The 576,716-nt window shown below is 39.2% G+C and overlaps 2 protein-coding genes and 1 long non-coding RNA gene across 7 annotated transcripts; 2 read left to right on the top strand and 1 right to left on the bottom strand.

The window, feature by feature from the left end:
- Positions 1–133,439: 133,439 nt before the first annotated feature.
- On the top strand, positions 133,440–430,023 carry TPK1 (thiamin pyrophosphokinase 1). Of its 2 annotated transcripts, XM_005519092.3 has the most exons (8): positions 133,440–133,761; positions 189,543–189,617; positions 243,861–243,930; positions 272,088–272,160; positions 305,758–305,853; positions 322,991–323,137; positions 366,133–366,244; positions 428,551–430,023. In XM_005519092.3, exons 1-8 carry the CDS (start codon positions 133,719–133,721, stop codon positions 428,667–428,669), a joined length of 735 nt encoding a protein of 244 aa, XP_005519149.2. In that variant the 5' UTR covers positions 133,440–133,718; the 3' UTR covers positions 428,670–430,023. The 2 variants fall into 2 exon arrangements, with proteins under 2 accessions (XP_005519149.2, XP_087920207.1); XM_088064081.1 differs by lacking the exons at positions 133,440–133,761; positions 189,543–189,617 and adding an exon at positions 243,450–243,553.
- Positions 430,024–430,162: 139 nt separating this feature from the next.
- On the bottom strand, positions 430,163–433,110 carry SEC61G (SEC61 translocon subunit gamma). Of its 4 annotated transcripts, none has more exons than XM_005519094.3 (4): positions 433,044–433,110; positions 432,210–432,309; positions 431,114–431,216; positions 430,163–430,268 (listed from the first exon to the last, which is right to left on the bottom strand). In XM_005519094.3, the coding sequence occupies exons 2-4, from the start codon at positions 432,301–432,303 to the stop codon at positions 430,259–430,261; spliced, it is 207 nt and encodes a 68-aa protein (XP_005519151.1). In that variant the 5' UTR covers positions 432,304–432,309; positions 433,044–433,110; the 3' UTR covers positions 430,163–430,258. The 4 variants fall into 4 exon arrangements, with proteins under 4 accessions (XP_005519151.1, XP_014103880.1, XP_005519150.2 ...); XM_014248405.2 differs by lacking the exon at positions 433,044–433,110 and adding an exon at positions 432,402–432,766; XM_005519093.3 differs by lacking the exon at positions 433,044–433,110 and having other exon boundaries at positions 432,210–432,327.
- A 120-nt stretch (positions 433,111–433,230) lies between these two features.
- LOC148185178 (uncharacterized) lies at positions 433,231–434,833 on the top strand. Its single transcript, XR_015773433.1, has 3 exons — positions 433,231–433,446; positions 434,416–434,502; positions 434,603–434,833. It is a non-coding gene; the product is annotated as an uncharacterized LOC148185178 (long non-coding RNA).
- Positions 434,834–576,716: the final 141,883 nt, after the last annotated feature.

Here is a 576,716-nt window from a genome sequence, read left to right as displayed (position 1 = left end):
TCCATTAAAATAAAGATCACACAGAGCAGATGTCTATCCCATCTAGTCCTTAATTTCAAGTAATTTTCAAACTAGGAACTACAAATAAAACAACAGGCAGTGAAAAAGGCTGTGAAGGGAACTGTGGAGCAAAGCCAAGCCCACCATAGTAGAAACAGTGCTACAAAAATATCAATAGATGCCATTGGCAGAGATTTAAAAAGACATTCCCTTTCCCCTACAAGCCAGAAAAAGGAAGACGATGCATTCTGGTTTTTGAAAATTTTCTTAAAATAAAGGAGAGAATAATACACCCAGGAATTTTAAGTAGCAGCTGCTTCTCTCACAGCTAACTGCAATGAACTGAGGGCTTTACAGACCAAGGACACTTTGAATGCTGGTGATGCTGGAGGAGGGGAGCATCCAGGAAGGAAACATGAAAAATCTTTAGGGGACACAGGGAACGAGACTCCTTGAACCATGAAGCTTGACTGAGCAGCAGATGTAGGTTTATCTGAGACACTGAGCTGCCTGCTGTTTGTTTATCCTGCTCTTCTCAAGGAACCTGCACTTTGTGCTTATTTTCTGCAAATAAACAAGATTACACCAAATGATATACCTGACTTCTATTTTTCATCTTAAGAGGAACGACTTGCCAGGATGTATTGGCTAACTGCTTCAGCAAAGTGGGTAATAGTATGAATTTGTAGTGTAAATTTAGAGGAGGTGACAAAGTTGATTTGAAAGATAGAATACAGTAGATGACACCCGTAAATCAGAGCTCTACATTCACATGGCTTTTAAAACTAGCCTGTCTCTAGTCAGCTATTTAATATTTTTCAACAATATAAATTTATTTAAAAGAAAAACATATGCAGCCCTGCTTGAGATCAACTTCCTATCCTAAAGAAATTGCAAATAGGGAGAAGAATTCTGCTTTGGTATAACAAAATGGGTGATTTTCAAACAAGCATATGAAAGCAAAATATTCATGGGGCTCTAAATTAATGTGTTTAAAGTTGCCTAAAAGTACTGTCACATTTGTCTTGTATCTTTCACATGTCCAAACATTTAATACATCACCATGAATGTATTTTAAAAGGAAAACAGTCAAACACAGGCTTGTTGTGATTGCAGCAAGCTGACTTGCATTTTGTCAAGCAAAATCACCTTTGTGTACTTGCAGTAAGATTACTCTGCTTTGTCCTTAAGAAGTAAGCTAGAGTCTGAATAACAGTAACAAACCTGACTTTAGGAGATGCTAATGTCTTCTGTTGACATGGGTCAGGTAATGCATGTAATTGCTGTTCTATCACAGTAAGTACTGACTAAAAACTGGAATATTTGTTGAGAAGTTTAGGCATTTTGAATAAATAAAAGGACATTTCGGATCAGTTTAATTCAAGTGTTGCATTTCAATGAATAAAAAAACTATTGTTCTCTTATGAAATTCTGTATTTTTGAAGAGGTATTTTAAGAAGTCAGATTTCTAAGACAGAATGGCTCAACTCAATCAAATTGTCATTTTTCTAAAACACAGCTTCATCACAAAATTATGTACTCTCATACAATAATGATCTTCAAGCAATGGTAATTTCCAGTTAGCCAGAAGAAAAATAAATTACACTACAATAATTTAAAGTCTCCTATAAACAATCCATTTAGTAGGAGACACTCCCTTTCCAGTTGATTTCATTGTTGTCCCTTTGAATTGTGAATTGACAATTATGTCAAGTAATTATTTGCCCATTCCCATTAGCAATAAATGGTGGTCCTTGTGACTGCCCTACATAAGTGAGTTGTTCAGCTCTGCTCTTGCTCGTTTTTGAGGTCTAAAACTATGAACCTAGATAGGCAAAAATGTTAGCTTTGTGATTTATCAGAGGCAAGCAAGGAGCTATTAAAGGGAAATATTCACTGCAAAGGCAACAGAACATTTCAGATCATTAATGTTAAATGGCAGCTTTGTCTGAGCAAGGAGGAAAAAAGCGCGAACACATCTTTTAGGACCTGCTCTTCTATCATAAGCATAAGAACAAAAATCTCAAGACATGTAGATAATGTTTTGCCCTGCTGACTATTGTTTGATGGCTTTAATATTTTTAATTGAAAAAAACACCTTATATCTATAATGTTACAGCTCCTTTCATTTTAAGTAGGAGAATAATTCTTTTAAAATTCTTTAAGATCCCAGACTTTCTGTGCTTTGCAATACTGTACTAGACATTTACTGCTGGAAGCAATTAGGAGCAATTGCAGAAGCTGCTTCATTCTGACAAGAAATGAATGAGTTGCCATCTACGCTTCTCATTAAAAGACTAATCTGAAGAGCCGCTGTTGAAAGCATTTTGTCAGCCACCTTTTGTTGTTTTGTTGTACCTTTTGTGGCCCTTGACAGGCTTCTGAGGTGAGCTCATGTGAACCTCATGAAGTTCAACAAGGTCGAGTGGAAGGTCTGCACAAGCACAGACTCAGGCTGGGTGGTGAATGGGTAGGGCCACGGAGATGCTCAGAGGGCTGCAGCACCTCTGGTATGAGCACAGGCTGAGAGAGCTGGGGCTGTTCAGCCTGAAGAAGAGAAGGCTCCAGAGAGACCTTAGAGCAGCCTTGCAGTACCTTAAGGAAGCTACAAGAGAGCTGGAGATGGAGAGTTTTACGAGGGCATACAGTGATAGGACAAGGGAGAACAGCTTGAAACTGAGAGAGTAGACTTAGACTGGATATTAGGAAGAAATTCTTTACTGTGAGGGTGGTGAGACCCTGGAATAGGTTGCCCAGAGAAGCTGTGAGTGCCTCATCCTTGAAAGTGTTCAAGGCCGGGCTGAAAGGGGCCCTGATCAACCTGGTCTGGTGTGAGGTGTCCCTGCCCATGGCAGTGAGGTAGGAGTGAGATAATCTTTAGGGATCCATCCAACCCATACCATTCTATGATTTGTTCTATGGTTCTCTGGTCAAGAAACCTACCAGTCACCTGGTCTCAGAGCACTAAATTCCACCCTTGAAGTTTGCTCTCTCCTTTGTAGCAGTTGTTAAAACCTCATTTTTGCCCTGTGCTATTTGCTCTGCGGCATGTAAGCTGAACCTCTGAGCTTCCTGTGAAGGTCAGTGTCTCTGTTTAAGATTTCAGTTTGGAGATAGCAGAAGATTGCAGATTCTGACATAGCTATATTGGTTACAGTTTCTAATATTTCAACTAATAAAAGTAATTTCACAACATGCAATCCCTGTTGCTTATAAATGTTATTTCACAATTCTTAAAAGAAAAAAAAGATGCCTCATGTCCCTGACATCCGATACACACACACACACACACACACATATATATATATATATATATAAAGACCAGATTGCTTTTTAGAGCCTCATTCCAGTGCAGCCAGTTCACATATTTTAGCATGTGAAAAATATAAAGTCATACTATTTTTAACTTATTATTAAAAGTCACAAATTTAATTTGAAAAATTGGATCTTTGCATATAGATATAATAGAGACATAACTGGTAAAAACATATAGGTTTCTACATAGCAAACAGCAATAGGTCAATAACAGATTCACCTGATGCTGAATAACCTTCTTGAAAATGGAATATCCTAAGACAGTTTACACTGTGCCTGTGAGTGTCAGGCAAAGGCTATTTTTAAGTCTGTAAAAATTTTTGCCCTATTGAGATGGATTTAATCAGCCAGGGCTGATTGGATTAAGCAGCTATTTACTGAGAATAAAACACAGAACTGAAATATTGTTCAAGTCAAGAAGGAAGGGATGTTTCTTTTGCTTTTTATGTCGTAGGATGAGTTGTAAAGACCCCAGAAAACCAGAAAAGCAGTGTGTGTTAATAAATATAAACCACTTCAGGAAGTAATTTTACTGTTGAAGGTGCTTGTTATTTTCCATTGCTTGCTCCCTCCAGAATTCCCACGTGACTGCGAATTCAGAGGTGTTTACACTGAGGATGGGTGAAAGGCAGCTGTGAGATGCCCACATCCCTTGCAGAGGCAGAGCACCAGCCAGTTCCACATGTTGGGTCATAGCACCGTCTGCCTTTCTTAGCAGCATCACTGAAAGACCCCATTTGTCCCTGCACAGCTTTGCTGAGCGCTACTCACCCTCCAGCCTAGGGACACAGAATCTCCTTCTGTGCTGGGGGTCTCCCTTCCCATTTCTGATAACCACCCACAGGCCTGTCAGATGCTGGTGACAACATGCCTCACTGCAAGGAAGAGACATCACAGACCTTTGCCTTCTCGGTTTGTAGGCTCCCCAGGGATGGTGACAACAGGGAGATGGGGAATGAGAGATGTCTGTGTTGACACTTCTGGGTGAGAGACAGTAAATTTTGTGGCTTCTGCAAAAACAAGGTAGCTGTTCCTCTGTTTTGTTATTGAATTTATGTTAGCTGTAGCTTGAACTAAGTCTTAAAGTTGCTTTTCTAAGCTCTGTGTAGGTCTTAGTATATTTTTTAAACATTTCTTAACTATTGTGTCCTTTTATCTTCCAAAAAAAATAAAATATGCAATTTTCAATTGTTCTGTGTCATTAGACAAATTGCCATTTATTTTTCTTATCCTACAGCTCGAGATTTTAACATCTTCTGTGGCCCATTTCTTGGATTAAATATATGACTTTAAATGGTGAGAAAAATGATAAATTTCTCAGGAAATCTTAAGATTTGCTGTACACTTATCCAGAAGCTGAACAATTTTTCTTCCTTACAGATGACAGCTCTCATCAATCTTTTGCAGATAGACAAATGAAAATATAAGTTGTGATCCATGCATAGTATTATAGCCACAGGTTGCTGGTAAAAAATTGTTTAAGTTCAGCTAGCTGAAACTTTGTGCTTTCTTCACTAATAGAAGCTTTCTCTCTGCTCCACCTGTGATGCTGGCAAGCCCAAAGGCTAGGATCTAGCATTTGGGTTTGTTTCTCTCACTCCTTTTGAAATGAGGGTGGTAAAGGATATATATATGCCATTGTGCTGTCAAAGACCACAAGATTCATATAGGAAAAGCTTCAGCCAGCTTCATGCTATATTAAGAATCCCTTTTTTCCTGCTCAGAAATGGCAGACAGGCTTGACCCTTAGTTTCTATGTGTCACCTCTCATACATTTTAAAATTCGTTATAATCTTGGATGCACTTTTCAAAACCACTAATGGCTACTGTGCTATCATCAAGGTTTGCATTTCCCAGCAGACACTCTGAAGTGAAGGATTTTCTGCACACCTGAAAGTTCACAGTTTCTTTTGCAAAAGGTGTTAGGGTTCTGTTGTTCCTTCTTTCTCTTTCTGCCTCAGTGTTTTTTTCCCCTCTTTCCTTTCCACCTGCCCTCCAGCTGCACCTGTTGTATCCTGAGGCCTGATTTCATTTTGTAATGATTATTTCAGAGCCTCTGTGATCCCTTGTCTCCAGTTCTGCAGACAAAGTTTTCTCTGCCATGTTGTTTATTTACACACTCATCTGAAGTCCTGGAGACTAAAAGATGTGGGATAATCATTCAGAAAGAAATCGTTCATGTTCCCGCTTTGCACACTGTTACCAAAATATCATCTATTTTATTAATAATGCAAGTAATTCCAGTAGATATTACTGTATCAAAAATGCCTGCAGTAATGGAACTAATGTCCTATTTATTGCCCTTTAACTTAGCACTTGTTTTTCAATGATAGTAGTGCCATATTTTAATGTCCCTTACCACACACTTTTATACTCCAGCAAACATTTGCACTGTGCTATAAAATGTAGGTGATATCAGATTTCTCTCTTCTTTACAGTTTAAAAAAGAGAGTCCAACTAGATTTGGATTTTGTTTCAAAAAATAATCTAGAGTTTGTAGATACATGTATTTATATTTTTATACTCATGTATGTATAAATTTGGCTTGATTCCATTGTCTTCACAGGAGTCAATGAAGTTAGTTTGGTTAAGTGACAGAAGCCAGCTGTTTATGACACAGTGTGTGTATGTGTATTTGCTCTGTGAACTGCAAAGTATCCTATTGGGACTAATATAAAATACAACAGATATCACTTGGAACAATGTTTTCCTTGGTGCAATCAAATGATTAAAATAGCCAAAATCAGATTATTAAATTAGCCAGAATAAAACTTATTGCACAAATAAGTAGCTTATATGTCAAAAATATGTGATCAGAGAATAGTTTATATGCTGTATATTATAACTCTACACTGATAGATAAATCTCCTTTCAGAGACTGTTTCTACTCCAAATTGTTCATAATCTGTGGTTTTAAGGAAAGCATATGAAATACAGAAAAATTTAGCATTGACAATGCTCTGCCCTGCCACAGTGTAAGGTCAGAGCAGGCACTCACGTTGTTGGAAAGCGTCTCTTTTACAGACTCTACAAATGGATCTGCCCCTCTTGGCTCTTTAAGGCTCCTGCAGCCTCTGATTCTCATTATCTCCACCTACTCTTAGCCTTACTGGTCATCAAACCATCTTCTTTGACTTCCTTTGCTAGCACTTTGTAAAATGAAGTGCATGCTGTATATTTACCTCCTCTTTTTATTTTTTATTTTCCTTTTCCTTCTGCATTTAGGAGAGTGCATTGAAAACCAGTCCCTTGGGGATGTTCCTAGGCTCCCCAGACAGCTGTTTCTATGAATTACTTGCCTACTTTTAGACACAAAGTGTGAATTTTTTGTTCTCCTTTCTAAATTGCCTGTGGAAGTGCAAGAAAGAAGAGAATCAATTTTTTTTCTCTTTGAAGTACCTATGTACTATGAGTACAAATGTACCTGTGAGTATATTGGCGAAGGTTGTCATCATCTGAAGAGGCTGATGGGGAAATGGAGAGCTTGATGTTTCCAAGCTATTTCCTCTTAATATGTCCATAGTATTTCTATTTAATTGGTTGACAGCCTTTTAGTTTTGTGGCAACCCCGTCCAGCAGTAGGATCCTGAAATCTTTGGTGGATGGCTATGGTGAATACACGTTCAGGTTGGATGCAAATTGGACTTGATGATCAAGAGTGGGACTCAGTTTTCTTAGAGGTCTTTTCCAACCTTAAGGATTCTATGAAAGACTCAATAAGAGAGATCCCGTTGTGTCACAACCCTTTCCACTCCAGACCACACCCATGTGGAAAGTGAAAAACATCCAGGATAAACTAGATGAATGTGCAAGACAGTGTTCTCCCTGGAGTTTTACCCAGATAGGGAGTTTCACAATTCAACTCTTCTCAAAAAAGACAATTTTGTTTTACCTAAAGTCACCAGGAAGAAAAGGAAAAACATCTGTGTAGGAAATGCAAGGTACAGTCGAGAGCAGTATTTAAATGTTGGTAGATACTAGGCATAAAAACATGGCACATCCATAAAAACATGGTTTTTAAGATTGGACTTTCTGAATAAGCATATTTTGCGTGGTAACTGCTCTTGGAGAAAGTTGTTAGATATTTTTCTAGGATCAAATAATCTGTCCCTTCTGAGAGAGACCCAGTTAAGGAAAAGGTGGCACTGATGGTGCTGGGTACCTGTCAGAGCTGAATAAATCTTTGGCTTTTGTGTAAAAGAAAATATTTGTGTACAGATTTACATTGTTCTTGTGGTTTAGGAACAGTGTTCTACAATTCAGTGTTCTCACTGAACACCATTCTGCACCTTCCCCTCCACACCCTCCAGCTGGAGGCCTTGAAGGGAAATATCATGAGTTAAGAACAATTTACTGAAAACAGCAAAAATATTAATAGAGGGTGTAAGAAGAAATTAATTACACAGAAAGCCCCCCAATAAACAAATGCCAGACTGTTCAGTCAGCCATGTTTTCTTGACCAGAAGAAACCCCTTTTCCAGGGAGAAAATAGCCTCTTTCCTCTGCCTCTGGTGCTAAATAAGAGGTGCTAAAGAGCAGCATCAGGGTCCTGGCCATGGTTCCTCATGGCTATTATGAAAAAATTAACCTGACCATAAGCAGGACAATAATTCTTCACAAGAATGATTCTAAAATTATGTATGAATTACAACTTTCAAACTAGAACATGTATCTTCAGAGATTTTATTCCTGCTTTCCTGCAGACATCTGTACTGCTCGTATGCTCTTCTACTAACAATAAGAAGGGCCCCAAAAAGCCAGCTTGCTAGATCAGGAGGTAAGAACAGCAAACCAAAGGTTATTGTAATATTGCAGTGGGAATGACATGCCTCAAATAATGGAAGATATTATGCACCAAATGCCTACAAAGATCTCTTCTTAAGAAGGCAATGTCAAGTTGTATTATTTTATAAAATGTTTTTTTACAAAGCTGAGTTGTTTTCTTTGCATGTTGTTAATGCATTAAAGTGTAAGCTTTATAAGGGAAATAACAGAATGGACATATAAACATTTACTAGAGTTTTTTAATTGGTGGTAAATTTCTAAAACATAAAATCAGTTTCATCTATATTATTTCATTTCTACATGTACATCATGGTGGCAATGTAAAATTAAACTGTAGTACTTCATCACTTTTTGCATTGTGAAGTAGTAAAAAAAAAAAGTTAGAAACAGATTTCTGTTTGACAGACGCTCTATCCCTTGCAGTTCAAAGTGTGAAACTTACACATCAGGGTCAAAATGTATGCAAAAACCAGTAATCTGAACTTCTGCTGTGATTTAAATAACATAGAAAATTACCCCTTTCCCAAGGGGAGGGGGGTGGGGTGGGGGGGTGGGGAGAAAAGTAATTTGGTAGAAATAATGAGAATTCTGTTTACTATATATTACTTTTTATTATCATAAAAAAATAGAAGAATTTTGCACACAACAGTCAGAATAAAGAAATCCATTTGTTTCTTGTGAATTATGTATTCCTAGTAGTTTATTTAAAACTACATGTAGTAACATAGGGTGAAAGATACACCTCCTCTGAGCTTCTTGATCAGACTGATACTTGGAAGACTAGCAAGAAATCAAGGTTTGTAGCCTCTTCAGCAAGTGTCATCATGCGTTTTGCTCCAAGAAGGGACAGTCTTATGTCCTATGTGCTGCTTTTTACAAGCAAGAACTAGAAAAGATAACAAATAAGTAAAATATAAAATGTGAAATGTTTAATCAATATTTGATGAGATAGATGGAGAAAAAGGAAGATTTCAATAACTGCTAAAATCCAAAGTCTAGGGGTCAGGCCATTGCTTCCTCTAAAAAGTGCTTCTCACCATTAATAGCCCCTCTAACTTGGACAGAAGAAACTGTGCCTTATCTTCATGTAAATTACAATATACAGACTCTTAATATGATCCAAAATGAAATGAAATTTGGCTTATACCCTTTAGAAATATTGAGTGGTAAAAGAAATGTAATCCAAAATATTTTAATTGGTTGGGGTATTTTAGGAGGAATTAGTAGGTTGGGTAAAACGGAGTAATCCCTGGAGGGCTCTCCAAGGGGACAAGCAGAACAAAAAATTGACACTCATTATTGTTTTAATGGAGATTTTATAGAATAAGAGAAAGACTTAAATCCAAACAGATTTTGTCAGAATGAGGGATGTATCTGAATCACAAAATGCAAATGTTGTGGCACCTAAATCCCAAAGTCTGATGCTGGTATGTGGGATTTTGAGCTAACAGAACCTGTAGAGCAAGTAGCACCCATCTGGGGAAAATACCCATGATATGAAAAGCCAAATGAGAATCGATACCATTAATAGATCTCTTTCCTCAGAGCTATTTCCAGGCCATGTATTTGAAGCAGATTAATAGACAAGTCTAGATTGTTTCAGTAAGCAATTTGGATGAAGCTTGATTCACCTTGAAAAGAAAGACAAAAGACCTGATACAATTCACAGACTGCGATCCAGATTCTGTTCAAAGCTGAAATTTAAAAGAGGAGGAGGTGCAAAGAAGAGAGACCTCTCAAGCAGGGAGGAAACAAATAATGTGAGGACTCTGACATTTTATTCTCCTACTAAACTCCTTTAAAAAAACTGTCATTTGGTTCTTTCAAACAGGGACTCCAGCTGTGTATAGCACCTTGGTATGTACTCAAAATTTTACATGAATAGAATACACAACTGACAATCTGACCTGTGTTATTTTCTAGTCATTCAAGTTCAGGCTGCAGGAGACTGAAGGTAAAGGTTTTAACTAGAAATAGTTTGAAAATATGGGAGAAAGTTTCTAGAAATTGTGTTCCAGAAAATGCACTTGTTTTTGCAATCCTTTGTGCCAATTCTATCAGTTTGGGGTTTTTTAACTCTGTGATTTTCTTCTTTTGATTGCAATTTCTAATCCTGGTCATAAGTGGAAGCTTTTATCTCAATTTAGTATTTAATAGACCTGTGAAAACACAGACATTGATATATATGAGCTCTTTACAGGTCTCCGTGTTTTTAAAAAGTATTTAAAATTTGGTGACAAATATTTAATGTTTTTAAATACAATAACCTTGTTTAGGCATTACAATAAGTAATAGCTTTTCCCAAATAACTACCTTTTTTCTTTTATTAAATATTTTAGTTATGCAGTTTAAAAGTAGCATGCTAATAGAGCAGTTTTCAGAATGAACGGTAAATGTCTGTTAAAATCCAGTTTGAAATTTTGTATTACTGTGGTTTATTAACATTGAAAGAAATTTGGCAGCTAGTGTATGGTCCCAAGTGCCAAATTCTTCTGTTCTGACTGTAAGAGGTCAAGTGGGCCAGAACAATAGAGGCTGCCCTGTAAGACAGTGGATGACTTGAGTAGGACATCAGGAGCAAGTACTGAAGTGTTCTAAGGAGAGATAGAGCAAATACCATCCTATGAAAGGAAAAAAAAAAAATAAAAAAAAAAAGAAAGAAATTCTGAAGATATCTGATACAGGAAACCAAGAAAAAAACAAAGAGATTTTATGTATACCAATACGTTTAATACAGATGTCAAACATCTAAGACCGGAAATCTTGAGCAATTTCCAGTTTCAGATCCAATTTTAACAGTAATCAGAAGTCCCAAAATGAGAAAAGGATTCTGAAAAAGAATTTTTTTGTACACAAAAAAAAAAAGCAGATTTGGCAGGCTGAGGAAGGCAACCAAGACAGGCCATATGTTTTGAGGGAAGAGAACAAGAAATATTAATGCATTGGATAAGTAAGTCTTAAAACTCCTATGAGAATACAGAAATGGAACAAGATCAAACACTCAAAGAAAAGTCTAAATAATTAATTGGAATTTCCTCAAAAGAAACAGGATGAAAAATTATTCAGGATAAAGAAAAGAATCAGATTTAAGCAGTGTCTGTTTTTTAGATAAACTATATTTGGAAGAAGCAAAACCATCTAGAAAAGTCAATAGAGGATGATTGAATGCATCTAAAATTAAGCTAATGATGCAGTTTTGGACAACAAGTGAAAGGTCTCTGTGTGAAATTTATTCAAAGAATTATATGTGAGAACTGGAACATCATCTTAAATAGTAGTGAAACCTCTATAATTTATAAAATAAACCCTGGTTCACAATCTTGTGTGCTAGCAGCAACAAAAGCTTTGGAGCAAAGTTGGTTGTGTTAAAACAGTGAATGTTTGAAGAAGAGATCAAGAGAATTCCCAGTATATATATGTGTGAAAGAAGGTTAAAAAAAAGCAAACCAAGTTATATCAAAAGGTACTTTTGATGAAATAAGAGTAACGAGCTTCTGAACATTTTTTTTTTCCATCTATAAATAGAATCAGTAGAAAACCAGGGCTTTTGCATGTCAAATTTCAGTGCATACTAAATTTGACATTTGAATATTGCTATAATAGTTAAAAGACCACATTCGGTGGTTATGAGATTAAATGGTTTTCTGAAGACTAAGATAATACTATTTTACTTCAAGTCCAGGGTGTCCAAGCTCAATAGTGTTAAGGATACTGCTGCAGAAAATGACAGGAGAATGCTTTAAAAAGCTGAAAAAAATCAGATTCCAATTTAGCATTTCAGAATTTCAGGGCAACATCCTTTAAATTTGATCTGTCACCAACTGAAACAGGATTTGACAGAAAACTTAGAGCTAGACATTTAGATTGTATAACCTTTTAACTTAGAAGTAAGTTAGAAAAAGACAAAAATGAAACAGAAAGTGTACTTGGGGAATGGCAACCATCATGCAGCCTGTACATCTGTGGGACAACCTATATGCAGGAGGGGCTGGAGACAATTCCTTCTCTTCAGGAAGAAACTAAAGGAGTAAGAGGTAAATTCTGAAAATATAAGTGTAGAAACAGAAGCAGCTGCAGAGAATTTGGTAAAAGGCACAATTCTGCAATAGTTGCAGAGCTGAAGATGAGAAGACTTCTAGAAGTACTTTCAGGGGACCAGAGGAAGAATACAAAAGGACTTCTTGCAGCAGATGGTTGTCGAGGAATCTGTTCTACATGAGCATCAAGAAGAAGCAGTTAATACAGAATTTATCCTGAATGCAGCTTTGAACCTATTCTTTGAGAAGAAGGAAGGAATACTGATATTTGGGGCAATCTGCAACCACACAGCCAAGTGTCATGCTGTCAATGGCATTAATGGCTGAGCCTACAGAAAATGAAACAATGGAATATGCACCCTGTTAAACAGTTCTGGGAAGACTCCATGGCTAGAAAAGCTAAAGGAGAGGTTATGAAGCGCATGTCAGGAAAGGGGTTTACATGGTAGGTGTCACTTCAGAGTGACCTTGCCCCAGACAGGGAGGACTTTAAGGTCCTTTCTAATCCAAAGTATGATTCTAAGTGCATGTAGGCTTGGAGATACTGTTTTCATAAGCTTTGATCTTGCACATCTTCTCCAGGAGTGGTTTCAAGTGTTAGAATGAGTGGGATCATGCTGCTATTTAGAAATTAGAATGTAACAGGAGACTTTTCCAAGTAGCAAGGGTACTCAGAAAACATCAGAGTTCATTGAATGTTATCAGCTATTTTATTCATGTGGCACAGTGCAGAAAATTCTTGCCCATGTATACTCAAAGGCTGCAACTCATATCCTACCAGCTCACACTCCAAGGAAGAGAGACAAAAAGTGACTCAGAAAACTTGGTTTTATTCCTGTTTTCAAAAAGAGCACAGAGATAAATCACTTGTTGTGGTCATACAAAAAAGCATGTAATAACTTGAAGTCATGTAAGAACTAATTCAGTACCTTCTGCCACAGCACAGCTTGCTTTCTCTAGAAGTGTTGCATGACACTGTGATGTAATACATTAACATGTATATTCTAAAGTCTCCACTAGGATGTGCTGTCTTTGCCACAGGAATAAGAGAATCTTTGGTTTAGCAGTTTGGGACAGTGTTCAATGCAATTCTGCAGTTGTTTAAAATGGGCTACTATCGGTTGCAGAGCCAGATGATCTAAAACTAAGCCCACCAGAGGCCATTTGATCTTCCTCCACATTTTGGGAATAGATGCTGTGAGTGACTAGACTGAGCAAAAGGAATGGATAATTCAACAGTCAGCCTTTGTGTGTGCCTGTGTGTGTTACATTTGGGTGACAGACTGCAAACCACGTTAGAAGCAGTAATGAGAAGCAAGACAGGAAGTGAGAATTTTCCTTTTTGAGAGATGTTGCCTACGATATTTTCTAAAGCTGAATTTTGAATAGTAAGATGATGGATAGTGAATCACTTAAAAACAAATCTTGTTTAGTTCTTTAGCTTGTGTAATAGAATCTCATTTAACAGAACTCCTTGTTAACTCGTTAAGGAAATTCAAGACTGGGGAATGAAAACAGTTTTGCGTATTTTCAGAAGGCAAGATGATGCATTGAGTTGTCTCACAAGCAGGTGCATTTATTCCATTGATTCTTTAGAAAGTATTCTGTGGATTTTATGGCTTCTACATTTCTCTCTTCACTTCCTTCAATCTGTAATTAATTTCAGGGAATGCTGGCTATGCATCACTGTAATTTGGTACCTCTGTGAGACAGCTTCAGAAGCCTGTCTCTTGCAGACACAAAAGAAGGATTTTTTTTTTCAGTGTATTGTGAGTACATGAAACATCAGGAAGACTATTCCTGACTCTTTATGCAAAGTGTCTACAGCCTCATGGATTAAAGGCAAGAAATGAGAAGGAGGGAAAAGTGCACATATACAATGGAAGAGAGAAGCTAGGGACAGGGGATGGAAAAAGTATTTCTTCAAGGAAAATAGCCCTGTTTTCTCTATACTGTTATACTTGAAAATGTATATGAATAGACACACCATCAAATATACAACCTTTACTAAAGTGAGAGATGAAAAATGGTTCTGATTTTTGAATATATTACTGGGTGAATTTTTCAGCAATTTAAGTTAAAAATTTTATTAGATATATGCTGACAAGAGTGTTAGCTTATTCTAACAGTGGAAAAATAAATTTCAGTACCGATAACTAAGAAATTTAAGGAATCAGAAAGCTATGGTGTTCATTAAAAAGAAACCTTGCTCTTTCTAAGGTTAGGGATTAAATAGATGAAGACTTCAAGGAATTAATACTGCAATAAGGAATCATTTAATGAGAATTTGTGTCACAACGTGTTGGATAGCAAGTTGCAATGAAGTGACATTTGCTTGGATTTGAAAAGGAAAGCATTGATTAAGGAGCATATGAAATATTTCTTTATTAGTATTTTTCTAATGCATTCTGCTTGCTGTAAGTCAGTATGAGGTTGTTCTGCACTGTGAACACAAGCAGACTCAGTAAAATGGGCTTTGCAGACCAGACTTACTGAAAGCATTTACCAGGCAGAAAGATGTCCTTGTTTGTGCTTCACAAAATCATAGGGAGGAGATGATGTTTTTTGTTTTGATAATTTTTAAGATGCACTTTCAGAGAATAAGTTCCTCCACCCTGGATGAAAAACAGGCAATGTGCATCCATTTGAAACAAACAATGTTTCAACTCAAAGTATATTCTCTTTCAGTGCAGATTCCTGTTCCCTCAGCAAGGCAGACACCTCTGTTCGGACTCTGCAGCACGGTTTCTTTATTCACCCTGCCATCCTATTAGCCGCACTGAATTCATCTCTCTTGAACCTTTGTGATTATAGTTGTGTTTTGAATTCTAGATAAACTGTGTTAACAGGGTTTTGTAAGGAAGTATTCATCCCATCCATATTTGTTAAAATGACTTTGTATGGTAAATATTAGCTGTTTCTTTAGTGGCCACATCAGATTGGTGTCTCTTGTTTTTCCAAACTGTCTCTGCGTCCCTTTATACTTCCTGGTGATATTACCCAGGTCTGCAACATATGCACATTTCATTACATTTCAGAGTTAGAAGTATTTTTCTTGCATAAAGGTCATTAAAGAAAAGCTGACCACAACTTTTTCTGAAACCTGAAATGTTCTCCCAACAGGTCCCCTCTACTGTGAAAGTTCCTTACTTACTACACTGTCACTCATCTCCCCTTAACTTTCTAACCCATCCTACAAACAGTTTCCTAATTCCCAATTTCTTTACTTCAGGAGTTCCCCTGAATGCCTTACTGTAACTCAGGAAAATTGGATCTAACATATTTCAGTTGTCTACTGAAAGCCAGTATCTTTACAAAGAGAAATACCATCTGTACCTGCCACGATCTGCCTTCTTTCTGTTCTCCATTCACATTGCTGCAACAATCATTCTTTTGGGCCTGTCAGTAGTTCTTGAATTCTCCTTAAAGGTAATTACAACCTTTGTTGAGAGCTCCATCTAAGAAAAATCATCAGGATGATGTGAAAATGAAATTAAAATATTGAGCAGGAAAAGCAAAGAAATGGCTGCACTTCTCCTAGTACATTTTAAGGTCTCCTTAACTAACAACCACTGCAGAAACATCAGCATTCAGGCCGTGTTGATATTCGTGCTGGTGCTATGTAATCATTACAATAAACATATTTAGATGAGGAGCACATGATATTATAAAAACAATCTCCATTATTAGGAAATTAAGTTTCCTGAGTTTTCTATGTTTTGCAGTTTTGGTATTTTTATTTGTTGTTTATTTTTGAGGCAATATGGAAGGACAGGATCATTTTAGTTCTTTAAAAGAGAACAAGGGTTTCATTCTTTTCGATCATTTCAGATAATTATGCTTTAGCTGTAAGAGAACTGACGTGTTAGCCAGGCTTTTCAGAATAAAAAGTCCGGTACTAGAATTAGCCACTTTGAAGCAGGTCATCTTAATTAAATAATAATAGCCCTAACAGATATGGAGTCATGTTGAAATTCTGACTCCAGAGTTTTATGTTTTCCTAAATCTTGCATTGAAATATTGCATTAATTTTGCACCATGCGCTTTGAAAATACGTTCAGTAAAATTGGATAAATGATGTATCGAATATAATTTCTTAAGGTACTGCAGAAGTCTTTTTCTTGGTCTTGAAAAAAACTATTTATTTTTTCAATACTAAGGCTGTCAAGGTGAAAGGAGGAAAAAAACAAACACAAAATCTGAGGGTATTCTGTTTCCTCTGTCTGAATACACACAGCAACAGAAATAAGTGCAAAGCATTAATAAATGTAATTCAAAAGTCATTAGTCATCTGTGGTCACTCCGTGGAAAAAATTAAATAGGAAACAGACCTTAGTGCCATGAGCGGCAAGTCCCTCCAGAAGATGCGTAACAACAATGAAAATATGTCAACAGACATTAACAGAATAAAAGCTCCCGCTTTACACCTACCATTTGCATGGGTTTGGATTTTTTCTTTGTTTTTTTTTGAAATTGATATATGCTCTGCCCCTTTATTCCTTATAGATCTCAGAAGAAAGTGTCTCTCTTAAACTCCATTATTCCTAGATTTTGGGCTTCTGACAGAAACGGTGCAAGAACAAACAGTATTCAAAAGATCTCATTTTGCCTCCAGCCAAATTCACCAAGTGTCAAAGCAAGTGATTTATTTATTTATAAAGCAAAACCAACTCAGTTTTCAAATCACTAAGATTAATATTAGGGTGGGGAGGTGGGGAAGGCTGGAGACTAAGTTACCTGCTTGGTTCTTATTTTATTTAGCTCGGTTCCCCTGTTAAATGTGACCCTGTGGCAGTTTATGGCCCCCACATGGTACACACTTTGAGTGAAAAATAGACCCATTTGGCCATAGTTTCAGGGAATGTTTCTGGAGAGTTTTACACTGCTGAAAGCTTTATTGCTGCCATCAGTGGGAGAAGATACAAACTTCCAAATAAATCTGCTCAATATTTATCTGCTTATTGTCTCCATTTATACCTCCTCTTTCTATGCAGTTTCAAGCAAAAATGTAATAAAAAAAACAAAAAAAACCAGAAAAATTGCTCTTCATAGGATCTCAAAACTAAATGGTAATTTAGGAGTTTCTTCAGTTGGAGTAGCTATCTCAGAGTTGGATTTTTATTTTTTTTATTATTATTATTTTTATTTACCCTTCTGGATTTTTTGAGGGTTGTTTTTTTTTTTTTTTCCTAAAAATGAAAATTATCTATGGAATGAAAAACTTTTCATGTTTTTAATCTATCCAAATGATTTTTCACTTTTTACATGGGCTCAAGCCTATGTCTTTCAAAGTTTTTGTGTAAAAGCCACTGAGGCAAGATATTAATTTGTTTATCCAAAACGTTTAAAGTATAAAATGAGCAAGGCTCAAAAACCTTTGCTGTAATTACTACAAATAATATGACAGCTGCAAAATGTAAGTTTGGGGTCAGTTGGTTATTTTGCCACTCTTTTGCAGGCAGTTTTGGTAAGAAAGCACGTCCTGCATCAATCAGTTTGTGACAAAGAAGTTAGCTAAAAGTCCCATATTCCACAAGTTTTTTCACAAAAGCATTTTTCCAAGGGATTATTTTTTTCTTTAATACCATCCAAGAGTTCTAATAGTGATACAGGCACCCCAAATTAGAGAAACTTGCAGATCTTGGTCTCTATCTTTACATTCATGGTGTAAGATTCTTTCAGTTTGGCTCCCTAAAATGTGGAGCAAAAAAGGTAGAAATTCCAAGTTTTATTAGAAATTTTTAGTTGGTTGGTGTGTGTATGTGTGTGTGTGTAGTTTTTACATCATAATGTGAAATGTTTGAAAAACACTTCAGTACTTCACAGAACTATAAAACCCAGCGTTTTTGACATTTTCATTTTATTCATCTAAGGAAGATCTAAATATAATATCCACTGTTTAACCTGCCACATTTTAATAAAGGATGACACAGGATTGTGAGCTCATAAAATAGTAACTACTTTATGTTATTGTTAATGCATTTTCTTCTGGAACATGTGTAATATGTTGATATTCTGTTGTTAATAGGTTGTTCTTGCAGAATCCAATGTATAGTGAAATAAATAAGTCATTATGGAATGGGAAAACAGTGCTTCTTTTAAGGACTCAACCACTCTGGTCTGTCATCCAAAAATAAAAAGGACAATTCCATTCAGTCTTTTGCATCAGGCTTCGAGCTGCTGTGAGGGAGAGGTCCCCTATAAAGCATATTTGCTACCTGGTTGAAACATTATATGCTGATGGCCTGCATCAGGAGAGGATGAATGCCCTCAAGGAAGGCAATCCATAGGCAAAGCTGAAAATGACAACTTTGTGTAAGCCCTTGCAAGGTTGCAGAGAAGTGGGTGGCACAGCCAGCAGGGAATGCCCTAGTTCCCTGTTGGCAGTGTACACTGAGCTGCACCAAGGTGGAGCACATAGGAGATGCCCATGGAGCCTGCTGGTGCTCACACTGCCCTCTGTGTCCTTCTGCCCCGCAGACAGAACCCTAACTTGAACTCACTTCTCTTTCATCTTCTCCTTCCCATGGACTTTTTCATTTTAGAAACTGCTGAAAACCTGCAGTTGTCTTTTTTACCAGCAGCTCTCAGGCACATGGGAACACAGATAAAAAGCAGGACATTCCATTACTCCAGGAGCTCACTACCCTGCCAGGAGTAAGGCTGACTTCAGTTCCTCAAGGTTAAACTGTCATAAGAAGTAAATGCAGTACAGTTGCCTTGCTCCTTTCTCACTGTGCCTCCTGGTGACCTGATGAGATCATTTGACAAGACCATAAGGGAGTTTCAGAGACAATCCAGTCCTCAGGCAACCTTAAAGTAAATTCTGTAGCTTAAGTATTACAGAATCTGCTGCAAATAAAAAATCAGGGTCAGATTTCTCGACAGACTAAATTTTCCCAGATGGAGTAGTCTATTGCCATGCTTATAACTGATGGGTTGGACTTTTCCAGGTATCTGCACCCAGCAACTTAATTTGTTGGCAAATATTTCACAGCAAAAAACCTTACTTTTCATTGTTGAGCAAAAGTGAGGGGCAAAAGTGTCCTACACACCTTTCCTGAGTTGATCAGGCACTCTCTGAAAAGCAAAGGATAGGCTTACTTTCAGAAAATTTCTGCAAAGTAGCAGTCTTCACCCACTTTGTTAGGTGTTCCAGGAGAATTAAAGCCCAATATGAGCAAAATGTTTACAACCCAGTTGGGAGAAGAAAAACAAACTTAGGAAAGGAAGTCAGCTACGATAATCTACATCTTCTTATACTTGCCTGGAATACTCATGCAATAGCTTTGTGGGACAAGCCCAGAAAAATCGATATTCCAAATGAAATATCATTGGAAAACTCTTCTCATTTCAGCTCTGGTCTCAGTGAGGAGTTGTAATGTATCTATGAATAATGTTTAGCTTCAATCTCTTTTACAGCCATTCCAAACAGATGAGCAATTTTTGAAAAGCTACTGTTGAAGATGCACTTTTGCCTCTTCATCAAAAACGTATAAAAATGAAATATATTGCAGTATTTATTGCAATGTATTACAAACGTTCATGGTGATCCAGTACAGATGCTTCTTCTTCTCTGTGGCACTGACCTTCAAAAGTGATGATGTGAAAAGCCCTAGATTTTACGACAGCTTAACTCAGAATACATTACAGCTCCTATATTAATATGTATTTGTTCAGCTGTAAACTTGGAATATGAAAATAAACTCTGTACCTTGTACCATGCTATAAAGTTTATATATGAAGAGAAAGAGGTTCAAGGAACTATAGCTAGGATTTAACAATATTTCTGTGAAATTAATATCCCTACCACAAAAAAAATAATTTTTCTGGGCATTTCACAAATTCTGCATTTGTTAAGTGAATCTAATTATTAACAATGTGAAGACCACCAGAGTAGCAATAAATAAACCTGTATGACACAGCTATTTAGATAAGCTGGTCACTTAATAGTTAAGTTTGAAAGGAGGATTCCAAGACAAAAGATGCATGAACGATATCTGTGATATCTGGGCTGTCTGTGTCTGTAGCAAGCTTTGTGATCCAGTTCTGTCAGCTCGAGCCAAGCAGACAGCTCTAACACTGCTCACTGAAGGACGCTTGCTCTCCCTGTAGCAGAGGTGAAAACCTCAGGAGCATTACAGCAGTGATTCCTCTGCACAGCCCTCGATAGCCTATGGCCCTCACCCCTTGGAGGTGCTGGCTGATCCCATCTGTTGCTGGCCCTAGACTTCAAAGCACTGTTTCCACAATCAAGGGCTCCAGAATCAGGCACTACTCTAATGAAGGAATGACACTAGTGGTTACTGCCTTAGGCATGCAGAGCTCTCCAGCCAACTTTGGCAGTTCCCTGGAAAAGTAAAGGAAGACACAACAACCAGTCCTGGAAAAAGGTGAACACTTAAGATTATCAGCTTTGATGCTGCAACTGGCAGCATTTTGCTGGCAGGAGGAGAGAAAAAAATGAAGCAAAATGGATGACCAGAAATGTCATTTGTGGGATCATTCAGGGAAGACATGGTTCAGCCTCCATGAAAACTACAGTTTTAATTACGTTTGGGTTCCTTGTGTTGCTTAACCTACATATCTCTTTTGTGTACACAGTGTTGGTTTACTCCCATGTGTCACATATCCACCTATCCTGTCAGGTTTGAATTATGGCCTTGCTTCCATGGGCAGTGAGAGAGCCCTGGCTGAGACAGTGCCCTCACCTCTGCAGGTGAGGTGTGATTGATAGCAGGCCCATGAACAGTGCTGGCTTTGTGACGCATCAGTTCTGCTTCTGGACAATAGCTGTGCCAAGTAGAAAAAGAGCCCCCAATTCCATGCACTTCAGTCACAGAAACAACACAGAAGGATTGGAGAGGTGTGCCTGAATAGCAGGTGGAGGGGGATACTCACAATTCATGCTGTATGTAGCTGACTGGAAATAGTGAATAGCAATGCAACTACACAGCAAGCTCAGAGAGCAGACTGGGGATCTGTAGGATTTGAGATCCATCATGTGGATCACACTGGGTTGTGTTCTGAGCAGACATGCTCAAAGCAGCACATGCTGCTGGAATATGACACAGTCACAGATGTAAAGGACATGGGATAATTTTTAAATTGCAATGTCTTACCATGGAAGACATGTCAGGAGGTCTAGAAAAGAACCTGCAGACTTCTGAGATGCAAATGTAACTGCTGAACACATTTTTGTGGCACTACCATCAGTTTAGAAATATTATCTGTTGGCTCTGGGCTAGTCTTCCAGATTGGGTGGCCTTAACTGTCCCTCTTTTCCTTTACAGAACATTTTCAGTACATCCTCATTTCTTTGATGTAATAAAAGTTGATTTGTCTTTAAGATTTGTGTCTATGGCAAAAAATTGGAGCTTTTATATTATTCTACTGTCTTGAACCAGTTCTTCCAGAATATTTCTATTGTACAGTCACTTTTGTGGCATTTCTATGTGCTGTTCCAATGTCTTCCATATGGACATAAGTTCAGCTTGTGCTCAAAACATTCATTTGGGAGTACTATGGTTATGGGCAGTGTGCTGCTGGGACTGAACAAACCAGCTTGGAATCTATTACCTCCCACTCACTGCTGTCTAACTATATTTCCTGGCTTCTAATTGTCTAAAAATGTGTGTGAGTTTACTTGCCACTCCTTACATGTGATCATTAGATATGCCTTCAGATTCATACAGCACTCTTAGAAGAGTACTGTATGAAGCAATAGAGCTCAGTTCTTTGGCATTGAATGTGTCTCTAAATGAGAAGTTTCAGGAGGGATGAAGGTGAAGATGACTCATGAAATTAAGTAACTTACATTTTAGTATATATAAGGCATACATGTTTATGAAGGAAACCAATCCCTGTAAGAATAAATAAAACATACATAGTGTCCTTCTCTGTTCAGGCTTAATAGCAGCTTTAACAGTAAAGTAACAGTCACATTAATACCTTCTGCAATAAAATGCATTTTCTGCATACCACAATGCACTGAGAGGACTGAAAATTCTTACATCTTTCAAACCTGCCTCCTTTCCCCACTGAGATTCTGAAATTTGGATTATGAGCAAGAGTCAGAGCCAAAAGAAAAATGCTTTGATGCATAACATTCAAGAGCAGTGGAATTTAAGTTTCCCAGTCCAAAAGCAAACAATCCACACCACTTTATTTAACTAATCATATGACTGTCCATTTCCCTAACCCCTCAGACAAAAGTACATATACAATTTATTACACATGTAATGGAAGTTACTTCCTTACAGCTGAGGCACAAGAACAGCTCCTTTTCTATTACAATGTGCAATAAACCCTGAAAAGTTTTCAAGTGAACTTGATTAGTCTGCAGAATAGAAGACCATAGTAATCATCAGCTACTTTCTGTTGAGGAAACAATTTCCAGCTGAAGAAGGCAGTAACCTGTTACATTAAGCTAACATCATCACAAGCAGCCACCTATTTAGAGAAGTAGCTATTTAGGTTCCTAATAATCTGTTTAGTATGTACCCAGTCATACCACACTCTTGGCTGGATTAAGCTGAACTCAGCAGTTTGGTGTCTTCATATGTTGGACTTTGGTGTGCATCCATAAAATATTGATTGAAATCCTATTAAGGAGACCTCTTGCACGGGTCTTCAATACTGAGATGTATATTGCAATTTATATTCCAAAATATTAAAGAAAATAATTTATCAATATCTTTTTTTTTTAGTGTCAGTGAAAAGTTTTTGCTGATGTGCAGTGCTAAGGAACAGGAAAAGGAGAATTACCTATTATCTACTGCAGAGAAAAATCTCAGAGATTTGATGACACCACTTTTTAGAGGACTTTGAAGTTTATAGCCTAGTGAAGAAAGCCTTGCCATACAGTCTGAAATAATGTCTGAGTATCATGGTCCAAGATTTAGGCAAAGGAAAATGAAAGAGGATAGCACCTGTCAAGAGGATACTGGTTTCAGAATTCCTGTGGAAATTGCTTAAGGGAGAAAGGGCTGAAACTGCTGAAGGAGTCATGTATTTTCTAGACCTGGAACAATGTGTTCATTAACCTTTGGCAGTGAAACTGTAAACAGTAAAACAGTAAGTAGGGGGCAGGCACCCTGTCACTGTGCCTGCTGTGTGTGATGGACTACAGGCTGTGCCATTCTCCCACAGCTAAATAAGGCCTGGGAACATTTCTTTTTCTGTAAGTATAGCATTTAGCCAAAGCCTAGGGAGTCTCAATCCACATAGAGACAGCTGGGACAGAACTATTAGAAATGACACGTGAGCCCAGCTTTCCTGAATGACACAGAAAAAAAGACAAAAAAAAGATGATTTAAGATTTTGTGGAGACCAAAGAGCAGAATCCCTCCATAAAGCAAAGCAGAAAAAGCCAAACAAGGGGACCTAGTCGGACCTTCACGGAAATGCATCTGGAAAGTGTTTGCAGGTATGGTTTCCTATAGTGTCAGAAAAAAAGGTAGAGGGAAGGTGACAAATCTGTGTACCCAAGGAGCAAGTCATAATAAAAATAGTCTATTGGAGCAGAAGGGTCCGCGGGGTACAGCGAGATAAAGAGCAAAGAGCCTGGAAGAGCACAGGATTGCTAGGTGAAAAGGGGAGTAAGCAGCCTCATCTCAGAGGAGCTTTGAGCCAAGTGGTTTTACACAGTGTTTGCAGCAACTCAGAAAGCTATGAGCAGACTGAAATGAGCCCTGCAGAAAGGACCTGTCTGCAGGGAGCAAGACCCTAAGGGCATTGCCATTGCTAGCTTTCTCAAGGCAACCTCGTGTTACAGCCTATGTGTTTAGACTCTTTCTGGTATTTATTGCCAGGTTCTCCAAAGGAAATTCTCAGAAAATCTGTTGGCAGGCCCCTGAAAGCTCTAATAAACCTTAGCTGCCCTTACCAGGCTTCACATGGGACCACAACCTATACCTGCCCCTGGGCCCTGTGGCTTCTATTCAACTCAGACTGGGGAAATTCAGTCCTTACAGCTATGCTGTAAGTGTACATTCAGCTGAACCTATTTTCCACTGCTCTAGCTTATTGTCTGGGTCTTCTGCAGGTACTCTGGAGTTACACTGTAGGCAGTATTGTCTCTGGGCTTTTACGGAGGTGTGAACCTGCAGTGGCCAGCTTTGCTAGCGTGGTCAGCCCACCACAAGCAGTGTGCCTGTGTGCCACAGATACACCTCTTCATATGGAAACAGAGAAAGCTAGTCTGAAAATAGAAGTTGCAGATTGTGCCCATACAGCTGTGCTAGGCTTCCAAGGACAAAAGCTGCAGCTTTGCACTTCAATACCTGGCCACTTTCTATGCTTCACAGAACACATTGTATGAGAGAATACTGCTTTGGACAGGGAGGCCTGTCACCTAATAGTAAATGCACATAGGGGTGGGGGAGGTAACTTTTGTATTAGCCTTGGTGACCACGTGGTACAAAGCCTGGCTCTTTTAAAAAGAAAATGCTTTCATCCCAAGGTTCATATAAAGGCTTAAAGTATGAGAGCACTGGAAGAAAACAAGAAACTTGCAGTTGCTCTTAAAATTAAATAGTGCCATATAATCTCAATAAACAGGAGTGCAAGAGCAGAGCCAGTCTTTCAGAAAATGCACGGTGTGCCGATTTTCAAAGTCATCTCACCATGGTTTAAAAGCTGCCCCTCCTTTCAGCTGCTGTAACTCTGGGAAGGTGGGAGGCAAGTGTGAGCAGTGTGACTCAGATTGTAGTGGAAAGTTTTATACTTATTGGTGGCATGACTCCAGATTATGCAGGGTTTGGAAAAAAATGGGAGCCTGGAGTTGTGTGTGGTTTTCTGCAGGTGTATTTCCCAAACAGCTTGTCACACCTGCCCCTTGCAAGTGTGTCTGGATGAACAGTCTGTGATGCTGCATCACTGGCCTGGATTTCCCTCTAGCATGGGAAAAGGTGAGGAAGGGGTAGATTTCCTGGAAGTATTCCTCCCCTGGGAGTTCTGGTACTGCTGAACTTCCAGCTGCTGCAGTATTTGCTGCCCCATGCAGAGCCCTCTTGGTGATAACTCTTCACTTCCCTCTTTTGCCCTCTGACTTGAGGAGCCACAGCAGCCTGCACTTAATAGAGCAACAAGGGAAATTTCAGTACTGCTTTGTGACTAACTTAAGCAGTTCAGGGTCCTTTCCCTGATTTCTTTGCCTACGTCACAGAGGGGGAAAAGTATTCCATATAAACATAAGGTAAATTTTTTGCTGAACTCCCACACAATATGCAGGAACTCGGTTGTCATTAAACATAAGACTATGATGAGTGTAATGATGACTGTGGCAATTTGTGTAGTCAGAATGCTGCTCTGTTGTCACCAGCATTACAGCTATTAAGCTTAAACACATGTGAGATGTCATATTCCATCACTGGACTGTGATGACTCTGGAGAACAGCACTGGGCACATGATGTTGAAAGGTACTGTCATGCTTACAGACTGATCCCAACAGTAGCACCTTTCACTGCAGCTGGCACTCAATACATTCCATGTTTCCATTTTTCTTATCTTCTCCTTGAGGGTTTTGGTAATTCTGCTTCATTCGATTCCCCGTGTCTGAGGTGAGACAGGCAGCTGCAATTCTACAGGTCTTGGTGTTCATCTGTCCTTACACTTGTTTCCAGGGGACCCATTAAAAGCTAATAAAATTTTCCTGACTCCAGACTCATTAAAAGAACAGAGACAGCTCAAGATGTCCAAAAGCAAGTTCTTTCTGGGCACAGTCACTGTCCTCTCTCTTCCTTGGAGCTGCTTTCCATGGACAGGCAGCCTGTCAGCTACTGTCTTGCTGCCATTTATTGCATCCCACCTGGCACTCAGCCCTTTGTCATTTAATGTCTCCAATTTTGACAAGATTAGACTGTCTTTTATTGGTGTAGTGGAGTTTTAAGGGCAAAATTATTACTATATGTATGTCCATATCATCAAATTTCATTGATCTTTTGAAGGACACCTTTCCAGTTTCTAGGTTTGAATGCTTAGGTTCGAGTACAACTGGAAAACAAGCTCCATGAGACAACATTCTAAAATGTGGCATAACCCGATGCACTTCCAGAGATTAGTTTTATGTCTTGGATCTACCACTAAATTCAGGTGATCACTGTAAGAATGCCCATAAATCCTTTAATCCTAAATCCTAAACAAATCTTATTAAGCATAATGGAAAGTTCAAAAAGAACACAGCAGGAAAATATTAAGCAAGGCAGCATCCAGTCAGAATTATTATGAATTTTGGTTAATCTCACTTGCCCTTCTCACTTGAATTTGTCACATTTGTAAACATAGCCTTTGTAGACTTTAGTCAGTTTTAATTGAAAGCCAATGACAGTAAAGTACATTTCATACATTTTTAAAGATGTTCCTTAAAGAAATTGATTTTGCTTAATGACCTTTTTTTATTTTTCTTATGATAATGTAGCAAATATGAATCTCTGGTTTAGAAAAAGGCATTGTAGGGAGTGGACTGAAAGAACAGTATGTCTTCAAAATGACCTATTTTCAGAAATCACTTGGCAATTTGTCAGAATGAGAGATTTAACTAACCGAGACCCAATTTTAAAATAACTATGTAAATGAAATTATTTCAATCTCTTTTGAAGACGGGTAAAGCAAACTTCAGAGCACGCTATAAGTATCTCATGTCCTCCCAGCCACCTAAAATAAATTACCTTTAGTCTCTATGGTAAAATAATGTAAATCAGCACAGTTTGTACAGCAATCAATCAATAGTTCCCTATTGCCAAGTGAAGTGGCATATTTCTGCCACTGATGCATGGCTGATTGGAGAAAGACAGGCTTCAAAGCAGGAGCAAGATTAGGATCAGTTGAGACAGCTCTTACCTACCTTGACTCTGAAAGCAAGTTAAAGTTTTCAAGATCTTGGTAGCCTGTACTGTCCTTGAATAAAGAGGAGCATTTCATCTGGGCTTCAGACTGACCAGGAGTTTCCTGCAATGTCTTCTCCTCTTCTGCTCACATGAGACATACACGACTGGTTTCAGGTGCTATCTCTTTGAAAGACTATACTGAGCACTAGCACAAAGTGAAATCATTCTCTAAGAGTAGGCAAAGCTTGGGGCTGCTCAGAGAAGCAGGCTTGATATCAAATTATAGACCTTAGAACACTGGAAATAACAGTTGCATATGTGCATCTGGTGAAATACATCAGATATTATATGGGTATTTGGAGGAGAATAAAATTGGCTTAAAGCACCTAGAATATTTTTTCTCAAAAGTAAATCAAATAAATACAGGAGGATAAAGAATTTGCAGCCTATAAAACACCATACTTCATAAAATTTCACTCAATCTTACCTGAGCATCAGACTATGCAGGAAAAGCACAAATTTGTACACATAGGACATAGCATAACACACTTGCAGAGGATGATTAGGAGTCAGTAATTCTCAAATCCATTATCATCACATGGCTGGTTGCCATCAGAGCTGGCTTCAAGATCTGAAAGCGGTCTTATACTTCCATGCATTGATCTCTTTGATGCTTTTGTACAAAATATCTTTACATAAAATGGGAGTTTCAGGGTAGGGCAGGCTCCATGCTGAGACATGCACATGGCTTTTTCCACTGATTAAAGAACTTTGGCTGAAAATTTTTCAGTTCCTAAAAGGGAGGGTAGAAAGGAGAAAAAAATCCAAACTAACAAGCACAAAACCTTGCCCCTTTCTGGTGGGGAGCAAGTTAATGCAGAAGCGAGAGGCAGGGCTGTGAATTATAGCTTTTTTAGCTGCTGTCCTCTCAAGTGGCACCGATAGCTCAGTTCTAAGTATTGCTGAACAATGTTCGAACAGCATCAAGGTTTTCTCTTCTTCTGACTCTGCCATGTTCCCACCCTGCCCAGCGAAGAGATTGGGAGCGAGCAAGAGGCAGGGAGGGCATGCAACCAGGCAGATGTCCCAAACTGACCAGAAAGCTTCATCATGTTGTGTCACATCATGCCCAGCTGTAAAACTGAGGAGAGGGTAGGTCAGGGAATTTTTGCTCGTGGTCTGAGTGAGCATTAGTCCCTCCATGGGAGGAGGTGAGTGAGTACTGTCACATCTTATGTAGTTGCTTTGTTCGTTCATGTCTCATTTGCTCGTTAAGCCATTCTTATCTAGAACCATAAGTTTGCTCTTACTCTTCATTTACTTCTGCTGTCCCACTGGGTGTGAGGAAGGGAATGAGGTTAGAGGGGTGTGGTGCTTAGCTGCCCACTGGAGTTAACCCCCAATATCTTACCTTGTTTCCTATGCCTTTTTGATTCTTCATTAACATGTTTTCTCTTTTTTTTAAATTAATAGATTAATTTAGCTAAAGATTATAGTGTTTATAAAATATCTGGCTAACTGAAATTTCATCTGCACATCTGTGGCTGTTTGAAACAAAGATGACTCTTTAGGCCTGCAGCCCCAACACTTTGCTTTAGGTCACTCAGAGTATAAAACATAGTTTTACTTTCTTACATAGGCTGATGTAGGAACTAGATATTTTTGGGATCAGTGAGGAAGGAGCAACTTCTTGCCACTGTGATTAGGTCAGGTTCTAGAAAGAAGGGAAGACTCAGTTCCTGGATCAGCTTGTAACTGCCTCTTCTGTTTGCTTTTTGGGGTTGTTTTAATCTAGAGAGGAATTGACACTGAACAGTGAATTGTAGTGTGGTTAATAATGACTTTCATAAGTATTTATATGGCTTTCCTAATCTGCTGCAGCTGCTACAAAGTAGCTTTGGGTTTTCTGTTATACCTTAATGGACAGCAGATTTTGAAAGAGGCATATTTTTTGCTATTAAACAATATTATGCTATAAACCTCTGCTTAACCTTATCTTTACTTCAAATAGGATTTTTGAGTGGTCCAAGGCTCTCAGTATGGAAATATTGAGGCACAAATCTCCTATGTTTCCTTATAAGAGTGAAAAACACAGTGTGGATTTTGTGCAGTAACTCCTGCAGGAGTCCATGTACAGTTCACTTATTCAACATGAGGCCATGCAGGACTTGCAAACTTTCCAGGAGTACATGAAGGGTTTGCTTCTGTTAAAAATGACTGTGAAACTTTGTGTGCCCAACAGAATTATCAAACATGTTGAAGTCCTGTGGAGTATGAGGCTTTACCACAGGTTCTAGGCAGGGCAGATGGGATTTGAGAAATGGCTCTGACTTGTCCTTTTCACAGCTACATCCCATTCAATACTTTATTTCTGGGCCTACCTGTACCCACAAACTGTATCATCTTGGTTTAAAAGAAAATAAATAAACTTGGATCAGCTCCCTAGAAATTTTGCTGTAACCTTCCTAAGTATTCAATAGCATTAGTTTCAGTTGCCACGTAAGGAAACCTATTCTGTGGTCAAACCTGAGCAATGGCAAACAATAAAGGTAGTGTAATAGTCATGAAGATGATCAGATATTTTGCACTGTCGCAGGCAGAAACAGTTAAAGCCTTACTGTTTCTGACTACTCATAAATTCACCTCCATATGTATGCAGGTGAAAGTATTTGAAAATAAGTTTCAGTATCTAGAGCTGCTGTTCATGGTACCCAAAGGCAGCCTGAGTAACTTCAATACCTACTAAGCTAAATTTAAACCCAGACCATTGTAAAACAGTAAAAGGAAGGTATTTTGGACCTATTTATTCTTATTTATGCATTGTACTTATAAATTTCTAATGGAAATAGAGGAGGTCAGACATTATATTGCTGTAAGATGACACTAAAATAAAATAGCTAGAGATTGGCAATTAGTGTGTAAGAACAGTTATTGGAGAAACAATTAGATATAAAGCATGCTACGGCAGATCCTCCATTCTAGAATGTCTTGCTTAATTGCTTTGTCTCAAATATTGAAACCTCTGCTGTTGCTATTTCTGAGGAAAAAAAAAAAAACAATCTGATTAACTGGATTTATACCCCCTCATGCAGATTTTCTTTTGAATGGTGTGAATGAACAGCAGAAAGGGTTGCACCTAATTTTCCTGTGTTCGAGGAGATACTTGTAGCTGAAGAAAAAGTACAGACTAGCTTAAATGACAGGTTCCTTTCTAGCACGAAATTTGAAACCTAATTCTGGTGTTTTAGTAAATATGTTTTTGAATGTGTAAAATAGGTGATTTCTAATTGAGGACCAAAAAAAAGTGAGAGCCCCATTCTGCTTTGATCAGTTATAGCTGATGTACTTTGCTGTATTTTCTCTGTGAAGTGTTTGCAATATGCTTTAGTCATGTTGAAGTATTGCAGTTTTGACCTGTTTCGATTTCTTATTTCATTGTAGCATCTTATTTTAAAGCCCAGATTCTGCAGGGTAACAAGATTAGTCTTCTGCACTGCAAGAGTGAGCTAAGAATGATTGAAGACAAACCTGGGATAGTGTTAAAGTGCTTTCTAGTTATATCTTGGACAGCATTGCAAGCTGGAAGTATTTCTCCATAAGAGTAGGGCTACAATAGCATGACATTGCTTCAGAGTTAGTGCAGGTATCTCTACAGAGTGCAGCACTGTGCTGTGTTGACAGATTTATTCACAGCTTTGAACACACTTCATCTGAACTTGCCCATGCCTCTTTTTATGTTCCCTTGCAAACTAATCTTTAATGCTCAAAGGAGCAGGAGGCAAAACTGCCAGCACTAGCGGCCAGGTTGTTTCTGGACGAAAATGCAAACAGCAGCCCTACTGTGGTGTGAGTGATACAGCTGTGCTGAGTGTTTTCAGCACCTGCAATGGCAGCGTGACCTGTGAGTGCATGAAAGTCATCACACACCTGCTAGAACCTGCACTATGTACAGTGCCCTATATATACATATGTATATATATATTTACCTGCCTGCTGCTACACTCCAAGCTCCCTTGGCAGAGATTGGCACCTACAAGTTGCATGAGAGGCTTCCTCGTGCCTTACGTAGGTGCAGAGCAGAGGGAGCTTCGCAGAAGTAACTTAACATAGTCTGTGTGACGGCTTTTTCCCTCAGTTATTCAACTTGATAATGGATCAGCACAGCTCTGTGTAAAACTGTTTTGGGGTTTTTTTGCCAGGTTTTTGATTAGAAACAGCCTTTGGGATGACTCTTGAAAAGTCATCCATCACAATATAACAGCTCCTTACTAGAGAGGTGATGAACATGACATAGTGGTTAATCTCTCCATATCTGGTAGGCTGTTCTAGTCCCCTTGCTGGCATGCACTGGAGAAAATGAGATTTATGCCCATGTCACTCTTATGTAATTAGAACTCAAATCTTTAGGAGCTTTGGCCAATGCACATTGCAGTGAGGCTGCTGCAACTTCTGTCTGAAAGGCTCTGGTAGAGTGGGTTTGCCTAGAATTTCCTGACAGGCATAATTATATATAATGTCACTCGTGCAGTTTACAGAACATAGCATGGGGTGATAGTTATTGCTTTTGAGAAGTGTGCAATCTTCTCCAAAGTAATTTTTAAATATGATTCATGTGGAAAATTGGCATTCGCAAACTTTGTACCTAGACTTCCTATCCCTAGGAGCTTTTCAATTGGTTGTGTTTTAGAAATACATATTTTTAGGCAGTAATAGGAAAGTATAGTAAAGAGAAAATAAACAGAAACAAGTTCATTTCTGAGAATAACAATGGGCCCAGGGAATCTTGGTTTTCTGTATCTGAATCACTGTACCTCTACACTGATGACTCTACTGCTTCCCTCTGGCTGCTTCCATTTAGCACAGAGGGGAATTCCACCCTTGCAGTGTTTTTAACTTTTGTGACACTACTGACCACCTGATCACACTCATGGGAAGGCTTTGCTATCAGTTCTCTCATCTTTTTTGTCTTCATTCTTTCCATGCTCAGGAAAAACATTCCATAAGATACACTGAAATTCATAGGAGCCTTCTGCACAGATTAAGGGTCTGTATGGATTTTTCCTGTGTCCAGATTTGTGAGTTCGCTGGTTATGGTGGGTTCGTGACATGACATCAGAACATTCTCATATGAGTCTAACTCAGAAGGCCTAAACTAAAAATGTTTTCTTGTTATTTCAATAGAACTGTATTTTCCAGAACAAAAGCATGTTCTTCAGCATTATCTGGTGCTTCACAAAAACTCCCATCACCAACCCCATCCATATTTCATTTTTTTACCTAATTCCAGGTATTTTATCCAATATGATGTCCATAGCATCTGGCTAAAATAATCTAAATACACATGGAAGCTTATAATAAATTGTAATAAAAGCCAAAATGAGATCATATGAATGATTAATAAAATATTGTCAAGTCAAGACTAGAGCACATTTACAGATATTGTGCAATTCAGCACTCTCTTAAAAGCAAGGTCTTAGAGTCTTTAACCCAGAACCCCATCAGGTTGTGTCCTAAATATTTTCAGTGAAGGAGATTCCATTTATCAGGTAAACCTGTTCCCAGGTGTAACTAGATTTGGTGAAGAAATTTCTTCAGAACTCTCTCTGAGGCAAGATATAATACTGGCTTACAAAATTTGTGAGTAACGGATTTTGCCCGTTCATATTCTCAGACTCCGTTGATTTATGTTGTACATGAAATACAAAATACATTTTGTAAATGTTACAGTCAACATAATTAATGTTACAGAGAGGACAAGGGATGACAACTCTTCAGTCAAAACTTATTGTTGTGGTTCTTGATACACAACCAAGATATTTTAGTTCTTGATATTTGAACCAAGATTTCCTATTTCTTAGGAGGCAGCAGTTTTAGAGGATGATCTTTTGCTTAAGGATCCCATCTGCTTGCACCTCCAGGAATCCTGAACAATGAGGAGAAATCTTCCCTGTTTTTCCCTTGTCTGGTAGGAACATTTTTTCCTGTCTGGAAGGAATATGCCTGTTCATGAGGGCTTACCAGGAAAAGGAATGGCATAAGAGGCCCTGCAGCCTTGTTGCTGTCGTGCTACTGTGATGCAGGATCTCCTGCTGATTGACACATCTCTGCTGTGGCCTTACCAGAGTACAGATCTATCTTCTGGTCTTCATGTTAATTAACAATCATCAGTCTTACTCCTGAGGGCAGTATCCCGGGAACTGGCTTCTCTTTCTCCAAACAGATTATTCTTTTAACCTTTGTCATGCTCTTACTTCAGGTACCTGTAAATACATACACTCTGCTCATATTCATACTCATGTTCATATTTCTTTTGTACAAATCTTAATCTTTCCATGGAAAATGTCTACAATTCAAACTTGCCTCCAAGTACATGCCATGAGCTTACCACACACCCATGTTTCTTTGACTCATACATGTATCCATTAATAAGACTATCCAGCAGCAGAAGATAGTAGTGCCAATGAGTTACTGCCACTCCTTTGTGTTTGAAATTGTCTGCAAACCTCAGAAAAAAAATATTCAAATATCCTTGTTTATTTGTAATTTTAATGACACATGCCTTGAGGGAAAAGTGTTCTTATTCATATCTGCAATTATTCTCCATTTTGGAGAAGGCATTTTCTCTCCACTCAGCTATTTCTAACTTAAGAAGATATGGTAGAAATAGTCACGTTAAGATATTTTTGTTTAACTTCCTTAATCCCATGGTGCTATGAAACTGCTTCTTTTTCTGTCACTTTGACATATCACTCCTTTCAAAAATTTGCCTAAGCATAGTAACTATTTTAAACTCCTGACAGTTGATTAGAACAGGTTTGGAGGATAAAAAATATTTTTAATTAGATTGAACATTAGTTTGAATCCACAATGTTTGAAAATAGGAAATGCTACTTGCTATTATTAAACCAAGGAACCTGTCACCAAAGTCATCAAAAATTATCAAAATCTAGGAGGTAGAGCACTGTTTGCCTTGGAGAACAGACTAAGCATGAAGACTATATTCTTATGGCTCTTCTCAGAAAAAAAGTACTCTGTGGCCTTTCAGCATTGCTAAATAAGAGATAAGAATATTATTTCTCACACTGGGAAATAGATTTTATATATATATATATATATAATACTATTATTAAGCCAATTACATAAATCTACTGAAGTATGACACTGAATAAAATCTTTTTTAGTTAGTTTATGCAAAGGTTCATATTCTGATGAAAATTATTGTCCTTACCCAGACCTACCTTCCACGGAAGCCAGTGGGTGTCTCTTTGTTGGATAAGTACTTTAATATGTAGTCTGGGTAATTCTGAATTGAAGTGTAAAGACACTTCAGATCTAACACTAGTTAGCAAACTAAATGGATTTTAAATGTCCTCATTGGTGAGGGAGGAAACTGAGGGCATGAATGCTTGTCTAATAAATCATTGTATGTCATCTCTCTTCTGTAACAACCTTATTAAAATTCCAGCTGTAAAGTGCTACAGTCTGGGAGGTGGTCCAAGGCAACAACCTTCCTGGAGAAGCACCCTTGGGAGGACACTCAGGTGCACAGGCACTCCCTGCCCTGCCAAGAGTGGTCTCAGCTCTGAGCCCTAACAAGGGTTGTTGAGTGATTCCAGCTTCTCAGGGGACGCAGAAAAGACACACAGCCTTGATATGGAGTTCCTCAGGAGGCTTTACTCAACTTTCTCCTTGGAGAGATCCAGGGAGCCAGAGGGAGCAGGGGTTTATATAGAAAGAACAGGACCACTAAAGTGAGGCTTCAGGGGTGGAACAAAGCAGAAGGACCAATGGGATACATTGAACCTGCATGGGGTACACAAAATTTGCGTGGCTGCAAGGCGTGCTGGGGAGGGTGATTCCTTTTTGCTTGCCACAACTGCGGCTATTAGCTAGGGTTTCTCCTTTGGGGGAGTGTGGCAACCTGCAGCATATTGGCTTTCTCTTCAGGGGAGTGTGATTATGTTGTTAGCCAAGCCTCTGGCCTCCACAGCAAGGTACCTGCTTTCACAGCTTGTTCAGCATTATATACATGCTGAAGTGTTTTCTCTTGCTTCTGCTGGTTTTGGTGCAGGGTTGGAATCCTGGACCGTCTGAAAGTGTCCAGTTCGAATTGCTGAGACGCTTCCTCCCGGTTTTAAAACTCTGAAAAAAGGGCATAAGCAGAGTTCAGATTTTTCTGTGCCTTGCCTGGAGAAATCCTCAGGCTTCTTCTTTAAATTAGCAAGTTAATGCAGAAATGTCCTGGTTTCAGCTAGGACAGGGTTAATTTTTGCTGTGGGCAGGAAGGGGCATGGCTAGGACCTGGAGGTTATCCTATAACACCTCATATCATCTTCCAGGGACAGGGGGAAAGGTCTCTTCTTGGTCAGGGCATCATATCTGTGATTCATGTATTCCTGGTTTTCCACATGGTGAGCGTTCACATGTGAATTGTTTGCTTCTCTTGTACACTCTGTTATTAATATTGTTGCTGCTACTGTTTGTTTTCTTATTTCATTGCTGTTTCTGGTAAATTGATGTTATCTCAACCTGTGATCTTTACCTTTTTGTGCTTCCATTTCTCTCCAGCCTGCTGAGTAGGGGAGGAGGAGAGGAAGCAGGGAGCAACCAGCACGTGGTTTAAAGTGTTTCAATGGGAACACTAAATTGGGGAACAACATTCCTAAAACATGACAGGAAGGCATCCAGCATTTTTCTGGGCTGAATGCCTCTCTGTTCATTTCTCAGTATGAATTACAGCTATGTGAGTCTGCACAGCCTGCTCCATCTCCTCCCTGATTAAACTGATGTTGCTTCAAAGCCTCTTTGCCTTCACAAGGGGAGTGAATTCATCCTGAACCTCTGTTTTTGGAGAAGAATTCAAGCTGCCCATGATATGTCAATGTAGGGTGGCACTGTTGACCAGTAAGTCAACAGAAATCTAAGAGCTAATTATTCCTGCAGGACTTTAGCCTCAAAAATTCAATCTGGAGCTCCTGTCACACCAGAAGGTTCCAATAAAAGCCTTAAAAGAGAGCAGCAGCAACTCCTCCCTCATCATACTTCCCACCTCCCACCATACTGATTATAGATTTTGACGTGGGTTTTGTTAGGTTACTGGGCTTTTTTCCCCATGTTTTTCCAAGGCTTCTGTTCCTGAATTAGCTTCTACAGGAAAGTAAAGAATGTTCTGCTAAGAAAAATGCTGTCAGGAGTCTCCTGAAGACCAACATTATAAAGCTGGGGAAGGCTGGGTAACCCAGCCTTGTTCTAACCTCATCTCTGCTGCAAGTACATTTTTTATAGGGAGCACATGAGCTCCTAGGGGCTCCATCTGCAGCTCATCATCTTTTCCCTCCCTTCTTTCCCTCCCAAAACCTCAGCACAGGTTTTGAGGACCATGATATTGAACTGAATTTATGTTTTGTATTTATGTTTAATTTATGTATGAATTTATACTCATGTCCATCTGCTGATGAGAAAACTGACGAGTGTTGTCTTGTAGCATAGTTACAACAAATCTTGACTTGAGTAACTACCACAGTACTTGACTTGGCTTCTGTTAATTGAAGGCTTGCAAGCCGGCTGTCTCAGCTCTCCCATTAGCTGCACTCCCAGCTGTCTGGAAACACCCGATGTCCTTGCATACCCTTGTATAACCAAGGTTGTGTGGCATTTACTATTTTTATTTTGTCAACAAACTAAGACCAACCTTCACCTCTTCTCTGTATACCCTGGGTCACCATTGTATATTCTGTTCTTGCCCAGTCCCTGTGGATAAAACAACTGCAGCAGGCACAGAAAAGGTGAGGCTGGTTTCCTCTTATCTAAATTGTTCGCATGCATTACTTAAAAGCTACCTGACCTCTGAGGTACCTCACTAGTAAACTCTTTTTCTTCACACCTCTTACTACCTCTTCACTGTTTCCTATTTTTGAGCTAATTTTCTATCCTAAAGTTATTATTTTAACCTGTGTACTATAACTCTCTGCCTTATTCAGTTATCTTCAGTGTGGAATCTTATTACTCTTTGAAAATGTAAGTGTATGAAACACATTTACTCCTGCTGCAGCAATATTATCTCTTAAGAATGAAAGCAAGTTAGTTTAAGCAGGACTCCTTAGGGTCCACAATGGATATTTAGAATCAAATTATTCACATGAAAGTCTTCATTAAATGTCCTTCATATCATTTCTTCACCTATCCCCCTTTTTCCTTAACTATGCTAACCAGGCTGTAATTTGTTTGCCATAATACACTTTGAGGCTTTTTTTGTTCAATAGCAGTTGTGGGTTTCCTGTTTTCCAGTCCTCTGGAGTAAGTCCTGTAAAGAGAAAACAAAGTTCTGTCCCCTTTGTCCTCTGGAAAGTTTGGAGCAAAATAACTGTTTAACAAATCTGCCATCTTCACCCTTCTTGCCAATTCTCTACTATCACTTTTTAGTGGACCAATTTTCTCTTTTATGATCTGTCAAGTGAAAATATATGAGAAAAGTCCTTTGTTTTAGTTGAGCATTGCCTGGCAATTTGGATGTTTGGTTTCCTTATTTTACACTTTTAACCGGAAAGAAACATGCTGCCATTTACCCTGGTAAGAGAAGTTAGTAACTATTGCATTTGTCAGGCATTTTATAGAATGCTACTTGAATGAAAGTTCTTTATCATAACCCCTGCTATAATAAAGTGCTGATGCATTTCCCACCTTTCTCATCAAAAAGCTCTGTTCTCTACAAGGCTGATATAAACAGATGATCTTCTGGGGGCCCTTTGCTGCCTTTGTAACATATGAAGGGCTTTAGAGGGAATGGTAGCACTCTATTGGAGAGTATGGAAGCTTGAAACAATAGATAATACCAATTACTTTCTGTATCTGTCAAACTGAATAGAGAAATCAATTTACATTTAATAACACAATTCCTTTAACAGCTATGAGAATCAGTATAGACCTCAGATTAGCTGCTTCACCACATGTTTAGCTGGAGCTCTTTTATGGGAAAGTAATGGTACTTCTGAGATCAGCACATGTTAAATCCCACTGAATTTACCACGAGGGAAAGCTTATTTCATCTAGGTCATACCTGTATTATGAATGCTTTAAAATCAGAAAATTGGAAATCTCTCATTCATTTGCAGTTTCCATATAAAATGGAAGATGGTTGCTTGAACTTAATAAGCCTATAAAAATCAGGCTTATCTTCTGCGTTCTTTCATGGAATAAAGTTATGAAAGAAGATCACTTTCAAAACCTTGACAAACATGGAACGGATTATTATGCATTTTGTAGAGGGGCTTGTCCTCTCTAGGATGATACTTTAAAGCTTGTTTTTCTCTGTCCTATTTCAGCAATTTTAGAGGATCTGTAATGCTGCTCCTACTGGCAGAGTGGGGAAGAGGAATGTGCAATTCTTACATGGGAAACATAAGCACTAGGTCCGCAATCAGAGATTCTTCGGAATTTTTCAGGTTTTGCAGCTGTCCTTGTGATACGGAATCACAGAATATCCTGAGTTGGGAGGGACCCACAAGGATTGAGTCCAAACCTTAGACCTGCACAGGACACCCCAAGGGTCACACCATGTGCTTGAGATCGTTGTCCAGCCGCTTCTTGCACTCTGTCAGGCTTGGTGCTGTGGCCACTTCCCTGGGGAGCCTGTTCAGTGCCTACCCACCCTCTGGGGGAAGAACTTTTTTCTCATAGCCAACCTAAACCTCCCCTGATAAACTTCAGGCCTCAAGGCCACTGGTCACCACAGAGCATAGATCAATGCCTGCCCTTGCTTTTCCCTTCACAGGAAGTTGTCACTGCAGTGAGGTCTCCCCTCAGTCTCCTGCAAGTGACCTCAGCCACCCCTCATACAGCTTCCCCTCATGGCTTTTCACCATCTTCATTTTCCTCCAACCTATCAGCTTCCTCACAGGTACTCATCTCAAAATCCCAAATCTTGCTAAAAATAGGACTTAGACTATTATGTGTAAGTGTTAATCCAAAAAAGAGATGATGTTTTTCTGTCAGAACAATTTTGTCAAAGAATGCTGATTTTTGGTAATATTAGAAACATCCTTAATAGCTTTGTCAAGATGATTAATAACAGAACCAGGTTTCTTAGGTATGGAAAAATAGGTTTTTTTCTTACTTCTGTACAAAGTTATAATGCAGCATAATAATGCTAAATACAAAAATGTCTCAAATGATTAATGGATAGCAGGGCTAAATGTACTCTCACGAGACTTGCAGAGGGCTGCCACCCAAGGGGACATCAAAAGCGTAGGGGATTTGGATTGGCAGAACCTTGTAAGTCTAGTAAAACCACCTGACTGGGAGGCAATAAATCTATATGTACAACGGTACAGGTGCAGATGAATTTGGAGAATTTGCTGCATACTTTTGGGGCAGTCAAAGTTGACCATACAGGAGACTGTGTTGGCCAGGATATAACTGCTGGGTTGAGGGAAGGGACAGATCCTTATTCTCTAGCACTTGAGTGTTGAAAATACAATGCCTGGTTTTGCCTCTTCCCACCAGTAGAGACTAATAAAGTGGAGCCAGTCCAGTGGACAGCTGCCAGGACAGTGAAGGGGCTGGAGGATGTCACATGCTGAGAAGACCAAAGGCCCTGGAACTGTTTATCCTGGAGAAGAGAAAGCATTTAGGGGGTCTTCTGTTACCTGTAGGAGTCTCCTTAGAGAAGATGGAAGACAGGGTCTTCTCTGAGGTGCATAAGAAATTGAAAGGGCAATGGTTAGTTGTTGCAAACTTCTGCAAAGAAAATCCTATGGTTATAAAGCAAAACTTTTACTATGACAGTGATCAAACACTGGAACAAGTTGTCTGGAGAGGCTTTGGAACTCTTAAGAGCTTGACTGGGCTCTTAAGGCCCTGGTAGCCTCACTTGACTCTGAAGTCAGCCTTACTTTGAGCATAAAGTGAGATTAGATGGCATTTGAAAGTTATTTTCAACCTAAATAATTCTGAAAAATTGTGCTAAACTTTGAAAGAGAACTTGATAAAAATTTTGGTAATATGGATTTTTTTTGTTGTTTTTCCAGAATGGGAAAAAATGTTTATAATTTTATAAGTGAAGAAAATTGCTGCAAAACTGTTCCCATCAAAACTGTAGTAAGGTTGCTCCTGATTCAATTTTAAAATTGTCACAAATATAAATGAGTTTAAATATGATCCTTCTACCTCTCTTTTAGTTCAAGCAAATAGTGTGTTGTCACATACCAGTGATTAATGTGCATCTTCCTCCTATTTGAATCCATGGCATGCTAAACAAAAAGCAGAAACATGAGTTCTGCAGTTGAACTCCAATTTGTTAATCATGATTCCTAGGGTAGTGCTCACAGACCACAAGAGATGGCAACCCCGCTGTGCTAAGTGTTCTACCAGCATATTGTATTGTTTTATATTACAGAAAATGTAATTTTTCCTAATCATTTGACATCTGGAGTTCTATGATACAAAAAATAAAATATTTTTTGGCCCAAGTAGTGGGTTTGAGCTGCCAATGAATATTTTTCTACAGTTTGTTCAAAACCAGACTTATTTGTGCACATGTTCATGAAAATCTCAGCATTTTAAGTTCTTGTGTATTCATACAAATATTAATAACTGCATACTGGAATTAAGAGTCTGCATGTAACGGTTTGTATTTGGTGGGTTTTGTAAATTAAAAGGTATTATTCTTGGATCCTGTTTGAAAGCTTAATACAATTTATATAACAGAAAATGTGTATTGCAACCAGCTGCACATTGTGCTTTAAAAGTTATGCTAGTTCTACAAGTTAATTTAGAAGGTTGCATCTTGTATTGCATCTTGTATTTTAATAGAGAAGGCTGAAAGTATTTACAAGACCAAGTTTATTTACTGGAGCAATTTGAGAATACTTTTAATGAGGTATGGATAAGAGGATTCCTCATACTGCTTGGAGAATTCATAAATAGGGAAAAAATATTATGAATCAATTCCTTGGTTTTCTGAAAGATCAGAATACAAGCAAAGACCAGCCCTCTTTTATTTCTCCTGTTAGACCAACATTCTCTTTAGGATGCAGGTAGGCTCCACAGGAGCACACCCAAGTATTAGTTGTGTAGCTGGCAAAGGAGATAGGGCCTTTAATAGTTGTTTAAGGAAATCCAAGTGAATTTTAATCCATTTTACAAAGAAAATGTTCCATTAGTTGTTAATCTTGCTAATGTAGAAGCCAATATTTAAAAAACCCAACAAACAACTCCAAGAAAAGAAACAGCTGGCATTGAAAGTGTTGATAAAGTATGGAATAAGAAAGATTATATTCCTGCATCTTAGGTTTGATGGAAGTCCTTGCCAAAGACTGTTTCAGTGAACTTCAAGAAACAGAGGGCAGACTTCAGAGAGCCTAACCTGGAACTGGGGAAGGGATTATAAAGTGTGTATTTCATAAAAACAGTGAACAAGGTCATGCAAAGTAATTGTGAGGTCAGCAGAGTCACAGGAGAGACAAGTAGGCAGGAACTAAAAATGAGTTCTTTAATCATACTTTCTGTGTGATATGGGGAGTGATACATGTAAGCCAGAAGAGAATGACATATTAAACAGGGAAATCAAGAGGTAGAAGCAGGTAAGAGGCATCCTAAAAACTGGAACAAGTGGCAGAGAGAGAGGAAAAAGAGAGCAGATGAGAAATATTTGTTTCAGGGGAAAGTGTTAAAGAAGAAAGATGGGAAAGGGAAGCAAATGAGGGTAAAGACAAAAATAATTTTGTCAATTTTGTGTGTAGAGAGGGAAATTTACAGATAAATGAACCAGAAATTAAAAAAAAAACTTAGCATCCAGGATTCAGTTAATCTAAACAAATTGCAGACATTTGCTCAGAAAGATGTTTTTTATAATGGAGTAACTCAGCATATTTATGGGATTTCCTCAAACACTGCAGCATACCATGAATAAAGGAAGTTTATTTTGGAACAGAGGATTTTGCCAAAAACCTGAACTGGCGCTCCTTTTATCATCAGCAAATGCCAGAGTTTGGGGAGATTGAACAGCTTTCTCATCAAAAGAGAGCACTGCAAGCAGATGCCAGCTCATCAATGCAGCTGAGCAAAAGTCAGCAGGTTTGGATTGAAGATTGAGGGGATATAAAGAGGGGCTTGCTGGATAGTGGTGGAAGGAGGTGGTCAATGAGAGAATTTGGCAGCAGGGAAGACCAACTGATGAACTTTGGGAGACTTACAAAAGCAGCAGCAGTGAAATTTCTGAGCCACTGAATGGCAGAAGATAAATTATTTTCCTTCTTATGTGAAGCTCCATTTTACAGTTGGTTTTACTCTTGCCTGTACATACTCTACTGGTTAGACACTGTACCAGAGTGTCACTGTTCTACATCGTTAGAGACTTAATTCACAAATAAAACTAGCTAAAAGCCATTTGTTCTCTTGCCAGTACCAGCTTCTGCTTTCAAGTGTCTCTGGTGTAGATACTCCTCATTCTCTTCTACAAAATTGAATATCTGTATCCCTAGTTGATGTTTTTGTTCCCTCTCACCCTCTCCAGTGCAGCTGACCCAAACTCTATATTCCATAAAGTCTTTCTAATGCATTTTCCAGAGTGCTAAGAGATGCTTCTGGTGGTGGCTGCCTTTTCCACAGCTGCCTGATTGATGGCTTATTCTCATAAGGTTAAAGCATATACCCTGTCTGAATAAGGGCACAAGACTGAGTGGAGATGACTAAACAAGGACACAGCAACCTGAGATGGCAGGTTTATCATCAAGGAGATTATAAAGTCCTATCAAGTCTTATTCTAGAGGTGCTGCTCTTCAGTGCAGTGTTGTTCTGATTAACTAGATAACAAAAAAACCCTGCACCATCAGTCTTGATGCAGAGACCTCCAAGACGAGTAGGGTACTTTGTCTGCAAGAGCCTGGTAGTGAAACACACAGACCTTCTTATCACTGGTCTGAAAACGGCCACATCCCACCTGGGCGTCTGCTGATCTGGACACAATCACAGGAAGGTTTGGTCTGGTGCTTGCTTGCAACTGAAGGTGTCACTGAGGTAAATGCACTGGTCTCCCATTAGACAAGAGCAACACCTGGTGAAAGCCACCTGGGATATGTTTATGCTTACTGGCATGAAATTTCTTAGCCAACTAGAAAGCTGGAGGCTGTTTTCCTTCCAAGATATCATAATTTGTCTTCTGCTTCAGATTTATACAGGAAAAGAAAGAGGTAGCAAAGAAACACAGAACTGCATTTCTTAATTCCAGTATATTTTGGTTTTTTAGCACTTGAAGCCATTATCAAGTGTACATATATTCTGTTACAAATTACATTCTTCAATTTGTTTGAATTCAGATCCCCTTCACTGATTTTCAACTTGTTTAGCTAGCAGCACTATGCAGTCTGTGTGTAAGTAATGGAAGCTTTTTGGTCCAGGAGCTCCCTTATCGAAGGAAAAATTTGGACAGTCACTGAGTTTCCAGTCACTGAGATCTTGCATCCATTTATTCCCCTCATGGCACAGAATTGTTCTCTCTCAGCTGCATGTGGAAAAGCAATTGCAATACACTGAGCACTGAGGAATCTAAAAAAGATGTCCTGTTAAAAACGATGACAGAAGAGCCTGCCCTCAAAGTTTTATGCTGGGACAAGATTTTAGGAGTTCAGTTATTGGCAGGTGCTGTGTGTTCACCAAGCAGATGGGATCAATAAAGCCTTCTAAATGTATACCTCCCTTACTTTTACAACTGTACTTCTAGATTTAGGGGATTGTGTGTGTGTGTGTGTATATATGTATACTCAAGTACCAGGAATAGTGTTGAATTTGTTTCTACTAGTTTGATGAAGAAAAGGTACAGTTTGTACACTAGAGAAGTGAACTTTTTAAAACTATATAAATCCTAGAACCTATATTAAACCTTAGTCAGGCAGTAACCCCTGGCAAAACACTTGACACACTTATTCTTTGTGTGATGTAATAAATCCAGTTCAGGAATTGCAAATACATATTTTTCCAAATCATTTTTTTATGCCAAGGCTGGCACCATCAGCCCACAAGTGAAATAACTGTGGGCTTTGTGCCTTGAAGAGGCTGCTCACCTGGGACCCAAGAGACAAGGAGAATCAACAGGACAGGGAAGAACATGAAGGAATTAAAAGAAGAGGATTAAATAAAACAAGGTGAGGAACAGGGTGTGTGTCAGACTGAGGAGTCAAAAAAAGAGGAAAAATCCAGGGAGGTGAAAGGAGAGCAAGTGTTATCAGAACTGGGGAATAAACAATCAGTGATGGTAGCGTGGGTGTGAGAGTATGTTTGCATTCAGGCTAGGTAGTGGTTTGGTCCCTAGGAGCTAATGGGAAACGAATGTCTGCCCAGGGCAATTTTTCAGATATTTATTTTTCTTCCTGTGTTGGGATGATAATTCAAACACAACCTTTCAGTGTCATGAAAAGCTTTGATTTGGGCATGCCAATGAATCAGGTTGAAGCCAGATATTTGTACTAAGGCACTGTGATGATAACCTGTGGTGGGCTGCATTGCTGTGGTCTCATTTGAGCTGGGACATGCTCTCTGCCCTGTCTGATATGCCAAAGTTCCAACAGACCTGCATGGCTCCTTGAGAAAGGACCTCAGTGCACCTGAGGAAATGTGGTCTGGGCTCCTGTGTCTATCGTGGGATCCATAAAAATACATTCAGGTCAGCTCATCTTAATGTAATTTAGGAAGCGATATACATAACTTGAAAATACACAGCTTTATAGCTGGGCATGCTGGATTTACTGGTTTGTATTTGAAAATTTGCAGACATGCTTTATATGAATTTTCCTTTGCACTCTGGCATAGATTTTTGTGTTTGCTGTTGTATTTATTCTTCCCTAACTATTAGTGTTACTAATCTTTTGTATATCTCTTCACATCCTTCTGCTTCTTGTGCTGAGTCTAATTTGTACTTTCTCTCACATGTTTTCCCCCATAATCCCTTTTTTCTGAATTCCAGTGTCCTCCTTCACAATCTGTTTTCTTCTCAGCACAGTCCACCTCTGGTTTATTTCCCTCCCATATATGTGTCAAGGCATTCCAATACAGAAGGCTTTATTCAAGAAAAATAGTAAAAACTGGGGACTGCCTACCTTTCAAGTTTCCTTCTTAATGTTTGCTATATCTAGCTACATGGGAATTTGGTGCACTGTGAGTTCACATACTAATTTACAATAAATTTATGGCAAATTAAAGTGAATTTGCCTTAGGCTCCTAAACATCCTGGTAGTTTTTGCAATGTTATGCCTAGTGCTTTCCAGTTTATAGCTTTACAGTTTAAGAAATGTACATATAGTAAAATTGTCCTTTTAGTTTGGGAATATTCAGATTTTTAAGCTCAGTGAAGTTAGAGTGTTTCTCTTTAAAAAAAAAAAAAATATTTTTTTTTAAAAATAAAAATGCTTTATTGTCTTGAAGATCAATGCAAATATGTATGTTGAAAGTTTCCGTCTTTTCATGAAACTACTTGTAATTCTGAGAACCAGGTAGTGTTCTTCAACTTGTTGAAAATGTGTGATGCAGGGCTGAAAGATACTTAAATCTACAGGAGACAAATTGCTCCTAAAGAAAAAAAAAAAGGGTGGGCTATGGAATGATACTCAGACATGCACACCTTCCCACTTGCAATGCAATGCTTTCCACTCACTACATAAATCTGTGTTAAGGTAGATTTCAGGACACGGCCTTCTTCCACCTCTGCCTCTGAGGCTGAACTTCTGTGGCAAACTGAATCCCAAAGCTGGAGTTAGCCTTTGTACATCAAAACTAAGGTCAATGTCTACAACTGAGATTAGTGATTTGTGTCAGACCTTCAGTTCTGTAGGACGGAAAGTTGTTAAATAACACTTCATCTCTTGCAAAGGGCATCAGCAACAGTAGAAATAGGGCCCTACATGTTGTTTATCCTTAACATAAACCAGCCCTTCTTCCCTGCTGTCTGCTTTGGTTCCCTCATGCTGCTCCCATCTAAACATACATCCTCTTCTCCTTGATCTCCTTTGTGGTGGGTAGCTACAGTCATAGTAAAGTATGCAGTCCCTCGTCCATCACTGCCTTTAAACGCTTCATAATTACAAGTATTCAGATTGTCTTTGATTCATACTCGGTTACTCTATTTGTTTACCTTTATCAAGGTTATTTTTGCCAGTGTGCAATTGTGCTTGGCAAACATGTATTCCTCCTGGATTTTTAACATGGTTTAGTCGTGTTCAACGAATTATAATTTCAGTGAGACCTTAAGAAGTTTAAACCTCAGTAAACTCAATAGCAGTGTTGACATGTTGATATTTGTTTTCTTCCAATGTTTGTCTAAAAATTCTTGGTTTTCAGTTGTCAATGAGTTCATTTTTCTCTTTATTTCTTAAAAATGAGGATGTGCTCTCATGGGTCTGAATGTCCAGGATAAAAAATTTTAAAATATTTATTCGCACAGTTATTTTCATTATGTGGTTGGAAAAGAGACACTGTGATCTGCCTGGGTATGTCAATAAATTTGGATCAATGTCTTCAAACCCAAGGGCTTAAAATGAGACTCTGAGCTCCTAAAGCCTTGGGCATCTTGTGAAATTCAAGTGCCAGTATGCTTGATGAAATTTTAAAAGAGAAGGTGGAAATAAGCTCTATTTGTTCAGTATTCTAGTCTTTACCAGTTTTACACCACTATTAGGGTGATCAGTTCCTTATTTCACAGCAAACCTTTGAGTTAAGTTTTATGTAAATATAGGAAGATATATAAAGTATTCCCTGTAACTATAATAAAATATTATATAAATGTATTATGCTGACTGTAAAATGCTTAATTCTGGTTACTTATATTATGCAATGCCCAGAACTTCAAAAGCAACTTACTTCTGAATATCAGATCATGTATTTATGGGCCTAAATATCCATATAAAATCAATTATCTACAACTCAAACTATATTAGTTGTTAGTACACAAAAGTTGTAAGTTCAGTGATAGGGTGGACATTTCTTTATATTTTATCTGTGTTTTGGACCAAGTCTTAAAAATAACAAAAATCAGCTTGGCAGGGGCACTGGAAGGCCATCCTATCCAGCTTCCCACTCTAAACCATGGTCAGTGCTGATTTCAGACTGGCTTTATCAGGCCTTTGGTACAGCTAGGTCTTGAAAACCCCCAAGAAAGACTGTGCAGCATGTGGCAACCTTCTGCAACCTTTCAGTGATATTTTTTTTTTCTTTTTCTTTTCTTTTTCCCTTTTATGTAGATAAAACCTCCTCTGTTTCAATTCAGCATCTTTGTATCCTGGTGTCCCACAGTACACTTGTGTAGAGATCTTGGGTCTCCCATCTTAATCCCCCTGCAAGCAGGACGAGGCTGCTATCAGGTTTCCCCAGAAAAGCCTCACTTCCTCAGCTTCTGTCCACAAGGCATATGAGCTTCTGGACTAGACTGTCTTTGCAGTCAGCTCTTTCCTTAGTTTGTCTTTCTGGTACTGGAAAGCATATATGGATCAAGAATTTCTGAAAGAGATTCCAGACTTGTTCAATTTTCGCTATTTTACCTCCCTTTCTTGGACCCTCTCTCTAGGCAGAGTCCTGGGAGATTCAGTTGTGGACTGATACAAAGAGAAGGGATTGAATACTTCACTTTATATCTGCTGTCACAAAATCACCTGCCCATTGAGCAAGAGGTCCCTGTTTTTGTTTATTCTGCCACTAGGACAGAGGTAGAAGGGCCTCTTCTTGCCCTTGCTCAATCCTCATTGATTCCAATTGCAACTGAGCTCTGGCTTTTCTAATACTACCCCAGCATGGCCAGAAGATTCCTCTATATTTCTTTGCTTCCTGCTTTAGTTCCAGCTCCTGTATATGGTTAGTTTGTGCTGGAGCTCAATCCCTGCTTGACAAAACCAGTCTCCTCCTATGTTTTCTACTTTTTCTGATCGGATGGATGGACCACTCCTCATGCTGTGGAGAGATTGTCCTAAAAATCTGGCCAGTTCACTTGAGGTTATTTTTGCTAATGACCAGACTTTCACAAGATACCTACTGGCATTCACAAAATTTTCATTCTTAACAAAGATTTACACCCTTAAATTCATCTGTGGACATTTTAAGACTGATTATTAGCAGTCTGTCTTGTCTGATTCCCCTTGAGACTTTTGGTGTTGATTCTTTCTTTCCCCAAATTGCTTCTTGCCCCCCTCAGTGCATGACATTATCTGTTAAGTATATGTTAAGTTTTACAAACCTTGACACTTCTTCCATCAGCTCAGGGAACAGCTTTCTCCAAGGGTTTTTATTTTGCCTTTTTCCTTTTCTTTTTTTTATGGCTTAATAATGGAAGATCGCAAACGCGTTTTTGTAATCTCTCTCTTTCTCTTGTAATATCTCTCTTTCTCTGAAGAAACTCATTGCAGTCACAGTTAAAGATCTGGGTAGAGAAAATCTATGTCTGAAAAAAAGAAAAACTAATCTAAGCCAACTGATTATAATGCATATTTGTTATGCTTTAAAAAAAAAAAAAAAGGGTGGAAAGATTCCTTCTTGGTGAAGGATTATAAAGGTAATGCTAAAAGAAATAAATTAGCTCTGGCAATATGGATGTTTTACTCTAGCCTGCTGTTAGTTTGCAATTATTTCAGCATGATGATTTTCTTATGTGCCTTTTGTTTGTACAAATTGTTGACTTCTTCCCTCCTCCTCTTGCTACCTGCTGAGTATATGCAGCACAATTTTTGAAAATTTATACCTCGATTGGAGCTCTCTTTAATCTCCAGTTTTAATCTATTTCATTCTAGCTGCAGCACAACTGAGGGAACACAAGAAAAATGAATGAGAAACAATTTGATCAAGATAGTTGAATAAAGGCTGACTTCATGAGACCTTTATGAAACTGTTCTTTGGAGGGTTTACTCCAGTTTTTATTCCACATTCTCGTCCATAATTTCACAGTTAACTGGACAAGATTTTTTGTTCATTAGATAATATTCAAATAATGAATTTTTCTTGCACTTACAGTAAGAAAGAGTTTTGAAGCTGCTCAGACAGAAGTCGTATGAAATCCCCCTTCCATCAAAGCAGAGCTGGATGGCTATTTTGTTAAACATGAATAGCTCCATTAGTCCTCTTCCAACAGCCTCACTAATGGGGAGCTACACTATCCTTTAATATAAATAATACCTTTTTTTTTTTAAATACCAAGTTAGAAATGCAAAGCCAACAGTAAAAAGACATGCTTAGCCCAAACTGCTTCAACGACTGACAATGAAAACAAGCATATTGCTTTCCTGGAAATAAACTATAAACTTCTAAAAGGCAGACTTTGGTATCTGAAAAACTTTCATGTAAGAAAACAACACAGCGGGATAAAGGTCTTCCAAAGTTTTCTACTGATACCTCTGTTTAGTTGTGTTTTTCCAATTTTATTCTGTAGATAGGCTTGATTCTTTTTTTAGAATGGGCTGTTTCAAAGTGAATATAATACCAGGCTGTCCTATTAGTAACATGTTTATAGATGTGTCTGAGCCTTATTTATACTGATTTCAGCTTACAATGCCTGCACACATACTTGCATTTGCATCAGAGCCATGAGCCCTGTGGCACCAACAGCAATCCCACTGCTTGGCCATCAATTTCCTTAAGGAAAGCAACATATTGAAGCTGTATCCCCTAGGGTGCCAGCCCTTTATGTGCTTGCTGACTACAGCTGCCCTACACCTAGACCTCTGTGGTGCAGGGAACAGACTGCATGGCTGACAAACAGGTGTCTAGTGAGCCCAAAGCATTACAGACCCTAAACTCCGATGGAGTTACTCAAAATTTGGTGTTACTAAACTGTTGAGATGCACCTGCAAAATGTGCATTACAGTGAAGAAAGAGCTTGGGGGGGTTTCCATCCAGTGTTATTTTTCTTTTTAATCAGTTGACTGAGACTGCTATGCCCTACTGGCAGTTGCAGATGTCTGCTTTTCAGGCCAGAGCTCTGTTGTTTTCTCTTACCTAAAAGCATCACGCTCCTGAGCTCTGCTTCTGGAGGGATGAGCAGAAAACCTATGTTCTCTCGCAAACCTTTTGTCAACTGACACTAATAAGGACCGGTGGGAAATGTGTTCCCTTATAGAAAAATTCCCCAGTGTGAGGATTTGGATATTCTTTTGGAAGCAGAGCCAAGTAGCCTGCAGGACTCTTGCCTGGTGTTACACACACACACCTTCAGAGTTCATGACCCATGTTAGGATTTGGCACAGTAAACCAGTTTCATGTACATCTAGAGATTTTTCAAATAAAAAGTTGATCGAGTGTTATATTCATCTAATTTATTATAATGCTATTAAGGTAGATAAAGATAGAACAATGCAATGATAAAATTGAATCTATTGCTTTTAATTTTCTCACAGTATCAAGTTTTAATTCTTTGCCAAGGGAAGCAAGATGATACAGGTAAAATTCCTGCTCCTGTCACAGTTAGCAAAAGAGCTATTCCAAAGCCTTAACCCAAACTGAAGATCAGACTGTACAGTAAATCATGTTTTTAACCCAATGACACTTTATTGAAAGCAACTTTGTGGAAGTGAAATTTCAATAAGCACACACAAGAATATGTTGACTAATAAGATGGAGAAACAAAATTTAAAGTTTCAATTTCAATAAAACAAGAGCAAAAATAGTTTGAAGCACTTCCACCTGATTACTGAAGATGTTTAATTTAGGTAGTTGTTGGCAGGCCTTCAAGTCCTGAGTCAGCACCTCTCTTCTTACTAATGATTCTAAATTTTCTTCTTGTGCACAGAAAGACTAGGGCAGGGAAACACAGAGGGTTTCAGATGTTGTACAGCAGGATAGTTTGAATATCAGGAAAGTAAAACCCCATTTTCTTTCTTCTGCTTTGCTTTGTTCTTGTGGGAATTACTTCTTATGGTCTCCAGTTCATGAGCAGATGTGGCTTCTGGGCTAATTGTGTGAATCTGAGAGTCCAGAATAGTCATTGCAATCAAATTTGTTTTGGAGAACTGTTAATGTCAGTCTGGGAAACCTCATCACTGAACAAACCTCCATTTTAGCAAGTACACTATAGGTAAGAGGATCTTTTGAGTGTGGTGTGTCTGATATCAGATGGGCGCCAGGTGCCCACCAAACCCCTCTATCACTCTCCCTTTTCAGCTGGCCAGGGGAGAGAAAATAAGGCAAAAATCTCTTGGCTCAAGATAAGGACAGGGATAAATCACTAAGCAATTGCTGCTGTGGGCAAAACAGACTTGATTAAATTAATTTATTGCCAGTCAAATCAAAGTAGTATAATGAGAAAATAAAAACAAATCGAAAAATACCTTCCCCCACCTCTCCCTTCCTCCTGTTTTCATCTTCACTCCCAATTTCTCTATCTACTCACTCTCCCAAGCAGCTCAGGGGGACAAGAACTGGAGGTTATGGTCTGTGTTGCCCCCTTCTCCTCACAGTCTTTCCCTGCTCCAGTGTAGGCTCCTTTTCACAGGAGACAGTTCTGCACAAACTTCTCCAATGTGAGTCCTTCCCACAGGCTACAGTTCTCACAAATTTCTCCAGTGTGGGTCTCTTCCACGTGGTGCAGTTCCTTAGGATATCTTTAGCGCGGTCCCCCCACAGGTCCGCATGACCTGCCAGCAAACCTGATCTAGCACAGGCTTTCCATGGGGTCACAGCCTCCTTCAGAGGTTCATCTGCTCCTCAGGGGGTTCCTCCATGGGCTGCAGGTGGATCTCTGCTCTATTGTAGATCTCTGTGAGCTGCCTGGCTCTCCATGAACTTCAACACAGGCTGCAGGATGATCTATGCTCGGGCACATGGAGCACTTTCTGCCCCTCTTTCCTCGCTGACCTTGCTGTCCACAGGGCTGTCTCTCTTATGTCTTCTCACTCCTCTCTTCTCTGGCTGCAAGTGCCCTCGCACAGTAAATTTTTCCCCTTAAGTATTTCAGCCAGAAGTGCTGCCACTGCTGCTGATGGTCAGTGGCAGGTCCCTCTTGGAACCATCTAGCACTGGCTCTACTGGACATAGGGGGAAGCTTTTGTCAGCTTCTCACAAAAAAATACCCCTGTAACCTCCCTGCTACTGAAACCTTGCCATGCAAATCCAGTACAGTAAGACTGGTTAAAGATATCAGGGATACATTGTCAAGAAGGTTATTTATTGCATCCTTTCCTGTCTGGAGGAGAGGATGGATGAGACAGCCACAATAAGCAGAAATTTGTGTTTGATCTTAAATGCCTAATCATCTAATCTATTTGTAGCTATCTTCAAGAGATTTTTTTTTAATAATTCAACCTTTATTAAAATTCTTAAGACTGTTCTAGTAGGGTACTAATATGAAACATTAACCACGGACAGGAAAACATGACCTTTCAGGTAGTGGCAAAGTACTTTGAACTCCTTTTCCTAGAACAGGTTTCAGATTCAAGTCAAATTGAGACATCTCATCAACCTGACTTTCTTAAAAGTGGCTCAGTTTTGCAATGCACAGCTCACAAATCAAATTTAATCTTCAGAATGGAAATGTTTCCGTTTTATAAGACTTTGTGTGAGTAATGCCATTGAGTGATATTCAGAATAGTGTTTTGAAAAGTCATTCAATAATTCCATCTAAATTACTTACTGAGTGGAAAATATGATGGATAACAAATGGATGCCCTTGGAAAAGAAAGGAGTACAACATCTGGAGTGTAGTTTGTAATCCCAGAAGTACGACTAAGCCATGCTGCAATTGAGGGCTGGTGAAGGTGAAAAGCAGAGGAGAATCAGACATGGAGTATAGTCAGCAGATCAGTCAGTAGATGTGATGTCTGCAAAGAAACTCAGCCTGAAATCTTTGCCTTGCCTTGTCTCAGAAGCTGATACACACACGACACAGAGAGTTTTCAAGAAGGGGATGCTGTAAAACACAGAGAAGACTTGAAAAATTAGCCTTCATTAAACAAAAAACCTCGTCATTAAACAAACCATGGAAGTTTTGTGTTCTGCTTCAGTGTGGTCACACAGCTTGTGGTGTATTTGCAGTGAATGCTCTGGCCCCTCCCCTGCAAGCATCTGTGCCATGGACTGTGTGGCACACAAATGCATTTGGTAGCTGCATGGTTCTTCCTGTGCATCTCTCTAGCTGGAACACAGATTCAAATAAACCTGGTTGCAATTATTACCTTTCCTGCAGATTTGAAATGGATATAGAATAGAGGAATTCTCACATTCAATGCCTTAAAGCAGTCCTCTTTGCAAAGTGCAGAATTCTTTCTCTCTGTATACAAACAGCTTGCTGGAAAACATTTTTATTTTTTGATATCAATTATGAAAACATACATTAATATTGGCACAATAAAACAAGTGCATACAGGCTCTTTATTGTTCAATTTTCAACTCTGACTAGATCATAACAAAGCAGATTTAAAGGAGGAAAGCTGGCTAATAGGTAATATGTGACAAAACACCACTGTGTGATGGAATACCCAAGGTCAATCTTTTGTATTGCTTTAAAAAATACATGGTTCCAGGTTTTTTTTTCTTCCACCACCCTCTTGGCAACTTGAATGGGGGATGTGCCAGGAAGCATGGCCTGAACAATACCAACTGTAAAAAGCAGATGCCAGGTGTTTGAACCACATGGAATCCTGAACTCCCATAAAAAGGCACACGTTTGCAGCTGTTCTGGGCAGTATGCAGCAAACTAAATAAACATATGTCCATTTGTGCCTCAAAATGTTGTTAACTAGCTTTAGTGAGGTAATTCATGGACTGTGGAGTATTTATCTTTTTAATTCTGGGTAGATATCTTACACAAATAATGTTTGTTTTACGATTTAGGTTTTAAAAAAATGTTAGTTTGTACATATTTCTATGTACATATAAATGCATAAAACTAGTGAGAGATTGTGGGCACACAATACCAAATGCTATTAGAAAGAAGTTGAATGAAACTGAGTAAATTTCAAATATTGAAACTGCTGGAATTTGCCTTGACTCAAAGTTTTTAGGTCTTCTGAGCTGTCAAGATTTCTCACTGTTAATATTAAACCAATATTATTTATGGATATATGTATTTTCAGATTGATTTATTCTACAGCTGCAGTGAATTGCATTTGCAAATTACAACGTGTACGTGTGCAGTTTGGGTTTTTTTAAACAGAAAATCAAAATCAGCTTGGTTTCAGTTATGGTGGTTTGATTTGATCCCTGGTGTTCTGTTTTCAAAAGCAAATTTCACTGCAGATATTCACTTATGAATATTATCCACTTGTGAGGGTAAAGTCTCAAATTTACCTTTTCTCTTTATTTTGTTTTTTAAAAAAATCCAAACACAATCTGACACACTCTTGAGCTCACTGCATTTAAATTTGCTTTTATTTGAAGGGGGGAAAAATACCTTTTGTATCCAATGATACTTTCCCCATGTATGGAGGATCAGTGTTTGATGCAAGGAAAAAAACACTGCAGAAGCAATACATAGTTGAAAAAGGGTAGATGGAAACAATGTGTGGTGATTTGGGAGGTTTTTTTGTTTGTTTAATTCACACAAGTTCTTCCTTCGCACAAATCTTGGAAATTGGGACTTGCTGTCTCCATTGGTCCATGGAATGGTTCACCCACACAATTTTTGTCAAGATTGCAACCTTGAATTGTGTGCCTTAGTAACAATGGTGTAAATATGTTTTAAAAAGGAAAGACACAAGTGGACCAATGTAATAATGCAAGATTATTCCGCCAGAAATGCTGCTACAGTTCTGCATGGTTCCAAAACCAAATGGCTCCAAAATTTGCTATAAGAGAGGTTAGTACAGGCCAGCTAAGGGTCTTCTTTAGCTTTGTTTTGTGTTTTTCTGCAGAAGTGTTTTTAATTCCACTGTGACTTTAGTTAAGAGCTTTGAAAATGCCTAACTTGTTTAAGCACAGTACAGAAAGCAACAGGGAATCATTACAATGACTCATAAGGCATAGGATACCAATATTGAAATAAAAATGAGTTGTTCCAATTTCTATGTTTCAAGCAGTAATTCCACAACATCTAGGACTGCTTTATGAAGCACAATCTTTTTCTTTAATAAGGAGATAATCGAAAACAAGTTAGCTGGGCTTGGGAGAACAAACAGCATCTCTCCTGGTGGGCTGGGTATCATAAACATTTTTAGACAAGGATTTAGAGATAGCTCTGGCTGGATGAGGTCATATAACAGGAGCTGGTCTTTCTAACCCCAAATATATATCTGATGTGATGATTCTACACTTCGGGAAGTGTCAGCAAAAAAAAAACCTCTTGGGTTCTTTTTGTTACTGCTTTGACAACAACTAGTGTCTTGAGACACTGGGAAAGAAAAAGTGAGCCTGACAGGATAGGAATGAATTGCCTCCATGACAGAAAGAAACTGCTCTGTGTAAGGAGGTAATACACCAACTGCAGGAGGGTGAAGATAAATAAGAATGTATATGAGGACAATATCTTTTCTATATTGAGTGTCTAAGGGCATTAGTCTTCCTTATATTTTTTCCTCTTGTCTCCTACTTTCTTCCTGCCGTGAAGTATGCTTTTTTTCAAGTTTGCATGTTTGTTGTTTAAGTAGGTTTTATTATGTATATATTCACTGTGCTATGTCTTTTCCACCATTTTGCATATAAACCCTATATTGAAACATCTCTCTTAATCTCACATCTTTTGATGCCCCTGAGAGGTTTTTAAGTGGATGACATGGACATAAATCCTTCACTTATGCAACCTAAGGGAGGCCTCAGAAAGTCTGAACTGCTCTAAACCTCACAGAAAGTGATATTCTATGTCTAGGGCTTGGCTTGAAAGGATCTCTTATCACCCTCTACTTGTGGGCTTGGATTTTAATGCCTTGGATTGAAAGCTCATTTTGTGATACCTCTTGATTTCTTCAGCTCTGCAGGTGATGAGTAGAAAAAGGTAAATATTGATGTTATTGAAGTCTGTTGGTATTTTGAAGGTGTCGAGTTGTTAACTGGGAAAGTATGAGTTCAAGAAGGTACTGTTCAAGTCATTAACCATGACTATGGTTAAAATTATTTCCATTCATTTTTACTGCATTTATGGTAATTTTTATTTTCCTTTTTAGCTTGTTCCTCACCACGGTTTCTACTTTGATACTCCTAAACCTTAAGTCTAAAAACCAGATTGATTTTGCATTTACCTTTGACTTGTGAATAAAATTATTTAATTGCTTTGTGATTCAGCCAGAAAATAAGAAAATAGAGATGACAGTAGATAAAATAAAAACTTTCAAACACAGGCTTGTATTTTAAAGATGGTTTATTTACAGAAATAGAAAACAAATGTGAAATATGGGGTAAAAGAAAGAAAATTTGATGTAGGGCAGTGATAGCCTAGAAAAAAGTGAAAATATCTTTGCTCTTATTTTCTTGATCCCTGTAGTAACAAGTCTTCAAAGCAACTTGTCTAAGACTCCTTGGACTTGCTGGCAGCAGATTTCATAAAAACATGAGCAGAAAATTGAATTAAAGGTTGCTTTTTGCCATTGTGTAGAGAAAATCAAGTCTCAGTTGCAAATAAGACCACATATTTCTCATTGCTACAGCAATAATTTTGATTTTTTTTTCAACTGAAAAAAATACAATATGGAAAAAATCTTTTTTGGCATTTTATGCTGTTGATCAAAAGGAATGACTGATGTTAGAAAAGGAAGGAAGAGCAGAACAAATAGGTTCTATACAGGTGTGCATGCTCTCAGTGGCTCTGTCAGTCACATTTTTTCAATCTGATCTGAAGAAAATAAACCCATTAAACTCTCAGTGGAAAGAATAACTTTTATGATCCTTAGGTGAACAGCAAATACCTCCCAGGGAAGGTGGACAGTACCTTGCAGCAAGGGCAGCAAATTTGCCCAAGTCAGAAACCCACCATGGTTTCTCCCTGGACTTCAGAGGCATTTCTCTGACATCTATCCCCAGGCTAAAAATTATTCAGACATTATATGGGGAGAAGAAAATGAGCTTATCATATTTTGAAGTCTTTTGGGCTCCTCTTCTCCTCTCTGTCAGGAATCAATGACATCCTACCATATTTCACCTATGCCTGCCTAATTAACAGATACCTTTCTTTTCAAGACAGGCCTATCATCATGCCATGTCAATGCCATTCTTTCTTTCTTTCTTTCTCATGTTTTTTTCTCCTCTGCTGTTTTGTTTTTTTTTTTTTTGATAGGGAGATTATGGTTTAGCATTAATAGCAGCTCAGATGAGTGGGGATAAGCACTCATTATTTGGAATGAGTGGCTTCACTCAGATACCATTGCACTGGTTGGCATTACTCATTACAATCTGAAAGTCACCTTCACTCAAAATAACTGTGTCATCAAAATCATAGCATCTAAGCCAATAACTTAACACAAAACTACAGAACAGATTAGTCTTACATTCTCTTCACCCCTCAGTCAAATAGCCACAATAAACAACATCTTGTGCTAAATGTGCCACTTAAGATGTTTGTACATTTTCCTTGTTCCCTCTCTGGCTGTGTTTTTCTTGTCTTTTTCTATTTGAACTTTGTCAACACTGAAGAAAAAGAACATCTCAATCTGAACTGCCAAAGCTGTGGAAGGGCATTGGAGCAAGACCTCATCACACCTATGAACTGGCAGTGAGGGATGTACACTGAATATTTAATAGCACCTGCAGAGCACCAGATTGATCACCTCCATGGCAAGTGCTGTATAAACATGTTATAAAGGAAGACAGTCCCTTCCCCACAGAAGGTTCAGCTCAAAGTCTCTCCTGTCTACCTTTTGTTCACTTTCCTATGCCCACTCCAATTACTACTACTACTCTTGTTCCTATTCCCTGTTGACTTTCCACTCTTCTCAAGCTCCTTATGAAAAGGAAATGGTCCTTTCAGACACCTTTGTCCAACTTCTTGCTCCATTTCAAGTGCCTCGGTATGGATCTAGAATGTTCACCGTGGCAGACCTCAGCTGGAAGTAGGGAGGTATGGTGTGGGGAAATGTCTCTGTGGGATCTGGTGTAGCTTGTGTCACCCTCTGAAAGTTAAAGTAAATAAGGAACAAAGAATTGATGTGTGATCCTGTAATGAGCCAAAAATCCAAAGAAATCAAGAAACAAGACACAGGTTAGACAATCAAGGAAGAGGCAGCATGTAGGCGATACCTACGCTGCAATTTCAGTCATACTGTGATAGCTGTGAGTAAAAACATAGAAAAACTCTGCCCACAAGTCATGCAAGATGCAATTGCTGCAGCAATGAAAACTTCTTTTATTTTTTCCTCAGAAAGGACATAATTATTAATGAGTCTGATGAGTGCTTTTAGCAATGAAGCCCCTTCTGGCCTCATTGCATAGAATTGCTCTGGAATTGCAGCTTTGTACCTTGCAAAGAACAGTGTAGGAGTGAATTTTGACAAACTTGCTCAGTACCTCAGCGGGGAAATTTTGGAGGATAAGACATATTGATATTTTAGTGGTAAAAACTTCTAATCAGTTCTTTAATCCCAAAGCTAGCAGCAAAAACCTCCAGCTTTCGGGAAGTTAAAGAAAGAGCTGGAGGCTTGTTTTTTGGCTAACAAATGCTTTTCCATTGAGATTATTGGGGGATTTTAAGGATTTGAGCCTTTGCTAGTTTGCTGGTTTTAAGCTAAATTCTGGGAACTACATTAAAAACATGATGAGTTTACTGACACTAAAATGTGAGTGAACAAATGCAACATATTACTTCACATGGTCAATTTATATTGTCAAGGGCAGTACAGCTTTTATGTGTAGTCTTTAGTCTTCATCTCCTTGATCCCTGAAATGGTAGTTTCCATGTCAGTAAAATCTCTGCTGAGAGCAGACTTGGAAGTAGAAGACAGTGTGATTTAGCATGCAGAATGACCCAGGTGATGGATACAGGGGGAAAACTTTGCAGGAAGGAGCAAGAACGCCAAACAGCTCATGTTGGGGTATTATGATATTCCAGCAGCGTACAAAAAAACAGGTAGTGGGGCAAGAGGGGATTTAAGAAATGCTTCTTTTCTCTCTATGTGCTAGATTCAGAGCTCTTTAGCATGAAGGTTTCACAGAATAAGAGTATTCTGATTTGGAAAGGACCCACAAGGATCATCAAGTCCAACTCTAGCAAATGGGATTGAACCAACAATCTTGGCATTATTAGCACCATGCTCTAACCAACTGACCTAATCTTTGTGTGGTAATCTAGCTGTATGGACACTATAACTTCAGAATTTCTTTTCTGGGAGATTTCTAGTATGTGTTCAGTTTTCTCCTTTTTATTTCTGCATGAAGAAAAGCTGATAAGGAACATTTTTTTTCAGGAATAAAAGATACTTGAAGGTTTAAGAAAAATATCAGGATTAAAATTTAATGCAAGTTTTAGCACAAAAAAAGAAAAAGTCATATATTTTACCTAATTTTTCCCATTCACTGATCACAGTTCATTTCTCTACAACTAGGATCTAGTATGTTCATGAGCAAATTTTTTTGTTTCCCTAAGATCACAAATATTCTTTTGAAGAAGTTGTGTTCCTGCTGCTGGACTCCAAGTCCTCCACAAATACCTGCCATTCAGGTACCTGTAATATTGTCTTTCTAAGCATGTTTATTGTGTGGAGCTGAATATGTCATGAAGTGTCTCCTTCAGTAAAACAATGGTGTTGACTGAGACTGTGTTTCCCTATGTTTTTTTGGTGTAATATAGTGCTCATCTTTGTAAGCACAGCATGTACCACTATGGCAGCATCCATTGGGAAAAAAAAACAAAAAAAAAATAAAAAATAAAAAAAGAAAGCAGGACAAATTGTAGCTTCAGTCAATGGTTTTGACTGGGTGAAAAAAAAAAACAAACCTGGGAACCTTTGGTATATTGGACAGAAGTTCCTGGGTTTCCAATGCATCTGTAAAGGAAAACAACCTGGCTTACAAAATAAGGATGTTGTATGTTACCTATTGGTCTGTTCTAGGTAAAATTATCTTGAAATATCATTCTGAATATCAAATTTTGAAGCTCCATCAAAAGAAATACACTTAACTTCTGTCTAATTACTTGATATACAACTAGAAATTGGATGAAAGGTCTTTTAAAAGAATTTCCATTCTGTGTTGCCATGCTAGAACTGAAAAGAAATTTTGGAAGTCATTCTTATATGCTCTTTGATAAAAGGAAATTGATTGCAACTTAAAATATACTGTCCCAAGCTTGGTATTGTGATTTCTCTGCTAAGAAAAGCAGTGTCTTGATGATAGCATCTTTTACCTACCAAGAGAAAGAATAATGTCTTGACTGTATAGAAATCAAACCTTGAGGAACAGTTCCAGTTAAAAGCCTTAGTGGCTCTGGGAGCCACTCCCTAGTAATGCTTATAGTACAGCTTTAACCTTTAAAAACTGCTTTAAACCTTTTAAAGTCAGATTGAGTCAAGCACTTTAGAATATATTTTAGAGAAAAATACTGCTTAGGCAAAGGCATGAAAAAGATGCAGTTAGCAGTAAGTCTTCTATCTGGAACTTCTTTTTTTTATTTATTTTTGGAAACTGTAAGACTGTAGAGGAGTTGACTTGCTCAGTTCTTATTCCCTCCAGATCTCATCTAAAATTAGAAATAAAAAGTGGAATATGTCAGTTGATGCTTCTGATAAGGTAGGGAAACATAGAATTTTATGTAAAGACAGAGACAGATTTAAACTTTGAAGGTAGCCAGCAAACCTCCTGTTATTAGGGGAGCAACTTATCTCAGGGCCTTAATTCTGTAGTATTTCTTGCCCTGTACTATCAGTGGGGGAATAGGAGGGTCCTTAGTAATAACCTCATTTCCAGCTGTAGCTCTTTCTCGGGGGAAACCACACTGTGACTTTTCTGACAATGCAAAAAGTGTAGCAGAGGGCAAGTTTCATGGCAAATGCTGCACTATAAATACACTGTATTATTCAGCTGATGTGATACTCTTCCAGTAAGGTAAGAATATCACTATCACCTGAAGAAGATATAAAAGTCTGGATAATGGACATAGCTTAGGAACTAATAGAGTAACATATACAACACGAGTCCTTACTTTTTTGTATGTGTATGGAAGCTGATATTTTATTAACTGTAGTGAAAATTACAGATTTTGAAGTCTTCTCTGAAGCAAGAAACACAGCCTTAAGCTTAATCAAGACAACTTCTGAACATTCTGGCAGTACATTTCTACTGAAACAGCTAGATGCAGTTAATTGGCAACCGATGTTACCATAGCAAGAAACTTTGTAATCACTCTCATGCTTAAAGGATGAACTGCTGCTGTAAGGCAGGCCCCAGAGCACAGAATCACAAAGCATGTGTATTCACTGACTTTATTCTTTTTTTTTCACAAAGTCTTTGCATAAGGTGTGCTTTTGGGAGTAGGTGAACCTGTTTTGTCCAAGCAGACTGTGCTTTGTTTTAATTATAATTTTGCATTCTGTTCATGGGAGAGAATTTGGGTAAAACTGAAGAATCTGTGCAGTAGTTTCTTGAGAAATAGAAGCTATGAAAGGATTGACTGTCTCCAAATTACTTTCACAGCACCACTCAAAATGCTGAATCGTCACTCAGACAACATTTAAATACCCAATACTCCACAGCAGAAAATTAAGACAGAGAAACTTATTTCTCTGTGTCAAATGAAACTTTTATTGACAATATGTACATGCTAATTATCTATTGACTGATGTTTGCAAGAAAATAGTCCATGAACAATACTTGATTTCCACAGATCCTGACCTGAAGTGCTACACTACTTTTATTGTCAAGCCTTAAGATCAGAGAGTAAGTGAAGTAGCAGGTCAGAAAATGCTTTTTTCTCAAAGAGTCAGAGAGGCTGAGAAATTGTGAAGGGGCTTTCTCAGCTTCAGCAAAGAGAGGAAATAATGCTGATCCTTAAATATCACAAGGATACTTTAAAGGAGTTGTGCTGCAAATCTGTGTCCGCTTCCATTGGGAGTCATCTTCTCCAGATTATTTCCCATGGAGTATTTCCCTCTCTCCTCTTTCCAGTATGTCAGGGCCAGATTCTATTCTGTGCAAGAGAGTATACTGGAACAGTTGAACTAAAACTCATCTGTAGCACAGTGACAGCTTATTCAAATCTACTATGGGTTTGGATGCTCTGTTTTTTGGCAAAGCCTTTGGAAAGCAGATGCTTTCATGTTGTGCTTCAAAGCATTTCCATAGAACATTTTTCCTCTCTTTATTAGAAAGTGACAAGTATGCTAAATTTGTTATCAGAATTTACTTTATTCAGAACATAATTTATTCTTTGCCTTAAATTTCACTTTAAAATGCTATATTTTCTGGGGTAAATTTCTATTTCATCTTAAGTTTATTTTCTGGCTTACATTCCTCAAGCTGATACATTTTTATATATAAAATGTCTATCTGCTTAAATATTCTTATTTATATAATTGTAAAAAATAACAGCAGATGGAATCCTCTTGCTATTTGCAAACAGCAATGTTTGATGACGAATGCACAACATTGTCATCCAAAATTGCTGTTTATGGTGAACTGCAGCCTTTAATAAGAACTTGCTGTGTGTTTTGAACAGTATCCCAGATTTCTGCAAAATGCTTCAATAAACTTGTCATGCAGATTTCTCTCCCTCCAGGAAAAGACAACTTAATGCATCCTCTATGTTTACCTATTTTTTGGATTTATCAGTGGAGGCATGCATGTGTATATACACGCTAGAAGGTTTTTATGAATTGCACAGTTATTGTTATTTCCCCTCATACACAGAGTAAAAAGCTCCTTTCAGCCTGACTGAATTTTAATTCTGTTTCAGAGAATAACAGAACGGGAAAGCATCAGTCAGACTCTGAGAGAGCATGTTGTGGGTATCCTGTATAATCTGTGTGGCTGTGGGTGGCACAGTCTAGACTTAAGTAACCCTTAGAACAACCTGATTTGTCTCCCATAACCTTCCTTTTGATGTTTGGAGGATTTTATCAACTCTAAACTCCTCAGGATAGAGTTTTGCATGCTGTGCATGCATCTCCAGCTGCTTCTATGCAGCAGTTTTTTGTGAAAGCTTCAGACCAACACGGCACAGTTATTTATAAGATGATGATTAGGGGGAAATATGTTTAGATCACTTGAAAGAATAAATATGAAAATATTTTTAAGAACCACCAGCAGTGTTCTTTCCTTCTCTCAATCCACTAAGCCCCGTGTTTTAGTGCCAGCACTTGAGGTGGTGAATCATTACCTGCAAATGTTTTCTTTATTTCCAAAAAAAAACAACCCACTTTCAGCCATGTCAAAAACCTCTGAAAAGACTTTTTGAGCATGAGCCAAAAAAGCTTTTTGGTCAGGGCACCAGATTTCTCCAGGTATGATGAGCATTCCTTACACCCTGGCCTATTTGGTAATGTTTACCTTTGTGATCACACTGGTTCAAACTATCCAGTCTTGTGTGACAAAGTGTGGTCCAGATATCTGAGCCCTCTTGGGGGTGGGGAGTTGAGGTGGAAGAAGCTTTTGGCGTCATGGGTTAAGATGTCACCTCTCCCATGCTTTCCACCCTTTGGCCCCAAGGAGGAGGAGATACAGAGGAGGTGTGAGCTCAGCCTACAGGATTGTGGTGGAGGTAGGTGGGGTGCATAGGGGTACTAGGGCAGAGACATGAAGATACTGGGAACTGGAGATGAAGAGATAGGAGTGGAGTGGTTACAGAGATAAGATGACATGAATTAGATGCCCACTGTGTTGGGAAGGGAAGCTAAAGCTGAGTAACTTTAATTATTTGTTTCTATTTTTTTTCTTCTCACTGTAATGATCACTGAAACATGTGACGGTCTCCTGAACACTTATTTTACATAATAGCAGCCTCTTACTCATCTTCTACTCCAATTAGAGGCAGTTTCAACCTCTTGAGAACATCTTTAGAAATTTCCTTTTCACAGCAACGGAACAACACTTCCTTCATGTCACCTAACAGCCTTTCTCCTTGGACAATAAGGTGATCCAGCATTGCATCACTTGGTAGAATATTTTGAGCTCAGGTGCTCTGTCCAGGAAAGTAGGAAGAAAGTATTCTGAACATGAGAGCTGATAGTTTAACTTCCTTTATAATGTGGGGTAAGCTAGGATTTTTTTTCATTGGAAAATCTGCAAGTACATTTCTAATTTCATGACAAAGATGCCGTTTCCTTCTTGTGTTAAATGGACATATATTTATTTTTTATTATGCAGAGAAATACTGCACTGGACAGACTACTTCCCTATAACATCATCTCTCCCATGTTTTTCTGCTAATTTTGTAAGGTTGTTCTTTCCATGTTTGGAATGAATCCAAGTTTGTGTCTGCATTTCTGCCATATTTGGCAGGAGAGGCGAGAAGAGGTTGTGCCCTCCATGTAAGTGAGCAGCTGGATCTCTGCCAGGGGCTGGATGAGGAGCTGACCGAGTTTATCTGTCAGAATTAAAGGGAAGGCAGGGACAGGTGACTCTCAACAAGGAAGACAGAGTGCATGAGGCCCTCTATGGTCAGATAGGAGCAGACACATTCACAAGCCCTGGTCCTCATGGGGGGCTTCAACCACCCCAATATCTATTGGAGGGACACCATGGCAGGGCATAAGCAATCCAGAAGATTCCTGGGAGGTGTTGATCATAAATTCCTTCTCCAGGTGAGAGAGGAGACAACAAGGAAGGGTACTCTGCTGGACTTCATTATTAACAACAAGGGGCTGGTGGGGAATGTAGTCCTCCAAGGCAGCCTTTTCTGCAGTGACTGTGAAATGATGGAATTTGAGGTGCTTAGGGCAGCAAGGAGGTCACACAACAAGCTCTCTGCCCCAGCCTTCAGAAGTGCAGGCTTTGGGGGGATTTTCTTGATGAAATACCATGGAATAGAGCACTGTAGGGCAGAAGAGCCAAAGAAAACTGGTTGATATTCAAGGATCATCTCCTCTGAGCTCAGGAGCAATGCATACCAAGGAAAAGAAAGTCAGGTAAAAATGTCAGGAGGTCTGCTTGGATGAATAAGGAGCTCCTGAACAAGCTCAAACAGAAAGGAAGCTTACAGAGTGGTGCAAGCCAGGACAGCCTGGGAGGAATACAGAGAAGTTGTCCAAACAGCCAGAGATTGTGTTAGGAAAGTTAAAGATTTGATAGAATCAAACCTGCCCCAGGAGGTTAAGGGTAAAAAGAAAAGCTTCAAGATGTATGTTGCTGATAAAAAGAAGGCATGGGGAATGAGGGGCCTCTCTGCAGGGAAACAAGAGACCTGGTTTTCCAGGATAAGGGTAGCTTGAGGTACTCAATGACTTTTTTGTCCCTGTTTTCACCAGCAAATACTCCAGCCACACTACCCTAGATGCAGAAGGCAGAGAAAGGAGCTGAAAGAATGAAGAACCACCTACTGTAGAAGATCAGATCTGAGAAGATCTAAGAAACTGTAGAAAACCTTTCAAAATATATAAGGTGCAAAACTGTAGGACCTGAAGAGATGCATCTGTGGGTCCTGGGAACTGGCAGATGAAATCCTAAACTACTATCCATCCTATTTGAGAAGTTGTGGCAGTCTGGTGAAGTTCCTATTGATTGGAAAAGGGGAAATAAAACCTCCATTTTAAGAAGAGAAAAAAAGGAAAACCAAGTGAACCACAGGCCAAGCACTTTCTCCTCTGTGGCTTACAAGGTCATGGAGCAGATCCTCCTGGAATATCTGCTAAGACATATTGAAAGCAAAGAAATTATTTGTGACAGCCAACATGGCTTCACTAAGGGCAAGTCATGCTCGACAAATTTGTTGGCCTTCTAGGATGATGCTCCAACACTGATGGATGAAGTGAGAAACTGGAATGTTAATGACTCAAACAGCCATTTGCCAAAGCAGCAGGTGCTTTGCTGACATGCAAGGTCACAGCCCAGGTGCAGAGGAGGTGCATGCCTAGCACTGGAGCTTACAAGCTGGGTTTTGAGCCAGATAAGGGAGAAATACAATAAAAAGCAGATCCTGTAAGGTGGGATGGTGCTTTCTATCATGTCAAGGTCCTTCCTTACACAACTGGCTTAGCTGTAAAACTCTCCCCCACCCCAGGAAGGTCACATTCACACGCAACTTTCACATTCACACATTGGCCTGAGGGTATCCATCCTTTCTGATGGAGCATAACTGACTCATCAAAGATGCCCAAAGTGCCCCCAGACTCATTTCTCAGGCTTTCCACCAGAGGACCACATGTGATCCATGATGTTGCAACAGATCCACAGTGCTTCAAAAGACAGTGTAAAAGTCCCACCACAGGGAAGGTGCTTGAGCATTCCACCTAAAGCTAAATGTGTTTTAACCCACTGAATTTTGTGTTTCATGGCTTTCCCCACGCCCCGTGGAGCAAGACTGTGACCACCACTTTGACCAGACGGCAAAATTTCAACAATCAAATCTTGTTGCTGGATCCACAGATGGTGATATCTTTCTACTCTTATCCTTTTTTTTCTCTTTCTTTCTTTCTTTCTTTTCCTTATACATTTTCTTAAGTATTATTTTTATGCTTTTATATTGCTATATATTACTATAGATAATAATAACCAAAATGGCTACATGCCTCCTTTCCATTGCAACCAGATTGTTCTAAAATAAATCTTACATATATATATATATATATATATATATATATATATATATATATATATCTTCTTTAGGAACATCCATCATTCAGTGTCATTTCACTGTAATCAGCCCCGAGGGGTCGATTAACAAGGACTTTAGTCATTGTCCCCTTCAAGGGCAGGTTGTAACATAAAGGACAGCTGATGTCATCATAAACAGAAAGGAACTTATTACCAAGGCCTGTAGTGCTAGGTCAAGGGGTAATTGCTTTAAGCTAAAATTTTATTTTGATTAGATAGTAGGAAGAAATTCTTCACTCAAGAATTCTTCACTCTTTCCATGTCTGTTCCTGGTAGTGTTCAAGGCTAGGTTGGGTGGGGCCTTGGACTCATGGAAGGTATCTCCGTCCACAGCAGGGTGTTGGAACTAGCTGATCTTTAATGCCCTTTCCAACTCAAACCATTCTATAACTCAATGGCTCCTTGTTAGGAACTATCAACTTTATTTACTTGTATACATCATTTTTCTGTCAACTTCTTTATTTCCTTTTTAGGGGCCCTATAAGCACTCCTTACCTGATTTTGGTTGGTTATTTTTCACCTGGTACATGCTTTTTCCTTGATTCTTTATGAAGGAAAGAATTAATCTATCTGTGTTTTCTTCCAGTGCCTGAAGCCAAGCAAAATCTCCTGCTGTCTTGATTCTTTCATACTGCATTTTTGAGTCTGTAGCAGTTTGCAGTCTGAGCCTGCTTCTGCACCTTTTCATTTAACTTGAGCATTTTCACTGGTCTTATTTGTTCTTCTCTGTCTCCTGGGATTTCCAGTGCATGTATATTGAATAACACAAAATATATTTTTCTCTGCATTTGATTGCTTCTTTTGGCTATTTCTGTGTGTGGTTTTGTTTGTGTCCCATTTTCAAGCACGCATTGCTGGGGAAATAGTTTTCCTATAATATCCATCAGCAGCATTCATTATCATATTTAACTTAAACACTGAGCTTAAGTAGCCAATAAGATTCTATTTTGCCTCCAGAGGAAATGGGGAAACTGTTATGGAAATGGCAAACCAAACTATTTTGATGTTTGCATATTGAGCTAAAGATCTGATATCCTGCTTTTGTTCCTTCCCATACAATTTCTCTGAAGATGTATCTTATGTACAGATTGTATGCAAATGGCCAAAGTGGAAAGACCCATTTTTCTGTAAAAGTCTATTAAAAGGATTTTTTTTTTTAAGTTTACACTTATTATTTATATAAAAGTTGTTCTCTGTTGTATTAGCCTTTCTTTCAAAATCCTTCCATATCTAGTAAGAAGAAACTATTCTGTAAGCAGTTGTAGCATATATTTTGATAAATTTCTGTAGGCTATATCACTAAAGATTTTAATTGACAGATATACATCTGGTTGTTAGGAATGCTACAGAACTCTTGTGAAAAAGCTTTGTTCCACTTAAGAATATATCCTAAATATTGTGAGTGTTGCTGCTTGGCATCAATGTAATTGAAATATTGATCAATTATTTCTTTTCCGTGTTGGTGAAAAATGTGCAACTTCTTCAAATGAAAAGCTATATTGAATTCCCTTCTTTCATAGGATCATAGAATGGTTTGTATTGGAAAGGACCTTTAAAGGTCATCTAGTCCAAGGTCATCTAGTCCAGGTCATCCCCCTGTTGTGGAACACCAGATTTCTCAGAGCTCTGTCCAAGCCGACCTTGAATATTTCAGGGATGGAGCATCTAGAACCTCTCTTGCCAATCTGTTGTGCCCTAGTTAAATTGGAAATGCATGCTCCTAGGACACTAAGCAACCATCAAAAACCAACAAAATGGAGACAGCAGGTCTTCTGCAGATATGTGATGGATGGTATATGACTGTTCTATCATTCTCCTCCTTTATTTTGTCCTCTATACCAATATAGTCTGCCACATGTCAGCTTCCTCTAGCCACAGGATATTGTCATTACCACAATTGCTCTAGTTAAGTTCCTTCTCACAATATAGGTTCAGAGAAAGATAAGAAAGAAATATAATCACTTATGAAATGGGCTAGACAACATTGAAACATATTGAAAGGGATTAAATTGCATGATCCCTGCATTAATTAGGGGGAGTTGGATTTGAGGGTTGACACAGCACCTTCTCATTTGGTATCTAGCTCATCTTCCTCCCAGATGAGAAATTCTGAAATTGTAGCAGCACTAGAACCAGAAAGTGGAAATGTATTGCTAGAGTTCTTGCTTCCCAAAACCTGATGATGTTAAGGTCATCCAGTAGAGGGGTCTGGCTAGGATATGACAAGGCTAACTGGGTTTCCCTTGCAAGTGCCCTCCTACCCCAACATTTCTGTGGTGTAAGGGACAGGGCAGAGCCAGAGGATGCAAACACAAGCTGTTACTGAACCCACTGTTGGCACGAGTGTTCAGCGCATGTTTGCTCGGCAGCTACAGGTACAGCTACAGAAACAGATAGTGCCGAGACTTTCAGAAGCTTGTAGGTAAAATGTAATGGCCTGGCTTTTGTTCTGGCAGCCTCTAAATGCCACAGCCAGCTGTGCTGGGCTTGAAGATTATGTATAAAATGTGTGTAGGCATACAATGTCCAGGTCACTGTGCTTCCAGGAATTCAATGGGCAACAGCCCTATTTGAGGCACAGTTTTGTTCACTATTTCTAGTTCCCATCCTCGAAGTCTTATTTAAAAAAAAAAAAAAATAAAGCCAAAATAAAAAAGAAATTGAGACTAAACTTTAGGACTGAAGTGGTATCTTTACAGTTAATAAGAATTCTCTGTGCCAAGTACCTAGGTTTCATAAACTCTAGGTTTCATTTCCGTTCTACAGTTTTATATGTTTATAAAAAAGATGTGCAGAGGTAAAATAGTTTAACCCTTAGTTTGAATTTTGAAATAGCTCAATTCTAAAAAATGTTAGTATCTTGATAATGGGATTAAGGTTTGGGGGGAGGGTTGTTTGTTTCTGGGGGTGTTGGTTTCTGTTTTGTTTCTGGGATGGTTTTTTGGTTGGTCAGTTGGATTTTTCATTTTGCTTTGCTTTCCTAGCTGCTGCCAAATATTAATGTCATTTTTTAGATTTTTTTTTTTAAAAAGAATAAACTTGTGGTAATTTTAACCTGAATACTGGGAAAAATTTCACTTGAGGGACATATGTCTACCATTTGGATCAATTAGACTCAAACAGACACAGCAATTCATAATTCTTGGAGGGAAGGCAAGCTTCTGTTTCAATAGCACGGATTCAAAGGGTTTCATCTCCAGAATGATCTCTGAGGGCATGAAATATCTTTCACTTAAATCTTAAACCCTGTTCATAATTGAGTAAAATCTGTAAGAGGGTTTTGTCTCTCTGATTCCTTAGACATCTTTTCTCCTTCAGTGGGTTTTAAATATCTCTTAACAATAAATTATACCTTTGTGACCAAGCAAGAGCTAAGGTCTTAGAAGGTACAGTGAATGCATGTGTATCCATATGTGTTTTTGTGTGCACATGTGCTTATATGTGGTAATGTAATGACTGGATTGAAACTGCATGAATAGGTAAGACCCTACTTGCTAGCTCTTTGACAAGCAATATCAAAGCCATGTTTACCTTGTATGAGGCAATATCTTAGCTAAGGCAACTCAGTTATTCCTAACAAGGATCCCTGTGTTGGTCTCTCCCTCAGAAAACATCCCAACAGCCTTCTCAGTGGCAGCTGCTGGACTCAATGCTGATGTTCAAAGTCATCAGCTTTGACCATTTTTCTGCACTGTCTGATCAGCTGGCAGCCCTGCATTTTGCCTGCTGGAAATCCAGAGACCGTGTGATTTCACCAGCAGCCTTAATGAGTGGAGGAATTGGGTGTAATCTCCTCAGATTTTTTTCACTATCCTTTTAGGCCGTCACCCAGAGGGCCAGGTGTCTTATGCCTCTTGCTACTAAACTTGCAACTCTCACTTCTTTTCTCTACCTGCTGGTTCCTATGGATTCCAAATCAACATGGAGAGACAATGTTTATTGTTAAAGGTCAAAAAAGTAGATGAGTGACCTGGCTGCAGTAACTTCTTCAGAAAATTCCCAGACTGGTGATTTGTTTCAAGATCTAGTCCTTTAAGAATTAACTCCTTAATATCCTTCTGCTGTCACACACCACTGAAAGACTGGAATCTGCTGGTTTTGCTTGGTAAGAGAAGCTAAGCTGGACCTCACCTCATTTTTCCTTTTAAATGACACAGTCATTGGAAGCCCAGAAGCAGCATAAACTCCTTGAGGAGATATGCAAAAAATAATTTATTAATGAATTTTTTTAAGCTAAACTTGGCAGTGACGGTTCAGAAAGGCCTTAAGCTGCCATGTAAGAGCCCATCTCTTCTACAGAAAATGATGACAAGGGAGTCACTTTTAAAAAGGTCAGATCTTTGGGATGAGAGATACGGTATTGTGTGAGATAGAGAGCCGTGACATCCAGGAGGCACTAGGATTAATGCATTCTACATCATGACTCATAATAATCGTATTTAGTGTAAATGGTAAATACATTTTCTCCTCAGAGCTTGTGCCACAATTTGATATAAGCTTTTCACTTGGGGAATATGGTGTCAGAGGAGGAATTTGCAGAGTTTAAGGGCTTCTGACAACTTTCAGTTTGGCAATCAGGGACAAGAGACACAAAAACAGGGATGTTAAAACCACAGTATGAGATAGCTTAACCTTTTGATCTTGAACGTTTACATGTATTTTATTTTTTTAATATAACCTTACACAATTTTACACATAGAAAACAATAAACTCCTGTGAAATATAACTCTCATGCTGAGAATTCAAAGTACATTTTTTTTTCCCTTAGGAAAATAATAAACAAAGAATATAAGGATTTTAAATGTTTCTCTATCTTATGTTGGTATTACTCTGCTAAATGATAACCTTAAAAAGATCTCCTTTTGACATCAGCATGAATTTTTTGACAAGAAGACTAAAATGGGATATTTCTGGGTTTTTTTCAAGCAAATAAAGTGCAAGCTACAGTGTCCCTGAATTCTAATGAAAGCATGAATGCATAGAACTATAACCTTTCCTCTACACCAGGATGCCTGAAACTACAGCCCAAATCTTCAATTAATATGTACATGCTTACGCACAACTCCATGCACCATTGCAGTGTGCAGAGTTGCCAACTCTCACATAAACTGTGAGTGTCATGACATTTAACATCAATATTGAAATATCAGCTCACTGAGAACCTGGGTTTTCATAGAAATAAGCAAATGAGCTTTTTGTTGTAGAGAAAAATTGAGAATTAAGACTCTAAAAGTCACCACATTCAGGGCACAGGCTGAAAATATTTCTGCAGCCATATAAGCATCTATTTTCTCATCTCATAACACCAACTTTTGATGAGATTAAATCAAAATAGAGGACTGCTTTGGGGATCCAGTTCTTGACTTCTGTGTCCAAAATAAGGCAGCGTTGAATTGGTATTAGTACTTGCCTAATCTTTTTTTTTTTCAGATCCATAGAAGTTCTCATGCAGTTTCTTTAGTGCTCATTTTTGTGCAGCTGATGTCACATATAGCCAGCCTGCCACTTGAGTTATGCGTTTCAGGGACAACATATATATGTGTCATATTCCTTTGAAATCTGCCCTAAGCCAGAAGGGAGTCCTGATGAAGTCCTAATTAATCCAGATGTCAAAGTAGTTGTGACTGTAGGCTAATTACGAATGCTGTTTGTATGTTTGTTGAAAGCTGTCAAAATGTCTGAGTTTCTTTATTGTATTTATTAAATTGTGCTCAACAAGCTCTCCTGCAAATTCTCTCCACTGGTTTGGGTTTTCTCTTCAGTCTTTTGCATTCTATTGTCTGGAGAAGTTTTTCATCACATTCTTGTGGGTTATTTGAACTTTTAAAATTCAAGTTCAATTTCAGATGTTATACTTCTGTAACATTCTTGATGTGGTGAGTGATGGGACATGTAAGCAGAGGTCTCCTCTGTCATGCAAAGATGCTTTCCTAGGGCCAGACTGACTTCTGGAATTTATTGTGCCTGCAAACCCTTCTAAGGCATGTGAATGGCCTTATGAGATTATTCTCTAATTACAAGCTGCTTGACAGAATACAAGCTAGTGATCAGGAGCTGCCTACCATAAGATGACTTTTCACTGCTGGAGTGGAAGGAGGTGAATGTAAATGAGAACTACTGCAGTATATTTATGGGTTGATTCAATGATTGTTCTTTTTTATTTCATCTAGTATTAATAACCTTCTACCACTAATGTAACCTACTGAGAAGAAAATGTAGGCATAGAGTTTATTTGCTTGAGGTGTCACGTTTGTAGCATTATAGAACTGAGTGCTAGCTCCAGGTGCTTCAGAAATAAGTGATTCATACTAAACAAGTCCTGTCTGTGCCTTGTTATTGAGGGAAATAATACTTTTCATAATTAAAAAAAAAAAATGTAGGGGGATGGTAGTACCTGAATAAATACCTGAGTAACTACCTGCAGGAAAAATCTGTGTACAAAAAAAGGTCACCCCTTCCCTTAGTCATAGCACACTGCCTTGCATAGCCCAGTGCTAGGCATGACAACACAGTGTAGTCAGAATTTCAGGTGTGTCTTTAGGAATTTCTAATATTGAATGACCACAACCTGAAAAAGGATATTTAGTGCTCTTTGAGACCAGAATGTATGACCCTAATTTGCCATATAAGATTCACTTGGATGTTTTTGTTGGATTAGGTGTTAACTTCTTACATGTACTTGAAATTAACAACTTAAGAGTGCTTACAAATGATAAGCCAGTTTTTGACCCAGTTATTCAAACTGGTACAAGGTTGCTCATTAACGTGGTTAATTAACCTGAAGCTGAGATTGTTGTTTGTGAGCCTGATATAAGAAAGAATTTATTAAAGAAAAACTGCAATTTTATCTCTAGTGGAACTAGTAGTTTAAGTGCCTCTCTAAAAAAGAGCAGTTTTCTTTGCTGAAATACTTCTTTAAATTACAATTTTTGATAGGATACAAATAGCCCAGAGAACGCTGTTTTGGTCGTAAAGTCCTTGGTGTATTTTATCTAAATTCTTGATCAAGATACCAAGACTGGTAAAGAAACTGCCCCAGGAGCTCCTTCAGATTAATAATGAATCCACTTTATTCTGGGAAGAAAAACTGCAAGGAGTACAGAAGTTGAATTTCCATACAGGGCAGACTAAATCTGTGAAGTTCAGTCATTTACACTCCCCTATTATTTGGTCTCTAAGCCATGATTTAATGAGCTCTCTTTAACTGGGACCACAGCAATCCTCATGATGAAGTTCTCTGATGCCCCTTGGAAAAGAATACTTGTATTCTCTCAAATAAGTCAGAATGAAAAAAATCTGCATATCCTTTGTTCTTTGAAGTCTTGCAAGACTTTCATTTACAAAAATAAACCCTCCCAGAAAAAAACCCACAAATTAAAATTCTTGTGAAGTAATTTAATGTGTGGACTGCATAGATAATCTAAATAACGATAACAATTAATCTGTGTGTCCAACATATCATTCTTATATAGAGAAGCCAGATTTTGAAAAGGAGCACTCAAGTGCTCAGGCTTGTCGAAATTTTTTTTTCCAGGTTTATTTTGAATTACAGATAGGCAGTGAATGATGAAGGAAAAAAATATATTTAAATGTAGTATTTCTAAAAAAAAATATGTTTAAATGTAGAATAATGCCATGTCTATAATTTTTTTAGGGTAAGAGAGAAAAATAAATAATTTTTCTATTTTTGTTAAAATCATGTAAGCTAAATATTTTAATAGGGAAATATTAAAACTTATTGTACATGTATTTACTGGGAAATGGAAAAAAATCTGGGGATTCCTTGGATTTATGGTAAGAAAAATAAATATTAAAAATAAATATAAAAATTAAAAAAAATATTTCTTCCTTTTTGTTAGGGTGGGAGGTTGTTAAAGGCATATGGTAGGTGGAAGATCCTGTGAGGAGAGTTATGTTATGAATAGTTCTTTAATAGACAGTTCAGGTACCCCTTTGGGTGTTTGCTTCTTGGTTCTTTCTCAAGCAGTTCAAATTGTTCTAATTAGTTCCTATCTTTTTTCCTGTGTTTTGTGTACACAGTCAAAACTAATGAAAAAAAATTAAAAAATAAAACTCTGTAGAAAAAGTGAAGAACTCAGTTTGGATGGAAGCATGAATTTTCTCTTTTTCCCTTCAGGGATAAACAGAGTGATGCCTCCAATTTTGTAATATTTATGTAAATTTTTACAAGGATGCTGTTCACGTTTCCTGAGACTATCCCAGCCTACTTCCTTCAGCCACGCCAGCTCTGTAATTAATATGCTTACAAAGTTGCTTCAAAACTATACTGCTAAGTGCAATTAGCTCTCTCTTGATTTTTATTTTATTTTAGCTGAGCTGAAAACTGGAGACAGCTGAAACAGAAAGGACCAGCCTTTATATATATATATATATATATATATATCTACACAGCAATGAAAGTGAGCATGTGTGTATGTCTGAGGGAGGGAGACTTCCTTTCTTGGAAAGCAGAGACACAGCCATAGCTGCAGGGTAAGAAATTTCTATCTTCAGAGTGGAATGGGCAGTGTTTTAAAAAGGATCTTTAAGTGCAGATAGGAGGTATGTCAGTAGCAAGGGGAGATGGGGCCTTAGGTATCTCCCTAGAGCCAGATGTTAACCATGGAGCATAGAATGCCAAGTCTGCACCTTATAAAGGTCAGAGAACGGGGAGGGTGAAGGGACTGTGTTGTGGTGGTTAAAAACAGCCTTCCCAAATAAACAGAAATCCCAGGAAGCTTCATGGCAGCAGAGGAGCAGAATCATGGTCCAGGGGTTCTGCAAGTTTTCATGCTGTAAATTAACTTTGTACCAGTTAGTTGTGGAAAGCAACTTCCCAAACACATGCTGTGGGTTAGAGCCATCTTTAACCATCTCCCAGGTTTTCTGCTGCCTCCGACATAATGATGGTCCCTCTTTCTGGGGAAAAATATTCAACAGCATGGGGGGAAGTGGGGGGAGGACTTTGACTAAAGTGTTTTCCCCACCATCAGCTGCTAGTTCACTCACCCTTCATCAGTGAGGAAGATTTGGCTTGTGGAAATTTAATTTTATTGCCATATAAAATAGATCTGGGTATTGTGAAACAGTAACAGGCATTAAAACAGTCCGCTTCCTCCCTTCACCCTCCCCTCACCCAGTCTCAGCTCTGGGATGATGGATCCAGCTGTGTTCAGCATGGGGCAGCTCATTCCCTCTTTTCAAGGTCACCCCTGCAGCTGCCAGCCAGAACCTGGGCACCTGCACTCAGCAGACATATATAGCAGGGAACAAACAATGCATTAATGGGAATTCCCAAATCAAATGTGATAAGCAGGCATGTCAGAAATGGCACATTGCATAGCAGCATTAACTGAGTTAAAATAAATCCCTGGAAGTTACAAGAAGATAACATGAGCATTTCATGGCCTTTCCTGAGACGTCCCAGAGACTGACTGAGAAAAGCACATGAAGTGTTCCCTCATTTAAAGAAGTCACTAAAGATTGGCCTTGTGTGATATGGTCAATTAAATAATTTGAAAAATTTGCTTGATATACCTAATAAGTTAAACAAAAACACTTATCTTGAAATTAAAAAGGAAGCTCTTCAGACTACCTGAAATCCAAAGTTATGCAGAATGCTTATTAATGTAAAGCAAAGGCTTAATAAACTGTTGGGAGGAAAAAAAGCACATAGTAAAGAAAATTAGCTAGAAGAACCTTTATGAAAAGGGCAATGGAACTGATAAAAAGATTCTGGCTTATCTCCTCAGGAGAGCACATCCAAAAGACATTTGTCAAATAAGAACTAAAAAGGGACGTGATAAGGGATCCTAGATCTATTAAATCTGTCTTTTAGGATTTCTATACCTATTGTATCATATCACCTCCAAATACAGAGTGAATAAAATCATATTTTAAAATGTGAAACTGCCATTTATATAAAAAACCGCAATTACATTAGAGGAGACAGTCTCAAATGGAGACTGAAAATACTTAAGTTTGAATAAAACTTTCAGGAAGTTTGCTAAAATTTTAGAAAAAGGAAGGCCTTTGAAAAACCAGTGGAAGTGACAGCATCTGATCCATTGGTTTGTTTTCAAATTCACAGCTGAAGTCTTCAAGATGGATGCAAAACACCACTGGCACTGTTTGCCATTGCAATACCATTTCATTGACAGAAAAATGTATGTTTGGAATGGATGAATTTTGAAAACCCTAAACCCACACAAAATCATATGTGCTTGCTTGCATAATTGTAACTTTTATGACATTATTATTCTAAGACTGCAATTATGTTATGCAGTGTTTCACTGCTGAAAAACAAAATGCTTTTTAGCTATTGTGTGCATACATATGTGTATATACATATATGTATGTGTGTGTGTGTATATGCATATATATATATATTAAGCCCTCACAAAAAAGGTTGCAGTTCATGAAGGGGTGGTGATCCAGAAATCATGCAAGAAGCCCCAGCTGAAAATTTAAAAAAAATTGTTCAATTGTAAGATTGAGGATTCTAGTTTCCAATCAGTTGTTGTATATAGATATAAATGTATGTATAGCTGGGCCTCTTATTGTCAGATTTCCCTTTAAGAGATATTAAAATATACACTGCCTAAAGGAATGAAGATTAATGTGTGGTTTGTTGCTAAAAATGAGCCAGCCTGTGTCATAAGGGTGGAAGACCCAGATAACCTGTTATCTATGATGAATGGAGTCTGCCTATGCTGCTTACAGGGTACTTGTTTTGTCATCATAACTCATGAGAGGACTTTGACTATGTTGAGTGGCTATTTTTACTGTTTTGAGCTCTTTTGAATTATATGAATTCTGCCTGACCTTAGAGCACAGAAAAAAATCTACTTTGTATTTTTTCTGAGAAATAACATTGTGTGTCAAGACAGATTATGGAAAACTTCAGCTCATTTTGTGGTTTATTCATAAATATACTGACCTTAAGAAAAATCACTTAATCTGCCCTCTAACTCTATTGCCCATTTTATAAATAGTAATTCTCAATTTTAAGAGTATTTTTGAGAACAATCTATCAGTAATTTCAAAAAGGATGAGATACAATGATGATAAGAGACAGTACAATGGTAAAGTAAATATTGTTTAACTTCCTGTTCTTCTTGCTGGGTCATTTTCTGTAGCTAGAGGTGTTACTTGGAATATTCAACAAGAATATCTCAGTGCAAGGAAGTGATGTAGGTTTTTCATAGGAATTATCAGGCCAGTGTCTACCATCTGTGATTCGACAGAAGATTGGACTAGACTATCCTAAGTGTCCTTCACTTTAAAATTTAGTTGATGTTAGCAGTCTCAGCTGAGAACTGAGCAAAGACCTGTTAATATGTGAGATGGGACTCTATTCCACACAGCTTTTCTTACTTTGTGTATTGCCTCCAGTTCACTTGACCATTTCCTGGTAGAGAACAAAAAAGGAAGAACAAAATCAAGACAGACAGAATCCTAGAACATCCTGAGCTGGAAGGAGCTCACAGGGATCATTGGGCCCAACTCCCTGCCCTGCACAGATTAGCCCCAAGAGTCACACCATGTTCCCAAGAGTACTGTCCAAATTCTTCTTGAACTCTGTCAGGCTGGTGCTGTGACCAATTCCCTGGGGAGCCTGTTCCAGTGCCCGACCACCCTCAGGGGGAAGAACCTTTTCCTTATATCCAAACCTCTGCTAACAAAACTTCAGGCCATTGCCCTGAGGCCCGTCACTGGTCACCAGAGAGAAGAGATCAGTGTTTGCCCCTTCTTGTCACAAGGAAGTTTGTTCTCTTCTCCAGACTGAGCAAGAAAAGTGACCTCAGCTGTTCCTTTTATGGTTTCGCCTCAAGGCTCTTCACCATCTCTGTTTTCCTCCTTTGGGTGCTCTTTAATAGCTTTATATTCTTCTTATATTGTGGCACTCAAAACTGCTCCCAGCAGATCCCTCAAGATGAAGCCTCCCCAGAGCAGAGCAGAGCAGAGCAGAGCAGGACAATCCCCTTCCCTTGCCCAGCTGGTGATGCTGCACCTGATGCACCCCAGGACACACTTAGTCCATCTGGCTGCCAGGCACTGCTGGCTCATGTTCAACTTGTCATGGACCAGAACCCCAGGTCCCTTCTGTGTCCTGTTTCCCAGCCCGTCCATACATCCAGAGCTGCCCAGTCGCAGATGCAGAATCCGGCACCTGACCTCGCTAAACTTCATCTTTTTGGTGCTTGCCCAGTCCTCTGATTTGTCGAGCTCTCTCTTCAGGGCCTGTCTGCCTTCAAGGGAATTAACAGCTTCTCCCAATGTTGTATCATCTGCAAACTTACTTAGTGTACCTTTGAGACCCAAGCCATTTATGAAGATGCTGAAGAGCAGAGGGCCAAGCGCAGAGCCCTGCAGTACCCCACTAGTGACAGGTAACCAGTCTGATGTGACCCCATTCACTGTAACCCTTTGTGCCCAACATCTCAGCCAGCTGCTGACCCACTGCATAATGTGTTTATCCAGTTGTATGTTGGATATTTTTGTCCAGAAGGATCCTGTGAGAGATGATATTGAAAGCTTTACTGAAATCCAAAAAAGATTACATCAACTGGCTTTGGTTGATCAGTCAGGTGATTTACATTTTAATAAAAGAAAATTTGATAAGCAGGACTTCCCTCCCATGAAGCCATGCTGGCTGTGACCAATGACGTTGTTCTTCAGGTGTTTTTCAATACCTTCCAGAATAATCTTCTCCATAATTTTACCAGTCACTGAAGTGAGACTGACAGGCCCATATTTCCAAACTCATCATTCCCATGAGAACTGGGACAACATTAACCAGCTTCCAGCCAACTGGGACTTCTCCAGATTCCCAAAACTGTTTAAAAATCATTGAGGGAGGCCTTGCAATGACATCAGCCAGCTCTTTGAGTATTTTTGGATGTATCTCATCAGGCCTGACAGGCTTGTAGCCTGGATTCAGCTGGAGCAGCTGATCCTGCATAAGTTCAGGGTGGACTGGGAGTCGATCGTTCTGATAGGTAAGCTCAGGGCACTCAGACCTCCTTAGCCCATCGTTGGTGTTGAAGGCAGAGGCAAAGAAACCATTAAACATCTCTGCCTTGTCTGTGCCCCATTTTTAGGGTGACCATCTTATTCCTATATGAGACTGATGACAATAGATTCTTTACTGGACTTTTTAAAGCCCTGCCAAAAAAATACCAAAGTGCCACTAATTACACCAGCAAAGACTGTAATTGGATTTTCAGGCTTTAAACAATAGTAATGGATAGCTGACTTGACTACATGACATCAAACTTTCCTTGTGCTAAAATAGGTGGAATATTGGAGGCTTAGCCTTAAGGTATTGTATTTGTTGTTAATGCTAAATTTACCATTCCAACAGCTTTTCTTAATTAGGAAATCTAAAGGATTTGTACCTTCTAGAAAGAAAAGTACACTGTAACAATTCCTGTCACTGCATTTAAAGTTCTAGCTTCAAAAAATATGAAGTGGTAGAGCAATTAGATTAATAGGAAAAGGCATAAACTTCTAAAATTAGAATTAGTTTAGAATCAGTCTTATTTCTGGATAATCAGAGAGAAGCATAACAACATATCAAAATGTACATCAAATGTACAGAGGCAGAAAACTGAATTATAAGGGAAAAAAGGAAATGTTTTTATGTTTCAAATTGAAAGAGGAAGTGCAACAGAAGCTATCAGCACATGCAATTCTGTAAGTTGAAGTCATTAAGCTTTAATATAAACTGAACAAACTTTTTGAAAATATTTCATCATTTTGGTCAAGATTGAGATTTTCACAACTAGCACAGCTTTGACATGGATTTTTTCCATCTGTGTAAAAATAAGTAGTTCTCTATTACTGGAGGTAAGGGAGAAGTAAACTCCCTCAGACGGGGTTTCTTTGTAAAAGGTAAAAATGTGAATTCTTGCTTCTATTACATTTTCTTTCATTGGAAAAAATAAGTGAGGCAAAAGGAAGAAACAAGAATCTCATCTAGTTTGAAACAAAGATTTTTCCCCTGAAAGTGTCAAGCAAAACAACAAATATTTTGTTTAATCTTACATTTTTAATAGAAATCATGCTCTTTCTTTTCCTTTTCCTTTTTTTTATTTTTTTTTTTTTGCATGCACTGATAGATTTTATTCTGTGGGGTGAAGGCTGTGGTTTACAAATCAGGAGCCCGATGAGGTGCAATAACAGAAATACCATGAAATGGAAACGGGCTTCAGCAGATCATTGCTGTTTCCTGAAAGCATAGAATTACTGGTAGTTCCAATTACTGGAACAATTATTCATATAAGAAATATTATGTTCTTTCCAGGAACCTATATTTAGAGTACAGAATACTGAAATGTCAGATGCAAAACCTATTAAGAGCCAAACGGCTTCTTAAAATATTTTTTTTCTTTTTTCTAATACAAATCTGCGGTATTTTAAGGATCAACTTTCTCTTGTAAAAGGTCAGACTCCTGAGATACACCTTTCCAACTGATATAAACAGATTTAATTCCAACAGCATCACTGAATTTAATCAACTGACATTTGGCTTTTTCTCAACTCCATGAAGCAAAGCCTGCACAGTAGATCAGGACAACTGGCTGTGTTTGAGGGAACCAAAGCCCTAAAAACTCATGTTAAATGGGGTTTAGGGCTTAGATCTCTTTCATATGGCTGGATTTGATCAATAATAAGTGCCCACTTTGTAGTCCATGACAAGGAGTCAAGAAGACTTGGGGATTTATCTTTTCCTAAAGGACATTAAAGAACTTTAAACACTGAAAATGTCCTTACACTAGAGGGCAGATGATTCTAAAGATGAGCAGAGTGCAAATTATATTTCACGTCAAGGCACACAGACAAAATGCTATACTTATTAAATAAATATATAGTTTACTAAATTGTTTTTAGTAGGGGTTTATATCTGGTTCTTAAGTGTCTGAACTGAAACCCATTTTTTTAGGATTACTATGTTGTTATTAGGATACTTTCTACCTTTGAATGTTACTTTACATAGTATCTAAATGGTTGAAATAACATGTTGCTTGTGTTAATAAATAAGATCATTAATAACATGTTATTAAAAATTATGAGAATTAAATGTGCAGGAAAAAAGTTTTCTTACATTTACAGCCATAACAGAAATCATTCAGGGTTTGAGCCCAAGTCTTGTCTGTGCTGTTACTTCAACAGAAAAAAAATACCTTGAGAGCCATAGCCAGGTCAAATCCAGCAGTATAGTGGTGGTATAGGGGAGTAGTCTATGCTTTTTGTAGCAGATGAAATCTTAGATCTTGGTATGCAGTTTGGAAGAATTTTGTGTTACATAGATGCTTTTAATTTTTCTACATATTTTATTTTCTGAATAATATGTGCTCAAGTTCCAGAGTTTCTATGACCTTTCTAACTACAGTTCATTTTTTTTATGCCAGATGGCTGGATGAGCATCAGGTTGTTTTTATTTTTATTCTATTAAAAAGAAATCTTAAGTGCAAATAGTAAGAACTTAATAGCAGAAGGGGAAACAGAGATTTGCTTATTTTTAATAAAACATTTGTGGTATTTCTTGAAATCTTTTCTGCTGTTACAGGTTTAAAGGAGAAAATAAAGATGGTGCTAATATTACATCAAAAAAGTATTCTTTCTAATTGGCCTGCAAGCATTTTGATCTTCAGAATAACATGCTTCTTACTGAGGGGACCATGCCTGTGCTGTATGAAAAGCCCTTATAACACCACATAAACTATACTAATGTATGCTGAGTTTTCGAAACTGCATAATAATTTAGTGGCTCAGTAATTCTGATTGCATTTGTTGCACCCTCATAATCCTTCCAAGAATCAGCCACCTGGGGCAACGACCTATTATTTTTATGGCACAGTTGATCCATTTTCAGTTCTGTGCACACTTCTGGAGCCCTGCTCATTAACAGGCTGTATATAAAGGCTAAATACAAACCGTGTTTGCAAAGTACCCTCTCATTTACAGCTGGTTCTGTAAATTATTTCTATTTATGTTAATTACTACACATTTAAATTAGGAGAAAAGGTCAACATAAAAAGCACCAGCATCTTCTGATTTAGGTTAAAACTGTGCTTATTTGGATTAGGTTAAAACTGGGGCTTATTTGGATGCAGGATTTCTGGTCAAGCCAAGATAAAAAATAAGCTGCATAAACCAACAAAATTAGGTTTGTTGAAAAAGTATGCTCAATTCTTTCATCTAGAATGGGAGAGACAATTAATTAATTTGGGGCTGTTTCAGGTACCGTAAAGAGACAAGGCCACTGCATTGGAATTTGAGAAAATATGAGTGGTGTGTTAATAGTCAAAGCAAGATTCTGTTAAATACAGGTTTTTGCATTTTTTTTCTCCTTTTTCACACTTTTCCTCCTCATTTGCAGATCATTATATTTCTGTAATAGCTTAGCTGCCAGGAGAGACAGAGGTAATGACAGTCCCTAAGTAGAACTAGCTGGAGGAAGAGCTGCAATTGTTTTTGGTTTGCTGATTACTGGAGGAGTTTGTCCTCTCAGAATTTTTGCCTTCTATTATTAAGTCTTCCTTATGCGAGTGTAGTAAATAAAGGTGAGAAGTAGAAGTACAAGTACTACCTTTTGAAGGATGCAGCAGAACATCCAAAGGGCAATCCAGCTCTGCCTATTAAGTAGAGTCTCAAGCTAGTCATCCTTGAATTACACTATTTGCTGTAGAGAAACCTGAGCTAAATCCACCAGATGGGTTTTAATGAATACATCTGAATGAGAATTATTTGGGTCTGTTCATAGCTGTGTAAGATTATCTCACTGTGGTTATGTACTCTATGGCTGAGAAAGAGCCTAGAGTTTTTGTCTTTTAGAATCACTGTTCTGTTATAGTGTGGTCCCATTGAGAGGAGATATCCATCTGATCTGACTGAGCTGGAGCTCACTTTCCCCACAGCATCCCTCACAGGGCTGTGCTTTGCACCAGTAGCTGGAAGCTGATAATTCCCCAGCGCTTTGGCTGCTGCTGAGCAGGGTACACACAGTATCAGCACTGTCTCCCCAATGATCTGCCCCACACACCACTCAGCCAGAGATGGACAAAATCTTGGGAGGGGACATAGGCAGGACAGCTGACCAAAACTAACCAAAGGGATATTCCACATTTTATTGTTCAGCAGTAAGAGCTAAGAGAATGGGAAAGGGTGGTTTTTTACTATGTTTCTTACACAGAGCAGTGTGAGACACTAAGTGTACTGAAGCCCTGTAACTGGAAGTAACTGGACATCCCTGCTGATGGGAAATAGAGGATAAATATTTTGTTTTCCTTTTCTTCTGCAAATGACCTTTACTTTTGCTTTATAAAACTCTCTTTATCCTGACCTACAACCCACAAGGGGTTTTTATTTGGCTTTTTTTATTTTCTGTTGCCCCTGTCCTACTGAGGAGGGGAGTGAGAGAGCAGCTTGGTGGGCACCTGGCATCCAACCAAGGTCAACCCACCACAGAGGATGTTAATAAAGCAACTACAGTTTGATACTATTCAGGAGGAAATTCTTGTAGCTCTGCAGACTTTGTCTCATTAATATTTCTCTGAGCCCTTCAGTCTGAAGGGCAGGTTGTGAACCTGCATCATTTCTCAAGAAAAGCCTTACCTGGTCCCAAGATTGGCACCAAAAAGGTTGTATATGTCTCATTGATAGTCCACTGGCCTTTTTCCAACCTCTCTCCATTTGTTCCTTTTCAAAATAAGGTATTGCTTCCTCAGCTGCTCCAAGTCCGGATGTTTACAATATGGCTGGTTCCTCTTTTTCTCCCATGTGGGAAAGTGGATATTAAGCTTTTGTAGGTAAAATGTTACAAGCAGGTACATTTAATGTGAAGTTCTTGTTCCTTTGCATAAGAAATACCTCAAAACATTACATTTCAGATGTGTAGCTCACTCAAACAATTCTAGTTCACTCTGTCTCAGCCTCTAATTTTTTTATTTTTTATTTTATTTTCTGTGTACACGTTAATAAATAACAGATCTATTCAGGTACCATAGGTTTTAAGTGTAACCCTCCATAATTTATCCCCTAGATATATTTTGTACAAAATTTCTTTTGAGCTTAGCCCATCTTAACAGTGTGCATTGGAGAGAGCAATGATCTGAATGCTTTAAAAAATGTTTACACCTCCATTCTTAATACTTAGCCTTTATATGACGTGTTTCTCCTGAAAGGTTCTCTGAAAGGTGCTGTACTATAATTAACTCTTTAGTTTGATAATTAAGTTATTTTAAGGTTAAAAAGCCAGTACATTTTTAAAAAGCATGCAAGCTGTTTAGAAACTCAGAATATTCTCCCCTTCTTTCCTCTGTCTCAAAGGAAATCTTTGGCCAAATTTTCACATGTATTTAGGCCTTTTACAAGACCAGCCTAGAGAAATTTCAAAAGCCAACTTAAGTGTCCCACATATGGTTGAAAATTAAGCTGGTTCCCTGAGGCTATTTTGTGCATGCTTGAACAGCTTTGAAAATTCAGACATGGGGCATTTAGTAGTTCAGTCTTCATCGACTTGCAATAAAACCTAAGCTGTTAAGAGCCAGAGATTCTGTTTTTCAAAACGAAGAATTTGAGAAAATAAATCATATGGGTACTTCTGGAAATTGTGTATTATGGATGAAGTGCTACAGTGGATGGCAGGGTAGGGATCCTGCCATGGACTGAAATAGCAGTGGCCAGGGGCTGAGAAGGCAGCAGTACCAGGCTGTGATGACCTCTGGCAGTGAGGGAGGGGATGGTGACACAGCTGTGAGTGACCAGGTTGTGGTCTGGCAGGAATTTTCCTTTGGAAGTACGGAATAAGGGTAGTGCTGGGGAATAGGGCAGCAGTGATTGTCAGGAGGAAGGAGGTGGTGAGTATCTTGAGAAGGGACTAGCAAGTGGGGTGAGAAGGAGGAGTCTGAAGTGACAGAAACCCTGGCAGCAAGGCTAATGGGCTGAATAACCTTGTAACAGGCCAAGTTTATGAGCACATGAAGCCAGATAAAAAACAAATCAATATAAAGAAGAAGAGGGAAAGGGCAAAAGGGAGTGATGGGGACATACACAGCCTGGTGTCTAAAAGGAAAGCAGTGAGAAAGGTGGGAAACAAGGTGGTGAAGGATAGTGTGAAGGAAGAAGCAAAGCCTGGAGAATAATATGTATATAAAAGATTCCTCCCCCTTAGTGAGAAGATGCAGTAAAAGGCAAAGATGAGAGAAGCACTGGTGGTAAAAGAGACAGCAGTAGAGCACTGCAGTTGAGGGGTGGGGGGTAAAGGGCAGGTAACTGTGGGGAAAGGGTGAGCATTGGGTAAGGGAGGTGGTGGTGGCAAGAAGGATAGTGAGGAAAGGACAAGGACAGGATGCAAGGAGGGGTAAGAGCAGCAACAGTAGTACAACAAGCAGCAATATAAAAACACAGATTAATGTCAGCTGTTTGGGCAGGAAATTGGATGGGATGCAGTTAATTTCTCCATATTTCTCAGTCCATATGATACTAAGTTTTGGATCTGTGACTAAACCAGTGTTGGTAACGCACCAATGTTTTTGCTATTGCTGAGCAGTTTTTGCACAGCATCAAGGTTTTATCTGTTTCCCAACTAGCCTTCCTCCATTCCTCACACTCCAATGGTGTGGGAAAGACGGAGAATGCAGTCAGGATAGTTGGCATAACTGGATGAAGGTATATCCGTACAACACGACATCATGCTCAGCAACAAAACGGGAGAGAAGGAAGGCCTAGAGGTTGGCTGGGCATCAGTCAACATGTGGGAGGTGGTAAGTGATTGTTTTTGCATTTTTTTTTTCCCCCCCACTTCTTTCTCTTGCTTATAAAACTGTCTTTGCTTATTAATTTGATTTATTAACTGTGTTAAACTGTCCTTATCTCAAGTTTTCTAGCTTTCATTCTTCTTGTACTCTTCTCTATCCTACTGGGATAGGAATAAGCAAGAAGCTGTGTGGGAGTTTTGCTGCTGGCTGGGGTCAGTCCACCATGGAATTGAATACTGCTGCCTAGAAAGGCAATGAAGGCAGGCAGCTAAGGAGTGGGGAGCAGAAACAGCTATGGGAAGCGGTAAAAGGCCAACTGCATTACAGCTGCAACCTTGCAGGCAAGGGGAGTTTTGAGAGCAGTCAGTAAGGAGAATGAGGAGGCTTGCTAGGAAATGCAGTAGCAACCACAGGCAGAAAGTTCTGGAGATATGACAAGAGCAAAGCTCCAGGCTGTGCAGCAATGGGAAAGGTGCATGTCTGACAGGCTGGTAAGAGGAGGGGGACAAGCAGCGTAACAAGTGAGAAAGAACAAGGAAGAAGAGTAAGAGGACAGCAGATGCAGCTTCTGGACATAAAGGAGAAAGCAGGCAGCATTTGGGGTGACAAGTTGAGGAGGAAGGTATGCAGCAGATCAAGGATGGAGAGGACACACTGAGCACAGGGTGCGAATGAGGTGCAAAGCAGAGGCAGGGGGCTGGCTACAGCAGGAGGCATCAGACACACTTCTGCACAGAGATGGCAAACATGGGCCAACATGAAAACTGACCACTGTCAGCAAGTCAGGTATTGAAATGATGTGATGAGGACAGGAAGAAGCAGAGTAGGGAAATGGTTATATACAGAAAGAAAAGGTTGAGAGTTCAATCCAGAAATGTCACTTTCAAAAGCTGTAGGAAGGATATTTACAAGCACAGGAATCGAGCAGCAAGCAAAACAGTGGCAAGAACAAGCTGGCAAGACATGCAGTGAGAGCCTGTAGCTAAGGAAAATGGTGAAGGCAAGCAAGAAAAGGGACTTGTTCTGTGTAAAGTTGACTGTGGGCAGGAGTACATGCCAGTGGCATGGAAATGAGTCAGTGAAGAGAGGTCAGATGTGCGGGGGCCACAGAGTGGCAGGAGGAAGCGATGCCTTAAGTTTTAGCTTTTATATTTTTCAGATTAGTACTACTTTAGTGTATAACTCTAAAACTCCAAAGCCTGTCAGCTACTCTTCCCCCATTTTATTCAGACAAAATAATTTCTCTCCAGGCCTGACACTCAAGGATGCCTTACTGTCTCAGGCCCTGAAAAATGTAAACTGTGAATTAGGGGAGGAAAACTTGGAGTAGGTGTATTTGTTACCTGAAGCTGTAATTGGACAATTAACCTCTGAAATGCAAGTAGACCAAACTCATATCTGTCCGAAAAACTCATGACTGTTGTCTGTCTTGGGTGCGAGATGCTCTGTGAGACTCTTGCACTGCCCAAGGTGTTCCCTTTGAAGGCCTTTAAATAAATACCTACCTTCATCCTTTAACTCTGTCTAGCCTCTGTTCTAGGTAGCCTTTCCAGGCATCAGAAGAAGTAAATGGAGGAGAAGTTTGGGGATGAAGGTGAATGGTGACAGGCAGTGGGTGAACGAGCACGGTCAGCAGATGGGAAATGGAGAGGTTGTGAGGGCTGTCTGCAAACAAGGCAGCTCCAGACAGGTGGAGACAAAATGAAGCTGCAAGAACAGGCAGGATGGCAAATAGCAATAAGCAAGGTGATTTGAGAAAGGTCCTGGTCATTTGGGGAGCAAAAGCAAGCAGTAAGTGGAAGAGTAAACAAAAATAGTATGTGTAGAGAACAAACATGGCTGCTGGGAGAAGAGGAGGAGGAGGAGGAGAGGGAACAGGTAGCAAATAGGGATGGCCAGAACAAGTAGTGAATTACAGTAGCAAGACATGGTGGAAATCAGAGGCGCTGAAGGGAATTAGGTAAGGGCACACCAGGAGAAGTAGGGCAAGGCAAGGACTGATGAGACTGTAAGGTAAGCAGCAAGTGAGGTGATGAGGCTGCAAGAGACAGTGAAGAAATGGTGAACAGCAATAGAGGACAGAAAGAGAGAAGGCAGTGATCGTGGTGTGGGGATGAGTCCAGCAAGGGTAGGCAGACTTGAAACAGGGGATAGAGTAAGAGATGGCAGAAAATGAGATGGAAGCAATGCCAGAGGCCATGAATAGGATGGGGTGTCACAGGCATTGGGCCATGACTGGCACAGCCAGATGGAGGAAAGGGAAGTGCAAGTGGCATGATAGTGTATGCCAGTGGTGCATGGGGGAGGAGAGAGGAGATTAACAGGTAGGCTGAAGTAGCAGGCAGGAGAATAAGTGAAACAATGAAGGTGATGAGCAAAATACTACCCTGAGCCTTGCTGTTTGGCATTTATTGTACCTTGAAAATAACTCTATAGTATTGCACCTTGTACCTTTTCTGGACTTGCTTCCCTCCACCTGACTCTCTCCTGAGGGAGGAAGGACTGGACTCTTCCCCCCTCTCTTCTCTGTGGCTTTAAATGGAAGAGGCATTTCTTTGTAATAGTTGTCTGCACAAAACACAGGATTCTAAATCTACTGACAGCAATTCTTAGTACAGCCTAGTAACTCTGGGATGGTTATTAACAGAACCAAGCCCTTGACTCTAAAGTCAGGATTTCTCCTTGTCTGTTTTAATGACCTGAGGTGCTGACCTTTCAGCTGTTGTCTCTGCCCTTTTCATAAAGGGATTTTTTCAGACATTTGCATGTTACACCCCAAGAAATCCTGTGCCAGCTTTCTGGATTGGAAAAAGGTATAACCCACTAAGCAGGGCTCTAGCAGGCTGATTGAAAATGGGCATTATCTAAATCTGACTACGATGGTGTGAAAATAGTTAAAAACTGGCTGTGACTGAAGAAGTAGTTGGATCCATTTTTTATTGGCCTAGTTGGTTTCTTAATAGGGGATTAGGAGTAATTTATTGCTTAAGTCAATGCTGTGTTTACTCACACATCAAGTGGGTAGTAAAAAGGATAGATGCAGCATTAGCAAAGGCCATATCAAGGATTTACAAATGAAGAAAAAAATGAGGAAAAAAATCATTATCCACTATTTATGTTTGCACCTGAAGTGACTCTGAAATTTTCAAATTGTTCTCATAGATCAGTTACATTCAATGGCAGATACATATATTTTATTGTAAGAAGCAGTTTCAGGATTTGTTTAAAGCTGAATCACAGTAAGCAAATATCAGCTTATCACGTAATAACCTAAGGAGGAGCAGTAAGGAAGCAATCAGTGGAGTTGACTCAGCCCTTTGTCCTTCTAAAGCGGATGAATTGTTTGGTGTTGGCTGTGTGGCATGTTTCAAATTAAGCATAGAGGAGAGCAGCCTTACTGACTTTGCCTCAAATCTGTGGTCCATATAAGGAGCCCAGATGAAGTTTTCTGTTAGGGATTTAAAATGTCAGCCAAGTTCCTTTCTCTGCTCAGTGAGAAAGTGCTACAGAGTCTATCTACACTGCGTACAGAAACTGCCTCTGACCATATTCTTAATTTTGCTCCTCCTACATATTTTGGCTGATAATCAGTGCCTAAACATCATTAAAAATGGAATGTGGACCCAAGAGTTCTTCATCATCAGCTCTCTTTTGGTTTCAGTTTGGTGGCAGGCCTGCTTACTACTGCTCACCCATGGAAGAGCGGATGGATTCTGGTCATGCCAGGCATATGGTGTGTATAATTAAGCATGGGGGCTGCCTGTAGGGTGAGTGATTATAACACATTTATTTCCTGCATCAAAGAGAACTCACATTTAATTAGTTTTTCCCAAGTGAAACTGATACCATGAGGGACTGTCAGGGAACTAATTTCAGATTGTGTACCATTGCAAGTTTCTTTGAAATATTTAAGAAAAAAGTTTATCAAATAAAATGCCAGGTTATTGATGGGTTTATGTCACTCTCTGCATAAAAGTAGAAACAGTAAATTAGCTAATTTTCCTCATAATTTGCAAGCTTTACTGTTTGTGCACCCCAGTTTTTAAAATCCTAAAAGAGATTAAGGCAACTTTGCCCATGGAAATATAAGATAAAAGCATTTTGGGGAGGACATCAACACTAATGAAGTCTGGTTTCCTCTGGATTTGCATCCTCCATTTGTATACCTTCACCACCACAATGACAATAATAATAATAATAATAATAATAATAATAATAATAATAATAATAATAATGTTGTTGTTAGATTTTCATTAAAGTTCTTTAACAATCCATCCCCTTGCTAGCTGGTATGAAGTATCATCAGCATTCTTAACTACTGCTGACTGTTGAGGTCATAGGACAACCCAGGTTTTAAGGGATCCCAGGAGGTCTCTAGTCCAAATTCCTACTCCAACCAAGTTAATTGTGCCATCAGACCAGTTCATTCAGAGCTTCTTCTTGCTGGATCTTGAAATCCAGCAGGGATGGAGACTGCTCTGACAGAGGCAGCATCATGTTTGTGATGCAATCTGCTCATCAATGCAGTTCTAATCTGGGTCTGTCTCCTCCACCCAGCCTTTGATTTTTCCCAGAGCTGCTGAGGATGTGGTACCGGGTGCTGGAGGACATGCTTTGCTATCAGACCATCTAGAAACTCACCAATGGCAAAAGTCCCTCAGGGGGTGAGGAAGAAAAGATTAAGAGATAGACAAGTCCACACAAGCCACATGCACAAAAGCATCCTATTTCCCAGGTGTCCTATTTCCCAGGCATCCTATTTCCCAGGCTAAAATTACATCTGCAAGCACTGAACCTCTCCACAGAAACTCAGATAGGACCATAAAATTAATTTATATTGACAGTTTCTACATTCTGAAGAAGCATGTAGTTCCCAGTTCCTATTTTAAGAGCAGTGTTAAGATAAAGTGATGCTCTTCTGCCTTGCAGAAACTGCAGCTGGACAGAATGAGCTAAGAGTGTTTTAACATAAAGCTCAAAGGAGCAGTGTCAGTCACCTCAATGATCTTTATTACTTCTGAAACAGCATTATTAGTATCACTGTCTCTCATTACTATGTTTCCATGAAATTACATCACTCTGGTCTTGTACTACTGAGAAAAAAATATGTCAGGTCCATGTGTGCTGTTTTTGCTTGGGGTGGAGCTAATTTTCTTCACAGTGGCTGATATGGGACTGTGTTTCTGATTTGTGCTGAACATAGGGTTGATAATATAGAGATCTTTTTATTATTGTTGAGCTTGCACAGAGCCAAGGCCTTTTCTGCTTTTTGTACTGCCACACTGTCCAGGAAGCTGGGGGTGCATGGGAGATTGCAAGGAGACACAGCCAGGGCAGGTGAGCCAAACTGACCACACTGACATGACATCATGCTCAGTAAATAAAGTGGGGGGAAGAGGGAGGAAGGGATGTTTGGACTGAAGATGTTTTTCTTTCCAAGTAACCATTACGTGTGATGGGACCTTGCTCTCCTGGAGACGGCTGAACACCTGATGCTGATGGGAAGCAGCGAATTAATTCCTGGCTTTTCTCTGCTTCTGTACTTAGCTTTCGCTTTCCCTATTAAACTGTCTTTATCTCAACCCACGAGTTTTCTAGCTTTTACCCTTCTGTTTCTCTTCCCAAGCCCACTGGTGCAGGAGTGACCAAGCAGATGTGGGCCTTGTCTGGGGTTAAACCACAACACCATGTCAAGTCATTGTTTGATCTGGTTCTTGCAGGGTCTCTGCTGTACTTTACCAATCCTGCTTGTGGAAAATGTCAGATACAGTTCATCTGTCAGACCATGAGTTAAGGTATGATCCCAGACAGGGTAAAAATACTCTACAAATAAGCAAACAAACCCTGAGTCTCAAAGAAAAGATCAGCAGTGAGAAAGTAAACATGAGCAAGATCAGTCAGTTTTTTTACAATTGCCTGAAATTGAAGAGGGTTCAAATAAACATAAAAATAAACAAAATGCAGCATAAAGGAAAAGGAATATGAGGACATTGTGCTTGCACCAAGCTGTACGTGTGAAGAGGTTGTCATGCAATAACAAATGAAGTTGTAATGACAAATAGGAATGGGATAGCAAGTTGTTCTCAGATGCATCTAATCTAGCTATTTAGATGATAAGCCATATAAATCCTTGTTGTGTCATCTAGCCCTCCATTGTGCAACTACTATGATCAGGACAATGTTAAATGTCAAGGAATTTGTTCATTTATTACATGATAGGATGACAGCTTACTTGAAAGGCTTCTTGATAAAAGAGACAGAAGACATGTTTCTTGATTCATGCTCAATTTATTCAGCCCAGATGCATTACAGAACTACAGTGAATTAATTATGTGATATGAAATAAAGCACATGTGTACATTTCCTTGAAACCAGAAAAATTATGAAGCTGTTATAAAAAGCAACCCAAATCCAGAATATTTAGATTTTCTAACCAGTTTTAGATCTATGCCAGTTTTAAAACACCTACACAAGAGTATGCATGGGGATAGATTTGGGTAATTTTTGGTAATGTCTAGTTTTCCTAAATACTGAAGCTGTAAATCTCTGAAAACCATTTATTGGCAAAGACTTTTCTTCAGAGACTTTTATATGAATGATGAATACATTGAATTAAACCAGATAGAAGATTTTAGGACAAAGTCAAATTAGCTCCATTAGTCTCAAAAGTGTTTAAACTGAAAGAACTTTCTTATAAACCTGGAGTAATAAGAGCTTTTTAACAAATCCAGAAGCTATTATCTCTTAGAAATGTATGACTTGAATGTTTTGTAATGAATCTGAAATATCTAAGTTGAGTTCACAGCAGAATACACAGTTTTTATTTTATTCCTGTCTTTTTCTACTGTTTTATTTTTCTCTTTTTAGAATGTGTAGAATTATTTAACTTATAAATTAAGGCCTTTTTTTCTGAATGTGGCCTCACCTTCTACTTTTCCTGATAAAATGGGTTACTGCCTATTACCTCTGAGGGCTAAATATGCTGCTGTGTGTGTGTCTCATCTTACCACCAAATGATGTGCCTCTATTGCAGCTCTGATGTGATATAATTTTAAAAATTGCCTTCAGTGAATTACATGGGTTTTTCATTAGGAAGTCTTCTGAAGTCTCAAATGATTTTGCAACTGGTCTCTGGTGCAAAGTCCATTTTTATGTATTCACCAGCCTTTGAGCATGCAGAAATGTGGCAGGAACATATGCTATACTGAAGCCTCCAAGACTCCAAGTCTCCAAGACTTGAATGCCTCCAAGTAAATGTTGCAAACTTGATAGGAAATGATGAAGATGTTTTGCTCCACAACAACACATTATTATTACCATTATTAATCTTTCTATGGCTGTTATTATTTAGAGGATCTTGAGGTTAGTGCTTGATCCCCAGTGGTAATTAGCTGTGCCCCAGCCAACTGGTTTCAGACTAGATGAGAAGTAATAAATGCAGAGACAAGACTGTGACTTGAGCAAGCTGAACAGAGAGGGGAGAAGGCAATAATCCCTGCACATATCTGTATGTAAAACCCAATTTGATTGAAAGGTGACAGTGTCCCTCCCAGCATCCTTCTGGCCAAGCTGTCCAACTGGCATGAGCAGGTACATGGAGCAAAGGGTGAAGAACTGGCTGAAGGGCAGAGCTTATTGGGTTTTGGTGCATGTGTCTACATCTGGCTGGTGACCAGTGACCCCAGTTCTCCTCAGGGTGCAATTCTAGGCCCTGTTCAATATTTGTATCAATGACCTGGATACAGGAGCTGAATGCACAGCCAGGAAGTCTGCAGAGAAAACCAAACTGAGAGGTGGCTGTCTCAGGGGACAGGAGGCCTTGCAGGGATGTCTGGATATATTGGAGCATTGGGCAATCACCAGTGGCGTGAAATGCTGATTCTTCATCTGGAATGGAGTAACACCAGATTTGAGACTAAACTGGGAGAGGAGTGGCTGGAGAACAGCCCTGCAGAAAGGGATCTGGGGGTGCTGGCAGCCAGGAGGGCAAAAGCCATCCTGGAGTGCATCAAACACAGCATCACCAGCTGGCCAAAAGAGGCAATGATCCTGCTGTATTTAGCATTGGTGCAGCCTTGAGTACTGTGCGCAGTTCAGTTTAAGACGGATGTGAAGGTACTTGAATGCATCCAGAAAAGAGCACCAAAGCTGGGGAAGGGGCTGGCAGGAATGTCCTCTGAGGAGTAGCTATAGGCTCTGGCCTTGTCTGGTTTGGAGAGGAGGAAGCTGGGGGGTGACCTCACTGCTCCCTACAGCTTCCTGAGGAGGGGAGGTGGTCTCCAAAGTGTCCAACCACCAGTGTCTGAAGAAGAGCACATGAGCACTGAAGTGTAGTCCTGACAAGGTCCTGGGGGTGCTCACAGGCCTCAGTGGCTGGGACTGGCCTCCCCTGGGACCCCCAGCCCCACCACCTCCTGCCAAGGGCCCAGGGGATGTGTGCCAGCTCAGCTTGGGACCTTCAGTCTGTAGGTGTGCCTGTCCCTGCCTCTGTCTCCTGGGTGGGCCGGGGACCTGCACTGCAGAGAGCTGCTCTCCAGGATGGAGCCCTCAGACCTGGGGCAAATCTCATCATGAAGAATGCTGGATATAACATAGTATAATTCTCTTCTTTCTCCCTCTCCCTCTCCCTCTCTGCCTCTCTTCTCCTCTCCTTTCTTCTCTATCTTATCAAGCAAGTAAGGTAATGCCAGGTCATGAGAGTGGACTTGGAAGATGATCAACAGTGACATCTGATTGCCATGTTTTTTAATTACATTAGGATGGCTTAGGTTTGGCAGGGTGTATACATTTTGGGGTGGAGTTGTTTGCTTTTGGGTGGTTGCATTTGTGGGAAATTTGCTGTTGGATGTTCTGTTGGTGTAGTGACTGGGAATCTGATCTAGAAGCTTGCAATCCCATTTACACCTGTGAATAAAGAAACATTCTCCATACCAAAGGCTTTACTATCAGTATAAATGAAACATTACAGGCAAGTAATTTCATATCTAGCCAGGAGGTTTTTTGGGGTTTTTTGGGTTTTTTTTCTCTTCTGAAGCTGGTGTTACATTTAAGGGCTGTCATATTTTTATCTGAAGTACTATACATTTTAAATATTAATTCATTCAGTTTTACTTTAAACTTAAAATCAAGCTTTGCTTTATATTGTTGGGTATTTTTTATATATGTGAATCAGTTCTTAATATTCACATTAGGTTGTTTCAATTGCTTGCATGATATTAAGAGTTGTAGTTTGCATTCTGTTAGTCACCCTTGGCTGCTTTGTCTTCACTAGGCACAGACCAAGAACTCTCTCACACCAGAGATGTCTCTGAGGGAGGGTCCAGGCTGTGCTAGACACAAATTGTTATTCTTCACTGCTTTCTAAATAAGAGTTGTGGGAGGCAGGGAGGGAGGGAGGCAGGGAGAGAAGAGGTAAATGAGACGACCAGTGGTCTGTGCAAAGCTGAGAGACACGAGCCTCAGGATCAAGTCCCAGGTATGCTACAGAATTCCTTCAGAAGCTTTTTAAACCAGCTTTAGCTATGCTTACCAGATAACTTGCAATGCTGTGGAAATGTTCCCAAGCTAGTTAGGCACCAAGAAGAGGGCTGCTATTCACACAGCACTCTATTTAGGCTACTTAACCCCCTAATTGACAAGCTGAGTATCTTCCAGGCTTGCATATCCTCAGAGCTGCACTGTATTTGTAAACATCCATACTCTATGCTTCAGCCTTTTTCTATTAAATCCTCTTCCCTGATCACACACTTTTGACAAACAGCAAGGAGAGGTGCTATTTCTCATGCTATGTTTGGATGGCACCTAACAATGGATGTCATAATCTGTACCAAACTGTGTGATACAAATAAACAGAAGGAGTGACCTGCTATTATTTGCTTGTACTGCTCTTTCTGACAGAGATAGCAAGCCAATTTTACACCCTTCAGAGTGAAAATGCACGTAAGCCTGTGGGTAGAATGATAAGATTGTCGATTGGATTAATCTTTCAAGAAGGATAGCAGGATCTGTATCACCTATCAGGCATCTGAAGTGGTCTGGATGAACTGTTTTGTTCCAGTAGCAAAACAGATTAAAGGAAAAAAAAAATAGAGCAAAAACCAGACAGAATATCACTTAGACAGCAAAACAGTGACCACCAACAAGTCACACCCCACTGGCTATAGTTCTCTTTCCCCAGAGCACCTGGCTGCCCTGTAAACCTTCCCATTAGCTGTCACAAGGTAGTGCAGGGGTCAGCATCCCCCTGTGCCTAAAGAACCTCTGCAGGTTGGCATTTCTTAACAAGGGAAGAAGGCAGGCTGTGCTGCCTTTTCAATGATTTCTGCCTCCAGCTTGCTCATGAGTGCTTTCCCTAGTCCAAAAGCTACCTGGCTCCCTCTGTCTCTTTTTAGCAATACGCAGTTACTCTCATTTTGTTCCCAAGGATGCACTCTGATGCACTTCAGAAATTTGCATGGCAGCCCACCCTGTCTGTCCTGCACCTTGTCCTCCCGCTCTGTACTTGTGGTAGTGTCTACCAAGTGTTTCACCACTACTGAATCAAAAATATAATGGCAAATAAAGCAGAAAGGGAAGAGATGAAGTGCTTGCCTTCTCTGTGTTGAGCCATGCAGCCTAACAGGTGGTATAGCATATTCCCAGAAGCCAGGTACCCTCCCAGCCATGGGAGGGTATGGCACTCTACACCTAGAATTCTAAGGCATGCTGGGGTTTTATTTACTGGATTTTGATCTTATTTTTGGCTCTTCTGAATCATAACCCGAATACTTCTGTTATACTATGGATCCAAGGGTCACAAGGGCATGCTACAACTATGAAAGATTAATGAGATACTTCATTAACCTTTGCACTTTTGACTGCTTGGAAATATCTCATCTGTGTTATTTTAAAGAAAAAGAAGAAGGGGGGAAAAAAAGTCATAGTAAAAGGAAGCAAAATACTTTGGTGTTATTAGAACCCTTTTCTGCCAAAATTTAGTATTGGGTTTTTTGGGGCTTTTTCTACTTTATCTTCTCTCTCTGTTCCTACTTTCCATTGCTCTCTTTCCCCTGCTTTCTCCTTTCCAGGCCTGCTCTCACATCAGCCTGAAGAAAGCAACAATCTTCTTTTTGGTAGAGGGGCATCTCACCAACAAACCACCCACACTTCAGGGAAGTTTATCCTCTCATGACTGTGATTTTAATCTTCCATTTTCTGACAGTTTCCCAACACCTCCCATGATTTAATGGTGATTTTATATGCAAGTTTATTGTAGGTAAAAGGAAGAAGGTAACTTCCTATTCATGCAGCTGCTTTATGACTACTCTAAAGAAGTATGAAAATAACTCTAAAACACATATCTAAGAAAGGAAAAGTTTACTTTCTGAGACTAAGTATTCAGGAAGGTTTTAATCTATGTTAGAAATTTGCTTCTGTGCTGTAGTGAAGAAAATGAGCAAATGAGAAAAATCACAATAATTATAATTTTGGTCAAGCCCCATTTCAATATGTTCAGATTTTGCCTTAGATAACTCATTACCTAGGTCTTGATTTGCTTTTTTTTTTTTGTCATACTGTACTTTGAATTTTTGTAGGAATTAGAATTCAGTGGATTAAGCACTGTACACAACATTTTCCCACAGTGCTAAATTGCTTTTTGAGTCTCTTAAATCTCATTCAAGTCCAGTAAGCCTGAGATTCCTGAATCATTTAGGTGTTCTTAAGGCTCTCCTTCAGTTTATTCTCTTTAGGGGTTACAGCTCTAACTCCAAAAGCTAATAGTTTAAAATCAGACAAGACAGTGAAACAATTAATGTGGGCTTGATTTCATGGAGGGGAAAAGTCAAACATATATTAGAGGAGAAAGTTTCACAGGTCTATCTGTATCATGTAAAGCTAAGATACATCTTTTCCTGTCCTTCTTTCATTGTTAATTCCAAGTTTTAGTGGTTTGTCCATGCCCATGCTTGAACTGGACAACAGGCATTAGTCTGAGCTCTTGCTGCCACAGTCCCTGCTGATGTAATCTCAAGTGGGTCCACCTCACCTCCACAGTCACTTTACTGTCTGTGTTAAGGAAACATCCAACATCATGTCCAAAGCAAGCTCTTTTACCTCTTCAAAACTGTAAACTTTGCCTTTTTTATTTGTCTGTGGGATCCCCTATCCTCACTGTGGTTGCATCAGTAACACATTGCACATCTATGAGAATTGCTCTTTTCCTCCTATAAAAGAAAATGGAGGAAACACTATGACCTGTGACTCCAGAATATTGCTCTATGCTCAGTAATGAACCTGCTTCTTGGTGGAGAGAGATGGGATATGGAAAATGCTGAGGAACTGTAATGGATTGGGAACCACTCCCAGAAGAACATGATTTGCCACTGGATAGGTATTGGATGTAAATCACTGTCCTTAAATCTCACACCTGTAACAAGCTCCTGGCCCATCCAATCTAATTCACCTGATGTTGAATTGTCACTTTCTAGAGGTTTTCTTTGAAATTTTTAGTTTGCTTTTGGACATAGAGGCTCTTCACTAAAAAAAACTCTTAACGCTGAGGTACCAGTTGGTGATACCCAGTTAAGTTTGCATCACTTCCACCAAAGACTGGATGAAATTCTGGCCTCACAAAAATTACTGCATAAAACTCCCATAAGGGAGTTTTGTCTCAGAAGAACAGACAAAGGTCAAGAGCCCTTAGCAGCCTTTTCATTTGCCTAAATCCTTAATTTTGTTCAAAATTTGCACCTATAGATAGGTTAGTGATTTAGCTAGTACCCAAAGCATGCAACATTTTTTTGCTGTCTGACAAAGAATCCTGGACTCTGGAGAAAGGCTAATGCAGTCAAACAGTAACAAATTATTTATAAATGAGCATCAGGCCTTGTGTTGCCTTGCCAAGGCCTGCTTGGAAATGCCCATCAATCACCTTTAACTGGTGTGCCTAATCTCCCACTTCAATTTTAGGGCCTTTTTTCATCCTTTTTTTCCTGTAAATATACCTTTTTTTTCCCTCCTCACAGAGGAACTGATGAAGGTCAAACATCAGTCCCTCTTTTTATACTGGACAATTTAAAGTCTATAGCGATGAACTCTATATTGAACTCTTGTCTTAGTTCAAGATGTTTCTAACTTGAGCTTTTCACAAACTGTTATTGATCTCCGCCTCCAAACCAGTAAATCCTTTCGTGTAGTAATTCCATAAATACAGCAGAGTTGGGAAGGCTTTGAATCTTCATTTGATCAAAAAGTTCCAAATCTCTCAGATAAATCTATAGCTCTCAGTGGCAACTCTGAAGGTGTTCAATCATCTTTCCTTGGACACTAAATGAAATGCCTTGAGTTTATGTTTTATCTTTTGCTATGCTTCCATGACATCTGTCCTAAGTATATTGTCCTCAGGTGACTGTCAATTAAATATAGTTTGCATTTATCATAATAAGGAAGAGTTATCCACTTAATAAATTTAACTAACTCTTTTTGTCTTTTAATTTATGGCCACAGACAGCTATTTCAGGAGAACGGAGGGTTTAAAATAATTACCTGGGTCTGCCTAATGTCTTCCTGTAAAGTTCTTTAAAAGCTGGTTTAGTAAACTCTAATCTTTATTTATTTGGACTACTTATAATAAAGCCCATTAGAATCTCCCCTGAAAATATTTGGATTAGGTGAAATTCACTTCTAATGGACACAAAAAGAGGCATCACTGGCTGCTAATTTAGATGTAGGGTCTGAAACTGAGTGCCAGGCTCTCTTCACTCTGTTCTTTAGCTGCTTGGCAATGTGGGACAAGTAGCTGCCTCAACAACTATAGCTGGAGTTAAATTAAAGTCTTAAATCTGGTAATATACATGTCTGTATTCTGTCTCTAATCTGCATATTTTCACTGGTAACACAATTGTTCTGCTACCTGAAGTATGTCCTTTCTTTTCTCTTTAAGGGGTGGAAACAATATTACAGAGGTGAAGATAAGGGTTTTTTCCTGCAGAAATGAACTGTCATCATATTCAGAATATATCTCTTTTATTGCACATCTTTTTATCATTCGCTAAAATAAGTGCTCAAAAATACACTATGCAAAATACCTCCCAATGAGACACACAAATCAAAAACTCCTTACTCTATTAGACATTAAAAACATCTATTCATTAGTGATACTAGTTTTATGGCATTTTATAACTTTCCCTATTTCTGAGGCCTTGCCTGTGCTCAGTAAAAAATATCTTCCTGTTTCTGTCCTGCAGAGACAATCTTACGCCTGTCTCTCTCTGCTCTATAGGCAGTATCCTAATCTGAAAGATATAATCTGAGTAAAATTCAGAGGAGCTGTTTTTTTTTAGTTTGAATTTGACTTTGAAGTTTTCTGCTTTGGTTTCAGACATGGAGAAAGAACATTTGTGTCTGAAAGTTTGTCTACCCATTATTTGTCAGCCTTTCCCTTCCAGCCTCGACTTCATTATACATTAACATATCACAGCTACTGCAGTACTACTACTGTCAAAAGAAGACAATAACTGAAGAAGGATTTGAAAAAATAAAGGTGCCCTTGCAGGGTCCTAGATTTGAATTGTTTATCATTCCTTTGGATAAAGGAATCAAACCATAAATAAAACCATCAGGTTTTTGGTTTTATCTAATTCACTCCTGGCCGTATGCTTTTCCTTCTAATATTCCTGTAGTTTCCCAAGACATTCTCTGATATTAAGAAAGCAGTTTGTTGGCCAGATAAAACAAGGCCACAGCTACACTTAGCTAAATCAAGGCCTCTTTATGATTTTGCAATTTCTTTCCCAGGGGCTTTCACTTTAAAATTCCTCTCAGTTTGTCGAACAATCCCTAATTGCTCTTTAGCATCCAGTTAAGTTTAATGCTTTGTATATTTTGTATTCAAACAAAAAAGTTTTGTTGATCATTTATGCTAGTTATGAAGCTCTGCTTTTCCCCTTCCTCTTATTCCCAAACCTGAGGTGAATGCAACCAAGTGAAATTCTTTTATCACAAGCGATAAACCCAGTGGTTATTAAATAATAGTCTATCATTTGCATTGGCTATGTTGCACTTTTAATGAAAAGCATGATACAAGAAGTGCATAGGAGCCCACAATAAATGTTTTAGGGTAGTAGTTCTGCCTTGTAAAGGTTTGCAAATCCCTGAGCTTGATAACAGAGAAACTACAGTGATTTTTTTATTGTGCCATATTGGGTCTGGCAAATGTTCACAATGTTTGAAAACAGTCATCAGTTACTAAAATGTCTTTTAGGAGATGCTTATTGAAAAATAAAAAATAAATAAAATAAAAAAAAAATCCATCCTCTTTGTCCAATAACCATCCTTCCTCCCAACAAAAAAAAAGCATTGCTATATTTTTCCTGTAAACTAAAGTAATATATACAGACACACACAACGGATATATATAAGAAGTATTTAGAATGTCAGGTTTAAGTCTTTTGAGTCTGCAAAATCTAGGCAGGAGAGGAGCCAGACTGTGCTTCCAAACTTTTTTAATATGTCATCACATTTGCAAAGGACTGGTTTTGCACAAGGGAGACTAGCAGTAGAATTTAAGAGACTGGATCCAGGAAGCATAACAAAGGATGATTTGAAGGACTGCATTTATAGTAAATACAGTGCTGTAAAATGTGTGTGTGCCAATGAACAGTACGTGACCACCAGCTCTCTAACACTTTGCTTAGATCCAGCACCCCCACCATGTTAATCTGATGGAACATATGCTCTTAAAACCAGACAGTGTGCCAGAAACTGACCAAAAGAAAAAAAAAATTGATAAAGTGGGTCAAATTTGACATTCATTTGGCAGATAACAACACCTGATGTTCATCTGTCTGCATTCAAAGAGCTGTCCAGTTTGCAGTTCATCAGCATTGCTTTTGTTCAGGGTCTACCTTATGAATGACTGCCTGTGAAGTTCCAGGTGAGTGCCTTCTTCCATTTCTTTTTACAAGTAAAGGAGATACTAAAAATAAACTCACAAGGGATGAAAAATAATTGGAAAATAACACCCCTCCTGAAACACTCCTACAGCCGTTTTAACACAGAGTACATTTGGATAGTGGTCTACACCACATTCAGCTTAATGTTTATGTGACTTCTTTTTTATTCTCTGCTTACACATGGAGCCTGGCACAAAGTGGAAACCCATTAACTCTTCTACACTAAAGAAACATGCACAGAGCACAAAGAATGAGAAAATGAGAAGATTCCCCAGGCTGACTTGCAGTCTGGCTAACATGGACTGAGACAGGGAAAACACCTTTAGGAAACTGATATGAGCCATAACTCATCATAACTCAATACATAGAAGAAACTCATAGAATAATTAAGGTTTGAAAATACTTTTAAGATCACTGAATCCAAACCTCTGACCAAATACCACTAAACCGTATCACCAGGTGACACATCTACTTGTTTTTGAAGACTTCCAGGTATGGTGACTCTACCACTTCTAAAGTTTAACCACTCTTTCAATGAAGAAATTTTTCAAAATATCCAATCTGAACCTCCCTTGGTGCAACTTAAGGGCATTTTCCCTTGTTCTATCACTGGTTGCCAGTGAGAAGAGACCAAGCCCCAGCTTCCTACAACATCCATTCAGGCAGTTGTAAAGAGAGATAAGATCTCCACTGAGCCTCCTTCTGTCCAGGCTAAACAGCCCCGGCTACTGGGAGTTCCCAGCTCTCATCTTCAGCCTCTTGTCTGAGGACTTATGTTCCAAACCCCTCACAAGCTCTGTTGCCCTTCTCTGGATGCACTCCAGCACCTCAATGTCTTTCCTATAGTGAGAGGCCCAGAACTTGAGAAACTAAAGTTGTGGCCTCACCAGTGCCAAGTACAGTGGAATGATCACTTCCCTGCTCCTGCTGGCCACACTATTGCTGTATCAGGCCAGAATGCCCTTAGCTTTCTTGGCCACCTGGGCACACACTGGCTCATGTTGAGTCGCTGTTAACCAGCAGCCCCAGGTTCTTTCCTGCTGGGCAGCTTCCCAACAAACACTCTTCCCCCAGCTTGTCCTGCTGCCTGGGGTTGTTGTGATCCAAGTGCAGGATCTGGAAATTCACCTTGTTGAACCTCATACCATTGCCTTCAGCCCATTGATCAAGCCTGTCCAGATCCTTCTGTCGAGCCTTCCTGCCCTCCAGCAAATCAGCTTGGTGTTGTCTGTATGTATGGCCAAGCAACAAATATACAGATATCAGGAGTAACTTCCTGAATGCAATTGTTTATCTACATGGAGACTGGTATGCATTTCAGTTTCATTATAAAGTTACTGCATTTTTAGGTATTGCTTAAACCACAGCATTGATAACTTCATTGATTTTAAAAATGGGTGGACCTGTTATTCTGGACCTCATATAATAAGATAAAACATCCCAAAAAAGGGCTTTCCTATTGAAGTTGAAATATCTATTTATGACTATTTCCCATGGAAAATGTCACTGACAACAGATGTATTTCTTCAATGTACTTCTATAAAGTGGCTGGTGTTACAAAACTGTTTTCTCAAAAAGAAAAAGAACTGTTGTCCTTTGACTTTCTTAAGTCTTGCTTGGTGGCTTTTGATACATGGTGACATTAAGACCCCGTGCTTTATGCCACCAATATATTTTCAAAATTCAGTCAGTATGCCTTTATGTTTTGCACTTCCCCTTTCAAAGTTAGATGCTGTGAACAGCTCAGGCCTTGCAATTTCAAGGTTGCGGTCCTTCAAAATTTACCATCCTCAAAAAGTGTCTTGCCAAGCATCAGAGATCTAGAGTTAGAAGTAAACAGAGTTGACAATTTGACTTCTGTTCTTAGGTATTCCTCCTGTAATAATACAAGGATGACATAAAAGATGCCAGAATCCATTATTCATTTCCTCCCTTGACATAATTTAGCTAGTTAATAAAGGACTGGTTTATCACTGAAAAAAATCTGCTATTTATTAATATACTTTTACTGTTGATATTGTGTTTAGTAAGCTGATTCCTTGTAATTTTTCACTTTACACCTAGAGTTTTTAAAATATTTTCTAATTTCAGATGCACTTTTTTGGATGGGTAGACTATTATAAATACAAAGTCCCTTCAAACTTTGTGGTGAGAGGAGACTGAGGAGGAGAAATGAGATAATTATGTGATTTTGTACTAACAGTGTGTCCACATAAACGGTTATCCATGAATCTATAGAAAACAGGGATTTACTCTCTCTGATACTGACAAACTAGTTGAAGTTTTTCTTTCCTCATATCCATGTTCATCGCTGAGAATAAACTGCACTCACAATTAATCTTTTCCAGGTACATTCATGCTATCAAATTGCTGTCTCTACACAATGCACACTTGGTTCTCCTAGCAGTCTGCACTGAACATATTTCTTCAGTCTTTTATCTCTTTAGTTGCTCTCATTGGTTTCCTTCTGATTTATTTCATATTTTGGGTCAAAGCCAGTCCTTTTCCACCAGCACCAACTTGACTTACAAAATAAATCTTGGCATAACAGAAACAAAGGTAATGGCAACAGCAGAGTGGTGTGTACAAATGCAGACCTGGCCTTGCAGAGTTGATGTAAAATAGCACTTCTATTGCTCCCTTGATTCCTCACTGGGTAATGCTACTGTTTATGCATTTCAAAACAGCAATCACCTCTTTTTGCAGCAGTATCTTCACACTTCATGCTTTTCCGGAGTTAATGGGCTCAGGCTGTATTGGAATCCCCTGATTAAACTGTGGTATGGAGAAACACTTCAGGTGTACTACGTTTGATCACAGCCTCAGCCTGCACAACAGAGCCTCTCTCTTTCCCCAGCAAAGCACCCTGAGCATATGGTTAGGGTTTTTTTTCTGGTGTTTGCTGTAGTTTAGCTGCCTCCTTGGTAGTTTAACTGCTCATCTTAGCGTGTCTTAAGCTATTTAGGCCAAACAGCCCAATCTGGTGGTCCGCAGATACATATTTAAAGAATTAACCAAGCACTAAACAAGTAGACTGATTTTTATTTGTTGCTTTTCTTTGCTCGGTTTGTTTAAAATCAGTAGGATTCCTGAGTGCTTGAGAAGTCTGAACATCACATCACTTTTGGGGCACATAAAATTTAAGACTGAAGTGTTGATATTGTCAGAAAGTGGGATTTAGGAAAATTAAGCTTCTCAGCTGCATGTCCCAGGAGGGGCAGTGGGAAAAGAGAACCTGAATGAAACTAAAAGCAGGGTAAATCCATTCCTGTTTGTTTGCCATATGTTACATCACACTCAGTCAAGGTAGATGGAGAAAGGGCTACCACAGCTCAGCTACTTCTAAAAACAAAGTAGAACTTGACTTTAGCAAAATTTCAATTATTACTGTGTTCCTGGTGTACCAGAGAAAAGTTGTTAACTGCTTTCCCAGTTGAACCAATTAGACTTCTCTTTTGTAACTGATAATTTCTTACTTCCTAAAATAAGGATTTTGTCTCTAGAAGGATGACTCCTGCTGGAGCTTGCAGAGGTAGTTATTTCAAAGACACCACTCTAAGGTACAAGGCTGCCAGTCTGAAGTTCAGCAGCAGAAATATGCTGACATAGTTATTCCTTCCATGATGTATTAATCATTGTTATATCTAATGTAAGTAACTGTCTGAATTGTTTTAGTTTTTTGTCACAATTGCCCATATATACATATATATATTTGACATGTAGCACACGCACAGCAAAAACTGGTTCGTTAATATGTGTGGTCTGTGCTGCATAAGATCTTGCTTTTTTACCTTGAATGAACAAGGTTCCACCACCCCAAACATTTTTTCTGGAAATTTAAGTGGATGCTCCCCAAGGTCTGCCTTTCCTTTGAAACAAACTTCCAGTCCAGTCCAATGGATCTCCTATGAGGTGTCACCTCTTGGTGATTCAGTGCAACTCTTCATGGATGGAATATTCCTGATAAGCTACAACTCCCATGTAGCTTAACAGAGCAGAAATATTAATTTTCTTAAAACACCAAAATGTTTTCCATCTTCCAGGTACTGCTCATAAAAATACAGCTTTTTGTAAATGAAATGCAAGTCCTGGATAGAAGATAACTCAGGAGAGCCATAGACTAAGTTTTCAGTTACAGAACGTGCTTTTCTAGCACAATGCACCTTACAATCCGTGGTCACTTTTTAAGCAAGTAATTAAACATTACTGTGAAGTATGTAAGAAAAATTATAGCCATTTAACAGATGTCTGAATAGAAACAAAACAAAGCAGTAGCTGGAAGTCCCCAGGAGAGCCAGAACACTGCATTCATTTACAACTCCTGTATCTTAGCCTCTTTCATAGCGTCACATATTCTTTTCCAACTGCAATTGTCACGGTTACTTCTCAGTAGATCAACTTTCTTTGAACTACAGCATTTGAGAGGATGTTTTAATTCATCCTCATCACCTCAATAAGCAAATGGTCATTGTCCTTGGAGATTGTTTCTCTGAAATTGCTGGTTTTGCTTTGGACAGTGATCTCAGGAACATGCTGGTGGCCCTGTAAAAGAGCCCAAAGCATTCAGCATTGATAAAACAAGTTGGCTACCCAGGACTGGTGAAGAAGAAGCCTTTGCAAAATAGTTCCTGGTGATTACTGTTTTATTATGCAAAATGCCTTGTCACCAAACATTCATTGTGTCTTATTTTGGTCATGACTCAGATATTTTATAACACAGTAGGTTGCCTTTCAGGAAGAATCAATCTGGATTTTTTCCTTTCATATTTCTTTACTCTGTGTTTTATAATCCAATTCTACTATAAGTATCTGAAAATGTCTTCACCTCTGCTGATAAAGCTTACTTTTTTTTTTTAATTGCAATTTTGTAGGACAGCTATTTTAATATAACACCTACTGTTAGAGGCTTATTTACCAAAAAAAATCATCATTAATGGTTAGAGCCTTGAACTAGAAGCTGTTCTTATTCGCATTACTGTAACACCCTCAGGCCTCTTAAGAGATCTTGCACGTGCCTTTGTATTACACTAAGATATTATAGACAAACAGTAAGATGCCATTTACCATTCCTATCCCTGAAGAGCCCTCAACCTTCTTGTTAGTTGCCTGACTTGTATGCTCATTACTTTTTCTTCTTTCCCTCTCATCCATATGCAGTTTATTCTTCTTTCTATTTCACTATTTTTACTCAAAGGATTCATCCCTACCACGGAAGTGCTTCAAAACAGCAGTTATATTATTCTGGTACTGTACAAATACCACAGTGCCAACCTGAAATACTTACAGTTTAAGATATAGGCTTGCTTCTGGGGTGGGTTTATTTAAAGAGGGAATTGTGCCTTAATATGAATATGAATGGACCTAAGCTAGTTTTATATTAGTTTCACTGTGAAAAAAACCCAAAAACTTTCTTACTCAATTCTTCATCTCTATTTGCTTTCTCTTTATAGCCATGTAATTCCATACACTTTGACAAAATGAATTATGTCTCATGCTAGCATTAACAATAAGAAGAATAAATGCAAACAACACATTATACAGGTAAACACTACAGGACACAGACATTAAAAGATATGCTGGAATGCAAATTGCATGCTGAAGAAGATTGTAATGTGCTTGTGTTTGGTTATTTTTATTCCCCACGATTTAGTCCAAAGTTCCCAAGATGCTTGGTGGGTCTGTTATTTTGAGATAGATTACATGATGCAATTACTTGAGTAGAAGGAAACACTTGCCTCAAACTGTACAGAAGTCAATTTTATGCAGTTCAATTTGGATTTCAAAACAGTCTCCTACACAAGGAACATAAACACCTTTCCTCTTGTCTAGGTGGAGGCAGTAAAATGAGGCTCCTAATTCACACCGGGTGGTAGGAGGCGTGCTGGAACAGGGACCCACTGCTGCAGTCTGTGCAAGAAGAGGGAGTCCCAGGAACCTGGGAAAATGGTGCAAAGCTGTTACAGTTAGTACTGTGAGTTTTGTAATGGCTCCACTGATAATTGTAATAAAAGCTGTCTGGTTTTTTCTCCTTATTTCCATATTTTGACTTTATTTTGCTCTTTTTTTTCTCAGTCTTCCCCCTACTCCGGGTTGGGGATTTTCTTGGTTGGGTTATTTTTTGTTTGTTTTGGGGTTTTTTTTTGTGGTTTGGTTTGGTTTTGGTTTTGTATTTTTTTTTTATGGTCCTCATCAAGCAGCTGTTCCTAGTGTGGGCGCCTGATCACTGCTGCTTTTCATTTTCCATAGTCCCTCCAGGACTCTCATGTCATCAACACCTGTTTCTTATTCTTTAGGGTGGTTGCTAAAAGGCACATTAACCAGATCCTTCGGTGTCATCCACAGAAATTGCCTACTGCTAAAGTAAACAAAGACTAAAACTTCAACTCTATTATCTTCCCTTTTGCCTTTCTTTCTTCTGTTTATTTGGTTTGTTTTTTTGGGTTTTTTCCCCCACTCTCTTCCATTGTAGGAGGGAAAAATACCTGATCCTTTTCCTTTAGATCACCTGTCAGTTCTAACTAATAGTGTTCTCCCTTGCCAACCCACTAGCCACTCACACACCAGCAAGTCAACAACATTCTTAGTGCCTGCTCTTATAGTGAGTACGTGAAAAAAAAAATCTGCTCATAAAAGAACAGTAAGTTTAACTTTTTGGCCTCTAATTTTTTTTTATTCTTTGCTGAAATGAAGAAAAATGGACCCTTCCTCTGATTTTACTAGTAGTTACAGCCTGCAGTTTTACCTCTGTAAAATTGCCTTCTAGTTGGTGAGCTAGATTTAAGTCTTACAGTTCACACTGCCTTGGTCACTGCTCTAGTCCTCCTCTGAAGTGTCATTTTAGTACATGTAGGAAAGTTATAACTAATGCTATTGTTTTAACTGTAATTGTTGGAATGTTTATTATTCTACATAGAAAATATTTTAATTAGATGGTACTTATTCTCCAATAAGTTTGTTATGGCAGAGCTTTTCTTGGTGGGCAGTAAGAAGGACTGAGTTACTTCTTTGGAAAGCTTTGACAAGATGTTTAAAAAACCTTATGGAAAACAATACTAAATCTAAATATCTCTACTTTTAATAGACAGAAAATGCAATTAACCATCTTTCCCTAGAGTAGCAATATAGCAGGCTCCAGCAGGTGTGTTTCTATTGCAATATCAAAATAAAAAGTCTAGTCAGCCTTTCACTATAAAAATAAGTGAAATGCAGAGCAGATGCTGTAATAACCATTAATTTACATTCACCAACTATATTTGTTGTAAAAGTAGATGAGGACACTGGAAAAACAAGTTATTTTTGGCTCTTCCCTGCAATATCACAAGAAAACTACTGTAATGTGTTTAGCAGAGCAATGAATACATATTGGCCAAATTTATCTCTGCTATAACCCTGCAGAAATGTAGAATGAATTTCGTTCTAAATTTTACTTTGTGTAAGGAAGGATAAAATTAAAGGAGTTTATTGAACATCACCAGAAATTTTCTAGATCTGGTACTGAAGCAACTTCGAAAAACTTCACAAGGAAAATAGAACGATATGCATATTTTACCTAAATGTTACTGTTCAGAATTTACACTTGTAACTTTCTATTAGAAACAGATTTTAATGAGCTGTGTAATAACCTATATCCAGAGGAACTCAAGAAAGTAGCATTTCTTGGATGCCAATTTCTGTAAGATTTCTGTGCTCAGCATTGTGGTCTTTGTTCTGATTTCACCATGCAGTTTGTCCCTGCAGAACCACAAGTAGATGTGGGCACACCTGGACTGCAGGACGAAAGTGTCAACAGCATTTTAAGGCCTACAGTAGGTTTCATGTGGGGATGCTCAAGTGCTGTAAATACAATTAAATGAACTTCTCCATAGGTCAATTTATGCTGTTTATTTATTTTTACAGATTAAAACAAAAAAGCTGAACCAGCCTTGCCAGTTTTCTAGGGGGGCTGAATGTCCTCACTACAGAGCACACTGAAATAATTTGCCCTTAAACTCCTGGGATTTTTATCACTTCTGTTGTGTAATATTTGACATCCCTTTCTACTAATAGCAAAGAAGCAGTGAAATAATTTCAAAATTATTCTTAACTTCATTTTTCATGAGAGACTGTTATTAAACCTGAGTTTTGACTTCTCTGCAAAGTTGTCTTTTTGCATTGAGACTAGAATCTAACAGACTGTGGTTCTAACACATCAAGACATGAGAGTTCTCTATGATTGTTATTCATCCAGGTGGGTGTTTATGATATTTTGTCTAAATTTTACTGTTTACAAATCAGATTTTTTTGTAAGCCCTATTATATATCTGCCTCAGTTTTGAATGGAAAATTGATTCATGTCTTTTACTGGTGACTTGCTACACCTGTGAACCACATCAGTGCAAATTATTTCAGGCTGGCTGTGAAGCCAAATTTTCAGGCTTTCCAGCAAAGCAAAAAAAGCCACACATTAAATAAATTATCAGAGGTTCATTTTAGTAGAAAAGTATTTAGAGGCTTTTGTTTTGTCCCTCTGATTTTTCAATGGAGACAACTGAGAAAATTCACTACAGATTTGCTGATAAATTTAGTTCAAGGTGTGCTTTTTTCAGAGAGTAAAAAACACGCTTGAAGTCTTTTTTTTCCAGCTGGAAGTGTAACCATTGTGCTGCATTCTTATTTTTAGTGAAAGAGCTAGTGCTTGAGAGTTTCATGCTGAACAAATTTGAGCAAGGTGAGATAAGTGGTCAGACAGTGACTTTCTGTGAATCTCCCGCATCAATCACACAAAGGATGGGGGGGGAGGAGAGAAAAAGAGGGGAATTCTCAAATGAAATGAGGAGAGGTATGATGGTTTGAGATGCTTAGGGAAAGAAAGCCACATTATGATAGACACAGGGCAATAAAGGGAGAGGATGGCATCTATGTATGTGTCACTTTTCAGTGGTCCTGTGTATAGTTCTGGCTTTAACCCTGACACTCACACAACATCACTGTGCTGATTTTACATTGCCAGCTGCTTTCCCTGGACTTCCTCCGTTGTCAGTGGAAAGCAAATATTTCTCTGGAGGGTAATTCAGAAAAGGAGCCTAATTTAGTTGAACAAAATTGGTCTTTAGAGAATATCTACTTTTCTTCATTGCCTATGGAGGGCATCTAAATCTGGGTTTGAAGATAAGTGGTGTGATTACTTTCTCTTTTCCTCAGCAGTTCTGCTCTGACTTTAAAGGTCCTGAGTAACTGGACCATGTGATGCTTCTTCTGGAGATCTGTCAGTGCTCAGATACACACAAGGGAATGCAGATGCAGAATTTCACATTCCAGATCTGAAGGGCTTAAATTCTTAGACAAGATGCATTTAAAAGACATCGAATCCAAAAGTTGAATCTCCATTAACTAACTGGTAATGGATTTATAAAGAGGATATGGTCACAGGAGCTATAACCACAGTACAAGGTTGATCTTGACCAGCCACATAAAAACACATATCACATTCTGGAAAAGTATTTTATATCTAAATTGTTATCTGGAAGGAAACTCTATTTGCATTGAGCACGCCACCACAAAATGGTGTTTTCAAGAAAATGTCAGTTCAACGAAAGTTATTTTTTCAAGTTAACAAAAGTTATATTTTCAACAGGTGTATGCAGTATAAAGCAATTAGATGTGTGGGATAGAAGAGTTGATGCTGAGCATCTTAAACCCATTGCTCTTGGTTCACAGTGTGAGTTTGTGGGGGGCAAAGGGGGTTGTTCTTTGGACTAACTTTCGTGCATCGGTTACCTTGAATGGACACACACATATGCAAGCTACACACAGCAGTAGAGAGTGAATTTTCTAGTTTTGTCTTTATTATTTTTATAGTACATTTTCATCCCTTTTGCCTTTAACTTTTTTTACACATCTCATTTATTCTTCTTCACTTTCAGCTATTTTTATAGTTCTTCTGAGGTCAGTAGGACTTCAGAGAACAACTCATGTAGCCACATGGACTCCACTAGCCACTGGCCAACTGAACAATTGCATCTTGACATTTCCAGTGTCCCCAGGCAGCATGAATTATGAAAGAAACACTGTGAAGCTAAAATGTTTGTAGTATGCTCTCCCGCTCATCCTGTACATACAGCGTGAGCATCTCATGGCACATATGTGCTTTAAGCTTCCCATTTACTTTGGGCATAGCCAAAATAAATTATCTTTAATAATAAATAATTATATGTTTATAATATATATTAATAATAAATTATTATATATATAGTCCTGACTCTATAACATAAAAGCACAACTAACTCCACAATCTCCACAAGAACTTGGCTGGGTTTTCAAGTGTGGGCAATTAAGGACTTGCCAACCTTACCTGTGGCACAATTCCAACAGTACTGTTCTCCTGCTGGCCTACTATCGCTATAGCTAGGAGATCCAGCCCTGGAGGAACAACCATCAGCAAATTCCATTCGGGCATTTGCCTGTCTCCCAAGATTCTCCAAAGGGTGGTGAGGTTCATGTCCATGTGTTTGTTAATGCAAAGAGCAGGCAGGGATTGGTGACCATCAAGAGTATCTGAAAGACAACAAAGCACAACCTGGGTAGCACTTCAAACAGGAGCGACCTGAAGTGGGTGTTTTCAAACCATGCATTTTACTTTAGAGCTATTCTGTTCAGGTATGATGCATCTTAATTAGAATTTGGAAAGAGTATCAACAAAAACACAGATAGAAAAGGGAAGAACAGTTTATTGGCCTTGCCTTAGCAGAGAACTTGCTGGAGAAATGCACATTTTCATGCACTTGCTATGCCATTTATTAATATTGTAGCATAGGATGGTACAACTGTAATCATTTGTGACTTCAATAATTTATATCAATACACAATTCATGAATTCTGTGTTTGCCCATTTGGAGAATGCTGCAGCTGAAGAGGATCTACTGACATGTAAGAGATGAGTATTTCTAATCATATCCATGTTCTTTTCAGTTCCCAGGAAGAACAAGACAGCTACAAAATGCAAAGATCCAGGTAATTACTGGCATTAAAACTGCTGCAAAATACATGAATGAACACAGATCATAAAACAAGAAAAAAATTACCCATGAACCTGAGTGTTGAAAAAAGTGTGTAAACCTTGTATTTTTAGCTCTTGAGTAAACATTGTATTTTTAGCTCGAGCCATCAGAGAGCACAAAACTAGCTCTGTTCAAATGAAATCAGCAGCCCACCTTTCTTTTTTTGGATCTTGGTACATAAGTGTGTTTATATATTTGTGTCATGTGAATAAAATACTCAATTATTTCTCTCTCCTCCCTCCCTCCCTCCCTCTCTCTCTCTCTCTCTCTCTCTCTCTCTCTCTCTCTCTCTCTCTCTCTGTCTTTCATAGACTCAGTTTTCAAAGCACAGTATATCAAAATGCCAACACAAAACTTCCTAAGAACTCGCAGCAGTTTTTGGGTAGTAGGAGTTCTCTGCTGGATATAAAGTGAGACAATCTGATGTGATGACCAGTAGGCATCAACTATCACTTTGAAAATCTGAGTTTTAGGTGTATAGTAGTTCTTAATAACTTTTAGGGATAATAACCTGGGTTGCAAAGCATTTTTTTCTTCTGGATTTTTTTTTTGTTTTTGTTTTTAGTTTCAAAAATTTGGGATGCTGGGGTGTTTTCTGATGAAAGCCCATTTCTGTGGGCAATTAGATGTAGAAAAAAACTGCTGTAAATGACAAGAAAAAACACACAAAATAAAAAAATTAACTCTTCTGCTAGGCTGTCAGTTCATGGAGCCAATTATCCCTAGCAAGCACATAACTGTGTGGGAAAGCAGGGCAGATTCTCCTCTGCTGGCCAGTTATATTTGAAAAGACAAGCATCTGTCATGCTTGATGGCATGAGAGCTTTCTTTTCTGGACATAAAATGTAATCATTGCCAGATGTTGGAACTTGGGCTTGGCTCTAAAATTTATTTATTTATGTTATTTGTCATGAAAAAAATTACTCATCAAGGAAAACATCTTCAGAAGAAAATTGATGACCAGATCAGAAACAATAGTTAAAACAAGATGAGGAGATTAGAGTGGTTTAGATTTCTTTTGAAGAAAGATCAGCTTACATTTTTCTAGCTGTCAAAATTATTGATAGTTTAATTTGTAAGTCTTTTTGTGCCAACCTAATTTTCATTGATGACATGAAAACTTTATGACTCAAAAATTAGATTTCATTTTTATAGGTGATTTCAAAGAGAATTTTTAAATAAAACTTCAAAGCTCCTGTTCAACTGAATAATTCCTGCCTCAACTTTACTGTTTATAGTCATATGTTTGCATAGACATTGCAGTTTTGACACAATCAGATAATTTGGGTTGCTGTCATTTGAAATTAGCCTATTTCCACAATTACTCTTAAGAGTAGTAAAGATGATAGTCATAAAAACCCATTACCATGCTTATTTTGCAGTCACCAAAAATGCTAGCGCAATAGCACGTCAAAAATTGTCAGAAAATTTTCATACCAGTGTAGATTGAACATGTGGTGCTTCATGAGAAATTAAAATATGCTGAATGTGCTTTCAGTTTTCCTTCAAATAGAGAGAAAAGAAGAGCCCCAAGAATTATTTATTGTTTGGGTATGAAAAGTGTCATTCAGAAACATGGCAACAATGAGAAATTCTAGCTTTACATATATGTTTTCCATCCAAAAAGCTAAACTTTTCAATTCAATCATAAAGGAAAAAGAATCTACATAACTAAAGGATCATCTTCTTGTAGAGAGAAAAAAATGACAGTTGCAATTTTTTGTTTGATACAGCTCTGCTAAAAAAAAAAAAAAAATCTTGGTAGTATGTGTTGTTGAGAATCCTGTTTTATAATGCAGACACTGTAAATTACAAAGACATAAACAAAGGGATTCTAGTAATATCCTTATCCAGATGAGGTGTGCTCTCATGTTTAATCATGTCACCAGAAACCTGTGTAATCTATAATTTCCTGCCTTATTTATCTGTCTATTGGGCTATCAAATACTCCCATTTCATTAAGTGTTTGCTCTCTACTGAGAAAATAACAAATATTTTGCATCGCTGTGGGCTTTTTCCAGGGCTCCAGGCTTCAAAGCCTTGTAGCTCCATTTAGTTTCTGCAATTTTCCAGGCAATGTTCTCTGTCAACAGCTCTCAAGTTCCCATATCAGGGCCTTTTCACCTGTGAGGACAAATTTCTGATTAGAAGGCCTTCGTTAGGGGGCTATATTCTTTTCAGTATATATGTTATTTGTAGGAGCTCTGTAAATATGGCTAGGTGTTTCCTAGAAATCTAAATGTCTCCTTTCTCCCTGTTGCACCTAGCTTGTGCCAACTAACTGGCATCATGAGGCTGTCCCTGCCCTCAAGGGAAAACTTTGTCTTGAAAGAAAAAGGGTTTCTGAGGGCAATTCGGTGTATTTTTCTTCAGGGTATGGTACTTCCCAGAGGCAAGTTCACAATTTAATCCCTCTGTAGTCAGGGGAGAGAGGTATTTCCAGAGGGCAGATCTGAGCCACGGCTAGGCTTACTTGTCCCTTGGAAATGCCTCTATGTTTCTCGTGACTGTAGCAGGAGCCTAAGATGATCAAAGCTACAGCAGAGGCACAGAGAAGTGGAGCAACCAAAAGGGTTTAGTTTGGCAGGAGAGCTGCCAGGTGGGGGTTCAGCAGCCTCTGATCAGACTTGTCATGAAGTGATGGGCAGTGAAGTTGTTCTGACTGTTAAAGAACAGGAAAGAGGAATACACAGTTGGAAACTACTTTTAAAAACATTACTGAACATTAAAAAATGCGACTTGAAGAATAGAACAAATGGGACAAATGCATCCATCCTATGTTCCTACTCCTCAGTCTTCTAGGTCAAAAATTATCAGCCTCTAATTTTTTGTGCAATTTCCTGGTAGCTGGCATTTTCAGAGGAGAAAAATGACAGTTTTTAAGGAAGGAAAAAGGGAGTAGCAAATGAAGAAGATGAAGCTGAAAACATAACATGTTCCAAGAGATACGGAAAGTGAGCAGGGTACAGGAAGATTTGAAAGAGCAGAGAATTGTGGTCAAATTAGTTTGATCAAATTTGATGAAGTTAATTAGTTTTTCAAACATGAATATGCATAGGATGCATGGTATGTGTATGCACATAAGAAGGACAGAATCAAGGAAAATACAAGCTGTCACCTCCCAAGGCTGTGTTATACATAAACCCTTCTCAGTGAGATAACCTGTTCTTAAAAACTCCTGCTGATGTAGGACCCCCAGTCTTGCCTGGAAGCATGTTATGCTGTTTAACCATCACTCTTTGTTCTCCTAACAGCTACTGTAAATCTTACTTGCTGTAGTTTAACTTCATTCATGTCCTATTCATTGTGGAGAAGGAGAAACAGGACATGCTTCTCCGCTATTCTACTGCCTGCTACATATTTGAACAGTTATGGTGTTAACTCTATGGTGTTCATTCTTTTCTCTTGTCTTTACAACCCCCTCTTCTCCAGATATATTTCCTAGGCTTCTGTTATGCCCAGCTGTTTTCCATCTTTATTAACAAACATGCTCAAAACTGCCCAAAAACCTTCACTCAAGAGCACCTATCTCAGTTTCTGAGTGATCTGAAAATATGTCCCTATGCTGACAGGCAGCACATTCATTTGCATGTCTTCTTATTTGTAATAGGAGACCACTGTTGATTCACGTCTTTAATCTACCTTAATACCCATTTTTCCCCATGGTTAAGCACATAAGGTGCTGCTTTATGGGGAAATTGGATTGTTCCTAGAAAACTGTATCATATATTTCTTGTCATGTGATTGCCTCAGGTTTGTTTTTTTTTGTAATTCTGGTCCCAATGTCTTAGTGTCTTGCGTTTACATGCACCTAGAGCTCATCAGACAATGTAACAAACTTACTCTCCATTTCATCATTCTTGGTACTTGGACAAACACTGAAAGAGCCCAGGAAAAAACCCAGTAAGACCCCTTGGCATATTCACATCAATAGCCAGACACTGAAATAGCCAGTTTCTCTTTGACTATCCTTTTCCAAATACTCTTGTGATCACCTTTGAGTGCTTTCATCAGGAAGTAATGATGCATTTAGACATCTTTTTCCAGGATGCCCAGTTCATCCCCAGTTCTCATTTTTGGCTGCACTTCATAATGAATATTGGTATTTGTACAGCTGTCTTCTATCTTCCTGGTTGGCCAATAAGGGCCTGATTATTTTCCAACAACTTTTCTAATTACCCTTGAAGAAGTAATTGCCATCTATTATGTACAGTCCATCTGTCATTATGATAACTGTTCCTCTCTTTGTAATATTTCCATGTTGGCTTTAATGGGCAAGCTTTTGTAGACTGGTAAAGATTTCATGAACTCTCTTGTCTCTGCTGTGAGGAACAAAGAACAAATTTCAAAGGTAGGAAGACAGCACTAATGAGTATAGCTGCTACTCACTCATTATAAAGGTGTCTCTCATAATATGCTCTGAGTCTATGGTTTGTTTGGTTTCCAAAAATTTCTTTACTGATGCATGACATGGAGGAAAACTGGCTTTTCTAGCGTATGTTTTTCTACATAGCCACCTTTATTTGTATGAAAAAGTAGTAAAGAGCTCTCATAAGGCAACTTCATACTCTTCCCTGTGCAAACCCCATGTACCTTTAGACTGCCTCATTTCAGATTGCTGGCTGAAGCAAAATTTTCTACTTGTGATGTTAGCTGGCACATTGTGTGCTCCCACCTTGGAATAAAATAAATTCTCTCAGGAAATATACTGCAAAAATGTTATTGAGAACAGTTTAGAAGAAAAACGCCTGGAAGTGTATTAAAGCATAAATCTTTTGATAGCACCTTATAACAAAGATCTGTTATTCAAGCTGCACAGATTTAAAATCTCAAGTAGGTTTGAAGGGTAGAGTTTGAGGAAATAATGTTCACATATATGCAGCATGGAACATCACCACTAACAATAATTAAAGACCTTATTTCTCCATAGACTAATCAGAACATAACAAATCCTTACAGAAGGTAACACCTTCAAATTTGATATCCCAAAGTGTTAATTAAGCTTTCTTAAATTCTTGGGATGTCCTTTGGTTTGGTTTTAGTTGGGTTTTGCCTTTTTTTGTGTTTGAAAGTTTTTGGGTAGGAAGGGGAGATCTGTTGTTTTGTTGTGGTTGATCTTAATTTTTTTACAATTTGGTCTTAATTGTTTGCAATCAGGGGTAGGAATCTTCACCCAGAATTGTTTTGTGGCTTTAGGTGAGAAATATGGCTTTAAGTGAGATATATGACTAAAAGAGCTCTGGTGTTGTAACTGTTAATATCCAACTCAATCCATCAGAGCATTTCCATCTTTTGAAGTGGTAGCATTGTATTAATTTACTTTTTAGTTTCCTGTAGCAATAGAAGTGGTTAAAGTAGATTATTTTCTGAAGCATGGGGAGGTCTTCATCTTAGAGAGCATTTAGGCATTGCTTATTTAGCAAACCATAATTCACCATTTGCACCTATCTCCATTTATGCTCTGCAACAGAATTGACACTCTGCTTAGATGTGCACTTACGACTGAGATGCTGAGAGTGTTTCAGGACTACAAGGGAGTGCCTCATTCTAAATAAGGGATAAGAACTACAGAAAATCATAGTGACAATACATGTTGAGGCACCAGCTCTTTGATAACATACACGTGAGTAATTCTGACTGCTCTTAGGCAGTTCTACTGTCCCTTTCGTAAAATGCAAGATTATTATTCCTCATAAGCAGAGACTTTCAGATCTAATAACTCTATTCTGCATGCATTTAAACTAACTTTTACCTGTTTTAGATTTAATTTGTTGATTTATTACTTTGGATATTTTTTAAAATTTTTTTAAACTAATATCAAATAGCAAATTAACTCCGTATGTTGTTCCAGATGTGTCTTTCTTTTAGTGGTAAATACAATAGTATATAGGTAATTTATTGGTTTTTACCAGGTATTAGAGTCTTTTGCATCTAGAGCATTCACTGGTTTGAAAGATTTTTCATTCAAGATCAGTTGGTGCTTAGCACAAGTTTCAGTGTTCACTGTTCAAGACAAGGAAGATGCATTTTGAAGAGAAGTAGTTGACTGGGGACTTGGGACTTTAGATTGATATGGATGAGGAGATTTGACAGTTTTAAACAAATACCAAATTGCCTTATATTTTCTCACTACCACTATTCTCATGGTAACCAAGAACTCTGACTCATAATGCTGTTCTGAGGGCCTTCCTGTTATTTTAAATCTCCCACTTTCTACTACTACTTTCTGGCTTTTTTCCTTTTCAGATTTACACAGCATTTTATTGACTTCCTTCCCTTTCAAGCACTTGTCTGAATTTCTCTCAAAAGGATTCACTTTTCCAGACATGCCCATTGTCCTGCCTTTTATTGCTTCAGAATTTCCCTAGGTTTTGAAAATACTGGGTAAGGAAGTTCCAAGTTTCCTTTTTCTAAGGAAAAAAAAGGAATTGGCTCATGGAAATACATATAGAAAGCTTTTTGAAACTGCTTATTTGATTGTCCTCCTCCTTGGTGAGCAGAAGGGAGGCTTGGTGGTTGCTAACAAAAGAGGTGATATAATATTAAGCATGAAGACCAGGCACAAAAGATTTACAGAGACAAAACAAAGAACTGACAAGTTCTTTACTTATACCGTATAGATTGTTATACCAAAAGTTATTCTATGTAGAAACTTCAACAGATGTTTCCTTCTCTTGCTTTTTTTTTTTTTGTTCCTAAGCTATGAGAATCTTGTCTAAGTCACTTAACAACTGATCAATTCATTGGAATACAGACAAGAAGCTGAGCCTCCAGCTGAGTACCCTCGTAGGCAGCTTCAGTGTTATTGCATTACTCAGATCCTCTTCTGAATCAAACTCTGAGCACAGGCTTAAGGGGTCAAATTCTACTCTGTTGCTGCTGGAAATTTAGGGTTGACTAAACTGAGCTTGTTTTAAATAGTCGCTATGATTTATCACCTGTTTACTATAGAAACAGATTTTAAAAGATATTGGGAAGAGAATTAATTCCTTTCTGATGGTCTTTGGCAGTGGCATTAGCATTTTTAAGTAAACACTAATAAAATTCATAAATTTAAGCCCACTTTTCATAACCATGTGGATACAACGTGCTGATGAGAAGTTGCTGTGGAGATGATTAAGTGGGAACTGGAAAAATTAGTTTTCATTTGAATGCTGCAATGGTCCAATTTACTAAGCTTAATAGTAGGAGACAAATGAACAGTGATTGTCATTTATTCTCTCAGGAGCAATGGTGGTATGAAGGGCTTTGTCCAAAATAATCAGTGTTGGCTATAAGCCAAGAAGAGGGAAAGAGCAACACATGGTGTTTTGTAGATTTTGATAGTAGTATAGCTTCTGATTCTGAAAAGAACTGAAGTGAATGGATGGGATGGAGAGTGGAGAGGAAAAAAGATGTTCTAATACTGTAATTTCAGAAGACAAATAGCCAGATCAGACTTCCTGGTGCATGCATTTTTAAAACACAGTCTTCTGTCTCTTGACTTCACTTTTTTACTTTTTTTTTGGGGTTTTTTTCTGCTCAGGAGGATTAGACAGTATTTTCATGCCTTTTCTCTATATGATTCAAACATCTCTGTTCCTGGACTATGTGGGAGATCTGTTCACTGATCATGTCCTGGTCATCTCATTTCAAAGGCAGAGGTTAAAGCATGAAAGATTGAACAAGGATATGAACTGCTTCAATCAATTTCATTTTGTTTTGTGGTTAGTTGTCTATCCTTCTAAGCTGCCCGTTCACTTTATCTGAAGGCATTAATACTTGGAAGTGGTCTTGAAACTCCCATTAGATAGGCAAAGAAATGTTTCATGGTCCTGCAGTGCCGGTAGAGTTCCTGTTAGATGGTACTGTTAATGCCACTGCTTTGCATACGTCCTGAATTTTCTTCTCAATCAGGCATCCAAAAGGAAAAGTAATAACATGCTGTCAGCTTGAAGGTAGGAAATGAGCACGATGAAATTTGAGGTCTTTGTGAAGGGCTGCAGTTCCGTTGGATTGGCAGCTATTGTATCCATTTTTGTTGGTTGAGGTGGACTAATTTGGAGGTTTGACTTCTTTTTAACTACCAAAAGAGTTTAGTGAAACAAGCATCACATTTATTACACAGTAATCCAGTACAAGAGTTACTGATGCCCTATTATGACAGAGTTCTTTACTTACTGGATTTTATACACTGCAGCCCTCTGAGATCCATCATCAGAGGAAGGGGATTCTTCTCAATCATACTGAGGATCTTAATTTTTGTAACCATTCTAGGAAAGGCTCTGGGCAACTTTTATCCAGCCTGAGGTGCTACACATTAAACAGTCTTGTGAACCCTGGAAGTAATGAATCCAGATTTCCTACTTTATTAAACTTACACTTTACTTCTTATTACTATTGTTCATTTTTCAAGTTAGTTCGTTATATTTGTTATGTCCATCCCTCTACAGGAGTTTTAGATGAAGTTACTGAAGAGAAGCTGTGTGTGCAACAGAAAGGAAAGGGGGAAAAAAGCACATTATGAGCTACTTTCTTTGTTTTTAAATCAAAGTCAGTTGTAACAAGAGACAGATTTCCTGAGCATCCCACCCGCTGCACTGCAGAGATAATGTGAATGACAGCCATTATGATATCACCTTGGGTAACAGCTCCAAACAGCCAGTCTTTAAAGGCTGTCTTATCTTCATACTGGCTGATTTATACATTAGTCAATTATATATGGCATAAATTGTAGCCCAGTAAGAATTATTTGGGTGCTTTTAGGACACGGAATATGGCTTTTGCAATCACTAATAAAAGGCTACAGCTTTATGTCGGCCTGACCCATAGGTCTCAGGAATTAACTGGGTTTGCATTGGCCTAGGCTTGTTGTAGCTGGTTTAATGCTTGCCAGCAGCCACCTAAGTTGATGGGCTTCAGCTGTGAACCCATGGACAGCGAAGGACTGACAGACCCCCTTGTCCCTGTGTACACAACCATCAGCCCTTTGCTTAAGTGACCCTGTTGTGCAACTTTAAAACCTTGGCTGGGAGCTGATGAAGAATAAGATTGGGATGAGAAAATGAACAAAAATAGTCCCAAGAAGGTCCAAGGCTGAACAGGAACAAAATCCCACTTTTAAGGTCTTCCCAGCAAGGACTTCAGAATGTTACTTATTGTATGTATGTATTGTATGATGTGACTCCTCACCATCACTGTGAGATGAGGGAGACAGAAACAGTCAAGCTTAGGACTCAGAGGTAGACCTAAACAGTAAACAAACAGGATTAGTATTAGTCCATTTTATACATAAAATGTAACTGTGCCATCTGTTAAGTTTTTCTGTATTATGACATCATTGTGGATTATTGGACTGCTAAAACAGTAACTGGAGTAAAAATTAATTCTTAGCTCACTAGGTAATGTGTAAAACTTTGCTCATAAGAAGATTTTGATACTAAAAAAAAATAACCCAAGAAAAGTAAATTTGATGCATGATATTTTGCTGACTAACATAGTTGGATTTGCCCCTTGTTCTGATTCTAACAAGTTGAAGCAAAACAAAGCTTAGTGCTTCACTCTCTGATTAGCAGAAGCAAGACATTAACCATGTCATTACTCAAGGATAAATTGGTCTGTCCCTTTCTTTGACATACCTTGTCAAAGCTTTCGTTTACTAGATCTCTGCCCTTCAACCCCAAATATCATTCTCCCTTACTTAGCTGAAATACTAAAATTGTAATAATTATAAATACTTAATAAATCTATTTTTCCATACTACAAAGCTCAGAAAGTGAGCTGGTCTAGGAGGATTCTCTGGTATCCTCAACATGTGAGCCTCAATTTTCTTTTCTTCATCATGTTCTTTTCTTCATCAACTGGGTGAAATCTGTTTCTCTCTCAATATTGATGAAAACTCAGCTGTAAATTCAGAAATTCCTAAGGATTACCAAATTCTCTTTTTCTTACCTTTCCCCATGATTTCATGTGCACAGATCTTCTTTACTTACTTTCTGAAACTTTGAAAATCATCTTTTCCTTTGCAGAACACTAAAGCATCATTTTAACCTATCAAAAAATAGCAGTGAGGTTGTTTCTTGGTCTTGTGTTCTATGAATAGGGTTTCTGAATAACAACAGAGACTTCTTAAAATGTTTCTGCATGATTCCCTTCATTTGATTTGCTGTTGAGGCAACATATTACGCTCTGATGGCAAGCTTGTATTCCAGTATATAGGATGCTTTTAAATTACCATAGGCACTGGAGAATGTATGACTTATTATGGCCTTTTTTCCGCCTTTTGGTAGTGTATGTGTTATTTACAGTACTTGCTATATTAACTTCTTCCTCACATCTGCCATGCCATGGTCAAAGTAAATATTTTACATTACAGTATTGTAGTAAAATATATTCCATAGTGAGAATGCTAGATCTTTTCTTTCTAGTTTCTACTGAACTGAGGGCTTTTTTGTTTTGTTTCAGTCTTAAATCTTAGAGCATGACTGTTGGAGTAAAATTCACCTCTAATTAAATCTGGCCTACCAGGCTTCTCTCTTTCTTTATAAAATATTCTTGTGTAACCAATGCCTATACTTAAGGCATGCAAATCTACTACATTTTGAAATAAGTTTCTCTAATGATGCATCTGGCAAAAACAAAAACATAATTCACAGCCTGCAACAATTTGTGAATAATTTAACAGCCCCCCAACTTACTCCTTAAAGAAGTATAAGGTCATTCCTCACTTCATAGATTTGCCCAAAAACAAAAAACTGAGTATAACTACATGAGAGAAATGGGGTGCAAGGGGACAGAAATCAAAGAACTGCACCTTTTATAATTGTAGCCTGCATTAAAATGATATTGAGCTGAGCCAGGAGTCATATCCCAGATTAAATATCTTTAGGAAAGAATTTTGTTGAGAGTCAGCAATTTCCTCCTCCCCACAAAGAACTTTAGCTTTTCTTGGGATACACCATTTGCAGTGTATAGCCTCAAGTGTAACACAGATTTCTTTGGCTTAGCATCTTAAGTAGGTGATATTTGCAAGAGTATTCCCTTCTCCACTTCTTGCCAAGGCAGGAAATAATATTAATCAGCTTTGCTAAAGTTACTCTGCTCCATTATTTCAGGTAGGAGGGCCCAAGGGAAGACAAGGTTAGAACTCAACAGAAGGGAAGGAAAACTCAGGGAGCAGCTAGGAGAAAAAGAAAGGCATGAGGAAACAAATATTAAAGTGAGAGGAAAGAAAAATAAAGAAAATCCAGAAAGTATAGAGATCCTAATCCATAGTTATGTTCAGGTAAAGTATTAATTTTCAGCCTTTAAAAGCTTAAATACTTGGAAGCATTGAGCTGAAAGATTTTCTTAAATGAAGACTTGTGCTAGTTTAAATAAAAACTATCAGGTAGCATAGCACGATGATAATTAAGTCAGTACAATTTGGTGTTCCAAACTATGCATATTTAAGACCTTGGTTATGTTTGTGAATTTATCCCAGTCTAGATAACAGATTTCACAGGTAAAATTAATAATACAGCATAAACCAGGCAAAAGGACACGTCACATTTTCACAAGGAGGATGTGATAAACTTTAGTTCACAAATGAGCATCTGCTGACATCAACCTACAAGTAAGTTCACTGGAATTACATTATCCTTAGGTACTTATGCAGTTGCAAGCTGCCATAGTTTGCTGTTAGGCTTGGTCTTCCCTTCTGACTTCATGGAGGGAGAAAACACCCTTGAGCTATGTGCTAGTAACTTTACCCATGTCTTCCTTTTCCCAGCTGTGCTGTCAACCTTCTGTCTGTCCTTTACGGTTCATAGGCTGAGCCTTGGAACGTGAATAATAATGTTGCTTTAGTGATCTTTAGTGATTATATCCCCATGACTGGGCTGATACATATTGAATCTCAGTTTGAAACATCTTCCTCATTGATGTTTGGATTTCATGGTGAGAAACCTCTTAGCAATGTGCCTGATAAGACTCAGAATATTCCTGCAGTAGTGGCCAGGACACGGCTTGGAACTGTTTGGGCAGGAGCTGCTTCAGCAATGGACACTGGAGTTAATGCATCTGAAATGGCAGGGAGCTTGGAACGAGATGATCTTTGGAGTCCCTTCCGACACAAACTATTCTATGATTCTGTGAAATGGTGTCAAGCAAATGTGATTGATATTGTGGCATACTGAGCACAATTTCTTAAAGGGGAGGCTAGGAAAAGCAGGGGTTGGACAGGAGTAAAAATGTGCTGCATGTTTCATCAAATGCATGATGCAGCCCAGCTGCAAGTGGTAGTTTGTCCTAAAATGTCTTAAAATACTTGGATGAATTTTCTAAGGTGACAAAGTGCCCAAGGGAAGAATGTAATCAAGTACAGCAAAAATCTCCTAGGGTTCTAATTTGTATTAGGGGCTTGGAAAATCTGAGCTTAAGCCTTAAGTAAATGGCTATCATGGAGTGGTATAAAACTCCCCAACAACTGACTTGGTACGTTTGTTCTACTTTAAACACATTTTCCAGAAATTACTTTGTACATTTGTACATACTATACTGTTTTTTATGCATGGAGTAACTTAAAGAACAGAAATACTTTATTTTTATTTTTTTTTAATTTTTTTTAAATTTTAAGCATTTTTAGGTGAGCATTGTATATATAATGCTTTTGCACCTTCTTAGACTGTATATATTCTTTATTAATATATTTAAGATAGATCCAGGATCACAGACAACAAAACTGACATAGCTATTTTATATTTGATGTGCATACCACTTTAAAATTAAGCTTATTAAAGATAATAGAATGATCCATAGGCAGGCCTTCAGCTGCAGACTAAGAGCTGACAGGCTATTTGGTGAACAATTTACTGAGTGCCTCACTCCCCCCTCCTTCTTAACCACGGGCATTTTAAGTTCATTCTATTAACCTTAATAGGTTTGCTTTCAAAGTGTTTTACTTGGAAGATTTAAACCTGAACTCTATCATATGTCAGCCTACAGCTAACTTAAGCAACAAAACTACAAGAAGATGCATCGTATTTATCTATGTGCATACTTGCATGCATGTCCACGAGTAGCAGCATCTAAAACATGTGAATAAATGACAAACTGAGCCTTGTGTAATGCCTTTCTGCTATGGGTCTCTCATTCTTCCATAGGGTGTCTCAGGATTTTTTTTTCCTCTCAATTAAAGAAGAGTTAATAGCAGGCATCTCCAGAAAGGCATGCACTAGTTGAGAAAGGTTGTGCAAATGAGAGAAGAGCTTGTTTTCCTCACAAAAGAACTCCAGTAGGTATATCTGAGGGCTGCCCTCTGTCCCAGCAGGATGTCCTTTTCTGTCCATCTGGGACCCAATGAGAGAATTAGCAAGCAAGTTGTAAAAGATTTAGCCTGTGAGGAAAGGGCAGGCTAAGGCAGCTTTGTTCAGACTGTGGGACAGAATTGCAGCCATTATCTTTTCTCTATTACTGCCTTTTAAACAGCTTGTCAGACAGTGCTGCCACTTTTATGGAAGGTAACAAAGACACTGAAGCAGCTGGGTGCCTCCCATCATTTCCATTCTAGAGATCCCTCTAAGTGGTTCCCCCTCACAATAACACTAGCCCTGACAGATTTAGGTCCTTCCAGGACTCAACATTTCTTTTCCTACTTTGATGACTTAGAACAGTAACTTGGAGAGGTCAATACAGCTGTAAATGCCAATTATCAATGGCCTCACTTCCCATCACCCTGGCAAATCACCACCATGGAGAGTCCCATACAGTCCTTGGCCAAACTCAGCCCAGACAAGGCAGAAGCGACAGCAATGATTAGTGAGCAGGATCTTGCCCCGTTTTTATTCTGAGCCACTATTCACCTTTTGATCTCCACAGCCTTAGGGTCACCTTGATTTTGACATCGCTGCATGCTCAAATGCCTAATGGCAAATGCTGCCCTTCACACTTTTACAAGACTGCTTCATTCCCATGGGACAGGGATGAGAACCTGTTAGACCACTGTGTGGAGCTACTGCAACTTGCTTTCTATCACTCTGAATGCACTGGACATGGCCAGCGCCCCAGGGCAGTATTCATCACACCCCACACCCAGTCCAAACACACAATATTCATTTCCCAAATGCTGCCTCCTTGGGTCACCTACTGAGAGAGTTGTTTTCAGAAATAGAAGAGTTAACAAGACTCAAGATAAAGACATCAAGAAGCATTTTTTAGTGCTGTGGAATGCACCTACAAGAGAAATTAGGCTGTGCAAGAGACAGGGTCCTGAAACTGTGGACTGGGTTCTCCACATTGGTTGTCGCATGCTGAGAGGACAGTAAGAGCTCCTGTACACGTCAGTCAAAATAAGACAATTTTTTCCAGGCAGAATAGAGTGCAGCAAATCATTGGATTTTTTTCCTACTTAACTCTTCTTGTACTGCCAGGTCACCTTAGCCAAGGCCTCCCAGGAATTCCTTGCCAGGTTAGTAAAAGTACAGCTTGCCTATCATCTCAAGAATCCAGTCTCCTGACCTCATGAAGTCAATATAATCACAGGTATTAACCTTCACCTACTCTGCTTACTGCCATCCATACTGTCATGATAGCAGCTGATTTGATGCAAATGTCATTTCTAAAAGTTATCACTTCAAGACACAATACTCTTTCCAAAGTTTATCTTTCATCCATCTTCATGACAGAATATTGTTGATGATCATAATAAATCTTCTCAATTTGTATAGAATTGATTCTTAAACAATGCCATCTGTTTATTCATTAGTAATACAAATTCATTTGTATTTGGCTGTTGATCTTAGGTTGATTTAAAAGTACAGGTATACCTTATTGTTGCCATTCTACAGATGAAGCAACAAAGGCATAGAATGCTATGAGCTAGATCTCTTTGAAGCTAAGTTAATTCCTAAGCCATTATATACACTAGAGGCTATGGATCCATAGGGGTTGGCTCTGTCTACACATGCCAGTTAGTACAGAGTGGATTAAATCCTAAATCTTCAAAATGCAGTGTCCTGCCCAGTGAGCCACAGGATTATTTCACTATTTTCTTCTGCTTTACTCTGTGGCCTAAAATAATTCTTATGTTTTATCTCCAGCCTGCCCTATACCATTTCAGAAACAAATTGCACTTAACATGATATTTTTGTACAGTTCCATAATCTCTTCAGGACTTGAAATGAATGAGAAGTTGGCTCTATTAATTCTGTGTTTGCAGTCCTTTTTTTTTTTTTTTTTCCCCCCCTCTCAATGACTGTACCTTCCAAATTGGTGTTTGAGAAGGTTGTGAGGACTTAAATTGTTGGCACAGGATAACTGCAAGGATATAATGTCTATAATAAAGCATCCCATTTATCTACTGATGCCTGTGTTTTTTGAATTATCAAGCTCTTAGGGATGTACGGACAACCAGAGAGCTGAGTTAGCTAAACATTCTCAACCTTATTATTCTGCATAAATGCTAGAATAGGTACCAGAATGAACCATCCCATCTTGATAGTTTTAACTCTGGATTCCCCTTAGTATAAAGCTAAGCTGTGGGGAGAAGGAGAATATATTCTTAACATTTACATGTTTCATGAATCCTGATTGCCAGCCTTGTACAGACTGTTCTGTCTCAGCAATAAAATTAGAGTAGCTGGAGGAACATATGCCCCCTGCTTTACAAGCAGCTTGTTTTAGACATCACCAAGAGGGACTTCAGGAGGTACCTGGGTAGTTTTGATTCTACATACTTTCCAATCAAAAGGCTTCAGAATGCCAATTAGTGAAATCTGCCATAGCCCTTGAACAGAACCTAAAGTACTTTCAGTCAAGCACAGAGATATGATTCTCATTTTGGTGAAAAATGGAAGAAGGGATGGGGCTAAAAATAAAGCATTAAATGATGATGTCTGGCATTACCAGACCTATTTGACTTTCATGTGTGAGAGAGGCATTATGCTGTGAATGCTAGAGACATGTCCTATCATTTTGCTGGACAAAGTCCCCAAATACCTCTAAATCTTTCAGTCTCAATTAGATTAGTCTATCTGAAAGAAGGAAAAGAAATTCTGAAAACAACTAATGCTACCTCAGCAGTGTGTCCGTACCAGGATAGAGACCGATCATCCTAAGGAAGAACAGCAAACACTGCAGGCTTTAGCCCTGTTGTGTAAATCCCCTAGCAATGACTTCCCTTTTCTTTCCTTGCTAAGTCCCAGGAGATGTTATGAGTAAATATAAGCTTCTGTCCTCCTAATCACCCTTCAACCCTTCCCACCTGATCAGTTTTAGCAGTGCTGAAGAGCAGTGCCACTAATGTCATAACTGTGTTCCACAGAAGCTGCCCAACTGACTGCTTCTCAGCATAGTAATCCTAAAGAAGAGAAAGCTTTCTGGAGTCTGCTAAGAATAAGCTTTTATATACATAAATGTATATGGTAATATATATAAATTGCAGTTTCTCCCTGGGCAGTCCAGTCGCCAAGCCTGTACAAACTTCATGGATAATATCTCAGGTGAGAGGCATGACTGGCTGCTTAGTTACCAGAGGAGGTATAAAAGGTTTGAACACTACCTCAACCTTTCCTGCCTGTCATTGTGAAACTTCCTCTGTCAGACAGCCCCATCTGTCACTCAGGAACTGCATCTGCTTGCCTGTTTATTTTCTCACTTGGGGTTGAGGTCACTTGCCCTCCCTTTAGCTAATCAGAGGAGACGGTAGTAATCAAAGCACAATATCAGTGCTCCAGGGATGTCTTTTTTGAATAGCCTCTCTGCACACTGTTCTGCAAATCTTGCAAAGTAATGTAGACATGCACAACCAGAGGAAAAGAACAGGGCAAAAGGTTTGGTTTGAGATCCAGCTAGAGAAAAAAAGTATTGCTGAATCTATATGCTACATGGAAAAACAGGTGTAATCTTTACTGAGAAATTTCTCATGTGTGACAAGAAAAAAAATCACTAAGTTTATTAAATGGTAGCCTTTCATAGGAAAATTCAATGGATGTTCTAGCACAGATGTAAAGTGCAAAAAAGAGTTGAAAGTGCTTATTTTTTGAAAATGCAAATCAGCTTCCTGACTTCTCAGTGCTCTTAAGGGACTATCCTTAAGACAACGTGCCAGTCTGCCTGGAGTTATTAATTTTGCTCTCTACACTTCCTCTACTGTACTACCTTTGTTAGGCTCTGATAAACAGTATTAAATACCTGTCAGGTTCTGCCTTCAAAATCAGTGCATTATAGCATCTACTAAAGTTATTCCTGTGGAGCTGATTCTAAAAATAAACTTTATACAGTGGATGAGAGATTTGTATCTGAAGGAAAGAGCAGTGAAAGAACAACTGAGTCCAGGGAAAGGAGTGTCTGCCTTGTTTGCCCTTTGCCTAATTGTGTAGTGGGCTGGCAGTTTGCCTTAGCTTGCAGACCCTAGCTCATCTTGGAAGGATTTAAAGCATACCAGTACCAGCCTGATCTCTCAAGACTGATTTCTCTTTGTAATGCTATTGTGATGAATCATGTATTACTATGATTAGCAGAGAGAGAGGTACAATTACTTTTTTGCAGCCGTGGCTGGTAAAGGATTTCCTGGAAGCCGAGATGTGACAGAGGTGGAAAAAGTGTCTTCTGAGACACGAAGGGAATGGAGAGAAATTTTTGCATGCACAGTTAAAAAAATAAAAAAAATGAAGTTAATGGGGGAACAGGAGAACAGGAGCAGAAAGACTTGTAAATGAGCACTACCAGGAACAGGGTCTTGACTGAATTGGACCGTCCCTCCGAGCAAGTACGACTCTTCTCATGCATAAGAGCCTGCTTATCAGCAACTATTTGTAGCAGATGGTACCCCCTCAAGAGCAAATTTTAAAAAAATAATGACAGAGACACTGAAAGATACTGAAGAAGAAAAATAAGCTATCCTGGAGAAGGTTTAATAATATTACCAGGCAATTGGAAAGTGCCTGTCAAAATTGAAAGGAAGCAGAGTGGAGAAACAAGAGTGGAAGACAATATAATTAAGAGGAGGAGAGCATTGGCCAGCTGCATGGTAGTCCCCACATGGTCTCCATTCTTGGAAAAGACAGCAAGCTGCTTCTTCCTAATGCTGGTTGTTTTTAACCTGCTTGAAGAAGGACACTGAGATGGTAACCAACATCCTAAGAGCCTTTGAAATTCAAGTTCTCCATGGAGAGGAAATAAAATTTTAAATGGCACAAAAGTGCAACAAACCATTTTCTATTTCTATGGAGTAAACAGTAATCTTTTGATGTCCTTAATATATTTTCCTTGTTTCCCAATAATCTCACATTTTTTCTCATCACTAAGGCATGAATGCTTCCAGTACTTATAAAATTCTATCAGTCTTTGTGGATCAAAATTGATTATACAATGTAGTCTCTTATAGGTGGCAGGGCATCTTATCTGAAAGGTCCAAAGCAAAGGTTTGGTGTTTGCAGCATTAAAACCAAAGTTTGCACCTACAATCAATGCAGTAACCACAAAATCCCAGAATTGTTTGGGTTGAAATGGATGTTCAAGGTCATCTGGATCATTTCAATTCCCCTTTCATGGACAGGGAAACTACTAGACCAGGCTGCTCAGAACCCCATCCAGCCTGGCCTTGAACACTCCCAGGGTTGGGGCATCTACAACTTCTCTGGCCAACCTGTTCCAGTGCCTCACCACGCTGACTGTAAAGGGTATCTTCATAATATCCAATCCAAACCTGCCCTCTTTCAGTGTGGAGCCACTCTTCTTTATCCTAAAAATGTGTCCCAGACTAGCCCACCACGGAAGTCACTTAAATCATGTTGATCTGAGCATGAATCTCAGACTAAAAAGGTGGACTGAGGAGTGGACAGACACGCTGGTCCCATTTCCCTCCGATCTGACCGGAAACCCTCATTGACAGACAATCATATAATTATGAGGTTGAAAAATACCCCTGCGAGCACCTAGCCCATGGACCTCGCTCACGCTTTCTCCAAACGCCTCTAGCAGAAGACCTTGTCCTGCCGTCTCGTCCCACCCCGCGGTGCAGGGCACGCCCGAACAGCGGCACCGCAGCTCCGTGCGGGGCTCCGCGGAGCCTGCCGGCCGCTCCGAGCCGCGCTGCCGGGGCGGGAGGACGGACGGACGGACGGACGGACTGGACGGAGGGAAGAAGGGGATGAGGAAGACATGGAGGGACGGACCGGCGCTCCTCTGCTGCCCTCTGCTGCGGAGCCCCGCGCCGCTGCGCTCCCTCCGAGCTCCCGGGAGAGCCGGGACAGCTCCGTGCAGCGAGGAACGACGCTGGGAACTCCAGCGGTGCCCGGCCTGCCCCTGATGGAGCGGATGGAGACGGGCACCTGCAGGGACGAAGGCAGGTCCAGGAGGCGGAAACAACAATACTGACACATTTGAGGGGGAAAAACTTGCTCCCCTGTGCTCCCAGAGCAAACTTAAATTCCGCAGTGTTACCCATTGTATGCCTGAAGACGATTAACGCCCCAGTTAAGAGTTATGAACGAGGGTAAACGATATATTTAACAAGTTTTATGATGTTATTGAAATTATATTAACTGAAACTTAAGCTGCACCTATGACTGCCGCATCATTCTGGGCGAGCTAGAAGGGCACAGGCAGCACCGGCGGGGACAGCCGACCCGGGATGCTGCCAGCCCTCCGCACGGCTTTCCCTGCATCCCAAAGGCGCGGGCACACAGGCGGCATCCGAGGGCATGAGCAATCGTGGCACAGCTTTCATTTCTCTCCGGTTTCCATGGGCTCTAAGCGATTTGAGGACTTTCACTCTGAGCGAGGCGCTCGGTACAGCGCCGCAGGTGCCCGCCGCGAGGCGGCCCTTCCCGGGCTCCCCGAGCATCGCTGTACCGAGAGCGGCGCTGCTCAGGTGCCCGGAGAGGCCGGGAACCCCTTCGCTCGCTCCCGGTCCCCTCCCCTGCGCTCCTGCCCACGGCCTCGTCCCTTTCCCTTCCGCTCTCCCGCCTCGGCGCGCGCACAGGCGCTGCCGGGGGCGGGGCCGCCCGTTACCCCGCCCCTCAGCGCAGGCCCCATAGGCCTTCGCCGCTGCCAATCAACGAGCCCCGCCTTTCCCCCCCGCCGCTGAATCCACCGCCGAGCAACGGATTGCGGCGGCCATCGATTCCCTCGGCTCGCCCTGCCACCCCCGTCCCACGCACATCCCGATCCCGGTCCCGATCCCGGTCCCGGTCCCGGTCCCGGCCGGGGGATGTAGGAGGACGAGCGGCCGAAGGTACCCAGCCAGCGCCGCCGCCACGTCTCCCGGCGCGGCCGCCTATCGCCTGCAAGGGCGGGCGCAGCCGCCGGCGCGGCCGTGTGGCTGCAGGCGTTCCTCGGGGAGCCCAGGAAGGGGCACGGCTGTTCCCCGCCTGCCCCCCCGCCGCTGGTCCCGCCCGGCTCTCCGTGCCTTTAGCGTGTGCCTGCCCGTCCCGCGGGGCCATGGAGCGCGCGTTCACGCCGCTGGAATGCCTCCTGCCCGCCGGTACGGTACCGCCCGCCCCAGCCGCGCCGGCAGCGAGGGGAGGGGAGGGGAGCGGGGCGGCCGCTCCTCCCGCCCCGGTCCTGCCTCCCGCAGCCCCGCCGAGCCCCGCTGCGAAGCCGCCGCGGTGTGTCTGCCCCGCTTAGGCTGAGCTTTGGGCTCAATACAGCGTTAGGTACCGTGTTAACTCCCTGTGGAGTTCAAAACTGGCATTTAAACCCCGACCCCTGGGGGTTCAGTCGGTACTTTCCGTTTGCTGCCTCCGTTTTCTCGGCTTGGCCGGCCAGAGCGCTCCGGTGACTCCTGTCTGTCCCGCATCTCCTACCTGCGCCCTGGGGAGAGGGGTCCCCGGGCTTGGCATCCATCCCCCTTTGTGTGCCTTTGGCTCCCCGCCTCCTGCCCGTGTGCTTTGCCCTAGAGCCACCCTTGCACCCTGCCTTGCCCTTCAGTTCTGCACAGCAAAGCTTTGAGGTTTGTATTCAGGGTTTTCTTTGGTTTTCCCAGGCTATCCAACAGTATTGTGGTTTTGATTTTATTTTTGCGATTTGAGAGCTGAGCTTTATTAATATACATCATTAACTTTATTATGTGTTTAAAGGATGGAGCACCTGTAATAGGCACAGACCCATCCAAGTGGCTTGTACACAGTTTGGAATAGGCACTTCTTCCACATTCTGTGTTTGCAGTGTCTAATTCAGTAGGGTCCAATTTGTTGTTCAGTGATACCATTATAAACAGTAAATATTTTTGTCTTTCTCTAACATGACTTTAAAGCTGCATAAAAATCATTTTGGCATAGCAGCTGAATTCTAACTGACACTGCTCTTTTCTCTGTTCTGGCACAGACACCAGCTGCTGCATTGAGGTAAATGTTGTTATTTATTTACTAGTAAGATCTGTAATAGGAAGGGCAGAGTTTAACAGAATGCACACTTTTAACATTCAATACATTTTTACAGCTAGCAGTTTAAGAGCATGTTTAAATCCATTCCACTGTGATACATTTTTCAAGTCATGCTTTGCTCTGATTCTTAAAAACTTCTTCAGGGTATGGTCAAAACTACTAACGGGTAAAGCTGCACTCAAGATATTCCTGCCAGAAATGTGTATTTGACACTGTGTGCATGTGGACTTTGAGACACACTTTGGTGTGGAAAGAGGGAAGAGCATGTAGGTGAGATTTTAATGGACAACTTTGATTCATTGTGACATGATGTCCTCTTGTATACAATAAGTGATTACTAAGTAGGTAATAAGGCCAAAGAAAAAGCTACCTTATGAAGTTAATAAGAGGATTGAAGCACCTGCCCTATGAGGACAGGCTAAGAAAATCGGGCTGTTTAGGCTGGAGAAGAGGTTTCTGTGAGGTTGTGTGGAGACCTCATAGCAAGTGCCCCATATCTGAAGGGGGCCTAGAGGGAAGCCAGAGAGGAATTCTCCATCCGGAGAAAGGACAAGTGATAGGACAAGGAGTAATGGGTTTAGATTCTAAGAGGGGAAATTTAGGTTATAGGTATTAGGAAGAAATTCTTTACTGTGAGGGTGGTGAGACACTGGAACAGGTTGCTCAGAGAGGCTGTGGATGCCCCACCCCTGACACTGTTCAAGGCTAAGTTGGATAAGGCCTTGAGCAGCCTGATTTAGTGGGTGGTGTCCCTATCCAAGGCAGGGAAGATTTGAACTAGATAATCTTTAAGGTCCGTTCCAACCCCTTAACTTTCTATGATTCTATAAATTTATCCCTGTGGAAGTACTGGCATTGCTGTTTGTATTACAGGGTAGTTGCCTTTGATTGTGCGATGGTAGAGCTACCATATGTCCTCAGTTTCCAGGAGTTGTCTTTTTCTTTGGTTATGTCTGGTTGGATTCAAAGATTGGAGATGTTTGTTCAGTTTCCTCGTGACCCACAGCCTTCTCACACCACAGGCTCCAGCTGGATGTAAAGAAGCCTGCTTCTCTGAAAGAAAAGTCTTCTACTTGCCTACAAAGCAGTTGGCTATACAGGCTGTGCCTGTGGTCCTGTATTCATCAGGATCCTTGTCATCATTACAGACATTCATTACCAGCATTACCAATTGAACTAGCCTGCTCAAAGTATTCAAGGCTGAGCAGATTTATTTGGCAGTTCCACCGTTTAAGTTCTGGTGTCCCATCTGGGGAATTCAGAAATAAGATTTTCAAAATTGGATAGGTAAAATGAGCCTCCCAATTTCTTCTGGAGAAAATACCTACCAGTAGTTCCTCTATCTGTTTGTTTCATTTGGATAGGAATTTAAGTGTCCAAATAGTATAAAGCTAGCCAATGAAGAACATGGCACTTCTTAGAAGTTAAACATGAGCTTACAAAATAAACCCTTTTGAGGCCGCTATGGACCTTGTTCCTTTCCTTCTAATACTAGATATAATATCATGTGTAACAACGTGTAATAATTGTATTGTAATTGTATATGTAACAATTAATTTACTTTGTTTCTCTTTTTGAAGTTGTTCAGAAATTGTGCTTTTATTGATACAGGATAGAGTAAAACACCCCCAGGTTTTAGAACATTATAATATTAGATACCTGAGCTGGAATTTCAGGGCCATGTATGCCTTGGTAATTTTAGTCAGTGTAGTTAGAGCAAGTTCTTAGATCAGACGTCTCTCTCTCTCTATCTCACCTGATTGATGTTCAAGTAGTAGATACTTGAGAACTGCTGTGCTAACTAGTATGCTCAGGGCCTTTGAACATTATTCAGTCAAACAGCTGGAGCACAGTTGAAAATCACCATGCTACAGTCAGAACACCATGCTGTGGACTTTAGAACCATGTTGATTTGCTTAATGTAGTTCAGAATAACAAGATTAAATTTAAAGTGGGATTAAGTCTAAATTTATGTCTTGCACACTGAAACAAATATATTTTCATTTCCTTATGGAGTGAAACCTTTAAAAAGGCTCACAGAAAGCTCCACCACAGAAACCTGTACATTGTGTGAAAGGGTCACACAGAAGCTTCACAGGCAAGGCTCCTGTAGAAGACTCATAATGATGTCACACTATAGCCTATGAATTAATGAGAAGAGTAGCTTTGTTTATTCTGGAGCATCCTTTGATACACTCACCATTTCCCTCCTGCTGTTTATATCCTTTTCTTGCACTGTCATTGCTTCCTGCTGCTTGTCCCAGACTGTGCTGCAGGCACTTCTGCAGAGACAAGTGTTTCTAATTTATTATTTTAATACCATGAACTTTGGGAGCTGAGTGTGCTGTGCTTGTGACTGCTTTACAGTGGAAGTACTGTAGCATCCTCTAATAAGGTTGCCCCTGAATACCACTTGAGATTATGAGAAGGGAAGAGTGCCAGTTTGCTAGGCTGTGTTTTCTCACAGGGAATGTTTTACATTGCCTGCCATAGCATGGCCTGGATTCTCACTCATTTCCAGATGTGATTAATGGTCCCTTGGCTTGCACAGTCCTTAAAGTGAGGCTCAGTATTGGTTATATCAAGTGGAGTGATGCAGAAGGAGGCTGTCTTCCTCAGTTTATAATCCAACAGCTCCCAATATGAGTGTCTTGCCTTGTAGAGGTGGAGGGGCTGCAAAGAAACAGCAAATCGTATTTATCCCTCTGCTCTCTTCTGTGCCTTGCAGAGGGTATGTTGGAGCTGAGCTTGCTCTGAGTGACAGAACCTGTGCTACCAGTGAGAGCTGGTTTCCTTGTCCCCACTTCTCCATGCTCCAAGTCAAATGCAGTCCTGAACTACACTGTGTTCAGAACTGGTGGTTAAGACTTGGTTTGCTCATAAGTGGGTGTGCTGTCTTTATCTCACTGAAGCAAGGTCATCTATATGCCCTGAGAGACAGATCCACAACACATGGGTCCAAAGACTGCTTCAGAATTATGGAGAAAATATATAGTTATCTCTTTGTGCAAAGGGACTGTAAAATTCTGCATTGAATTTAAAGCAAAGAGAACAAGAGGAGGCAACAACATGCTCTGAATGCTCTTCCATCATTCTGCGAGCTTGATTGTCTCTTGCTTTACTCTGTGTATTCTCCTGAAAATGTTACTGGCTGTAAGGGAGCTGCCTCTGAAAGGATTGTATAACCATATTCCTTTTAAATGCCTGGGGCTTGAACTTCTTCCTTAACGCTCGCTTTTATCTGACACTAAGGATTCAAAATTATTTTGTGGAACAGTCACATGTTTGCCATTCAGTGAATGACCACCAGCCTGGTACGTGTGCCAATGGCTGTTTAAATGTCTCTTTACTAGAGCTCTGCATGGTATCTGTGATGCATTATCTTGACATCTAATTCACAAAGCTCTGTGACAGAAATCAAGACAGTCATAGGGTTAGAAAATCAACCTGATAGTCTCTGTTAGTTCTTGAATATTAAAGGTGTATGGAAAAGGTGTGGAATCCTGAACTATTGGATAGTTCTGCAAATTTTCAGGATTTGTGCCACGAGTGTTGGGTCAGACTAGTGAAGTTTTCAAGTGAATCAGGTCATTCAAAAGCTGTTACTGAATTCACCTAAACTGAAAAAGTGCTAGCAGGGGTGTCAGCTCTTTTAAGACTACTACTGGCATTCCATAATAAAATTAGGAAGCACTTCCATATGGCTGTTACATTTTTCTGTCTTTTTAACTGAAGTACTTTCAAAATGTTTTTTTTTTTCCTGTGAATGTTGCTGACCTGCTCCTGTTCTTTATTTCATTTAAGTAGCAGGACTATTCATCTAGTCTAGTTACCTGAAACTCATTAGTTTGTTTTTGAAGTATCTGTTAATATTCAGCTACTCAGACCCTGCTGCTTGCTAATCTGCTGTGCTGGGTCAGCATTTGCTTTGTAAGTATTATTGTATAGATTACTCACAGGTGCACTTACAAGTGTCAGTGCACTGATAGGTCCATATCTTGCAGTCACTAATAGGGCATTTTGAGTGCGAATATGATGGCAAATGGGTCTAAGGTCATCTCAAAAAGCACAAAAAGAAAAAAAAAAACCACACAAGAAAAGAACACACCAAAAACTAAAGCAAAATCCACCTCCAAAACCCCCAGAAATAAGCAGCCTAACAAAAAGAACCCCAGACTAACAAAAAAATCTTCAAGACCCCATCGAGTATAAGATCAATAATGATGTTACTGGAATTTCTGAGACAAAAACTCACATTCATTACTGCTTGCCCAGATACTAAAGCACCTGGATAAATTAAATTCCTTTTGGAAGGTCTTGTTATTTTCCATCAGCTGAGGCTTAAAGCTAGGAAATACACTAGCTGATCTCCTATAGTCTTTTTTAGGTTTTTTTTTTATCTCTTTTTCTTTTTTTCTTTTTTTTTCTCCTGTGATTTAAAGCGATAAGGAGGTGGGAAATACACTTGTTCCAGTCATCAAATGTTCATGTTGCTTGTATCCAATTAAATGTGTGCAGGAGTACTGAAAACCATTTAAACTTATTAGTGTTTAAAGAGCAAAATATTAATCTTTAAAAGGTCCAGGAAGTCAAGGAGAAGAGTGGACTTTCAACTTTCGTTTCTCCTCTGCTGTATTCACTTGCATGTCTTTGATCAGCCCTTAAAACACTATAGCAGTTTCACAGCACCTTTAACATTATGCTATATCTCAAATCTGTGTGTATGCATCTATATAAAAGCTAGTTTTACTTTCTGGAAGTAGAAAACAGAAGAGGCCTTGTTTGTTTTTTTTTTTTTCCTGTCTACAAAGCTCGTCTAAGTCTGATTTATGGAGAAATTGAATATGAAGCATAGAAATGAAACACTTTATTTACACAGGAGAAAACATAGACAGGTAGATTTCAGATTTTTCAAGATCCAAAGTAACAAATCCCAGTCATCCTTGTGTCTTTGCTTTAGGTTTGAACATCTTGAGATATTAATCAAAGCTTAATCTTTGTAGAAAACAGAATCAAGAGTGAAATCTAAAATCAAGAATCTTAAAAAAAGCAAACTAAAAAAAAACCAAGAAAAGAAGCCACCTGAAAACAAGTTGAAGGGTTAGTTGCTTCTTTTCAGTAGTCAATTCTCATCAGCTTTCACTTCTAAAGAGTTTTAGGTTTGGATGTAAGATCAGGGGCTAGGACCTTTAAGAACAATGCTGTCAACTTTGTCCAGGGAAATTACTAGTTAGAAATATAACCATTTTTTTTTTCTGTGTGACATAAAAATAACCATGACAGTCTCAGAGTACCATTATTGAAAAATGTGGATGAAAGGAGGGGGGATGCTTCTCTCCCTCTGCCCTCAAATTAAACAAAGCCCCCAGATTAGCAAATAAACCAACAAACCGCAGAACCAACCCACAAACAAAAATACCAACAACCCACTAGTAGATTTTATCCAGTACAAAATGTAGTAAGTCAACAGAAGAGAACTCAGGTGTATACAACTGCTTTTTGGTACACCATGGAACATTTCCTATCTCTGATTTATACACAGAGAGGGGAATTTGCAGTGTGTCCAGCAAGGTTAATTAATCTGATCTACAGCCAAATAATTTCAAGATGGAAAAGAACGGACTATCAGTTGTCCCTTCCACCAGAGTATAGCTGACCATGCTGAAGCCAGTTCTTCGGATTTTTGCCTTGCATTTTTCTGTAAAATATGGCTGTGGTGAATTAGATGTGAGTTTATGGAAATAGGTTCTCCATTTCATTCAGCTCTGACCTTAAACATGAGGAATATGATTAACAGTGTTTGTGTAGTACTGCCTTTGCAAAATTAAAAAGAGAATTGAGAATTTAAAGTTTTACAGGAACCTTCTGTTAGTTAAATTCTACATAGAGAGCACACTTAGTAGCTTTTGGATTGTTTTAAATTAAATCTATTGCTGTATATCCAATAGCAGTTGAAGCTGCTGGAAGGCTTTTCCTGTAATTTCCTAGCTTTGAATTTTATTTTGAATGGCAGTTGAATTTTCACAGTGTTAGTGCTGATTCTTTGTAGCTTATGTTGATGGATTGTCTGCCAGGCTTCCTCTCTGGCAGGACAGAAGCTGGAGGGATGCATGTGCTTATCAGGCCAATTGAAATAAATGGGAAGCTGGCCAGCGAATTCAGTAGGAGCAGAACCTGTACCCTCACTATTTATTTTTTCTATAGTTGTGACTGGTGGTATGGGTTCTGTTTTGTTTTATTCCTTGTTTTCTCTTACTGTAGCTCTTTTTTTCTGGCCTATCCTTTACCCCAAATTATCTGGTCAACACTGATACTGGGTAACACAGCAATAAGTGAGTAGCTAAGAAGTATTTATATGCACAGTTTATGACCAAATTGTTTGCATTACAACAATAGTTCAGTGTTCTTGGTGCTGAAAACTGTCTGTGTGTCTGACAGAAGGAAGTTGGCTTTACTGCAGAAGGAAAATATGTTGATGTTACAAAGCACTGGGGATTCGACTAGAAAAGCTTTGACTTCCAGGACAGTGTCAGTAAGGGTGTCTGTGGATTTGCTTGGTGCAGACACAGCAAAGTGTGTCACGAAAGGCATTCTTTCTCTTTTTTTCTCTTTTTTCCCCACAGACACAATTCACAATTATGTATTCTGTATAAGCATACATGAAAGAAGAGAACTCAATCACCAGTATGGGTTGGGGGCTGACCTGCTAGAGAGCAGCTCTGCTGAGAAGGCCCTGGGAGTCTTGGTGGGTGGCAGGCTGACTATGAGCCAGCAGTGCCCCTGTGGCCAGGAGAGCCAATGGTATTGTGGGGTGCATCAGGAAGAATGTGCCCAGCAGGTCAAGGGAGCTGATCCTGCCCCTCTAATCAGTGCCAGTGATGCCACATCTGGAGTGCTGTGTCCAGTTCTGGGATCCACAGTACAAGAAAAACATGGAACTACTTGTCCAGTGAAAGATGATCAGGGGTCTGGAATGTCTCTTAGGAGGAGAGACTGTGAGAGCTGGGCCTGTTTCATCTGGAGAAGAAACTAAAGGGGTATCTTATTAATGGATATAAATATCTCAAAGGTGGGTGCCAAGAGAATGATGCTAGACTCTTTTCAGTGGCCCCCAGCGGCAGAACAAAGAGCAGTGACCATAAACTAAAACACAGGTAGTACCAGCTCAACATAAGAACTTCTTTACATTAAGGGTAACAAAAATCTCGAACAGGTTGCCCAGAGAGGTTGTGAAGTCTCCCCTCTGGAGATATTCAAAATGCACCTGGATGAGTTCCTGTGTAACTTGCTCTAGGTGACCCTCCCTTGGCAGGAGGGTTGGCCTAAATGATCTCCAGAGGTCCATTCCAACGTTAACAATTCTGTGATTCAGATTTTGTAGCAGAAGGGTGCTGGTGTGTCAATGAAATCTGTGTGTGAGTTTTATTTACTTTTATACTTAAAGCGAATTTTAAGTGTGGCAAGCGAAGTGCTGACCCATAGGCCAGAGCTAAGGCTAAAGGTATAGTTTTTCAGGATGAGTTAAAAAGCTGTTGGTTTGAAACTGCACCTGGGCAGTTGTTCAGCAGGTGATGTGACTTAAATCACTCAAAATGTTCCTGGGGTTGACATGTGTCACAGAGCAGCTGTGGAAACAGCATCTTTCTCTAGGTGCTCCATTTTGAGACTTTACACTCTTGATGAGAGTTATGTATGGGGAAATCCTGGAGGCTGAAGTGAGCTTTATACCAGGGAGTTTAACCTGCATATCAGTAATGCTTACAAGGCATCAAGATCTCTGTCTGCTTTAAATGTAACCGACAGTCTCTAATGCAGATACTTTGAATCAGGCAACACTTTCATTTCAGGAAATTAGAGTGCTGCAAGCTGTAGAGGGTAAAGCACAGCCTTGTGCGTATAGCCTGTGTCCTCATATGGAGCTGTTTCCCTGTTCAGTTTACAGATATGTTTAATCAGAATCTAAGCAGTGTTTTGCTGTACTGTGAATCCAAAAGAGAAGACATGTTAGAGGGCAACTTGAGAGTCAAGCAGCTAAAGATCCACTGCTTGGACATTTGTACTGCCAGAAGAAGTGCAGTGTCTTAGCTGCTGTGGATGCAACAAAAATAGCTTTTGGGCAATGTGTGATCACCTAATTTCATAATGAGTCAACCTGAGCACAGCAGAAGTGATTAAGCTCTGATGTGAAAGTTTGTCTCCATATTGCTGTTTCCTGCTACAAATGGAAACTTTTCCTTTCAGGTTTCCTAAAGAAGAGCTTGATTTATTCTTAAAATAAAAAACAAAAACACAGAACAAAAGAAGAAAAGGGGACAATACTGAGGAAACTTTTGTTAAGAGCAAGATAATGTTTGGCTTTCTGGACTTGGCATAGCAGTGTTCTTGAAAGGTACAACTGATCTATTGACTCTACTGTCATGAGACCCTCTCTAGAGTACTATGTCCAGTTTTGGTGAGCCCAGAATAAGGACATGGATCTGCTGGAGGGCCACAAAGATGATCAAGTGGTTGAAACACCTTCCCTATGAAAACAGGCTGAGAGAGCTGGGATTGTTCAGCCTAGAGCAGAGAAGGCTCTGGGCAGACCTTAGAACAACCTCTAAGCCTTCTAGTACTTCAAGGGGGCCCTACAAGAGAGCTGGTGAGGGACTTTTGCCAAGGACATGTAATAGGGCAAGGGGGAATGGTTTTAAGGTGTCAGAGGTTAAGTTTAGATTAGGTTTGAGGAAAAAACTCTTGACTGGAGTAAGATGCCCAGAGAAGTTGTGGATGCCCCATCCCTGGAAGTGCTCAGGGCTAAGGTTGGATGGGACTCTGAGTAACCTGGTCTAGTGGAAAGTATCCCTGCCCATTTCATGGGGGTTGCAACTAGGTGATCTTTAAGGTCCTTCCAACCTCAACCCTTCTATGATTTCATGACATAACTTTCCTGTAGATTTGTGTTATCTTCAATTCTGTCTTCTTGAGGTGCTCATGTGTTCCTGCTGTTATCAAGAGTGCTTTCCTGTTAGCTCTGCTTTCTTTGCACAGAATCCACTGTGGGAGTGACATTTAGTACTGTCCATGCACATGCTTTGAGCCTTTCTAATGACTTTGGTAACTATGAACAGAGGACTTAAACGGTCATTTTGTAGCTGTGGGAAATAAACTCCCTGATATCAGATGTTCTTCCTTGAACTGACTTGTTGGTAGGTTTTTTGATTGGAAACACCATCTCTTGGTTCCCTGTGCCTCTGTTTGCACTGCTGTTTTTGTGTACTTACGGTCAGTAGTAATGCTGCTGCTGTATTTACCTGATTCATAGTAACAGATTTTGTCACTTGACCCTGTGGAAGAATTTCTTATTTTCTCTTAGTCTGCTAGCCTGTCATAAGATCATAAGTTAAATTTTTGTGCCAGCAAAGCTCTTTAAGTCAGTAGGAAGTTTGACCTGCTGTGCAATGTTTTTGCTATGTTTCTGTGACCATGTTTGTCTTTTATTTGTTTCTCCTTACACCCACAGCTGCGTAGTTGTGTTGGCAAAGCCCCAAGTGTGCACCCAGTTACACAGAAAGCAGTTACTACTTGGGAGGAACAACAGCAGTGCTAGACAGAAAAAAGAAATCCCTTCCTTTAGTGTATACAACACGTACTCCATGAGCAGGGTTTTCTGACAGCAGCATGGACAGAGTGTGTTGTAACATGGACGTGCTCTGCATGTCTCCTTTCACCGCAGCAGGCTGTCTTCCCTGCTGATGAAGTGTGAAGTGTGTATGAAATTATCCCTCAGTGTCTGTCATCCCCAGAGAGGCCAGGGAGTGAGGAGAGCTGAGCTGTGGCCTTGCAGTACCACTCAGTGGTGATGGCCATATGGTGTGGGAGAGGAGGCGCTTCCAAGGGGGTCACAACACATGTTTGATAGCATACTTGTTGCCAAAAGTTTTGTGTCAGCCAGCTCCAGTAAGGTGGTGTTAGAGCTGTCCCAGGGGTGCACTTGAGGAGGAATGCTCTTTAGGTAACACATCCTGTAACCTGTTATTTGCACTGCTATTGCAGTAGCTGTATTTTGTCAGGCAGACAAATGCATTTATTTAGACAAAGGTAGACGCAGAGGTTGGACATAGGAGCCAAATGAATTCATAATCATGAATTCATAATTCATGAATCAGGTACTGATCTTTAACATTGGGAAGAATAGCCAACCATTATATTTATATATACAGTGAATATTTTTACCTAGTGAAACACTGATGTAGAATCTGCCTAAGTCAGTTGCAACTCAGCTTGAAACACAAATGACTTTCAGGCTATCCTTTATATAAAAGGCTAAACTAGATTGTCACAGCAATCCTTTCTGGCCCCTTAGTCTATAAGTTTGAAACACTTGGCCTGCCAAAGGAGAGACTTCTTTTCCTTTCTCTTTAAGTAGAATGGACAGACTTGTGAAGGAAATAAAGGATCTGGGGATGGATATATCCTGCAGCAAGGAGTATTAAGTGGCTAGTCATGTGAAACAAAGGAGGAGTTGGAGAATAAGGAGCAGATTCAGAACTCTTGTGATATGATTCAGAAATTTAGAGGGCGGTACTCTTCCTTATGTCTTGAGTAAGTTGTGGTTTTAAAATTGAAAAAAAAACAACCAACTAAAACACCCAAAACCCCTGTAGTATTTTGTTATTGTTCCTAGGTAGCAAGAAGTTACTGCAGTAAGATTTTACTACACTCTGTGCTGAATTTACTGTTGGTTACCGTGAGCTATCAAAAGCTTGGAAATTATTTCCCTAGAATCTACTTTTATTTATCTATAAATATTATAATTGTGAATCCCACAAGGAGAAAAAAAAAAAGCTTGAATTTAGACAGTGAAACGAATAGTTATGCTAAACTTATATTACATTATGCACAACTATTCTGTTTTTTGTCCAGATTTACATTTCTTGAATACATTTGCTGAAATAAATAGCCATCTTCCTTTGAGAACAGAACTGGAACTGAATAAATGTAAGGCCTCAGAGTATTAACAAAGGGGCTGAACTCTAAACCAGTGTAGTTATACAGTGCATATAATATAAATTAGAACAGTAGAGAGGAAATCTAAAGTTAATACATAGGAAGAGATAGTAATATTTTGTGAGAGTTTATAAACTTCTAGTTTTGTAATCTTATCCTTTGCTGTTTAGTCTTTGCTTTTCTTCTTTTACCCAAGTGGCAAATACATATGAAAAATGCACATCTTATGATACAAATACTAGGTAAAAGGAATTTTGTTACTTTTCTTTATAGAAAGAGCCATGAAAAGAGGAGAATTTAGGAAGAAGATCCTGCTGTTCTATTCAGTGAAAGAACCTTTGCAGCTCACAGTGTATCTGTACAGAATTGTCCTATTCATAGTTTCCCCAAGAGCATACATAAATTGGAAATATGCACCAATTATATTGCAGTTGGGTAAGAAATGAATTTCAACTATAGCAAAGATGGCTTGAGTTAGATATTTGGGGAAAAACATGTAAGCAGCAGGAGGAAGCACTGGAATACATTATTTGAGAAGATGTAGTCCCTGTTGCTAGGAGCCTTTCCTTTCTCAAGGGTACATGAAGAAGAATGAAGTAGAATCAGATCAGAGAACAGATTCTACTTAGGGGCAGAAGAATAGACCAAATGTACAAAACTTCAGTGTACAAAACTGTAGAAGATTGAGATGGGAATTTAAGAATCATATCTGTAGAGTCAGAGGCAGTTTCGTGTGTGCATATTGGTCTCTGAAGGGAGGACAGGCCATTTCTGCACACATTCTCACTCAGGTAATCAGACCAACAGGATTTGTTCTTGTGGTCTATAGTTTTCATACTGTAAATGAATGATGCTTTCTTCTGCAGTACAGTAATAATATTTATTTTTAGCTAAATCACAGAAGATGTCAAAAGTTCACAAACATGTGAAAAGAGGTATGAGGAGTGAAACCCCATAAGTTCTGAAATAAGGAGAGAAAACTGTGTAGCAATTGCTATGAGTTTTCCAGATGATGAAATCTGCCTCCCTGATTTCATTTGATCTGTTTCCATACTGCTGATAATTGGCATTTGAATTTTTGGAGGTTTCAGAGGGATTACCTTGAAAAAAACCCTGAACATTTACAAATTCTTGTATTCTATTAGTTTTTACAGATGATCTTTCATAATGATGAGAAACACAAGGGTCTTCTATACACTGTGATAAATTTTCTAGGAATATGCTTTCTCTTGAAAAAGCAAAAGGGACTATAAATTTTCAAAAAGAGATTCTTTCAGATAATAGCTCCTAATTTATTTTTTTCAAAAGGATTTTGAGGGTAAAATTGGCAAGAGAATGCATCTACAAAGAGTTTTTCTATAGTTTAATCTACTTTATAGTGAAAGAGTTAATGTATTTCGTTTTCATGCATATCACTCTAGAGAAAAATTCTGCTGCCACTGTAATTTCTATAGTCATTATCTCCAGTGAGAAAGTATGTCTCAAATCACAGGATTTCTGTTGAGTTGAGGTACATCAGTTATGGAATGTCTGCATCGTGTTCATCTGCTGCATTGGCAGATGGCTGAGGTGAACATCTACTCTCTCTTCAGCTTTAAAAATCAGAATTTGTGGCAGCGTTGTCAAAACATGTCAGCATTTGAGGGGTGGTGTGCAACAAACCACTGGCTCCACAACACATTCTTGGCACACAAACTGGGGCTTTGAAACAAGCTATATTCTTACTATACAACTGGGGGATTTGGAGGGTTTTTTCTTTTTCTTAGTTGTGGTTTTTAGTTGCTATATACATAAAGTTAGAGCTACTAACCTGCAGCAGTTAGAGGAAGGGTATGGCACCAAAATGTTTTCATCGATACTTCACATCAAGAGATGTGGACTTTGCTTGTATTGTGATTTATGTGTAACTCTGTCTTTAATTTGTTTTTGGTAGCCCTGGATAGGTGAGTGAAATGACAGTGCTTAGTAATTCATAACAATTGCTTCATAGAAATGAAATGCTTAGAGATCACAAGGGGAGAGCAGGAGGCTGGGGAAGACTATTTCCTGGGCTGTTATATCCTAAGCTGCTGAATAGTCTGGAGTAGCAAAACACATAGTTGATTTCCCTAGGGAAGGAAATAGGGTTAGTTATACTGCTGGTTTTTCTGCTACTCTCTCACAGTAGGCTGTGATCGTAGATGGCACAGAAGGTAATGTCATAAAACTGAGGGAAGAAATGAAGCAAGATGCAGGAATGAAAATAAGTAATCTCTAATGATATGATGATTTGGATAGATGCCAAAAGCCATTCTTTTTATTAAGAAAAGACAACACCCTGCCTGAGAGGACAAAGATGACATTTTGTTCTTTAGGGGCATCAAAGTAGTTTTCCTGATTATTTCTGACATCTTATCATTCATGCTATGGGCTTCCTTACAGGTTAGAAGCAAATAACCAATCTTATGTGAGAGTGAAACATGAATGGGATGTGTTTAAGGATTGAAATATGTTCACATTGGCACCAAATCCTAAAATCATGATGTCAGAATTCCAGAATAAGATGGTGGGGAACAGTATAAGATACCTAGGCTATGTTACAGAGGCAGACACAGTGAGTTTCTTTGAATGTAATACAGAAAAGTCTCTATTAAGACATTTATATGCACCAAATACTTCTGAAGTTTAGGTTTAACTAGAAGGGTGAACTTTAAATGTATTATTGCTCTATTTTTTTCACACCCTCAAGTCCTCACAGGACATCTTTGGTAGAGGAGGTAGATGACAAAGTGCTTTTCCTGCCTTGAATGCTTTAAAGTTTCATCTTGCAGAGAGCAGCCTCCTGTCTGAGCCGAACCTGAGTAGAGGCACAGCTTGTACAGCATTGACAGCCAAAAAAGAGCAGCTAAAATAGCACAGGTACCAAAGAAGTATTTTGCAGATCATTACATGTATATAGAAATTCAAAAGATAGCTAAAACAGTATCTGTTGTTCTACAAATCTGATAATTCATTTTAGTCTTTGACATCCTAGTGCTTTACAACATTTTGTATGTATTGGGTAGGGTTTGTTCTGACACTACAGATGTTCATTTGAGTTCACTGTTTCTCAGCTGTTAAGTACAAAGTTAGTTTTTTCTTCATAGCTATGAGATTTATTTTTTGCCTTAAATGTTAATATTGCTTGGTTATTCTACTTTTATGCAATTGTCCCTGGAAAAGGCTTTTGTGTGCTGCACAAACAGTTGCATTTTGTCAGTTTTTTAATTTCCAGTTATCATGAACCTGAAGGTATGTAGGTTACTTTCCCAAGTCCTATGCTGCATAATATTGGGAAAGCTTTTAACTTACTTTTGCCTTATTTCCTCATCAACAAATTGGAGGAAATTATACTTTCTGAAATACTGTGTTGAGAAGTTCTGAAGTTTAGCCACTAGTAAAGGCACTTTTTTCTTTCTTTCAGTGTTCACGTCAATTGTGGGTTTCAAGTTAATACTGATTGCTTAGAACCTAAAGAACATTCCTTGAATCCCTGCAGAAAGGATGTCATTGCTATTCCTTAGATTATAGCCTCTGTTTCTGGCAGTTTGAATGCCATCATCAGAAACAAAGCAAATACAGTTGAACAGATGTGGTATAAAAAAAAAAATATACAGGTCCTACCAAGAGTTTTTTTTGGCTTGTTCTTCTGAGATAATCTATTCATCACGTTGTTGATTTGACTGCTGTTTTCAGTTCATAAAACAGCAGATTACAAAATCTGTGACAAAATCACAGGAAAAAGTATTTTTAGGAAATATCACTCAGAATGTTATGGTATTTAGGAGCTAAATTAAGAATTCAGTCCTTTCAGAGGTAATCTGACCGTTGGAGAAATGCAGCTGACTACTGATGGTAGTCATGATGATGATCATGACAACATTTATATAAATCCAGAGCAAGCTCTGCTTTTTTAAGAAAAGCAAAGAGATGAGATTCATTTGGTTTGGGGATTCTACCACGAGCCCATGACACAGTGCTAAATGTGATGTGTCTTTTCAATTGACCTTTATCTTAACTTTAATATTTCATAACCTCTTTGGGGAAGCTGTTTTATCTGATTCTTTCATGTGTGAAAATTTACTTTACCGTCCTTTAGCACCTTTTATGCTGTTTAAGTGGATATTTATGTTACTACATTAATAATAGTGTTATGAACAGACCTGACTTTTTGGGCATTTAAAATGCTTTTATAATATTAGAGCAGTACTTATACTATTTGTGTGATAAAGAATTCTGTCAATCACAAGCAAAAACAGGATCAAAGATGCTGAGATTAGAAATCCTTTTTTGAAAGTCATGAGTTTTAAATAATAAGTACTTTTTTTTCTGGGATGCAGGAACAGCACCTGTAGCCTCTTCTGAAGGTTCAGATTCCCAGTCCTTTCAGAATGAGGCACTGTAGGTGGAAATAATTGGAAAATAACCTTGAAGGTTTCTGTGCCTATTTGAGTGTGAATGGATGTATGTCAGACCTAATTAGGTCTACTGAGAAAAACATAAATGTCAATCGTTTTTTGCCAAATGCATCCAGCTTCTTTTGAGATTGTGAATGGGGTCCAGTGAGCATACAGCCTGCTTAATGTCACCTTTCTGTCTTATGTCTTTAATTCTGTCCCCTGTGATAGATGGCATTTGATTTTTCTTGAAAACAAAGTCAAAGAACTTGAAAGAAGACACTGCTACTCCAGTGCTTGCTTGGCTGATGTCTCCACATATAACTTAACTAATGCAAACCATTCAAAGAAAATGGTCGTTATTTTACCTCCATGTGGTCTATAGGATTTAACTAAATCACAAAGATCTATTTCATTTGTTGGAAACTTGATAATCCCTCCAGTGCCTTGTCTAACCTATTTTTTTATTCTATAGCTATGATTTTATCAAATCCTTTTAGAAGTATGAAATGCACTGTTTTCAACCATGACTGTATGTAAAAGGATCTTTCCTGCTTAATTACCTTGGGGTGCACCTATTGTACACACCTGTATTCACCTTCTTGGTAAGTGTGTTACTGTGGCATTGCCGGGTCATCATGAAATACATGCTGTCGTTCAAATTTTTTCTCTTTGTGTGGGTTCTTAAGAAATATTTCTAAAATTCTAGCTGTGTGCTCCTGTAGTTTGCTAAGAATAAGTAAGGGATTCCCAAGGGAAACTTAAGAGCATACTAGGAATAAAAATGGTGTTGCCTAGAAGTGGCATCACTCAGTCAGTAGATTGTGCTGGAAAGAATGCACCTTGTTTTTAAATTTGTTTGGGGAATTTGGAGAGAAGTGGCAGTTTCATATTGTTCACATGAGAAAGTTTATTAAAAGGCATGATCCCCACTGGGTGAGTAAACTTTTACAAATCCCTTTATGGACTGTATTTTGTTTCATGAAAGCAGCCTTCCTCCATTCATCTTAAATGTGTCCCTAAGCAAAAGAACTAAAAAAAAAAACCAAAAAAACCCACAAAAAAACCTCAAACCCAACTAAAGTAGAACTAGTGGGAGCTGATACAAGAGTATCCATGCAGATTTTTATACAAATATAATTAAGTTGGTTGAAAATCATATCTTCCAGGTATCTATTCAGCATTTTCTTGGAGACAGTCCCTTACTGGGACTGGATAGGTGAGAGGCAAGTCTTTAATTTTCCAATGCTAGCATTCATATCTTTGAAATCAGAAGAAAAATCATAGAAGGTCTCATTTTGGCCCCGATTTGAATAATAGACTGCAATTATGGTAACTGTTCACATACATGGCTTGTCACTAGAAAACTTAAGATTTGGGCAACTGACTCCCTGCTTTTGGTGTCTCACTTTCTAGAGACTCAGAGGTCCATGGAACTAAGTTCTGTGCCTTGCAATTCTCAGAGAAGTGCATGTGATTCAGCAAACGTGGTCAGTGCTTGTAGCACCAGATGGTCTGGAGATACCTCTGTACACTGTGCTTCTGCCACTATGGTTTGGTAGTGATTTGTATGTGAATGTATGTGTTTCAGATTAGCAAAATAACTGTCACATTTCTGAGGGCTGAGACTTTACTCTTTGCAGACCTGGTCATTGTAACATACAGAGTAAGTATATAGGCTGGCTAATTGGAATTAAAAAGGTAATTACTGGGAAAATGCTTATTCTTTTTCTCTTGAGAACACAGTGTTCAACAAGTCATTATTAAGCAATTATATTTTATACAACATTACAGGTTTGCTTGATGGTATGCTGACAATGTCCCAAGTTTTTCAAAGGCTAAATTAACAAGGGATGTTTCTAGATAACAGGAGAGGGTATTGTTATCTTCTTAGACTTCTTGCATGTTCTGCAGCTAGGGAACATTTCTTTTAGGATGGTCTGTTATTCCTTTCCTTGTTGTCACTCTCCTTATTTCTGGAAATTTTCCAAAGACATTCCATATTATCTCATTTTTTTCTAAGCATTTTTTTTTATTATTTCATATTTTTCTGAGCATGAGGGATGCATTATTAAGACAGACTAGCAAGTGCTATGTAAAAGGGAATTTAGACCTGTGTTTGCATTGAAGTACGTCCTGAAAGATGAGGCCTCTAGGCTAGGGGAAAGTAATATGTAGACTAGTTCTTATTAAAAAGAATTCACATACTAGTTCCAAGACAACAGCTAGGATATTTGTAGTACAAACTATGAAAAAAGAGCAAAGCAAAGCCCCAAGGGAAGGTAAGATGTCTGATGTCTGTGGTCATGCTTAGTAAATATGACATGCAAACCCTTAAATGCCAGTCTGTGCCTGTGGAATTGTGGCACCTGGTAAACCTGAGGGATTTTTAAGGATAATATATATAGTGAACTTTTCACAAAAGTGGGATGGTTTAACAAGAAGCACTGAAAATTCAAGTGTTGCTTATAGGTCTTTTAGGCTGAAATTATTGCAGGACATCCATGAACAAGACACAGACAAGATGTCAGTACTGACAGAGAGGAGCCAGCAACAGAGGGCAAGGACAGCATCATCATCTGATAATGATGCTAGTAGTGGGATCATTCAAAACAGTGGGAGGAGAGGGGTGATCATAGGGCTTTCAGAGTTATGTAAGTGAATAAGCAGTAAAGAAATAACAAGGAAATACTTGGCATACAAAATAAAAAATGGAGACAGACTCATGAAAGGGTGAGTGATTGCTTGAGGAACATGTTGGCATTGTTAACCAGAGTCTTGGAACCATTCAATTCTCTGCTTCAAAAGCCCTTCTGAACCAAGGACACTGAAGTGTTTGTATGCAATCCCACCTGCTTATGGCGAAGAAAGACTGCTTATTGCATAAAATGTCTTGATAAGTCTAAATCCCCTGTTGTTTCATCAGGTTATGTGAATTAAACTAGTGGTGTAAGCAGAATTGGACTTGGCATCTGTCATGCTTCTCTAGTGTCAGAAAAGTATTTTGTGAAACAATAAAAGCTAATAGCTATGGATTTCACTTGCTCTATTGTTGCATGTGCCTGCAACATTCCTTGGAGAAGAATCTTCCCTTTAAGCATTACAGATTCTTCAGAATGATTACCTGCACAGCTTACTGCTTTTTCAGTAAGCTCTCAACTCACTCTGTTTGCAATTACACCCAAGCCTTTTAGTTTTGTTTCTGGTGCCTATAAAATTTCTTTCTAGTCTTAAAAAATAGCAGACCAATCCATGCCTTGAAGGAGGATGGATCTTTCAGATTTTTAGCATGTGCAGAAATGATAAACTCTGTTCACATTCTTTATAGGTGCTGAGGTTTTGGACATACTTGTTTGGATTTTGAGCCTGTGAACTCTTTAGGCCTTTTCTCTTGTTCAATTTTATTTTCATATTCATATCTAAATTTTCATTTCACTTTTAATTAGTTTCATTATATTTGATGGTAAAATGTCACTTTATCTTCACTGTTAATAGTCTAATTGTTTCCCTTGCCTTAAGTAATATCTCGTTAACTTTATAACCCATCTTTTACACATCACCTACAGAATTAATTTCCTGTGCATGTAGTTGTATTGTCTGCAGCATCTTTCCAAAAACTTTCTCAATTAACATTTTTATTGTTGTATTGGTTTCTTGTCTGTAAGAATTAAGCTGAGAAGCCTGTTGATAAAATTTAATATTACTAGTTCATGTTTTTTTCCAGACATTTTTATTAAAAAATCTGGGTAATTCCCTGTTGGTGAAAGAGCTTAGCAGTTACATAGGTCTTTAAAAAAAAAAACCCCAAGCAACACCTAACAAAAAGCCAAAAAACCCCAACTGCCGTGCAATAACTGAGTGCTGTTTTCTAAATTCAAATTAAAATTGTCAATAAAGTTCTGGTGTGTGCAAACAACAGATGTGATTGGAGGTTTTACAGGAGAAGTGGTGAGTGTAGTGATTGCTTCCTTTAGTGAGTATTTTATTGCCGTTCTCTGTTAGTTACATTCATCAGCAAGAATTAGTCTGTATAGACTGGAAACAGGTGCTGCAAGCAGGTATAGTGTAGCTTTTAAAATACTCTTTAATATTTCCTTCCTTTCATTGAAATTCCATGGTAGAAATAGAATGAAGTTGTGAGAGACTGCTTCATCAGCTTTGGCCATCTTCTTTTAACATCTTTAATGGGAATATTGTTTTCTTCTCCGTGTGTGTGTGTGTGTGTGTGTGTGTGTGTGTGTGCAAGACACTTTGTAGATTGTGATATAATCCCTGGCTTTCGCATTCCAGTTGTCTTAGTGCCACCAAGGTCACCTGTAGAGGTGGGAAGACTAGAGGCCCTTGTACAGTGCTTCTGCACAGGATCTATGTTACGTTGTTAAGATGTTTTTTCACTTTACTTTAAGCTCTTTGTTGCAAGTTATTTTGGGAGGGACAGAGCACTGAAAAGTCAAGTTATTAGTGCAGTGCTTATATGTGTCACAGATGCAGGTGAAATAAAAACAAAAAAATTCCATTGAAAATGTACTTTGTAGAACTCTGTGGCTGAAAATACAACAGGTTGCATTTTTTAGAGGAAACAAACCAAACTAACCTCCAAAACATGGTGATTCCCTGTCACCCAGTAGATCCAAAGGGACAGATTGCCTACTCCTGTGGAGTTCTAGAAGATCAGCTCTGTCCCACACCTAAAAGGAAGCTGCTGTGCTCACTATTTTCAGAAGAGTGAGGTTAGATAAACACCTGTGTGCCTTTACTGTACATCTGGAGTTGAGAGATTACTTTGTCCTGGAAAAAAATGGGCAAACCTTTAAAAGATGTCTTTGTCTTAAATTGGAACAAGAACTTGAATTCTCAAAGACATTCCTATAGTTAAGATCAACAAAAGCATTTTTATTTAAATGGTCTTTTTTTAAAAAAAATATTTTATTTCAAATGTGATTGTTCAAGTTCATGTTTTAAGTGAACTTTCTTGTTCAGTGAAATATCTCACTTGGAGAATAATGAGTTAGGATATTTGAACAGCTTCAGAGATTTTCAAAACAAATGTGTTTATCAAACCTCATCTTCCCTGTGAACAGTTTTACTAATGAGTATTTATTCTGAGACAAAAAGATGAAGATGTCTCAAAAATTGTCCCAGTTTGCTGTATCCTGCTGCATGTTTTTTTCTTCTGTAAACTCAGATTTTATCAGTCTACATGATAAAATAAATGTGCTTCTTACAGAAATATTTTCATTCCAATGTTCTTTAAATTTAATGTCTACTTGTATTTCTTTGTAAGACAGCAAAATTGTGACAGTCAAGGAAAGACTACTTTGATAAATAATACAACTCCTACATAAAATCTAAGCAGTAGTTTATACCTATACTTCAAAAAGAAAGGCAGAACAATGTAAGGTAATTTAAATAGACATACTTTTTATATTAATAAAAGACATACTTTTTATATTAATTTTCATATGTTTGCTAACAATCCTGGTGTACAGAAGATTATAGGGCACTGTAAAAACATTATGGGGAATCATAAGATGGAAGTGATTCTTCCAAACTGTATAATTATGTTATTTTTTTCTAATTAAGATGTATCTAGTGACAGATTCTCACCTGATAGGCCTTGGTATTTTCTCATTAATTTTGCTATTGTTGTGCCCACTCATGCTAGCACCAGTTCTGTATTTCCTACTTTTCTTTTAAGGTATGTAATCTGTAGTTAAAGTACTTCAAATACAGGTATTGCTGCATTAATATAGTTAGGAGTTTGACTTTAGATCATTGAACTTGATGAGTGTTTTGTTTGCCACAGGGTTAGATGAAAGCTGGATCAGAGCAGACCAAATTGACTGTATAGGGCAAACAGAGGCAATTTTGTACAGCTGGATTTAAAAAAAATACGGGAATGGGTAATGATGAGTGGTGTGGAGTGTTTCCATGCAAAGAGACTAAATGGATTAGGACTTCAGCTTGGAAAAGACAGAGAAAATATAGTAGAAGCCTATAAAATCATAATAAAAACCACAAACAAGTGTTTTCTGTTTGTGGGGTTTTTGTTGTTTTTGTTGTTTGTTTTTTTTAAATGCCAAAGCTCAGAGTATAATATCAAACATGTTCCATGTTTGTAGCAAAATAACTAATTTTTGTGCAGATTGCAATTAAATTGTACAAGCTCACGGCCACAGATACAGGGACAATTAAAAGTATTAAGATTTTCAGAGGGATTAGAGAAATTTATGTAGAAATAAATAGCAGTTGCTGTTAAAAGCCTGGATGCAGCCTTTGTTTCAGTTCATTAAGTACTGGATGCTGAATAACAATAAATGTTGTTTCATGCATATACAATTTCTGTATACTTCCCGAGTATTTTTTTTTTCAGTACCTTTTATTTAATTTATAACAAACTAAAGGTATAAGCTTAAGTGGAAGAATAACAGTCTACAGCTTCCTCACAAAGTGAAGAGGAAGGGCAGAGACTGATCTCTTCTCTCTGGTGACCAGTGACAGGACCTGAGCAAAGGGCCTGGAGTTGTGTCAGGGGAGGTTTAGGCTGGGTAGTAGACCACCCACCTCTGGAGGGTGGCTGGGCACTGGAACAGGCTCCCCAGGAAAGTCACAGCACCAAGGATGACAGAAGTCAAGAAGCATTTGGAAAATATCCTCAGGCACATGGTGTGACTCCTGGGGCTGTCCTATGCAGGGTTGGGAGTTGGAGTGTCCTTCTCATGTTCCTTCCATATGGATATTCCATAATTTTATTATATTAATAAAATCCTATCAGAATAATTTTCAGTGCAATGAAATGCACTACTTTTCTCTGTTACTAGAACTGTATCTCTGCTACCTTTTCTTTCCTGTCGTTTGTAAATACACAGTATTTGAGATCTTAAAGGGCTTTTGACTAGCACAGTGTTTCATATTGACCTCATTTCAGATGTTAAGTATTCCTTGTGGAACTAAAGCACATCTTACAGCAAGCTAAAGGACAGAAGACCTTTTTCTATTTGATGCTTTGTAAAGTGCTTGAGTTCCTTGCATGGAAATGCAATATAATTATATTGATGGTGATTATGGCAAAGTGCTGAGGGAAATAATACAGGAAAGTGATTAGATTCTTCTCTTCCCTATGAAAAAAAATCGAACAAACCCCAAACTTACCTAAACTCAATGACTGAATAGTTCTGGGTATTTTTTTATCACTTGAGAGGTGAAAGCTGTGCAGAGACAAAGTAAGTCTAGCTCGTAGTGTGTCGTGTAGAAATTTAACTTTCAGGAGTTCAGTATATTTGCAGAGTGCCTACTTTATTACCTGAACTCAGAAAAAAATAAATAAACTAGCTGCAAACAGAAAATTCTACTTGTATTAAAAAAAAAAAAAAGTAATTAGTTATAGACATGTTAAAAAATAACAAGCTTATTTTGAGCCATGGAGCATTACAGTTTGTAATACAAATTTCCCAGCAGAGTGGAGTGATAAAAACTTGTTTGATTACCAATCTTCCAGTAAAAACCGAGTAAATATACTCATAACTATGTGTCAACACTGTGCATTAACTATGGAAAAAGCTGTATTGAGTGCAGATCTCAAGAGAATTCATGACAGAACATCATGTCCTCTTTGGTTTAATTATTGTTCAGAACTCCCAGAAATGACAGCTCATGAAGTGTTCACCTGAACCATGGAATGCAATATTGGGTCTTAAGAAAGAAACAAAATCGGCTTTTGTTTTGTGTCTCTGTAGAGGGACTGACACTACATATAGTTAATAAATGGTTGCTCTTTTGCTCTCAATTTTGGAAAGTCTCTTGACCTTGTGTCGGAAAGTAGATGGATTATTGAAGTCTAGCACCTCACAGAGCCCAGTCTGCAGAGCTGGAACACGGGACATTTTCCAGATTGACTGTTTGCTTTGGATTCAAATTCCCCCAATATTTCTCACCATAGTACATATATTCTCAAGTGGGAGAAAAAAGAATTACACTGTATTATTTTCCCAGTATTAAATTCTATAATGTTATACTAGATATGGATCAGGCAATTTTTTACTTTGCAAATGCCATCTGTTTTGGAAACAAAAATACTACTAATGAAGGTTTTAAATAATGTGTTTCTCTGGATATGTGGTGAGTGCAGCTTTCATAATGACTTGATAAACTAGAAAGTAGAGGTAAGAAGAATGAAAAAGGTTGGCTGGGTCATCTAATGGCTGACAAATTTCATCCCACACAATGTAATCCTTTCCTAGCTTTCAACTAGCTCTTCATTTTTATGTAACAGCAGGTAGATTTTGTCCTTTACTCTCTCCTATTTAGCTGATACTACAAAAGGCCATTGCTCTGGTAACGAGGAACTGTCTTCTAATTTCCCTTTTTATGGGCAATGTATATCAGTTCATTCATGTGTGAACATTTTTCTGCATGGAATCTTCCATAGGAGGTTTTGTATCTTTGACACAAAATTTTTGCTGTTCTCTGTGTGCTGAATGCAACACAGGATTGTATTTATCATTTATACCACCTGGTTGTCTTTGTGTGACTTGTAGTGATCTTGTGACCGGTTGGCATACTTACATACTTCTTGTTCTTTGGCAGTTCCTCAGCTCCCAGGGCATAGCATGATTAGACCCCAGAAATGCATTTCTCGTGCTTTTGGTGCTATTAAGTTTCATCCTATTTTTATTTCATGCTACAGGGCCATGCATTAAATTCCATAAGATATCCATCTCTTTGTGTTAATGATACCTTCTGACCTAATCACCAGTAAACTTTGTCTTATGCTGCAGTTATTAAAATATTAAGATTAGTGCTAGCACTGATCCCTGAGAATCTATCCTACTAACGTTTTCTTCAATTTAGTACATTTCCTTTTGGAAAAAAACAGTATCATTTGCTTTTTAGCCAGTTTCTTGTCCTATTCAGCCTTCTTCTTCTTCTAGTCCCTTTTTTCTGTTTAAAAGTTAATGTTAAAACCCTGCACAGCTTTATGATGGTTCCAGATTTTATGGCATATTCCTTCTCCTGAAAACTAGTAAATAAAAATATTAAAACGCCTCTCAAAACATTTATTCTGACAGGATTTTCTTCAGTGAATTCATATTCACCAAAAACGTGCTTGAGTTCTTCACCTGATTATGCTGTATTTCAAAAAATAACTGCAGACATCATTGATAGATTCTTTTAAGTCTCCTTTATGATAATGCACTATTAGCTGTGCAACTGATGAAGTTCTCACAAGGTGATTTTCAGCCAGACAAATGCAAATCTTTTCTAACTATGTAAATCAAGACTTATTCAATAGAAATCTGTGAACCTACTGTGTTGTAAATTGTGTGAAAACCAGAAGAGATCTTAAAATATAGTATTATCACGCTCAAGCTAAATGCCAGTTGAGTAACTTCATATTTCAGAATTACTTTAGAATACAATTATCGCTAATAATTGCACAACAACAGTAACAACACATTGTACTTTGCCAGAGTTCTTCCTACTGGGTTACTGAAATTTTTACCAAAAAAAATATTGTGTATTTCATTATACCCAATGAAGTGAGCATTAACTAGAGGTAGTGGAGAATTTTTAGGTGAAAATGGAGTGTAATCATAAAATATTTTAGCAGGAAGAGTAGTCCGAGGTTGAAGGTCAAAACTCCTGCCAGAACAAGAGAAGTGAGACTCTTGAATAATACGTAGATGAGTAATCCACTCATTACTTTACAAGGGCGGTTTATTTATTTATACCCTACAGAAGAGCTCCGAGAGACCCACACGGAGGATTGCACAGTACTTACTGACACATGTCTTAACCTTTGCCTTAGCCAGGAGCCTCACAGGAGCCTGCCTGTTGCCTGGGAGGCATCTGAGCACATGTGAAGCTTTAAATATACCTCTGATTTTGCTCTACCTAGCCTGGGTACTGATAAGGTGACAGACATTTTCCTGTTTTTTCTGAGCTGTGGTTCCTGAACCTTTGTTTTGTATCTGCACATTTTGATCCAAAGTGGTTTGCAAATGGGTATCTGCTATGTGCTTCTGAGTGACATAAACCCTATGGATTTGTACTAATTTGGGGTTTGACTTTTATCCAAATTTTCCTCTCCAAAACACTTCAGTCTTGGTCACAGCAATATAAGAAATATATTAAACTATTAGAGAGCATCCAAAGGAGAACAGCAAAGAGGGTGGTGGGCCTTGAAGGGAAGCCAGATGACGAGGGTCTGATTTCACTTGGTCTGTTCAGCCTGGAGGAGACCAAGAGGAGACCTCATTGCAGTTACAACTTCCTTGTGAGAGGAAGAGGAGGGGCAGGTACTGATCTGTTCTCTGTGTGATCAGTGACAGGCCCCAAGGCAATGACCTGAAATTGTGTCAGGGGAGGTTTAGGTTGGATATTAGAGACCAGAGGGTAGCTGGGCACTGAGGAGGCTTCTCAGGGAGGTGGTCACAGCACCAAGCATGACAGAATTCAAGAACCATTTTGACAATACTCTTGGGCACATGGTGTGACTCTTGGGGATAGTCCCACGCAGGGCCAGGAGTTGGACTCTGTGATCCTTGTGGGTCCCTTCCAACTCACCATATTCTGTGATTCTTTTCTATGAAACCAGTCTTTCTGGTTTCATATTCTTTTCCATGTAATTGCATACACATTAAAGTCTCCTTCCTCATCCCAGTGTAGATAGTAAGGTCTTCTCCTTCATACAAATTCTGAATGTTGCTTTTGTTTCAGTCAGTTTACTATTTGTGTGCTTTCTGCCCTTTTCACATTAGATGTATTTGTGTCTGGCTTTGATAAAGCAGACTTATTGAAAAATTTCTTAAGATTCCTTCTACCTTAATTCTCTGGTTTTGGAGGCTTTTTCTTCATGCTTGAGCTTTTACATTAAGAAATTTGTTTCTGAGATTGTATTTTTTTACTTTAAAGTTTTATGTCAATTGCTATATAAATAAAATTGAAAGAGAAAAATGTAAAGATATATAAAAATATGTTTAAAGCAAAATTTTCAGAGAAAATCAAGGAGGAAGAAAATACTTAAGAAAAGTTCATTAAGAAAGTTATAGATCCCAACATGTTTTGGCTGTTTTAAGAAGAAAAAGTAAATTCTTTCTGTGTTGCTTCACTTATGAAAAAATGGAATTTAATCAGAAAAGACATTTTCAGCTCATTCCCTGAAATGAAGGAGGTCACATCAGTGATATATTTAACTGACTAAGCTGAGCCTTCCGAAACAGAAGGACTCTCTGCAGTGCCAAGGTATCACCTTGAAGTAAGAAGCAATATTCGCTGTCATCTGTTTCTATTACACTTTCTCCTGCTACAGCTATGGAAACAGCTCCACTTAAACAAGATTCAATTCTTTGTCATTAGAGTGAATAAAACAAAGCGACATGCCAGAGTAATTTAAAATCCACTAAAATTTTCTGAAAGACATAAGAATAGCAATTTTGCTAATTTTGCAAAAGCAAAGAAGTATTCTTCAGTGCTAGTTTTGTCAGCTGTTTCCTACTGAGAACTGGAAATTGCCTTTATCTTCAATAGTATCTTACCTCAATGCAACTCATCTTGTTAGGAGTACACCTTTTCTTTCTAAGCATACTGACTCAGCTTTGCTATGGCTCTTCAAATCACAGTCTGAAGCAAGATTTTCATGAAAGGCTTGGGAAGGATTTGCATTTAATCACTTCTTTTAATTAAAAGTCTCTTATCCTCCATCAGATTTTGTGAGGGATCAATAAATCACAGATATGTGATATTAAAAGTGGAGTCTTTTGCCATATTTGTTACATGACTACCTCATGGTGACTTCATCTGGAATATTACTCAGTGCTGTGGATTAAAATAAATCAATTTAAATAAATACATAGAAGGCTTAAGGTAAGTAATTTTGTCTTATATCGAGTCAACAGTATCACACAATCACTTCAACAGAGTAGATGTAAAGTCTGGTGGTGGGTTTTTTGGGGGGGTTTTTGTTTTGGTTTGGGTTTTTTGGGTTTTTTTGGTGGTTTTTTGAGGTTTTTTTGTTTGGTTTTTTTTTAATTAACGCTTTAGAAATCCACTCTACTTGGTTTTTTTGCCAAAGTCTATGGATGGCTTTATCAAAAATACTTGCACATCAATGGTGTTTAGTCTGAGAACTGTCATATGAAACTAGATCTCTCTGGGAAGATAGTAAAACAAACTGTGACACTCATCCTACCATAAAATTAAGTTACTAAGTACTTTCACTGGGAGAAAATGCTTATGCTTAAGGTCAAAATTTAGTCTGACTTAAGGGAACACAATTCCCAATAACTTTATCTGGATACTTGGCTATTTCTTTGGGGCTAATTTTTTTTCCCCAACTTAATAAATAAATTATTTTTTTGCATTTTGAGCAAGTAAGAAGAAAAAAAAAATCTACATACTGGTGTGACTCAGAACTGCTGTGAACAAATGTTACTCAAATGCTACTAGCTCCTGGAAAAGTTGGTTGAAATGTGAGGATGTGGTGAATGAATTGGTGTAAGTGCTCTTAACTCAATATTATACTTCTTAATAACCTTGGAAAATTTAAAATTAGGTTCTTCTTCCTTGTTTTTGTTTTTTTAGTATCAAAAATTTATTGAAGCAAATTAAAGAAAAAATACTTGAATGGATCAGGAAGAAGAGCAGGAAAAAAAGCAATTTGCATTTGTAATAGGAGTATCTGTTTGACCCTTCAGAATCTAGTCTGTTTGAAACTGATTTATCGTTTGCCTGCAAAGTCTTTTGCTAGAGGAAAGTCACAATAAACTTTAAATTACAATGTAATGCATTATTTTAGTTTCATATTAACTGCAAGAATAACAGAAATTCATGACTTTTATTTGTTATGAGAATTTTATTGCCAACTTATCATCCAAAATCATACATATTTTTGTCATCATTAAAAAACACCACCATAAGAGAATTAACAATTCACAGAACATGTTAAATAAGCTTACTGTTAATGCTGGTTTACACTCCTGTATGTGAGAAGTATGTGTAAGTGCAAGGCTTTATAGTCAGTGAATGTATTTACAATTTGAATAAAATTTTTAATGCAATTTTTTTAAATACCCAACAATTAAGCTTAGTTTGTTGAAGTAATTGAAAGGATTACAGCTGACTTCTGACTTCAAATTTTTGGTGGTGTCTTTCAAAAGAAGCAAATATGACCCATCTTTTCAATGTGGCTATGCAGCTCATGTACCTGTCCCACTCAGGCTTGGGAAGGTGGGAGAACTTAAGCCTGTGTTTAAAATTAAGTGTGTGCCTTAACTGTTTTTCTGTGCAAAAGCTGCTTTTCCTTTTCCAGGACCTGGACATGAAGGCATTCAGTAAAAAATATTTATAGGTACTATAGATCCTCTCTGCTACATATTATTCTTACCATGTCAAAGAGATACTTCTTCCTAAAAGCATGTTTTGTTTGTATCTTTGTATAAAACTGGTTTTGTGCAACCTTATTTTTTGTAAATGTTCTTTATCACAATTACTTTTTCCTTTTTTTTTTTTTTTTTTTCCAGTAAAAGAACTGTGCTTCATTTTGGATCCACTTATATGGAAATTTGCATAATTGAAAGTAGGTTGGTGACAAAGTGTAAATGGTATTCAGGAAACAAAAAAGTTAGCTTTTTGTACTATTTCCAAATCCAGGGGAAAAAATACTTTGAGTTGTTCAAAATATATTGGAAACAGGAAAAAAACTCCAGTTTGTTAGAGCTTGCAGTTACATGAGTATACTGTAATACAAGAATATGCACTATTTTACAATTAATTGATCATATATCTTAGTCATTGTAGAACTTGTATAATTCTGCTAATTCATTTCTTCTATTACAAATGTATATTATTTTTTATGATATTATAGGAGAAAGGAAAATATGTAGAGAACTGTAAGCCAACAAAATTTATGCTTTTTTGAAGGATAAAGGAAAGGTGGTGGAGTTAATTGCGTACAGTTCCAAGTAGCTTTAGAACTAGCAGGAGGAAATTAGATGTTGTGTGAAAACAGCATGAAATGTAATTCAGAGCAGCTGTCTAATTTATCAGCAAGAACAAAGTGCTCATGTTCTTAAACTACTCAATTACTCCATTCAACCTTCTTTGACCTGTTCAGCCTGGTAGTGTTTGCTTAAAACTAAAAACTACGGAAATGTTGCCAACCTTTTGAAATAAACTAAAAGAATCCCCATGAGCTTCCTTTACAATATTCTTGTATTAATTTTTGAATTGATATAATTCTGGACTCATCGTCTCCTTAGAAGAGATGTATAGAATTCTCTGCTTAACTTCGTGCAGTCAATAAACTTAAATTCTTTTGAGACTGATTTCAAAATATTGCCAAACTGATGGCATATAACACAAAGCTGAAGGATTCTTTGCTATGGGACGTAACTGTGAAATCCTGAGATCCAAATTATACCTTGCTGGTAGCCCATGGGATTGCTGTTATTCTATGATTGTAATATTTCCTCATGCACTGACCATGGCTCTGTTCATACTGTTCTTCAGAACAATCTTTTAAACTCTCTTCATTCTACATTCTGTTTGGAAATCAAACAAAATACACAAACTACAGAACAGATGTTCAACCAGAATAAAGCAGTGCAACAACACCACTCCTTAGTCGTATACTCTAATTTACGCTGTCAGTCTCTTATAAAACCCCATCCACTGTTGTTGCAAATACGTTTCTAACTAGAAGAGGAATTGCTCTTTGCATTTTAAGTTTTGATAGTATGTTCTTTTTCGGTGTAGATATGAAATTTGCATCACAGAATCCCAGAAGGGTTTAGCCTAAGAAGGATCACTGGAGGTCCCATGGTCCAGCCCTGCTGCTCAAGTGTGGCCACCTATAGCCAAGGGCTCAGGACTATCTCCAGACATCTTTGGAGTATCTCCAAGGAGGGCTACTCGGCCACTTCCCTGGGCAACTGTGTCAGTGCTCAGTCCCCTCACAGTGAAAACGTATTTCAGATATCCTGATATATCCTGTGTTTCAATTGTGTGCCAATTGCCTTTGGTCCTGCATTGAGCACCCAGAAGATTCTGTATATAGTTCTAGCAAATATTGTTTACAGACAGAATTTGCAAATAACACACCTGGGTTATTGTTCCTCTGGTGAAAAGGACAATTGCTTCTGTAGGAAACTTGTGGATCCTTGGTAATGCGGATCACAGTAATGCTTTTTGTTGTTTGACGTAAAAAACTCCTTCAGATGAAATAATTTTTGCAACCAAAAATTAAAAGGAGCCTCCACATCCTTTTTGTAATTCCGTGCTGTCAACCTTTTTTCTTCTGTCTATTTTGTGGTAGAGAAAGCGGATAAGAATTCTGTTGAACTATCTACTTCAGATATATTATTGGTATTAGTAGTCCAATTTATGCATCTTTGGACATACTTCTGGGGCATTTTTACAGTCTTAGTAAAACTAACTCAGATCTGAAAGTATATATGTAAATAGATATATTTGCCTCTCTAAGGCAAATCAAAACAGTGCAAGGTTGTAGACTAATAAAAACCAAAATATACCTTGAAAATAGTTTTAGCCCTAAGTCTACAATTAAACCAAATGCTTTTGAGAAAATTCACTAGAGGTTCTGGACAAAGGTACTTCCAAGTGAACTGGATAGAACATTTACAGAATAGGACAGAACATTTACAGAAGCCACGTGATATTTGTACAGTTTTGCAAGAAATGTGTCAAGGCACTTTTGATTTAGAAACTGGTATGGCACAAAATAAGCATGATGTATCGGTGTAGGTTACAGAGTTACTGTGTGACAGATCTCAAAATATACCTATATATGAAGTATATGCTGCCTGAGAAATCTAGCAGGGTTTTATGCCTTGTCATATTTTGTCTGCAATGAAAGAAAATGCAAAATCATCTCTAGGAATGATTGTAGACACAAAGATTGATGGAATGGGAAATAGCAATGAAGAGGAAGAGTATGGTGTATGTAATGTTGTGCCAGATCCAATGGCATCTGGATCTCTGAGTGAACTGCACAAAGACAGATAGGGTTAAGTGATTAAAATACAATCCAGTGTAAATGTTATAAACAAAATTAATTCAGAGAGGGAAGACTTTGCAGTGGGAAACAATGGTTCTAGTGAATATGAATTCACAAATTTCAGTGTCAGAGCCTATTTCTGTGCAAGGGAATGCTCTGCTACCTCTGCTTTTGCCTTCTAGTACTAAATACCATGTCTAGTTCTGGTGTACACTAATTGACAGGAGTAGTGAGAAATGAAGCATCCTCGAAGATGTAGGAACACTCAGAGCTGTATTAGTTTATCTTTGTGAGAGAAGTTTGTAGGAGAACTTTGGTTATAGAGAGCATTTTCAGTCTAGCAAAAGGATACCAAGATGGAGTGTCTGCGTGAAGGGCAGTGTGTGGATGTTAAAAGAGTTCCCTCCCTCCCAGCTGGTGCCATATTCCATCCTGAAACTTCTAAGTGCCTTCACCTTGCATCAAACTCAACTTTCTTGTCAGTGTCTTTGTGACCTTTTCTGATTGAACTCATGTTCCATTGGCTTCCTAGGGACTCACCCACATCACTGAACATTTTTACATCTGTCTAATCCTTTTTCAGTGTTCTTCCTTGCCTAAGCTACCTCTCTGCCTCTGTTTTCTCCTTTCGAGAACAGGTTGTTGTATGTTGATAATGTTGCACCACATTATCAATTGTAAAGTAATGTGGAATAAAGTAATTTAACCTTTTTAGGGGAAAACACTAATCTGTGCACTTGAGTTTACTGTGGTTACAATGGTTTAGACCCATTTGTTGCTTCTGGTTAATGTTGTGCTCTGTATCCTATTGCATTGTTATATTTTCCAAGATATGTGTTGTGCATAGCTTTTAGTTTAGCCAAAGGTGCTCCCTGCTGGAGATGCTGGGAGGCTTCACACTGTCCTGGGGCTTAACGCAGGTGGTGGCATTAAGCAAAGTTTATCCCTTACCTGTTGCCCATATTTGTGCATAATGTGAGAATTTATGAAAGCACTTCAGTATCTTGGCTGGCCTAGGATTGCTAGAAATTGATAAGGATTGTGTTTTATAGGATAAACAGGACAAACACCAGATTTCAAACATCATAGAGTTCCTTAAGGCTGCTGCTTGAATCTCGCAAATGAGCCTCAGCAGTTTGGTTCCAAACATTTCTTCCTTACTCGTGGGTGTTTTTTTTTCTCCTTTTTTTTTCTCATTTTTTCTTTTTTTCATTTTTTTCATTTTGGTGGTTTTTGTTGTTTGGGGGGGAGCCTGGGGGTTTTGTTTTCATTTGTTTGTGATTTGGGTTTTTTTCTTGAAAAGCAGCAGTTGTTTTCTCTTTCTTGTTTTCAAAACTTTTTTGGGTCATATTCCAGTAGGTTTACATGGCATATTTTTGGGGACATGAATTACTTCTGTGTCCAGTTCTACTTTGCTATAGTAAACAAACAAAGTAAAAACTTGTGGAAAGTGAAGAATCTGAGGAAGGGGAACATAATCAATGGAAACACAGGAGAAACCTTTCTCTTGAAAATAAGCAGATGAGTCTGTATTTAGTCATCAGTTAATAATGCATGAATTCTAATTTTAAATAAAATCATATGGAAAATAATTGTAAATAAACATTTACAGAATCTGTTAATGATGAGTTATGAGTAGCTTCAAGTAAGAAAATACTTTTTCTTACAAATCATTCATAGTGCAGAATCTGAGACAAGTCTTGATTGCAAGCATTGCTTCAAAGTAACAGCATCTCATTTTACTACAGTTTTTATGTAAGTGAAAATGACTGAGAAAGTTTTCAAGTCACCCTTGATTCTCAAAAGAGCCTGTTGCTGAAGAGAGACCAGGTTGATGCCAGATGTGTAATACATCCCAGGATTTATAGAAGAGGGATGCTTGAGGACTGTAGGGAATGAGAAGGACCACAGTGGACTGGGAATTGGAGATGACAGAATTGGCTGCCTGAAGTGGGGTGTGAAATCACATTATGCTTGTCATAGTAGTTTTATTTTTAAGATAAGTGTGATGAGGAAGGGTTAGTGGATTCAACCTTTGCTTATAAATACAGGTGATTTATGAGCAAGTAAGGAATGGAATGAAAGCAAAATAAAGTCAGTATTTTGTTTTGAAAATCAGGCTTGAAAGTCTTGCATTGGTGTGGGATGTAGTACACAAGTGTACACTACATGTATTATAGTGCAAAATAAATAATTTTGTTACCAGGGCTTCAGGTGCCAATTCAGTAAATTGATGATGTTCCTAAATCTGCATGTTTGTGTAGCTGCATTGACCTGTATTGTGAGAAAAAGGTGGTTCTTGCTGCAGTCATAACTCTGAATGAAAATGGAAGTGATCCCAGGGATAACTAGATCACAAATGCTTCTCTTTTGATTCTGGTTGTTATGCAGCTGGTTTGAGATTATTTCTCTACAGGTTAGTTAGCAGTAGGTTGGACTTCCCCACCTGATTTTCCCTCAAAAAGACTTGGGAGGTGCTGTGTAAAGCTTCTGCCAGTATTTGTGTGCTTGCCAGAGGAGCAGATCAGGCAGATAAGGTGAATGATATTTCTTAGCAGCTCTTTGCAGAGTAGCTTCGTGGTCTGTGCTTTTGTCATTGACGTGTTACGCATTTGCCAAGTTTCACATAACTGAAATGGCAAATAATTGTAAGCTCTGATGTGGACTAGAGCTGACCATCTAAGGTTCATCTGGTGCAACTGGCATGCCTGAATCAAGCCAGGATAGTCATGACCTTTAATACATCTTAAAACAGTAAGAAAAATTGTAAAAGCTGATTGGTTTTAGTTCAGTCCTCAGTGGAGGGCCAAATGGCAGAAAAAATTTCCTTTTTGTAAAGTTTTATTGAGTAGATCTGTAATCATCATATAATTTAAAAAAATTATTTCTTCTGAAAATTGGGATTTTGGTCCCATCACAAAGCTTAGTATTCCCTCGCTGCGATAAAGAAAGCACAAATAAGAGGTTCTATGTCAGAAAGAAGAGTCCAGCCTGAGAATGGTGACCACTGACAGTAGTTATGGATATAGCTGAGTCATGATGTTTAGAGGTTAGAGGCATTTGGTTAGAAACAGCAGGATTAACATGCACTGTTCAGATGTTTACTATGGCTTTTTTTCTTGTTTGTCTTTTCTGTGCGCCTGACCACCTGCTTGAGAAGTATGACAAGTTTGTCTTGATAAGGTCTCTCAGCGTTTTTTTTAATGTTGAGGTAATTATTTTTTGTTTCATGCTTGTCTATGTTGCTAGTATGATTCAAAGTACATGGCAAGTGGAACTTTGTTTCAGTGACTTGATCAGCCCTTCTCCTCTCTCCTTTTGGCAGCTGGGTCTAATTAGTGATCAGCTCTTCAAATCCAGAGCACCTGTTCTTATGTTCTTGGGCACAGAAGTGAAACTCTGATCTTCACTGGAGCTTTTAGCTGTTACTTTAAAACCAGTAATAATAAAAAATGAATGTGCAAGAAAAGAATAAAAATAAACTAACTGTTTATCTTTTTGCCAAAAGGCTGTCCTTTCCTATAATCTTGGAATGCTTTTATTTTTTATATCCAAGTACTTTATTGTACAATCACCATTCCTGTTTGCAAATGTGTGACTTGTTAATGATCCCTCTGTCATTTAAGGACAGGGATAACAAGGTCACTGGGGAGAATAAAAATTAGAAAGTGATCCTTGTGTGTGTTGTTTTGCTCACTGAAGTATCTCTCCTTTCTAATCTTTATTCTCCATAAATTGTAAATAACAGGATTTGACAGAAATATAGATTGGCTTACTACATAGTAATGAATGCTTTAAGAATCATGATCATTTGGAAAACTATGCCAAGAAGCAGAGAATTTTGTCTTCAGTCATCCAAAAATGTGCATTACAGAGCTCATCTTCATCTTTGGCATCTATCAAGCAGCTTGCTGGAAGCAGCAGAGCTAGTAAACAAAGCACGTTGCAGTAAAATGGTCCCCCATGGGGAATAATTTAAGTCATACTGAAGTGTTGTTTTCAAAAGACATCAAATCACATTTCCACTGGAATATCAGACATATTAAACGTATGTGTGATGGAGAGTTCAGGTTAAAAACGAATGCTGCTCCTGCACTCACTGAAAAGCTCAACAACTCACAGTTATCTCCCTCTGTCATGTCTGGCTCTGTATAAGCCCACAGTACTTCTGCCAGTTTTAAAGAACATTATTTAAGATGTGTCAATATCTTTATTTTATCTTTATTATTTTTTTTTTATCTGCGTGCTTTGTGCATGTAGAACCAGAGGCTAGTAAGTATGTGCTGGTTTATTGTCTTTCCATCTGGTCTGTTTTTATGTATACAGTATGTCCATAATAATTTGATAGACAGGATACAAAAGCCTCTAATAAAAAACCAGGGAATTTCATCTAAAATTTCCTAAGGTATAGGGGGAGGGGGTTGGGGGCTCATCTGGTGTTAATTTTGTAGATTTGACAGCAGTCTCTTGTTTCTGTGCATAGCTGGAGATTCCATTTGTTCCAGGCAGCAAACTGGGTTACCTGAAAACCAAATTTCTGCTCAGAACCCTCACCAAGAGTTGCTGCATTCTCTACACCAAACTCCACAAAGATTTGGAAGTGTATATATTTGGAAGGTGGTTTAGGAAGAGGATGGGAGGTGGGTCGAGGGGTAGGTTTTGCACTTCCTCTCTCAAACAAAGATATAATATTTTCTCTTCTTGACATCAGCTTAGCAAAAGGAAAACTTTGGTATGGTGAGCGCAATAAACTTCTTTGAACTTGACAGAAATATGAACAGGTCTTTGTATAGGGAACTTCAGAAAATAAGGTTTAAAAAAATGCTTTGTAGATTAAACAGTCTTTTAGGACAGCAACTTTCCAAATCAATGCTATAGGCACAGTTCTAAAGACTCTTACTGTTGGTAAGTTCTAATTATCAGAATTTCCTATTACTGCCTCATAGACTCTTCCCATGTCGAGAGGAAGTACTGTGTAATGGGTAGACCTAGATGTGGAAGTGAAGACTGTGGCATTTGGAAGGAGAGAACATGAACCATGTAGAATAAATGCTGCTGAAGTGCCGTTTCCATGTGTTAAGGGGAGATGTTGGCCGACAGGCAGTTTACATCTGTCCCTGTCCGTGGTCACCGTGGTTGGTGGGGCCAGAGAGCAGAATGCACACAGGAGTGTAATTGTGTAGCAGCTGGGTCTGAGCTGGCACCACAGGGAGGATGCTGTGCACCCAAGATGTCAATTTATGCAGCTTGGCTGTCATTCAGCTGGGACTTAGAAAAGGTATCCGAAAGCCAGGTGCAGGTATCCAGCTCGGGTAAAAACTGTTCCTTGAGTGGAAACAGCCATCTCAGCCAGGTGGCATCAGTGCCATTGTGCATTTAGTTAATTTAGTGGGTAATTCTGGTCTTGTTTGGTGGGGTTTGATTTGAAGGTACAGAGCAGATGAAGTAATACACTGCCATACACAAAAAATACCCTAACCCTACTCATCTGGAAAATCAGCACTTTTTATCTTGTATTTATTTAACTGATCCAGCCTAATTCATTGTGCAAGCACTGCAGTAGGCTGGCTTCTTGGCTCACTGGTGACCTTGTAAACACTCTTCTAGGTAGCTGCCTAGCATTAAGTTTCCACTAGAGTGCTAGTGTTTTTCAATTTTTGGAGGTCAGAACACGTTATAAGCAATTTTTGTGTTGTCACTCAAGAATGTTTGGATGGTTACTCAGTTCAGATCCAAATTATTTTGAAATTCATGGCTTTTAGATTTGAGCTGGATATCCAAAAAGTGGAAGCATGGAAACACATTTCAGGTTCCCTCATTTCTTTTATGATGATAGCACTTGGTGCCAAATGAGGCATTTTAATCTCTTATTTTAACGCTGAAGTTACATGTTTGTTTTTTTTTTTCACATTCCACATCAGAGAAATAAGGTAATTAGAAGAAAATATTCATTTGTGTATCTATAGAGGTATACTTAGCAGTCCGTTGAATCATCATTTGAATTTCAAAATGCTTTGAGAAGTACAGGTTTACATTTATTTAAAAAAAAACAAACACAAACCCAAAACAAACCAAAACGTCTCAGCAAGATTTTTGCAGGGCAAGCACCATATGTAGTTTTATTGTGTTATATATGGTGGTGATTTTAGCTTTTTAAGGAATCGAGAGAAGTAAACCTTCATCTGCACTCTGCTGTTTTGTTTTTTCACCATTGAAACTTCATTGATTTTAAAACTACAGGTGTGAAACTTTCCTCATTAAATTGCATACTGCAGTTGATAGGGCACATCCATCTAAACCATTATCTTCTCTCTGGAAAATGAAAAAAAAATGTAGTGTTGCTCACCAGTTTTATCTGATCATCATTATAGCAAAAAAGGAAGTAAGGCAAGGCATTCTCTTAGAATATATAAGACATAAGAATTTAATACATTTTTAAAACACTAATACTAAGGGAGACTGCAAAAAAGACCTGTGTGTTATCTGGATTTTGGTGGTTCTTAAGCCCTTCAAATGCAGCTATTGAAAGCAAGTGTGGTGCATGAATGGTCTTGTAGGTACTGATTATTTTAATAAGCTTAAGGTAGTAAGACTGCATGCAGGAGGGAACCTTGAGATAGGATAAACCTAAAAGTTAGCATACCAGGGACAAAGAAAAGCTGGAAGAGGGACTGCAACATAACATGAAGCTTTTACTTGATTTTGCCTTTTTGAAAATGAAACACATGTGGGCACACTTCATATCTAGTATTTCTTTCACTAGTTTTTCTCCTAATAGTCAAAATATCCTGTTCTTTTACTGTGGGTTAGGAAAATGGCACAAAGATGAAGCAAAGTTAGTGGCACAGACTTTCTTACTTGGCACATGGACCGAAATGGTGGCCCTTTAGAAAATCAACAGAGAACTTAAAGCTGTGGGTTTAGGAGCTCTCCAGAAGGCTCAGACTTAGCACTGTGACAATCCCTGGGATGAGGATTGTGTCCATTAAATTCAGGTTTAACAACACATGATTGTGCCAGTGAAATATTTGTCTGATTATGAGACTCCTTCACCAGTCATGTCTGCCAGCTTGGGTATGCCTCAGTGCTTCCTAAGTCCCCACAAATGGCACTGGTGGTGCCCCTGACAGCAGTGTCAGTATCAGCACCAGCAAATGCCATGTGTGCTTAATCTTGGAAAGTTGCCCTAAATTTTGTAACACATTTTTTTAGTTAGGGTCCCTGAAGATCTGTTTGATTTGACTTGTCATCACTAGAATTAAGAGTGCTTATACTTGCTAATGTTTTTTAAAAGTGTACTTAAAAGAAAAAGTTAATGGCCCCTCATCTGATTTAGACCATTTTTCAGCTTGCTTCTAGGCATATGTTTTTTCTTCCATTAGTATCCTATAATTTGCCGTAGCCAGACTGCCATAAGTAGGACTCACTGCATTGCAAGTGGTGCCTTTTGTGCATTGCAGTGCCTGTGATTATTGAAGAAACTTCCATTTCTTTAAATAAAGGCTTTGACTTTTTTATCAGACCTAAAGGCTATTAAGTTTTAAATGCCATTTGTTTTTCATTAAAAAGGCTTTCCTACTTTAAATCCTTGACTTATTTTTATTGGAAAAGTAATATTCATCTCTTTTTTAAAAAAATTATTGGTGCTTAATCCATTAGCTAAATACAGAGCATTAATCCCATATGGCAAAGTAGGCCTTGCTGGATGTGTGGGGGTGTGAACACGTGTGTACGTGCACGTTTATTTTTATGCTTTCAGCTTGCTTTATTTTCTTTCTTTAACTCCTGCTTCCTCTAACTTTGTCCTGGTGCAGAAATTACGAATATTGATTAAAGATTTATTTTTATTCACATGCAAAACTAGAAAATCAACCCAGTCCTGGAGGGACCAGTCTTCATGCTTCTTTTCTTTCATTTTACCCATATTTAGAGGTTCTCTTTGAATATGCTTTCTAAAATAAAAACTTACATTTGATATATTTTCCTCATCTGCATCTGCATTTAGTTGTAATGCTACCTCCTGTTTCAACATCAGACAGATGAAGCATCTGCTGGAGGCATATGAGCATTGTAGACAGGTTCAAACTTACAGTTTGTCAGCTCTACCCTTGTTAGGTGTTGTCATATTAGTCAATAGTGATCTTTGTTGTGGCTTTAGGGAGGCAGTGGGAGGTGACATTAGAAGCCTGAGAGCTGTTCAGCTGGAGGGAATGTGTATTCCCAGTATATCATGCTGACAGGAAACCTTGATTTGGTTGTAGTACAGTTAGAGTGGAGTTAAAAGGTCTTAACACAGAAGTACAAAAACAGCAGATCACAATTTCTGCTACTTCTCTTCTCTGGTGATATTTTTTCTGCAGAGTGCAAGGCTCCCCTGCACCATCTTCCCTGATGTAATGAGTCCTGTGTAGAGGAGACACTCCCAGGTGAGCAGCCCTGTAATGCCCTGGCAGGGGAGAGAAATCACTGAGGTCGTCTTCTTTGAAGAGTCACTCACTGTGCTGAATCCTGATCAGAACTGATCCAGAGATCTGGTGGTCAAACTAAACCTCTTTGGTTTTCTGCATATCGCCCAAAGGTTTTGCTCTGCCTGCCACCATCATCAACGCACATTCATGTGTTATTGCTTGGCCAACTGTGGTTGTAGTCAAGGAGTGTTAGAGAGGTAAACATGTAAGCAAACAGTTAAAGTTTCCAAAAACAGCATACCAGGTGTTGCCCTGGGAATAAATTAACGTGAATCCATCATGGATTTATGCCTTGATGCAAAACTGGAACAGAATAGAAAACTGATGCAGCTGGGTTTTTCCTGACTAATTTGAACAGGCTTTTCTGTGATTACAAGAAGTGTAGAAGAATGGAAAAAAAGTTATTCTGTTATTAAATTTAAATTATTTAATAGTCATTTTGACCACTTGTTTGTGAATTATGAATTACAAAATTTTTCAGGGATGTCAACATCTGTAGCAAAATCATGATTTACTATAACCCCAGTTTGGTATCTTCTGGTTTTTGTCTGACATATTATGCTTGGAGAAGTAATTTAATCTATCTATATTATACTCTGTATAAAAGTGAGTAAGCTATTATCACATCAAAAACATTTAACACTTTTATTTATTTGTTTTAACAGCTCACTTTTATTTTGTTTTTCTCCTGTGTGTCCAAAATTAATTGTCCTTACAAGTTGCACAGGTGTGCAAGCTATTGCAGATTGGTTTGAGTGACAACTCTTGTAATTTTTTTTTTAAAATATCAGTTTTGCAAATACTTAAGGCCTCTGTTTATTTTAAGTTAAAAGCCTCCAGACATGTTTTTGGTTTAATCTCCTAACTGTGTTGTTATCCTTTCTTGGCCAACTGATATTTGGGGGGGAAAAAAATGATGTAGGGAGATTGTTTTGACTTTATTTACCTGGCTCTGAAATTAAGCAGCTTTTTGAAGAAAACTTTTAAGCTTGCAACCTTGAAAATACTTCTTTCTACCTTTTAGCTTTTTAACCTGATTTTTATCATTCCCATAATTCTGAAAAGGAAAAATATCATACTGCTTCCTCATTTTTAGCCCTTAGTGTGAAATTGGAAATTTTGGTTAAAGTTTAACCTAAGTGACCAACTGATATTTGAGAATCAAATATACTAAAATTATTTCCTTGAACAGAGATGTACTGAATATTTTCCTGAATCCTTACCACAGAGAAGTGCTTTTTATGACAAAATTTAAAACCCATAGGTAAGGTTGTTGCCATGTGCAGGAGCAGTTGTTCAGAGGAGGAGTAATGTTGAGTATGAGAAATGTTATTACCGGAAATAGGGATGAAATACCTTTCGTCAACAAGAGAGGAGAAGATTGTGATGCTGGTGGTTAAGGAGTTCTCCTGATCAAACTCCAGGCTGTCCACTGCTATGTACCTTATTATTTCCTTTTGTCTTCTGAAAAGATGCCATTCCACTTCTTTGCATTTTTTTTTGTGTTTGAACACTCAGATGACCTCTGTGATGACCATCTCCCCAGGGTTCCAGAAAGTTAATTTAAAGTGACTAGATCAATGTAAAGCAGAAATTCTTTATGTTATATATTTCTGGCTAGTGTCCCTATTCCCATGCAGAAAACCTTCCATTTCAGATGGACCGTCTGGTTTTGCCACAGTGGATTTTGGTGTAGTCTGAAGTTTACAATTTAGCTGGGAAGAAAACCCTGGGGACATAATTTCAGAGTCTTAACTTATTCACTAGAGGATGCTGCTTCTCATACAAATTGCTACATATCTCTGTACTTAGTGAGGCCAACTGTGAAATGAGAATAATAATGCTTATGCACCTTTATAAAGTGATTTCAAATCTACAAATGGAAATTTAAGTTCAAAGCAGTATTATTATTAACCACATTTTCCAGATAGGGTAATGAAGAGGAGAGCTCCTTTTCTAAGTATCTTCTTCCCAAATGCAATAACCAGGGTGTATTTTCTGTGCTTCTCCGGATCTGATAAATAGCTGGTAAGAGTCCTTTACAGTTACGTTTAATCTGCATACATTATTCTTTTAGATATTCAGCATTATTTCCTCTATATCTTAACCCAAATGTTTTTTTAACTCATGAAACAGTACTCATCAGGATAGAAATCATTTAAGTTTCCTTAAAAACTTTTATTTTAAGAGAGTGCCTCTAGACTGACTATTACATGATTATCAGTTCTATAAATTGAATTCATCTGTTAGTCCATGAAGCAGGTGGGGAAAGCCAAGGATTTCCTCATGCAATCATATTACCAAAGTCATTAGATTAAGAAATAGTAATAAACGTGATACTGTTTCAATCACCCTTAAAGGTTTAAGTCTTTAGGATTTGCATTTTTAAGGGTAATTCCTTTGCTGCAAATTCCAGAAAATCACCTTAAATATATGAAAGCTAATGGTGAGACTGTATGTGGGACTATATTCACAGTGAAAATGGCAACATTTGAACGATTTTAAAATCTGTCCAGTACTGTGAGGCTCAAGCCTTTGAAGCACAGTAATCAGTTGTCTGTTAAATTTTCATTTCTGGCTGAAAGTACCCATATGGCTCAGGTTGCACTAAGTTTTCTGACTGTGTTGGGTGCTCCCTAGAACACTGATTTTGCAGAGGTTATGGTAAAATACCTAAGTACTGTTGAAATGGGAATAAACGTGTCATTCTTCTGGAATGGATAATGTAGCTTTAAGGTTTAAATCTAACCCTGCCCTACAGTGCTGTTTTGCTGGATTTTTTGGACTATGTCACTGGTGTCTCAGGCTGGGTGTGCTGAATGCTAAGGATGTTTTTAAAGGGCAGTCTTAAATGGTGAGGTGTTGCTACCTCTTTCTTTGTATCATTCTGCTTGAAGTTGTGAGGATGTGTGAACAACTGTGCACACTCAAAAGTCAGAGACATTTAAAAAAAAGACATTAAAAGAAGCTGGAGAGAGAGTTCTCTGCAAACATTTTGGAGGATCACACAGAGCTATGGTGGATTTGGACGGACTAGCAGTGTAAGCACTAGAATATGCTTTGAGGTCCACTTTAAATAGTCAAATAAACCAGATGACTTCAGGATGAAATTACTTTATGATGGTCTTTATATTCACTTCAGGAGAAGTAAAACAATACAATGTTGTGTATAAGGAGCTTAAATTAGGTCTTGGTAAGAGATACTGCTTATTTAAAAAGAGATGTTCACTAAGACAGTCATCATACTTTTCTGTTGTATAGATTTATGGTTTTGAAATGGTTATGCCCCATAACTCTTAATTAAGCTTGACAGTTTTAGCATTGAAATTGAAGTGGTTGGTCGGAAAGACAGTCTGCAAACAAGAGCCTCTCTTAATGGTCCCAGAGCTTGTGTTTGTTTACAGGCTTTACTGTTTTGTGAGAAAAGGAAGAAAGTAACAGTTCTCCTTAATTATACATCATGTGCAGCATGTCAAAACAAGGGACAATAAACAATCACAAGTGACTTACCATAAAAGCCATTATCATAGACTTTGTGTAGTGACTAAACCTACCAAACTTTACTGATTTGACAGGTATCTTATGGCAACAGTTTGTCATAGTGATTTGGAGGGTGTGCTTGAGTGTGTAGTCTATTTACAGACATGACCTTCTTTTTTGTGAGCTGACTTTTGCTGGATATGGTGTCTTGTTCTGCCAGACTACAGTGATCCCAGTAATGCTATCACACCATTTACTTGCAGATGGCTTTTCCAATCATGTTTAAAAGATATATGAACAATGAACAGCTCTCATTACAAAATTTTCAACATTGGGTAATTATTTTATACCTGTGAAAGAACCATAAATATTCTGGTAGTGTTCTCTATTTGTTTCTTTATCACCTCGTAGTTTTATTCCAGGTGTCGGTCAGTTCCTGGTTTAAGTAAGCTTATCGTAGCTATTCAGTCCACAGAACTTTGATTTTAGGTCTTATTTTTCTGCCAGATGCAACACAATGACATATTACGGAATAAAATGTGAAGAGGAACTTCATCCAGGTTACATAAAAATTCCTTACCTGACTGATAATGTAATGCAATTTTCATAGCCTTTGTGGTTTTTATATTTCTTTTTGTTTATTTTACCTTGTTTTCTCCAAGTGTAGATTTATCTATTTATAAAATATATACAGGTAGGTCTTAAAAATGTTTTGTTAAAAAAATAAGCCAGTGGTGGATGTAAAGTTATAGAATGTCCTAAAACAGGCAGCAAAACTGAGCTACCATCACCAGGTAAAAAAAACTAAAAAACCTCTAGAAATAATAAAATGCAGCTCATGAAATCAGAAGACATAATTTTAGGACTGAATTGTTTGTGAAGGCTGGGAAATTAAAGTAATTTTCTTTCCTTCTATATCTGTTAAATACTCTTTTTGTAATGTAAGAAAAGGTTCCCCTCCTCATCATTCTTTGCCAGAATCTTACTCCAGAGGCCCAAACACCCTTACGCTGCCACCACTGCTTGTGTGGGCTGTTGTTATGACCACCTGGAAAGTCCTCTTTGCCTTTCTGAACCTTCTGGATGGCACTCTGGACCCTGCATCAGATCCATTCCCATCAAAGTGCAGAGGAATCTGCTTTGGGAAAATAGCAAGACTGAAAAGGTGGTGTGGGCACAAACGTCCTCTCTGGCACACAGCCCAAAGGGGTTTGAGGTCTTGCAGAACCAGCTGTCTTAGCATGGATTTTCAAGAAAGCATATGAAGTGAAATCGTGGCAGTCAATTGGAGTTTGCACATCAGTCTCATCCATTATATCTGAGGAATAAATAGTTCATGTTACAGAGGTCACAATTTGCTCAACTTTTTTAAACTCAGTGAACTTAGTAAACATGAAATCCAACCATCTCCAAAGTCTATCATAGCCTGGTTGAATGCTTTGTGCTTTTAAAAAAGTGCTTAATTAGTACACATGAGTTCAGAACACTAAAAGATACTGTATTTCATTGGCATGGCTGAACAGAGGTAGGGAAAGAAAAGCCTGTAATTGTCCACACTGGAGTTTGTCCAGAAGCCATCTGTGATTTGTAATGTGTCTTATAAGAAAAAGCTGAGAAGTGGAAAGGAACTCTTGTTTTTTCGTATCGATTCATTTGCTGAATAGGAGTGTGATCTTCCTACGGTCACGTAATGCCTATTTTCCTGTTTCTGAAAATGGGATGATACTGTGTGCCCTCACAACATTATGCTGGAGTTTAGCCCCTGGGCTATTCAGCACACAGGACTTTTAATGATGGTGCACTTGTCCTGACCATGGTAGTGGGACTGTATATAGAAGGCAGACGGAGAAATTGTACACAAAGAGTACAATCCATCAGTGTAAATGTACTAAGGAGGAATCAAGCTGAGTTTGGCAGTGGGAACACCATGAGAAGTGGGAAGAATGAAACATCTAAAATCCTGCTGTGATGGATTTGGACATTTTATGCTGTGTTGCAGGAAGTTATTCTCTCCTTTTATTACTGCTGGTGCCAAGTTTTCTGAAGATAATTAGAAAAACACTCTTGCCTGAAAATTATCCTTCAAAACCAGAGGTTACACTTTTCTCTGAAAGCATGTCACTTTAGGAAGGAGGCAACAGTGGATATAATCCTGTAATACTGTGGTGAAGTAATTGAAAAATGTATTCTGAGTAGGAAAGAGATGTTTGAATAAGTTGTAGTACAAACTGTTCAGGCCAGTGGACTGCAGAATCAGACTTTGACAGGCTACTCCTGTTTAACTGTTTTATGAAAATAATTCCATCAATATATTTAATTTTGTAGCAGGGAGGGAAGAATCTACTTCCCAAGAATAATGTCATGTCTGGGGACGAGAGCATTGTCTTGACTGAATTTGGATGTGAATTCCCTCTGTTAGAGAGGGAACCTGAACATGGTTCATCAGCCTCCTGAGGGCACTCACTAATTTTATCCATGCTGATAAAAGTTATAGCTCCTTCCCAGATTTTAAAAACAAGATAGCTGACATTGTGAAGCAGGATCTAATAGGTATGCTCCAAAAACAACTACTTGAAACATGTGCTTCAAATGAGATCAGTAGAGAAATGTCTCGTTGGTGGATAGGGATGGTGTTTCGACATCAAGGGAGGTATGAAATTCTGTCAGCCTCTTAAGGTGCATCTCGGTGCAAATAGAATTCAGACTTTTATGTGCAATAGGAGATGTTAGTGCCAGGAACTGAAGTGTCAGTGGAGTGCTTGGCAGCAGTAAGCAGGAGTTTTAAATGCTGTGCAGTCAGGCACTTTTGTGTTCCCATGGTTCTTACTCTTTGGTCAGTACTCCAATATGTGAATCATTAAATACATATTACAATTTGTTAATCCTGTAGAAAATAACCAAATATATCTGTTGACCGTAGAAGTGGCACTGTACTGTTTGTTGAGCTGAATGTTTGCTGAGGGGGTTGTGCTTCGTACCTATTTGCCTAGTGAGACTGCTGACATCTCCCTGCTCTGCCTTGTGATTCCTTGAAGTCACCTTGCCCTTGCTCTGTGCAGATTGGGCCGATGATATCGACAGCCAGGGGAGCTCGTATGCCTGGCTGTCTCCTTGGAAATAGAGACATCCCAGATAACAAGTATTGTTAGTGTGATGTATTCAGATGGTTTTGATACTGTGTTTTTAAAATGCATGGAGGGTATTATATTAGACCTGGCTATTACCCAGTGAGAAATTGAGCACCTATCTTTGATTTTCTTTTAAGGTTGGAATTTCCTTGAATAGTAATAGTCGTTCAGTTTTTTTCAAGATTTGCTTTTATTTTCATTTTGATGCAGATTTAAGCTCCAATCTAATGCTCTGTGCCTAGAAGTTTTAAACACTAAAGTAAATTTTACCATAACACTATCAATATTTTTATAGCAAGCCTGTATGTCCCATTCTTGTCTCTTAAGGTCTTCCAAGTGGTATCGGATTTAGAAGGTGTAAAATGAGTACTGTTTCAGATGATGACTTGCCTGTGAATAATGAAGTAAATCATTTAGTATTATTTTTTTATTATGTAGTTGCAGTGAAATTGATGCACTTTTAAAGTTTACCTTAAAAGTGAAACTTGTGTCAGATTCTGCTGCCTTGGGGACTAGTCTTCCCATTCTGCACAAAATTGTTTCCTCCTGCTATTTCACTTCCTATTCATCACTTCAGCCTCATTTGGCTATTTTTTCCATTCCACAGGATAAAACATATCTGATTAATATTGTAGACCACTAGTTGTCTGTGCCTATATCAGAAATCTCTCTTTTTTGGATTGTTGGACAATTTGAGTCCAATCTTGAAAACTGTAAGAGTGTAAGTGAACAGGCAACAGCATCTCAGCTAAACAAACCACTGCTGCTTCCAGTTAATTCTGACCTTTGCTGTGCTTGGGTGGAAATGAAAGTCCAATTTGCACAAAGTGCAGGATGATGGAGATGGTCTGGCCACATCTCTGGAGACAAGCAGCAAGGGTGTGAGGTAAATCAAGCCAAAGGCCTTGCAGTGGCAAATGGTGCATCTGGCAGTATATGTCTCAAAGAGCTTATTTTATGGTTTATGTACATTGCTGCTCCCCCAAAGTGACTGGTTACTCCGCTGTGTTTATTTTCAAATGAGAGTTGGTAATGGGACACAATCATCATTTCCATGTATATAATAGTAAGAAGTGTGGTTATGATTTCTATTTAAATAGTCAGTTCTCATAATTCAGTTGAGTTCTGTGCTGCCCTGGAGAGCTGAATCCTGCCATGAAGTTTCTTTGTGATGCTGGACAAGTTATCTAAAACTGAAGATTCACCACTGGGAATTGTGTGACCTTATTCTGCTTGACCAGACTGAGATGTTTGACACATAAAGGGCAGAAGTCCCAAGCACTCAGAAATGTAGCTATAGACTGTAGGATTTAGTATGAAAAGAAGTGTCCCATCACACACTGAGATCGGAAATAAAGCTCTCACATTCTTCAGAGAAGCATCAGCATTAATTGACAAATTTCATTGCAAGGCATGGCACCCTTCTAGGCACAGTGGTTGATGATGTGGGTAGATTATCCCATGTGTATGGCTATGTTCGTAACTTATTGTGAGAAATTAGCTGGTTTGAATTCATCCACATAAATTCTTGTGGAGGGTTCTCCAGAGGGTAACACATTGCAGCTTTTCAATAAGACTGTTTGCACAAATCTCCTTTTCATCCTACTCTTCTTGCTGGAATTTGCCTGGAGAATTAAGAGCTGCAAAATATTAAAAATCATTAGAATTTACATGAAAAAATTAACACTAAAATACATTGGCAGGGGATAACAGTGCCTTTCACGAGAATCAGTTGGGTATGCATATTTGATTTATTCATTCAATAAGTTTGAGAGCATGTTTGTAAGGTCTGAGATCCTTTTGAATAATTTGTGCTGGTTTATTTTTGGAGTTGTCACTGTTATGAGGAAAATTAAATGGCTTGTTTGGTGGCTTGGGATTCAGTGTGGAAAAAAGCAGCTACACAATGTTTTATAAGCAGTGGCTATAATTAATACAATACTCTAAGCTTAACTGTTTCTCTGAATTAAAGCTGACAGCTACCTTTTCAGCAAGAGCACAGATGGAGGAAGTAGATTTTACTGACTTGAAGTTTTTCCTTTTTCAGAGTAGTAGTTCTTCAGGGGTTGTGAAACTTTTAAAATGTGAAATGTTTATATTTTAGAGTGTTGATTTGGTCTGCATAATGATCTTATGAATTGATCCTTTTTTATATTCCTTGGTATCACAGCAGAGCACTGTGTTTCCTGATGAAAGGAAGCACTGTTGGGGGAAGTCTTGGTTCAAGATAGGGAACAGCAGAATGAGGAGTGTTTTTGTATAAGGTGCACTATTTGTTCTGTTCAAAGGGAGCTTTTAGCCTGAAAGATAACCTTAGAAAGTAGCATCTTAGGATTTGCTGTTAAGTGCTTTATCAGGAATTTATAATGCTATAAGTTTTAAGTCCCCCTCATACCTTCCTTATATGATAGAAAAAAGCATCAGATTGTCTCTTAAGTATAAAAATCAAAAGTTTAGAGCCAAATTTTGATCAGTATAAAATTACAAAAGTCATGTAAGTTAAACTGATCTTGTGGCATAATTGGTAAAGGCATTGTTTAAGAAATATAAATAAAAATTCAAAAGTCAAAAGCCATGTGGCTATTGGCATATGTACATTAGCATTTTGCTTTGGATCAAGAATATAATTTTGAAGCAATTTTCATGATCCTGCCTGCTTGCTATGGTTTGCTTTACATTGCAAAGTGGTTTTGGAATATTTAGACTAATTTCCTTTTGGAGAAAAATGTGCTGCAGGAGTGCATATAACACATTCCTATTGTTAATGGGTCTACAAAACCAGACTAGATTTAACCTGAAATAGCCTCCTTCTCTCCCTTTCTCCCAAACCACGTGTAATGTGAATATAATACCTTCAGCATCAACAGTTTTGCTTTACAGACTGATTTTATTCTGCCATGCTACTTGCTAAGATAGATCTACGTAGTGCTCACAGTGAGCTGCCAAAGACATTAATTGATAAAATCAGCATCTTGTCTTGTGAATCAGAAGTCAGCTTTCAAGAAGTGCTGTATCAGCAAGTAAATTAGGAATTGTATGTGTGTAGCAGGTAGGAAACTACAGGTGGAGTGTTTCAATGTCTAAAAAAACAAAAAGGAAATAACCATAATGAAGAAACCCTTTCAGGAAATGGGGACTGTTCCTTAGTCTGACAGACCCATTCCCCCTTAGTTTCATGTCTAATCAGTCGTTTAGTTAATTCTTGAAGGAGAGACTGTTCCATTTGAGTATGTTTGGGAAATGGATGGTAGCTCTTGAAAAAAACCCCGAGTGAAACGGTCCATTTCAATACAGAAAGTATCAATTTTGGATTTAACACTTGGAGACAGGTGCTTGCTTGGCAGAAAAATGGTGTAGATTTGATGCTGATCCCCCAAACTCCTTTGTTTTAGTTTGAAAACCCCAAGTTGCCACAGTAATCTTGCTCTGGTGATCTGTAGCAATAGCCAGATCAATTGTCCTTGTGGTTTTCTTATGTTTGCTGGTTTTCATGAACTGCTTTCTTTCAGGTTTATTATTATAGATTTACAGTAAATCTAACTTATGTGGAATTCTTAGAATCACAATTTTGATGTTAATTCTTGTGCAGCTGAAGAAACTTCAACTGCCCAAAGAGCTGGCTCAGCCTGTTGCTGTTCTGTCTTATCTGTCAGTTTTGAAATTGTGAAAAACACAACCTTGTCCCTTCCTACAGACTCTGACATTTAAGTAGGCAGTGACTGTTCATTTTAAATTAATCTGAGGGGTAGGAATTTTCTGAGTAAATTATGGCACTGGAAACCAAAATTATTTTTTTTAAATGGGTTTTGTTTGGGCTATTGTTTTGTTGGGGGGTTTTGTTTGGGGATTTTGTGGGGTTTTTTTTGTTTGTTTTGTTTTGGGTTTTTGTTTGGTTTTGCTGTCATGGAATATTTATATATATCATGATGTATCTGTAGACTGATGTGAGAGCAGAAACATAAGCAGGAAGAAATTTTCAGTGAGATAATTTAGAGCATTTTCTATCAGAAGCTGTTGTATATTTGGACATCCACCTATATGATCAGGAATGTGTGTATCTGCAGTGTTTTTTCAATGGATCTTGGTTAGTATCTTGGGTACATAGATATGTTTCTATCCATACAGAAATATTCTGGAAACTTATAACCAGCTTCCAGCTTGCAGCTCTGTCCCTGTACTACCTGTTTCCTTCCTACTTCTTCCTCTGAACTGAACCTGCTTCTTTGTTGATGTTTGATATATCACTGGAAACAAAAAGAATGGCTCCTCTTCAGGCAAACAGTAAAACGTAAATACCAAAAAAATAAACCCAAAACATTAATTGTTTAGTTGAAGCCATTTTCTGTGCCTGAAACTATAAATTTGAAGTCATACTTTGTCAGCACCTTGAGGCATGCCTTTATCTTAGCACAGCGTGTCCCCCACATTGTGTAGTACCACTTGCATCATGTCAGAAAGTCTGGGAATAGCAGTGATCTTTCCCAAAGGCCTTATTGTTTTGAAGCATTGAAAGTTTTTTCCCTGCCTCAGAAAATTCAATACCAAGGTCCTCACAGTATGCAGAAAAATTCCTAGTGATATGATTCTAACACTGAAAGGAAGCAAAGTGGCATATATTATTTTATTGGCTACCAGAGAAAAGGTTGTCTTTAAAAATATATGTGCCTTTTACATATGTTTTGTGACAGACATACAGCCTGAAGACTGGCACATGGCAAAGGGAAATCAATAAAAAATGCATAATGATATTATAAATATTTATAAAATAGCTAGAGGAATATAATATGACAGGGAGAAGCCAAGAAGGCTTTCAGAATAGCAAATCTGTACTCTAAAATATATTGGAATTGTTCTGAGTGAGTTACAGTGTGGTAAAAAGTCATTGCATAGGCAGTGCACAGGCTATCAGGGATGTTCACAACTCTTTTATCAAAAGTTCTTTTAAAAGCAACCATGAGAAGTTCCACCAAAAAGTTCAGCTAAATAATTGTGGACAGAAGAAAAAGAAAATATTTTTCAGGAAGCATGAATTGATGGTGCCAGTGTAGAAACTTGTAGGCATTGCTTGATTGATTGATTGATTGATTGATAACTTAGGAAAGCTTTCCAATGGGAATAAAAGTGATCCAGCTTTATTCAAAGACTAGGAATTTTCCAAGTCTGCTAGAAGATCTTTTAACTATATTTTTTTATATAACTGCCTGTTCACATAGTTGTGCACATGTTCATACTTAGAGAGTAAGTGATGTCTGTAAGACTGCAAGGTTTGTAAGCATCAAGTAGAAAAAAAAGACGGGGGAAGAGTTAGGTTCCTTAAATGCAAGTAAAAATTTCCTATAGTCATCCTCCTTTCCTGTAGGCTTGTACGTCATAGGCCTTCTACATGGCTGATTCTTCTACAGGAGGACTTTGACTGTGGGACTTGACTCCATTTTTTCTCTGTGTTGATGTAAATATCAAGAATAAGCTGGAGGTTTTGTAGAGAGCAATTTATTCTTTTCTGCTTTTGCTGCAGATGGTTGAATTTTCTCAGCCTGCAAGAGCTGCAAAAGTACACAGTGAAAGAGAAAATTATACTAAAAATGGAAGAAACTATGCAAGAGAGAAACTTGTTCTGCCTTTAGCAAATGGCTCACAAAAGTTTCTTCAGTGGAGACATCCATATCTGGGGATATTGCTGCTGATTTCTTGCTTACAGAAACCTCTTTCCCATTAGTCCAAACAGAGCACAATGTCAGTAATGGTTGGGTCAGGATGCTAATTATCTTTGTGAAAAATAGGTGGGCAGATAGTCCAGGAGATAGATGTTTCCTAATTTGATAAGGGCTTTTAAAGATAAATGGCCTTGAAGTAGATTTGTTTTCAAATGAATAGCCAGTAGAGTGCTCGGAGCAGAGGCACAGTGAGCTCTCATCAGTTTTTCTCAGAGTGATGAATGTTGTGTATTCTGTCTGTTGACGTGGTCTTTGCCATCAGATGTCCCAATTTATTAATAGTTTTTAGGGCAATGGTTGTAAATTATTGTAGCCCAATTTTATTACTGTTTTACATCTACTGTGGACTGAGCCTTGTGTGCAGCTTTATATTAACTCAGCAGGAACCATTAAAATATTGACATTTAGGCTCATTTTAGCAGCATTAATCATAGCATTTTTTCATGCCTTAATTGTATGAAATGACTGGTTTGAAATTACTGGAGTGTTCACTTCTCTAAAAGCAGATGAAACAATAATTTCCATTTCTCTACTTTTTCAACCCATAACTGCACTTTAAAAAACCCAAACAACCCTAAACACATAACCCCCCTGTTTCCTAACTGTGTGCTGTGGGTATCTACTTCTTGGCTTCTTTGTAGCAACTGAACATGTAAAACCCAGCACCTCTTATGAGGCTCACTGGAAGCTCTTGGAAGTGTCACCTCTGAAAATCAGCCTCTGAAATCTCAGTGTGGATACCTACAGGCAGGTCTTGGCTTCAAAAATGGACCCTAATATATATAATAAGAGTATTCCTGATGTTTTAATATGCTGAAATGGCTTAAGGGTTTAAAAGAGGCACAGAAATGCCTTTTGTGATTCACCAGCAAGAAAATGCTTACAGCACCCATGGCTGCTTGTATTATTGTACCAGTAACAGAATCTGTGATATTTGCTGGCTCTTTTCAGTGGAGGGCATCACTAGATGATTATGTTTAATAAAAGGAGTTGGCAGCCTTTCTCACTTAACAATCATTAGAAGATCTGCTGCTGAGGTCCCATTTTGTGAGGCAGCTGGAAATTGGCCCTTAGTTTGAATGTATTGTTTTCTACCTTTCCCTTAAAGTTCAAGGACAAGGCAAAACTGTTCAGACTACAAAAAGAAAAAACTTTTTCTCGCTTTCCTTTGTTTACTTGGTCTTTCCACCACTCCCTTTTTTACGTATGAAAATTTATTCCCGTATATATACATGAATTAAATGGAAGTGAAGACAATGTTAGCAAAGATGGAAGGAGAAGACTTGAGGGAAGATATTTGAAAGCACCAGGCAGAAGGTAGCTATATAATCATGACTTTTTACTGGAGTAAAAACCATCTAGGTCTTCATTTATGTTTCTCTTTATACTTATGAAGAAAGACAATCCAGTTGCTTCTGTTTTAGAAAACTGAGGCATCAAATGGGTCAGTGGGGAGGGAAACCCTAAATCACTCAAAAGGAAAGGTGCAGAAGATGCTGAATAGTGGTATCCCAGAAAATTTCATTCTTCTAATCATGCATTTAATTAATTATTTTAAAGATTGCCCCTCCCAACTCCCATCCCTAAATGTTCTCTCAACTTCAGCACTTTACCCAGCTGTATTTTCCTTGATAACATGATATGGCTTAAGCCACAGGCTTCTACCGTAGCCTGCTGCTTCTTGCTATTCTGGATCTTCTCAAAAAACTTTATAGTGACAGAGGTATTCTTTTTTCAGTAACAGTGGCTTCATATGACCAAATAATATTCATTAACTTGATTGCCTAAGGATATCAAGCTCCAGGGGAAACTTGTATTCCTATATGATTGGCAAGATAATTAGGAAGTGAAATAATGCAAATCCCACTGCAGGCAGCTGTCAAAGATTTACCTATTTATTCTTTGAATTCAAAGTGTGTCATATCATGCATCCTTTTATGCTTTTAAGGCTTTTCTAACGGTAGGTTTATTATCGACCTTCACCGGGCACGTTTTGCAGGGGCAGGAGGAGGCTTTATGAGCTCAGTCAAGTTGGGCTGGTAAATCCACTGAGATTTTTAGTCTGCAGTATCACCTAGATAACTCAGGCTAAAGTACACTTTTGCTTTTACTAGCTTTTGATTTTAAGCTCCTGGGTCATGGTGTTTAATTCTTTATTTTTAAAGTATCTACCAATATTAGAGCTTCTACATGATATGAAAACACAGGCACAGAAGCCACTGATGGCAGCAAGAGTTCTGCATCCTTCAGGAGGGTGGAATATTGGATTTAGGTTAGAGACATCTTTTATATAGTCTCCTCCAGCCTTCCCCATTAGCAGAGACCAGGGTGAAGCTCATATCAGTAATTGCTGCATCCAAGCAGCAGTAGCAAGTGGGAGATTAAATGAGAGAGCTGTATAGATGTGGGGTCCTGTTGAGGATGGCCTTCAGTAAGTATAAGTTACTCATAAATTAAACATTTAGCAAAACCCTACCAAGTAGAATGTATCTTACAAAGTTCTGACAGTTTCTCGATCTGAAAGTGGTAAAACCTGAGAAGCAAGGAGATTAGTGGAGTTACTCTGATGCGGTTGGACTAAAATTAATCTGGCAAAAATAATTTTTTTTTTTAAAAGGACGAAAAAGAAAATCCATATTCTTGCTAATGAGAACCAACATTTATCTTACAGGGAACCTGAAGTTTTGCCTTCTGATTCTGAACCAGCCTTTCAACAAAGGTCATTTTCATTGTCTCTGGAGCAGAGGTAATAATAAGTTATATATATCTTCATTTGCTTACTTTCTTAGCTGTCACCCAGCTAGTGTACTTCATGTCTGTTGAATTGCAGGGTTGAAGTTTCCTCTTTACTAGAGCAACCTTCTGGTGAGGGTATGAATTGGCAGAGTATGTCCCTTGTTGCTGAATGCAGCAAATGAGCTGATTATGCAAATTCTGCATCCCTGCATTGTGCACGCATTGTGCACTGATCTGTGTAAGACTGTAGCTTTTCAGAGGCTTCTTAGGAATGATCATTGTTTTGCTGACAAAGTGTAGCAGATCAATGGTGCATTTAAGAGTTTGGAAGTGAGCATTTCTTTAAAGGTCATCAGTGAAATGTGTTAAATTTAATCAAAATAAAATGAACTGTGTAGATATTGAGTTGTGAAAGTGGTGGGGAATTTGCGTGCTCGTTAGAAATATGCAAATCAGATTTCACTACCCCTTCATTAAATATGCACAGTGCTAATCATCATTTCTGGTATGATAGCTTCAGATTTACTGACATTTTGTGGAGATATGTAAATCTTTACAAGCTTGGAGCTATTAATTCCTCCATGCAGGAACATAGCCCTTCAGAAGCTTTCTGAAAAGCCACAGGAACTGTCTCTAACTTATTCCCAGGATGGGAATCTTGCAGAGAGATTCTTCTTAACTGACTGGAGCTGATAGAGCTATTTGGTTGCACCATAGGCTTAAGGACTGGCAGGGGGTAGCTGTACAGTTAAGAGGAATTGAAATAAGGGATGAAGTGAGCAGGATGTATTCATAGCACTTAATTCCAGTAAACCCAAATTAGGTACCCATATAGCCAGAGGAGTGATAAAAAAAGGAAGAGAGTTGTACAAGATTATTCAAAGCTTCTGAGCAAGTGTTGTACCCCAAACAGACTCACTTTCATTTGCATAATCAGCAAGAAAGTAACAAGTGCTCAGTGGAAGGGCTGTCCACTTATTTTATAGATGTGATTCTACATATTTTTTCAATTAAAAAGATACACTGAAACACCTGGTTTGTATTAGAGGAAGAAACAAGGTGAAGCATTTGATCTTATTTTTTTGTCCCACCTTTCCTATTTTCAGGATTGGGGTTAAAAAAAGACACAGTAAACAAGACATGCACAGTTTCTGAATGGCAGTATTTAGTGTCTTATAGTACCTTGCATGTGTTGCTTTTGTGCTGTATTTTGTTGATCAGACTTTTTTTTTTTTTTTTGTCAAACCTTGGGGCATAGAGTGCTTCTTATTGTAACACTAATGAGCCTTTAAACTGTAGTGCTTCTGTAAAGGGTTGAAATAAGAAGCTGAATAAAACCAAGTAGGCCAAAGACTCTCTTATACAAAGCTACCTCAGTGGGTTCCTGTTCTCTGAGCATGTGTTGAACGTGATCACTAGTGCTTTAAATAGTTTTCCGAAGAGTTTGTGGGAGGAGAAGAAGTCTTAATTAAGCTACTAAGACTTTTCCTGGTAGATTACTTTAAGAAATAGGTGGAACTTTTCTATCTAAGTAAAATAACAGAAGGAGGTAGTTACTGTATGTTATGTAGTTACTAATGGTAAACATGAAATGTTTTTCTTCAAACATCTTAGCTTCAGCAAACTTTAGTGAATCCAGGACACAGTTTTGGTAATGCCTGGCTTACAGTGCTAGTGGACTACTTTAGTTGTCAGCAGTTTTCTGGATCCTGCTTCTGAAGGAGTGTTAGCACAGAGACTGTTACATGACTAGGAGAACCCGGGGGGGTTGGTGTGTGAACTGAAAGAAGTTCTGAAGGAATCATCCTTAGGAACAGTGCTTGATGACCAGCTGTATATGCTTGAGATATCATAAAGGAGAAATAAGAAGGAAATAATAGGGCTGTTAATCCACAGACTATTGCCAGCTACACAAACTCGGGTGGAAAAGGAGAGAGAAATGCAAAAGAAAAATAAGATAAAATACTGTCCCACTTCTTTGAGTTGCAGGAATCTTGGGTTGTTGTGCTCAGTACAGAATGCTGAGATGTGTTATTTTCAAGTAGATTGTGTCTTATCAAAGTAACTTCTTTCATTAGTCCTGTCAGTTTAGTGTTAAATAAAAAGTAGTGTGAAATGTGACACCATTGGTGGTGAAATGTCCTAAGTTTTAAAAAAAACAACAAAAAACCATCAATAAGTGGCTATTCTAGGCTAAAATCATCCCAGGTGTAATTCCTCTTGACCTCAAGAAGAAGTGGTTGCAGCTAATTAACCTGTGTCTTATTACACACATTTATGAAATCTATTTTTACTGACATACTTTCAAAAGAACTATTTCAGTCAGTACAAGTTTGCATGAACTTCTTTCCTTGTGCTTTGTGAAGGACATTGAAATCAGATTTCATCACTTCCAAGAGACTTATTTTTCCATTCTTGCCATACAAGCTGGATAGGTGACAGTAGTGAAGCAGTACAAGCTAAGGACTATATGATTTTAATCTATTATATATCATCACTGTATTGTATGATGATATTATATATCATTACTGTAATGAATCAGTCTAGAATTTGTTCACTTGATGTTTGATACACTCATGTAGTACATACATTAGTGCTGTTCTAAAAGCAGGATGGATGAAATGTTGGAGAAGGGATAGTTTGCAAAAGCAGGATGAAGACTAATATGGCAGAAAACACTGGTTGTTGCCTGAAGGATTTATTGGGTTGCATGTAATGAGAAGGGGAAAAACCAAATGGCAGGAGAAATTAAAGAGAATAGGTCAATAAAGGGGGATGGAAGGTAATGTGGAAAATATGTCAGAAGAGTGAGTGCCTGCTTTTCTCAGAGCTGTACATTTTTCTGTCTGTGAGTTTTCTATAAGGAAGACTGGATCCAGTAGACCTTTTCTTAACAACATTTTCATGCATCCTAAATTCCTGCTTATGCAAAGTTTCTAGCTCCTGGTTTGAATCCTGTTTAATAAAAAAAAATATGATTTTGAAAAAAATCCACTTTGAATTAGTGTCTGGGGCTACTTCTCAAGTGATTTCAAATGTAAATATATCTTTCACAGAATTGACTGTGAGTTGAAAGTCTGAAGCTGTCTTTATGTTAAGTTTGGAAAGTACAGAAGCCCAGGTTTTAGTGGCTGAAAAAAGAATGTGCTTTCTGGGAAAAATTTCCTATGATTTTCAAAGTTCCTATGATTTTGATTCTGCTTTTTAAAATCTCTTTAATCAGAAATGCAATGATTTACTTATGCCAAGAATTTCAGCTATGTCTAGTGATTGTAAGTGCTCTGATTTTTTGATATCTCCCTAGGGAAGAGGCAGAATTATTGCAGTGCTGAGAAATTACCTCAGTGAAAATTGTCTTAAGTTCAGGATCTGAAAATGGTTGCTTGTTTTTGAAAACATCACACTTACGAGTTACTCAAATGACCCAGAATTTCCTTATGTCCCTGTTTCATGGTAGGACGTTGAGTGGCTGTACATCGCAGAGTACTTTCCACTCTTAAATGTTGACAATGACAGCTGTAAAGAACAAGGAACTATGCTCTGGAAAATAGGATTATTATTTAAAAAGTCAGAGTGAAATATGAAGTTGTGCTTTATAGTAGGAGAATGTGTCCATGGGTATTTTTAGTTCTCATAATGGTTGTGATACGCTGGCCACTGTGCCTTTCTCAAAAAGATTTTGATTTCTTTCCACAAATACACACTTTCCATGAAAGCTATTAATCAAACAAAACATGTTAAACAACTTGAAATATTAGCCATTGATACTACCAAATGTCCTTAGCCAATGTATTAGAATAATACCAACCAACATCCCTTTGGAATGGGCTGACTGAATCCTGACTTGTAGGAGCTGTGTTTAACGTTGGATGAGTCAATAGAAAGGAGACATCTATGAAACCAGGCTGAAAAGATGTCTGGCCTTCATGTGCACATCCCTAAATAGACTCTTCCATGGGCCAGTCTTTCCAGTGAAGGAACTTGGGTTCTAGTTCTGTCTTCTTACACTGCTCTACAGACAACATGACCATCCACTTCATCTGCATAATATATAGGCATTCTATGACACCTTGAAGATCATGAAAATGGAGGAGCTCCAGAAAGAGGAATGTTGCTCACCCTGGAGACTCCAGCTCTATATTGTGGAGGGGATCTATGTATTGAGAAACCATTCTTCTATGGCAGCAGTTAGTAAGTCAAATCCAAAATGTGTTAAATTGTCTTCATGTAAACGGTGTTTTCTCAGACTATTTATATTGTGATGGCTTATCCATAAGCTGAGTTTTTTGCAATTTTCCATCTCTATGAATACCCATATTGGGACAATCAAAGCAGCTGTTACATTCTAAATCTTGTATTGAATGTCAGGCAACTTTCCTGTCAAGGCCAGCCTACTCTTTGATGAAAATGCTGATAAGGAATGGTTGATTAGCACCTAGAGGTGACTGTGGGTTACAAAATATCTCTCCTCACTAAATAATCAAATCAGAAAAAAATTTATTTGTATGACCTATTTCCAAGTCATCTGAATGCCACATGCTTCCATACATTTTATGTTCCATGTGCTTTTATCTGCAATGTAATTGGTGATTTATATTTTGAATGTCTTCAGTTGAGGTCCAAGAGCTATTATAGAGGGAAATAAGATACAAGTGGCAATACGAAGTTCAGGTATCAGTTCAGATGTACAGAGGGGAAGGTAATAGATCAGTTGGAGCAGTTTTAATGCCTCAGAGCAGAAGAAAGGATATTGTAGTTTCATAAGAAGAGGGGGAAATAACCTGACTTTCCCTGATGCTATTTTTTTCCTTCTTTATGATTGATACCTTTTCCTTTAGTCTTTAGGGGTTGAACTCATCAACACTTCCAGAATTATTAGTATGTGCAGCCATTCACTTGCCCTTTTACCTGTCATCAATGAGCTTGCCTTGTTGGCATATGGTGAGCTTTTTTTCTCACCTTTTATTTTCATTTCTAGCTGAACTTACTTGTAATATATCTCAAATTTGTACTGGACCCAGAATTGGCAGTTGGCATAAAACTTGAGGGAATTCAGAGCAGCTACTATTAATAAATAGGAAAATGTTCGTAAAAATGGTGATTGGGATGTCGCATGGACTTGTATGCTTTATTGCACTTTCCAGCAGGCACTGAGACTAGCAGTAATTCTTACTGCTGGCCTCAGCTAAACTACTCTGTTCTCCACTGAGAACAGGGACTCTATTCTATTAGACTCCTAAAACATCAATATGAAGTTCATTTTTCCACATTTGAATCAAAACATGAATATAATTTCTAGTTTGTATTTAATAACTTAAATTTGATGGTGTGTGCCACTTAATTTAGATTTAAACAACATTTTGTTATGGTGAAGTGCCTGTTGAATTGCATGCAAGTTAGGTCCTTCAACTACAGGAGTCTGAGAGAAGTTATTTCAAGTGTTCCTAAGGGTAGGAAATCTATGATATACATTAGGAATAAGAAAATCTGGCCCTCTCTAGGGCTGACTAGCACCATGCTTTAAGCTTGGAAATGAACCACAGAATCATTCAGGAAAGACCTGCATGATCATCAAGCCCAGCCTTTGATTGATCACCACGTGACACTACGTGCCACATCCAGTCATTTCTTGAACATCTCCAGGGACTGTGACTTTACCACTTCCCTGGGCAGCCCATTCCAGTATTTAACCACCCTTTCTGTGAAAAATTCCTTCTGATATCCAGCCTGAACCTTCCTTGGAGCAGTTTGAGGTTATATCCTCTTATCTTGTGACTTGTTACCTGGGAGAACAGGCTGATCTCCACCTGGCTACAACCTGCTTTCAGGCAGTTGTACAGAGTAATAAGGTCTCACCGCTGAGCCTCCTTTTCTCCAGGTTAAACAACCCCAGCTCCCTCAGCTTCTGCTCCTCATAGAACCTTTGTTCCACACCCTTCACAAGCATTGTAGCCCTTCTCTGGACATGCTCCAGCACCTCAATGTCTTTTTGGAAATGAGACAAGACAAAAATGGATGCAGGACTCAAGGTGTGAAGTAGGATCTAGATCTTAGGACATGCAGTAGTTTGCATTAGAAGGGATTTCAGGAAGCAAGCTTTTGTAGACTACATTTTGCCTATGACTCTGTATAAGCTTGATATCAACCAGATTTTCAGTGGTGAACTAGAAGATTGCATTTATCTTTAGAAAACCAAGCTTAAAACTCCAGAAATATGATAAAATTTTTCAATTTGTGACATATATATTGTTAGTACCGTTCTGGTTTGGAATTTGGCATCTTGAGAGATGTAGTCTAGGACAATTTAAAAGGTAGCTCTTAGTGGTTTTTGTGAAATTTTAGATAGTTATTGGCGAAGCTGAGGACAAAACTGATCTTCTAGGCCTTTTGCGTGGTTCAAGTTCCCTCACCATAGCAGGTGCTGTGACAGAATGAGGGTCTTTAGATAAATTTTGAGACATAGTAGGCTGAATGTGTTTTGTTGTTGTATTTCAGTTCTCTGCAAATCCAGCAGCAAGAAATTCTGAGACCTAAAAGAATTTTTTGTTTGTTTTATGGATTTGAGATTTTGTTTGAAAAAAAAAAAAAAAAAAAAGAGTAATTAAGATTCCCCTCTGTGATGCTTTGAAAAACTAAACCCTGCTGAGCTGAAGTTCAGAGTAACAGAACAATGGAGAATTACTTTGAAGTACTAGTGAGAAGCATAACAGATGATTACAGCACAAGGAAAAAATGGGAGGCTATTACAGTGCTTTTTCTATGAAGCCAAGATGCAAATCCCATTAGGGGAGTTCTATTGTCACAAGATTTGCTGTATAGAAGCCTTTGATAGCATCATGCTATATATCTGGTTACCATGATGTCTCCCAGAGGACTGTTGAAAGAAGGAGCTTTGGAAAATATTGTCAGGATAGTGCTTTGGAGCACTCCAAGCAGAAAAAGAAGCATAAGACAATAGAAAAAAAAAGATGATTCATGGTTCATTTTGTTAGTGATTCAAGAAGAGCAGTGGTCCTGGGAATGAACTCAAGGAGCAGAGGTGAATGCATGAGGTTAGCATAAGTAAGACCTGTGACAGAAAAGAGCAGGTTTTTAATCCCGTAAGAGGAACTCTTGGCTTTTCACTGCCTCAAGCTACACAGCGAAAAGCATTTAAAAACATAGTTTCTCTGGGAGTTACTACAGGGCAAAAGTATTATTTTCATAGCTAGAGCTTAGCATGAATCCATTACCAGGGTGAAGTGTCAGGTCTTGTAAAATACAGATGTTATCTAGGGTTGCCTGTGTCAGGGTCTTCTCACTGGCTGTGATGGCCTTAGGATCAAACCATTGTTTTACAGTCATCCTTTTTCTCTTACTGCAGGGTTGCCTTAGGGCAGATGAACCTTTTTTTTTAATAATAAGGAAATAAAAAAAAATAAATAAATAAAAAAAAGGGAAACAAAAGAAAAAGAAGTCCCAAGAAGCCCACAGTGTTACAAGTGGCTGACCTTGATCCAGTGGTGATTTCAAATAGTGAGTGCTTTTTAAAAGTGGATTTTGTCTTTTCAATTTGCCTGAGTCTTGTTGTATTTCCAGAATTTTACAATTTTTATTACTTTATTACCATAATTGCAGTTATGAGTAACTTAGCTAGTGAACAGTTTAACTCTTCTGTAGTATGTTGAGACTAGTACTTATTAGCTATTTGACTGATGGAGTGTGCATGTTTCACTGTGTTCTGTGCCTAGAGACACCAGTAGTTTGAGAATATGGATGTTGGATTGCTGGTTTTCTCATCTGAGTGGTTTATACTCTGTCTTGTGCTCATCCATATTATCAAATATTAAAAATGAACTGTAAATTCATGTAAGTCAGAAAATAGTTAACTTTTCTGCTCTGCTCATTGTCTTTTCTCTTTTGTACAGTAGGCTCTTTTGTTAAATTTCGGCATTATATAAATGTGTTACTAAAAGAGTCTGTGCATTTACATTTAGAAAACAGCATAGTAGGATTATTTTTCTTTAATGTGTAATTGGTTAGATGTTAGCCAAAAATGTAGCACACAGAAGTGAAACAAGTATTGTGGCTATTAACACCTTTTTTTCTTGCAAGTTAACAATTATTTATCTAATACTCTGAGGAGACAATGGTGATGTATATCAGCCTGTCTTTGCTTTCATCTACAGTAAATCACATTGGAACAGAAACAAAACATTGTCATAGGTTTGTCATTGGGGAAAATTCCACTGACTTCAGAAATAATGGGGACAACCTATAACTTTTTAACCTATAACTTTTATTATCAACTTCCTTTGTTGGAAGTTTTATGACTAGCATAGCCTGATGTAGAAGCTGTTGATATCATTATTCCATCAGTTACTTTGAATTAATTTGGTTCAGACCTCCATAAAATTCTTTCTTTAAAGAGGGCCTCCCTCTATTTTCACTGAAATAAAGCTTAATGTTAACTTGGATGTCCTGGATAAGGTGTAACCACAAGAATCAATGTTGGTTCAATGTCAGCTGCATTAGCACTGAAATAATTTGGTACTTTGGAGTATGAGTATCATTCTGTTGGATTTTCTTTTGAAAAACCCCAGCTCCTTGAAACCCTTGCTGCTTATGTTTAGAGCCCAAGGTCTGTCTCATTGGGAGTTCTGTTTCTGGCAGTGTAAGTCATTAAGCAGGTAACTAAGTTTTTCCTTGTCTGAACATGCACTTGTCTTTCAAGCCTCTTGATGTTACCTACAACAAACTCTTAGCTTTAGGCCCTAGCTTCCAGTTGGCCATGGTTGTCCATAGCATTAGCTTGGTGTTTGTGAGACATAATAAGCTATGAGTAGTTGATTGTCAGGTCAAACTGGATAGTAACAGAACAGCACATTTGAAATGTGTTTCTTTTCAGGGGGAAAAAGAGAAAGAGGGGCTAATTTGACACTGCAAGTGTTTGAAGTGGCCCCAAACATTTTGAAGTGCAAGAATTGGAAAGGCTCAGATTGCATTTAGACTGACCTATTTGGCAACATAAGTGTCCTAAGAAAGAACACAAATTTGTTACATGCTGTCACAATGACTTAAAATTAACTTGAGGATATGCTAATTCTGCACATTACTAATAAACTTCAGATTTTTACAAAGAATTATGAGTAAGTTATCTAGCCTGTGAAAATACATGGTTGAACAAAACAACGCAGCTCATGTTTGAGTACAGGATTAAGGTGGGTCCATTGGATTTTGAAGCCCTTTGAGGTACAAAGCAAAAGTGATGTAAGTGCAGTGTCTGGCCCAAGCCATACCAGAAGTAAAATACTTTGGTTATGTCTTGGTTTTGGATGCCTAAATTGGCATCTTATAAACAGATTCTGGTTTCCTAGCTTTCCCTTTTACCCATCCAGGACTGTGAGAGAAGCTGAGCACTGAGCTGCTGAGACATGAAGTCATGAGGCACGTCTTAACGGCTTGGCCTATGTTTCATCTTGATTTAAAACCACTGAAAACACTGAATGTTTGAACAGTCCACTTACTGTCTTGACAGGTAATCCAAGATAAAGGGAATGAGAATTACACCTTCTGTTCCTAGGAGGATAAATATTAAGTCCCTTATTCCTCGCACAGAGCATGACTATGAATAAACCTTTACAAAGCAGCAGTGGAGTATTGTTTCTCATTCTCTAAAAACTTCCAAATTTGAAGAATTTCAGCAGTCAGAAGAATTTCCTAGATAAATCTGTATCACTAAAGTAGTGTAGAAATTATTTCTCTCTAATTTTTTACAGTTATTTTCTTCCTATCCCAGTCTGAAATAAATGTGAAAAATCATATTCTCTGTGATGGATGCTGCATTTGAAGGAGCCTCTGTGGCTATTCAGACTTAGATATTTTCATTGATAAAAAGATGTGCAGTAATTACAGATCTGGAACATGATTGCTGATGAGATTTCTAGAGAAAGTGATTAATATCAGCAGTATGTGCTCAAGAAGTCATAATATTTGTTCATTGTCAAATGAATTTTCCTTAGCATGACATAGATCATGTGTCAACTCTGTTTAACTGAGTTGTATAATCATTTTGACAAATATATGTGAGGCTGTCCTAAGGTATCAAAAGGTGTATTTACATGGCAGGAAAGGCTTTAGACCATCAGAAGCTTCTGTTGGCAGCAGTAGTCTTACAAAGAACTTTGAGCAAGTTGAACCGTCTGAATATCTCACAGTACTGTCTGTTTTGGTTCACTTCCTGGCTTATTCAGATATTCAGGGACTGTGCTTTTTGATTTGTTTTCTGAAGTTGAGTAACTGTTTTAGAAATTATGGTGGGGACAGAAAGCGAGAAAAGACATGGATAGAGAGAGAAGCATAAGCAATATGCCCAAGTACACAGAGAATTACAGTATAATGCATCCTTTTTAGGGGGAAAAAGAAAAGTCAGAACAAGAGGGATTGTAGATAATTTTAATTCCTAAGAATATTAACATATTAAGGAAGTAGATTGGTTCTTCCAATTTGTCTATACATTGTCCTTAGTGATGTTATAATACTAGTAGCTGTGATCTTAACAACTGTTTGGCAAAAGTCAGTTTCCTTTTTTTTTTCATTTATTTTTGTGAGTCTGTCTTTCCCGTTGCTTCCTGAAGGAGATGAGAAAGTGTAAGAGGGTGCATGAGGCATAGTAAATGTCTACTAAATCTCACAATGACAAGACTTAAAGTTGCTTAAGTAGTAGTGCACTGGGTCCTCCAGTTACATCTCTTTTAACCTGGGATATTTAGCTGAAGTTTCCTAGGTTGATGCCAGTATTTTCCTCAGTCAATGGACAGAGATCTAAGTTGTCTTCTGGATCACCACAGAAATTTAGATATATCTGCTAGGTACCTATAATTGAGGAGGTGTGGAGGCCTGAATAGGAGCCAGATGTCAGGTTGTTTTTCCTTCTGTTTCCTTGGCCAGTGTAGTGCAGAAAAAAAGAGGCAAGTAAATTCTGTGGGAGTCTATAGTTAGTCTGCTCTATTTAATCTCAGTGTTGTCTTCTACTCTCAAGTCTTTCCCATTAGCCACATCAAACTTTCTTTCTCTTTTTAGCGACAGGAGAGGGACAAAAAGGGTAAGACCCTGGAGACTGCAAAGCTATCATCTAATTCTGAACATGCTGTGGTTGTTGTTTTCCTTGACCACCTCCTTTTCTGGAGGCCTGTGCACCTTTGTCAGAGAGCAACATTCTCATTAGGACTTTGTAAAACCAAGATACATATTAACAAGGCATCCAGAGCTGACCTTTTGTCTGGAAGGGAGATTGCTAATGCTCTTAGCAGTGATTTGTGGAGTCTGCTTTCCTTGGTGAATTTAGGATCAGTTAAGTGTTTAAGATTACTTCTAAATCATGCATTTAATTTTATTGCTTTTTCTTTAGATCTGTAGAACTGAGTGACTGTTAATGCATCACTCATATATCATTCAGTGATTATAGTGCTTCACATCTTTTATATTCACCTTCTAGAAATGCTTTGGTAGCAGGACTGACTATGCCAAAATGCATAAGAAAGGGTCGAAATAATAAATGCACTATGAATTTGGCTGACACAGTTCAACATTTTAAGTTTTGCTTGTGACCCACTGTTCATCTCTGGCAATTTGAATATACATATGCAGTGTCCTTTTTAAAAATGTGTGGGACAATAGGTAGGCTCTAGTGTTATTAGCATAATAATCTTTACAAAAACAGTTTTCTTTTATATTTCAAGGGCATGCTGCTGCTGTTCTCATTTAGATATTAAATTTAGATTAAGATATTATAGATATTTTAGATGTAGATATGAAATGTTGTTGAAGTCTGCAGTAAGTCTTAGCAGGGTTTTGGGGAGGGGATTTTTTTTGTGAGGGCTTTGAGGTTTTTTGTTTGGCTTTTTTTTTTTTTTTTTTTTGTGTGTGTGTGTGGCCTTTTTTCTTTTGTGAGTGTGCTATCTTATCCCACTGGGACTGCTTATAACTGTGTGCATGAATAACTGCACACAGAACCTTTGTCCTTGCTGGTGCAGTAGCATCAAACTGTCTAGACCACCCCTTTATGAAGGTACTGCAGGATGTTCTAGTTGATAATCCGTATTACTAGCCATAAAAGGTTGGGCAAAAGGATCTTGAACACACTTCAGGGCAACAAATTTACATTTTATATGTTGTGTTTGCAGTAAAGAAGTATCCAGCTCCTTCCCAGGTCCAGAAGAATGGCACAATCATTGCCTATAAACTGAATGTGCTGCTAAAAAGAAGCTGTAAAAGATTTTGTTCGGAATGGTTTAGGTTTGCTTAAAGCCTAATAATCTTCTTACTCATAGTTTGTTTGGGATACTTTTTCTACCATTGTGTTATAAAAGAAGAATATCACTGTTTCCCATGAATTAGTATACTGGTCTGAAGGAGGCCTAATGATGTGTTTTCCTTCATTCTTAGACACAGTTGTTGAACCTCGAAAAGAGGAACTTGTGAGGGTGTTGTTTTTTTCTTACTGAGAGGGCAAAGCCACTGTAGACATTCAGATGGGAGGTAGAAGTAATTTTTAGATCCTAGTAGATACTGGGTATCAATAGATTTGATAATTTCATGCTGAAGTTTTTAGGATCAGAGAATGGTAAGAAATAACACTCTCATTAAAGTCAAAATCTCTCTGATACAGACTGAAGAATTTTGAACTTTGGTTTAGGAAACCCCTCCATGTGAAGAGGTCAAAAATCATTTGAGTCTGCTTGCTCCCTTGGGAGTACAGTGATTTTTATTTTCTGTAAACAGTTAGGAGCTATTGGTCTTGCCCTGGGGAATCTAGAAAAAGTAGGATGTGAAAGTGGGACACAGATTTGCATGAGGGCACCGAGTCCTGGCTTCTCTGTGGAAGAACTTCTCTCTCTCTGAACATGGAGGAGTGATTGTTTAGCCATATGTTTCTATAGGTCACTTCAGAGATTTTTCTAAGTGTAGGGGTGTTTCTGGTTCTCATGTCATACCTCATTTTCTGTTTGGGATTCATCACCAGAATCAGAATTGTGTTTCAAATCATACTGCAAGTACATACCCTGCCTGTAATATTTCTGAAATGTCAAATGTTTCCAGATACTGACAGAAGCAGTGGAAAGGAGCAAGTGGCACCACATTAGAGTTTGAAACGTACATGTTCTGAGCAACTAATTCTGTGATTATGTGTTTCTGGGGTATCTTCCAGTTCACTCAGCATTTGGAGTATAATGCTAAAATAAAGAAATAGCCACTGTGTTCACTAGGGACTGAAAACCAACAATTAATTTACTTGTATTAAAGCCATGTTTCTCAGGATGTTGTTTCTGTCTGTTGGTAATGCTGTAGCACAGCATTACAAGAAACATAGCACATTTCTTGTTTAGAAAAGGCATTCTGAATCCATGCTAGAAGCAGCTGAGGGAGAAACTGAATGTGAAGTTCGATACACTGTGTTTACATGGAGAATATATGACATTTGGGTATTCCAAGAGAAATGTTGAAGTTGCAATATATCCAACATAAATAAGCATAAGGAATACTTTTTCAAAGTAGCCTGGAGAGTAAAGCCATTTAAAATTGGCAAGTTCCATCACCTTCAATTCTTTGGAAAATCCTACTCAAATAATGTAAAAAATACATGTTTATCTAATTGAGGTCCCCAGACTTTTTTTTCCTGACTTAGAAATGAAAATTGGGAAAAGATCCTGTCATGTTAAGATGTGAGTATCCATATATCATGAGTCTTCTTTTTGTCCATGCTGGTTGTTGAAATCTGTTCAAGTAGTGATGATTATCAGAGTTTATGGTTTCAAGACTTACGTAGCATGTTTGAGTGTGATAAGGCAAGAAGCCAAAAGCCTTCATCAGTTGTGAAAGTTGTGTATAGCTATGTGGTAGTCTTCTTTTTTGTACGAGTTATTTATGTTCAGAAAATAGAGGTAGATAAATCTTTGAGGCTTTGTTGGTAAAAGACTGCAAGTCTTGTAACCATTGGCTAGCTTTTCTATGATTTCATTAAATCTTGGCTTGGTGCCTATCTCCTTAAAGTATGATGGGCTGTGGATGATGAGCTGGCGTAACATTCTGGATGTCAGCTTGTGTAGGGGCATAAATCACTAATTTGCATAATGGTAGAATCTCAGGTTTCCATAAAAATGCTCACCCAGACAAACCCCAAACCGCAACACCTTCCCAAGTAACACTTCCCTTGGATAAGAATTCTTTGGAGGAATGCAGTAAAATGAATCCTGAATGTTAGGAGCCATTTTTCAATCTCAACTCTTTTTTTATCTGCCAACTTTCTGTTGGAGTTTAATCTATTAAAGTTCCAAATGAGTGTGAATTCCAGTTCATTGCCCACTGATATTATTTAGGCTGTAAGAGTTGTGAAATGGATTTTATTGACACGTTTGAAAGTTAACCCTCTCCTATGCTCCAGTGCCATGGATAGCTTCTGAATGTACCTTGTCTAAATCTCTAATGTAAAAACTTTAGAAATGTAAACAAATAATTATGGCTTAGGCTGAAAATAAATTACATTTTTGTCATTCAGAATTTTAATTCTTTTTAGTAGATTAAGGAGGGAGTAATTGATAAACTAATGTATGATACCAAGGTATTTATCCAGATATTTTACAGCATTCACTTTTATGTGCAGCCATAGGCACTTGAGACAGAAGTACTATTCCTACTCATGTCAAAAGTAGTTGTTTCTTTGACTTCAGCCACAGTTTCAGAAAGGAGTGAATATCTCAGCTGCCTTCACTGCCCTTGCTAATAGACCTCATCACTTTCCAGTGCAGTGAAGCCTTGTGTGAGTTATCCTCCCTTAGGAGAAGAAGGGAGAAGTTTCCAATAGCTGTCTATACAGCATTAACAAGACAATTTATTTCTTCCCTCCCTCACTCTACCTTCAAAGATGCTATAATGGAAAACAGATATGGTCAACTGCTTCAACTGTTTCCCATTCTTTATCTGAAAGTTACGTTTTTATAAGGAGCGCATAAAAGAGTAATAAATTCTGATTTGCTAAAAGCCATCTGGTTAATGGATTGCTTCAGAACTATTTATAATAGGATCTATCTGTGTAATTAACAGTTAAAGGCACAAGCACTTTGTTTGATAAGATTCATATTGCCATTGTTTATTAATCCTTTGCAAACAATGTGTGGCTGCATTCTAAATCCCAGGACAGATTTTGTTTAAAACAAGTGTAATGTTGAGTTAGTAATTTTAAATACCATGTCTCCAGAAATTGTCTCCCTTCACCAGTGTTTGCTGTTCTGGAAGGCTTACAACTTGGATTTAAATCTAGTGGTTCAAAACATCAGAACCTGATGAAGGCAGACGCAGTGTTAGGCCTGAATTTGGTCAGCCTGAGCAACGTGTTGTAGAATGCATGGGTGTAAACCTCATCTTCCATTCAGTTGGAAGGACAGACACACTACAAGAGCTCAAGACATAGATACAAAATACAGTGTTTTGTTCCAATGTCTCTATTGATGTGCAGGGCTGAGTTTCAGGTAGAGTTTGGCAGCCTTTCACCAACTCATACGGCACAGCCAGCCACATATGTGGAAAACTCAGGAAGTGCCACAGAGTTGCTGCTGACTGATAGGTTGTATGTGACCAAGTGTCACTCTGTCATGATTCAACCACATTCATACCTTTAGAAATAAAATGAGAAGGACATAAAGGTGTCAAGTGGTTTTTATGTCCTTGTTGATATTCAAACTTTTATGTGAGAGGTGAAATACCACATACTACTTCCTTGGGCTGTGCATCCTCTTTGTGGGGCTCAAAAGTCTCCTTCAGCTTAAAATTATTTTCCTAAGTGTTTCTTTAAAAGTCCTCCAAAGATCTAGCAAAATAAAAATGCTTAGCTGATCTTGTGTGAAAAGAAAAAGACTGCAGGCACACAGCAATTTCAGAGAAGCTGGCAGGAATTTTTAATGTGACTGAAAGTGTCTGAGTGACAAATTAGTAATAAAAATGTCACTAATTAGACCGTAGTAAAATCTTGATAATCAAAACTACTTGGGTGAGACTAAATATATTCAGATGACGGGTAGGGCAGATAATGGGAATCAGCTGAACAGAGAGACAAGCTGGCAGCTTGTTACAAAGGGAAGCTTTGAGAGATGGGGGGTGTTTTGAATAAACAAGCACCTAACATAATTACAGAACATAGTCTAAAAGTAGTAATGAAAGGATAGCTGGATGAAGAATTTTAAATAGTAGGGAAACATCATCTTCCTGGAATGAAGGAGGACAGAGGCTGTGCTAGAACTTTGTGGTTTTATTGAGACAAGTCTGGTTTAAACCAGAATGAAATCTGCTCTGTTCTATCAAAATGGGCCCTGTGTGCTCAAAGGGGCCTTGTGGGTCTCCTATTCTGCTCCCAGCACAAGTTCATGATGTGGGACATCAATAGGATTTGGGGCTGCAGCAGGATAAATTAGCTCTTTAAGAGGGTTTGCGTTAGCTGGTTTACTCAGGTAACAGGAGAGTTCTGTAGCAGGAACTGGTGACATACTTCTGGGGAAAGGGAGGAGACACAAGGTGGTTTACTTTATTCTTGAGCAGCTGGGTTAAGAAATGCACTTTAGTAGAAAATATGCATGTCCAAAGAATAAAGGAAGAATCCAATGTCAGGATTCTTTTTTTTTTTTTTTTTTACTGTGTGAGAAAGAGAAGCCTCCAGTCTTAAGGGAATGTCTTTGAGCAGGAGCTTTTTGATTCATTGGTTGGTAAGTTGAACTGACTTACTGGGAGGTTGTGATCCTTAAACTCATTTGTTCTGCTGGCTCTAATGCTGCATTTCTGTCATTCTTACCATCCCTTCTCAGGTGAGACTGTGGGAGAAGTAGTACATTAAGTACCTAGTTTAGTGTTTTCATGTGAAGCAAATTTATGGTGCGGGGTGGAAGAGCCTTTGGTATGGAAAAGAAAACAACTTTGGGAAACAGTGCTTTAGAACATGTAGGATAAAATGGCTTTGCTATGAATGTCAGCTTTTTAACTGAAGCTAGTAGCTTCTCAGTCACTATGTCATTGTGAAGGGTATATATTAAAATGAGTGTAAGATTTAGTTTCAGCTTCAAGGTAATGCTTACACCCACCAGAAAATAAATTGAGTGGAAACAACCTTATTCTGTTTTTTGGAATTTTTTTTTTTTTTTCATAGCTGATCCAGCTTTGTAACACCATAGAAAGACTAAACACAAGTGTAATTCCTTTTGTCTTTTCCAATTTGTTGTTTTAATCACTGTGATCCTCTACTGGTATTACTGAACTATCCCTTCTGTGTTGCAGTAGGATCATTTGTGATGATGGCAATCACAAAGGACATTACTTCTACAGAAGCACTGATCTGTTCTTGAAAATACCGTTTTTTAACACCATTTGATTTGAAGCATCTGCATTAGCTGTCCAGGAATCTTTCCTGGTGAAGGGGGAGGCAGAGACACCTCCAGAAAGGTGACTGAGACTGCTGACACTAACATACTGACCCAACTCACCCTGTTGGGTAGTCTCCTACCTTGTCCTTCTCATTGCTGTGCAGAGATTTTTAGGATCAGTTAGGCAGGACGAATCAGGGTCAGCATGTGTATTTGAGCCTTTATTCTTCTTGATACATGTAAGACCAGGGTTTTTTTTCTGCTTGTCTTCCATTTGACACATAGAGGATTGCCAAGAGCATCCATTTTTTACATCCCCTGTGTGCCCTCAGCCTGGCTTCTGATAATACAGTTCTTCCTCACACAGGGCCACCCTTTCATTCACATTATGCTTCATAAATAGTTAATACCTGGATGTTTCAGGCTTCTCCCTGGAGAACCTTGCATTCACTCACTAAGAATTTACTCACAAATTGGTATCATGCTTGAGTTGTCAGTGGATGCTTACACCAGAGATGGCTGTGACTTCTGCTTAAGGTCAGATCCTTGCATCTTGATTGATAACTGGAAAAGAAGAAGGGATTCATGTTTAAATAGACTTCTTAGGAACGTAGTCAGCTTTTCAACTAGCTAGTAGCTTCTCAGTCGCAATGCCACTGTAAAGGGTATTTATTACAATGGGTGTGAGTTTTAATGCCCGCTTTAAAATAATGCTTACACCCTCTATAAAGAAGCACAATCTTGCTTCCAAAAATGAACAGATTTCCCACAGGGAAATCATGAATGAACTAATTGGGCTTTTATGGTTATCTTGTTGCAGTATATGCAACCATAATTTATGCAGCCATAATTATTCACAAATTTGCATCTGCCTTACCTCCATGATGAGGGAAGGGTGTGTAGATTATTTATGCACTTGGATTAACTCAGTAAAATATTAAATGGGCTTGTCTGATGCTGATAGATGATGGTCATTTTACACAAGAACAAGGTGTTGGTGATTATGAAAGACAGTCTTGTTGGGGTAAAGGCTGATCATACACAAAGAGTGCTGTGATCAAATTTACACTTCAGTTCCCTGTTGCACCAGTCCTGCAATTTTTGGCAGGTGCTTGGGTGACTTCAGCAGCTTGTGAGTTGGAACACTGGCAAGTCAGAACCTGTGCAAATACTTAATATAGCACCTCATATTCCTGCATTTGTAAAAAATATTTTGGCAAAATGGATAGTGCAAACTTTTCCACAAATACACATATAATAAGGAGTGCAGTAATTACCTAGAAAATGTTTAACTTAATCAGATACCCAGATTTTAAAAATTACATATTTCAGTGGATAGAAATGTAAATGATAGTTTTCATTTATTTTTTCTCTTATGTCCATATTGGGGCAGGGTAGCATTAGGCTTTCCATACACTAGCAACCCTTATATCCACTTGTGGAATATTCTTTTGTTGAAAAGCTTTCTAAAGTGCTTCTTCCTTGGGCCAGGTCATTTCCATTACTAAGCAACTTATAGCCATGGTAAATTTCTACATATATATATATATATATAAATCATCAACAAATAAGAAAATATGTAAAACCCACACCTAAGACAAGAATTGCAAGATATTCCCCTTTAAATGATGTTAAGTTTCTCTAACCTGGAAATGTTAATAATTTAGATACTTGTATTTTGACTAGTGGTTGCTTAATGCCAAAAATAAATTTAAGTTGTGAAGAGCCACTAGGCAATACATTAAAAGATTCTTCATAATGTCAAATAAAATTTGCAATCTGGGACAGGCTAATGATAACTGAAATCAAACAAATGAGCAGGCTGTTAAGGAACCTAGCTTGTTTATTTACAGATACAGCGCTTTTTCCTTAATTGATCATTGTTAGTGAATGCCAGTGCAAAATGAGAAGGAAGTCTGGCAACATGGATATTTTTTGAATAGTGAATAACACAGTCTGATATATGTCTGTTAAAGAAAATTAAATAAGAGTTCCCCACAAAGTTGTCTGTCCAGGAACATTGCAGTTACAGTGAAGAGTATTTTTGGATTGATCTGGCCATAGCTGAGTGCAGAGCATGATCTACAACCTGCCCTTGACCATACCACAGTTCATCCTTTCACATAAACAATTCTGTTGCTCCACAAGGCTAGTCCAAGTGTATAAACCAAGGTGCACTGTACCTGTGTGTGGAGATGATGTTGCAGTTCTTTGTGCCAGCTACTGTTAACTGCTGAGAATTAATAGAAAAGCCTCTTCCTTCTATGTCCATGTAAAGTTACATCACGTAAGAAATATGTAATTATGCTATTTTTCTTTCTAAACAAGTTTTGAAGTGATTGATAAATTTATATTTATGTTGAGAGAAGGACAGAAGTATCAAAATAATAAGGTGCACTAGGCTTTGTGAATATAGGTAGCTAGTTGAAAGAAAAAGAGAGTGGTGTCACCACTAGTTTCTCACCTAGTGTCTCACTGAAATTATAGCATAAGTTTTCAACTGGACACCAGAAAACCCATCTTGTACAAAACACATTGTCAGCTACATAAAAGAGATTTTAGAAATTTTATTCCTCAAGAGAACTACCAGCATTGCATGGTTGCCGTTTTCCTTCCTCACTCTCCCCTGTAACAGTTAACAGCCAGTCCATCCTTTATTGTTTTTCTCAAATGTGATACATGTTCACACCGGTATTGATAAAAATAAATAAAACAGAGCTGTGATGGCTGACCCTCCTTTAAAAAGATGGGATGAAAATCAATGTGTACTAAGTGCAAGTGGATAGAGAGAGTGAAGTATTGTAATGAAGTTTTGTGTAACCTGACCAATGGCAACAAAAACCCATAACAATTATGTGCATGTTGTCTTTAGAAGAAAAAGGAGGAAGAGCTCTCTTTTCCTGAGATGAAGTAGAAAGCTCCCTTTTAAAACCTTTCTAATCTAAAAGAAGACTTATCTATCTTTTAGGGGTTTTTTGTCTCTCATCTCATTAATTGTTGCTGGGAATAATTAAAACCCATACCAGGAGATCTTAATGGAAGTTAGGAGACAATAATATAATTGAGTAAAATAGTGCAGGCTTTTAGATATTGTTGTGTATTACTGTACATTATCTGAACGATTTTTCTCCATTCTACAAAAGCCTTCCTTAGCAAAACTAAACCTTGTAGTGAAAAAAAAAAAGAAAATAAAACAAAAAAAAAATTAAAACAATAACCAAACTGATGGTATACCTGATTACTTACTCCTTTTTTTTCTAATTCTGTGAAGAAAAGTGAAAATTGAAGTTAGGGCACAGAGAATGGAGGGCTGGTGCCAATCCTAGCTTAGGAAATACCCTGATATGGCATGCACTGTTGTGCTTCTGTAGTTTAACTAAAACTGAGTATGCCCTTCATAGGAGGGGAGTTGGGTTTTCCCTTTTTTCTTTTTTTTAATAAAATAAATTTTTTCATTCAGGTGAAATCTGGAAGTGCTTTGTTTTAATTTCTACTAGTAGTGAACTACTGTCATAGTAGAAAATGTGGGATGTGGTTGGTCTCTGTCTCTTTCTTTTGTGTTTCTGCAGGTTAAATTTTTTTTGGGGGGGAATCCAAACGAGATTGCACAGTTCATTAGGGGTTTGACTGTGCAAGAGAAGAATGCTTGTGTGCTATCTGAAGATTTATTAATTGCCAGTATCTATAAAAATAGTCAACTTAATACGATTCTATGCATAGTAGAGAATTGCTCCTTTGGTGGTCATTTTATGGACAGGCCCTTAAATTTGCTATTGCCCACTGGAATGTCTCACATGAAAATTTTATTTCCCCTCTTGGCTCACTTTCACTGTCCTTTATTATTTTAAATGTGTTCTAGCACTTTCATTCAGTGGCTGAATTTGGCAGAAGCTGTATGAGTGTGTCATCAGACAATGTGCTACACTCAGAAGAGCGACTGGTTGTGCTCACTTGGACCCCTCAGAGCTATGGAGCAAGGGGGAATGGTACTCTGCCTGGATTTCCTGATGTTGTTGCTTTGAATGAAAAAGGCTTTGTGTGTCCTTAATATATAAAATCGCACATAACAAAACTAAGACATAGCAGAAAATCACTCTTTTCTAATTCACTCTGCTTCTAAAATGCCATCCTTTCAAGCTGTAAGTCTCAAGCAAGGCAGTGAATGAGAAGATGTTACCTGGGATGATTTTTGAAGACTCGAGTGCAGATCAGTGAGGGAAGTGGCTTCTGGAGTTGAGTGTTTTGCATTGCTAATGTTGTGTACCTCTCTTTGCTCTGACCTTGCTGGCAGCCAAACCCAGAAGGAGCTCTTATCTTTCCTTCTCCTCCTTCCGTCTCCATTGTGAGTCTTCTCCACTTAAAATTAAAATAGATTTTACTCCCCTGTTGAGAGTCTGTTGAAAGTAGCTACAGCTGGAAATTTAACCTCTAAAGAATTCTTGATTCTCATGGGGCTGGCAAAGCTGTGCTTCACCAGCAGCTATCATGCACCTGTATGTGTGCAGCAATAAGGCTGCCACTCCTGAGGGAATTTTTCTTCTTTAAGACTAAGAAGAGGATAATCCCTTTAATATGTCCACCTTTTCCTGACAGAGTGGTGTAAGTCAAACAGCAATGAGGCTGGGCCTTGACATTGAACAGCTAATATTATTACTAAAAGAGCATCATATTAGCCTGTTAGTTCTCAAAAAGGTGGTATGTCCCACTGAGTACTAGAAATGTTACTGAACCACTGGAGGAACACACCTGCTTATAGTGACTATATATGGTGTTAAGAAAGAAACATGTTAGTAGATGTAGGTGTTGTGGAAAGTGTTTTTCAGATTCATAGAATAATATCTGCAAAATTGCAACTTTGCAGTATAATAATTAATTTTATCAGAGTTATGATGATATTATCACAGCTTCCAGACTCAAAACCATAGAAGAACTTCTAGTCAAGATTTTTCTTTTTTTTTTCCTTGCACTAAGACTCGTCTACAGCATTTTGCCTGGATACAAGAGGATTTGAAAATGAGGTATAAATCAGTCAAATGCTCCTCTTCTCTGGCAATGTAGAAGAGACGCTAGAGCAGTGAGTAGGGTGTTTGTGAAAATGCAACTACTTTTCAAATATCCTGGTTTAGTTTATGTACATTTTATATATGTAAGTGAATACTGAATGTATGTTATCAGTGTTATCACTGAATAGACCGTGACTCACAAGAATGTCAAAACCTAATCTGCAATGAATAAACTCTTTTGAAATAAATATAGGGATTGAAGGGAAGGATTGAAAGGAAATTGTATATCTACTAAATGTGCCAAAGTGTCTTGCTGCAGGAATGACTCATTCTGGTTCTTTCTGCTTATTCTAGTAACTGAAACAGCTAGCAGAGCATCATCATTGGTTTTTTGACCTTAATTAATTTGGTTTCTTGGTAGCAGCACAAAACGTCTTAATAGTTCTTCACTAATATTATTGACTATAGAGGGCTTTTAGTGTTCCTAAAAAAAACAGAAAAAACACAACAACCTAGACCTCAGAAATGAATGCTTAATATGAACAATATAAAAATGTGCATTTGTGCATAAATTAATCACATTTTTTGCCAAAAGTGGGGCTACAGTCAGTCTACTGACCACGCATGAAGCTCACCACTTCTAGCTGGTTGTATGTATCGTAACTTCTGTGGGCCGTCTATGTAAAATTGCATAGGAAGTACAAACTCCACTTATTTCAGTAATACTGAGTTCTCTGGGTTTTATGTGGCTGAAGCAGATGATTTATGCCTTTGAAATTTAAGGAGGCTAAATATCTCATCAGGACAGTAGATGTTTGTGTACATAGTACACATTAAAGTTCATGGGAGTTTCCAAATTCATATTCAGTACATAAATTGATGGAGTGAGTTGTAGAGTGTGCTAATACCCTATTGCTTCCACTTATGCTGTAATCTTCATGGGAACATCTTAATGGCTGTACAAAGGGACTAAATTTCAGTTAGCTATATAAAAAGCCAATGCTGAATAAGTGAGTATGAGATCTAATATAAATGTAATGAGTGACTCAGTCAATCTGATTTGTGTAGAAAGCAAGTTTAATGGAACTTGGATAAAACAAATTCTGGCTCCCAGATGTGGTATTAGCTCAAATAGTCAATTCTGCTGGAAATGCAACATAGAAGAGGAGAGAGAATATTGTAAATGTTTCTCATGTGACAGAAGGCAACTGTGCAGGTTCTCATTGTAAGAATAGAAATAGAAGATTACAGACACTTTCATCCCACTTCCAACCTGAGTATATGGCCAGACTGAACTGGTTACCTGATTCTTTACTGTTGGCATCCACATGATCTCAGTTTATGAATGGCATTAAAAATAGTAACATCAGGAAATATGAGCATCCATGGGAATACTGTGTAGTATAGCTGACAACAGCAAATAAAAATTATAGCCTTTCTCTTCTAGAGGAAGTGCCCAGTTTACTTACTTACATAAGTAAGTAAATCTTAGCCAGTTATGTAATAAAATATGTGCGGTGATATAAGGAGTAATCAATCCAAACCTCCTAGTTTATGCCAAGCACTAAATTTTAATTATAACATATAAATATTAATAGTCTAAATAGCATGGCACAATTAAAGCAAACATTTATATTGAGATTAAGACAGTGCATTTCTTTGTTAATATTTATTTCAAGTATTAGATCTAGATTCTGTAATTCTGATTGCTTGAATGCTTTAATTGTAAACTGTCTTGCATTTGATTGTATTTTCCATAATTGTCTCAGAGGAATTTCAGGGGTCTTTTGTCGTTGCATGATAGTGTTAAACAAAATTTGGTCATAAGCATTCAGTGGTATTAGAAATACATGCAGAGTGAGCAACAAAAAGGTATATTCCTGCTTGTCTCCAACTGGTAGTGTTCTAGGAATTTCTGATGTGAGGAGAGTTCAGATTTGGCAGTGCTGAAAAGACATTTCAGAACATACAAAGAACAAAGTATTTGGCTTTGGTAAGGGTGGGGGTATTGTGCTTTAGCTGAGATGTATTTCAGAGAAGTTTTACGTTTTTTACATGCACAGTGACCAATATATCAAGTGTTTTCAATGAAGAATGGATTCCAATGGAACCTTCAGTTCCATAAGAGTGATGATGACTGGCAATTTCTTACTTGAAATTGTACATAGGTTTGAAATGTGGGAACATACTGGAATAATTGCTCTTTGGCCTAATGCCAGGGATACGCAGGGAGATACTCAGTTTTTGGTGTTGACTTTGCCATTTATCTTTTGGGTACAAGTGTTGCCAATGTGAACGCTGGGTGACAAGAAGCAGGGCTCTGTGTATACAGATGTTGGCACTGGATGTGTAACATGGCATAAAATCTCTGATTATTTCTAAGATCAAACTGGGTGTATGATATTGAGGAAACCTAAAACTTGCTTTCTGCTTTAATATCTTTTGAGGGACTATCAAAATGGGTGTATAAAATTATCGGAGAAAAAGAGATGGGGTAAAGGGTAGAAAACATGAGCAGTGAAATCAGGAAAGTTATGAAAACTGTCTCTGAGACATCTCCAACGCACAAAAAATTGTTGTCTTTAAGGAATTGGATGTTTTTCTTGTACTCAAGGCAAAAGCAGAACTTGCGTGTTCCTGATAGTACCCACAGCACCTTGCACTCTTCTCATCAACACTTTCTATCCTTGAGGACAAAGACGGGGGCAAACATGGAAGAAGCACTTGTCTGGAAAAACTTGTATCTTAAAGGCTTCCTGTCCTTAGATGCAGAGAAACATGCTAATGATAGGAGCAGATGGCTGTCTGCAGGAAAAAAATAAAAACAGGTCTGAGATTAAAATGGGGACCTGGGGAAATTCACTGTGTATTTAGAGCAGCCGGAGCAAACAGGCTGCATTTGTCTTGTTAAGCATCCACAGACCTTCCACCACAAGGTGCCTTGAGAGCTTGAAATGCTGTGGTGTTAGTATGAGCTTGAATATGTATATAACTGGCACTTGTAGATATCAGTAGTTAAGTGTAACAGCTGAATCTCTTGTTGGCATCTTGTCTTGTTTTATCCATTTCACATATATGTTATTCCTAAGTTATCAGCTTCTGCGCTAGTTGGCTTACTGGCTGTCATGTTCCCCTATTGAAGAGAAAAATCTATCTGGGGAGCAAACATGCTCACTTGTCACGGTGGGTCAGGACACACTTCAAGCACGACCACTGCCTTTGGATGTAAAAGCATGTATTACCTGTTGGCAGCTTTTTATTCAATTTATTTATTTTCTTTCCCTGCTACTGAGAATCTTTGAACGATGGTACCTGCTATGAAAGTTTGAGTGCTAGCTCATTTTCACAGCTACTCCCCTGTGTATCTGTCCCTGAATTTCTGCAGCTGAAAGAACTAAAGATAGTGAAGCATATGCCAAAGGTGCAAGTCCCATGGAGAATACTTTCTTCATGCTTTTATATATGTTTGTTACCATATAACCCCATTTTTCTGTCTGGACATGGTGTAAAGGGACATGGTATAAAAAGTGATAATGTAGTATCTTGTTCCTCAATTTTGAGCAATAAGAGGACTAACTACCCAGTTTCTCTGCAAGAACTTTTTCAGCTCTGGATGCCAGCTGTCTTCCTGCGCTTCTCCTTTCCCCTGGCACAAAATTCATGTCATTCAGCATGGAGAAGAAAAGGCCTCAGGGAGACCTCATTGCAGCCTTCCAGTACTTTACGGGGGCATAAAAAAATGAGGGAGAGGGACTTTTTATAAGGGCAGATAGGTAGTGGACAAGTGGCAATGGTTTTAAATGAAAGAGGGCAGGTTTAGGTTAGATGTTAGGAAAAAACATTTTACTTGGAGGGTGATTTAGCACTGGAACAGTTTGTCCAAAGAAATTGTGGGTGCCTCTTCACTGGAAGTGCTCAAAGCCAGGTTGGATAGGACTTTGAGCAACCAGACCTAGTGAAAGGTGTACCTGCTCATGGCATGGGGGTTAGACCTAGAAGATCTTTAAGGTCGGTCTCAACCCCAAACATTCTATGTTTTACTCAGCAACTCAGGTTAAAACGTCTTGCCAAGAAAAGCTACCCTGTATTTCATTAAAAGTAAGAAAACAAAATCTGCAACATACCATTAGGCTGCTTTCATTTGATATATGAAGAGTAGGAGAATGAAAAAACTGCCAGTGTTTCGATCAATAATTTAGGTGGATGATATCTTCAAGAGGATCAGAGGATACTAAGTGCTCTAACAATTGAGACAGAAAAGCCCCAGCTTTAACCTCCAAGTATGTGCTTTCACTCAGGAAACTGGAGGTGTCTGCTAGTGTTGATTAGGGAAGATTAGTACCTAGCAAGAAATTGTTAATAGCAAACTTTGGGTTGAGTAGCATTTTAAAAAATTAATATAGGGGCAAGGGGAGTGTTTCATTAGCATTAAGAGATTATTATAAGCAGCCAGTTTTGAGAAAAAGAGCTTCATTGGAGAGCAGAGTCTCAGTCTCTTCTATAATCAGGCTATGTTTGTTTCTGCTCCTTTACCAATCTTAGCCCCCACCTGAAACTTTCTGTGCATGTTCTTTTTGCCATTATCATGTATGAGAAAAGGCATACATGCTTTCAAAACTTTCTGTGCTATTTCAAGCTACTTCTCAAGGACCCACAGAAATCCTAGTAAATCTTAATCAGTAGCAATTTCTAATAAATCACAAGGTAGTTGTGGTGACCATCTGTATGCTATGAAACTGCTTTTTAAAATAGACTGGCAGAGCTGACTGCTGATTGATCAAACCTTTTGGTGTGGTGGGAAGACTGTAGGTGTGTGTGATGCTCTCTTGCAGAGCCAGCCTAGCTTTGCAATTAATAAACCTTCTTGAGCTGTAGTGTCACACATCTCTTTGCAGGTTTCTCCTTTTCCTTCATGTCCGTTCTGCAACACTGACAGGAGTCTGATGAGTCCTGGTTCCTGCTCTCCATTTCTGTCACAGATCTGTTAAAGGTACTGGGATCAGAAGTCCGGAGGGCACAGAAGAATTATATGACTAATTTGTAGCAAGTGGTAGTATATGTCAGTTATAATGCTGTTAAAGGATATACCTTGGGGATGATGTGTTTTCATTCTCATTGCTGTGTGATGTAAAGATATTAGTTGCTGAGTATCTGATTTCCTCCCTCCAGGAGAGCTTCAGCTGCTGTGGAGCTGGCTGCCTGACCGTGTCTTAAGTTTCACTTTCAGTTACAGCTAAGGATAAATTTGCTGGCCTTTCATTTTTTTTTTTCCTTAAACATTTGAGATATAAGCTTTTAAAGTGAAAATAAATATGCACGGTGGCTAGGTGAGTGTAACGACAAAAGCCATATCACTTACCTCTGAAGCTTGGCTGCCAGTTTTTCCTCAGCTGACTGAACTTCAAAAGTAGGTTGCATATTTCTGCCACAGCCTTCTTCGTACACTTTTCATCATTTTGCAACGAGGTAGTTTTAGTAGTAGTGAAAGCAGTATGCATTGTAGTGAGGGAGATAAATCAAACTTCTTATAATTTATCTCCCCAAGATTTGTGAGAGTTTTGCTTTGGAGTATTTTTAGGGAGTTTTTGTTAATTTGTCTTTAAAGGGAAGATAGAAAGCAACTTGACTATTATTGTAGGTCTGAGAAGAAACAAGCACCACCTTTACTCATTTGAAGACTATGGATCTGGAATGCTATTGCTGTGCAGTGATCAAAAGGAGAAAAGAGGCAGGAGCAGCAAGTGAAAAATGGCTTTTGGTTTTCAAAATAAGCTTGTTGCAAATAGGAGGATGGAGTTTTGAACTGAAGGATTTTCAAAATGGCAAAACGATCTTCAAGCTTCTACATTTTCCTTTTCTATGGTGTTGGCCTTGAGTGCTTGCTGCTGTCTGATAGCAGCTCAGAGCTCTGCATGGCTGAATCAATAAAAAATATCAAATAATGTCTGAAACCTGCAAGCAAAGCACTTTCACCTTTTCTATACCGTGGTTTCTTTTCAGACATGTTATTGTCTACTATTACAGCATGTCATGAAACTTGGGAGCACTCAGGGGTGTATTGAGAGGCTAAGTTAGACCATGTTAAAACAGCATGTAAAAGGCCAGTGTGAAAACTTCAGGGATTTCTCTTAGGGAGAGAATTTACCAGAGACAGCTGGCAGAGGAGGGGATAGGAATCATAAAAACAACCTTTTCTCTTCTTTTCTTTGTCTTTTCTTCCACCTGCCTCCGTTTCCAGAAGGGAACGAGACAGCAGTTGCTGTTCTCTGGGTTTGTAGCTCTGTTTCACTCACATCTGTGTCCTGTATTAGAGGTGAAGAAAAGTGTCACAGCACAGCCAGAAGTTGGTTTGGGTAGCTATGGGTTCAGGGACACTGAGGAGGATGAGAAGTAAAGTTTTGCAGTCATTTGTCATTCAGGTGATGTGAGAATGGTAATATGTGACATCTATTCCTGATTCTCAGACAAAATCCTGCATTCACCTGACAAGCAAACCCACAAATTCTCTATGCAGAGCACCACAAGATGCATCATCCGTCTGTTTCTGAGGGAGTTAAGGGATGATGAGACTGAATATTGCAGTGATCCCTCAGTGACTCTGCCTCTCACAATGAAGACAGAAGTAAGCAGGTGTGCAGCTTATTTTCAGGATGACCTATCACTTTGGTTTAAGCAGCCACCACTGCTTTCTTAGCAGCTGGGAGAATGTGTGACTGTGGCAGCACAGTTGGTGCTACATGTAGCGTGGTGTCACTCTAACACAGGAGCAACACTGAAGCTGCAGTGGCTGACAGGTAGAAACCACAAGTGTGAGAGAAGCATCTGAATCTCTCCTGACAGTTGCCTTGGGATACCACAGAATGAAATGAGAACTGTTCAGTCCCTGTGCTGTATTTGGTGCAAAGCTAATCCTTCACAAGTTTCTGGCCAATAAAAATTTGTTTATGGCATGGTATATATTAAAGTTTTTTGTGTATGTGTCATGTTTCAGGGGTAATTATTGCTGCATAACAGCGCATATTAAATAACGTTAATTTGTTATTATTACTTAGGATAGTCACTTAAGGACTGAATTGGAAGGACAATAAAAGGTCAAGGTGTGAAATTACTTCTCTGGAGTCACACAGGCAATACAACTGTCAAAGAGTGGTGGACCGTAGCTCGGCACTCACAGTTTCATCCACATGCTGCAAAAGCAAGCTTGTTATTCTTTGTGTTCAGGTATTTTTTAAATAGGTATAGTCTGTCTAGGAAGGCTTTGATAGAAATGTGTATATTCCTGCTATCCGTGTTAATTGCATGATCAGTGTTCCAAGCTCATATGCACCAATTCTCCCAGTGTCGCTCTGCTCATTTGTAGGTTTCCTGCAGGGGTTCTTGGCCTGGCTACAAATTTAATTGTTTTCCACAAGGCAAAACTCCTCTTCTCTGAGGTCTTCTTCTGAATAACAACAACTTTTATTAATCATATGTACCCTTTGATTCAAGGCATTTGATGAGCAACCACACTTCTTTGAATATGTTCTGCACCAATAGGGGCTATTCTTGAAGTTCTTTACAGAATGATTTCCTATCATCATCTTCCATTTACCTTTGTTTTGGCTGCAGCCTGTAAGTAACAAACAGATTGGGTGAAAGTTCACTACTAACTTAATTATCTTTTATTCAGTCCACTGGATTACTGCAATAAATGCTGATTGCTATCTCAGTCTCTTTCTTACCCTTTCTGCATTTGCACTGCAGATTGCCTGCTAAAATGCGCCAAACTGTTTTTTTTAGTTTGCTCTGAATATCCTGACTACAGTATTCATAATTGAGTCGATCCTTTAGAATTTACAGTGTAGAGTTGCAATATTGGTCTTAGAGTGAGAAAAGGGCTGCAGTCAGACAAATATTTCTACCTGAGGTTGCATATCTCCTGTACTCTTTCTGCACGACCCTTATTACAGGACACGTTCACATGTGCCTTCCAGCATTTTAAGCTGGAATCTCAAAAGACTCTTGTTTGGAAGCTTAATTAAGATTTTGGTGCATAAATGAATGGCAGTGTGATTTCTTCTCCCCATGTTGTGTTGAGCACCAGCGTGTTACCTGTTTATCTCAGCTTTGACCTGTGTGGATAGAAGGTAAATTAAGTCTAAAACTGGTAAGAAAGTTCCTGTATTCCTTTGTGGAATAAACTTAGTTTTACTTAGTTTTGGATTTAATTTTGCTCTTTTTCTTAATCTACGCAAAGCTGACTTTCAGGTTTTCATCCAAATCATGCTGTTTTCCCTTCCCACCTCAGCAACAAGAAGTGCTTTCCTTGACTCATGCTGTGATCTGTACTTGCGCTTCTGAGAAACCTGACCTGACTGTGCTGCAGTACTTCAGACTAAAAGATTGACCCGTGACTGAAAGTAGTTAAGAATCATGTATTTATTTATCCTCTCATGCCGTTGTCACAATTGGCTTAATTTCTTACATGAAAGTTAACTTGAAGTAAATTTTCTGGGTTGTACTGTCTGTGCCATAGCTTATGTTGTACTCATAGAAAGAGCAGTTTTCATTCAAATCTATTGATTTTGCATGTGCCTGATTTTCAGTGCTACCAGCAACTATGAAAAAACAGTGCATTGGGGTATGCCATGAAGTGACCTCTGAGAGGGCTTTGGAAGTGGCAGCCTGACACAAAGTTTCTAAAGCTGTATTTAGGAACTCAACTGCTTACACTTTGCTAGCAGAGAAGAGTATTCTGTGTCTGTGTTAGGCTTAGCTGGTTCTCAGAGCAAGTCTCCTCCGATATGTTGTTTCAGGTGTGAAATTCAATGTTTGTAGTCTGAGAGTGCTCCTTTAAAACAGTTTTTATTACACCTGTACATTTTTTTAGTGTGCAGCCCTCAGTGTTGCATGACCAGCCCTTTTGCTTTTCAAGTGTCTTTTATAAATAGTGGCACATTGATATACTGTCACATCAATAAATTAAGTTTAGGGACTAACCTAAATAAATGCCAAAATCATTAGCAGTTAATTAACCTTCTGTATTTCTCTCCAAATTGACTTTGGTTTAATTGACGACGTGGGTTCAGTTCACTTGCTCTGTGCTCATACAAACAAACAAAACGTTCATGACACAGAAATGAATGATGTGGTGGGGGAAGTAGGAAAGGAATGGAAAAGATGCATGACCACATCTCCATCAGAGAGTACCAGCAGCCAAATATTAACTGTGTGGCTGTGGCAGCAGAGCTGGGAAAGAGTGGGCAATGTCTGGGACTTAACTGTGCTTTGTTTGCCCCTGGCACCCAGTAAGAATATCCTACTGGGCTGGATGGGAAAAGTTTCAGCTTAACAGGGTTTGTTTTGGAGTTGTAGTTATATATATTTATTTTTTCTGACAACAACAACAAGTTTCCTAAACAGGCATGATAGCTCATAAAAATTATTTGCTTTTAAGTCAGCAAGGGGCTCTTGAAGCTATGTTCATTCATGTGTTTTTATTGAACTTAATAATAGATGATCTTTTTTTATTCTTGTCCCTTGCTTCCAAATCACATATGGAGAGCACAGTTCATCTAAGCTTGCTAGAGAGCATGAAAATGACTTGGTGTTGCTTCTCCAGCATGACCTTAATTAAAGATGGCATTTGTTTGATGTGTATGGCGAAGTGTGAAATGAGGGTGGTTGCTTAGGTACTGGAGTGTTTTGTGCCCTCATCCGAGAACATGTGTTGGGTACTCGGCCTCTGTGCCGGTGTGCCCTGGGCAATGTGTTAGTTACAGACCACAGCAGAGGTCTCCACCTACATCATCCCAAGGAGGATTCTGTGAGGCCCTACACATGTGCAGGTGGTACTAATGTGAATGATTTTTAAGATCTGACCTGAATTTGACTTCTTGGTGGTGGCAGTTTGTTAATGCTTTACTTGAAAATGAACCCTTTGGAGCTGTGCACCTTTAAGCCAGTTCTGCTCCCTTGCTTCATGAGGGAATGTCTGTTGTAGGGAAACCACTGATCATGACTGCTCTGTGTGGGATCCTCTTTGTATTGATGGCTTAAAGTATTTTTTAAGAACTTTTAATAAGCAGAATCACAGAATCATTTAAGTTGGAAAAGACCTCTGAGATCATTGAGTCTAACCTTCTACCAATTCTCACTTCCTCAATTAGACCATGGCAGGAAGTGCTGCTTCCAGTCGTTTCTTGAACAGCTCCAGGTGTTGAGCTCACCACCTGCCTGAGCAGTCCATTCCAATGTTTAACAACCCTTTCCACAGAGAAGTTGTTCCTGATGTCCAGCTTGAACCTTCCCTGGCACAACTTGAGAGTTATGTCCTCTCATCCTGCCACCTGTTACCTGGGAGAAGAGACTGACCCCCACCTGGCTACAACCTGCTTTCAGGTAGCTTTAGAGAGTGATGAGGTCTCCACTAAGCTTCCTCTTCTCCAGGCTAAACCACTTCATCTCCCTCAGCTACTCCTAATAAGACTTACTCCCCAGACCCTTCACCAGCCTTGTTGCCTTTCTCTGGACATGCTCCAGCACCTCAATATCTTTCTTGTAGTGAGGGGCCCAAAACTGAACACAGGATTTGAGATGCAGCCTTACCAGTGCCAAGTACAGGGGACAATCACTGGCCTGGTCCTGCTGGCCACACTATTGCTGTTACAGGCCAGGATGCCACTGGCCTGCTTGGCCACCTGGGCACACACTGGATCATGTTCAGCTGCTGTTGACCCACACCCCAAGGCCCTTCCCCAAGAGCCAGGTTTCCAGCCACTGTGTGCAGTAGCCTTTTAGCACTGCCTGGGGTTGTTGTGGTCAAAGTGTATGTCCTGGCCCTTGCCTATATTGAACCTCATACTGCTGGTCTTGGCCCATCAGTCCAGCTCGTCCAAATCCCTCTGCAGAGGCTTCCTATCCTCCAGCAGTTTGACTTGGTGTCATCTATGAATTTATACTCAACCCCCTCATCCAGATCATTGGTAAAGATATTAAAAAATTTCCTGATGTCTAGTTAGACAGCAACCACAGCCTTCCCTTCTTCCACCAGGCAGGTCACCTGGTGAGGAGATCAGGCTGCTCAGGCAAGATGTGTCTTTCCTAAACCTGTGTTGGCTGGGTCGGATCCCCTGTTTGACCTTGTAAGTGCCATGTGCTCACACTCAAGATAATCTGTTCCATAGCCTTCCCTGACAGGATGGCAGTTTCCCGGATCCTTCTTCCAGCCTTTCTTGTGGATTGGTGTCACATTGGTGAGTTTAACCACCGTACTGAATATGTATGATTCAAAAATAATTGTCAGGAGCACTGTTGAAAAAGCAGATCTTTCACTTGAGAGCTTTGTTTTCCTTGTTTTGCTGCTTCATAAATAAATATTGCTATACCAGTGCTCTTCAAATAGTTTAGCATAATCGATTACCTTGAATTTTACCACAGTTAATATCAAGATCCATATACCTAAAAGATTAATCAAAATATTTCTGAAATAACATTTTCTGTTGAAAAAGATACTGTATTGACAATAAATATCTCTGCTTCCATAAGTAGCTTACATAAATATAGAAAGGATTTTCTCTTGTTAGAAAGAATGCTAAAAATATTTTAACTTAGTAGTGCATATGTATATACAATGTTAATAAGCATAGAATTCATTTGTATGTACATATATAAATAAAAAGTTCTGAACTTGGCTATGTGTAATTTTTGTTCAGTTTTGTTTTGGTTTTTTTTTGGTTTATTTAGCATATTCCCTAAAGATTCTAGTAGAGTCAAGACTTACCCTCCCAAAGAAGCGAGTATCAGAATTATAGTAGAAGGTTCCAGTAGAGAGAACAGTAAAGCATGCTGCTGTATCTACATGAGCTATGAAAATAATTTCCATTTTCATTCACTTGGAAATTAATTTTTGACTGCTAAACTTTTCTCGATTATCCTGTTTCTTTTGGAATGGGTCTTAAGTAAAGTTCTCATTGATCTAGTTCTTAATATATGTATTTCTTATTTTCTTCCTTGAGATGCTTATATTAACGACTTGGAAGCTGTGGTTGAAACTCTACATTTAAAACTCACAAAAAGTAACATGTTAAAGCTTTATATTTAAACCCATAGGAATTTGCTTGCTCAGTGACTATGCTAATAATAAATTATGTACATAAATGTACACACAGAGACTCTCACCTTACTTATTTCTCCTCACTTTTTCCCTTATCCCCTTTTCTAAGCTGAGCAATCCTTGAGGGAATTGGCTTTGAGTGTACTGCAGGACTGCTGGGAAGTGGATTTGTGTGTTAATTTTAGATGGGTTTTAAGCTTGCTGATAACTTTCCCTTCTGTGATGAGATTCCCTTTTATTAGTTAATGCTGACTTTGCTGCATTTGGACTGCATTCTCTGTCACTCTTTATGAGTAGCAAAGTTACAACCACCATAAAAGCAAAGAGCATGGAGGAGGAAGAGGTGGAATAAAGAATTTATTTTCATATATTTGGGATTACACATAACTCTCAAATGGTAGATGAAAGTGGGTTTTAATGGTCCCCCTTAAGTCGGGGGTGGGTAAAATAAACCCAAACAAAAATAAAATTATTTACTTAGACTTCCTCTGTGCTTGTACTACCATCATTCTTGTTTCAGGGTAATGATTAAATGGTGCCTTTTTATTTATTCAGATCTGATTAGAAGGAGTGAGATTTAAACATTTCCTTGTGTATTAATACTAGCTTGACAAGCTCTCTTGTCTTCAAGGTGAGCTGAATATTATAAAGTGGAAAGGGAGATTGGGGGCATCCCTGTGAAAACTAGGAGTACTATAGGGTTCACACATGGGTAATTTGAGGCTTGCAAAATACTTGTGTTGAATGAAGAGTTGGTGGAATTGGATTAGTTCCTTTCCTCCTTTATCCAATCACATCCCACCACTTGATTCAAATAACAAACTCATAGCTTAGCTTATCAGAAGAAACTGAGAATTTTGGTTAAAGTCTGATTCTGGCCGTTTCCCAGATATTACTGTTTAGTTTTGCATTCAGAAGATATAGAATGTATCCTTCAGTCTGTTTTTCATTGCTCAGTTTTAACTTGAAAAGCAAAGGAGAGTTTCTGTGAGAAAATTCATAGCACATACAATTTTATTTCCCAATCACTTTCAATTTAGTAATAATTTGCTTGTTTTTAAAGTATTTTACTTATCCAACTCTCCTGAACCTGAGGTGCAGTATCATTTGTAATGCATCTTAAAGACTAAAAAGAAATTGCTCAGCTTGTAGTATCTCAAATATAGCAAGAAAAATGCTTGTTCTGAAGAAGTGATTTCTGGTGCTTCTTGACTTCTGGCATTTATGCAGCCAAGTTATGGCACCAAATTTAACACTTAAATGAGAAAAGCATTTGATTTGTGTTAATATTGAGTAAAAGGAGTATATGCTTGCTGAGAAGACTAGTGAATGTGTGCAGAAGGCACAGCTGAAGCAACTGATCTCAACTGAACGTAAAAAACATTAAAAACTCACTAAAGAAAGGTACCATGGATGTTACTAAAGGCCACGCATGCTCAGATGTTCGTATCATGAGGGGCATAGCAGCTTTTTGATAGAGATGATGTAGACCCATACAGTTGAGATGAACGATTTGTTTTAATGGATATTTTAAGATGATTTTGTGGGGAAAAAAAATTATGTGTCTGTAGCCTCTTTTACCTTACTTGTCCTTCTGAATTTTATTAACGTGTCTTTTCAGGTTAGGCTGATAAATTGGAGATACATATTTATGGACTTTTCAGCTGTCTTTTGACTGTTGGTTTGAACATTCTGTCTTTGTTAAAATCATTTGGACTTTGGTGCAATAAACAGATGGCTTAAAAATGAGAGCTGAAGATGTGCAGTATGAGTAAACAGTGCACATGTGCCTCTCGGCAGTGGGATTTTAAATAGCTGTAGCTGTATGGATTCGCATGAGCTGAAGCTGAAACTTCTCTGTCCTAGCAGTAGGACACCTTGGAAACTTCACACAGCGAACTTGTAGGAGAATAATATTTAGCACAGCACTGCTCTCTTTATTATGGAGCTCCAGTCAGGTCAGGACATGGGTCAAGCTATCAACCATGTCACAAGAACATTAAAGGTCCCTTGGCCACTCTCAAGGCACATTTCTGATATTATGGCAATTACAGTAACAAAGTCTCATTTCGCTTTTGGGTTTGTTTTGCTCTTTGATTGCATAAAACTGACTGTTTCTAAAGCAGTCCATGCTACTAGACAAAAGGAGAGAAGAAAAATATTTTTAAATGACAAAACTACTAAAAAGACTGGTTTAATGTTGCCATGAAATAGTAAATAAAAACCCAGGTGGAAATTTAATATTCTTTAATACTTCAAGCAACAGTGTACTGAGCATATTGAACATTTAGAGCAGTGATCCTTTCTTTCTCATCATACACATTATACTCTCCTTTTTTTTCTTACATTGTGATTACATTTCCATACATTACCACAAACACTTCTCTAAAAGTCATGCCTTTTAAAACAGAAGTATTCAGTTTAAAAATGCTTTTGATTCTACTACTAAATATGTTTTTGCAACAGATTTCCCTGAAACTTGTCCGTCAGAGAAATATGGCAAGCAGTATGTGCCTGTTATGTATACAGATGACCATTTCTTATGCCCAAAGAAAATCAAAATTTAACAGGCCATGCAGTTCTTTCATCTTTAAAAAAATAAAAAAGGAAGGCATTAAAAATTCAATTTTTAAATAAAATTGGTGACTGTTTGGACTGTAATCACTACCTTGATGTTATGCTTTATGGAACTAAAACCTTTCACAACCCTATTCTTCCCTGACTGCAGTCTACAGGGTTTTCTTTCCCCCTCTAAAGCTGCTTCAGAGTGCAGGTATATATAAGCTTCTGTTGTGTCTCTCCTGGTTCAGGCGGCATTTTCAGAGTTTGGGCTTCACCTCTGCCTGCTAAGATGGATATAGCAGTCAAGTGTCCCATTCCCCATGCCTGAGCACTGTCTGCAGGGCTCTGCTGTGCCTGCTTTGCCTGCACCCACCCTTGCACACCTTCCTTGGGTCACAGACCAGGTAATGCTGGTGAAAACTATTGCAGGAGTAGAGCCATCAGCCCATCATCTCCTGCCTCTCTGGGTACTCACACTCTGGGTACAGTTCACAGCGAAGTAAATAATTTTGGCACCTTTTTTTCTGGTCACAGCTCAGATCTTTGCTGAACTGGTAAACAAGAGGTCTTGCTTGCACAGAGGAACAGAAAGAGATGATGAGTTTCTTTCCCAGAGGTTCTATTTTATTAGATATTGTACAGACATAAGTAAGAAAGTACTGCTGCATTAGGGATTGGCATTAGCAACCTATAGGTTGCTTCCAGTGGGTATTGTGTGTTTGTAGATATTATGTTACTCATTTTTTCTCTGCTTTGTCGGTCTTGCTTTTATTAAGGTGGTGCCTGGAGAGGGTTCACGTGCCAGTCAGTGTAAGCACAAAAAGTCTTAGGCCAAGCTCCTGTTCATATTAAAGTGGTGGGGTGGGGGTCAAAGAGAGAGAAGACAGAAGAAAGAAGAGTAGAATATGTAGTAAAAGATTACTTTGCTTGCCTGATGCCCTGCAGTCTGGTTTCTTTTAGTGTCACTAGCTACCACCGTGGCATGGTGGTATCAGTTTTGGTGGCAGTATGTAATAGTACCTCAGTGCCTCATTGGAGGAGGAGCAACTCGTGTTTTCACACTCCAAGTTCTTATACTTCTCCCTGCAGGAAAACTGAGTGTGCCTCAGAGAGGACAGCATAAAACCTTTGCTGCAGAAGTGGTTTCGGTTTGTTAAAGAAACAAAACCAAAAAACCCGCCAAGTATGCTCTATGTGCAGCTTTAAGGGCATTCCTTGATGAAAAGCTATTCTACTTTTATTTTTAACTTATTTTTATTTTAATTTTAAGTTATTTTCTTCCAGGCAGTGGCTGGAAACCCCTCCTGGCTCAGTTTGCTCAGCAGTTCTGCTGATCTGTACCTTCTGCCAGGCTGACAGCCCAGGTACTCAGCACATTCGGGGTTTGCCCCAGTGCCCATTTCAGGTCTCTGCACAACCTTGGCTTACTATAGTGTATATCTGCTTTCTAAGTGTTTTTTTAAAACTAAGCTAGCACCTTTAGTACTAGATTTTGGTAGTGGCTATAAAAGTACTGACTTTTATATCTCTGGCTTAAAGCCATTTGAAGAAGTCAGAACCTTGTAGGATCTGTTCTTAGCAGCAACAGCCCTCTTTTCAAAGTAAATCATGGCACTGTAGTTAGTTCTAGGAATCTCTGGACTATGAGTATTTTTCTTGCCTTGTCATTATTTAAATACTTCTCTTGCCTTGTTAGACTTGTAGTAAAAGAGTAGTTCTTAATTCAGCTGGCAGTTTCTTTGTAAAATGGCTCAATGCAGTAGCAGAAAATGGTTTTTTTGTGTTAGTGGCAACTGAAGGCTAATATTTCAGGCATGAAAGAGTAGAAGGGAGAGACTACTTGACAGCAGGCTGAAAACCCTTCTGGAAAAAGCCTTCTCATCTCACAGAGACATCAGCCTCTGCAATTTCTCTGCAGTGTGAAGAGAAAAACATTACAGAATCCTAAAGGACTTGAAGAGGGTGAAAAATGGTGAACCCTAATATCAGCCTGTGGCTGAAATGACACACAAGAGCTGAGCAGAGGTGTCTGCCTCTTGTTTTGTGCTGGGTGTAACCCAGCTAACACTGCTCTCTAGAAGATGAAATATCCATAACCTTGGATGGCTGGACACGGGAGTGACAGGAATTTATGCATTATTCATCTTTAAAAGGCCCACTTCAAGAACTTAAAGGCACGATTTCAGTAGTTTGCAGCTAGTCTGGGAGGATTAAAAGACTAGGTGCTGCATGGAGTTCTGTTTGTACTGAATAGCAGTAAACTCTTTAATGTGTCAAGAAGGCTGAGCACTCAGTAAGTGGAAAACTAAACATAAAGAATGCTGCTATGCAAGCTGTTACCTTAATAGTAAGAGTTTCCATGCTTTTTTTTTTTTTAGGCAGGTGTATACTAGCAATCTGCTGTTTGATTATGTTTGCAGCTTAGCAAAAGACGAGTGTACAGCTTACCAGCTGTCAGGAATGTGCATGTTCTTTTCTACCACAAAACATCTTTGCCTGCTTCTGTTCTTGTCTGTGTCCCAATAATTTACTAATTGCTGAACCTCTGCCTTGCAGCGACACCTACTGCCAAGGGCAGGCTTCACAGAAAGCTGCTTCTTGGCTTAAAGGTGTCATTTACTGCTCCCCAGGTGATTGCTAGTAGCTTTTCTAGAATACATTCAAGTTCCCCATCTTCTTCCCGATTCTGGTGTTATTGCAAAAGAAATAAAATGTCCCTGAGGCCAGCAGTTTGAACCCACATGATGTACATGGAGCAGTCCCAAACTTAATGCCCATGGCTGCTTTTTGCACCAACTGTTTGGGAATTAAATAGCTTTTTATGGAATCTCCCCTACTCTGCAGGTGTGGTGGGATGTGTCACTTCAGCACATGGAAGTGTGTTGGTGGGCTTCAGAACCATTACAGAATGCAATGTAAATTACACATCATTCTGCAACAGCAAATTAGGATGTGTGTTTGGAAATGTACCCTCTGGAGTAAATTGAAGTAATTATGTGGCTAAAACCTGGATTTTGCTGAAGTACCAGTATTTGCTAGCCACAGTCTTGATCCATTAGTGGGGGGATTGCTCCATTAGTGAGGGGCATGATTCCTGGCCTGGCTTTGGTAATCTCCTTAATTCATATCTGGAACTGTTTGCAGTTTACAGCAGAAGGCAGATTTTATCAGATAAGGTGAGTCCCCTCTCTTCCCCTTTTAAGTCCCTGTTAGAGCTCATTTCTTCCATACCCTGACAAGAAATTGGAGGGTTAGGGCCAGCTGGAGGATGTTCAAGGTGATTCATTACTGTGAAAGGTGAATAGAAAGCAGTGATCCCATTTCTTAAACTGATAAACAAATGTTTGGATGAGGTTGACTGCTTTGGAAAATCATGTCAGTAAAGTACAGATATGTTTGAATATAAATGTAACTCTAATTCCCCATTTCTTTCTCCCTCCAAGCTGCCTTGGGACTCACCCTCTCAGGGTGCTGCTGGTAGCCTAATGGAAAGACTGAATGGAGGGAGATCCTGGAAGGAGGCCAGGCTTGAGTTTTGCTCAGAAAGACATAAGTCTGTCAGCTGCAATCTTTTGTTGTTCTGCAGGCAAATTTCCCAATAGTTTGGTCAAAGATTGAGCAAGAGTAATTGAACTGGACATGCTAACTCTAGTATATGGGCTCACAGGTATGCTGCAAATCAAATGAATTGTGCAGAAAAAATTAGCAGAATGTCTGCTGGCTAGGAATTGAAAATACACCAGGAGGGAAATTTTAGTGATATCCTCTTAGATGAGAGATTTTGTTAGTTTATATTTTAGTGAAATATGTTTTCCAGTGTCAAAATAGATAACTTATATCAGTAATAGAAAAATAACATTGTTTTTTTCCAGCATGAAAGTAATCCCAGCAGAGATACACACACTGTACCATGCTAATACAATTCTACTTTAATACAAAGTAGAAATTTAATATCATTCCTGAGATGTTACTATTGCATTATCAAAAATGAATATCAGCAAGAGCAAAATGACTGATGTTCCAAACAATATTATCAAAATTTGCAGTATGTCTCTTACAGACTGCAATAGTAACTTAAAGGTTACCTTTAATTTTTTGTTGTGGGTTGTTGGTTTGTTGTTTTTTTTAATTTATTTTTCCGTGTGGTTAGTTTTAAATATTTCTCCTTATATAAGCCTTTGTTTCTTAGTATTCTTATGTTTTAACAGATCAGTGGTTTGGTGGTTCTCTTACTTGGGTATGCATTTGGGGGAGTTTTTCCCAAATGCATATTGCATCATTTTACTGTTGAATGGGTGGTCATTCCTCTTTAGAAGAGGAGAGACTGGGAATGTCCTGGTGAATTCAGCTGTGTTAGAGAGTAAATGTTTCTTTAAACAATGCTTGTTGTTTTCACTGTATGTGCAGAAATGCACCCCTCATGCCTGGGAAGAAAAGAGATATCATTTGATTTCCTGCCTGTCCCCATTCTTTACTCTCAAACCAGGTGAGGTAACGGGCCAGTGGTTGTCTCCTCCCCCTGCAAAGGCTTTCCCATCAGTTTGTGGTGGCTGGGAGCGCAGCATCAGTGATGACTCGGTGTGACCCTTGTCTGCTGCTGGAACGAGGAAGCATCTTTGCACCATGATAGAGTAGTGTGCAGTGCCCTTCTCTCCAGTGGCATGGGAGCCATTCAGATGGAGAGAGTGATAGCAGTGCCATGTCTGCAGCTCCCTGGACACACACACTCTCCAAGGCCTCTTTGCCTCCACTCTGAACCTGCCCAGGGTATGATATGGGATTTGACAAGCTGCTGGCATGGGAACAGCTTGGCTTGGTGCTCTCAGCCTTGGTGGTGTGACAGGACAGTGCATGAGGTTATTGCATGTCAAGAGAAATAGCATGACCCTTACCCCTTTTATTCTTGCTTATGGTATAAGAACCTGTCTTCTCTGTTTTGTTTTCAGAATGTTTTTCTACAAAACCCCAGGAGATCCATGGTCTTTTGCTTACACTTTTTACTTTTCTCTCATAATTGCTAAATTTTAAGTAAAGTAAATTAATTATGTAGCTCATAAAGCAGACCCTGGAATAGGAGGCATTGGGGATGAGGAGCAGCAGTGGGGGAAGTATGGAGAAGGGTGAGGACCAGCTGCATGCAGGAACCTCTCAAATTATGGCTTAAAGCAAATACTACTTCATGACCCTCCAAGTAAGCCTCTTCAACTGTAGAAGCAAGGTGTTGGGTTGGCTACAGGAGGAATTAATCACATAAATGAAACCTTCTTCAGTTAGTCACAGCTATTGATAATGGTTTGCTAAAAGAGCATCAAATGTTTCTGAGACTGGAAAGCCAGCTGTAAAATCAAATTTCTGAGACTTCTTTTCTCTGACAGGAGACTATTGATAAGCTGTGACTTGACAGTACTCACTATTACCTGTGAACAAGATAAATGAAAAAACAGAATCTCTAGTTCTCCTTTATTTAACATTATTTTAGTTTATAAAGGTGGCAATTTGGTCACCTTTTAATCTTTCAGAGAAATCATTGCATCTTTAAGCAAAAGCCCCCTTCAAATTCCAAAATCCATTAGAAGCTCTGGTGACTGTGCCAAGCAGGTGGTGAGGCATTATGCAATTCTTTTTCTACATTGACTAAACCATGCTTGATGCCTTTAAGGTACCTGTGTAGCATCTTGTGAACCAAAGATCCAGAGGTGTCTTTCTAGGTCTGTGTGAGACTGATTCAAACAAGGCTGAGTGCAAGACTACACTACTTTAAATGAAAATGTTGTGTACTAATCTGGAATCTCTGGTACATCTGGCAGATAAGGTAGCATGGGATTGGTACAGTAATTCAAATCACATTTGAACATCCTGTCTTCTAATATTTTCTGTTCCTGATAATGAAGTGTTTAGCATGGACAGTGCTTGTAAATTAAATAGAGTATCGATACTCTTTTTTGCCAACACTTGGCTGATTTAAATAAGAATATATTAGATATACTTAGGACATTTTTATAAGCTATATAATTTTATTTGGGTAAATTTAATAGGGTGATAATTTCCAATTAAGTAGCAACATTGAAATGGAACACTCTTTATAGTAGTGCTCACAGCTGCTGTTCTTGGGGTTCTTTTTCACTGAACCATTTTGAGAACAAAGAGCAGCAGATACAACATGTAATGTATTACCATTTCAACAAGGCTGTATCTTGGGGTTTTGCTTGTTTGTTTCACAGGGAACCTGTTCGAAAAGCAGACTTTCAGATTAAGCTCAGGTGAGCTAAACTAAGGTTTTGTTCATTGAATGCGCAGGTTTAAACTACAAGGGGAAAATGGCCCCAAAGAGGAGGTCAATAAAGATTAAGTGGTTTGGCTTATCCTCAGATGATGGCAAAATGCTTCTGTATTAGCATTAATTTAAAAGGGGATATAATACAGTTAGATAGGAGGTAATTTAAACAAAACAAAGAATTCATACCTGGTTTGCATGAATTCACTTCTGAACTGCAGACTTCAATATATGCTAAAGTCCAGTCTCTCTTCTTCAAAAGGAAAAATATTGACCAAAATGAGAGGGAAAAGTTCTTTGATTTTGTACTTTTAGGCCTGTTTGTCTTTGTAACACATTGAATTTGAAGGCCTGGAGCAGTAACTGTAGCATTTTGATAAGTCATGTACAGTGTACTGATTATCTTTTTTAACTGGAAACTAGACATGGACAAATCTGCTACTAAAATCAGGTTTTGAATAGTTCAGACCACCTAACAGTCCCAAATTCAGGGGGTCTGAAATCCCCTGAGCCTCTACTTTTCCATTTGCTCTAGGCCCTTCTCCCTTTTTGAAGCCTTAGGAAACTTCCATAGGGTTTTTCCAGAGATAGAGGACATGAGCTGTTTCTACTTAATGCAACGACCTATAAATTTATTACCTGTTTGCAGCCTTGCTATGGGGAGAGTTGTCACACAGTAGTTTATTCCATGTGAGAATATACACTCAGTTTTGTACTGTAAGCTCTAGATTGCCTCCTCCAAATATCTTTACTTGGAAATTTGGTGTTAAAAGTTCTTTTATAGCCTTAATAAAGAGAGGTTTAGAAATCAATGCACTTGTTTCTTCATCACTTTTATGAGCTGGGACATTACTGCTATGCCATCTTCATTCATAACCAGACTTTCCATATATAGATGTTGATTATTTTTTTTCAAGGATGACAGCAATGGTTCTGCATTTGTGCTATGTAAGAGAATTCAGATGTGAAATCCCATTTAGCACTCAGAAATGTAGCTTCTAGTCTGGTTTGAAGCCGATTTTGATGGTCCAAATGAGCTTTCTTTGTGCCTTGTGATAATTTAATATATTATTTCATCAAGACAGCTAAAAACTTTCTAAAATTATTGTTGGTGCTGATTATTTCTTTTGAAAATTCTAATTCACACCTTCTATATTATTTTAAGAATGAAAATATCCTACTTTGTGCATTCTTTGAGATTTTCCAACTATTTTATTAAATAAGAAATAATGGAAGAAAAATTTGTTTAAGAAAATTATACCATAGATCTGATTTTTTATATCAGGATGCTAGCTGACCTTCTTTCTAAACTGTTGAAAAACTTGCTAAAAGGAAGTTCCTAACAAGAATATTAGTTCAATTTTAGATCTATGTCATGTGGGAAGATTTTGGAGATAAAGATTAGTCTTGATGCAAGTAGCTAAAACTCATCTTTTCCTAAGAGGAGCAATACATTCTAATATCAGTGTTCATTTTCATCCTTGGAACTCTATTAAACTGCCAGTGCTAGAGTAAAAGCAATGCAAATCCACTGCTTCCATGAAACTACTCTGGTTTAGATTAGTGCAAATGCCAGTGCATATGTACTTGTAGTTATTCCAAATATGAAATAAAGTAGGTAAGATCAGGTCTTCTTGTAATTTTACATTTCCCGTTTCTTCAAAGAAACTTCTGCTGCAGCTTACCACTGCCCAAATCTGGGAGTTAAAACAACAGAAACATTGTGGGGGTCAGTCAGAAACAAGAGTGAAACTGTCATAAGCTAAATAATAACGCTTTGAGGGAGGGGGGAGAGGCTTTGACCATTTCTCTGGATGGTGTTACAATTGTTTGCTTAAAAATATAATGAATACTTACCTGTTAAAAGTAGGGCAAATTACTAATACACAAGAGTATGCAGCATGAACACAGGTTACGTTATTAAGACAATAGAAAATAAAGTATGTTATACCTTAGTTCCACTTGCATTAGGAAAAATTATCTACCATCCTAATATTTCCTTGTCTGGTTACTTGTTTGTTCCTCTTTTAGGTACTTATTTCCAAGCAACTTTTAGACAAAGATTATTCTCTTGAATATTTTAAATAAGTTTTCAAGTAGGTGTCAAAGTATGCTTGATCCATTCAGAAATTTATTCACTGTAATAGTCTAGTTGTCTTTTAACAGAATTGGAGTTTCTGACTTTTATGAGCCCTGAAATGTCCTTGGCACACAAAAGTTTTTGTTAGACTATGATATAAAATGGTTGTGTGGAAATCTGTTCTGGGCTGTAAGGAAAGATGTGTGTTTTAGTAGCATGAGAATGAATATATTTTGTGAAATTTAAGTAAGTGCATGATTAATTTTTTTATGAGTTGCTGGCTACTGCAAATCCAATTTAGGCAAGCAAATTTTGAAATATAAGTGCATTAGCTGAAAATATTCAATCATAGACATGACTATGAACTTACCATGCTCATTGCTTTACATTTGCAGATTGGGTCGAATTATTAATTAATTTTGTTGAGGGGAAGCAGAAGAGACAGTAGCACTGATCTGGCTGTGATGAGGAACATAGAGTTCTGGTTGCTAGCAGCAGTAGGAAATTACTTTTTCTTTGCTGGTTTGGAACAGCTGACCAATCTTTCCCAAATATTGCCACCCTGCCTGCCCCACATACTTCTCATTCTGGGGTAGGGACCAGTGACTTCATGAAGTCTGTTATTGCTGATGCAATGCCAGATCAAAAAAAAGCTGCTTTGTTTTCTCTTTTCAGCAGATGTATAATGCAAATAAAGGTGATTATTTTTTTAGTCAGGATTTTTTCCATATAGGAATAGAGTCAGCTTGTTACTAAAGTTCATCTAATAGCAATGCTGGCCAGCAATTACAATTGCAAGCAGTTGTGGTATTCCATCATGTTTGTAGCTGTTTGCTTTCCTTCTGTCAGAAATCAATGCTGCAGCAATGGAAAATAGGAAATGAAGAAATAAAAAGTTGCATTCAAAGCTTGAAGTCAATGGCAGTTACAACGAATTATTAAACAGTATGATTTTAAAGCTTCAGACATAAAATTAATGTTGAAGCCTCTCCATTTCACTTGATAACCAGATAATGAATGCAGAAGAAGCTAGCTGCACACTCTTGCAGTTACTTCACCTTCAGTTATATTTTGATGAAGGATCAGCAGCGTTGTCTGTAGGGGTTTGGTGTTTGAGACTGGGTTGATCCTTCATCAGCAATCAGGGTTTACAGAGGCAAGGTCTGCAAACCAGGATCCAACCCAACCCTGGGGCCAATGTGTGGCACTACAGGAAGGGCTTGTGAATCTCTGGGGAATTCCTGGTACCAGACCAGACTTCAATCAAATGCAAGAATATGGCTGTAGAGAGCTTGTATTCCTTCTCACTTTGGAAAATACAGATTTAAGGCCCAGGTAGGACTCCCTGCTTTTGTTTCAGCACCTTGTTTGATTTGTGAGGATTTGACAAGTTATTCTTTAAATACATTCAAAACAAGGAAGTGTGTCAGGAAAAAAAGTCAGGATTAATATTATGCACTTCAGTGCATTTTTCCTTTTTTTTTTTTTTTTTTCTGTGCTCTAATCAGTGTTTTCTTACTGTTACCCAGTAATAATAGATGTGTGCTCAGGGCAAAAAGAAAAGCTGATTAAATGTTACATTATAGCTTTAGCTGTCATTTTTCAAACAGAGAACAAAAAAAAAAAAATGAGAAAATGAATAAACTTCTTCCTGATTCTTCCCCCAGTGGCATCAAGCCATATGGCCTTGTCATGAAAAGGTCACTTAGATTTTAATGGAAATGATAGAAGCAAGTACTTTATGTTTGAGCTCTCTCCTCCTGGTTTTGTCTGTGACCAAGCACAGGGCTGCTTTCCTTGTGGAGCCTGTTACAGTGATGGCTGTAAAGCAGCTCAGCAAGTACCAGAGGTCTTGGGTTTGACAGAATGGGAGAATGACAGAAAGGAGAAGACAAAATCATATCTTAAGTAAGGCTTATAGGAATATTAAAACTAACTCCTGACAAGAGATTACTCCAAACCCAGCAGCCTTGAATATGAATCATCATAATGAACTCTGCATCGAAGTGCTCCTGAAGACAGTCCCAAAACTCACTTTTAGTGAAATCCCAGTTGCTCCCTTGCCTCTGTCTCTTGACTGCACATTACTGCTACTATGTTTATTGGTACTCAAGGTTTTTCGCTTGAATTTGTGTTTTTTGGTACTTACAAATTTATTTGTTTAAGAGTTGCTCTGTTCTTTTTTTTTTTATTTTTTTTTCCCAAAGTGAGCATTAAGATGTAAGTTTTCCTAGAATTTTCTTTTAAACTAAGATTTTGTTTTGGTAATTGTAACATTTTTGGCTAAAATTCAGTGTTGGTTTTTGTCTGTGGGAAAAAATGGTTTCCTTTTCCATGTGTTTAATTTCTGTGTGAACTTTTTTAAGAGAAGTGTTATCTGTGTGGCTTTAGCTCAATATTGAATCAATGCACTGAAAAAAGAATAGTGTTCCTAATTCATTCTCACATTAGTTTCTTCCTTGTCTTCTCATATTTAATTGTTTAGTGAATCCTGCCTCTGGTTGGCTGAGATCTCTATGATGTTTACAGCTCATAGCAGAATGATTAAAAAAGCTTTATAAGAAACATATAATTAGCTTACCCAAAGTACAGTTATTTTACTTCTGAGATCCAGTCTGGTCCATGTGGGAGAAGACAGCTACCACCAGTGTTGGTGATCCATTTGCCTCAGGACCACTGGGTACCTGAGTTCTGTAGAGTTTAGCAGTTTAATTTAGAAGACATGTTTTAGTTATAAGAGATTGGTTGCTGGTGGATCTTTCTTGGATACACAAATAATTTTAGAGTAGCAGCTCTCTGAGTGTGGCAGAGCTCACAAGCCCTCAAGTGTGCGATAATCTGTCGCTAACACTGAGGCTTAGGCTGGTACCCTCACCCTGCCCCGTCTCCACACTCCTTAAGGTGCAGCCCTTGCCTGCTGGCAAACACAAAGGGATTTGATGTCAGTGTTCCACTGAATTCAAGGGGCATTTATGATTATAACCTTTGCACAAAAACAAAGGGGTATACACATCATTTTATCTGTGTGCATATGAATTGATTATAGTATGAATGTTACAATCTCAAATCTATAGCTAATAATTTTTATAATTGTAGGCAACTCTATCAAATTGCTCCATAAATATTAATTACTCAATGACTAAGTGCTGCTAAGCCCTTTTGCACCCTTATCTTTGCATCCGGATCCTTTGCACACTTACCCCCTGTAGCATTCTCAGCTTCCATGTAAATAATTTCAAATTGCTTCTAATTTGATCTTTCTTTATATGCTTTCATCTTTGTCGTAAGTAGTAGAATGAATCTTTTCATCAAAGTATATAAAGTTCTATTTTCACAAATTCATATTAAACCCTGCTTTCACCAATGTCTTTGATGGTGTTTCTTTAAGTAGCCAAACCACTCATTTTCTATGTAAGGATGGACCTATTTTAAATAGTTTAAAAGCCTCATAGCAAGACCAGTGTCCAACCACAATGCAGAAAACTATTATGGACTGGCAGTTGATTTGCTAAGCAGAGCTGCAGCTGACAGAAGAGGGATGTCTGCAGTGCCCTGTAATTGATATGGAATAGCAGTTGCAAACAGTCCCAATAACACAGGTGGAAACACATGGGTGGGAGGGAATAGTTGGAGATGCAGCTGTACAAAGCCATGGGTTTGTTAAATTTATTTTTGCAGTTTCTGCAGGACAGAGGAGAAAATGAAACATCATATAAATACAGATTATGCATTTTGTTGTTGGTAACTGCTATTTTATAGAAATACTGGGACAGAAATGTGTTGGCCCTATGTATTAAGCCAACCAAGCAATTCTCTGCATATCTATCATTTATTTCACATATGTATTACTACCAGCGCTCCAAGTCATTAATTAAGCAGAGTTCTCTTTTGCATAGATTTTGCTGGCAGGTTAATTATGCTTACCAGGCTGCTGAATCAATAAATGAATGAGGAAAAGAGATTGCATACCTAGAAGAAGTTGTGTAAAATTAGAAAAGGAACAGAGGGTCTATACTAAAGCTGTTTTTAGTGGGTTTAGTGTTGGGCAAAACAGTTGTTAAACAACACAGTTTAAAGAGAGTTGTCACAAATTTGAATTTAAGCAAAAAACATGTTTTGATTTCAAGATCTGTTTGGAAAATAATATATTTTAAATGCTAATTAGAAGGAATAATAGAATAGGAATAATAAGGTCATGCTTTTCTTTTCCAGGTATTGGTAATGTTTATAAATGTATTCCCTTCTTATGTACTCATCTTAGTCTGGAAGAGTTGCATCTGTTCTGTGGAGTCTTTTGCCCCACCTGAATTTGCAGGGCTATTGAATGTGATCATATACTTGCTCCTTTTCTGTAAAAAGCATCAGAACTAATTAGCTCACAGCCAAGACCTTCCTTTTTTTTGTTTGATATGTGCTCATATCCTGTCTCACAGGGACAGGAACTTTTTTATATTTGCCAAAGGGGTAACTAAGTACAATAAAGTAAATTGTTTCCAATATTTTTGTAGTGTTAGAATAAGTTTTGTAAAAATTAATAATTAGCCCTAACATTGGTGCCTCAAATTCAGTCACTAAAGAGAAATACTTCACTCCTTACTAGCAGAAGATGCACCATTTAAAAGGAAGGGCATTGCTTAGAAAGGCTTTTGTTTCTTCATTGATGCTGCCTGTGAGAAACTCTTAGATGGGATGGCTTGATAGTATGCTCTCTATGTAACTCTTCCTTAGCATAGGTGGAGCTGAGGGGTATTAACTCTTACCATCATTTCAGACACTGCTGGACTGAACACATGCTACTCCCAATAACTTGGGAAGTAGTTATTGACACTGGCATTGAGTTCCCCCCTCCTGCGCAATAAAACAGTTGATTTTTTGATTATGTCTCCATGCCCTAGTTCACTGAATGACACTGGAGTTATATGAGAAAGGAATCTAACAGATAGAAAAGGTGGTAATTTGGCAGACAGAGCTATTTCTGAGTGGAGCTTAACACAGAATATTCAGATTGGAAAGGTGGTAATTTGTGGTAATGCCAAGGATTGCAGATTCACATGCTGAGCTGAGTCTGCAGTGCACTTGTGTCCTTGTCCTCTTAGGAGGACTTATTATCTCTTCTAATAACAGAAGCGTGAAACACTACCTTGGGGCTCTGAGCTGGGCTGGGTGCCAAAAGCACAGGCCTCCTCTGTTTCCAGTTGTGGGTGGAAAAGCTACAGCTCCCAAATGCATATCACAGTTTTCTCTGGAGGTGTTGGTCCTCCTGACCCAGCAGAGCTCAGTGAGCTACTTGGACAACCGTTCCATAGTACATCTCAATCCACAGAGGCAGGGTTACCTGCCTCTAGCACTTAGGTAAGGGTGACTTAGTTTTCTTCTGACATGCATGAGCAAGAGCGGACTTCCACGCGCAGCCCACCTAGCAAATTTGGGGGGTCTGCCATAATGGCCTTTGGGCCAGAAGAGATGGTAAGAGCATTTGCTGTTCTGGCTGTTTGCTTAAGATATTTTTCACTTTATAAGTCCCACCATCCACTTTTGTCACCCTGGAAGATAACTTGCCTTTTACCCATTTGTAAACGTTAGCGCTTCATCTGTGTTGCTTTCCACCTTTTAATTTACCTTTTTTTATCTGTTTAAACTGAAAACGTCTCAGAAGAAGGTGTTTCTCTTTTCAGGATGCCAAGTCAAGCAAAACAAAGCCCAAATCCTATTCAGGTCCTTCAGTTTCTGCTGCAATAATTAATGAGGTTTCATGTGAGGTGTTGCAAAGCGCCTAGAGACTGTTGGATTTGCCTAGGAAGTTGCCATGGTGCACTTTGGCTAAATTGTTGTTTGTAAAGCAATTTTGTTTCTAATACAAAAGGCCCTGTATAAAATCAGTTCCTGTTATTTTACACAGAGTATTTTCCATCCAAACTGTAAGTTTAGAATTGCTGACTATCTCCTTAAACACTTCCAGATAGTAATGATACATAATTCTTACAGCTAACATATATCATTACTTTTTGTCAAGCAAAGCTTAGTTCATAGCTGTAGAAATATTATGATTTATTGGCCTCCAGCCAATCTGTTAATTACCTGCTAGTTCCTTAATGCAACTGGGGCTTTGGTTGATTTCAGTGTAAGTTATTGACTTGCTGGTAAAGGATCAGTACCTCATAAATTGTTTCTCCAAATAACTTTACAATGCTACAGAAGTTTATTTTTTTTTTTTTATAAGGCAACTCTTTTGATTTGAGACATCACATAGTAGCACCATATCCATGTGAAAAAAATCGAAGTGTCATAGATCTGTCACATAGGCACCTTCCTGTCTTTGGGAGAATCTCAGTACTTTTACATGTACTAGACTGATTGAAGACTGATTTGTTTTGCTTAGTTTGATTTGGTTGTTTTGGTCATGTTGTTTTAAAATTATAAGATCAGATGAAGATATCTTAGGCCAGGCTTCACTTGAGGTAACTCCATTGAGAGAATATACAATAGTTAAGGCTCTGGCTGTGTTAAAATAATTGAGACCGATAATAGATTTTAATCTCTTTTTATGTATCTCATCCCATTCTTTTTTCTTTTTTTTTTTTCTGCAGAAGTTATAAGCTCCTTTTTTGTTTATTTTTTTTTATATATATTTTTTTTAATGTGGGAGAATAGATGGAAAATTCACTGTTTTCAGAAGGAAAAAGCTGTAACTGTCTGGGAATGTTTGGGAAACATCTTTTAGGCAAGTCATGTGCATTAGGTCCTAGGTCTTGCTTAGATGCCTTCTGTCTGCTAAATAAGCCAGTGGACAGGATAGCTGACTTAAGGACAGGTATTGCACACTCTCCTTGCAATGGGCCTTTACTGTGTTCTGTGTGAACTGAACTCCCTGAGACAACAGACACGTCCAGGTGAAAGGAAGTATATCAATCCATTTTCAGCTGTAACCTCAAGTGAAAGAAGTTAAAATCTTCCGGTCAAATACAGCTGGACAAAAGTGTTGTTCTTGTTTGTGACTTTGTATTCATCAGACTGGATGAGGCACTTGACTGGAGCAGTGGATCACCATGGTAAGTGTCTGGCAAGCTTCTTATTCAAGAATAATCTAGAAATTACTTCACCTAGTAAGATTTCTCAGGATCAAATCTGCTTGACCTTGGCTTGTTAATATGGGTTTGGGTGGAGGCTATAAGGAGTGGTGAAGTGGTGTAAGGAGACAGAGAAGAGCATGGTCCGTATAAGAAGGCTGAGGGCAGTAGTGAGAGCAGGAGCAGAAGCTGTGCTAGAAGCTATACAGAGGAGAACAGTGCTTGTTCTCCTGCTCTGCTCATGGCTTCAGCCTGAAGGAAAAAAAGCTGAGCTACCCAAAGGTACCTGTGATGAACTGGTAGCTTTTGTGTTGTCCTGCTTCCTTCTTCCCTCCCCCCCACTCCAAAAAAATAAATCCTCAGCCAAGGTCACATGGTACTGCACAGTAGGTATTAATTTACAAACACTTCCTGTGAGAGTTCAGCACCCACATAAGAAAGAATCACTTAAAGATGAGAGCAGCTACAGTGGTAGCTGTTCTCCCTATTTGTAAAGGCTGGCTAAGTAGGGGGAGAGGTGGATTGCCGATCAAATGTACACCAAAAGGAAAGATACAGGTTTGTGTCATTGCTGAGGGGTGGTTCTGACTGAAAAACAAACACCAAAGGAAACCGGCTTTAGCTGAAAATTGGATTCTCAGCAGCAAAAAATGCCTGATCTGATTGTTTGTACCTTTTTTTACTTGTCTCCTCTTTTTTCCCCCTGGCCCTGTGGTTCTTTCAGCCCTTTCAGAATTACCAGTCAGTCTCTCTTTGCCTGGAAGGAACACTCTGCCCTAGTGTGGAAGCAGCAGCTTCCTTTATCTTGTGTGCTATAGTTATCTAACTTGTGCATCTCGGAGCAAAACTGATAAAGACTGCTAAGACAAGATGGTCATTTTCAATCTTTAATAGCTTATCAGGTTTTAAAAACCTCATGAAAGAGCTGTGTGTTAGTAAAATGATGATTAATAGGGAAGCTTATGAATAAAAGATACCAATTTATGTTTGATTTTGTAATAATAGTTTTAGACTTGTCTCTTTCCTTTGACTTAAGTCTGTATAAACAAAGGGATCACAGGAGAACAGCGTGTCTCTGCTTGTTTAAATCAACTGGAATTAGTGGCACATGCCCTTTGTGGTCCCCATGTTAGGTGGAAGTGCTGAAAATTATTGTGGTTTTTTACCAGGATAGTCCAAGATTTAAAGCTAAGACCTGAACCAACTACTTTATATCAGAAGATTCAAACAGTCTGTGGAACAATATAGGAACTGTAATAAAGTTACAATTTTTGTGTCATAGGAGGGGGAAAAAAAAGAGAAAAAGGGTATTGTCATGATTAACTCTTGGTTATTTTTCTTTCCCAGTTGTTATGCAGGTTGCTGTAGAGGCACCATAGGGAACTTTCTGCCTGGGTGAGAAGATAGCTGTGTTTACAGTGCAAGTTCCCACTTGTGACATGGTGGAGAATCCATCCATAGGTGGAGGATGGGCCTTTTCAGGTTTTTAATACTTACCTGTCTTGTAGTTTAAGCTGGCTGTGCAGCAGGTTCAGATAGATACAAATAAGCTATTTGGAAGTCTGGTGGCACAGTCAGATGAAGATTGGCACTAGTCTGATAAAAACAGTTCAAATTTCTCTTTAGAGAAACAGGAAAGCAGTCAAGTACAGGAAGCTAAAAGCCATACAATATCTCAAGCTTATTCCCTATGCCACTATGAACAATTAAGTTTACACAGCCCTGTCAGCTGGTTGTGGGTTTTTATTTATAATGCAAATGCATTGATGTTCTCTTTCTTGACTTGCAGCTGCCCTGAGAGCTTGTGCTGATGGAGGTGCCAATCATCTCTACCACATCACAGAAGGGAGCCAGGAAAGGTATGTGAGCAGTACACTCAAAGTCACTGAAGTCATTTTTTCTCAATGAAAGTAAAATGTGCAGGAGCAGGATCTGTTCAGTCACATAAGTAGCTGCTTGCTCTGTGCATAGTACTTTAATGAACTGTGGCAGGGAGTATAATATTTTCTCCACATTACCTTAAATTTTTATTCCCAGCTACAATTTATAAAAACACAGGTAGCCTGAAACACCATTTTCCCTGAAGCCCACTGATCTTTTTTTCCTCATGAAAGCTCTGCTCTCAGTTTATCTTGTTTTGTGCATCCATCAGTTAGGCCTCTGAAAAAATTTGCTGTGCTCCTATCAAGGGTTTCCTAGAGGAACATCTGATGTCTGTCACCAGGAGCTGAAACAAAGTGTGTCCTCTTCATTTTTTATGTGAGGCCTTAGAGGAAATCTACTTACTTAGTGAAGTGAGATGGGTAATAAAATAGGAAGTCTTTGTGAGTTATTTTTCAATTAGTATTAGGGCATTATAAATGACCAAAGGCAAGTACAGAGACTGTCTATTAATGTGTACACTGGGTGAGGAAATATGAATGAAAGAATATGTTCCTGTTTTCTGCAATGGTATTTAAAATTTTAAAACATCCCAGATTTCTGCACCAGAAGTGTTGAGCTGGGGTTATGATGCAAAATGCTTCATTCAAGTGATTTCTTATCTTTGTAGTGGAACCATGGAACATTGTGCAGATTTAGCTTCCTAAAGATTGCTCTTGCTTGTCTAGGATTTTCAGGTTTTTTGAAGAAGAATTCATAAATAAGTAGTTTCATAAAAGCAAATTAATAAACTGACTCTTGGAGCAAAGGAATGAGAAAGGCATCTTGTAGAACTTACCACCTTATGAACAGTTTTATTCACATATCAAAATCTGACACATAGTTTGCTTTTCATCTCATGGGAAGTGCATAATGGAGACATGAGAAAGCTCAGTTTCCTCCTCTCTTTCAGAATAAAGACAAGAGTTAGGGTAGTAACTGTAGTCCAAAAGTAAAAATTAAAGAAAAAATGTCTTCCTTTGTCACCTGTTTACCTAAAGTTCTACAATTGCTAAAACCAAGACTGGAGTCTGGGAAGCACTACTGTTGTAGACTAGGTTTTATAACATTTGATTTCTCCTTTTCTAGTAGTTGCTCACAGAGCCATGGAAAATTTAAGCAGGTGTCTGTTTGAATTCAAGACTGGCTTGCAGAAAACAGTTCTCTTTGATAGTGGTGATGCTCTCCAAAGAACAACATTTGAGAGCTTTTGCTTCACCTTCTCTAGTAACCCATTCATCTGTTCTGCACACCTTTATGTTTGTATTAAATAAATATAATTCAAGGGAAAATAGATGATTATGCTTTGACTTAACAGTTCTTTCAGTATTACATAGTTGGCCCTTGGAGAATTCTTTTCCTCTATCAGTCATCTTCTCATCTTAATTGCTTTGGGTAGTTGTATTTTACCTTCAAAGTAGTTTTGAAACAAAAAAGAGGAGACATGTGTAATTTGGATTTTTGTCTTTAAAGAAATCATTCTGCTGGAAAGAATATCCATTTACTTCTCTGAAGTATTTTTCTTTAAATTCCCTGTCCATTGTTATTAAAGAGCTGTCTGCTTAGACTCTACTGACATACTAATCATTTTTAATGCTGTCTTAACCTTTTAAAACTACAATTTATTGAAAGCCCTGATATCTAATTGTGTTGTATCAAAACCTAAAAAACAAGAGTCCTTTAATTTTAGAGAGATTATAATAGACGAGAGATGTAAATAAATATTTTGATTGATAATTTGGGCTTGATTCTCAGTGGCACTAAATTTTATGAACAATCCTTTAGAATGGGAATTGATAATATTTTGGGAAAAAAACAGCTTGCAGTATGGTGCTGTTGTACTGGTATATTCCTTTGGAGGTAAGTTCATATTACAGAATCACAGAATGGGTAAAGTTGGAAGGGATCACAGTGAGTTGAAAAAGCCCCTCTTGTTGTCCTTGACAGCATTGGCCAGCTTTAACTCCAGATTGGTCTTGACCATTTTCATCTCATTTATACTTAGTGTGACAACCTCTCTATATTCATTCCAAGTGTCCTGACACTGATTCTATTTCCTGTGTATTTCCTGCTTACATGTAAGTAATGACAGGAGTTCCTTGACCATCCACAGGCTTCTTTCCCCTTGGCCTGATTTCTTTCTTACTGGGATTTAACATTCTTGGGACTGGAGGAAGTGATCCGTGAATATCAACCAGCTCTCTTTGAACTTCGTTTCCTGCAGGTCTCATTCTCATGGGATTCATCCAAGAAGATCCCCGAAGAGGCTAAAGTTAGCTCTTCTGAAGTTCATGGTTACAATCTTACTCACCCTGCTTCTTCCTTCCCCTCACTGAACTCCACAGTCTCATGGCTACTACAGCCAAAGCTCTGCCCATCATTCACATCTCCAGCAAGGCCTTCTCTGTTTATTAGTATGAGACAAAGCAGCACACCATTCCTTGTGGGATAGTCCACTTCTTGTGTCAGGAAGTAGTCATCAAGGCTTTCCAGGAACCTCCTGGATGGTTTGTGCTTCACTGTGTTGCTTCTCCAGTAGATTTCAGGGTAGTTAAAACCACAAGAACCAGAGCCTGTGACTTTGAGGCTGCTTCGAGCTGCCTGTGGAAGGCGTCATCAACATCCTCCTTCTGCCCAGGCAACCTGTAGCCAACACCCACAGCAGCGTCACCCTTACCAGTCTGTTGTTTTATCCAAACCCAAAGGCCCTCAACTTACTCGTCATCCTCACCAAGACAGTGCTCAATACATTCCAAGTGTTGCCTCACTCACAGAGTATTGGAACCCTGGGTGCAGAGAATTTCAGGCTTTATGTGCTGACAGGCACTGTCCTGCAGGAGAGCACTGTATTTGACCTGAGGTCGTAGGAAAGGCTTCCAAAATTGAATGACAGAACTGAGATTGTGGGTGTGTAGTTTGAATAGAAGTGTATTATATCACATGGTAGAAAATACGGAGTTTAAGGTTTTGGGATATTGTTATATATATGTAGCAAGATGAAAGTTTTAGGGTGTAGGCTTGTCTTGCTTTTTCACCTTCTTCATGGGTATGGGTGATATTGTGTGATCAGTTGGAAAGATCCACAATGTAGAACACAGGTGCTTGGTTATTGGGTTGAAAGTAAAAATAAATTAGTTGGCATTTTATAATTGGGCAGTTTACATTTAGAAGGCATTGTAGAGAGAGACATGGGGCTCCATTTTTAGTCTGTTAGCTTGGTGTGCTGTGAGACTGTAATATAGATAAGATATAATATAGATAATATAGACTGTAATATAGATAAGAAATAATAAACATCTGAGTCCGAACAAGAATACCATCTCTCGTTCATTAATCCCAACCCCGAGGAGAAGAACCAGATAAGCCACTAGACATTTTACACAGTGGTGCCCCATGTGAGGACCTCAGGGTCAGGACTTCCTTGAAGAAACAGAGAAAAAAGAAAGCAGCTGGAAGCTTGGAATTGCCTTCTAGACCATGAGGGCTAAGATGAGTGACCAAAAGGGTAGGATAAGTTTCCCTTAAAGAGGCTGGACCTTGGGAGTTACCAGTGCTGGGGACATAGGAAAGGCAGGAGTGAAAAAGGACTGTATGCTGGTGCTTTTCTCACTCTGACTCTACAGTCCAGAAAGGTTATTTTCCTTAGGCTGTTAACACCAGTTCCCACTTAGAAATAAGGATTACTGCTGAACCATTCTTGATTGCTAAACATTTGCTGATAATTAAAGGTGAGTCACTGATCTTTATGGGTTTTTTGGTCTGCCTTACTCTGTCTACCATGCCTATCCAGTTTTGAATTTTCTTGAATCTTTGTGAAGCACTGCTTTCCACTTCAACATTAGGCTGTTGTTTACCTGTATCACACTGCAGAACTTGTTTCTCAACACTTTCTGATTAAATCTCAAGACATTGATTAACCTGGGTGTCACTGGCTTTGGGGTGTACAAAGGTGAAAATGCATTGAAAACTCTCATCACATTGGAACCTTTAAAACCAATCATTAGTACTTGGGTCTTGGATGCTGTTTTCCAGAGAGGTGTCAAATCCATTGGGTACTTAGGTTTTGCAGTGTTAAGACCATAGGGTTAAAGAGGGGAGCGGTGATCTGTACAAGAAGAAAAATAAACCGGTTATGAAAAATACTGTGTTTGTGGAGTTCTGGTTAGTATTTCAGACTTACTGTGTGACACTAGTTGACTTGCCTGCAGTCACAGAGAACATCACTTTCATGACCCTTTCAGTTTCTCTCTGTGAACTCTATGAAACATAAGTGTATCAGTAAAACTGGAAAATGATAACATTTTCTACATATTAAACATAAATGAGGAGAACTCTGGTAATGCATGAAAATGCAGCTGCTACTATACACCTCTTCTCTGAACTGGCCATAAATGCAGGCAGCTTCAAGAAGCTCTATGGGAGTTTTTAAAAGTTAGAACAAATTTTGTAGACATTTGCAGTTGATGCAGCTGCTAAGTTTCAAATACAGATGTCAAAAATATCTTTTTACAATCAACTTTTAACTCTATTAACTCTTTGAAATCCCTGTCAAGATGCAATTCCACCTCAGCTTTAGCTTGCCTAACTTCATCCATCCCCAGGCAGAGCTCTGTTCACTCCAGCTTCTCTCTTAAAGAAAGGGTAACTCTTCTTCCCTGCCTTCCTATACTGTTCTTCCTAAAAATCCTTTATCCCCTCATTGCAATACTTAGTGATGTTTCTGTCATCCCAACAAGATTGTAGTTCTGCAACTGCATACAGATCTCTGTTTTTTCCCCAAGCTGCATGCATTTTTCTGGGTTTTATTTTGTATCAAAGTTTGAAAGCTAAACAAAAGTTTATTTGAATGGGAAAACTGAGCAAATGTAACTTCCATGAGGAAAGGTAGTCATCATGATATATTTGCCTGCATGAAAAGTGGAAAGATGAATAATACTGTCTGTATATTTTGATGGTTTCCTGTGTGTGTTTTAGCAATTAATGAGTGTTAGTAGTGCCTTGACTACTTCAATTGGCTATTTAGAGCTTACACTGAATTTAACTAATCTGACAACCAGTGCCTCCATTGTCAAGACAATCAAAAAAGAAACATCTGGACAACAGCTTGCAAAACCCATCTGTAAAGTGAGATGTGCTGTCTTTTTTCCTGAATAACCTTCTACTCATGGAAAAGTGGATCCCTAATAAGATTATTAGACTGAGAAATTTGTACATACTTTGCTGTGTTCCATATTGGATTAGAAATAGGGTACTTATGAAGGTAATTATCCATTGACATAACTTAATGTACAGTTGAGAGGAATTCTTTGCTTGAACTCTTCAGATTAAACTGAGTATTGTTTTATTTAAGACATCTTATATTCAGGCAAAATTTAGGGCACTGATGCAGAAAACACTGAATGAAATTATCTGAGTATAGAGTTACACATGAAGAGTACAATGATCATTTCATGTCTTTAAAATCTATTCATTGTATGATTTGAGGAGGGTGTGAGACAGTCGTACTCATGAAGTTTTGGCTTTATTCATGTTGGTATGAGAATATGCTTCAGTAATGTTTAAAAAAAATATAGCCTCTGAAACTGTGAGGTCAAAGCCAGCACCTTGGCTGCTAGTGGTGAAGAGTTCTTTGATTTAAGGGATTACTGTCCAAAAGCCAAGGAAGTTGAAAGCTCAGGCAGTGCTTTATTTGTCAAATGGCTTAAAGGAGATCTTTTACATCAGACATCTTTGCCTGACCTAAAAACTTAGCAGTGTTTAAAGATCAAAATTAGAATCTTGAGTTTATCCTAATAAATTCTTCAGGAGTGTTCAGAAAAAAACCACCCTAACTACAGTTTCCTCCTTTAGGAAATACCTTACCTGGGATACATTTTTAAATTTTTAGAAAACAGCCAGGCACCAACAAATTTAAAGAATCCAAAGAAATTCATCTCTCAGTGTTTGGAAAGATTAATCCATTTGAAATTACATAATGTGTTTGCTTCAGGTAGTGCACATGAGAAATTCTCAAGATTCCTCATGATCATGTAATTTTTTGCTTTTTTCGTTTATATGTTCAATTTAATTACTTTCACTCAATTGCATTTCCAAATACATTTATATTCCAGTAGCTGTGCACTGTTAAGTCAAGATTTGTTTCAGAAACAGTGAAGAGTTGAGGTAGCAAGACATGAATATCATGAAATATGCATAGTTTCAGTCCCTAATTTAAACCAAAATCAGGTCCTGTATTGGAAGGGATTTCCTGAAAGTATTAGGGCAGTAACATCACCAGGCATGTCAGATTTATTTGGTCTTTAAATCAAATGCTTACAGAAATTATGAGAGCTGGAAATATTGGTCTATTTTTTTACTGCTATGTTCATCTTCACATTAAACAGCTTTATAAGCCAGACCAAGGAGTATGTATTCTTCTGGAGTAAAGAAGTTATTTCTATTCACTTAGTCATCATATGCTATAAAGGAAAAATCTGGGAGTTACACAACCATTAGTTCAGATTCACTTGAGAATTTTAGGAGGGGCAGAAGTATTCTTTTGCATATCCACAAGAAGTGGATATTATTTTGAGAGAGACACCAACAACAGGGTTTACTTGGAGGTGCTTCTAAGTGTACTTACTACATAAACCATAATATAAAATGGGCAAATTGGTTTTTTTATCATTCCCTCAAACTGAAAATCAAATGGCAGATAATAATAAAACATATGGTATTATAAATAATAGCAGTATTGAGGTGAGACTAAGTTACTCTTCGTGTTGAATTTCTGTTGCTTTTGCTAGTCAAGATAGTAATTGTAGAATCATAGTAATATTTTTAACTAAAACTGATGGGAGGTGACAGTGCTGCCTGTTGTTGTGACCCCTGAAATTTAGATCTCTAATAGGAAGAAGGCTTGGTTACATCATGCCCTTACAGAAGCAGTGAAATGGCTGGCTTTTCATCCCTGAGGTACATGTGTGTACATGGATGCATGAATGCCTTGTTTCTTTTATGTCAGGAGACAGTGGAAGCAAGTTACTGCCTTACTACAGGACCATGCTTTCTTTACAGGAGAAGAGTAGAGAAAAAGCAGCCCTCTGGATGTGATTCACAGGAGGCTGATGTAGATGTATCAGGTTTTGTGTAGAGCAAGAGTGAGAGTATTGTCTACAGGTTAAAATGGAGAACTGGGAACCAAGACTTTTATTTTGTTCCTTTATTAATTTGCTCAAAGTAATGCAGTGAGTTACAAAATCATCTCATACTCTCAGTTAGGCACCTTTAAAATGCAGGAAAATAGTTCTTAAGAATAAAATGTTCTCATTCACATGACCTCATCAGAGTTTCTGATATTTCCTTGTTAAAAGACGAGCCTATCAAAGGGCCGGGTATCATTCCTCATGAGATCAGTATTTAATAATGAATAGTAGGTCCTAGGTGGAAGCAGTCTAGATCTCCATGAGTGCTCCAGGGATCTTCATGCTTTGGCATAAATCCACTGATTTTCTTTCTTTTTTTGCATACCTCAAGATATTCAAAGATGTAATTAGGACTGTTTCAGTCACATTTCAGTCACATCAACAAATATTGTGTGAATCTCTGCTTTTTTGGAATGATTCTATTCTTACTTAGGAGTAGATAAGAAGGACCAAGACAAAATTCATCTGGGGAGATGGAGTGATATGCAAATACAAAACAGGTGAACAGTTCAACTTTAGAAACAAAGTCTCCTGGCTACAAGTAAGGTGCTTCACTCTGTCCCAGTAAGAGCACCATAAACCAAGTTTAAGTTGCCAACCAGGAAATCAAAGGGTCACGTTTTGTCCAGAACAGTAGTTCCAGGGAAGAAAAAAAAAAAAGGGGGGAGGCTAAGAAAAGGAGAATAAAGGGACACTTTCAATTAATCCCAGGTCTTTCAATCAGAGGGTTTGTACTGCTTCATCTCATTCTTCAAATAGCTGTATCTCTGCCCCAAGTGTACTGTAAGCAGAGGAATGTCATTGCCATCTGGGTGATTTCTGGCTTTATGACATGGTAAAAATCATTTATGGCCACCCCAATGCTTGAGGTTAGGACTTTGCAGTTATAAAATATCCATACATTGTGTCACATCTGGAACGAGCAGCTTTGAAAATACTTCTGAGCTGGCTAAAGAGTACTCAGCACTTTATAGTGGTTTGGTCTGTTGTGCCTAAGGAGTAATTCTCAGGATCCAGGAGAAGCTGGCTTTGTGTGTAGTGTTAGGGTGAAATGTATGCTTTTGTTTCCTTTGCCTCTCTTGCTATCAATAGAAATTAAGGATTAAGCCAGCAATGCTTGTTTTTATGGAGCAATGCTTTCTACAGATGTTTGGAGCAGTCTGGGGACTGGGAGTTTTCCTATTCTTGACACAAAGCAAAACTAGAAAGTTCTTACAAGCCTCAAATCAAGCTGGGTCTTTGCTGCAATACTACTTGTCATTTAAAGTACAGATTTTATACTGAACATGGCAAGAATGATCTTAGATTTGAAAGCAGCTCTGTTAAGACTTGAGAAGAATGCCAAGAGCAGTATTCAATTAGGGAGCACAGAAATCCATGTGCTATCAATGCCCTAAAATGAATGCATGTTAATAAGTGACCTTGAAGTTGACTAATCTGCACTGTTGCACTTCAGACATTTAGGGAGGAATTACTAGTGCTATAACATCCATTCTCTTTTTTTGTTTTCTTTTTTTCATAGCCTTGAAAATTCTGAGGAAGAGCAGGTATTGTCCCTTGCAGCTGACTTCAAATCACAGTATATTGCCTAATGGGACTGAACACAAAAAATACCCATAAATAAGTTATTCAGATTAGTTTTTGCTGTTTCTAAAATGTTCTTTCAGTAAAGTTATTAGTGATTGTTGGAGCATAAACATATTCTGGGTGTTTATTGCTTGGTTTTCTTTCCTATTCTCTTTCTTCAGTAGACTCTTCTCTCTTTTTATAAATATGTGAAAGCCAGAAGTTCTGACTTTTAACAATTTGCATTCAAATGGACACTTTCATTTTCAGAACAGATGTTTGTATTCTTCAAATCTGTTTAAATTTAGTGATAGTGAAGCCAGAAGCTTGCGAATAGGGGGACTTTATGTATCATAGAATATGATAAGTAAAACTTGAGAATATAAATCCATTAATCTTTAAACATTTTTTCCTAGTTATTCTGGTAGAATTTGTTTTTAAATCTAATTGTATTCCAAGAGTGGCATCATTTTACAAATGGGCTCTTTTCATCTTTTCATTTAAAAATGTTTTGTGCCACGGTTGTTTTCACAGAAAATGCGGTCAAGAGCATGGAACTGTGTTCTAGAGCTATGATCAAGGCTGCTTATTACAGTTGATAACTGATAAAATTTAATAAATTTACTTTTTAGGGCCAAGAGATGAATACCCTGTGCTTCTTCTGACAAGGATAAACTATAAATCAAAAACTGCAGAACCAGTTGCAAAGCCATCCACGTGAAGGTTTGCACATCAATTAATTGCTGGTTGATTAAAAGTTGGACTAGATTAGGTTGCCAGCAAATTCCATCATTTAAGACAAGAGGGTTAATCCTTGTTGAAAAATTGGAGCTCTGAGCCGTCACAGAATCAGTTTTGTTCTGCTACCAGAAATAACTTGGTCAAGTATGTAGGTAGTATTTACAGTGGTACCTTCAAAGCTGCTCTTGGATACAGTTATATTCAAAGAAACTCAAATCTCCTTCAAGTCATAGTTCATACAAAAGTCACACTCATGGGTGTGCACACTCCTCTCCAACCACCATACTACTGGCTTTATTTAGGTGACAGCCTGGGCTCTATTTTTGCAAAATGGTGGAGGAAAAAATCTTGTAATGCTTTGAGCTAGTTGTATTAAATTGAGATAAATTGCTGTCTCATGCGTACAGACTTTAAAAAAAAAAGTTTTAGTTGGTATACCTGAAAATGTAGTGAATGTCAATTATAGAGAAATGTAGAGAATTCTGATTTTTGAGGAAGAAAGATCTGTTTTTGATAACAGATAAAATGAAAATACATCAGGCATTAATGTTAAAAGATAGTCAAAAGGCTGTTGGAAATAGTATTAGGTGTACAGAAATATCTTGCCTACTGATCCCAAATAAATGAGCAGAATAATGTCTGATCATACAGCAGGTAGATTAGATCCAAGGTTACTGTGTCTTAAAATAAGTGCAAATGCATCAAGGTCCACTGGGGTTGTGTATTGATGCTTTTGTACCTGTGTGGGACATTACACACAAGCAAGTCCAGAGGCTATTTGCAAACTGGTTTTGGTGCCTCTACAGAATCCTGGATGAGTATCAGCACATCCTTCAGCTCTGACTCATTAACTCAGCTGTGAAATAGGGAGTGTTTGGACTGGAACATGCACTAAGGCACTAAGATGGTTTCTGATACTAGTATGAGCATTTTCTGTGTGCTGTGGGCAATGCCTTTACTTGCAAATATTTTCCATTATTCTTATCTTTTTGTAAGCACTTGTGTACATATCAGCACCTCAGGAACAGATTAGCACTGCGAGGATACGACTAGAAGAGTGAACTTCAGAGAGATGAGAGAAGACAGCAGTAGATAAAGGGCTGGACAACAACTCTAGCCTACTACCAAAATATCCTGTATGTTGCCAGACAGTCTGAACATGGAAGCATTCAGAATGAAAATACATCTGTCCTGCACTAATTCTTTTTGGCTCAAATAGGGGCATATGTATGTACTGTATGCAGGAATTAAGTGGGCTAAGGAAGAGGCACATTCAGCTTTTATTGGCTTTGGTGCAATGTCCTTGTTTGTTCCTCTGAGTACCAAGGAATATTAAACTGACTATGAAATAAAAAAGGTCAGACAAATAATACTTAAGAAAGAAGACAGCCAAACATGGTCAAAAGTTATGTTTGATTCTAGAGAGAGAAGAAACAAACCAAGACAGACCAGTGACTATCTCGGTGGGCACACAGCATGAAGATGCTGTAGAAGTTATGTTGTGGCTTTTTTCAGGATTTTGAAACTAACCTGGTAAATGAGGGGAACTGCAATTCCATGCAAGCTTGTCAGTTTTGTTCTCTTTTTAGTGTTACTTATGTATTTTTCTTTATTGTCACAACATAGAAATATATGGGGCTTGTGCTTTTGAATAGGGACCTGGATCTCCTTTTGTACAAATTCAGGATGTTCTATTGACTTAATTGTTAAGATATTAAGCACTAGATGCTGAAGCAATTACACCCTCTCCATGCATTGCCCTGAATTCTTGCATTATAACTAATGTTTTACATGATGCATCACTTCTCCATGGTGATTGCAAGCAGGATAATCACCACAGCTGGATCTAATGTTTTCAGCAACCTGGTATTGTTCCAACAGCCTGTGAAATGGATGGAACAAGAGCAAGACTCCTACTGTTACTTTGTCAGTAACCAAATCTTCCAGAAGTGGGAATCCATTTTTATCCCTTATGCTTTAAAAAAAAAAAAAAAAAACAAAACAAATAAAACAAAAAAACCCACTTTTTACTCTGTAAATATTGTTTGAGTGTCTATTACTCTGATTCCAGCATTGGCAATAGTCACAAATTATTACTGCTTACTGTATGTGAAGCGACTTTGAGGTGCCCACACAGTGATCAAAATATTTAGATTATTTAGTATAGTAGCAATAACATCAGGAATGAAATTAATCCTGTAGCAATAAATTATTCTTGGTCTAAGAATAATTCTTGGTCTATTCTTGGTCTAACTCTTGAGGGATATCCCACCTACACAGAGTGCTTAACTCTTAAACTGTCTGGCTTTCCCTGGTGGTTAAGAAAGTCCAGGTGGAATAAGTTTCTTTCTTTTGAAATTAAGCTGAGTGGGGAGTTGAAAGTACTGACATCACATGACTAATGGGGATGTGTAGATGAGGTGTTTTGTACCACAGAGTAAACATGTGCATGCAGTTTGGTTTTAATTTTCTCCAGTGTTTTGATCTCTGTGTAAAAGGTATCTGGCAAATAAATTAAAAAAAAAAAAAAAATAGAAGCAATAAAACCCCATATAATCTCTTCCCCTTCACTTACTCATTATGTTTTGCATAAATTAGAGTGACTATCTAAGAAAAGAAAATGAAAGAAAAGGTATGGATTTGCAGTTTGAGACTGGATTAACCCATTGGTGTGAAAAGACCTAATAGGATGCCAAGTGAAGAAGATTGATAAGGATCAGCAGGTTAGAAAAGGTATATTTTTAGAGTGCTTGATGTATGAAACAATGACAGAGGGAGTAGCAGTGGCAGCAGATAAAAGACTGTGCCGTTGGTCTTCCCCTATTTCTTCAGCATAAAAAAGAGACTCGTATGTGGGTGTAGCTCAAAAATATTTTGTATGAGACCAGTAGGATTTTTAGGTCAGCTTTTGTTCTTTTGGGGTTTTTTTTAAGCTTGTGAGTGGGTAGTAGAGTGATTGCTTGCTTGCTTGCTTGATTGATTGTTTCTGCAATTGGTGTGGGTTACAAGTCTAATGACATTGTTCAGTGGTAGGCATCCAGCTGTGGGTCAGAGCAGTGCCTGTGGTTGTCATTCCCTCTGCACAGAAGTGAGGCCACTCTGCAAGGGCTTGGAATCTTAGAGCCTTTATGCACCAACAGAACTCTGAATATCTCTGTTTCTTTGTCAGCAGGATTTTTGCCTTGGTGTTTGGAGGATCTAAACAGGTTAGGGACAGACATAATCTAAAAAAGGCAAAAATTGGGAGGGAGAAAAACAGGGCACAAGGAAAAAGATGGGAAGGGAGTGAAAATGTTTGTGATACTAAAGCTGAAAAGGAGAAAATACACCTAACTAATAACTCCAGTGGAGCTACTTTTATTCTGTAACAAGAAAGAAGAAAGGAAGGAAGGAAGGCTTTGTTATTTTCCTCTGCAAGTTCCAGCAGTATCTGTGGGAGGATTGATGTTTTCTAATTTTATAAGCTGCAGCAGGGGTGTTAAATATTGGTGACAGATCAGATTGGAATCATGCACATGAAGGTATTTTGAGTAGTGAGAGAAAGACAGGCTGCCCTGAAAAGACACCTGAAAAGAGTTGGTAAAGAATCCAGAGCCTTTTTTTTTTTCTTTTTTGCTACAACATCATCCATGAGGTTTGACAACAAATGGTTGTAATTAATGAAGTGACAGATATGGATGTCAATATCTCTTCTTCCTGATGCATTCAATTGTAGGAAATAAAGGAAAACTGTGCATAAGGTGATTTTGGGGTGGTTTTGTACAGGAGGGAATTGTATGAGAAGCATGCATGGATTGATGTGATTTTTAGCTCTCAGAAGGAATTCTCAGGATGGTGAAGAATCCATTTTGGAGCGTTAACATTCCTAGCAAGTGAGTTACTGGACCAGCACCTATTCTGCAAGCACCAGGCTGCTCTGATTGGCACCAAGGGGCCAACATTAATCCATCGTTCAAAGCTTTGCAGCAAAGCAATGAAAGCAATTGCATGAGCTGTGGCTCTGCCCCTCGTCTTGTGAAAAGGTTACTGCTCTCCGATTTCCGTTCGGAGTCATAGTGTTTCAGCTTGAGCAGCACTTTCTGACAAAGGCAGGAGCTGGAACTGTACTACACTGTCATTGGGCTTAGTGGTATACTTAAGCTTCTGCTGGCTTAAACAAATAGGAATTAATTGGACAAATCCCTCCGCATTTCATTTCTCCCTCTTCTCTGCCCCACTGTGAAAGTAATCGGGAAGAGCATTCGTGATCATGTTTACTGTAATGACCCTCTCCTCTGGGCATACGCTTGTGGCATCTTTTAATGTTAATTTAGTATTGATTTATGATTCTAATTGATATGCTCTAGCTCTTGTTCATTAAGTGACCACATGCAGGTTTCTCGTATTTTGTGTGTTCCCTGTAAAAACCTGTGCACTTCATTAAATCTCAGCATTAAAGGAAGTGTTTCCAGGCAGAGCAGTATTCCAACAGCACATTGCAAATGTGCAGGAGGGTCCCAAGGTCACAAACTCCTTTCAGAGGTTAATTAAGTCTGAAAGAAAGATATTCTGTTGTAATTAAATAGTAATGAATGAGAGGCCAGGAATATTTGGTGCATAATGCAGTACCATGAGGCAAAGCCAAAATCATCTGCAAATTTATTGTTTTATTTCGTATCCTATTATAAAATACCCTTGGGTGTCAGTGTAATTTTTATTCTCCAACTTGCCTATGACAGAAGGGGGATTAAGTGGTCAGCACTGTCATTCATATATGTGATCGTAATACCCCTCAGTAGGGGTTTCAAGAACTCTTCATTCCCAGTATGCTGAAGAGGGCTTTCATCAGGAGCGTGATGCCTTCCCCATTCTGTAGGATCACACTTTTAATCAGAGGGGGAAGTGCTTCCTTTGCCACATTCACACTGGAAAAGCCATGGCAAGTTTTGACTTCTTTTAGTAGTGCCAGCAGAAATACAATCATGTTCATGACCCTGTTTAAGAGCTCATCAAAATTTCCTTTTTAGTTCTTGTGCTTCTGGGATTTAATATTTCATCCTGTTCAAGTGCATTGGGCCGGATCATGGCACAGGACCATACACAAGTTGTCAATCCAAGTGTAGATTTTTCTTTATTGTTTTCCCCAACCTTCTTCGAAAACTAGCCAAGTCCAACATTCACACACTGGCTTGTTCCACTCTGTTATCTCTGAAGAGTTAATTATTTTAATCTCTAAACATATTATAGGAATCCAGAGACCAAAAGCATGAGTACCAGTAGCTTGTAGCTTTAATTCCTTACTTCTGTGTTTAAAAAGTGATTTTAATTACTTTATTTTCTCATCTGAAAGCTGCACTTGCAAACTGCCTTTCCCACATTAAAAGAAATAAATGTAAAGAATAGAATTAAAAGAATAAATGTTCTTTTCCCACAGTAAAAGAAATAAATGGGGAAAACTGCTCCTACAGACTCCTTGGATCTCTTCCATGCACTAACATCAGCCAGGAGCACAACTGAAAAGAAATGGCCCTTTGATTCGACAGCTTGGTCTCTGGAAAAGCTGCATTGGATCTTGAATGCTGCAGCCTGCCCTTCTTGGGCCTTGGACCTTGCTGTGACCCAATGGCTTGGAACAAAGATACTCTCCACCTCCCTCTCTATCATGAGCATACCTATCTAAGTAAGAGAGGTAGTGTTTTCCAGAATTAGGGAGCCACATAGCCTGAAACACTTCTGATAGGATCCCCAAAAACTGCTGCTGTGTGAACTGCACCTGAGCTTCATTGCTACTTAGAGAGAGCGGGTGCGCTGCACTTCCTAGGGTACATGGAACTGAATTTGAAGGTGGCAACAGTCCAAAATCTTGGTGTCTTTTTATCAGCATGTAAGTCCAAATTCCAATTTATTACCAGCTGGCTGGCTGTAGCTGGCTGGTGCAGGCTTGTTTTGCATTGGAACTTAACAGGTGTTTAACAGGATTTAGACAATGGCTTTGCTTACAATGAAGTAAACTTCTCTCTTGATCTTCAGGAGGATTTTCCATTTTTCTCCAAGAACAATTACAAAAGTAACTTCAGTGAGTTTTTCTGCCATTCCAGTAAAATATGTATCTCTTACCTCATTATCAGGCAGATAGGTCTAATCCTCTTAACTTTACTCATTTTTCAAAAACTTAGCAACCTGAGAATTAATGCCCTGCTGGTATTAAAATGTGTGGAAAGAATTATCTAGTAGTGAATTTTAGACGGATGGAATGGGCCACTCATTCAGTTGAATGACATCTTCTGTTGAATGACATCTCTAATGATGGTTACACTCCATGGCACCTGTGGTAGTCTTCAGGCTGCTCCCAGAGCATCTCAATATACACTAATTCAAAGTGTCCAATTCACAGCTCATCTGTGTCCAGTCTTTTCCAAAGTATTTCCAATGCTGCATCCTCTCCCTTCTTGTAGTGCACATGGTGCAGAAGGCAGCAGGGGTATTAGACCTCTGAATGTCTTCCCTAAGGAACAACTACTATTACTGTATAAAAAGGAAATAGCTTTTAACAAGAGCTCATCAGTGCACTTGTATTATTTATAGGCAGATCTGTGTCCTTAAGATCTAGTTCTCATCCTATAAGAAAAGTTAATTAATGTGTTGAAATTTAATAAAAGATTAAGTCAAAGTACTTATGACAATAGTAGAACTTAGTAGAATAGCAGTTAAGGGTTATATAATTTTTTAAATCATAATAAATTGTGAAGTTCATATGGGGGTATTATTACATTTTTTTATAATAAGGAGGGCACCAACAGCATCAGAGTTGACATTAATTTTTTTACAGCTACTCGATAAAAAATCACTTGTGCAGAGGCCAAGACAGGGACTTTTTTGGAATGTGTTTTACTTATCAAGAATGAGGTATTTTCTGTCTGAGAGTGCTTTTAGCCCACATAGACAAAAAGAGGAAGAGGAGGAGGATTGAGGAGGAGAGAGATTGAGAACAGAGAATTCTATATCATGTGTATGTTTGTAATGTTTCTAATGCCTCAATCCTGTGCATGGGGTTGTTTTTTTTTTCCGTGATTTCCACTTACAGATAAGCACAAATCTATACATTGACCTGTCTAGATCTCATATCTGTCATGTAGCTAGTTATCTCAATGCTTTCATTTGTGCTCTTAAGTGGCAGTAAACCAAATGCTGCAGATACAAACAGGAGTGACACAGGTTCTCTTCAAACCTTCCCTCCACAGTATGATTTCCTTGCCTTTGGTGAAACATTAATAAGGACAGCCAGCTTAACTAACAGGCAGTAGGAGCTTGGTAGGTAGATCCCAGCCACAGCCTGGGTTTTAAAAGCTTAATATCAGTAGTAGCACAAACCTACTTGCTCTGCTGAAAATTCATTGTAGCACCCTAGTCTGACTAATGAGTGGGGGGAGATGGACAAGCACACACATTTCTTTCTTGAACACAGTTAAGGCTCTCATATGTGAAGCTGGCAATGTTCTGGAAACAATCGCAGCAAGCACTGCCATTATAACTACTACCAGTCTCTGAGCTGTTTTAAAGCTAGCTCAGATTTATATACACTTCAGTCAACCAAGTTCTCGATGTAGCCTTGGAGACCCTTCACAATGCCCTTTAGATGTCTCTTGGTCATGTTTGCAGGCTGGTTTCTTTATTCTTTTTTTTTTTTCTTTTTTTTGTGTATAGTTCATGTTTGGTTGGTGGTGGTTGGTTTTAGATTTTTTTTCTTAGCAAAGATTATGTGGAAAATTGCTCTGTTTTGAATGTACTAAAATATAACAAAATAATTTTACATCCTCTTCTGCTCTGTGAATTCTGAATGTAATGATGAATTTACTTCTGAGCTTGAGTTCTGCATTGGACTCCTTGTGTGTTCTGACTCACCAACTGTGTTGCCAGCTGCATTGCATGTAGCTGGTTTCATATGGAGCTGATACAGACCTTCCCCCTCCCTGGAGAGGAGAGATGCTGGCTATGTGTGCCAGGCAAGGCTGTATGTCTGCAGGTTTGAAGGACTGGGACCTAGTGAGGATTTTAGCACATGCATGCAGATTTCTGGTGCAGTGATAGCTGTAAGGCCTCACAGTGGTAGAAATACAATGTGATCTGAAGGAAGGATTACTTGCAGACCTTGACCTCTTGCAAAATTTTCCTGCCTTGATGTATTTATCATCCTTGGAATGGTTCAAGACCAGTCTGAGTGGGACTTTGAGCAACCTGATGTAGTGGAAGGTGTTCCTTCCCATGGAAGCGAGGTTGGAACTAGATGATCATTAATCCAATGCGTATCATTCTGTGAATTGATGTTAGATCTTTCTTCTGAGTTAGGACTGCCGAGTCTGTATGACACATAAAAACCAGCACAGACTCCTGTGATTATGAAAGCCATTTTATGCTGAGCTGAGGATCAGTATTTCCTTGGTAAAATTAGTCTAACAAGCAGAAGGTGAAGTTTTGGTAGGTCAAATGAGTACCATGTGTCCACAGTAGCCACCCCGCAGGTATGAGAGGTCTGAAAGGATATGGCTTGCTTCATCCTTTTAATATTTATCACCTGTGGGTTAATTATGAAATAATTAATATGAACCAGATCCTTGGCTTTTGTAAGTTACCTTGGCTTGATTAGCTGCCAGTTAGTTATTCCAGCTGAAGATGGGAAAATATGGTGTCATCTGAATATCTCCGTGACAGTTGTTGCTTTCAAGTGGTGAAGGAAGCTCTGTGAAGCAAGAAAGATCTCAGGTTTTGACATGGTACTTTGGCCAGTGCAAAATTTAGGGTTTTTTTCCCTTTAGGAGTATTTCCCACCCTTACACTGGATAGCATGGCTGTGTAATTACACTGTCTTCTTTTCAGATTAGCCATCCAGGAGCTTCCCTGTGGTGATGGGGGTGGTAATGGCTAACTTTCAAAACAGGCTTTTTTTTCAGGAGGCATTGGAAGTTGTGCTGACTGCCAGGAGGAAGAACCTGACTGCAGCTAAGCTAAAGCAGAATTTTAACAGCTAGAATAGCATTTCCTTGTACTTGGGAGTTTTTAGGAAAGCAGACAGCCCGTATAGTGGCCAGGGTGACACTGCAGCAGGTTTCCTTACATTGCTGTATTTCCTTACAGGTAGGTTAGTTCACTAATGAGCAGTGAAAAGAAATAAAAAATTGTGTCTGGAGAGTCACTGTCAACCAGACATCCTTTTGCATCTATTAAGGTGCAGAGCATAGGTATGAACTCAACTGTTTGGTATAGCAGTTTAAATGTTTTACAGAAGCAAATGTCAAGAGAGCTGATTTTACCCTGGGTGAACACATTTTGTCAGTCCATCATTCTTTATCCTTTATAAAAAGTTTAACAAATAAAACCCTGGTAGAAAAACTATTTCAATTGAGTACATCAGGCTGTGATCAGAAGGCAGATTTATTGATACATGAGAGTACCAGCTTTATTTTGTTTCTTAATTTCATCCATATGTCAAGTAACTATAAAAGGTGGTTTTATTCTTTAATTAGAGCTTCATCAGAGACATTTTAATTGCAGCTGTGCTCATGAAAACGGTCGTTTGAAACACTTTTAATCTAATGAAACAGAGAACTGCTTGTGTGTATTCATAACTGTAAACCTGCTGACTGCTAACTAAAATATGGCACTGGTACCTTGACTCTGTAGAGGTGGTGACACAGTCAGAAGAGCAAAACAAGGATTAAAGTGAGTAGAATCTCTGCCAGCTGCAGGAGCTTTACTCAGCTGTGATGCTTCAGCCCACTGAAGACAGGAAAACTGGTATACTAAACAGTCTTTCACCAATTCCTTCAGAGCTCTAAGCCTACCTTTCATCTTTTCAATTACAAACCTTAAAAGAATTTCTATTAAACTTTGCAATGCATTGTTGTTTTCTAAATCACAGGTTCCAGAAAATGAAACAGAGTCATCCACTGTACACCTAAATTGTGTAGAAATGGGAGAATGCTCCCTTGAGTTTATCTGATGAAAGGGAGGGTGCTTTTTGGTAGAGGTTACTCAGCATCAAATAGACCCCAACTCTCATTTTGTATGCGCATTTATCTTCTGCTGTCTCTCTAATTAATGCTGCTGTGCTGTGCTAGGCAAGAGGTGCAGATACCTTTTGAAATGTTAATGATCTGCTGAAATATCCTGGTTCTCTGTCAGCTCTGAAGAGGCTGCAGCAGAGGTCAGCAGCAAAAGGTTTAATAAAACTTCTGCCTCCCAGTGGCTTACCCAGTTTCAACCATACAGAGACAACAGACTACAAACAGCTGTCTGCTGCTCTGTGTCTTTTCTCCATTCCCTGCCACGTGGGCTCACACCCCCCAAAAACATTAAGTGATATGTTTTGTTCCACTGTGGAGTCCAGGTGTTTTCAGGATCCTGAATGCATTGTTTCTCTGCAAAATATTATATACCTTATCAGTTTAAGGGCTTGAAACTTGAAGGAATTATATTAATATGTTAGAGGTGCTCAAGCACACCTTCACCAAAATTAAAAATGGTTTGCTCAGTATGTGCTCTACAGGCAATTAGAGCTTAAGAAGCATGTTCAATAACTGTACAGAATCAACTTTGCCTTTCATTAATTGTGTTGTTATCAGATGTTCTGGTTTTCTCCTGAAGACTTATCTTCTGTGTAGGTGTTTTTTAAATAAATTTTTGTATGACAATTCACTTTTAATGGCTGGTCATCCTACTTATAGCTAAGTGTAGAGATGTCTCTTCAGTGGCCTCAAAACAGAATATCCATCTATAAAATGATGTGTACAGGAAAATCAGCAAAGAAAATGCAGGCCCAAAGAGGAGAAGCATAATGTGGTCTTTTGAAAGATTTCCTCTTGTCTGCCTGGAACAAGTTGCTCAGGTGATAAACCTCTTCTCATTGCACTCATGACTCATTGTATAGAAATGGCTATAGAGGAGCTCTGCTGCAAGCTACTTACTTCAGTTTCTAGGCCTGAAGAAGCAAAGGGCTTCTTCAAGCACAACGTTCTCTGCAAAGATGTTCTTCCCTGGTTTCACAAGTATGTAAACAGACACTAAACTCAGGGCAGGTATTTAAGGTACTCTTGTGAGAGTAAGTAAAATAATGGAAGCAAGGAAATCCCAGTTAACATCTTTCACAAAACTTCTTCTTGTTTGATTGTGCTTGACTTTTAAGTGTTCTTAATGATGTGAAAAGAAAGTACACCTACAGTTTAAATACTAGTCATTCAAACTGACTTTTGAAATGGTATAGTTCAGTTTTCAAGCCACACTTGACACTGTTAGTGACTGTCTGATTAGATGGAAAATTATAATATGCCTTTTTCTAGCATTTCTGGGAAAGAGGAGGAATTGCTTATCTTGCCTTGGAAAAGTGTGTTGCCTTGTAGCAGCAACATCTAACTTGGGTGGCACTCCATGAAGCCCTGAGCCTGCTGTGGCTTCTAGTGCCATCTATTTGAAACTGGTTTCTAAATCTATTTGTGCAGTTTGTGTCTGCTCTAAGCTTGCCACATTTTAGATCACATTCTTTTGATTCTTCATGTGCAGTATAAAATGTTAATAAATAATTTACATTTCTTTAACATAATGGCTGATGTTTCTCAACTTTTTGAGCAAATTCTGTCATCTGTTGCTTCGACATGAAGAGGGAAAACTGGTTTGGAGGTCTTGTCAGCCTCTATCTTCTCAATGAGTCAGATACCCTCACCTGTCAGAGGCTGCAGTGCTTTTTTTCCCCCCTTTCCTCTGGCCTTGAGTCCTAGAAGACTAGAGTCTGGCACTTCCAGACAAGTATTTATGATTCAAAATCATGTGCTTGTGGATGACTCGTGCTGAGGGACTGGAGCATTTTCTGCCACTGAGTCGATGTGCTGCCCTGAGCCATGCTGCCCTATGCAAGGATGAAAACTCACGGCTCAGCTCCCTTTTTTAAAATTCCTTTCACCAAGGATCCAACAGCAAGGCATGGTGCTTGAGCCTGTGCAATGCTGAGTTGTGCTGAATAGCTTCACTTTAATTTTCTCTAAGATCATATATTATCATCAGCTAGCCTTTATTTTAAGAAATACTTCAGTCTATGAGTAATAAAAACAAGACCACAGGTACTTAGCAGCGGTCCCTGGGAGTTGCTTTTTCTGAGCATACTGAGTTTTTCATTAAGTGCATATACTTACTTGAACACAGGAGGATGTTCAGCACCATGGCAAACAAGTGAGTAGTTCTTAAATCTCAGAGCATGACTAAATTTCATACTGTATCAATTGCAACTGGAGAAAAGTTTCAAATATTAACTATTAAAAAGAAAAATGCAACAGTTGTAGCTATCATTAACACTCATCTTTGTCACTGAGAGACAAGGTTTTGAGGCAGGGTGTAAGCTTCTTCAGTTTTTTAATGATAAGGGGGGGAAGGTTGGCTCTCCCCTGTGGAATATGTCCCACTGATGTGTGCTTCGCATAGCACTTTGAGCTGAAGGTAATATGTTCTTCAATTTATTTTAGATACTTTTTTATTATTTGCAAGGTGACACTGCATACCAGACAAGCATAAATGAATGCATTATTGCCTTCATATCTTCACACGCTTTTATCTTTTTCTTTAAATCTTAGGGTTTGTAAATGAAGAATACTTATATTCTCTTTAACAGTAAGCTCTTTAAAAAGTAAGGAAAAAAGAGGCTGTTTTTCAAGGTTGCCTAATATTCCAAGTACTTTTAGCCACGTAACTATCTGACTGCAATATGAAGATATGCTAATAGTGTGCAAAGAATTTAGGTTATCTGTATATGTTTGATGTATGCATATACTTGCTTTCTTTGTTAAATTTCTGTTCACAGTGTTGTACCTCCTCCCTTTTTTTTTTTTTGTTTTTTTTCTTAAGTCTTATTAAATCACATCTGGATTTATTGTAGTGTGCAAAATGCTGTTGGGGACTTGTTTTATGTAAGCTATTGCATAATGAACATTAGGGCTTATTAAGGCCTTTGAAGAAGGCATGGGAAATAATTGGGGGTTATTTTGTTGATGTTGTTTTTTCTCTCCAAATTCATACAGAACTAGCACATCATTGTCAGTGCCACCCTACTACATTGTATAGTGATAAGGGAGGCTTTGGGGATTGAAACAGCAGTGATGGGAACCATGGAGTCAGAAAAAGTAAGCTTACTGTCTTCAAGAGAGACTTGATTGGGAAGTAGAGCTAAAGACTGGGCTTTAGCTGTTCAGTAAAGCCTCATGATAATAATAACTTATGGAATCACATGTGTCATCTGTTCAAGATCAATCAAACCAAAATTCTTTTCTATGGTCAGTTTGAATCCATTAATTGTATTAGTATTTTAGTGTTCGGCTTCTGAGCTGCAGGTGTGACCCTTTCTTGTGGTAACCTTGCAGGTAATGCATGGAGGGATTTATAGACTGAATAGACATTAACTCTGAATATATCTCTATAACTATCTGACATTTCTCCTTTACCCAGGAACTCACCTCTGTGCAGCTACTTGGAGCATCTGAATATGCTGCTCTGAGACAATATATAAAAGGCACCTGCTCGTGCTGTACATGTCTCTGAGAGTTAAAAAAGCACTTTGATCTTCACAGCAGATAACAGATACTTTTGAGAGATTTAAACAGACTTAACACCTTTCTGATTAGAACAGCCCTCACTTACTCTTCCTGTCAAGACGTCAGGAGGGCAAGCTGAAAGTGCACCTTAACAGTTAGCAAACATAGAGTTGAGAACATGAATTTTTGTTTGTTGGGGTTTTTTTGTTAAACTGTGATTTTAATGCTTATCCTGAAGTAATTCTAGAATTTTATTTTCTGTATTCCCAAGTACTAGATGCTTACAAAAGTCAAAGTTGACTTTGCTTCATGTTCAGTCTGTAGCATTTTATCATCACTGATTTTTTTTTTTCCACAGGGATATAGCTTTCCTATTAGTCCAGGGTAAAAGACACCCATTTTTGAATTTATTTTTAGTAGTGAAGAAAAAACATAGGGAGCCCACTCTGTGCCCTCAGATGATACAGCTGGGGGACACATGGTTTGTCTGTATGGGATTATCTTCTGTGCTGTAGCTGAAGGAGTCAAAGGGTATGTAGATACTGCCTTTAACTGCTCATGTCTCTGATGTTAACATTTGTTTAAAAAAGGTTAATTGCATGCAATTATGTGCTAAAGGAGCTGCATCCCAAGAAAAGTCAATAGTACTAGGAAACTGTAACTTTGAATTAATGATAGAGCCGAGCAGTTATGCCCAAGCATTTTATTTAAGAAGGCAGCATGGTTGTGTTTTTTTTTTTAGTATAAACTGCTACAGTGTGATGTTTTGTGTGGGTTTTTGTAATTTTTTTTTTCTTTTTCATAACTGTGTGAAAATGCATATTTAACACTTCACACTGAATTCTTAAAGTGACTGAATAAAGAAGCAAATATTCTGATGTTTTAAATTTAAAACACTGTTCATTAGTGTTGCATATTTAAAAACAATATTGCTCTGTCTATTAGATGTATTACTTGAAGGTAAAAGGCACAGTTGTGCTTGTTTAGCATTAGAACCTCGGAGTTTAAATAGCTTCTATTTATTTTGTAATCTGTTTATGATAAGAATCAATTGCTGCTTTATGGTACTGGTGACTGAAAATTTATTTGGGTAAGTGGAAACTATGTCCAACTTGCTGGAATCTCTCCTTTTTTTCCCTCTGCTTTCCAGCCCAGCAACCTGAGAGTTCATAAAACTCTTCAGTCAACATTCAGCTTTTATCCAATTTGTGTAAATAGTCTAGTTAATATCCATCTCCAAACTGCTGAGAAATAGTGTTGTTTTTCCTTCCTAAGCTAGCTAAACCTTTAAAGGTTTCATGTGGAAACTATGAGTTTTCTATGTAAAAAAAATATATATATATATAAAGTTCAATAAAACATAAGTAGTCTGGTATTGAAGAGCCTTTAGGTCCTTATCTGAATGTAATCATGGCCCTCCTGGCTCCATACTTATTTTAGATGGATGCAGTATGATTCTAAAGTACCCTGATGAGGAAAAAAAAGGCAAGTCCAGACAACAAAAAATACACACCTAAATCCAAACCAAATAAACCCCTCAACACCCCAAAAACCAAAAGAGATTGAAAAGAGTAAGAAAAACTCCAGTTGGCCTAAACCTCTGAAGATTTTTTTGTTGCCCAGTGCCTGGTGTTATGCTTCTTGACAGCTCTACCAATGTCTTGGTAGACTAGACTGATATCACATGAATTTTATACTTTCAGTCCCATTAGGATTAAGGATTTGGCTCGCTCCTGATAAATGTCAATATAAAGCAGCAGAGAATCAAGCCAGCTGAGCTGGTCATGACCTTATATGCATAGTGATAATTAATAGCTAATGAGACTTATAAAATATGGTTCTGAAATGCAGTAGACTGTATCATCTGGACTGTTTAGAAATTAAAATTTTAAATTGCACTAGGAATTAAAGACATATTTTGCCATCATGGGCAAAAAGTTAAACTTCACTAAAGGATGTGTGTCAGATATGTCACTGAAATATGTCATCTTCAATACAGTTATGCATCAGAATAAGAATTATTCATGAACTTGAGTTCAAAAAGCAGGAAAACATAGGTTAGACTAATATAATACCTGGTTTTAATCTGTACTTAAATAAGGGCAGCTGTTTCAACTTTTATGGAGAGGCCTTTCTTGTTACTTTTCTCCTGACATATTTTCTTCCACTTAAATAGAAGTAAGCTGGATGTGTGATTCTCCTGGGCCTGTTCTGCTGCACTAGAGTCTGTACTCAGGAGTAAATACAAAACTGTACAAAGCTATATCAATATACACACACAGAACTATATGAAGGAAGACAAGTCAAACCCAATTATTACAAAATATTCTTGGGTTGCTTTAGTATGAAGGTTTTCTTCCATACACCTCTCAATTATTCCCCCTATTTCTATATCTGTGCTTATCTCTGAGGTCAGTCAGTCAAGGAGAGTTCTTCACACAATGAACTTTGTTCACTTGTGTTAATTGGAAAGAGCCTTGACTCAGATCTGCTCACATTGATCAGGCAATTTGTTCCACATAACTCAAAAATGCAGTCTTTGACTCGTTACTGAATGTTGCCTCACTTTTGTAGGTTGCATAGTCAATGAGCTACAAAGAGCAGCCATCCTCCCTCTGAAGAGAAAGCAGACATTTCATGTCTGTGAGGCAGACAGTGAAGTTGAGATTTAGTAATTTTTTTTTAAATTCATCAGGCATGACTTTCTGAACTTTCCCTGTTTCTGGCGTTTCTAAAAGGGAAGGTGAAAAGAAGCTGGAATTCTTCTTTTCATCATCATTAATGGGAAGCCTAGACATCTCAAAATTTTGAAGTCCCAGACACAATTCCTTATTCCCTTTAGTGACTTCTGGTTTTGTGGTTGCTCCAAGTGAATGATTTAGAGAGGGTATGTGGAAAATGTCCACAGAGCTTCTTGGCAGAAAAGATGTGTTCAGGAAGCACAGCCAGGAGCCTCAGCAGAGCCCATGGGTGGTGCAACTGAAATGCCTGTTCCTTCTGCTTGGAAATATTCATAATCAAAATAGCTTTTTGATTGGAAATTGTTTTACTTTGGATGAGAACAAAAGCTGTGAAGCAGCACTTGATTCTTAGAAGACACATTTTTTTTGGCTAATTCTTCTCCCACTTATGGCTCTTGAAACATTCAGGAGAAATAGCTGATTATTTAAAAGCTCTGCAATTTGTAGCTGCTGTAGAGGGAAAAAAAAAAAAAAAGAAAGACACTTTTGGATTTATGTATGGCATTTCAGTAAGATAAACAACTTTTTCATCACAGTGGATATCTATGTCATACCAAGCTGGCTTTCCATGACAACGGGCTGCTGTTCTTCCTGCCCAACCTGCTGGAACACCTCCAGGGCTTGCATTCAGGGCCACCACTGAAATGCCTAGAGTGAGTTTATTTCTTCCTGATTGAAACAGAGCCATTAAAAGTAAATATAAAATAACAAATTGAAAGAGAATACCTGCAGGTTTTTAGGCTTGTTGTATTCAGGAAATATTTCATTAGGAAACTCATGGAAAGGTAAAAAACAGCTATTTAAATTTTAACTTTTGAAAATGTAGTAATTTTTGTACATTGAAAATATCAGTATTTACAATGAAGGAGCAAACCTAATTTTCTGTTTAGTTTTGAACTGTACTGATGGAGACATACGAGACAGAGCACTGAAGCATTTGCATTTCTCCTACTTGATCCCTGTGTCCTCAGTCAAACCCAGTGCAGCAGGGACTGCCTTTCTCACTGCAGTGAATGTGGGACCATCAGTTCTGGAGGGATTATTTTTAGAATATATCCTTTTATAACAACCTTAGTAATACTAGAGAGCAGGGAATTTGAAATGCCATAGTTGCACATGACTTAACTCGCAGCAATTGTACTTACCAGCTTCTACTGGAACAGCTTTCAGTTTTCAAAGAAGATGGTAGCCAGTTACGATGGATTTTCTTTTGAAATCTTTGCACAGACACAGAGCATGAGATTTTTTCACTGGTATGAGGAGTTTCTAGACCCTGCAGCGTTCTTCAAAAATCATGTGGCAGAGAAAATATGTCCCGATATACTCTGCTCAATTCCTTGTAACACAGTTCAAGCTGGAAACTAATTTGCTGATGAACTCTAATCCCCATTGTAAAGTATGGTAGCTGTGGAGTAAACTAAAATCACAGCTTTACTTTCAAACCTCAGTGCAGCCTAATCTGTTGAAACAGTGGAAACACTCACTTGTCAGCTGCTTCTTAAAACTCAAGAAACTGTTCAAGATGGAAAGCTGTGTTGAGTGTTTTGGAGGGCATTGTGATTTTTTTTTTTAAAAAAAACTTGCTATAACACAGTGGATGTTTCATTATGAATTTGATACAAATTTATACAATAAATATTTTTAAGCATTCTGCAAATAAAAAGCAACATGTGGCAAGATGAGATAAATATCACAAAATTATTTCCATGTGCTGTGCAGTAATATTACTGTACAAATGATGGTTAGGAATTGAAATTAAGTTCATGTGAGTTAAAAATCACTGAGCATTTGGCTTCCATATTTTGGGAGTATTTTTAATAATCAAGAAGAGTATAAATGAGATGACATCACTAACAACTAAAATACAGATCCTTGAAACATTTATGGCATACCAGCTGTCCAAGAAGCATCATCATCATCATCTTCTGACAAATGATATCCTCTGAGGCTTGATGTACAGCACTCAGATATGCTATTTCAAACACTTTGCTGACTGAATGATACATTTGAAAGATATTTGAAAGTTGTCTTTCTAGGGCCAGGCAAATGCAAGTCTTTCCAACCTGAAGAGATATATAAGCATCTAAGAAATGTGCAGCTCCCTCAGCAAAGGGACAGTAGATTTACCTGTTTTACATTTTGTTTGTTACCTTATTTTATATCACCTCACATCGACTTGTTTTAACATTCTTTTAAGGAACTCATATTCCTTTTAGAAGATTAATGCTTGTACCCCTTAGTATTCTTGAGAAAATAAACATCAGATATAGCAAGATGGATTAATTTTTCATTTCACTGCTTACTGCTTTCCTTTCAGCTTCTTGCCTGATTACATCAGTGGTGATTTTGATTCCATTCAGCCTGAAGTCAAGGAGTACTACAAGGCCAAGGTAAATTAAATCCCTTTGAGTTTTTGTGTGATAGAGCATTGTAAGATCCAAGCCATTAGTGCTGCCATAGGTCACAAAGTGATTCTGGTTCCATTGCTTCCTTTGAGGCTTCAGTTGTAAACACCTGAGAAGCTCAGAAGTTGTGCTTTGTGGCACTGTACTAATGCTTAAAGCAAACACAGGAGGTGTGGTACTGCCCGAATCCTGCACAAGGTGAGTTTTCATAGTATCAGGTGATGAAATAGATCGTACGTTGCTAGAGATTACAGCACATAGAAACTAGGATAAAACTTCCTGAAAAACCTGTGAATCTGAAAAATCTTCTTTTGCATGGTGAGATACAGAGAAATAAAGATTAACTTACCATGAGTCCCACCTGGTGGGTACCTACATACTTTCTATAGCTTCTCAATGTGCTATTTGTAGGATATGACTTTACCTTTTTAGGGGAAAGCTGCAGATGGAGAAATGTCTCTTTCCTCACCCATGGAAGCATTGAATTACAGTCAACAACTTTTCCCACACTGGTGGAGTGCCCTCCTTAATGAGTTATTGGATAAATTGCTGCCTGCGTTATCTGCAGTGAGCAGCATAAATGTAAACTCACTTTTTCTCAGGTCTTAGGGCTCAAAGTTCTGCCTTTACCTGACTCTTTGGTATTTAATACTTCACCTGCCTACTTGTGACGAGCGCAGTTCTTTTCCCTGGCATCTTGGACAGCAGGCAAATTCAGAGTTTGCCTTGACAGACCAGCTTACCTTTGCAGCAGGCTACTCTTGCAAGAGGAGTAAGTGTTTAATCCTTCTGAGGTAGTTGACTTAGTCTGCTGCTAATTCATGTATAAAAATAAAATTTGCTTAAAATCTTCCCTGTTGGACTTGGGATTAAATGGTTAGAACAAAAGGTTTCAAACTGTGAGGGAAGGGCTGGATGAGTGTGTAGAGCAGGATTTTAGTCTCACACTGGGCACTATGGGGTTTTATTTCCATATTCTACCTCATTTTTTAGAATGGAGAAATGTGTGATAGTTGTTTATCTCTAGGAGAACCACTCGAGAAAAAATCTCAGGAATCTTTAAATTAAAGTTTGGGAAGTGAAAATAAAATAAAAATAAAAATTTCAGATTAATACTATTCACTACAGACTGAAAATTCATGATCTGTGAATAAATTAATTCAATAAGTATTTGGGCAACAGCCTTGGGTACTTGGTGTGATTCTTGGGGATGATGCTGTGCTGGGAGTTGGACTTACTGGTCCTTGCAGTTCCCTTCCGACTCAGCTTCTTGTGTGATTCTGTGAGTCTGTAAAAGGGGAAACTGCAAAATGCACTACTCTGTTTGACATGGACATGGGCAACCCCCAGTAGTGACACAGGCTGGGGGATGAACAGATGGAGAGCAGCCCTGGGGAGAAGGACCTGGGGGTGCTGGTGTTTGGGAGGCTGGACATGACCCAGCCATGGGCACGCCCAGCCCAGAGAGACAAATGTGTCCTGGGCTGCATCCAGAGCAGCAGGGCCAGGGAGGGGATTCTGCTCCTCTGCTCTGCTCTGCTCTGCTGGGACCCCACCTGCATCAGCTCTGGAGTCTCCAAGATGGACCTGCTGGAGTGAGCCCAGAGAAGGACTCCAAGATGATTAGTGGGGTGAAGGGATCAGGAGATGAGGCAAGGCTGAGAGAATTGGGGTGGTTCAACCTGGAAGATAGAAGGTTTTGGAATGACTTAATTGCAACTTTTCAGTACCTGAAGGGAGCCTAAAAGAAAGATGGAAACTTTTTACAAGATTATATGGTGACAGGACTAGTGGGAATGGCTTCAAATTGATAGTAGGTTTAGATTAGATATTAGGAAAAACTTCTTTACTCTCAGGGTGGTGAGACACTGGAACAGGTTGCCCAGAGAAGCTGTGGTTGGCCCACCCTGGCAGTGTTCATGCCAGGTTGGATGGGGCTCTGAGAAACCTGGTGTAGTGGGAGGTGTCCCTGCCCATGGCAGGGGATTTGGAACTTGATTTTTTTAGGGTTTCTTCCAACCTGAACCATTCTATGATTCTCCAATTAATGCTTAAATGAACAGCATGCTGGTAGGTAGGTGAGTCCTACCAAAGAATGCAAAAGTTAATGATCATTCAACAGAGAGAGGGGACATGGAAGAGGTAGGAGGTGGAAGAATAGAGTAGTTATTAACCTTTTGCACAGGGACTACTTTCCTGGCCATAGCATCCTTTTTGTCAGCTCAGTTGCATATTACTGGTGATGTGCAGTTAACATCTTCTCTTCGAACACATGCTGAATCATTCTACTTCACACAGAGTTAATACATCTGCACAAGGGCTGAGCTGATAGGAAGAAGTAATTCATCAGGATTTTAAAGGTGTAATGAACAGCATCACCTGCCCTACAGAATCCTTGCCTGGGGTCTTCATAGAAGACTAAGGAAAATGAAGATAGACTATGGAATTATAAGTTTGGGTGTACATGGTAGGAAAAATAATTTTTTAGATTTTTAAATTAACTTGCCATAATCAGAAAATTTGAATGGTAAGTATGGGTGTCTAAGGAAATCTTGAGCAAAAAATATAATAAAACACAGAAATTTGAGACAGGCGTATATTTCTTCTCTTGTAAAGCATATTGTTCATTAAAGCACCCTCTGTAGTCCAGACAATTTCCAAAGTCACTGTCTTTTGGAGATGCTGTATATATTCATGACTCAAAATACATTAGGACTGCTTAAAACAGGCTGTGGAGAACTTCAGGTGAGTAGATCAGTGTAGCACCACTGACTTTAGGGAAGCATCATGTTGCCAATTAGGGTTGCTTCCCCTACCATCCTTCCTTACCCACATGCAGATTACACCCAGAGACAAGATAAGCCACTATCACTAGATAATATTGCTGTGTTGTTTGTATTGAAATACATAAAGATTGTAACATTAGGATTTTAGAGATCTCTTTCCTTGGTTAACAATCATGTTTGAGTACCTGGTTTTTGGCCAGACTTGTGCTTTGGCTGGCTCGTGAGCTGCCGCACAACAGAACCAATATCTTATAAATCCCACAGGACACTTAGGCTGAACTTGAGTTTGCAGCAACATCTAAAGGCAAAAGTTGTTTTGGAAAGTAACTGTGTAACAGACTTCTGAGTGGGATGTGTAAGTGAGGAGTTAAGCATTCTTTTTGGGAGAGAATAAGTAAGCATGTGTCAGAGGTTATTCAGCTTTTTATTTTTTGTGGTCTTGGTTTTGCCTCATTGGATTGTCAAGGATGTACTTGTAGTCTTCTATTAAAATTCATTAAAATATTAGAGATTATTTCCCCCATTTCTTAGAGTTAAATAATGTTCAAACTGAATAAAACTGCAACACAACTGAAAATGAAATGTCATGTTTAAAATTTCTTTTTAAAATTATATTGCACTATAAATTAAGGATAAAGAATAGCAATTTGGTATTCATTATTCTGTGTATTTTCTGTCATTGTTAAAGTAGAAATTGAGAAGAGGTTTTTTACTTTCATGATAAATATGCATGTTCATGTGATCCCATAATAGATGCACTGGCATTCTTTCTCTGTACAGTCTGAAGTGCATTGGAAATGACACTGCACAAAGCAGGGAGGATTTGTGGTGATATTTCTGTCATTGCAGTTTCATGCTTTTCTTGTTTTGGCTGTATGTTTCTATTATTGAAACCTTTTAAATATTGCTCTGAAGTCTAAGCAGCCATTTGTATTGTTGTGCCTTAAACAAGGTTCTGTTTCTGAAGTCTAAAGTCCAAAGACATTATCTAAAATTATGCCAAATCTGTACTTATGCCTGGAAGCAGAAGGTTGAATCCAATGCCCTTTGAAATCCAGGCTATGCTTTTTATTAAAAATCTGGTTTGGCTTTCCCGCCAAGCAAACTTCATGGGCCTTGAAAGGCTGCTGTAGACTTAGCAGGCTCTACTTCAGATCTGTAATTAAATGCTGTGAACTTATTTACAAATCCACTTCTTCTCCTGTTCTTTTTTCTTCTTGAAATCCTGTAGGGCTGCTTATTTTTGCAGGCAGTTCTGCAGCTGTAGCACTTTCCTATTTTCATTTCCATGGCTAATGGTTATCAGGGCTGTAAAAAGGTTTAATAGATAGGGTGTGGGTATTGTATTTTTGTTCTATGATGATGCACCTATAATTAGATTTGCAAAATATATTGGTAACACTGATGTAGTGCTTTTATGTCTCCCTAACGCCTGCACTTTCTGGATAAACTGCATGTTTTAGGCCATGTTCCCTGCTTGCTTTCCAAGGCCAAACTTTTTAATAATTTTATTAATTCATAGCATTAATTGATTTGCCTCAGTTATATTACTATAATTTAAAACAAAGAAAACCATTAAGTTTTTATGTGACTATTTTAATTTATCTTTTATCCCTGAATGTTACATTTTTTTCTAGTACTAATTTTTAATACAGGATCAGACTTCAGATATTAAAATGCTTGACTCATTTACAACATTCTTGTTAGACTGAACAGTTTTCTAAGAAAAACATGGTTCATTTTGGGGCCTGATTCCTTTGTGTAATGTTTTAAAGTTTCAGAAGGAACTCTCAAAATTGTGCAAGTGGATCTGAAATATTCAGTCTTGCTGTTGGGCTGGCTACTTCTGTTTGACATTCACTTCTTCAGCTTCCAAGCAATCCCTTGTTTAATACATTCTGCTGACGACATCTTTGACAAGTATAAAAAGTGCTATGACTACCTCAGCTCTGCTTCTGATGTGTTGAGGGTGCCTAATGCCACCTGGATTTAGATCCAAGTTGTAGTGTTTTTCTACTGATGTACACTTATTGGAAGAGCCTTAGTGCCTTAATGCAAATAGAGATTCATCAAGCCAAAACAATTTACAAATCTGTTATGGTCCTGCTATTAATAGTTCAAACTGTATATGACTGTATATGCAATTTAGGATTTTAGACTGGAAGCTTTCTATATGCCTTAGTCATGTAATTATTCAACAGGAGCTTTCAGAAATGGTTGTGTTCCTGAACAGTATGTCAGAGGTCTTGTCAAGATTGTGTTTCCAAGTGGCTTGTCTAGGTGAATCTGGTTATGTGGATTTCGTATTCATGCTAAATGAAAGTAACGATATTTCAGTGTTCCAGATATGTCATAAATTTGTAAGAGATTCTGTGCTTGGTGGCACTTTTGTAGAGGTGAACATGACAGACAGTCACACTAGGTCAGATCAAAGGTTCATTCAGCTGGGCCAGAACAGAATACTGTTAAAAGCAAAAGTATGCGCAGTGGGGCTTCTTTGATACACTTTTCATCACCCTCTAATGTATTGCTTAAAGACTTCCTACATCAGAGGTGGTGTCTTTGTATATAGTAGTTTCATAGATTGATTTCATTTTCCCAAAATCAGTCTACTCCCTTTCCTTCACACTACATTGATGAGAGTGCAAGTATCCACAAAAAAAAAGAGAAAAAAAAAAAAAATGGCCAAAAGCAACCCTTGGTAATGTGTTCTCTAGTTTGCTTGCAGTTAAGAAAAATCTGTCTTTTGGCTTTTGGCTTTACTTTTTGACAGTTATGTTTGAGTCTCCCAAATTCTTGTATTGTGATAAAGAGTGGATAAATATACATCAACCACCTTTTCATTGCCTTTCTGCTAGTATTGGAATGATTGTGCCTAATGACTGACATTCCCTTAGGTATGTACAGATGCATAGGTATTTCACAACTCAGCCAGTGAAATATGGCATGTGCCATCAAATTTACAGCCTGTACAGATGTTTTATGTCCTGCTGAATTAATATATGTAAAATGTCTGGAAAGTCCTGTTGAAAAGAATCTTTCTTAAAGCAAAGGATTTCAGGACTCTGAGCTTCCACTATGCTGTTCTTTCTGTGACTTTAAAAAACAATCCCCAAAAAATCTCTGTCTGGTTCTAGACCACTCTTTTGCTTTCATTAAGATAGCAGCTTAGAAAAAACTGAATGTCTTTAAATGCAAATGAGATTTGGGAGGAGGGGGCGGGGAAGTCAAAACAAATTCAATTATGCAGGCCTGCATCTTTCTAAGTAATGTGTGTTCTTTCTGTCTGAGTTGCACATCACTCCTTTTGAACCTGAAGAAAAATCTAAGTCCTACTTAGATTTTAAGATCAATGTAATTGAGACTCTGAGAGTCTTGAGGTCATTATATATATGTTTATTAGAGCCTGAGTCAGTCCCTAATTTTCCTAGGAGGTTTGAGAATTTAATTTGGCCAAATTCTCATTTCTTAAGTAAGTATTGCTCTATTTTCCTTTGCAGTATTTTGCAGCTTGTAATTTAACTTTTGGAGATAGTACATAGAAATTAAGAGATCAAACTTTTATTAGAGATGGTTTGTCTTTCTTTTGCTTAGATTTGAAATGACAATTTCCATGTTATGTGTTGCTTGCTTTCTTCTTGCAAGTACTTTAGCTGAAGCTCAACTGCTTGGCAGTAGAATATGCAAGAAAACAGTGCACCATATAACAAAAATGATGGTGGTGGTATTTTAGTCTTGCATCCAATTTTAGTTTAATATTATGTTGCACTATAAGATTTATTTCTCCCTTCCATTGGTTATGGCCCGAGGAAGGGAAAGGGTAGAATCTATATTGCTTTAGACATTTGAGTTACTTTCAAGAGTTTTAAAAAATTTAATCCAGTGTTAATCTCTGAAAGAAGTCATTACTCTGATCCGTCAGCTTGTGATGGAGAAAATAACAGAAAAGTTTAAAAAACAGAAATGCATTGAGTTAACTTCATTTCCAGTGCAAGGAACAAAAAATGCATTTTAAACAATGACAGCTTAATCTGGAGAAAGAAATTGAACAGTTATTTTGTGATTAAGCCTCTTCACACAAAAGAGACAACTTTGATATGGTACTAGAGGCTGAAGACTAAGATTATAGGTAATTTTAAATGTAAATGGGATTTATACATCAATCTTTTTTTTTTTTTTTTAGAGAATTTAAGAGAAAATTGTCGACGGAGTACAGGGCTCAGTGCCCTTGCCTATGGACTCCCAATTAGAATAGATTCCAGAAAATCTGCAGAACCCACAACCTCATGGCTCATCAAATGTTGCTGCAAACTCAAGTTCAGCCCAAGTGTCCTGTGGGATTTATAAGCTTGATTCTGTTGTGTGGCAGGCTCACAAGCCAGCCAAAGCACAAGTCTGGCCAAAAAACAGGTACTCAAATGTGATCATTAACCAAGAAAAGAGATCCCTAAAATCCTGATGTTAAAATTCTTAAGTATTTTAAGAAGCAGCTTGTCAGCCCGTGCAAATGGTTCTATTGTGTGTCTTGTCAAAGAGCAGTCAGCACTCATTTCAGAAGCAGAGTGAAAAGATGCAATCTGTTGCTCATTTTGAAGTAGGAAGGTTTGCAGGTGGGCTGGAAGAGGAGGAGGAGGAGGAGGGAGGGGGGGAGGAATGCTTCAGGCATGCTTTGAGGGACCTGTAGTGGGCATGTTGGGGAGTGAGTTACCTTGATTTTAAAGAAGTGTGTGAGCTACTCAGGATCATTCTCCCTCACCTCCAGACTCCAGAGGCAGATTCACCAAGGCCACCATAGCCTTTGCTTCTTCTTTGACACAGCTATGAACTTAAAAAGGCACAATAAATGGGGACATATGACCCAATGATGGCATGTCTTAACTTTCCATAAAGTTACCCTTGTAGTGCTTATACTTCATGGACAGAAATACAGTTACAAATACTCAAGGATGACAGTCCAGATGGAATAAGGTTGGATTTGCTCTGTTTGTGTTCATGCAGATATATGTGTGCTCTACCAGCACAATGGAAAAGAGAGAAAATTATATGTATTATATATTACAATAAATATTAATTAAATATAATATATTAAATAATATAAAATTATATGTATTGTCCAAGTAGAGAAGTTTAATGCTTTGTAGCTTGACAGTGAGACAAAGAATGAACTAAAGCTGCCAAATTTGTGCTTGCCTTTGTTCACCAAGCCACAGAAGTGTAAGATTATTTATAAACAACCGAGACAGAGGTAGAGTCCAACAGGGAAATTCTAGTGTGTCTTCTGGAGCACAGATAGTTATTTTTACTAATTGAATTTTGAGTTGTTCAAAAACATGCAAAATACAAGGTCTGTTTTTATAGCTGCACTCAGTGCAGGATGGTAAAAGTTACATTCAGATATACCAGGAAGAAACTTAATTAAGATGTAATTTTTGAAAGAAGATATTTGTGGTAGGCAAATACCATTACGGGGGTGGAGGAGAATGAAAGAGTTCTGGCAGCTTTAAATACAGCTGGGCAGGGAACTTTTTGCAAATTGGAGTATTTCTCATACTTACCTTTCTTGGTACTTTTTCCTTTTACTTTTCTGACTGTAACATACTTTTGGACCCTTGCTGTTTTCCCTGTCATCAACAAGCTCATTTGGATCTCTGTTTTTCAGTTTCAATTCTGCTGTTTTCCTTGAGTGCTCAGCAGAGTCCAAGTCCAGCAAACAGGTCTTGGAGGAAGCTTTGATAAGCTGATGTGCAGGAAAATCAGCTAAAATCTGGCCAGTCTTAAGACTGAGTTAGTTTGCATTCTGGTGTGCTGTTGAATTCCCTGCAGTTGAAGAAACTATGACGGTCTTTGATAAAAAGTTCCATAAGTGAAATAGATTTGGAGTTATAATTAGAAATTAAAACAGTCCCCTATGTGATGACATGTGTGACGAGAGAAAAATTAAATGTTGGGAAGAGGAAAATGGGGAATGAAAACTGAGGATAAAAACAGAGACTCTTTAAAAAGTTAGGAGAAGGTAAGCATTTTAAGAGAGAAAAATAAAGGTAGGAGCAGAAGAAGGAAAGAGAACTGGATAGAAACAGAAAAATTTCCCAGACATATCAGCAAATTAAATCTGCTGTCACTTTTTTGCTGTTGTGAAGTGACTGGGATAAAATAAGCACACACACATGGATGCCATATTTATTTTTTTTAATCTAAAAGTAGGATTTTCAATTTATTAGGAAGGAGTGCGGAGTAGTTGGTTTTGGTGTTTTTCTTTGTTTTATTCTTTTTAATCATTTTGTTTGAGATTAAAATAGGACTTTAAATATGTTTATTCCATCCTTGACTAAGCCTTAATGGGAGATTCATCTGTGTAAAATAAAAAATCCTACAAGGAGCTAAAAGTGTAACAAACTACAGTGAAAGTTTGAATGTATTTACAGTAAATCTACAGCTGTTAAGACTATTTTGTCCAAATTCTGCAGCAGGTCCTGTTGTAATGTATAATTTGTCCAAACAATCGTTAACCCAATTGAAGCAACTAATTCAGTAAGCATTTACTTTACAGTCAGTTGATAAAAACCCTCCAAGTAAGGAATTGTCAACTCACCAGAAGTTGTTGGTTTACATTACCAGAACTCAGTTAACCAGTTAGCAGCCTTTCACACTTTAGGATCCATTTCCTAGTGGAAATATTAACAGTTACAGTAGTGAAGCACGCTCAAGTCTCAGAGCATGTTCTCTATCCTGTATTTTTTGCAGGTTTTTTGGAGAAAATAGATGTGCTCATGAATACCTAAAATACCTGCAGAACTGCATTTCTGATCTGGCACCAACAGCTTTCACAGCTGAAGGTGGGGAAGGTCTCTAGAATGATTCAACAAAATGTTTTCCTCATTAAGGTTATATTCTTGATATCTTAAGCTCATCCCAGACTAGAAGTGGGCCATATGGGAGGAGGAAACTGTGAATACCACAGCTCAACTTCCATTATATTCTTCCACTCATGAGAAAAAACAACAGAGAGGATTGAGGAGGTCTGACACTTCTTTAGGTGTTTTTCCTTCTTAAGAGCTCCATTGAGATTCCAAAAGAGCTCTCATCCCACTGGACCTTGAGCCAGTGTGGTGTGGTCTGAAGGGTACGGTGTTGGAGGGGGCATTTTTCTCAACAACAGTGGAATCAATTCACACATATTCCAGCTTAAAAATATGTTTGGCTTGATCTTGGACAGGGGTGGGAAGAAGTTTTCAAATACTTTTTGTAATTTGTTGAGTGTCTGGACAAGCCAACTCCTCCTCTCCCCAGGCAGTTACGGATTCAAGCACATGACTGCTTCCTGAATTTCTGTATGGTTCAGTCTTTCTGCCATCCTCATTGGACTGCCCTGGCTATGGTTTGTGGCTGCCAAAGAGCCATTCCCACCATCCAGGAAGAGTTAGAAACAGTATAGCCAAAAGACAGCCTTCCCCTCCAATTTTACCATTTCTATGGGTTTTCACATACCCTGCAATGCAAATAGCATTGTGGCCAGACTCAGTTTCTTTCTGCTTTTCTTCCCTTCTGTAGAAGAGCCCCCTTCTAGCTGTGAACCTTAAGAGTTTAAGTGCCTTAAATGCAAGACAACCTTCTTGCTTCACTGGAAAGTCTTTCCAAACACCTTTTCATCAAAAATAATTGGTTTGTTCCAACTGGCTGCAGTTTGTGATGAAGTGTTGATTGTAGTCCTTAGCATCAGGCTTTCACAAGAAGTGTAATGCCATGCAGCAGTGTCCTGGTGTGAAGTGCTGTTCCCAATCTAAGTCAATGCCAGTTCTCTGATTTTGACAGGATTTCCAGGATGGGTTCTCCCCAAGGCAGCCATATGCGGGGAGAAGGCCAAAAGCCATGATAAGATCTCAGTTTATCTCTTAGGTAAATAATAATAATAGGTAAATAATAATAAAAGGAGGTAATTGATAAATTTTCAGCTGATTTAGGAGTAATTATTTTAGACAGATTTATGACAAATGGTGAGGCTTTCAGGATTATGTACAGAGCAATAGATTATAATCCACTAAGAGTGAAAGTCAGTGATTCTCCAGTGGTTGTGTCCTCCTGTACAGAATACAGGACAGCCCCGAGTAACATTTTGATGTGTCAGTGCTGTGTCTGAATGCCTTGCAGACCTGAAGTTTGAGCAGATTCATAGGTAGAGAATGAAAGTGATATGAGAGAGAATAATTGCATTTGATATTTTTGGACAAGTTCTTCTTGAACTTGGTTCTGTAGTGTGAAAAATGTAAGTGTGGGTTGACAGCTTCTAGATGCTTTGGGATAATTCAGGAGAAGGCAGGAGGAAAATGTAGTGGACTGGTTAGATTTGGGAATGACATAGTGTGAAAACTTTAAGGTCTCTTAGGGAGCACTATTTATCACGTATGTGATGTACTTTTAGTGGCAAATTCAAGATGTTTTGAAGGGTTAGGGTAAATCTGATATAGTTTGATAAATTCTGGGAAAATTTGTAAAGATGAGCTGTTCCCATTTCATATAACTGGTGTTTATGCTGCCTCTCTTTTAGTTAAATTCACTTTCAAAGAAGTTGCACAACAGGTACTGTAAGGTCCAATGCCTTCCAATCCTGTTATCTATTAATAGATGGACTATTTCTTTTCACTACAGGCCATCCCACTCTCCTGTCTTTTTTTTCCTCACTCCTTCCAATGATTCACTATTTAAAATAATGGCTCCTGAGACCTCTTGCTGAGAGTTTTGTCTGAGGTATGAATAAAGTAAGAGCATTATATATAGTTGGACAAAAAATCTGAATTATAACATGACAAGAGAGCCAGCCTTTGAAATTGCACCTTCAAAAATGCATTCATTGAATGTATTTGTGTAATAATGAGTGGAGCATTACTCAGGCATGCTTTCTAAATGTCTTCCATCCTCGAAAATTAATGCTGATGAGGCTATGAAATCCCAGACATTTCAACCCCAAATTATGGGCCTGAGTGTAGGGAGTCCAACTTGGTCTTTGATGATTCAGTGGAAGGGTGTTTAGGATTTAGTTAACTAGGACTGCAGGCAGCAAGTGTGATGAGACAGGAGGTCTCTCCCAGTTGCTGTGTTAGCAGATAAGACAGTTCTTGAAATCTGCTTGTCAGACATTTGTGTGAGTATCTGATTTAGAAACATACAGTGCCATCTACCTACTTTTCAGCAGCTAATGAATATTTAGCAACTTCCTTTTGTATTGCTATCAAAAATTTTAAAAACCAAACCTTATATGAAAGATAAAACCACAGGTTTTATATTTCATTAAATTCATACATTGCTCTTGAAAAGTAGACCTAACTGAAATTAATTATGTGACATTTTCTTAAAAAATTTCTCAGTTTGCTTTAAAATCATGCAAAGTAAATAAAAAGGCTTTTTAAAATATGAACTGCTGGAAGTTAAGGGGAGCAGACGGAACTGGCCACCTTAGTAGCTCAGCATTTGAATCTAGAGTAAGCTAAAGAAGCTTTTGATAGAGGTTAGTGTAGAGTTTATTATTATTATTATTATTATTATTATTATTGTTATTGTTATTGTTATTGTTATTGTTGTTATCATTATCATTATTAGTAATCAAAAATCAATAATCATTATTGATAATTAATTGTTAATAATTAATATTTTGCAGTCATTTAACTTCAATTCAATGCTTAGATTTTAAAAAAGTAAAATTTATTATTTTCTCTTTCAGTGTATGAATAAAAGTGAGTTATGAGATGATGATAAAGTACAGAAGGGCTTGATGATCAGAAATGATCAACAGTAGCTCCTGAGTTCAACCAGTAAATCTGTTAATTTTTAAATGCAAAATGTGGTTAAATAAACGTATTTGTGTCTCTGTAGTGTATTTATGTCTCTGTAGGATATAAAATTCCTTTATTTAGTAAGGGATAAAGACACAAATTGAGGGCTAGAGTATGGAACAGAGGGAAGTACAATAATACATGGATTGGAGTGGTAGTTGGTCAACATATGTAACCCAGCTAGGAAACTGGATGAAGTCAGCAAGGAGTAACTAAAATGCTTTGTTGACTCTTGTACAAGAAACTTGGCAAATTATAGAACTTGGCAAAAATAGAAGTACTAAGCCAATTATTATTGCTATGCTGATAGATTTTTGCATCTTTACTGGAAATATGGCAAAGTGGCAGGCAAGGATTAAATAGAAATATTACATTATTAAAAAAGAAAAGAAGGTTAATATGAAATTACTTTGTATGTTTATGATGAACTAAAAATAAGGTCAGCTGATTTGTACTCATGTTTTTGGGCATGAGGGGAAAAAATGCAATTTAAATGGTAAAACCCAGGTGTACCTGATTGGTAGGTGGCAGATAATATTTCAGCATGAAGTCTCTGAAGAAATGAGACTATGTGATATTTTCAGTATTGTTCTGGTAGACAGTAAAACATTTTTGGTACATTTGGGTACCGACGTAATTTCTGGGTAGAATAATCAGTAGTTGACTTGTGAACTGTGGAGATGAACAGTAAGTCTGTGAGGTCTGTACTGTATTTCAGTTTTGGGGGGTTATTTATAAATCTTATGTAACTATTTCAAAATGAAAATGCCTTGCAAAATTGAAAACAGAAGGCTATCTGTAGAGGAGCTTTTGCACTAAACAAAGAAAAGGCAAATTTTCATCCCTTTTGTCTTGACAACTTCTAGCTGGAACTGGCTTGTAAGCAAAAGGTAAAAGACAAGGAAGACTTCAAATATAACCATGTGAACTCCAAAAGGAAACTAAGAAATGTGAAGCATGGAAGTGGAGGAGGGATGATGAGCAAAAATGCAGGTGAATTAGAGCTCTCTTCTGCCAGCTCCACATGGGTGCTTTACTTACCTAGAAAATGCAGAAAGATGAGGTCAAACTGACTTGGAACAGCACTACAAAAACTAGAAAAAGATAATATTCCATGGCAAAACAAAGCCTACCCAAAGCTTTGGGAAAGAGGACAAGAGGGGCAGTTGGGGAAAAGCACACTGGCTAACGGGAAGAAGCACATGGAAGTGAAAATCTGTTGTTAACAGAAAGTGCCATCTATACACTGAACAATAAACCTGCTCAACCTCCTGTTAACATCCTACTTTGAACAGAAAAGTTGGGTCAGGAGACTCAATATCCACATTGAGCTCAGGTTCACAATCACATGTGTGGGAGAAGATTCAGTCCTAATGACACTGCAGATGTGTCATTTCACAGGATGACAGCAGCAGGAGCAGAGGTGACCCCCTCATGAAGGAAGGCTTCACAGGCAGCAGCAGGATTTCTCTCAGGGCCACTGTAGGTTTTATGCCATCCCTGGAACACCACATACATACATCTCTGAAAACCCATCTCCAAAACACATGAACGTGAGCCTGAAGCAGGCTCAGAAAATGACTGCTAAAATAATCAGGGAGCTCAACAGTCTGTTTTGTGAAGAAAGGTAGAAGAGCTTATATTGTTTAAACTAATGAAATCAAGATAAAATAAATATATAAAGGGCTAAACATGAGGCAGAAGATAGAAAAAAAGTCTTCATTTTAGATCCAGTAAAATAAAATCAGGCTGCAAATTATGTGTGCTATTATCCATAGATTGTAGTTGGGGCAGAAGTGGTTTTAAATGGATGCTAGAAAGTTTGTGAGAGGTATCTTATGACATGCTTCCAATGATGGCACAGAATTAAATTTGATGAGACAGGAGAATCCTACCTGTCCTAGATTTTAGCTGAAACCTTTAACTGCTTTTAAAAATGGGAAATAGTGGTTGTGGCATTTTATTTTGATTCCAATTCCCATCTGAAAGCAGTTTGATTTAAAAAAAAAAAAAATTAATAAAAACTCCAAAAACTGGGAAGCATCATTTACCATCTACCATCTAAAAGAATAAAAATATGCATAAAATTAATAAAGTGACTAGAAGCATATTTAGATAGAGTTTTCCAGGAAGGTAAATGTGTCATTTAAGAATAATAACAAAATTGTTTTCTGGGTTGAGCTAATGCTGAGTTCCTACTGAGAAAAATCTTTTCTTTTAGAAGATAATTGTTTGTTTTCCTTTTTGGATGATCAGTTTAGATGCTCCTGTAAACTTGATGAAACCAGCTAGACTCTGAATTAAGAATCCAGGCATATGGTTTTCATGTTGTAATTCTCATCATTAGATGTAAACAGCACAGGTGATTGTTTTGTTTGCTTCCTTTTTAAACCTGTGTAATCTGCAATAATAAATAGTCTAGAAGCAAAACTGGATTTTACAATCATTGGGTTATTTTTCTTCTACATGTTTTTAATAGCCAGTTTAATGTGACCTGATGTGATTTGCATCTGTTGTAGAAATAGCTTGTATTTCATTTTAATGACTTTATCGGTAAATTTGACAATTGACAGACTAAATCTGGTTTAAAAACATGGTGTAAGAATGGGCCTAATTTTAATCTTGATAGCAGCATTCCTTCCTTGGTATTGGCATATTGAGTTGATTGTTGCCACTAACACTGTTCCAGGATTTTCCCCCCCATATCAGATAAGCCTCTTGAGAGTCCAAAATGAAACATTCCTCTCCAGAGGGAGAGTTTCATGAGGGCATGTATTGATAGGATAAGTGAAATGGCTTTAAAGAGGGCAGGTTTAAATTAGATATTGGAAAGAAATTCTTTTCTGTGAAGATGTTGAAGCACAGGAGTAGGTTGTCCAAAGAAATTGTGGATGCCCATTCCTGAAAGTGTTAAAGGCTATGTTGGATAAGAGTTCGAGCAACCTGCTGTAGTGGCAGAGGAGTGCCTGTGGCAGAGTTGGAAACTTGATGGTCATTAAGGTCCTTTCCAACCCAAACCATTTTATGATTCTCTTGGTGATTTCTAAAGAACACAGCAAAAGCTAAAAATAATAGGGAAAAAACAATATGTCCTAATTTTTTACATCAACATATATCTGATTCATAGATTCAGATCTTAGGCGTTGTTTTATGTGTATTCAATAAACTGACAATTTTAAACTGTACCCTATTTTTTCTTTTTAATTATTTGTCCTGCATTTTCCTAACTGCTGATATGTCCATTGCAAGACATAACATTATATTTTTTGAGGAAAATAAGAATCTTCATACTTACAGAGCTGAAGCTTGCTTTTCATTTAGCTGTGTGTACCAATCCAGGTGAGCAACTACTACAGTGAATGTGTTCTTTTCAGAAGAACTTCAAAAAGTTGTGCCTTTGAACTACAAAAAGTGCAAAGAAAATTTCAGATCAAATCCCCTGTTTGACCTTCAGACAAACCAGCCACTACATTTCATGCAAATGTTAGGTAAGAAATTCAGACAATCCATCACACAGGACAGTCCACAGATATGTTAATCTGATTAGTCTGGATAAGTATCCTGAGAGGACTGTACTCAAAATTAAGTGGAGATGCATCTTTTGTGTAAACAGATGCAGATTTTTATCTGCTCTCTCGTGTCCTTCTGTATCAAGCAGCTTCCACATCAAATGTCCAGTTTGTGCTTATGGAGCGGGTTACAAGCCTGTAGTTGTGACTGCTGTTTTAATGCTATTTATAATTGATCTTAACTTTTCTCCACTGTAGAAACACAGTGCAAAAAGGGGGAATTGGTTTTCATTAAATAAGACAGGACTTCCTTAAAGAGTTGTAAGGAGGATAAGAAAGATAATGACAGAAATATTGATTTTTACCTTTTGTTTCTTTTTATTTCTACCCAATCAAATATAAAGTTTCCTTGCCATGCTGGTTCCAGAACCAAGTCTGTCTGATGTATCTGGTTTCTGGTTGAATTGCAGGTTGCAGTACTTCTGGGTAAATTCAGTCAAAGACACTATGATGCTTTGTCTTTCCTCCTGTCTTCTCTTCTTCCTAGGCTCTGCTGCCAGCGCAGGCTTCCTTCCCAACTTTGAGGCCACCCTGATGAGGTGTCCCTTGGGATGTCTTTATCCTGATTGACCTGAATGCCTCTGCAGCATGACCCAGGGTACTCCCAACCCTGAGAATGACACAAAGGTCTCTGGAGCAATTCTCCAGAGAGCTGTCATGGAGGGATCACTGCTTGTGCACTTGGATTTCACTTGTCATATGCTGACAAGTCATAGGCTTGGAATTATCAATAAAGGAAAACTCTTAACAACTGCCTGAGAAATACACAGAGTGTTTAGAATTCAGTATACTTCCAGAGCATTGCCATGCCCTTGACAATTGGTTACTACTTGTAATTATAGCATAATGTAATTATTCCAATAGTCATCTTTATCACTCTGGTATGGGAAGTAATAAAATCTGCTGTGACTAATTTTTCATCCGGAAAAGCCATCTCTGTAAGTGTACTACTGAGCAAGAAAAGCTACTGTTGTACTACAATCAGACAGTGTTTATGCTCCCTGCCCCCTGCCTCCCTTGAGTGTTACTAATATCATACTTAAAAACAGGTGCTTGATTTAATCTTAGTGCTATTTTGCATCTCAGTACAGAAGGATGGCCCAAGAAAAATCAGTAACAGAGGAAGGGATGGTGTTAGTTTAGGGATAAGGCACAGCCAAAGGGAATGGGATAGTGCAGATTCTCACTAGCATTTCAGTTTATCACAGATGCTTTACAAAAAATCTTTGCCCAACATTCCAAGGCAAATTTATTAACTCATTGATCCATGTCCATCTGTTTCTGAATACTTTGTTTCCCTCATCCCTTTTGCTTTATTGATTTCACTGTGCATCCTGTGCTTTAGGATTCAAATGTATGATGTTTTTGTAATCATTTGTAGTGTCACAGTACAAATGTAAGCTCCATATGTATAGGTGTTATTCCCTGCCTCTCCCCTCTTCCTCACCCCTGCATGTAAAGGCTCTGGCTTTGAGCACAAGATGGTTTGTGTAGAGATTTACAACGACTGGTCAAGCACTCTGCCTTCCCTGTATAGGTACCATTTGTTTGCCTCATTGAGTGCTTAAGATTCAATTCACACATTGATGTTCTTTCACAATCACTGGACAAACTGAGCAAAGGAGATCATAAGGGCTTAGGTAAAGTGTATGTGTCTATAAGTGTTCTTCCCTTTCCCCCTCCTTGTACTGGGATGTGCAGGTTCAGTATCGGACTAATCAGCATCTGGCTCAGTCTACTCCATCCAGTTGTCTCTTCTTAAGCCAAGCCAGAGGCTGGAGGCATCTTCCAAGTGTTAAAAGCATGATCTTGTTTCAAAGCTAATAGTGAGAATGGGTGACTCTCCTGCTGTCAGAGTCAGAGCGAACTGTCAGTTGGAACCAAGGTTATCCCCAGTTGCTTGTCAGGCCAAGAGGCACCAACATAGGAAACTCAGAAAGGTGGCTGGAAGGAGACCTTTCAGCTGGAAGCCAGGGCAGAGAATGGATGTCATTGCAATGGTGTTTTGTTTTGCTTTGGAATGTAGCTGTTGATAAAGGGATTAGCCTTTTCCACATTCTGGCTGGAGGGCTGAGGTACTGCCACTGGATCCTGTCTGCAGCAGCCCTTGACCAAAGGGTTTAGGCAGAGAAACTAAATTATGAAGAACAGAAATGAGCTGCTAGTGAATAGGGAAAGGCCATAATTGGGAAGAATTACATAGGTTGCTACTTTCCTAACAATTTTTGGTATATACTGGTTTTTTTTCCTCTTCTGAGCTAGAAATCTAGGAAAGTGGTTAGTGAGTTAAAACATGGGGAATCAAATAACTGAATTTTTGGAACAGAAGAGGAAAAAGCAAGAGCTGAGTGGTGCTGCAGGAATATCCACTCAGATCATATACTTCTGAAGATTACACTGAAGATTTCCAGGGCAACAAGGGGTTCAGTATTAAATAGTTATTAGGTTAATGGCTTTTAAAGAAAGGGAATTTGTGTAAGAGAAGCAGGAAGTATATCAGCCTTCTCAGAGATGGGCTGTACAGTGATTAGGAGCACTTGCAGGACTCTTGCTGAGAGGAATGTGACATGGAAAAATAATTATCTGGGGCAATAATTCATTATTTATTCAAAGCAGGTGAGATACATGAAAAATGAAGTGGAAGATAAATGTGGAATGATGCAAACCTTGGTAGGAAATCCAGCCATAGTGTTCAGGACTCATACTGCTTTTGGACTTTCTTGGTTGCGTCCCCTGCTTTGCCAGCCCTAGAAAAGTCTGCACAGCAATGCCTTCCAGTGCATGTAGCTATTGCATGCTTATTGACTTCCAAATTCTTTATTTATATACACTGTTTCTAATCTTCCATGTTTAGAGGAAGAAGCATTGAATTCCTTGAAATACAGTTCATTGGCCCTCAAGTCTAAGCGCGTCTTTCAAAGAACATGCATGCCTCCTGTCTCTCAGAGTAGAACCTGCTCCTGACATCAGTGTTGGCATAAGACCAGTAACAGAATGGGCCCAAAATTACTGTGCCCTCCTTACAATGATCTGTAGATAAGGAAAGTGTACTTTGTTAGCTAAGAAACTTGGAAAAAATGGAATATATTCCTGAAGCAAAGGGAGATATTGCTCTTAGTTATTCCAGCTCAGCAGGAGAAGGGCTCAGTTCAATGTTGCATCATGCAAAGCATAGGTGTTGGTTGAGTTCTGATTGCAGACCCCAGTGATGATGGCAGGCACTCAGAGTACGGCACAAGAATTTGATTTTCAGGATGAGTTACAAAAGATGTGGCTAGAAGTTGAACTTTACAGTATGCAAGTGAAATAAAATCCTCATCTCTATTTCTTATGTCAATTTAATTTTTTTTTACAGAGATGCTTTTCTGAGAATACAAAACAGGAATTTTGTGGGCTGAGAGCCCTATGCAACTACATCAAACATCCTAATGTTGACTAATAACAGCAATCTGTCATACAAACATATCAAAATTGGCTGTGCTTCATTGGTAATGTTAATCAGACTGCATGGCAGTACCTTCTGTCACCAAAATGATTTACAGTAAGTGTGCAGATGTTATTTACGGTGACCTACTATTTCTTCTTGAATGAGGAATTCTATTTCTTCTTACACATGATAATCTTGGCTCCTTTAAAAATGAGCTCTGTTCACTCTCAGCCAAATTATTAGGAACAAATAAGTCATTAATTAAAATGTCTGGAACTATAACACTGCCTGATGTTTAATATTGGCTAAATTTTGGCTGAGCTTGCTGAGAGTAAAGGAAAATGCTCTACTGTCAGAAGAGATGTGTTATGGTCTTTTGCAAAACGTACTGAATACAGAGTTTTTTCTTAATACTATAGTCTTACCTAAATCTGTGATTGTTCTCTTATATTTCCGTTGTAACAATCTAGCCAAATCTACTTGCTTAATCATAATTTGAATGGCGTGATCACAGTGGTTTTAGTTTTTTTCCAGCAAATCCATTAAAAACAATGTATTTTATGTTCCACTAGACTGCATTCAGATACCAATTTTAGTGTTAGACTACCACATTCAAAAAAATATCTGATTGAAAGCTGCTGATTTGAATTTCATTTGTATTACATGCACAAGAGTTGAAAAGAGTTAAAGTATCTAGGGAATAGAAATACTGACTACTTACAATGTCTGGAAATTTAACAGTGGTTTTTGAAGTTCACATCAAGAAGGTATTAAGTAACTGTCTTCTTTTACTTAGTAATATATTTTAAACAAAAAAACTCAGCTTTTGCTTTAAATCTGCTGCAAAATTATTTCCACTGTGTATCTCCAATGTGATTCATTCAAATGAAGAAATAAGTGTGTTCCATACTTCCTCTGTTGTGATATTTTTATTTTTACTTGATGCAGCATGTAATTCTAGGATGCTTAGTTTTTGAGTTTCCAAAGGAAGGAAAAGCTTCTATGATAGCTAAAGCGGGGAGGCAGAACAGATGACGATTGCTACCTTTTTAGGCTAACTTCTTTTTTGTAAAAGTCAAAGTAAAGAAACTAAATACCTGAATAGGAAATTACTACCTTACATGTATATACCATAGGTTGCCTCTTGAGTGATAATTCACTTATTTTCACAGTGTATGCCAAAAGTATTAATTTATTGCACACTTGCAGGACCAAAATAGACCAAAACCTGCAAGACTGAGATGGAGAGAGACAAGACCTTGCAGAACTGAAGTGGAGAGGCCAAAATCATGCCTAAAACCCACAGAAGATAGGAACCATTTAGTTCCCAAATGTCACTGACTACATGCCCAGGTCACACGAGATTATCATGGCAGTATAAGTGACTGATCCCTTACTTGATGAATATTTTGTCGTTGCCTTGATCTCAAGACGGTTTCCTTATGAATGTTCTGGATGTGCATTATAAAGCTGCAGGCTGCAGTAAATGCAGGGCATTGTCTACATAAGCCATGTGTGGTCATCTACTAATGAGATATAGAATGAAAGGTATTGGTTGAGTTTTTGCATGTACAAGGGAAAACTATTAAGTGTCTGAATGTGCTGTAATCTGTTGGCATTTTAGAATATTATCTGGAGCTTGAAAAGCAAAGCTTCTTAAAAAATAATTTTTGTGGTCCAATTCAGGCACAGGATTGTCATTCCATTATGGAAGGAAAAGCACAATGAATTCCTGCAAAAAGGAAAGCAGCTCTAATGCCTTTTGTCAGTAGAGAAAGTCTGCTTTCTATATAGCAGGTATTACTTGTGTATTTGCTTTACCTTTATAATTTGTGTGGATGCTAGGGTTTTAATGCATGAGTTTGAAGGAAGATTAGGAAAGAGACAAAGTGTAACTAGGCATCACATGGACTGGGGAGATATATTTATGTAATGCCTCTGTGCAAAGAGGGATATGGCTGAAAAAAAGACTTTTTTGTAAATATCAGGTGAAATACCTAGCGAGATCAGTTGTAGTGTGGTAGTTTTGGGTTGGATTTTTTTCTGTAAAGAGGTAAAACTTCTGAGGCCTTGAAAAATCTTTTAATTAAACTGAACACAATACTTGAGAAAGAACAGAGAAAAACTCTCTTTAGAGGTATGGACAGGATAACATAAAGGTTAGTTTAATCTCCATATTTTATCATCTGATTAGTGTATATATATTGCCTTCTCACAGCAAATCCATCCCAGGAGAATGTTAGGAATAGTTTTCCTTGCAACTGTCTTCATATCTTTAGAAGTGTCTGATAAATCTTTAACAGGATGGGTTAAGGGCAGTCACTAAATGTTCATCTTTGTTTAAAGCTGCTGTGCATGGAGAGCTTTTTGAGTGGTGGAACAAGGTGTGGCATTGATGTGCTCATAGGGCTGTTCTGTGCCTGTTCAGTGCAGACATAACCTGCCTTGCAGTGAACCAGGTCAACCTTCCCAGCTCTGAACCAGCTAGTTGGCCTCCCAGGAGCAGTGGCAGGATTTAGACCTGGTTTAGACTGTGAGACCTACCAGAGAAAACAAGAGGCTTTCAAGTACAGCCTAAGATGAGCTCTGTTGCCCACTAAAGCTTGGTTAGATCCACTACAGTTTCCAGTCCCAGCACTGGCTACGGTAGAGACATAACCATTGTCTACAAATCCCTGTTAGTACAGTGCAAAATATTCTGAAAACTTGAGAATTTGGGGGACTGTGTATCTTCATGTCTTGTTATCTCCATGTGGATCTGCTTCAAACTTACCATTCAGGCAAAATTTAGTGAAAATAATATGTTTGGAAGACTTGATTGAGCTAAAACAAAGATTTAAAATTGCCCCTTCAAAATATGCACATATAGCCTTGCTGAGCTTCTGATGCGTCTTCTCATAGATTTTGAAGCTGTAAGATTTTTTTAGGTCTCTGATCAAAATGCACCAGCAAGTCTTGACATTTTTTTTCTTTTCTTTCTAACAGCAGTAGTTTAAAATAGAGTATGGGTAGAATGAAGGAAAGAGGAATAGGAGAAGCTCTGAGATTCCTAGAGATCTGATTATGTGTTAGAGTAGTGCGTTATGGAAATTTTATATTCTCCCTTACTGTCTTGAGTACCAGTACCAATGAGTGTTAGGTCAGGTTCACTCAGCAATCATGATAGCCTGGGTAGCTGATGTGAAGGTCAAAGCACAGCTGGATGCTCTGGAGCCTGATGCTTTGTCTAGGCAGTAATCAAGGAAATGTCTTGCATCCTTGCATCTTCCAGGTAGTCTGTTAGACCAGTCTGCCCCTGTGTGTGCACCCAGCATTTCTGTTTTAGCACAATATGACTCTTCTTTTTTGCTTCATTCAGTTCCTGCAAACACATTCCAGCTCTTTGCAAAAACAGCAGTGGCTTGCATTTTGTATTATAAATATGTCCTGACGGTTCCATTGCCCTTTGTCAACAGAAGATGCAGGAGGCCAAATCCTCTTCTCAGTCATGTAAGGGAAGATCATGGGATCTGATTTTTCATATGGATTGCAGTTCAGTGTAATTCACTTTAGGCATACCCTACAGCATTAATAAACATCAGAGTAAGACCCCTGCTTTCTGGAGGTGAACATTTGGTTGTTCTGTGATTTATCCCTTTAATAAATAGCCTGATCAGTGCTCACAGAATAGTTAGTGGAGGGGGTTCTGGACAGACGTCTGTTAGAACAAGAAATTAATTATATAGTGCCTTTGTAATGCTTGTACCCGTTATGTTGTGTTAACTTGCTTTTGGCAGGGATCATAACTATCGGTAAGAAGAGCTAGAAGCAACACTTCAGAAATCACTGTTGCTATGTAGAGCAAAGGAATATCCCTAGGAGACATCTAGGGTATACCAGTGCAAAATCTTGTGTTGCAAAGCTCTGTATTACTTGCAAAGTAATTGCAGTTAGTTGGATATATGTTATTTATTTTATTTGATGTCATATTTATCACCTGTTCAAAGCTTGAAGCATGCCACATGTAATGGAAGTGTTTTCAGTACAGTAAGCTTGGATTTTCTGATTTCTAATTGAACAGTCCCCTGAGTAGTCATTTATATTTCATGTGGAAAAGAGAGATGGGTAGAAGGATATACAGCCCAATTTCAAGGTGTTCTCTGTTTTTAAACCCACAACCTCTGCTTATGAAAAAGCCAGCCTTGAAGATAAAACTGGTGTCCAATTTAGGAAGTAATTGAGTGCTCTCAGATCTCAGGACTAAATGTTTGTTCAGCAATTTCACTTGAGATTTGAAATCCTCCACAAATAGAAAATGCAGCAATTGTGTGAATATGATGTGTGACCTATTTTTATTCAAGAATCTACCTCACTTATATGGAAATATAACAAATAGCCTATATTTCACTTGGAAATGTGTTCATATTCATTGGAACTCTTGCTAGTGATGAAGTCAGAGCTGCTCTGCTGGGCAGTGCTTTAATTTCCTCAGCTTTCCCTTATGTCTGTCAAAATGTCAGCATGTCAGTTATTTCTGTTCATTGCTCCTAGATAATCTGGCAATCTTTGATGGAAAAGGATTGTAAAGTTGAGTAGTGGTTGTTGCTACTGTTGTTATTATAATTATTATTCTTATTTATTTTCATTGCTGTTAGCTTAGCAATATTAGATGTTAAAATACTGAACAATTTAATTTTATTGTGAGTTTGTGAAACCTGTTTTCACTGGTCTACATTAAGATTGGGCATTTGCAAAACCTATGCAGCCTTTCTAATTCTTGGAACTACAAAGTTCTCTTCAATACAGAAGATATAACTAAATTAATAGCAGCGTGCCTTTGAGTTTGGCACTCTTTACAACATTACTACTTCTGACGTGAAGCTGTTGAGATATGGCCAGGAACTTTCCTCCAATTAGTTCCCAAAAGCAACATCTCTTTTATGTGTTAATTTTCTATCTGTAGTTAACATGGAATATATATGGATAACAACAAAAATTTGCTTAATTCTGCCTTACTGTCCCTGGTATCCTATAAATATGTAAGCAGGATGTAGACCTGGTGTGGCAGTGTGGGGAGACATCCAGTTTTCAACAATGTAAAGCTCCTGCCTCTCTCAGGCACCAGCACATATTGGAAATGTTATATAATCTGCCTGTCATAGACAATCTGCATAGAGAAAGCAAGAGAGATTTCCATAAGTTTAAATTAACCATTCCTTTCATTGAGGAGATATATGACCAGAAAGAAAAACTGGAGGAAGAGAGGACAGGCATATAATTTAAAATTTGGAATACAGAAGCTGACCTGCATTGTGCTGAGGATTTGTATAGTTTGGCATTCTCCTTTTGATTTATATTAAATGATCCTGAAACGATGGGGTATTATAGGCAATGAATAAATTCTCTCCACAAAAAGTTTCTTCTGTTCCTCGTGATATACAGCTCTTACTCTGAAGCTGAGAGGTTTTAGAAACTGTCAGACAGAACAATAAGAAGGAAAGAAAAGGGTATTATCTAGTCACATATCTAGCCAAGTTAGAACTTAAGACACAAATTAAAGGCAGGCAGCAATTCCTAAGAAAACTAACAAGCAGTGGGAAGTAATCAGTGTCTTTCCTGAAGGATCAGGCTTGAAACTATTTTTTCCTGGTTTTATTAATATAGCAATACCAAAAAGAAAAAGGGAGCTACTTAATTTTATTGATAACAGAATTTTTGGAGTTTTATCCATGATAGGAGGATATTTCTCCTTTCAATTTGCTGTCTTCAAGTAATCAAAGTCTTGAAATCCTTTTGTACTCATAGACAGACTTGTGTAAGAATACCCTTTTATTTTTGCCCTTAGCACACATTTGGAGCCTGGTCTCAATAAAATCTGTCCTGTAATCAATATTTAAAATGCAGCTCTACTCTCACAATCCAAGTTCTTTTCAGAGCAATTACATATCTCTAAACGAAGAACATGTTGGGAAATACTAGCTAAGGAGCAAAAATTCAGTTGCATAAAGTCTGTCCAAATGCAAGAGAGAGGGATTAGGTGTACTAGACATATATATTTAAATAAGATTACTGATTAGAAATGCCTTGCAGGGAATTTTATGCCATCAGGGTTAACATCTCTTTGGCTATTTTCTATGCATTTTTCACAGTCATGGTGTGCTTGGGTTTCTTGGCTGCTGGCAAAGGAACGTGTTAAAGATAGTGTTTATGTTGTCTAAAATTTGTCAGCCCAGATCTTTGGAAACACCTCAGTACAAGCCTTGCTGTTTTCTGTTTTTCTTACCTTGAGATATTCTTGAGAATTGGCAATTAGTCTGGAAACTGAAGTCGATTCAAATACAGTGTCTGCTTATTAACTTTAGTTCTTTAGAGTGTCTATCATCCTATGTGATAAAAAGCAAGAGTTGTTAACCTGAAGCCCTTTTAATTAAAAAAAAAAACCAGAAAACAACCACAATGACAATATCACAAAAGCCAAAACAAAAACCTGTTTGGTTACTGCAATTAAATTGGTGTGGGATATTTGAGATGTAGATTGCCTTTTTCCCACCCTCCCAGCTCAAATGGCTGAATTGCAAAGAATACTGCACGCCCTATTTCTTCAGCTTTGTAGAGCACAGACAGGATTTGTGGTTAAGGAAGCTTTTCTCTTTCTTGCTTTATTTCAGAAGAATGCTGGACTCTTATTTGCATTGCTATGAGTGCCTAAATACTTTTAGTATGTGTTTAAGTGTAGTTACCTCATTTTTGAAAATGATACAGTTCTTTGTCTTGGTTCAAAGTGCATACAAGTCAACAGAAAAGACTGTCATCAACACAACTGGGTACTGTCTCTTGCTGTCTACAATCAGTGGCATGTTCTTCCCTTTTGTCAGTCACTGGTGCAATTCCAGCAATGATTTCCCTTCCAAGAGCTAGCTTATATCTTAGTATGTAAATGCAAGAGAGGCAATTACTGTTTTCAAGTTATTTTCCAAGAAAAGCAAGGTACTGTAATCAAACCCATCACTAGGTTAGGATCCAAAGGGCCTAACCATCTTGGTAGACAAAAGCTTTTCACAGTGCTGATTGCAAAGAGAGACTGACCATCAATTAAAACTCCTCTCTGTGAACCTTTGTTTTTCAGACAAGGAAGGGCACATAAGGGAAATTTCAGACAAGATCCAAAAATAGCTGGTGACTGTCATTGCTGTACTGTGCTCAATTTTAATCATCAGATTGTAAAAATATCATGTTTTGGTCTGCACAGGGATGTACAAAAGTAGGTCTCCTGCTTAAATGCCAGAAATGGGTATGGAGAGATATGGATTTAATATGAGTCTGCAACTCCTGACAGACCTTTCTCACGCAACACTCTTACTTCTCTGCTCAGTTATTTAAAATTTTTAAAAGATGTTAGTGGCCTTCTGATACAGGTGTTGCAGTGATGTGTATGACTGTACTTTCTGACCTGAATTTGTTTGCTTTCATTCACCAAAATTAATACATCAGAAGAATTTGCTCCAGTACTAATAAATACTGGGAATTTTTCCAGCAAATGGAACATTAACTGCATGGGGTTGTTTTTTTTTTTTTTGTCTGCTTGTGGGGTTTGTTGGTTTACCTTTTTTTTTTTTAATTTGGAGAGTAAGAGGGCAGATTGCTTCCATTGATTTTTTTAGATTTAGAAACATTTGGGTTTCTGCTGTTTTGTATCTAACAGGTGGCAAAGAAGATGTGGTGGCTCTCTTTGGTACTGGTCAAATACCAACTAAACAGTCATATTTTGTTCATTTTAAGTAATTGCTATTTCATGAACAATAGACTTTTCTTTTAAACTGGGGCAACCTAAATAATGCAGATGAACTTTTCATTGCTCTTATCTCAATATAAAATGTACGGTATCAAAAAAAATCCTCCACCAGAAGCCACATGCTGTCTCATTAAAAACAAAATCAGGAAACATTTTATTTACTGTGGAAAAGATCACATCAAAATACAAATATGTAACGGGAGGAGAGGTTACAGCTGTTGCAGTCAGTTTCAACTAGAGAGCACTTTTTTTGTTGTTTTAAATGCTTGTCAAATTTGACAAGTTCATGTAGTTTCTGGGTTGTGGAACTGTGCATATGTTTACATATATTTACTGATTTTTTTTCTGCCACAAGATAGTAATTGTTTAATAAATCAAGTGATGTTACATAATGTTAGAAGTGATGGTCAAATCTGAACATTCTTGGTTTGCTTTTCAGTAATGGGGCTTTCGCCTGAGTGTAAATTTCAGTTATTTGACTTTCAGAGCATAGGCTTCAACATGATTAATAAATTTAGTCAGTCTGAATGGCAGCGTCACTTAATGTGCAATTGGATGAGTAAAAACATCATGAACCCTAGGACTAAGGGCCAAGCAATTTGTACAGTATTAGGTTTGTACTGATGCCAGGCAGTCAGCTAAATTTGAGTCCAAATACTAGGAGAAAATTAATTTCACTTAATTAAGTATTTTGGCTACTTAAATGTCAAAAATATTTTTTACCAATTGCACATACATGGTTTGTACTCCATTTCAAAAATGAAAAGACAATTCATACAATTAAACTGTTAAGAAGAAGCTGCTCAACACTTTTGTTGAACAGTTTTTGAAATTCTCTAAAGGAGACAGGGAACTTAACTGCTTTGCCTTCCTTTCTTGCATCTTGCTTCCTAAATGCAAAAGGCTTCAATTCACTAATTTCCTGCTGGCTGTAATTCATAGAGAAAAACCAGCCATGTTAGTTTGGTGCCATCATGCTAACTCAATCTCCAGCAACTTACCACCTATAGGAAATCTATGCAACTTTCATGACTGTAAGTAGCTCAAATTAGAGGTTCTTGTTCTGCCTGTCTCTCTACAGTCCTGTATCTTTAAAAGTTTTCAGAAGTGTCCTGTGACATTCTAGCCTGCCTCATCTTCATCCCGTGCTAGATTTGGTTTTAATTCTGGTAGAGGTATTTTGGTTCAGCTGTGGAATACTGGGTCAACAACAACTGACGGTTTCTGCCATCTCTGCAAACAGATTTTCCCCAACTATTTTTTTTTTTTCTTTCTGATACTGATTGAATGTTCTGGGCTCAAAAACCACCCTCCTATTACAAATGAGGTGGTAGAAGATGTCTGTCATCTGTTAAACTTGTAGGGTTATGCATCCACATGATTAATCTTCTTTGGTAGACCTGGTCCAAGACCCACAGTCAGATCCTGCAGTCCATTTCTGTTCATCCTTCTGTATATAGAGCAGTACTTTGCTTCAATCGACGTGTGTCTTTTCCTACAGTTGTTTTTCAGTATCAATTGCATTGAGTCCAATTTAGGATGTAAATGCTTGTCTTCTTCACATTTGTGTATGAAAATGTTGGGAAGGTCAAAACTTTCAGGTGGCTGCAGCTAGCGTATGAGGAATGTGAAGGTTGGAATTATTCTCTGAGTGAGCTGAAGAGGATACCAGAGAGGCAAAATTAAATTCACTGTGGTGAGAAATTTACATTAAAAGGGAGAGAGACCTGAGAACTGACTCCTTGCTCTTAAATGACCTGATCAGGCTCTCTGGGGTGGAAATACTGCATGCCAATACAGTACAAGTGAGGGAAATATATTTTAGGGAAGTCTAGAACATATGGCGTGAGAAAAGGATGATGTGAATTGTCTTGTTCAAACCTCCTGAAGAGAAGGTGAGCAGCAGATTATACTACTCTCTTAAACTTCCTAATGAGAGGGGAGAGAGAAGACAAGAAGGGATTCTTCCTTAAGCAAGCTGAGATAGGAAAAGAATCAACAACCACAATTTGCAATACAAGAGATCCCTTTTGATACTGGGAAAGAAAATTTCACAAGAGTGGTCAAGTGCTGGAAGAAGTTGCCCAGGGAAGTGGCATCTCCATCCTGGGAGATGTGACTCCCTTTCCAGCTAAACCTGGACTGGAAAGGATGTTGAAAAACCTGAGCAAATCTAATGTACTCTTAGCAAGAGATTGGACCAGATTGCTTTGAAAAGTCCCTTCCAAATGAAATAGTTCTGAGAATCTATAGCTCTTACTCGGTCAGTGAAATATTAGGATAAAGTGGGTACATTACTGTTTGTGCAGGTGAAGTCTAAGGGAAGAAGAATGTTTGGAGATAACATTTAATTTATATAGATTTCTTAAAATTTATTTGTCAGTGCTGTGATTTTGAGCAGCTCTACAGGCTGTCTCCTTTCTCTTTTTTTCTTGAGGATCTGTGCCATTAACACTATACATAAGCACATCTGTTTGAGATTGATAGCTCAAAATTGAGCCTTTGTGCTCAGGAATTCTTAAAGGACTGAACTGAATGTCACTGGTGCACCCACTGAGCACAACCAGATGCAGGCTTTGGAAGATAATCTCAAATGGAAGACCTGGGAGATAGAGTACACATTAGGATATTTTATGTATTCTGTTCTAATTATATTCTCCTACTCAGAAAGATTACAGAAAGAAAAAAAAACATTGCATTCACTTAATAAAATATTAAGAAGAACATGGGAGAATGGGCAACTACACACTGCTTTCTGCAATCACACAATGTCCTGTGATGTGTAGCATTTCTAAAAATGGAGAAATGCCGAGATGTTCAGATTGACATTTCAGTGCCTGTCTGCATTCAGTGTCTGTCTGAAATATAAGGTTCAATAATCCTATTATGTGTGTCTGACACACTCCTCCTTCTTTAGCAAAGTGCCTCCCATAGCTGCTATAATAAGACAGAACAGCAAAAGCCTCATACTCTGTGCCTCATCCTATCATTCACCGAAGCTATATCGTCATCAGATGCAATCTATTGTTTTCTTTCCTGCTGTGTGCTATTGATTTTTCTAACCTTTCCTAATGTTAAATTTGTTTGGCTTTTTAACTTTCTTACCAAAGGTTAAGGTTATTAAGTTGAGCAGGTATCTATAAAACTACAAGTGTTATTGCTTATCTTCCCATTGTTATACTGTCCTTTCATTAAACTCTGACTGCATTGGATAGCTCTGTCTTGAAGACTTTTGTCATTCCAGAATAATGCAGTGAAGGTTGAAAGGAGCTGCATTACAATTGTCATCCAATTCTGTGGCATAAAATATTGGACTTGATATGTCAGGAGCAACAGATTTATCTGAGGCTCTTATACCATCAGTGAACATGAACTACACAGACTTAATTTCAGCAAGTCTGTAAAGAGGATACAGGACAATTCCAGTTCTGCTGCTTGTTCTCTCCCCCAGTTCAGTCTGATGATGCCAGTCTCTTTGACATTGTGGCAAAAGGAGCAGTACTAAAATCTCTGCCAATTCTACAACTGGTTATCTGTATAATGTGGAAAGAGAATGAGAAATCACAGTTTAATTTGAAGAAAGTGGTGGCTTTAATGGTAGCACTCTATCAGCATTTTTTGATATGATCTACAGCAGTACTTGTATAAAGCATTAAAGGCACAGGCAGAGAGAAACAGTTCCAGGCACTTAAAAGGCCCAGTACCCTCTTACAGTACTCACAGGTACAGTAAGCTGCCTTTAATGAACTGTGCATTTGACACCCCATTCATATATTTACATTGCATTCCAGTGATATGTGTTTGAGGCCTTTTATTGTGAATTTGCACAGAAGACACTAGCAGGGCTGAATATACATTGTCTGTGCATGGTGCATCACAGCTTTCTCCTGGAACTGAATGACCTTCAGTACTCTACAATCATCATGCTAATGTTATCTTGCCTTGGTAGTACCTTGCAGTACCTCTAGAATAATTTTTTTGTCAAAAAACATCCTGAGAAGCTAGGCAAGAATTAAACTCAAGATAAATGTTTCTAGTAGTAGCATAAAATAATAAATTATCATTTAAGCCGTGGGAGACCATCATTAAAAGGAGAAAAACACAAAAATAAAAACAAAAACAGCCCTGACACACTGATATTCCCTGTGTGGAAAGTAGAATTGCGTACCTTCTGATGACAAACCTGCCTGTTCAAGATCAGGCTTGTTAATGACTGCAGAAAGGAGTGTTTTGAAATGCTGAGGGAGAGTGGGGATTAAATTTTTCATTCATAAATTGGTATTTGTAAACTGCTTACTTCTGCCAATGCTGTGAAGCCAAGGAATGGCCATGGCAAAAGATAAAAGGCTTGACTTCTCTACTACTAATTTAAGAGCTGGCAACTGAGGTTGTGTCTTCTCCCATACTCAGCAGTAGCTGTCCCTACCACTGATTTAGTCTTCATCTGTCATGTTCTCAAGCTGCTCAGAGGCTGTCTGAGAAATACTGAGGTCCTGTCTGTTCACGGTTTCTCACAGCTTGGTCTCTTTTCCCACTATCAGTGCTGGTACCAAGACTGAGAGCACCCCATCCTTAGTGAATGAGACACCTTTTCATTTAGAGTGGCTTTGATAAAAAAGTTCCCTTCAGTAGTTTTCAGTTCTGACTGAGCTTTTCTGAGTGGGACTGAACAACCCTATACCTTTCCTGGATTCCCTGGGTGTCTCTGGCTTATGTTGCCAAACTCACATGCTCATTACAGGCTCCAGATGGCCTGTGTCACTTCTCCTCCTTCCAGTGTTACGTTTTGGCCTTTTCTAGAAAAGAGTGGAGATACGGCAGCTCTTCAAAGAGTTTTGTGCTGAGCACTGAGTGCAGAATACAACTACCTTTTCTCTCACTGCTTTGCAGAGGAAGCAGCGTCACTTCTGCAGTGGAGGTTTACATATGCTGCTGCAGCTGCACGATGCTTCATTTTGGCAAGCCTATTATTACTACTTGAAAAAATATTTAGAGCAATATCAGGTCTCATAAAGGCTGATACTTTTGACCAGTTTACTTTCAGAAGTTTTTGAGAAGTGTAATAGAAAACCTGTTATTATCTTCTTGCTTTTCTCTTCTACTTTATCCAAATACCCCACTGCCTGATGACTTTATTTAGTTTTATATGCATTCTGACTGTGTGGAGAAGCATTTCAGTGGTAGTGTATGTCTTCCTATTGGAGGCTTGTTACTTTGTTGCATGCAATTCACAAAACTCCATGTCTTCACTAATCTGGGAAATTTTGTCTTCTGTACCTTTATTTTTACCATCAAGGTAAAGGCAACTTTAACACTTTTATGTTTGCTTTGTTGTTCAGGGTATTTTTCTGATGTAACAGAGTAATGTACTTTATACACAGAGGCACTCATACAAAGATTCTGTATTCTGAATGCTTTTCTCTTATCAGTTGTTATTGTGTATAGCAGAAACATAAAATATGTCAAGTAAGACAAAGCTGGGAGGCTTTTAAGGGGACCTTGAAGTGGTAGGAGAGGGAACTTCTAAATCCAATGTGTATGATTCTTATTTTAATTCACAAAGCTGTATTGGGTATTTTTTATTCTTTATACCTCTTTGAATACTGAGTTTATGTGGTAGATGCACTTCATTTTTCCTTACTCAGCTTTTTATCAAAGGCTTAGAAATTGCTTTAGCTCTCAGGAATTCTGACTTCCTGCTCTTCTCTAACATGTTCTCAGCCATAATACTCCAGTGCAAGGAAATTGTTGTTGAATCACTGCAAATTAACTGCAGTACAGCTGCACTGTTTGTGGGATGCTTGAACACCTTTGTATGTTCACATTTATACAGGTTTGAATGTATGTAGCAGAGACATAGTAAATGCAGCACCAGAGAGGACAGTCATTTTCCTGAAAATTAGTGATGACCCAGGGCTTGTCCATCCAGCAGAGCATTGTAAAACATGCTTATCCAAACTCACAGATGTACTCAATGGGCTTTGAATATATACTCCTGGACCTATCAAACTGCTGATTCATAGTAACTAGTTCAGCTGTCTTTGGACTATGTAAGGGTCTTTTACTTAATTCTGAACCTCCATGCAGAGACTGAGTGGTTGTCTGCAGTTAATTTCATCAGGGATGTCATTAGTTCTCAAAATTGAAAAATTATTGACTTTTTCTTTTTTCCTCTCTCTCTGTTTTGTTGCTTCTTCACTAGGGATGTGAGTTAATTGAGACCATGGATCAGGACCTCACAGATTTCACCAAGTGCCTTCAAATACTCCAGAAGAAGATAGAGAAGAAGGGCCTCCAGGTAAAGACAACACATCTTTTTTTTTCTCTGCATCTTAGTAATTACTCTTTTTCTCACTGTATTTAGGTTTATCTTTCAAGTTTGCACTGAAATGAAACTATTTTCAGTAGCCTTGATATTCCGCAGTTTTGCCATAATTTACTGCACACCTTGTAAGCATTGATGCTTCTGCTAAAAAGAATTACAAAGTGTGTCGATGAACAAGTGTTAACTTTCTTAAAAGGCAGCTTGTATTGATTTCTGTTAATGAACTACCCAAAGTGCAGAAGCCTGTTGTGGCTGGTGTTCAAATCAAGAGTCCCACTTTGGCATGTAAATATATTTTCAAGTCTTGGCACACTAAGCCTTGATATTCATCCCCTTTCTCTCCCCTTTCAAAGGTGACATGGAGAGGGGAAATCTTATCCTACCAACATTACAAATGGTAAGCAATACCTCCTTCTGCAAAATGTCCCCCTGAATCAAAGACAGACTTTGAAGAGCAACTAGTGCATTAAACTTAAAATAAGCCATATGTAGTTCTCCAGCCCTTTTCATTGGAAAGGCAAGGGAGGCAACATTCCCCCTCCCCTTCCACAGTTTAATTTCATAGGCCTGCTTGTTTTGTCTCTGAGATGCACAGTTAAATTTCCTTGGGAACTGCAAATGTGATGAGTCGGTGGCAGATGCACTCTTGGGATTGCTGCTCTTTCCTCCTCGTGGAACAGTCATTCATAAGAGCTGACCTCTCTTCTGCTCTTCATGTATGAGTGAAGAGAGGGAGCAGCTGCTGCATCCTTTACCCACAGTGAGAAGAAGAGGCATGTAAGGAAATTAATATCACAACATGGAAAGGGATGTGTAAACCTCTTTTCCCATTTTCATTGTAGCAGGATAAATTGCCTGATTTCCTGAGATCACCATATTCCAACAAAGCAGCAAGGGATTGAAATGCCAATACACTTCTCTCCTTCCCTCCTCACTTCAGGCTGACTAAAAATTCACCAGTTTTTGCTTAAGTTGTTTTAAAACTTCTTGTTCTTCTGAAGACAATAAATACCCATGGGACACTTTGGAGTGCTGTCCCACAATGCCCATCTGCAGCTGCATCTCAATACAACGCTGTTGATCATCAGGGGTTTTTTTCCCCATCAGTATAGACAGAGATGGCATGGTTTCACCATATACTTCTCTTACTGTCTGGCTGTGAGCCAGGAAACTCTTTATAAAACAGCTGATTTTCTCTCCCCCTATAATTTATCATCACAAGATCTCAGAGGAGTGCCCTTCCGTCTAGGATAGAAATAGTAATGAGTGCCATTAGAGCAGATGAGCCACCTATGCCTAGGATTTGTTTTGAATGTGGCAAGTAAAGTGCTTTCCTCTTAATAGAAATGCCCTTACAATGAAGAAGAACTTAAATGTTTCCTGGATTGAGTTCATTTTCCAATGCCAAGTATTGCTTGAGAAGGAATGTTTTAAGCTATTACAAGAGGTTTTATGATGAATAGTCAATTTGTGGTTAAAATAAGAGCAATGGGAACATGACAGTTACAGCAAGTGTGTTTAAACAATAAGTAGTCTATTTGTAAAAGTTTGAGTCCTGTGATCACTCTCACAGTAAAGCTGTGTTAAGTTGGCTAAAGGAGACCACATTGTAATCTTTGAGGATGTTTTGTAAAGTTCAAGCCTGAGTGTAATTGCAGTAATTGTGTAGTGTTCATGCCAATGCGCTAAACCTAAGATTTCAGTTTAGTTAAAATTGTATGCTGTTACATGTAAGACATGTGCTTTAAATACAATCTGAGTTTTTCAGAGATGCATGAAGTAACACAGATAAATTTTCTAAAACTAAGTACCAAGTTCATTAAATACTAGCTACTTCTTGTTTGCTGTGCCTGTTCCATAAAACATAATAAGATGCTATCTTATTCATGCACACTAGATAAAGCATAATGCATTTCTACTTGTGGTCCTCTGCATTCTCTGACTAAGGAATTTGAAGAAGTCATTGACTCCCCTTAGGGAGATAAAATGTGAAACTTAAGCAAATGTAAGACAAAACTGTACCACAAGTCTATAAATAAATAGTTCCGTTTCTAGTTTTCCCTTTGTTCAGAAGCACTGGATATAATTCTTTAGTAGGAGGTTTGGTGATTCTTCAGAATCTCCTGATAATGCAGATAGTAGCTTGATGTCTGGTCCCCAAATGTCACAGACATTCTGAGCTCTTAGAAAATACGCTGGCCTCAGTTTATGGATGCAACCTCTTGGCTCTTCTGATACCTAAATTTGCACTTAATTTAGGTTTCTTTATGGTAACATTCTGCCATAAAAAATGTCAAGTGGTAAGACAACAGACTGTCCCAGCTATAGACCTAATATCTTTGAGGAGAAAGCAAATTTTTTCAGTGAAGAAAGATGCTGTAGAATTCTGTGGTCACCTGAGAGGTACACACAGCTGAGAAGAAAAGGAAGTTCGGGTTCTGAAATTTAAAAGGGAATAAAGAAGGGGTCCTTCATCTACATTTGTGTTTTTTGACCTCAAGGACAAACGTGTGTCACAAAGTAGAGTTCTTTTCCTTCTTGTAAAGAATCATAAAAGCTTTCCTTTTAACTGAGAGTATTAACTAGGTGGAATATGTCTTCCTGATGCCAGAAAAAATATGTTTGTCTCCAATTTAGATTTTTCCCTGCTATATCTAAAGCATTTGTCAAAGAGGAATAAGACAAAGAGACACTACAAATTTGTTTTCCTGTGATTTATAGTTGAAGTTACAAAACAAGGAAAGTACCTCTTTAGTATCTTTAAAAAATTGATGCCACAGTCATGCTGTGTTTGCTGCTATTTCTGGGTAGCAATATGTTAAGCTGGGAAGTTAATTGCATTCAATGTATACCATGGATCCACAATCCCGTGAGGTAGCTTGTCTGGATGAAATTCAAGTGAGAGCAGCTGAAGTATTTAAAACAGGCATCCCTCCATTAGTCAGAGAATAAGTTAGCATTTATCTGCAGTACTGAATGGATAAAATTTCTGCTCTGATTTATCAGTCACCTCTGTGGAAGTTCTATGTCATGGAGGTTTTTGAGCTCATTTGAACATATGTAGGCAATATTTTTTTCCAAAGGGATTAAGTTTGTGTAATTTATTTTCCATACCGCTGCACATTTATCCTGCTCCGTTTCTTTCTTCCTGCTCATCCAAACAGCTTTTGAACAAATAACTTTTGAATAGAGGGATAGCACGTCAAACGGCTTTCTTGGAGGTCAGCTGAGTGGGAATACAGGGGAGGTGGCACTCAGTGCCCTGTAAAGGATGCATAAAAAAGTTATCTTAGATTTTTGTCTTAGATTTAGGTAGTTAGTTTGGGAATAGCCTTAGAAATCTCTTTTCCACAAGGAAATATGCAGCTAGAGTTGATAGTCGGCTGAGATACAAATGTGGGAGAAAAAACACCTTGTTAGTTCTTGAACTTCTTGTTCAATGTAAAGGGCAGTAATTCTTTCTTCTGGCATAATTAACCAAATTCATGACTGTTTTTTCCTTATTTCTCAAATAAACACTCTCAGAATAGTTTCTGAATCCTTAGGGTAATTAATTTCTGATTTACATTGCATATTTTGGTTGCATAGCTAAGTCATGCAGAAAGCAGCATTGTGGTCATTTTGTGATATCTAAGTCACTTAATTATATATGTATTTATAATTACATACAGCAGTGAATTTTAGAAAAAGAAGTACCCTTTATATGTGCAAGCTAGAATCAGTCTTAATCTCCCCTCTTCTCAGTCCTAATTCATTTGTGAATTGCATTCTATTGGATGGGTGAAGCAATGAAGTACCACCAAGACAATCTGACTCCTGAAGTTTCTTTCCAACCTAAAGGCTGTTAGATATTTCTCTTTCTGCATGGCTGTGAGCATGCATGCACACACATGCATGTACAAGTACAAGTATACAAATGCACACCTTTTCTGGCAGTGTTCCTTCCTGGCCCTAAGTGGTGCTTTTTAAATGTCTTAATAACTCTGTCTTTATTGCTGCTCTGTGTGTCTTTCACATTGTTTATGGTCTATTAGATGTGCACATTTTGCTTTACTGCTTTAATCGCTATTTTATTCATTCTGTAGTTATGTGGGTACTTTCCTTTCTTCATTACAAGACCTTCAAATAAACTTATTTCTGTCTGGTACTACTTTCTGTTCTTAATTTTCTCTCAACATAAGCTGTTTCAAGAAACCAACTGAACTGGCAAAATGATAGGCAAGCTTACAGTAGCTCTTATTTAGGGATCAACAGATCTTGCATTAGAAGTGTATGCTATTATCTTTGATTTGCAGATTGGAAAGCAGAAGTACAGAAGCGATTTGTCCACAGTCTACCAGCATGCTAATGGTGTAGTTGGGAATGATCCTCCAATTCCTAATATTCATCAAATGCTCTTTCAATAACAGCATCTCTGGTCTCGCTCAGTTTGTAGCACCTCATGCCAGTGAGAACGGAAAGTGTGTTTATCAATTTTGCAGCTCCAAGAAGAATACTCATAATATAAAGATAGATTTAAGCCATTATCTTTATCTCAGACTTACAAACTGTGCTTTCCTTAACTGTTTCATCTAAAATACCATTTAGTCTTAAAACTAAGCTCTGGGACTTTTCATTTAGCTTTATTATCTTTTCTGCTTAAAAAAAGCTAAAGCAGCTCATTTGGTTATATGGGGTGAAGATATAAAAAATTAGTTTTATTGAAACCTACAAGCCTTTTAGTGGTGTAATGTTAGTGTGTTTAAATTGATAAAAGCACCAGTATAAATATGGAAAAGGGAAAAATATCCAAACCAACTCTTCCTAAAAACCCTTGGCAATAAAGGGATACTCTACTAACATTTCCATTTTTAAATTACGCTTCAGAGGTTCAATCAGTCAGCAGTCTAGGGTATTAATTCTTTCAAGTGAATGCAAGCATTCTTCCCTTTGTACTTTTAAAAGTCAAATCAGTCTACTTTCTTTTATGTTGAGCAAGGCTAAACAAGTTAGTGAAGTCCTGTGTTTATAAAGTGCAAAAGAGAAGACAGTGATGTTCATGTATCACCTTTAGCTGTGCAGTGTTCAGACAGCTTACTAAGCCCTCTCTGGTTTGTCTTTTTATGAGAAAAAAAGGCCCTGAAGGAAAATCCAAAGTACCCTAAAACAAAAATTAAAAGATACTTTAAAAGAGAGTAATTTTTTACATAAAGTCGAGTCCCACAGAGAAGGGTTATAATTATTGCAGATACTGGGCTCTATTTGGCTCGGTTTTGGCTTTGTCTATCACTTGAGGTTATTCCTGATGATGTGACTTTTTCTTTAGCAGTAAATAGATTGGTTTCATTTCCTGACTCAATCATAATTTTGCTGCTCATGCTGGTAGTTGGTAATTTCAAGATGGAACACTACTTGTTTTCATTTCTGAAGACTTTTGGGTATCCAGAATAGTAGTGGGAATGGCTCTTAAAGTAAAACCTAGGAATGAGGATAGTCTGTTACCAGGATTTGAGAACAGGAAATTTACTAAATACCAAAATAGGGGGGAGAGGCAGACTAGAAAATCCCAAAGCTGACATGGAGCTGAAATGTGAAGCTTTTATAAGAATCACAGAATAGTTTGGGTTAGAAGGGACCTTAAAGATCATTTAGTTCCAGCTCACAGCCACAGGCAGGGACCCCTTCAGCTAGACCATCCAGCCTGGCCTGGAACACTTCCAAGGATGGGGCATCCATAACTTCTCCATGGAACCAGTTCCAGTGCCTCACCACTGGACCTGAAGGACCATAAGGACACTGAAGCTTATGGATTTATCACCAAAATCTATATAGAAGGAAGGGCTGAGAATAAACCTGTTCAGTTTTGGTAGCAGTGAGTTTTTCTTCTTAATGCTTCACAGAAGGAGAATAAAAATGCAAATGAGATATATTTTAGGGGAAGTTAAATATGTGTAATGAAAAGGTTCTTATTCTGTCAAGTGCTGCATCAAAAGATTTTTCATGAGTTATTAATAGTAATCTTCTTCATAAACCTTTCCTGTCCAAAAGAAACAAATGGATCTGAAGTGTTTCCTGTTTATTCCCACTTCTAAAATGTAGAATTTCATAATACTTTTCAACAGGAATAAATCTCTCCTGTAGGGTGTTCAGACATATCCTTGAAGACTTTTTTAACTCATAAAGTCCAAGTCTACCTTCAAGGAATGCAGTATCTAATCCATCTTTCCTACTGCTGAATTATTTTAATGCTTCCCATTGTAAAGGTATGGCAAAATGGATTCTTATAATACAGAATAGCAGACCTTGCCAGTTCCCAAAGATTAGCCCTAATATCATGTAGGGTGTCTTCCTGTTCCACTATAGCTGTGAGCATCAAGACACACTGACTATCTTTGCCCTCAAATAATTTTATTCAATAGGTGTGTCTGCAAGAGCACAGTGCATCGCATACCAAGAAGTTTTCTTATGTAATCCTTGTATGCTCTACTGGGGCTGGTTTTGGACCTATGACAATAATTTTTTTGAGATGCAAAAAGGTCAGGGATTCTGGAGAACACAGTTTGTTCGTTTAAAAAAGTTAAATCCCATATCAAGCTTTGGGGAGAGGAAGAACGTGGGGAAAAGTACTGTTTATTTAGGCAGTTCAAGGGATTTAAGAGATCAAGGATGTGCTCATTAACAGGACTGCTGAAGCTAATAAGGAAGCCAGCAACTGTTCCCTCAACTTAATCAAAGGCTAAATATATTTGAAACAGAAAGCGTGAGGTTACCACAGGCAATGTACTGTTCCCTTTGCAACCACCAATTTTGCTCTGTTTGTACCTTTCTCACAGGAGATGTGATTCTCCTCCCCCCTCTGCTTTGCAGGAGCACAGCTTCCCTGAGAGCAGCTATTGCTGATGTAACTGCCCGCATGCTGGGAAAGTAGTTGGGCTACAAGGACATATCATTATCCTCAAAAGACTGTCATACTTCAGTCTTGGATGTGGATATTGTACTGGGAGATCTTGAACAGCCATGTCTTTTGACACCAAGGATTTTTTTTGCAGTTCAAGGACTGAGAGCTCAGTTTGTTGTTGGAGATTTTCATATATAACTTGGGTTTGAGTTTGTTTTTCTTTTGCTTGATGCATGAATACTATGGCGTTATGAAATCTCCCATAAGTTACAACTGTTTATATTAGAGTCTGTTTACTTAATGGAATGTAAGTTTATTGGTAAGCATATTAAGAATTTTGAGCTAGTATGATAAATTTTAACTGCAGATTATAATAGAGCATTTTTTACATTTCAAAATGGTTTCTTCTTACTAAGTTGAGATGCCTGTCAAGAATGACAGGTTTTTTGGCTGTTCTAGAGATAGTTTCATAAAAACTTCTAGCAGTTTTCTACATTCTTGAGTGTAAGAAACACTGACTTTAGAGAGTTCACTTTCAGAACTTCATGAACTGCGGTGATTTGGTCCTTAAAGCAGAGGGTGAATAAATCAACAAATTAACTTCTACGGTTTCTTTTTTTATCCTATTCAAAGAAGCTTATTTAACCTAAGTAGTGTATATAAGAATGCTTCCTTACTTGTTTTGGATTGTTTAGGGTTTTTTTGCCATGACATATTCCCTCTTTTTGTAATACTGTATGGCCTTTGAATAGCCAAGAGAAACAGTGAAATTGTAATATTGGTAAAAGCTTTTGAAGCTGTGGTGGCTCCTCTTCTTCTTCTTTTCTTTTCCTTACCTAGAAATGGGTATTGGGGCAGGGAGGAGAGGAAGGTATTAAGAGCATTGGAAAGTAAAAGTATATGGCTGATTGTACACAGAAATGTTTCAGCCTGTAGTCCTGAAGCCTCATTGTCTTCTGCAATCTTTTGGCTTTTCCTGACACTTAACTCTATACCTCTTTGCTGATGCCAGTGCTATTCAAGAAGGAGCAGAGGGGTGTAGGGTAATTTAACTCTTAACAAATATCTAGAAAATGAGTCAGCCTGATAACATATGAAAGGCCCCTATAGTATTCCCACAGTAAAAAAAGGCAGTAGCACAAGCTCAACAAAAGTAGAAACTGAAGGGTCTTCAGAGCAGAGCTGCCCTGGCAACCAGGCTTTGTTAGTTCTGATGCTCATGCTAGTCCTTATTAAATCACCTACCTTTTACTTTGCCACTGGCAGGGGATGGTCTCTTCAGCTTGCCTAAAGAACCCATTGAGTTTCTCCTTTAAACAACTGAAGAAGTACTGAACAATTAAAGCTCAGTATTTTCTGCAAATTAAATGTGAACATAAAATGTTTACAGCTTCACAAGCGCCTCCAGTTTAAGAAATCATGCTTCATTTATTTTTAAGTGTGTGGCTAAATTTATACGGTCTAGAGGACAGTGTAGAAAAATAAAATACATTCTGTAGTTACTCAGGCTATGTTTAACTTACCTGCTATAAATACTGAACCTACACTGAAAAGGAAAATTGACATCCAGATCGTAATGTACTTCCTTCAATATAAAAATATGTCTAACTTCTTTGAAACAAATGTATAAATTCAAGACTTCTTTCTGCAAGTCTGCACTCCTTTAGAAAAAAAAAAAAAATCACTGTGTACTGCCCAGGTATTCAGTGAAATCACTCAAAAGAGGAACCATTCACAGAATAAGGCCTGAGAGACACAGGAAAAATTTTCCATCTTTAGTTTATCTGTCCCTGGAGTATAATAGGACAGGTTATTATCCCCTTGTTCATCATGAAGATTAATGTTCACACCAGCTGAAAATATTACTGTTCTGTTGGGACCTATTGGGAGATCTTCAGACCTGTGTGAACCTGAGTTTAAACATTTTAAAAAGCAGAGCTAACTCCTCACCCTCGCTGGGCACAAGTGCCTCTGACTGTTATGTCCTCTGCAATGCTGCTGTGGGAGAGTGAAGGTCCTCCAAAGCTCTGCCTTACTTGTGACATCTTTTATACAGACTGCACTGCTAAATGTTACAATGGGAAAGTGCCCAAGTTGTTGCTCTTAACTCAGATGAAACAAAAAAAAAAGTGTGTGTATGTATATACATATACATATATAATGGAAATTGAGATTCTTTAAGTTTCTGTATTTTCTATGGAATGTCTCCCCTTAAAAATCTTTGATTTTCTCCTTAAAATTTGACACCTAAACTTAGTATGAAAAATTTGGAAACAAAATCAGGCAGAAAGTTAGTTTTAAAGAAAAGACACACCTGGTCTAGGGAGTCACAAGAAAAGGTCTCAGTTCTCAATAGTGTTGAAGCTGGCATTCCCCATTCATGGGGATGTAAATGCCTGTGGGCATCTGGCAGAGTGTTTCATATTTCACATTCGTATTCCAGTTTCTTGGCTACAGAAATTCTACTCCATTGCCTCACAATATTACAGGTTTGCTTAGCTTCCTTTGTGGGCTTTCCAAGGGTCCTGGACCAGCATCTGAGCAGGAGCTGAAACTGAACCGCATGAATTTGTGGTGGGAAAGGAAATCTCTTCATCTCAACCTTCTAGAGAAACAGGCATAATAATGAGCTATTGGGTTTGTGTGCCCAGGTGCTGGTGGAGTGCACGGGTGTCCATGAGAGGCACAGCTGAGCCCCTCAGCCAGGCAAGGAGGGGTGAGGGGAAAAGGGGGACAAAACAGCTGTGTCAGCTCGAAGGGGAGAGCAGAAGGAGGGGCTCCAGCCTCCAGAGAACCCTGGGCAGAGCAGGTGGATCTCTCCAGAGGGAGCTGCAGCCTATGCAGAGGAGCTCATGCTGCAGCAGGGATCTGCCCATGGAACACCATGGTGGAGCAAATATCCATACTGGAGGCAGAGGAGGGCCCTGTGCCAGAGCAGGGGGATGTGCCCTGAAGGAAGCTGCAGGCCTTGAAGACAAGCCCACACAGGAGCTAGGTCATGGCAGAAGCCACAGCATGTGGAGGGCCCATGGAAGAGGATTTTATTCCTGAAGGGCTGGATTCTGTGGAGAGAATCCCAAGCTGTAGCAGAACACGATAAGGAAGGAGCAGCAGAGAGGAGCTGGTATGACCTGACCACAGTCCCCTGTTTTCCCTGTTGCACTCAGGGGAATGGTGAGATAGAGGAGTGAGGAATGAAGGAGTGAAGTTGGGCCTGTAAAAAAGATTGGTGATGGAAAAGTGGGTTTAGTTTTGTATTTTTTTCCCTCTTTAACTTGATTTTTAATTGGCAATAAATTAAATTAATTTTACCCAAGTCAAATCTGTTTTGCGTGTGATGGTAATTGATAATTAACAATCTCCCTGTCCTTGTCCTGACCCATGAGCTTTCCCATCTCATTTTCTCCCCGTCCTGTTGAGGAGAGGGAGTGAGAGAGGCTGGGTGAATGCCTGGCAGCCAGCCAGGCTGACTCAACACAGAAGCGTAGGGGAAATCAAAGAGAAGGTGTCAGGGCTCCTGGAGATGTGCAAAGGTACACACTCTCACTGATATAGGATATGTATCATGTCTGAGGGCCAGCAGGCAGAGCTTAGAGTGTCTGATCCATCAGGCCCTGAGTAGCCTGTACAAGGCTCTGCCAAGCAGGCTGCAGCAGGAGCCACAGTCCAGGGCAAGGCTCCTGGGTTTGGATCATGATCTGCCTCCACTGGGGGAAGAACAGAGGCTTTGAAGAGAGACTCTGCAACAAAGAGCCTCTTCCCTGTGCAGTGTCCTTCCCACCTGCTGGCGCTGCAGGACTGGGTTAACTCTTGGCTCCTGTTGAGGGGTGTGGGATCCACACGGGTGGGGGTCCTGCTGGCTGAGAAGCAGTGGGTTGTACTTGTATTGCCCTGCTGATCCTGTGACAATATTGAAAGGTATTGGAGGGAGGGGGAGGAAGGCTACCACGGTGCAGAGAGATAGCCAGAGTTAAGAGAAATGTGGGATACAAAGCTCACAGTGAACAGATTCTCTTGACGAAGATTTTTTTTTTTTTCCTTCCGTGAATTGTTCATTGATGAGAGTTTGTAGTTAATTTGTATTTTCTTATTTTTATTCCTGGAGGCAGTATTCAGAATGATTAAAACCACAGCACGTGCCAAGCACAGCTTTTTGCACTGGATGCAACTGGCTATTAGATCATTGAAGATATTTGCTAGACCATTTTAGTATGATCTTTCAAGGGTCTTTTGCGTTCTCCTAATATAAATCCAGGACTTTCTTTCTTAGGGATATGACAGTTATTGATTTCACACTTCCATGGTGGTAATACCATAGTGCAGACTGGATAACAGGAGTTCAGTTATGGGAAGAGAAAGGTTAGCTTGTGAATGTTTCTTCATACTGTTTTAAAAGATGAGAAGATTTTAATAATTTTTCATAAGATTGATAGTCCTGGAATCCTTATTCATTCACAAAATAAATGTGTCTGGATCAAAACCAGCCCACATTTTACTCCAAAGCATCAATAAACAGATTACTTGAATAGTTCTAATGCTTTTACCTACTCAGAACAGCATGGTAAATGTCAGGACTACAGACAAGCCCTTCACCCAGAAAATCTTAGTAAATAAGGAATTCCAGTGACCCTGATCTCACACATAGAAAGAATTGTAGAGCTTTGCTCCAGATGGCCAACAGTAGCAGAGCGGGAGTTGTTGGTGTCCCCTCTACCTCCGGCATGGCGAGCATTGTTTGACCAAGGTCATACACAAATATTCAGCACAAAGTAGAAAGTCAAATTCAGATTGCTTGGGATCCAGCAGTTCACAAAGATTTTGTCGATTAGGTTCTTTTAAGTAATAAAGAATTAAGTCAATAGTTATGAAGTTTATGTTCCACCAAACTAATGCTGGGTTATGTTATATACCCTCTCAGACATTCCCTTTACCTGCAAGAGAGGGCAAAGTCAAAGCTTCATTTTTTGCAATGAAATAGTTATTCAACCAATGTAAACACAAGTCAATAGTAAAACCAAGCTTAAAATGTTTCCAGCAACACAAGTCTATTTCTGGATTTTGAGATTATCTTTCTCATTTCAATTTTACCATCATACATCTTTCTTACTTTAAGCAGACAAATGCAATCTGTTTGCATACTTACTGTCATTACCAGAGAGAATTAACCTCTTATTTGAAATAAGAAACATTACCAATAAGGAAAGCACTTGGGTGAAACCATAAGAAATGAAGATAAAAAGCAAGAAATGCTTTGTGAAGGAGCTGGAACAATATAATATATAGATTAGTGGAGTCAGTGAGGTGAGGATGAAGCTGATTGAAGGTTATCGTCCCAGGTACACAAGACAGGGTGGCAGCCTTTGACTGAGACCTCTTGTTCCCAGGAAGAGTCAGATGTTGCTGAAGCAACAAGAAAATTCTGGCTAAAGTAAAGAGGATTCTACCTGAGCAAAGTTCAGATGCTGCTGCGTGATTCAGCATCTCATTTCTACAGAAAAGAATGGCATACCTTTTATGTAAAACACTGAGCTAGGGAGCCAGTGTAATCAATTCAAGTGGACAATATCTTGCTACATATTTAACATTGGATTGTGGGATTTTAGTAGTCCATTAAATTTACATTGCAATTTTGAGGATGATATAAAAAAATTATTTATCTGGCCAACACTAGAGCTCTTACATATCTGTGAGAAAATGAGTTAAAATCTACTCTGGCCCATTTGTTATCAAGGGAATGGCTTGGTGTGTTTTAAAGTCTTTGGTACTGAAGATGGTGCAAAGACCAGAAAATAATTTAAACCATATCCTGAGCTGACAAATTGCCTTATGAAGAAGAAAATGGTTTTCTTGTAAACTGGCAAAAACTGATGAAGTGACAAACCAATAAAGCAATAATAAATGTGCCATTCACGCTATTACTTAATTGTTCATTTTTTGACACAAGATACTTTTATACTTTTGTGTACATGTATATATTTATATATTCCAGCATGTAATAAACTTCCAATATACTATGCATGTTACTACAATAATTTTGTTCTCTATGTCATATTCCTTTAAAAATTAAATTAAAGGAATTATCCTATGAATTCTAGAAAATTAAGAAAGGCTGTGGGAGATGAAAGGAATTTCAGTGAAGTGAGAAGGTGCTAAAAACCCACTATGTTCCAGTCAGATATCTAACCTTTAGTGGGCATACTAATATCTTGGATATTAGCAATGGATGGTCTCCATGACCTCAGAGGAGGGGAAGGTTTACTCATGACTCCAGAACTTTTAGAACATATTGATTACTCTTGCCTTCCTTTTTTCCTTTTGGGGAGATCTTCTCTGCAGTTCATTCAGTGCTGCTGGTTGTGATCAGTAAATTTGTTTCCTTTCATCTACATACCTCCCTGAGACTTAGGCATGTTTGTTTGCAAGTTGTCTGGCTAAAAGTGATCTCAGAGGGAAGAAAGTCCTTTGAGTTGTCTGTCCTCTCCCTGGGGAGAGGATTTCTTATCAGAGATAATGAGCATGGTTTTGAAAAGGTGGGCATCATTTCCTGTCAGTTTGAGCGTTGGACTTCACTCTTACATGTCATGGTGATGCTGACATTGCAGAGCTAGGTATTGCACTCTTTTCACCCACTCCAGGCAGTTCCCAGCTTTCTGTGTCCTTAATGCATATTCCTCAGTCATAAAGTGAAAATATTCTTTGTATTTAACCAATTTTTACCAGAAAGAGGAATGTCAGCTGGGCCAGCTTTCATAGTGTTTAGCAAGCCAGCAGGTTGTCCATTTCAATAGTCTCTGTGAGTGGAAGCAGGAACCTGAGCAACTTCATTCTGATGTGGTGAGAGCCTCAGCTGCCCTCGGTTACTGCACCCTCTAAATTACAGTTTGCAGGAGAAGGAAAAAGTAGATCCCTGAATTGCCAGCACAAAGTTGTGCTGTATGCTTTCCTTCTCCTTTTAACTGCCCTGCTCTTTGATAGTGACTTCTAGAACTTTCTCAAGACATAATAACTTACGGGTGTATCTTTTAAAGATGACTGGATCCTACCCTTAGATCTTCAATTTCTAAGTTAAGGTTTTATAGCCTTTAAAGATATTGTGATTTAATTCAGATTATAGATAGTCCAAGAGAATGTGCTTGCAATGGTCTAAGCTGTCCTCTGTAGTTATTTATGATTTTATGTCCTTTTTTTCAGGAAATGAACAACACAGTGTGAAAACAAATGGTGTAAGGGGACTGGTGATGGGACATTTAAGTGAAGCATGGACATTTCAATTGAAGTACAGCGTGTTAGTCAAACGTTGCCCACTGGGCTGATTAGCAGTAGCAGGATTAATTCTGTGGCCTATGCTATTCAGGAAATCATAGTGCAAAAACAAATGGCCTTTCCTCTCTGTAGTGTGGAAATATCTAAATGTACCAGTCCTTGGGTATTCACTTTGCCTTAAGTTGTGGAATGACAAAGAGTTGTGTACATGCTTTCATGGTGCATCCATTTTCTTAAGTTCTTGGCAGGATGACGGGAGCAGTGATTGCAGGGAGGAAACTGGTTGTTTTGTTAGTTCATGATTTTGGTGTGTTTTTGAGGGGTTTTTTTAACAGTCATGATGGCTTTAGGATGAAAAGTTTCTTGAGGTTTTGGTTGCACTTAGCCTGTGGGGGTTTTTTTTGGTTTTTTTTTAAATAAACAATGTGTGAATGACTAGACCTTCAAATAAAGGCTCTAAAAGTCCTGCAATGTCTGGATGCCTGTCACTTCTGCCAAGATTATCCAGTGAAAAGTGGTGCTGTAAACTGTCATACAAGTGCAGAATCTTAGTTTTTCTCTCTGTCTGTTCCTCTCATACTCCAGCTGGGTTTGTTTGCGTACCTGTCACATACTTGTGTTTTTCATTTTCACAATCCATGCAAACCTTAAATAATAGATATATTCCCTCTTCAGATATCTTTGGTATCTTCAGAAGATGCCTTCTCCCAGCACACCTCAACCCCATACCTCTGGTTTATGAATGCCTTTTCAATATGTCTACTCCATGCTATATTTGTTTTATTTTCTTCCTTTTTGCTAACCAGTTCACAAGACTGCACTGTTGCAACTGAATAAGGAGTAGGACTTTTAGCAGGATTCTGTATTACTTGAAAATATAAGAAGTTGGGTTTTTTTTGCTACAATTTTCTTCCACTTGCAGTGCTCTGTCAGTCTCTGCCTCAGAACTCTGCAGTTCTGTGCACTTCATCACTTGAGCTGGGTACTGTACTTCATGGGAAGAACATGTGTGATACTAACAAACAAGGGTTTACAATGGAAAGAAGACACATTTAGAATGCTATTGCATCATTTCAATTCCTAGCCAAAGGAACTCTGTATTTCCTTAATTCTTACCTTTTATGTTGGTACCAATCATCAAAGCCAAAACAAACAAGTTCACATATGGTGAGATATATATATACAAATAAACTATACAGTAGCTGCTTGGTTTCTAGAGGACTAATCTAGGCTAATATTTGAGCTTCAGTCCCATTGCTTAGAAGAAAAACAACATAAATGTGGACCCTAATCCTTTATCAAGCCACCTTAAGTTCACTGTGGTTCCAGGTTAGTATAGCTGAATTTTGCCATGGCCTCTCTTGGGGAAGGAGGGGAGCATTTTAGTGCTGATTGTCTGGTAGGGAACTGATGGGAGTCTTACTAGTAGTATTATTTTCAGAGAATTGATCCACCCTTTTAACTCACAGTCATCACCAGTCAAACAAAAGCACTTTGTTTCTAAAGTGGAATCAATAAAAGCGAAAATATATTACGACATTATGGCTTAACTGGGAACACATGCTTTTTACCTTTTGCTATTTTGCCTTCTGTTTAAGGATAGGTTTCCTTACCATTCATATTCTCTTGGTTGTACATTTGGTCTGTGTGATCTGTAATCTGCACAGAAAATACATGCTGTCAGCAGTACAAGGAGAGGGTTTTTTTGTTTCAGTGTTTGCTGCTAGTATAATGTGTTATATTGATCCACTCTGGCCTCTGAAGAATTTTCCAGGTGGTGATGAGAAAGCTGGTATATCTCTTCAAGACTTTAATTTTCATGCAAAACAATATTCAACAGAATCATAAAGCCCTAGACCTGGTAATAAAAATGAAGCTGATGTTATTAATACATCATTCCAGATACACAGAGCACCATTATGTGGCTCTTGGGTTGAGTAAAATTTCATGTAATCACAGAAGCCATAGATTTAAGCTCTGTAAAGTTGGAAACTTAACCAGATGGCCATTGTCAAAACACCTTCTAAAGACTTCAGAGCTGCAATGTCTTAGGGCCCTAGATATGACTTAGTGTTAGCTTTTTAAAATACAATTACTGAACATAACTGGTCTACATTATGGAAGTAATAATAATAATAATACTTTGCACTCAGTGACCTTTTATTTAAGGACCCCAAAGCTCTTAACCAAACCTTTTGAATACTCCCTTTCTGCTTATAGGAAATAAAGTGTTCAGAGTCTGGAACACCTGTGTGAGAGAATTGAGCAGGAGCAGTCCAACTCCATGGCATATTGCAAGCAGTCAGATGTCAGCAGTCAAGATGGTGTTTTCTGTGTGACTGGGACTAGGGAGTGCTCCTGTGGTTGTCTGTCCCTGACAGCTGGAGGTGATGTCCTAGTCACTTGAGGCGGAACTTCCTAAACGGTGGTACTTTCAATCTTGAGCAGGGCCAGCCTTTGAGTGGTTTTGCTTGTACATTGAAATGCTGTGTGGCAGGAATGAGAATGACACATAAATGGCCCAACCTGATATTTGCTTTATTTGCTCTGTGAACTGTGAGTATAATAATGAAATCATGTAAAGAACTGGGGATTCTATGGCTCGGATGTACACTTACCCAAGGAGCTTATGTGTGGTGTGATACATCCTAGACTCTATATATTCGGGACAGACAGGTAAGTACCTTTGAAGACTGGCCTGTATTTTAGGGAGAAGGGTTATGTCCTTTTAAAAGTGCAACATGCTAGCCATGGATTTATGGTTCTTTAATGCTCAGCTTGAAAATCACATAATGGTGTTTATCGGTAATGGGAGTAAATAACTGTGTTTGACATTTGCTTTTCTACAGTCAGTAGTTACTTTTTCTTTCTTTTTTTTTTTTTCATCAAACTGATTTTATTGTGGTTTTTCAGAGTCCAAAGATCATTCCTGAGAGTTTTCATGGTGAGTCTTTTTGTTCTGTCTTTTAGGTCGATGTGATTGTGACTTTGGGTGGACTTGGAGGACGCTTTGACCAAATAATGGCATCGGTGGAAACACTTTTTCATGCAACGAATATCACTCCTTCTCCGGTGATAGTTATCCAGGAGTGCTCACTGATTTACCTGCTTCAATCCGTAAGTGTTGTAAGAAGTTACTTTGTAATAAAACTGACCTTCCACCCACCCTGACACCATAGGTCTTGCACCATTAAATGCTCACTTTATCAGTTGTGTTCTGTAGAGTCAGAGCTGAAATAAAAAATACATTGCAGGGATGGGGACAGAAAACTATGGGCTCTCAGTTCCTCCTTTGGAAAAGGTTATGTTTAATTTGTTCGTGATAGATTTGTATAAAAGGGGAGAAACAAGAAAACCAGAAAGTATGAAAACTGAATTAGGTAAATATGGAATATTGATTATAAATGGAAAAAAAAAATAACCTTTTAAATTAGATTCCAGTAAGTCTAAAATTAGCACACACCCCTTTTGCTTGCTGAGTAGCAATGCAGATGTCTCTAATAAGAGGAACAAAGAAAATATGTAAGAGGATGTTCTGAGGGAGTTCCTGACATACACATCAGGCAGAGCTCTTATGCAGTCCAAATGGTGCAGTTCATTATGATGGGAATCCATCTAGCATCAACAAGGGAATTTATTTAAGATGTGTTATTTCTGTGGTTTCTCAGATCTGTTATTGCATTTATTGATTCATAAAACAACACACACAAAATATCTTGCTGATCTTCTGCTTCTGAGATTTAAATTAAAGGCAAATCTAAACATCAAACACTGTTCTCTAACAATGATTAATTTATTTTTTGGAAAATACGTTTTCCCCTTGGCAAGGTTTCTAAAAGCTTATCTAACTTTCCCAATTTCTGTTGGAAAGCTTATTCTATTAAAATAAATAACATTCACAGGTAAATTTGACACAACCTTGCACCAGATGTGCTTCAGTGTAATTTGAGAAAAGCATTAATGAAGTTCTATGAGATTATAGATTTAAAGCCACAGGGGCAGGTGCTCTATTAACAATTTGAAGCTCTGTGTCTACAGGAAAGGTAGTAGGCACAGGAGCTCTTTTGCCAGTATGATGAGGAATTACTCTGATCACTAGTTGCACAGCTGAATAGATGGAGGCAGCAGAGTGAGGGGGAAAGAGAAATAAAGGATAACTGTGGTTAAAATCTAAAAGTGGGGAGTAACTCGCTTGTAAATGATCTGTGAGTGCAGTACTTCACTGACCACTGTAAATTTCCTTTAGGGTATTTTTAAGAACATGTTAAAGAGCTGAGATAAACTGGACAATTTCCAGTTTAATTTACAAAACTCTTGCTAAGGCTGGAAAGATTTCTAATTATTTTTATTCATCTTTTCCATAAGCGGCTTTAAAATGCCATGCCTAAGGTTGCTTTCATGAGTCTTCCATGAATAATTAAACCCCTTACAACTTGAAAAAAAAATCATGATCTTTGCATTTTAAATAGAAATGGGAGGTTGCTAATTGTTTTGTTTGTAATTTTGTTGGAAATTTCTTTATTCTATTTCTAATAATGCCATACAAAAAGCATTTAATATTTTTTTCGTAGATGGGCAGAGTTCCACAGGAAATTTCAGGCTGTTTCTAGCATACAGAAATAAGGGGCAGATATAGGGGCAGGCCATTTAAACAATCTTAGTGCTCACTTTGACACAAAATTGCTTTTCATTGTTGGTTTAAACTTGCCACTGTTGGCATCTTCAGTCAACTGTTGTGGTACCTCAAGATAATAATAATAATAATCCTGCATAGTTGTTTTTCTTTTAAAAACTGAATAGTTTATAAACTGAGAGAAATAAGGATCCTAAGCTTAGAAGTACTCTCTCTCTTTCTTTTTTTTCTTTTTTTTTTTTGTTTAATGGAGTTCAGCTTGATATTTTTCTCTGTCAAACAACCACAATCATGACATTCTCTCTTTTCCTCCTCTTCCCTCTGTAATTTAAAATCAAGGTAGGAGGGAGTTTAACACAGTGGGAGACCCACTGACTGTTCGAAATGCAAGTCTGGAAACTGTGCAATAAATGAAGCAAGGTTTTGAGATTCAAATGCTGATGCAAATGATAAAGTTGAGAGCATGTTGTTTTTTCTATAAGTGTAGAATGGCAACCTTTCTCTCTTGGGAAGAAGAATCTGATCTTTATTGGATTCTTTGGATAAAATATGTGAGCAAAATATAATTATGGTTTTGCTTCCAAATAATGTTAGCCTTTGGTTTAGTGTAGCAGGAGAGTGGTTCTCTGTCATGTCTACCTAGGCAGAGCCTAAAGTACTTGGATACAGCAGATAAACTGGTAATTCCTTAAGACCCCTACGAAGGATAACAAGGGGAGTAACAAGTCAAGCTGCTAAATTTATAGTTACCAGTGCAGAAACTAAGATGAGGATGGTGTGAGTAGATATCTAAGGCCACCAAAAATGTATGAATTTTTTGAAAGAGATTTCACATTGTTACAATGTTGGTATAGAAGGTTATGGTAGAAGAAATACATCAATATTTAACACACTTTTAAAGAGTCCACAGCATTGCAGGGAACATTATGGACTTGCTAAAAGTCTTCAGGGTTGTAAGAGGAAGACAGCAAGGACAATGCCTGATTTGGGATCCTGTGCAGACTATCAGGGAAGGTGGACCAGGTAAACAAAGCCTTTTTTTGATCAGCCAATAACATTATCATTTCCTACTTATCCAAGTACTGAATGTAAGAGTAATTAGAACTTTGAGTACTGAGGCATCTCCTGGGAAATAGACTGACAGACAGTGCAAGGTGTTTGAAATATATTGATAAAAATGTTTTGGCATGGAAAGTGAAGAAAACTACAAGGAAGTAAACTCTCTTATGTTCATTTCTGACCTTTAAGGATGACCTCCTGCAAGGGATGAGAAAACACATGACAATAATTACATCCCATAAACACTTGTCTCCATAATCTCTATGAAGAAAATGGGTGGGAGATTGAAATGTAGATATATAGACTGTAGTATGTAAATGTAGATAAATTAATTCCAATAAATGTCAAACCACTAAAAACATATTTAAGAAAAGAAAGCAGGTGTGAAATTATTTGCATCTATTGAAGGGCCCAAACAATGAGAATATAGTTTGTAGCTACAGAATTTATAAATTGACAGTGAAAGATTTTCTCTTGTCTGAATGGGAAGGGAAAACTAATGACAAGCAGCCTAAATGAGCACGTTTTCTCAGTCTTCACTAAAGCAAAATATTCCTTTGAGCAGATAACCAACACAGTTAAAATTGGTGCCAAAGTCTGAAGAATTTGAATTGCTTCAGAGAAAAAGCAAATAAAAGATTGAGCTGCCTTTGATTCTGCCAACTCCAAGGGCTGTTACTTTTTGTGTGCCAGGCAACACTAATTAGGAAAGGAAGCAGAAATAGGGAGACTTTGTAAGAATTTTAGGATGTGATAGTTGTTGTGAAGCATTTTTTTACATGATGATTGGAGTTTGAAAAAAAAGAAAAAAGAAAAAAAATGTACCTGTGTACTGAATAGATGTCATATTTCATTCTGTAGTGGGGGAGGGAGGAAATCTTGAATTTTTAATAAGGATTAATCAGTCTTTATAAGCAGGATATTTTATGCAAGAGTTCATACATTTTATGTTTGAAATTTGGTAACATCAATTACCATTAGACTATACCCTGGCTGAAGAGCATAAGGCCCTTAGAGTCATGTTTATCATGCTACCCATGCTCAATATGAATGGCTTAAGGTTTCACATACATACTTTCTCATTTTCTGGTTGTGTGCTTCTCAGGAGTACAGAAACATTAGCTTCTGTACACTGAGCATAAATTATCTTTTATCTTTGAGTTTTATGGCAGTTTGTAATACAAGGTAATAGGATTTATGACCAAGAAATGAGAAGATGTCCAAGAGTTAATGAGGCCTGTCTTTTACATATACTGAGCAGTTGAGCTTTCCCTACACAGGATTCCAGCCCTAGGATGCTGAGAAGAATTGCTGCCTACACATGAAAATGCATTACAGCAGCATATTTTTGTCAGTTAACTAACTCTTTTGAAAGAGTGTGTGAATACTTTCATAACCCTTTTTCTTTCACCCAGCTTTTCCTGTGAGTGCAAGCCTGCTTTCCCTGTAAGAAATGATGAATAATTTAACATCGTAGGTAGTGGCCCAGCAGCTAAATGTGAGCAGTAAGATTCAAGAATCCCATCCCTTATTCTTGGCTCTTACCACCATTTCCTTGAAGAGAAGTGTATTGGGTCGTCTTTTGATCCAACAGTCTCCTAGATTGTAAATTGGGTTAAACCCATGTCGTTCTCTGAATGGGTACTGTGAGGCTCGTTTGGTTATTTACAAAATGCTGTTACATCCTCTGCTCTGCACTGGGGTGGAACATAGTATCATAGTAATAGTAACAACAGCATTAGCAAGGCCCTTAATTAACATAAATGTTGCCATACAGGAAGCTGTGCAGATAATTAGTTTGCATGGTCCCAAGCACAGTTTCAGTGGGAGCCAGCCATCCTTCTCACAGATGGCATCTGGGCACGCTTCGGGTTTAGCACAGGCCAGGAGCTGCTTGCAAAGCCTTTGGAAGGGACCATCTTGTCATGGGGCCAAGAGAGAACAGCCACATGCACATGAGCACTGCTGTGCTGGTTGCTTGAGTTCCAGAGCTATTACCTGAATCAATTTACAGATGCAGACAGAGTGACTTGGCATGAAAATCTACTCCTAGATGGAGACACTGCAGCAGATGTGACAGAAGATGCAAAGACCAGAAACTTTGCAGGGGTTTGTTGCTCCAGTTCTCTGTGCCAATGTTATTTGATTTGGTTTTTTGTCTGTGCTTGTAAAGTTTAAGGGGAAGCTCAGGGTATATATCTTCTACTTGTGAGTTTTTCACTGGCAGCCAGTTCTTGAAATTTGCAGGAACCTCAAGAATGAATTTTCTGATCAGTTCTGTACCACCTCATATGTGTATGAAGCAGATCTGACTTGCACTCAGTGGAGAAAATCCTAATTAATGTGCCTCCTATGGGGTATAATTCTGTGATCTGGAAATTTAATGTCTCCTTTTCCTAGGTAAGTATTTTTGATGGGTAAATTCAATTTCAAAAGGATTGCAATTGTAAACGAAGTCATTTAAACATATATCTAATATTTAAACTTGCATTTAATGCTTAGAGCTTTTATTGTCCTGAAAGGCTCTCTCTCTCTTTTGGTACCTTCTCTCAAAGAGCACTACTGGAAGTCAATCTACCTGACAAATTAGTCAGTCTCTACACCTCAAGCTCCTCGTGGAATTCACAAATACACAACTTGTTTTTCGATAAATACCTCTTTTTGTGACTTCAGTGAGAAAGCCAGTTATTCAACTGGACAGAGACACTGCAATGTCAAAAATATTAGCTGGGGAAAAGTCTTAATCCAACCTTGCTCTGGGAGCCTGAGTTCTTCACAGAAAACCTTGCAGAAATGGGTTTTGTGCTTCCAGAGGTTTAGTATTACATTGAAGTGGCTTCTCAGACAAAAAAAAAAAAAAAAAAGTTACTTTAGTTTCCTTCTTTGATAAGAAACTTTGAGGATTTGGTTACAGCTCAACTTCTGTTCTTAAAATAAGACTTAAACTAGTCTGTATTTTTATTCTTTCCTGGGAAAACCCAGCTGGACCAATTCATTCATATCCTGTGGTAATATAGTTGGCCTGTGTAAATGTGACCTACAAAAGGCAACAGATCTAAAGGACTTAGGTTTATTTCATGGTAATTCATGTCTATGAAGTGGTGTTGTTTCATGTTTTTGCACAGGATTTCTCCATTTTACTGAACATCAGTGATTCAGAATTAATTCATATTTATCAATAACATTCTGACCTGGAAAATATCTACTAGTTGTCTTGCTTCTCACTGTTACAAAAGGAAGCTTCTGGGTTGATTTTCTCTTAACAGCTACATTCTCTGTAACTTTGTTCTATTCCAACATCAGCAGAATTGTAGTGTGAAATATAAAAAGATTATATAGAACCTTGGAAATAATAATTAGCTTTTGAAATAGTCAAATCCTTTTAAACAGTTTATTTAGCATCAGTTAAAAGTGCAACCTGCATCAACTTTATGGATGACATATAATAGTTATGGATTTCTTCTTTATAAGGAAGACAAACAACAAAAAAATCATAAATCAATCTGTTAGCTTGCAGGTAACCAGTTTAATAAAGTACCTATCTTTCAGGAGGAAAGAAAAATACCAAAGTATCATTGCCAAGTGAAAAAGTCTTTATTAAATAAAATTTTCATCTGTTCATAATTTTTTAGAAAAATTATACTCTATAGCAGGACATGATAATCACACAGCTGTTTTTAAGTTCACATCTTAATGGTGTCTGCAAGAGAAGATGATGTAAGGAGTCTAATTGGATTACATAGGTATTTATAAATTCTGAAGTCATCCAGTGTGATTCTCAATCAATAGCTTGCACTTTGTATGTGTCAACAGTTCTGCTCACAAATTTTTTCGATACTTGTCCAGATTTTTAATTAGTTACTGCAGCTGCTGATGGATGATCATCAAGAAGAACCTTGGCCCTAAATAAAACTCTTCCAATGAGATTCCTGCTCGTTGTTGTTGCCCCTAGCTGCTGTGATATGATCTTGTCAATATGATAACATCTATTTTGTTGCTTTATGGAAACCACAAGAAGTTTTTTGCTACAAAGCTGATTGTCTTAGAGCTGTTTAGTTGGTGTTTTTTCCCCCCAAACTTGTAAATTACTTTTCTTTCCTTCAAAATCTTAATCCATCTTTTCATCCCCTCCCTTAACAAAATTCTTTTTGCAGTGGTCTGATGCTTTTGTGTACTATGTAGTATTCATAATTTCAAGTACTATAAAACAATTCTTCTGCTTTACATTAAATGGCCAGGAACAAAATACAAAATGTTTGTCTTTGACATTTGCTTATTGGTAGGAGCTGATACATTAGCTGGGATCCATAGGAAGCTGGTATCCTGTTTTGACAATATTGGTAAGCTAAGAAAGACCACAGCAATATTTTCACTTGCTCTCTGTTCACTTATCTTTATTCTGAATGTAACTGAATGGAACAAAGCTGGAGAATGTGTGTGTGTGTGTGTGTTCTTTCCAGTTTTGTCTGGTTTTTTTCCCAGGTAGGACTTTACTCCTATATGGGGATTTTGTAGCAAGCTAAAGAATTTCTAAGCCTTTTGTGAGTAGATTTTTGGCCAAAAAGAAAAAAAAAAAGGCGAAAGCACTTTAAAAGACTGTTAATATGGATTCCAAATTTGACCAAAAGATTTAAATATTTTGTACATAATTCAATAAGCTTTCTATTTCTAATAGGTGGCATATTTTTATACTTTAGAAAAGGAACATTATGCAAATGCTTGTCTGTATGAAGGTGTCATAGACTGGTACTTTGCAGATTGATTTTGTAGTACTTTTATGATTATGACTTAAAGTATTTGTCTACCATCTAACACCTGAGAGGAGTAAAGCAATGTTTTGAATTTCAAGGTCAACCATTAGATATGAAGAAGTGGACTCAGAGGAATAATTATCAACACTTTCTGTGCCTTGTCTTATCAGATGCCATTTAAGTAGTCATCATACTGCAAGATCTTACTTTATCTAATCTTGTTTTCTCCACTTTCCCTTTCTTTTCCCTCTGGATTTGTCTTGGATCCTATCAACTTTCTTTTCTCAGCACATCATTTTATTTTAATTTTTTAGTTCAGTTTTGTCTAAACTTCTAGCTTTAGCTGGAAAAAAAGTTTTTGTTCTAGCTTTAACTTAAGCAGCCACTGCTACCCTGAAGTCTCCTCCCAGCAGTCACAATTGTGTGCTATGAAGCGTTAATTCATCAATGCCCAGTCATTCTGGCTTGATCTATACACAGAATCATAGAATCATATTCCTCTTGGGTCTCACAATGTTTCATCCTTATTTCATTGTCCCAATGACCAAAGTGGCCCCATATTTAGTACTGGAATCTACTGGGGTGATACAGTGTGCCTTTGCATCACCCTGAAATCATTGCTGTGCTGTAACTCTTTGTTCAGCTGTATTGTGTTAGCCCAAATTTCTCAAGTCCTGGGATTCTGCTCTACCCAGTAAGTGACACTCTTTCTCAAGGCATCTTACTGCCTTGCTTGAGGTGAATTTCATCAGAGTTCTGCAGTAGCAAGTTTCTTCTTTGAGTATTAAATGGATATCAGCAATAGTTTAGGGGCATGCAATTTTTTCACTCCCTGCCTGAGTTACAGAAAGTTCTATAGGGAAACTAGCAAGTATCAGAAGTCTGTAATCTGTGACAGAACCTTATTTGGAAAGAAAAACTAATGGAAAATATTTTATTTCATACGATCAAAAACATAGCAGGGCAAATCAATACTATTGTCCCTAACCTGAATGTAAATAACAGTAAAAATTGAAGTGATAGTAGGTGATAAATTATTTTCTACTACAAAATGAAAAAAATTAAAATGCTGAGCACTTAATTGTTGACCTAAAGGGTTTATAAAATCCTTTAGAGGTAAATTTAATAATGGTCTTTTCTGTTCACATCTGAGTACTGGTAATATTTGAAGTTGTAGAAGGAGAGCATCTGTATTCCAGCTTCAGTTATATTTGAAAATGTGTTATCTCTTCAATTCAATCCCTTTGTGAAATGGTTTAGGGTTTTGCAATCCCTTACAGTATCACTGTTAATTCTGCATCTGCCAGGGCAGTGGTGTCAGCTGTATGGATTTTCAACATTTACACTTAATATTAAAAAAGGGTCAGGGCAGAAGAATGATAATATTTGGTAATATCAGAATTTCTAGGGAAAATGCTGTACTACACTGATAAATAAGATTTAGGTAGAACTATTCAGCTTTGCCATGGGAAGTGATTGACTTGGCAATCTAAATTTTCTTCATGTTGATAACAACTGATTAAACTACTTCAGGATTCTCTCTGCTTTAACAAAACATCCCAAGAGCAGATGGGGATCAGGGATTGAATTCTTCATTGTCTTTTAAGGCTGAAATGTGTCTGTCACTCTCATGACAACTCCAGTCAAAAATACTTGCCAGCACTGCAGTTGGGTCAATGACCTTCAGGGCAGTGCACAGGCTTCCTACTCTTAATCCTAAAATCAAGGGATTTGGAGTGAATATGTTTCTGTTAAAAGCAAGAAAAGGAGTCTGGAAATAATCTTCCAGGATCTATGAGGGGGTTTCAAGAAGATGAAGCTAGGCTTATTCCTGAGACACACAGCAGAGGAATGAGAGACAGTGGCCCTAAACTGAGATTGAAGATTCTGGGTAACTATAAAGAAAAGTTTCTACTCTGAAGATAATTACAAATTACATACAGGAATAGATTGTCCAGAGAATCTCTGTCCCTGACAGTGTTCAAAACCTGATGGGAAGGCTGTACTCCCGAGACTCCCTCCCACCTAAGTGATTCTGCGACACTTATGGAGACATGGGTAGAACCATTAGACATGTTAGAACCATTGTACACATATCTGTTGAGAAGAATTTGGAAATCTCCTGATACAGAAGACTGTGGCCACATCAAGAAATAGTGGTTCTGTCTACTCTAACCTCTTTTTATGTTTTTGTTACCTTACAAAGGGAAGTGTAGTCTCTCATGTAAACTCAGAGAAGAAAATGCTGAAAGGAGAAATGACAGTTGTCTCTGAATGCCAGGGAGCTAAACCAGGTCTGGTTAAGCTTGAGGCCAGTGTTAGAACAAGAGTAATTTGCTTTAAACCATTGATGGATAAATTTCCATCAGAAATTATGAGGGAGCTGGACAAATTTGAGAAGTGGACCCACGATCTTACTCATGATGTTCAGCAAGTCCAAGTGCACCTGTTCCAGTTGTAAGTAGAGACTGGAAGAAGGAATTATTGAGAGCAGTCCTGCTGAGAGGGACTTGAAGGTGCTGGTGTTTGGGAGGCTGGACATGACCCAGCCATGGGCACTCCCAGCCCAGAGAGACAAACGTGTCCTGGGCTGCATCCAGAGCAGCAGGGCCAGGGAGGGGATTCTGCTCCTCTGCTCTGCTCTGCTCTGCTGAGACCCCACCTGCAGGGCTGCATCAGCTCTGGGGTCCCCAAGATGGACCTGCTGGAGTGAGCCCAGAGGAGGCCATGAAGATCATCAGGGGGCTGGAGCGCCTTTTCTATGAAGACAGGCTGAGAAAGTGTAGTCATTCAGCCTGGGGAACAGAGGGCTTCAGGAAAATCTTGGAGCACCCTTCCAATATATTACAGGGGCTTATAAAAAGGAGGGAGAGGGACTTTTTACATGGGTAGATATTGACAGGACAAGGTGCAGTTGTTTTAAGCTGAAAAAGAGGAATTTCCTCTCTTTCTTCCTATTAGAAGGAAATTCTTTGTCTCAAGGGTGGTGCAATACTGAAGCAGGTTGCCCAGAAAAGTTGTGGATGCCTCATCCCTGGAAGTCTTCCAGGACAAGTTGGACAGGGCCCTGAGCAGCCTGGTGAAGTGAATGGCATCCCTGCCCATGGGATTTTGTGACTATGAAATTAGAAGGAAAAGTTCCCTAATCATTCTTCTGGTGTTTACAGAAGGGAAAAATGTGGAAGAGGGGGACAGAATCAGAGTTCACTATGCTGATTTTACATCCTCAACTCTATTCCCACCAAAAGGAAACATGAAACTTTCAAAAGTTGTTCATATATAGGCATCGTGTTTCCAGCTGTCCTTAATTTTCTGCTTTTCCAACATGAAGCCTGACAGAGGCATTAATTCATTTGAACCTTGAGTCACATGAGCCATACCAGTCTGTGATCATCTTTTCAGCAGTGCTGGTTAGCAAATGCTGAGCCTGAGTTCCAGCCCTGGCATGGAGTCTTTTTCACAGCTGTGGCTTCCTTTTGCATTTTTTTTACTATAGCTGGAAAGACACTGTCTTCCCTACCACCCTTACAGGTAATTGTAGGAAGTGTGGATTAGGTGGATGTACAGTGGTGTGGAACAAGAACTGGCTGAATGTCAGAGCTCAGAGGGTTGTGATCAGCTGGAGTCCTGTAGTCAGGAATCTGCTGAGTCCAGTCTTATTGAACTTGTTTGCCAATGACCTGGATGAAGGGATAGAAGTTTGCTGATGGTATGAAACTGGGGGGCAGAGGCTGGTACACCTGAAAGCTGTGCTGCCACTCAGTGGGATCCTGATAGGCTGAAGAATTGGGTGGAGGGAAAATTAATGAGGTTCAACAAGGGCGAGTGTAGGATTCCAAACGTGGGGAGGAATAACCCCAAATATCAGCACAGGTTAGGGGATGACCTCCTAGAGAGCAGCTCTGCATAGAAGGGCCTGGGAATCTTGGTGGGTAACAAGTTGTGTATGAGCCAGCAGTGCCCTTGTGGCCAGGAGGGACAGTGGTATCCTGGAGTGCATTGGGAAGAGTGTGGTCAGCAGGTCAAGGTAGGTGATGCTGTCCTTTTACTCAGCCCTGGTGAGGCCACATCTGGAGTGCTGTGTCCGGACAAGTTGCTACTGAATATCGAATGGAGGCCACAAAGATGATTTGGAGTCTGGAGCATCTCTCTTATGCTGTGAGAGATGCTTTTTTAGAGGAAAGAGTGAGAGATGACCTTATTAGTGCCTATAAATATCTCAAAGGCAGATGCCAATAGGATGGTGCCAGACACTTTTCAGTTGGTGACCTGACTTTTCAGGTGGGACAGGATGAAGAGCAATGGACATAAACTAAAACACAAGAAGTTGCACCTCAACATGAGGAAGAAGTTCTTTACACTGTGGGTGACAGAGCAATGGACAGGCTGTTTAGGGAGGTCATGCAGTCTCCCTCTGTGGAGGTATTCAAAACCCTCCTGGATGCATTCCTGTGTAACCTGCTCTAGGTGACCCTGCCTTTGCAGGGGCATTGGACTAGATGATCCCCTGAGGCCCCTTCCAACTCTAACAATTCTGAGATTCTGAAATTCTGAAATCTCAGCATTGCTTTCATGTATGCCATAAGAAATCAGATATCCAAAGGTGGTTTAGCAATCGGGGAGAATGTACTACTGTGAAATTGTATACCTTTTGGCTGGTGATGTTACTAGTACAGAATAAATGTAAGCATATGGCAAAGCAGATCAATAAAATCTAAGCCTGTGTTTAAACACTTGAACAGTGGTCTGCAGATGTAAGTATAGTTACCTCATCTGGTGTGTAATTCCAAGTTCAGATGTCTCTGCCTTTCCCCATCCACACAACAGCCAGTAGTGCTTCATGGGGAGTATCGGCATTTCTGTGGCATCAACATCTGTTTCTGAGTGGTTAATTTTCATTAAGAATTCCCGTCCTTTGTTAATTGAATTATGGCCTTCAATTTCATCAATGTCAGGTACCTGAGGGAAAAGAAGGAGCTGCATGCAGAGGGGGAATCCTTTTATTCTGGTGAAATAATAAATTATCAGACTGAAGAATAATTAGCTTGCAGAATTCTCTTCTACTAACCACAAAGTTGGCAATGAAATGTATACCCTTGTGTTATGAGTCTGAGGTCTTCCTACCTCATACCTTAAATGATTTTAGATGCAAGCATTAAAAGCTGTCTAGCAGTTTGTATGTCTCTCTCAATAACAGGGGCACATTGTTCAGTTCTTTCTCAGATACCTCTTTTCATTTAGGGCAGGGAAAAGATGAAGACTCTTTGGTAAAATAACATGTTTTTTTTAAAAAAAGGTATATTTTTCTCCTATTGTTAACCACCAGCATTTTTTCCTCAACTGGGAGACACACTTCAGAGTGAAGCAAGGGCAGCTGAAGATCTGGAATAAGTCTTCTGTGACAATGATGCCACAAGCAGACAGTCTTACTAGCTACACCTTGATTTTTTTAAGGAGGAGCTGCTTGTCTCCTTTATGTCAGAGGAACCTGGGAACTGAATAAAACTGATAAGATATTCACTCTACCCAGGATATTGACTGAAGCTTTAAAGCAATTAAAAGAGCACCAAGAGAGGACTCAGTAGGTCTCTGAGGGGGCAATATGTCTCACATAAAGTCCTAGACCCTCCTGTCCATTCAGGATTTTGTGGGAGTTACTTCCACATGTTGTAGGTGTGTAAGCTACCACATGCAGCCTTAACCCACCCATGCTTAATGGTTCTTGAAATCCTTGAGGAATGTGGAGGGTCTGGTGTATTCCTGTTGAGTGAGATGGATGGCCAGAGACAGAGCTCTTGAGCAGTAACAGCCTGAGTTATCATAAACAAATCCAGCTATTCTGGTGTGCCAGATTATGTATGCCACAAAAGAGGTGCACTTCAGAACCTGTTCGGATAAAGGGAATAGGTCATCATCCCTTTTACACATATTTTATCGATTTTCTGTAAGCCAAATGATTTAACAGAATTAGTAATGCCTGTGTCATTTCTTGGTCTTTCATCTGTCTGACTTCTGGATTTCCTTTCCTGTTCACAAGCACTCAGTGACTCAGAAACTGCAGAAATATCAGGGCAACATGTAATTTCCAGTTTATCAATAATAATGCCCTTCATGAACACCTTTCTTTTTTTTTAAAGTCTCTTTTTTACTTAAACCTAGTTCCAGATTACTGAACTAAATGCATTCTGTGTCTCCTTAAGGAAGAGGTATTATGAAGCTTTTGTTTTAGAAAACAAATATTCTAGCAATACTGTAGGAATTTTTTAAGTATTATTAATATGGAAGCCCACTGAACTGTTAAACATAGTCCTCAAAAACTCTTAGAGAGATAAAATACTTAACATTATTCTTTTTTCTTCCATGTCATCTGAGAAAGTGAAGTAGTTTTAATTATTTAGTGCAGTCTGTTAAAAGGCAGAGAAGCTGTGGTGCCCCATCCCTGAAAGTTCAAGACCAGGCTGGATGGAGCTTTGAGCAGTCTGGTCCAGTGAAAGGTGTCCCTTCCCAAGGCACAGCCTTCAAATAATGAAGTGAATGCAATTGCTCATTTCTGTAGCTCTTGGAAACCCATGCATGATGATGTTCAAATCTCTCATCTTGTAAGACAGTAGAAGCTTATGTTTCTGAGACAGCCTGAGTCAACCCCTGCAGCTCACTGAAGCTGACGCCCTGCCAGTGTCTTCTTCTGGAAGGCCATGCCTGCCAAATACCTACATCTGGTTGCTCCCATGCAAACTGCACTTTCAGCTGGAGGAGTGAGAACAAGATCATCTCTCCTTGAAGTCTGGCAGTATTTCTCCATGGGACTCCATGGGACTCTGGACGTGCAGGGTGATTTTAATACCACTGTTTTATAATTGGACACTTTTTTCCTATCTGAGGGATAAAAATCCAATGTTGAGTCAGCAAGAGCTTACCTGAAGCTGATTGTTTTAATAACTCCTCCTTTGTAGTCATCTTGGAGAGGGGGAACATGAAATAAATCTGAAAATCAACTCAGTATTTAGACATGCTTGATAGTGGTTTCTGTGGTGTTATACAGTACTGAACTTTACACCATGATTCCTTTCCTTCAGCCTGTACACCTAAAATCAGGTTAGTGTGGCTATGTGTATTCCCAACATTTTTTATTGTGCAGGGTAACTGATGTACAAAGTCTTTGGTGGAAATGGTTATTTTTAGAAGAATCCATAAGATGACAAATAATAACTTGCCTAGCTTTTCATACAGGCTCTGATCTTCCATTAGTGAATCTTGGACTACATGTCATGTCACACTCTTTAGCTGGATCTCAAGGTATATTACTCTTATATTACAGAGGGGGACAGAGAGAGACAAAGGCAGGAGGAAGTGGAATTATTTGCTCAGGTACTCAGGGAGTCAATACCATACTGAAAATTGAATCCAGTTTTCCAGGTTTCTATCTCCAGTGACCTGTCATTTGGGACCTGTTTCCTCCTTGGTGCTTGTGAGTTTATTAAGAGTGACCTTTAGAGATGATGGAGATTTTTACTGAAAGTGCTTAACCCTTTCAGAAAAATTGAGAAGCTCACTTTTCTATAGTAAAACTCATCCTAAACTTCCTTAGGAGAAATTGTGAAGAGATGGAATTTGTATAAGTAATCTTGTTTCTTAAGAAGCCTGAGAAAAAAAGTCTTATGCTTGAATCTGAGAATTCCCTGGCTTAGAGTGGCTATATATATATATATATATATTTGTACGTATATATGCCAATTATAACAGCTGATTATTTCTAATGAACAATATATCCAGGAAAAAAAAAAAAAAGAAATAAAGAGTTACTCAAAGGGTGGCAGACAATTATTAGAAATAATAACTTCGACATTTTAACATCTTTCAGCTTTCTGCCCCTGTGCATGACTGCTGTGCCATCCAATAAAACGTTTCTCATCTCATCAGAATTTTACAAGTTCTATTTCAATTGTCAGAAGGAAAAAACAGTTCAGAGGAGACATCAGAGGATGGATGTTTGTTCCCTCCTGCCTTTTCTAATGTGTTAGAGATGTGTAGGTTAGAGATGCAGAAGGGAAAATGACTATAGCTATCACAGTCTTTCATAGGTAAGTGAGCAAAAGAAAATCCTGGGGTATCACATAATAGAGCTTACAGCAAGATTTGTTCTCATTCTCTGAGGCATCTACAAAATACATATATCATGTCCCAGTACAGTGGGCTGTCATGAGCACAGCTTACTCAAGCATAGCAGGAAGTTGTAGCTCTGTTAATACGTAGTCAGACAAACTTTAGTGGTTGGATGGACAGGAACATTTTTTCCCTCTCTTATCCAAACTAATCTCTAAATGTAGATGTATAAATCCCTAAGCAATTAGCTGGTTCTTTCATTTCTTGGAAGAGCTGCTGGCCTATATTTTTAGGGAGGCCAAGTTTCTTGAAATTAGTTTAAAAATACATAATTGGATGCTTATTCTGCACAGTTGTGTAGAGTTAGCAAACATTTCTTTCTTTTTCTTTTTTCCTGAAATTAAGACACTTCAAAAGTTATGTGTCAAATAAAGTATTTGAAGGGTAGGGTTCAGCACAGGGAAGCAACTGAATTCACTATGAGAAAATCAGAATCATGCCTGTCTTTTTATAGAAAGAAGGTAGAGTAGGTTTCTAAGTGTTGGGTTAGGTTAAGTTAGGCAATAACTTTGGAAATGGAGCAAAACCATTTGTACTTAATGTGCTGCAGGAGTGAAACTGGTTAAAAGATGCAAAGAGAGACAATGCAGAACTTGCAAATTATATGTGGACTGGAGAGTGTTATGGGCTTTAGACAGGCTATAAAAGGAAAACATGAAATTAATTACATGAGGAACTAAGAGAGTAAGGATATGGTGATAATTTACTGGGATAAAAATGTGAAGCATCTGTTGTCATATAATTTAGGAAAGATTTCAAGATGCTCATAAGCATTATCTGAATCCATGATAGATTGAAAAGGAGATTGAAGTGATCTCTAAGTTCATAGAAGAGTATCTGTTGCAAGTCTACACATCCACGCACTCCCTCACTCTGCTTGTTGGGTTGACTGCTTCCCCAGGAAGAATGTCAGGAACAAAATTCTTCTCTGATTTATTGGAGATAGATGGAATGATTCTTTGAGATTCCTTGCTTTATGTTTTGGTTATGATTTGATGTTAAACCAGTGCAAGTATTCACTAGTACACTTATAGTACACTACTCTGAGCCCAGGCACTGTGACAAGTACAGGGTGATGTGGCAGGTGGAGACACAGCCAGCTAGGAGACAGCCACAAAAAGATTGGAGAGGAGTTGGAAAGCAGAGGGAGATACACTGGAAGGAAGCATTTTTCTTACCTGAGCTCTATTTCTGCGTCACAAGGCAATGAGTTTCCCAAATCGGCTGTTAACAAACTCTTCCATTTCCAAGGACAGAGGAGGTCATTCAAAGCGTGTCAGTCTTTTTAAAATGGGCTATAATTAGCACTAGCTAGGGCTTTAATATTCATTACCTGTAATTGAGGGGCAAATAAAAAGTGTGATTTCTGTCTTCATCCTAAGAAATATTCCAAGGAAATAAACAGAATTGCTTCCAGTCTGTTCCTTGCAATTGAATGGCCCTGGTCATAAGTGAGGGTTAAACAAACGCAAAGTAAGAGGCAAAGCTTCTGAGAAGTAATTTTGTCTCCGAGTAACTGATGTGATTTCTGTGACTAATCATCACATAAACATGATACATCATGTAATACATAATGAGGAGAGTTTGGTTTAAAGATTGTAGGTATGTGTGTTTGACTATAAATATATCACAGTTAGACATGTATTTTCCCCTTCGAATACTCCTGACTTTTTTTTTCTATTGTGTGGGTGGGCTCCTACATACCTGGAGAAAATTACATCATTCTAAAACTTGAAAGCTATCTAATTAAGAGCATTTAGCCTTGTTTCATTATAGATCCCTAATATGTTCCCAAAAATGGAGCATGATTTTTGGAGGAGGTATTATTTACCATAGTATTATAATTGTTACGGTCCCTGGATGGATGGATGGATGGATGGATGGATGGATGGATGGATGGATGGATGGATGGATGGATGGACAGTATATTATAGTAAGTCATTTGAGGATGCTGTGCCCAAATGTGCCACTTTTTTTATTGTTAAGGGAGAGAAAAAGCAATATAATGATATTTATTAGAAACTATTTGAAAGCTACTCTGAACTGATTGATGTTTCTGCTGGTTAAAAAGGGTATTCCCATTTTATGATACTAAGATAAATTAGGTAAAAACTGGGTAAGTGTTTTAAAATCCAGCTTTCGTCTTGATGGAAGCTCAAAGATGAGTCTGTTCTTGTAATCTGTAAAGTAACAGAACTAAAACACTCTGAGTCTTCTCCAAATGTCTGTCTGTATTTTTTAAGAGAAAAACTAAATATAATATTGGCTTTAGGACAGAATTATCCCAAACACATATACCCTAGAAATATGTGCACAACTTCAGAATTGTGTACTCTGCCATTTGCCTAATTATAATTTTTAAAAGGTTTAGTTGTTCCCTGTTTGACACTTTTTGGATCCAAGGCATTTCTCAGACTAACAGACATGTTTTATGCATCAGCAGGAAAATGCATGTGTTTATGAGAAAGCTAATTGGAAAGTGGAAGGAGACTATTTACCACTATCTGAACTTTAGTGCCCACACGGATGAGAAATCTTACACTTCTCTGAGACTCATTTGTAATTCTACTGCCCAGAAGAATGCAGCTCTTTGCAGGGGGGCAAGACCTCATTTGCAGGAGTCAATTTTTCAAAAGGCTACCTGAACCCTTTATCAAACATTGTATTACCAAACATTGTTCCTGACCCCTCAACTGATTTAACTTACTATCTTAGCAATACTAGAAATAAGCACCAGCATTTCTGGACATGTGAGCACTGAACGATGAAAATGAGATTAATGCAGTTGTTGAGAATGGATGAGGAGGAAGTCTGATTCCTTACTTCTCTCCTGATTGATGTTCATGTTGAATGGGAAATGTGGGTGTGTTTGTGTGCACAGATAATAAACCCATATAGACTTCTATAATAAAGCATTGAGTTTAAGAGCATTTGTGAGTTCATCACCAGATCACCAGCTGCATTTTGAGAGGGTACAGGCAGAACACATTCTGGTAGAAAAACATTCTCTTGGGCAGCAAACATACACTGTATATGTCATGCATTTTTATTATTGCTTCCATATTCATTAATATTTAAGGCCTTAAATGACTTGTCAAAATGTTATGCCAACCTAAAAAACATTGCCTTGATAGGCTGTAGCGTAGCAAGTCTTATTGGCACTTCTCGCACTCTCAGGAGACAAGAAAAATCCCAAAATTTCTAAAGTCACTTGTATGTTTGTCTCCAATGTGCACTTCTCATTTTTCTTCATTCTTGATATATTTCTCAGAACTTTATACTTTTTTATGTAACTCCCATCTAAAATGTGATGGGGTTTGCTTGTACATGTATATACATGGTCCTGGTTAGGGAAGGTCAAGTTAGATCTGAACTTTCTCCAAATTCTAGGGAGGTCAGATTAAAGGCTTAGTGCAAGGCCATCCCTACTGTTTCTTTTATTTATGAATAAGAGGGATTTGTGTAGGCTTGAGTCTTAACATGGTTTGACTCATGTTGCTCTTGGGACAAATAGAAAAATATGCTGAGAATAAAGACAGTGGAAAAAAGGAAAAAAAAAAAAAAGTGGTGAGTGAGCACAGTGGAAAAACAAAGAAATAAGAAATTAAGGCAAAAAAAGAGAGAATAAAGGTATGGGAACTGTATTCCCTGTGTGCTTGTGCACAGACTATATGCACCCTAGGATTTGCCAGCCATGCATATGGATGTTTTATAAATATGATACCTTGTAAGTAAGCACCTGATTCTAGCAAATCAACTTTGATTGTGGCAGATTCTTAGTCTTTAAAGAATATAAAGAAGCTCTTAAAGGGATTTTGATAGGCTTGAGTCTGGGGTACAAATGGATGGGGAAAATGTTTTGCAGGCAGGATAGTGTATCATACCTTTATGTAAATGCCCTGAATATATTATATTACAATACAAAAATTCTGTTTGATTCTAAAGATCACTGTTTTAGCTGTCTGCAGATGATTGTATTGGACAAAATAGGAAAACAGTGTTTTAGACAGTTGGTCAATACATCTGAAATAAAAAAGAAAAATACATGGAGGACAGACAGTGATGTGGCTTTAGAAAAATGAACACTCCTACTTTTAAACAATGTTCTAAAGTCATTATTAACATGTTTTCAGAAAATGCTCAGTGCGACTCACCTGAGCTCCCACTGGACCTTGGGGAATGTTAGCGATGGTGATATTAGTGAGAGGAGGAGCAGGTGGGCACTGAGTGCACTTGAAAACGCTATCTTGACTTTTCACTGACGTGCAAGAAAAGCACTGTGATAGTATGACCTACAACAGACTTTCTTCCCAGTGACAGCTCTGCTCTACGAGATCTGTAAAAAGGAACCTTTTGTAATAACATCCCCTCTCTTCTCAAGAAAAGTCTTTTCTGCCAGACTTCACCATTCTCTGAAGTATCTTAGACCTCAAATAAATATCAGAACAGTTAGGCATCTTTACACTCTGGTTAGAAAAAGTTGATTTAAAAGTAAAAGTAATTTTTACTGGATCCACTGCTGTCAATGACTTAGGAGTGCTCAAATAGGTTTTTATTATTCTGGAAACAAACTAAAAGCATTAACTTTTGTTTTGTGCTTGTCTCTGCCTAAAGCAAATTTTTATGGTCTAGTTAGGTTCCCTTGAAAACAGGCTTTTATAAGTAAATACTCATGGATGATTAACCATCCTAAAATAAAACTGTTGTCAGATGTTTAAAATGTGTGGTGCATAAGAGAGAAGGTATGTACATGGTGACCTGAAAGCTAATTTCTACATTTCACTGCATCTGCAGTGATTGGTAATACTCAGGCACCTGCAGATATACTTCCAAGGACTTAAGCTTGGAGAAAACATTTCTTTTTAATTTAGTTAATTCTGGGGTTTGGGAGAAAAAAAAAAAAATCTGGCATGGTAAAGTGGATTCCTAACTTTTGCAGAGTAAAAGTACAGATGTCTTAATCAAGGCAGTCCTTTCAAGACAAAGAGTATTTTTAGAAAGTGGAACTAAGATCAACTGAAGAATTAGTACATGAAGAAACATGGATGAAAAACCTGTAAATGAGTCTACAGAAAATGTTTTTATATGTTCTTTTACTGTACCCATCAATAAAATACCAATATACTGCTGGCTGGTTACTTTTCACTGTAGGAAAAAACAATTGCATTTTGTAAATTGATTTTCTTAGAGTGGCATCTTAGTTTCAAGAGAAATCTAAGTTTCAGATAAGCACTTTGCACATTAATTTGGCTTTCCTCTTTCATTCTTATTTCAAGCAGTATAGAGTCTGTAATTAATGCAATGGACTTGGTTCAATAACTTTGTAACTGACAAGAGACGGTCCTTTTTGACCCTCATTTTAATATTGAAAAATTAGGAAAAATGAAACAACTTCTGCCAAAGAATGAATAAAAGATGGTTTGGAAGGTGTCATTTTTCAATAAAATAGCAATCTTCTATTAGATGATCCATTAGTCACTGATAACTGGTCTAGTGCAGAAAGCAAATAATTTTTTGTGACCTCTATTTCTGTTCAACTTAAAAGAGAATCTCAGTTTTAAAATTATTTTTGTCTTCTGCTTTAGAAATAGTAGATCTCACTCAGGAAGATGTAAAAGTCTGAATTGCAATTTTCCCCCCTTGTGTGTCCCAGTTTCATGAGCTTTTTTCACTTGGGAGTAGGATGAAAGTAGACATGCAAGGGGAAGAGGCTCAGGCTCCTCAGATATCAGGAGGTGACTGGGGGGCCTGGCAGCCAAGCTCTTCCACAGCCCCAGCCATGTGGCAACCCCAGCCCAAGCACTGGGCACCTCCATGGGGATGGGAACAGGACAGGATGTGAGCCCAGGAGGGCAGGGCCATGGGAACCTGGGGACACTGGGTCAGGTGCTGATGGTCCCAGGTTGTGGGTGACAAGCAGAGTGGAGGAGCCCCAAGGGGCTGGGCAGGCACAGAGTCAGCTGGCACTGCCTTAAGAACCTCAAGAGGGTGATGTGAAGGGGGTTTAGTGTTTAAAATAAGTGATGTGGTTGTAAGTGAAGTTCACCTGAGAGGGAGTTCCAGGTGCTTTTTACTTCCTCACCTCTGCATATACAGCTTTTCCATTAAGGTCTCCAGCCTAGGGTCTACTTGTGACCGCTGTTTGCTGGTAAAACTAAGCTTGGCTCCTTTACTCAGCCTTTCTGGACAATGGAGGACAGACAAAATGTTTCAGGAGGTGGACAGAGCATGCAAAAACTGCATGACTGCATGTGAGAGAAGTTGTATTGCCTTGACAACAAGTAAGTTTTCAGGCTGCTGATGGACATTTTGCTTACTTCTTTTGCTTATAGTTTCATGGAACATGCTGTTTTTCAGACAATGGAAAGAGATTTTGTCAGGAATGTGTACCCTGGGTCAAGAGTTCTTTATGCAAGGAATTAAAACTGAGCAGGTCCCTGCATGGAGGTATAAGGTGCAGCAGCAGTAGCATGTTTCATGGCATGCAGAGGCAATTACTGATAATCTTATTTGAGTATGAAAATGAATAGTCATTCATGATTCTCAGAGTAGGTTTGGGTTTTTGTGTTTCTCATTTTCCAGTGACTAAGGGAGCTCTCCCCATCAGGCAGGTATTGTGGAGCTGATCTTTAGACAGCTGCAAAAAAAAGCATCCTGGAGTGCCTGTTTTCAGCCTCTCGTTAATAATAGCTAATCTGAAAGTGGGAAGGGATTGAATGCTTTTCCACATATCAGCTGACTTTCTTGTTTATACAGGGATCCCTGTGAGACTTTTCCAAGTGGGAAGATTTTGGTTTTAAATTAAAAACAATGAGCAACTCTTCTTTGGGCTAGGCAAGGGCTGCCAAAAGTGGAAATGTGAGTGCCCTGTAGGGGTCTAGGATGCATTGATTTCCTCATTCTCCTCAAGTTAGCTGAAGCCTCTGCAGCATATTTCAGTAGTGATTCAAATCCATGATTGGTGGATAAATCTGTGGAAGTAACGAAAAAAACTCCCTATATTTCAGCCATCTAAATTGATAGTAAAATGTTGCCTTGCAATGGAATGAAGATTTGGCCTGTAATCTGCTGGGTGTTAGTTGTGCTGCATAACTAGAGTCATACTAGTCATGTAAAATGAGACCAAATGCATGTCAGTAATTTTCAGAAGTCATTAACAAGGTTTTTGTGGAAAGGGTGAAAATTAAACATGATCAGATGGATGTTTAATGGGCATTTACTGCATAGTCCAGTCACTGAAACATAGAGTCTTTCATTCAAAGCCACAACACATTTGTTCATTTTGGTCTGGCTCTGCAGATGGCAGTGTTAAGAGATTTTTGACCATAAGACACTTTTGAAAATGTCTTGAAATACTTTTTCATGATGATATGAAGGCAGCAATGAAGAAGAAATTCTTGAAGTACTGTAGGAATGTTCTGTTTACCTATAAAGCAGAAAGTACTTTAAAATTGTGCACAAGCTTATCTTAATAAATCCTTATGGTGAACTCTAACTTTGGCTGCTCTCCAGCCTCTCAATCTTAGTCACACAATTTTTTTAACCTAAGTCAGAAGTCTTTATTATGGAAGCAAAAGGAATGACCCTTATTTCTCCCTTGCCAAATAAATAAGTGCCTACAGCAAATAGTTCTTCATCTCTCAGCTCTGTAGATGTGATCAGCTTGTGGCCTGATTATCCTCCTGTGCTTCACATTACATATCCCCAATATATAACCTATGTTTATTGTTCGGTCCACACCTGTGTTCAGATTAAGCTTCAGTGAACCAGTTCAAGATGTAACCATAATTTCCTCTTTTTACATAGTATAGCAGCTTATCTTTAACTTAGAAAACATTAGAATTTATCTTTCCAAGCAAGAGTTTTTTTTCTTTTCACCATCGGAGCAGTATTTAAAAATGTGTGCAATGTGAATGGGATTATAGATATATATCTGTGTTGTAAGGCAGAGGCTTAGGGGCTTTAGACTTCATAAGAATCTCAAATGACATTCCAGATATCTTTAAATATTTAAAATTGCAGATTAACCATATTTGCAATTTTTAAAAAGCATATTTTGTTAGTGTACCATTTATCACATGTCCTTTTTGGAATATAGACAAAAATACAGTCCCTGACTCCATGATGCAGGACAGTTGCACTACAAAAGCTGACATTTGGTTTTAGAAAGATTGCCTTTCCCAGATTTAACTACACTCAATTTATAGAATGGGCTGTTGAATGTTCAGAACTGGACAGTCCATTATTAAAAAAAAGAGCCTTATTCAATGGATTATAGAGATTTATGGTAGTAAACATCACATGTGATCACAGTTCTGTATGTCATACCTGCAAACACTGTGGAGAGAGAAGTAATTCAGAAAATATGCAGTATCATTTCAGGTAACATATTCCATTAGATGCTTTTACCTCTGATCTTGGAATGTAGGGAAAGAGGGTAATTATTCACAAAACCTGTCTGCTTTTGGGAAGTTGCAAAAGGAAAGTTGCTTATGTACACAAACTTTCCAGTAGAAAGCACAGTAGTATTTATCCAGAGGTTTAGTATATCAACTTGTAGACTGACATTATTTTCAGTGATAGTTGGAGCAGTTAATAGGAATATATGATAGGCAAATGTTTACTTGCAGCTCCTTCTGATTCTTCTGATTCCAAAAACAAACATAAGTTTTGGCTACATAGACATTTCATTGAACATGCAAATGAGATATATGGAGTCTGAAAATATTTAAATCTTATCTATACACTTACATCTATTAACACAAAGTACACAAGCACAGAAAAGAAAAAGATTAGGCATCAAAGCTGTGCCCCAAAGCACTTGGTATTTAAAACAAACTCTCCTGACTTAAAGTGGATTTAAGGCTACCTCAGCTGCAGATGTCAGGAAACACAGTGACATTTTTGACTTCACTCATTAGGAGTACAAGATGCAATATCCTGAAAGCAAACTTACTGCTTTGAGCATGAAACTTTAACTACTGCCAAGTTTCTTTTGGATGTATCTGCAGTAGCTCTAGGTTAGGGATAATAACTCAAATTCAAGTTTTTGTTAGATCTTGCTCTTTCTTTGTTTTCCAGGATTTAAAAAAAAAAAAAAAAAAGTGAAAAAAATCTCTGGATTTTTTTCAAATTCATTGTGAAAATAGTAGCTACTCTGATGAAAACATTGTGGAGAAAAAGTTAATGATTACATGGCTTATAACTGCAAAGACAGCAAGTGGAAAAAATGCATAAGCAATGAGACAGGTAGTAATTCTGATCTATGGAAAATCAACCCCTTTGTCAAACAGAAACACCACAAAGTTTATAGCTGGAATTCCAAGATGCCGATGGGCCCTCGGAGTCAGAGCTGTCTCTTATGAATGATGTCTAAACTCAGGACAGTCCATCATCTCAGGAAATTGCAAGGCAGTCTCCAATACAACTGTTGTTTCAGTTTTAGCAGCTGTTTAGAGAAATGAAAGGAATACTCATACACCTAGCAGATAAGCAAAGAGACTGTACAGAAGCAGTAAGACAGAAGTGTGTACTTTATTTTTGTGCATGGAAATCTGGAGCATTGGCACTTTCCTGCTTTTTTTTTTTCTGTTTCATTAATTTACTCTAGAACTAAAACAGATGTAAATGTCTTCCATTGACATTTCTCCTGTGATGGTCTGAAGCTGGTTTCTGTCATGAGTCACATTTTGGAGTAATAGAAAACAAAAATTGTATTTTAGTGTTGAAAGCTTGGATTTAAGGTTGGATTTGAACTTTCTGATTGCACCATATTTGACTTTGTCTTCCCCTGCACATAGGTATAACCATTTTCTAAGAGAAAAATGTGTTTGTTTCTAGAACAAGTCAGTACTATGTGTGCGGTGTTTGAAACACATATAGTTACAGTTCAGGAGAAAAGGAGAGGGTAGACGTTTAGTAAACAAGAAGTTCTTTATTTATTCTTTAATCTGATTATTTATTGGTTCCTTTGTTAAACTTGGAATGTAGAATGATAATAATTGTATAATTTAAATCTGTATATACACTTGTAGGTAAGACTACAATGGTTGCTTTTTGTAGCATGTCTTAGTAGCCATGTACACCTTTAGTAATAAATTTGAGGGGAACCACCTTGTGCAGCAGAAAGATTGCAGATCTAATGATGTATTACTGTAGGTTTTTCTGAGTGTCATTATATTTTTGAATTTCACTTTTTTGGTGGGGGGAAGAAAGTTGTTTACATGAAGAGGATGAGAGCAGAGCAAATGGAGCAGAAACCAAATATGTGAATTGGATTTATTAACTTATAAGCAAGTCACAAAATGGTGCATTTTCTTAAATTTTGTGTTGAGAAGGTTGAATTCTGGGGAGGGTGGACTGTTTGCTGTTTCTAATTCTGTCAAACATTTAGCCTAAATCTTCTCTGGTGGTGACAGACCTATATTTGGAAATACCTTCAGAAGGTTCCTTAACCAGCAGCTCCTCCAAAGTGCCCCTCTTCCTCGAGAGAGTCACTTCCAGAGAGTGACAGGCCCTTCCAAACAGCCAGAACCAAATTGTTTAGATCCAGAATTTTATCTGGGATCTGCTGAGCCAATATTTTTTGTCTAGAGTTAAAAAGTAAAATCTTTACAGTTGTTCATCTCTCCATCATATAATAATAAGTAACTGCTCAAGAAGAATTTATCCTAAGGTGAAACTTCATTGCATTCCTGTTTTCTGTAAAAAATACTAAGATAAAACAATAGTATTCATAGAATATATCATATGACTGTACAGCATTTAAAAATTGTTGCCAAGAACAGCAAGTTGTTTCAAGAATTTGCTTTCCAAAATCTTGCTGAATGTAAGAGTTTGCCACTTTCTATGGAGACATATTGTGTTGCCCTCTATTATCACTCTTGTTTTAGACCTTTCCAAACCCTGTATCTCTGATAAAAAGCAGTGCAGACCAGTAGAAGGAGGCTCTTAGTACTGAAATACTTTGTGGTGTCTGATGTCTACGCTGCACACTTTTCAGGGTTTTCATTCAGTCTCGTCCTAGTCTGGGTCTGTGATTCTGTGAATGCCCATTAGTGGGTAGACCTTTAGGTGCTCTTCTGACAAGATCTTCCAGTTAAATTTTGTCGAGAAGGAATTTTCTGTGTGCGCTCAAGTCACTGTGGATCCCAGTGTGGAGACAGTCCACAGTATTAAAAAAAATAATAAAAAAATATTACAGTAAGCATACAGTGAATTATCAATAGTAAAACCCTACTAATATGTATATTTCTACTTTACAGCTTTTTCTGTTTTAAAGCTTTAGCCCCTTTATGTTTTCTCTTATTTTATACATGCCAAAATGGCATCACATGTACGTGTACTTTTATTTAAATTCATTATAATGCTAATGGACATTTTAAAATCCTGATGCATGTTTTTCTCTATGGAAATTACTTCTGTGATTTCAGCTTCATTTCAACTCTAATTTTTTGTCTTTTCCTTCACTACTGGATTCAAAGTTACTTTTATGTTGTTGAAGTTTCTGGCAGACGTCTTTGTCTGACCTGAGTGCTCTTTAGCACCTGTCAGCCTTCTTTCTCACTCTTATCTAAATTCTCAAAAGCTTTATCATTTTTGTTTGCCAGCAGTTTTACTCCAGTTGGATGAAAGTTCTGCTGCCCCAAAACTTCTGATGCCCCTATAAAACTCTGCTTTAAATTCTCTAGTCTTACTTAACAGAGTCAGGTCTGAAATTTCTCCTGTCTGTTTGTATTTACAATGGAAAACATTTCAGACATCTGAATTCTTCGTTGTTTTGGGGTTTTTTTCTGCATAAAATCTAAGTGCAAGCCTCCAGTTAGACTGACATAAAGTAGATGGGGGAAATAACCACATCTCCAGTTTCACTACCATAAAATTGAAGATTTGTGGATTTTTGGTTAAAATTTAGCATGGTACTTAAGATGTGAAAACAGGAATGATGCAGTTAAACAGATATGTATATTCATGGACTTTTACAGTGTCTTTACCAGCAGACAAGAGAAGTATTTGAATGAAGAAAATGAAAATTCACTGGGTTTTGATGCCCTCTTGGCATTTTCAGGACTTCTGAGGAGTCATAGGTTGGTGGCTGAGAGCAAACAGGTAAAATGGTTTCCTCACCAACCACTACTGATAAGACAGCAGTGACTCACCTTCATCAGAAATAATGTTTTCTGTTAAGTTAACAGAAAACTCATGTTAAAACAGAATTTATTAGACCTTGAGGCTGATAAGTGGCTCTCCTGAAACTATCCTAAGAAAGGAAGAGAAGGAGAAATTGAGAAAAATAGACTGTACAGATTTAGAAGACAGACCTGTTTGTTTGGTTTTTTTATTTCTTTTTGTCCCAAAAAGTCAAGCTACAGTTTTGTGGTGTAAAGTGGAGATGAAGGCCAAGAATATTCGTAATGTTATGTACAAGTTGTTTACATTTGAACATAGTCATAAATAATTATTTTCCAAAACTCATTGTATCTGCAAGCTAAGACAAGCACATACAGATTTATTGTCTGCACACTAGCATTTCCTCTTATATGTAATCTCGGATTTGACTTCTGATGAATTTCACTTTAAAAAAAAAAAGTACTGATAAATTGATCTCCATTAATGTCTCATATTAATTATTGAAATTACACAGTTTTGGGGACTTAACAAGATATATTTTCTAAATTAAGCTTAAATATCAAAAGTAATTTAGATCAGTAGCATTGTAGAATATACAGAAATGTGCAGCCCGTAGTGAATGAGAGAACATATTAGCTAACTATTTTGGCATTAACCATGCTAAAGCAAAGCCAAATTAACTTACCTTATTTATTAATATTATTTATATTTAAATATTCTTTCACAAAGTGTCCATATAAAACCTCCTTGTGCATTTCAGCTACTCTAGATATTCAGTAATTGTCTAAACAAGTAGTCCTCAAGTAGCTAACCAAATGTGTTGTTACTATTTAAAATGATTACACTGATTCAATGTATAGGTTTTATTCTGTGGATCAGTGCTTCATTAGAGTAATACCAGGTTAGAGAGGGGTTGTTTGCCATTCACTTCCAAAAGAAATCTGGAGTGCCTGTTTTATTGTCTGCTAAGAAAAACATACTATTTTCCCCATCAGTCAAGGTGAAATACATTTTAAAACATCGTATGGTTCTCTCTTTGTCTTGAGGGCATTTTAAAAATCTGATGTGCTTAATATTTCTCGGCTGTATTGACGAACCAGTACAGTCTTAAACAAAGTCTGAAACTCTGCATTTGTCTCCATTTGGTTTTTTGCTAATAAAGTCCAAAACACCCCAGAAGAAATGGATGATTTCTCTTGAGATAATTTATCTCTGGTTTCATCCTGCCACTATGCTTGGCCCTGTAGCCAGAACATGTGTGGATAATTATCTGTGTTCAGCCCTCCTGAAGTGCCATACAGGGATTGTTAACTCTTTGGAGAGACATCCATTGAAAGGTTTTGTAGTGCTGTGGTGATTGACAGCTACCTTTTAAAGGTCAGTTCCTGTCTTGTGTCTCTACGGTAGGGCTTTAATTTCTGTTTTAAATGGGAAAGTGTCTTGTTGCTTTGTGCTTGTGCAGAGTGTGGCCTGTGGCAGGAGCTGCTGGAACTCATCTTGGTCCCCTCAGTGCAAAGGCTTCCTGATGATGGTTCCATGTCCCCAACTCTCAAAGTGGTGTAATGCAGCCAGCAATGGCCCAGAAATGCATACAGGAATATTTCCCACTCTGGTAGCCCATCAGGATTGAGTCTGACCTCTTTCCCAAAACCTCCTGAAGAAAACAGCCATGAACGTACGTGGCTGTTTCTTCATCTAGAGGGTTATGTGACTGTCCTTCCAGTGCACCACTGTAGGTGTCTCTACAGCTGTTCTTGAGTAGTGGCTGTTATGAAGCAGATTCTTGAGGCTTTGCTCAGTAGGAAGAGCAGCTGGGGGTCACGGAGGGACTAAGATGCACATCATAAAAATCTTTCAGAAGAGCTTCAAGTCCTGAGCTTCTCATTTGTAAGAAACCATAATCTCTGCTTGCCCTGATTCTGGAAAAGGTCCCTCTGCAAATCCTGTATGTGAACATGAGTGTCTGCACAAGGGCTGCTTATTTTGAACCAGCAATATTTATTTCTGCTTGTTTCAAAATCTAAGATAACACATTTAAATATTTAGGTGGGGTTTTTTGTTTTTTTGGTGTTTTTTTGGTTTTTTTTAGAGACACTTTTATTGAAACTCAATCAATGAAGTCAATGCTGCAATATACTCCAGATAGTATTAACCTGATCTTCTGAAATGAAAAGTTGGGAAAAACTTGGGAGTAATGGACTTTTTTTTTTCTCATTGCTGTGATTTTACAGAGTCCTCACAAAATCAGTGGTGATTTAGTTGTGTATTAATTTTTTTAAAAAATAGGGTTCAAATGGTTTGGAGAAAAAAGTTTTTTTCAAAACTTTCTTCCTCATTAGACATTCTCAGACCATATTGAGCTAGATGGCTTTCTACATATGTCTTCTATGAAAAAGACTGAGAGTTGGGGTTGTTCAGCTCTCCATGGAGAAGGCTCTGGGGAGACTTTCTTCTTGTGTTTTCCATACATAAGGGGTCTTATAAGAAAGACAGAGAGAGACAAAAACCTTTTAACAAAGATTTTTGTGACAGGACAAGGAAGAAAGTAGGTTTAGATTTTTTCCGTAAATTAGATGGAGACATGAACAAATAGGTACATTGACAGATGACCAAGCTTACTTGTTTTTTAATAATGAAGATGACTGTTATTGTAAATAATTCCCAGTGCATGAAATTTGACTTATGAAATGTTCATAAGTATACACAAAGATGAAATTATTATACCTGTATGTATTGCATTTCATTCATCATAATGTGCAATTTAAGTTGAGGAGTTACATGGGTAATATTTGAGCATCCAAAATCAACAGTAGGAAATAGACACCTATTTTTAAGAGGATACTAAGTCTCCACTATTGAAGATTTGCCAGACACCTTTTCCCCTTCCTGTTCCCAAGAATTAGCTAGTTCTTTTAAAACCAGACAAAAATGCACCTTCAAATTCCTTTTCATACCATGTGTAGTTGTCAGACATTTGTTGTAGACAATATATTTTTATTAGCAGAAAATTTCCCTTGGTCAAGGAGGATTGGGTTAAAGAACACCTAGGCCAGCTTGACATCCACAAGCTCATAGAACCTGACAGCATGCATCCATGAGTGCTGAGAGAGCTGGCAGACACCATAACAATCATCTTTGAAAGACTCTGGAGATTAGAAGAGATGCCTGAGGACTGGAAGTAAGAACAAGTCACCTGGTCTTCAAAAAACGGCAAGAAGGAGGATCCAGGGGATAACTGACCAGTCAGTGATGGAGCACCTCGTTTTGGAGACCATGTCTATCCACATGGATGTCACTATAGGGAAATTCTGCTTGACCAACCTGATGTCCTTCTATGATGAGACCAGTACCTGGATTGATGAGGGGAGAGTGGTGGGTATTGTCTACCTTGGCATCCGCAAGGCTTTCAACTCTGTCTCTCACAGCATTCTCACAAACTCAGGAAGTGTGGATTGGATGAGTGGACAGTGCGATCAGTTGAGAACAGAGCAGCAGATCCCAGAGAGCTGTAATCTCTGGATTAATCTCTGTGGCACTGCACAGGGTCTGTTTGGAGGCCTATCACTAGTGGTGTCCCCAAGGTTCAGTACTGGCACAGAACTGTTTAACTTATCCATCAGTGACTGGCATGAAGGGAGAGATGCCTCCTTAGCAAGTTCAGTGATGTCTCAAAACTGGGAGAAGTGGTCAGTACTCCAGAGGGCTGTGCAGCCCTTCAGAAGGATCTTAACAGGCTGGAGAGATGAGCAGAGATGAACTGTCTGAAATTCAACAAAGGCAATTGCAGGGTCCTGCACTTGGGGAAGAATAACCCCCTGCACCAGCACAGGCTGGGGGCAAAACTGCTGGAAAGCAGCTCTGTGGAGAAGGATCTGTGGGTCCTGGTGGATGGCAAACTGTTCAGGGGCCAGCAGTGCTCTATCAAGGTCTATAAGTATCTGAAGGGAGCATGTGAAGAAGATGGAGCCAGGCTCTTCTTGGTGGTGCCAAGCACTAGGACAAGAGGCAACAGTGTCACCAGGAACTGAGAAACTCTCCAACCAATTTACTAGGTCAGAAAGACAACATTACTATTGGCAGTACTGGATGCATGAGGAATTCTCCTCAAAGCATGCATGCCTAGTAACTTAACAGACCAGGTTATATTCCTGAAGCTAAAACATATTCATCACATTTCCTCAGTCCATGCATATATGCTAATTATTTCCATGGGCATGTTTGAATACAGTTCTGGATCTTCTGATGAATCTTTTCTCCTTGAGACTATTTCAAATATGGGATCAGGTTGAAATATATTTCCTTTATCATTGTGTGACACCCAGTCCTTTTTCTAAAAACTAAGATATCTGCTGGTACATATTGATCACAAATAAAAGTAAATAAGGAAGCATTGCCTACCTGTTATTGGTCACAGATGTAGAAAGTTAGCACAAGGCCACATTAATCTCTGGTACTCATACTAAGCACTGTATGGCGCAAAATTAAGCATTAATTATAAGTATAGGGATTATACACTAAAGATAAAAGAATTTTTCAACATCTGTCCTCACTACTGTGTAGACTTCTTAGAGGAATATTACTTGCACATAAACTGATGCACAGAAAGTTCCACCAGAATACAGAAACAAACTTCTTTGCTGTATGGGTGATCAAATACTGGAACAGATCACCTAGAGAGCTTGTGGAGTCTCCCTCACTGGAGCTATTGAAGAACTGTCTGGATGCAATCCTCTGCCATGTGCTCGAGGATGACCCTGCTTGAGCAGGGAGGTAGGACCAGATGACCAACTGTGGTCCTTTCTAACCTGGCCCATTCTGTGAGTTCTCATGGTCTACATGACTCACTTTTGTGGCTGGTAATGGTTGCAGGCAAGTGTAGTGGGTTGATGCTGGCAGGATGCCAGGAATCCACCAAAGTCTCTCTCCCTCTCCCTTCTGCAGCTGGACACGGGAGACAAAAATATAATGAAGGGTTCATGGCTTGGGATAAGGACCTGGACAGATTACTCATCAAATACCATCATGGACTTCCAGCAGCTTCTCACAGAAGCCACCCCTGTAGCTTCTCCTCTGCCCAAACCAGGTCATGCTAAACCAATAGAGGCAAGCAAAAGGGGTTTTATTCTGAAATCTTTGATGTCTTGATTGCTGTTCTCTCCTAGTACTAACCCAACAGCATCCTCTTTCATGAAGCAGGAGTAGCCATGAAATTACATGTTTTCCAAGAGGGAAATGTAGCTAGAGAAGTTTAGGATGGCAAGAAATCCAGTATGCAAGAGTAATTCACCTAATTAATTAAGCAATCCTTGATTATGTATTAAGTTTATTACTAGTGTAATAAATAAATAATTAAATAAATATATATATAATAAATAGAAAATTAAATAAATAAATAGCTTGAAATTGATGGTTTAGCTCCTACATTTTTCAAGTATTTGGCTATATGTTTTCTTTCTTGATTGTTTTTTATTTCTTTTTGATACTTTTGTGAGATATTTTATTCTATCTCATTAATAAAGCCTATAAAGAGGTTTGACCTAGCAAATTGCTGTTTTATGGGAAGGTTCAGTTCCTTTTTCAGCAGATGCATCCTGACTTTCTATTGTGTGCAAGAGACTGAAAACTTTTATATACAGAAAATGCAATATGTATGAGTCAAAAGGGTCTAAATAGGCAGCATTACTTGTTCCAGCCTTTCTGCTTTTGTGAGGGTGAACTGTGAGTTTTAACATTGAGCAATGCCATTCTGTTGACCCCCATTTTATGTTTTTTGTATCAGTTTTTATCATCTTCCATTATACTACTCGGTATTTGGTATAGACTTGTTCTGCTGTTGTCCCCTGTTTCATGGGTTCAAGTTCTATTTTATTCCCAGAGAGTAAATTGAAAGAATTTCATAGAACACAATAGAACAGCTGGAAGGGACCCACAACAAGCACCTAGTCACAACTTCCTGACCACTTCAGGACTGACCAGGAGTTAAAGCATGGCTTTAAAGGCATTGTCCAAATGCCTCTTCAACACTGACAAGCACAGGGCACTGACCACTTCTGCAGGAAGTCTGTTCCAGGTTTCGCTACCTTTTGCTTAAGGAAGATGTTTGCTTATGTAAAAGTCTGAGCCTTGTCTGATGGATGCACCTTTTAGCTGTTCCCACATGTCCTAGGACTGGGTACCAGGGAGAAGAGCTCAGCACCTCCCTCTCAACTGCCCCTTTTCAGGAAGCTGTAGGGAGCAGTGAGGTGGCCACTTGGCCTCCTTCTCACCAAAGCAGACAAACTCAGAATCCTCAAGAACGTGTGTGTGCTGTGCCCTTTGCCATCTTGGCTTCCTCCTTGGGACACATTCAAGTATCTTCACATCCTTCTTAAATCAAACTGCTACTCAAGATGGGGCTGCATCAGCATTAAATACAGAGGTGATCATCCAATCACCTCTTTTGACCAGCTGGTGATGCTGAGTTTGGTGCATTCCAGGTTGAGGTTTACCCCACTGGCTGCCAGGGCACATACTGCTGACTCTTGTTGAGCCTCCTGCCAACCAGCACCCCCAGATCCCTTTCTGCACAGCTGCTCTCCAGCCACATGCCTCATGTCCAGCATTACTCCATCCCTGGTGCAGAATCCAGCATTTGCACTTGTTCAGTTTCATGCCATTGATAATTGCCCAATGCTCTAATCTATCCAGACACCCCTGCAAGGCCTCCTGTCCCCTGAGACAGCCACCTCCCAGTTTGGTTTTCTCTGCAGAATTCCTGGCTGTGCATTCAGCTCCTGTATCCAGGTCATTGATACAAATATTGAACAGAACTGGCCCTAGAATTGCACCCTGAGGAGCACTGCTGGTCACTGGCAAGCAGCCAGATGTAGACCCATGCACAACGACCCCTTAAACCTGGCCTTCAGCCAGTTCTTCACCCAGTGCACATCTAGCTGCTCATGCCAGTTGGACAGCTTGTCCAGAAGGATACTGGGAGGGGCAGTATTAAAAACTGTACTAAAATCCAGCAGAACTACATCCACTATCTTCCCTTCATCCAGCAGGCAGGTAACCTTATCATAGAAGGATATCAAATTAGACAGGACTTTCCCTTTGTGAACTCCTGTTGGCTTGGCTTGATGATTGGATTGTTTTTTAAACAATAGCACCCAGTAGGATCTTCTCCATAATCCTTGCAGGTGGTACTGAAGTTAGTCTAACATATCTGGAGCTTCTTGGAGCTTCCTTTAAGCCCCACTTGTAAATCAGATGAGTGTTGGCTGGTTTCCAGTCAATGGGGATGTAAGCAGGCTTCCAAGATCTTAGGTAGATGACTTAAAAAGGTCTTTCCATAATATCTGCTTTCTCCTTCAGTACTCCCAAGATTAATCTCATCAGGCACCATAGACTTACAAACATTCAGCTGATAAGATTGGTCACTTTACTGTGTCAGTGTCCACAAATGACCAGCACTTTTGATCCCCTGAGCCCTTCAAAGCAGATTCACAGGGGACATTCTCCTTGAGTAGCTGAAGTCTTCTCTCTTAATATCCAGGCTAGCAACTTGGTTGTTTTTTTTATTGTCAGTGCACCAAAAATTTATTACTTAACCATTTCATGCAAAGGATGAGTATGCTATCAACATGTTAATAATTTTAAATACTCATTTGGGGAATATAAGAGGTCCTCCATGTAAGTCTAAGGAAAACAAAAGGTAAATGTCACGAGTATTTTGTTCTTTTATTGCCTGCTATACAATGCAGTTTCTTCCTTTTTGGTATTTTAAATAAGCTTTGATTCTTTTGGGATGCTCTCTCAGAATTATAACTAGGATGACATATGTGATGCTGGAAACACACATTCAGAATGCAAATTCCTGTGAGAAAAGATGCCAGGCTGACTGTGTTTGCTTATGGTAAGAAATCCCTGACAAATATTTAGGACTCAGGTTGGCCTATTTTGAATGATTTTAGTGTGCTTGTGAATATTTCTCTGTATTCTGAGTGCCAAATCTGTCACTGATGACAGTGATTACATGGATAAATCTGTAATGAAATGCAAGGGGACTGGAGCTATATCCATTACAAAGTGGCTGTTGCAAATAAACTTCCCACCCCTTTCCAAGTGTGTCTCATAATGGAGGAAAGTGAAGGTCTGAGCAATATTCCATTCCCCCACCAAGCCCTTCAACAAAATAATGGATTTTTGTGAAAGTAGTGAACTCCAGCTGACTACTGAGCTATACATGAGAAAAGAAAAAAATGGGGGGGTGGGGGGGGGGCAGGAGAGGTGGGATAAAAATTATATATTTGAATGGCCAGCTTGAATTTCCTTTAATTATATTTGCTCTTCTTGACCTGAGCAACACGCCTTTGAATTTCACAGGTGTAGAAAGAAGTCAGTCAATCAATCATTGTAGAAAGGAGCAGTCAGTCATTGCTAGCACCAGATCTGTCTTCAAAGCCTGCTGTTATAAAGCAGAAGCCATTTTCCTGTCTACTGAAAGTAGATATGGTTTCTTATCCTAGGTCAATTAATATAATAACAGCAAATTATTTCTTCCTGTAGCAGAGATCAAGAAGGAATGCAAAATTGTCTCTCAGGTTCATTCTTTGCTACTTCCAGCCTCTGTCTTTCTTGCCTCAAGGTATATGAAAGTTGCAGTCAGGAACCAAAGGGAGAACAGAGCATTTGTGAGATTCTCCCACTCAATGAAAGGAATTCTCTTCATCAGTTTGTTTGCACTGAAGAAATTATAGAGGTCAGGCTTTTATGAAACCCCTAATCCTAGCATGAAACCTCCAAATATGAAGCCAGTTCTACTAAAAGGATGATGGTATATGAGAGGATTTGTGGGCTCATGATTTGCTGCCATTGTATAAAACATTAAAAAAAAAATGTTATCATAGGGCTTGAGAAGCACATGATTGAGAAGTACAAGAAACTAAAAGGTGTTGACCAGCAGCCTGTTGATTCTTCTTCTTATTTATGCAGTATAGAAGATTTCCAAGTGAGAGTTGGAGGTAGGGGGGCTACAGAGATTTGCCAGTTTGTCTGGGAAGACTCCTGGGAACAGATAAATAGATTTGAATTTTATGAATTCTTGCATAGCATAAAGGTGCCTTCCAGTAACACTCAGCGATTCAGTGATAAGAAGAAGAAATTGTTTCTTGCCACAAGTTAGGTGAACATTATCCTGTCTTTTAAATTAACTCACACTTCTCTAATACCCAGAAAAATAAGATCATATAGTTTAGATAGAAGGGATCCTATAGACTCTTCCCCTGTAGAAATACACAAAAAAGGAAGGGTAGTGACACTAAATTTATTATGAACTGATTCATAATGAGAAAGATTATGCTGTATTTTTTATCACTTAGGAATTGCAGAGTATTAGTGCCCTTAGTAAAGGCCCCTCTAGGCTGACAATTTAACTGCAACACTGCATAATAATTATACAGGCAATATGAAATCTTCAGCAGCTTGTCTACTTTTCACTCTTATCTGCAATCTATTATACTCTGTAGTCTCATAAATGCATATAAAGAAAATGGTTCTGATTTTTTTAAGGCATCACTAAAAATGCTAATTAAGCCTATAATGATGAGCCTGCTGAGGAAAGGGCATCAAATGCACAAGCTCAAGGATAAAATGTCATACTGGGCCAGTCTAAGGCTTACTCAAATTTAGAAAAGAACCAGGGACTTCTTGCTTATTGTAGTTTCACTCTGTATTTGTGGTATATTTTGCACTGATTTGTGGAAAACTGAGAAAATGTTGTGGAATCTCATTTGCAAGTGGGAAGTTTCTCTTTTTGGTGGTGTTCAGAGTAGAACAAGAATTAGTATTTATGGTATTTGTCAATCTTTAAGATATGTCTGTGAAAAGGAATTAAACAAAGAAACTCCCTTTTAAAGTAGCTTTTGTATTCCCAGATATCTTTTTAGGTTAAAAAAAATGTTTTCATCCCTTTACTTGTGTGCATGTTAGCACATGCTGCTGGCACTCTTAACTGCTTTCAGTATTCTGAGGGAAGTATACTTTCACCTTTTTTGCACATGTGATTGCTGGGGCTTTGCCACACAAATAGCCTGTACTGCAGAAGGAAGAGAGTTGTTTCACAGCTCATGCTGCAACAAGTGATGGGCAAACAAGGGATTCACTCCCCATGCTCAGTGGCATGGGAAGTGTTCACTCAGGCTGGTTTTTGCTAGGACTGCATTCAAGTGTGAATGTGTGAAATTCTGGAATAGTTTGCTGCCTGTGGATAATTTGTACATTCGATATACAGTAGCAACCATTTAAATGTATAACCTCAGGGTATAGTAACTCTTTGCAGTTTACTGGCACTCACCTCCACAGGGATTTCCTTCTGTACCCTTATCATAAATTGGTTTGAAACAGATGTGTTCATTAATTGGGTCTAATAATGATTACAATACATTCTGTCTTTCTTGCCTGGGATTTTATTCACTGTAAAGTCATTCTTTTACTAAGTGTTCCCCTTGAAGGGTAGCCTTGGTAGGGCTGTATCTTGAAAATAACTGATTTGCTGAAGTCTATCCATTTCAGCACAGGAACAATACAAACTTTGATAGGAGGGATTGGCACGACTGGGTCCAACAGTTTTCAATATTATTTTGAAGCATAATTAATTTGTTTATTTTTCTCTATGTGTTTAAGCAGTCATTGATAGGACATATGAGAGCTTTTAGACATACATATTTTTGCTGGGACTGTGGATACTTTTATTTTCAACAGCAACCAAAAGCCTGGTTTGCTCAGAAAATGTTCTCTGAATAGCGTTCACATAATAGCAACTTGGCACTATGTGTATTTATGTGAAAAGACAATTGATGATATTTTAGGGTTATAACAAAATGACTCTTCTTAAGTACATCCTTTTAGAAAAATTGGCTGTATTTATCTTGCTCAAAATCTCAGCCTAAAAGCTTTTATTATTGTTAAGTCAAGCTCTTACACAACTAATGATTAGTAGAAATATTTCTGGAACTTTGTTTTTACTTTATTGCCAGTCATATTTGATTTTAAACTTAAATGTTCTCGGCTTTGTTTCATCCTTGTTCCTTTTCTCTTCCTTCTCTCTGCTGCTGTCTTTGGTGATTGTGTTGATTTTCACTCATTCCCTAAGTCTTTTCTCTATATACCATTTTCTTCACCCAGATGTTTATGTACTAAAACAGATTGTGTTTTTTTCCTTTTCCCTGGGTAACACTATGACATCTGTATTTAGTTTTTTGCTGCTGTTTTTGCTTTCAAGTGTGTGCTGCCATCTATGGAGTAATCAGAGAAATAAAGCTGGTACAAAAAAAGATGTTTTATCAGAAGATCATTGAAAACAAGATCTAGGTAGTGAAGGAGGTATCATAGAGCAGTTGGCCAGATCTCAAGAAATCCTGTTCCTCTGTAGTCCTAGATCTCACAGCAAGCACGGGTGGAAGTACACCTTTTAGAAAATCAATGGTGTCTAGTAATGAAATTATTCAGTCAATTGCTTTAAACCAGAGTAAGTTTGCTTTGTCCTTCAATCTGATAACTCATTCCTTTTTCTTTTCCTTCCCCATTCCCTCTCATATGTCCTAGTTATTCAGCAGTTTCCAAGACCTGTTTACTATATCTTTCTTAATTTGTTTTTCAAAGCTTAATTTTAATTCCTTATCCTTCCCCAGAATCTTGTTAACTTTATGCCTCTCCTCAGTGTTCAGTTTCTGCCTGACAAGGTCCAGGTTTCCCTCCTTTAGATCCCTTCAGAATGCATTACTGAAGATTAGTCCCCATTCTGTCTCTCTTTCATAACATTTTGTTCCTTGATATCTATTTTAGAGTGTACATTTATTGCGCACATCTATTCAAGATGGTCTGAAAAGCACTTGGAGAAGTAATTTTCTCTGTACTGGGGTATCCATGCACGTAGAGAAGCTACTGCTTTTCTCTTGATGCTGTTCATGCGCTTTCAGCTTGCAGATTTTTGACTAAGGATTCTAGCATCTCACAACCTTGAATGGGGTTAGGTGTATGAATTCCTGGCAATCAGACTTCTATTCATTTCAGTAAGATGTGGCAAATAACAACTATCTCTTTAGGTCTTTCCTCAGCAAAACAGTGTTGGAGTGGGTGTATATTTAAACACTACTTCTTAAATGCTTTCTTATAACACAAGGTATTAGAATCAAAAGGAAAAGTTTAACCTATGTGGATAAAGCATTCTTAAAAATATCTTCTGACATTTTCTTCTTATTGCTGAACTCAAAAATTGATCTTATTTTCCAGCATCAAAACAAAATGAAGGAAAAAAAATCGATGCTGAAGATTGATCAATGTTTTTCAAAACTGACTTAATAAGATAAAAATCAATGCAGCTGTATTATTTCCCATTCCTTCATCACCAGGAACATTCAAACATGGTAATATTTGATTCTTAAGTTAAATGTGAAAATATTTCAGTTACCTCCTACAGAGGAAGAAAAAAAATACAAGGAGGGATTTATTTAGTGAAAGTTCAGTTTTCTTTTTAAACCTAGTTTTGGAAATTTGAGTTCTGCAGAAACTGAAAACAGTTTGATATTTTAAGTGACAGTATGTAATTATTCCTTTAATCACACAGATTTAAATAGAACAAATTATTACTTGTATTTGCAAATTGCGAGCTCTGATCCTCCCTTCCTCCTGCAAAAATGAGTTCCATCTTGCTTGGTTGAGAGATCTAGACTCAAAAAATTGGAGATAAGCTTGGGAACTGAATTTCCCTCATGGCAGGTTCACAGTGCTTTGAATTTAGAGCTTTCCTGTACAAATGCATGAGCTGATTAACCTCTTCTGGCAAAAATGAGTGGGTTATTTGTAATTTGTTCATTTGTTTTTTCCCAACATTCGTTTCCCTTTTCTGCTTCCACTATCCCAAATAATATTAAGATCCCTTATTGACTTATTTAAAGAACAGCCTTAGAAACTGACTTCTTATACATTATTGAACCAATCCCTAAAACATAAGTTTGGCCTGGTATTTTAAAGGATTTTTTAAAACAAATTATTTGCATTTCAGTATTCCAGTTCACCTGCTGCCTTGGGTTTAGCTCTTTGGACTCCCTGTTTGGAATTTTTCTTAACAACTGAGTGCTATAAAATGTTTTTTTTAGGGAAGAAAATCATTGTCCTCACATAATCACTGGGACTGGGATTTTCTGGAAGTACCAGACACTGAAAGACTCCTAATAAAATCCTAGATATTGGTGAGCCTCTGGTACTGGCATCTTTTCTTTTAAAGATTTATTTCATGAGCACAGGAAGACAGCTTTCTGCATAAATTTCTACTGAATTAATTCCCTATCTGCAAGCTGGGCCAGAATGTCATAAAATAGGAAATGCAAACCTGATAGTAGGTAGACACAGACTTTAAGAATGTGGAATTTAAACAGGTTCTCTGTGGGGCGAGCTACTTTCTCATCTGCTTTTCGTATTCCTTTGCTGATTGATTAATATGGTGAGTTTTCTCCTCTCTTCCAGTAGCTCTGAGCAGCAATATGTACGTTCATTGGGATCAGACAGTCCCACCCCTTCATCTCTCATCATCATCAGCTTCATTATCGACACTATTCGTAATCACATAACAAGAGAGCTTGTTCTTGTAGTTCTCCCTTTCCTCCCCTCTCCTTGCTGTGAGAGAGAAGTGGCATGGCATATTGCATAGCTAAAAGCTTCTCAAGCCTGAATTTGTTACACCTCTGAATTTGGCAGGCAAGCATTCACAACCACTACCCATGAACATGGCTCATCACCACGTGAAGCTGGACACCCTGAGAAGACAGATAATATTGGATTGGTTTTCTTGTTGCTCTGCAAACAATCAAATGGGCTTAAGCTATGCAATCTGATATTCCCTAATTGACAGCTTTTCCAAGGTTCATTTGTTAACTGAGAGCATGACATGTATTGAAGTTGTTTCTTCATAATGCATTTGGCATTAACAGGAGAAGCTGTTGAATGCCTCAGACATCAATGTCTCAGCAATAAGATATTTCACCTACAGTTTTGACTTTCTAACTAGTGACTTTGTATTTGCAAGAGCATGTGAAATGAGCATAGGATGAGACAGGACAGGAGAATAAAGCTTAAATATGTTCTCCTAAGAAAATTTGTGAGATTGTTTTTGCTGCTTGGGACATTTAGCTGAGTTTTATGGTTTAACTGTTCTTCATTTCTTTTGGTATAAAACCTTGGTTTCTTGCTTAACAAAGTATTCACTGACTAGTCATAGGGCTTCAGAGCCCTTTTATTTTGATAAAAGGTATATTCATAAATAGGCATATCTGATTTTATTTACAGTGATGAAGAGTTTGTGTGTAAAAGATGTGCTCAAGAGTTTTGCTTGTCTGCATTCATAAGAGAATATAAAAAATACAAAAAATCCTCTATTTCAAAGAATCTTAATCTTCTCCCACATGAAGCCCAGGCTTATCTGAAGGAATAAATTATCTGTGTAGGAGAGACCAGATGATTTCTTCACTGATCTTGTCACTACTTTTCTTTTGCTGCTTTCTTGTAGCTGGTTTCCATAAACACTTTCCTAGTTTCTTAGAGCACAGATTGTGCCAGAACTGTAACACTCAGCACCTTTCCATTCTGTTAACAATTTCTGCTATCTACTCTTCCTTGTAACTGTTCATAGGATGTTCACACAAGATCTGTAAGTGCTAATTAAGAGATTTATCATGAAAACATAATCATTAATAGCTGTTGCTTCTCCTGCATCCCATGAACATTTTAGTTAATACATAAATTTATCTTGAATGTGAAAAAAGTTTTAATTTCTGTTTTTTCATTACTTAGCGTAAGCAGGTTACTCTAAATACTTGGATTAATTTCTCTAGCAACTAGTTAAGTTTCTGCATGTATTCCTCCTTCTGGGAAGAGTACCTGCCTGGAGAAGTACATGAAATTTTATAGATGACAAAATAACTGAGGCACTTCGGTGGTGCTTTGACTAGCACTCTTTAGTAAGTGAAACACAGCTGTTTAGATGAGGAAAAAAATGGGTGAATGGGTCAAGATGCTTTCATTTCATGGGAATAAAGAACCTAGCTTTGACAGAAGGGCCTATTCAAATAATGCCAGGGAAGAATGAGCAAAGCTAGATTCTGCTTAGAAAAGCCTAGAAACAAGCTTTTGAAAGCCCTAAGGTCTGGAACCTAAGCATACATCTCTCCTCCCCCTGTAAACATCAATGTCCTGACTTCCTGCTGAAACTAAATATTCCAGAGCCCTTGGCGAACATTCTGGACCTGTCTCCAAGTACCTCCTCCTTTGTTTGCAAGGTCTGTGACCAAATGCCATTTGGGTGCCTGGCGAGCACTGACTCCAGAAACACTTCTGTCTTGCAGGGCAAGCACAAACTGCACGTGGACACAGGACTGGAGGGCTCCTGGTGTGGCCTCATCCCCATCGGGAACCCCTGCGAGAGTGTGACCACGACAGGCCTTAGGTGGAACCTCAGTAAGTGAGATGCCTCTGGGACGGTGGGTTTGGTGTGGTCCTGACCCTACATTTACAGCAGTGATGAAGGGCCTTGCAAGTTTGGAGGTGAAGCATGGCCTTGAATCCCTGCCAGGCCATTTTTTTTCTGAAATGAAGGGGTTTTTACAAAAACAAAGCAAAATAAATACGTTTAAACCTGAGAAATCACAGGCAAAGACACATTTTCCATTTGGGAGTCATTGTGCTCTTCAAACAGAACATTTGTTGAGGTCATGATACATTACCATCTTGATACATTGCCCTCCAGGGAGAAGAAGCCACGAGTGTCTAAACTCCTGCTTATAAGCCATAAAGTTACAACAGACAAATAATAATGTGATACAGATTATTAAAGCTACCTCACTTCACCCAAACTGCTTCATGTGTATTGTCTGTTTCTCAACCCTGAATGAATAGATCCTTTTTCTTACTTGAAAGTAGAAAAAAGAGTTTGTTTGATTAAGAACCAGGGATATTTATCTGTAGAGAAAGGAGGTTTTATGACACAAAAAAAGTTGAAACAACCTTCATCCTCCTGCCTCTTCCTCCCACACTGAGTCATTTGGGATGTATTTACACAGCAAAGTAATGGGATATTTTCAATGAAGATTCATTGAAACTTAAGTGGAAGCAAAGGAGTAATTGAGAGGCTCTAGTCTCAGTCTGATTGACATGTCCAGGCTTTAGAGCCATTCCATGCAGGAAGGGCATGCTGTTCTCACAGTCTGCAATGCAGTGCCTTCACTGGCTAAGAACTGATGTGAGTGACCTACTGTGCCATCCTGCAGAACATCTGCTGGTTGCACTGAGAGTTTAAGGTGGTAGTAGGCATTAGTAGCTCTCTAATGACAAAAGATATAAATAGGGCATTAGTTTTGGATTGTGGGAGAATTGCCAGATGAGGAGTTGTCTGGCTAGCAATATTTCTGTCCTTTTAAACTGGATTGGAAGAGCTGAATGTATTGCATAAGAGACATTCCCTTATTTTGAAAAAGAGTCAGATATTTTCATTTGTACATATAAATTCAGTTGACATATAACATACTGAATTTTCATCTGCTCATCTCCTGCTGTCCAGCAACTCCTGTGACCCATTGGACTGAGGTACTAATTTCTCAGAAAACATTCTGTCCTTCAGAATGAGGTACAAAAAGCTCAAACCAGCCTCATGTTGATGAAGTAAGCCTCTTTGAATCCTGTGTTGTATTGCAAAAGGCAACTCTGTGGATCAAAATGTGGTGGATGCAATGAAGTTGCAGCCTTTTCTTCTGATTTTCATTAGTTGAAAAGCCATTTTTCAGATAAAACAGAATTTTTTCAGTTTAATTCCGTAAATTTCATCAGATTTACAAGGTCCATCAAATTTAAGGATGGCTTGTCTGCTCTGTTTCTTTATTACTACTAAGTTATTATTGCCTGATCTGCTAAACCTAAAGAGAGAGGGATTGCAAGTCAGCTGTGCCATCTGGAGGAGGATGCAGGGGGGAGATGAAATGGCAGGAAATATTTTTTCTCTCTAGGGTTGGGTTAAGATACCAGTTTCTTAAGTGTTGGTTGTAACTAGACATGGACCTATGTGGATTTTTAATACGCTTAGTTTCATCTTTTTTTTTTTTTTTTCTGGGGGACGAAAAAGTATTTATGTGACTTTTTCCTGCTTCTTTCATCTTAGCATGACACCATCATGTCTGCTTCTCCCTACCCTTTTTGCTGCTATTTTCCAGGAGGAAAGAGAGCAGACCATTACAGTGTTTTCCTTAGTGATGTATATATCACATCCTCTTACAGGCTGTTTTCTGTCTTGATATTCATGTTGCTCCCAGGTTGTAGTTCTTTCATTTATTTCTTCATGTTAATCACAGATATATCTGTAAAACCAAAAAATGGTCTGATCTTCCTTGAAGAAGCTCAATCTGAGACATCAAGGTCATTACAACCTGAAACTCCTCTCTTGCCCAAGTGACTTGAGCTAACCTTTTCACTCATCCAAATGCAGAATAACCTTTGATTAAGATTATTGTTCAGACTCTGATTAAAAAATTAAAGTACAGATACATTCTCCAAAAGGGAAACCAATATCTCCAAAACATCATGTGGTTGGTTGTGGCTTGATTCGACATTTTCCCTAATAAATCATACCTACGTTCTGATGGTTAAAGTTTGATATTAACTTCCATTGTGTTAATGCACTTTTATGCTGCCCCTAGCTCTGCACTTACTTCAAAAAATATTAATCCTCCTGTAAATTGGGACAGAGAAGCAAAGGATCAGCTGTGAAGAAATAGCATAATAATAGATACTGAAGTGTGATACGGATGTCAGCCTTGCTGCTGATGGAAGCAATGGCAGAGCTTTGCCTGTTGCTTCGTTAACAGCAGTCTGAGCACACACCTTTGTAAACCTCAGTGTAAATATATTGTAAACCTCAGTAAATAATTTCTTTTGTGGTTATAAATTAATTTTCATGTGTAAATCATAAAAGAAATTGAATTTTTAAGCCAAACATGATATGAAAAGCCTATTCCTCCAGTTTGTTATGGAGTTAAATTGGATGTGACCTTACAAGTTGGGTTTTAAAAAGTAATTTTTGAGCCCTCAGAATATTTAGGTATCTGGGTAGTAAACTAATTTCAGAATTTTAGTTCAAACAGTGATGCATTAGGTGGTAGGGGAGCCCTCATTTTTGCAAACAGTAATTTCCAGCAAATCAAAATTCAAATAACACTGCTGTACAAGACAGAGCTGGCTTTGCATCAAGCTTTTTGATGTATAACACCAATTTCTGCCTGAGCATATCTAGATTACTCTGCCAATTAAAATTTGTAAAACCTTCAAGAGGTAGTCAAACATTATCTGTGTCCAGTGTACAGGTGCTGTCATGATACCTCATAGGTTCTGAATAGAAAAAGATAAGAATAAATACCTAGGACAGAAGCTGTATTGAGGTTAAGAGTAAGGTACCAAAGTTCCCATTTCAACAGTTGAATTAGATAAACCTGAAATCTGTAAGTTATTCTGCTATCAGAGAAACAATGATGACTTTTAATATTACAGAATCCAGTATTTTTTTTGTATGTTTGTTTGGGAATGCAGCATGTATGCATGTTTTTATGCATGCTTATCTTTGTTATTTGCTAGCACTTGTCACAAAGAGAATTTTCATTTATTTTAGTTCTCATCTTATGAGTGAAAGAACTTGGAGAAGAAAGTGGAAAGTTGATTAGAGAAAATATTTTTATCCATACCTGCTATTGTGTAGCACATACTCAGAACACATTATAAACATATTCATTCCATTCCCAAAGGGATACAGATCTTTTCTCTATTAAAATCTGATTTACAGCACAGGAATCAGATAATGCTTTATCTGATTTGACTCACCTGGCTGCTTGGTGATAACAGCTCTTATGTCTAATAAATAAATTACAAAAAATCCAATAATGCCAGAATTACCCAGCATTCTTCATTAGGTCCTCAGTGGTGCTTTCATGTAAGGTAAATAAGAATGAAGGTAGAAATCAGCTGCACTGCTCATCACAGAGAGGTTGGAGGGTAATGGAAGGCATTTTTAGGAAATGCTTCCTTTTCTGTGATGTTACTTTAGAAAATAATCTTGCCATATAATTTATTCTTCATCCTTATGGCCTTCTAGATATGCTGTATGTCATGCCTCTACTGAAAATGCCAGCATATATGTGCATGTATGTGTGTGTGTATATATATCTATCTCTCTCTCTCTCCATATATATATATATATATATATATATCCATATATATATATATAAGCTCTGTGTGTATGGGATTGTGCTTTCCAGATAATTTTCATGCCAATTTGCCTTCTTTAGGCAGGAAGTTAAATTGCTGTAAAATGCTGCCATTTGAAAGAGTGCCACTGTCATTTCACTTCAAAAGGCAATAGCAATAACAACAGGAGCAAGACCTTTCTCTAACTGTAGCAACAGAGCACCCACTGACTGCTAATGTCACAGGTAGATGAGCAGGATCCCAAACCTTTTGGTGCTGTTTACATTGTTAGTAAAATTCAAATGTTTGCACTGTTTTACTTCACCGAGGTTTTATTGATGTAGCATTGTGAATGGAACAAAAAGTTTACAAAAGCAGTTGTGGTTTGTATTTCAGGAGAACTCAAGAGTCTAAAAGATGAAAGAAAATTAGTAACTTTTTTTTTTTAAAAAAAGAGAGTCAGAGACTGTTCTGGGAAAGGTTGTAAATTGAAATGGACAGGTATCTGTACTAGTGAGGCTGTTTGTATAAGCACTCTCTAACCTGTTTCATAACTGAAATAGTTTATATCACACATTTTGCTACCCCAGTTCTGACTGAGGCAAACTAAGTGGCACTTCTGGGAATAGCTTTGTTTTCAGTGGCGGAGTAAATAGCTTCACAGCTGGATTCCCATTCTCCTCTGCTTTCCTCTCTTTCCCTCCCTTCTCTTGTGCTTTACTGGCAGAAGATATATTATCACTGATGTATTTTCTCACTTATCCATTGCAGCTCTAAGACTCTGGGTAGGGGTGGAGTGGACAGAAATGATGTTGCTGATCCCAAAGCGTTGGGTGGCTTTGACCTTTGGCAAGCTGTTTGCCCACAGGAGTGCTGCTGTCGACCTTCCAGGGTCGTATCATTTGTTACAAGGCATGGCCTGCTGAAATACTTTTCCAGTGAGGCAGCTGTTCTGATGGTGGCAGCCTGGCATCCCACTGGCTTACTGCAAGTCAGCAAAAACAACGAGGGCCTTGCTTAGCATTGCATAAAATCTTTTTGAACCACAAAGACCATTTGGTGTACATTAAATGACTGATGAACACAGTGCTCAGTTGTGCTGGGCCTCTAAACCTGTATTTGCATTTTTTGCTGAACAGCAGCTTGAAAACTCAATCAGACTTTGTGAAAAGGCTTGAAATGGGGACACACATTCAGTTAATTTCCACATATTTCAGTAAATGTTTGGAATTAGTGGGAGAGAAAATAAGATCCAGCTCCTCTTTGGAGAGATGGCAGGGTCCCTGGCATTAAGTCTGGAAAGGCTGCTTTAAGAAGATAAACAGGTATGCTTTTCCAGATCACATTTCCAGGGCAACATTACTACTGCTGCTGACTCCTCTTAGAAAAAGATTTGTGTGAGTACCTCAGTTCTGAACCAGCTCAAACCACTTCCAGAGGTAAGTTTAGCTCAGCTGGAAAGCCATCTTTAATGGGATATAGAGAATGTATATATGATCCTTCCCTGTAGCAGTAATAGGCAATAATTGCTAGGAAGGAGTAGAATAAAAAAATCTTAGAGACTCCAGAATAGCTATACACAAAGTAGATGACTCTCCAAAACCCGAGTAATACCATCCTCAAGTAAACTGAAGACATTTAGAATGCCCTGAATTGGAATATACCCGTCAGGATCATCAAATCCAACTCCTGGCTCTTCACAGGACAACCCAAAGAATCACACTGTGTGCCTGAGAGTGTTGTCCAAGTAATTTTTGAGCTGTATGACCCTGGAAAAAGTGTCTGTTCATCTTTCTTGTAGGCTTCTACTGGCAGGCTGTAATTAGGTCCCTCTGGATGGCATCCCATCATTCAGCTGTGTCCACTGCACCACTCAGCTTGGTGTCATCTGTACATTTGCTGAGAGTGCACTCTATCCCTTTGTCTGTGTCATTAACAATGATATGAAATAGCACATGTTCCAATATGGATCCCTGAGTGACATCACTTGTCACAGATCACAATGTCCTTTGGGACTCTGAGTCACTGACCACCACCCTCTGGATGTGACTGTCCAACCAATTCCTTATCCACCTAATAGTTTACCTATCCAGTTTTGACTTTTTACAGAAGTCCAGACAAATGACATCTGCAGCTTTGACCACTTCCCTGAGGATCCTTCTCCACTGATGTTGTCACCCCATCATAGAAGGCCACTGGGCTGTTCAGGCAGGACTTGCCCTTGCTGGAACGATGCTGGCTGTATCAAATCACCTCTCTGTCCTCCATGTGCCTCAGCACAGCTTCTAGGGGGATCTGTTCCATGATCTTCCCAAGGCACAGAGGTGAGACTGACAGATAAGTAGTACCCAGGGTCCTACTTTCTACACTTTTTAAAGGCAGGTACGATGTTTCCCTTTTTTCAGACACTTGGGACTTCACCTGACTGCCAGGACTTTTCAAATATCATGGAGTGGCTTGTCAACTACATCAGCCAATTCTCTCAGGACTCTGGGATGTATCTCTTCAGGTCCTATAGACTTATGTACGTTCAGGTTCCTTAGATGGTCATGAACCAGGTCTTTACTCAGAGTGGGAAGCATATTGCTCCCGCAGTCCCCATCCTGCTGTCCATCCACTCGAGGTGTGGGAAGAGAGGCTGACACAAAGACTGAGGCAAAAGAGGTGTTGAGTACCTCAGCCTTCTTCTCATCCATTGTAACCAGTGTCCCACCACTGTTTATGGGGGGTGGGTGCACCTTCTTTGACCTCCCTTTTCTGGCTAACATACCCGTGGAAGCCCTTTCTGTTATTCCCTGCATCCCTTGTCGACCTCAATTTTACCTTGGCCTTCCTCAGCTGTATTTCATCTCTGTACTCTTCACAGGTTTCCTGTCCTTGTTTCCACTTTCTGTACATTTGCTTGTTTCCCTTTCATTTAACCAGCAGTTCCCTACTCAGCCGTGCCCATCTCTCATTTTCCCTGCCTGATTTCTTGCTCCTGGGGATTGCCGGCTCTTGTGCTCTATGGAAGACTTCCTTGAAGATCTGCCAGCTCTGCTCTGCTCCCCTCTCCCTGAGGGCAGTTTCACAAGAGATCCCACTGACTATCTCTCTGAAGAGCTGGAATTTTGCTTTCCTAAAGTTCAGAACCTAACTTTACCCTCCTCCTGTATATCTCAGGACTGCAAACTCCACTTGTACGTGGTCACTGCAGCTCAGGCTGTCTCCAATCTCAATATCCCCAGTTATCTCACTTCACCTCCCCCAACCAGAACATTTATGTATATGCAGCCACATTGTTGTGGCACATTGCAACTATGGAAACTGATTTTATTATTAATATAGAGAGGAGAGGGTTGTCAAGAGAGGAAAATGCTGTTCTTTCCCTTGCATCCCCTGTTACTTCAGTCCTTGCTTCTGCTAATGGAAATGCAACCCAGAGGTATGAAGAAATAGGTGCTCTGCTTCAACCCAGCATTGCTGCAGATAATCCTCATCACTGGTGCCCATAGATTGGTGAAAGTACAAAAAGTCACATGAAAATCAAAAGCAACCTGTTGCTACTGAAGGATGTCCATTGTAGAGTGAAAACACCTTTCTGAGCAAGAGGGAGATCTGCAGAGAGCCAGAAAGCTACAATTTAGATTGGTGGGGGTCCAAATTAACTCTGTGGATTTCAGCACTGACTGAATTTTCAGTGGCAAGTGTGGGACCTGAATTTGTCCAAGAAAGAGATCTCATCGTTTATACTGAGGACACTTAACCCTAAAAGCATTCTCATCAGTCAACCTGTCCACATGGACACTGGGAAATCATCTTTTTCGGACAGCAGCGGAGTCAAAGCCGGAACATAATGGTATACTTCAATAGAAGTCAGTGAAAAAATTGGCCAGGGTACAAATGCCCATTTGTCATATCCCTTGCAAATATACTTTAATTGTTTTCATTCTTAAATGCCCGGAACCAGCCATAATAAATGTAAATGTCACGCTGCCTGGAGATTTCCAAAAACAAGAAAGCTCTCTGAGGCATGTGTTGAGTTATTGCCAGTTCCCGATGTCTCTGCAGAACCACAAAAGGGCAAGGACCAGTAGGAGGACAAATCCATCACATCTGGCTAGAGTATTCTGGAATTAAAAAATGAAATGTGTTTTTCTGTGATGACTCAGTTAATTAATGTGTGCTATTTACATTTTTGGGGAGTTGTTCAAGTAGGTAAGCATTGCCACTAAGTATAGACTCCCCCTTTGCAATTTGTTTATAGACCTTTTAGTTCTGTTTACATTTTTAGTACATACTACTGTATGTGATTGATCTCTTCTTCACAAAAATATGACACTGAAAGAAATTATTTTCTCTGCAGTGATCTATTCCTGTACCCTAATGGCAAATAGTCCTGACTATCTCCTCTACAGTGTCTGAATTCTTCATTCACTGTTCCCTTTGTAAACATTTTGCATGTTGTGTCTGAGGGAGCACTGCTCTCTCCCAGTTTTTGGCTCTAGATGTTTGTGGAAAAGGTGTTTATTTTCCTGCTGTTATATCAAGTTCCATAGAGGATGAAAGTCTGGTGGATGTCATCACTGACTTTTGTTGTGTGTTGTAAAAACTTATATTTTGGCTGTAAGTTGTTTATGGTATCCTGATGTGTAATTAATAAGCCATTAACAACTGACTGTAGTGAGCATGCTCTGGAACTATTAATTTTAGACATTCATACCAATTACACATCACTACGCAAAGCTGTTGTTTTCAGGTAAGTTGGGAAATATAAATTTTAGACAGATGATTCTGTATCTTGCTGTAGAAGCAGCTGTGACTTCTTTGGGGCAGTAAATTCACATTGCACAGGGGAGTCAAGAGCCAAGTCAGGGGGAAGAAAAAAGAGAAAGTGGCAGAATGGCAATGTGAGATTGCATTCAGGATTAGAAACATGTTTTGGAGAAAAGGCAGATAACATCAAAATAGGTGAAGATATGAACAGAGAGACTGAGAAAATGAGAATGGAGGTGTTTTAAGTAGACTGTTTATATCTTCCTTTTTGAAACACTGAGTTGAGACTGAAACTGCTTTCTTGTTATTTCTCTGCTGTTTGTAATCTGTCTCATTTTCCACTGCAGCCCAGGCATTATAACCTACTTCTACTGTCAGTAAACTGGCAAGCTCAAGTAATGCAGGCCTGTCCCTGGAATCTGCCTAGGTATTGAAACAACAGCAAAAGATGGAACTAGACATTTGATTTGAAAACAATTTGCACTCCTATGGATATAAATTCAAGACTGAAACTAAGGAAACCCAGAAACAGAGAAATAAAATTAATTAGTGTTTGGATGCAATGGTATTTACAGACTTGAGACACCAGCATCATTCAGTGTCCCAGGTGGATTCTCTAGGAATGAATCTGCAGTCACAGTTGACAGTGCAGAAATGTACAACCTCAGCTTTTCCCACTGCAGGAATGGGGATACCTATGAGGAATAAGGTGAAATACTCCTGATTTTCTTGTGGTTCAGGCAGTTGATTGTCTGGAGTGTTTACTCTGTACAGGTACTTTATCTACTTGCAAGTTAGCTATTCATTTCTCTTAGCACTGAAGCTGAGTTTTCAGCACCCTAACATTCCTGAGAGCTCTGCCTTGGTTCTGTAAAGCACAGGACATTCCAAAATGAAAGCTGTAGTATCATCTTTAAGGTACTACATAAGATGTTCATATGGCTGTGTCATTGGGGTCTTGAAGAGTGCCAATAGTATTATCAATTCTATCATAATGAGCAACACAAACTCTTGAGGAATTCAGCATGCATGCATTCAATGCAGTTTATATGCTAAATAAGGCATAAAAGCGCTATGATTAATTAGGACTCAGAGGGTGTCAGTTAAGAGAATACTATTTGCCAAAATGAATCTGGCCTGCTTGGTTAATGGGACTGTGTAATTAAAGGATAAAAGCTAAAGAACCTGTGTTAAAATTGCACAGGCAAACATTAATTCTGGCATCCCCTTGCTCTCAAGTCCATGACTTTGCAGCCTTAGCATTTTTTAAGAGCTGTCTTCTGTGTGTATTATTTCCAGGTGAATGTGGGTTCATATAACATTGACAGGTAAAGCGTATGTAGCACGTCCCATTGTATCAATGGAAGTTTAGGTCAGCATGTGGCAGCAGAGTTTCCTGTTATTTACATTTTAAAGGTTTTCCTTGTATTTAATATGAATGAAAAAAAAATAAATCTTTCAAGAATTCCAAATATTTTTAGTATATTTTAAGTAGTAATACATGTCATAAACCAAACAGCAAATCCAAATAAATGGAGGTGGAATGAATGTCAATAGATCCTACAATCTGTATAGCTTTTGTATGGCATCACTCCTGGAAAACCTGAAAAATCTCCTCTTTTATGAGCTTTCAGCTCAACTTTGGGGATTCCTTTATAACACCATCTTAAGAAATTCTGTTCCAATTTTTTTTTCCTTTCTGTATTCTGAAGATACAGTATATGATAAATATATTCTCATGCTGTTAAGCATTATAACACAGCATTTATAATCTAATTGACAATAAGAAATCCCAGAATTGTACATTTAGGTTTCCCAAGCGTAGGGCACAACTATAATTTACCCAGGCACCAGCAATACCACTGTATCACTGCTGATTGGCAGGCCACTTAATGATGCTGTTTATAAGGCAATTTTCTAATCAGCTGCATGAACACTCATCAGGAGCTTGCTTCTTGATTTAAAGCAGAATTGGAGGATTAGGTTTGTTTGCCTTATAAAAACAAACTGGGGGGGGGGGAAGCAAATTACAAAGAGAAATAACACAAATATAAAAAGCTTTGATTTCTTTAATCTGGATTATGCTTTCAAAAGTTTAATAAGGGATTAAAAGCTGTGGCATGAATGAATCAGCATTCATCAGGCCATTTCTTTTGTGCATTTTGAAACTGGATGATGATAGCTTAAATATTAACATTCTTGTTTTTAACAGGTGCTACATTTCCAATTGTTTAATAATAATAATAATGATGTGATATAGTAGATATTCTGTTGTGTCTAGTCAGCTGAAACTGAGGCACAGTTAGTTTTCCATTTATTTCCCATTTCTTTTCCACTTGAAGAATAACTAATTACTCCATGCTTTCTTCCTATCTATTTCATTCTTTTGTTCCATAATAGAATAGCTTTAATTTTAAAAATGTGATCTAAATCACATGTAAGCTGTATCAAATGTGTCTGGCATGGAAACAATTAATTATATCATTTAAGAGATTTTAATAAAATGTGCTTCATTTGACCTGAAAAATTTATGAATAGTTTTGACCAGCACAAATAAAGCATGTTTTCCAAATTTAACCCCAAGTAATCATTGTAAAACCCTTGTAAACATACCTTGTAAACACATTTCTGTAGGATGTATATCCAGTATATATTGAAGAATTCATGTTTTATGAAAATATTAGCACTTATACCAAGCTTGTGGAATTAATGGGAGAATTGCACACTGACTTTAATATTAATATTTTAATCTGGAGGTGCCTCTGTCCCTTCCTTACTAAAATTACTTAAACCCTGAATTCATCAGAAGATTTAGGCATTCATGCATTTTTACACTCGTTACTAGTTCCATTGAACATAAAGGGATTATTCAGAGGGTAGAGTTAAATGTGTAGAAGTACTTCAAGTCAGACTCTGAAGTGGAAGTTCAAAAATGTCTGAAATGGCTTTTCTGTATGTAAAGTAAGGTGGTACTGACTTTAATCTCAATTTCCAGGGTTAGCTGCCTGGGCTTGTACTTATTCTAATCTCTCTTCTCACTCACCAACTCTATAAAGCTCCCCTTTTTAGTTCTGCACATTTTTTATGCATTGCTGCTTGACTGTAGTAATTTACATGAATTCCTCTTGATTTTACTGTTGAATGCCTGGGCAAAGCATGAAGACATGGTAAGACAAATGACTTTGAAATATTTCTCACATCTGGGTTCTTTACCTGTGATTCAGCAGCTATGGTTTCCTACCAGTACAGCTATCAGGTCCATGTATCAAGTGATTTTTTCTTATGAGAATTTTGGAGAAAAGGGTTTCTGGATACCTACCAGAATCTTTAAACAATCATCAACTTTTCATAAATAGCCAAAAATGTTGGAATATGGTACATGTCTGCATAGTTGTAAAAGAACAAAACACTCTGGATTAAATAAATCAACCACAGAGGATATGAGATTTTTTTTTTATTTTTTTTTGCTATGATACAAATTTTCCACACTTTTGTGTCTCTCTCTGCCATATGTGAAGCAAGATTTTCAATCTACATTAAAACCATGTATGCAGCCAATACAAGGCACTTGCTAGGGAACAGGGAATGCTTTCCACATCATATTATGGTCTAGAATGTGTGAAATACTATAACATCAATCTTTTTGTACTAGAATAATTTAACATTGTTCCTCTTTTTTTTTTTTTTTTTTTTTATTTATTTATTTTGAAATATGCAGTGTAGCTGTGTTTACCTTTTAACATTCCAAAAGCCTGCAAACTCCTCCTTTGGCAAGTGCAAATCAACAAATGCTGGCAACACCCTGAAAGACATCTTTCTGTTGTGAGCGTCTGCAGAGATTTATACTGCTCATTTGCAGCGTACAGTAGGAAGGTTGGTTGGTTATTCAGAGCTTGTGTGTGCCACTTTGTTTTTGCTGCTGCCTTTTGTTAGCCTGTGTGTTTATGTTAGCATAGTTCTGGGCCATTTAAGACTTGTCTTGGATTTTTGAGAGCTCTGCTGCTGGCAATTAATTTTACATCCCAAATCTCTCTAGAAAACATTGTTGTCAGTGAATTTGTAAATTAGCTTGTGTTCTTTTTAATACCATAATTACTTTAGTGTCCCAGCTAACATAATCCCAAAAGAATTTTACTAACTGGTGTGAGATTCAGTCTTTCTAGTTTATGCCATTCTCTAACTTACCAGAGTAATGATTCCCTAGATGTTTGTCCGTCTGGGTTTTGTACCCACGCTTCCTGAGTTTCTCTGCCAATTTTGGGTTCTCTCTTCTCTCATGACAGTTTCGATAAATTCTTTAAAAGTTATAAATAATGAATACGGTCTTTTTTAAGAAAACAACAAACCCTCAAACAAACAAAAAAATCAACCCAAAAAACTTGTATTGTTGTCATGGCACAGCACCACTTGCTGACTCAGTGGGTAGCACACTAGGCTGGGCATCCAGCAGTGTGGCTGGAATACATCATTATCTCTCAGTAGTACACTGCTTCACTTGTCCTACTGCTTATCTTGTTAACTCTTTGGGGCAGGAACTGAACAGTGCCCTCTCTCCTTCCTGTAGTCACTTACTACAGGGATAACCATAATTAATTGCAAATGGGGGATGACTTCTGGAGTTACAGTTGAGAGGTATTACTATGGAATTGTTCCTGATTTTAAATAAATGTATATTCTGTGAGTGTAAGAGTCTACATCTGGATTATTATCTTCAGAAATGGTACTGTGGAAAAAGAAAATCATTGTTTAACATACAGTGCCATCTACAGAGCAGGCTATGCAACCTGCATTTCTTACATAATATGGGGGGGGGGGGTGTTTTGTTGGTTTTATTTTCATTTTTTTGTCACAGTCCTGTTGGCACTAATGGCTAGAGAGTGTTTGAGAAGATTTTGTCAGATGCTGGCAGCATTGGAGGATGAGGATGAGAGTGGTTTGTGCTCTCATCTGTTTTGACCGTAATCGGCAATGTCCATGGGCCAGGCTTCAGCAACAATAGCAACTCTTAACTTTCTCTTAGAAGCCTATATTGTTAGGGGATTTTTTTGTCTTTTTTAAAATGCAACTGTTTCTAGAAATGCTGCATTTGCAGCCAACCTCCCTAGCAATCACATGACCAACCAAAGCAGTCTGGCAGGCAGGCAGAGGTGGAAAAAGGAGGAAAGGGACCAGAGAGGAAAAAGCCCATCTGTGATCATGTTATGTGAATGTGAAGTATATTAAGGCACCTTGTCAATTGTCCTCTCTGTTTAGGGTCAGTTTAAATGTGGGGATGAAGGGCAGTGGGTCTTCCCATATTGTTACCTAAGCACATGCCATAGAGAAAACTATTAAGCAGTGGTTGTGTGTTTGCATGGTTCACTTGTTGAAATGACAGTGCAAGGAGAGTTGGATTAAATCCCCGAAATCTTTAGAATGATCTTCAGATAAATGTTAATCTTGATGCAGAAAGCAGGATTTCTTTTTAAAGACAGAAGAGGTGAAAGAACACCAAAGTATTACACTTTCCACTCTCAGGAATCCATTATTTATGTAACATAGAAAATTAAGTTATTGTGGTCACTGCAGAGCAAACTGTTGTCTGTCCTCTCCTGGCTTTTGAACACAACAAGTTATCTGATCTTCAACCTGTTACTAGCTCAGGACCCAATGTTTGCCATCTTCAGATTAGTGGGTTTGAAAAACAGAAATAGGAAGGGAGGGCTGAGAATGAATTCTGACATCCAGGGCAGAGACGAAACTGTGGGAGATGATCTTGCACAGCTGAAGAGGCAGAGGAAAAAAGAAAAGGGTCTTTATTTTCTTGTATAGTTACATGTGAAATTCAGTGAATTTAAAGTAGCAGCAGAGATGTACTGGGAGTCTGAGTGTCTGAGACAGCTGACGTTGCACGTTAAATAGAGTTTATGAGACTAGTCTGCCATTTGTCACCTGCACTGTCACAGTCAGCACATGTGACTGTGTAGGTGAGTGGGGGTGTGTGTAAATAATAATTTCCCCTTTTTAATATACATTAAAACTGAAAAGCGACAGAAATATGAGTTAGCTGAAAAGCGACAGAAATATGAGTTAGCAGAGTGCTACAAAATGTGAAGTTAATTGTGTAGTAGTTATCCTCCACATTTCCATCTTTAAAGTGGTTTTGAACTGCTTAAGTGCAGCAGTTACTGCAGTCTGTGATTAGATAAACGGATGCAAATAGTAATTGTAACTGATAAATGATTGATGATGGCTTTATATGTTTATCATTATATACTGTTGTAAACACTTTTTACGCAGTGAGGATGGAGTCTGGAGGAAAATTGATGATGTATGAAATACGGATTCAAACTGTAGGGCTTTTAAGAGTATAGAGGGCCAATATTGTAGGGCCAATATAGAGTTGTTACCTGAGGAACTGGTGAACTCTGCCATTGGTATCATCATGTTGGGCACCAAACATCTTCCAGCTGACCTCTAGAGCCTGGATACAAGTCCAGGGAAGGTGAGTTTGCAGGAGAGAGCCTAAAAGTAGAGATGGGGAGGCTGAGCACTGTTGAATGATGGCTTTTGGTGGGGTAGGCCCCCTGATCCACCACTCAAAAGGAGCGGAGGTGCCATTTCTCTTCATTTTTCTATTGTTCCTCATGGCTTGTGCCTTCTTTCACAACTTTGCAGTGTCCTGTCTCCTGTGGATCTATGAGACATTTGTGATGTGTTATTTGACAGCCACAAAGTGACTGTGTTACACCCACGTTGTAGGAGCCATTTGGGGCAGAGCAAGTATGTTTGAATCACTGGAAGTTTATGGGAACAAGGAGACACATATGCATGTCTCCAGAAAAACATGGTGGAATAAGAGGTTTGTGCAGTCTTAATGGTGCTATAATTCTATTTGGTTTGTCACCTGCCATTTGCTAATTATTAATCACAGTAACAACATTTGTTACATTAATTGAAAGGGAATTTTATTGCAGCAGCTTGAATTTAATATCAGCTCTTTGTGTATCATACAATACAAAAAGTAACCTGTGGTAATTAAATTATAGGCTAAATCTTCATTCTACATAAATTATTCTATTCACTGAGAAAAAAAATAAGCAGGATATTACCAAAGAAAGGCCCAGATCATTAGAATCCTCTACTCCCTGTTCCGTGTTCATTTCACTGGCAGTGCTGAAATCTGTCTGTTACTTTTCCTGTGGTGTTGTAGAACTAACAATGAACTTACCATCTTTTCTGTCATGTGCCTGCCCTTGGGCTTGTACAAAAGAAGGGAATTAGGTTGTGTTTTGTTGACCTTTTCGATGCAAGAGAAATGGTAGTCCTGTTTCCTTACACATCAAATGCTGCCAGGCTGTTGTCTGTGTTAACCTTTGTGGAGCACCCTGATGTGATTGTTACCCTAGCGCCAGGACACAGATGTCAGAGAGAATTGAGAAGGGATAAATTGGAAGTGCCATGCAAAACAGCTCAGCTAAAGGAATTTTTCTCCTGCACTGAAGAAAAGGTATTCTGTATGTGTTTAACTGCTTAGCTGGTCTGTGGGTCCTGTAATTTGCTTAGCCAAACAGAACTTCAAAACAGATGGTTTCTAAATTTGGGGAAAATAACCATTACAGTATTTTTTTCCCTGTGCAGTGTGCAGTTATACTTTAGTACTGAAATTATTTGAAAATTAAACAGGAAAATAAAATTTGGATCTTTCCCAGCTGAATACTAATTTCAGGAACATACAGTTTTTAGTATGTATTAGGTTTTCGTCTGCACATTTAGCCTAAGATTTGTTTATGCCCTGATTTAGTGCCTTTTGCTGCTTACCTGCATGAACACTACCAAATCAGTCAGTTGGAGTCACCAGAGTATTTAGCTCCCAACTGCATTTGCTCATAAAAGGAGGAATGACAAGTTTCCTCCTTTGCAGAGCAGGGAGTGGAGAAACAGAAGGAAGTAATTCATCGTGCTTACATAGCACCTGTCATCAGCCACCTCTACAGGCACTTTACCAATAGTGAGTGCACTGCCTTGTGTGGAAAGAATTTCTTTGTGAGAAACTGCTTCATTCCCAATCTCTTGATTGAGGAAACTGAGGTGCATTTTTCTCATCCAAAAGTGTAAGTGAAGCTAATCAGAAGGTAGGAATCTGAGTATCCTGGGCTTTGGGATTATTTTCTTATCATGATAGAAATAAAGGAATGAATTCTTTTATATATAGGGGGTTTATATATATATATATATGTGTGTAATATTGTTGCACATGGTAAATATTTTCAAAGTGTATCTAAGAAAATTATATTTAGGAACTCTGCCTTTCTCTTAGACTATGTGATCAGCTGTTGGTCATTTTGTACATTTCCATCCCTGAACATAAAGAGAGTGTCTAGGTATAAAACTGGAGCTGAAATTTGTTTTCTGAAAAGCCAAGCTTAGTGTTTGTTCTCCAACAGTACTTCAACCATTAGCTGTCAGGGTGAGAGCACCTGCATATTCTCAGGTAGCCTTTGAGATAACTCATTGCCCAGGAACAGCAATTACCTTGGGTTGGTGATTCCTAGAGGGAAATTTAGGTCCATGACTCATTTGATTCAAGTCTTTGCTCCTTCAAGGAGGCATGCTGTGTGGTGCCCAGCCACACTCCACTGCACAAGGCTCAGCTGGGCTGTGAAAGTGCTGCCGCAGAATACTGTGCACCACAGCAAACACAGTGGTACAGTCTCCCCTTCAAGAAGTCCCTAAGCTACAGGTTTTTGAGGAGGGGTGTGCTGAGGAAAGTACTGCTCCATATTTCCTGGTCTTTTAAGTTCTTTCCTGAACACCTCTTACAGACCATTGCCTGAGGGTCCTGTGTCAGGTGCCCCCTACCAAGATAAATCCTTGGAATGACAGGAGTGGCTGCTTTTGTGCTCTTTTGTCCTGCAGAGTCCTCCTGAAAGCACAAAACTCTTCTTCAGTGTGGGCTTCTCTCTGAGCTGTTTTGTCCTCTACCCAGATTAGGGACTTAGCTTTTAAACTGAAATTACCCTTTCTTAGACAAGGGACTAGAATTATATGGCCTTCTTCAGAGAGCATTCCCTTGTACAATGTACATTCCCTTGTACAATGTACCACCTGTACTGTGGTTATAATATGTGTTTATCTGTGCCAAAAACATTTAACCTGGAACATGTTTTTTACCATCTCTAGGCTATTTCTGCTAGTGCAGCTGTAAAATACAGCCTTTGATTGCTTGCTAAATTGTCAAACTCGGTTGGCGTTTGAGAGTCTGCCTTGGCATTTTAATGAGCTTCGGCTACAAAGGTTTCAGGGTAGGACTTTTCTCCTTTACTTGAAAACCTGCTTTCTCATTTGGGCTGCTAAAGGCGGTATTACAGATCTACAGGCACCAGTGGATGTGGGTTTATATGGGCTTGAAGTATGGAATCTCAAGCAGAGAACAAGATGACTTCCCTTCATCCACTCTCCTGAATTTTCAGACTTTTTAACAAGGAGAAGTGTTTGGGTTCCTTTGGTTGGTTGTTTTGTTTGGTTGGGCTTTTTTTAAACTGGTGCAGTTGTTGATTCCCTGCCAGAGGCTTGTAAGTAAATACACGTCACAGAGTACAAAGCTATGAGAGTGCTTAAGGTCTCAAGCTGTAAGAGTAGTAGTTTATGTAACTGAAAGCAATTATCTACTGCTTTCTCATTAAATGCTCTTGTTAAGCCGTGGTTGCTGACCGTAAGTGCATTCATAGCATCTCACTCAACAGGTGGAAACTCCTCACTGCTTTCCTTAAGCCCTCTTTGAGAAAGAATTAAATGAGTTGTAATTCTCTTCAAATTCATCCCGTTTGTATCTTCTCTGATGTATATAATCTCTGCTGGCTCAAAGGGAATGCTTTTGGGCAGAATATAGCCGTGAACTAGGCTTTTCACTAGCCCATGTTGCTTTTAGAGTAGTAGTTTTTATGTGAATCAGTTTTAGGACTGAAACTGCAGTTTGGATGTTCCATCAATACCTTCTTGGCAAGTTGCATCACTGACTTGAAAGGTAAAACTACAGTATAATAGCCACTTGATGGTACTTTCCAAAGACTGTAATGTCTCTTTCTTTAGCTTCAGATACGGTAGCAGCTGGCAGGAGCATAAGGCTCCAGAATTCTTACCGCTGCCATTACAACTTTGTGGCTTTTATGTTACTACATAACATTTATGTACAGGGTAATGGGAAAGGAAGGTGACTGAAACATATTTGTACATTTTACTAACAATATCCAGTATTGACAGGTTGCATTTTATTCTGAAGGAAATGCCACTTTTTGGGGGGTGTCATCTGATGTCCTAATTTGCAGCTTAATTGGTCATTGTGATTGTTAACCTGTTGTGTTATAACTAAAATTCCAAGATCCTGTTTGTCTTGAACTTCCTTGTTATGAGTTTACATCTAAATCTGTAGAATATTTCAGCTTCAGATTTAGAAAGGTAATTGAATTATGCTATATGAAGCAAAGTGTGTCATTTTTTACATCTTTCCAGAAGAGCCTGTTTTCTTAGCACATTGTCTCCAAGGAATGTCAGGTGAATGATATCCTTCACATTGATAAATTAAACCATCACCATGCAAAAGAGAACCTTCTCTCTTCAGTCTGATTTTTCATTCAGATGCTTTGACTAAAGCATTAGTGAGCTAATGTAGAAATTAATTGAAGTAATATCCAGGAAAGGGTTGCGAATTTTTCCCATATGCAGAAGAGAACTATTATGGATATTAGTTTTGCCTTTTTTTTCCCCCCCTTCAGTCAGGAATGTGTGCAGTCTATTGTCTACAAGAAAAGACAAAAAGAAAAAGGAAAAGAAACACAGGTGGTCTCTTGTGGATGGAAACATATGCATATATATGGAAGATGGAAATTACAGAGTAGTGGATTCAGATTATAAAGGTGATTTAATTATATAATAATCTGAGTAATATACTTTAAAGTAATTAATGTAAAATTTTGTTTTGAAGTAGGTTATACTTTTTTTTTTTTTTTTCTGTTTGCAACACCTAATTCTGGCAGAAAGCTTATTTGCCAAAACTAAGCCCCTGAGGGTAAATACGTAGTCACAAAATCATAGAATCATTAAGGCTGGAAAAGAGGTCCAGGATCATCAAGTCCAGCCTTTGACTGAATGCCACCATGCCCACTCAACTGTATCACAAAGGGCCACATCTGCTAATTTTTTTAAGACTTACAGGGATGGTGATTCTACCACAAATCCCAGGTGAGATGTAGAGTGGTGATTGACCTTGAACACATCCAGTCTCTAGTCCAAAAGTGGTGCTTCTGATGTAATTGCCTTTTTGTAGTGTTATTTCAAGTTGTATGAATAACACCATTCTCATCACGTATTTGCCTGTTCTTTATGCTTCTGTAGCCTAAATTACTCTGTCTAGCCACCATTTAGGTACAATCTTATCTTGGAAGAGAAATGGCCCGTGACTTGAAAGTTACAAAACAAACATGAATGGTTCAGTCTCATGAACCCCTTACAGAAAGTTGGGAGATCCTTTGTGGGAAATAAAAGCAGTGCACTGCTCAACGGGATAGTGAAAGGTCTTGGATTTCAGGAATCAAGTTGCCCCTGTTGTAAAATTGGTATGTAATGAGTGACCTGAAAAAAGTGATTTTTCCCATGTGATGAATTGAAAAGAAATTGATGGGAAGAGATGATGTGGAAGTTCCTGCCTCCTAATCAGTGGTTCAGCTAACATACTGTACTAGCAGGAAATTTCCAAGCTGCTGATTGTATTGCTTCAGAAAATGAAAAACCATCCCATTTCTTGAAAATGCAGTGTTTTGTCTTGGAAAGAAAAATGCACTGAATTATGGTATTTAGTATTTTAGACCTTCTGCTTTGTTGTATCGAGGTTCACTAGAGCTAGTAGAGGCTGATTCAAACATGTAGCTTTTGCCATAGCCTGTAGATGACATTTTAGTCTCCACTGTCACTAATCTGGCTGGGAGTGACAATCACAGTGATAATTACATGGACACTCCAGAGACTCAGAGGCAAAGCAAAACAGATTCTGCTGTACAGAGAATTTGCTTCTTGAACAACCAAATTCAAGAAATCAAGTCCTCCTGATGCAGGTTGTCTGATACTATTGGATGACATATTGTATCAAAGCAAACTTAATTATTAGTAGAATTGTATTGCCTTGCATGTTTTAGTTTTGGAACACATACATATTTATTATTCCATCTGCTCCTGAAAGACTTGGCAATTGGTTATTGCAATTAGATAATGACTAAATATATTCTGTCCTTCTGGAATTTAAATGGAATGCAGACTTGGGAGCCAGCAGGGAATACTCAACAAAACTGAACTGTGCTAAATTGAAAACTGATGATAAGGTACCACTTTCTGCAGTGCATAATTTCACTTTGGAGCACACTGGGATGAGGTGGCGTTGTTCAGAGGTTCGGATTTTGTTCAGAACTGGTTGTGTGCTCCTTCCAAGTGAGCGCCTGGGCAGCAGCAGGTAATCCTGCCTCATTGCCTTGTGCCTTGGCTGCATGTAACATAGTAACAAGCAATGTGCAACATCCACAACAGACCAAAACCATCGTGAATGTTCCTGATGGGAGAATGCTGGAAGAAACAGTGGATGATTTATTTGAGTAACGGAACCGTAAAAATGGAATACATGCAAACACTTTTTAGAAGGTTTGTGTTTCCATGATTGCAGTCGATCTTTAGAGGTTAGAACAGTATTTCCCTGGGGAAATACTCTAGCTATGTCAGAACTGCCTAGATTATGTGGAGGGGAGGTGTTGTTGTTACCTTTGAATTTGTTTGGGAAGTTAACAAAATTACAAGCGAGGGAAAGAGGCTTCTGGTGAGATCACTGTGCCTAATCCCATAACTACTCCTAGTTGTGGTTTAAGGCTTCTCTCTCAAACTAACTGTATGGAATGTTACCAGCTCTTGGTTTGCTGTGTAATTTTAAACTCTAAAAGAATACACGCATGTGCAAACATAGGTGCAGTGAAATGTTGCCTATTAAAAATTGAACTCATAAAAACCTGTCCTAAAAGTAAAAGACTATCAGCATCTTCTTTTATAGAGGAAAATCAATTTAAAAAGAAACAACTCTGAATATAATTAAACATCGTAACTCTGGTTTATATGTGCTTAATAGGTACAATAATACCTTCTGTATCTCACAGGAGCCTTTTGAAGTTTAATTAATTAGCATTTAGAAAAGCACACAGAAATTCTAGGATGAGAATAAACTTCCAAGTACATTGTATCACTGGTGCTGTTTCATGCATAGTTTTGAAAAAAAAACAACAAACTAATAATTCAGAGATCCAGAATGTGAGTTAGCATACCATCTTAATTTTACATTCATATAAAATTAGTTTCTTCTTGTTTTCATAAGATTTTCTGACTCCTAGAATCAACATTTAAGGTTGTTGTTTGCCTAAAACCCAAAACATGTATTTAAAATAAGTTTTAATGGTAAGTAAATACCAGGTCTTTCCTTAAACTTGTTTGTTTTACTTTCCTTCAGAAGCAGGAGGCATAAATCAGAAGTGCTTAAGAAACTCACAGCCAAGCTCAGTGACAGCATTAACATAAATTCACACTATGCAGTAGAGTGGTATTCAGGGCAGCCTAAGTAGTGGGAAGATTGTTAAAGGTCTTGTGATAGGTCTCAGTAGTTTGTATTTCCTCATAATAGAATGTTGTTTTTCAAGGGGAGGTATTGCAGGAAAAATGAGCAAACCATTTCACAGCCTCAGTATTCAGCAGGAATGGAGATTGGGGAGCAAGAGAGGTACCCATAAAAGTTGGTATCACAGCTGGTTCATTAGCTGTTTTAACGATGAACTGTTAATCAGTTCTGAAATCAGACCACATCCTCAGTTAACTGGAGAATCTAAAACACTTATCACTGTATGTGAGGGAGAGGGGCAGAGATGTCAGACAGGATGGCTGAGTAGTAGCCAAGTACATTTTCATTTATGTTGCATAGATGTCAGTTTTATCTTGGGTTCACATTTGTGACAAAATATTTTTAAACCCAGGAAATCCTTTTTAAGTTATCTAAATCTACATACTTTTTTCCTTGTTATAGCTACATAAAAAAAGGCAGTATCTGGATTAGGTTGTGTTGAAGGTTATTTTTTCAGAAATAAAGTCAGCCTGATATTTTTGTTCTGCTTTGGCTTTAAACTGACATCTTTACCTTTTAATCTGGTTTTGTTATGATTTGCCACTGCACACGCAGTTTCATGTATACATATTCAAAGGTAACTAGCTTCTTTAGTGAATGATACTGACAATTAATTTGTGTCACAAGCCTACAGTCTGAGGCAGAAGGAAGGAATTATTGCCAGAATTAGCCAACTGAAAGCTTGGAAATTTCTGGGTGGTTTTGTCACTTGAGAGAAAGCTCTGATAATTATGAGTTATGGAGGATCCTTCAGTTTGAAGTAGTACTGCCTTCAACACTGGGTTTTTCCCATACATCTCACAGAGTTATAAAGTGGGATAGACAGACTTCATTATGTACAAAACGTTTAGCAACATAAACAATCATAAAATTCTGCAATTTTTATGATCTAATGTCAACATGAGTATCTGTTGTCTGAATGTCCACTGCCTGTATTCTGGATAGTTATTCCAATATTCTCTCTGGACTTGACCTCGTAAGAAAAAGACCTTTCTATTATACTCCAATAAAGTTTTCAATTATGTTTTAGATTAGAAATATCTTAGTCTAACAGATGGGGAACTGACCTAGGAATCACTAGACAGGCATTTTCTCAGGTTTTGCTGGGTTACCCAGGGCAATTCCAAGCATACTTCTCTGTGCTTCATTTTCTCCAGTTCAGAAACAGAAGTGATGCCACTGACCATCCTTTAAGTGCTGTGAGATCTATTGGAAAATGTTTCTTTACAAAAGCTAATGGTGCTGCTGTTACTCCCACCTGGGTCACTGGATGTGCTGTGTTCCTGTGGCAGAAGGCTGCACTCTCTGCTGGTTTGTTTCTTTTCCCAACATCTCATTGTCTCTGTTCCTCGGATTGGTAGTTTTTTTTCAGGGCTGGGACAATTGTGTAGGTTTTATTTGCACAGTGCCCAGCATAATTAAGTCTGAAAGCAATGACAGCTATTGCATTGGTAATTAAAACCGAATTTGGTAAGGTGATGGGATGGTTAGGTTAATAGCTTGTAACAGGGTGGTTATTATGTTAATAGCCTGTAAATCCCTCCCACGCAGAACTGGATCACTCTAAACTTGTTGGGGTTTTGTACTTACAACATTTTGATATTGCAGGTTTTCTTACTAGGTAGAATGGCAATTGCTGATTTTTAAGCAAGTTGAAATATTGTTAGAGAAAACACAGTAGCTATGGATCAGTTTCTGAAGTATAATGACTCCATTGGTTTCACAAAGCTGGTCTTAGGTATTTTTTTCTGTTTCTTGCTTCTTTGAGCAAGCTTCTTTGCCTTTTGAAGTGAAACTCTTTAAGACCTCGTAATCAAACAACAGCTAACTTGCTCTTTATTTAAACTGCAGTGTTTGCATGGGCTGTGCTTCCAATTCCAATGTATTATTTAAATTCTGTGGGGGAAAAAGAAATTGCCACTGAATATTTTAAGTTGTAGTTCGGGCTGTGGGCATACAGGAAAGGGTGCTTCTGTTCACTGTGTTTACACAAGTATTTATATAATGACTTTAAAATGCCTCAGTTCTCATCCGATTTAAGAGTAGTGCTCCCGAAAGGCTCGTGCAAGCTCAAGGGATTGGGACTTTGGGTATGCATTTTTAAAATGGAGGATATTAAGCCCATGGGGTCTGCAGACAGTAGAACTGAACAGACCATCAGTCTCCAAAGCCTAATAGCTACTCCTCTAGCCCTCAGCCAGCTCTGCACCTACAGGGGCTGGGCACTCCTAACCCAGCCCTGCATTTCCAGGGAGTCACAGTGCTTGGCACTGCCCCAGCCCCTTCTCTGTGGCAGCACTCACCCTGAGCACAGCCTGAGACATTTGAAAGAGGCATCCAAGCAGAGCTGCTGAATGGGCAGAAGATTTACCTCTCTCTGGTCTCCGCTGCTATTCCCTGAGTCTTTGAAATTCCTGCGACACACAAAGGTTTTTCTGAGCTGAATTGACCTATAAATATATCAGACGAAGATATGTTGTCCTATGCCAGTCAAAAGGATAAAGACATACTATCCTTACTAAGAATAATTGGAGAGGTGCCACTGAGGAGCCAATTTAGAGAAATTATTGCAGTGAGATAGATGCCACATAACTGATATTTGGTATGGGCAGATTTATGGATGTGGCTGTTACAATCCTATTAAATACTTAACTGAAGCACTTAGCACTGTCACGTTTTTTTGCACACTCATGCCATGGTAACTTGAGCTTTGTATTTTTTATTCTTTATGTGACTTCCTGCATTGCAGAAGGGCATCTATATAACTCCTGTCATCTCCTTTTGAAGTCATCATAGGCAGATTGCATTGACATGGTCTTCACACAGGATCAAGAACCTTTTTCTTGTCCTGCCTTTGGCGGTACTTCCCCCCTCCATCTGGACAGATCTGCTGGCTTATTTTTTCCTCACTTCATGACAGAAACATGCTGCAAATCTAATATATTGTGCTCAGAAAAGCCGAATTTGCTTTTTTAATACAAGCTCTTATCTCTTACCAAGCACAGATCTGCAAATACTGTATTATGTCCCCTACAGCTATTCTCTGTTTAGAGATTCTTCATCATGTGTTGGACAGATGGCACAATCAGTGGGTTGTATCAGAGCATTAGAAAAAGAAATTCTTTCTCGCTGCTTCTACCTAGACTGTTTTGAATTCAGTGAGATGCAACAGCTGTAACACAATCTTTCAATGACAACTCTGAACATGGTGGGGTGGGTATAGTTTCATTTGAAAGTCAAAAAATATGTAGGAAACATGTCATTTAAAAAGAAACATAAGGGGCTTTAACAGAGCTATGAAGGTTGCAAGGTTAAGAACCTGACTTTTCACAGTTGTTTACTCTCTCAGCTGTCTCACATCACAGGTGGATCTCCATTTGCAGCTGCTTATACAAATAATACAGCTCTGTTTTTACTTCTGTCAAATACTTCTTAAGACTGCTCTGTCATTTGTTATTTAATAAGGTATCTGGTACTTGCAGAAGTCTTGCCAAAGCATCAAAGATATGTGTATTCTTACAGAGCAAAATAGAAAAAGTAGCATTAATAATCAACATGTTTATTTAGAGGACAGCCCTAAGCTTCTGTATTGGGCATCGCTTGTGCCTGACCATTATCAATTTTGCAGGCATTAAATTTAGTGTTAGTATCAAAGAACCTGAAATGTTTGTTAACTGTTAAACGGTATTTAAAAAAATTAAAAAAAAAAAAAAAATCTTGTGATTTAGTCTTCATCCTAAAAGGCTGTAGTAACCTTTTCCTTGCAAGCTTTATCCCTCCCATCCCTGTCATTTTTGCCCCCAAAAGAAGTGGTCCTAGTGCAGCTCCTGTCACAGGTCCCAGCTGCTCTCAAGGAAGAAATGCAGTCAGCAAAAGAAGCAGTGATAAGCTGCCAATATGCATAGAGTAAGGAGTGCAGTTTTGGCAAAAGGCTTGGAGGAAAGATAAAGATCACTGCAGGGATGGCAAGGAACTGTACTGGAGATGAGGTTAGCTGAAGGTGGGAGACAGGAGGCACTGGGGAGCTCCTGCCTTTGGTCTGCCAGGTGAGTGGTCCTGGAAGGCCCCTGAGTGCTGCTTGTATTCAGCCCACTCCTGGGGAGAAAGCCTGACATGACATGCTTTGAAGGAGCATCCTGTTCTTTTGTGTCTTCAATTTGTAGGGAGGAGATACATCTTCTCTCTTACTTGTGTCATTAACCACTTCCACAGAATCATTGAATCATTTAGGTTGGAAAAGGCCTTTTAGATCATGGAGTCCAACCATTACCCTCACACTGACAAGTCCACCACTAAACCATGTCCCTAAGCACTAGACCTAAATGACTTTTAATTCTGAATCTCAACTACTGCACTTAATCTTTTTATATAAATACCAGTCATATTTCTACTCTAAGAACTTTTTTATGGCTTCTTACTTCATATCTGTTCAACATCTGTGTTCCCTGGTTATATCACTACAACCAAACTGCTCATGTAATGCTGCTTTAGATGCTATTATGCCTTAGAACTGCAGCTCTTAAATCTAATCCTATGTCCCAGCCCAGGTAGACTTGAACTTGAGAAAGTGCTCTAAAGTGTTCTCAGCTAATATGGGGAATTACATAAGAATAACTGTATTAGTTTAAATCCATATTCTATTCAAATCTGAATTATTTTTGTCATATTAGCAAGTTGTAGGAAAAAAAAAAAAAAGGAAGTTTTTAATTTAATCTTTTTTGCAAGCGGGAAGATGAGAGTACGGACTAGAAAAAGACATTCTTCCCTGGTGTTGTTGCAAGATTCAGTTTCCTGTCTGGCACTGTGTGGGAGGCAGTTTGGGTTGTAGGACAGACTTGATATTTCTGCTAAATGATCAGCAGCTAAATGATTATGCTGATATTTAATTGTCACCTTTTATGTTCAATAGTTTAGCAAGTCACTGTGACTGATGAGGTGTCTGTTGCATTGGGTAGCATTTACTTTGTCTCACTCTCTGCTCTTCTTCTAAGCTGCCTTCATAACTGTGTCTAGAGAGGGGAGCAAGGAAAAGGAAAGGCTTGTGCAGCTGTGGCTGCGTCCTGACAGCTGCAGAAGGGCCTTCCAGAGGTTCTTGATACATGTTTTGACAGAAGAGTACATCGACCTGTGTAGTGCTGTGGTGTTCTTTGGAGTCAATGCACAGCTTAATGAGAGATGGGACTTCAAGTCACCATGAGAAACATCAGCCAGCAGCTTGACAATTCACTGTCCTGTTTCTACCCATACTATTATAATTTTCCCAAGTAATTACTATTGCCCTCCTGGGTAGTTGGTTAACTCTCTGTAAAATTCTGCTACATCAGAAGCAGGGGAACTTGCCCTTTTCCAACATGTTCAGCAACACTGACACGGTTTTTGTTGGTCTGTGCATTTTATTGTAATTCTTTCCTTATGACAACATGAAGCAGTGAACAGCTGGCCAGCTGCAGAAGTGCTTGTGCAACCAGAGAAGGTTAGGAAAAAGGAGAGCAGGGAGTCTGGCTGAGAATTAGCTGACAGCCTTGCTGCAGAATTATGATTAAAATGTTTTGTTGGAGTTAAATACATGTGCATGTGAGGGTCAGTAAAACAGCTTGGGCTGCATTCTGTTTGCTTCTCTATTTGTTTAGCATACAATTTCTCAAATGTCACATTTACTGTAATCACTCTCTTTTCATTTGTATGATATTAATCTGACTTTTAACTCTTCCTTGCATTTCAGATAAGCTCCCAGAGCAACAGCAGAGTTGGGAGTTGATTTAGTTCTTCCTTGGCTTAGCACTGATCCCACAATACTTCTTGTGGACTTGTTCTAGTTAGGCAATGTAGTGAACAAGTGGAAATGACATTTCCAATGGAGAAGCCTGTAATTCCTAGTGCAGGAGACACAAAGGGGCTCTCTGGGAACTGAGGTCACTCTTTTAATAAAAAGCCTATCAATACACAGCTCATAAACCATCAGTAGCTGTTTGGATGGATTTAAATCAGCAGCTGTAGTTTATGTTACTCAAAATATTGCAGGCTGCTTTTAACAGTATTTTAGACCATTTTATGATATATGTATAATCAGGTGGAATACTATTGCATCCTTGACTTCACAGCAGAGGATCCAGAGATCCATCTATCCATACATACATAATCCATTATAAACAATTTTGATGTAGGTATTTCAGACTTGTAACAGTTATTGCATTTCTCTTGAAATATAACTGGGAAAATATGTAGGAAATATAACATTTGCAAGGGGAGAAGGGACAGGGGATTAAGGGACAAAATCGTCTGTCCTCAGTGGTGCTGTTAGGAAAATGTAGATACCCATGCTATGATTCATCTTGCCAAACATGATACTTCTGCAGCTAGCAAGTCACAGTTGCTCCTTTTCTGCTCAGAAGATGAGTGGGCAGTTTAAAAGTATCATTTATTTGGTTTCCTTCCACTAGTTTAGTTTAAGATGAGTCACACCCCCTATACAGTTACAGCCTTAGGGCATTGTAGGTGTTTGCATTTACTCAGATGAATCTCACCCCTATTTCCTCTCCTGGGTGAAGTATTTTTTTTTCAGAAGGAAAAGTATTTTATGAATTGCCATCATTGTTATTTCTATGTATGGCCAGAGGATTTTCATTGCAGATGAAAATGTGCATGTTTGTAAGTCTATATTTTATTTAGAGATTTTTCCAAGGTCAAACTGTTTCCTTCTCCTGTCCTCAGCAGAATTTGAAATTGGCTGCTTGGGGAATGGTTGCCATCTCACACACCTGATGAACTCTAAAGATGACCATTACTGTGCTAAAAAACACTTTCTTAATGTTTTCTTAATGCAAATTGTTTATTTTCTAAAGTGTTTTATTAATAATTGGTGCAACTCAAAAAACTGAAAAATTAGTTTTCCTGTGGAATTTTCATGCTAGCCAAGACACAGCACTTGCTTTTCTGGCTTTTTACTGCCTGTAAATCAGATCATTTAGTGAAGAGGCTTTTTAATAAATTTTAAAGATTGCTGTTGCAAAAGACAAAAACATCCAACAAGATAATGCGAACTTTATTCCTCTGAATTTTTTATATTTTTTATAGAACAGAAGGTCAATTAATTGCTCAAGCTTAATAGCAGCCCTGCATAGACTCCCCTCTGTTCCAAGCTCAGTGCTGTTTGTCATTCTGAATAGTTATTAAAGCTGTCAATCTTTGTAAAATCCATTTCTGAATTCAGATTTGTACATTGAAATATGTGATAAAAGTTGAAAATATAATTATATAATTTGCATAAAAAGTGTGGAGGAGACCAACCCTTGTTTTTCCCAACTTTTTTAAAATTCCTTTTCTTCCTTACTATGAATAGCTGCTGCAGTGCAATTTTTCTTCTATTTTTGGTAGGTTCTTTTAGTTTGTTTGTTTTAATCCAGGGCAAAATGAGAGAGAGCACTAGAACAGGGAATTAAGAATTAATTTAGCAATCTGACTGTTACACTTTTCTCATTTTCAGCTTTGCTGGAAAATAATGAATGCCATTTAGTGCCCTGCTCCACTGCATTAGGGAGGTGAGGAACAGTCCTCAAAGTTAGTTTAAAGTAAAGGGAGTAATTTTTTCCCCTTCCCTGACACTCAGTCTCTCTAGCACCTTTATTATTTAAAGAACAAAAGCTGTTATTAGGCATCATATCCTGGATAATATCAAGTTTTTCTATTTCTGAACTACCAATACTACTGATAGTGTTAGCTCCTCTTCCTCCTGAGAGCAACCTTTTCTCAATCACGTTTTGGAAAGACCACTGCTATTAACTGGAGTCTTTTGAGGATATTTTTAAAGGGATGACAGGAACATACATGACTCTTGTTGTATTCCATGCTTTGGCACATCCTCAAGGTCCTCGGGAGCCTTGGAAATTTTAGGGTTAGTCATTTTCCATAGTTATAGTTTCAACTTTCTGAGGTTTCTTGGGCCAAAAAGAATCCTTACTTTACTTAGATAATACGATGATCCTGTTTTCTGGTCAGGATTTATAGATGTCACTGTATTCTTCAACATGTAAATTTTTTTTCTCTTTTAATTACATGATACCTTGGAAATTTCCTGTTCTTACATGCCTGTTTGACAAATCTGTCCTTAAAACTTGAAGATTCTAGTCCTAAATTAAAATGTTGTTCCCTAAACCTGTCCTTTGACTAAATCTAATTTCTTGAGCATGTCCACTTCCTTGGAGGAAGTAGAAAAAATGCACTCTGTATGTCTCCATTTGAATGGCAGTAAATACAAAAAGGAAGTTTAATATCTGGAGGTTAATTAATGATGTTATGTGTAGCAATCATTTGACAGACCCTAACTTGCTGAATCAGCCAGTTTTCCAAATACAACATTCTGGACACATTTCTTGTTGCTTTCCCTTAACACAGAAGTTTGGTTCTGATTTAATTTAGCCTCCAGGACATCAAACTTTGAAGTGCCAAAGTCTCTATTTCTGCTACTGTTCTCATATTCCACATATTCTTATGATGGCTTGATGCCACCTAGTCTGGCTCTTCAGCCCCGTTCTTTGTGCATTTGCTTTCCTATTTCTCCAGTGAGTACTAGAGTACTCTAGGAAACCTTGAACAAATAAAAGAGGCATTTTTTTCAAGAAGTATTACTGAACAACTTTTTCAGTAGTAATAACAATGGCCCATAGCTGAGGACACAACACATAATATCATGGGATACCTATGCACTCTACAAACAGTTCCATTCCTGCAAACTGAATGAAAACTGTTCATGTGAAATACATCTTTCTCAGTGTAAAAGTAGCTGATGTTCTGCATGAGCTTCTACAGTATGTTAAACCTCAGAGTGCACTGAGCAATAAAACTGATGCAAAGCCTATAAGTCTTAAGGAAGCAGGGCAGCTTTGCTGGCCATAGAGTCGATGCTGCAGGTAGGAGACAGGTGAGTCAAGACTTGCTAATGTACAGACTTCAGTTTGAACATTGCTGGATGTGAAAAGTGACTTTGAAACATGCAGTTCTCAAAGTAAATATTTCCTCAGACAAGGAGGTTGGATCAGCTTTCAGAGTCACACATATTTACAAGGAGTACATGAGCTGTGGGCTACAGAGGTTACTGTATTTTGCTTTGCTTTGCTTTAGCTGATATAAATCATGAATGGCTCGCTTCACCTCAGTAGGATACCTTTGGGTTTATGTTGTAATCACTAGAAGCCAGGATGAGCTTGACATTGATTTTATGCACCCTTGAGGAAGTGGCAGTGTTTAAACTGCAACACCTCAGGAGCATCCGTGCTGACTGTATATCCGTGTGTGCCTGACACAGGGGGATGTGTGATGACCCTTCCCTTCTCTAGAGGGGAAGAACAGCATTCTCCTGCTTATACATCGAGACAAAGTGGAAACCAACATCTTCCTATTTATCCCAGAGCTTGTGACATCTGAATGGGTTACAAGAAAGAGGCTAGGAAGCATCCCTCCCACTCTCCCTCCTTCTTCCCTGGGATATACCTTGGTATTACAGAGTACAGTTTTCTTACTCTCTCATTAGATGTGTAATCCCTGTCAGCTCCAGGCCTATAGCAACTGTTCTTCAAATCTTGGTGTATAAATATGTAACAATGCTTATGAATTAGACCCTTCCTCATGCAGTTAACTAAAAAGATAAATAAATAACAAAAGCAAGAAAACCTTGTATCCAAATGCAGTGTAAAATCAAGGCTGGCACTAGAGTGCAATTATCCTGCTTAGTAATCAATGACACTGCTAAATACATGGTAGTCTGAAGGTTTCTGTCATGAAAGAAGAATTAGGACTGACTATTCCAGGATTCATTTTAGGAATTTTTTTTTTCCCCTAAGTATTGTTGTCAAAGAAGGATTTTTCTACTCTTCCACCTGATTTGTGCTGTGTGAAGATTGCTTAACTGGTATTACTATACATTTTTACAGTAGGAAAGAAGATGGCATGGAAAGTTTTGCTATTTACCTTTTTGTGCTGACTTTTGGCCCTGCTATATACTTTTGACATTTCTCAGTTGCACATCATTAACAATTTATACTTCATGTCAAGATTTAGATAAGCTAATGACAAGTCAGATAATGTATGTGCTCATTTGCACGCACATAAAAATATCTTGGATAAAGAAATACAGCAAACTGCAGAAAAGTTTCTGAATACTTTATGGTTACTTGTGGTTTATTGCTCAGTCGACATCTTGAGAATAAATTGTCTTATTTTGTAGCAGTAGTAAGAAGCTTTTCCATAGGCATCTACAATGTATTTTCTCATGGGGAAAAGCTGTGAGGTCTGTATTTTTCAGAGTTTTCTGTTTTAACACACACACAAAAAAAGGCTGATGTTTTGTTCTAGGATCACTTATACATAAGTGGATATTTGCATACATAAAAATGCACATTCAGATCCTAACGTTTCTAGGTATTGTGTAGGTATATGTCTTGGTGACTAAAAAAGTTTAAATGTGCACTTTCATCATGCCATCAGGTAGGTTTTCCATGAGAGGAGACCTGTAGAAATATAAAAATTAAAAAAAAAAAAAAGAGAAAACTATTCAAATACCCATTTCCAAAGCATTAAATTTGTATGATACATGCAGTAATTCTTATTTCCCACCTTGTAGAGAACAAAAATATCTCCCTCATCCTGGAGCAGTTTAAGTGTCTCATGTAAGAGTGTGTTCACCACCTAATTGATGGTGGTTCGTCACATGTTATCCAAGTTTCCACACCTTTATGCACATATGCACAAGAACCACCTCCCCATGCCTATCAGTGGGCAGGTGGCCTTGCCAGGCAGGAGTTGTGAGAAACAGCAGCTTTGGTAACCACTCACACGGTTTGGATATTCTCAGTGTTAGAAAGCAAATTGGTGAAGTTTGACAGGTCGGTAATTCTGTCATAGCTGGCTTTACCTGAGAGAGTTTTATAGCAGGAGTGCACTCCATATTAATAATGTCTAAAGACACAGCTGCCCTTCCGGTGCAGGCAGCATCCCAAGAAAACATTAATCACGTTTTCTTGAAGGAGCCAAATTGATTTCTTGGGAGAAAAATTTGTCTAGTCCCCAGCCATTTCTGAGTACATCAACAGCTTACGGTGATATGAGCAGCTAATGAACAAAAAATTACTGCCTGTTGAATCACCCAAGACAAAGGGTACAAATACTGCTTTAGGTTTTAGTGTAAGTCACTTCACTTTTACCAAGGTGTAGTGACTCTTCTGTTCTATCACCTTTTTCGTTTGGGGTGTTTTTTCTTCTCTTTTCAGTCCTCAGGTTACATGGAAAGTAATGTCATATTTACTATGCTAGGAACAGCTTACATTTATTTATTTTAGGTTTTAATATAATACCTGTTGTAGCAGCCTGTGTAAGTGTTTACAAACAAAGGAAAGCTATTTAATTTCTGTTCACTTTGTTTGTATTTGTACAATTCTCCCCAAGATGTAGCTCAGTTCTGCCTGGCAAGTGAGAAGATGGCCAAAAATGGAGTCCATTAACACAAGCAGAGCCAAAGCTTCATGAGCTATAGATTGAGGGTAGGAGAGAAAAGAAAGTGGGAAGCATAAGAGCAACTCAAGTAGTCTGAGGTGAACATAAAGAGTATTGAAAGACCCTTTATTGCAGGAAATAGGCTAAGCATTTTGTCATCAAGGACTTTTGTGAAAACCTTCTGTGCATAGTTAGTACCCTACATACCAGGATTAGTTAAGTGGCTCACATATGTAGCTCAGGGTCTCTCTATTACTCACCTATCATAAGGATATGGAGCAGCCTGCTGATTTGGAGCTTCTTGTTTATGTACTCTGTGTTTTGTTGGAAAAGGAGAGCTTTTCACTAAAGGTTGTCCACGGGCTTTAGGTGTTTACCTGGACTGTGTGCATGGGAATTAAGGCTGGTCAGTTTTACCCAGGCTTCAAATGCAAACAAGGAAGGAGAAATCTTGAGGTTGTCCCATCATGCTGGATTAACACAGAAGGCCCTTAATGTAGATCCTTGCACTTTCCCCTGAGGCTGTGGCCCCTGTAGTCCTGATGCAACCTAATGGGAGAGGTGTTTCACTAGTCCCTCATCCTCCTCCACAGAATTTGCTGCTCCATCAGTCTGCTGTCAGAGCAGGGCACCTGAACAGTTCCTGATCTGCTGCAGGCCAGGCTAGCTTTAGAAGTTTCAGTCGCTGGGCTGAGCTAACCTGATTTATTTTTGTGTCCAGAGGAAGTAAGGGACAGTCAATTTAAAAGCCTGCTGTGCCAAGCAGGTGAAATGAGCATCTGATTTGGAGACAGGCCTGTACCTGAAAAGAGATGTCTGCCTGCAGTGCTCAGGTCTAAATGTCAGAGTCTGCCACTGCTCAAAGTCTGACCAGTTGAATTTTCATTTTGTATTGATTTTTTTTCAGGTTTTGATCAACACAAAATGTTCACATACCAGGTTGAGTTAGCTTAAGTCATTCTCTCTAAAAATCACATCATTTATACCAGACTGCTTTGATTGAGCTCCTGCCTACACATAGGAGACATGCCCCAGGTGAGCTGGTTATTGCAGCCATGATTCACACCAGTCTCATTTAAACTTCACTTATGTTTTGGCTGTCTCTTCGTTTTTCCGCCCCACAGCATCTGCAGGTGAGGTGGCAAGAGCAAATATCAGCTGCTATTTCTTACCATAAGATATTTAGTGGTCTGCCTCCCCTAGAAATTTGCCCCTCTGCATGACACCAAGCTGAAATCTCTTGAGCTGAGAAATGTGAGCTGCAATAGAGAAGAAAATGTCCCTCTCTTCACTACTGGCCTATCCTTCTTGGGAACACAGGTTTTGGGTCTGTTTAAAGGTTATGAAGAGAATTATTTCACTTTCAAGATGAACACTGCAATTATTTACACCTCTCTGTGTTGCTGTTGTTGGGTCTTCCATTTCCATATGTCCATGATCCATGATCTGCAAGAAGGTCATGAGCAGTGAATCATCAGTAGCCTAGAAGTATCCTCCAGAAACCTCTTTTAGGGCATCTCCACTACCTGTTTTTAATCACTTTTGCTTCCAGTTTAGTTATGATTTAGAGGCTTAAAGTTAGGCAACTCAGTTCCTACATGGTGCAAGGTACTGCTGGGGTTATTCTCTGTGATTCTGGAATTATTTTTATTTAGACATCAAATTAGATGTCTAAAAAAAATTTTATGAATATTTACTCTTGGGACTATTAGAGGAAGTTTCTTTCTTGCAATGTGCTTGTTTGCGGGGTGCTAGAACATGATGCAAGTAAAAGCTAAAATGTATTAAAGAGTTTTTCAGAGTTTTATAAAATATATACACATTTTTGTCTGTTGACACCAGTTGAAGTCCTGAGGTCCGTCCTTTGCTTATCTCAAAATCTTCTTTGGGCCACATAAAAGGAAACTGAACCATAAGTTTCAGCATTTGGAAGTAAATAGCCTGTCATGACTGATGCAAGCCATCTCTGAAAATAGATTGCTCTAACAACTATATGTCAGCCAAAGTTGCAACTGAGTTAATACTCAGTAATACAATGGCCTAATACAATAGCTTTATTTATACAGGTCTGATTCCATGTTAGAAACCCTCTGGTGTACCATAAATAACTTTTTTGTTGTTTCTTTTCCAGTATAGCTTGAGTTTTAAGGAAAACTTTCTTTGTCTTTAATACTGGAAGCATAATCAATGACTTATGCTCTCATAAATATATTGCCTTAAAATATTTAAGAGGGAGGGATCTCTAGCACTTACTAGGGGGAAAGTGTTAGATTTGTTGTTGATTTTACTTTGCAGAGGTGATTTCTTTCTCTTTTTTATTTATAACATGCTCATTACATGAGCATGAGAGGTGCCTTATGGATTTACAAGATAAGTAAACTTGAGGAGTGATACTGTGCAAATTTCTCTTCTTCATTTCCACCTCTCCATGTTCTCATTGCGTGGGATTGATTTCCAAAAGACAAGATAAATATGGAAAGCTGACAGCTGAAAGTACCATACACTGGGAACTTGTGTCCTGATTACACTGTGGAGAAAGTGATGTTTCCTATATTCTGATTTATGAACAGGGCAATGACTGACCAGGTGCTAGGCTAGCATCAGCTATTTACTTTCCTACATAAAGAGTGATGAAAGGCATCAGAAAGCAGAAGGAGCAAAATTTGGTTTTTTTTGTATGCCTCAGCTAAGTGGATCACAGTGCTACTGGCAAGCAGCAATCTATCTTTGCTGTTTTGAAGAACTTGTTAACCTTTCTGGAGACCACACCTCACTGTAGGGTTTTGGCCCAAAATTTCTCTTTCCCAATCAAAATCCTCACCCACAGTGCCTGTTCAGTCAGGGGTGAACAAAAGGCCTGAATACCAAGATCAAAGAAGCTTGTGCTGTTCCTCACCTTGTGAGATTTCAAAGCATTTCACACACCAGGGCTGAATCACCACAAGTATCACCACAACTTGAGCTATGTTGGACAAAAACCTCTCATCACTGCTGAAATAAACACAGTACAAAGTCAGGTCCAGAATATTCCACAGGCAAAACCACTCGTAGAATCATAATTCAAGGGTCTGAATAAAACACCTCATTATCAAAGAGGCAGGAAATGGGAGAAAAAATAGCCCTTGTGCAAGTGTTTAAGATCATATCTTACTGTACAAGTAAAAAAGGAGGCAAATAATTCTCATCAGCATCAGTTGAATGTGACTAGATGATACTGTTAATGGTGCTTTTTGTTTATTTTGTGACATACTTTCATATCTTGTATGTGTGCATGCAAAATCCATGTATGTGAGATCTGACATGGGAAAAATCATTTCAGCATTGTATTAACAAGTAGCTAATAATTTCAAGCTGGCAACATCATCATAGCATTCAAAGCATTATGAGCAATTCTTTTCCTCCACCATCTTTATTTTGTAGGCTAGACCAAAAAGCTTTGAAAACTATGAAATGATACGTTGATATAGCTCTTCTTTGGCTGCTTGGTGGGTTTTCATTGTGCAAAAAGAAAGTGTAACAAAATACTTAATAATTTCAGATTTGTTTTGTTGTTAAAACACATTAATTACAAGCATAAAGGACTCATTACACAGGCACTGGTAATTGCTTCTCAGTGTCTGATGTTATTTTTCATGTGCATAAGAAAGTTGGAGTAGTTTTGGCTGATATGGAGAATAATAATACAGTGTTTTTAAACTGAAAAAGGTATTAGGTATTTTTCCCCTAACTATGCATTTTCTGTGCCACTGTGACTAAAATGTTTACAAGCCAAAATTAAGCCTTGTACTAAGTGTCCTGATTTTACAGAAATATTTAACCAATTCCCTCTGCTAACCATGTTTAACAACCATTACAGATAAAAATATCCAAAAGTCTTGGAAATATTACCCCTTAATCCATCCTTAGTTTGTTTAGGTGTAGCACAAATTACTAAAAAATCTACTAAAGTTTTTGGAAATATTGGATTCTTTCTTATAAAATCAAACTACCTACTTGGGTACCTATCTGTGTATCTCATGGGTTGTATTTCTGAGCTGATGAAATTTCATTTTTCAGTCATTGCTGTGACTGTAAACAAGGATTTGAAGCTTGCTGAGAAGCTATAAACAAGGCTTAAAGAAGCATTCTATGAACATATAGCATATGCACAATACCTGCCTCTAAAGGCTCTCAGTCTTACAAAAGAATTGAATATATTGAATAACATAGGAAAATAAAGCAAGGAGAATGAAGCAATAGAAACAAGTGATTTGCATTAGCCAAGGGTCACAGCTAAGGAAAAGAGTTTCCTTTAGAAAATTTTAAAGGCATACTAATTTAAACAGCATTGCTGTTTGCTCTGTCTCGTAGGTGATACCTTTCTTTGTAATGCTGATAAGACATACTGGTTTGTGGAGAAAAAAAAAGCAAAGTATGAATCTTTTTACATAATTGTTTTTTAAGTAGTTTGTACACCTAGGGAACATGGCAATATCACCTCATGATGTCTTCCTGCCCTTTCTCTACTCAGAAAACAACTTCAATCTTTGGCGTATAAATATACTTTTATTCTCTATTGTTTTTGTATTATTCTAGGGCTCTAAGAATGTTTGAATTGTATTTTTCACAGTGGATGATCTCTTATGCTCCATCCATTTGGTGAATTAAACATTATGATTACTATTAAACTTCATTACAGGTTTCAGTGCGTTTTAAGGTGGTGGTGCATTTTTCACCAACTTTTACACTATTGATTACAGAAATTACAACATAAAATGTTTGCTGCACTTGCTCATTGCTTTTATGGCAGAAATTAATATTTTCTTTTTGATTCTATTATGGGTTAACGTGGTATGGTAAAAAAGTTTCATTTCAGCACAAAGAGTGAAAAAGGAAAGAAGTTCTTGGCCATCTTCTCGATTGTGGTGCATTGGACTCCCAGAGTGCACATGGGTAGGATTTGAGAGTAAATTTTGTCCAGAGCTGTGTCCTTACAAAGCACTTTTTTTGTCAGCTGTATGTGCTCACAGAAAATGGGCAGTAAATGCCAGGAAATACAAAATTAGAGCTGAATATGCAGCTCTTCATCATCAGAGCCAGATCAAACCTGATTTTTTTAGCTCAGTCATTAGTATCAGCCAGAATAATCTCTTGAGTCTTGATAAAATTGGTTTGCATATCAGTGACTACATTAAGTACAAGGCTGAAGAAGGCCAAGGTGAATCAGAACATGCTAGCTTAATTTTCCTTTGTTTCAAATGTGCCCATGAAGTATGGATGCAGTAAGTCATTATTTCACTGATTGTGTATCAGTATAAAGCTCACATTACACTGGTCCTGGTTTTGTCATCTTTTAGGGTATTTAATATCAAGCCTCTTGGAAGTCTTTCTGCAATCCACAGAACTAACAGTGCATGAGGCAGACCTCTGTGGAAGACATTACGAAGAGCAAATGATGTGGAAAGCTGAAACTCTTCCTGGAACAGCCCTGTCTGCACATGCTTTGGGCAGACATCCTTCTCACCTGACAAACTGCAGGTGCTGAGTAGCTTGGAAGATTCACGTTGTTATTTTGCTAAAAGACAAAGTACTTCCTGATGTGGGGAAGGAAGTGTGAGGTGACTGAGTGTGGTTACTGGATGGAGCAGGAGCTTGCCATCCTTCACAGGAGACAAGGGGAAAAGCAAAGGCTGGGTGTGAAAGGGAAGAGGAATGGTCAGAGCACCTCAAGGGCACCATATTGAGGGTGCCAGGGAGCTCAGCACTGATGCAGGGAGGAGAGGGGCAGGGCCAGAGACTGCATGCCCACAAACTGACATGAAGTAATGCACATTTCAGCATAAATAAGATTGATATTTGTCCTTCTATGGTGTGGATTTAGAATATCCTTCATTTTCTGCAAGTGGCATTGTAAAAATAGTGCTGAGCCCAGTATCTCCCATCAGGGGTGTTGGGGTGACTGGCATCCCTGCAGAGCTCCTGTCAGTCTCAGGTGCTGAGGGACATCATGGGGCTTGGTGTCCAGCCCTGCTGCTCCTCAAAGGCAGGGAATAGGCATTAATCCCCCGTTGCTGCAGGGTGACTGAAGCTTCACCGCTCCTTTCTTAGCTTTGTCACCTCAAAATCAGTCCACACTCTGTTGTATCCTCGGTGAGGCCACCCCTAAGGATTCAGCCTGAGGCACACTGTGCTGGGCTCTCTGGAAGGAAACCAGAGCATCTCACAAAGAGAAAACATCTCCAGACGAGAACATCACTTCTGTATACATAAAAAGCGTTCAGGATTTTAAAGTCAGATATCTGTGGATCATCTTTGGCCCTACACAGATGCTTTGTACGCTTATAAATTCCTTCTCTCTATTGGTAAAATAATACATTAATACTAACTATACTGGACTATAAAGCTGTCATGGGTCCAGACCTTACCATGGCATTTTCAAGTCAAGGCACTTGTATAGAAAACCTATTTTCAGTTATTTATAAAGGCTTCTAAAATTTTATTGGCGACAGTCTTTTTCCTTCTCAAATCACTGTATGGCCTCACTGATGGCAGCTGAAGTACAGACTCAGTCTTGCAAGCAATAGCTTCCATAAAATTTTGCTAAATTCCTTTCCACAAATTGGTGCTCCTGCAGCGTGCAGCAACAACCAGGGAGTATATGTGCGATAGGAGAGTTTTATTAGCCTTTCTTTAGGATGATCTGCACTATGCAATTACCACTTACGTGTGCATAATTAATATATTCAGCCCAAATTCGCTGCAAAAATGCCACGCCACCTTCCATGTGTTTGATGTACTGTAAATATTTTTGTGTGATAAATATACATATCATTGAGTGTAATTACAGTGAACATCTGTGAGTATATGTACACTGTTTTTCTTCATGATCATAACAGAAAAACTGAGGTAATTGATGGTGATTTTTTTTTTTTAATTAGTTATCCCAGCTTCTAATCCCATGATCGCTTTACACAAGGACAAAGCAAGGGTGTTTTCCCTGAGCATGTATAACAGTCATTCTCACTACCAAACTACAGTTATCTGAGAATAAAAGGAAAAGCCTTAATAACACAGTAAATTTACACCCTTATCTGGGCTTGACAAAATTCTAGCTGCAATTTGATTTGACCATATATACAATATATGTTTTTATTTAAGTAATAATGTCTGAAGAGTAGAACATTTCCTGAAAATTAATGGCTGGCTGAAAAATATTATAGCCCAGATTCAGCCAAGGGCCATTAATCCCCACTGGTCAATTCTCCATGAAATGCCTTATGTCAGGGGTCATTTGTTACGTTCCCATCCCTCCCACCCACCAATAAAGAAGTAAAATTAAGTGTTACTTTTCTCCTATGGTATTGCTGAGCCTTGAAGCAGCCACTGGAAGCCCCTGCTAGAAAGTGTTACGGTTCCTGCCTGGCAATGAAAGTTTCATAGTGGATGAATGATCGAGAATGTTTCAAGTGTGGTCTTTCACTGTGTATTATTTTACATTTCTAAGTGAATAAACCTCTTCAGGTTGCTTCTTGGAGCTGACAAGAGGATGAAACAACTGCTGTGTTTCCCTTGCCACTAGAAAAGTCATGGCATTAGGAAGGTGGGGGGTTTGCACTCCACATATATCATAAATCTCTCATCTACGATGGTTGCCATTCTTCTAGGATCTTATGCTTATCCTTATTATAATGTTATTCTTATTATGTTATTCTTATTATCCGTATTATGTTATTCTGCTGTATTTAGTGATATATATATTTTAAATATTTGCAAAACTGGTGTATTTATTGGGGCCACACGATACTGTTTGAGACTGGAGGGCTGAGGTACACGTAGTGACTATTGAAGCGAATTAATGAGAAAACAGAAAAATAATTGCAACAAGCTTTCAAGAAAAGTATTGCTAAATATTCAGCGTAAAAATAAAAATCCTTGCATTTTTTACATTCTTCAGAATTGGGTAAAAACACTACATTTCCTTTTGCAAATCAGAATGAAAATCACATCTGTATATCATTATATGTGGCAAATCTGTCACCAGGATCTGTCACCCAGCACTTTCCTTGTCTTGCTAGCAAACACACCTTTACTGAGGAAATAAGCTATAATGACAAGGAATGACAAGTCAGGGGCAGAGGGAAAGATGACAACAAAATGCCCAACACCTCTTGGGATGAGCTGGTGTAGCTAAACCTTCAATCAGAGCTCTGGCAGCCTTTCACTGTCCTTCCCAGTGTATACTGGGGCAAATTCACCTGCCCACTGGGGGCTTTTGTCACTGCTTTTTAGCATTAGGGAAGAAAAGGAGCCAGTCAGCGCCCATTCAGAATGATCAACCTTTGGATATGTATACTCTGAGTTATAACTGCATATCTACTTTATTAGAGGTGGTTCCTTAGGTAGCTTCTAGTCCTGGAAGCTACAGATTTAATTTTAATTTCAGCCTGCTGCCTTGGAGAAATTGGAAAGAGGGGTAAGAGAACTGAGCTTTCATTCTTCCACTCATGAAATGGAGCAACAAGCCTTTCCATTGTTAAAGTTCTGAATTAAGAAAGACATTACAAACACAAAAATGAACTTCTGTTATTATTCCATTTAAATAGTAGAGTTCAAGTAGTTGGTTGACTTGGAATGATTAGTCAGTGTATCTGTATAGAGGGAAGATGTAAAAAGTTCAATTTCAAGTCAAACAAGATTTTCAAGATTTCTCAAACCGTGTAAGTACACGAAAGAAACACTGCATCTAGCCGTCTTGTGGCCTTCCCTGGAAGTCTGCTGTAGGAATCACAGTTTCAGAATATTGGATGGAAAGGGTACAGTGAGCTAAGGTGACCCAAAACATGTTTGACTCTGTTTCTTTAAGCAAAAGGACTTGGATAATTTGAAACCTCTTCCATATCCCATTTGCAATATATTGCTCATAGAAATCTGAAAGCACAACCAAGTAAAAGTGTATTTAATTCCACATTATTTTAATTAAGATGGGAAAGTTTTTCAAGTGTTTTGTTGTGCAAACTGTGATTGGAGCCCTAGTCTTGCAAAGAGTTTCACACAAGTGAGCCCATTGTGCAGTAGACTATTCACGTGCATGATTTTGCCTGTGGATGCTGGCATTTGCAGGATCACAGCCATTTTTGCTAAAATTATTCTTCACCTTTAAAGCAAATCACTTCTAATGAAATTACATGAGCTTGATAGCAACACCATCAGCCAGGCTGGATTTGCAATCTGTTTTTTTAATTATGGAATTTAATTATTTTTCTTCTAATATTTACTATTGAATTTATTTTTTATTTTGCTTTTATCACTTCAACATCCTAAATTTCAGGGATTCACTAGAATGTGTCACATCATTATAACCTTTATTATGAATTATTCACAGTAATTACTGGGTTGATGCAAACTTCATTGTGAAATTTAAAGTACCAGAAAATCTGGTGGTGATACTGTTTTACTCTTTGGATGTTCTTAAAATAAGTCAGAGTCAACAGATTGCAAAAATATGCAATTACAAAGTTATTAAAATGCAGATTTTTGGCAGGAAGCCACTGTAAGTCTCCTGTGTTCACAGCTGCCTATTTACAGCCAAACCACCCTGAGCAGCCTGTGGTGGCTTCTTTGAGCAATTACAGCTGATGGGTCAGGGCAGTGGCCTCTCTGAGGACCAGGTTCAGTAACTTTTTACCTCCTGGCTCATAAGCTTCACTTGAAATTATTTTTGTAGGCAGGAGGGGATGACAGTGGCCCATCATCTTTTGTTCCCTGTCACGCTGACAGTAAGTCTGGGGTGCCTCTCCTGAGACTGTGTATGTACTGTACCTAGGTCTACACAGATGGTTCCTTGGATTAGAGTCTAGGCCATTCAGCAGCATAAATTTTGAATTACACTTTTGAGGTCAGTGTAACGTGCATTTTCCCCAGTCAGAGCTGCCTTTAATCATTGCTGCCTTCTCAGTTCTCTGGGAGCAGGGCATACTGGAATATTAACAAAGTGGCAGATGCTTTGCTTTAATGAAGAAATAAGCGCTGTCATTTTGCCTTCATCCTATCCCCCATAATGTCACTGGATGCCCCAGTGTTTTTTTTCTTTCTCTCTGCACAGTGACTTGGGAACCAAAATTATGACCTACTTAGTGTAAAAAAACTCAAAGTTGATGCTCAAAGGGTTGTGTGCAGACACTCAACACTCCTGCTGCCAGCCAAAAACTGCTTTGCCTATGGTTCAGCATCCAGGTAGGACCAATATGTGCTGGCTCTTTCTCAGTGTCTGTTTTTGCAAGGTGCTTACAGTATGGAATTTGTTTTTTACATTTTCATATTATTTTCATTTTTCATATTATTCATTTGTGCAGCTTCTCCCAAGAACAAAGTTCTTTTCCCCCATGAACTTATGAGACTGTCACAAGCCATGAAAAGAAGGGAGAAGGTTATACAAAATAAGGTGTGTAGCATCTAAGCAGCAAGAAGAACAAGAGTGAGGAAGTCATTCTCACTGACTTGGGTGAATTGGGGTGATATTCCCGGAGTGTGGAGAGGCAGAAGTTTGCATTGTCTGTGATAAAGTACAATGAGAGTGTCTCCCCTTCTAAAGCTCTGTCTCGTGATGTTGGGGGCTTGCTGTCTGTGTGAGGCAATGTCATTAATCAGTGAGGTCTGTAAAAGTCTCCCACAGGACAAGTGACATTTAGGGGTTCAAGACTGAAATAGAGAAGGACCATTAGAGAATATGTTAGAAATTGTTGGTTTTTTACAGTCCCATTAAATATGGGCCTACCTGGTAATACTTCAACTTGCTCCTCACAGAAATACCTTTTTTCTCTCTCAATTAAGTCTGCATTGTCCCAAAAAACTCAAAGTGTGTCCACCCTTTTCATAAATTTTCCTAATTGTTAATGTAGTGCCTAAAACTTTCAAGACATTAAGTCATCATTTAAAAGCTGTATGTGTCCTGGGAAACTTGTGTGGGCAATAACAGACAATCTTACACTGATTTCTTAGAAGGAGGAAGCTGCAATGAAAATCCAAACAGAGCCCTTCAACCTCCGCATGGCCAGTGCATCCTGTGTTACAGAGGAGAAGGCATTTTGAGGTTACCATGAGCAGACAGAAGTACATCAGAAGAGCTTCATTTTGAGGCTCCTTGGAGGTGCAGACATACCAGGGGAACAGCAGAGGTGCCAAGCAGTGGTGTCACCAAACGGCTGAATTGTCCTTCCCTGCGCAGGGGTTCCTGAGCCATCTCGGGAGGCAGGTTGGATCCCAGCATTCCACACAGCAGCTTGGCATGGCTTTAGTTTATGACTTAAGCCACAGCCCCACAGGCAGTTCAGCTGAGTAGGAGTGGTGAAGCCTAACGTGCTTTTCTCCCACCCTGGTGGACCATCTCCTTGGCTGCAGAATGAAACAGTGAGAGAAGTAATCCAGCAGGAATCCTCCAAGGATATGGGACTGTACCCTCAGGAGCAAAGGCACAACACTCTTGCTCTTGGTCATTTGGTGCAAGCAGGATGCAATTAATGCCAAGGTCATGGGCTCAATCCCCATATGGGCCATTCAGTTAAGAGTTGGACTTGATTGATCCATCTGGTGCCCTTTCAACTCACACTGTTCTGTGATTTGCACAAAGGGCACTCCTCTGATTTCTGTTTTGTGGATGGAGAAGTGTGCTTCTAAGCACAGTGGTGGGCATTTCCTGAGCTGCTGGTAATCACAATTTTCACACATGGGAAGAATACTATAAAAATCAAGACTGCAAAGGTGCTGAAGAACATGAGGCCACTTCCTTTGTTTTTCCTCATGAAGTTTTAAATGTCCTGAAACAAAATAATATTAAATATGGGGCTTAAGGTCTAGTACCACACAGAGATTCATCCAGAGGGATTGAGGAATGAGGTAGAGAAAGCCTTCTCTATATGCTGTAACTTAGAGACTGAATCTCCACAGAAGAAAAGACAGGGTGTCAGAGTGCTTTTCCAGAAGATAGTAGGTTTTGATTCCCAGGGAAAATAAAAAAAAGAACTGCAAAGCAGGTTGGGTATGGGATTTCAGGAGCTCGTGGGCAGGTGAGTGAGTATGCTGGAACCAGCAAAACGTGTTGTGATCAGGGAGAGAAGTGGAGCAGTGCTGGGTCTTACAGCAGAGGGTGCTTGAGGAGATGAAGGGGCAGGCTGACAACACTGTGTGCTCCTTCTACATCAGTGTTGGTTGGTACAGAGTAAACAGCAGCTTTGGCCATTAGATTTTAGGATTTTAGGATTTTAGGATTAGACCAAGATGGAAGGAGGCAAACTTGCTTAGTATTCGGTAGGCCCCTGTCTGGGTGCTCTTCCCCATTTTCTCTTGAAGTAATCTATTACCACATCTCAAGAGAAAAATGACCCCAATCTAAAGATTAATAGAGCAGTGTGTGGACATTTCCAGTGGTGTGTATGAAACTCAATTTCTTTTTGTAGCTGTATGCACTGAGGTGTCCTTTATCAGCAAATCTCTAGATCTTAAAAAGTAGGCTGATTATTGGAGAGGGCAGCAGACAATTTAGGGCACATGGTGTTTTCTTATGACAGGAGCATTGCTGTGAAGTACAGTAATTTATGTTGATAAATTTCAGCCATCAGAATGTCTTGAACACTTCAGAGGATGAATTTCTAAGCATACACCTCTCATTTTAGCAGTGGATGGGTAGAAAAGGGGTATTTGAGAAATTGGAGAAAAGATAACTCTTGCTTTTGCTGTTTCTTGAAAAGTAGCAAGGGACTTTCATGTGTTCCTAGAAGGAGCTCATTGTCACTAGGGTCAGATCAACCCAATTTTGGTTTAATGTGACAAGTTAAAAAACTTCCTTCCTTCACAGCAAAGTTGCAACAAAAATGAAGGAGCTCATATAATGTGAAGACTGAGTAGTTTTTGAACACTAGATATTTCTTAGCAAAGGTGTTTTGGTTTTGGAGTTCTCTGTGCATGCCAAAATGTAAAGCTTTTTATATTAAGAATTAAAGACACTGCTGGGTTCGTATGTTATTGTGAGAGGTTGCAAATTTCTCTGTCTTTTTTCCCTCATGTTATATGGTCACAAATTTTAAGGGAAGTTCTTTGGACTAATTCAGTACAGCACAGGCTGAGTACTGAGGTTTCTATGATAACAGTGTGCCGTGGACTTGGGTTAAAACATGATTTAGTTCCTCTCTGAATTGTAGCCTGCAGAAATGAACCACAAAGTAGATTGAGTAGATAAGGTCCAAATTAGATATGAATTTACCCTAAAGATGTGTGCATGTGTCATACAGTGGCAGTTGTCCCTGAACACGGTAGTGAATGTACTCAACTGGCCTGAAGATTTGTACTATTTGAATCTCATATCCCTAAGGAATGATAGAGAGACCTACCAGGTGTTTTCAAAGCAGGAAATATATTCAGTGTTTGACCTGTCATGACCCATCTTGACTTGCAGATCTTTTGCAGAGATGACCCTGGATTACAGAGGTTTGAGTTCCAGGATTTTCAGAGAGATAGATTAAATTAGTTTGAAATTAGTCCCCTTAGCAATTAAAACATTTGGGGGAGGTGTTTTGCTGGTTTAGAGCATTATGATTGCCCACAGAACTAGTTAAAATACTGATATTAATGCTACATCAAATTGAGTGTGCTGTGGCATGTGGTCTGATATTAGTAACTGTAGAAGATTGTGATTTAAACAAAAAAACACCCAAACCATTTGTTTTTGTTCTGGAAGAAGAGATTTCTGTATTGACAGACAGACAACTACTGTGCATGTAATTTCCTAACCTTATCTCCTACGACTTTGTTGTATTGAGCTGCTTGCATATATGCAGCAGGAGGAGAACCACAGCATACCCTGTTTACTAATGATGGGAGTTCCCTTAGGCTGAATGCAAGCATGGCATATTCTTATGAGACACTTGTAAAACTTTTAAAACAGCAGCAATGAGTAGTGATTTCTAGCATGCCTTCGGGAGCCCTGGAAAAGGTTTTTTTTACTCAGAATAAGATGCCAGTTGGGATTTGTTCAAGTAAGCCCTTTCCTCTTTGATATATATTGTTATCTTGAGTTTTGCCACAAGTGTCTTCAAGTTGTTATAATTTCTACCCCTCCCTTTTTATTTTCCCCCAAGATTTCAGTTTTCCATGCCAGTGGTCGAGAACCTAACAGTCTGCTGAAGATAAGCTAAGATATAAACTAAGGCGGGACATCTCTTAGGCATGTATCATCTCCTAATGCAAAAATGTGAGAGACTCCATATTTTGAGTTCATTTTTCTAGTGAAAGGAAGTTTCTCTGGGTTCTAACTTTTGTTTCAATACAAAAAAAAAACCAAACAAACAATAAACAAACTGCTGGTGGAATCAATTACAGCCTTTTCTTCTGTTTTCAGACCCAAACTCAAAAAGCGCTAAAGCATCAGTGCACTTTTGCCAGGTACATTGCAATGTAATTGCATCATTCACTAAAAATTACAACTGACTCTACAGTGTACAGGAGAAGGAAATGAGAAGCTGGCAGCTCTCTGACTCACCTTAAATGTATATATGAGGAACACAGTGTATCAGTGGAAGTGCAGATAGGACTAGGCCCTGGGGTTTATATTCACATTACATGGACTGTTCACATATGTCAAGGGGGAGTATTCTGCCAGCCTCCTACACTTACTAATTATTTTCTGTTTGGGGGAAGATGAAGTTTTGAAGAAAAACATCCAGAAATCGCTGGGTTGCTATTTATATCGTCATAAACTTTTATCAGCTTAACTGACTTTAATAATGATTATTACTGTAAAACCCAGCAACTGTTATCTCCCCCACTGTACATGTCCTGTAGTAATGAGGAATTCTTTTTTTTTTCTCCTCCCTTCTGCTCCTTTGCACAATACCAAACTTAACTCAATTTCCTCTTCTCTTCTCCCCTAGCTGTCAATCATTGTCACATTACTTTGCATCATATGCATCAAGAAGAACAGCTTTTTCCATCAAGTAAGCCAGTTCTAAAGCTGCCTTCCCAGAGGCTATACAGATTGTGAAAGCTGGAGGAGCTCAGGAAAGAGTAAACTGGACAATAACAAAGGCTCCCAGAGCTGCCTCTGCCTGCCAATCTCTCATGCAAGCACGGAGCTCTATATAGGCCATGCCTCCAGGGCCAGAAACGTGTGTGAGCTCCGCCAGCAGACCTCCTGTCCACACCATTAATCACAGTAGGGAGGGGGGAAATGGCTCATTACACTGCGTCAATGATATTGTCCATTCTGTGTTCTACAAATTACAATGTTGCGTTCAGCAACCCCTGACTTCTGAAGTCCATGATTCAAGAGAGGGAGAAAAACTTCTTAACAAGAGTGTCTACCTGTGAGCAGCAGAGGTTAGGAGCAAGCTGCACTTAGTTTAGACAGCTACAACAAGGCAAACTTTCCAAGGCATGTTTTTTTCTACTGTTAAATCCTTGGTAGTTTTCCTTCCCTCTCCCAAAATGATAGATTTGAGGGATTTCTCTATTCTGAAACATTATTTTCAAACCTCTCAGTTCATTCCCAGTATAGTTTTTATGTGAGACTTGTGTAAGGCATCCTTCATGGCTGAGTGACTTCAGGTATAATCGAGTAAGAACTTCCTGCAGTATTTTGGCCATCCTTAGAGGTCCTGTGCTTTACTGGAGAATGCTGTGGCTATTTATGGACACCCTTTCAGAGCAGCAGAGATTTATCTCCCTGGCTGCCAATGATACTAGAAGTTGTATAACTACATTTTTGCTCACAGCTTTTAAACAGGATACTTTATTGGTCTCTTTTATGCTTAAGTACCTATAAATGAGCCCTTCAAAATCTGAATCATCCAGGTTCCACTCTTGCACTTGACATGACAAAGCTCTTGCTGTGTCCTGACTTCAGTGCTGCAAGGCTCATCAAGATTTGTACTGTACAGAACTTGCAAGGTTCTCCAGTTCTTCCTGAAAATGTTGGTGTCTAACTTGGTGTTTTCTAAACCCACCCTCCAGTAAGCTCTCAGCTCTTATCAGACTTTCTTCCTGATTTTGGGCTTCACAGTGAAGTGCTTCCCTTGGTCTCATGAAGGCTGCCTTGTAGTGGGCACGCATGTGATATTGTTTTGATGGTCTTGAAACAAGCCTGCCTGTTTCTAGAAAAGCAGTGCTGCCCTTTCTGGAGCAAACACAGCTTTTGATAGGTGGCCTTAAGTTCGAAGTAGATGTATCTGTTCAAAGATCACCAAGCTTCATGTTGGGTTCAAAGCTTGCATGAGACATCTCTAGGTTCTGAGGGTTATCTCAGGGTTACACCAACTTCTTCCTTGTCACTGGATGTCTTGTAGTGATGCGTAACAATATCCTTCTAAAATTGTGATATTAAGAAGAATATGGGCCTATATTCACGTCTTCCAAGAGGTGGAATAGAGCTGTAGGTCTCACTTTGAGACTTCTTGAAATTTATAAAGTGATTACTCTGGTTGAAATATCTGAGGATTAATCTTCAGATATGTCACTATTTTTCCTGTATATTTTGTAGTCCCATAGACATCAGAGATGGAGTGTGTTTTGGGTGTTGTAGGATGTTTAGAATAGTACAGAAAGAAGTGCTATTTTTCTATCCTTTTCAATACTTTTAAGGAAGATGTCAGTTTAAGAGGAATTGAAACTGCTAGCATTGTTTCTAGAACTAACAGAAGTTTGTAATAGTAATTTAAAGTTTGTTTTTCCTCTGAGATAATTTTGCTTTCAGCAAAATTTTCCACATCTGCAAAATAAAAAAGTATTTCACATCTAGTGATTTTAACTAATCAGTGAAATAGTTTATGTCAGTGAAATCCTGCTAGGTATCATAATTTTTGTGAAGTGACTACGGAACAAAACAAACAAAAAAATTTTAAAAATTAAAAAAAAAAAAAAAGTGTGGAAAATACTGAGTACAACGAATGGCCAGGATGGGAAAAGCCATGTCAGATATAATCCAATCATATTTCATAGAATTATAGAACAGTTTGGTTTGGAAGAGACATTAAAGTTCATCTAATTTTAACCCCATTGCTGTGGACAGGGACACCTCCCACTAGACCAGGTTGCTCAAAACCCCATCCAACCTGTCCTTAAATATTTCCAGGGATGGGGCATCCACAGCTTCTCTAGACCACCTTTTCCAGTGTCTCACCACTTTGATTTTGAGTTCAAAATGTAATTCAGAAAGGTAGCTTTTTTAGCTGTTGATAGGAATGTTTCTCCTACAGTACTCCCCAGACACTGATAATTAGTGAGGAATTACAAATGTTTGAAGATGACAGTAATTTCAGGTAAGATAAGGAACATTCTAGGGTAAAGACAGATTTACCTTATGAAAGCTCCATAAGCCTAAAAAAATAGGCTGTTTGAGGACGTATTTCCTTTCTTGGCAATTGCAGCCATCATGTTCTTTTAACACCAAGTGCTGTTGGCAGCAGAAAAGCTGTAGTGTAGTTGGTGTAGTCTTTTATTTTACATGTGACTGTTGGATTTGTAGTTCCTTTTCCTTCCCACTTCTTGCAGTGTGTTAGGGTAGTTTATGGGTAAGTTAAAAGCCAATGTCAAGTCCTCTGTACAGTAAAACTGAGAGCCTGCTGACATGCATCACTGTGCCATGGCATGACTGTTGCAATCCATCTTGACCAGTGTGTTTGAAAGTTGAGCTACATATAATCAATTGCACTCTTAAAACTTTAATGTCTTTGACTGCACCATGTAGCACTACATTAATTTGGCGGCACATTCGGCCTCGGCATTTTAGGTCCAAGGGCTTACACCACCTGGCCCGGGCAGTGCCTGACACGGCACTGTGTGATTAATGCAGAAGCCTTTCCTTCCTCTCAGCCCAGGCAGAAAGCTGGCTGCAGCCCTGCTGAAGCACCCCTCCCTAGAGAAGAAGCAGCCAAAGAAAAGATCCCCTGAGCCACTGATGCCTTGCAGGGGGCCTGGAAGTGCATGGCATGTTTCTGAATGTAAGGGATGAGTAGCTGAGCCAGTTTGCAGAGGGGAGTGTGGGGGACAGGGCTAAAAAGGCTTTTCAGGTCAGGAGGAGGAAGCACACTAATATGAAGAGCACTGCTCATATTGGAAATCATTACTGGAGATCAATCAGATTTTTTCAAGAGTGCACAGCCAGCTAACAGATTCTCAGTAGCGAGTTTTCCACTTGAATGAAGTTTTTGACAGTCAATGAGACTTAGGGCTTGCCTCTAATGACAAATCTCTTTTTTCATTTTGGGACAAACATTATATAGGAGCTGTTTGTATTCAGCAGCATCAATTGCATCAGGATGCAATCTTAACTTTGCATCCCCCAGAAAAACACTGTAAAAACAAACAGCTAGGAACATTCAATGAGCCATATGCAATGACTTGCTGATTCATATATGGCAGATACCCCTCCCATGGCCTTCCTGAAGAAAAGGGCTCTAATGCTGGCTGAAGTGAAACTGGGTAATACTAGCTAAAATAGGCTGTGCTGTGTCATAAGCTGCATTTGTGCTGGATTTTCTTTTCCTGAAAAGCTGACTTTAAAGCTTGGAAAGAAGGGAGATTAAAAGATGCAATGGGCAGCACTGTTTCAAAAGCAATCCTTTATTTTTTGGAGGACATGGAGAGCCATCTAATCCAATTGAGTGCCTCTGAACTACAAACAGTATAGCTTGCAGTCTCCTGTTGAATCTCATGTTCTGTCTCAAGGGTTGCAACACGGTGCTGGACTCCAGTGAGCAAGTTTGGAGGAGCCACAGTTCCATGAATGTTGTTACAACAAATGTTGTAAGCTTAAGATGCAAGTTTGAAGATAAATGGAATAGAATTAATAAGCAGCAATAAGGGCTTTGTAATTGAAATTGTATAGACATTAGAGGTACATAGGTTGTTAGTAATCATATTAACTATTTCTTAACAGAAAGACAAAGTAATAAAATTATAAATCAAAAAGCTTAGCTGTTCACATGCAGATTTAGGGGGACATTTTGTAAAAGAAATAATTGCTTTCACTTCATCTCAGAGTAATGCTGTCTGTGTCTAATTGGTTTTTCTCCAGAAAGCAGAGAAATCTAAAATTCTAAGCAATGCACAGCAATAGTAGAGGTGAAAATAACCACATTTTAGAAACTTCATACAGCATTCCACCCCAACACTGAAAGGAAGCAGGGCTGCTAGGAGAGGTAAAGATAAATGGAATTACTTTTCTATCAGAAGTATAATAGTCTTTATTAGTTAGTTATGTGTGCCTAGAATAGATCAACTGTCAGCAAGAGCAAGTAGATGAACATGTACCTTGTGAGCTGTCAGGAAGATCAGTGTGAGGTTTTTAAATAATAATTAACCCCTTCCAGAGAAATGTTTTAGACAAAAGCACAGCTGCTTTATTAACGGTGCCTTTTGTACATAAGGATGAATATTCCAGTTTGTTCTCTTCATTTTTTTGTGTAAATGTAATACCATATTTACATAAAACTCTGTTAGGAAATGGTGCCATTCGCTGTTAAAGCTTGCATAATAAAATTGTTTGTCAGGGATTTAATTTGATTGAAGTTTGTTATTTGTGCTAGCAGCTCAGAGGGGCTGCAGCTTGCTTTCAAGCCCGGCGATGCCCTTGCCCTGAGCAAGCCATAATGCAAACAGCTGTCCTGGGATTCAGTGTGGGAGGGCACATATTTTTTTTTTGCACTTTAACCATTGCTCAGAGGTGAAGCAGCTGTTTGTTTCCTTGTGGTCAGAGGAGCTCTTTGAGCACCAGATCCACCATTCTGGCACAGTTCAATAGTTTCTCTGGTCTGGCAGCTTGATTGGGGTCTTAGAGCACGTCACTCTTGGTGGTCAAGAGAGTGTGGGACCACCCAGGAGTCTGAATGGAGCAGCTGTGGACTAGGTCAGTTCTGGTGGGGGCTGGACTTGGCAGGGGAAGGGTTTAAATATGCAACATGTTGGACCCCTCTGTGGTGGGTTGACCCTGAATAGATGTCAGGTGCACACTAAAGCCTCTCTCTAAACTGGACAGGGGAGAGAAAATGTAGTGAAAGGTTCATCAGATGAGATAAGGACCAGGAGATAACACTCACTGATTACCATCATGGGCAAAACAGACTGAACTTGGGAATATTAATTTAGTTTATTAATAAAAAACTCAGAGCAGGATACTGAGAAATAAAATAAATCTCAAAAACACTGTTCCTCCCCGCCCCTCCCTCCTCTTCAGGCTCTACCTCATCCCCCCCAGCAGCGCAGGGAGACAGGGAATGCTGGTTATGGTTGGTTTATCACAAGTTGTTTCTGCCACTGCTGAGGCAGAGGAGTCCTTCTCCTGCTCCAGCATGGTGTCCTTCCCACAGAGACAGTCCTCTATGAACTTCCCTGAGAGTCCATCCCACAGGCTATAGTTCTTCACAAACTGCTCTTGCGTGGGTCCCTGTCCGCAGGATGCACTCCTTGAAGGAGTCCACTCTGTGGTCTCCCACAGAGTCACAAGTCCTACCAGGAGACCTGCTCCAGCATGTGCTCCCCTTTCCATAGGGCCACAGATCCCTGCCAGGTGCCTGTTCCAGCCTGAGCTTACCCCAGGTTCACAGCCTGTTTTGATTGTCTACTGGCTCCAGCATTGGACTCATCCACAGGCTGCAGATGGATCTCTGTATTTCCATGGACCTCCAGGATATACAGAGATCCCTGCAGGGGCACAACTGCCTTACCATGGCCTGCACCACAGCCTGCAGGGGAATCTCGGCTATGGCACCTGCAGTACTTCCTCCCTCTCCTTCTTCACTGACCTTGGTGTCTTTGAAGTTGTTCCTCTCACACACTCTCATTCCTTTCTGACTGTAATTATATCTGTGCAACAACTTTTTTTTACCTGTCTTAAATCTGTTGTTACAGAGGTTTAACCATAATTTCTGGTTAGCTCAGCCTTGGCCAGCAGTGGATCTGTTCCAGAGCTGGCTGGTGTTGGCCCTGTCAGACATGGAAGAAGTTTCCAGCAGCTTCTCACAAAGAAGTCACCCCTGTAGCCTCCCCTACCAAAACCTGGCCATGCAAATCCAATACACCCTCCCAGAGTTCAGAAGGTCTACTTTGATCTTTGCCATTGTAACTTCGCATGTTGGAGTAAAGGACTGAGATTTTACAGAACTTTGTCAAATCATATTTAATTTCATTTTGGCACTGAAGCCTAGTGATGGAGCAATGTGTGCAGCAGAACAGGACTCTGGATATGGTACTGAGCTAGTACTGGCAGTAGCAATAAGAAGACAGTCTGCTTAAATTTGTTTTTCAGGGCTGGCTAGGAACTGGCTTTAGATCAACTCCCTTAGGAAAATCATATCTCCATCACAGAAAGCTGAGAAGTGCTAAGTTCTTGGGAGACTTGCTGTTAGGGACTCTTCCTACACAGTCGTAGGCGATATAAGCAGTTGGCCAAGACTGTTGTGGAATATTTATGGCATTGCTGCTGTTCTCATCCATGGAGAAATTGACTGAGATCCCCATTTCACCCAGCATGTGTAGGTATTTACTGAGCAACTATCCATATACCAATATTTCACCTACAGGCCCAGTTTGATTGATACAGAAATAATCATTTTGTCTGCACATTTTTGCAAATGATGGGAACAATGGTACGCATACGGAAGCTGAAAAACTTGTATTATTAATGTGTTTTAAAATCCTCTTTTACTGGTTCCTCTTGCAAATATAATAATCTAAATGTGGCAGGATTTATCAGGAATCCAAAGAATAGAAGAGAAAGATAATTAACATTGTGTTCTGGTTAACTAATATCACACTTTGAAAACTGTTGAAGGATATATAGGGGTTTGTGAGGGAGGTTTTTCTAAAAATTTTTATTAAGTGCTGGAAAATTACTGTAGCTAGAGGTGAATTGTTGATTTTGGTCAGTCCTGGATCTGGTTGTGTTGAAACACTTTCTGGTGCTATGTTGTTTGAAGCCTAAGTATATGGATGTAGTCACCTAGCCCTGAGATTTGGGTGAGGAAAAAATTCCCTCTCCTTCCTCTTCCCATCTTTCTTCTCTTTCTCCAACAGCCCAGTCATGAGGAATGTAAGGGGAATTTCAGTCCTTTCTGCAGCACTGTCTGTGGTCAATTGCTAGGATCATTTGGATACCTTTCTCTAACAAATTCAGTGGATTTCACTGCTACATGCATCATATTAACTTGACAGTGTAGCAGCTTTCAAAATAGCAAATATTTTTAGGTTCTTTGCTGTCATGTCAAACCAGAGCTTCAGACCTAAATGCTGTGACAGAACACCATTGTTTTTAGCTAATCTCAGATTTCAGTGTTGCACAGATTGCCATCCTCAGCTTTGTGTGACTAACTAATGCCTCTAAAGATACCTGACAGTGTAATGGGATGATGTGTGCTATGAAGTGTTTTATGGACAAGTTAGCAGTGAGACAATTCATGAGCTGATGCATCTCAGTATTACTCTTGCCCTTTTTCTCATGAGAATAGAGTTCTTTATCTCACAATGTGAAGTAGAGACAGACCAAAATAGCAACAAGTTATTTTGTCTAGCTTATATGCAAAATCTTTACAGCAGTGACTGTCAAACTGAAGCTACATTTTATTTCTGCAGCTGTTTCTTCAGTGCTCTAACAATATTATTAATAGTACCTGTCACCTGTGCAGCACCTTAGAGCTGTAAGTAGTTTGAGAAACATTATACAAACTTAGTGGAAAGCATCAAAAATTAAGTAAACACCCTACTTCTTACTGGCTAAACTCAATTCTTAAAATTGTAGCCTGACTTTGCCTTTAGCTTAGTAAAATAATCTTCCAGACAGCTATTTCCCTGACTTACTTTATGTTTATGTTTTTGCTAGATCAGTCCTGTTAGAACTTTATCACATTTAGACCAGAAAGGCACTACTAAAAACAGTATGTAGAGTTTCCTTGTCTAACTTTCCAGGCCCCTTTAATTACGACGCTAAAGTGATTTTGAACAAACGCAGAAGCACGTCTTGTTGGTAGTGCTAAAATGCTGTTAATATCTGTAGAGACTCCATACAGTTAATGATTCTTGTTGGTCTTGGTGAAGCAGTAGTAGCAGCAGAGACCTTCGTGTAGAAAGCAGTCTTAGCATCATTTTTATCAGCTTATCCTTTTAAATTGCCACCTAGCAGGTGATGTGACAGGAAGACTTCGAGCTACTCTTACAGTACCACCATTACAACAAAGCTGGAAAAAATATGTGGGAAAAAATGTGTGCTGGAAATAAATTTGAAAACTTCTGATATTCATTTGCATTTCTGAAGGCTCTCAACATCAGTGATTTCTATCCAGGATAGGACACACGGTTCTGTTAAGATATTTTTCTCTCTTTTTAAATGAAATTGTGAAGCTTTGACAGCCTTTAAGCTTTTGTTGTAACCTGCTAAATTCCCCCCAGTGAGAGGCCAGGCAGCCTGTGCTGCACAGCTCTGGCCAAGAGTCTTTGCTAGCACCTGAACCAGTGGAAAAGCCACCTAGCCCTGCCTTCTGGCCCCACTTCCTCCCATATCCTCTCAATGCTTTCATAAGTCTGCTTGTATGAGTGCATTGAGATTACAAAACCGTTGTTCTGTGCCACAAAACCAGGTACCTAAAGTTACAGTAGTTATAAAACATGCCCAATGCAATTTCTGCTTATTCAAAACTCCCCTTAGCCCTGAGGGAATCTGACTACCAGGCTAGTCAGCCCCTCCCAGCAGACTCAGCAAGTCTTTATGGTACTTCTGTTGTATCAGTATTGAAAATAGTTCATACTTTATTGTAAATTACTGTTATTTGCAACTTCCAGTTTTTCAGTTCCCTCTGCACAGAGATCAAGCACCCAATTTTTCCTTTGTATCCATCAGCATAAATCAAGATAAACTCCAGTGAGGTCTGCCTAACCACAAGTGTAAACCTAGGAGGAATGAAAGGAAAATCAGCCTACAAACTACTTGGGATTTTTATTTTTAAATAGCAAAATTAATGCTGCTGCTCTGCAGACACAGGGTGACCTGCAAAGTACTAGCTCATGCATTACTAATGCATCTCCACTTAAATGCAGATTTTTGCTCCTAACACAGAACTTCAGGGAAATCCTCTCCAGATAAACTGTAATACGATACCAAATGGTGATTCAATATTTCACTTTAGCTTGTGTTTCAGCTTATTGATCTTAATTTTCTATCATTTTGATGCAGCATTTGCCTAGGGGGAAGAGGATTACATTCACTATAGTACAGCTTTTCATTATCAATTAATTATTTTAATATTCTCCACATCCATGCCAGAAGTGGCAATCTGGTTGTATTCCTTTCCTTGTTGCTGTTTTCAGTTGTGGAAACCAGCAAGGTGTGACTTTACATATTTCAGGAAGTCATTGAGACACAGTTGAGAAAAGGAAGCATAGCATAAGTATCTCAGTGTCTATGTGGGACATGCTTACCATGATAGCATTTTGTCCTTAGTCATTTGTGGTAACAGCAGTGAGACCCTGACACAATTTGGTTTTGACATAAGTTTAGGATGAAGTTTTATTCTGTACATGCCTCCCTCAAGCATTGCTTAAGTGAAGCTTCTAAGATGTACATGAAACCTTGATTGATACACTTTTTTAGATAGATAAGCTCTTTTCTCTGGACTGAACTTTTAAGTGTCCTAAATAGTAAAATGGAACATGGAAATTATGTTTATAAGTCTACTAGATCATGACTGCAATCACTAAGAGGAATTACCTAATGATGAGAACATTTTGGCAGCACTTGACATGATGACCTCCAATCTAGTTATAAGTAGGCAACGCTATTTCTCAGTTTCCAGGCTGAAAGCGAGCAGCACAAGGATTGCAAACAGGTCTTGTGTACCAGTCACTCAAAAAATAAGTCCCTACTGTGGTAGAAGTATAAATAGGATGAGATTTTAAAACAGATTTTTAGGTTTGGGATTTTTTTTAATTATTTATGTGACTTAATTAGCTATAGGTTGCATTCTGTTAACATTTCCAAATGTTGTTCTTGAGTTCATAAGATTCATGTTGTTCATGCATACATAAGATTCATGAATTTCCAAAATTTTTCCTCCTAGATTAACATTTTTCATATGTCATCCTAGGATTTGTTTGTTTTTTGTTTTTTTTAAATTATCAGAGTAAGAGCAACAAAATAGTGGAAATTGTCAGTCTTGTGGTTACTGAGCTCTCTTCTGCCATGTAATTTGGTCAGCAAAACAGTTGTCTAAGGAGTAATGATCTTTGTGATTATGCTCCTTTGGGAAGCTCACCTACATGTCCTCAGTCTTCTTGTCTTCTTCTCTTAAATAATGCCCAACATTCTCAAACCCTGGCAGATTGAAACACCTCATCTAAACACAACAAAAACTGCTAGAGAAACGTTCCTCCACTACCCCATCAAAGTCAGTCCTCTCCATGCCCATATTTAGGTCTGAGTAAGTGGTGTGCTGCAATCCATTAGACAAATATTTGTTACTGATAAGAACATAAAGCACACCATAAAAAACTGTCTCCTGACAGATTTCGTTGGCTGGGGAGTTTTGGGGAAGAGAGGGGGATATTGGTGGGGTTTTTTCTCCCCCTCCAAAAAAAGGCAGGAACAGTTTGCTTTTAGTATTGAAATCCTTGCTGACTTGATATATGTAGAGTAATGAAAAAATAGTATAGCTACAATGGAGGAGGCTGGGTATTTTTCTCATCAACAATGCATTATCAGTAAACACAGTTTACTGATTTTGATTGGAACCGAAGCACCAAATAAAACTTCTAATGCTGGGGTGTATTTCAGTTCATCACTTATGGGTTTATCCAAATCAACCCTTTAAAGTTCTCACAAAAAACAAGAGACTGCTATTGGTCAAACAGAAAGCTTTTAATGATCCAAAATAAGATTTATTTTAAATAGAAAATTATAGAATTTCAGGGGTTTTGAGATTTGGATATTTTTTTTTTGTTTAATCAGTGTGGAATCCTTTATTAAAAATTGATTTGGTACCCAATTATAGCAAAGCTATAAATACTAAATAGTAGAAAATAAAATGGTGGTTTTCTTTGGAATGTGTGTTTTGAAAAGTAATCTCAGTAGCGAATATGGGTGTTGTAATAGGTTGGGGCTTTTTCTCCCCAAGACATAAGTTCTTGCTAAGACTTAACTAAGACTGAAATTCATAAAAAAAAAAAAAAAAGAGATCAGGTGATTAGGTGTGAACTGATAAAATTTACCACTTCTTCAACTTTGTAAATTTCCATCAGAATGCATGACACAGCAGAAAGTTTGCCTAGCAGCAGTAGGTTTGCATACCTTCTTATTTCTTTTACCGGCTCAAACCTAGGTTTTCACATTAATTACTGTTCATCTATTGAATGGAAAACGTGCATTTTTAATTATGTTAGTTTAAATGTTGGCTGGTTGTGAAATCAAGTGCTTGGAATTGCTCCATTTGAGCCACATGAATCAGCAGTACTGTTTCATAGTTTTTGCATTTTTTCATTTCAGCATTTCACACTGCGATCCTTGCCCACCAGAAAACCTGATAAAGATTAAAGGCTCCATCTAGTGGGCAAGAATTTTCTATTGAAAGAGGGGAAAAAAGGTTCTAATTTTCATTTGATTTTATGCACTGAGAAATATGGCTTTAGATTTTGTTTCATTAAGATGCCATGTTGTTGTTAATTCTTGCCTTCTGCAGAGCCATTATTTTATATGCAAAGCTGTGAAACATTAAGTATTATTCTGAGTCTTCAGCAAGAAGCAGTAAATGATACTAAATGAGTGGGTTTATACAGCAGTTCACTAACAAAGTTCTTCCCCCCCACCCCCTTCAAGCTTCAATATGTTGTAACCAAAAGAAGGTAATTTGTGTGTCAGCAAATGTTTTAAATCATTTAAGCTTCTTTCCTACTTTAAACTGACTGGAAACATTCATAGCTTGACCACAGCACTTGACACAGTATTTTGGGAGTATTTTTACTCAGGGAACTCTACCCATGTGTTAACTCAGCATGAAATGACTTGTTTACCTGCAAATGGAGAAATCTGTGTTTTCTGGCAAGACACAACTCCTGTGGCCTCTGCTGTGTCTTCCAAAGGCAAACACCAAAACTCCTTCATCCTGGCATTTGTCTAGGAGCCTGCCTGGTACTGTTGTGTCTGAAAGCATCCTGTCAGAATCTAGCACCTTATTTTAGCTACATATTTGATCTAGTACAGTAGTACTGGAGAGGGGTTTTCTTTTCTTTTTCCTGGATTTCTGCACTGCGTTGCAGTTGTGCTCCCAGGTCCTGAACTTCAAATGGCAGAACTCTTCCATTTGCAGTAGTGAAACTTGGGTGTTACTCTGCCATTCCAACAAATTCAGCTAGCAGCTGAAACCTCCTCTTCAGTTCACTTCAAGCTGATAACAAGCGTAGGAGCAGGAATAAGTAGCAGCAAGCACAGATTTGGCAGAAGAGACACTGAGCTAAATGTCCTGGCTTTTGTCTGAATGTCCTTCTTTTTAAAGCCATAGAACCTAGCAAGATCAGTTCTTCCTGCTCAGCTTCCAGCAAGGGGTAGACAGTGTAACATGCATTGCAGTAATGCACTACACCCAAGCTCACTATAGCCAGCATTCATATCCAACACTGGAAAATCCATCTCCTGTGCAAATCACAACATAAAGCTTAGGAAGTTTTGCACTCCTTTTGACCACAGGGAAATCTTCCTTTGCAGTGGGTCACTTAATAGCAAATACAGAAGATTTTTATTTTGATATCAATGCACAATTTGGCAATTCTGATAGGTCACACAGACTTGCTGATATTCCAGAACAATCCTCCCTAGCTGCAGCTCTCATATGCTCCATGGAAAGGCTTTTCTGAGGTGCCAGTGGGTAAGAGCTGTCATTTGGCTTGTTTTACAGGCTAAAGCAAAATACAGTATTAGGAGTTCTTACTCTGAACCTTTCTATGATCAAGGACTACCACAGAACTGAGTAGTTCTAGAGTGCCTTTGATGAAGTTAGCGTATTTGCAACATGCAAATGATGCAATCTCAAAAAGGGGAGAAATGAAAGGCAGAACTTAAACTGCATGGTTTGTTTTTTGTTAGAGTAATGGCCCTTGGTTTCTAATGTACACAAACACCTACCTCATATGCAATTGAAGATGTTAAGCCCCTTAATTCAAAGTTGTTAAATAGTATCCCTTTTCACAGCTGGTCTTTGCTCTAGAACTGTTCATGTTTTAAAAGATTATAAACTTGTTGCTCAGCTGAAGTAAATCCCAAGTTTGGAACTACAGTAAGATCCTCTTTGTTTTACCTTAAATACCTTTTCTAGCACTAGTACTTGAACTGATCCTAATTAAATGTAAATTTCCAGATGTGGAATTGAGGATTATCCAACAAACTGCTTTTGTAATAATCTGCTGTAAACTCAAACTGTTAATTTGGGGATTAATTTATTGCCTCTTCAGATCATTGAAAAATCTCATACAAGCCTTCTAACTAGATAACTAGTTTATTTGGGTTAGATTAATTCAGCTACTACTTTGTTCTTTGAGGGAGCAGTGGTCTTTCAAAACAAATGCACTGATGTCCTTTTATAGTTCTCTACAACTATAAAATCGGTCTCTTCTTTTCTTTGCACAGCTAACCAGGTGCTGAAGTTTGGAACACTCGTCAGTACTTCCAACACCTATGACAACTCTGGGATTGTGACCATCGAGACAGACAAACCTTTGCTGTGGACAATGGCTATCAAGAGATGAGATCAGCTACAGCTGCCTTTTCTGATCTGACACAACTCAAATTACTATAAAATTTCACTGAATTAAGACAGTAAAGCTGCAGCAAGATATAAGCAGGCAGTGGTTTTCTGTATTTAATGAAAAACAAGTCTGAAATAAAACTCACTTGAGATTGAATCAAAATTACTTGAAGTAATAGAGTACTTCATTCTGGTAACTCACACTACTTAATCAGAAGATGCATGAGCAGCCACTCAGTACAACCACAAACTGAAATGAATGTAAAGAAACTGATGCTGTTTATCTGGTTAGTTGAGGCTACTTTTACAAAATATTTTATTCCAATACAAAACTATTTTCCCCCTCCTGCCAAATGGAAATACAGTACCCAGTTGCACATATATAACCGTATTACAAGGTGGTAGCACTAAAATTAGTTAAGCTCATTTTGCCATCCTGGTTTGTAACATATGTAGATGCTGATGAAGATTTTTCAAGAATAGTAATTACGCTTTTCTACTTAAGAAGCGAGTTGGTGTACTGAAGAAGCTTCAATTTTGCTGGAATACCAGTATCAGATGTCCCAGTATTGTTTTTAAAGTAATAGAAGTACCATTGTATCTTCTGCAAATATCAAATGCTTACACTAAGATTTTTTGAAGTGAATTAAATGTTTCAATCTCTGAGTCTGAGGAGGAAGAGCACTGCACCTACCAGTTTTTGCAGGCTTAGTTCTTAAAATCAAAATATCCAGTCATTTAAAATAATGGAAACTTCCAGGTTAATACACAGGGGCCTTTACGATTTTATGTACAGAATAGGATCCAAAATGGGTGTATATCCTATCCAACAGTGTGAGCAAGTTGTGGATTTGCTGAAGGACTGCTCAGTGTCTCTGACAACTAAATTATCCTCAAATGGTACATCTCAGTAATCAATTATGTTTGGATTTTTTAATTATGCCATCAAAATAAGGACTGGCAATTCAATTTCTTTGTTTGACAAGAGGTGTTTTTTTCCCTATCAAGTACATACTATAACCTAGTAGGAGTATGACTGCCAAATGCAGAAAGGAATTAGTGGTAATTATGACAATTCCGGAAATTAGTGACAAGAACTCCCATACACTTTTACAACACCACTTGAAAGGATATGGAAATGCTGTTTTCTTGCATTCTGCTTTTGCTGGAACAATGCTGTTCCAAAGCTTAATTTACTGCTTTGTAAACAGCTCCTGAAAAGAGGTCATACAGCTGTCCCCCTTGGAAGCTTTTAGTATTTACAGAAAACCTTAGGCAACCTCGTTGGAATGCAACACTGACCCAGCTTCAAGCAGGACACTGGACTAGACATCTTCCTAGCTTCCTTCCCACCTGAATGATTCTACTACGGTTAAAAGAAGTAACAAAAGAAGTAAAACACACAACTACTATTACAAAAAATAAAAAGTCTGTAAAGCCTGTAGATGGGTATGATCACATACAATTTAAAAAAGAAATAAGATGACAAGAATGTTTGAAAACCCAAACTAAGCTTGTTTAATATCAAACAAATGAAAGCTGTGAAATCATTGTAGCAGGTGTCACAACTGTCTTCTTCATGATGAACATTCAGCCACCTCTGTTGAGAGAACAAAGTAATCAGTTTCAACTAATGAAGTGTGATCAAGTGATCTCACTTGAAGTCTTACTTATCCTCCCACCACTGCCTTGTTAGGACAACCATTACAGCTTATTTCCCATTTTCAAATGCTCCTTGCCTAGATGACCAACCACTCCTATAGGTATAAGGAAGTCACACATCATGGACACAGAATGGTCTTTAACCTCCTCCAGTGCTGGAGAGGGGATCACATCATCTCTGGAGAATATGAGGAGTTTTAACAGGTACTGTTAATATGTTAGTACCATGGTGCCAGTCAACTTTAAGTTCAAATTTTTCATGATGTAACATTCATTCCAAAAGGGATTTTACACATCAAACAATGTTTCAAACATATCTAGCACTCAGTAAATGAAACAAGACCAACTTTGTTCTGTGTCCTGTCATCCTACAGCACACCCACTCAGTTTTCCTTAACTTACCATCCATCCATTTACTTTGGATACCCAAATTATAAACAGGAAACAGTAAGAGTATATAAGATCCAAATAAGGTAAATGTTCTATGGTCAAACATACACTGAGGAACTGGAAATCAAAATATCTTATGTTCAGTTTTGAAGCAGAATACTCAGAAAAAACTTAAGAACTATGGATCTAATACTTTGCAGCAGGCTGAATTAACATAAAGTTCATTAACATTGTTCACAAAGCCCTGTGAATCGAGTAATACTTGTCATATTACACTAACATGTGAAATGCACAGACATTAAAACAACATGGGTCCCGTAGGGCTCACTAATGTCCTCTGTTTAAAACTGAACAGGTGAAACTTTAGTGAAATTGAATGCCGTATTCACTTACACAATTATATTGTTGATAGGGATATGGATCAATTTGACAAAGAAACCAATAAATCCCATTATCGCAAAGCCTATTGCTGTTGCCATGGCAATCTTCTGGAACTCTGCAAAAAACAAACAAAAAAATTTGTCAAGAAGTCTCATGTACAGCAGGCAGACGTGCACTGCAGTGACCAAAGGAGAGGTCTCTCTTCAGAGAGCCATGTTAACACTGAAAACACTTAAAAATCTGCACAGATCCTGAGAAACAAATCCACGTTTTCAGAAGACTGGTAAGATTTTCAGAGAGAAAAGACAAAGAATGGCCACAAAGAATGGCCAATCACAATCTTTTTTAAATAAGCAGAATCAAAAATATCCACAATGACAATTCATGGAACATTGATCCCATTATGCTTCCTTTACATCCCTACAAGCCCTGAAAGTAATCTCCAATACAGCATCAAAAATGAAAAATCTGTATTTATGTCTGTCACAGAGGAAGAGCACCGCAACACCCTACAAAAACTTGAGTACCTGGGTTTTTTTCAATTACTTTAGGACAGCAACCATGAAGACGACCAAGAAGGTCAACAGCCCCTCAGAAACTTGCCAGTCTGACAAGGAATGAAGTTCCTTATGGATCTCAATAGCAAACTTAAGTCACAGACCTGTTCACCCTGAGCACATGAATAAAGCACTGTAACTTTCAGTAAGGAGGACCAGTTGCATTCTGGTTTTATAGCTTCCCTCCAGGGCCTCTACTCCAAAACCTCCTCTTCTATACTCCCAGCCACAACATGGTTCCCGTCCCAATCAGGCAATGACTGACAACTGTGGAGAACTGAATTTCAGCTACCTAACCTCTCTCCCAAGGTGAATTTTAGGACCCCTCACACTCCTGTGTACATACCAGAAAAGAACATGCTCAAGTTTATTACAGCCAGAACCTTGAACACATTGACATCTAGACAACTAAAGCTCAAGTGTAAATCTCATATTGGCAACTGAGAAACATCCACAGCAAACAAATCAACAGAAGTGACATAGAAAGGAAAGACACGTGCAAAGCTACAAGATGAAATAAGGATTGTGTTCGGGGCTTTTGTGTGCTTTACCTTTCCTGTCAGGCTTGGTGCATCTCTTAACAAGTCGTATGGAATCTTTTACAAACTGACGGCTGGGTTCCACAAACTGCATTACCTGATCCATGACTGCCTGCAAGGACAGACACATTTAGCATTGATGGTTCCACATATACACATATATACTGAAAACCAGAACTTTTCAATTACAGAAGTAGCAGTTACCTACAAAACTCGTTAAAGGCTTACAATATCCTAAAGTGTCATATTCCAACCAAAGATACTTCCACTTTGCAGGAAATGAAGACACTGTTTGAGCAAATAAACATGAGGGCCTATTTTTGATTGCAAAAGGAAAAAAAAATATGGAAAATTGTGCCTTTCAGCCCAGAAGAAAATAACAGCTCCATCAGAGTTTGGCTTTCAGGTTACGTCCTATGCCGTGTTTCTGAGAACACCACCGAAGGCGTCTAAATAGACCAAAGTCGCCGGTTTGAGGAGACCCCCACGCCTGAAGCTGCCGAGGGGTGGGTGAGCACGGAGAAAATGCTGTGGCCGAGCCTTGTTCTCACCGCAGGCGTGTGCCGGCATTGCCACGGCAGGCAGGACACCCACCGGAGCGATTTGCTCCCATTAATCCATACGGACCCCCTGGTAAGAGGCTCCTGGCACGATGCCGGCCCCTCTCGCGTCCCCAGCGATCCCTTCCCCCTCGCTCCGGCTGAGGGGCCCTGCCTGCCGCAGTCCCTGCAATCCCCCATCCCTGGCCCCGTCGCACAGCCCCCATCCCTTATCCTGGTCTCCCGGGGACACCCGGGTCCCCCATCCCCGATCCCGGGGACAGCCGGGCCCCCGAGCCGCCCTCACCGCCGGCCGAGGGACACGTCGCACTGAGCGGCGGAGCGCGTGACGTCACGGCGGCGGGCGGGGCGGGTTTTGGGTGGAAAATGAGGCTTTCTGAGGGCGGGGTTTTACTTGGGTTGGTTTTTTCCCCTTCCGGTTTCCGGCGTCTGTCGCTCCTCCCGCTGTTGCCGGCGGGGTCCGGGCCGTGAGGGCCGACCCGATCCGGCAGCGCCTCTGCGGCCTCTGGCAGCGTGTTTGCTTTCCGTGCCCACCGTTCTCCCACACAGACAGGGACAAGGATTAGAGAACACAGTATCAAGCTGCTCCAGGGGAGGTTTAGGTTGGACTTTAGGAGGAATTTCCTTCTCGACAGGGTGATTAGATATTGGAATGAGCTGCCCAGGGAGCTGGTGGAGTCACTGACCCTGTAGGTGTTTAAGGAAAGACTGGATGGGGCACTCAGTGCAGTGGTGTGGTTGTCAAGGTGGTGTTAGGGCATGGGTTGGACTCAGTGATCTCAGAGGTCTTTTCCTACCCAATTGATTCATTGATTCTCTGAATATGTTGGAGGCACTGGGAACTAAGGAAGTTCATCACCTTTGAAAACACAGGATTTTTCTTGCTTAGAGAAGTGAGCAGTGCTCAGAGGTGGGAAAGCTCCGTGCATTTCAGCACCACAGGTGTAGCGTAGGACACGTCCTTGCATGAGGGGAAAAGAGGCTGTCACTGCCTAAGGGAGCACTTCCCTGCTGCTTCATCATGTAATACATAAAGGAAGAACATAGACAAAATGAATTTACTTTTTTTATCCTTACTTTGCTTTTTATGTTATTGATTTTGCTCTAGAGCTCTGTCCCTGGTTGATGCCACCTCTGGGTTTATATTAAGTATCCAAAGCTTATTATTTATTCATTAGACTGGGGGGCCTTTGCAGCCAGTTTAGCAAATGCTTTGCTGATCTCCCTGTTGCATCTAAGCGTGCACAAAATATTTTCTGGGCTTAAATTTTTGCTGACAGCCTTCATAACAGGTGAAGTACCATCACATCACAGTAGGGAAAACTTGGTCATTCCTTGAGATTTTGGCAACCACCTTCTTTGTCTCTGGCCACAGGGCAGGTCCCTCACTATTACTGACCTCCTTCAGAGATGAGCTCTCTGCTTGGCATTGGAGGGTTATTAGCCTGAGGTCCTGTACAGGTTTTCTCCAGAACCCCACCTTTGGATTGGATTTTGCTTTGAATGAAAATTCATTAGCACTGTTTCTCAGATGGGGCTGTAATTTTGGTGGCCAAATTCTCTGGACCTCTCCCATTCATACACTAGCACAGAAAGATTAGAGTGTCAGTCAGGCCTCCCACAGCAGATATGTGTATAATTTGGCTCTTGTCTTTGAGGCCAGTCTGAACTCTGCCAGAATGGAAGGAAGAGGACAGGAAGATCCCTAAGGAAAGCAGCAAAGGGCCTGATAGCCAAAGTGCACGGTGTGTGGTGGGGCAGAGTAGATTGCTGAACCTTTGAATGAGAATCCACATGTAGAGACATTTTGGTGGGCTTTGTCTTATTTGGGTTTTTTTCCTTCAGTGTTACAGATAAATGCCAGAGATTGACCAACAGAGGAAACTCACATTTCCAGCTGTGCTGCATGAGGAGTCTTGCTGTGAACCATCCCCACAGTGGATGTAACCAAAAGGCACTGACTGGGAAAAAAATTAACCTGAAAAAAGAAGACATGGGTATGAAACAATTAATGACACAGTTTTCTGGTTGGATTAGCTATTTATTTTAAAAAGCATTTGCTGAAACAAAGCTTTGTTCCCCTAAAATTCTCTATTTTAAGTTGTTTTTCCTGGTGAGAAATGTTCTGGAGAAACATAGCACATCTTGCATGTCTTAACAATGTGGCTTTGTCATAAGTTTGTACTGTGGGTTCTCTAGGGTGGGGTGAAAGGTATCAATTGTCCTGTCTCAGCTTCCTTCACTCTGCCATGATGAGCTCTTTGCCTGCCAGGTTGCAAGTTTGGACTTCAGCAGCTTAGGAGAGAGGCAGAGTCCCGATTTGTGCACAGAAAGCATCTGCTGTTCTCCTCACAGAATTTTCCAGCATTTATGGTTTTTTTTGTGTCCTTGAACTAATATGTGGTTACTTAGACTTGGTCTTCATGGCAGCTATGTTACTGTTCTATATATATTTTCAAAGAGCCTTCTGCACTTAGGAAGATAGGGGAAGGTTTCCATCTCCTTGGCATGTGTATTTTTTTTTTTTCATTGAAAGCCAGACTACTACTAGGGTGTTTTGTTTCTACTTCTTTATGGTTCTTGCAAGATTGGGGAAGAAAGTGGTGTACTTGCACAGGTGAACTTTCATGGCAGTTTTTCAAGTCTGCTTTTATGGCAACATCTAAGCAATACATAACCATTCCCTCAACAGTAAAAAAGACCATTTTTATCCTATGCAGTATGTGCTAGTGCTGATTTGCTTCTGAATGTCGCATAAACTGGAGCCACATTGGTGGGGGGAGGCAGTGGGGGTAGAGAAGGTTTTCATCCTCTCTGTGTTCCAAGGATGAGAGGGACTTCTTTTGATGACAGTTTTACTTTGCATATTTGCACATTTTGGTTTGTAGTTTGTTCTTGTCCTTTTGAGGACATGCTAGATAAATATCTGCATTTAACAATGGGCACATCAGACTGTTGTATGACATCCATCCCCCTGGATCAGGACACACGCATGGAGAGTGAGATCAGCCTCCTCTTTAGCCTCTCCCATGCTGCCCACCTGCCACAGCACAGATCCCACTGCAGCCTGCAGAACATGGTGGGATGGCAGGAGCCAGAGAGCTGCTGGAAGCTGCAGCAAACATAATTTTGGGATCAGCTGAGAGGAGAAAAGACACAAACTTCAGTATGAGAGGCAGCTCAGCTTCTGTATGGTGGGATACCATATGTGTTGTCCCCAAGTGGTTTTGGGAAGGACAGAGCAGTAGCTCCATCTTAACAGGTCTCCAAGCTTCTCTGTTCCCCTGTGGGGTATAACCCCATTTTTCCTACCCTGAGTCTGCTCCAGTCCCAGGCAGGTCCTGCTCAGGTTCCCATGAGGCTGTTGCTGGCTGGCCTCAGCAGCAGCTCGATGGAAGGGGCAGCACTCCACTCTGTACCCCAGAGTGGGGAGACCTGCCAATCTGGGATACTGAAAAATACTAAGGAAACTGGGAAGGTGGCTGCTTGTGGACTCATGTATGCAAGGAGGATGGGTCACTGCAGCCAGTGGGCATCTGATTATGCTCTGGGTCAGAAAACAGCAGAGAACAAAGACCAGACAATAGCAGAGATTTAGAGCCCAAACAAGGGAATAATGTAGAGGAGGAAGAGAGAGAGGAGAAAGCAAGGTGATGGTGTGGGAAAGGTTAAGGGACATCCTTGTTGAACACTGCTGCAGGGAGCTGCCTTCTCAGATTTTCAGAGGGAGCAGCATAGTAGCTCCATTGATTGAAGTCATGATAATGCTCTGTTGCTTGGCAGTGTTCTTGGATGACTAAATAACTATAAAATTCGGTCTTCAGAAATTGCTAAGATATATGGGATTTTTTTTTTTTAATTCTACATTATCATAAATGTGTTTGATTAATTTATATCTCGAAAAACCATTGGAATATCTATGTGCTTCTGACATTTAAAAATTAATTTTAGCTATTCATTCCCCTAAACAATCCAGAGACTGTTTGGACTTGATAAGCTCATCTGCATGATTTATGAAAGGCTGAAAGATTATTTCCCTCTTCAGTATCTGTACAGATGCAGGGAAAGAACATAAATGGTGAATTAATGCTAAGAAGAAAATGATAGTTCAGATTTTGGGGTCAGGAGGAAATAATGGAGTGCTTGTGGTCCATGTCTTGGGGTTTAGCCTCAATAATTATATAAATGCCACTAGATTAGACTTTAATGCTGTGGTTGTGAAATGTCTCTAGTCTGAAGCAGCCAACAAGCCCCATCTTCTGATTTGTGCTGCTTAATATTCAATGGAGATGAAATGTGGGGATGAGAGAGAACTGCTGTTAAAATGGATTTTTACCAGTGTTGGATTTTTGTATGTAATTTTAAAGATGATCTTTTTTAAAAAAAAAACTGTGTTCCATTTTATTTTAAAGAGAGCACTTTGGAGATTTGTGTCTGTATAATGATAGACAAAATAGGAGAGAAACAAGGGCCGTATAATAAAATGACATTGCTAACTGATACTTCAGATTAAATGTCTGAAGGTTTCTACATAGCAAAAGAAATATGGGGAAGTTAAGAGAGGAATAATAATTCATCAGCTGTTCAGGTCAGAGAGATAAAAATCAAATGCTTACTAGTTTCTCTGATTCTGTGCTTGTAATGGTTTGTTTATTTTGTCTTGCTCTAATAAATAGCAGCTGATGATATAGGCCTTGTCCCTTACTTTGTCATTTCCACATGAAGATTTTTGTGTGTATTAACAAATAAGTCACTGAATCCTTCTTTAAAAATGCTACTAGTGGATGTGGAAATACTAATTAGCACTTCAGATTAAAAAAGAAAAAGAGGGGAAAATTAAAATTGGGAATACTCTGAACCTTAAGATGATTCTTCATTATAAAGTCTTGTTTTACTTTGTTTTGGCAAATCTGCGCTTAGTTCATGAAGCATGGCTCATGCTCCTTTTTGGGATATGGAGAAAACGATACCTTTCCCTTCTGTGATGTTCCACCTTCTACTCCATTAGGGGCTCAGGACGTCTGTTCCATCCCATGTAACGGGATCATGACCCATGATTGAGGTTGGCTGAGCTGGGCTTGGGCTCCAGTTCCACTATCATTATATGCATTTTGGTACAAAAGCTGTTCCATTACAGATAAAATGAAACAGGTCCAGGATCCCAGCTGGCTAGGAGTATGGGGCAGAATGCTAACTTTTTTCTTGAGAGGTAAAAGGTGCTTCTTCAGCTGTAAAACTCTAAAAATTTCCTAGTATAAAACTCTAAAAATTTGAGGGAAGTTAAGAGGCAGTACTTTATAAGGGTGAGAATCATTTGAGAGGTAGGCAAAATTGAGCAGCTGAAAGGATGGAGCTGGACAGGCAGAAAAAAACCTCGCTTCCACTGAAAAGAAAAGTAACTTCTTGCTCCTAGTTTTTTGAATTTTATTTTTTTTCCCCTCCAGTTGATCTGTATGGAGTTGGTTGCCTGCTTGTCTTTTTTCCTACCTTCAGATTAAATAGGACATTTCCCTTTGGCTCAGGTTAAACTTTTGTGATACTGCTGCGATCTCCTGAATTTTGCCAAGTATCTCTGCTAAAGCAGACATGTCACTGATTTGTACAGGAGCCATGTGCTTCAGACACACTGGCGTCATGTGCTTTCCCAAGGGGTGCCTTGGAAACATACTCTAAATGTGTAATAACTCGAGTGCAAAAGAATCCAGAGAAGTTTGGGTAAGTCAGAATTGAAAATCAGCTTTGGAAGGTTTTACAGGGATGGGAATCATTCTTGAACTTCAAAAAGATAGAATTGCAGTTTCTTTTCTTTTTTTTTTTAATGTACTTTTCACTACTCTTTTGAAGATATTTTTGAGCACTTCCCTTTTGCTCCTTTCTGCCCTCACATATCTTTACTCTCTGTGTTAGAAACTTAAATGGAAACTTAAACTCCAGTCTTGCTGAAGAGCCTTGATAGGACCTGCTGTTCAGTGAGTCAGTGTCTCTGAACTGCAGCCAGTCCAGCTTTAAAGCTGATTCGAGAACAGCCTGAAAGGGGTGGTCACTAGAGAAGCAGTTTTGCTTGGTCACTGATTGAGTGCATGATCTTCCTCACATGCACATGGGAACAGGGCAAAGCTGCTTTTCACAGCATGAAGATGCTGCAGGCCCTCATTGCTACTGTCTGAACCTGCAGCTGTAAGTTTTGGTTTGCTCCTGCAGAAGGAATAGTAAGCTTCTGTAGATTATTTTGCTTCTTTAGCTCACCAGCAATGATCCAACTCTGCATCTGCGAAAAGCATTTGGGGAATCACCTGTTCAAGTGGTACAAATGTATCCAGTTTTTTAACACAAAATTGCCAGTATTCCCGAGTCCTGTCAGTAACTGCTGCAACTGGAGCAGACAACAATATGTTTGTAAATCTGATTTCTCTCATTTCCTTTCCTAGTAAGATAAAAATCAATTACTTCCATTATTGCTGAAAAGATAGAGTCCTGCAAGGTGGTGTTGCTTTAAAAAATAAATACCCAAAGATCTAGAACTTTCTGCTTGCTTTATTACCCAGATGTCACTTCCACTTTATCATGGATTTAGTGTTGCAGAACTGTCCAAAATGTTGCACTAATCAGCTACGGGAAGTTTTAAAACTGAGTTCTGCTAACATCATGGTAAGATTGTGTCTGTTCACTTGAACCAGTCCAAATGCTTCCTTTAATAATGAAGTGGAAATATTTCAATGGCATCATCTCTGTAATTTTGGCAGCAGGTGGCAGCCCCAGGCCTATTTTAATTAGCACCTTTTTTAAATTGTTAGCTAAATTAGTCAAGTATTAAGTAGTCTTCACCAAATTATATCTGCAAATTTGAACCTTGCATCTCTCTTCATATGTGGACACACTGCTATCCTGGTAATGCTATTTACTGAATTGTTGATCTTCTAGCAAATTCATGGTACATAATCTGAATGATATCTGAGTTACCTTTATAAATTAATTTGTAAAGCATCTGCCAGCTGTTTGGTACTAGCATTTGCAATATTACCACTTTGAAGTCAACAACAGTAGTCACAGCACTTTTCCTGACAGAGAACTTGATCTCATATGTATTTCATAAGTACAAATCATTTATTTTCATTATTCTGAATTTATGCAGCTGGAGTAAAGATGCCTGCTCTGAGCCTGTAAGAGCTGTAATCCTGATTAGAACCTAATGCTGAGTCAAGCCATAAAATTGATAACCTAAGGCATTCTTGTCCTCATCTTTGGAGTTAATTTGGATTTAATATTTCACTCTTCTTGCATTAAAATAAATCTGTAGGAACCTAATATTGTAAAATAGTAATCATATGTTATGTAGCAGTGCTGCTGATAAACATCACCCGAGAGGTTTTTTTTTGGCTAAGGAGCCTATATGTACTTTCTTTACACTTTTACCCATGCCAGGCACAAGCAGAGCAGGCTCATAACTGTTCAACCCCAATGCACTTATGACTCTCTGTCACAGAGCAGAATGAGTTAAACATGAGCTGTATACTTGAATTGCTGAAGATTGTACAGAAAGAGCTGTGAGAAAAATCTGTGAGAAAGAACTGCAGAAACCGAGAAAGATACATAAAGAAGGAACTGCAGAAACTGTGTCCCCTTTCCAAAGAACAGAACAGCCTGCTGTGATAAGTAATTGCACAAAAGAAAAAGTATACAATATGGCCTGCTATGTTCTAAATTGCACGTAGACAGAACAATTGGAAATTGTTATGCAGAAGCTAAAAGAGTAAAAATATCTGTGCCTTCTGTCAATAAACATCCTTGCAGCATCACACTGTTTGTTCCACCTTTCAGTCACCATTAACCCTCCTTTCTGCAGCCATTCCTTTAGGACTCTTGTCAGTTCACTCAATCCTAAGCCTGATTTTCACTATAAAGAATAGTCTGCCCTTAACTACCCTGAGTTAGCTTCTGAGAGTTCATATGCTTAGGAAAAAAACCTTGTTTAGTACATTCTACCTGTAGGAGTGGAATAAGGAGGTGTTACTCTGTGTTTCCCTGCAGTGATGAAACCAGGGAATATTCAGGTGTGGTACATACTGTAAGTAGTGGGGGGAAAATGTGGCATGGTGGTGTCAAGGATCTGAACTGAAGGGATAGATGAGTTGAGGAGTCAGAGAAAATACAAGGTAAAGCAGTGAAGGACTGCTTACATTGTCAAAGTACAGGAACTTTTTTTGTTTCTTGGGTTTTTTTCCGCTGCGTCTTGCTGCACTTCTGCATTAAACCCCTTTGGCAATTAAATTGCAAAACTAAATATACTTTGACTCAAGGGACAAAAGTGTGATTTATCTGTATCAATGTATCTCCTCTGGTTATTTAGGTAGCCCGATTGGAGGAAGTGGTGGATCCCGTTCTACCTTGGGTGCAGGGTAAGGGTGCCTAGTGCATAGTATTCCAGCTTTGACTGTGGTATCTACAGGATCTGGCCTGTACATTGCAGAGGTTCTTGTTATTCCTTTGGGACTGCAGTCCAGATAAACTGGTATTTAGACTCCTACAAATAGTTTATAGGCATGAACCTGTCAAACATACTAGCCACTAAACATGCTGTAATTAATTGTCAGTTAATCATTAAGCTGTTAAAATTATATTAAATGCTGAAAAATCTATGGCTTATCTACCACACAGATTTAAGGTTTTTAAAGGCTGACAAATCTTTTTTATTGTCAGTTCAGCATTATTGATGTCTTTGGCCTTTAAAATACACAGTTTCAATTACATAAGTTACAGTCTTTTATTGCATCAGCAGCTTTTCAGTGCTAATCTTGCTGGTGGTCTGTAGTTTTTCATGGACTGGGAGAGGTGATGCTAATAAAACTTCTGATTTTTAAAATACTGGCAAAATATGTTTCACAGAAAACACCCAAGGTGACTTTTCCTGTTCTTTTACCCTAGAGCAGTGAATGCCTCACTTCTCAGGGGCTGCAATATGAGAGGGGGCCAGCAGATAAGAGTTACAGCATAAACAATCCAGTGAAGCTGTCCTAGACGGATGAGATTTTAATAGAGAGCTTGAGAGGACTTGAGAAATATGGGCTCTCCCATAGCTGTCTTAGGTTCCGTGTCTGCTCTTACAGGAGAGGATAAAGAAATGCAGTTGGAGTCACTTGCAGATTTCCTGTGACTAGCAATGTACTCTGGAAATAAATGGCAAATGCCAGCTTGTTCCAGTCTTGCAATTGTTAAGACACTGACAAATTGTAATATGAGTTTGGCTGGCCTTACTTTTAGACTGAAAGAGTATAAGATTAAAGGTTTTATACTTTTAATTTTATACCTGTCTTTTCTGTGAAGTGAATCTTATTTACACTCTTTTTAAACATCCATAATTCTGTGACACCATTGCACTATAGAGCTACCTGCATATGAGCACTGAGCCAGGTAGTCTTCATTGGCTGCAATAAGAGGCCAGTCCTTTAGATATGAAATTGTACCCACCCAGCATGCAGCTGAAACCGAGGGGGATGTGCTTCTGCCTCAGTTCTGCTTATTTTCTTGGAGCATTTTTGGTTTCTTTTCTGAGAGCTCCCAGGACTCCATGTTATTCCTGGGCATTAGGTCCTGGCTCAGCCTCTTGTCTACAGATAAGTAGTCACATGGCTTTGGCCTATCTTACTACTAGTTGTCAAGCAGAGTGTATCTGCATATTTTTCTTATTAGACACCCTTTGTTAAATCATTTACAGTACTGTCTGTGGTGGTGTCACATTCTCTGCCACACCTTGAACGTTACATAGAATGCAGAGGTTGTTCAGTATTGTCTGGCTTTTAATTACCTCTACAAGTTGTTTAGCAGAATAATCTTTACTTGTCTGTCCTTAGACTCCTGAGCTTTCTTGAATCTGCATGTTATCTTAACACTTTCTTTAAATATCTCACTAAAGTCCTTGAAACTGTCCATGGAGTGGGGAATGTTTTATTCCATTCCTTAATCCCAAACCTTATGTGGAAATGCTACCCTGCTATCCACAGCTAATACCGTTTTCAAAATCCAGTTTCTGGCTAGCTCCAGCTCCAGTGTTGTCCTAGCCAGGCTTGGGAGGCAGAGCCTTAGAAGGCAGCAGGCAATCTCAGAGAATCTGACAGCTCCAAGCTCTATGAACACATAGGCAATCTAAAGGTTAATTTTTCAGCCCCTGTGCACCTTCAAGTTTTGCTACTCCACATGGGTCCTTAGGGTAGTGAGCCATCTGTAGCTTTGTTTCTCTCAGGATTTTTCTCTGAAAATTTGAAGTTTACAAGATGTTACCTTTTAAAGGTCATCTAGCAATGGTGACTTCCTTGATCCTGCTGATACGTTGTCTATGCCAATCCAAAACTGTGATCCTGGGGGAAATTTTATAGGTGCAGCTTTTGTTATCTCAAAGTATTGGTGGAGGAGTGTGTGTTTCAGGGTAGAAAGTCTACTATTGCTTCTATTCTGTGCAAAGCTCCCTGGCTGCAGCAACACACACACACCACACCACCATCACCACCACCTACTCCCATCCCTGGAGCCCCTCTGTGTGCCACAGATGGAGAAAACCTTCTCACTGATCTCCTTTAGCACTTGATCAAGCAAGATCTCAGTGACATTTGGTGCTGGCTCCATCCTGTACCTAGTGTTCACATAACTTCAGGAAGAGCAGGTCTGCTGGATTCTGGCTTTTCCGACACCAGCCTATTGCTTTGGGGGGGTGTGGATAGAGCTGCACATTTGGGAAAAGTTCTCATTATTGTCTTATTGTCATCATAGTCTCATCACCTAGTTTATTTCTAGGAGATTGGCTATCAGTATATCCCAAGAAACTGACATAGTGGTTTGGATGTCCAGCCTTTGACTTTCCAATGCTTTCTCCAGTGTCCCTTGCTGATTGTTTTTGCAGTGACTCCTTTCAGAAGAGCCCAAGAAGTGAAGATTGTACTTCTTTTAGGAGATCAGGAAAGGTTCTTTTGCTCTGGGTCAGCAAGTTCTTTTTACCAACGGATGCTAAAGATGGGGTGTGGAGATCCATTGCATGCCATAAAAATTGGACTGTGTGTATTTGGAAATGTACAATTAGGTTTACATCCATGGTAGCAGGAGTTACATTTTCACAAAGTGTTTCACAAGCTATTTCTAAAATTTTGAGTGAGTGGGTTGCAAGAACCGATGCTTTTTCACTGATCAGGGCCATTTCCAGGTGCTTGAAGGAACAGTTGGAGTAATTTGGCTGCCCAAAGGCAAATATGCATGTTCCAGCCAGGTCAGGGTGGCTGTTGTGTGACATGAGGCCTCAGAGGAGGTGCCTGCAGGTCTCGCTCAGTGTCCCAGGACATCCATTTCTGGATGTGACTGTCATTGTTCCTGTGGCACTTCTGAATTGCCAGAAGTGATACATCCCAAGGCACTATGTAAAGGGGCACCTGTCTTTCTGTAAGTATTAAATGTGAGGACCAGGAGTGCCAACACAGCAGACAAAACACACAAATAACCTTTGAAAACCTTGACTTTATGCAGAGAGTCACATACAATTTACATTTGGGAAACTGAAGTTTTATATTTGCATATGCATGTCATCCATAAAAATTCAACATATTGATACCCTTTTAAATTTTAAAATACTTAGGCTATTTCTGCGTTATTGCCTTTTAAACCATTGTTTGGAAAATAGTTTTGTTTGTTTACATCTGAAATTCCAATTGCTTTGCAGTTCTGCATTTCACTACGGTAGCAGATGTTGGTGACATTTTATAGAGCATAAATAACAGCTGTGAGCTGTGAAGTCATAATTCTATCAGGAGATCTTTCTTACAGCTTGTCAAAATAAAAGAGCAAATTTTGAGTGACAAATATGTATGTATTTGCCAGAAGTTTGTTCCAGGCATTGCTGGGTACCCGCTGTTTTTATGGAGCCAAATACCATGACCTGTAGAGGCTGCAATAAGAAATTTGAAGATGTCCTAATATGCCCAATGTGTACATCTGAGAAGATACAAGGGACCTTGCTTGGGAAGAGTCAAGAGATGAACAGCATACTGCTGTCTCAGGGAAAAACTGGTCGCCTCACATGGTGTAAAACAGGCTCAAAAGTATATTAAGAAAACCTCCTGGTCTGACTGTTGTTGAGCCTCTCTGCTGGTCACACTCCCAAGGCGTGAGATTTTCACTGCTGGGACCAAAGCCCCTTCACAGCAGATGGCTCCAGTGGGAACCCAGCTTGACTCCCCACATGCCCCACTCACACAGTCAGACCAGGTTTCCTCACCAGTTCGATACCAGGTTTCCCATGGCAGTGTCAGACATCTCATTCCATAAAGCCATTTATTTAGGGCACAGTAACACAGAAACAGCCTGAGCTGCTCCCTCTGAGGAGGATCCCCAGCAAAGGAACCCCAGGCTTTTCTCCCCTCACAAATCTACCAGCTCACAAGTCTCGCTCTTCCTCCCGAGTCTCTCAGTGCGCACCCACCGGCCGTGCCAGCGCTCTTTGTGCCATTCCTTATGGGAAAGGTTGGCAGGTCACGGCCTCTTGTCTCTCTGGGCTCCCAGGCAGAGCTCCATCTGCACCTCACGCTGCAGCTTGCAACCGGGCTGCCTGCAGCAGCTGTGCTCCTCGACAAAGGGGCCTATGGATTTATTAATAACAGCAAAGTGGCAATCTGTGAATTAAACTTTCAGAATCAGTATAAAACAAGTGAACTCAAATACCAGACACAAGACATTAATAAACAGCCACAAAGGTGTTTAGGTTTCTAAGCACTTTTCTGCAGCTCATGCTAAACACAGATGTGAACACATATTCACAGTAACCTACACCTCCATGCTACTGTGTCTTGGCCTATGAGACACAGAAGTGCAAAGGGGTTACCCATGAGCAATGTCTGACTTGTCTGAGGTCTGTCTTCTACAGATAATTAAGGCATGTTGTCTTTTCTTCTTTCAGACATATTCTATTCTTTTGCCTGGACTTTTTCTCTCTGGAAGTTGGGCTCTTTCAACTTTGGTCCAGCATTTTTTTGGGATGTTTGCCTGTATGTATAAATATATCTTTCATATTTTCATAGATTTATCAGTGCATAATCCTACATAAGAATTTTTAAAAGTACTGAGCAGGGAGACAGGGCATCTGTCAGACTTCCTCAGAGTCAACAAAACAATAGGATCAAAATCAACTTTGAAACCTGTTTAAATCTGATCAATTGTCATTGTAATCACTTGTCATATAAGTTCATGAAGGCAAAGCACTGAAAACTTCACTGCTTATTTTTTAAAAACAGTCCATAATTAAAAATATTTCCAGTAATTTTGAATATATACGTATAATGGGGAAACCAAGGAGAGATAAAGAAACCTTCCCATAGAAATGAATATTCAGGTGTTGCTAAAAAAACTGTTTATGTCTTTCCTTTATCAAAAAAGTGGCGTCGTGACAAGGCATTTTATTTCCTGTAGCGCACCTTTTCAACATTTCAGCCTTCCCAGCAGGTAAACCCGGGTGTTCTGTGTTGTAGCTGCGGGATGTAAATGGTGCAGCGAGCCCTTCCTCTCGCTAGATGGCACCGCTGCCCTCGGAACAGTGTCCTCCAAGGGCCGCATTTTTGGGTAAAAAGTTTCCAAAGAGCTCCTTCCGTTTATGGGGATTCACGGCGCTTTGTTTGGGTCCTGCAGATGTGGCGAGTTAAACACATTCCTGTTGATTCGGTGCTAATTCCTGAGCCTATCTGGACTGCTCATTTTTGCTCCAGGCTTGCTGGTGTTTTTTTCCTATCCACACACTGAACAATATTGCAGAGATTGTGCAAACCCAGTTGTAAATTGGCTTGTCAGCACAAAGGGTGGTTCAAGAACTGAAATAAAAGTAATATAGTCTCAAGTCCACGTGGCTTGGGTTGTTTTCAAATCTGGAAGATATAGGGACTCTGGGGAACTGGAATTATCTCAGATGAATGACCTGAAAAAACAAGCAATGTCTTCGCTGCAGTTGGGGAGAGACTGGGAGAAAGGAAAAGATGGACAGAATGTGAGCCCCAAAAACTGCACTGGAGGAAGGGCTAAGACCTGGGAAAAGCACAGACCAACCAAAATATTCACTGAGACCACCTACAAAGTCCGTTTGGAGCTCCTCCAAATCAAAGTAGTTCTCAGAGGTGTGACATTGTCTGACCCAATGAAAAAACAAAGCTGAAATATTTGTTGAAGTTCTGAGCTCAGTTTGGAGTGATCTGCAAGTGCACTTTCTTTTAAAGCAAAATTCCAAAGGCACAGATCGAATTGGTACTTCTTTTAAAATGCATTTTTTAAAGCAAATATTTGTAGCATTTCCCATACTGTATTTTGACCCACATACAAGCTCACACATGTGACCCTCCAAAAACACCCCAGTTGCTGAGATTCAATTCTTGTGCGGGTTCAATTTCCTTCTATATCTGTATATATTTGGCTCCTTATCCAGGAGAATGAGTGGCTTAGGGGTTAAATAAAAGTCAGGAATCATTGCTGAAGGAAAAGAATGGGCATTCAATGGGGAGTTAAAAATGGCAAAATGAATTCATGGTGTAAAGAAAAAATGAAATTGTGTATTGCTTCTGACATAGGGTAGTTTGAGGGGATCACTGTCTTAACTGCTTGAGCTCTCAAAAGGATTCCTGCTTGTCCAAACTGCTCTCTGCCAGGGGAGGACATCCTGATGTTATCAAATCCCTTCGCAAGTGCTGTTTTTCAGACACCTGGGGTACACACATTGTGTTGGTGGCTTGACACTCAAACTTTAGGTTTATTTTTTAAAATGCCTACTGCACAGTCAGTTGCTGAGGTCTGCAGCCACTAAAAAGCTAAACAACAGGATTTTAGCCTTTACAGTAAAATCCAGTCAAATAGATAGTTGTAAATTAATTATGATTCATTTCTTGTGGACTGGTTTTTGGCTGTCTTTATTTATTTAAATTCTGAGTTTTTAGTTAAAATGGCTTTTATTTTCAAATTTCTAAGCTGTGAGTGCTGGGACCATCTAATGCAATTTATTTTGAGGATTGAGGATTCAAGGGATTAGAAGGATATGATAAACTCCAAGTATTCTAAAAGCTGACTGAAAATATTACTGGGTGCATTATAAATGAAGTAGTCCAAAATAAAACCAAGGGAATATTCAGATTCCCAAATACACATGGGGAGCAAAATCTCTGGTGCTATGGCTGCAGCTACTGGTTCATTGTATCAGGAGACCCCTTAAAGTGATGATTATTGGCAGGAAAGGGATTTGAAGAGAGAGGAGCAGCAAGGCTGTTTTCAAGTGGAGAGAGGAATTAAAGATGCTTGGGTTGGATGGACTTTTTTGAAGCTTTGTGAATGCTGAAGGAATGGACAGGTGCTGCTAGAGTAATTTGGTAGCATACTAACGTCAAATCTGTTCAAGGGTACTGTTGGAAAAAAACTTACATTAAATTTTATTCCATATTTTGGAGGATCATTCAGAATGAATCTTCTGTTTTACGGGAAGTTGCTCCTATCTTTACATGCTTAGCATGAACAGGGGTGGAGGAATTCCTAGAAATGTAAAGACACTGAAAATCAATAGAAAACATGTTAGGCAGCCTTCTGTGTGTCTCACCCTTCAGCCTGCTAAGTGGCTGCTTTGAGTTCCCAAGCATACACCACCCAGATGACACATCCCTGTGCCCAAGGGGGCCCCCTGGCATGGTGCAGGTTGCTGATCAAATTTGAGCTTCCTTGGAAGATGGAGGCAAGAGAATACTGCCCAGCATCTTCATCCCAGCTACCCTCCATACTCTCATTCTCTCGAGCACTGCTCTTACACTCAGCCTCCCATTCTGGCTGCTCTGCAGCTCGGGTGCAAAACCATACAATGGCTCTGTCCCCTCTCGCATGCGACAGCAATAAAAAATGTGGCAATGGAGAGAAAAGGTGAAGTTTATTGATTAGGACTGCTCTCAAGAGCTACAGCTAGGGGGTGTGAAGACTACAGGGGAGAGAATGCTATGCCTAAGACTACATCAGCTCTTGGGAACTTGAACTCTATGAAAAACTGCAACTTTGGGGGGAGCAGACTGCTGGGAACCCTCTAGCTAAGCCTAAGAGTGGGGGATGTTGCAGTGCCTGGGCTGAGCATGCCCTGCAAATGGCGAGCCAGGCTGGAGAGACACCGTCAAGGGGAGAAGTAGATTTTCCTCCTCTTCCAAAGGCCCCATTTCCTTGGTCTCTTCTCTCCTGGCCTCTGCAGAGGGTGACGGTGCAGATACAGCCACATCAGGGTACGGCTGTCCCTCAGCAGCTGGAGCATTTCCTTGCAGCAGCCGTGTCCCTGGCAGCCTGTCCCTGCAGAAGCCGGGGGGCTTGGCTGCTCCTCCTGGAGGGCACAACACAGGGAGACTGATGTGAGAGAGCAGAGGGGCAGAGAGACACTGAACCCTCTCGGGCTGGCTTTGGCCTCTGTGGGAGCCACTCACACCTGGCTGGGTGGCCCTGGATGGAGGCTCTGCCTAGTGTCCTTGGGGCTCAGCCTGGGCCAGATTCCCAGGGGCTGAGCCTCTCCCACTGCCTCTGGGCCATGTGCAAAAGGCTGCCCAAGAGGCCCAGGACCCTGGGGACCTGTCCAAATGTTCTTCTCTCATGGGGGCCCCCAGGTCTTGCCTGACACCGGCTTGGCCCAAGGCCTTGGACAGCTGCTGCCAACCCCCCAACCCTCCCATGGGCACCATCCCACCTGCCTGGCTTCCTTCCCTCCCTGACCTCTCCCCAGAATCTCCAGAGGCTTCTGGACAGCCACCAGCCAAGTGAAATGGCCGTCGTCAGCAGGTCCAGGTTTTCGAAGCTCCAAGAAGTCAGCTCCACGCGCCCCAAGGGATTCATCTCTGAGCTCAAGTCCCACTGCTCCAGGGCCTCATCAAGCACAGCTGGGGTGCCTGTGTCCACAGCAGGACAGACAGAAGTGTCCAGGGGATGTCCCAAGACCACCAGCAGCGTAAGCGGCAGGATCCAGGGGAAGCTCTGGCCCTCCATGCTTGACCAGCAGTGAACAGCCTCTGGCCTTGTTGTGTGTGCGCCAAGGCAGACCTGGCTGTGGGCACGGGCTGGCAGCGGTTGCCAGCCATCGCGCTGTGCCTGGGGCTGTGATGTCACAGAAGCACGGCATGCATTGCCTTGGAAGAGCCCTGGGAGACCATGGCATCCATCCCCAGCATGGCAACTAGAGCATGGCACTGAGTGCCACACCCAGGTTTTCCATTCCTGGGCACCTCCCACTGTAGGGATTCCACCCCGGCCAGCCCTGAGCAGCCCATTCCAATGTGGAATCCCCCTTTCCGGGGAAAACCTTCTTCCTAATATTCAACCCAAACGTCCCCTGGTGCAGCTTAAACCCCTTCTTGACATCTGCTCTCTCTTGTCCTTGCCCACCTCAGAGAAGGCTGGCACTGCCTTGTCTGTAAGTTGCCTGTAGGCAGGAGCAGAGGCTGTGCCAAGGAGTCCTGCTCTACTTTTGGACCATTGCAAGGGGCTGCTTTCCTTATTCCTTGTATATTTGTATTAAAGAAGAGAGGAAAAGGAATTCTTTTCCTTCAGGAAAGAATTACTCTGTGTAACAAGCAGTTGGTACGACAAGTGTCCATAAAGAGGCCGGGAAAAAGACCGAGGCTGGAAAATTGAAGTGGACTAGTAGCTGTCAGAAGTACAGGGGTCTGGAAGAGCTTTTCAGTCAGCAGAGCCTTGAGTTTTAAGATGGAGCTGGAGCAGCACATGAAAGGCAGTCCTGTGATGTGGCTGCTGCAGCAGCAGGCCAATCCCAAGGTCCCTTCAAGAGCTGTAGCTCTCCAAGCCAAGGAGAATGAGACTCAGAAGGGACAGAACTTGTCTCTGAAGGCTAAGACTGGATCCACGCCCAGGGAACAAGAGCAGGGAGAGAACGAGCACAGGCAGTCACCTGAGACAGGGCAGAGGAAGCATGTCAAGGAAAGGAACAGAAGCTTGGAACGTGGGCCAAAGCCTCTGTAGCCTCTCGAGAGGAATTCTTACCAGAGGAGTACAACCAAAGAAGAGGTCCAGCTCCCAGGGATCTGGCAAACTGGAGCACACTGTGTAGGAATGGTGCTCAGTCAAGTGTGGCCCTGCTTGAGGCTACCCATCAAAGGCAGGGATGTGCCCCAGGGCTTGGTGCCAGCAGCTGCTGGAGCTGGAGCCACACACAGAGCCCTGCAAGGAAGGTTGGAACTTCTGAAGTCTGATGGGGCTTCAGGTAGTGCATGGTGTCTATACCTGCAGCTGTCAGTGATGGGGGCATCCTCAATTTTGGGACACATCTCATATTTGAGGCACTGAGCCACTAGTGGGCTGACCTGTGCAACGCAAAGAGCAGGGTTTGGAGCACGCAGAAGGAGGATGACAAAACTGGCAGGATCTTCTGGGAGTCTCTTCAAAGAAACATCATGTGCTTGAAACAGGAAAGGAGGGCCCAGAAGAAGAGCAGGACAAGGAGGACTTAACCCTTTTCTTTCCCACTCCAATGCCCGTTTGTTTTATTTGAAGTGATTTGACACAAATACATACAGGATGGAAGAGAAACAGAAAGAGGTCTAGGCTCAGTCTAGAAATCCTGAGTTCACTGACATGTGCTGACTGACATGGAAATTTTAGCCATGCCTTGGCAGGCAGGAGTGTCACCCATGTCTTGAGGGGTATTGATAGCAGGCCTAGAAACACTGACCTGGCAAAGGAGGGGATTGTCCCTCTCTGCCCTTCACTCAAGTGGCCTCACCTTAGACATTTTGTCCATTTTTGTGTGCTAAAGCAGAAGGAAGATACAAAGTTGTTGGAGACCTTTCAGGGCAGGCCTACAAGGATGATGAAAGGCTTTGAGGTGAAGCCTTATGAGAAGCTGCTGAGCCATAAATTACCAAAATATCTCTTAGCTGAACGGTTTTGGGGTGTGACTGTGGTGCCTGAAAAATACTGTATTGATATTAGCCTGGGGACTATATTGGAGAAAAACACAACCAAGTTTGACCCTCAGGACTGTAGAGTAATATCTGGGGTTTTTTCCTCGACAAGCACTGCAAGGCAATATATCACCATCACCAGCAGTCCATGACCTAAAATCAGTCTGGCATGCAGCAGAAGCCTTTTATTTTTACCTTGCATTTAATAATGGATGCAGTTGACATTTATCTTACCATTTAAAAAGGATAGGAGAATGCAGGTACTTGGCCAAGGACACAGATTCTCCTTGTTCTTATGTTTGTGAAGGAGAGGTATCTTCCTTGACACCTACTCCCTACAAGGGTGTTATCATTTTATGTACCAAAGCTTAGGTGCTCACTAGATGGGATGAGAGAGCACTGAAGAAGATTTGCACGTGGCCAGGGCAGGGACCCATGCCTGTGAGTGTCGGCAGGGACCCATGCCTGTGAGTGTCAGCAGGGTTGAGGACAGATCAGGCAATGTAACCACCAGGAGCAATGCTGTGGGGTTTCACTGCAGCACAGCCATGGGCTGTGGCTGTGGTTGGTCCCAAGTAGCTGTAAGGAAAGTATATCATAGGGTTGCTCCAAAAAAATACCATAACTGTCTAGATGTTACTCACTGTTAGTCTGGATGCCAGATTGTGATGTGGGACATGCAGATGGAGTTAGCCCAAATGAAAGATCACCTTCAGAGAGAAAAACACAGAAATTGGTTTTTTTTGGGTTTTGGTAGAAATTTGCATTACTGAAATCCTCTGATGAAACCTGTGGTCTGACTGAAAAGAAGAGGAAAAAGTGTGCAATATTCACTGCCAAATCATCCTTATTAACATAGTAAAGCACCACTTCTGATATTGCTTTTGGTAGTTCTGGCATCTGTGCATCTCTCTAGAGAGGGAATGAAGAAGGCTAAAGCAGTGTCAAGTTAAGTACTTTGCATGGAAGGAAAGGAAAAACCAAGATAACTATAGGAGGAATACTGTAGCACTAGCTGTTGTACAGAGGGCAGTAATTTAGACCTATTAAGAATATTATTAGAGTTATTTGGAAGAATAAGAATGGAATACTTATGAAGTTCACAGGAACTTGTCAGATTATATGAGATCCTTTTGCTTCAATCTGGATTGCTGTTACACCAGGATGAGGGATGAAGAGAATAGTCTGCCTCTTCCTGCCTGTGGGATAAAAAGCCAATCTCTTGTAGATGTACATCTTGAGAGGCTGTAGGGAGTCAGTTTTCTCAAGCAGCCTGTAGGTAACCACCATACCCTGAGCAATCAGTGAATCAGAATTCCCCTGACTAACTGAGGGCAAAATTTGTGGAGCAAGTCATCCAGGGCACATTTTAGAGCCTTTCACAGACCTGGTAATGTTGCACAACTTACACTCATGGCTTACTAAGAAAGTCTTTCCTTTCTTCCCCCCACTCCCCTTTCTACTTCCACCCAGAAGCTCTAATCCTTCTGTGGTTAACAGCTTGTCTTGGGGAAAACCTGTTGTTGATAAAACTGCAGCTCTTCACACATCCAAATTTCCAGTGAACCAAATGGGATTTATTTCTTCAGGCTTTCAGGGACAAATGAAGAGCCGTAGTCAAGCCTACCAATGGAGGAGAGGTTCTGCAAACCTTGGGAGCTGAACTGCCAAGAGGGCCATCTGGCTGGATATAAACTGGTCCTTTTTACATTATGCCTTTTTGGGGGAGATTCTTATAATTTCTGATCTGTGCCTTGTCAGGTTTCACAGGCTGTGTGATACAGGCAGCAGTAATCCCACATTTTAGACTGACAGTAACGTGTTTCTGATGGCAAAATGAACTGTGACCCCTGAGGAAAAGGATTATCCCATAATCCTGCTAAGGCAGTGGAGGGGCTCTATTAAACCAGCTGTGCTCCTTGGCAGAGCTGACTTTTCTGGATGGTCTGCAGGATGCCTGCCCAGCATCTCTCCCATGGCACAGCAGTGCCTGGGGCTGGATACAGATACTGCTGTGAGAACAGAGACCACACTGCTGAGCTTCTAACCACTTTGGCTGATTCTGCTTTTTAGTGGTTATAAAATCACAGTTCCAACTGTGATGTGTAATCTCAGATGTGGGCAGGATTTATCATGGAAACAATTGGATTTTGGCTGCCTTGCTGAATAATAGCTCATGTTGTGAGTGAGAAAGTTGCACCAGAAACTAACAGCTGGTTGGCTTACCACTAGAAAATGTAAACTAATACTGTTGATATAAGAAGGACATCACCAAGAAGTCATGGCTTCTATACCCTGTTGAAGTAGATCTGAATTATTGCCTCTGTCAGCAGCTGAAATACCAAATTGAGATAATATTTCCCCACCACAAAAGGGAGAAAATAACTATTAGATTCTTTAATATTGTTTCTCCTAATGTTCTCGGCTGTGTATTTGTTATCTTCTCTCTCCTTTCTGTACTGAGACATCAAAACTTGGGTAGATTAAAGTATTAGTCATACTGAATTTTAATTCTACTCAGTTTAGACCTAATCTAGAATAATTCTGCATTTTTGACTTGGACAAGAATGAATTTTTGAGACAGCCTGTCCAGCCACAGGCATGCAAATTACTCACTCACACGAGATCCTAAGAGTGAGAGTACGCCAAGAAGGCTTTTCTTCTCAGATTTTACACAGAAACTCTCTGGGTGCTAAACACTGGCGCTTCCCTCCTTTTCCTTGTTCCATGTGCTGTAAATAAGATGATTTTAAGTGAGGAACCTACAAAAGGCTGAGTATAAGGAGAGACCTTTCATGCTCCTTCACAGTTTGGTGCCATCTCTTGGAGACGCTTGTTTTCCACTTCCTCATTTCCTGGGCTTTCAGACTGTTCTATACCCATTTGTACCAGAGAGGATGAAGAGCTGGAGTGCCACATTTGAGGATAATTAAATAGACCCCTCATCTAATTTGTGGCCTCCTCTAGATAATGAATAATGGAAGTTTTGTTAAATTTAAAAGATTTTCACTCTAAGAAAGCTTAATAGATTTTTTTATTAAGACCTAGTAATACTTTAGAAATTTCTGTGTTAAGATAGGAAAGTCATGGCAGGTGTTTCCCAGCTAGTTATTCTGCAGATAACTTTTTTTGTTGGGCTTTTTTTAGTTTGTCTCCCCCAGACAGCAATAACTGTAATGTATGGCAGATCTCAGAGCACACTGTTCTCTTCATGATGAATTATTTATTTAGCCTTCTGAATTTATGAGGCAGCATCTCCACGCGAAGCAATGTGATACAGCTCTACATCACGCCCTGGGACAAAAACACTGTACTGCCTTGAGAGCAGAAGGGAACGTTGGCTTGGTAGGACATCCTAATCTCTAAACTATAACTGTAGTAGGACAAAGGAATCTACATTCCTGCTACAATAGAAGTGGGGGTTTTAATCATTGTAGCAACAAGAGTAAGACAGACTTTGGATTAAACAGTAAGGGAAGAAAATTCTTAGTAATAAGAAAAATTGATCCTGGGCCATAGGGACAGCTTACTACAGCAGAGGAATTAAACAGGTTAGATGAAATGTCAGGTGTAATCATGCACTGAGTATGATTTAATCCAGGGGGGTGACCCAAGATCACTCTCTCTTCATGGTCTCATTATCCAGGGTCCTATTGTGCACCAGTGCTTTTACCAATCAACTGATTTCTTAATTTTGTGCAAGGTTGTATCATTACCATCTGTTATTTGGTGCTTTGGGTTTGGATATAGAAAAATGTCATGTGCAAGGACAATGTGTTCTATAAAATATGTGTGCATTGTCCTTTGTGGATCTTGCAGCAAAAAGTCTTTTCAGCCTTCATAGTGAGATACCAGTTGCCCAAAAATGTGACAGGTACCATGTCACCCTTCATCCTGGCAAGGTGAAGGGATAGCTCATCTGGGAAAAGTCCACAGGCAGAATTTGAGATACTGTTCTAATTGGAGATAAATAAATATTAAGGTAGATCTGGGATATCTACTAAGTTTTCTATGCTGAATATTTTTTTTGCTGGAAATGCAAAATGTTCTGCTGGAAAGGCACAGTGACAAAATCCTGATGAAAGTGGTGTCACAGCACAAAAGAACACCTGGAAGGGTGGAAGATGAGACAATCTTGCTTGAGGAGAGGTAGCAGCAGGTAGTTTCGGTGGTGTGGAGTGTGTAAGTGAATGCCAGGAAAGGATTTCCACATAGCCTTTGAGAAGAGAAAATGATCAAAGGAACATAAAATTATTGATTTCAGTTCTGGTTCTACAGAAATATGTTTTCTGGTTTCAGTTTTTATTCTACTCTGCTCTACCTTTACCTAGTATTTGAATATTTGGTAAGAGCATGCAAACTAAATCTTTACTGGATGCATCAACCTGGACTTCGGCAGCATGTCAGGTTTAATGGGATCACTGTCTGCAATTCCAGCCTCAGCAACTGGTCACAAGTCACAGGATTTCTACTTCACCACAGGACTTGGCAGAAAACAAAAGGGAGGTGGAAATTAAGAAAATAGTTCATCCTGCAGATAGGCTGTTGAGAAAATAACCACGGTGCCACAGATGGCAGCACGCCTTTGCTGGGCGTTTGCATCTCTAGCTAGTAAGAACTTGCCAGCTTGAGTGGAGTTATCTTGATACTAAGGTAAAGACTGTTTCTACCAAATTAAGTGATGGAAAGAAAAACAACCTCCTGCCACACACATACCATTTCACACAACGTTTTTCCACACTTATGTTATGTTTTTGCCAATTGAAGTCTTTCCTTGGGGCTGCTGAACTTGCAGAGTTTGTCCTTTTATTTACCCAAAGAAAAGATACATCTTGATGGTAAAAATACAGACTTCTCCACACTGCCTTACCATTGTTGGGGTTTTTTAACCATTTTTTGGACAGACCATGTTTTAATTTCTGTGTATTAATTTAATGTAAATACATTACTCTTAGATGCAGTGTTTCCATCCAACAGGTCAATACTAGTCACAACAGTGACTTTAGTGATGTGAATGTTGGCCCACAGGAACTGCAGTCCTAAATTAATTTGAAAGTGGTCACTAAAATACTTGCATGAAAAATATAAACTGCTGAAACAAGAGGAACCTAGAAACAAGAGGAATCCTTCTCCCTTTCTCAGGAAAACCTGAGAGACGTGCTTCCTCTGAGGACATGTTACTGAAATATCTGAAAACATTCAAATAACCTCAAGAAAAATTGTTGCAAGATTGCTACAGATGCTTCCTTGCTCTTATGGGAAACTTGTTAATCTTAAAACCTGTGAAAAATATGCATATTTTTTCTATTCAGCATAATTTCATATTTCTGTGTGTGGGAAGGAAGGTAGAGGATTAAATAACTGTGCTGGAGGCAATTAAAACAGAAGGAAGAAACTACCACAAACCCAAATAAGGAGAAAAATCACTAAAGTTTCACTGAAGCCAGCCAGAGAGTTGGAGAAAGAAGTCCCTATGAAGCATGAAATCTGCTTTTGTCCCTGTAGTTTACAGTGACACCAGCTTCACAACACACAGAGTAGTGCTTTGGCTACTGTGTGGCTCTTGCCTTGGTGAATGCTGAGAGACGGTGGATGCCATTCCTGTGCTAGACTTAATTCCCTCTCTGACCTCCAACCAGCACATTTTCTCACTCAGGAAAACAGACAGCTGACAAGAAGGCTGTCCTCTAGATTCTCCCTGCCAGGAGGTAGTCACAGCAGGTGGGAGATAACAGCAGTGAGCTGGCCAGGGGCAGAGTATAGCTCAGGAGCAGACAAAGCCCTTGTTTCACCACAATTCTGAGCTGCCTCTGCTCTGCTCTGCCTTGCCCTGAATTCTTTAGCAACCTTTGGGCTAGCCATTTGTTTGTCTTGAGAAACATGGGGGATTATTCTTTAATTTTTTTTGGTCACTCTGATGCCTTGTAACTTCCCAGAAAGGCCTTTTATAGGTTTATTTAAATTTTGACTGTGCTTGACTTAACTGCAATCAATTATTGCATTAGCAATGAAACAAGCTCAAGTTAAAAAAGAAACAAAACAAAACAAAACAAAAAACCCCTTCCCAACCCTTGTAAGCTTTTATTAAACCGCCATTGTCTGCATCCAATGTTCCCACATCCAGTGTGACCACGCTGGCAGGAAATCTGCCTGCAAGGCCACTCCAGCAATGGCTGGGAAATAAATCCAGTGCCTAAAGGAGGAGAGAGGTAGAGCCCTGCTCACAGGAGAGGGACAAACTTCACACGTTGTCTGTAAAGGGATGCCCTTTTTGGGGCTCTTTCTATTGAATGCCAAAAAAAGTGGTGGCAGCACTGACTGATATTTTCAGGGGAGCAGGGGACTATTTATTTGTAGAAATAAAAAGTGCTGCACAGTGCTGCAGCTGGTAACAAACAGACAACTTCTTTTATTTCCTGCTGTCCTGTGTGTTTATTCTGCCTCATCCAGCAGCTCCAGCATTATTTGCAAGGATGCTACTAACCCTGGATAATTCACTCATGGTGGCTCTAATATGTTTGCACTCATCTTTGTAACAGTGCTGTGAGGTACTGAAGAACCAGGCTCTGTAAAAGATCATCATCCCTTTTTTTGTGTGTTTTTTTCTCATTCAGCTCTAAAATTCTGCTGTTGTGTTTCCTACCTTTTTTCTAACTTTGAACTCTGCTGTGCATCCAAAGGGACATGCCTTTAAAAAGACTTTGAGAATGACCTTGCTTTCTGTGAGAATGACCTCGCTTTCTGGGGAGAGTCTGCTTATCCAGTTATGCTTTTAAATTAATTTCTGCAGTTTGGTGGTTTTCTTAACTGTCACCCATTCAAGCTAAGCCTGAGATTTTCTCATCAATACACTTGGTTTCTGTCTTAGGCCAATGAAAGTCATACATTTGGAGATTGATCGCTGATTTTCTGAGCTCTAGAGGACTTATTCATAGATGTACTAATCCAGCCCCGCTTTAATAAGCCACAATAAATAAACACAATAGAATGGCCAGATACATGACTTACTTGTGTGCATGGAACAGAACATAAAAGGGTTCCACATTTCCAGTCTGTTTCCTGTGTGCAAACAGCGTGGGACCCTGTGGATGGACCAGCGCCCTGTTCCCTCTGCCAGGCAATGCAAATCGGAGCTGCTTCTGTAGGCTTGAAAAGATTAGATGCAATTTCCATATTACAAGTGAGAAAATGCAAACATGCATTAAAAGATTCAGTGTCAGGGCTTCATAATAGAAGTTCTTGGTGGTTTGTCATCTTAAATGCCCTTTAGATAAAGGGTAAGGGCTAAAAATTAATGTGACCTTTTCCTTCTCCCATCTAGATCTAGATCTGTGCCTATTTAGGGAGTGTGCATGTGCTTGGAATGAAAACAGCTTATTTCTGCAAGAGTATGTGAAAACTATGGTGCTAGAGACACTCTAAGAAATCTTAAACTCGTGCTGGAATCAAACCTGCACTTTCTCAGGATCCACAAAACTCACAGCTTGACAGTGAAATGCTACAGCTTATGTAAATATGAAAAGTCATTGGCAGGTGTTGCAGCTCACAAGTGGATATATATAATCTCTACTCTTGTACAGACCTCGTGAGTCAAACAGGACTCAAATCTTAAGAACTCTGTTGGTTTAATTTTCATGTAGTTATATTGGAGGTTCTTTATCTGAACTTGTTTTTTCCTGAACTGAACCATAGATTGCCTTGCCCTCAGCTCCCTTGCTAGACCACAGGGTCAGAAGTACTTGCTCACAAAAGAGGTTGCTCACACTGATACGCTAAGCACCTCACAGTCTGAATGCATATATGCTAAAGTGTAAGTCTACAACTGCTAATGGTAGCTGTAGTGATTAAGAGTAGTAGTGTGAGGAAAGCCTCATGGATAGTTAGTATGAAATGGGATACAGTCCACCACTCTGATTGCCTTAGAGCTTTCCTCTAGCATTCACAGCATTGTGTCCTTCTCCCACCCCGTGAGACTGAAGAATTTAAGACAATCTGGTTTCTGAAGTAGCACATGCCTGGGGCTGAACCCAGACCTCCAGTTGCTGATATATGAACATGCATGCTTTGCTTTTGTTATGCTTTAATCAGATTGGCAGCATCTCCTCAATTAGGAGTGATCAGCAGCAGCAGGCATGGGTAAGGAGGTTACATCTAGATGGCAGTGTTACTTCAGGAGAGCATTAGAAGTCATCCCAGTTCTGCACGGACTGAGCCTGATTGACCTTACTTAGCAGGAGGAGAACACGCCAAGAACTTATCTTGTACAACCTGTTAGTAAGCTTCAAGGTTTCTTGAGCCTTAGAACAGTCATTTTATGTCTTTACAAACCTGTTCCACCTGTCTGCAGCTTGTCAATATTTATCCTGTGGCTTATTAAATTCCCAGGCCTCATAAAAGGCACTGATTTGTTTTGCTTAACCATTACCCCAGACTCACAGTGGTGCATTCATTTTATATATATATATATATATATATGTGTGTGTGTGTGTGTGTGTGTGTGCGCGTATGTGTGTGTATATGTATGTATATATATATGTACATATATAAAATTTTCATGCTAATTCCTTAATAGGCCATTTTGGAAATGGCAAAAATCACTAAATACTTCTGTTTCATTTTTACTTCCCCCCAAAATCTATGAACCAGTGATAACTATTTCTTATTCTGGGAGCATATGAATCCCTGCCAAATATTGTCTGCCTTCTGGTTTATGTTTTTAAAGAGCAAATCTCATATTAGCATCTGGAAAAGCCCCTGTGGTCACAGCTGTGCCATGCCATTGCTATTCTTCTCAAACACTGCAGAGCCCTTTGAAGTATTTCAGCAATATCCTATGTTATTCAAAACCTCTGCAAGCTTGATGTGTACCTAGATTCAGATATCTGCCTTTGGGTTTTGAGCTCAGGATATGCCTGCTCATGCTTTTAGGATGTGTGTGTTGGCTTTATTTTTGGTTCCATATTTCACCTAAAGCCAAAGACATCCAGTCTTTGTTGTCTGGCTGTTGTTGTTCCACACCTCTCTACTCAATGTCTTCCTTTAGGTGATGAGACAAGACAAGCAGATCTTCACACCAAACCATGATACCCCTTTTATGCATTACCTAGCCTTAGCATGAAATTCCCAAAAAACGTCAAATGAAGATACGTGTCTGGCAGACTAAAAGTTATGATAACACAGGCAGCTGTTCAGATTTGCAAAGATCAGGTAGAGCAGGTTCAGAGACCGTGTGTGCTGTGAGGTGCATATATAATACAAGGTTGTCCTTGGCTACAGCGTTTTATTGCTCTGTCATACTTCCCTAGAAGAGGTGCTCTTTATAAAGGATTTTTAAAAGCAGTCTTTGTTGTGCTGTCCCTTCTTGTGTGTGCAGTAAGGAGCTCCCCTCAAACTTGTTATAGCTCACATTTTGTCCCTTTTCAGGTCCGAATTCCACCACACCTCCGCTCCCCCCAGCTTCTTCTGCCCAAACAGGATTGTTCTGATCAATCATTATTCACTGAGTTTCCTCCTTTTTGTTTGTTGTTTTCACTTCCCTCTGGAAAGTGGGCTTCAGACTCCTTTTATCTCAGTTGAAAGTTTATCCATACTTATCCTTACACTAGTGCTGTATTTCAAAATCAGAAGTCTTCCTCAGTTGCCTTTCTAAAGAGGAAAAGTCAAACCTTCAGCAAACTACTTTAATTAATGTCAGTTTTATGTAGCCAGTGTCAACTACAAAAATACATGAAGATATTTATGGAGATACAGCAAAAGCCTGTGTTTCACTTAACTCTTTGCATTCTCTGAAACAACAGTTATTTATCAGATACTGTATCTTTATAAATGTATATGAATATATGTGGTTTTGCTATGTCCTGTGTCAAATTATAATATGTATTGATGTGTATATTATCTCTGAGTGAAGATAAAACTCTGTTGATCAGCAGTGTTTTTCTTTTCAAGTCTTGCTAAGATCAGGAAATTAAGAGTGACTCCAATGTAAATAACACTAAGAGTCAGCAGAGCTGTGTTCCCATGGGCCTCATTAGCTTCTTTAGCATGAGGACACAGCCTTTTCCTCCTGATCCTTAAAGTTAAAAATGTCATACCCCCAGTATGACAACAAAAGAGTTGGGGGTGTCACGTAAGTCTTTCTTCTTTCATTGACCCTATGAAGATTATGGAAATAAAACTTGCAAATGGAAACTCATATAATGAAAAGAATAACTAATTTTCAGCAAATCAAACTTTATAAGCACTTACCAGAGTTTAAAATTTTATTTTAAAATTTCTTTTCTTTTTCAAAACATCTGTTCTGAAATTATTTTGAATAGACCCAGGAAAGCTTCTCCAATCTTTTAGGGTTTATTCCCCCAATTTGCTAGCAGCACCTGCCAGCAATCAGTAAAAAGGGCCCTAACTTTCTGAAAAAAAACATAAAAAAAATGCAAGCTGAAATTGCAAATGGACCCTGAGTTCACCACTAATGCTGCTCTTATCCTATGTCCTAAGCTGGAAAATATAGATTGCTTATTTCATATAGTTTTGAATTAAAATAAATACTTTACTGCTATAATATTAGGCCACAGTCATAGAGGCCCTTTCTAAATATGTCTTTTCCAGCATTTAATCACAAGCTTTAGGCAAACCAGGAACTCTCTCCATCTATGGGTTTCCTGTGACATGGGTGTTTGCCTTTAGGAGTTACTGGATTGGACCTGGGGGCTGTACACATGATTCCATGTCACCTGTGTAGCCCCAGCCATGCAGAATAGCTCAGTCTAGTGTGAGACCTACAGACAATGTTGCAAAATTCCCCAGGCAAAGGTTTATACTTTTTTAATACATGTATATACATTGACATGTTTCTTGTTATATATAGATACGTACATGTATATGGCACATAGAACTGCTGCAGTGTGAATGCTATATATATATATATATTTAATGTTCATATCTAAATTCTAGATTCTAAATTAATTAATACATTCTAAATTAATGTATTAATATATTGATTGCATTAATAGTTTTGTTGATTCATTACTACATTAATATTTCTATAATGTGTGTGTTTATAAAGAAATAGAGCTAATTTCTCCCACAACTGAGAGTTGTTTCAGGGTCTAGGCTGAGTATCTGCCAAAGGTTAATGCGTTGGGGGTTGGGAAGATGCAGAGGGAGGTGTTAATGTGGGGTTTGGGATTTTTTTCTTTTTTCACTTCAGAGGGTGGGTGAACATTGCTGATTCATGCTGCTGGATATAGTTAGAACACTTTTAAAGATCGAGTCTTCAGTCAAACTAGGTTTCTGTGTTTTCACCCCTGTAGCAAGAGAGTGAGATACTAATTCTAAATATTAAAAAACCAAGACAGTGCGGTCTGATAAAGAAGCTTAATTGAATTTTAATGACAAAATGAAAAAATCATCCAAGACTTCCTGATTAATGCAACAGATATCTTTTCATCTGCCTCAGCAGATAATACAAAAAATAAATTGGTTTCTAAATCAGGTTTTAATTTGTCCTGTTGGCAGACCACACCCCTGATTTCCTTGCTGCTGGAACAGACCTGGCTGCTGCTTCTCTTGTGTATGAGGTCACAGGTGCCAAGGAAAAGGTTGACACAGTCACATCTATCTGCAGGGCAATATCATTTGAACCAATTCAACAGTCACTCGCTGTTTATACCCCACAGCAATGATCTTCAAGCAGTCTTGAGTGCTCACCCTCTTGCCTCTTGACAGGATTGCTGCCCTTCTCCCAGTGCCTGTAATTACATGAGCAGAAAAAAACTTCCCATGTTTTAGCATATCCTAAAAAGTGAGCAGGGGGTTGAAGGGGGAGTGTGATATTCAAAACACTGGCTTAAATGAGAGCATATGAGCAGAGACAAACCCAGCCATAGCTAACACAGCTCAGCTCTGCATTAGCTGCCGGTGGATGGTGTTGGGAAAACAAATCCTTACTCTGCCCAGAGGCTGGAAAGATTTTTTAGCCCTTTTACTATTGTATTGTGGATGTTCAGTTTGATTTGTGCCCCCATTGAGCAATTTACCTCTGCTAAAGACCTAATGAGATGAAAAGGATTTATCTGAGCATGATTCATGATACTGGATAAGGGACTCTGGTTCAATACCACCAGCTGTGTCTACATCTTTCTGAGTGTTGACAACAGAGGATGTCTCTGGATATGGTGGCAGACAATCCTAATTTCTGTGACTACAGATCCTATGTTAGCCTACAGGACTGTAAGCATCTAAAGTCTGCAGATTTTCTTTCCTTTTGAAATGCAGATAAAGGCCAACCTGTAGGTCTCTGCCCCCTCTTTGGTAACAGGGACTTTTACTACGTTCACATTGGGCAAGGGAGCAGTTCACCAATTAAAATGTTTTAGTGTCTTCCTTTAGTCCAGTAGAAGACACCCCATGCTAAGTGTCTGTCCTCCTCCAAGTGTACAGGCTGTTCTAGGTTTGCCTTCCTTTGAGAGGTCTTTCAGAGTGCATTTGTTTGACAGCACAAATGTATATGATTTGCAGTTTCCTCTGACATATTCATCTTGTTTATAGCCCTTTTATTAAGGGTCATTTACCAAACAAATAAAAATTAATTTAGACTTGTTAAGCTGTAGAGAACTGTCAGGATTAGAGTACTACCTGAACTCTGAAGAAAGAAAAAGCCATCAGCAATGCATATTTGCAAGTCTTAACAATCCCAGGATTAGCTCTTTTCTTACGTACAGAACAGTGATTTTTTTCTGTATCCAACAGCCCAGTCCTACCAGGGCAACTGGCATATGTTGTGTCCCATCCTTTTAATGGCATTAAATTTATGGGTAACACTTCTCCCAGCTTCCCCACTGTTCCTGAGTTTTGTGTCCATCTAGAAGCACAGACTTTCCTCAAGTCCATCTCACTGTCTTCTCTGGCAGGACAGGAGTTGTATGGTTGGCTGCACATTATTTTCTATTTATCATCAAAGTGAGGAATACAGGCACAGCTTAAGCTTTATCCTTGTTATCACATGAGATCAAAATTCTTGTGAGAAGCACCATGTTGACAGCATCTGAGGTGGTTTCTCAGCCATGTATGTGCTACAAGACCACTTTGATAACGGAGTAACAAGCTGAAGATAGACAGTCTCAGCAGAGATAATTCCCAACCCATTTTGCTGTACTACAGCTTTGGAGAATTCCCCTGTAAAGGTGTACAGCTCAAAGTGTCTACCTTGACTAGAGTAAAAATGGATTGTGGTTAGTCTCCACTAAATTCTTCCAGAAAGCTATTTTGTTTTGAGAAAGGTGCCTTTTGTTAAAATAATACCGTTGGAAAGGCATTCTAAAATTCTGTATGGGAACAGCCTGCTTTTCTAGGAATTTGAAAGTTGATTCACCACTTGAGTTGCACAAGAAGCTCTGAGGGACATTTGTAAGACCCTGAGCAATATACCTCTGTACTGATTCAGGATGATGTACAAGCAGAGAATCATAGAATGGCCTGGGTTGGGAGGGACCTTAGAGATAGATCTCCTGGTTCCAACCACCCTGCCATGGGCAGGGACACCTTTCACTAGACCAGGCTGGTCAACCCTGAGTCATTGACCACGACCCTCTGGATGCAACTGTTCAACCACTTTCTCATCCTCTAACAGTTCACTCCTCAAATCCGTCTCCCTCCAGTTTGGAGAGAAGGATGGTGAGGGTGACCATGTCAAAGGCATTACAGAAATCCAGATAAATTACATCTGCAGCTCTTCCCTTGTCCACTGACTGCTCCACCATAGAAGGCCACTGGGTTTGGTCATGCAGGAATTGCTCTTAGTGAAGCCGTGATGGCTGTCTTGAATCATGTTGCCATTTTCCATGTGCTTTAGTATAGCTTCTAGGGACATCTATTCCATGATCTTCCCCACCACAGAGGTGAGACTGACAGGTCAGTGGTTCCAGGAGCCTCCTTTCTACACTTTTTTTTAAAGATTGGTACAATGTTTCCCTTTTTTCCAGTCACCTGGGACTTCACCAGACTGACAGAACTTTTCAAATATCATGGACAGCAGTTTAGCAACTATGTCAATCAATTCCCTCAGGACTTTGGGATGTGTCTCTTCAGGTCCCATAGACTTATGTACATTCAGGTTCCTCAGGTGGTCGTGAAACTTGTCCTTACTTACAGTGGGATGCATTTTGTCCCCCAGTCCCATCCTCCTGTCCATACATTCGAGAGATGTGGGAACAGAGGCTGCCATTGAAAACTGAGGCAAAAAAAAATTGTTAAATACCTCAGCCTTCTCCTCATCTGTTGTTACCGGTTTCCCAGCACTGTTTATCTGGGAGATATATAATATAAAGAGAAGAAATTCAAGCTCTGAGAAATAGATAACACCCTAGTTGTTCTATTTGTTTCTTCTAAATGTTGTTGAGAGCTTTCTTAATTTTTAACAGCAGTCCTGAAAATTTGGAATTAAAAGCTATTAATTTGGCTGTAAATGTAGCTTCATTAGGATGTGATGATATATGTAACAAAAGTATAGACAGTATCACAATATTTAGACATGTATAGGTACCTGCAGTTGCTAAATGATATATGACAAGATATGTCATTAAGCCATCAGATTTGAGTAACATGTATGTTTAAAATAAAGTTCAATTACAATTTTTTTTCTTATCAGTTTTTTAATGTAAAGGACACTTAACCACCTTAAAAATGTATTGGTTTTTTTGAAACACCTTGCACCTCATACCCGTAATTCAAGGAAGTACAACTACCAAATTAGGTGTTGTTGGATGCAGACACCTGAAAATGTCTCTTTGTTCAATTTTAGGAAAGGTAGAAGGAGACTAACCTATTCATGACAGCTGTGTATGTTTGATCTAATCTGGCTTGTAGGAAAAGGGAGAGAAATATTTTAGGCATTCATGAGTCAAGCATTTCTTTGCCTGGAATAACCAGATGAGGTGTCCATGTAAACAGAACAGCTTTCTTCCTCAGTATAAACCTGCAGAGCAAGCCAGCATATCTTTCTTCATGTCTGGGTGTACTGGTGGTTGACAGTGTTTTTCTTGTTTCTGTAACACTTGGAAATAGATATCTCTCCATGAAACATCTGAGAGTCAGCTACCCCTTGTTTCCTTGAAAACAATATATTATGTCCTCAAATAAAACTCCTTAAAAAAAGGAATCATGTTCCATAGAAGAGAAAAATGTCCTGAATCTCTCATTCCTTTTGACCAGCTAATCCACAGAATTACAGTGAGATTCATCAGGCATGAAAGTGTGAAGGGCAACATAGGTGTCAGACAGTAAGAGAGCAGATAAAATTAATGAAAATAGGGATATAAAAAGGAGAAGGCTTCTGGTGAGCCAGGACTGAACCTGGAAAGGCAAGTAAGATTAATTTATTTGTGGCCTGGAATTCCTTTTTATGCTTTTTTGTGCTTTTCTCTCTTCCTGTCTATCTCCTAGGAAGTGAACCTTTTTCTGTGCCAAAATATTTGCACCCTTTTTAACTGAGCATCAGATTAATGCAGTGCTGTTACCCACTCTAATTTACTCTTCAGTAGATCTCCACTGCTTATCAAAACACTCTTTTGTCTGTGTATTTCCTGCTTGGTTTCTTCTTCAGCTTTATAACTATTAAAAGGTTTTTCAACCAGTATTCATGACACAGCTTTCAAAAGGTGTAAGAAAAATGAGGGAGATGGGTATGGAAAGCTAACAGTATTTTACAATAGAAGAAGACTTAGAGTCATAGTTTCTTGCCTTGAGTAATGGAATAACTTTTTTATTTTCTCAGAGGAAAAACAATTGGAAGAATAATTATTTATTATGTTTTGTTTGTTAATAAACAGTAATAAAATAAGTGCATGTTTATGCTGTAATGATGAAGCAGCTGATACTCTGCCCTTGGAGTATTTATTTTTGCTACTTCTTCATCTTTTCTCTGCTGTTCTGGGACTTGTGATCCAAGTCCAAACAGGAATTTCAGCTTTGCAATACCTGGCAGCCTCTGTAAAACAAAAGCTTCTTTTACTGGGAGGCAGCTCCATCCAGATGGACTGAGGTTCCTGTTAAGGGAGTTCATCCAGTGGGTGGGATTCTTATTTTATTTTTAAGCAATATTGCATTGGTGATAGGGACACAACAGTGGCTTCAGTCCAAACATTCTGCTGGAGGAAGCATTTCTGATGGGGATAAAAGGTTAATGTCTTCCCTCTCTCTTGTCACTATGTTGTTGACTCCTTTCATTGTGGTGGATAGTAACAAAAAACAAAAGCATCACCTCTAGTGATCTGCTCCTCAATGCAACATGTTTAAGTGTTATTTGAGTCCAAGGACTGAGTAAAAAGAGCCATTCAAATCTGTTGTAACTGTGTCAAAACACAGGATTTTTGTCCTAAAGGGAGCAGAACATGGTTGTGTCATGACTGATTTGTATATACTTTGTAGAAGGGGGAGAATATGGTTGGAATTCATGGAACAAACTAAATGGTTTGGGTTTTTTTGAAGCTATGCATAAAAGAAACTTAAGCATAAAAGATGGCTCATTACAGCTGGTGTTTAAGTCATCAAAGGAGGAAGAGGCAGTGTGAGGAAAGAATATTAATTACAAAGAACAGTGAAGGTTACTATTTCATTTGGTCCATTTCAGTGTAACCATAGGAGACATTCCTGCTCCCAATTACAGAAGAAAGGGCAGATCTCTGCTGCTAAAAAGGGGGAACTCGTTCAGATACACTCATTGTACCACACTCAACTGCCCATTTTCCCTCTAATGGCAGGTCTAAAATAGAATTCAGAATTCTGCAGTGCCCTTTGGTAATAAATTCCACTAAACCCACAATATGTAACTTTAATGTGCCATTTGAAACTGGGGCAGAAGGCTCTGCTTCATGTTGAAATGTGAAATTGTGAGGAACTTGTTCAGAGAAGGCTGGGAAAAGCGTCATCATTGGACAGACCAAGGAATTGAAGCACAGTATGGTTGAATAATTTGGCACCCAGTGAAGTAGATGAGGCTAGTGACAGAGCTAAAATTATGATTCATCCTAGATCGGAGCCCTGTTGCAAAAGAATTAGATCTGGTTCCCTTTTGTTAGGAAACACAGGATAAATATTTTGGGTGAAACAGGTCAGTTCTCCATGAAGTTTTGCTTAAGGTAAAATTCAAACAATGTGATGTGTGGTTTACTTTATCTCTTTTTTCCTTTCTTTATTCTTCTACTTACTCATCCATGTGGCTACTTTAGAAGGGGTAGCAAACATTACTACAACAGGTTAATTAACGGGAAATTCTCCTGTTGCATTTTTTTACATTCTATATCAAGGTGTACACACTCGTTTCATCTGTTTTTTGAAATGTTTTTGCTCAAATTCAGTCTTACATCTACCTGGATAGCCAGCTGTGTTCCAGATGCTGATAATGCCTCATTAAGTGATGTGACATTCCTGCTGCAGGTCTCACAGGGCACCTTAGCAGTCACAGGCATTGTTCTTGTGGGAAAAGAAATTCTAGATTTGTTAAAGTTAAAAAAAAAATTAAAAAAATAATAATATTAATAATAATATAAAAAGCTGTTATCAAATATGAAATCTGTGTCATTGTCCCTCACACCCATGCTGGAAATGTGCCATCTGCTCTGTGGGTCATGGCAAGGTGGTTGATTTTCAGCCATGTAGAGCCTGTGTGGCAATTTTTCATGGGCAGAGAAGCATCAGGAGTATGTGCAGAAGAGGAGCAGCAACACGAGGGAAGGGGCCTATGAATACAGCCAGGACAGGTAGCCATTGGAAAGCCCACACATTACTCTGCTCTCTGGAGCTCAAGGGTGGGCCCAGAGCTGGAAGGCTGGCAATGATAGTGGAGGAAGAGGAGGGTGTTTACGTTTCTTGGTTATTCAAGCCAGGGAGTGCCTTTTAATTTGTATAAAGTGTAAACTGATGATGATCCTCTTTGGGTCTTTGAGGTGTTGCTGAAACATGTGAGGAAGAAGCTCAGAAGCTGGTGTGCAAGACAGAGGCTTCAGAGGAGGACTGGTCCAGCCCTGAGGCACCCAACCGCTGTTTCTGAGCCCTGGGGGAGAACAAGGGAGCTCCAAGAAACACAGGAGATAAATGTACCTGATAAATAACAAATTATCTTCATCCACAAAGGCTCACTCTGTTCACATTGTTTATCAGTTGTTCGTCAGATATGCACGAACATGCCATTCACACCTCAGCAAGCATAAACCAATAAACACGGGACCAATTTTAATGGCATACCTAGAGGCACAAGCTGTGAGGTGCAGAGTATCATTTAGTAGAGTCTGGCCCCAGATGTTTTCGTGAAGTATGACAAAGGATACATGTGCCTTATAATAACCTTAATTTTCAGATAGAAAATGAGAGAAATGGGTACATTTACTAGCATGCACCAACAAGACCATTGTTGCCTTTCTGCCCTGAGAAATAAATTTTTATTGTCCCCCTCCACCCTCCCTCAGGTGACTAGTTTGATCTTGCTTGCAATTTTAGGTTTGCTTCCAAGTTCTCAGACAGTCTCCTCTAGCTCATGCGTTAATAATTACACCTCCTCTTTAACTGTATTTTTCATGTTGAAGGGTTGCAAAGCATTTCACAGCGCTGTGCCAATATCTGCTTTTCACCAGGGAGAATGCAGGGTAACTTAAACCCATGGAAAATCAAGTGAATGGAGGAGTTGGCTCTGTATGTAAAGAGGTCTCTTCACCTATAGCCAAAAGGGAGAGAGAGCATGGTGGGTGCTATCCTCTGCCAAGTCAGCTTCCCGTCTCTGTTGGCAGAAGGAAGACAAAGGCTTGTTTCTAATGGAAAGTATTTATATGCTGAGGACTGGGAGGACAAAAGCTGGTAAATGTGCCAGGACAGCTGCGTTATAATACCTTTGTCTTGACAAAGGTATTGTACAGTTCTTGATTGTAGCTGGCATTATTGTAATTTTATGTTATCAGTGTTTATCTCTCACAGATGTAAAAAACTGAAGAGTCAGGCTTATTTTTGGGATTGGGCCTTTTGCCCTACTGATTTTGAACCTTAGGGATTTTATTTTCTCCTTCCCATTTTTCTTCTCTGTATAGCTATGTGGCTAGAAACTTTCCTTATAATTTCAATTTACAGCTGAATTTCTCATATAATCACTTGCTTCCTGGAGCTGAGGCTTTTAGAAAAACGTCATAAGTCTGTGCATTTTTTAAAAACAACAACAACAACAGTAAAAAAGCCTGCAAGAAAATTACAATATTCTCATATGTAAAGCACTAGATTCCTCGTGGCTTTTCTAAAAGATTAGCACTGACATCAGTCCTGCCTTGGGGTAAGGTAGAGGTGTCCCACTTCCACCTTCAGGGCAGGAGATATAAATGCTTTCTATGCTATTTTCATCTTCCATGCAACAAGGCTTCCCTTGTTTTCTTTCTAGGACTGCTTGCCCAAGTTAAGAGAGAGATTGTCTTATGACCCTGACACCTCCCAGCATCAGTGGTGTCATTCCAGTGGATGTAATGAGAAGCCCCACATCTTTAATTAGCAAACTGTATTTGTGACAATAACCTTCGCCCATCACTGTAGCTAATGTTTTCTCAGCTCTGACCTTTCTGTAGGAAGGAAATTACTCTACTTGCCCCACACATTTCACTCTATGTTTTATTAACACAGTCTGGGAAAGGAATTAGTACTAAGCAGTTAGTGCTGCTACATCTAGCAAAGCATTGCTCAGTTCTCATTTTGATGGTGATTAAGTTCACTTAACCAAGGCAGGCCTTGGGGCTACGAAGTGTCTGAGAGGTTATCACAAGGCTATGCAGGTGGGGCGTTCAGGGTAGGTGGAGTGCATGTAACCAAGTAATGCAAGGATAAAGATCCTCCAAGTATACAAATGGTTAAAAGAAACAGAAATCTGAGAAGGCTGGATGCCATACTCCCTGAATAAAATCTCAGTTAGCCTGCAGACCTGGTCAGAGATGGTGTCCCAGTGTGCACTTGCTCACTGTGCTCTGACTTCATTGGAAGTTAATTCTCTGTGGGGACTGCTCAAGCTCTAGGTTCCTCCCAAGTGCCATAAACCTTTGTTTATTTCATATAAATAAAAAAAAAAATTAATTAATCCATTCTATTTGGATAAAAAGACAATTGAGATGCTAAAAAAACCCAGATTCTAATCAAGTTCAGGCGTGTGTGGTTTTTACTGGCATATTTCCTCCAGGAGCTTAACACCATACCCAGCACTAAACCTTTGCAAAGGACAAGTAATGTTCCCTTTGCCCAGTTCCCACACATTCCCCAGGCAGCATTCAGACTTTTGATGGAACAGGCTGGTTTCCATACCTCTGCACGAAGTGCAAGGAGTGTAATCACTTGCTTGCAGGCTCATTTGTGGGAATCAAACCAGTCTACAGAAAGGAAAAGCCTAGACATGTAACAGAAAGATGATCCCAGGAATTAGCAAGGCTGTGCAATGCCTTGGCAATGGGGGAGGGGCTCTTGTATAATTCCATGTTCTGGAGTGGAAAGGTAAATATGTTTTATGATATTACATAATAGTGTAAGATAATTCAGGGCTGTGTAGATTTATTGTGCACCTGCCGATTGACAGCTCTGTCCTCAGGACAGTATTTCAAAACCTGCTTCAGACTGTAGTGCTCCTGTTTTAAATACAGAAAAGGTTATCCTTATTCCAGTGAGCTCAGTCAGATTATGAATTTCAGGTGGATCATAACTTCTTTCCTTGCAGCTTTTTCTCAATATCCAGTAAGCAGTGCACCTCATTGGTATGTGAAGAGCTGAAGGGTTTCTCTTTAATGCTATTACAGCTTCTCTACCTTCATCTTACAAGTTTGCATCACTACAGCTTCCACATTGATACAAAAAATGTGTCTTTGCAACATCCTTATCTACTATCTATATCTACTGTCCCTATCTAGTATCCTAGATACTTTATCATCACAATGCATTTAAGGAAAATAGGAAAAAAAGAAAATAGGAAAATAAGATTCATGTCTTGCTTAAAATCCAGGGTGAATCCATCACAAAGTGGGTACCCTGTGAGTCTTGAGTCTCAGGCAGGATTGTAACCACTGACTTGTCTTCTTCTGCTAGATCAGCCTACAAAGAATAAGTATTAGGAAAGAGTTCCAAATGTAGAAATTATTACATTAGGAAAGCAGTATCTCCATTGTGGGAAGGGTAAAAAAAGTGTAGTTCCAGAAAGCCACCCTCTCCAAATAAATGCTGAGTGTTTGAGAAGTGCTTTGTGATCCTTAAGAGCTCCTCTTAGTAATCCTTCAGATTACTGTTCTTTGACTGACCTGTCACATCAAGGGTCTTACTTCTATGGGGCATACTCTGAGTCTGGTTCTTAAGTTACAGACACCATGTAAATTGAACCCTGAAGAATATAGCTTTTCAACACCCAACAAATCCAAACTTACAGTTAAAGAAAGAGAGAGGGTCATGCAGCATCATCTCTGCGTTTTGGCAGATGTGGCCTCTGTTGCTGTACCTGAATGCAGGTAGTATCATTCAGTGTATGTTGAGTCTTAATGTTGCCTTAACATGGTCACAACATACCTGACCCATGTCATATCTCCCTGACAGAGCATGAGCTTGTTACAGGTGAAGTGCAACTAAACTGTGGAAGCCCTGAGCCTGAAGCAAAGCAAATACTTAGTGGAGGTCAGAGAAGTATTTGGCATTTGTACGGATAATGACAAAACCCATAATGTTATTCCTCATTTATAAAAGGGCATAATCTCTCATTCTCATTGCATGAGGCAACTGCCAGCACTTGGAGATCAAAAAAGAACTGGGTTTGGGTTTTTTGAAATGCGTGTGCTCTCATAAGAATATGAAAAGAGATTTTGGTTTGTCTTTCTCTCAAGTGCTTTTTGCCAGGGGCCCGTATTAGAAGACCATCTCCAGCTTTGCAGTTTTCTTGTGATTTCTATTACTTACACTGACTGGCAAAGGAAGCTACATGCCCATTTATTGAAAAGTCTGGTAAAGATCCTGGTGGATTTTTGTGTCCTCATATAGTTTTTCAGTCTGGGAGGCAGGTCCCTTCAGCCTCTCTCTGTATTTCCGTTCATCTCATTGTCTGCACTGTTACTCATCCTGAACATTCAGTGGCCATTCACAAGCTGGCAGTGCTTTACCTGTGACTCACATCTCAGTCACTTGTCCAGAAATGAAGCTGTCCCAGGGGCTGTGGAAAGGGCAGACAGCCCTGGGAGGATGAGTAAACCCCCTCCACTCAACTTTCTCCCTTGTGGCTGGTGTGATGTGTACCTAAGGTCTGGCTTTAGGGAAATTGCTCCAGTAACAAAAAACAGCTTGTGGAATTGCCTATGAATCAAAGCTGCTGAGTTTTGTGTTGTTCTATGTAACTTGAGTCTGAGCCCACAGAAATTTGCCAGTTTAACATGAGATGATTCCCAGTCCTCCTTTGTGTGCTGCAATGGCACCAAGACCTGACTGCAACGATTGTTGTCTTGCAGAATGACACAAGTTCTTATGACTAATAGGCAAATCCCTGTGAAACCAAATGCAGTGAGGCAGAGCAGGGAAACACTGCTATCACTAAAATCCAGAGGCAGAGAGAGGTTTCATGAAAGTGTTCTGAGGAGTTTTATCACTTAAGAGTTGCTCGGGCAAGACATCTTTCTTTAAATGAGTGGGGTCTCAACTCATTCATCATGGCATACATTGCAATAGTTTCCTGACCTGTCACTGAGAATTTGAGCAATCACATTTTCTGTGTCTGTTCTTCTAAATACCTGCAAATGCTGTCTGGCTACAGGCTTAACCAACACAGCAACTAGAAAGTGCTGTCGTAGAAATATAATTTCTTGTCAAGACTGTATCTTCTTGTTTTCCTAATTGGGAAAAAAAAAAAAAGTGCATGTCCTTGCTTGCTTTTTGAGTATGGGGAATGTTTAGCAGAATTTAAATGGAAATGTAGGGGCAAAGATCAAGGTTATATAAACTATTTAACTTAGTGCAGAACTAAAGGAAAGCAAGAGCAAATAATTATTAGCCATAGCAAAGATAAGCAACTCCCAATAGATAAACAGGGAATTAAAAGTGGGTCTCATCTTAATAATTTAGGGTTCTTCAGTCCAAAGTGAATTATTAAAGATAAGAACCTGGGCATAGTACGAGACCGGTACTCTTAGGAGTAGATGCTCTTACAGATTAATAATTGATTAAAGACTGAAAATTTCTCCATTTGATTCTCTCCTTCACTGGAGAATTCTTCTGGGATATTGAACAGGCACTTAGATTCATCAGATCCTCAAGGGGATTTAAATGTTGGGCTACATCTGAGTGCAGCCCAAACACAGAGCAGCAGGCAAGCCTCCTTCCAAAGAACTTCAGGTCTGCCTCCTTAGCACCTTATGTAGCACTTCGGCAGTTCAGAAATGAGACAGAGAGGGGTCTGGGCTGATAATGCTGAAACCTCTGAATAGGCTTAATGTCTGCAGAGGCAGAAAGTAACTGGGACCAAAGCTCAGCATCTGGCTTCTTGCCTAACAAACAAGGCAGGAGATCTATTTCCTTTAATTTGTATAATTGTCTAATAGTTTGAGCGCTTACCTAAGAATGGAGCTATCTGCATCGCTTCCTATCTCAGGGCGAAGGGATTTGCTCCTACACATCCCACGCATCCTGAAAGAGGGACCTAACCTCCAGGTTGTGTTTGGTTAATGCACAGCAAGGGATGCAAGCAGGGAGCTGGAAGGAGAGGGAAAAAAGCCAAGACCATAGGTGCAAAGCAGGGTGCTGCTTGCTGACTGGAACTGTGCTCCTTCAATGTTTGACTATCTAGGATTAAGCAAGTTAAGCACATATACCTGTATGAGGAGCGACAGCTCAGAATGAATCCCCTAGCACTCCAAGTGCTGCCACTGCCAGGTTATCATGAGTCTCCCTTTTTGCTCAGCCTCCTCTGCCCCATAGCTCCTGCCAGCTGCACAACAACCTGATTTCACCCCACAACCTAATCAGGGATGGTTCAGTGAGTATGTGGATGAAAGCACATGCCTGAGAAGTGGGAAAGTATTTTGAATCTGTAGGAGAAGGATCTGAATCTGGATCCCTTTTAAGGTGCTCTAGTCATGATAATCTTACAACTAACATTGAATAACTAGTCTGCTGCTCAGATGGATGCTTTCCAAGTCAAGCTTCGTGCTCTGGATCAGGGATTGTATGGAGGAACCAGCATGCCAGAGAGATTACAATCCTGACCTAGCTTCAGACGTTTTTAGTAACCAGGACATACTGTGAGCTTCCTGGACCACCAACAAGCTTCTACTGTCTTTGTGTAAAAATTAATGGCACTGACTGAGGCAGAAATATAGCTGCTTGTTGAAGGTAACTACACTGCCAGCCCTGTTGCCAGCCTCCACTTTCTCAGCTGCCTCATGTAATCCTGCACCAATAAATCTTTCAACTTTATATTTTCAAATGTCTTGGCAAACCCAATTTCTTCTGTAAAAGCGGTAAGAACGTTTGTTTGTTTTAATCCCTGTTTCATGGTGCCAAGACGTTGAATGAGCACGTAGATTCACGTCCTTCAATCAGCAGAAGAAAAATGCATTTCCTACTGATGTAAACCTTTGCTCGGTTTCACAAGTCCATACATGCAAGCAGTGATTAATTCTCTTTGTCAAGGTTGCAGTTTTCACAGGTTATTATAGTTCTAGCATGGCCAGCATAGAATTAACTTCCATAGCCTCTGGCTTTAATTCAGACATAAAAGGGATTAATATGAAGGAAAAATCTCTACCAGACACCACCACACTTAGCTTTCCCAGCTACAGCTGCATCTCTAAGAAGTAATTAATAATAAACCAGACCAGAGCTGATGAGACCAGGTATCACAGAGAAAGTTGTACTGCTTTATGTGGAAGGATGTGTTGTCCAGTTCAGGCAGCTTTTTAAAATAAGATTCTCATGGGCTTATGATTTCAGATCAATATTTCATATTACTTACACTCTAATTCGCTGGAAAATTATTTCTTCCTTGTTTCTTTGCTCTCAAACAGTTTTCAGTGGGCCAATTCAACATTTTAGAAAGAATTTCTAGCAGTGTTAATTTGTATAGCCTTGCTGTTTGTAGTTAATTGCATTAAAAAATTTAGTTGTACCTACAAAGGTGTCAGAACTTCACAGGGTGCAAATACTACTTCTAACCAAAAAGCGCCTTCATTATTCTTTTCACATGAGGATCTCCAAAGTCCCCACAATATTGTAAATAATTGTATGTACTCTGTATGCATTATATTGAAATATCTGTATTTGGTAACAGACACTGCCTTTTCCCAGCTGTTGCTCTCAAAACCCAAAGCAAACCCTCTGTGTCTATATAAGGGACGCCAACGATTCATTTCTTGCTACAGGCAGGGGACAGGATTAGGTGAACAAACCCAGCAGACACAGCCTTTGCTTAAAAGGTAACAATATTTGAGTGTTTACATAGCTTAAGTGTAGGGGTGACACCCACTGAAAGATTTTAGCAGACTGCATGAATCCAAATTACCCCCCAGGCCATAGAGCTGCATAGTATATATACAGGTAGCGTTTGAGTATCAAAGGGGTGCAAAAATAACTTTGCTTACAATTCTAAGCAAATACTAAGTTAGGAAGGACCTTTTTGCATCCATTCACATGCAATTTTTACTCATCAAATAGTCTGTTCATTTTGTATTATAATATCAATGTAAGACTTTTGTGGAGTCACAGATTATATAGGATAATAGGAATGCATGGTGCATCAGTAAATAAATAGAGAGACAGGTAGATAAACAAAAAAATTAATAAAACCCAATTGCTCTAGCCCAGGCAGGAAATTATGGCCATGAAGCCTAATGATCAATAACAGCCTTTCCCATTTTTCCTCCTCTCCTGAATGGGATAAATGTCAGATTATTTAATGACAGGACACATCAAGTTGATTTCATGCAAGACCTGCTTTGACACGAGAAACAATATGACAGACGTAACCAATGATAAATGGTTTCTACCTATGGGTTTTGGTGCAGAAAGATGGAGGGGAGGTGAGGGAACTGATGCATAGCATCTTCTGAGGGTACATCAGAGATCCATACAATGTAAGCCAGAGAATTTCTTCTCTGTAAGCATGCCAAAGTTCAATTAGATATCTATTTTTCCTAAGAGGCCTTTGGGTTGTGCAGTAAGTGTTAACATGGAAGCAACTGACAATAAGAAAGGTCACATTATGAAAGTTAAAATACAAGGATTTGTGTAGTAGATACAGAAGGTCAAATACAGTGAAATTAAGCACCTTGCAAAAAAAAAAAAAAAAAAAAGGCGATTTAGAGAAAAAGAGAATTTTCTTCTTTAATAAAGGATTTGTTTAATGTTTTATGGGAGGTAACAGCCAAGGGATGAGATTAAAGTTACTTAAACAACCCATTGATTTTTGGAAGATGTGAAAAATTCTAAATGTATATAATTTACAGGCTTCTACAGTCCTGTTTTTGTTGTACTTACTAGCTGGTTCTTCACCTGCAGTTTTGGAAACTAGCTACTGTTGAACTGCCTGGGTCTTTATATGTGTCAACAGATAAAAAAATCCTGTGTGGTGCCAGCTTGGAGAAAATTATTCTTGTCTTCCTTTGGCATGTGCAGACAAGAAATGAGAAAAAATGAGAAAATAGAATAGAATAGAAAACTAAGTTTGTAAAATGAAAATATTAAATTCATATTTTTTCTTTCTTTGTAACACATTGATATACTTGCAGAATGAGCATTAGCTCTTATTGTGAGCTTAGCTACCCTGTGGAAAGGGGGGAAAGGGGGTATTATCACAAGGGAAGCCTGATTTCATACACCATCTCTTGTCAAACCTGTGGATTGAAAGCAGAAACACACAAATGGCATTCTTGCCCCAAAGGTGAATGCTCTGGAGGAAACACAGCAGCATAAAGCTGATTCATAGCTCAAGCTGGCTAACCAGTTCCCAATGAGCAGCTTTGTATATAAAAGCAGTGTTTGAGGTCTGTGAGCAGCCCGAGCCATTTAGGAATTTCTGCGCTGGCATCTCTGGGATGAAGGTGCAGGAGGAGGGAAGGGAGAGCTGGCTTCCTGCCACCCCCCAACCTCACTGTGTAGCTGGGATGTATAAGCTGCAGGTGTGTGCAAGCAAACTCTGAAGGAGGAGAGCAGAGAAGAGTCATGCTTGGAAGCTGAGAGCTTTTGTACCCCTAATAAACCAAACCCTTGGCTGTAAATGGCCTAGCTGTTTCTTTTTTGAGAGCTGGCCATTGCTGCTGAGCTAATGTACTTGGGAGCATTCTGTCTGTGCCCATATCCTGCAGTCCTAACATCCTTGGGATTAAAATTTGTGAGTTTCTAAGACACTAAAGATAAGATTCATCCCTTTAGTGAATTGATTTCCCACCCAATTGTGTTGCCACAAACCACAACCTTTAATCTGAGGGTCTGCGTAACACACAGGGCCAGCCAGTGACCATCTATGGCTGAACCACAATATTTAGGAAAAAAATTATATCTGAGCAAATGTTTGTTTTCAGGACTTCCTCAGTTATTATAATGGGCATTCTGTTTGATCTACATACCTAACATTTGCACTCCTGATGCCCTCCTCACTGTATATAAACCTTGCTAAGGGGTTTATCCATCACGTACACTTGAAGGTGAGTGACATGTGACCACATACTCAGCATAGGTTAATTCTGTCCCTCCAGAATTAATTGATAAAAATATGAAGTGCCTGCTTACTTCAGGCTAATGCATAGACAACTGCAGAAAGGGTTTTTTTTTGGTGAAGTTATTGCTTTTCTGCATCCTTAAGTACCTCAACCAGTTTCTGAAGAGACATCTTCCTCTTGAGAGTGTTACATGATATTCATGCATGTCAAAGACCTTTTTATGAATGGGAATACATTCTCAGAAGTAACAAAGCAATATAATGATAGACTGGATTTCTGTGTTGCTTTTTAATTTCAGATCTGAGTGGCATGTATCCATTTTAATTAGCATAGAAAATCTTGCTTAGACAAACCTACTCCACTGATTCTATTCTATGGCAAGTTGCTTTTGTAGCTTGATGAGTGCAGTTCTCACTACCCTTGGTCTCCACCAGTGATCTCTGGCAGCACAGTAAGACTTACTACTCCTGCTGTGCCATTTCAGGATGAAGAGCAAGGACTCCACAGAAAGCTGGGCTTTCTGTGGCTGTGGCCCTTGAGGTAGTGGTTCACAACTAACCAGTGAATGGTTGTCAGACCAGCCGTCAATACACTTGGTGACACTTTTGCTAGGGAACTCAGTGAGCACGCGTGTAATCCAGGAGTGAGGTACAACTACTGGTATTCACTTAAATCGCATATGTCACTGTGCCTTTTGTGATTAGTCTGTTCTATTTCCAGGATTTATTGTCTCAGCAATGTACCAAGTTGCAACAGAAAATGTAAAGTGGTTGCTAAAATGCATTAATTTACACTAAGTTGTACTGGGATTGCCAATAAATTACTTGGCTTTTCTAGATAACTACAAAATGGGTCTAAAAATTTCATTTATTGATTTTTAGTGAGTGACAGATAACAGAATTTTATGTTCTAAGGGTCTGCTGGGTGGAAACTCAGCAGTAATCAGTACACCTGATCTGCAAGAGAGGGGGTATTTGTATCTCCAGTTCAATAAGTGCCTTGGAGATGGCAAGGGAGCATTGGAACCGCAGCTTGGTGGTACTATGGATCACTCAGGTCCGTTGCCTTACTGGTGTCTCTTTCCCACACACTGACAGCATGTAGTGCTGTGCCTGGGCACATCCTCACAAACGCAGGGAGGCAGGGAAGCACTGATTGCTGCTGTTTCCAAAGTGGAAGCACAGTGTCTGACTAATTCAGGATCACAGAGGGACTGAAGAGAGAACCAACAAATTGAGTGCAGGTCCTTTAAACTGGAATCTTACACTGAAAAATGCCCGTATCAAACTTGTTCTCCATCATCTGATACAAAATCATCGTATTTTAAATCAGGGCATTGATTTCCCCATCATCTGCCAGAACTTTTGTCTTCTTGTTGTAGTATTTCTGGCCAAGAGAAAGAGGGCAAGGATTTGCATTAATGTTGGCATAATACAAAACATTAACGCAATCTCTCATTTGGCCAAGAGCCCGATGTCCTTACTGAAGCAAGAGTCCTTTGTTTTTGTGCTTTCCTGGATTTTTGCCCTGTTCCTTGAAACCAGTTCAGCAGGACCTTTAGCCAGGCTTTGTTTCTCCAATGACAACCTTCAAAGGATTGCTGTAAGTACTTAATGGTGATCGCCTTGCCTTAATGGCTTGTCTTTCTTTGCAGATGACTATTAAACTTAGTGATTCTAATAACTCAGTAATAGTTGGAGTAATAATAGAAATACAATTATCCAGGGAAATGCATGTGCTTCTCTGTGAGCTCTAGCTCCTGCATGTGTGATCACTGGCTTCGGCTTATAACCTGGTGTGACTATTCATCAGTGGTACATAGACCTTATGAAAATGCTTGCTATGTTGCTTCTTTTATATGGCTAAACATTGGCTCCTGTCTTGGTTGCTTGTATCTTGTGCTCAGACCAAGGAGAAAGTTTGGCTGTGCTGTTGTCACTGATGGCAGTGAGGCCAAGCTAATGGTGCTCAGGGAGCCCCTCATTGTCAGAGCAGGGCAGATAGCTGGGCATCATGGATAGGTATCGTAGGAAGAGCATCAACAGACAGCCACTGGAGTGGATTCCATTGTTACTGATCTGTTTGAAGCCAAATCTACCCCACAGTAGCTTTCAAAACAAAAACAGATATTTGAGAGTTCTCTTTCTCTGCCAGGCTTGTTTGGTCTGTGAAGTTTGACTTCTGTCATCAGGTGGAATGGTGACACATTTCAGTCTCTACTCAGAACCATATAAAGGAGTAACTGCACATGTTTAAAACAAAGCACCAAGCAGAGCAAAGAGGCAGGACAAGCCACACAAAATATCGTTATTTATCTATTTGCAGTGACATTGCTATTTGAGATAAGCACATATGCCTAAGACAAGATGTGAGCACTTTTGGAGCAAAAGAATTCACAGTGACCATTGATGCAACACTTGGGGCTGTAGCTAAACTTCTACATGCTGGAGCATTAACAAAGACATGGTTCAACATGTGCTGTATAAACTAGGCATGTGAAATAACTCAGACAATAACTTACCTCTGTGGCAATAAACTTGATCAAAATAGAAAAGGGCATTACAATAAACCAATTCAAAAGAAGGATGGAACAGCTTCTCTGCAGCATTAGCTCCAGGGAAAGGAAGAGTGCTCTCTAAATGAGCTACTGCTGTGTGCAGGGACGTTGCCCATTATCAGTTTTGAGTACCTTGTAATTGCAATCTAAAGAAAGTGCTGTCTTTTCAAAGAAGCTGAGGCAGTGAGTCTCAGGGCATCCCCACAGGATCACTTGGGTTTCTAATCATCCACCCTAAAGAACCTGTAGTGTCAAGTATTCTTCATATGCTCACCATAGCCACAGCTGAAGGGAAATTGCTATTGTAAAATTGCCAGGGAGAAGGAGGAAGCATTTGTATCTGAGATTGCAGTGTCAGACTGCCAGAGTGTTATAACCTAAGTGGACAGGTTAGCTTTGGGCTAGAGTGGAAGTGAGGAATTAATCTAGACCACAGAGGGACACAATGTTATGAGATCTGCTTGGTCTTTGTCTGATTTTCTTTTTGGCCCTCTCTTCAAACTGAAAAGTACCAGAGAGTCTTTATTATTTGGCCACCTAAACCACAGGTGGCTCCAGCTTTCTGATGCTCTCCAGAACTGGATGGAATATGCATGAGGCAGAACAATTAAGCAAGCTGCTTCTTGTGAATTTAAATGCCTTGCTTGAAAACTGAGTTTGGTTTGGGGCTCATGCCCATCTGCCTTCAGAGAAGAGGCACATGAAAGGGATGCAATATGTCTCATGAAAGCTGCATGGACCAGAGACAGGCATATATTACCAAGAATTTCGATCCAGTGTTGTGGGGACATGAGCTCTGTTGTAACATTGAAATGAGAAGACTATAGGTGAGCATGAGGTTTTCTCAAGTAAAATTTAAAAGTGATGTATAAGGAAAACAAAAGTTCATCAGGAACTTTAACAATTGTTGTATTATCCATAGTTTCAGCTTTATTACACCCAGCTTTGTGCCGGATGTAGTAAAGAGAACACCACAGGCACTGAAATGATACAGAAGAAAAGGGTGTCTCTTTTCACGTCCATATCTGTTCCCCATCATCCAGGTGTCTGTTTTATAGTTATTTTGCATTGTTTACTTGGATGCTTGGTGTACTTTGTCACTGAAGTATGCCTCTGCAAGAGGCATTTGCCCTGGAGACTTGCAGGCAACGCCTCTGCAGTACTCCAAGCATCCTTAACCCCAGCAAAGCTAAGCAAATGGGAGTCACCAGCCAACTTCATCCCAGCTGTACATTTGTTTTGGCTGCAAGGGTCAACAGCACAAAATTGAATTTGGCTGTGCAGCAAAGGAAAGTATATGATGATGCTAGTCTCTAGTTAATCTCATAACTCATGTTTGATACCTATTCTGCCAGGGAAGCTGCCCTGCAAAGCACGCAGAGGATTTTATGGTATATCTGTTTCTTCATAAGAAGGAGATTTGGTAAAGTGTCTACACTACCTACATGACAACTGCTTCTGTAGTTAACAGAAATTGATTTTTTTGGGTGCAATTAACATTTAGTGCTGGTCAATTCACTTCATTGAGTATGCTTGATTTTACCAGCAATGAGTTGACTTCAGGTTAGAAGGTTGGCCCTTCTTGGTTGGATACTCCAAAGTGTATGTCCCTCTTTGTGTACATGCCCATGAGGGTGAAAAGAATTAAAAGCAGTAGTTTACAAGAGAGGGATATACTTACTGAAAGGGGACAAAACAGAATTTAACCTTTCTACCAAAACTGGGCTGAATGCTATAGAGATTATTAAACTCTTCTCAGCAGTGATTTATTTGGTTATGTTTGGCCTAGAAAATTGAGAGCAAGAAAATGCTACCAAACTGCTGAATGCATCTAAAACTAACCACATGATCACCAAGGAAATAAAACAATCTTCTGGAACAAAGAGACTAAAAGGCTCCCGAGACAGTGGTGAGCTTCTGCTGTGGTATCTGTATGAGCTGGGGAGAATCAGTCAGTATGGTCCACTGGGAAGCTGCTATTGCACAAAAGTCTGCACTGAGCAATTTTACACATGGGTGAGATCCCCAATGAATTATGTTTTGAAACAAATGTTCTATTTCAAACAGGATTCTTACTATTCATTAAATAGGACTTGATAGCAAAAAAACAGAAGATAAAAATCTCAGAAGTCAAAATGTGTTTTCAGTTTATTCAAAATTAAAATGTTGAACCATTTCTTTCAAAATTTCTCAGGAACATTACCCAGAAAAGCAACAAAATATTTCCTTCTAACTCACATGCTAATGGAGGAATTTATTTTCTTTATTTTTTCTTTTTTAACCAAGGGCAAGGCACTGAAAGCAGACATTAAAATGAAGATTCAATTTATTTGCATAGCTTTACTTGGGGTTACCTTCTGAGGGAAGATTATACCCTACAAGAACCTGAAGACCAGCAACTGGCAAAATCTACTACACATATTATTTGGTGTGGTATTTACCATGAACTAACCAAAATTATAAGAAGGTGTCAACAGCAAGATGTTTTTTTTTTTCCTTTCCATGGAAATCTGTGCCCTTATTTTCCAATAGATGTGTATTTTTACTGCTCTTGGCAAGGGAGACTACACTGATATAAACAAAATTCACTTACTCATCCACAGTATAAATAAGATGCTGACTAATTCTGTAGTCAGGTGGCAAAACTTTCAATGCAGGTTTCTGGGATGGAACTGGAGGTCACAGCACTGGGACTGGCAGCTAGGTAGGGTGGTTGTAGAGGTCTTTACCCTCTCCCTGCAGAACAGCTGGAGTCCAGGGAAGACTGCTGCATATCCAAGTCTCCCGACAGGAAGAGAGGGTTGATGATTTGCCAGCACTTGAGTGGAGCAGGTGCGTTTAAGAGCTTGCCATTTTATTTATCTTGGAATGCAGAGACCCTAGAAATACCCAAACTCTCATGTGCCTCAGCTAGATTAGGGTGTCGTTCCTCTGGGAAAATGTCTGAGCCTCTCAAGGTTTGCTGTAGGCCTGGATTAACTATGTTTTCTTGCCAAGACCAGTTGGAAGGGGGAAAGGCATGGTTAGATAATACCTAAGAAAAGGTATGTACCTGAGACAAGGTAAAAATAAATAAAGAGAGAAATACCTAAGACATGGGCCTGCCTCACCATGTTATTCAAAAATGCCATTTTGCTCTTGCTTTTTTAAAAGCTTGAGGTATTTTTCAGTTGGCTGCTGTACCCAGAATTATTCCACAGGCCCATATTCCTAATTATACTTCCCAGTGTGTAATCCCCACCAAAAGGAAAAGCTGGAAGTTAAAAGTCTGTCAAATGAGAGTCTGGAAAATGGTCAACTAAGCTAAAGGAAACATATAGGATTGTTTTCCTGTAATTCCATTACTTACTCAGTCATCAAAGTGGGACTCTATTTTCACTCAGAATGTAAAGATTTGCTGATGTTTCCAAAACACAGGGTTTCAACAGGAGCACTTAAAAATACTTCTAACGTAAATATGTAAGAATCATAAGCATATTTATGACAGGTCAGCAATGCTGCCAGCTTTGTGCCCTATTTTCTGTTTTAAGCCCTTCACCCAGAAATAACTGTTCCATTGCAAAAGAAGACTTGAAGTGACTCCAAATGTAATATACTTTCTTCAAAATCTGAGTTTACATAGCTATAAAAGCCAGGAATATCTAGTGGAGCCTAGCTATCTTACCAAATATGCAACATCTCTGGCATTTACAGGTATACTGGATAAAGTTAGAAAGATTGTGGTAATAAGGCAACCCTGCATCATTTTTCCTTCTTGTAGGATAGAAATCAAAATATTTAATTAAATTTGAGGAGTTCTAAGCAACCCTGTGTGTAGTAAATCACAGGTCTCAAGCCCAAGTTGTGCCACCTTCCTGTCATCAAAGTTGCTTAAAATGTTGTGCCTATTGTGTGCGTTCATGATTGTGAGTCAAAGAGGACACAGCATTTGTGAAAAAAGAACAAAAGCAAAGCTGCTCTTTTTCCCTAGCAGTAGTGGATTGAGTTTCTGACCCCCTCTTATATGTACATGTAGGCTTGGAGAGAATGTCCTTTCCTTCAGCTCTTCCAAAAGTGTGAGTCAAGCAGAAATATTCAAGAGTGAGGTGAGAGAGGCAGAAAAAGAACAAACATGTAGATAGCACACCTCAAAGAATTCAACTTACAAGTAACCAGCCATCTTTTCTTTCTCTAGGAGATGATCCACATATCTGCATTCTTCAGAGTACTTGAGGCAGTATGCCACACTCAGTATTACCAAGAGGTGACTTATAAAGACCATCATGTAATCATCATGAAAAAATTGAGCTTGACACAGTTCTACTAATTGAATACTGTTCCTAAATACCTCTGCCTAATATTGAACAACAAAACTGAAAAAAAATCAGGTGTCAAAGCAAGATAGTGTCCCTTGCTAATGGAAGTTACTCATGCAGACCACGAGGATTGCGATGAGAAAACAGCAAATGGTCCTGAAGCAGAGCAGTGATGTGCAGAAAAAGCTGCCATGGACATTTTGGTGAGATTATAAACCAAATGTAGCCTGGAATAAGTAGGGAAGCTTCACATTCCCTAGTTCTTCTAAGCTTATTGACTTGTGACAAGCCAAGGCTACTCCTCTGAGAGTGGTGGTGTCAGAGAAGGACGATCTGACAGGTTCAGCCCTTCCTCTTTGGCAATGAAGTGAGTGCCAGTATGGCTTTCACCCAGCGTGAGCAGGGCTCTGTCAGTGTCCAGGACTTCTTGGTCCTGGGATCTCAGTCCTGGGACTGAGGCCTATCCTTTTTGTCACACAGCAGAAGGTGAGGGGTAATATGCAAAGGCCTTACCAGAGCCCAGCTGCAAGAGAAAAGTTGCATCAGCCAGAGCTGGAGTGTAGGCTCTGGTGTACTACCTGAATGCACTTTGCCACTTCCTGCTAAAAGATGTCAAGTATCCTGGTGCTGAGACAGGATTGTTCCACTGAAAACTGAGTTATAGGCTGCCACACTTCATTTGTCCAATGATCCTATGATCTTTTTTTACCTAGAGTATTTGCAGCCACAGAGGCCATGCTGTTTTCTTAAAATCTCTCAAACAGTGAGATGTTTAGGTGATATTTTCTGGGTTTAGAAATCTGCAGGGTAAATGGCCACCAGCAGATGGACCACAGGTGTTCAGTGGGGTGATGCATAGGAACATATGGCAGCAGGTGCAGAAGTGAAATGCCATTATGGGACCTTCACAGTGTGTAGGCAGCAGGAGGAGGATTAGGCCATGAGCTTTGCTACACATGACAGCCTTGAGGATATCTAAGGTCAGAACTGTGTCAAAATGAAAGAAAAAAATGGTAAGATGAGAAAGGAATGGCAAACTGCAGCTGGTTATTGACTGATGGCAGCTAAAGAGAAGGCTTTTACTCATTCCATGGGAGGATTTGGGAGGCATTTCTTGAATAATGGGAGTGTTTCATGTTTGGAGCAGAGGTGTGACCTGCATCTATGATAAGGCTAATGGAAGAGAAATCCTTGGCTCTAGGCCTTTGTGACTCAAAACAGTTTAAAGTATAAATAGATCTGTGCTCCACTACCTGAAGGAAAAAAGCATAAGCTGTTTATATGGTTACCTAGAGAGAAATTTTAATTCTGTAGGGCTGAAGAAGCAACAGTTGCTTTATCCAAAATATTTCTGATTGATAGCCTTGATTCCTTGTCTCTGAGTGCAGTGCACACTGTTTTTGCTGAGGGCAGCAGCAAGCAGTCCCAATCACCTCTGTAGCACTGGGGTGAGCTTGAGACTCTGAATGGCAGTAGCTTTGACCCTCATCAGCTGCTGCACACTGCTGGGCTTGTGAGTCCCTCTGACAATGGCCTGGTTGAGAAGAAAGGCTGTTCTTGTTATTTCCTGCTACATCTCATCACTCCTCCCCAGCTGTTTCTAGGTGTAACCTGCCTTTCCTCAGAACATCAAATGTGTTTGTAATAGTCACTCTTTGCTCCTGTTTTGCATCCAAGAGAGGTAAATAAGAAGAATCAGGTAGCAGGCTAAACACACTCCAAAGAATGGATATAGGGAATAAAAGCAAGAAGAGTGTTGTGTGGAAGGCAAATCAAATGCCAAAGGAACAGTCACTCTGCAAAGCATCTGTGGAAATCTTAATGTGCAAATTAAAAAAATCAGTGACTGCATACCAAGTTATTTGACTAAAAGTGGCTTTTGTGAGGTGGAGGTGCAATTTTTTGTGATTATTCAGACCTGATTGAATGCACCTCAATCTGATTTAGAGATCAACTGTTTGTCTTCAACTGTAGATGCTCAAATTCCCTTTTTTATTTTACTTTTCAAAGCAGGTTTAAAATAATAGCTGGAGTGAATTTTAATGGGTTCATTCAACTCTTTACATATAGATGTGCTTGAACCAAACCTTGGAATCAAACATCTGTAAGCTTTGGGGAAATCCAGGTTCATGCTTTGCAGCTGAAACTCGTCTTTGCTTTAAATACACTTTTGTGACAGATGCCAAAACTTCCCATGAGCAATTTCTCCCCAGTTCCACACCCAAGTCAAACAGAAATATAACTGCAGCTTCATTATGGATCTTAACTTGATTTTCTTACATAGTAACTTATGGCCTTTTAATAAAAGGTTGTAATCCAAACTCTCCCTGAATGTAACATAGATAATTCCCTGCTTATGCATCTCCCCTGCTTGAAATTCAAAAGATTAGTGTCTCTTCTGAATTGCTTTGTTTTTCCTTTTATTTCCCTCTACTTCATCTTGCTGCAGTGAATTTTGACTTGGTATGAGTTACAGCTGGGTATCAGATCTAGATGTTTAGTTCTTTGGTTTCTGGCCTGGTAACCTTGTTTTATGGCATGTTGTATAATGGAACCTCATGGAACACGCTGATATAGGTTAATGTGAGGGAGCAGGTGTGTGTGCCTGTTAATCACCTTAAATATCCGTTCAGTATCTCTTGATGCTATTGACATGTTTGTTTTCATATGTAGCAGGGATAAGGACTAATATAAAACATATGAATTAACAGAGGAAGGATGAAATTAGGACATAACCTTAGAGTGTCCCTCACAAAAAAGCAGTAAAAGAAGTAAAATGGCAAAACCAAAGAAACTTTCCCAGATGATTTGATCTGCAGGTTAAATTCAAATTCTATAACTGGATTTTCCTGTGTATTTATCCATATTTACATATTTTTGGCATATATGTCAGTCTTTATGAGCCTACAGGACTCCAAGAAAACCTTACAGAAAGTTTGTGCATCAGTATGTAGGTAGTTACTGCACATTCAATAGCTCAGTCAACAAGACTAAGTCAGTGCTTTTGTTAAACTGGTTCTAGTTTTGCACTGTGAGGTGGAATCCAGGAGTTTAAACTATCAGGAAGGTACCAGTACTTGGAACACAAAAGTGCTACAAAAGTCACAAAAGTGATTTTCATGGTCTCTGCATTAACATGCTTTATGTTGACTGTAGAGGCTAGCTAAGAACTGGCTGGTACTGCTGCTGCAACTTGCTCTCTCATAATCACCTGTAACCATAATCTAAAGGATAGAGTGGATGTTTGCAAACATTAGCTGGTGGCAGTATGGGACTCATTTGCAGGAAAGCCGCAACTGTGGAGGAGGCCCCATAGCAGCTGCAACCACAGATCTGGTTTTTGTTGGTTTGGGTTATTTTCTAGGTTACCACAATTTTACTTTTGTAAGTTAATATGGCCTCCATCGTCCTTGTACATCCTTGTATGTCCTGAATGCCATGAAGACTGCAATATTCTTATCTTCACAGCCACCCTGTGATGTGAAGAGGTACTTATATTCCCATCTCTCCAGAGACACTCACTAGGTTCACAGACATCATCTTATTACTGCCATTCATTGTCACTATTGGTTCCTCTGTTATTTATTTAAGTCTTTATTTGATTTGAAATACTTTAGGTTGTTCCCTTTAATCATTTAAAGTATTGTTTACTCTCTTCCTCCTTTCCCCATTTGCAGGTTTTATTACCCTGTTTGAACTTGGCTGCTTGGGGTATGTGCTGAGTAACCTTCTGAGAGATTGCCCATTAAAGGGCTTCAGCAGCAACTGTGCCTGTGTATTGGGTGGCATAATGAAGGTATTCGTCTAAACTCAGGTACAACAAGCAGGATTGATAAATCCAGGACCTCAGGGTGGGGTTAATAAGTGCATAGTTGTGTCAATTTAAGTAAAGAGTGATTATCTTTCTTTTTTTCCTTCTACTCTTTCCTTCCCCTCTTGTACCAAGCTTGATTAAGGTAATGCAAAACTTTTGGTGGGCATTGTTTTGACTTAAATAGGGAATCCATTGATTTGGGTCCATCAGTTTGGGAAAACAGTTGCTGTCAGCAGATTACCTTAACCATGATTTATGGAGATAATTTTATTTCATTATATTTTCGAGTATTTGCAAGAAATACAAATATTTAATAATCTTCCTTTTTTCATTCCACATCTCTTTTCATCTTTATGGTTTGTTTCTAATAGCAAATATATTTTATTGTCCTCATTGCAAAGGAAATCACCCACTCTTTATTTTGGCTCACCTTCTGTAGGATCAGTCATGCTGGCAGGGTGACATACGACAGCAGTGAAAGTGCACAACATTTTTTCCAAGTAACTTCTTTGCTCTTTTAGATTTAATTCCAAGCTTCTTAATGCCACAGAGAAAATATTATTAATATATTGTGATTCTTGGCACTCACCGGACATGCTGTTTGTGTTCAACAAGTGACTTTCCTTCCCCACATGGCATGTGAAGTTTCAGGGCCCGGTTCCCATTCCTCTGTGTACATGTCAGATCAATGTAAATATGATGAAGCCAAATAATGACATAGTTTTCCATAGTTTCTCAGGGTTAGGTGCTGTATGACTGCAATGAGAAACCAGCTTACAATGTTTGCCTCATCTGACAACTGTTTCCAGTAGCGCCGACATAAGAGAACAGGCCAAGAAGAGGCACTGCTGAGCTCAGTGGCAGATCCTTGGCACTGCTGTGTTTGTGAAGGCTTTGCTTCCTTATCCTGTTCCTGCTACATCTTTAATTTGTTTAGCATACAGCAAGTCTCATTATTCTTAATAGGAGTTGTTGAGAAGTGAATATGTTTGAAAGTCTGCCTGTACATGCTTAATGAATGTGCTCATGGGGAATCAAACATTTGGGATTCCTATTGAAATTCCTCACTGAACCCCAAAGACATTTTTAAGCAGAAAGAACAGTTACTTAATGCAGAAAATATGTCTTCTATGTGTCTTGTTCTTTCTTCCTTTCTCAATCGCTATGTGAGAATATTTTCACTGTGTTTTTAACATATTTTACTGCCAGTAGAAAAATAAAACTATATGGCAAAATCTATATGTGGTGTACCACTGGTGTAAGTCACTTGAGCTACTACCGTTTGGGAATCCAAGACAGGTGCTGGAACTACCCATTTATGCCACAGGAAAGTACCTATCTTCTACTACATGTGACAAAGGTTTTTTCTGGCGTCTTGCACACATGGTAGTTTTTTTCCTGGTCAGGACAAAAGGCCTCACAAGTTGTAGATCCTCTATGCTGTACCACTTTCCATAGAGTCCATATTTTAACTAATGAAGATTCATCATGATCCATGTCTTGATTTTCCTTCTCCTGCATTAATTACTGGGAGAAGAGGAAAGGAGGGCATCTTTCTGTGCTAGAACAGTGTGCTAGGCTTGGTGAGTTTCCAGCATGATGCCTAGGTGAGCGCTAGTCTCTTTCTCTGTTCCATCTACTATGTCCTCATAGTTGGAGGTAATGCCAACCATTTTTCTCTAGTAAAACTTTCGATACCTATAGCAGGATCATTAGTGGCCAGTGTACAGAAGATGGCCAGAAGTGCCATCTTCTGTAAAGATATCAAAACTGTTAAAGTGATATTGGATGCTATAGAACAGAAAAATGAGGAACCCTTGCCTCCTCAAACAGATTGAAGCCTTGCCTGGCTGGTCTCTGCACTGTGATCACTGCAATTGCCTTTTTCTGACGTGGCCAAAATGACCAGGAGCATTCAGCTGGGAAAACATCTGTCTCCTGCCTTCATGCATGAATCACTGTCTCTGATACCTGCCAGAAGCACCTTTCTTCAGGGTTTACCTGTCCTAATGGTGATCTCAGTGGAAAGCGTGAGTCACTTCCAGTATTTGTGAGTCATCCAGCCAAGTCTTAGATAATAGCAACAGTGTTGTGGAAAAATTACGGCATGTAATAGAAAACTCTTGAATTAATTCCATTAACTTTAAATCCATCTGTAGATTATTTTAACAGGGTGAAATTTTCATTGTGCTGTAGAAATGACTTTAATATTTTATATAAGTATATTAATATCTACCAAATTCCACAGACCTTTGATCTCACTAAAGCCCTAGCTTTGTTCAGGGCTGTTTGTCACCTTCTGGGACATCTTTCACACCAAAGTATCACACAAGGATGTTTAATTTAGACTCCTTCCAACTTAACTTGCAGATGAGTTCCTCCTTCCTCTTGACTGGTTTACATGATCTTGGGCTGAAGTGATCATGAATCTTTGGCTTTAATTTAAGCAGAGCTGGGATTTTAGCTTCAGACTCTTGTATCTATCTCTGATGAAAATCTTGAACCACTTGACATATAACCCCCGAATTTAGTCTATCATTTTAGCTGTTCAAAGGGGTTTTCATTTGCAAAGCCCAGTATATGGGCTTCCTGTTTGTTTTTTAATTCAACCTAGCCTAGAAAAATTATAAAAGCAGACTGAAATAACAAAGCTACTTCTCTTGTTTTACTTGTAAATCTAAGAAACTACTAAGTAAATGTCATCCAGATTTAATTCAAAAAGAAAAACAGCTTTCTATCTTAGGTGTTAGACTTCATTTTGAATAATAATGAACCCCTGAAATTGCTGATAGTAGACTCTCTAGCTGTAAAATAAAAGTGGGGGGAACATGGAGAGTAGGATCAGGAACTACTATTGTAATTCAATGAACTATTATTGTAATTGATTAATTACACAATAGGGAGCAGCTCTGTACAGTTAATAATAAGTGATGAAATTAGATCACTGAATTGAAAAACTCAGTTGTATCACTTCTCCTGCCCCGGGAGCACAGGATAGATATGTGGGGTACTCTGCATCCTGGTGCCCAGCAGAGCCCTGTTTCAGACACACGAAGTGTACAGCACATTGTGTGTCTGTTTCAGCAGATGAGTGGAAATGATGCACCAGAGTGGTGGTGCCAGAAATATAGTGGGAAAATAAAACACAAAACCTTTCTAGATATTGCTTTTTAAGCTGCTCACATAACAGGCATTTAAAAGATATAAGAGTACAACCATGCTTTTCCTCTTTGCTGTTTCTACCTGAGAAGGTAATCTTTCTCAGGCACAAATGAGGGAAACATTCAATTACATTTATGAGAAGGGCAGCAGAGATAAGCAATGAATGTTTAACTCCATGTGTTTGTGAGTGTATGAATACTTTGTGGGGAGAAAAAAGGTCTTCTCAGCTTCCCCAGTTATTCATTACTTGTCTGAAGCTTGACTAATTGCACTCTGAGAGGTCATCAATTCTAACAAAGACATCATTAGGGGATACTGATTTTTTTTTTCCAATCAACTTTCCCAGTGGCTCAAAATTGTTAATATTCATTAAAGGAATAACACAAAGGCAGAAGAAGAAAATCAATCTGTGAGCTAACAGTGGGGGAAAAAATCCCTGCTAGTCCTAGCTCTTGGTATGGTTATTAACTATTCACCAGAAGTACTCTAACAGTGTCTCTGTCTCATTCAGAATAGTGTTAGTGATAAATGTTGTGCCCAGAGAAGGTTCAAAGATAATGGTGAAAATTAAAGATCATTTTCTTCCAGCTAATTACATAGCCTAGAAAACTAGGTTATAACTGTATCTGAGAATATTTTAGTGAGACAAATGCATTTATTTAACTGTCATGTATAGCTTTGCTGCTAAACAGAGAAAGAGATAAGACCTACCTTTTAAATACATTTTAATGGAAATCCTATGGGCTGGACTGCAGATTAAATTGGAGTTGAGTGCGTGTGTCTAAATAGTTTTGGTCATCCGTTCCAATGTTGAATTAGGTATAAAGGGATGATTTTGACATAGTGAGGACTTGACTGGCATGTTTTCAGAGCTTTATATTGTGCTTTGACTGTCACATTCCTATCAGTATTACTGGGTTTTGAGCAATTAAAACCAACACTTCTTGATTTGAAGTTCTGCTCCTGATTGTCAAGGTAGAGTTACAGTTTACAACATGCCATACCAAAAGGTTATATTCAGGGCATGATGTCCATCTGTAATCATCCAGAAATACAGACACTGGGATTTCTTCACAGCTGCAATAATATTACTGTTAGATATAATGTGTGAGAGCAGTCATGTCAGCTCCATAGATCATAGAGAGTCCCTGAAACAGGATGCCAGATCAGATTCCTAATTCTGTCCCCTTAGATTTGAGTGTGTTCAAACTTTTAAAAACCTTCCCTGGAAAAGTCTGGGGGAGAGGGAGAATGAAAAGTAAGCATTAATATACTTTGTCCTCTTTAATCCTTTCACCTTCACTAATAAGCTTCCCAGGAGAGCTGGTACTGTGTCCCTAATTTCTGTTCTTTATGCCTTTGCTTTGCACTGTCTTCTGAAAGCTCTGTGCATTTATTTACCTGGCTAGTTTTGGCAATTCCCTACAGTGCCATGTGCAATTTCGGTAAAAACAAGTTCAGGAGTAACTCACTTAATACGTTTTTGTTTTATCTGATTGATAATTAATTTGCCTGAAGAAAAATAAAATCTGACTTAAAATAACTTTTGCTCCCTGTTGGTTTTTAGGCAAATAGTAGATTTACATTATGGGAAAAAGTCACAGGGAAGAAAAATTGTAATTTTCCATTGCATATGTAATTATTTTGCACATAAGCTTGTGAGAAGTGACATGGGATAAGAGAAGCTGAGTACCAAGGCCAGTGAAAATCTCTGAATTTGCTTAAACTTCTAGTGCCAGAAGGTCAAGCTGTAAAGCAAACACATGCTGCCCTGTCAGGTCATTCCACAAGATTCCATGCTGCTAATTTTGTTTTTAAATACCTCTGACTGATACAACTTCTGTTAATTCTGCTTCCTAAAGATCAGACAGACACCCATCTCCTAAGTGTTGTATAACAGGATTTCCTATATTCTGGATTGGGCAAAATATTTCTGGACAGTGAGAAAACACCTTTTTTTACTTTTCAAAACAAGGGCTGAATCCTAGACTGCGTGAACAGACATCTTTTCCAGAAGTAGGCCTTACATGTATGATAGTTAGAGGGAAATGTTATTGTACTTTTATCTCCCTTCCTAAATCTATGCCATTTTGAGCAGATTCTGCCACTTTGGCTGTCAGGATTTGAAAGTCTTGAGGTTTCTTTCTAAGTGGCTCTGCCACAATAGCCATCCTTCCTCATCTCCCCAACTTACCCTTGGTGCAATTTGTTCCTCCAAGCTGGCCAGCAAGGCCACTTTGGAACTCTGAAAAGTCCTAGCACAAATGACCTTTGCAGCCAGCCCTCTGCCTAGCAGGAATGAGCCCTTCATAAGGATCCAAACACCATGAAGTTTCAAGTATAATTTGCAGCATAAATTCAGACTTGTATGTGGCCTTGACTTCTTTCTCATGGTTATGACATCTGATTATTTTTACACAGGGGCTGCAAAGTACCAATCTTTTCTTTTTTTTTTTGTCTAGAGCTTGATTTATTTAACAGCTTGGAGAATGAAAATAATGCCAGCTACATCTGCACTTCTTAGCCACGTAGAAGATGTCTAACACTCCAATACAAACATAGCCATCTATATCTGGAAAATTTGTTCAAAATCTCTCCTGAGGAAGTAGCAATGCAGAAGAGTTAAAGGAAAGTTCCTTTTAGCTTAAGCAGTTCTCATCAAAACCTTTCAAAGCACCTCAAAGAAACATAATTCAATTCATTTTACCTGAGTGCTGGCAAACTTCCACAGGCTTCTTCTGAGCCCCTCTATGAATGGCTTTTGAATCTGGGAAGAACATAGGTGTTGAAGTGGTGTTTGGATCTGCAATTACAGCACATGTTCAGCTGTGTATGAGCAGAGCTGGAAGGCTGAGCAACTTAATACTTGGTTCTCCTTTCACCAAGACATGTGGGAAGATACTTTTGTTTGAATTTACAGTTGTAAAGGAGGAAATGTTGCTGAGATTCTGGGAAACTTCTGCCTGGAATGTGAAAGGATGATGCTCTCTGGTAGATAAAAAGCAGAAATATCAGCAGCCTCTAAAGGAGTTAAGTCATCTTGTCTGGGATGAACTCAGATTTATAGTGTGGATTCACCTCTGCTAGATGAACCCAGGGGAGCCAAGTTGGGCACATTCCTTAGCTAACACAGTGTAGTATCTCACTCCACAGACCAATAGGCAGAAAGGTCCAGTCTAGCATTTTTCCCTTGTCTGCCTGAGGTTAAAGTGCTTTTCACCCCAGAGCTTAACAGTGGGAGTCTGTTCATGCATAGGACCCCACTCAGACAGCACAAATTTTCTGGGATGGATTACACGGTTCCTCCTCCTCCTTTCCACACAAACTGCTACTTAGGTTGACTATCCCTTCCACCAGTAGCCAAGTTACATGAACTATTGTGTGACTAAGTTTAAAACTCCTTTAAAGCTTTAAAACCCCTTTCTGCAAGCAGGAAGGCATTTGTGATTGTCTCTGACTTGGGGATATTGCTTCAGTCACTTTTTAGGAGGTCTTGAGAAATAAGGCTGGGATTTCCAAATGTTTGTTGGATGAGAAGTATGATGGCTGGTAAGGTTACTGAGGACAAAGATTGTTGCACTGGGGAGCATCTGAGGGCCTAAAGGTTAAATCCCCACTGGCTGTAGAAGGCCAACAATGAAATCCCAACAGCTATATAGTAGGCCATCTTTCATAAGACCATTGTGCAAACAAACCACTTTCACAGCAGGGTATCTTAGGCTGCATTCCTCTCTAGCAGCTGTTTTTGAGTGGGTTCTGTCCCCCTTTGCCCTCTGGAGGACAGGCTGAGGTGCTTTATGCCCTCACCTGAAAGTGATTGATCCTTCTATTACCACAAGCTCTGAGCTATGCACTGTGCTTCTGAGGGTGATGGGAAACACCAGTGCTTTTGACCCAGAGACTAAAAACTTCACACTGGACTAATTTGCTATGACAATTCTATGATCCAGCTATGGGCAATTTGCTGATATGGATTAAATCACTAGTTTTATTAGAAGTCCCCATTTTCAATGGTTTAACATTTTATCCATGAAATTATTGTTTTGATTTTCTTTTAACTCTGGCTAAGAATTAATGTATGTGTAAAGTTCCAGCAAATATATTCTGTTTTTTCTCCAAGCTGCCAAGTGTGAAAGGTTTGCCACAGGGAACAAGCAGCATGTGGTGTCTGGTCAAGGCACCGGACTGAACGCCTCAGACAACAGAAAGATGATTCCAAAGCAACATTTAATCTTCACAATCCCCAAACTTCTGGGAAACTTAGATTTAAAATCCCTTTGTTGCAACCAACTCCCATGCCTCTCCAGAATGGGGTCATTCCTGCTCTTACATATCTAAAGGTCTTGTGATTTGACACAGTTTGGGATATAAACCAGCACAAAATACAGTTCATGGCTTGGTAACTCCTACAATTTGATGTGCCCTACTCTATCTTCTAATTTCACTGCTTCTGTAAATATTAAAAATTAAATTGGGTTAATGTAAGACTGTATGCATCCAATATCTGGTGCTGAAGCTTTTAAAAAATAATTGAATAGGTTGCTGGAAGTGACTACATTGAGGTCTTACTCCTGAAGATATTATTAATCAGCTTTCTAAGGCTGCAGACACATCACAGCCAGCAACAGCCCGATTTCCTCCTTCCCAAATTTAGTGCAATCCTCAGAATGCCACAGGACAACTGACCTGAGGAGCTCAGCTTGGCTGCCTTGCAGCATGCTGGAGCAGACAGCACACCCAGAGCCTGTCACCTGCTCACTGGCACTCAGAGACACCCACTGCCATCTGCCTCCAGCCAGGCAAATGCCAAGGGGGAGCCGAGCCCACAGGTTAAGGCAGCCCCAAAACACTGTGCTGTGCTGCCCTGAAAAGCATTTCCTTTCAAAAGCAGTTGGTAAAAGCCTTTGTGGGGAAGAGAGCACATGAATGAGCAAGTGTGAACACTTATCAGAGGTGGTTCATAGAGATGAACTATTTGGAAGGAAAACAGCTGTGAATAATGTCTTGATTTGATAGGATGCAGAGCCTTCCCACACACAAGACTTAAATGAACCTCCACAGTGACACAAGTTGCTATGTTGCTGTTATACATTATAGATTTTACTTTGGTCTGTGAGTTTGGCATTTGGCGCTCTCTGTTGATAACCAGAGGCTGAATTGATCACCCTTTAACACCACAATGGCATTGGTATCCCAATGCTAAGTTAATGGCATTTTAGGAATAGCTCAGCAGGTCAGATTGGCTAGTGGCTGCTGTCCAGCTGAAGCTTGGAGCTTTAGATACTGCTGCTCATAGGTGTAGTATCTTTCTGTCTGATTTAACTTCACTAGCATTAACACAGGCCCTAGTGACTACAATCTCCTTTCCACTTGGGATGGAATTTTCTGTTTAGCAAGGCTGTGTAGATGCTGTTAGTTTGAATGTAGCATGGGTTTATCAGTGCTCCCTCATTCTCACACTCAAACAGCTTTTCCTGATAGAATGTCCCTCCAAATTGTCAGGTATAGCCCAAACACTTCTAACTTTATTGTTTAAGTCTGCTGCTCTAATAACAACTGAATGATATATTTTACTATTTGCTGGTAGTTCTCTTTTAAATTGCTAGAAGAGCTCTCTTAATTCAGAAGCTTGTCATTCAAAGTTTAGTCTAAAAACAGTTTATTTGGAAACAAGGTTTCCAGATGCTTTCTGAAATGAAGCACCACTTATTATTTAAAGAAAAAAAAATATCTGAAAAAACAATGAACTCTGGCTTGTAGCTAATTCATATCATGATGTTTCATTCCTCTTTGAAACACCAGCAGGAGCAAGGTAAGTGCTCATCTTGTTGTTTATATAGGCACTTCAGGCTTGGAAAGGCCTGTGAGCAGGGTACCTAGAGGTGGCTGGGGGTGAGCTGGCAGAGCAGGGCTTGTCAAACTGTGCACATCATCAGCTAGGCAAATCCTAAAGGGATGCCCCACTTCAGCCCCTGCTCACTGAGGAAAGCTACCAGGCTGTTAAACATCCTTTAATGCCTTTAGGCTGTGCTGATGACTCTAAGATAGTCACCTATTTTACTGGAAGAGGAAAAAAAATATTGTTTTTCTATGCTCATTCTGAGCATATCTTGTTCCCAGTGGACTAACAAAATCAGATAACCAGGGTCATCAGCCTATGACCAAGAAAATGCTTCCTTCCAAAAATGTGTATTATTCCTTGCAGTGTTTGTCTCAGCTTCCTGGAAAGGAAGAGGCCTGAGACTTTGTAGGTAGACACATTTCTTGTGAAGGTGCTAGACCTAATGGCAGTTTTAAGAGTACTTTCTGTAGAGGGTCTTTCTTTATGCATTAGTTAATTTGGATACAAAATTTGCAACAATAGAATAAAATTCATTAACACTCTCTCCTAATTTTTCTCTTGGCTGGATACTTCCTTACATCAGGCAGACACCTCAGCACAAGAGAAGAATAGTAAAGCCTTTCCTCTTTCCCCCTCCCTCAACCTCTTCTCCTGCTCCACTCAGTTGCTGAGTACCCATATCTGTTTCCCCCTTCTTGGACAAAAAGGGCAAGGTTTAACCTATGAATTTTGCTGAACATAAAATGAAAGTCATTCGTGTGTGAAGAGCAGCCATGTGATATGTAAATCACAAAATCACAGACCATGTAGGGCAGCCTGAATTTGTCATGGCTTTGGAACCAGGAGGAGATTTCAGTAGCTGGGAGGAGAAGAACAGATGACCATCACTCCCAAAAGGAATGTGTGTGACCAGTTTGGTCCAGGGGACAAAGATGCCAGCCAAGCTGCAGCAGAGTGAGGGGTGCAGGCAGGAGTGGGTCTGGGTCATGGAGACAGCTTGGCAAAGTGAAGGCCTTATTAACCTGTTTTACAGGAGTTCAGAGAAATGGAGATTCAAGAGCAAATGTGCCAATATTGCAAATGACCCATGTTCCTGTTCTTCTTACATAGGCTGTCACTTGGTTGTAGCGTTATAAAGTGTTTGTGTTCTTGTGTGGGTAAGGGCTCAAGGAATGCCTCACGCAGGATTGCATACCACAGCAGGGGAAAGGGTGGCAATCCAGGGCAGACACATTTCCATATCTGGGTACAAATCTCTTGCATAGAAACATTAACCTCTCCTTACCTGTTCGTCCATTTCAGAATGGCACATATTTTTAGCTTACTAAACACTCACAAACAGCAGAATATACTTTTAAGGCAGCTTTAATAAGAGGCTTAGCCAAACACTTGCCATTTTTAGGGTGGGTCCTGACAAATTCTATGAGTTGACAGTATCTCTAGTCTCACTTGTTGAGATAATGAGGAATTTTACTGAAATTGGTTCAGTTAGTATGCTGAAAACAAGCACCAACAAGTATTCATGCTCTTCACTCCTCCTCCTTCTCTCTTTCTCCTTCTTTCTGAAAACAAACCAAGCAAAAAAGCCCTCCTAGATATTTTTTAGCACTGTTAATGTTTATTGGAAGATGAACAAGCCTCAACATTGACCATACTGAGTAAGTGTTAGAGTCTTGGCTGCTACGTCCAAATATCTTTTACTGTTCTCTGAGTTTCCATAAATGCCCTAATTTTCCGATGTCCCCGTGTCTCAAGGCTCCAGCTGATGCTCAAAGCAGCAGGGGTGCACTGCTTTGTACATCTGAGAAGCAGGGTATTTATTCAGAGATGAGCCAATTTGTTTAACATGTTTTAACATCCAAGATAGCTGGTGAGCTCGCTCTCTGGCCACCATCAACTTTGTCCTTGGAAAGGCAGTAAAGGATCCTACAGAAGTATGTGGAAAAATTATATAACTTTGCACACAGTCAGGCTCCACATTTTGATACCCATCTTGAAGAAGAAGATGGAAATGGAGACACTGTGCCTCAGGCTGCTCAAGGGTTCATAGCCAGGCACTGTTCAAATTCCTTCTATGGGGCTTGCAGAAGAGAGGAGAGGGAAAGACCCTACAACCAAAATCTGTTTCCAAAGATCTGTTTATAAAGATTGACCTGGCAATAGCTTCCTCCAACTAAATGTATTGATCTTTCTAGTGGTCACCTCAGTTTGCCTGCAAGAAGAGATCTGAGGCTTAATAACCAGATGTGTTTCTAAAGAAGATGCCAGAGTTAATGGCAGTTTTAAGAGTACTTGCAGAGTGGGCCCTGCTTTCTACGCTGAGTTGCGCACACAGTTGCAACAGTGGAATAAAATTCACAACTAGTCTTTTTTCATGTTACCACCACCAGTTCCTAGAGACAGAGCCATCTGTGCCTAGATACATTGGTTGGATGTGCAGAAACATCCACATATTAAGTAGTGTGGGATCAAATGGAAGGCAGATAGGAAAATCCCTCTGAAAAGAAACAGCCTGTCAGTGATTGAACAGTTTTAAAGCTCCCTGTAACTGTACTGAAAAAAGAAAATGCCTCCAAGATATTTTCATCCAGCTTCTGATAAGATAGCATGCTGTGTGCAATGTTCAAAAGGATAATGTTTTCTCCCGAGTCAGCTTTTGCTGAGGAAAATAGTTGCTTCCATTTTTTTTTTTTTTTTTGGAGCAGCTCAGATGGAAGGAATGAGATTTTAGCAAGACTGCAGAAAAGGGTGGGGTGTCCTAAAGAGAATGCTAAAATGGAAAAACTGACTCCCTTGAAATGATTCCATTATCATTTGGATATGACATAACTCTGCAAATTCCTTCTGTTTTCATAATCCTGGGAATTTTTAAATTTCTCACTGTAAAGGAGAGAATTGTAAGACAGAGTTTCCTGAAAATCCCAGAAAGGTCTTCACAGTAAATGTAAGCAAATAATAGCTTTAGGTTTTAAATTCTAACTTTTATTTAAGGGGGAAAAAAGGGTCACTGAAGAGATTTCTCAGCTTTCCACTCTGGAATAAGTAATTCTTTGGTGTGCCAAAGAATTTTCCTAAAGCATCAGCTAGAGTAGGAACAATTAGGCCTGTTTTCATACTGAGTATTGAAATAATATGATAGCCCCCCTCTTCTGATCATGGTTGCCTTTGCCACCAGAATTGTGTAGATATGTAGGAAAGAAATTGTAATTCCCATCTTCATGTTACCCACTTGGGAGGGGTGTCTTTCTTTGTAGTGATAGCAGCTGAGAGCCACATCTGGTGACAATGGCTCTGAGGGATGCCCCTAGCAGGAACTGAGATGTCCTGGCTATAGAGAAGCCTGCCCACTTCTGCAGACATTTTTATCTCCTACAGGTTTGGGAATCAGTGGGACCAAGCTGGTGGTGTACAATTTTGCTCTTCTGCTTCACAAATCCCTCTGTTAATGATGGTTTCATCAACAGCATCTCATGCTGACTGCCTCCCTTATTATTTCTTCCCACTAGGATTTCTGAGAGCTGCTTACATGAAACTCAAAACAATATAAAATGCTTTAGTCTCAGTGACAGAATGAATGCTATGTACTTCTTCAGGGGCCAAGAGTCTAAGGACCAATACTTCATTACTTGATAGATAATTATTTTTCATTCTTTTCAAATGCAGCAAAATTCAAGTCTTCAGAGAAAAGAATTTTGTAATTAAGAAGCTTTGAAGTGGGGTATAAACAAGAAGCCAGAAATCATAAGTATTTCAGTGCAAGCCCCCTAATAAAGAGCTATGTGGGAAAATTACAAGCTGGTCTAAGGCTTCATGTAGCACTTGAATGTGGTCAAGTTCTAAGCATTCTCAAGAAACAGAAGAGACATAGGGAGTGAAAAGCTTTAGTTTTGTTCAGTAGCTCTTTATCAGTACAGAAGGAAATCCAGTCTCTCCTTGTTCTTTGGTTAGTACTTCAGATTTATCTATGAATTTTCTTCTGTGCAGCAGAAGCAGCAGCTGTGGTTCTCACTTTTGTTATGTATAAGTAGTGCCAACAGTATCTGCTGCCACTTCTGCCTTCTTTTGCATTGGTATCGGTCTTCTCAAATCAGACACATGTTGAGAATCCCAAGTAGCAGTTGCTAGCGCAGCCTGTTACACAAAATGCAGAAACAGAGCTGCAAACAAAACGATGGGAGGAATTACCACAAGCAGACTCCAATGTGAGCCAACCTGCAGCCATATGTGCACGTGAGTAAGACATCACTCTGGGTTTCAGGCAGCCCTCCCAGGTGCAGGGCTTATCTTTCCATCGTAGGGATATGCAATCAATAAATTACAACAGAAATAGAAGCTAACTTTCACTTGTGTGCTGGTGTCATGGAGGGTACAGCTGGTGCAGCAGAGAAAAATAACAGACTGGAAACTGGCAAAGCAGATGTGATTTCCTGCTAATGAAGTGAGGCCTCTGGAGTGGTAGGAGCCAAGGAGGAGCTGGCAGAGACAGTATCTCCCCTGAAGGCTCAAGGAATACAGCTGCCATTGCAACTCAATCTTGCTACCTCAGAGCTTTGCTCCTTAGCAGCCAACTTCATTAGCAGTGAAAGATATCCCATGGTGTTTCACTGCCTTCTGAAACAGACTGTACAGCACACCTCTCACCTTCAGAGTGGTGGAAAAGTTACATGTTTCAGGATCAATTCTCTGAAAACCCATAGATAACAAGACTGTAGCACACCCCTAGCATATTGAAGCCCACGACAGCCCTTTCCCTGAAGCCAGAAGTAGCCAGTGACAACTTTCTGGCTGCATTGACTGGGTGGCTTGTACCCATTGCACTGGTCAGAAGAGAGCTGTGCTTATCAGGAAACACAGTTTAGATATGATAAGAAAAGATGTGGCTGGGCCATGTTTCTGTGCCAGACAGGAGAGCTCTGCTGCTTCACCTGACCACATATGAACAAAGAGCCCTGGGTGCCTGTGAAGGAACTCAGGATGCCTCCTCAAAGGTGGCAACAGTGATAGCCCTCAGTAAACTTCTTGCCATGGGAAAATGTTCACAGCCAAATGGGAAATGAGTTTATTTGCCTAAGACACTACTATGGTTAGAAACTGAATTGCTTTACCTGCTCTCCCTCTCCATCTCTTACTCCTTGACATTAAATGGAGATTATTGTTGTACTTTGAAGTACTCTGTGCATGTCACTTGTAACTGACCAGCCAAGAGGAATCACAGTCCTGGGCTGTACCCCAAAGCCTTAGCCATTTTATTCTGGAGTTACAGAAACCAAAAAGAAGGGAGATGTGTCTGTCTTTCCCCATCAGCTACCATTGCACTTTCCCTCCCCCTAAGCCAGTTTATTCATCTAAACTATTCAAAAGCAAATTGCTGTTGATGTCTTGGTGTCTTCTACTGCAAGTCAAATTGATGGTAGCTTTCCTCTTTGGGTAAATCAAACTGAGCAGTTTTCCAGGCCCTGGGCATCTGGTTCCTGCTGTGCTCTGAGCACTCTACTTAGCCATGGCTCTTATCCATCCAGGGGCTTCAGTCATCTCATTACTCAGGATGTGAATATTCAGGAAATACCTCAGCATTCATAATTTGTACTGCTTACTTGATCATCTCACCCATTCAGGGTTTTTCTTCTCTCATCTGCTATCCCAGATCCTTACATGATCCCCATGCACATGGACCTCCTGTCTCTTCCAGCAAAAACCCATATATCTGCTTTATTTGTTTTTCAACAATAGGTTGAGAAACGTTCTGCCTTTTCATCAACCTTAGGTCATATTTTTCCAAATAAAATCAAGCAGATGGCAGTACTGTGCTTTTTTAATTTGCTGGTTCTTCTTCCTGCCAAGAGTGAGATCTGGAGTGACACAGATTAGGTGTAAATTGGGTTCAAGAGCATCTGCGTGTCCACTTCAGGATGGAGCAAAACTGGCAGGATAAATGTTAGCAGTGCAGTTTGTGTGTATGTCAGGTAATCCATCTTTTTTGTGAGCAGTGAGAAGATGCCTGTTTAGGGACCTATGCTCTGGATTCTTTGTTATAAGCACTTAATTATGCAGATCAACTCTCCTTCACCAGAAGTAGAGCACATGACAAGCTTGGGAAGAGGTGCCAAGCCATTAGAACTGTCTAAACAAGTTCACAGCTGAAATTTTATTTCAGAAATTTCTGTTCAAATTTAACCTTAAAGAAAGCTCTTCTTTAGTTTGGGTATAAGGAAGCTATATGTATATGTGGTTCAAAGACCACAAAAACAAATCACTCAGCATGCATTTCTCATCCCTGTCTTCTAACCATAGGAGATTTTAGAAGAGTCTGGACAATTTTATTTTTCAGAGCTATTAGAGAAGGATCCCTGAATAACACAAAAATTGCAGAAAAATGCATCATATAAGCAAAAAATTGCCTCTCTTATTTTCCAGTAAGTCTGAGTAAAACCCTTAAATTCCTTATACTTGGTCCCTTGAATGTTAAATAGTAGTTGGGTAGGCTGCATATTGGTCTGAGTGGAAGGATAGAAACTGAAAGAATAGCACTGGAAAGATGATTAACTGAACACTTGTTCTGAAAACTTATTATTTTAAAGGAGTGCAGGAGATGTTAATTTTAAAGTGCTATGAGTTATGAGTGGGCAGCAGAAAAGCATGAGGATAAAGTAAGCCAACAGAACAGCATTTGATAAATAACAGATAAAACACATTGAAGAATAACTTGCAAAATATGTTTACTTTAAGCTTAGGTCTTGTTAAGGAAGAGATTATTTTGGTGATTTGACATCTGATGAATTAGGAGAGCTCACTTGACTAGCGCCCCAAGCCAAGTGACTGGCAGGTGAGAAATGAGACAGGCCTGCCTTCAACTACTGATTGACTCTATATATGACTCTACAACTGTATTTTAAGTGTATGAAGTTTCATTTGGCTGCTGTGCACAGCCATGCTGTGTCAATTGTACAAACTGGGTCAGGATGGGTGTTTACACGTGGGCAGGATTTCAGAGGTCATGCTTCCCATTAGAACAAGGCCATTATCTCAGTTTCTGGTACAAGGCTAAAAATGGTCTAGTAGGTGTCAAATGTTAGGTCCCTGAGGTCAGGAAATGAGGCTCAACAACAGCTGGAATAAGTTGCTTATAGATGAGAGACCTCCAGGTTTTCTCTCCATCACATATGTCAAAATGCTCTTACACAAAGCCTAAAAAATGGGTCCTTCTCTGAGGTATTGCCTATTTTAAAACAATATTTTTTAATTTGATAGAGCTGCCATCTGTCCTACCTCCTGAGTCTGCTGCTGAGATGTGCACTTTGCTTCTACTGACTGCAGTAGAAAAAGCAGCTATTTTGCAAACCACTGACTCCCAAACTCTAGCCAGCTCCATGTAGCAAATCTGCAAAACCAGTGACAGTGAACAAGTTCTTCTGAGGCCACCACTCAGCCTGCAGCGCCTCGTGACAGGTGGCCAGACAGAAGGACCTGGCTCTTGGTCATCATTTCAGAGACCTGGAAGCAAGAAAAGTGATGATCACAAACTTTGTTGCCTCAAAATTACAGTATCCCAGAACTTTTAATATTCACTTCTCAGAACTGTGGCTTGGTTGCTTTTGGCCTCCCAAGCCTGGTGTTTTGGTTTTGGTTCTTTTTAAGGAATAGAGAGAAAATGCACCTGCACTGCCAAGCACGAGGAAGGTTCAAAATGGTTGTGGAGAGCCTAGCTCATGTGCATCCATGCATAACCCCCCAAATGTAAAAATTATGTACTGGACAGTGTGTGTGAAATTCCAGACCTCCCTCTAGGGCTGTCAGTGTGGTTCCAAGACTGTCAATGTCTTCAGAAACCACAGCCATCACAAATGCCCCATTAGTCAAGGGTTAGCTGGTCCCACAGCTGTCACTGTGAGTGTCTCTCCTGGGTTCCATCTACAAAGGATTCACTTGCCAACACCAGTCTTCCATGGAGAAGGGGACAGTGGGGTGGCAGGACCATCTGCTTAGTTGCAAAGGACCAAATCAGGGCCAGAAAGTAATTACAAGTGTGTTACAGGGAAGATGTAGCACAGGGCCATTTTGCAACCCCCTGAAGAGAGTGTGGACCAAGCTGTGCTTGTAGCTGCACTGAAATTCACTGTGAAGAGCTTTATCTTCAGTGATGATACTTGGAGATTACACTGTATGAAAAATGTAAATAACTTCAATTAGTTCAAAAATTAATTAATTCAAAAGGTATATATCTTTTAATTTCAATATTCTGTGGTGACATTGAAAATGTAATTTTCTCTATGTGTATGTGAAGCTATACAAAACCTTCACAATGAAAATGAAATGTACAAACTATTATAGCAACAGAAATTAAAGCCTAGATATTTAAATCTGTATGAGAAAATTCAGGATCACAAAGGAAAAGCCAGACTTTAAAAAAATGTTAAGCCGCTCACAGAAGTCAGTGGGCAAGCTTAGTACTTTTACTTCCTCATGTACACAGCTCTGATTTATACACTGAAAGACATTTTCTTCAATTGCAACCTAAATCTCAGTGGTTTCAGGGGAATGTGCTTTCTCAGTAACATAATTTTAATCCTATATCTTATGCCCTCTTGAAGCTATAGGAAACATGGAATAATAACACAAATCACCACGTACTGAATTTTGACTTTTCTCATGCATGTCATTCTCACAAAATAATTTAAGGGAAAAAAAAGAAATTAAAATAAAATTTTAGTGAGTAATTGTTTTGCTAAAGATTTATGTCTTATTTCTTTGGGAAGTATCTAAACATTTCAAAAGCCTAAACATTTTAATTTTTTGACAAAACCCCCTATATATATATAAGTTTTAAAGACACTTAAGTTTAAAATATCTAAAAGAGAATTATTTCAGCTTTTCAGAATTCTCCACAGAAAATAAACTTTTTGCTTTCATCCATTTGTCTGATGTCTATAAAGAACAAGAGAAGTATACTTTTACGCTCTATGCTAGCACTCTGGTGCCAAAGTATTTCTGCTATTTCATATAAAATACACAATTACAAGTTCTTTTACATGAGCTTCTTGGAGTTTATTGCTTGTAAGCCTGAACTGAAGACAGTAGGCACTATTTTGTTTTGAGTTGCTATATATTTTGACATTTGTCTAAGGGGATAATTCATGTGGTGCTGTAGGACTGTTGTTTAAATTCCAGCAGGAAATATGTCTTGTTTTGAAAGAAAGGCTTGTTTAAAATCACAGATCTAGAATAAGAAGCCAAATAATAAGGCCAAAAAAGGGAACAAAAACAATTCTTTCAAGATGGACCTCTAGGCTTAGAATTGCCTGATGTATGAGCTGTCAGAAATCCAAACTTCACCATGTGCAGATAAATGTTTTGCAAAATCCCTAAGTTAGGACTTTTTTGGCAGTATGTGTTTCCTGAGCAGCTTTCTGAAAAATTTAATCCCTCACAATTGCAAAGAGCTTTCAAAATGGTGCCTTCCTGCAGCAGAAGTAGAAATGCCACGATAGGGTCTATTTTCAACATTTTGCTTGTGCTGGTATGCTTGCTTACTTCCTTGCCAGTTCTAGAGCTAATAGAGGTGTGGATCCCTTTGGTTCAGTTGTGATACATGAAGTTCCTAAACATTTTTGTGTGTCAAACTTATTGAGTATTTATGGGGTAGAATACAGCATCTGAGAAATTTGGTGGACCAGTTGCTAAAGAGGTGAATCCCAGGTGCTGGGTATTCTGTATAGGAGGATAACAGAAGTGATGAATGACCTATAGTAATGTGAGAAACAGTTATGAGTTTTAAGATTCTATGTCCAAATGCACTCATGACACCTTTGGGTTTTGCTAAGATCATTTGTCTGCAAGGTTCCCAGCAAGCCAGGAAGGTAAGTATCAAACATTTGGAATACTTTAAAACATGTGCTGTATCTTAAATCAGTTTTAGATTTGGGTATTTCTATCACAGGATCTAGGACAATAATGCAGAACACCCTTGGTCCCATTGTACTTTTTTCCTGATGAAACTCCTTATTGAAGTTTCCCAAGTAGGAAAGGGTTATGGCAAAGAGGGACTGGACTTAGGAGGTGTCAGGTCACCCCAGACCTGCACGTAGATACTTATACTAATATATATTAACAAGTATATCAAGTATAGCAAGGCCTGGTCTCTGAAGATGGTTGGCCCACACTGCCCCCCACCCGCCATAAGTTTCACAGGATCATAACCAGCTCTCTGCAAATGAGAGGGGTGGGTGCAAGAGACTCCAAAGAGAGAAGGCTCAGCTGATGTCTTTTTAACAGGAAAGGAAGAGGAGGGTGTCCTGCAGCTTCAAGGTAGCTTAGCTTATACAAAGAAGGTTTGCAACAGAAGTTCTATGAAGCCTCTCTAGCAAACAGAGGACAGGCTTGCCAACACATCTTGTGAAATTCTGTAGTCTCTGAAATGTGCATCTTTCCACTGGATTAAGAAGATCTGTGTATTCCAGCTCTCTAGTATGTGCAAAGCTACTTGTTAGGAAGTGGAGATACAGCTGCAGTGGGTTCTAGTTAGCTCAGAACACAGAGAATTAGCCCAGTGGCTTACTAGCTTCATCAAAATTCTTTGGTACTCTGTGGGCCTAGAAGTGATGCCGTGAGCAGCAACCTCTTGGTTGTGTGGGAAAATACTCACTCTAATGCTAGAGAATGCTAGATCAAGTTCTATATTAAAAATAAATAAACCTTTTGCATTCACTCCGCCAGTGAAATGACAGTTTCAGATCCTCTCTGCTTGTTAGAAGCCTTATTTCCTGTCTGAGATGTTATGGCTCATTTATGCTCAATCTGAATTGAGCACCATGGGGAAATCAGGATACGTGGTATATGCAGTGCTTGAGGTGGACTGTAATTGTACTGAGGGAGCTGCCAGAGGTCTGCTCAATGGACAAAGGTGTTTGGAGAAGGGTGGTGCCCTTGCAGTTGTGGGAGAATATTTTTCCATATTATCAAAACATAAGCCTGTAGCTCAGCTAGTCCCAGTGGATGGTGAGGGTAGGAAAGACTCTTGTCTTCTAAGCCAAATTTATAAAACTTCCAAACATCTTTTGCCTCTTTAGCTCAAGTAACAATAGGCTTCGTTTTCTCAGCTTCAGCTCTGTTCACTGAAATGAAAAGTATTGGTTCCCTGGGGGAGAGCTGGAGCAAAGTAAAGCAAGCTGTGTGCAATTACTGCTTTCTGAAAAGCAGGAGGAGCTGGGCCAATACAAATGGTAAGGTTCAGTTCTTGATAAGAATTTTTCAGATCAGCACTGGGGGCAAACCCCACAGCCCCAATTCAGCTAAACCACTCCATGTCACATTCTCACCAAAAAAAGACCGAGCAATTTGGCTATGGACTACAATTTGTTTCTCAATTACTTTTCAAAAACATTCTCTAAAAGACAGCATTTTCTTCTGCATCTCATATTGCTGTAGCATTGCTGGTTGCCACAGGCGTCTTCATTGGGGATAAATTGCAGAGAGTAAGTCAGTGGTGTATGAGGATCAAGCAATACTCTCCATACACCTCAGCTTCTCCCTTTACTTGCACCACTTTCAAATGTTTCCAGATTTGTGAATTTTACATCTCTTCTACCATTCCTACCCCAGCGCCCTGCCCTACATGTGAATATCCATGAAAGTCTGTGAGGAGAGGGGAGTGCAGCAGAGGAGTTGTCACCCAAATTAATTTATTCTTCTGCACACAATGGGGTCATACTCTGGTGATTTAGAAAATGGTCTTTGCAGTTTTCCAGGATGGCTCCTAATTTCTATATCCTGCTATTTCTCTCACTTTCACCTGGGGAGCCAAGGAACCCTGCATCTCTTTCTAAGGGGCATCTGGGCAGGGAAAATTTCTGTATTTTTCACAGAGGCAAATACACTTGTCCCTCTCACACTGCACATCTCTGCAGACATTGTTTCAGGACTTTCCAGACTGTCTGTGAGCTGGGATCCATCTGAGAAACTGTCTGTACCCAGCCTTCCACTATAGTGGAGCTGCCTATTTTGGGCATTTGCAAAGAGTCCTCTGCTCTGCTGCCTGCCTTGCCTTGTTCTCAGAAGAGGGGTTTTTAGCACTGCTGGGGCTTTCAGGTGTTTAGTGTGAGGCTTAAATCCGGCTGAAAGGTGTTCTTCCTCTCCCTTGCTTCTGAACTATTCTTCACCTATCCATACTGTCCATGAGGATGGGGTTTGTTCTGGAATGGATTTTAAGAAGAGCAGAGGTGTTTTACTGTGCCTTGAGGCTCTGTGATTTTAATAATTGCTGTCCAACATCCTTGTACTTTTGAGAGGGAAAAAAGCCAGGCTCCTTCAAGTTCTTGAAGGATAGCTAGTTTTTAAATTAAATCATACAGCTCTACAGCTGCCAAAACACATATGTGTTTATTGAGTATCTTAATGTGTTAGTGCAGTTTTTAAACGGCCTCTTCTTCCAGTCAAGCTGTCAGGGATAATGTCAATATACATGCAAAGTCTGAAATGAGAATACTGCTGATGAATAGTGTCCCTCACAGAGCCTATGATGGAGAGCAAGTTAAACTGAGTAGCTAGACTAAACTTTGTATAGTTCAGAGGTTCTTATTTAGGACACTGCATACTGCTTTCTTAATGGTGCCATCTTTTTTTAATATGAAAACAAAACAAAACAATCAGCTCTTGTTACCATAGTTATTAAGCTTTTGAAAACAGAAGCAGCAAACTCTGAAAGCACAGTGAGAGCTGCTTCACGCAAGGCAAACACTGACACAGCAACCTCACTGCTTACTCTGTATTCAAAGCACAGCACGCATCCACAAAAACCTTGCTGCAGCTCACTAGAGCAGCAGCTTACAAGAGGATGAAATATTTTATAAAAGGGATTTAAAGAAAATGAGAAAAGAATACATGTCCATGCAGTGGTTAGTGATAACTGCTCCCCTTAGCTCCATGCAGAGCTTCAAAGCAAATATCCAAGCTCTTCCAGCAAAAAGAACTGCAATTGCCGAACAAGTACATGTTTGGGAGGCCGCTCTTCCTGTTTCAGCAGGTATCCTTATGTTGTATCATTTCATTGTGAGGCCAGGAGCTGTGTATTTGTTTTTAAGAACTGCAGCACTTATGGATTTAGAAGTATTTGGTAATTTTTGTTAATAATTACAATAATTACTTCATCTGATCCATCTTTAACCCTCTTCAGAAAAGAGGAGTGAGGGAAATGCCTGCAACTTTATGGTCTGGGCAAAAACTTTCCTTGTATTAGGGGAGGTGCAGTCTCACAATTCTACTGATGCAGAAGGAGCTGAACCTGGTTCTGTCACATGACAAATGATCAGACTGTTGAATTACTGCTTTACAAGGGCCTGGGAACATCACCCCCTCAACCACCATGTACTCTTTCCCCTCTAGCTATGCTTAGTTGGAGTGAGCCATGAGAGACAGGAATGTCAGGGTAATAGGTACAAGGTCTTGGTGAGGCTTGAGCGTGAACAAGGTGTGAGCTGGTTGGTGACATCAGGCACTGCAGTGTGTCAGCTGAGGTGTATTTCATGGGCAAATGAGTTACCTCCTGTCAGCTGGGCTGGTAACTGGTTACCTGCAGAAATCAGGTAAAATCCATGACCTTGCTTTGCCAAGGGAGCCTTGCCCTCTGCCAGCACAGAACAGCTGAGAATGAACATCACCAAGCATCTTTCCCCCCACACCTTCAATGGGTTATCCTGAACTTTCTCACAGACTGATACTGATAGAGGATACTGAAATGAGAGTTGCATGTAGCTTCATAAAAACTGACCTTTTGTGCAGTGAAATTGCTATTCTCCCGTGGCAAGGAATTCCTTTTTCAGATGGGGGATTTTTTTAGGTCTTGCCAATATAATATATACCATCAATGGAACTGAACCTAGAGAATATACTCATGCTAAAGTCAGGATAGTAATCTTTCTATTCCTCATAGCTTAAAAAGAAATTTTGTGTAACTCAGGAGATTTCTTTAACTGCTAAGGCCACAGCTTTCCCATGCTACTCCCTGAGTTGTAGCAGTAAAGCTGTTTGTGAGGCTGGGCCATGAACTATATTACAAACTGATTTTTAAAAAGGGCATGGGAGGGGTAGAGTAGAAAACCACGCAGCAAGACCCACTATTTTTTTGCCTCCTAGAACTACAGAGAGAGTTGCACATTCCTATACAAAGTGAATGTCCCATGGGTAGTAGAGCTGTTTCAATTCAGTGACTTTTTACAACCACTCCAGATTCACTTTGCATAGGGCACAAGAAGAAACTAGGCATTCAAGGACTGAGGCAACAAAGAATTAAGGAGGAGGTCACAAAATCTGAAATAAATGTCATTGTGGAAAAACGATCAAAGCATGCATCCAGGGAAGATAGATGTAGACCGCTTAAAACAGCTGTGCAATTCTTTAGGGACTGGAGTTTTCACTGGATCTATGTTGCAATTGTTCTCATGGTTCATGTTTTCTAAATCCATAGCTTGCTCTGACTTGTAGCGGTGTGAACTTGATGAACTACTGCTTGGGTCATTCGATATTTATTTCAGTAATTTAAACTTAGGGGGTTTTTCCCCTCAATAAAATAAAACTGAAAAGAAACACTCCAGGCTCTTCTGCAATACAAATTTAATCCCACAGATCTAAAAATCAGAACCAAATAACAGACACAGAAAATATACTTGAAGAGATTAAAAGGATTAAATGAATAGCTTTCTACAGAAATAAATTTTTTTAACCTTGTGGGATGTGATAGAAAACTGAAGTGCAATGTGTTTGTGACCAACAACATTGTGCAGTTCAAAGGGCTTAATTGCATTCTGGAGGACTTTTTGAAAGAGAAATTTTCAGGTTGTCATCCTCTCAGTGCTGCAGTCCCCTCTGCTTTCTCCTTGGCAGCTGTCAAAGGAGTGATTCTCTTCCTGAAATCTCTGAGTATGTTTGATTTTAGTTCCTTTAGCTCCAATTTCCTGTCTGTTACTTGAAGGCAATTTGAGGTTTGGAGTACCTTCTTTGCCTCCCTTGCTGAGCCCACAAAAGCCTCTGAGGAAACTGGGGGATTTGCCAAAGCATACAGGCTCTGAGGGAGTCCCCAAAACCATGGCTGCCCTTGTAGAAAGAGCAAACTTGGCTTCTCTGACTGGGCAGCCCTGGGAAGCAGAGTCACTTGGTTAGGTGTGGAATCAAGAGCATACCATGAATCTTTTTTCACATGTGTAGGATTTGCAGCCTGTCTTGCTCAGGTCAGTGGCTCCATCTCTGCAGTCTCCAAATGGTTCAGCCTCAGCAATCCCAGGCACTACACCCTGGCACTGTTGCACCCTTCCCTCATTTCTCTCAGCCCTGCATTTGCCCGTATCCCTGCAAGAATGCTGAACGTTTATTGGACCAGATGAAAAGGAGAAAAACAGAAAGAAGGGTGCAGTGATGTTGCTCTGCAGCAGAACTTCTAATTTGTTAGACATCCAAAGTCAGGTGACTGTCTAACAGTGCGTTAGAGTTTAGAAGCTTTTTAAGCTAAAGGGTGAAAGCAGATGGATTCAATACAATATGGAAATAGTCACCACCCTCTTTGCATTCAGTCATGGGACTAAGGCCCTGAGTGAAGTTCAGCAGAAGAACGATTCTCCCTGTCTGAGGCTCGTAATTCTTGATTAATTATCAGTAGTTATTCTGTGTGAACTTGTGGTTGTAGGAGATGTGTCCCATCCAAACATTGCTCTGCTGTGTCCCCCCTTGGAATGCATTTGATAGATTATTTCAGGTTTTTTTTGAAAAAAACCTGAAACTTTTGAAACTTTCAGAAAATGAAAACATTATTATACCTCTTTGCCTGCTGTATCGTCTAGCCATGTCCTTGCCCAAGCAGCACCAGAATGTTCAGTCTACACACAGGGCTTTGGTGTGTGCATCTCATGTGTCATCTCCTCCCATTTATTCAGGTACAAAAGACTCATGGTAACCATTATAACTATTAGTAAACAGGGACCTTTTCATGATTGTCACTGTATAAGTGTGGAAGACTATTCTAAGCACTATTTGTGTTTTGTACCATAAAAAAACCAGCCACCCAAATGTCACAGTAATAAGTATTGCACCATTTCTTGCACAAAACCTGAGTTTGAGGCTCATGGGCTGGCATTCGCTTTGGACCATGCGTAACTTAAATGCATTAAGAAATTTTTGAACTTAGAAAGAAAATAAAATCCATCTGCTCACACATTCATGGTATCTATCCAAACTATACTGAAATAATGTGTAAACTTTGTGTGAAGTTCATGGAGAGGGAGTGACATCACTTGAAATTCAGCCCAGATTTGGTCAGGACCTGGCCCCATTTTATTAGGCTGGTTCAAAAACTCCAGAGACCTGGTTCAAATTACAGCTGATGAACACTGTGTACTATTTTCCACATGTAAATTGTCACACAGATTGTCTCCTCCCTCCTTTCTTGAGCTCTATGTCACCATTTTTAGACCTCCTTTGGATGCTACTGGTGATAACAAGGCAAAGATTGTGCAGAAAACTAGAAGAGAAAATTTAACATTTTAAGTTATTAACGTCTTAAGTTATCTTAAGAACTGAATAGGAAATTCAGGTGGTAAACTGGGAGAAACAAGATATGACATGCATCACCCAAGCCTCTGGAAATAAATGTCAGGGAGATGCATATTCTTCTCCTGTCTTTACGAGCTCAGACTTTTTGTTTAGAGGTTATATTGGTCTAAACTGTTCCCTTCTGTCATAGCTGATCCCAGCTGGTTCTTCCCACATTATCCTTCCTCATCTTACATGCACACATTTGTTTTCCAACACCAGCTGCAGCTCAGAGAAGGGCTGGAATAAACTCCTTTAAATCTTTTGCAGTATGGTTCATTCTTGTAGTTCCTGATCCCAGCCCAAGCATACTTGAGTTTAGAAGTGTGATGTTATGGAGTAAGACCAGGAACTCCCTTACCTGGCACCAGATCCATGAGACAAGGCCTGTGGACTGCTCTGAATGGCCACCTGCCCATGAGCAGATTGATTTATGTTCTGTCCCTACTCTGCTTCTCCCTAAAGCCAAAAGACCTTGTGCATGACCATCCATGTCTCAGAGATGTCTGGATTAAAAAACTAATACTGCAACAGGCCAAGGTTTCTCAAACTCATATTAGGCTGATAAAATTGAACTGAGAACCTAAAGGGTTCCAAAATAATGCTCTGAATATTAGAAGTGTGGCATGTTTGACAATGATTGTATTGAAATAATTTATGCTCACTTCCAAAAGCCTCAACATGATTGAACAAATCACTGCATTTCCTGGTCATCTGAGCTTTCAGAGATGGCCTTTGCTGCCATTATTTCCCCCTTGCCTCATAATTTGTTAAAGGAATGAAACAAAAGTTTTAAAAGTATTCCAAATGAGTTTTTAAACAGAGAAATATAAGTCTCCTTAAAATGGGTTAGCATAATGTTTTTAAAATTTCAGAGAAATATAAATAAATATCAATATCAATATCAATATCAATATCAATATTTGGGCATGTCATGCAAAAGAGTGGAATTACTGTTAACATTTCTCATCCAATTCTGAAAAGCGGATTTTGTTATCTGCTATCTACTGATGCTCAAAATATCACCCTTCAAAAGTGAACTTTCCCATCTCTAATGAGAAGAGTGATCAGAATCTCCCCAGCACTTTCCTTGTTCCTCTGCTCCTGCCTCTTACTACATCCAGACCAAATAAGATATTAATGAGGATTAAACCCAAGTCAAGTTAAAAACCAGTTGTTTCTTCTTCCAGTATGGTTGGATTAATTTGCAAGGCCATTGTCTCTTTTTCATCTTTATTACACTGTTTATGAGTTGACAGAGCTGTGCTTGTACTTTGAGCAAAGACCAAGAATGGAAAACATAATCCTCAAGGTGCCTTAGGAATTTTTGGATAGAAAACCATTCCTGCTTTCCATGCACACCTTGCTGTAAGAGTCAGGATCAAATGTCTGGAAGTATTTGCTTTTGACAATGAGATAAAGATATTTTTCTTTCACATAATGGAAGAGTTAATTAATTTTTTACTTGGGAAAAAAAAAAATCTATCTGACTTACCAGTCCACAGAACAAGACTTTTACATTTGCAAATGAAGGGGCATATGTTGTTCCCATCTTGCACTTCTGTCTGCTGCCTTTATCTTGGTGAAAGATACATTTCAGACAAAAAATGTAGGCCACAGTTTGGTCTTCTGATGTGTAGAGGGGGAAAGAGTCCAGTGATGTCTTGTTGAGAGGAGTGGGTATGAATATCTAATGTATTTGCCTTAAGCATCTAAATTGTGTTTGTTTGAATTATAGCATTTGCAGAATTTCTGTAATAAATATAAGCCTATCCTAAAGTAGAGCACTTTTATGATGTGTAAAAAAGTCAAGCAACTACTTCTAAGCAGTTCTGGGGTCATCTTAATGAAGGGCAATAATTTGCACCTTTGGAGTGCAAAAATTGGAGCCTGAGAGAAAAAAAAAGCCTTTGTAAAATGTCACTTTTTTGAAATGAGAAAGTATTTGCAAAGTGTTACCTCTTTGAAAAGCCTGTCCTTAGTCTTTACCCCCACAATTCCTGGAGGACAGGCAGAGCAGGAGATTAGCTACAGTGACCAGCAGAGGAGGAACAGCTATGTCAGGTGGGCTGGGGACCCATGATGTGACATGACAGTACACCAGAGCCCACTCCCTTACTGGGGATTTTACTAGATAAAAAAAAAGAAAAAGAAAAAGAAAAAAAGAACAAAAATAGAGATAGAAGGGAGAAAATACCATGCATGGACAATTCATTACACTAATAAAATCACTATAAAATTTTTTGTAATTAATATTTTATGGACTTTATAAAAAAAAACCCTAATCTTTCTCCTCTCCATGGTTCTAAGAATAATTTGGTGATTTAACTCCTTAGAAAGATGTTTCTTTTTCATCTACTCATTTTCTCAGACTTACTTCATGAGGGAGACTTGTCAAAAATATTCCAAGAAGTGAAGCAATACAGGACAAAGGACTGAGTTTTTGGAATGTAGTGATAAATTTCTTTGAAAATCCTTGACACAGATGAAATTATAGACAGAGATGTTTCACAGTAGCTTCAGTGAGAATTTTCAGAACCTGTCACTTCAGAGCAGCTGGAGCCTTGGCACAAGCTCCCATGTTATGTTCTTTTCCTTTAATTTTTCCATAGTTCTCCCCCAAAATTATTTGTTAGCATTAAAATGAAAATATGCAAATTTATTATACACTTAGAAAAATATAAAGCCTTAACCTTGCCTTATGCAAACCTCTATTCCTATTCATAAAACTAAACTAATTTGCTTCAACTAAGGAAGTAGCCTTTACTCGGCTTTTCAACTACTAAATGTTATAATCAAGAATTATTGCCTATATTTCAGATGGACTTAAGTTTGAATGTACCACATATCTTTCCTCTCTCATTTTTTTCCCTAATCCAACCAGCAGTCTCTATTCTCCAAGCTTTAAATTCTCCCTGTCTTCACAGAAGTTAACTTTCCATCTGAGAGGCATGGTCTGTATTCTCTTCATAAATATTTTCCATGTCTTTTGGTCACCTCACCTAAGTAAAAATAGCACAAAATAGTGTAGTCATGCAACCTGCCTGAGGATAAATTAGTTTCAGGGATTTCTTGCACAGACTGTATACTTCACTTGAGAATGTTTTATGTCAAAGGAAGTTCTGATCTTTGATTCAGTATTTCACTTTTCATACCTGCATGTTCCCCACTGCTGGCTGAGGATTCAGTAGTAAATTACAATTTGAAGGTGACAAGAAGCCTGCCTGAAACAATCAGGACTGGGCTGCTGCTCCCCTCAGTCTGCATTATTCTGTGGGATAGAGTTTAGGCAACATACATTAATACAGCTGATGCACTGCAATTAAAGAGAAAAAGGACAAGACCATGCTCACCATTGCTCTTCATTAATGATCATGTCTGTGTCAGTGGTTTTTTTGCACTTCTGCCTATTAGCTTTTGAAGTTGAACATGCTTAATGGGCTTATTTGAGGGAGAAAAGATGACAATAAGATATTGGAGAAAGCAGATCCATGAAAAAGTAATGATGATGGAAAACACAGTGAGTAGAAGGAAAGTAATTCATAAGAGAAAGGGATTAGAGACCTTTCCTTGCCTTTCTCATTTTCCCTCCTGAGAGTGAGGGAGTACATCCTTCAAAACTTTTGTGCACCATTTTTTTTTTCCATTTCAAGGACAAAATGGACCATTGCTGTAAATCAGTCTGATTTTTTTTGTAACACTAGCCACAAAACTTTCACAAATTAAGCTTTGATCAAAACTGTGTGTGGAGGAGAGGACAAAAAGGAGCCAGACCATGAAAAATTAGCTGTTCTTTCTAGGTGAAATGTGCATGTGGTCCATCCCATTGTTTGAATTTGATGCAATTCAGAGCCCTGGCAAGGCAGTTGCCACTCCATCAAGATGGTAGCCACGTGCTTAGGCAATGAGACAGGAGGTGGTAAGGTGAGGGATAGTTTTGCTTTATATAAATATCTGTTGGTTTTTATGTGCCTTTTAGCTTGAGCTTCCACTGTCTGTATTTTTAAATCAGGACACTAGGCTAGACAGATCTTTCTTCAGAGGTAGTCTGAGAGATCTTACGTTCCAGGATCTAGAGTAATTCTTCCACATACATTTCAGAAATTTTGCACTGTTTTCCCCCCAAGAAACAAGTGAATTTTGCAAGTTTTATGAAAATAAAGGTGACAGTTTTCTGGTTTTTCTTCCATGTGTTCATTTTCTTTCAGTGAATAATCTGTACAATATCCTCCACTAAAAAAAATGGTTCTGAGACTCAGAGACTTTATTCTAAGTGTATGAAACCTACTTGTTCCAAAAGCTTGTTAAATACTCATTCAAAGTAGATTTTACAAAGTTAGGAGCATAATGGCAACTTGCTTTCAAAGGTGACACTTTTCAGCATTCATAGAAAATCTTCCTGAATCTTTCTTTGTGTTGCCTTATGTGTCCTGAAGGAGTGAAGTTGAGAAGACAGATTTCATTGTTTGGAAAGCACTGTGAACTGTTGAATTTACGGGGTCTTTTGAGATATCAATGTGCAAATAAATTTTAAGTGAGAAGAAAAATATGGGCTGTCAGAGTAGATGAAGCATACAATTTTTTTATTGCAGGAATAAACTGTATCTTTGCTTAGACTCCAGCAACTCTGTTGAGCCCTCTTATTTTACCCAGCTGAAAAAACCCAAAGCAATGCCATAAAAACTTAGCAGTAAGTCATTCTGATAAAATGAGCCATCCTGAATTTAAGGAGAATTTGGCCAGCCAGGTGAAGGTCTCCTGCTAGCAGTCAGCAGCCTGTCCAGTCTTGCGTCCCCTATCTGCATTCAAACAGTATTTCCCCTACCCTTGTTGCAGTTCTCCAGAAGCTCATGAAGTGCTTGCCTGGGAAGCACACAAAAATTGCAGTCATGAACTTGAAGTATCACTTTGTAGAAGCGAAATCCCCACGGAAGTTGCGGTTTCTGCAGCGACACTGACGGCGCAGGCAGGATGAGAGAGCGCAGTGTGGAGGTGTGCACGGTGCCAGCAGATCATGCAAATTAAATATTCAGTCCCTCTTATTTCACTTGTGTCAGTGATTTCCTCAGCCAGGCTTCAGTGGTTTTAAAAGTGCAAACCTGCTGCTTTCTTCATCACTGGAGGGGCCACTGGGACCTGCACTCGGCATGCTCCAGGAGAGTCAGCAGCTGCTTAAATCAGAGAAGGCATGTGGCTGATTGAATCACCTGTCACATTGATTTATGGACTTCCAAGGTCATCCCTTCCTGGCTTGTAAGTGATTTTCTCTAGATGAAAAATACAAAAGAAGAAATTGTAGATAACCTCTTTATTAAGAGAAATGTAAAAATAATGAATAAAGACAGATTTTTTTTTAATTTTTTTTTTATATATAATTCCAGTGGAGGGAAAAAACTTTCTCCCAAATTACATCACTAGCTGAAAATAAATAAATATAGGTAAAAAGAAAGTCTTGGTTCCATGGACAACATCTTTACAAGTTCCTGATCTATCTAGTGGTTTTTATTTAGTGGCTAAGTACATTGCCACTCCTCTTCAGACTGAACTTAGGTACTTGCTCTGCAAGCTCCTGCCAAAGTTTAAAATAAACCTGCTAACAATGCACTGTAGGTGCCTGAGCTTCTTGTTCTAGTTTTGCTGTTACCATCCACCCAGCTAGCCTCCAGCTCTTCATTTCATGCTCACTTTCAGGGCATAACTTGTGGAGTAAAATGATGTACAAGAAAAGGAAAGAGGAATCTGTGCTGCAAGAATACAGCAGGCATACCTGAAGTACTACTGCAAGAGTTCTCTTGTACTTTAATGAGGAATTATTTCTTTGTCTGGAAAAATTTATCTTTTTAAGCTTTTAATTGGAAAAAAAAATAAGATTAAAAGCAAAATAAAATATATTTTCATTTATCATCATTACACAAAAATGAGTCTGTCTGAAGAACCAGAGAAGTTTGGTTGATTGTTGTTTTTTTTTTCCTGGCGTGCTAGAAGCCATGTGAAAGAGCAAAACTTAATCTATTTGTTTTATTCTTTACAAAGACTTTTCCTCATGCCTTTCATTCCTTTCACCCGTCACTTCTGAGTAGGAATGTTGTTGATCACATGGATAACACTAAGAACAAAGTTCCACGAGGACTTCTAAGTGCAGAGTTTCACCCTTGGTCTCCAGGTATCACATGCATCAAATATTCCTTCTGTTTTCAAGAAAGCAAAGAGCATTTAAAGAGTGAGACTCCTGGTCACTGACTAATGTGGAAATCAGAGAAATGCCAAGGTTCTTGTCCATCAGAAAATCTCAAAATAACTAGAAATTCCCCACAGGAGACTCAGAGCTAAAATAAGTTAAAGCTCAAACTATGCAGAAAATATTTCAGAAATTCAGAGTGTAGTTTGCAGAACTACATAAATAAAGGCCATTTACTATATAAATAAAGTCAATTTTTTATGATTTTTCATCTTTTTAATGAATCAAAGTATTTTTTGGACACGCACCAGGAAATTTTGTTCCACAGACCTGTGCAATTTCTGTCTCAGCAGCTGAGCTTAGGTTCAGTTCTGGCAAAGCTGCTAAGGGTATCCACAGGGAAGAACTGCAGAAATACAGAATTTATAGAACTACTTTCAGCTCTGCCACAAAACTCTGACAGCTTAAATTAAAAGTAAAGGATGGATTAATTTTATGCATACACATTGTTAATATAGATTTATTTCTTTATCATTTTGCAGATAAGACAAAGCTGATGATAAAAAACCAAAATGCATCCTTTCAAAAGAGCTGACAGGGAAGCCTTAGCGATTGTCCTGGCTGACAGCCCCTGGGAACAGAAAGTCAGGCAAAGTAGATGAACTGATTTGAAATACATAATAATTTTTACTTTTACGGACAACTCAGATCAGTATTTCCCTTTTTTACTTTCCAGAAATGTTCATCACAATTTTTCCATTATTCTACGCCCTTTTGAAATTCTAGATTCCAGACAGGACAAGAAGCAGAAGTGCAGCAATGCTGTGAAAGAAATGGTTATTCCAGCAATTCTGGTTTCTCAGGAAGGAAATAAGTAGTATTACATTTCCCATATAAAAGAATAAACATATGCTTCCAGTTGCGGTGACCTTTCAGATTAAGCAAACAAGACAAGAGCAAAAAGCACTGTCTTTGTGAGAGGGTGGATGGTGTTGACCCAATTGCTGCTGTCTGAAACACTGCTAAATAATTTATGCTTGTGCAAAGTGAATGTACGGCACCACCAGATTGCAGGGGCACATTCGCTTTCACCACACAGGAGTTCAAATGTCAGCATAAGGCACAAAACTGAGTAGGGGGAAAAAAGTGAAAGGAACAGAGCAAAAAGGATAGACATTTTTTAATGGCAGTCGGTGTACCAAATAGTAGCTGTCTCCTGGACTTCTGCACACATAGGGAGTCAGGAAAAACAACTTTGAGCTGCTTCCTACATTCCCTGTAATAGTGATAACCTCATAACAGGCAATTGCCTTGGAAATTTCACAGCCCATTTGCCACAAACCCAAGAGAACTGCGCAGTTTGAATAGACCCAGACATCCAATCACTTATCTCAAGCAAGGCTGCACTTCAGCCTTATGTTTTCAAGACTTGTTTCCTTTTATCATCTTCCATGCCATGTGCTGCAAGTGACTTCTAATAGGGACAGAAGGCCTTTCTCTCCTTATCTGCCCCTGGGAGGAGCCCCCAAGGCCCCACTGCAGTGAGAGGACCACCAGCTGGAGCTGCCATTAGGAGCATGTGCCTCCTAAGATTTGCCTTGCTCAGAGGCACACACTGCTCCGTTATGGGCAGGTCCATACCCCACTGGAGGTCACCACGAGCCAGCAGTGTCCTGCTACATTGGCAACTGCTCAGCCAGACCTGATGCCTGGGATCTCAAAGCTGGAGAGACTATGATATTTTATCACAAGAGGAAATACCACGGTTCAAGATGAAATGTCAGCGGGATGAGGCTCTGGCTCAGCATTCAGCAGATTGTCAGTTTTATCTACTCTTTTCCAAAATGAGCATGTCTTTAGAGGGGGAGAATCAGCGAAATTATCCCTCTTTTCTTGAGCAAAAAAATTATGCAAAGTTTGCATCATTTCTTGATCAAAATCCAAACATCAAATAACTACAGTTTGCTTTTGTTAATAATAATAGTAATAATAGTTATAATAGTAATAATAGTAATAATAGTAATAATAGTAATAACAGTAACAACAACAACAATAATAATAATAGTAATAGTAATAATGTTGTCATGCATTGTATATTTATATTGAAATATATTTTCTGTTTGTTACAATTATTTTCGGCTTTTCTCCCAGAGAAGTTTTGCTTTACTGACGGTAGCCAAGGATGGCTGTTCATCAGTCTGTGGTAACATCTGTAGAGCTGCAGGTCTCCTTCTGGATTGACAGGCATTTTATATTGATAAGAAGTTGCTATTTTCTTCCCTTTGCAGATGAAATGCAGACAGCGGCACAAGAAGGGTCAATTTTTGTTGGTTTGTTTGATTCTTTTTTCTTGGGGTTGCTTAAGGAGTTGGTGCAGGGCTGAGATTGATGACAGTGCAAAGCATGCCCAGGAGCTCAGTTCCTCCCAAATGTGTCTGTTGTTTTTCAGCCATGGGTGAAAGCAGAGGAGATTTGCTACCTCTCTGAGTAAAATATTGCAGAAGCATCCTTTGGCAGCAGCCTGTGTTAGGAAGAGAAAGGCATTTATTTAAGACATTTAAGGTATCAGCATAGAAATCTTGCTTACTGGTTACTACTCTGTAGTTCATGTGAGCCTGTAACAGATATAATCTGTCTGTGGTATTTGCCATTTTGAAGCATGGCTTTTAATCAGTGACCTTAGTGGAGGGCAGTACTCCATTTCTCTGTGTTGTGGAGTTTGAGGAGAGAGGGTGGCTCTGGTTTTTGTCCTGGGAAAGCAGGAATGCCTGCAGCAGACACAAGCATTTTGGAGCAAGCGCCTAAAGCCTTACGGATGACAAGTATTATGTAAATCAAAGGTGGCAAAGATGTGACAAGATAGGAAGTAATAAACTCTGGAAATAAGTGGGTCCACTTGTATACAAAGTTTGTGTTATGTTTACTGTAGGATTTATGTTGCAGTGTAAAAGACCAGGGCATAAAATCACTTGACAAGCAGCTCTCCAGGGAAGTGGTTTCAGTCTATGTTTGCCAGAGCCCTCACAGACCATGAGGAGGTTCTGAAGAGATTAATGACACGTAAACAAGAAAGCAAATTGTTGTCAGTAAAGTGAAATTTCACTCATCATAGGGCTAAAATAAATTTTTAAGAGGCTGAGAATCAATTTAGTTGAAAATTGTTAACCCAGTGAATGCTGGTAATGTAGGAGAGTAGCAAGTGGTAGGGAAGGTTGAGTTTTTCCAGGGCTAGACCACAGCATTTTTTCTCATCTTTAGTAAATGTAAGGAGCCAGTAGCTCATAAGGCCCAAGTACAGAATCTTGCTCCTGGAATTGCTGAGCTGGAGATGAAATAGGTTGGTATGAAATGGAAAGGTTGCTGCTGTACCAGGGTTTGGGACACACAGATTTTGTTTTTGGCACCATGTAATGTCAGACAAGTCACCTTTGCTTTGATTTCTTCCCTATAAACCAGAAATTATACAAGGAGATATTGTGGAGCAGGGTCACCTCAAAGCACGCTTCTTACATCCTCCAGCTCAGGAAACCACAACCAAGAATCTATCCCATGGACAGTGGGAGGAACTCATAGCTCTGTCTTAAATATTCCTTGTCAGAGTAGTGACAGTGACTGACAACCCTTTGTCATCCATGTTGTGATTCCAAATCTGACATGGCAGCTGAGGTTAAGATAGTGAATCAAATCAGCTGAAGTGAATTGATGTTTTGTCAAAGCCACATCTGACATAGTGTTTACAACTTCACTTCCCATTGCACAACCACTTTTCTGTAACACTGTGGAGAGACAATGGCAGCCTTGAGAATGAATACTTCCATAGTGGAGCTGTAATTTCTATTTCTATAATCACATAATGTTGCTGTTTTTTAAAAAAAATAAAGCCCTGCTATCATGTTAGGTGTACTTGCTCCTGATCAGAAGGGGAATACTCATTTGAGTCTGTGAAGAAGAATCTGAAGAAAACTCATTTGGCTCATGTAGTAATGTGCATTTGAACTACCATCTATGGATTTCTTTTTAATTATTATTCCTTCTCTTTAATTATTTTTATTACATTTCTTTACTTTTTCATGCAGTTCTGCCATTAAATGCTCAGATATTAATCCATGGAATTTATACCACAGTATATACCACCACAATTCCTGGTGGAGCAGTAGACAGCTCATGAGTGAGTTTTCTACAGTAGCTGCAGGAACCGTTGATCTTTCCCCACGAAATGCAGCTATTTGGAGTTCCTAATAAGAGATGGGATATGCAGACTGGAAGGCACTGCTCCGTCCTTGCCAGTCAGATTAGCTGTGCCAGAACCAATCATTCATTTTTTATGGCAAGAGAGAAGGACAGCTGAGTTGCAAGTGTCCCTGAATTGCTTGTTTTCTTCCAGGATGTCTTTGCAGTCACAAGAAAGTCCACGTGAAATATGAGATAGCTGCTTTCTATGAATAAAAAAATAATAGTCTGGATTTCAATGGATGTTTTATGCATAGGAAATAAAGATAGATAGATATAAGCAAGGGTTAAACAAGTCATTATTACCCTGTACAGTGCAAGGAACTTTTGTAGGAAGGAGTATCAGGTAGTGCTCAATATAGTCCAGAGAAATTGGAGTGAATTATGGAGTCAGGTACAAATTCTTTGATGGCACTAGCAGCAGGAAAGTTTGACCTGAGAGAAACAATGAAGCCTTTAAGCTGCAGCCAAAGATCTAATTAATAGCAAATCCCATTGCTGCAACCTCAATCTACCCTCCTGGATCATACAGCTTTCTAAGTAACCTGGTATCATAAAAGGTCAATATGTGGTTTCTTCCACACTAATATGCATTTGTCTCAGTCACAGAGCCAACCACTACACCAACTATGAACCTACAATTCTCCTCAGCACAGGGGGTAAAGCAAAAATCTTCTTGAGGCCCTTCCTAACTGACTTTGCCAAGATTTCCTCTGTGGATGTGGCTTCTGAAGTGAGAACGATGCTTTGGCATAGATATTTGCCCCAGATTCACCTTAAGAAGTTAAGTACAGGACTGGAACTTTTCACCAGATACTGTCTCCCATATCTTCAGCATATGCCTGTGCTTGCCAAAGTTTAGATGGTGCTTTGGTCATCTGCAGGCTTCACTGCACACTTCTATCCCTGAAGTAGGAAGCCCATATCCTAACATGGCATGTACTGTACATTTCACACCTAATTCAGGGAAAACAGAGGGTCTCTTTGAGAAGGTAGTAGACAGGAGTTGGTTTTTTATGTCAGTGACTGTCATAAAATGCTGCTACCATTATAGTTTCACCTATTGAAATTGCTTTCTGTGAACCAGAATGAGGCGTTTCTTGTCGTATATTAACATTACGTAATTTTGATCCTGAAAAATGGGCAATAATAGTGTAGGAAGCCCACCATTAATAAATCCAACACAATCTGCATTTTATAACCAAGTTCCAGAACAATTTGGCCAGCTTCAGAATGATGCCGTGTTAAAAGGGGACTTATCACTCCTAGCCTGATCTTAATACTGTTACTTAATAGAGTTCACCAGGTCAATCTCAGGTTTCCCATGGCAGTGTCAGACATCTCATTCCATAAAGCCATTTATTTAGGGCACAGTAACACAGAAACAGCCTGAGCTGCTCCCTCTGAGGAGGATCCCCAGCAAAGGAACCCCAGGCTTTTCTCCCCTCACAAATCTACCAGCTCACAAGTCTCGCTCTTCCTCCCGAGTCTCTCAGTGCGCACCCACCGGCCGTGCCAGCGCTCTTTGTGCCATTCCTTATGGGAAAGGTTGGCAGGTCACGGCCTCTTGTCTCTCTGGGCTCCCAGGCAGAGCTCCATCTGCACCTCACGCTGCAGCTTGCAACCGGGCTGCCTGCAGCAGCTGTGCTCTTCAGCACCAGCTGTGCTGCAGGGTTGTAGGCTTGGGCAGAGCGGGTGGGGCTGGAGTAAAATCCAAATGTTGTAGCATAAGATATTGCTCCTGGCAGATTTTTTCCAGGCTGGACACCCCTGGCAAGGGCTTCAGCCGTTGATGTGTCAGACAGGGCTTCAGGAGACACATAACAATGTGCCTTGCCCGAGGTAACTGAGCTGTTCGGTGACTGACTGAGGGGATGTTGCTGCTTTGAGAGCATGTATGGCTTCTGTTGCCGCAGGGATTTCTATGTAGTAACCCATCCTCTTGCAGGGACAAAAGCCTTGTGTGGTGCTCAGCACTCTGGGGTCCTAACTCCCACTGGGCCCTCACAAGCTTTGGTGAATATTAATAATTAAAGACACTTTTATGATATTTTTCCTCACACATGTGTTATCCCCCTCCTTCTCTAGCTGCTGTAGGCAGAACTTCAGTCTCTCCACCTCTAGGTCCCATATGGCAGGACTCTGAAAGTTCAGAAGGCTCCTTCCAGCTGTGAGTAAAGATGAGACTGGGCTAAACATGCTTTTCTGTACAGCCAGAGGTTTGTAGGGAGAGTTTTCCAAAGGAAGTGTGTCTGTTTTATGGGATTTGGAGTAAACTTCAGTTTTGAGACAGTAATTCCAGACTTACTGGTCATGTTGCAGTTCTATCTGGGGCCCGCTGAAGTCTTTTGGTAACCAACTGATCTGCTCTGAGAGGTTGGAATTTAACCCTGGAGACCTTTGTGATGATTTCTCCAACTGTTCTTCTAGGAGAGAGGAGTGACTGTGATGTGGGGAGCCTATTGCAATTCCTTTGGCAGCAAAAAGAAAAGGATGGATTTGCTTTCTGCAGACCTCTGGTAAAGTACTGCCCTGGGTAGAAAACTGAGCATTTTTGAATAAAAAGTTGCACTTTTGGAGCAGAGATTCATGATTATATGAGACCCTGGCTGTTTCTCCTTCACTGCCTCCCTTATCCCATGCATGGCATGTTGATGTCAAGTCCAGCAGTTCCAATTAGGTGGAGACAGGATTGGGCTGCATGGAGGAAGCCCTCACCAAATGAATGCCTGTTAATTCTGTGGTGTAAAGTTGCTCTTCTCCGCTCACTGCACCCTCGGTGAGGTGCTTCAGCTCATCAGTCCCCATTGCTGTCTCTGCCAGAAACTTTTATTCACTGTCTGCACCCCTAAGTTGTTTTCTAGTTGCCTGGATTGTGAAATGGGTGTCCCACAGTCCCAGGGATCTGCAGATGATATTTGGTCCATCTGGAAGACCGGAGTCTTACTACTTGTTCTCTGTTCTGGGGCTTCTGTGCCTCCAGGCTATAAGACTTGAAACCTCACAGCAGCAGGACTCCAGCATTTTCAGGAACAGCTGGATGTTTCACAGCTTATTTTGCTGACTATAATTTGCTCAGTTTTATGGTGTGTTTCCAAGACCATTCAGACTCCACTGGTTTCTCCTCATACTCTCCTTTCTCTCAGCCAGTGGTCCCACCCTTCTTGGTTGCCTCTGCCTGAGCAGGATATCCTTGCTCACGCAACCTTCTGGTATTTTTCCCCCAGATATTCCTTTTTTATTTCTTGGCTGCTCTTCCCTCCCCTGCAGTTCATCTCTGTGTACCAGAGTGTCCTCTGCATGCAGAGGAGCTTCTGCAGGTTGGGTCCAAACTGTGTCAGTGAACACACTGAGGCAATTTTCCCATGTAATAAATGCACCTCACGTGATGCTTGAATCAGATTAGAATCATGCCCAAGGTGTGTTTTTAATAAACAGAAGAGAATGCTTTCCCCTCCTACCACCTTCCCCTCTGGTTATAAAGTATTTCTTTTAAGTTTGTCTTTCAAGACAGCTTTAAAATGGTCTTTTGGCCTGTTGATTCCCTTTCATCAAGGTGAAAGAAAACCACTCTGGTCCTTTCAATCCTGGTTAGCCCAAGTGTGCATAAGCAGTTGTAAATAAGGAATTTTCAGTTGTTTTGTTTTGTTTTTTTTTTAACTTTAATCTGACTTCGACATCCTTCAGTTAAATTCAGACACAATTCAAAGCAAGGTAGATTCTTGCTTAATTTCTTGGTTTAACTCTCTTGTGGGGATAGTACACAATTTTCTGTTAATATTAGGTGTTTGATGTCCATGGAAGTGTAAAGCAGGTATGTGGTACAGTAAATAGGGAAATAAGTGTCCAAAAGACCTCCAGCTGAGAACTTTTATCAGATATCTATCTGTTTTGCCTTATTTTCTTTTTTACATGTTAAAACTCATCTGTTATAAACTGCCTTAGTTCTGTCTGGCTCATGGCAAGGAGTAAAAGAAACATTCTCCTTTATTTCTTACCTATGCAGAAGAGGAGTTTCAAAGCCTCAGCCACTCTGGCATCCCTGTGTGTCAGGTCCACCTTCAGGAATAGGAGGCGAAGTCAGACAGGACCGCAGGAAGAGCAGGGCAGGGGTAACTCACTGACTGGGCTGGCAAAGGGGCAGCAGGAGCACAGCCCCATATCCTCTGCCTCCCAGACAAAAGCACCTCCCTCCCCACCTCTGTAACATGAACACAGGTTTTATTCTGATCCCTCAGTCAGCATAGTGGAACAGCAGTCCAGCCTCATAGCAAATATGATGTGCAGTACTTGGGCAATTCTTACTTGCTATATCCCTCTATTATTTTTTTTAGGAAGTACTTCTAATTTCAAGGTGCACCTGACAAAGCAGGGGGTGACTTTGCTGAGAGGAAGTATTTGCTACAGGAGCAAGGCCCATGCTTGCTACAGCCTCAGCTTAAACATACTTGGTTTTGTGTGCTGGCCCAAGGAGGGCTGCTTTGGAAGATGATGCTGGTGGCCCTAGACTGGAGGAAGATGGGATGCTGCAGGAAGCACCACCATGCCAGCCTGAGGATTTGGAATGCAGGCAGCAGGTCCTTCACCTTCCTGGCCTAGCCCTGATAGGCAAGGCAGGACTGGGACTCTGTCCTCTCTCCAGGGGACTTTTGTTGGTTGCAAGAAACCCAGGCACCTGGGACTTGCATGCCAGCCCCCCTAAGGACAGCCCATCTGAGTCCTGTAAAGAGCAGGAAGAGGGGGAGGTTTGGTGAGCCATCCCATCTCCTTCCTTTATCTGCTCTCAGTACTTGTCTTGCAAAAGGTGCCACAGTGTTGGCAAATATTAGTATGGAAAATTTTATTTCTACATTATTTGTGTGTGTGTAGCTAAAAAAAAGTGTGATTTGTGGAGCCTGATGCTCAGGGAAGGAGGATTTGGAAAAAATAGGAGCTTAAAAGAGACTTTTCCAATAGTGAAGTGCTGAGGATGACTGGGGTTACCCCATGAAGATGTCCCATAGTGATATAAACACCTCTATGCACACGCATCACTGCAACTTTGGACAGCAGAGAGCCTCCACAGCTCCTTTTCCTCCCTTTCCCAGGCTGTTCTCTCAACCTCATGCCCCAGCCCTTGTTGCCAGAGTCCCTTTTTAACCCCACACCCCAGCACTCTGGTGGGCTGCCCAGGCAGGCTCTCCTCTGCTAAACTGGGGGAAGAAGGGAGCGCCTTTGGAGTCCCTTTCATGAAATAAGGTTTAGATGGGATACATGCAATAGTATAATGCAGGCAAGGAAAGCACTGAATGAGCTCAGGGGAAAGCCCACGCATGATGGGAAGGCAGAAGGAAAGGAAGGAGGGGTGAGTTTGGGACAGATGCTCAAGCTAAGGATTTCTTGGCTATTTTTATGCTAAATTCCTATACTTAAAATGACTCAGTTGTTCTTCCTCCTATGATATAATGGGCCCCATGAGAAATTTCCTAGGTTAAAAAAACCTTGTGCTTGCATAACATCACTTCTTCAATATGTGCCCAGTGAGCATCTGGGGAGCAGAAAGGTTAAATGCAGTAATTGCCAAAGGACTTGTCTTGATCCAGGAGCCCAAAGAAAACAGACTTTCTTGTGTCAAGTCCCTCTGGAGCACTGCTCAATATGACACAGAAAAGCAGAGGCTGAGTCTGGTTTTACAGTGCTAGAAGCAGGGGTTGAGTCGTGTGGAGAGCAGGGCGTGCTTTGACACATGCCAGACACTCTCACGCTGGAGGAGGGCCTCATCCTTGGAAGTCTTTGGGGATGTAATGCCTTGGAGTGCACAGCCACCTGTGCGACTAGGTTGGGTTGTATGTGGCACAGCATCCTATGCCATGATGGATAGGAAGCCATAAGAAATCTTGTCTTGAGCTCCCTGTCTGGACCATCAAATATATTTTTCCACTGAAATACCGTCAAAATAGGGACTACCTGTCTGCACACAGCAGTGGCAACAATCTGTTTCTTTCTTCTGTGAACGGAAACAAGGCCTTTCCCTGTAGTAAATGAAATGGGAATTACAAAGTAACTGCAGGCCTAAACAGGAATGTTTTGTTCAAGAGGGAAAAAAAGTAAAAAGAAAAAAAGAAAAAGCACTAAAAGGGATAGTCAGGGCTGGCAAAATTGCAGCGTGGGAAGAATGGAAGAGAGAATTCAAAGACCTTTTGGTTCATTAGCAGGCAAACATGCTGTGACAGCTCATTGTGAAACAAATTCTTTTCTCCATATGAAAATGCAGGTGTTTATTTAAAACAAAGGCTGAGGCTGAAATTACTTTCTGTGGCTGGCTGCCTGGATGTATGTGGCGTCCTCAGTAATCAGTGCTTTACCTGTTCACTCAGGAGCAGGTAAATCTAGTGCCCTATAAATAAAAAAAATAAATAAGTAAATGTGTGATCACTCTGTGCAGTGTGTGGCATGATGGGGACTCGGGGCTTCTAGGAACTACTGCAGCATAAATTATAACAGGAGGATGTGTAAGCTGTGAGCAAGCCTGGTTGGTTTTAAATTAAGGATTTATATTATAACAGGAGGATGTGTAAGGATGTTGCTCGCTGTGAGCAAGCCTGGTTGGTTTTAAATTAAGATTATTTTTTTTATGGGTGAGCCATATTTTTTTATATATCTAATTTTTAGAACATTTGATTGCCCAGCTCAAACTGTGCATCTTTTCATTGCTTTCCTCTGCAAAGAATTGATGTATTTCCAGTATTCAGTTACTCCCAAAATGATGTGTATTATTTCTAGGCATGGTTTTACCCAATTTCAATTATGAAGATACCCAGCTGCTGCTTCATAACCTGGAACCATGGAACACGCAACCTAGGCTCTACTTATTGTATAAAGAAATACAAAGATCAATTTCTGCATCACTGTAGAAACTGAATGGAATGCAGAAGGCAGGATAGACATCAAGATTTGTTTTACTTGCCTAAACCTAGAAATAGTATAGGTTGGTTGGTTTACAAAAAGCTCAAAGTCAAAATTAATTGGAATCTGGGTTTTTTGGAAACTGGAAGGGTTTATGGGGATTATCTTGGTTTTATAGTGTTGCAAAGAGGAAATATTTAGGTGGATAATTAATTTTTATTTATTTGGGGGGCATCAACATATTTTGCTGGTTTTTTTTCCATTTCTATTGATCTTGCAGGGATTTCTTTTAATTTATGTATTCTTATTTTTATAATGGTTTACCTGTTAGATCTCTTTGAAATTGCTAACCTTTGCTATGAAAAATAGTTATGGAGTGCTCCTTTTTATAAAATATTTTTATCCTATTGCCCCATTTAAAAATGGAAAAGAGTCAAAATATCAGTATTTTCTGTGTAGTAGAATTGTGCCCTTTCTGACCTCTTATGTCCCAGGCCCATTATGCAAAGCCCTCATAAATATTTTAAAGTTCAACTCAGGTGACTGGGGATTTATGCATGTGTTTAATTACTTTGTTGCAGAGACATAAATAGAAATTAATAGCTTTACACTGTGCCAAACATATTACTGTGGCCCCTTTCCGAGCCCATATATTATTATTGTAAGCATATTTTATAGAATTATTGCAACTCTCCATTAATTATTTTCTTGGCACTGAGAGCAGCCCCATAATGATTGGTACTTTCTCTAATGTTATTCAGTGCTGCATACATACACATACACACATAGGCATATATTTTTATACATATAAAAATGTACATATCTGTGGATACATTTAACTGGTGAATTTGAAGGCATTTTCTTGAACAGGCTTCCAATTGTCATAAGAAAATGTGTTAATATGGGTCTTTTTACTGTAGACTTAGGATCCACTGAATCAATATATTTACATACAGATGAAAATTGATAGTATGACCTTAACTACACAATGCTTGCTTATAAATTGGTGGGTTTAATCCTTAGAAAAATCTCTAACATAGGTTCACTAAAAATTCAAATGGTGTTTCAGCATAAAAAAGAATTGAGACCTGTTATGTGGAAAACTGTGATGCCCGAAAAGCTACAGTCTGATTTAATTGATTAGATTTCCCATTGCAAATATTGTAATAAAAATAATATCTCAAAATCCAAAAAAAATAATTATGATAGTCACCAGAAGTATTTTAAAAATTGCGTACTGGAAATGAGGCAAAAGTTCAGTTTTGATTTATAAGAAGTTGTTAATCTGTGAACAGAAAAAAGCAAATGTTATGACCTAATTAACTTTGCATAAATAGATGTGGCCTATTTTGTGGAGGTCATTCAGGTGGAAAATGCATTATTTACAACTTCAGTAGATAAGGAGAATGTCTACTAAATTAGCTATTTTTGTACTGATTGAGTTTTCTGCATTAATTTATAAGGATCCAAACTAGAGTCTGACAACGGGGTTTTCCAATGTTTTTTTGAAAATGCACAGACTGCAGGGGGTAACCCATAAAACACTGCCTCTGAGACTGACATTAAAGGCACTGCAGGAAATTTAAATGGTTGATACAACCAAAATTTTCAGTCCTACCAAATCCTGACAGACTTCCATGGACCATAGCCTGACAGAAAATCTCCTGATAAAAGGCCTTCTGAACTTGTGCAGTGACAGAGCTAAATAAGCAAAACAAGGCAAATGCCTTAAATACAACTCTGTCCTACAGCTCCAATTGCACTAGGCCACCATGTGGAGCTATGTAAAACACTGAAAGTGATTTTAAACCTTTGCTGCTTCAATTTGAAGGTATGAAATAGAAATAATGACTGCATCAAAACGAGTGCCTCTATTGGCTTAATGGGGGATATAATTTACAGAATCTTTATTGTCGTGCTCTACTTAATTTAAAAAAAAAAAAACAAAACAAAACTTGAGGCTCTTCTTTTGGCCACCCTTGTTGAACCAGTGAGAAAAATCATGTCCAGTCTCCAGGAAAGTACTCACATATGTTCATTGAGGATAATGGGGCTTCTCAAAAGTTCAAAGTTATGGTAAAGATATACATGTACTTTCAAGTGCGTTACTGACTTCAGGCCATAGTAATAAAGGAAATAGAACGTCAGGATAACCACAACAAAATTAATGAAAATCTTGCGCATTAATCTGAGGGGTCAAGTCAGGTGGCCTAAATCTCCCTACCAAGCCCTCAGCCTAATGTTTCTGGCTATTGCCTGACTGCTGGCCTCGAGGACCAAATATCAAGATTATTGCTGGCCAGCCCCTGCAGCCATGTTACACAAGATGGGCCATGTTACTCAAGCTAAAGTTTAGAAAGGTCCCCCCACTTCTTTCCTCCTCTCTTTTAAATACTTCCAGGTTTTTTTGTTATTTAGAATTTTCTTTTCAGGAAGACACAAGATTTTGGATTAAATCTGGAGGATTTGGTATCTCTTTCTTACATTGCTCATTTCTGCATTGCAGCACTGAAATGTGAGATCTTGGGTGCTGACCACAGTAAATAAAAAGCTTCTCAGTGGTGACAGGAGAAAGTTACCTCTACATAGAACTAATGGGCTCAAATAATTAACTTCCTGCTTACTTTCTGCTTTCCTTGATCAGGCATGGTCCCCTCTGACTTGAATGAGAACCAGCTGAGAGTTCATCCTGGTGTGCTGACAAAACTTCTTACAGTTCTGGAGAAAATCAAGACATGTAATACTGACAATGCCACACACCACGCAGAGGCTTGCAGGATAATTTCTAATTTTAATTCAACTTGTTTAGATTTTGATGAGAATCCAACTTTTATTTAATTTTCTGCAATCAAGCTGGAAGCTCTGCTGGCTCCACAATATTCAGAAACATTACTCTCTCAGGGTGGTTGCAAGCAGCTTCCAGATGCCCCCCTTTCCTAAGGCAGAGCTGTGGATGAGGGAGCCTTGGAGCCAGGAGCACTCAGGTGTTAGGAGCACTCCAGTGCTAGCAGCTCTGGCACCAGCATGGGAATGTGGCTGCAGATCAGGTGCACGTGTGAGCTGCTATGAGGCCAAGGCATTCCAGGACCTGAAGACCACTGGCCTCAAGAAAACTCTCCCTAGACCCATGTATGGCCCAAAGTCTTTGATTTGGTAAAAGTCCAGTGAAAACAAAGTGTTTGATTAAAAACAGTGTTTTTTTTCAAGGGAACTTTTGTTTCCTTGGAAGCTATCCAACCTGTGCCACCAAAAAAAGTCTATTTATGCTTTGATTTATTACAAATTCTTGGAACACACATCAAAAGTCTTCATGGATGGAGCTACCATTTACTTTCAGGAGAATCTGTTGTATAACTGATTATATAACGAAATGTAATTACTTCTCCCGAAGTATACACAACAAAATCTCAGCATTTTTTTGCCTATCAGTAGATCTTGGTTATTAGAGTTTATATATTAACTTTCATCCTTGCCAAGCACAATGTGACCAGGCCAGATGTTTTCAGACCTACCCCTATTTGAGGAATATATAATATACAATTATTATACAATATAATATATATATATATGGTTCCAAGCCTGTGCTCTGCATAGTGAAAATCAGGCAACGGGGGCATGGGATTTTGGATTTATTTTCTTTTCTTCTCTGATGTTTCTGTGCATGAATCCAAACATATATGGGTTTTCAGCTGGAAGGAACTATAAGAAGCAGTGTGCAGTAGCAGTAATATCAAGACTGGAAAACTTTTCAGTCTTTCTTCCCATCACACCACTCGTCTTCCCCATCTTATGAAAAAGTTAGATATATACACAGATTCTTAGTGGTTCTGCTTTGAAAAATGTATTAGTAATGATAGTTCCATCTTTGTCAACAAGATTTACCCTCTGACCTATTGGGTTCATGCTTGGACTGCTCTGATAATAAACATCTATTTCTCTCTTGTCTGTTCAGGAAGGGACTAGAGGTCTGGGCAACAAAATGTGACCCTTTGAGTGACTGTGCATCACCTGGGGAAGGAATAATGTTGCAGAGCAGGACCACATCATTCTCCAGAGCTTCTGCTTGGACAGGCCCAGGTCGATCCAGCGCTTTTCCTCTTGCATGCCAAGTGCTTGCAGATACTGCCACATTCAAACTGTAAACTCTCACAGGAGAGGCAGCTCATCGTACTGGGGTAAGGATTGGGCTCCTGAGACCACATACAAGTGACTTGGTTTATTTTTTTAAGGAATAATTTGCAATTCAGTTTCCTAATCTGGTCTGAGCCAGCACTGTTGAAGCCCAGCTTTGGAAATGCAGGAGGTGGCTGCCTGCATATTATTTCACTGGCCTGAAAGAAACATCTGAATAAATATGTGGTGAGAGTTCAGCTTCTTTAAATGACACCCTTTGAATTGGTCTGTGCGAACTTAGCCCAAAGTTTGTTTGAAGGTAACTGGTATGTCACGCAAAGCGAGTATGCTGGAATGCAATAATGCAGGCTGAAGCTGGGGAGGCATGCTCATATTTGGAAGGCTGCAAAAACCAGACAGAGAGCAGACACACTCAGATGCCATTACAAAGCTGGTGAACAAGGAGTGAACAATACCATGTTGCTCATGGAGCCGCCACTCAGGGCTAATATTCACTGATGTTCATTATTCACTCCTGTCACTCAGAGAGCAGGAAGATGCTGTCTTCAACAGAGGCAATGTCCCAAAGTGAATGTGAACTTCTGATGGTTTCTGAGTTGTTTATCAACTTCTCCCAGTCCTCCCATTCTTGAATACACCACACTACTAGATTTTCACTTTCACATCCTATGTACAAGTGAAAAGCGATATCTAACATAAATAAACAGTTCATCTAAAGCATAGCAACGTAAGGTTGAAGAGCAAAAGTGTTTTACTCTAGCAATGCAGGTGTTAAGGACAAAGCTCCAATCCTAATCCAGGCCTCATGCAGAAGTGGAGGTGTTCAGACCACCCAGATTTAGCCACCCAATTTGGCTGGTTAAGCTAGCCAGCTGGGCTCTCCAGGTTCCCCCTGGAGTCAATGGAAAAACAGGGGGAGAGTAACTCACTTCCAGGAGCAATTCAATAAGCCTGTGTCAGGCTTCTGTTCTGAATTGCCTCTAGGAGAGCTTCCCTATTAAGGAAATTCGAGGAGGCAAGCCAGGTAACTAAACCAGCTATGCTGGGTGCCTAAATTCAGTGCTTTATAAATCTTTTTTGTGCTGTAGAGAAACAGTGTCACGTACCTTTACATCTGTACACTATCACATGAAGTTATGAAAAAAGTCCCTTTACCCTGCTTGGCTCTAGATTTTGTGTGTGTGTTTCCGTTTCCAGAATTCTTTGCAGAATCCTTTTTCTCTCTTTCCTTGGACCCCAAGTGACCCACAGGCCATCTGCTTCGGAGCCTGGAGATATCGTTTGCACACGGTTTAAATGTGGTCTAGTAGTAAAGGAAATTGTTTTTTATTCTGTTCCTTGTCTTTATGTCTTTCTACAGAATGATACTGTGGTATCCCATAATAAAAATATTTATAGCTGTAAATGTCTGGCATCATGGAGCCATTTGGAAATCTCCCCATCAGACAGGAGTCTGCTGGAAAGACAGTGAGTTGGTAGAACTGACATGCTCTGTTGAAACAGATCAATTTTTTGGTGTTTTAAAGGAAACCAGACACAGCAAGTAGTTTCCTGGCTCATCAGCAGGTCAGCCAGCAGGCAGACAGGTCCTGAAAGACTTTATCTGTTTTGCCAGAGCCACCAGGATGCCAGCTTATCACCATGACACTGAACATAGGAGCTCCTCAGGATTTATCACAATGTGAAAAATCACATTCTGGTCAGTTCTGAGCTACCTAAAGCTGGGTGGTTTTGGTTTCTTCCTTTTCCCCCTTCTTCTTCCCTACTACAAGGAAAACCAGTTCATCTGAGGATCCATTGTTACGGTTTGTTTTGTTTTCCCTCCTCCTTGTTCCAGTGCCTCAATTATTTCCTATCTGCATGTTTATTGTTTGGAAGCAAATTTGCTTTCCTGCTCTTTCACCCGACATTTCCTTTCTGAAAGTCTATCTTTCTGGCACTTTGAGAATGTGAGTTCAGCTCCAGCCTTGCCAACAGATGAGCTGCAGGCAGCTGCTGCTAACTCCACTGCTTCCAGTTTTGCAGTACATACTCAGACACAGCAAGGAAGGAACAAGTCAATCATATCTTTCAGGTATATTTTCATACTCCAAAAATAAATTTATCAGGCTGAATCAGGTAAGTAAAAAGGACGTGACATTGACAAGATGGCAGAGCAGCTGAAGTAGTTTGCCCTGAAACCAGAGAACCAAGACACTGCAGGCACATCCCACTGGAAAGTGTCACTATTTCATCCGTCTGGGGAATCAGACTGGTGTGACAGCATCCCTCTCCTGTCTGCTCCTTGCTGTGAAGTTGGTGTACCTTGGCCTCCGTAGTATGATGGAGTGATAGGGCTTAAGCAGAGTTTTGTCCTGGGCCAGTGTGACTCTGTTGACAACCAAGGCAAGCCGTTATGTATTGAGTTACAGCTTCCCGTGTAGCCTTGAAAAAGGAAAGCTGTCCAGAATGCCTGTATTTTTCTTGAAATCTCTACAAAATGCGTCACTTGGACTTTAAGAGCTCTCCAGAGATGAGAGCAGGAGAAGTGGTGCCATGCTGAGGGCCAAAATATACAAAAGCCCTTATTAGATATCATTTCAGTGGAACATAATCAGTTTTTCTTATCTGAAGGAAGGCAAACTATTTGCCTACCCTGCTGCAGGGAGCCCGTCTCTCTGGCTGTTGTAAATTATGAGAACCAGCTTTATTAGGAGGATCCCAAGTGTGTTTTTGGAGGTGGGGGGCAAATGGCAAACACCCTGGCCCTGTTTTGCCTCTCATCCTGGGCTTGCCCCTCTCATAATGAAACGATGTAAAAGTGTGCAGGAAAAGTGTTGACAGCTGTGTATCCATTATGCCTAGCTCAACACGCAACCTTATTATCTGTGAGCCATTATTTTTTGATTGTTTTCTCTCTGCCAGGAATTCAAGGCAAGAAAATCCATTTCAATCGGAATAAAATGGCAGGCTACCCCAATTTAGTGGAGATCTCATCAGTTCAGCCAGGCAGACAGTGTTAGAAAATTATACAGGGACAGGTGCCCATAATAGATCAGCTTAGGCTTCTCTGCCTTCAATGCATTTATAATGATGATGGTGATATTATGTATGTGCAGAGCACTTTTCAGCCAGAAGTCTCCCACACTTTGCAAACTATATACAACACATAATGTTACATCTGTGCAACATTGAAATACTTGCATTTTTTTATAGTGACTTTGTTCTAGAAGCCTCGGAAACACCAATGGATTTTTGTTTAAACAGGAGACCTTCCAAAAAAAATCCTCTCTGATGCAAGACAAATTCACTGCAATCACATGTTTTCAGAGTTGTGAACCAAGTGTATTCCAGCCTCCACCCCAGAAAGCACTTCAGCACACACTAAACTTGGCAAACATGTACCACCCCTTCTGAGTGCAATGCATTAGCTGGAGATAAGCATGTGCTTAAAGGCTCTCCCACTGTCCCAAAAACACTGTGAAGCTGTTTCTTAAAGATTCAAACAATCAGTGAAGAGGGAGGAGAGAGGGATTCTGCTCATTGGTTCTCAGATTTAAACCTATTGGCTGCTGCTGTAATTAAAGAAAAATGCAACAACTCTTGGCAGGCTAACCCAAGCTCGCTGTGCTGGCTGGAAATACACTTTCATCCTGAAAAAAAATATTCTGAATGCATTAAGGTTTTTGTGTGTCACCCTGCTTCTGTGATGTGAAATGGAGAGCATGCACAGAGGCAGGACTGGAAGCACGTAGCTTGGTTTAAAATCTCCTGCTGTTACCTGTTGGAGCCCCAGGCACAGAAAATGTCCCTTTTTCTGTGTGACACTCAAGAAAAGACTGGGTTTAATTTAAGACCATGGAGAAGGTGTCTAAAATTTAGCAGAGAAACTGGGAATGTGAATGTGAGAGTTAGATAGAATAATGTTAAGTCACTGGGTGAAAAATTTAGAGTTTGAGATATAGTAGTGAATGAGGGACAAGATGGAGGTTCTAGGGTGTTGGTTTGTCTTTGCCTTTCTTCTTTCTCCTTCATGGTTTTGGATGGTATTGGGCTATTAGACAGAAAAGTACGCAGTGTGGAACACAGGTGTTTGGTTATTGGGTTAAAAGTAAAAATAAATTAGTTGGCATTTTATAATTGGATAGTTTATGCTTAAAAGGCCTTGTGGACAGAGCCCTAGGTTGCCATATGTAGCTTGTTAGGTTAGTGTGTAGAAGTGCTTACTGTGTGTAAAAATGTAATATAGATAAGAAGAATAAACATCCTAAGTCCGAACACGAAAGCCATCTCTCTGCTAGTTAATCCTGATCCAGGGGAAAAGAACTGGACACTTTTACAGTTACCCTGCCATTTTCCCATCATTTCTTTTCTGGCACAATCTGATGCATTCCAGAACCAGACTGATGTTGAGCCCTGAAGGTAAATAGTCTCAGGTAGGAATGAATCAGCAGAAGGGAATTTTAGCAGTCCCATCATCCTCCACAGCTTTGCATACATTACAAACAGGAACAGTCAGGTCTCCTAAAGGAGCAGTATTATCCCACCAGGCTCCTTGGGACAGGGTGCTGCCTTGTCCTCATTGCACGGACAGGGGTGCCTCTGCTCAGTGAAAATGCAGCCTAATTTACCAGATGTGGTAGGAAAGGAGATGCCCTCAGCCTTCTTCAGATGTCTGTACCCCATACCCATGACGTGACTGCAGCTCATGCAGCACACAGGAGCCCTCTGAGGTGTCTGAGGCAGTTGCAAAGGTTAAAGGCTGGTGGTGAAGGCACCTGCCCTCTCCCACTGCCAGCACCTGTGCACTTGCTGCCTCCACTGATGAGCAAACTCAATTAGCACTGGCATGCAGCACCACAGGCTCTGAAGGCTGAGTGGTGCAGTTGCTGAGGAGGTGCCAGTGAAGTGAATTAGTGTCTGGTTATATGAGCAGTTACGTGTTTGCTCACTTCTTGTAAACAGGAATAAGAAGATTTTTGAAGAACAAACCAGCCAGCCCCCAGATCTTTCCACATCTTGGAGTAGGAGTGAGAAACATGTCACTGAACTGAAACTGCAGGAAGCTTCCAGTAAGCAGCATGCAGTCCTGGCCTGTGGCTTGGCTGGAACCTTGGCCTGATGCCTCCATTCCCACCACAGCTGTTGTGATCCTGGGACACTCCTTGGCAAGGTGCTTACACTGTTTGACACCCATCATGCCCAGAAAGACCAATTCAGCCAACTTAGCACAGCTACTTTTAATGAGACATCCCTGTCTTTACCATCCTGCATGCCCACGTGAAACCCAGCATGCAGCCAACCTCTCCCCTCATCTAGTCTTCAGGTGTGCCTCCCTCTGAAAAAACTTTGGCCCTATTATTTAACATTTCTGAGTCTAGGAATGGATGTAACTTCACAGCTGCACATTCTTCATAGGTTTGGACTTACGGCAAGTAGTTTTATTTGGATGGAAATACAAAAGTAATTGGAGTTTGGCTGAAGATAGACACAGTCTAAAGCGACTTGGATTTTCTTGTAGCACAAAGCTACCCAAGATAAACAGATCTAAAAAAAGCCACAAGGAACACAGATATTTTCTCTCTCAAGGTTTCTTGAACACTGAACTTCTAATTAAACAACAAAGGTGCAGTGATCAGCTTGTGACACCCACTAGACACAGCTGATAACTCAGACGCACCCAAACACCAAAACACACACAGATGTAGGAGGCTAAATTTGGAATAGCCTGAGTACAGTTTTCTAGAGTGCTTCACCAGTGCACGTCAAATAAACACTGTTGCCAGGATATGAGTCAAGCATCATTTTTAGCAGGCAAGCTGGACTGATCAAATGTCTGAAAAAATCAAACTTGCATAGAACTATTTTATGGAACCACATAGGATTAAAACATTAAAGGAAATAATTGGCAAACCATTAAATCATGAGCAGCATTTCCAACAAAAGTTGGCAATTTTCATGGCTAAACACATGGTGATATTAAAGGCATTGGTTTTACAAGAATGTTTATAGAGAAATGAAAAGGAGGGGAAAATGAAAAGAACCACAGAGCCTGTACATGAAACCAGAACATAATGTACAATTTTTCACATACGTGTGTGAAGTGTTAAATGATGTGTGAGAGCCCTTTAGGCATTTGTGATAGTCTCCCACTCAGAAGAGCGAGACATCCAAATACTATTTAAAGACAGAGTTTGTGGCAGGACTGAGTGTGCTCCACCTTGCAGGTATCACGGCCAAGGTGGACGAGCATGTACCTGTACGCTGGGAACTGGCCTTCCTTCCACCCCTTTTAGGGTGGGGATCTGGTCTTCCTTCTACTCCTGCTTCACATTTTCCAGTAACAAGAAAAGGGATAATAAAAGAGAGCTGTAAGTGTCGCTAAAGGTGTTTAGCATTAATCCCCACATGCCAATAAATGTATATACAGAAGCACTTACTGTAGTCAGGGACTCGAGCCTTGCAGGCATCATCTAGGCAGTGGAAAAGCTAACCCTGAGGTTACTGACCAGCTACAGAAATGCATGTATAAAAGTGCAAATATGCTGGTATATAGGAAATGTACACTGTTTGGTCACAGAACTACTACTGAATTTGGTTTGGTATTAATTTTAATCTAACAAGATGACTTAATTTTTTTAAAAAAAGGTATTAAAAGCTTAAGGATGCATCTCTTTGGTGAATACAATCCTCCAGGACATAGTTTAAATTTGTTGTTCTTTCTAATTTTTTCTGATCCCAGACAAACTCACACTATGAAATTAATGTATTTTTCAAGTTCTGTTCAAAAGGATGTTCTGTAAAATGTTGGCTTTTCTTGGGGCTTATATCAGCACAAAACATTATGACATCACACTGATTTCATGAGTATTGCTGTATCAAATTATGAGCATCACATCCTCACAGCCAGCAAAATATCCCAAAATATCTCAGAACTTGTTCTGGAGAGAATTCTTCAGAACTTAATGACTTGTATAGATATTGAAAACCTTTCATCATTATTTTTCCTCTTCTTTTTCAAAAGCTTTTGCAGTTCTCTGGAAATATGTAGCAGGATGGGAAAAAATTCCAGTGAATCCTTTCCTTGATGTACATCAGCCTTGTCTTCAGCTCAGTGAATTTTGATCCTGCTCCTTATATTATCTACAACTAGATGAACATCTGCAAGTGCCAAAAGGGTTCTGGAGAAGTAGATGTACCTGAGAAGTCAGGTGAGGCTTCAAACACTGTTGTACACATTGCAAAGGCATGGGGTAACCCTGCCTGTGCAGAAGTTCCTTCCTTGATTCCTGCACAGCAAACAGCACTTGCTAAGAGGGCTCCAGAGCCTACAGATCCCCATGTGTCTCCTCTAGCATTTGCAGCAGCATGATGGCCTGTTGAATGCTATGCCATCCAGAGAACTTGTGGTATGCATGTGGTATCCCTTTCCCTGAGAGTTAGCATGCTTTGCTCTCAGGACACAGGAAGATTTCATAGTAATCTGTGGGCTTTATATTTAATATTAAACATGGATGGTATCTTTTGCATTATTTAGATATTTTATTTGTCACACTGCAGTACATGCAAATTGCATTTTCTCTTGACTCCTGCTTTCTGGAGCAATACAGAATGTTTCCACAAAAGCTATGCAGTCCTGAGCCACCTGCCAGATTCCCATGTATTATAACATTTTCAGCCAGCTGCTGTGGTAGCTGTTCATGCCAAGGGCAAGAATTCCCCTGCTCTGGTTTTAGCTTTCACGCAGTCCAGAGCCTGCTTTCACCCAGTGCCGAACTGTGAGTGTGCAGCCTGAGTCAGTGAGAGCCAAAATAAAATGTGAAACTTCACAGAGCCCATAACCAGTTGGTGGAGCCCAGGTATTGTGCCCTGGTCCCAGAGACAGTGCAATGCCTCCTCTTCCTCCCCTCCCCAGTGCACTATCCCAGTCCTTTCCTGGGGGCATTCTAGGCAGAATAGCATATGTATAGGCATAGTGATCCCAGAGGAGATATTTGGCAGCAGATACTAAGTGGCTGACTGCTGGGAGCTGGTGTTGTACCTCTGGCTGGGTCACTATTAACCCCAGTTCTGCCAGGGGCATGCTGCTGAATAATGTGAATCATAATTTTTTACCATTTTAAGAGCTAATAACGTGTTTTATTTTATTTTGGTGGAGCTTTTCTGCTTGTTTGGGGTTTAATATTTTTTTTTCTTTTTAAATTTATGATTGGATACCAAATAGGCTTTTCTTAATGTTCCTTTCGGGTGGTTGGCATTTCTGAATAGTTTGCAGTTTTCTGGTGGACACCTCACTTCCTCATCAGAGTACTCAGAGTTATTTGGGAGTGTTCAGGAAACAGGAGTCTCCTTACAAGAGTCCATTTGTTTTGGGTGCCCAGTTCAAATATATGCTGGGCATGGGGTTTTGATTCTTCAGAAATTCCTGACATTCTCCTCTGGAAGACAGATGTCTCAGATGGGACATCCAAGATCATTAGCTGATTTTCTGGAAAATAAAATTCAATTGGCAGTGACCCATGAATATATTTAATCACATTCTTGTCCTTAATGCAGGCAAAATACCATCACTGCCTAAGGGGTTTGCTTCTGCTGATTGCAGATAGAAAAGAAAGTCACAATCTGTGACTCTGTAGGTACTGTCAGAAAGCATTGTAAGCATGCACACAGAGAAGTTTCCTTCCCAAAGCCAGTTTGTATCTGAGAAAAGTCATCTTTTGTGCTAACACAGCTTAGTGATTATTTCTGTCTAGGTTCTGATCTCAGGAAAGGTACAACAGTTCAGGAAAAAAGAAATCCAAGTGGAATAGGTGGATGAACTATTCTGTGGCAGGAAAAAACACTCTGATGAAATTATGCTGTTAAGAAACTCTGAAGATCTGATCAGGAGTTAAAAACCTTAACTCTTACTGAAGAAGAGCTGGGAGAAAAGGATGTGCTCAGCCATGGAAAGGGCACAAGTGTAGAAAAGGACTTCTGGGAATAAGTGATGTACTGCCACTTGTAGCTGGTAGTTGGAGAGGTTCTGGTGTTGTAGAGCTGGACTCCCAGCAACACATCTGGGAGCTGTGAAGAAATGGTAGAGACATCATGTATTCTGGGAGAGTTTTACATACAATTTCTTTAGTATCTCTGAATTTTGCAGGATGTGGAGGATCTGAATGTGTAGGATTCCGGTACATGAAGCTGTGAAGTAAAAATACCACACCTTATAGTCACTGGGGATAAAATATTCTCCCTGCAGAATTAGAAGATTCATAGTAATAGTGCTTCAGTTTTTGATATTGTATGTTGAGATATTCATGGCTAACCCCTGAAGAATTATAGATTTGATAATGAATTACAATCACATTCCCTCAGACAGCCTTAACTTTTGAGTAGAGTCCCTTGCTGCTCTTCAATTGAAGAGAGCAGATAGAGAAGTATCACCTGCAATTTCACCTGCTTTCTAGAGCCTGTAGAACAAGAGCATGACTAATTAATGCTCATCAACACCTGGCAAATCTTATCTACCCCAGAGAGACAAGGGAAGTCCTGGGCTAAATCTGATCCAAGGGCAGGTCCAGCTGTTCATTTATCTGTTGATTTTTTCAATGAATGGCCAAGTGCTGGACAACTTCTGCCTGTTGGGGGCCTTCTCAGGTGGCACAGATTGGGGTTTTGGCACAACAGGAAAATTTTGACTGTGATGAGCAATACGTTTTTGATGAGTATGTATAGTCACAGGAAAACTACACAAAAGGGAGCGATGCCTCTGAAGAAGAAGGGTTAAAGGCCCATCCCTTTTTAAAGTGGTTGCTGAAATGGGCGATTTCCCTCTTGCTCTTTTGTATTGCTTTGGTGCTGATTGACTCAGAAGCTGACCTGGGGTGTTCTGCTGCTGGGCAGAGGAAACTTGGGGGAAGTGGCTGTAACAAACAGCTGGACAGGCTTCACATACCATGTGCGTGCTTCACAAACTCTCATTCCCCTTTTCCAGGCCCTTTCATCTCGGTAGATCTCCTTCAGCATTCTCTTTGCCTGAGCTCTTTGCCACTTCTGCAGCAGCTTTGGAGATATCCTTTCTGTGAAAGCAGCACAGAGCCTTCTGCAAGGAAGGTTGAGCACTTGGACTGTAAACACAAACGGTGTCCTTTTCTTTCCTGGGGGTATGTTAATCCAAAGAACCCATTAAAAACCTGAGCCAGTTCTCACATATTTAATTGGGTGTCTGATTTGGGGTTTGTTAGGGGTTTTTTTGCTCTGCAAGTCTGAACAACTTGTCCTGCTCATTCTCACCTAATTTCCTGTTCATGCTGGTCCTGACTTTTTCCTAAGAAGCACGTCTCCCTTCTGAAGTAAGTGGTATTTTGAAGGGAATTAATCAGAAGCTCAAGGGCAAAAATAGTACCATCATTTATCTTTATAAGCAAAAAGAAGTTCCAATGTCACCTCTGGAGAAATTCTGCATGTTTGATTGCTTTTTCCATGTAGTATTTCTTTGTGTCCTTCTCTTCATATCTACCCCAACCCTCCTGTTTTATTAAATGCATGCCAAAGTATTGTGTTCTTCTTGTACAGCCAAAAAAGCAGTGCATGTCCTAATGATTGTATGCCACAAGTGTGAAACTTGAATAGAACAGAATATAATACTGTATTACATTACATATATTATATATATATATATATATAATATTTATATTACATAGGAGTAAAAACCAGAATACCTTTGAAAGTGAGTACATTTTTCCATCAGTTTCCACATATTTTAGGTCAAAGCAAAAAGATATCTCTCTGCTGATGTCATAGCTCATAGCCATAACAAGCTCATGGCAAACTGGACTGGATTCTTTGGGGAAAGAACATGTTTAGTCACAGAGTAACTGAAAGGTAAGACACCTGCTCTCATCTTGCCAACCTCCAAACACAGAGTGTTTGTGGTAGAGCAGGGCACTAATATGAATTACTGCATTTTAACAGCAGATCTCGAATCCTATGGCACTCTTACTCGCCTTGAGTAGGATTTCACTCCATCAAGAGTCTTGCTAGTTTTGACAAGGTTTTGGGGTAAGGAACTAAAGGACACGAGTAAAGCTAAAATACAGATTCTTCATCTGTGTTTTGAATGTGCATGGAAGCAGAAGCACAAAATGAACCTCATAGAACAAGTCATTGGCACAGGATGATTTAAATTGGAACAGATCTCTGGAGGTTATCTAGCCAAAAAAAAAAAAAGCCTAGGTAGCATTTTGTTGTACAGTTTTAGCTCTGACTTCATTCTAATTTCTCAGTTCCTAGAAAAACTCAGGTACCCCATTATTTGGAAATACCATGGAAACTACTAAATGAAGGCACTTCAAACCAATTAATTAGAACTTATTCCTACCTGTGTTTGATTACAGTCTTAGGTTGGGAACACAAGAAAAGAAAAGAAGTTTCTATCTTGATGAACTACATCAAAATATGTGGATTGACTGTAACTCTTCTACACCAGAAAGTAAGTTGAGAGTTTGAGGGCTCTAAGAAGTTTCAGATAAAATGATAGTATCATAATTGCAAAAATTAGTAGTAATTCTGTTATTTAGTCCTACGTGTGATGACAAGTAACACAGAAAGCCCATCTCATTTCGAAACAGAAAGACCTTTCTGCTGGTCCTCTTTAACTTGCAGTGAGGACGAGAGAAGCCTTCTGTTCCACTCCTCAGCATGTATAAGACTGTTCTTGGTTACAGTGGTGCAAACCAGGGCTGGCAGTAGAGTTGTGCATCTGAAAAGTGTTTGACCACTGTTTCTTCCCAGATTTTCCTGAGAATACCAAACTCTTAAAATGACAAGTGCAGCCCCACATCTCCAACTTCTGTTTGAGTACTAACTTTTCTTGCCTACTGCCAGGATTTATTCCTCTGCAGCACAAACATTCCTGGGCAGGAAGGTTCATGTCTGCCTGTGCTGTGGTTATTCTGATTTGTATATGAAGTACTAGAGGGACTAACTGGTTTGATGGATGAGAGGTGTCAAAGTTAGACCGTATGGACTGCTTGGTCTCTGCCTATGTCTGTGAATAAAGCAAAAATACACTGGAGTTTTTCTCCCTTTGGAGTTGCTTTCAGGGATTCCATTACAGACTCTTATTTTGCAGAGCCTATAATAAGGGAGAGCCAGTTAAAATGAACCCTTGGGATTTAAAGCTGGCAGCTATAGTGTGCCTATACAAAGAGCTGTAAGAGAACTTGGCTTTCTTCTCGGGCTCAGTGACATGATAGCAGCTGAGGACACAGCACTTGCAGCCTTCCTCCTACCCCAGACTTCTTCTGGCACTCCAGCTTTAGTTCACTCAACAGGGATGTCTCTGATCAGATCTTATTTTTTCATCATAGATCTGTCTCATATGGACAGTGCAAGACGGTCAAAGAGTATGCAAAGAAGTTTATAAGTAGCTGTCCAACTTACAATGCTGATTAACTAATTTGCATCTTTTTAAGGCAGAATGAGCTTTCCTGAAATACAGCATTGGGCAGTCTTGCCTCAAGAGCTTAACAGAACTGTGGTGATAGCGAGCATGGAGCCACAACCTCAGAGGGCAAGTTCTCTGGGTAGCATAGACCTTCTGCAAGACTTTAACTACAATTTAATACAAAATAATCCATGTGTCGTGGACTTTCCTGCACATGCCAAGCAGTGGCTGTGAACTGGCCATTAAAAAGATACCACCTTAGTGTAACAGACACCACTCCATCGGATGCTGTTTATGTGAGAACAGGCACCATGCTGGGACAAAAGAATTAATTCAACTCTTTACAGTTCCCTTTGATTTGCACCAGAAGTATCCAATACAATATCTCTGAAATTATTATATTTTAAAGCTTAGCTCATCAAGCATTTGGTCTCTGCACTGTACTCCCAAAAGGCAAATGAAAGCTCAGTACTTTTTAGGACTTTACTTGTAACAGCGTCTTTACTATAAAATCACCTAACTATTACTTGGCAAAATTGGTGCTGCTTACTGTACCCAAAAGATGGTGTTTTCATTTGAAGAGAATGTAATTTGTGATAACTCCATCCATCACTTTGTCACTTACCCAAAAGATACAATTAAATATCTATTAAAGCTTTGGGTTTCTGGAACACTGATCTTCCACAGATCATTTCATCAAAAGGCTCAAATAACTAATTTCTTGTAAGGAGGATGAGCCAAAGCTTCTGGTTGGTATATATGCATGTATGGAAAAATGAACTGTAAGGGATTCTCATGCTTTGACAGGCAGAGTTTAAAGGCTTTTCTTTTGCAAAGGGTTAAACATATAATTAAGTTCAAGTGTGCTTGCATGTTGTTGCATTAAATAAAAAATAAAAAGAAAGTCTCCAGGGAATATTTTTCACTCAGGTCCAATAATTTTTAAAAATTACTGACTTTTCATCTCTTAAAGCTTTACAAGCAGATGTACTTAAAACAGTCTGTTTTTCTGCTACAAGAAATTATGTACAGATTTTAGTAAAATATTTCAGAAACCTGTATATCTGAGGGAAAAAAAAACCTCAACATGTAAAAGAGCTATCTTCACTTAAAATTTACAGAAATTAAAGAAAGATCCATAAAACATTCTTTACAGTTTTTCAAATTCATGTATTTGAGATTACATCATCAGAGTTTCTTGCACAAGTAATAGAAAGATCTAAGATGTGTTAATATCCATGCCACCAAGAAGAAATTCCTTCAGTACTTTTCCTACTTTATAAACATACTCTACTGGTTAGAGTCCAAAGGAAACAAGTGGTGTTAATGATACTTGTTTTTCTAAAAAAAAAAATTTCCTCTGCACTTACATGTATGTACCCATGTCATGGATCGGTTCCCTTTCCTAGTGTTTGCTTACAAAGACATGCTCTGTGCATGTAAACACACATGCAGTCAGCAGTGCACAGAAGGGGGAGGCAAACACAGGAAAGGGATGTTTGTGGGGTGACAACTGCTACAGTCTTTTGGGAACCTGGCAACCCAATGCAACACCTGACTGATCTGTTTTTGCAATGGAAGTTCTGCCCCAGTGCCTGAAAGTGAGATTAACATCTACTTTGCATAGATATCTTGATTATGATCACAAAAACAATGCAACATATTTACATGTGTGAGTATGTGCATAATAAAGCAATTCAGAACACATACACTGCAATCTCTGAGTACAGCTATTGCCACGTGACTGGGAGTTGATACACTTCTCACAGGAATGCACCAGGCATCACAATATATATTTTCTGAGTGCTGTGCTCAGTGACAAATAAATTAGGGAAGAGCTGGTCTTGGTCCCACTCTGGACACCATTAAAGAAATGGTTCTCCCCATTTAGAACAGGAAGACTGACATTGTCTCCTATGACTTATTGCCATTTGAAGGTGTTGCACTGAACATAGGGCATGAGGAATGTAGGAAAGAAGGGAAATAATTCCTTTAATTTATTTTTAGAAAACATGGGGCTGAATTGCCAACTTTGATGTCTTTTCATAGGAGAGGAACCTCTGAAGGTACAGGAAGTGCATCTGCCTACTGAGAGGAGAGAGAGTCAGAACTGGTGGAGAATTGTACCACCTCCCTGCAACATCGCGTGTCTCCTTTCCAAAGGGAAGCTCTTGTACCTCTGCCTGTTTAAGGGCAAGCCTGCAGGTGCAGATGTAGAGAGACATCCACACTTTCAGTCAGCAGAGCATTCAATGCCCTCCTGACTGCAAGCTGTCATTTTTTGTGTTCAGAGTGAATGAACTAATGTGAGGACTGCATTGTGTTGCTCCAGATCATGTAATGCATCTCAGGGCATTTGTTTCATGCCCTGATAAATGGCATAGGGATGTGATAAAATAGTTAAGGGTAAAGACCAGATGGGATAGTGGAGAGTGAAAGGAATCAAAACTAGAGCAACCTAATACATTGGTATGTATTGTGGGGGACATGCCTACCCCAAACCTTGGGAACACCTGATTGCAGTAGAACAAAACAGAGCCATGATAAGCAACTACTGCTCAGGTTTGCTCCTGGGACTTCTTACACTTGTTTCTTAGGAAATATGTCTGTAGCATTCACTTCAGGCCTTGTCTAAGCCTCTCTGTCTTAGACATTTCACAAGCCAGGGTAATGTCACTGTCTGCACCTCTGACTGGAGATAACCTTCTGCCAGCCAGATGTAAAACTTTTGAGACACAGCATTGTCTGTTCTTCTTCTGACTCTCCATGAGGATGTGGCTATGCTTGTGTGCGGGGTCTCCTTATTCAGGCTTGGTTCTGGTGTTCTCAGGTTTTTTTAGAGCACCTTTGAGGCAAGTTAAAGGCCTATTTTGAGAGACTTCTCTTTACACATGGAAGAATAACCTCCTTTAAAGCATCTCATGGTGGACCAAAGCAGGGGTAGAGCTTCCATCTTACATTCTCTTCAGGCACAAGTTAGGCAAATTTTAAAATTACTTCAAGATTACTTAAACACCTATTTTATAAGAATCTTGAGTTATTCAGCTTTGTACACTTATTAAGACCTGTCAAATCCAAACTCTCACCCTGAAAGGCAGTCAGAGCCCAGTCCAACTTGTTCTTGAATGCTTTCAGGGATGGGATATCTACAACCTCTCAGTTAACCTGTACAAGTATTTCACCAAACTCATCACAATTTGTTTTTCCTTAAATCTAGTCTGAATCTATGTGGTCTTGTAGTCTACAGACATTACATCTTGTATTATCACAACAGGCCCTAATACTAAAGATCTCATCTTTCATCTAGGCCTCCATTTAAGCATTGAAAGGCCAGAATAAGGTTTTCACAGAGCCTTTCGTTCTCCAGGCTGAACAGTCCCAACTCCAGCCTGTATTTGTAGCAGAGGTGCTCCAGACCTCTGATCATTTTTGTGGCCTCCTCTGGACTCATTCCAACAGGTGCATGTCTTTTGTGTGCTGATGACCCCGGACACAGCACTCCAGGTGGGGTCTCAAGAGACCAGAGCAGAAGGGAAGGATCACCTCCTTTGATCTGTTGGCTTCTGTTGATCTGTTGCTGCAGACCAGGACAAAATTGGTTTTCTGGGCTACAAATGCACATTGTCTGTTGTTTACTTCCAAACTGGAGAGCTGTCAGCTTCACTGCTGATTTGGCAACTGAGGTGACATTTATCTTTTGTCTACCCTTGCTCTTTTCCCTAGAGTCACAAATACATTCTTTTCCCTAAAACTCCATATACCTTCCCTCCCTGATATTCCAGCAGCCACTATTAGCCAGCTTGAAGTCCTGCTCTCCAGAGCTATCCTTGCAGTCTCTTTGACTCAGGTGTGGTGCAGTGGTCCCCTGGCACAGGTGTCCCACTACAGACATCTGCTCCCATTAAGGCCAGCCAGTTTCCCTGCTGCAGTATTGTTTAGCTGCAGGATGCTCTGACTCCCTTCCTAATGTGTCTGATAACTAGCACAAGCCATCTGACACCCCAAACTACCAAGATCACTTGCTGCTAATCTGCCTCAGAAAAGCCTGAATTTGACTCCCCTTACCCTAACTTTATGCTATATTCTAGTCAACCTGTTCTGGGGGATTTTGTATTTTTTTTCCTTCATTAAAGTTCAAGGAAAGGAAAGAAGAAAGGTTGTTCTCTGAAAAGGCTGACAGCCAGTCTCATGGGCATAGTCTGAAAGTACTTTGTACACCAGCAGTTCTATTACTTACACATTTAATGAATGCACAAAGGTTACATGGTTTCAGATTTCCCAACCATAACCCTTTCTGGGAACACAAAATCAAATTTTAGTCTTTGGCAGGTCACTCATCCCCCACAGAAGTCAATGCATTTGGAAATGGGACCAACATTTGACCTACCTCCTATGACTGCTTTTTATAAAGAAAGTAACTTCTCAGGTATTATGTTCATGTGAATTTCTCTATTTAAATACACATCTAAAAAGCAGAAGAGTACAAAAGTAACTTCAGGGGAAAAATACTCCTTGTATGTGTCTGCAAATCTGAGGAAACACTGGACATGTGCCCAGCAATAACTTCAGACTCTTCAAGCAAATTGGGTCCTTACAATGTTACTCAAGCTTCCCTAATGAATGATGATTTGCTTACGTATTACTTGGCAGTGAGCTACCAAGGCCCCATTAAACAAAATGCATATTAATATTGTCTTAAGTAATGTTTTTTACAGTCCACTGTCATTATGCTGAATTAGCTCTGCAGAGAAAACTTGAGGAAATGCATGTTCAACAAAGTAGAATATAATGTGCGCATCTTTGTGCAACCTATGTGCAGCAGATACCTGAAGGGAGAGCCTCTCAGTTCAGTAACATGCCTTCACATTAGAACAGGAAAGTTCTAGAAACTCTAGGGCTCCTGTACTGGCATTTATTTTCCATCAGCAGTATATATCTGTGTAGATCCTGGCACTACATGTTTGTAAATGTGTGTGTGTGTGTGTGTGTGTGTGTGTGTGTGTTTGTGAAAGATAATAAAGGGAGAAAAAAGTGTCAGTCTCCAAAGACCCCCAGCTTTAGAAGGGGCAAATAACTGGTAGTGAAGTTTTGAGTGATTCTTAAGATCTGTCATGTACCACCCTTCAGGACATGTATTTCCAGTTATTTCTGATCACCCTGTTTGGTAGCTTTCATGTTTTTTCATGCTTTGCCTCAAGGGAAAAGATTATTCAATTATTAGGTCATCTTGTACAACTGCTTTTCTTTCTCAAGAGTCCTCTTTTTACAGAAAGGTACTCCAATGGTAGTTGTAGCAGAGATTCCTAAAGGATGAGATACTGTAGATAAGATTACAGCCAAGCCAGCATGACCTGACACTGTGTCACACCATAAAAAGAAAATAAGGCACATTTCTTCTGCAGTTTTTCTATATGGCATCTTTTTAGAGATTTCCTAATAGATAAAAGGGGAAAGCATTTTTTCTCTGCCTTTCCAGTGTTTGCATTCACACAAATATTTTGTACCATTACCTATAGTGGCAACAAAGCTCCAAGACAGAGGATAATTCTGGGGAAAAAAAAAATTAAAAATAAAATAAATAAAATAAAATATCCATTTAAATGTATGGTTTTGTCATTCAAAGTTCTGAGTTAGAAAACCCCTTCATCACCAAGTGAACATGACATTGCCAAAAGGTTAATTCCTGCTCTGGCTTTTAACCTCACAGCAACACCTCTTTACCTGTGATAGCTTAATGTTCAAACACTAAGAAGAATCTTGCGGTGATGCTTCAGTGTGTGGGAGGTATCCAGTAGGTGCCATTCCTCACTCTGTGTTGATATGGTATCAAAGAACAATATGTAAACTCATTTTCATGAGAATTTTCTTGCCCTCCTTTTGACTTTGGAGATTGGATAACCATAACTACTGGGTATGTTGTGGTTGGGCACCTGTGGTTTAGGAGGCAATACTGCAATCAAATTTGGTTTATTTCTTTGCTGGTTACTCCACCCTGGTTGTGCTATCTGTCATGGAATAAACTGATTCTGTGTGTTTTGCTGGTCCTGGGAATATTTTCTATCTCCCTGGGGTGGGCATGAGCTCTGGACAGGTCCTGACACTGAAACATCCATGCATTCTTCCCCCAGTTCTCCCTTGCCTCACATCTCCACACTGCTTTCTACTGCATGAAAACCTGGGTGTGCAGGCTGGATCATCTTCAAGCTGAAGAGCTGATCAATTAGCAGGAACTCTTTGCAATAAACCTGCTTTGCTGACCTAGAAACCAAAAAGCATTTAGTTTATCAGCCACAGATTTGCCTTTGTCCTGCAAGTGGTTCCCAGTGCTGGGTGGTGATCCATCACCTGTGAATCATCCTTTCCCAGGTGTCACTCTCTGTGGCTCCACCCGTTGTGTTGGTAGTGGCTTTTCCTGGGTGCAGGTGCACACTGTGATTACTCCATCACATCCTGTTAGTCTTGGATCAGATAAGGTTTTGTGGAAGCTTCTTCTGGGGGCCTTGACAGACAGACACAGAGAAGACTGAGTGAACAGCTGAAGTTGTTTTCCTGATACCTGACTATGGGTAAAATTTTAAGCTCTTCTCAGTGCCCTTAGGGCACTATTAGACCTTAACAGCCCAGATGAGACTCACCTAGGCCTCTCCCACACCCTTTGCCAGAAGATCAATGCAGGCACAGTTTTGAGCCTTTGGTTTTTGTCTGACAGATATTGTGGGTATGTTTGCACTCAGTGCTGTCTCTGACTGTTCACCTGGTTGGACCTCTAGCTCTGTCTCCTGCTTCTTGTGATTGGACTCTGAGGTGTCCTCTGGACCTGATCCTTTGGCTTGCTCTGTAAGGGATGGTTACTTAACCATATTATTCCTGCCCTGTGGGGTGGCACCCTAGGTGTTGATGGCATTTCTTGTACTGGGATCATGCTTCGGCTCTGGCTTGTCCTCTCTTGTGAAGCAACCTTTCTCTTGCTGATCTCTGATGTGGTCAGAGGCTTTGGCAGAAATACTCATTTGAAATTTTGGTAAGGCATTATTTTGTGTGCTGTTTGGTTATCTAATTTTCATGCTTCTTGTTCAGAAAAAACACAAGTTATGCTTATCATAAAGCAATATTTAGTCTCCATTCATCCCATGTACAATAGGTACAAGCCTCTGGAAGTCAAAGCAAACACTGATGAAGATGATGGCTCACCAAGGTTGGAGGGTTTGCCAAGGTTAAGTGAGCAGCTGTCATTGGGCTTGTTCAGTTTAGAGAAGGCTGAGTGGAGACCTCACTGCAGTCCATGACTTTCTCAAGGGGACAAAGGGGAGGGAGATGCTGATCTCCTTCTGGTGACCAGCAAGAGGCTGTGAGGAGATGGAAGGAAGCTTAATCAGGGGAAGTTCAGACTGAACATTAGGAAAAGCTTCTTCACTGAGAAGATGGTTGGGTGCTGGAGCAGAGTCCCCAAAGAAGCAGTTGTAGCACCAAGCCTGACAGAGTTCAAATAGTGTCTGGAGGATGCTGTCATATATTTTAGTGTTAGTCCTATGAGGAGCAGGGAACTGGGCTGAATGATCCTTATGGGTCTTTTCCCATTAGAGATATCTTATGATTTACAAAGCCCAGAACACTTCCTCCTGGCTCTATGAGGGCACTGCTATTATAGGAACAAGGCATTCCCAGGTGGAAAATGAGCAGTATGGAAGGCTACCTTTGCTGATCCACCCTAATCATCATTTTAGAAAGACAGCAATTTGCAGGCAGTTGGGTATGAGGAAGTAATGCTGCTTGATGAGTTGGCAGGACCTGCATGCTCTTTTTCCAGCTTTGTCTGCCTGCTGATGGATCAGCTGTGCTGCTGAACAGACAACGTGGCCTCTGACCACAGGGGGAGCAGCCCAACAGCACAAAGAAGGTGTGCTGTTGCAAGCTGATTAGAGAATTGGAAAAATGATGTTTCACTGACTTATACACAGGGCCTCTGTAGCCTTGATAATGTAGTCAATTCCCTAGGCTGCAGAAAGAGTGGAGCCCCACAGGTGAGCTATTTGTAGATCTAAGCTATTAATAGCTATCCTCAGCTAAGGCAGATTGGGTCAAGGAGCTCTCCTCTCTCCTGTACCTCTGAATTCACAGCTGTAGCTTAGAACCTGCTGTAATTGCACAGGCAGCAAATTACTAAGCCCCTTAAATAAAGATGGAAGAAAACAGCATGTACCATCAGAGGTTAATCTTTGAACCATGATGGCCCTGTTGCCTACAGAAGGGCTCCGCATCTTCAGAGGTACAGGGAACTTTTCTTGAATGTTCAGTAGACACTTCAGTGATGTAAAAGTTGAGTTAGGGATGTCCTGAGTGAGGAACGTGGCAGTGGCCATGTCTCAAGAGGCAACCTAACCCTTAACCCATATCTAGGTGGTGCCCAAGTAATCTGAGAGCTGTGGAGGTGGTGGAGTCTGGTTTCCTACGGTACTGTCTTGTGGTGTGCTATCTGCTATCTCATTAGATGGAAAATCCCACTGTCTTACCAGGACTAGAGTTCAGGACATTTCACTCTTTGCACCCATCAAGGGCAACCATGCTGTAGCCTTCTCAGTGGGGGAGTTGATGGAGGTTTTCTTCTCACCATCTGCTGGCTTATTTTCCACGCTGGAGGAACTGAAAATACCTGAAGCTGCCATGTGTTTGTTACATTGGACTGGCAGGCCAGCAGGATCGAAGGTTGCTGGGAGGAAACTGAGTGAAATTATGCATACACATAAACATACACACACAGTGCACAATTACAATAACCTCATTGCCTTAGGAAACCAAACTTCAAGTAGCATGACCTGTAGTAGGATTATATGAAAAATGGTATTTTCTTCAAATAGCAAGGGAGTCACTAAAGTTTGGACACCTAGTGGTTCAATGACATCTGAACATGGACATACACAGAGAGAGAAAATTATAAGCAGAATGAAAAATGACAAAAAAAAACACCTCGAAAATATACACAGTTCACTAAGATATTTTTGAAGTGTGAGTGTGCGTGTAATACAGTTTACACACACAGCTGTACTGAGCAGTGGGCATAACTCATAAACTTTAAAAAAAGTAGAATTGTTTTTATTCTTCTTGCAGAAATAGATCACAACATATTCAAGGCTGATGGTGTAAGTCCATTTTTAAACCTACCTAGTGGAGTACTGTCCCAACAAAAAAGTTGTTCTGCAGTGTTTTCTTTCAAAAGAAAAGAAATCCATTCAAAATAACCATCAAGCTACAGTCAGGCTTTTTGTTTGGTTTGTCCCAAGGAGCCCCTTGCAGATGATTATAAGCTACATTTTTCTCTGTTTCTTGTTCCACATGGAACCACATGTAGAGGTCAGAGGAGCTGTGACTGCTCTTCTGATCTCTACATGGTCATAATGGTCACAACACAGAGTTCCCCACTGCTACAGAGATGCTGTGTAGATGGTAGAGTAGGGTGTGATGCTGCTCCCAATGCTCAAGTTTTGCTTCACGATAAGCCTATTTTTGGGTGAGTTTGTCCTCCATAGGGAATTTCTCCCCATGTTCAATACGCTTCAGTGATGTAGGAATTAGGTGTCAGGTGAAATCCTGTCTGATGTAACTGTAAATTACTGAGGTTAGGTTGTAGATGACAGGAATCAGCTCCTTAAATTAATCATGACATGTACAATACTTGGTAGGTAGTGAAATAATTACTCATAACAGCAAAGATGGCAGTGTTTAGTTCTGAATTATATCTATGGAGCTATTTCTTTCCTTTAAAGTTTAAGTATTGAAAGCACTAAGTACTTGTGCACAGTTCAGTTCAGCGTAGACACTTCTGAAAGCAGCTATAAATATATTTACCTCTCCAAATTTGAGTAAGCCTCTGGCAAGTGCTAAATATTGTCAAGTCTGTTTTGCATTCTCTCAATGTTTTGATGTCTGGCTTCTGCTTTATGCTACCACAGAGTTGGCAAGGCACAGACAAAGCATTTTTCCCAGCTCCCAGCCATATCATAAACTCCACAGGCTTATAAAGCAGTGTATACTCTGGTGGCATTCCCTAATGCTGCAAGTGTAAAGATGCCTAACCAGAGAAAATAAATACTTTTGGTACAAATAACTGCCAATAGAAAAAGTTTTACAGTACTGTGGTAGAAAATTGCCAAGGGCTAAATGGCCACAAATTGCAATTTTTCTTGCAGAAAAGCTGCTTTTGAACTATGCATGGGAATCTGACTCCATCCTTGGGACTGCTTGAACTGAGCAATGATCAAGTGATATTCCCCAGGGAACCTTTCTTGGCATGGCCTGTGCTCCAAACCTGGCTTTCACAGAGAACTGGAGAAAGAAATAGGGTAGAGGCATCTACAAAACGTTCCTGATAGCTTTCCTACAACTTAATTAACTCTGTGCAGGACATGAAAAAGCCTCTCTGTGTGGAAGATGACAGGGAGCATCCCCAGCTCCCAGGGATGAGGCTCGGTAGGACCTTTTTCCTCTTCTTCCTCCCTGTGTCTGCTCAGATACATTTCTATCTGGTATCTGGCAAGCCACAAACATTCAAAACTCTGTCACTCAGAAACAGCATGATTGGTTTTAGTAATCAGGTCGTCTTCATAAATATGATTTTGCTTCTTTGCCCTCTGGTGTTGCATCTACAGATCACCACCTTTTATGGGTTTTTTTACTTATTTCTCATTTATTTATTTGCCAGTTATTTCAATATCAATTTTTAAAGTTTTCATGCAGCACCAATGAGCATGACATTTTCCTTAAAATATGTAGACTGGAATTCTCTGTTAAACCAAGGCAGAGGATTTAAGAAAGATATAAAATATCACAGGTTCAGACTAGAACAGCTGTTGTCCAAACTATTATTTATAAACATGTAGTAAGTGACCAGTCCAATGATTAGAAAAAACACAACCTCAACAGCATGTGTCAGTCAGACAGGCTGACAGGAATAGAAAGGTACCAGGCAGCAGGATAGAAAACAAATCATTCCCTTATCAGAAGATGCTCTCAGAGAAGAGCTTCATGACCCTGGACTACTGAACATCCCTGAAAAGCTTCAAGGTTGCAGGAAAGGTAAGGAAATACTTCTCTAGAGATCAAAAGTCCCTAAAGAAAATTTGGCTTAGCCAACCTAAAAAAAAATATTGATTAGAAGCTGGATTGTCTTCATATGCTGCAGACTGCATAAGTCAAGACATAATTTGCACCCTCTGAGAGTCACTCACTGCAATTGAACTGTAGTTTTGGATTGAACGTGGAAGTTTTAGTGGTTTGTACCACTTGAATTAATATTTTTGAATAGCCATGCAACTGACAGGTACTTCTGTAAATCGTGACATGGAGAAGAAAACTCTCTTGGGTCTCACAGGCTGTGGTTCAGCCCTCAGAACACCTCAGCACCTCATTTGCCTGCTGTCCTTTCTCAAGCTGGACTTCCTGAAGAAGCCATGATAGGCGAGTATCTCTGTTGTCCCAGAACTGTACAGCTCAGAGCAAGACCACCAACACTCAACAAACATGCCTGCCTCACCGCAGTCCTTTCAACAAGAAGCCAGGTAAGGTCTAAATTTCCTCAATGAGGTGGGCAGGGCTATTGGCTAGTCCTGTGCAAGAGTCATAAGCATTCCTTATTCATAAATCATATGCCTTGGGTTCTTGGAAACACATTATTGGTCTGTGCTGGTATGTAATGACCTTCTAATCAAGTGACTGAAACTTCTATTTTGTTATTTAGAAATTCGAGCCTGGTAATGAACTTTACTGATTCACTTTTCAGGTAAAAGTCTCAAGTAGCATCCTTAAAAGTTCCCAAAAGTCCCAAAAATGTCTGCCTCTACAAATGGGTACATTTAGCTCTCAAAAGGCAAGAGGCCAATTCAGTACAGACAACTAGAACCTCATGGCACCTATAAACTTTGGCAAACATGAGCTACATTAATTTGCCCACAGAGGGAATGTGGGGTGACTGGTGGTCAGTTGCCCAAGTGTTCTGCCTGCTAGCCATAGTCTCTAGCCACTGAGCTCTTCACCTGGTGTGTCTGACTGCTGTGGTCAAGGCATGCTGCAGGCCATTGTAAGTTAGTGGGACATGGGCTCTGACTCAATGCAGCCTGGCTTTTGTTTGTTTTCTTCCTCAGATGGCTTTTTCCCCTGGTCTCTGGCTATATCTAGGCAGTGAACAGAGTAAAATGAAGAGCTCCTAATAACAGTCACATTGGACTGAAAAAAACACCAGCTTTAATCCTTTTTTTCTGTGTCTCTTCATTTTTCAGCATCTATAAAACCAAAATATTAAAATAGGGCAGATGTCAGTCAAGCATTTCTACAAACTTAAAGCTATGCTTCCATAACCATCTGTTGCCTCTGGAGTGAGAAGCTGGGGAATGGTTAAGCTTTCTTGAGTGCTCTGTAAAGTCAGTAATGTGAGCTTTTTTAAGAGCAAGTCCTCTGTCAAGATGTTTAGTGGGGAAAGCCTCTGTACACTGAGGGTCCCTGCAGTCATCCCATCTCTTGAAGTTTGTGGTCTTAGCACTTGGTCTGATGTCATTTGGGAATGTTTGCCTTTGTTTTTGGCAAGCCCATTTGCTAAGTCCATTTTACTTGAGTTCTTGCAAGATAGTGTGTGTGCACTGTCTCCTTATGCTCTTTGTACCATGGTCACCATCTGATTTCTTCTTAGAGTGCATAAAGCAACTCGACTGGTTATCACATTTGTACACAGTAATATTTGAGGGGAGTTTTATTTCTCCAGACACAAATGGTAATCTAGTCATTAAATGCATTAAAAAACCCCAAAAACCCAGCCCCCCCCAAAAAAAAAAACAAAACAAAAGAACATGAAATTATTTTGTGTTAAGGTGTATGTAAGAACTGTTGGTGAATTCGATTACTTTTTTCCCTTAAAATCATGACCATTTATATTCCCATTATAGAAAAAGACAATAATATCTACAGAGCATGTTGAATATGTCTAAAGCAGACTCTTAGAGGATTCTCTTTTCCTTTTTCTGTGTGCAATGTGCTCTGTGCTCTTCAAGCACTGTTCTTGTATGTACAGACTGAGTCATCCATTAAGGGAATAGAAATCATGTTCCTGTGCTGAGTCATGCTGGCCAAATACAGAGTATCAAGCATCAAAAAATGAAGAGCAGCCTTTGCCTCAAAGAGCTTTTGGAAGTGGAATGTGTCTTAACTATTAGAAACATTTGTTGAGCAATTCTGACAAATCTATAAAATTCATTGCTATCTTGAGAGTAGGAAAAGGAGTAGTTCCAAGGACAGATGAACTAAAGAAACCTAATTTCCTATAAATCTGTTTCATTAAAGAAATATGTAGAAATCCTATATTAATCTAATACATTATTTAAATCTATTTCTTTATCTTGTCTTTCTTTTGAAAAGGATGAGAAATTCAGTGGAAATCTCTTTCACTACAAAATATTTATCTCCCTCTAAGGGGACTGTCTAGTATCCAACAAGACTGTTTCATCTCAGAAGCCAGGTTAAAAGAATCTCCTATTTTTGGGAACTACCAGTCACCAAACTGGAAGCAGTGCCTGAAGGGTTAGTAGCAGCAGGGAAGGAGGTGCTGCTGGGGCAGAAACTTAGGAAGATCCCATAACATCTAATGTGTTGAAAGACAAAGCAATAAAGCAAGTCAGGTGTGATAAAGTTATTTGACTGCATATGAAACACTTTGTCTCCTATAAGTACACCTAGGATTGCATTGCCTGATAAGGCAGTTTTACTCAGGGTCAAATCCAACCTGGGAGCTTGCAGAGTAGCTTCCTGTTTGAATACACACAATGAGACATCAGACTCATTTGTTTGGTTATGGAACAGCCAAAAGCATGCTGAGGTGCTTGAGTTCAGGTATGGATCATTGTTTGTGTGCTTTTGGTTTCGGTTTGATTGTACAGAACTCCCATAAACAGCTTCTCAATTACTTCTGAACTTGAGCCCTTTTTATGAGGTAGGATGGGTCCAAAGTTTCACCCACTCTTTTGGTTCACTAACAGTGCTGTTCACATGTTACTGAACTTGTATCTGGGCAAGATCTTGGGTTAAGGGGAGCAATGTGTGGTAAGCCTCTTCCTCCTGGGATGAAGTAAATTTCAGTTTATGATTCTAGCCAGAACACTGTGGATGCAGTAATTTGACCAGTGCTGTTCAGCCTGTGCTAAGGGCTTGGCAAGGGCAGCTTGAAAAACCCTGCTCCAGAATGGACAGGAACCTTGCACAAAGTTTGGAGGAAAGGCTCCATTCATAGAGAGCAGGAGCATCACCAGAGCTTTTTCTTTTAAGGAACAACAGTTTCACTTCACAAGTTTGTAGGTGATCTAGCAAACAAAACATGAAACAAGACTCAGTTGTGACCCACACATGAGCTGCTGTAAGACTTGAAGCTGACAGACAGTGAAGGAGTTATTGTGTGGCTTAACCTCTCAGCAGAGGGAGGTGCAGTGCTGTGTACTGAAAATATGATATACCTGTGAAATTTTTTTCTGGAAAAATAATATTAATAACCTGATATACCGAGGGAGAGCTCTGGATGTTTGAAAATTACAAAGTGTGGGCCCATCTGGAATGAACTATTTCTGATTGCTTCAAAATTGCACTTAAAATTGGGGAACTAGAAATTCTCCACAACTGATTTTCCTTTTCTTGCACCTCTGAAGGCTTTTCCTTTCCACACTTCCAAATACAGCAATTTTAACCTGCACAGGAGAGGCTAGGCCCTTCACCACTGTTTGAAGCATTGAATGAGGGACACTTCTGAGACTTCACCACCAGTTGCACCACATCTAATCTGGCAAGGCTCCTGATAAATACATGTGGGCTTTAAATGAAATAGCAGCTTTGATAACTAAGTAAATAAAACACCCAACTCTCTAGAAAGTGGATCTGTTCTCCCCTTTCCTTACATGTGACTATAAGCTGTGCCCTCTGAGACTAGAGAAGAGCCAGCAGAGCTGCCTGCCCAGCAGCATCCCAGCAGCTGCCAGCTACCCCAAATGGCTCAGCATGCCTGGGAACATCCATGCTAGCCAGCCTCATGCAAAAGGGCTCTCAGGCTGCCTGTGCAGACCTGCACAGCTGTTTGAGTGTGTGCTCTGCAAATGCCAGCAGTACCACCCAGACTCCAGTCATTAGCCTAAGGTCATCAGTACATTTCTCTGCATGGGAGTGTCTGCATTTCATATATCACTATGGCTTGTCTGGGTGTGCGTGTATTTGTGTGCTTGCTCTGTAATGATCCAACCTATCTTACATGTATATTTAAAAACATTTTTTAAAAAGAGGGTAGATCTCATTATCTAAAGGAAAGAGAAGTGCAGGGTTGGAGGTTATGCCCTTTGCTGAAGGATGCAGAGCAGAGACATGCACTGGAGCACCAGGTTTCTGACACAAAGCCTGCAGTCTCTATTAAGCCATGTTACTTTTTTTGCCTCTTCTGTGTAGGAAGCATTCTGAATTGTAGATTATCTAACAGGCATTCATGCTGCTGTGGTTCAGAAAGCCCTGTGGCAAAGGAGAGTTCTATTTCTTTACCTAAAAGCCTTTACTACTCCTGGAATTACTGACAGCAAGACTTAAGCTCAGCAACAATTTACACTGACTTAAGCCTGAACAGCAACCAACTGCCAACAAGAGCACTCAGTGCATCCTTCAACAAATGTCTGATAGAGTGACCAGCCAAGTCCAGCTGCATTCATTTCCAGTGACCAAAGCAGGTGCTCAGGGACCCAATTATGACCTCAAACACTAAATCAGAGTCCTGCAGATTACCTGATCCAACATTTAGTCCAGCCCTTTGCTTTGCTGTGGGTTTATTCACAATGATCACTCTTTCTTGAAATTATTAGTCTTGCTTACTGTGGCAGAGTTTGCCAAACAGCAGGCTGTTTGGCAGCTTTCAGGTTTGGAATATTTTTCCTTCAGAACAGTTTTTTCCCCCAGAATTTTTCCCTAAAACAAAAATGTAGGAAGAATCACTTCTGGAAGTGACACATTTTGTCCATAAGATCTTTGATTTAGCCATATTATTCAAAGAAGTCTAGAAATAAAATTTATTCTTAACCAATAAATTAAATCATTTCAACTTCAAAATGTCTGAACAGACAGGAGATTTTTCTTTTTATTTTATTTTTTAACCAAACAATTTCTGGAATCAGCATACATCAGTATGGCCTATTCTGTGATTCTCACAGAAACTAGAATTTACATGACAAATGTGCCCACCTTCAAAGTAGACTATAAACTCAGAGAACCAATTGAATAAATCACTTTGCGAGAGACAAATACTTTCCTTTGGTCTTTTTTTAGACTGCAAGCCCCTAGGGCAGGGATAGTCTTTATTTTCTACCATCTATCAGGCCAACCCACTGCTGAAACTTAAGAAGCAATAGCTTCCACCAGACTTGATTCACATCATAAAAATCAGCTTGTGTCCTCCTGCTGACACCTCTGTGTAGGACAGGGACTGAGCAGATATTCAAACTGGATGTTGTTTAATTTTAAGTGGAGTTAGTGAGATAATATGGTGTAGACTGAAAAATTTGCTCATTAGAATAACATGTTTGGGGTTTTTTATTCATTTCCCAACTCTTAACCACATTCTCACATCTCATTGTAGATTGTAGACTGCAAGCCATATATGAAACTAAAGCAGTCAAAGAACCTATGTGTAGTTTTGTGATATATGACATAATTTCAACACTTACTTGTGTTGTTGCTGTGTAGTCATTGAACACTATTCTGTTACAGCAAAAATAATTAAAAGAAGTTTTTTCTCTCTTTTAATTTTTTTTTATTTTTGTCATGAGGACAGACAAGCTTGAAACAAGCTCTGTTCCTTCTTTCCCTTTTGCCTCCCCTGCAAAGTCAATTTAATACATGATACACGAGGCTATAATTTGATGAATTTGATTTCTTACAGTGGTACTAGCAGACAGGCAGAGCAGAAAATGTGCTTTCTGTATTGCCATATGCTCTGCTTTTCCACAGCAAGCAAAAGATCAAATGCTGTCATCTTTCCTTCTCTGTCACTGTAAATTATTCTGAGGAATCTGCTGCTTGAGATTAAGGAAGGTTAATCCACAAATATTCATGGTCCTGAGTATCCACACCTTTTGCGAGACTTCTCTAGAATCTGTGGAAGAATATATGTACCTATAGAGGCTGGTCTCTTTTCGTACTGTTGTCCAAAATTACAATGCCTCTACACATGGATTTGATAAGTTCTTGGAGAAACACATTCCTTAGATAACTTGTCAGCATCTTGTTCCTGCAATTTGTTGGAACATAAGATCAAGAGCTTGTACCTTGGCTCTGTAAATCAGCAGCTTGAATGTAGACTGAGGTGTTGAACACGCTTTCCTTATTTTGCTCTTTGTTATGCAGTGTTTTCCTAATGCTATGCACATAAGGTACACAGCAGAGATTTACATATTCAGTCTTGCTACCATAGTGTTCCACACTAGAGGCAGGATTCCAAAGCCTTTACTCATGGTGAGCAGGTCCCTCCTCCATGAGTAATGCCTTGTCGATCAGGGAAGCTCCTAGTGAAAGGAAGAGTTACTTAACACATGGTCAAGCTTTGGAGCCTTTCCTTGTAGCATTAGGGACGTGTATTTGGGTCTCTTCCCCTCCTGTGCCTCTGGGTCAATGTGATCCCACACAGATCCTGGGTAGGTTTGTGTCATGTGGGAGTAAGGTCAACAACCAGAAACACACAGGCAACAGCCTGGTGTCAGAGTCAAATCAGGGGAAACCAACCCAAATGATCACCTGCCTCTATGGATATCTCAGAGATCTGTCAGTCCCTATACATCCAAGACTCCACAAGTATTTTTAGTAGCTGGACAAAATATGTGTCCCATTCCAGGAGCTCAGGGAGAGATCAGCTCCTGAGTTGACACTGGAAAATCCTCCTCTGCTGTTCAGAAATAGCTCCAGTGGTGGTGGATAAAGACTGTTCACTCCCCAGGGGAAGGAGAAGAGGTGTTCTCTATATGTAAATACCTCAAAAGCTGGAGAGCAGTGCCTAAGGACTTCCATTTCTGCTTGTTTATTAAGGGGAGAGAGGCTGTACTGTATCAAACAAAAATCAATGTTTCTATGATACCTCTCTTTCTCTATCCCAAACAATCCCAATTGCTGCTGTGGTGTCATACTGTTCCTGAGTCAACAATTGTGTTTGTGTCCCAGTATTTAACAACCCTCAATGAACTTGAGCTCTTTTATAAATTGCTCACATACATCACTACATCCTATGGCAATGTTGTTCCCAGCAAACTGGGCACTGAGGGGAAAAGCACAGTTTTGGTAAAATAAAGTTTTTGTAGAGTGTGGGCTATGGGGCCTGCGGGAGATGGCCAGTGACTTCTGCTCTTCTGGGCTGAGTGTCAGTGGAGCAAGTTTCTCAATATCCTGGCCCTGACTCCAGCAAAACTGGTGTCTCTTAGCAGTGCCATCGCTATTTGGGTGGGAGGTAGTTATATGTGTGGGGCCCAGATTTATACAGGCACTGCAGTATTTAATTCGTAAAAGGAAGAAAGTCTCTGTACTGTGTTGACTATGAAGTCTAATCTGCCAGCTTTGAGTAGAGTGAATTGGTGAAACATTGGAAGAGAACTTGCAGAACCTGTTATACTTGTTCTGTGAATAACACAAGGCTTTCTATTTCCCATACCCTTGTTCTGATGAATTTTACAGGCACTAAAGTAAACAAATGCCTGTCCTAGAGAAATGCTTCTATTTAAAATACTCAGGCTGGATTTTTCTTTTAAAATGTAAAGAAAGCAAATACATCATTCCACTCTGATTACCAAGAGCTGTGAATTTTTTGTGTGTTTTGGACCTGCCTAGAGGCACATACACAACCACAACGCAGCAAACCTCACCTGAGTTCATGGTTTCTCACTGGGCTCCAAGTAAGTCTGTGTGGGCTCCACATCATGGGAAAAAGGGAGGGTTGAAGAATTTATACTGGTTCAAATGGTTCAAGCCATGGAGTTTCCTGCTCATGGCCTCTGTTCCCTCTACCTTGACCCATACATACAAACAAGTGGCCTCCCCCAAGGTTTTACCTTTGTTTTAATCCCTTCTAAAAAATGAAGTGCCAGATGTTCATATTAATGTAGAGGTTAACCAGCCTGTGGTAAGATCTCCTGGCTGGACTGGCTTGATTTATACTGCTCTTGTCACCACACCAGTAATTAAGAGTGAATAGAGCAGCAATGCCAGTGCTGTATCACATCAACCCAGACATCTTTTTTATTTCAGGGAAGAACCTTCACTTAAAAAGTGAGAGTGTGGCTGGTCCCTGAAACAGAAAATACCCCCTTGCAGATACCAAGCCAAAATCATTGTGGAATGTCACAATTTTTAAGAGTATTTAGCATTCCTGAAGCCCTCCCTGCATGTAAAGCACCATGTGGTTATTAAGTTATTAAGCTGTTATTCTTAAAAATTGTCTAGGTATTAGTGCTACTTGTTATCCCCATTTTACATGGGAAAGTTGGTCTTATACAGATTTACAGCTTTTGAAGCTCTGGCTCCTACTTCAGCATCTAATTTTTCAGGCCATACATAGAAATTTACTTCCTTTGGGACAACATTTTTTTCCTTTTTGCATTAGTAAGCTGCATAGGTGTCCCTGGAATGCAGTGACAGGCTCACATTTGTCTTTTGGGACATTTTCAATGTAGTGCTTATTTCCCCTTACTTCCTTCTCCATACCCGGAAAATACTTTTGTTCACTTTTGGTCAATCTTTTGGTTCTTGAGAAACTGCAAAACAGACACAACCTACTTGTTTTCTTTTCCTGAGGTAAGTCCTTGTGAGCCAGCAGCTAACTCTCCAAGGAAGCCCTCTGACTTCTGTGTGGGTTTGCTCAAGTAGACCTGGCTTCTGTTGCACTTAATGTTAGCTTCAGGGTGAGATGCAGAGATAAAAACAAAGGTCAGGAGCAGATCTGTGAATGACAAACATCAGAATCATGGAGCACATATGCCTCTGCCACCAGCCAAAACAACTCTGGTAACCTTGGACCACACTGAGGTCCTGATAGAGACTCTTTAAACTTACCAAAAAAAGTCTGCAGAGGGCTGTTCAGACACACTCTAGCGTGCTCCAATTCAAATAAGGTCACAGAGTTGCACTCTCGAAGCCTGTCGCTATTCCTGAGGCACTAGAAAGGACATCAAGGACACGTTTCAACTGTTTCAAGTCACACAATCACAGCTTCTCGCTTGGAAGAAAGAGTCATGCAGTCATTCCATCTATTGATCCCCATCCCTGTTAACTAATTTTAACCAAACACCATGGAAGAGTGGGGACCGCCCAAGCTTTGTGAAATCAGGTGGTAGGTAAAGAGGAGATGCTGCAGCTTCAGCAGCTGTTATATCACCATCAGCCCATGTGGCTAATTACCATGGATACATCTCCATACCAGCTGTGTCTAATCCAGCTGGTGTTGGAGGGCACAGGAGTGTACTGCAGATGACAGGCAACAAAGGGAGAAAGAAAAATAATGTGTAGAAAAACAGTCTCCAGTAGTTCCACTGCTGGGAGGTCCAGGCATTTGTTGCCTGCTTCATATAGAAGTATTTCTATATTCTGCAACCATATAGAAAACAGGCAAAGTTTTAAATAGCTCATCCATTTGCAGACTTATTAATTCCCACAAGACCCTCATCTCAAATTAATAGATTGTGTAAGGCACATAATGAAAAAGCAGTCACGCAAATAAGCCAGAAAAGCCAAAGTATTGGTTTGCATGAGCATGTGCTGCCTGGATAAGCAAGCGCTAGGCAATGTAGCATGAACCCATGAAGGAAGAACATTATTGAAGTTCAAATTGATAAAACCTTGAGGAAGCTTGAGTCATTGGTGATAAATTTCTATCTTCAGAGGAAATTAGGCTTAAAGGAAAAGGACCTGGTTTAAAATATATTTAAAGTATCAAATTGCATGTATTTATGCCAAAGTCTCTTTCCCACTCCCACAGACTGGGAATAGAAATTGTGGTCCACACTTGCTTCTTTGAAAACTGCAGCATCAGTTGTTTTACAGTCAAATAAGCAGTGAGGTCAGGAAGGAAGCAGGTCTGGAAAAGTTAATGCTCTTGCACTGGGTCTCATTTTTTAAATTAATTTGGTCTCTAGTTCTGCAGAAGTGGCTGGGAAAGGAAATAATGCATGAAATCAAATGATAAGGAGCTTGTAAATTTGGGGAGCTGCTTATGAAGATGGGATGATGGAGAATGTGAAGTAACCTATCCAATCTGACCCATTTCAGAAAAAAAATTGGCAGGAGGCAGGTCTCTTTATCCTCATATATCCCTGGGCTCTTTTGTGGTCTGCTTTCTATTACACCAGGATATTGTGCTCTTGCCAGCAGTGCAGGATATCACTGGTAGCTGGGGGTCTGATGGAGGTGAGAGTGTGCACACGGAACTGATTAGAGGTTCACATCCTCTTGCTGTCAAGTCACATGAGGATTTTAAGGACTGACTCTGAGTTTGGAGAAGAGGAAGCTACAGAGACAGCTATATCTTAATTACCTCTGGAAGGTTTACTGAAATGCCCGAAGAATTGCTCATCTGTCTGAACAGAAAGGGAGCACTGCCATCAAAGCTGTTAGGAGCTCAAGAAGTAAATACCAGAGAGCTGAGATCAAATAGATATCCTGAGGTGTGTTGGGGACCATGCTATAAAAAGGAAGGAGGAAAAAGCTCAGAGCATTCAGGTGGCCCCTCACAACCCCTTTTTCTAGCCCTGTCTTGACAGCACCTAAAATGTGATGTCAGCTCTTGATTATCTGGTTTGTGAACTAACTTTGTCCTAACTGAGTTGCAGCACCTGATTTCTGTGGATGCAGTGGCCAGCCCAGGTTCCCACCCTGCCTGCCTGCTGATGTGTACCACTGGAATGGCTCCCTGAAGAGCTGTCTGGCTGCTTTTAGCCTGTTCTTTTCATTACAGGCCCTATGTCTGTTGTTTACCTTGCGGTATCACTGGGTAATGGAATGTGTTTTGCACTCTCATCCTATTGCCATTTTCATATCAAATGGTTTTCTTGGTAACCAGTGAAAGACTGGGTCTGTTTATGTTCTGGGTTTGGGATCAGCCCAGTTTGGAAACCTCCAAGACTGAAGTTCCAGGTCTTGTCTTGCCTTCTAAAGATTAAAATTCCTACTTCTGTAGGACCTAAAGTATTCTATTGTTTATCTTTTTTTCTAGAAACTGCAGATTGTGGAAAAGCATTTGTAAATGCATATTGGTATGGATTGGGAGTGTGCTTCTGAGGCTGATCCTCCTCATGCCATGGGCTTTGGGTGCAAAGTCTGTGTTTCTTCCAAAAAGAGCTAAGCTGAAAGATGTGGTCCAGGGGCATATGTAGCATACCCCAATGAGTACATGAGACACTCAGTCCACAGTATTGGCAATCTGAACTAAAATGCCCAGAAACACATGGAGTGACAGTGACAGGGCTTATATTGCAGATGTTTTACTTCACAAATCCAATCCTCCAGCACCAAGTCACTTACCCAAATCTCAGTCTTCAATATTGTACCTTGCTATGTTGGCCAAACTGCCTTAAGGCCTTCCTCAGGGACATTTGCATTGGCTCTTCCTCATTAGAAAAGATAGATGCTGTTGCTGGAAAGTCAAGCACTTTGTCACATCTCTGATTTCCAGAACATGCTCTCCTGCTCAGTCACATTTGTTGATGGTCTCTAGTATGCTGCAGAAAACTTTTACCTGAGAAAGATTTTGAAAGTCAAAGTTATGACAAAGCAAAAAAGTCAGCTGGTCACCTGTCCATGTCCCGTGATATTTTTTTCAGTGCAGTTGCAGTATCTCTGGGATTTGGGTTACATTAATCATATTGAATTGACCAGACTTTGCCATATATGTCTTTATTATTTAGTTATGCAGTGCTGAACAAAACATGATAGAATTTTTTATAAAGCATTATGGCTTGTTTTGGTTTAAATAAATATGATCATCTACTCAACATTAAAACCCTTGGGAGACAAAACCTCAAAGAACATGACAGAAAAATGCTTTTCCTCTTCTCTTCAGTGACAGTTTTGCTATTGGCTTTTGGTTATTTGCTTAGTTTTCTTGTGGCAAATATGAAAGGTAATGATTTCAGTGGCATATCTCTGGGATCACAGAGAAGGAAGAAGCAAGGAAATGTCTGTAAACGTAAGTGTACTTACTAACAGGGCTGGGAGAAGAGAACTGTTCCTTACTCATCTTTTTTATTTGGCTAGAAAGGAAAATTTACCTACTCAGATACTTTAATTATTGAATCAGTGTGCACAGAGATGAGTAAGGAACAGGACTGCTGACTTCAAAATATTGGGAAATAGCTATGACCATGTTCATGTTGGTCAATTGTGGAGGGAGTGTTCCCTGCACATTGTGCTAGATCATCTGCATTATTCATTTATACAAACAGTCCCAGGCTAGACTGGTTAGTACTCTTCTACATACAGTTTGAGAGGCAGCAGTGGGCAAGGAGTGCTCCTCATAGGTAGTCTGGTTGCAATCACATCAGTCTGTGGGCTGAGAGACTTTAACATTTTGATGGATACAATCTACTCTGTGACAATTCATTTCATACTGGAGAATGGCCCTGTATAGTTACTTGTATAGTCAGCCTCTGTGTAGCTCTGCTTTAATTTGAGTAACATACAGGAATTAATGTAGACAAGTCAGTTTAGGTAGAGACAAATAGTACAAAACAAGGAGTGGATATAAGGGAAGGCTGACTTTATATTTGCTAGCCTATGTAAGGACTGGTTGCTGTAGTTTTCCAGAAGAATCACAGTGTTGCAATGTCTTATATTCCAGCCTGTGTCCGCTTTGGATGCAAACAGCAGGAGATGGCTGAATCTTAAGAAACCCCCATTAGCCACACCCTTGATGCAACTCTCATTCTTTGTGAGTTTACTCAGGGCTACCAGCTTTCCTCACACTCTCTCTGTGCCATAGTTTTCTCAGCACTACAAACACCTAAGGAGACAGTATTTTGAGCAACCACTTGCAGTATTTGCACGTGGTATTGAACTTGGTGTGGGAAAAGGGAAGGTGCGGGAAGGTGCGGGAAGGTGCGGGAAGGGAAGGTGCGGGAAGGGAAGGTGCGGGAAGGTGCGGGAAGGTGCGGGAAGGTGCGGGAAGGTGCGGGAAGGTGCGGGAAGGGAAGGGAAGGGAAGGGAAGGGAAGGGAAGGGAAGGGAAGGGAAGGGAAGGGAAGGGAAGAGAAGGGAAGGGAAGGGAAGGGAAGGGAAGGTAAGGGAAGGAAGGGAAGGGAAGGGAAGGGAAGGGAAGGGAAGGGAAGGGAAGGGAAGGGAAGGGAAGGGAAGGGAAGGGAAGGGAAGGGAAGGTGCGGGAAGGGAAGGGAAGGTGCGGGAAGGGAAGGGAAGGGAAGGGAAGGTGCGGGAAGGGAAGGGAAGGTGCGGGAAGGTGCGGGAAGGTGCGGGAAGGGAAGGTGTGGGAAGGGAAGGTGCGGGAAGGGAAGGGAAGGTGCGGGAAGGGAAGGGAAGGTGCGGGAAGGGAAGGTGCGGGAAGGGAAGGTGCGGGAAGGTGCGGGAAGGTGCGGGAAGGTGCGGGAAGGTGCGGGAAGGTGCGGGAAGGGAAGGGAAGGGAAGGGAAGGGAAGGGAAGGGAAGGGAAGGGAAGGGAAGGGAAGGGAAGGGAAGGGAAGGGAAGAGAAAGGGAAGGTGCAGGATAAACACAACCAATCCAAACCAACCACCACACCTGAGCTTGGCTCCCTGGCACTTCTATTCTTCCTGAGTAAAAGTTCATGGCATGGGCTTGTGCCTTGTTGTCCCCATCTCTTTGTCAGTGTGGACATACATGGGCTGTGACAGGCTATGCTGTGGGTCAGGAATTAGGTGGGCAAGGGCATAAAGTGCAGAACAGACAGTGAGAGTAATGCAATTAGCAGTATTAGTGTTCATAATCAGACAACTCACATTACTGCTCACACATCCTGAATACAGCGTGCTCTGATAGTGTCACCAGACACCAGCACAGGCTGACCTGCTGGAATGGAGCTCTGTGGAGAAGGCGCTGGGGATCCTGGTGGACAAAAAGCTGTCCATGAACCATGTCCATGAGAGGGGACCATATGAACTCATGTACATATCTGAAGGGAGGGTGTCAAGAGGATGGACCCAGGCTCTTCTCAGTGGTGCCAAGCAATAGGACAAGAGGAAATGGGCATAAACTGATGCACAGGAAACTCCATCTGCATTATGAGGAAGAATTTCTTTACTGTACAGATGACCAAGCAGATGGGCCGCAATTGCCCAGAGGTTATGGAGTCTCCCTTACTGGAAATTTTCAAGAACAGTCTGGATGAAATACTGTGTCATTTGCTCTAGGATGACCCTACTTGAGCAGGGAGGCTGGACCAAGTGACACACTGTGGTCCCTTCCAATCTAACCCATTCTGTGATTCTGTGTTAGCTCTGCTTCCACTGACATCTCATTAACTGACATCCTGATCAAACTGTATTTTCTGCAAAGAAACAGAGTTTTATGATTTCTGGTTGAATGAAGGTATGGTATATTGTACCATACTAGTATCAAGGTGTAAGCCACCTCAACAAAGTACAGAAATGAGGCAGGAGCTTGTTTTTATGTAGGAAATCTGTACTGTTTAGTGACAAAGATTTTAGATATAATATACCTCATTCCATCATAGTCCTTTTGTCCTCAGGGACTGTAAAACTTACTGAGGTAAGAAATGCTTTGTTTTGGTACTTGTTAAAGTTTGTGAAAAGCCACTGTCATCTCTACATGAAGTTATAACAAAATGACAGATGCTTTTAAACAGGAAGTGCATTCTACCCTTTGAAGTTATCTCCTAGATGGCAACGGAGGCACCACATTCCCCAGGAGCTCAGCAGAGATTTGCGAGAGGGGAAAGAACAACTACACCATGAGTAAATCTGAATAATACTTTTGTCAATACAGTGTAGTTATTCCTATGAAACCCTGATAACGTTGTTCAGTTTATCTTATCAATTTCTGTGTTTATCTTCAATACTGAAAGAATTTGCCATACCTTTTTTCTCTTGTAATTACTTTAGATGTTAATCAAAATGCACATACCCAATTTTTTACCCTGCTTTATACTGGACAAAAATTGTGAGTCTTTTCAAAGGGAAGCCATAATACAGAAAATAGATGGCTCACACTTTCTCCCACCCAATGGGTGCAATTAATCTTTGGGTGCTAAAAAACACTACAGCCACACAGGTTTTATTTTTAAACTGATTTTTTTTGTTGCCTACTTTCATTAATGTATAAGCTAGTGCTGTGAATCCCTAACAGAGGTTAAATGATTTTAAAAGTCTGTTCCTGATTTCAGAGAATTTCCACTGAAAAGTACCACAGTGAACTTGGTGACTGAGATGATAGATATATCTAACATGTATATATAAAAAAAAAAGAAAGAACATGTAGGAACCCTCCTGAGATAACACCTTGGTCATGTGTTGAAATACTGCTGTGCAATTTATTATAATTAAGGTTTAATTTCAACACTTGTGTTTGTTGATGTTGTCCTTTTTAAGTGCTGTTATTCAGACAAACAAACAAACAAACTTCTGGATTCTGCACCTCGGATAGGGCAGCTTGGGATGTATGGACAGGTTGGAGAATGAGATGCTGGAAGGCAGTGCCACAGAAAGGGACCTGGGGGTCCTGGTCGACAGAAAGTTGAATGTGAGTCAGCAGTGCCTGCACAGTCAGGAGGGGCACCCATGTCCTGGGGTGCATCAGGCACAGCACTGCCAGCTGGGCAAGGGAGGGGATTGTCCTGCTCTGCTCTGCACAGGGTTGGCCTCACCTCGAGCACTGGGGGCAGTTTGGGGTGTCACAATATAAGAAAGATACAAAGCTATTAGAGAGCACCCAAAGGAGAGCAACAAAATGGTAAAAGACCTTGATAGGAAGCCATATGAGGAGATGCTGAGGTCACTTGGTCTGTTCAGACCAAATCTGGAGAAGACTGAGGATAGACCTCACTGCAGTTACAACTTCCTCATGAACAGAAGAGGAGGGGCAGAGACTGATGTCTTCTCTGTGGTGACCAGTGACAGGACCTGAGGGACTGGCTTGGAGTTGTGTCAGGGAAGGTTTAGGTTGGGTATTGGGAAAAGGTTCATCCCCCAAAGGGTGGTTGGGCACTGGAACAGGCTCCCCAGGGAAGTGGTCACAACACCAGCCTGACAGAGT

This window comes from Pseudopodoces humilis, chromosome 1, assembly GCF_049639895.1.
Source record: "Pseudopodoces humilis isolate 2021_Gansu_Grassland_sample_001 chromosome 1, ASM4963989v1, whole genome shotgun sequence".
Lineage (NCBI taxonomy): Eukaryota > Metazoa > Chordata > Aves > Passeriformes > Paridae > Pseudopodoces > Pseudopodoces humilis.
The sequence above is the reverse complement of the archived record's forward strand: the minus strand, read 5'-3'. Positions and strand labels throughout refer to the sequence as shown.

Bases quoted from the DNA above. Each gene is read 5' to 3' on its own strand.
- TPK1 (XM_005519092.3), top strand. From the start codon at position 133,719: ATGGAGCGCGCGTTCACGCCGCTGGAATGCCTCCTGCCCGCCG. The intron at 133,762-189,542 runs GTACGGTACCGC...TTTATCTTACAG, and splicing joins GGAATGCCTCCTGCCCGCCG to GGAACCTGAAGTTTTGCCTT. The intron at 366,245-428,550 runs GTAAGTGAGATG...TTCTTTGCACAG, and splicing joins AGGCCTTAGGTGGAACCTCA to CTAACCAGGTGCTGAAGTTT.
- SEC61G (XM_005519093.3), bottom strand. From the start codon at position 432,327: ATGTGTCTGTCCTTGCAGGCAGTCATGGATCAGGTAATGCAGTTTGTG. The intron at 431,217-432,209 runs GTAAAGCACACA...TGTTTTTTGCAG, and splicing joins CACCAAGCCTGACAGGAAAG to AGTTCCAGAAGATTGCCATG.